General features: G+C 45.7%; 1 long non-coding RNA gene across 1 annotated transcript; it reads right to left on the bottom strand.

The window, feature by feature from the left end:
* Positions 1-260,696: 260,696 nt before the first annotated feature.
* On the bottom strand, positions 260,697-495,123 carry LOC115085125. Its single transcript, XR_003854741.1, has 5 exons — positions 494,165-495,123; positions 492,454-492,755; positions 387,599-387,760; positions 330,458-330,593; positions 260,697-261,788 (listed from the first exon to the last, which is right to left on the bottom strand). It is a non-coding gene; the product is annotated as an uncharacterized LOC115085125 (long non-coding RNA).
* Positions 495,124-576,716: the final 81,593 nt, after the last annotated feature.

The following is a 576,716-nucleotide window of genomic DNA, read 5'->3' as shown; positions in this document are numbered from 1 at the left end:
AAATAAACATGGGTGTAGCTTGCTTATTGCGGCGGTTACTACCCCTACTACCCCTAACTAATCAAGCTTGATATTTCACTTGGTTGCAGCTCCATCACTGCTCTCTACATTAATGGTGGGGGTGGAAGGGAAATAGAACCAAAGAGCTAAGAGAAACAGATAAGTATGAGAAAAAAATGTGAAGCTTGCTGGGCAGACTGGATGGGCCGTTTGGTCTTCTTCTGCCGTCATTTCTATGTTTCTATGTTTCTATATTAACATAAAAATTAAGGCCTTCTCCTGCCAGGAACCATACCTTATCTACCAAAATGTTCCCCTTGCTTCAGGCGATCGGGCAAATGGGTTTTTCATACCCTGGCTTATGTCATCGAATGGTTTTGCTAGAAAATGAATGGCTTAACTATATAGCCAAGAAATACAAGACTGTGGAATATGAACTCCATAACTAGAATATTTAAGCTGATGTGAAAATGTAAAAAAGAAATATTATGTATGTTTTTCCACTTGCACCTGGAGCCCATGCTGTGGAGGATGCTGTTGAATTGTTTTCTGTTTCATGCTGTGGCTTGTCAAGAAACAGATTTTAAATTCCATACCACTACAGAAAATAGTTTTGAGGAATAGGAAGATGTAAAAAAAATACCTAGAGATTAACTGCTTTGGGAAAAAAATCTGAGAATCCATAGAAATTTTCTTTTTTTTTTTGGGCTTTGGCCCATGGTTTTTAGCTTGCCTATAGGGATATATTTAGTATTTACAAAACATCTTTTAGCCTGTATATTTTAGGCACTGTAATGCTGTCCATATAAAATGCTGCATGGGGGATTTACTTCCTCAAAAACTGAGTGGCTTACAATTTTGCTTTATATATGCCTAAGGAAGTTATTTCTTTGACCACAGAAATAAGCAATGATTACAAAGTCAACTTCTGGATATCCATGCGTGCTAATGTTTTCCTTTTAATTTTTATCATGTCCTTTGTCATTTGAGGCTTTAGGTACTTAACTTTACTGGTTTCATGAAGTTATTGTTTCCATCAACATTATCAAACAATAAGAGTTGGGAAGAGGGAACATGGAATCCCACAGCTAAAGCTGCCCGTTTCAGTCAACTTTGTCTGAACTGTGGCTTCCTGTTTTATTTCCCCTTTAAAGGAGAGGTCCTGCACTTTCTGACGCCGGTGAAGAGGCTGTAAGAAAGTGGGATTGCAAGGAAAAAGGCTTCTGCTCTGTCATGGCCTTTCTGAAATGTTAAAACATCCATGAGTTCCAATTTTTCATTAATAGTGATGGCCTACTTTCTAACTGAAATTCATTTTGGTTTTAATGTTTTACTTTAAAAGAAAGTAATAAGGCAAAATCACAACCAAAATCAAAATTATATGTAAACATATATTTATTTATGATGTGGGATATCAGCAAGCCTAGTCACGTGTGGTTCGCTAGGGATGTAGCAATCCGTAATGCATAAGTCCCTATTCATTGTGGGGTAGATTTTTTTAAAAAGCGCGATCGCGTACTTTTGTTTGCGCAGCAGGCACAAACAAAAGTACGCAGGATTTTATGATACGCGCATAGCCGTGCGTATCCTCTAAAAGCCTGGATCGGCGCGCTCAAGGCTGCCGATTTTGGGCAGCCTGCGCGCGCCGAGCCGTGCAGCCTGCCTCCGTTCCCTCCGAGGCCGCTCCGAAATCGGAGCGGCCTCGGAGGGAACTTCCTTTCGCCCTCCCCTCACCTTCCCCTACCTAACCCACCCCCCCGGCCCTATCTAAACCCCCCCCCTTACCTTTGTCCCTAGATTTACGCCTGCGAGAAGCAGACGTAAATCTACGCGCGCCAGCAGACTGCTGGCGCGTCGTCTTCCGACCCGGGGGCTGGTCCAGAGGCCTGGACCACGCCCCCGGACCGGCCCCACACCCCCGGTCCCGCCCCCAAAACGCCGCGCCCCCCCGAAACACCGCATCATCCGGCCCCGCCCCCGACACGCCCCCGACACGCCCCCTTCGAAAAACCCCGGGACCTACACACGTCCCGGGGCTCTGCGCGCGCCGGCGGCCTATGCAAAGTAGGCACACCGGCGCACAAGGACCTGCTCACGTAAATCCGGGCGGATTTACGCGAGCAGGGCTTTTAAAATCCGCCCGTGTATTCGTGGGTTTGCGAAACGCATCGCGATCCCCCACGAATAAAACATATCGTATTTCATTCTTTTGGTTCACAGTGATTTCTTAGCGGCTGTTTGAAATAGGAGAAGGCCATATGGGTGTATCCATAGCAAAAACCAGCCCTTTCCTGTGAGTCATAAGTGACCACACAGCCCTGTCATATCAGACAGGTTGGCAAGGAGATGACCTCACAGCCCTTTCATATCAGACAGGTTGGCAAGGAGACGAGAATGCAACCTATCAGAGCTAAGCTTTTTTCTAATGCAGCCAATCGCCGCTCTCATTCAGTGCTCTGTGACACTGTTCCTGATGACGCTATACTATTTATACCTTAAGTATGTGGCATGCCATGCTCTTTCTTTGAGGGGGTAGTCCAAGGAGGTGGCTATACTCAGAGCTAGTCTGAGTGTGTCAAATCTGTATTCAATTGCTAGCTACTTTGATAGAATTTTCCATTGAAAAAGATATTTGTTCAATTTTGCTGCAGGACCAGCTAGCCATGCTTTTTTTGACCGCACTTTTTTTTAAATTGATCTCAGACGGTCTCTCTCTCTGTCCCACGGAGACAAGCTGCTAGCAGTGGCATTTTGCTGCTTATTTTTATATTTTACCCCCTTGGGTATGTTGCAAGCAGGATTTGGGTGTTGTGGGTGGGAGATATATTCAATTTCTAGCTAGTTTGATAGAATTTTCCATTGAAAAAGATATTTCATCGTTTTTGCTGCTGTGCCAAGCCAGGCTTTTTTTTTTTTAACTGCAGTTTTTTTTATTAAACTCAGACTGTCTCTCTGTGCTCTTTTAAGCCAAGAAGGCAGTGCACTGGGCATCAGTGGGCAGTTTTGAAGACTCACATATATTGGGACAGCGGTGCTCTCTGAAGCCAAATCCCCAGTAGGCATCTTTAGTAGTTACAAGTTTGGTGTGTGCACATACAGCGGTCCCAGTATTAGTGTATATCCAGGTGGCAGTACCAGTCAGGCGACCCCTTCCAAGCAGCGTAAAGTGGTTGAAAAGGAGCAGAGTCACCTCACTCCCTCAGCCCCTTCTAGTAGTCAGGTGGCAGGCCAGCAGCCCCCTGCTATGTGTCAGAAGCGACAACCCACCATGGAGGAAATGGGGAAGGAGGCAGGCAGCCTCAAAAGTTGTAACCAGGAGCACTGCGGAACTGATTGCCCTTGATGATCAGCCCTTGCAGATAGTGCAGAATGTGGGTTTCAAGCATTTGCTGAAGGTCTTAGTTCCAAATTACAAAGTCCCCTCCAGAACCACATTTAGCAGAAAGGTCATCACTAGCCTGTACAACCAGTGTCACAGTCTCATCCAAGCTCTGCTAGCTAAGGCACAGGTGAGTGTGCATTTCACCTGCGATATCTGGACCGCATGGAATACTGCACACTCTTACCTCTCCCTGACAGCACACTGGTGGGACCTGGCTGAGGCAGGGGCAGGCAGCAGCTCTATAAGTGAACAAGTATCTGTTATGGTTAAGCAATGTTTGGATGGATTCATGGGTACTGTGGCAGATGACCACGCCCACGGGGAGGAGCCCCGTGAGGCGCCACAGTACTGGGCTAAATGCAGATACACAAACACAGAGTTTAGTTCTTTTATTAAACAGCTTGTAGTGTACCACCAGAGGTGGCAGTAGTGAGGTAGTCTGGAAGTAGCAGTCTCAGGACCCCCAGCAGAAGGGACCCTTCTCACCCCGTTGGTATAGGGGAATTCCGGTGCAGGTTTCCCAGCAAGATAATACTGTGGATGAGATAGACTGAGGGTTAGATTACTCACTAGATGGTTGCAGTTGGTATGCGATTCCACCAGGTTGAAGAAGTTAGGTAGTGGCACCGAGGCAGGGAGAGCAGGCCTTCAAGGAGCGAGTATCTGATCCCTGTAAGGCACCTGAAATAAAGCAGAGAGCCCCCAAGGAGTGGGTACCCAGGTTAGCAATATCCTGAAGGGCAGAGAGAGAGCTTCCAGCGGTAGCATGGAAGCGGCAGAGTAGCTTAGAACCGGCCGAAACCGATCCTATGCTAACTCAACAAGCTAGCAACTTAGTACAGGCTATATACCTGGATGGCGTGATGTCAGTAGAGGGGAACGCCCCCGAGGTTTGCGCCAGTGATGAAATAAAGACGTAGGTGGCGTGCGCACCCTAGTAGGCCCTTGGGAAGAGCATGGCAGGAGGCAGCACCATAGCATTCTGGGGACGCCGGAGAGGTCGGCTAGTAGATACAGTGGCAGCCATTTTCCCTAGGAATGCGGGAGGAGCCGTGAACAAGGTGAGGCAAATGGGGTGAAGCCGTCTAATACTGATTGACGCAACAGTATCAGGGTGGAGGTGGGCTTTACTGCACACTCACCTGATGGATAATGTCCATACCTCAGCCAATATTCTAGCATGCATCAGACAGATACTGGTGGGCTGGAAGCTACACCAGCGAGATAGGAATCTTCAGGCAGGGTTCTTTGCTACAGACAATGGCACAAAAATGGTAAAGGCAATATCTGACGGGGGCCTTCAGGACATCTGATGTTTTGCATACACTCTGCACCTGGTAGTGGAGTCAGCTCTGGGGTTGGAGTCCAAGCACCAAGAGAATGAATACCTGCAGGACTTAATACACAAGTGCAGGAACATAGTAGCGCACTTCCACAGAAGTGTGAAGGCGGGGCAGATTCTCCGACAAAAGCAGACTGATTTGGATATGCCTCACAAGCACATTGCCACCCGGTGGAATTCTACCTATATGATGCTGTAGAGGTTAGTGGAGTAGCAAACACCCCTTCATGAACTTTCTGCAGCAATGGACATAGGTGTGCAGAATCCCCTAGGGCATCATGATTGGTTAGTCATGAGTCAACTGGTAAAACTCCTGCAACCCTTCAAGGATGCCATGGAGGAGATGAGTTCCAGAAGTGCCACCTTGGCTGACATCATGCCTATAGTTAATTTTCTGCGGGAAAATTTGGAGGGCTTTAAACAGGAAGAGGGAATGACAGCAGAGCTGCTGCATTGTCTGGACTTTTTGCACAAGCAGGTGCAAGAGATTAAGGCATTTAACAGAAGACCTGTCCATCCTCCATCCAGGTTATACGTCCCTACAACGGCTTGACCTCTAACGCTGTGCCTGTCCGTCCACTGTCCAGACCTTATGACTCTACAAGGGCCTGACCTCAAATGCTGTGCCTGTCTGTCCAGCCTGGAGTTTGGATATTTCATATGCTCAATAGTTTTTATGGCCTTCATAATATGGACCATTTTCCCTAAATCTTTCTTAGGTACCAACATTAATGTTTCTAGTACTATAGAAAACTGGTGGAAGTTATACTCTAGTTCATCCTCTGTGTTCCCATAGTTTACAGAGGCACTGTAGGGTACATAGTCAATATAGGTTGATATTGTAGATTTGGACTTGAGTAGCAGTTTTTTTATTTCTGAGAGCTCTTCAAGTTCCTTTGTCATCAGCTGAAGTGCATAAGTACAGTTAATAGCTTCTGCGTATTCACTAGATGCCAACGGAACCACCACACTCTAGGGGCCAACCCATTTCAGGGAGTTTTTTCCTGCGCAAAGGAAAGAGAACTCTCCCTGGGTGTAGACAGCCTATCTCTTAGCACCCATTGACCCATGTTGAACCGCTGTTTACATGGAAACCTCCTCCACGTTGACTTGCCACGCTTGAAGACTCGTGCTCCACTTTAGGGTCCAACCCATTTCAGGGAGCCCTTTTCTATGCAAAGGAAAGGGAACTCTCCCCGGGTGTAGCTAGCCTATCTCTTAGCACCCCCTGACCCATGTTGAACTGCTGTTCACATGGAAATCTCCTCCATGTTGACTCACCACACTTGAAGGCTTGTGCTCCAATCTAGGGGCCAGCAACCCATTCTAGGGAGCCCTTTCCTGCGCAATGGAAAAGGAACTCTCCCCGGGTATAGCCACTCTATCTCTTAACACCCACTGACCCATGTTGAACCGCTGTTCACATGGAAACCTCCTCCGCCTCGGCCTTGAAAATTCTCGTTTGTATATTTGCTACATCCACCAGATTTTAAAAGACCAGCGAGAGCTCACTAGATGCCAATGGAAACACCCCTCTCTAGGGGCGAACCCATTCTAGGGAGCTCTTTCCTGTGCAAAGGAAAGGGAACTCTCCCCAGGGCCAGCCTGTCTTGCCCCTATCAAAACCACAGGGACCTGATTACCTTAGCTCTGCCAGCCTGCCTTGCCCCTATCAAAACCATAGGGACCAGACTACCTCGACTCTGCCTTGCCCCTATCAACTTTCTGCCACTCTGCCTTGCTGCCATACACCGACTCACTCTACTCCTTGTAGTGTTCTTGCCACTATCATGTTTCCTCAGGGTGTTGGTGCTAGTCTTTCTGCTGCTTTGTCCCTTTATCGGCACCTTGTGGTTTTTTCTAACACTCTTTCTGCTTGCTATGTTCCCCCTTCATTGTGCACTTTTTTATACTTACACAAACGTACACACCCACGCACATGCACACATATTCACACAAACCCTCTCTCACTCTCTCTCTCTCTCTCTCTCTCACACACACTCTCACACACATGCTTGCTCAATCTTTTTTGCATTCCAAAAGCTCAAGTAACAGCAGCTTCCTCCATGGGCCCACACAGCTGTCGGATGCCTCCTTTCGCTCTCTTGTGAGGCCAATGTTGTTTCTTCTCCTTTCCTCAGCTGCCTGGCCAAAGCTGCTTCACATCCTGAGTCCTGCTCCTTTATTCTGATGGTGATGTTGACGTGTTTTTTGATGTCCTGCTCCTACTCCTTCTGGCCTCACAGGCCCAGCCAGTGCTGCTCCTGACCCTAAACTGTAGATGGCCGCCTAATCTACCTCGTTCTTTCACCAGCCCTGAGTGGGCTAGAGACAAAAAGGGACTAGCAAAGCAGTGCTTCACTCTCATAACCTAACCAACTCTACATACATGATAAGCATTAACATTAGTTTGGGCCACTATGATAGAGATGCATCAGAGGGCTTTAAACCTGTTAAGTTCCCCTTTTTTGCTTCAATTAGCAAATTATTAAATGTTGTCCTTGGAATAGGTCTGACCTGGAACACAGAGATCCTCCCATGAGCAAATATTTATGACAGTGTGCATAAATACAAAGGTTTATTTTCATGGCCTTGAAAGATGATGATACAGTAGCCTAATGGACATCTAAGATTGAGTGACCTACAGCCAAATTGCACCCTCAGCACTCTACCTATAACATTAGTCAAAAATGAGTCTGATGAAATTCTCCCAACTATTCTGCATGAAGCTGCCATGCACTTGTGATCTAGATTTGCCACTGTTGGAAACAGGATCCTGGGCTTGATGTGGGACTGGATTTAAGATTTGGCACCCGTAGGCAAAAGTGCAACGATGGCATTCCTTTGAAGCTGTGCCAGCACATGGCCCTAAAGCAAACAAAGCAGGCGTCTTCAAACTCTGGTGCCCTAGGCAGCTGCCTGTGCCTAAATCTGGGCCTGGCTTAATGGACCTTTGATCTGACCCAATATGACAATTTTTATGTTCACTTTCATTCCAGTAGACAATCTGATGGACTTTCACATATTCTTAACAAGAAAATGGACCAGAATGCCAATAATTCCATACAGGAGAAATGTCTGAGTGGAACAGGAACTATTTACTTTGCAATTTTCTCACGCATTTCAAATTCAATCAAAGATATATTTAAGACTTATTATGTGCTCCAGCTTATTAAGCTACTTTAAGACCCTCAATAATTCTGCAGCACTCTAAAACTAATGGAAACTGTCTGATTAACCAAGTTTGCATGTAGGGAAGCATGTACAATCTGCTTTAAAACTTAACTCGCTGTTTTCTACTCCAGAAATATATTTCTCCTTATCTACCCTCTCACTACAGCTGTGAAACCGTGTTTTCATAAAATAAATAATTCAAAGAATCCACACTTTCAAATTCTCATCTCAGATCTCTGAACAAATTGTTCCATCGTTGACACATTTAAACCATGCTGTCCTATCATCTGCTACACGTCTGCCTGCTCCTCTTTGGGGTTCTGGAGAGTAGTAGTGCAGGGCCTTGTATTGTTTTTGTCACAGTTGTTTTTGTTTGGTTGGCTTGCTTTAATTTCAGTGTTCAGACTGACAGCACTGGTGGAAACTGAAACTCTCCATTTATTGAGCAGTGCAAGAGCAGACATGCAAGCCTTCCTCCAACAATGGCTCCCCAACCGGGGGCGTCTGAAAATGTGTAGGTGGATTATGAAATAAATCTCTACTGTGGTCATGCTAGCAGGAAATCTTAAAGAATAAACAGAGAAACAAGTCATTGATATGTAAATTACAATACCAGCAAAAAAAAAAACCAAAACAATGGGTGAAAAGCATCACATTTGGATCTGGATTTTAAAGTTATTTATTGGATGCAGTCTCTGGGGAGGTGGAGAGGTGGGACTTTTTTTTTTGGGCTGTAATGGAAAGGCAGATCCAAATGATCTTGTTTCAGTAGCACTATTCTGCAATGCCCTGCCAATGTGCCTCAGTCTTTGAGGTGAAGGATTAATATAGCCTCCATCCCCAGTCTTGGTTGTGATTGCCAATTAAGGTCAACTATGATGGACAGTTGTAGTGATGTGAACACTCATTTGCAGTACACATGAGGCACTTTGGTGATCTGCTCACTTGGAGGTACATTCTAAGAGCCTGTATGCATATTTTCCCGTGCGCGCACATGGCTGTGGCAATTTTAAAACGGGGCACATTTGTGCGCGTTACCTGGCACGCACAAATGTACACCTGATTTTATAACATGCGCGCGCTGCCCCTTGTGCGTGCCGAGCCCTAGGGGAGGCCCAATGGCTTTCCCCATTCTAAGGGATTTTTCTTCTGCTCCCCCCACCTTCCCCTCCCTTCCCCTATCTAACCCACCCCCCAGCCCTACCTAAATCCCCCCCCCCCACCTTGTTAAACTTCTTACGCCTGCCTCTGTCAGGCGTATCTAGCGAGCACCAGGATCGCCATCCCCTGGCACAGCCGCTGTGCCGGAGGCCTAGGTCCCACCCCCGGACCGCCTCCGGATCGGTGCCACACCCATGACCCCACCCCCTTCCTGCCCCTTTTTCAAAGCCCAGGGACGTACTCGCGTCCCGGGGCCTGTGTGCGCAGGGGTAGGTTACGCGCGTAACCTTTTGAAAATCTACCCCTATGTGCGTATATGTGCTTGGGGCACCCTATAACCCCGAGTCCAGTCAGTGCCATTTTCCAGAATAGTGAACATAAGAACATAAGAAATTGCCATGCTGGGTCAGACCAAGGGTCCATCAAGCCCAGCATCCTGTTTCCAACAGAGGCCAAACCAGGCCACAAGACCTGGCAATTACCCAAACACTAAGAAGATCCCATGCTACTGATGCAATTAATAGCAGTGGCTATTCCCTAAGTAAAATTGATTAATAGCCATTAATGGACTTCTCCTCCAAGAACTTATCCAAACCTTTTTTTGAACCCAGCTACACTAACTGCACTAACCACATCCTCTGGCAACAAATTCCAGAGCTTTATTGTGCGTTGAGTGAAAAAGAATTTTCTCCGATTAGTCTTAAATGTGCTACTTGCTAACTTCATGGAATGCCCCCTAGTCCTTCTATTATTCGAAAGTGAAAATAACCGAGTCACATCTACTCGTTCAAGACCTCTCATGATCTTAAAGACCTCTATCATATCCCCCCTCAGCCGTCTCTTCTTCAGGCTGAACAGCCCTAACCTCTTCAGCCTTTCCTCATAGGGAAGCTGTTCCATCCCCTTTATCATTTTGGTTGCCCTTCTCTGTACCTTCTCCATCGCAACTATATCTTTTTTGAGATGCGGCGACCAGAATTGTACACAGTATTCAAGGTGCGGTCTCACCATGGAGCGATACAGAGGCATTATGTCATTTTCCGTTCTATTAACCATTCCCTTCCTAATAATTCCTAACATTCTATTTGCTTTTTTGACTGCTGCAGCACACTGAGCTGATGATTTTAAAGTATTATCCACTATGATGCCTAGATCTTTTTCCTGGGTGCTACTCCTAATATGGAACCTAACATCATGTAACTACAGCAAGGGTTATTTTTCCCTATATGCAACACCTTGCACTTGTCCACATTAAATTTCATCTGCCATTTGGATGCCCAATCTTCCAGTCTTGCAAGGTCTTCCTGCAATGTATCACAGTCTGCTTGTGATTTAACTACTCTGAATAATTTTGTATCATCTGCAAATTTGATAACCTCACTCGTCGTATTCCTTTCCAGATCATTTATATATATATTGAAAAGCACAGGTCCAAGTACAGATCCCTGAGGCACTCCACTGTTTACCTTTTTCCACTGAGAAAATTGACCATTTAATCCTACTCTGTTTCCTGTCTTTTAACCAGTTTGCAATCCACGAAAGGATATTGCCTCCTATGCCATGACTTTTTAGTTTTCATAGAAGCCTCTCATGAGGGACTTTGTCAAACGCTTTCTGAAAATCCAAATACACTACATCTACCGGTTCACCTTTATCCACATGTTTATTAACCCCTTCAAAAAAATGAAGCAGATTTGTTAGGCAAGACTTCCCTTGGGTAAATCCATGTTGACTGTGTCCCATTAAACCATGTCTTTCTATATGCTCTACGATTTTGTTCTTGAGAATAGTTTCCACTATTTTTCCCACACTGAAGTCAGGTTCACTGGTCTATAGTTATCCGGATCGCCCCTGGAGCCTTTTTTAAATATTGGGGTTACATTGGCCACCTTGAACCAGTCACATGACTGGGGTTAAATCCAGGCACCAGATCTCAGACACATGGCCAAGGTCCGGTGCCTGGACCTTACCCCAGTTATGTGCTTGCAAATGCCTCCTTGCTTGCATAAATGGGGGGGATTTTGCTAGAGCCCATTTCCCCAGTTCATTCCCAGGTCAACCAGTTAACCAATCGGCCTTCCTATCCCCCCACCCCTGTTACTTTGCCTACCTTTTACTCTGTTAGGCCAGATTTGGATGTTGGTGCCGCCTTGAAAGGTGGCCCTGGAGCGAGGAAGGTGGTCAGTTTGACCCCCGTACATGTTTTACTTTTTTTGGCACAATTCTTTTTCCCTTTAAGGTGATGGTGGCCCCGTACTATGGGGGCTGACATTGCAGGTAAAGGGACGATACTACGCTGCTTTTCCTTACGATGTTTTGCTGTGAGACAAAAAACACTGCGCTGATACAGCAGTGATGGGTTTTTTTTCTGTGGAGGGGGCTACGTCTCTCAGTGATAGCGGGATACCTCCCATGAAAACACATTGTGACTTGATGCAGCCAGGCTATTATTTGAAAATACATGGCAGATTCATATAAAATGAATATCTCAAGAGGCGATCTAACCCACTGGTATAGAAACGCACAACCAACCAGATGACACAGGTTTGATTCCCCTGCCCTTTACTTACTTTCTGGTTGATTTTAAAAGCCTCGTGCGTGCCCGAACCTGGAAATATGTGTGCGTGTCTCAGATGCGCGCACGCTGCAAAGATTTTAAAAGTCCTGCGACAACAGGCGTATCCCCCGTCACGCCCACAACACATTTTTTGGGAGAAAGGAGTAGGGCGTAGGCAAGGTCTGGGCCGGGGCTGGGTGGGCCGGGGCTGAGGCATTATTTCTGCACATACCTGTTTACGTGCACAAGATTGTGCCGGGGTTTCCTACCGCATAACTTCGCTTCTGCTGTGGGCGGCGTGTAAGTCATAAAATAGAACAATATAAGCTACTTAGCACACTTTAGGGGGGTCTGGCCTAACAGGGTAAAAGGTAGGCAAAGTAACAGGGGGGGGGGCACTCTCCCCCAACCCTGTCGGAAAGTATAAAATAGCTGGAATTAGGTGTGTCGTCCCCCCCCCCCATCTCCTTCTTTCCATACATAACAGGGCAGAAAGTTTCCCCCCTTCCGGCACCCCAACTCCCCAATTTAAAAAAAAATTCACCTCGTTGGTATCTAGTGGTGCCCTCCCCCCACCCCCTGGACCCTCCAAGTCATAAGATTTGTTGGGTTGAAGTGGGACACCCTCTTCCCAACTCCCCCATACCCCAATACCTTGAGAATAAGAAATCCACCACTCAGGATGGCTTGGGGCACCCTATAACCCCGAGTCCAGTCAGTGCCGTTTTCCAGAATAGTGCCGACCTGACCTTGAGCCAGTCACATGACTGGGGTTAAGTCCAGGCACCGGACCTCAGACACATGGCCAAGGTCCGGTGCCTGGACCTTACCCCAGTCATGGGACTGGGGCAAAGTTAGATCAGAGCTATTATGAAAAATGGCACTGACTGGGCCCAGGGCTGGGGGGGCCTCAGGCACTTCAGAGTGGTGAATTTCTTAATTTCAAGAGCCTGTGGTGCAGGAGAGGATTCAGGGCTGGGGGTGGGGGGGGCTATGAGGATGATCCCACTTGAACCCAACAAATCTTACAACTTGGAGGGGCCAAGGGGAAAGGGAAATTACCACTAGATACCAATGGTATTTTTTAAAATCGGGAGGGGGTGGGTGGGAGGCTGGAGTGCTGGGAGGGGTACTGCCTGCCTTGTTATATACGGAAAGGGGCATGGGGGGACCGTATCCTGGCTATTTAATACTTTATGATTGGGTTGGAAGGAATGGGCTCCGTCGTCACACGAAATTGGAGTTATTTTTAGGATTTGGATGCTGGAACCACCTCGAGTGGTAGCCCAGGGGGGAGGGGGTCGTGAGGAGGGTCAGGTTTGACCCCAGAACACTTTCTTACTATTTTTGCCTAGGGTTTTTTTTTTTTACATGCCCTTTTAAATCTAACATGGGAGCATTGGGACCTGTATTTTCATCCCCTATTAGATCAACGTTTTCTCAGGAGGTGTAGTTAAATTAACATGGCTAACAAGTTTCTAAGTTGGCCACATTAATTTATTTACATAGAAATAACTATGCATGAGCTGCTTTGCATGGATTTGCAATATTCATGAATGCAAATCCCATGCAAAACAACTCATTGACATAGGGGTGGGAATTTAGGAATAAATATGTAAATTATCATGACTATTGTGTGATATAAGAACATAAGAACATAAGAAATTGCCATGCTGGGTCAGACCAAGGGTCCATCAAGCCCAGCATCCTGTTTCCAACAGAGGCCAAAACCAGGCCACAAGAACCTGGCAATTACCCAAACACTAAGAAGATCTCATGCTACTGATGCAATTAATAGCAGTGGCTATTCCCTAAGTAAACTTGATTAATAGCCGTTAATGGACTTCTCCTCCAAGAACTTATCCAAACCTTTTTTGAACCCAGCTACACTAACTGCACTAACCACATCCTCTGGCAACAAATTCCAGAGCTTTATTGTGCATTGAGTGAAAAAGAATTTTCTCCGATTAGTCTTAAATGTTCTACTTGCTAACTTCTAGTCCTTCTATTATTCGAAAATGTAAATAACCGAGTCACATCTACTCGTTCAAGACCTCTCATGATCTTAAAGACCTCTATCATATCCCCCCTCAGCCGTCTCTTCTCCAAGCTGAACAGCCCTAACCTCTTCAGCCTTTCCTCATAGGGGAGCTGTTCCATCCCCTTTATCATTTTGGTTGCCCTTCTCTGTACCTTCTCCATCGCAACTATATCTTTTTGAGATGTGGCGACCAGAATTGTACACAGTATTCAAGGTGCGGTCTCACCATGGAGCGGTACAGAGGCATTATGACATTTTCCGTTCTATTAACCATTCCCTTCCTAATAATTCTTAATATTCTATTTGCTTTTTTGACTGCTGCAGCACACTGAGCTGACGATTTTAAAGAATTATCCATTATGATGCCTAGATCTTTTTCCTGGGTGGTAGCTCTTAATAAGGAACCTAACATTGTGTAACTACAGCAAGGGTTAATTTTCCCTATATGCAACGCCTTGCACTTGTCCACCTTAAATTGTCCAAATTAAATTGCTGCAAAGGGGCTATATCACACGATATACAGCATATATTGCACAATATATGCTGTATAATGCACGTTACAACCCTACCCCAGTTTGATACATAACCCTAAATATTAGAAACAGATATTGTATTACAAAAAAATAGATTAATACCTAGGCTTTTCAGAACAATTTGTTTTTTGGTTTCTACAGCTCAATGGCATTACCAGAACTGAATTTGGGAAGTGAGGAGGAGCAAGGTTAGTTATAGTGGGGCACTGTGGCCAGCCCCCCACTATAACTCCCTCCCATCCCGTCCTTATCCTATCCTATATGGATCTTCATGGCAGTGACTGACTACAAAACTCTTTTTATTTCTGGCAACACTCTGTATCTCCTGCCTCTTCACCCTCTCCCTGCCCTATCTCTGTGGTTTTTCACTTTCCCTCTGTAGATAATGCAGCTGCTTTATACAAGAATTAATTTCTCAGGCTGCTGAAGAGCAATTATGTAAAGAGTCTTTTAGACTTCCACCCATCCCAGGCATTCCTGAATTTTTGAGGGGCTGAGAGAAGAGGGTATAATTATCTGTCAAAAGTAAACTGAAAGATTTTGATGGCCTCAGACTTTTACAGGTCTAGCCCAAGGTAAGGTGTTACCCCATTCAAGTTCTCTCTTAAAGGTGCAGGGAATCATAGACTGGTAGTGATTCCAATGCCTCCAGGCCCTCTAAGTGCCTTTAAGAAGCTGACTCAGATGAGATATGACCCTACTGCTAGAGGTGGAGGCCTAATCCAAAAGTGAGAGAGCAGAGGCCCTGCCCCCCAAAACCCACCCATGGTTACACCTTTGCTACAGCTTCCTCTGTGGCCCTCATTTTTTAAATTTCCTCTGGGGTACCCAGTGCACAAACATGGACGCGTGATTTTATAACGTGCGCCAGTGCGCGCATATTATAAAATCGGCGTGCATAAGGGGGTACATTTTTGTGATTTTCGCGTGGCAAGACATCGCTGCTTTCCCCAGTTCTCTACCCCCTACCCTACCCTCCCTACACCTTCCCCTACCCCTCTCCTCCTCAACCCCTAAATAAAAAATTTTTTTAAATCTTTTTGGCTCAACTTACGTCAGCTCCCAAGCCTTTACGCGCATGACCAGGCCTCTTGGAAGATTCGCCCGAAGCACATGAGGCTGGGATTTATGTTTGCCGAGCATTTAAAATCTGCCCTTATATGTTTAGCTTTTGTGTGAAATAAACCAAATCAGCCCCCGCCAGTTTTAAAAATCTCCATCCACTAAGCCTACTGATCAGATGCCCATGCTGTATTCATAGTTGTTTTCTGATAACAATTAAATAGGATTTGTAATATTGAAATTCACAACGCAGAAGGAACATAACAAAAATAAATTAACCTTGATATCTCCTAATTTACATTAATTCTTGAGAACAAAACAGAGGGAAAGGGATCTAGATGATGTTGCTTGTTTTAAGTGCTAATGGAATTATCTAAGAAGACTTATGCTCCTTTAAAATTCCAAAATAAATTAAAATTCCAAGAGTAATTGTGATTTTTTTTTTTTTTGCATAGGTTTGAATGTGAAACATCTGAACAAAGGAGACCAATGAAACTCTGAAAGTTAAAGTGCGATAACATTTTGTTATTGTTGGTCCAACATTTTAACCTACAAAGTGACTAGATTTGTTTGATGTAAAGAAATTGAGAACTGGAGGACAGTTGCAGCTCACTCACTGCACAGTAACAAGAAGACTGACAAGGATACGCCAGCATTGCATGTTGGGTAAAAAATCTACAGAGACGCCACTTAGAAAATGAAAGGAAAGGCTCTAAAGATGACCTTTTCCCACTCACAGGCCGATACAGTAAAGCGCGGCCGCGGTAACCCTGTTTCTAACCCGCTTTCTACCCACAATTTGGCCGCGTAAGTCTAACCCGCGATTCACTATCCGTTTTTACCAATCCTTACCGCTTCTTTAAATTGACGCGTATCCCTTTCCACCCGCGGCATGTATATGATATGTAAACGATCGGATTAGCTATTCCTTCCCATACAGTAACGTGCGGCCTGATTATGGCCTTTTTAACCAACTGTTTTGCCGCGTCTTTAACCCACTAATTTACCGCCTACCCTGACCCTGGCGTTAGAGGGATGTGACAGCAATAGGCAGGCTCCAGTCAAATAAGTGGGTGGGTTGGAGCAAGCGAGTAACATGGTGTGGCCTGGTTCTCCTACGCTCGGGCATCGGGGATTGCCAGTCCTCTCTCCCCCCCTCCCGAAGCAAGGCGCAGGGCGAAAATCGACTCGACATGTTATTAAAGCAAATAGAGATTGTAACAAAAGTAAACCTACTGCATGCTTCCAGCAGCCCCAGTCCTCTCTCCCCTCCTCCCGAGGCGCGCACCACGGCTCCCCTGCCTCCCGGGGGCAGCAGGCAGCGAAAGCGGCTTCCAGCAGCCCCGCCGGCGAAGGTGCATGAACGCACGTCCAATTTGGGCGCTCAAGCAGCGAAGGCGCATGAGCACACGCCGTGACCTGAGCACCCGGATGGACGTCCGAGGTCACGGCGTGCGCTCATGCGCCTTTGCTGCTTGAGCGCCCAAATTGGACGTGCGTTCATGCACCTTTGCCGGCGGGGCTGCTGGAAGCCGCTTTTGCCGCCTGCTGCCCCCAGGAGGCAGGAGAGCCGTGGTGGGCACCTCGGGAGGAGGGGAGATGCATGAACGCATGTCCAATTTGGGCGCTCAAGCAGCGAAGGCGCATGAGTGCACGCCGTGACCTTGGACGTCCATCCGGGCGCTCAGGTCATGGCGTGCGTTCATGCACCTTCGCCGGCGGGGGCTGCTGGAAGCTGCTTTTGCCACCGGCTGCCCTCGGGAGGCAGGGAAGCCGCGGTGGGCGCCTCGGGAGGAGGGGAGAGAGGACTGGGGCTGCTAGAAGCATGCAGTAAGTTTACTTTTGTTACACTTTCTATTTGCTTTAATAATGTATAGAGTCGATTTTTGCCCTGCGCCTTGCTTCGGGAGGGGGGGAGAGAGGACTGGCAATCTCCGATGCCCAAGTGTAGGAGAACCATCCACTTCCTGGTACCTGTCATTTCAAATGTCATTTGAAATGACATTTGAAATGACAGGTACCAGCGCACCCAGGATACTGTATAGGCGCTGTATAGCGCTCTATACAGTATAATGGATTGCGCTTCATGGACGCGCTTTGGACGTGGCTTGCATTTGCATGCCATTTAAATACTGTATCGAGCGGTATGTGATCCAAACTGTGCGCGCGGCAAACGAGCAGGCGCCCGGCACTGCCGCACTTTTTCTTACGCGCCCTTACTGTTTCGGCCTGTCAGTGTGAAATCATCATGCCATACTCTGCCCAGCTTTGAATTTTTTGCGGGGAGGGGGGGGTGGTTAATTAAAGGTGACTGTCCTTCCCCACCTCCCCCCATTACTAGCCTCCTTCATGTGGCTCCTTCCCTTTATCCATCCTCCCCCCCAAAATGCCCACTTAGCTGACTCGCACCATATGGGCAGGAAATAAAATGCAGCACAGAAAGACTGAGCTGGGCTACTGGGAAAAGGGGAAAACAACTGCTGCATTTCTCCAGTCCTATGTCTGTCTCCTTTGTGTATGGTTTAACGTTCCAAACATCACAAGAGCAAAGAGAGTAAAGAATTTCACTGCGAGAAATCATATACAACATCAAAGCAAGGCATGCGCTTCACAAAATAAACCCACATTTTTTTTTAAATCATGTAACAATATAAGCCTACCAGCTTTTTGGAAAAAATGTAGAAAAATAATGGCTTGTGACTTTGAAAATTTACTTTAAGAGCATACTGGTTTGCAATGAACACACTTTCTGAAATAATCTGTTGTAAGCGTGTTTTGTAATTCACACAAATATGCTTTTTAGGGGACTGAATACTTATGCAGGCCACTGTATGTATGCAGGTTTCCCTGCTTGACAGCAGAGCAGGAAGGAAGGCTCAGGTTACTTTGAAGTTTAACATTGTGAAGATGTATATATAAAAGTTTGAACACCTCTTTATGCAAAGTATCGTTTGTCCAGGATACAATGATAAATCTCATCAATAGAAATTTGGCCTTTATTCAGATAGCTAATGTATCAGCCTCCTGAGGAAGCTTGTATAAGGTGAAACAAAAGGTCTTTTGTTGAGGGGAAAAGATCCAGTGGAAAATGGAACAGATTCACAAACAAGGAGAGAAAGCTTTGCAACTATATCAAAGTCGTTCTCAAGTCGTTGTCAAGCCTGAAGGTAGGAAATCGATCACAATTAGAGGTCTGGACCATTAACTGAAAGGTTTTTATATAATATAAGGACATTTCCCAAATGAAGTAGGATATTGGAAACTTCATATTTGTTCTCCTGGAGCATTCTAAATAAGAATTTTTAAGGACATGTATATGCAATTTTTCTAAAAGTGGCTTTAATGGAAATGTAACTTTTCAGATTTAATTCTTTGAGTACATTACTAATAAAATATATGGTTAATAATATTTGATATTTTGTTATTTACAGCATTATTTTTCAACAGTTTTCATTTTTCTTCTGTGATTGCTATATTGTATTTAGAATACATTAATTAGCTTTTTACTGCAATACTATATATATATGTTGTGTGTATGTGTGTGTGTTTGTATATATATATATATATATATATATATTTAAGCTAAGAACTGATTTAGGTTCAGATGTACTAAGCATTTTTCTACATTGATACAAAATAGGGACTGATGTAATAAAATGCACTTAGCAAACTACATAGTTTTACTGCGGTTGTGTGCACATTTATTATACACAAATGTTAATCCTGATGCAGTAAGGAGTTTTGCACACAAATAATGTATGGGCAAAACTGTAAGTTCTGTTTAGCGCCCTTGCATAGAAATCCCATGCTGATGAAAGCATTAGCTATAGCTATTACCCCCACCCCAATGCAGAGAGGAGCGATGTCATAACTCATGTTTTCTTAGTGCTGGAAATTTTACTCCTGGTCAGAGGAGTAATAAAGTTTCCAGTGCTAATGTGAATTTATGGGGAAATGCTGGAGTACTGGATCCAGGACCTGTAGTCAGGATTGATGCTCAGAAAACACGTTTTGTGTATATTAAGCATGTTTTCTGCACACAAATATGATTTATGCACAAAAAATGTTTTCTGTGCTGAAAGCATTTTTGTATACATATTCATATTTTATGCAGACAAGTCATGTTTTGTGCTCCTTAAGGTTTTGTGGGGCACTTAGAGAAGGTAAGGCCATCCTGGAAAGATTAAATTATTTCTTTGCTTTGGTATTTACTGAAGAGGGTATTAGGGAGATAACTGTTCTGGAGAAGGTTTTCATGGGTAATGATTCAGATGAACTGAACCAAATCATGGTTAACCTAGAAGATGTGGTAGGCCTGATTAACAAACTGAAGAGTAGTAAATCACCTGGACTGGATGGTATATACCCCAGGAAGGAACTAAAAAATGAAATTTCAGATCTATTAGTTAAAATTTGTAACCTATTATTAAAATCATCCATTGCACCTGAAGACTGGAGGGTAGCAAACGTAACCCCAATATTTAAAAGGGCTCCAGGGGCGATCCAGAAAACTACAGATCAGTTAGCCTGACTTCAGTACCAGGAAAAATAGTGGAAAGTGTTCTAAAGATTAAAATCACAGAACATATAGAAAGACATGGTTTAATGGCACGTTAGCATGGCTTTACCGGAGGCAAGTCTTTCCTCACAAATCTGCTTCACTTTTTTGAAGGAGTTAATAAATATGTAGATAATGGTGAACCGGTAGATGCAGTGTATTTGGATTTTCAGAAGGCAAAGTTCCTCACGAGCGGCTTCTAAGAAAAGTAAAAAGTCATGGGATAGGTGGCGATGTCCTTTCATGGATTAAAAACTAACTAAAAGACAGGAAACAGAGAGTAGGATTAAATGGTCAATTTTCTCAGAGGAAAAGAGTAAACAGTGGAGTGCCTCAATGATCTGTACTAGGACCTGTGCTTTTCAATATATTTATAAATGATCTGGAAAGGAATATGATGAGCAGGCCACACCCTCGATCTCCTCTTCACCAACTCACAAATCCATACCAACACACCCTCATGCACACCCATCCCCTGGTCCGACCACTATCGCATCGACGCAACATGCTCTGTAATTAAAACACATCTTCCCTCCCAAGGTAAAAAAGTCATTCACTTTAGACGCAACTGCAAACAAGAAGAATTAATAGCAGCCATGTCTGACGATATCAATTCGCTTGACTTAACAGATGTTGACTCGGCACTCACATCATGGAACCACATCACCAACACGATAGCTAACAAGATCTGCCCCATACAGGAACGCACAATTGACATGTCCCAAAGACACAAACAACCCTGGTATACGCCAGAACTAAAAAACATGAAATCAAATCTAAAAAAGCTCGAAAGAGCATGGCTCAAAGACCCCTCCACCACCCAACTAAATAAATTCAAATCCTACATGCACTCCTACCGAGTTGCTATCGATAAAACCAAAAGAGACTTCCACTCACAACGCATACACCACCTACAATTCAACCCTAGAGCCCTATTCCAACTAGTTAACAACTTAACTAAACCTTGCACACCATCCATACCAGACATAGACAACCAGACAAAATGTGAAGAACTTGCCTTATTCTTCCATAATAAAATCAGCAACATCATGGCGCATTTCCCCCTCAAGCAAACATACAACGATACAACACAACCCCAATCTACTTCTAATCTCTCATCATTTGATACCACCTCATCCCTAGAAATCGAATCCATCCTAAAAAAAATCAGACCCTCTACACACCCTACAGACACCATTCCTACAAAACATCTCCTCTCCATCCCCGGGATCATCGCTAAACCCATATCAAACATCATAAACAAGTCCATTGAACTTGGCACTATTCCAAAAAACCTTAAACATGCCATTGTTAAACCCATACTGAAAAAGCCCTCCCTCGACCCCTCTGATCTCACCAATTTCCGACCTATCTCCAACCTGCCCCTAATCACTAAAGTCCTTGAGAAAGCCATAAACAAACAGCTATCAGACTACTTGGATGAAAACAACATCCTTTCCCCCTCACAGTTTGGCTTTCGCAAACACCATAGCACAGAGACCTTACTCATTTCACTCTCCGACCAAATCTTAAAAGGTCTTGACAAAGGTCTCTCATACATCCTTATTCTCCTAGACATCTCCGCTGCATTCGACACCATTAAACATCAAATCCTACTAGAACATCTAAGCAGCATTGGCATCTCAGGCCTGGCCCTACAATGGTTCCACTCATACCTAGCTGATAGACAGTTTAGCATGCAAATGGATAACTCCACCTCCAAACCACACAACCTCGCTCAAGGAGTACCCCAAGGCTCATCTCTATCCTCTACTCTTTTCAATATATATCTCCTCCCCCTCTGCCATCTCCTTGCTAAACTTGACCTTCCGCACTTCATATATGCCGATGATGTGCAGATACTTATTCCTATTAAAGACTCAATACACAAAGCTATGGAAATTTGGAAATCCGCCCTCTCTGAAATAAGCAGCCTCTTATCCAACAACTTCCTCGCCCTCAACGCTACTAAAACGGAACTCATCCACATATCACCCCCTAATATCACCCCCACCATTTTTATGACCCCCACTATCACACACAACAATGTTCCTACTACTAACCTCACCTTTCCCACCCATGTTCGGAGCCTCGGCGTATCCATTGACTGTCACCTCAACTGCAAGAAATTCATCAATAATACCCTCAAAGACTGCTTCTACAAACTGCACACCCTAAAAAGACTTAAACCTCTCCTACATCTCAATGACTTCCGCACCATATTACAAGCCCTCATATTAACGAAAATAGATTACTGCAACTCCCTGTTATTAGGCTTGCCTAAAAACACCATACAGCCTTTACAACTCCTCCAGAATGCAGCCGCCCGAATACTCACCAACACCCACAAAAATGATCACATAACTCCGGTTCTCAAACATTTACATTGGTTACCCGTAGCATCTAGAATTGCCTTCAAAGCCCTCACCCTAATACACAAATCTCTTCACAACCAGAACATGCACTGGTACAAAGAACACTTCTCATTTCACAACAGCAATAGACCTACCAGAAAACAATATCTAGCTACATTACACACCCCCTCACCTAAGCTTACTAAACTCCGCACCACAAACAAAAGAGCCCTATCCCTAGCAGGCCCGCTTCTTTGGAACAAGCTACCTACCTCCCTCCGCCAAGAAACTTGCCCAAAAATATTCAGGCAAAACCTGAAGACCTGGTTCTTCAAACACTCTTATACCTAATATACACACATACACTCTCACCCCCCCCCCCCCCCCCCCGCAGACCTGGGTCTCCAATCCTAGCTCCTCAATTACTTCTACCCCTTATATTCACACAACCACTCTAACCCCACCCCCCTACAACTCCTAACCTCTCCCCCTCCCTCTCCCCCCACCTATTTTCCACCTCCTTTTCAACCCCTCCCTCTACTCTAAACTACCTCTTCCCCCTCACCCCCCATAAAGTGAATTTATCAGGACTATATATTGTATATAAAAAACTTATATATAAAAAATTTGTTCCCAATCACGTGTATATATACCTCCTTTAATTGTGGATACCCTCCTATATATCAGAATCTCCCCCTCCCCACCCCTATATATCAGAATCTCCCCCTCCCCCCCCCCCCCCCCCCCCGTTTAGATAACCTCTTTCATGTATCACACTTTTATAATTTTACTTATATAATCTAATCTGTTATTTGTATGCTCTGAATGTTCCTTATTTAATTATCTAATTACGCAAAAATTGTAAAGCCTGTTGCTCAGTTCTGTTATATGTAAACCGACGAGATGTTCCCAACGTTCGTCGGTATATAAAAGTCACTAAATAAATAAATAAATAAGGTAATCAATTTTGCAGATGATACAAAATTATTCAGAGTAGTTAAATCACAAGCAGATTATGATAAACTGCAGGAGGACCTTGTAAGACTGGAAAATTGGGAATCCAAATGGCAGATGAAATTTAATGTGGACAAGTGCAAGTTGCTGCATATAGGAAAAAATAACCCATGCTGTAGTTACACGATGTTAGGTTCCATATTAGGAGCTACCACCCAGGAAAGAGATCTAGGCATCATAGTGGATAACACATTGAAATCATCAGCTTACTGTGCTGTGGCAGTCAAAAAAAGCAAACAGAATGTTAGGAATTATTAGGAAGGGAATGGTGAATAAAACATGTCATAATGCCTCTGTATTGCTCCATGGTGAGAGTGCATCTTGAATAATGTGTACAATTCTGGTTGCCACATCTGAAAAAACATATAGTTGCAATGGAAAAACTACAGAGAAGGACGACCAAAATGATTAAGGGGATGGAACAGCTCCCCTATGAGGAAAGACTAAAGCAGTTAGGACTGTTCAGCTTGGAGAAGAGACAGTTGAGGGGGGATGTGATAGAGGTGTTTAAAATCATGAGAGGTCTTAAACGAGTAGATGTGAATCAGTTATTTACTCTTTTGGATAATAGAAGGACTAGGGGGCACTCCATGAAGTTAGCATGGGGCACATTTAAAACTAATCGGAGAAAGTTCTTTTTCACTCAACAAACAATTAAACTCTGGAATTTGTTGCCAGAAGATGTGGTTAGTGCAGTTAGTGTAGCTGGGTTTTAAAAAGGTTTGGATAAGTTCTTGAAGAGAAGTCCATTACCTGCTATTAATCAAGTTGACTTAGAAAATAGTCAATGCTATTACTAGCATCCTTAGCATGGGGCATACTTAGTTTTTGGGTACTTGCCTGGTTCTTATGGCCTGGATTGGCCACTGTTAGAAACAGGATACTGGGCTTGATGGACCCTTGGCCTGACCCAGTACGGCAATTTCTTATGTTCTTATGTGTATAAATTTCAGCTGAGAGACACCCCGCGCTCCTGAGTTAAAAGGTGCCATCAGCCTGTGTAGAATACCCATTTTACTTCAGGTTTGAGCACACATTTTCCTGTCAGTGCACTTTTTTTAACTTCTGATGCATTAGCACACCATAAACTTAATACAACATCGGGAGTTTAAAACTTTTTTTAACCTGCATAATAATAAACTGAGCACTGAGTTTCAGCACACAGTTTTAACCCATACCTTATTACATCAGACCCTTAGTGATTTCAAAATAGCATATTTTCATTTGTGTTATCGTTTTGTTTGCTTTTAAATTGTCTTTATTGTTTCATTATGTACAGTATATTGATTGTACTCCACATTAGACAATCTGTGGATTCGCGGGCTATAAGAAAACTACATAAATAAATAAATAGGACTGCTTAGAGAGGGTTGACATTTTCCATTGGGAGGTGTCTTCGTTTTAATGAAACCCTGTTCCCAAGTGCGTGCAGGCTCAGTTACTGAGGGTCAGTCTGCAGTCTGAAGATACCACCTGTTCACAGTGTGGTGCCAGCGTGCATGGCCTTTCCTTCCACAAGTAAAAGACCAAGGGAGTGGCTTTTGCAACAGAAGGCCCCAGCCACCTCCTAGGGAGGTTGGGCCTTCAAAGAAGGAAGAAGTCTTAGGGTTCCAGAAAGTCAATTCCTGAGATGTTGTGTGAAGGTAAGAGATAGTCTTAAGAAAGAGAAGTGTAAATCCCTACTCCTCATCAGTTTAAAGATGGGACTTCAGAGGTTTGGAAAAAAAGAGTTCAGAGAGAAAACTCCCCAACAGAAAGAAGGTCCTGAAGAGCAGTTGACTGAAAAAAAAAAGGAATCATCTTCTATGAGATTTAGAAGAGAAAAAGTGAGAGAGAAAGGAGGAGAGCTGCATCCAGAAACAGGTATCCAGGAGATCCCAGAGATGAGGGTTCCTTCCCAAGAGAGCTGACCTGCTAAGGGTGTGCAGCATTTTGTTAATTTGAGAGACTGAGCTATTCTTTTATGCTTTTGGATGTATTGTTCCGAACTGTTCGGTGCACTGGACAATAGTGAATTTTGTGAATATTGTGTATTTTGTTTGCCTGACATCAGAGACCAGTAAAGATCTTTATTTTTGAAAGCCTTTGTGTGCAGTGTGGTGTTTTTAGGTGACATGTGGGGCAATGCAAAACGCTGAGCATTAAAAATGTGCGTTGTAATTCAACACATAGGGGCCGATTTTAAATCCTACACGAGCGGGGTACATTTGTGCGCGCTACCCGGCACGCACAAATGTACACCCGATTTTATAACATGCGCGCGCTGCAGCACACATGTTATAAAATCCGGGGTCGGTGCGCGAAAGGGGGTGCACACTTGTGCAACTTGCGTGCGCCGAGCCCAAGGGGAGCCCCGATGGCTTTCCCCGTTCCCTCGAAGGCCGCTCCGAAATCGGTACAGCCTTGGAGGGAACTTTTTTTTGATCCCCCCCACCTTTCCCTCCCTTCCCCTATCTAACCCACCCCCCCAGCCCTACCTAAATCCCTCCCATACCTTATTCCTCGGAGTTACGCCTTCCTCTGGCAGGCGTAACTTGCGCGCGCCGGCCAGCTGCCGGCGTGCAAACCTCCAGCCCGGCCACTGTGCCGGAGGACTCGGGACAACCCACAGACCGCCACCCCACCCCCGGCCCCTCCACCTGGACCCAGGGCATACGCGCGTCCCGGGGCTTGCGCGCGCCACCGAGCCTATGCAAAACAGGCTCGGCACGCGCGGGGAGGGGGGGGTTTAAAGGGTTACGCGCGTATCTTACCCGCGTAACCCTTTGAAAATCTACCCCATAGTTTCTTAACATACAAGCAAATTTATATACAGAAAGCATTGCTTGTGCACAAATCATATTTACACGTGAAAAATATTATTTGTGCAAATAAACCATGTTTTCTGCACATAAGATATGAATTATGTGCACGAAAATTGTTTTCAGCGCAGAAAGCATATTTTGTGCACGTAAGTCATATTTTTATGTGCTGAAAACATGCTTTTAGTAAAGGAAGCACTGGAAATTCAGCTTCTGCCCATAGACTAACGTTAGCCTTGGAAACTTTACTCCATCTCAGACTAGGAGTTAAGTTTCCAGCCGTAAGAAAACATGGGGTAAGTCAGCGCCCCTCTCTGCATTGAGGAGTAATAGCTAATGCCATCATGTGGGCACAAATGAGGGTTAGACTGTGCACTGTGTTGAGTGCATCTTATTGCACTGGCCTCAGAGGTTGTTGGACTGGTGTGCAGAGAAGGGCCAGGAAAGAGAAAAACTCTTAAAGGTGAATTTTAAAAACCTAACGCGCGTCAAAATTAGATGATTTTAAAAGCCAATTAGATACGCATGTACTTGCTGCGCACAGAAATGAAAAGTTTTTTAAAAGGCGCAGGGCGTGGGCATTCTGGGTTTTAACCACAACATTTGTGGTTATTTACGTGCACTGGTGGGCACCAGGGTCCCCTGCCACTTAACTTTGTTTCTCCTATGGATGTCATGTAAGTAGTAAAACAGAAAAATATAGGCAGATCGGGGGGGGGGGGGGGGTTAAAGCTTAGGGCTAATGGGGGGAATAGATGCTATTAAACTAGGTGGTTTGGAAGTCCTATCCCTTAACTGGGAGAACTGGGAACGAACTGGGAAAATGACCAATGGCGCCAGTAGGCGTAGCTATTAAAATTCTCCCACTTACGCAGTAGACGGGGCATGTGTGGCTTAAGCATTCATCCACTTAAAATTGCACGCACATGTGCATATGGTCAGCCTCTTTTATAATATGCGTGCATATTCGCGCGTATGTCACAAAATGGCCCCGTCCCTGGGCGCGGGCCGACGAATGCACGCCCGTGTCCGTCCGTAAGTTACCATCTTAGGACCTTGCCTCCTGTACTGGAAGGACCCCGGGAGGCATGGCTACTCCTCTGGCCCATGACCCTCCCAGTGAGCGACTGTGTGCCTGTGTCCAGGCTGGCGCAGGATCTACATAACTAAATGCACTTTGTAACAGGAGGAACTCTCAAGAAGTTTACTTCCTTATAATTATTTTTAAGATGGTTTTTCCACAAGGCTATTGTGAATGTAAACAGGCCATTAAGTCTTCCTGCAGTTACTGATAGTACTTGGCCAGACAGCAAGGAAACTGACACAACAAGAATAGTTTAACGAAGGAGAAGGCCAGCCAGGCTGTTACATCAATGCTGTGTTTTCCTTCTACATTCCCTGCTAAATAAAGAAATGACTCCCGTACAGCATCCATCCCCACAAAGGCTCAATCTTCCCTCTTCCGGCGCTCAGCGTGCTGTCTGACAAACGCTGAAACAATAAGTGGAAGGTGGTGGGGGCGTGCAGGAGTGCGGGGAATAGTGTGTGTGTGTACGTCACTGTTTCCTTAGCACGTGAGGCAGCATTGGACTTCCTAACACTTCTCAAACCTGGGACACATACACACAAACACAAAAAAAACCAACCAAAGAACAAGTGCTTGCAAAGATGAGAGCAAGAGAGAGGCACGCCCGGGCCCAGGGTCATTTTTTTTTCTTTTTGCGACTTAACAAATAGCTGCAATTGTTATTTCTATAGGTTACTGTTTGAATGTATAAAAAAAAACCTGCTGAGCTCCCTACCTCCCCGTTCCCTCTGTTCTTTATGTGCTGAAAGCTTTTTAAACAGCATGCAGGGAGAAAGACTATCACTCACAAGCAGGATACATAATCCTAGGCAGGTGCAGCCTGAGCAGCTCTGTCAGCGCCTCCAGGTCTTAGCTGCACGTTGGACAGATGCAAGCTCCTGCAGCTGGCCTGTGAGCAGGAAAGCAAAGGTCAGAGGCCTCTTGGTGCCTAGACTTGATTTTCTATTTTAAAGCTGCTGTACGGATTCTTCAGCAAGTTGTGGCCTTGGACCTCTGTTTGCTGCAAGCAGCAGTAAACTGTTCACCAGAGAAAAGGAGGCAATGGATAAATATCTATATACTGTAGTTGGTATCCCAGTGCTTTTCAAAGTAAGTTAAAAACACACACATACAGAGAAACACATTCTCAATCCCCATTTATTTACCCTTCTCTTTTCCCACTCGTGGAAAAACCATCTAGAAATACATTTCCCTTTTTCAACTATTTAACCATTCTGGTGCTAACAAGAATATGAGTGCTGTATCACATAACACAATCATCAACATGCAGTACAAAAACTATCCAGGAACAAGGAACACAGCCAGACTGACAGATGTCAAGATGATGTTCCAGCCACACTGAATTTATTACCTTCTCGGGTCATAAAAAAATCCTTCCTTCAAGAAACACTTTTTTCCTGCAAGGCCCTTTCATATGTAAGATTGCTGTGCAACATAACTATAGTGTTAGTCTTCTGATTGCCAATAGCCCGGGATAAACACTCTGAGTCAGCTTAATACTTTCTAATAATTAATAGGGCCATTTTTCAAATTGCATTGAGGCCCTAACACGTGTTAAATGGCAACTAACACGCGTTACACATGCGATAAATATCGCCTTGCAAGCAAGCATGTACATTTTATTATGAGTATGCAATTGGGAAGAGTTAATGCAAATCAAGGTCTCCTACCTCAATTTGCGATGATTTAACGCACAAAAATACCAGATTTAATGTTGGAAATAACACCTTTTTTTGGTGCAACAGAGGGTAAAAAATGATTTTATCGCTGGATAGCTGCTGTTATTGCTGGTCATGGCTAATATGATGGGTATTATCGCGACCGATAAAACAGAGGCTTTTCTCACAAACACCTACACAGCCCTGCAAGACCAAAATAAATATCTTTTATTGTCTGCCCTGTCTTTCTAAAACGTATGTGTTAGGGGGAAGTATACTAGAACTGGGATACTGGCCAGTTTACTGGCCCACTTACAGGATGGAAGCAGGTTTTGCACACACATTGCAAATACAGCATACATGTATGTGCTTTCAGCCTGTTCTACCATGCGTGCATGTATGTGCCTATGTTGCCGTATAACATAGGCATGTACATGCATGCACTGCATGGTAGAATAGGCTGAAAGGGCATACATGTGTGCAGTTTTTGTATTGTGGGCACACGTAGGCACACAATGATTTGTGCGCGTATGTTTTTTAATAGTGAAACCTACACATGGCAATTAGGCAGATGGTTTCTAGGTGGGATTCTCCACCCACTCATCATGACACACCTAGGGCCAAGTGATACGCTGGAAGACCATTAAGCTATCAAGGGGAAGCTCTTCCAGTTTAGGCATAATCATTGTGGATTACATCGACAGCTGACTGCTTTGGAGTGTGGAGGATTGGGTTGATTATCACAGGTGCATGGGATGATATCCTCTGTGACCCTGCTTCTTGATCCAGGGTTCTCCCTAATGGCTTCCTATGTGGCCAATACCTGGAGTGGACTTGTGTATGCAGCTACTATTGGCCCAGCACAAGGTAGTTCAGGGAACTGAGGATACAGAATACAATAACATAAGAGGTCTGGAAGATTAAGCCTAGGGAAACTTGTCTGTTCTCTCCATCTGCTCATAGGCATTAATAGAAGTCTGTAATTCTGTGTGTCCTGTCTCTAAAAATATCCATGCTAGATTTTATATGTCACCCACGTATTTTCTTCTTCTTCCCTCCCATCCCTTTGTGACCTAGTTGGGGAAAATCCCACATCGCCTGAACCCCCATCCAGCTGCTCTACTGGCTCTGTTAAATACCTTCAATCATGTCACTATTCTAGTCCATTGCATGTTCCACACATGGAATTGGTTGAGGGGGCCAGCATTATATATCAGCAAGGAGAGCGTGCTGGATTTCTGCCGGGAGCTGACTGAAGCCCTCTGAAGGGTAAAATGTAAGAGAGCTTGACTTTTGTTTGATCTTTGAAGGGATTTTCAATGGCTACAGATTACTGGCATAGAGATGTGTCTGCTGGCTAATAGTTCAGAGGCATAGCCAGAACTGATTTTTTGGGTGGGCACAAGGTTAACATGGATGGGCTGTAGACGTGTAGGTCTGAGACCTACTGGTTGTATTCTTCTTATTGATAAATAATGCCATATACTGCACCCTAGGGGTGTGCATTCGGATTGACCGCATTAGTAAAACGCAACTCATATTTTTTTTTTACTTAAAAAATTGATTCGACATAAACGATCGGATTTCCCACATATCGAACATAGATATGTTCGATATGTGGGAAATCGCGATTGTTGAGCCAAAATAAAAATATAAACCCCCTCACCCTCCTTAATCCCCCCCCCCCCCCGACTTACCACAACTCCCTGGTGATGGAGCGAGGAGTGAGGACGCCATTTCTGCAATCCTTGGCGAGAAGCATGTGACGTCGGTGGCACGTCGAGTGACGCGGCGTCACGTGATTCCCGGCAAGTTCGCGCCGGACAGCTCGTTCGGCCCAAAAAGAACTTTTGGCCAGCTTGGGGGGGCCTCCTGACCCCCCCAAGCTGGCCAAAAGTTCTTTTTGGGCCGAACGAGCCGTCCGGCGCGAACTTGCCGGGAATCACGTGACGCCGCGTCACTCGACGTGCCACCGACGTCACATGCTTCTCGCCAAGGATTGCAGAAATGACGTCCTCACTCCTCGCTCGATCACCAGGGAGTTGTGGTAAGTCTGGGGGGGGGATTAAGGAGGGTGAGGGGGTTTAATTTTTTTTTTTGCACATATGTACATATACCCAACTCATTGGATTTTTTTATGTCCATATTGGCCGCAAGTGGGACCCCCTTTCGGACATAAAAAATATGAACATAAAATTTTGCTCTGCACATCCCTACTGCACCCTATAATGGCTTTCTAAGTTGTTTGCAACAGCTATTATGCATCAGGTGTGAAATTTTAAAACATATTACATAATTATTTCAAGCACTTACCAGCATTAAAAAGTCCTTATTATTCTGTATTAATTTATCTTATATTTATTGCAGTTTATAAATGCATAAGTATCTCATGTAAAAAGCAAAGAAAACAAACAAACAGATCCAACCAATCTTGTAATAAAACAATAATCAATGCATTCTTTCATGAATCCTCTTTGCAGAAAGCCAGAAATCATCATAACTACAATAAAATAGCATTAATCATCAGAAGAAGTACAGAGCAGAGCTAGGACAATTCATATTACAACCAACATGAAAAAAAAACCCATCAAATCCTGGTGTCACCTCAGCAAACAATATCCCTCCATTGCTAAACATTTTGGGGTAGATTTTTAAAGGTGCGCTTCCTGGCAACGCACATTGACACGCCGATTTTATAACATACACGTGCTGGCGCCCGCATACTATAAAATACAGGAGCTGTGCGCACACACGTGCCGGATTTTATAATTCCCGCTCGCATGTATAGGCAGCGCGCACAAGGGGGGAGATTTCCGCAATTTTTGCACGGCGACACATCCCGGCCTTCCCCAGTTCCCTCCCAGTCCGCTCCAATTAAAGAGCGGACTGGGAGGGAACTTCCCTACACCTCTACCTAACCTCCCTTCCCCTTCCCCTTCCCCTCTCCTCCCCACCCTCTAAACCCTTTCTCTTACCTTTTATTTTTCTTATTTTGTTGCTTACTGCTCCTTTGGAGCAGAAGCAACTTGTGCGCGCCGGCAATCCCTTCCCTGGCATAGCGGCAAATGGCCGCTGTACCGGCTGCTTTCAGCCCCACCCCTCTCCAACCCTGAGAGCCAGGAGGTCTTTGCACTGAGTGCACACATTCAATCTCTCACCGGCGGTTAAAATATCATACATGTGACACTCAATGCAAAAGACTGGAAAGCCCCCTCTTGCTGCTGGACTGCGATTCATGTCTCTCGGGTGCCCGATTTACAAATACATTTTCAAAGGCTTACGCGCATAAATTTCAGAGTTTACGTGTGTGGCCGGGCCTTGTATGCAGCGCGTGCATTTTACAATGGGCCTGGCCACGCACCTAAACCCCGGTACGCGCTGAAGTGCCGGGCCACTCAGAAGGGGCAGGCTGGGGGGGCGGGGTACGGGTGGGAAAAGGTGGGGCAGGGGGGCAGGCTGGGACAGTGCCATCAGCCGCTGTCCCAGGGAAGCGTGCGCTGGCAGTCGACCGGTGCGCGGAGTCCCTTCGGAGCAGCAAGGTAAAAAACAACCAAAATTATTATAGCTAGGAAAGGGTTAGGGGTTGGGGAGGAGAGGGGAAATGGTGGGAAGGTAAATAGGAGAAGTTCCCTCTGAGCCCAGTCCTTTATTGGTGCGTACTCAGAGGGAACTGGGGAAGCCCTACTCACGTCGCCGTGTGTTGTCCTTTAAAACTCCTCCCTCCCCCCGCGTGAGGAGCATGTCACCCACTCGCACATGTGCACGTGGATGTTAAAATCCACCGCGCATGTGCACGTGAATATCATATTTTACAGCATGCGTGCGTATTATAAAATAGCTGCGTCCATGTGCACATGCCAGGAAGCGCATGCCGCGCGCACATGGAAGCTCACACGTTTTTTTTTAAATCTACCCCATGATATTTAAATCAGGTTCCATGGTAAAAAGGAGGTGCTAGGGGAAATTGCGCACCCCTAGCACCTCCTCAGTAGCGAGTGCCCAGGAGAGGTGACTGTCAGCCGGTTAGGAAAACGGACGCTCAGTTTTAGAGCGTCCGTTTTCCTAACCTGTGCACAACCACAGGTTAGGAAAATGGATGCTCATTAACTGAGTGTCCCTTTTCCTAACCTGACAGCTGGCACTCTTTTTTTTTATTATTATTTTTGGGGGACATTTCTCATTTTTTAGTTCCTCCAACTTAAGATTGCCTCATTATTAAGTCAGAGAAAGCACAGAAAAGCAGTATTTTCTGCTTTTCTGTACACTTTTTGGGCTCCTCCAAAATTAACGCCTGCTCGGGGCAGGCTTTAATTTGGTGAGTAAAAATGTGCGCTTCGGACACATTGGGGGAATAGATTAAAACCTCATCAACATGTAATTACAGGTGATGAGTGCTATTACCTACACCTGCAATTGGTTATGCATTTTGGACATGTTAACCCCCATTTTGCATCAGGGGTTATGGACACGCATTGAGTCATGTGCTTTAGCCAGAGCATGGTATTGCACCGGCCTGTTAGTGAAACATTTAGAAAGGGGAAGGGAAGAGCGGAGGAGGGGGTGCTGTGATGAACACAGCTTTCTTATGACAAAGGGAGGGTTGGGAATGGGAGGGGACAGAATAAAGGGATTAGAGGCAAGTGGTCAGACTATGAGGGTAATAAAGAAAATGGGAAGCAAAGGGAGGGAGTAGGGGAGAGACTGTAGAGAAGACAGAGGAGAAGGAGGAAAGGAAGAGAGATTGCCTAGTAAGAATAGTGGTTAGGATAGTGGGCAGAGAAGATGTGAGGATTCAATCTTGCATGGGAGAGGAGGGGAGGGGGAGGGGAGCATGGGGGAGAGGTAGTTTGGGAGAGGGAGTACCAAAGGTTAATCGAAATTGATGGACAGAACCTATGAATAAAATAAGGTGAGTTCTGTGCAAAAGGTTTATTTAACATTAAAGTAAAGTGATGATGGTTGAGAACGGAGTGGTCTCTGTGAACAGAAGAGGCTTGCAATAATAAGAAGCATTGGCACTGGAAGAAAGTGAAGAAGCCAAAATTGCCAACTACGCATACAGCAGTGATGAGCGGCGACAATGACATCCACCTGAAAAGAGGTTAATAAACAAATGAAAGTGTTACGAATGCACCCAGCAGGCCATGAGAAGGGACACGGAGGTGCGATCGCCTGCTCCTGGGAGAAAATGAGCCCTTGGCCCACGGGACAACTCAGGGAGGAGCCCCAAGACACGCCCCAAGGGAGGTGAGTGAATACAGGCATGGGGAGAGCAAGAACACAGGAGCAGGGCCGAAGCAGGGTAGCCCCCCACTGAATCAACACGCACTAGTGAGACCCAGCAATGCAATGCTGGTCTCAGGAGTAGCCCTCCGGCCACTCGGTAGCCCTTCTGGGCCCATCATGAGGGGGTGACGAGTGCGTGAGGACAGATGGATGCAGAGGGCTGGAAACGAAGAGACAAGGAACTGTAACAGATCCTAGAAAACATGAAAAGAGTCAGAATACGTAGAGGAGACGGGAACTCCTGGAACTTGGATGAGATGAGGACTCCTGGACTTGAACAAGACGAGACTCTGGAGACTTGGATGAGATGAAACTCTGGAGACTTGGATGAGACAAGACTCTTGGAACTTGGAAGAGTCGAGGCTCTTGGAACTTGGAAGAGATGAGGCTCTTGGAACTTGGGTAGCACTGTCCCTCAGGGCACTCTAAACTGCCCGACATGGACTGGTCACGGACCACCCTGTCCCGCTGTGCACCCTACAGCCTGTTGCGTTTGTGCCTCTTCTTGCCCCTCGCTCCACCCTCGCTACCTGGGATGCGACTCCCTTTGTCTCTGACAGACAGTGCAGCCGCGGCTTCTCTCTGCCTCTTGGTCCCGGTTCCCCTGGGCTGGCCTGACGCTACGGATCCGCCATGTTCCCTTTAACATAAGGGCGCACGCACGCACACTCCAGATTTGTACCAGCAAGGGCGCGAACCTCGGGAGCGTCCCCCCCGTAGTGACGTCATCCATTTGCACTTTAAAAGGTTTTTGTTTTGCTAACCTCTAACGAGTTAGCAAGGAACTCCAACGGGACTTGCTTTGGCAGTCCACAATACTTGCAACAACGATCCGAGTCAGCCGGGGAACCCATCCCCACTGCTCGGCCTCTACAACTCCCACCCAACATTTACTTTATCCCCTCATCCTGCCAAAGGGAAACATAATAACACCCCAGTTATCCCAGAATTCCTCCCCCCCTCCTCCAATCTGAATGAACACACATACACCTTTGAGCAAATGATGCCTCCCATGCAACTCATATATGTGCACACTAGGAAAAAACATCCAGAAATAGCCAATCCTTCATCCTCCCCATCTGGAGCAAGTCATTCCCCCCCCCCCCCCCCCCCAGACTGAGTATGTCAATCAGTCAGTCAGCATGAAAGTGTGTGTGTGTATGTGTGTGTGTCAGCATGCATGTGAAGGAGAGAGAGTATGAGGGTCAGTGTGTGTGTGTGAGCATTCCTACCCCTTAATCCGGCCTTGAATGAGCATATGTGTTAGAGAGTGTGGGTGTGTGTATATGAGAGAGAAAGGAGAAGGTCTGTGCGCACCCTCCATCTCAACTAATGCACAACTTATTGATTTCATTTGATTTGATATTCCCCCTTTCAGTCACTTCAAAATGGATTTAATTCTCAGAAAGACTAGAAAAAAGTTCCCAGGTATGGGGAGTGGGAGATTATGTAAAATCATTATTAGTTTTAATTACTGGGTGTTAATTTATATGTCTGCTGTTTTGAAGTATGTTATTAGTGTTTACGAATTTTTAAGAAATGAGTTTTTAATTACTGGGTGTTCTATTTGTCAGCTGTTTTGAAATATTCTTTTGATTAGTATGATTTTACTATTATGATGTTTTATTTTTCTTGATTTTGTAGTTTGTTGTTTTTTGAGGAATGGTGATGTTTCTGTTTTTCCATTGTTGCACTGCATACAGAGTCCAGCTTGTGGTTTCTAGTTCAGCTTTTGTCAGCACAATTTCTGTTTATACTTCATGGTCTCTTTGTTTATATTTGATAAAGGTCTGTCTGTGTTCTGCATGTGTGATCAATATGAGGTTTTTATTCTGCTAGCATGTAGTTTAGTTTTGTTATGGCTCAGGTCCTGGCTGAATGTAGGGAACAAAACTTTCGGAGTGGCACAGGACTGCAGGGCAAAGCTAGGGCAGTCTTCTGCCCAACCAGCCCCATCCCCTGCAAGTTGAGCCCTTGGGTTCTAGGGGTCAGCAGGTCTCTGCGGCAGCAGGCCATCATGGTGAGTCTGGAGCAAAGCTTGGACAAGCTAGTAAGGCTGGAGCAAGGCTTGGCCAGGTTGGTAAGGCTAGAGCAAGGCTTGGCCAGGCTGGTAAGGCTAGAGCAAGGCTTGGAACAGAGTACAGGTAAGGGCTGGAACTAAGGCTTGAGTGCAGGCAAGAACTCGAACTGGAACTTGACTAAGACAGGACAGGGAAAGACAAGGACAACACAGAATATGGAACATAAAGGCCCAAAGGCAGCATTAGGCAGGGAGAGCTCCAAGGGGCAAGACAATGGAAAGTCCTAGATAGACTATAGAGAAAGGGAAAGCCTAGATAGGCTGCAAGGCTTGGAAAGGAGCAAGAAGGCCCTTAGTCTGCAGGCAAGGCAAGGAGTGAGAAGGCCCGAAGGCTACAAGGCAAGGCTAGGAGTGAGAAGGCCTGGAGGCCATAAAGCAAAATAAGGATAGGACTGGATAGGCCAAAAGGCAACAGTGGCTAGGACAAAGTACCAAGGGCGACTCGATGTGAAAGTGAGGAGTGTTTGGCAAGACTGTATTATGTACAGCTGACACTTGGGTGTGGTACTGGCAATGAGGATAAGTTTGACAAGGCTGGAGACATGGTTTGCCGAGGACTCCTGGTGGCTAGGAGATGGCATCATAGGCTGAGCTTGATGAGCTGTGAGGAGCTGATGGGGACAGCACAGAATGGAGTTCTGAGGAGACCTATGCTGGCAAGGAGGCATCATAGTCAGGGTTTGATGAGACTTCATAACAGGTGAAATCCTAACAAGTTTATTTATATTTTATATAGCTTTTAGATTCCTACACCACAAAAGCATCCTGGCTTGGTCTGTTTTCCAAACAGAAGGTGTATTGCTGTCTTAGGACCTGGTTTAATATGTGCAGTTTTGCTTTTTCAAAGGTAGGGTTGTTACTGTTTGAGAACTGTCAGTTAGTCCTGTTTTGGTATGGTAATGTACTATATTGTAATGGCAATTCAGTTTACTCATAAATTTGTGAGAGCCATGCCCATACCCAATATACCTTACAATAAGCCTAATAGCATATAGGCTCCAAGTTGCATGATATGAAATATATACAAATTTATGCAAAAAAGGGGGAGGGAATAATTACCACCCTTGATCTTCAAGTGTGCAGTCGTGGTCTGTGGAAAGTTGGCAAGCCTATTGGGAGAGTGAGCACCGAGAAAAAAGGAGGGATAGAAATGTGGTAGGGGAGGGGTTAAGGACATAAGAACATAAGAACATGCCATGCTGGGTCAGACCAAGGGTCCATCAAGCCCAACATCCTGTTTCCAACAGAGGCCAATCCAGGCCACAAGAACCTGGCGATTACCCAAACACTAAGAAGATCCCATGCTACTGATGCAATTAATAGCAGTGGCTATTCCCTAAGTAAACTTGATTAATAGCCATTAATGGACTTCTCCTCCAAGAACTTATCCAAACCTTTTTTGAACCCAGCTCCACTAACTGCAAATCTTGCATAAGACAAGAAGAAGAAGGGGAATGGTAAAGGGGGAAGGGGAAGTCAAAAGAAGGGATGGATGGAAGAATGAGTACCTAGAAAAGTGAGGGTGGGGGGGGGGGTTGGAGAACTTAGGAGTAGCAAGTCTTGCACAGAAGAAGGGGGGGAGGAATGGGAGAAAGAAGGTGGGTTGGAAGAGTGAACACCAGGAGAAAAGGAGGGGGAGGAGAGGGGTTGGAGAAATTATCATGAGCAAATCTTACATAAGAGAAGAGGAAGGAGGGGGAATGGTAGAGGGAGAGGGGGAAGTCAAAAGAAGGGGTGGATGGGAGAATGAGTACCTAGAAAAGGGAGGGGCAGGAGAGGGGTGAGATTGCTACTACTCACATACAGCAGTGATAAGCGAAAACAGACCAGGCACTTGAGTACGAGAGAAGCAATCGCACCAGCTAGAGGTGCACTAGCTCAATATCCATATCCGCATTCAGCAGTGACAAGCGAAGACAGGCCAAACAAAGGCAGAGCCAGGGAGGGACATCTGTCTGCGAAGAGATGGGGCTTGCAGGTATGAGGTCTGTCAGTGCAGAAGTTGTTTTCCCTTCTCTGTGCACAGCATGGACAAGCAATGAAGCTTATTATAATAACATACATCAGAGAAAAAAAAAAAAGAAAAGGAGAGAAAGAAAAATAATTAACCAAAACCTTCTCCACAATACACTTCCAGCTCTAAGAACCGAAGAAGTGATGATACCACTGGAATTTTTAAAGTGTCGCTACTCAAATGTTTAGAAGAGACAAACAATGGAGGAGAGATGAAGAAATATATGGAGATTCAGGAGGACAGAGGTATGGGCGAGGGGATGAGAACGATGGAGGAGAGATGAAGAAGTATATGGAGATTCAGGAGGACAAAGGTATGGGCGAGGGGTTGAGAACTAAATGTGAGAGAAACATTCACACCGGCTAGATATTTGGAAGTTTTTCAAATTCCAAAAACATTGAGAAGCATTAAGCATTTTCATCTTTAAACTGGCGATTCATTTAAGTATGTTGTTGGGAAAGAAATATCAATGGCTTTGTACAGATGAATAATCCTGATGCAGCTATGTGAAACATGTCGAGCTTTTGAAAGATTTGTTTGAAGAGCATTATACAACAAGAGATCGTCATTATGGATCCCGTGGACAACAAGAAGTGTTTCTTATTATTTAACAACAAGTACTTGGCTATTGGATTTCCATGAGAAACTGTTCTTACTGAGAAATTTTATTGTAGAATTACTATTATGTGTGTTTAACTATTTTGTAATAAAGTATGTCATGCTTTTGAGCACAGTTTTACATGTTTTGTATGAATAAACATTGTTATAATTATTTCATTGTGCCACACTCTCCCTTAATTATAAGTTATCCGAGTTGGTTCATTGGAAAAGTATGTGTGGGGTGTTTCCTTATAGATAGTATATTACAATGTAATTACACTTCATTGGTCTATATTATATTTGGTGTCTCCACCTTTCTATCTGGGGAAACCCCTTGGCTTTTATACCTAATCTGGTGTCACACCAGTGATGCTTTAGTTGATCCAGTGACCTGTTTGCCACCGACAGGCTGCTTACATCTTTGGCTATACTCTCCCATATTCTTTAATTTAAACTTGTGGATGTTGTCACACACCTTACTGGCAAGCAGGTCCTTTTCTTTGTATGAAAAGCATGCCTCCCTCTGCCACCTTTTCTCTTCCATAAACTTATGGAGAGGATAGTTAACAAACAGCTCTCGGAATACCTAGAAGACCACAAGATTCTCACACCAGCACAATTTGGTTTCCGCAAATCCCTCAGTACGGAATCCCTTTTAATCTTGCTGACAGACAGCGTCCTCACTAGACTGGAGAAAAAGACCCCCTACCTCCTGGCACTTCTCGATATATCTGCAGCATTTGACACCGTGAAGCACTCTATCCTCATCAATCAGCTCTCAGACATAGGCATCTCAGGATCAGCGCTTGAATGGTTCAGATCATTCCTTAACAACAGGACTTACAAGGTCAGAATAAGCAACAAGGATTCTCACCCGGTCAAGTCCACACTCGGAGTTCCTCAAGGATCCTCCCTTTCCCCAACCCTATTTAACATTTATCTTCTCCCCCTATGTCATCTGCTCTCAAGTCTAAAGGTCACACACTTCATATACGCCGACGACGTCCAGATCCTGATGCCAATCACAAAATCTATCTCCAACACCATTAATTTCTGGAATAATTGTCTACAGTCCATAAACTCCCTCCTCACTAGCCTTAACTTAGTACTCAATACGTCAAAAACTGAACTTATGCTGATCACTCTGGATGACAACTCGCAGGCTGCCAACAACCTAATCACACCTCTAATTATCTCCCCCTCACACGTAAGAGACTTCGGCGTTATTATCGACAATAGGCTGAACCTAAAAAAATTTGTCAAGAACACAACTAAAGAATGCTTTCACAAGCTCCACATATTAAAAAAGCTGAAACCTCTCCTCCATTTTCAGGACTTTAGAACAGTCCTCCAAACAATTCTATTTTCAAAAATTGATTACTGCAACTCTCTGCTAATTGGCGTTCCAGCTATCACCACCAAACCACTACAAATGTTACAGAACTCGGCCGCCAGGATTTTAACCAATTCTAGTAGAGGAGAACACATCACTCCTATCTTAAAAAACCTACACTGGCTCCCTATCAAATCTAGAATCATATTCAAAGTTCTAACTATAACCCACAAGACCATATATTCCCAAACTTCGCTAGATCTAAACTGCCCACTTCGTCATCACGCATCATCCAGACCAATCAGAACCAGCTACTTAGGCACCCTATATGCACCTCCAGCCAAGTCATTGCTCAAGAAACGTGCATTCTTGATTGCCAGTCCCATTCAATGGAATGCCCTCCCCACAGACCTTCGTCTAGAAACTTGTAGTCGAACGTTCAAAAAGAAGCTTAAAACTTGGCTTTTCACAAAAGCCTTCACTTAAAGGTCTCTCTCCTGAGCCTTGATCCAGGGTTAGATTCACTCATTTAATATTCCAATATGCTAGATGTTTGATGCTGTAACTATATAATGTTATAATTTATTCTCATGATTCTACCTTGTTAGATGTGCATTATGCTCCACACATGCTTACTAAGTCTGATGTAAATCTAAGTTTTTTGGTTATCCATTAATATCTTTAATTGACTATTACTTGTAATAGTTGTAAGACAAGTTCTTTGCTTTATCTATAATTTCATACGAAGTTCGCCTTGTTATTTGTACCCACATGTTCGATGTAATTTCCAACTTTAGTTCTCTGTAATCCGACGCGATATGTACTAGTACATGAACATCGGTATATAAAAGCCTTTAAATAAATAAATAAATAAATAAATAAATATTCCTGGGACCAGCCTGCTGTGGCTCCCTACCTCCTTGACCACTACTCCCTCTCCCCCTCCCCCACCCTGAGCTCCACCTGCCTTATTTTCCCTCCACTCCCTCCCCCAGCTGCACCCTCAAACACTTGCACACCCCTCTCCTCCTGCCCCATCTGCCCTCCCTGTCTACACTCACCTGAGACAGACATCACACTCCTCCTATCCATCCTTTTCCCACTTGTCCGTCATGCAAATCCTCGCCCTCAGACAGCTCCACTCTGTCACACTCCATTCTCAAAAACTCCCACTCTGCTCTTTCTTGCCTAGATGACAAAAACACAGACAGCAAGACAATAACAAATCATGCCCTGCCAAACTGCAATCACAGATAGTAGACAATGGGAAAGGGAAAGAACAATGAATAAACAATTAGTTCAAAACAACATAGCAATCAACAATCGCAAAAATAACTCCTAAACCTGCCACTAGCCTCTAGACACCTCTTACTCCCACCAACTCCAAACTATACCCATGTGAGGCTAATGTAAGGATGCACTTTTTAGCAGGAAAGAGGAGTGCCCTGTGATTATTGACATGTATGTACACCAATCACAACTCTTTGAAGATCATGCCACTGTATAGAACCAATAAAAGATGTGCTACAATTTCCCACTCTCCCTTATATTGCCATTGCTACATTTCCCATGCATACCGATACAGCCAATTGAATAGAACAGGCACTGCTTTTTCCGCTCTTAAAAGACCCGCCATTATCAGTGCCATGCGGTGCGAATTATTACCCATGAAAATATTTGCCATGTTTTCTGCAGCACACAGTTATTAGAAAAATGTTAAAAATACATTCCAGGGTCATACTTTCACTGAATAGGGAGACCCGTTTGCTTGCTCACATTTATGTGCGTATTATCGGCGCGGCTTTTCTGCGCAATGCGGCCACCTATCACATAGGTCCTTACCATGCTTAGGTACGCACATTTCTTCATGTGTGCACGGATTTCTATATACAAAAACTTTGCATAATTATTTTTTTTTGCATACATTGGAGGCACCAGCATTAGCCGTGAGCAGTTATCAAAGCCCGTACTCATAACTAGTGGCTGTTTTGCCACAGGTCTTATTACATCGGCCCCTAAGTCAGGTTTTATTCTAATTTTCTTAAAAATAATAAAGGTTATACAATTTATTGTGTAACTGCAAATATATTTTGGGTTAATATCAAATGTCAACCAAGAGATTGCAATAAATATTTGTGAGAATATTTTGCATTCCACAGAGCTGCAAATGATTGTTATGAAAAGCTCCAGAAAGTTTTAAAATTATAAAAACAGTCATAGAAATATGACAAATAACATGCCACTCTTTTAGTACAACGTGGTTTACTGGCATCATCTTTAAGAAAATTTAAAACTCAAACCATATTAAACAAAATAAATTGACACTGGTGGTGATAATGAAAGACAGCCTGGATATTGTTATTACTACAGAAATGTAGTACAAGAAAAACCATCAGGCCGATACAGTAAGGAGCGGTAGGAAGAGCTGCGTTAGTGCCGGGCGCACCCGTGGTTGCCGCACGCACAGTCTGGCTCACCTACTGTTCGATACTGTATTTAAATTGCTTGCAAATGCAAGCCACGTCCAAGAAGCGTCCGTGAAGCGTTAGGCCCGCGCAACCCATTTTACTGTATAGAGCGCTATACAGTATCCTGGGTGCGCTGGCCTAACGCTTCACGGACACGCTGGTATCTGTCATTTCAAATGTCATTTCAAAAGACATTTGAAATGACAGTTACCAGGAAGTGGACGGTTCGTCTACGCTCGAGATTGCCAGTCCTCTCTCCCCTCCTCCCGAAGCAAGGCGCGTAAAGCAGCCTTGCTTCGGGAGGAGGGGAGAGAGGACTGGCAGTATAAAGCAATGACTTATTTTTTTCGCAGCCCTCCTCCGGAGACGGACATCGGCGGAGACGGATTGCAGCTCCCCTGCCTCCCGGCAAAGATGGATGCCTGCACGGGTGAAAGCAGCCCCTGTGCGTGCAATTGGGCCGCTCAAGACGTGACGTCACATGTCATGACGCCAAACGTCATGACATCACGCCTTGAGTCAGGAATGTATAATGGGCTCCTGGAACTGCTTATCAGGTAAGGCATGCAAATCTAACCTCATTCAGACTTCCATCCAATCCTCCATTCATCTGGTTATATTTTTTCCCAATGACTTAAAAAAAATGTTTTGAATGAGGTGTGAAAGCGATAGGACTCGCTTTCCACCAGACCTGGTAGCCCAAGACCCAACCAGTCATCTACTTGATCTCACCAATTTTCGGTTGGTTGTGCAAACCATGATCCTACTGATTGTCTATTGTAATACCATATATATTGGCCTTCCTGCATCTTCTTTAAAGGCCATTCATTTGTTGCATATTGCAAAGCTCGGAATTTGAAAGTAAATAGGCAGTGCTCAAGAGTTGAGGAGCAATTAGATTTAAAGACTGAAGAGCTATGGTACAGCTGTTGGTTGTTCTCTCTCCCTACAGAAGTGATCAGGGGAAGAAATAGGGAGTTAAACCGGCCTTGTTTTTCTCTGTTCCTTCTGTCTTATCTTTAAATCCCTCCCACCCTGCCCCTCCCGCATCCATCCCTAGGCTTGTTCTTCTTAAAACGTTCTTCTAAGGAAACCCTATCAAGGGTCACAAATATGCTCCAAAGGTTCTAAGACGGATGATTCCTGCTGTCCAAGGTTCACTCAAAGTTCAGGGAGTTCTCTGTAAAGTGCAGAACTCTTGCCCTCTGCAAGCATCCTCTGTAAGGAGGGGTACTAAAGGGGTGAGGTAACATCTGTTTGAAGAGTGAGAGATGCAAGAAGAAGATTAGGATGATGTCCATGGGAGGTACATTTCCTCCACGAGGAATGAGTTGGGGAGAAGTTATTTAAGATGTTGTGAGAGGCATCTTAGGGAGAGATAAAGAGAGAAGAGCTGAGGAGTATTCTGGAATGTAAGGACTCCTAAGCTTTAAGAATTTTGAAGGTCTTGCAAAAGCTTTTCTGAAATCTAAGTAAATCACACCAAGTGCTCTTCCTTGATCCAATTCTTTAGTACCCAATCAAAAAAATCAGATTTGTCTGACAGGACCTTCCCCTGGTGAATCCATGTTATCTCGGATCCAGCAAACTACTGTATATAGTTCACTATCCATTCCTTCAGCAGAGCCTCCATTAATTTTCCCACCACCAAGGTATGGCTAATTGGTCTGTAGATTCCAGTCTCCTCTCTACTACTACCATCCTTGTGAAGTGGAACCACAACAACTCTTCTCCAATCTCACATCACCACTTTCCAGGAATCTATTGAACAGGTCTTTCAACGGACCTGCCAGCATATTTCTGAGCTCCCTTTGTATCCTGAGAAATACCTCAACCGGCCCCATGGCCTTGTCCACTTTCAATTTTCCTAGCTCTCTTCTGTAAATGGGGTTACATCTACCCCACTTCTATGTACAGTCTTGTCAAGCAACATTGGTCATCTCCAGGGTCTTCTTTAATGAACACTGAACTGAATTATTTGTTTAATATTTCTGCTATTTATTCATCTTTATTCACACATTGCTCTTCAGGACATCCTGCTTTCTTTGATATATTTGAAAAATGTTGTCACCTCACTTTACCTCTTTGGCAATCCTTTCTTCTTCTTGACATTTTGCTTTCCTGACTTCTTTCTTTATCTCCCTTACTTTCACCAGGAATTCCTTCATGTTTTCATTTTTTTGGGATCCTTTGTACTTCTTGAATGCTGTTCTTTCTACCTTTATTTTTTTAGACACCTCCTTTGAAAATCAGTTCATTTTTTTTCCTCTTATCTTTTCTTACTTTTCTGAAATCAAGATGTGTTGCCTTTCTAATAACTCAATTTAATTTGCCCATTGTTGTTCCACCACACTCATTTTCTCCCAGTCTTCTAATTCTTTCTCCAGGTATGTCCTCATTTTTTGAAATTCAAAACATGGATCTTCATTTGACTTCTCTGTATCCTATTTGCTATATCAAACATATATCTTATGATCACTGATGCTCCGGTGTGCACCTACCCAAACAGAGAAATTCTCCCCATTAGTGAGCACTAAATCGAGTATAACACCCTCCCTCGTGGGTTCCATTATCATTTGTTTGAGCAGAGTCTCTTGAAGAGCACCACTATCTCACTATTTCTTATAGATTCTGCAAAAGGGATACTCCAATCCAAATCTGGCAGATTAAAATCACCAACAAGCAACACTTCACCATTCTTTCCCACGTTTGGTTGTCTTCAATCAGATCACTGTCCAGTTCTTCTGTTTGAGCACATGGCCTGTAGTCCACACCAGTGTAAATTGAAGCACCATTATTCTTTTTTAGGACAGCCCACAATACTTCTCCCCTATTCCATGTCCCTTGCATTTCAGTTGCTAGGATATTGTTTTTCACATAAAGAGATACTCCTTCCCAATTTTGGTCTTCTCACTCCTTCCTTAACAAGTTATAGATCAGGATGATCTTACCCAGTCATGATGCTCCGTGAATTATGTTTCCACAACAGCAACAATATCCAAGTCTGCCTCCACCATTAAGGCCTGCAGTTCTGGGATTTTACTGACCAGACAATGAGCATTTGTGGTCATAGCTTTTCAGTTTTTCTCCCTTGGTTTGATGCTCTTCCTAGTCACCTGTTTTGCTTTTTTGAGCTGATTGATTTTGTTATTTTCACCTCTCACTTCCTATATCGCTTGGATGTGACATGCCAATTTCATTTGCTACCTCCCGCCACCCCACCTTCTAGTTTAAATGTCTAAAAAAAGCATGATTTGAATTTCTTGCTTAGCAACCTCTTTTCTACCACAGACAAATGTAGTCCATCCTTACCATATAACCTTTTACTGCTCCATACATGGCCCCAGCTTCCAATGTATCCAAAACCACTTTCTTTCTTTACACCATGTTTTGAGCCATGAATTGAAATTATCTATATGACATAACCTTTCCTTTCCCTTTCCAAGAACATATAATACTTCAGAAAAGGTCTTTGCCATGTGTCTAATCTTTTCTTGATTTTGGAAATCTTTCTGTGCTGAATGGATATCTTTTCTAGGAAATCATTGGTCCCCATATGGTAAATGGTAAATGGAACTTGTTCTAAAGAGAGAACATTTTTAAGTAGACTACCTCAAGTATCGGTTTTGGGACTGGTTCTGTTTAATATCTTCTTAAGCAACATTGCAAAAGGGTTAGAAGGAAATGTTTGTCTTTTTGTGGTTGATATTAAGATCTACAGCATAATAGACACAGATAAACCCCCTTTTGAGGTTCTCTTGAATGCAATCTGACAAAGCCTTAGTTTTGAAGATCAACCATGGATACACTCTCGTGCCAGCAGAAGGGAGGGTTGGGTGGGGGGTATAGTGCCAGGCATCAAGTCTATAGAACAATCATAGAAACAACGAGGTGGAAGTGTCTTGGCTCTCTTCTTGTTGAAGACATCAGTGAAGTCCACATAAACCCTATATAAGTCAGGTGGACTAGTCAGGTACAAGGAACAGAGGGACGTTGATGGACATATAGGCTGCAAACAATACTGTAAACATAGGTTACTCAAAGTGAGGATGTCCCTGGTTCACCAGTCCATCACAGGGAGATGTAGCTGGAGCCAGGGCAGGCTCAGCAAGACTGGTTTAATAGCTCTTCAAAGTACAAGAAAAGAGATAACTTCTACTCTTAATATCACAGGGTCCATGGTAGCAAATTGATCTGGGTAAGATTACACCATAAACAGAGTAAATACAGAGGGGTTTCTCCAAGGGTACCACGGGAATATGAAGTCTTCATACCAGGGTTTCATCGATGAAATTACCTACCGCAGCAGAATCTAGAAAGGCTTCCAAGAAGAGATTCTGGGCTCCACAGAGGAGATGGATGGGTAACACAATTTTTCACAGGGGAGTGAAGCAAGTAGTGAAGCAAGTAGTGAAGTCTCAGTAGTCCAGACTTCTCAGAACAGGCGAAAGCATAATGGCAATTGCCAGCAAAATACAAACAAAGGTTTTGTATCCTCCATTGGCATTTTTCTTCCTCTGATAGTCTAGAGCATTCAAGCTGCATGGACTCTTCTTCGGCACAAGGTTAAAGGGACCAGCCAGGATGCAGCATAGGCCTTTGAAACCTAGAAGCCAGGTGAGGGTAGCATCTAAGGATCCCACATTCCCAAAAATTTTCCTGGAAGCGGAAGTTAATCCAGGTGCATAGAGATACGAGATAATTTAAACTGGCACGGAGGTCACAAGTGGCTAGTTCATCCTTTATTCGGTCTGCCAGGCCCTATCAAAATGCTGCCATTTGTGCCTTCTCGTTCCATGCAAGTTTGGCTGCCAATGTCCAAGACTGCATAGCATACTGCCCATTGGCCTGGGAACCCTGCCATAATTGGAGTAGATCCACGGCAATGGAGAAGGCCCAGGCAGATTCATCAAAGACTTTCTGAAGTATAACTAGGAAATCTTGTAATATGGAGAAGCTGGGGTCATTCTATTCCCATAATGGAGATGCCCAAACCAGGGCCCAGCCAGAAAGCAAGGAAATCACAAACGCAACCTTCACTCTCTTGGAAATAAAACTTGCCACCTGGAGCTCAAAGTGGATTAGCATTGATTTATAAGCCCCTGCAGGTCTGCAGGGGCTTACACCATCATGTAAGGAATGTATGGGAAACCATATTGTAGGTGTGACCTGCAGTAGAGCGGGGGCATTGCTCTATGGTGGTAATGCCACAGATGGGGTGGCAGCGGGTATCAGTTGATTGAGATGAGAAGCGAGATACTGTAATATCTGCATGACCAGGATTTGGTTGCTTTCTTGCTGTAGAATGGCTTCAGCTAGGTTCTATAGGAAGTCCAGAAGAAGCACATCAGCTGGGTTCATGGCCTGAGCAAACTGTAAGGAAGGCAGCCCTCTGGCTGCATCTGGAACCTTTTCAAACTGGTCAGAGGTAGACATGTGAACCTTTAGGGCCGATGCCAGAAGGAGAATGTCCAATGCAAGCAGACCTGCGAATAGCCAACAAATGACGATTCACAATCCAGGCAAGACCTAAATGAAGTCCGATAAACAGGCAGGGGTCAAGGTAGGCAGAATGCAAGGCAATGTCCAGTAAACATGTTGAGATTATGGCAGGCAGCAGGCAAGATGAGATCCAGTAAACAGACTGAGGACAAGGCAGATGGCAGGCAAGGAAAGATCAAGAACAGTCCGGGTCAGGACTGAAGACAAGAATCCAGGGCTTAAAGATTCAAGATACATGGGGACAGAACTTGTTACTCAGGCATTACCTAGCTGAATGAGCAAGGGCATGCCACAGGAAGTCCAGGATGTTGGGTCCATAATATCAGGAAGAGAGTCTGAGCAAGACAGGAAGCAAATAAGGAGCTGGTGCCAGAAACAATGCCAGAATTCTCACAGGTAGCATAATTCAACACTGGGGCCAGAGATGTGACTTATCAGATGCTCTTTTGGGAGAAGAAGTCTGTGACTGGAGGTATGTTACACCCTGGATTTGGTTGGTATGAAATTGTGAAGAGGGTGGATGGAGATATTGGATATTTGCATAATGGGTGGTGGAGATGCTTTCTTCAATGGCTTGGATAATACAATACTAAATAATAATGCTAAAATTATATCCATGGAATGTTAATGGCCTTAACCATCCCATTAAAGTTAAACAAATATTTCAAGTATTAGCTAAGAAGTACTTAGATTTAGTCTTTTTGCAAGAAATACACATGCCAGAGGAGTATCAACATACGCTGTAAGATAAGTGGGTTGGTGACATATGTGTTGCCTCTTGAAAGGGGACAAGTCAAGGAGAGTAGGTATTTTGTTCAATAAAAATGTGCATTTTAATTGTAAGAAGAAGATATCAGATCTAGAGGGAAGATTTTTATTTTTTCAGGGTACTCTAAATGGTGAAAAGATGACTGTTGAACTTGTATGGCCTCTATGTGCTTTTTTCAATATATTTTTTAGTTAATCTATACTAAAGGATGGGGGATTTTTATGATAGGTAGGGAGATTAATTTCATTTTGGATTATATGATGGATAGATCAGGACCTTCCCCACAATACGTTCAAGAACAGGGCTTACTAAATTTATTAGAAGAAAAAAAGGTGAAAGTTGGGATTAGTTAATGTATGGAGGAAGTTTCATTATGGAATGAGGTATTGTATTCCTCACCTGATCAATCATATCTTACACATATTGAGATCTGGTTATTGGGTACAGTGTGAACTGAGCATGCCATTATTCAGCTGTGGCTTTGATAAGGACCTGGTCCAGCAAAACAAGGATGGTGGTCGCTGAATAAGTCTCTTTAACAAGATGAGAATATTTGTGTGTAAGGTTTGTGAACCCTTGTTGCTGTGGGGATATTGGCTCAACCTACAGGGAAAGCCCTGTAGGTCCTCCCCGACAGCTGGCAGGACTAGGCTGGTTGAAGACTGATCTGGAGCTTCACCTATACCATCCCCTTTCCCATTGGGTTGATCCCTTGGGTTCTGGGGCCTGAAGGACTTAGGCGCGAGTCTCATGGGAGTTTGTAAAGGTGTAGGTCCTAGTCAATGCTAAGATCAGAAGTAGATGGCTGGCAAGGATGGTCAGCGTTCAGTCTAGGGTTGAATCCAGTAATCAGTCCAAGGGCAGGTGTGGGAGAACTGGGAAGGACAAAGACAGCAGAGCCAAAAGGAAGGGGAAAGCTGGGCAGGAGAGATGAGGAAGGCTGGGCTTGGAGAGTTGAGGCAGGCTGGGCAGGAGAGATGAGGAAAGCAGGCAGGATCATGAACCCAGGACAGCAGCAAATCACTTTGTAGGAAATGCAGTTGACCCATTGCTAAGGCAAAGAAAGGATGTCCAGGGCAGGCCCTTATATGGCAGAACTGGTGACATCATCAGGTGGTGCCACTGGTACTTTCCCACCATGGGGCCTTTGAGGGGTGGGAAATCTGGTGCACAAGTGCCTAGGAGGAGCCAGTGAGGGAGCAGTGCAGCAGTATCCTGCCGCGTAGCATGCAGGTGGAATCCCGCCAGAAATGGAGGGGGTCCACTGGCTCCAGAAACCAGGTGAGTGACACAGCTTGTAGGTGGGCTCTGCAAGCTGCAAAACCCCCTCTTATATCTTCTCTTCAAGGTCTGTGGCTTTGGCATAGAAAGAAATTGATAATAGAGGTGCATTGATGATAACTGCAGGCTCCCAGAAGTTCTTCTACTGCAATGTGATGAGATAGTCCAATCGGTTAGGATGTCTGTGGAAATCTAGAATCTCCTGTACCTCATATTGAGTATCTTCTTCTGAAGAGATTTCTGTGGGTTCCGGAGGTTGACAAGATGGCCAGGACCACTTTAATGACTTTAAGAGTAACACATGAAACACATGAATTTTCAGTGTGGCAGGACATCACCAGTCCTATTTGTCTTAGGATGAGGAAGGGACCTATAAAGCAAGGCGCTAGCTGAAGAGAAGGCAAATGGAGATGTGCCTATTGGTGAGATAAAGGACCCTCCCTCTGACTTAGCCCATTTTTTGCACCACCTCTCTCAAACTAGGTGAATGGAATCCTGGGATTTGTAGTCCTGCTAGAGTAGCCCACTTAACCCCAGCTTCAAACTGTTCCTGCCTTTTGCTTAAAGGCTGCCTTTTTCCGCAGAGACTACTACCAACATACCTTAATCATTACAGATGCATGTTATTTGTTTATGTGTTTATATTATTTATGTTCTTCTATAATTCACCTAGAACAGATGTTCTGGAAATTAGGCAGAATATAAATTGTTGTAATAAATAAATAATAAATAAATAAATAAATAGATGGACTGTGGCCACCTTGTGTCCTAAAATCTCAATGTAGGGTCTGCCAGTTACTGTTGGATGTTGGAATAATGCTTGAATTATGTGAATTAACTTGTTCATTCTCTGGAGAGGAATCTAAGTTTTCCCTTTCAGAGTACTGAGATTGGCTCCTTTAAATTCCAATTGCATTGTTGGAGCGAGGTGAGATTTTTCATAGTTCAGCAGAGACTCCAGTAAGAAAAGAGTTTGATAGTCAAGGTCTTATTTTGAGTAGCCTCTTCTAAGTTGCTGCACAATTTCAGACAGTTACCTAAGTATGGAGTCCTTCAAAAACTGTATCAAAACGTCATGAGAAGAGGTGTGGGAATCTTCTTCTGAAGCTGAAATGATGAGTGGAAGTTTTAATGAGGAAGGCTTATGTTTGGATGATATTAAAGCTTGTGATCTTTCCTGCTAAAGTTGCAGAGGATTTTGATATGGACAGATGGTTGATTAAGATTTGAGTTGAGAAGGCAATCTTTGTAAAATTGGATCTATCTGAGAAGATAAAGGAGGAACTGCTGGAATATTTTTCATGTAACTATGAATAAATTAAAGACACATTTTCTGTAAGAAAGGATGACTGTCAGCTGATGGAGGAATTCTTGAACATATATCTGATTCTGTAATAAAATAGACTTAGAAGGTGCATACTTCAGCACTGATAATTTAAGATGCTGTACCAGAGATTTGGATGGGGCAATCTCTACGGCATCAAAGAGATTGACCCCATCAATCGAGACAGAAACAAGCGGTTTGGCACAGAAATAGATGTGACTGATGCCAAGCTCTTCAGTGCAGATCTGGATGTTAATGTAGCCGAGGGTTTCAGCCTATAGTTAGATGGCATCAAGGATATTTGTGGAGATGCGCTATGACCTCTTCCAGTGCCTAGGTCACTTTCTAGATTCTCATCTCTCAGCTGATACTGATCTGCTTCTCATTTGAGGAGAATTCTAACATCTCAACTTAAGTTCTCTAAACATGAGTGCTCAAGGGGACAGCCTCCCTCATGCAGAACAATTACACACATCATGAGAAGTACCTAGGCATCGAATGCAGTAATTCATAAAAGGCTATGCTGACCAGCTTGGGTTTTCAGGCAATGCAGAATCTGAAGGGTTTCTTTCCTAACATAGTGAAGAAAATAAAAGAAAACCTTACTAATTTAGTTTTTTCTTTTTTCAAAAAGACTCAAAACAACAAAGAAATAGAGAAAAAATGCAGGCTCGCAAAACCAAACAAACGGAGGTTGCAGGAGAGAGCAAAAGACTGTCCTTTCACTTTGGTTGAAAGATTTGAACTGGTAGAAAAATGTGGACTAAGGAGACTTGTGCAGCGTTGACTGCATGGGAATATAGACACATATTCAGAAAAATGTCTAGGTTTCTCTGAGCTTGGGAAGCATGTTCCACATCGATGCCATCCAATGATATCATCCACTTGTGTAGCTGAATTTTGTCTTAATTGTCTACGGTGAAAAGTGCTTAACCTGCAGTTCTAAGATGATTGATATATTTGCAGTTAAGAAAGAATTTTTTCACTTGCAGAATTGGCTACAAAAGCAGTGAGTTTGTTTGCCTTCCCCTGTATTTCAATATAGAGAAAGCAAATAATAGGCAATCAGAAGAAGGGTGGAATAAGAACAAACATAAGAATATAAGAAATGCCATATTGGATCAGACCAATTGTCTTTTGAGCTCAGTATCCTCTCTCCATCAGTGACCAATCCAAGTTCCTAGGAAAAAGTATCCAAGAGGTCCTAATGAGGAAATCCATTCTCACTCCTAGTTCATTGCAGAAAGATGATTTGTTGGATGTCCAATCTTTTTTTTAACCTAATCAACTATATAATATTGAGAAGCTCCCAAAATTCCTTGAAACAAGAATTGAAAAGCCAATCCCACTTCATGTGCTCCTTATATCCTGGAGCCAGCTAGTCATTCTAGTCCTTCTCTCTTAATTCTTATCCTCTCACCTCAAGAGAAATATAGGTTTATAATTATACAGCTTCTAGCTGAACTCTTCATCAGAAAACATTTAACCCAGGTGTCCTAAGGCAGCAGTCTTACCAAAATGCGTTGTCTGGCTATCTGAACCAGTTTTATTGTACATGCCTATGAACTGCCCCACTACAAATTATGTTCTTTCACAATGTAACCACTACTCATATCACAGGATTAATAAAAAAAAAAAAAGGGAGAAGGAAGAAAGAAAGAAAGAAAGAAAGAAAGAAAGAAATATTGTGCCCTTTCTCTTCCAAACTGGAAATTCTAGAATACTGCAATTTCAAGTCATGATCCTCTAAGAAATGCTGAAATAAGCTTAAACAGTATTCTGCTTCCATTAACCACTATTTGATCACAATATATTTCCAAGTCAGAAATCTGGTAGTCTGACAATAAAGCAAAGGATCAGGCAGAATAGGAACCGTTACAGAAGAAAATAAGCCTCTGAGCTTCAATATCATGGAAACACCACAAACGAATACAACTATTTCTAATAGGCCTAAAAAGTATTCATATTCTTTACGATCATTCTGAATTCCTGGTATACATCAGCATAACCAGACTTTGATATTCCTAAGTATAATCTGACTATGCTCAGGATGCAAACCAGTCAAGTGTAAGTACTTAAAGGACCTGTTTTAGGTCATTACAGACAGCAGGGATGTCCACAGGCAATACATCTTTTTAATTATCAACAGATAGTAAAAAAAAAAAAAAATGTATAATCTTGTGTACAGAAGAATTTAAAATAATAAAAAAATAAAATCACATTTAGATTTTTTTTCATGAGAGTCAACTACCTGTACTTTCAGAATTTTTTAATACCATTAGCACAAACTTGTGGCTTTCTACTGCATTGAAAAATATAAAGTACAATGAGTAGATTACTATCAGTGTCTATATATATATATATATATATATATCAAGCAAGCACATGGTAATTCAGTTGCACAATAGGAAAACCTTTCATCTCCAGAAGCTACCAAATAAAGCTGCTGCGCATTTCCTGAACTGCCCCTATCAAAGACAGGAAGTCAAACATAGGCCTGGAAGACTGCATCTCAACAAACAGTTAACCTTGCTACACATTGTTCCTTAACTAAAGCATAATTTTCAGCTCTGTGGTGTATATAATGGTCTACAAAGATTCTGTACATGTTTAGTTCAAAGGGCCAATGCCTCAATCAATCTTACTTGGCTTAACATGTAAATAAAAACTGGATCCCATATCTGGAGCAATACATTCTCCTTTCCCTTTCCGAAAAATATTTGTTCCCATGATCTTCACCAGGTTCCAGTCCCAGTGTTTCCTCATTGGAGGAAAATACAATTGTACTGAAACATAAAAGTAGAATGGGGCATTCTGCCAATCAGTTCATGAGGCTTCTGAGCCCAGCATTGTCACATGCAGTACAATGGTAGTTGGGCTATTTTACTGTATGCAGCAGGGAAACATTCCCTTAAAAACAACATATAAATTAAATACCCTAAGACTACTTCAAATCTCACAGGCAAACATATGGCATTGCTAGTAAGATTTCAGTTACCATAAAAAGCCAAACTAGCTCATCAAAGATTCATGTAATGACTCCCTGGGCTCATTATCATTAAGGCCTGGGAAATTTCCTTTTAGCTAGGGACAGTGTAGTATGGTATTTGGGGTAAGGCACCATTCATTATCAGCCTTTGAGGGAGCTGGGATGCTGTCCCCTTGGGTAAGTAATAAAAGCAACTCTCTATTGAGAGTCTTCAGTGTTTTTAAGTTTGGAGTTAGGAGGCAGTGAAGGACCATTTTTATCATTTGGATTTTGGCCTGCTTAGAAGATCCAATCAAGTCCTACCTGGGGATCCTGAGCCAAGTTGGGATGCTGCATTACAAGTCCACTAACTGGCTGGTTGTGTTTGCCTCCAGGTTGCTTTTGGGTTTTGGATCTTTCCATGGTATGAAGCCTTGAGAGATCCCTGGGTGTCGCCTGGGATAGGGCATGGGGTACCCATGCCCTATCCCAGGTGACACCCAGGGATAGGGCATGGGTGTAACCTGCTTAGGGGACCAGAGGAATGGTGATAACCTGAGTCAAGGATCTTTGGGTATTTTTTGGACTAAGTTTGAGGAAAACATTTTCGGTTTCCAGAGCCAGGGGGAAAATGTCTGCTGCCCCTTCCTACCTGAAGAAGGACATTGAGGGCTGCGTGCTCCTGAGGGGATCCCTGTCACATTGGGATTTGAGAAAGAAAAGAGATTAATAGAAATCAAGAGAGAGAGAGAGAAAGAGACAACTAATTGTGAATAAAAACATCTGAACACCTTTTGAGGACCCCAATTGGCTTCTCTAACCCTTACCAAGTTTTTACAGATTTGGAGGGATGTTCTTGCCCACCTAAGGATACCCTGTCCACTTGAGGACTTCGCTTAGCCAAGCCCTGGACTGTGAGTTCCTCCTCTATCCTGGTAATAAGAAACACTTGCATAGATAGAGAGAAGGACTGTAAACTAAAAAGTCTATGTGTGGTGCTGAGGACTGTATTAATTGTGCCATTTCTTCACCTGATTCATCATCAGTAAACAATTTTATTTGAAAATTCATCCAGTCTCCTTTGTATTAATGGGCACTGACAGCAGACACATTAGTTAAAGAAAGCATTACCTCTCCCCTGAGAAAGAGTAAAAAGGCACCTCTGTCACTCCACTCAGGCCCTCTGAGGGAATTCCTTTCCCCATCCACAAAGGACTCAAGCCCTGTGAAGGAAAGAGACTGAGTGTAAGAGCTAGCCCATGTGATCCAGCCCCAAGAGCCTTAGAAATTATTTTATGGCCTCTTTGGTATGATCTTGCCCCATATGGCTGGGGCAAGATCAGGTCGGCAAGGCATGGAATGGATACAAGGAACTGGGCTGGGCAAGGCAGGACAGTCCAGGCAGACAAGAACAGGAGTAGACAAGGACTAAACAGATGTGGCACCCCTATGGGTTGACCATTAGGTGTCACCTAATCCGTATAGATAACCACCAGCTAGAGGGGATACCATTTTACAGCTCCTCTAGAGGCAGCTAAGTAGGTGGACCCTGTTTATAACTAAGGTCTAGGGCTAGATTCATTGTGGCAGTTTAATTGAGATTTTGAGGAGAGAGGAGCTCTGTTTGAAGGGGTTACTTTTGGGTGAGGCCTCCAGCACTCAATCAGTATATTTTTGGGGGATACTCCTTACTGAGTTCTCCAGCAGACATAGATGGTAACAGGCACCGAGGCAGGGAGAACAGGCCCTTGAGGAGCGAGTACCTGATCCCAGTAAGGCACCTGAAAGAAAGCAGAGGGCCCCCGAGGAGCAGGTACCCAGGTTAGAGGATACCCCGAAGGGCAGAGAGAGCTTCTAGCAGCAGCATGGAAGTGGCAGAGTAACTTAGACCGGACGAGTCCAATCCTTGCTAACTCAATGAGCTAGCAAACAAGCGTAGGCTAAATACCCAGATGGCGAGATGTCACTCGAGAGGGACGCCCCCGAGGTTCCCGCCATGACGTGGATAAAGACGTGGGTGGCATGCATGTGCGCACCCTAGGAGGCCCTTAGGAGAAACATGGTGTGAGGCTTTGCCATAGCCATTCCGGGGATGCCGAAGAATGAGGCTTGTAGACGCCGCGGTAGCCATCTTCCCAAGGCTATCAGGGAGAGCAGAGAAAAAGGTGAGGCACAAGGGTCGAAGCCGTCTGAGACCGACGGACGCAACAGTACCCCCTTTCAAAGGGCCCCCTCCAGACCTCCTACCTGGTCTTGGTTTCTGAGGATGCATTCTGTGGAATTGCTGAAGCATCTCTTTATCCATGATATTTGCAAAAGGTTCCCAAGAGTTTTCTTCAGGTCCATAACCCTCCTATGACAGGAGGTATTCCCATACTCTGCCTCTCTTTCTCACATCAAGGATAGTGTCTACTTTGTATTTGATGTCTTATTCTGCATCTATAGGTGTAGGTTCCGGTGCCTTGGAGGAGAACTCGCTAAGGACTAGCAGTTTCAGTAGTGAGATATGGAACGCATTATGAATCTTCATTGCTGGTGGAAGTTTCAGACTGTACGTAAGAGTACCTACTCATCGGAGAATGGGAAAGGGTCTGACAAAGCGTGGAGCAAAACGAGCTGATGGTAGCTTGAGTCTTAGATGTTTAGTAGACAGCCAGACTTTGTCACCAGGCTGGAATTCTGGAGCCTTGCAGTGGTGAGCTTCATAGCCTTTCTTTGCTCTTTGTCCTGCTTTACGAAGCATCTCTTTAGTTTTAGTCCATAGTTGTTAGATATCTTTGGCAGTAGATTGAGCTGCCGGGGACGACACTGTAAGTGGAAGTGGTAAGGGTGGTAATGGTAGTCGTCCATAGACCACTTTGAATGGTGTTGATCCAGTAAGTGTTGTTGGATGAGAGTTGATGGCGAATTCAGCCCAGGGCAGCAGTACAGCCCAATCATTTTGACGTGTGCCAGCATAGGCATGAATGAACTGCTTGAGTATCCTAGTCATTCTCTCCATTTGCCCATTTGACTGAAGATGGTATGCAGAGGTGAAGTTACGAGAGATATCAAACTTCTTGCACAATGCTTTCCAGAACTTAGCTGTAAATTGACCTCCTCTGTCAGAGACGATGTGCTTTGGCATGCTGTGTAGGCGAAAGATGTGCGTGATGAAAAGCTTTGCAAGCTCCATGGCTGAGGGTAAGCCAGGGAGAGCCACGAAGTGAGCCATCTTCGAGAAACGATCCACTGTCATGTAGGGGTTTGCATTTGTTTGCAATATATTGGTAATCCACAATGTATAGGGCCATACTCGTATTCGTGGGGAAGTGAAACGTATCGGGATTCCCCACGAATACAATGAATCTTCACCGAATTATTTGGCCGTCTAATGGAGCGAATTTAAACAAACCCCCCACCCTCCTGACCTCCCCAAGACTTACCAAAACTCCCTGGTGGTCCAGCGGGGGTCCAGGAGCAATTTCCTGCACTCGGGCTGTCGGCTGCCAGTATTCAAAATGGCGCCGATAGCCTTTGCCCTCACTATGTCACAGGGGCCGATCAATAGCACCGGTAGCCTCTGTGACATAGTAAGGGCAAAGGCTATCGGCGCCATTTTGAATACTGGCAGCCGACAGCCCGAGTGCAGGAGGTCGCTCCCAGACCCCCGCTGTACCTCCAGAATCAATATGGCGCCGATAGTCTTTGCCTTTACTATGTTACAGGGGCTACCGGTGCCATTGGTCAGCACCTGTCACATGGTAGGAGCACAACATGGCGTCGGCAGTCCATTGCTCCTACCATGTGACAGGGGCCGACCAATGGCACCGGTAGCCCCTGTGACATAGTAAGGTCAGCTAGCAGCACCATTTTGAATGCTGGCAGCCAACGACGTGAGTGCAGGAGCTGGCTCCCGGACCCCCGCTGGACCACCAGGGAGTTTTGGTAAGTCTTGGCGGGGTCAGGAGGGTGGGGGGTTGTAGTTAATTAAATTTTAGCTGGGAAACAAATAAGAATGAACGCATGAACGTATCAGGGGCCCCCCTTGCCGAATGCAACGTATCTGGCCCCCGACGAATACGAATACTGAATGCAATGTATGCAGTCCCTCTGCACATCCCTACTGTAACCCAAATGGTGTTGTTGCCTCCCAAGAGTGGTAAGTCTACTACAAAGTCTGTAGCAATGTGAGTACAGGGCTGATCTGGCATTGGCAATAGGGATGTGAATCGTTTTTTGACGATTTAAAATATCGTCCGATATATTTTAAATCATCAAAAAATTGTTAGGGCCACGATACAATACCAATTCCCCCGATTTATCGTTAAAAAATTGTAAATCGGGGGAAGGGGGAGGGCAGGAAAACCGGCACACTAAAACCCCCTAAAACCCACCCCCGACCCTTTAAATTAAATCCCCCACCCTCCCGAACCCCCCCCCCCAATGCTTTAAATTACCTGGGGATCCGGCGGTGGTCCAGAACGGCGGCGGTCCGGAACGGCCCCCTCAATAGAATCGTGTTGTCTTCAGCCGGCGCCATTTTTCAAAATGGCCGCCGCAAAATGGCGGCGGCCATAGACAAAAACGATTCGACGGAGGAGGTCGTTCCGGACCCCTGCTGGACTTTTGGCAAGTCTTGTGGGGGTCAGGAGGCCCCCCCAAGCTGGCCAAAAGTCTCCTGGGAGTCCAGCGGGGTTCCGGGAGCGATTTCTTGCCGCGAATCGTTTTCGTACGGAAAATGGTGCCGGCAGGAGATCGACTGCAGGAGGTCGTTCAGCGGGGGTTCCGGACCGCCGCTGAACGACCTCCTGCACTCGATCTCCTGCCGGCGCCATTTTCCGTACGAAAACGATTTGCGGCAAGAAATCGCTCCCGGAACCCCGCTGGACTCCCAGGAAACTTTTGGCCAGCTTGGGGGGGCCTCCTGACCCCCACAAGACTTGCCAAAAGTCCAGCGGGGGTCCGGAACGACCTCCTCCGTCGAATCGTTTTTGTCTATGGCCGCCGCCATTTTGAAAAATGGCGCCGGCTGAAGACAACACGATTCTATTTAGGGGGCCGTTCCGGACCGCCGCCGTTCTGGACCACCGCCGGATCCCCAGGTAATTTAAAGCATTTGGGGGGGGTTCGGGAGGGTGGGGGATTTAATTTAAAGGGTCGGGTGGGTTTTAGGGGGGTTTTGGCCAGCTTGGGGGGGCCTCCTGACCCCCACAAGACTTGCCAAAAGTCCAGCGGGGGTCCGGAACGACCTCCTCCGTCGAATCGTTTTTGTCTATGGCCGCCGCCATTTTGTGGCGGCCATTTTGAATCCCCAGGTAATTTAAAGCATTAGGGGGGGGGGGTTCGGGAGGGTGGGGGATTTAATTTAAAGGGTCGGGGTGGGTTTTAGGGGGGTTTAGTGTGCCGGCTCACGATTTTAACGATTTTTCACAATAGTTTACACACCCAAACGGCAACAATACGATTCCCTCCCCCTCCCAGCCGAAATCGATCGTTAAGACGATCGAGGACACGATTCACATCTCTAATTGGCAAAGGTCGAAGAAGGTGTTACGCTCTTCTCCTCCAGAGGGGAGGAGTTAGCAATCTCTTATCATTCACCCCGCCAGGAGGGCGGAGTTAGCAATCTGTTCTGCTTTCCTCTTGAAATGAGGAGGAGTTTGCAATCTGTCATGATCTGCTCCTCCAGAAGGGAGGAGTTAACTATCTGTAGTGCTTACCCCACCAGGAGGGCTGAGTTAGTAGAGATGTGAATCGTGTCCTCGATCGTCTTAACAATCGATTTCGGCTGGGAGGGGGAGGGAATTGTATCGTTGCCGTTTGGGTGTTTAGAATATCGTGAAAATCGTTAAAATCGTGAACCGGCACACTAAAACCCCATATAACCCACCCCCGAACCTTTAAATTAAATCCCCCACCCCCAAATGCCTTAAATTACCCTGGGATCCAGCGGCGGTCCATAGCTAAATCGGGGGAAGGGGGAGGGCAGGAAAACCGGCACACTAAATCCCCCTAAAACCCACCCCCGACCCTTTAAATTAAATCCCCCCAAATGCCTTAAAGTACCCTGGGGTCCAGCGGCGGTCCGAAACGGGCTACTGCTGTTGAAGCGTGTTGTCTTCAGCCAGCGCCATTTTGCAAAATGGCCGCCGCAAAATGGCGGCGGCCATAGACCAACACGATTCGACCGCAGGAGGTCGCTTCTGGACCCCCGCTGGACTTTTGGCAAGTCTTGTGGGGGTCAGGAGGCCCCCCCAAGCTGGCCAAAAGTCTCTGGGGGTCCAGCGGGCGTCCGGGAGTGATCTCCTGCCGCGAATCGTTTTCCGTACGGATAATGGCACCGGCCATACGCGTATGGCCGGCGCCATTTTCCGTACGGAAAATGGCGCCGGCAGGAGATCGACTGCAGGAGGTCGTTCAGCGAGGGTTCCGGACCTCCGCTGAACGACCTCCTGCAGTCGATCTCCTGCCGGCGCCATTATCCGTACGGAAAACAATTCGCGGCAGGAGATCGCTCCCGGATGCCCGCTGGACCCCCAGAGACTTTTGGCCAGCTTGGGGGGGCCTCCTGACCCCCACAAGACTTGCCAAAAGTCCAGCGGGGGTCCGGAAGCGACCTCCTGCGGTCGAATCATGTTGGTCTATGGCCGCCGCCATTTTGCGGTGGCCATTTTGCAAAATGGCGCCGGCTGAAGACAACACGCTTCAACAGCAGGAGCCCGTTTCGGACTGCCGCTGGACCCCAGGGTACTTTAAGGCATTTGGGAGGATTTAATTTAAAGGGTCGGGGGTGGGTTTTAGGGGGATTTAGTGTGCCGGTTTTCCTGCCCTCCCCCTTCCCCCGATTTCATTTAAAGGGTCAGGGGTGGGTTTTAGGGGGATTTAGTGTGCCGGTTTTCCTGCCCTCCCCCTTCCCCCGATTTAGCTATGGACCGCCGCTGGACCCCAGGGTAATTTAAGGCATTTGGGGGGGGGGGGGTTCGGGAGGGTGGGGGATTTAATTTAAAGGGTCAGGGTGGGTTTTAGGGGGTTTTAGTGTGCCGGTTTTCCTGCCCTCCCCCTTCCCCCGATTTACGATTTTTTGACGATAAATCGGGGGAATTGGTATTGTATCGTGGCCCTAATGATTTTTGACGATTTAAAATATATCGGACGATATTTTAAATCGTCAAAAAACGATTCACATCCCTATGAGTTAGTAATCTGTTAGCAAACTGCTGTTACATGCTCTTGTAAGGGAAGAAGGTAGCAATCTGTTATGGATCAACTCCCCAGGAAGAGGAGTTGGCAATCTGTTCAATGATACTCTTCTGAGGAGAAGAGCTAACAATAGGTATATTGCTACTGAGATATCAATCTATCATGCTTCCGCTATGGAGTAGAAATCTGTTATATATAAGCTGCTGGCAAGTCCCATAGAAAGAGGAGTTAGCTATCTATATAATACTTCCGTAAGCGGTGTTAGTGGTCTGTAGTGGTTGGCTCCCACAGAGTGATAGTAGTGTAAGGAATGACCACTTGGAGGAAATAGTGAATCCCTGGGCCAATGGCAGATGACAACGCCCCCAGGAGGAGATCCTGAGAGGAACCACTGGCTAGGCTAGAATATGAAATAAATACAAATAGTTCTTTATTAGGCTGGAAGCTGGACCACCAGTGATGGCAGTAGTGAGTTGATGTGTCTGGCAGGGCTGAAGTCCTTCTGATACTGGAATATAATCTCTGGGTTGCTGAACTGTAGAGAGAGACTAGAAGTAGTGAGTAGACAGGGTATACTGGATACAAGTAGGTACACTCACAATAGTAGATGTCTGCAGTGGTCTCTATGACATAGAGAGTCTTCAGTACATTCAGGAACAGGAGCCATAGGTGAGCACTGGTTCCCAAAAACAGTCTATAATAAGAACTCACAATAGCTGTTTATGAAATGGCTTCTAGAGTAGAAGAGAGTCTGTAATGTATTCTAGGAACATAGGCCCTCGTGGAGCAAGTACCGGTTCCTATCTGCAGTCTTGCCAATGTAACTCACGATCTCCTGTACCTGCGATAACGTCTTGGATGGAAGGGAGTCTTCAGAGCTATAGGAATGTAGGCCCTCGTGGAGTGAGTACCGATTCCTATCTACAATAGAACTCACTGTGTTCACGTCTGCGATCGCTTCCAGGCAATGAGGAGTCTTCTGAGTATTCAGGGACGTAGGCCCTCGAGAAGCGAGTACCAGATCCTGTCTTGGCAATCTGAAATCAAGAAGAGAGAGCAGAGCTCCTGTGGAGCGGGTACTCCTGGTAAGTTTGAAAAGGCCAAGCAGTGGAGGATTCCCCTCGCTGACTCGGATCATTGTTGCAAGTATCGTGGACTGCCAAAGTAAGTCCTCTTGGAGTTCCTTGCTAACTCATTAGAGGTTAGCAAACAAAGACCTTTTAAAGTGAAAATGGATGATGTCACTATGGGGGGATGCCCCCTTGCTGGTACAAAGTCTGGAGCGCGCACGCGTGCCCTTGCATCATCAGGAACATGGCAGATCCGTAGCGTCAAGCCAGCCCGGGGACACCGGGACCAAGAGACAGGGAGAAGCCGCAGCTGCAACTGTCCATCAGAGCCGAAGGGAGTCGCTCCCAAGGTAGAGAGGGTGGAGCGAGGGCGAGAAGAGGCACAAATGCAACAGAAGGCCCCAAGGATGACCGGGCGGCGGTTTCTGTCTGGCACAATCGGAACAAGAAGTAACGTAGGAGAACGTGTCTTCCTTCATGGTGGGCCACCAGTAGTATTTCTGTAGTTTGGCCAGAGTTCTGCATTGACCAGGGTGTCCAGCCAGTTTAGAATCGTGAGCCCATGCTAATAGCTTTTTCCTTAGGTTCTTGGGTACAACAGTCTTACCTGCAGGTACTGGGTGAGTAGCTGATAAGATGACTCTTTTTGGGTCAATGATATGTTGGGGTTCATCAGGTACGTCCTCAGAGAGGAATGAGCGAGATACGGCATCTGCTCTAACGTTCTTATCTCCAGGACGGCATTTCAGCACAAAGTCAAATCTGTTGAAGAACAGGGACCATCTCGCCTGCCTATGGTTTAGGCACTGAGCGTGATGGAGGTACTCCAGATTTTATGATGATGTGCACCTTCAAGCCAGGGGCACCACTCCTCGAATGCCATTTGTATTGGCCATAGTTCTTCTCCACTGGCGAGAAGCGTCGGGAGAAAAAAGAACAGGGGTGTAAGGTCTTAGAGTCACCGGACTGGATTAGCATGGCCCTTACACCTATGTCTGAGGCATCGACCTCCACGATGAAGGGCCGGGTCGGATCCAGATGTCAGAGGCAAGGCTTGCTTGAGAAGGCATCCTTCGGTTTCTGGAATGCTGTTACTGCATCCATTGACCAATTGGCGACGTTGGTACCTTTCTTGGTTATCGCTGTAAGCGGAACAGTTAGTGAGGAGTAGTTCTTAATGAATGTTCTGTAGTAGTTGGTAAATCCTAGGGATGTGCAGAGGGATGCCATACGTTGCATTCAGGATTCGGATTCGTCAGGGAGCAGATACGTTGCATTCGGCCATATGGCGCCCCGATGCGTTAATACGGCGATTTCTATTCGTGTCCCAGCTAAAATTAAAATTAACTACAACCCCCACCCTCCTGACCCCCCCCCCCCAAGACTTACCAAAACTCCCTGGTGGTCCAGCAGGGGGTCCTTGAGCCATCCCCTACACTCTCACACCCTCGGTGCCAAATTCATCATGGCGCCGATAGCCTTTGACCTACTATGTCACAGGGGCTACCGGTGCCATTGGTCAGCCCCTGTCACATGGCTATTGGTGCCATCTTGTGCTCCTACCATGTGACAGGGGCTGACCAATGGCACCGGTAGCCCCTGTGACATAGTATGGGCAAAGGCTATCGGCGCCATTTTGATTACTGGCACCGATGGCCCAAGGGCAGGAGATCACTCCGAGACCCCTGTTGGACCCCCAGGGACTTTTGTCCAGCTTGGGGGGGCCTCCTGACCCCCACAAGACTTACCAAAAGTCTAGCAGGGGTCCGGGAGCGTCGGTCCCTGTCGGTCCCTGTGACATAGTGAGGGCAAAGGCGAGCGGCGCCATTTTGAGTACTGGCATCCGATGGCCGGAGTGCAGGAGGTCACTGGTGCTGCCCCAATATTCCTGTATCCAATTTCATCAATGCACAAAGGGTCAAAGCAGTCCCACGCGGCACCATCATCTTCCACGGTGTCCAAGCATAGTTCTTTGGTGCACTCCAAGAATTCCTATTCCCAGTCATCCCAGCAGACTCCTTGGCACACCTTGGAGCATTTTGCCGCTATGCCCAGCCAACTGTATGCTGGTAGGCCCAAATTGGGTGTGGAGGGAGATATCCTGACTAACTCCTCCCAGAGCCAAACTCCTCATGCCAACAAGGCTTATGACTGAAGGATACCGACTAGAAATGTCTGACCCAATTTGTTCTGTTTTACTACTAACTTCCATGAGGTCTTCAAGCCTTGTGCATGAACCAGTTCTGATCTCTGAAGAAGACATGCCTCCTTCCAAGCCATGCCAAAGACCCCAGCAGTCTTTTGACCCTATAATAAACTTGGTGAGGTCGTTCTTCACCTCACTCACTGTGGAACATCAATGTTTTTCATCCCTTGCTCTCCAGCATAGCTTTGGCATTGTACCACAAGGAGTCTCAGCTTTGCCCATCAGGATGTATGCTTCATTGGAACCAGCCTTACTGCATTCCTCCTCATCTTGCTAGCTTATGGTGGAAACTAGACTCAGAGGTGCCGGACCAGGGGCCTTCTCCCCAGGAACAGCCTGGAGAACCCTCTGATCACTCCACTGGGAGTTCTTGTGACCCCTCCTGGATCCTCTGGAGTCTATGTTCCCACTGGAACACCTTATGTACTCGAAGTATGTGGAAAAGGTAGGGTCAGTTTTCAGGATGCAAGTGTAAACAGATAAGTACCCACAAGCAGATGTCCTGGGACTTTGTCATATTCTGGATCTACCATCTGACCTGGTGTCTGCCACTCCACAAGATTCTGGATGACCTGCAAATGAAATTGTGGAAGACTTTTTACCTGTCTCCCCTCTACAAGGAAGATAGATCTTAAGTTCAAGGTGCAGAAGCACTATGGCTTCGGGGTTGTTATGGAATCCGTTGTGAAAAAAAAATTAAAAAATAACGGATTTATTCTAATTCCCCTTCAGGAAAGGACTCCAGAATTCTGGATGCTTATGGCCTAAAGTTGGCAGCCTATGGCACTGTAACAGATCCAGGCAAAACCCAGTCTTAGTGTTTGATCATTCAGACCTCTCACCAACCGTAAGTAGCAGTGAGGTGAGAATCAAGGCCTATTCGAAGGAGTGGTGCCTCGTTATGCAAGACCAGTGGGTCCTCAAGATAGTGCAATCTTGATATCATTTGCATTTTTCCAGATTACTGTCACTTACTCACATCCCTTCTCTCAAATACGAGCCAGTACATCTGCAACAACTATACTTGGAGGTGATGTCCCTGCTCCAACAGCAAGTGATAGAACTGTTCCCAGTCTCCCAACAGGGTCAGGGGTTTTACTTCTGCTATTTTCTTGTTCTGAAGAACACAGGAGAATTGAGACCAATTTTGGACTTGAGAAGTCTAAACAAGCATTTACTCTAGGAAAACTTCAGGATGTATTCTCTCAGCATAATTCTTCCCTGGACCTCTAGGATGCCTATGCACACATTCCTGTTCTCACCTTCCATTGGGATTATCTGCTCATCAAGATGGACTTTTTTCACTACCAGTACTGGGTGACCCCCTTCAGCCTCTCAGTGGTCCTGAAGGCTTTTACCAAGAGCCTTGCCGTTGTGGTAGCTCACTTATACCATCTTGGGTTTCACATTTTCCCATATCTGGATGACTGGTTGGTGATGGCTTGCTCTCAGGAGGCAGTGCTGGACTCATTGCAGAGATCAATATGGCTTCTCCAGGCTTTGAGGTTCCTGTCAATTTCAAAAGGTCCACTCTGGTCCTGACACAGAGTTTAAAGTTCATTGTAGCATGGATAGACTCCCTACAGAAAAAGATATTCTTGACACTGGAGAGGGCTTCCACACTAATATCTCAATTGCGAACTGTTGCCCACACAGGCCTCCCCAGCCAAAATAATTCTGGTGGTGGCAGCTGTTTACGTGGTTCTGCTGACGTCTCCACATTTGGCATCTTTAGTATGGTCTGTGTGCTCAGTGGGACCAGTGGCTTCAGTTCTTATCTCTGTACACTTACTGAGCATATGAGACAGAACCTATCCTGCTGGCTCAACATCCGAGTACTTCAGCAGGGTGCTCCACTTCAATTGTGATATCAATGGCGGATGGCTCCACAAGTGGATAGGGCACCCATACTGGATCTATTCAAACCCAGGGAATATGGACCCTCAAGGAAAATTGCTTTCAGATAAATCTCCTGGAATTGAGAGCGATACACTATTTTTTCTTGGCTTTCACAAAAGTTTTCTGAGGGAAACAAAATTTGATTCAGACAGACAACCAATTGGTCATGTTGTATTATCAACAAGCAGGGGGGCACGGAGTCATGTCCTCTTTGTCAGGAAATACTGCTAATTTTTCAATGGGTGAAAGAGATTCAGCAACTCTTCAAGCCGCATATCCTCCAGGACTGTCCAACACTCTTACTGATCATCTCAGCAGGGTTTATTATTTGGGCTGGTGCTAGCTTTTCTGCGGCCCTGGGCAAACAAGTATTATGCTGCTGCCCCCACCCCCCACCAATTCATTCAATCTGTGTCCTGGGCTCGTCAAATAGAAACAGAGAAATGACAGCAGAAAAGGACTAAATGATCCACCAAGTCAGCCCTGCAAGCTTATGCCAGTATCGGCTGCACCGTGCAGGTTACCCCCAGGCTTATCAGTTTACCAGACTGTAAAACTCAGGACCCTCAGATGCTGTTTGAATCCAATTTCCCTTAACCATTGCCGTGAATCAGGCTTAGTGATTAAGGGTAGTGAATGCCGCATCAGCAAGTTATCCCCATGTTTATTTGTTCCCCAAACCATAAAAGTCAGGGCCCTCATTGCTTGCTGTCTGAATCCAACTCCCCTTTTCTCACTGCTGTTTGAAGCAGAGAGCAATGATGGAGTTGCATCAACAGTATCAAGGCTTATTGGTTAAAGGTAGCAAATGCCACACCAGCAAGTTACCTCAATGCCCACTTATCTTTATTTACACCCTCTGGCCTTTAGGCATCCACAGTGTTTTTCCCATGCCCCTTTGAATTCCTTCACTGTTTTTATTTATTTATGTATTTATTTATTTATGTGGGTGTTTTTGTATACCGGGATACGTTGGGAACATCATCTCGGTTCACAGATAACTTAAAAATAGCAACAAGCTTTACAAAGAACAAGGAATAGAGTGAAGGTTAATAATAAAAGTAACAAAGAAATTCCAACAGGTAACACAACAGGTATTGTAACAAGCTATGTGGTGAAGACAAAAATACAATTTTTGTCTTCACCACTTCCTCCAGGAAATATTTCCTGACATTTGGTTCTGAGTCATCCTCCCTGGAGTTTCATTTTGTGACCCCTAGTTCTATTGTTTTCTTTCCAACGAAAAAGGTTTGACGGTTGTGCATCATTAAAACCTTTCAGATATCTGAAGGTCTGTATCATATCTCCCCCGCATCTCCTTTCTTCTTTCCAGCTCTGTCCTGAAATCTATATTTTTCAAAACTGGTATGCCCCCCCTTCCCCCCGGAACCCATGAATAGGGAAGGTATTAGGTACCCTAGGCAAATCTTACAGCCTTGCACACACACTACTTCCCATACACACACACACTACCACACTTTTTACAGTCACACACAATTAAATTATGCATTTATAACAAATTTTATATGAAAAAGAACATTCAAAAATATAGTCTTCTGAAGCAAAAATATTACTTACAACATGCATTTTATATTTACAATCACTGTTGTGGTACCAACCAGAAAACTCAGCAAAAAAGACACTCCTACGAAATTAGACTTTTTGTAATGCATGTTGGGTGTGGGCTTGGCCCTCAGAAAGCCATGAATAAACAGAATTACCATTACAATATCGTAAACCTCCCATACCAAAACAACCTTATCTATGAAAAGGCAACACTGTACATATTACACCAGGCCCTAGAACACCAATAAAACTCTAATTAGGAAACCAGGCTGCTATAGATCCCTACACAGAAATTACATGCTTGCAAAATAGCTCACTTTGGTCACATATACAGAGCACAGAAAAACCCTCACCAAATTCAGAATAAAGAGCTCAGTAAGTATAAACAGAAATGTGCTGAGAAGAACTGAACTAGAACCCACCACAAGCCAGCCTCTATATGCAGAGCAACAATGGAAAAATATAAACATTACCATTCTTCATAAAACATTAAATAATAAAGTCAGGAATATAAATCATAATATTAAAATCATATTCATAAAAAGAATAAAAAACCAGTTATTCATAAAAAAAACCAGTTATTGAATAGAAGATTGAAAATTTCCCAAACACCAAAAATTATTTCAAAACATCTGATGAATAAAAATTCCAGTAATTAAAAAATGTTCTATTGCCCCCCAAAATTAAATATTTCAGAAGAGAAGAAACATTAAATTGTACTCAATAATTAAAACTAATAAGAATTAAAAAAAATGTCCTGCTCTCCATACCTGGGGTTTTTTTATTTCCAGCAACCCTGAGATCGTTGTGGTTGGGGGAGGTAGGGCCACACAAATTTTATCTTCTCTCTTACACAAACGCACAATAACACTTTCATTCTCTCACATACTCCCTCTCTCTCACATACACAGGCTCTCTCTCCCTCACAGATACATTATGTGTGTGTGTGTGTGTGTGTGTGTGTTTGTGTATGTATGTCTGTGAGAGCTTACATGTGACACATAGGCTCTCACAGGCACACAAACACACTCAAGCACACACACAAATGCACACAAGTGCACAGGCTTTCACACAGACACACACAGGCTCTCACACAGACACACAGACATGCACACAGGTTCTCACATAGACACACACACACAGGTTCTCACAGACTCTCACTCACACACACATACAAGCTCACACAGATACATGGCCTCCTGTTGTCATCAGGCCTTTGTGGGATGAGCTCCACCATGGCCTCACGGGTCTTCTGTTGGTGTTGGGACGTGGTAGGGTGAGCTCCACCACAGCCCATACGCCTTTCTGTTTTTTGGTTTGTTTTTTTTGGGGGTGGGGGAGCAGAGGCTTTGTGCACGTGCAGGAAAAGTTGTGTGCAATCACGTGCACACAAATAAAAAGGAACATTGGGCCTCTCATTTTCAGCCGCTGGAAGGTTGAGCTCCACTGGCGGCCTCTCTCCTTTTTCGGCCACTGGTGGGTTATTTATTTATTTATTTGACAAATTGTTATACCGATATTAGTGGGGACATCATATCAGTTTACATCATAACTAAAGATTGGAAATGTACAAAGAACAGGTAATGGGGGGAGGGCTCACATAGGAACAAATAGAGAGGAGATGCAAGAGGAACAATATGAGAAAACAACAGCACAGTGGCGTGGCAGAATTGCCCAAAACTTTATACAGGATCAGTTAGTGCTGGTAGTGGGGGGGGGGGGGGCAGGGGGGTTAAAGGGGGTTGAGGGGGGAGGCATTGTTGGGGTAAGCTTGCTTGAAGAGCAAGGGGTTAGCCATCAAAAATCTCACGCTGTGGATACTGTCACTGGTATTTGCCTCTTCTAGAGTATAGAATGAGGTTCACAGGGCTTCAGCCCCTTCACGTGGAGTTCGGCAAAAATCTACCTCACTGTAAATAATTAGGGGACAACCCTCTGGCAGGGTGTGCCCAGAGAGGAACCTGTTTAAAAATAAAGTTTATTATGAGGCTGGGAGGCCTCCAGGGAGTATAAATACTACATCATCACTGCTCTGATGCTGACTCAAAATGACCACACTGAATATTAAAAGGGCTTTACTAAATAGGATGAGGTAACCAATCCCAGCACTCCAGGATGGGAGGGCCAAAAAAGGATGGAAGACTAACAGATGATATAGATTCTAAACAGGGACCTAGGGCCATCTATGTGATGCCTCAAAGGGGCATCACATATCTACTCTCTTTTTCACAGTTAGCAGAACTGGTTTTAAGATGACAGCGCCCATTTGCAGAGGACTTAAAGTAACGGGTTCCCTCTTTCCTCTCACTCTAGAAAGCAGAGAACAGCAGGGAGAATCCCAAATTTTGGATCTCTTCAGAATTTGGCAGCCAAAACACATACATATGTTGCCTATTCCTAAATCCAACCCTGGCAGTTAGGCCTTTCCATGTTCTCCATGAGGGTGCATCTCAGTGCCATAGTAGCTTATCAAGTTGTCGTCAATGATAGGCCCATCTGAACATATCATATGCTATCAAAGTTCATGAAGGGTTTGTGGAACATCAAACCTCCATTCCAGAAGTCTTCAAATTCATGAGTCCTGGATATAGTATCTGTAACTTCATGATTTTCAACCAAATGAGCTCATACAGAAAAAAGATTTTGCTGTTGGTGCTGGAAAACAAGATTTGCAAAGAAAACCAACTAACGAGAGTTAGTGTTACTTAATGGTTTAAAAGTAACATTTGAGGAAATGTTTGTTAGCTAGAGGTGTGCACTAAGCCACGCATGCTTGGTGCTGTCCCCCGTGGCCATTTTGCTACCAGATATAGCACGCACTAGCCAGAAAGAGAAAAAAAGTGCCAGTAGGCTGCAGCAGTGACAGTGCCAGCAGTAGCCACTAGCCAGTAGCCAGTCTAGCCTCAGCCTGCTCTTTAAATTTAACCACTGTAAAAATAATAAATTAATAATAACATTTTTTGTTTAGTTTTTCTATAGTATGTTAATGTTTTGAAGCTCAGGTTGCACGTTTCTTTATTAAATGTTTTGTTTCACTAAAGTAGCATATAGAGAGAAGTACTTAATTTCATTTTATGTAAAGTTTCTTTAGTTTAATACACAAAGTACTTCATTTTATTTTATTCTACTCTAGTGAAAAAAAAGAAGTTTAGTTTAACACAGGAACTGTAAACTTGAGCACAGTGAATGGGTGGGGGGGGGGGGGGAAGAGGGATGTGAAGGGGGAGACAGCTCCTGCATTCAGCAGCTCTAATTTTCTGAAGAGATCTGTCCTTCAGAGACCAGGGAGTGGGACTGCTTAGCCCTTCACCTCCCCCTTTCCCTTCCCTTCCCCTTCTCTCTCCCATATACCAGCAGTGGGTGGGGGGGGGGGGATAGGGATGTGAAGGGGGAGACAGCCCCTGCATTCAGCAGCTCTGTTTTTCTGAAGAGATCTGTCCTTCAGAGACCAGGGAGTGGGACTGCTTGGCCCTTCACCTCCCCCTTTCCCTTCCCTTCCCCTTCTCTCTCCCATATACCAGCAGTGGGGGGGGGGGGGGAGAGGGATGTGAAGGAGGAGACAGCCCCTGCATTCAGCAGCTCTGATTTTCTGAAGAGATCTGTCCTTCAGAGACCAGGGAGTGGAACTGCTTGGCCCTTCACCTCCCCCTTTCCCTTCCATTTGTCAAGCTACCAACCATTTCCATTTCCCATCCCCCATATATTAAACCATCACCTCAGTGGAACCTTGGTAATATCAATAAATAAGAGGGCAGACAATAGGAATACATATTCATTCCTAACTGACCTTAACTGACCTGAAAATTGTCAAATTGTATCATTTTATGTTAGTGTGCACTAACAATGGGTAGTGCGCACTAACTTCCTGTTAGCGCGCACTAACTCCCTTTAGTGCGCACTAAGACGATTAACGATTTTTTACGATAAATCGGTGGAATTTCTATTGTATCGCGCTCTTTAACGGTTAATGATGATATTAAAAATATCGGACAATAATTTAAATCGTTAAAAAATGATTCACATCCCTAACAGCAAGTGCATTGCACTAACCCAGTCAGAGCTTTGAAACTGCACCAACATACAATGTCGCCCCACATGGGTTATAGCTGAGCATAAAGGAATACAGAAGCAAGATAAAAGACACTACTCCATCCTCATTTACATGGAGGCAAGCCCTGCAGGTCCTGACTCCAGTTTAGAATGTATTCCAACACCTGCAGAAGCTGAGGAAGATCCATTGTTTCCATTCTCCCTCCCCCTTTAAATAAAATAAATTAATCTGGAGTTTTCTGAGAGAGTACATTCTCTTTAAGACTGTGTTATTTAGAGGTTAATAGCTCTGACATGCAGCCAGGTCAAACAGTCACAAGCACTAATAATTTTTTAAAAGCTCTGCTGTTCAACCATAAATGCTAGTGAGCTGTATATTAAGCTTTTTCTCTTCTGGTTGTTCTCTACTTTTCCTCTCAGCTTTCTTTTTTTTTTACTTTTTAGAGCACTAATGTACAGTAGAGATCAGTACAGGTTGCAAAGGGCACAACAAGTATTCTGGTAATTATGCTTCTTAAAACAGCTTTTTCTTTCCCTTAGGAAAAAAAATGTGTGTCAACTTTGACATTACTGAGATGCTTATTAAATATTAAGTGACAGAAAGGAGGTACTCAATGAAATTAAAGCAGGTTTTAAAACTTTTCTAGACATTTTATTCATTCTGGTTCACCTTTGTATAGCATTAGGATTAAATTTTCAAAGCAGTACAGCTGTTGGTCTAAGGATGCATCTAATGTTAGACGAATAGTGGAGTGGACTTACAAAAACCTGTAATCATCTAGTCTTGATGCTGAAAATGTCCCCATTTGCAAACATACAATTTTAGTAATTAAAAGTCAAGTTAATTTAAAAAATGTAAAACTCATTGGAGGTCTATATTCAGCCGCTATTTGGCTGAACAAGTTAGCTGGATAACATATCTGACTAACTTGTCTTGTATATTCAGCAGTGCAGATAAATATGCCCAGATAACTAATAGCCAGATAAGTTTATCCAGCTAAGCAGGTCTAATTTATCCAGCTAATTTACTGGGTCATTTATCCAATTGCATTAGAGCCTGAATGCATGTTAAATGGAGTTTAACGCAAATTGCGCACGCGATAAATAGCGCAACACAAGCTAGCATGCACATTTTAATTTTAGTTTGTAAATTAAGGTGTCCCACTGCATTCTGCGATAGAATAATGCACACTAACATGGGCTTTAATGTCAGAAATAACTATTTATTTATTTATTTATTTAAAGGCTTTTATATACCGGAGTTCATGCACTAGTGCATACCACTTCGGTTTACACGGAACAAGGAACAGAAAATTACATCAAACAGATTGAACAATTAAACAAATATACAATTACATCCAACAATTGGGTATAAATAACATGGCTAACTTAGTAGGAACTTAGAGTTAGAGGTGAAGGAGAGAAATAGTACCAAGTGGTAATAGAACAATGTTAATAGCTAAATAATAAATATAAATAGTAAATACAAGTTCTTATAATAAATACAGGTGTTTACAGATTACAGTCTTCATGAAAAGTTTACGTCTACAGAATAGGGTTAAGTAAATAAGAACTGGCGGTTATTTCTATAGGAGTGAAGACTTCAAAAACTAAGGTTACATCTGGATTAAGAGGTATTGGTGTAGCATGTTCAAATATTTAATGATTTGGAATTGTGAGACCAAGGATAAAATTAGGAGTTGTTTGATATGATTATAAAAGCGAGAATGATTCAAGTTCTGGGATGTGGTTCTGAGCTAGACCTTTAAGTGTAGGCTTTTGTAAAGAGCCAGGTCTTGAGTTTCTTTTTGAATGTTCGAGTACACGTTTCGAGGCGAATGTCCGTGGGGAGGGCATTCCAATGAAGGGGGCTGGCAGTTGAGAATGCACGTTTCTTGAGTGAGGACTTGGCTGAAGGTACGTGTAAGGTGCCTAAGTATCTGTTTCTGATTGGTCGTGAAGACTCGTGTAGGCGAAGTGGAAGGCTTAGATCTAGCGACGTTTGTGAATGGATGTTCTTGTGTGTTATAGTTAGCACTTTGAAAATGATTCTGGATCTGATGGGGAGCCAGTGTAAGTGTTTTAGTATGGGTGTTATGTGTTCACTTCTGCTGGTGTTAGTAAGAATCCTTGCGGCGGAGTTCTGCAACATTTGTAGAGGTTTTGTGGTTATGGTTGGAAGGTCTATAAGCAGAGAGTTGCAGTAATCGATTTTGGAAAATAGTATTGTTTGGAGGACTGTTCTGAAGTCCTGAAAATGCAGGAGAGGTTTCAGCTTTTTCAGAATATGTAGTTTATAATAGCATTCTTTCGTTGTGTTCTTGACAAATTCTTTGAGGTTCAGCCTTTTGTCTAAGGTGACCCCAAGGTCTCTTACTTGAGTGGAATTGATCATTGGTGGTGAGGTTAGGTTGTTGGTAGGCTGAAGGTTCTCATCTGGAGTGATAAGCAAAAGTTCTGTTTTTGACGTATTAAGTACTAGGTTAAGGCTAGATAGGAGTGAGTTTATGGACTGTAGACAATTGTTCCAGAAGTTGATGGTGCTGGAGATGGAGTCAGTGATTGGCAGCAGAATCTGAACATCGTCTGCGTATATGAAGTGTGTGACCTTAAGACTTGAGAGTAGATGACATAGGGGGAGAAGATAGATGTTAAAGAGGGTGGGGGAGAGAGAGGATCCTTGGGGAACTCCGAAAGAGGATTTGACCGGGAGGGAATCCTTGTTGCTGATTCTGACCTTGAAAGTCCTATTGTGTAGGAAGGATCTGAACCATTCCAGGGCTGATCCTGAGATGCCTATGTCTGAGAGCCGGTCGATCAGGATAGAGTGTTTTACGGTATCAAACGCAGCTGATAGGTCGAGGAGAATCAGGAGGTATGGGGTCTTTTTCTCCAGACCTACGAGGACTCTGTCAGTTAGAGAGGTTAGGAGGGATTCCGTACTAAGGGATTTGCGGAATCCGAATAACTACATCTTTGTTTTGCAGTGCCAAGGTAAAAAACCTTTTATTGCGTGCCTGTGGCGGTATCACAAATTTCGGCTATTACAACAGCAATTATTGCAGGCGATAAAAAGAGGTATTTTATCAGACATATCTACCTGGCCCTTCTGGGCCACTAAAAACACCTGTTCTGTTTTTCTAAACACATATTGTTTGTGGTAAGTTTACTTGTTGGGGGATTCTGGATACTCCAGGAGTCTTACTGCAGACATCAACAAGAGGACCAACAACAACCAGAAGAACAGGCAAGGGAAGTTCCAACTCCTCCCAGGGAAGTCCCTGCACTGGAGCCCACACCACTGGCCCCACAGGGAGAGGGTCATGGGCCACGGCAGCACCTGGCATGCAGGTAGGCATGGCAAAGGAGTTACAGGGAGCATATCTTTTCTCCACGAGACTCATTGCTGGGCATGCCAGAGAATTATGTGGTTAGAAGGTATTACCTCAGCATTTGGGCTATCCAAGAATTATATGAAGAAATCAGAGGGGATCTGGATCCAGTCATGGAAAGGTCCCATGCTATGCCTGGCCTTGACCAAACTATTGGCCACCCTGCATTTCATGGCAAGTGACTCCTTCCAAACAACAGTAGGGATCGTGGGGGAAATATCCCAAACCACTTTTTCTCACTGTCTGGACCAGGTCATAAAAGCTGTACCTGACTGCACTAATTGCTACATAGCATTTCTTTGGGACAGGCAGGACTTGATTGAATTGAAGAGAAGCTTTTATGCCATCGCTAACTTTCCCATGGTTCTGGGAGCTATCGACTGCACTCACGTAGCCATCATCCCACTCTGTGAAGGAAGGGGATCTTCCGCAACAGAAAGTACTTCCACTCCATGCAAGTGGTCTGTGATGCACAAAAAAAAGCAGCCAACACAGTTTCCCCAACCTTAGCTAAGATTATAAACCTATCCCTAAAAGAAGGAACAATCCCAGATATACTAAAAGGAGCAATTATAAAACCAATCATAAAGAAAAAAAACAGTGATCCCCTGATCCTAAACAACTACTGTCCAGTCTCAAATCTACCCTTATTAGCCAAATTAATAGAAAAAATGGTACAGAAACAACTAGCGGAGCACCTTGATAGCAATAACTTACTATATTCGTCACAACATGGATTTTGCAAACACTACAGTACCGAGACACTACTCCTCTCACTTTCAGACAACAAACTAAGAGGTTTTGATAGTGGAAAACAATACATTCTAATAATGTTAGACTTATCAGCAGCCTTTGACACAGTAAACCATCAAATTCTACTAAAAAGACTAGAAGAGATTGGACTACACAACGAAACAATAAACTGGTTCAGCTCATATCTAAAAAATAGGTTCGTTCAAGTTCAGATCAACAACACACTATCAGACAAATTCAATCTTGAAACAGGTGTACCGCAGGGATCAGCCTTGTCCGCAACCCTTTTTAACATATACATGCTTCCATTATGCCATCTACTAGCAGGATTAGGAATCATACATTACATCTATGCAGATGATATTCAATTAATTCTACCAATCGACGACACAATAGAAAAAAACATTAAACCTAGCTAACATGTACCTAGACATCATAAAACAACTATTAAACCAAATGGAACTAGTGATCAATATTGAAAAAACAGAATTTCTACACTTAGAAAGAAAAAATATCAAAATTATTCAAACCCCAATTATACTGAGAAACAACCAGAAAATAGAACTAGTGGAAAAAGTAAGGAACCTTGGAATAATAATGGACCCCAAAATTAATCTAAAACAACACATATCACTAAAAGTAAAAGAAGGCTATGCTAAACTCATGATCCTCAGAAAACTTAAACCATTACTAACTCCTGCAGATTTCAGAATAGTGCTTTAGGCACTAGTTTTCACCAGTACCAATTACTGTAATGCCCTTTTTCTAGGACTCCCAAATACAACAATAAGACCACTTCAAATTCTACAAAACACAGCAGCAAGAATACTAACTGGAAAAAGAAGAAGAGACCATATAACTTAAACTCTGGCCGAACTTCACTGGCTACCCTTAGAACAAAGAATAAAATACAAAGCACTATGCACCATACATAAACTAATACATGATGAAAAAGCGGACTGGCTAAACACTGCACTAAAGGTACACGTACCACACAGGAACCTTCGTTCAGCAAACAAAGCTCTCTTATCCATTCCCTCAGTCAAGACAGCGAGACTAACCCAGGTAAGAGAAAGGGCATTGTCTTTAGCAGGAACCACACTCTGGAACACAATGCCTTTGGAGACCAGATTTACAGAGAGACCCCAAAACATTCAAGAGAAGTCTAAAGACATTGCTTTTTAAACAAGCCTTTTATAAAGAGACCGGAGAATAGAAAATACACTGGAATAAACACCGGCACACAGCACTATTCTCATAAATGTGCATTACAATATTTTAACAAATTAAGTACACAATGAATGTAATAATATAACACAGTAAATGTGATTTTTTTTACCTGTAAAAGTAACTTCTAGGTACACCTGGCCAGAACCTACATCACTAAATATTTGTACGTATTTTTATGATTTAATGTAACCGAAACTTAATGGCACCTGTTAGAATGTACTATAGTACGCTTACTCCAAACTTACTTATGTGCCCACTTGTAAACCGTTGTGATGCTTTATAACTTAGCGACGGTATAGAAAAGACTTTAAATAAATAAAAATAAAATAAATAATGTGCATCCTCAACTTGGTGGCCAAGTACTTGGGAGCTGCGCACGTTTCCTTTATATGTAGGCAATTGGGCCTCTTTGAAAATTTTGAGGATGGCTTCTACAGTGACGGTTGGCTCTTAGGTATGACAGATGCTTCCTTCTCTATTCCATCTTGGTTATGTGTTTGCAGCAAATGTCATGGACATGGTGGGGCTGTGGGGGATGTAACAACATCACCAACATGACAAGTGGCTTGTATAGTTCGGTGTGCAGGACCTTGCACTAGAACCTGCCTTTCCACATTCTCAAGAGGGCTGGTAATGCACTTGCCCTAAAGCTTGGTGTAAGAGCAGTCACTACACACTTTCTATGGGTTCACTTTAAAAGTGCCCGTTCCAATCCTCTCATTTGGACCAGTAGAAATATCACAGGTGAATCAGAACCTTTAAGTGTCTACACTGCTGGTACTTGCAGATCAGGTGTGAACTGTTAGCTAGGATATTAGGCATGGTTTGTCTTGCCCATCACACAGGTAATCTAGAAGCAGTGGCTGTTGCATTTTGGAGCCTAGCATATTCCCTATGTCAGGGCAGAAAAATTTTTGTATCTGTGGAGGACATACTGCTGAGCAGCCAGGTACATGCACATTCAGACCATGAGGTAGAGGTTTTTCTGCTAGGACAGTGTTGTTATTTAGGAGAGTTGTGGGTGGATCCTTGGACTGGTGGCAGATGACCACGCACCCAGGGGAAGATCCCGAGAGGGACCACTGGTCAGGCTCAGAGTTAGGAGACAGACACACACTAGTTCTTTTATTAGACAGTATCCTGAACCACCAGAGGTGGCAGTAGTGAGCTGGAATGCCCGGCTGGGCTATAGTCCCTCAGACACTGGAACAGCAATCCCTGGAGGCTGAGCTGTAGAGAAACTGAAATATAGTGAGTAGGCAGGGCATACAGAGTTCATGTACCAAACCTGATGGTAACACTCACACAATGTCTCATAGAAGCCCAGGAGCTGGAATGTATAGGCCCTCGAGGAGCGAGTACCTGGTTCCAGGGAAAGCTCTGAGAGAGCGATGGTAACTCACTGATGCAGTTGGCAGTGATGACTTCCAGGCAGAAGAGAATACGGGGCAAGTCTGGGAACAAGGGCCCTCGAGGAGCGAGTACCAGTTCCAGACTGTCACCTGAAAAACAAAGGAGAAAGCGAGGCCCCCGAAGAGCGGGTACCCCTGGTAAGTCCGAGGAGGCAGAGTAGCTTAGGTAGAGTAACCCAAACCTTTGCTAACTCAATCTGTTAGCAAATTCTAAGACCTTATATATATCCGTCGCGGGTGATGTCATCTCAGGGGGACGCCCCTGAGGTTCGTGCCATCACCGGTATTTCAGTCGGGGCCGCGCCACGTGCGCACCCCTAGGCATCCAGGAAACATGGTGGGTTGCAGCGTCTAGCTGGTCTAGGGATGCCGGAGGGCTTCGGCAGGAGGACGCAGCGACAGCCAAATTTCCCGCGGGCGAAGAAGGAGGCGCCAAAGAGGTAAGGAGGGCGGAGAGAGGGCATCGGGAACCGACGGACACAACAGTACCCCCATCAAAGGGTGATTTCCTCTTCGGGTACCAGGCTTAGGTTTTGAAGGATGCACGAGGTGGAACTGATGAAGCATCTCTTTGTCCAGGATATTGGTCTGAGGCTCCCAAGAGTTTTCTTCAGGGCCGAAACCTTCCCATTTTAGAAGGTATTCAAAAGTCTTGCCTCTTTTACGAACATTCAGGACTTCCTCGACTTTGTATTCTAAGTCATCTTCTGCATTGATGACAGGTAGATCTTGAGTCTTGGAAGAAAGTTCGCTGAGTATGAGTGGTTTCAACAGTGAAACGTGGAACGCATTATGTATGTGGAGACCAGGTGGTAGCTTCAGATGATAGGTGACATTGCCAATACATTGAAGAACTGGGAATTGACCCACATAGCGAGGAACAAACCGAGAGGAGGGTAGTTTGAGTCTGAGGTGCTTGGATGACAACCACATCTTGTCTCCTGGCTTGGAGCTGGCGCATGGTGCGCATCGAAGTACTTCTTAGCACGGTCACTCGCTTGATTAGCATGTCCTTTGTCTGAACCCACAGTTTATGGATATCATCAGCAGTAGATTGAGCTGCTAGGGACGTCACTGAGAGCTTCAGTGGAAGTGGTGGTGTTGGAGGACGTCCAAAAACCACTTCAAATGGTGACTTTCCAGTAGATGTTGCAGGATGAGAGTTGATGGCGAATTCAGCCCATGGAAGCAATTCTGCCCAGTTATTTTGTTGGGATGTGACATAGGCTCATATAAACTGCTTCATTGTACAATTCATCCGTTCCGTCTGGCCATTCGACTGCGGGTGGTAGGCTGAGGTGTAGTCTAGTGTGATGTCAAACAACTTGCACAAAGCCTTCCAGAATCGTGCCGTGAATTGGGACCCACGGTCAGATATGATGTGTGAAGGTAGGCCGTGGAGGCGGAATATGTGCGTTATGAAGAGCTTTGCAAGCTCCAAGGCTGAGGGTATGCCAGGGAGCACCACGAAGTGTGCCATCTTGCTAAAGCGATCCACAGTCACCCAGATGGGGTTCATTTCTCCGGAAGTAGGTAAATTGACTACAAAGTCAGTAGCGATGTGCGACCACGGTCGATCCGGCACTGGCAAAGATTGCATTTGACCCCACGGTGGTCCAGAGGCCTGTTTGTTCTTGGCGCAGTTGGTATAGGATGCCACGTAGGAATAGGTATCCTTTTTGATGGTAGGCCACCAATACAGCTCCTGTATCCTGAGCAGGGTTCGACGTTGACCAGGATGGCCAGCCAGCTTGGAATCGTGCGCCCAGAAGAGCACTTTCTTCCTGAGGTTCTTTGGAACGATAGTCTTTCCAATGGGCACAAACTGAGTGGATGTCAAGAGGATTTTCTTCAGGTCAATTATGTGCTGTGGCTCATCAGGCACATCCTCTGAATGAAATGAGCGTGACAGTGCGTCTGCTCTGGTGTTTTGATCTCTAGGGCGGAACTTGAGCACAAAATCGAAATGGTTGAAGAATAAAGACCATCTGGCCTGTCTGTAATTCAGCTGTTGTGCGTGGCAGAGATACTCAAGGTTCTTATGATACATGAAGACGGTTATTTGATGTTGAGCGCCTTCGAGCCAAGGCCGCCATTCCTCGAATGCAAGCTTTATTGCCAGGAGCTCCTTGTCGCCAATCCCATGGAGAGAATCTTCATGAGAAGAATGAACAGGGACGTAAGGCTTTCGAGTCTCCGGCTTGGCTTAACACAGCCCCTACCCCCCACATCCGAAGCGTCAACTTCTACTATGAAGGGCTTATTGGGGTCTGGATGCCGTAAGCATGGTTCTGTGGAGAAGGCAGTCTTCAATTTCTTGAATGCGGAAATGGCCTCAGCTGACCATTTTGAAGCGTTAGCACCCTTGCGAGTCAGTGCAGTCAAGGGTACAGTTAATGAAGAGTAGTTCTTTATGAAGCTTCTATAATAGTTGGTAAACCCCAGGAATCTTCTTAAAGCCTTCAGGCTGGTAGGTTGGAACCAATTCTTGATACTTTCATGTTTGTGAGGGTCCATTTGGAAGCCTTCTGTTGACACGATGTAGCCTAAGAAAGGCACTGAGTCTTTGTGAAATTCACACTTAGAGAGTTTGGCATACAGCCCGTGTTCACGAAGATGGTGGAGTACTTGCTTGACGTCTGAAATGTGGGTGTCCAAATCCTGGGAGAAGATTAGTATGTCATACAGGTATACCTTACCTGTATGACATGTCATACAGATCCTGCAAGATGTCGTTCATCATATTTTGGAAAATGGCGGGTGCATTGCACAACCCGAACGGCATTACTAGATACTCGAAGTGGCTGTCTCATGTGTTGAAGGCCGTTTTCCATTCATCGCTGCTCCGAATGCGAATGAGGTTGTAGGCCCCCTTCAGGTCAAGCTTTGAAAATATCTTGGCCCCTTGCAGCCGGTCAAACAGCTCAGAGATTAACAGCAAGGGGTAATGGTCTTTGATCGTGATTTCATTTAGATCTCGGTAATCGATACATGGACGTAGGGTACTGTCCTTCTTCCCCACAAAGAAAAAGCCTGCGCCAGCTGGTGACTTTGATGGTCAGATAAAGCCCTTCTGGAGATTTTCTTCAATGTATTCCGACATTGCCTTATTCTCTTTAGCTGAGAGGGGGTACACCCGTCCTTTTGGTGGCTCAGCATTAGGCTTCAGCCTTATGGCACAGTCATAGGGCCTATGTGGAGGAAGAATATCAGCTGCTTCTTTGGAGAATACATCCCCAAAGGATGCGTATTGGGGCGGCAGTCCTGGCATCGCTGGAGTCGTAGGCATGCATACAATAGGAGAGATCTCCTTAAGGCACTTCCCATGACATTCTGGGCCCCAGCGGGAGAGATCCAGGGATGTCCAGTCAAATTGGGGTTGGTGCACTTGCAGCCAGGGTAAACCCAGGACGATAGGGTGCATAGCCCTTTCCAGTACAAAGAAGGAAATTGATTCCGTATGGAGCGCCCCGGTGCGAAGAGTAACTGGTATGGTTTCACAAGCCACGTTGCCTGGTAAGGGCTCCCCATGAATGGAGGATAACAGTAGTGGATCTTTCAACTTGATGAGGGGAATCTTCAGGTCTTCCACTAGACGTCTGAGAATGAAGTTGCCTCCTGCCCCTTAGTCAACCAGGGCAGGAGTCTGAACCGTGATCGGTCCATAGGTCAAAGAGACTGGCAGAGATAGCGGAGGAGATGTCACGGTATGGCCCAAGAACAGTCCTCCTGCAGGACTTAGACCCGTCCGTTTTCCGGACTAATAGAGCATGCGGAGACATTATGGCCGGGCTGACCACAGTACATGCAAAGGCCGCACTTCTTCCGAAATCTTCTCTCTTTGGAGGTCAAGCGACCGTGACCAAGTTACATAGGTTCATCTGTATCAGCAGCAGGGATTACTGGAACCATCCGAGGTGTAGAGACAGCAATGGCCTGTTTCAATCCGGGTAAAACCCTAGGCCAGAGTTCCTTCACCTTGTCCCGGAGCCGGTGATCAATCTGAGTAGCCAAGGCTATTAATTCATCCAGTGAGTCAGGTGTTTGGCGAGCAGCCAGCTCGTCCTTTAGACAGGTATCCAGGCCTCTGCAAAAGAGTGTCTTGAGACATCTGGGGTCCCAGCGAAGTTCTGCGCAAGAGTTTTGAACTAGATGGCAAATTCAGCCAATGATCTGCTGCCTTGCTTCAATTCCACCAAAGCAGAACTGGCTACAGCAGTTCAAGCAGGGTCATCGAAAACGGATTTAAACAAGTCCATAAATCCTTCTATGTCCTGCAAAATAGAGTCCTTGCATTCCCACAAGGTGGATGCCCAAGACAGGACCCTACCATCCAGGTATGAAAGGATGTAGGTAATCTTGGAGAGAGCTGTAGGAAATAGAGACGGCTATAAGGCAAAGTGCATGCAGCACTGGTTCAAAAAGCCCCGGGTCTTCTGGATTTCTCCAGAAAAGCGGATTGGAGCCACCAGTGGTACAGCAGTCTTCAAAGTTACCTCCGGTGACTGACCTTCTTGGTTGGAGGCTGTGCCTTGAACCTTCTGTGTGCGTAGCTGATGAAATGCTGCAGTAAGTTTCTCCAAGGCGTCTTGCTGCTCCACAATGTGCTGGGCCAGGCCCGGTATGGGCTGCAAGGCATTAAGTTGTGCCGGATCCATGGAGTTAGCAATCTGTTGTTATTTAGGAGAGTTGTGGGTCGATACTTGGACCGGTGGCAGATGACGACGCCCCCAGGGGAAGATCCCGAGAGGGACCACCGGTCAGGCTCAGAGTTAGGAGACAGACACACACTAGTTCTTTTATTAGACAGTATACTGAACCACTAGAGGTGGCAGTAGTGAGAAGGAATGCCCGGCTGGGCTGTAGTCCCTCAGTCACTGGAACAGCGATCCCTAGAGGCTGAGCTGTAGAGAAACTGAAATATAGTGAGTAGGCAGGGCATGAGGAGTTCATGTACAGAACATGATGGTAACACTCACATAATGTCTCATAGAAGCCCAGGAGCTGGAATGTATAGGCCCTTGAGGAACGAGTACCTGGTTCCAGGGAAAGCTCTGAGAGAGTGATGGTAACTCACTGATGCAGTTGGCAGTGATAACTTCCAGGCAGAAGAGAATACGGAGCAAGGCTGGGAACGAGGGCCCTCGAGGAGCGAGTACCGATTCCAGACTGTCACCTGAAAAACAAAGGAGAGAGCGAGGCCCCAGAGGAGCGGGTACCCCTGGTAAGTCCGAGGGGGCAGAGTAGCTTAGGTAGAGTAACCCGAACCCTTGCTAACTCAATCTGTTAGCAAATTCTAAGCCCTTATATGTTTGTCGCAGGTGATATCATCTCAGGGGGACGCCCCTGGGGTTCGTGCCATCGCCGGTACTTCAGTTGGGGCCACGCTGCACATGCGCCCCTAGGCCTCCAGGAAACATGGCAGGTTGCAGCATCTAGCCGGTCCAGGGACACCGGAGGGCTTCGGCAGGAGGACGCCGCGACAGCCAAACTTCCTGCGGGTGAAGAGGGAGGCGCCAAAGAGGTAAGGAGGGCAGAGAGATGGTGTCAGGAACCGACTGACACAAGAGACAGATGTAGCACCTCTGGTGTACTGCTTTAGGGTTTGATGACTGCTATGAATGAGTAGCCTTAGCTCATTTGTGAGAGATTGCCACACATTTGGTGGAATCCCCAGATGCAGTTTATTAGTCTGGAAGATGTGACCTAGATTCAGCTAATGCTATACTGGTCATATAGGGTTCCATAAAAAGGTGGCATGCAGCTAGGGTATGGAAAAAGGCTTCTAAGGCTAAGGCTAAGCTACGGGCTAGCTTTTATAGTCTTACAGCATGCCGTGCTTTGATAGAAAGATGTCGAAGTGACTGTGGTGACTGTGGTGACATTGATGCCCCCATTCTGTCTTTGCCTCAGGAGATTCAGGGTATGGTTGCAGGACCTGGCTTCTCATCCCCATTGCTATTCACAACACACTGGTGGAAACGAGATACAATGAGACCTTATGTTCTACCCGCTGAGTCATAGAACTTACATTTGGAGTTCTCAAAAGTAGATTTTGCTGTTTAGACAAAACCAGTGGAGCTTTAATGTATGCCCCACCCAAAGTACCAGACATAATGCTGCTCTGTTGTGTATTCCATAATCCCATTCTTCACCATGGTATACCAATGGAGATACTTCCGGATCTACCCCCGGATCCCCCATGTGCACACGCAGAAGCTGAGGACACAATGCTGAGTGGCAGCCAGCTTTGCCAAAGCCTCATTGAACACTACGTTGCCTATTAGGCCTCAATTACCCTTTCCCCTTCCATGGAAGTGGGGCCAGTAAAGTGCATCTTCTGTCCTCTCTATAATCTTTCTTTCACTCACTGCTCCTCTGTCTGAGTCAATGTGTAACATAAAACACGTATGCCTACTTAGGCTTATCTTGACAAAGGAGCTGTAGACTGTACTTGAAAAATTGTAATCAAAAGTAAAGATAACACATAATACATGTGGCTAGCCTAATGTTTTCTTTTTTTTTTTTTAATTTAATTTTTATTGAGTTATAACATTTAAACACAAATGTAATAATCCAAGAATTTCCAGAAAACAATTACCCAATTTCAACTTTCAATACATAATACTCTAGCCCACATCTAGGAGGAAAAGAGAGTTCCTTTCTACTGGGTGTCTTCTTACTTATGCAACCCTTTCACCTAAACAACACTACTATTTCTGAGATTTGTCCTTTAAGAATCGCTCCAAGTGTATGGAATCGGTAAAAATAAACTTATTATTCTGAAACATTATGTGACATTTGCAGGGAAATTTTAAGAAGAAACTAGCTCCTATATCAAGAGCCTGTTTCTTAAAGGAAAGAAATAGTTTCCTGCGCACTTGTGTTGGGCGGGAAACATCTGGAAATACTAATATTTTTTCCCCGCAAAATATAAAATCCTTATTTTGAAAATACTTTGAGAAAAATAAGTCTTTATCCTTTTTCAAAGATAAGGAAACCAATAATGTAGCTCTAGTTTGAATATTGTCCACAGTCCTCCAAAAAAGTGGAGACTCCAAGACTATTCAAACTATCTATACTGCCCTCTTGAGCTTGGAGCAATTTTTTTGTAGGCAAATAATATAACTTAGACAAAACAGGAATTTTTTCGATTTCAAAGGACAATATCTCCACAACATATTTATTAAAGAATTCAATAGCAGACATTAATCTTGATTTAGGAAAATTCAATAATCTTAAATTGAACGACCTTAAATCCTTCTCAAGTGTTTCAATTTGATTATGTAACAGCAAGTTATCCTTAATAAATGTGGTATTAGTGGCATACATAACATTAACTTGGGGATTTAACACTGCAACTGCTTGCTCATGTTTCATAGTTCTACTTTCTAGATCTTCAAATTTAGCTCTTACTTGCACATAGAAATCATGCACTTGTAAAACAGACCTAGATAGTTTTTTTTTTATCAGTTTTAGCGGATAGCCTCCATACATCTAATAGAGTTACATTTTCTTGTTCAACATCATTTCCTTCCCCCTCATTTGTTAACTCAGCAACTATCATAGGGTATGGTACCATTTTATTATTAGCAGTTGCATTATCCCCTTGCAATACATTTGAATGTCTATTCCCTTCTGTAGTAAACTCATTTCCTGCTTGGGCCTGAGTCACTAACAGAGGGTTTTCAACACTGTTAACTACACTAATACTCTCCCTAAATGGTTGTAAGGGAGGTTGCGTGAATCTGGGGCTTAAGGAAACCCCCAGCTGGGAATTTCCTTCTATGTCTTCCCCCACAATGGACTCAGCCTATTGTATTATATGGTTGTCCATGGGTCCATGTATCCTCAACAAAGGGGTGGTTGGTGAGGAAGTCCATGTCTTAGATTTACATTTCCTTCCCATAGTAGATAAAAAAGAAAAAATTTACCAGGGGTGCGCCCCTTTGGCGCGCGGCTTTGGCTGCACGCCGGAGGCTGTGCGCCGCAGGACCCTCTCTTTTATGCTGTCCCGGGGCACCTGTTGATGACGTCACAAGGGGCCATCCTCCCGGCCCGGACTTCCCTTCTCCCTCGACCAGGTACTAAGCAGTTCTTTTTGCTCTCTCTCACAACGCCTCAAGCGTCTGGTCTCGGGGCTCCCAGCAGGCAAGCTGTTCTCACCTTCTCCTCAGCTTCCTCGCCACAGAGCCCTCTCTTTTATGCTGTCCCGGGGCACCTGTTGATGACGTCACAAGGGGCCATCCTCCCGGCCTGGACTTCTCTTCTCCCTCGACCAGGTACTAAGCAGTTCTTTTTGCTCTCTCTTACAATGCCTCAAGCGTCTGGCCTTGGGGCTCCCAGCAGGCAAGCTGTTCTCACCTTCTCCTCCTGGCCTAATGTTTTCTGACTGATAGTGAGTCTAAAAAATGCATGTGTCACAAGATGGTTTGTGTACAATTGCCAACACAGTGTACACAGCCTGGCCTAGCTTGGGGTGTTTGGCTTGCTGGGCCTCCCCCTAAGACCCTGTCCTTTTTCCAGATGGTACCCTGGGGTGAACAGCTTGCAGAATGGTTTCCACCTTTCAGGGGTTTAAGGTTGCAGGCCCTTGCTGAACCATATAGTTGGCAGGACTTATGGCCAAGCAGGAAGAGTTGCTGTCCTCTAGGCTCTGCCTCATGTGTTGTCACTTTTACAGTTAATGTTGAGCAGGGCAAGTGTGCTGATAGACTTTCAATCATCAGCTTTTTGTATAGCATAAAGGCTAAAGAAGCTGTTGTCAGCTGATGACCTCAGGGGTCTACAACTTGCCTTATTGGGAAACCTGTCACTGTGCTGAATGCCTGGGGCAACTGCTCCCAGAAGTGTCATGTGGTTGCCATGATGGTTTATGCACTTTCTTTCAAGCCAAGCATTTTCTGCCCTCTGAGGGCTTGAGGAGCCCATGTCAGTACTTCTGATAAACTGCTTATTAGATATCCTTCTCACAGATGTCTGTCATGCTGGCAGGTGTACCTAATCTTCTGTGCATACTTTGCATTCTGGTTACCTCATTATCACATAGGGACAAGGCAGCCAGAGACATCAACGATGTGAGATTACGGACATGCCAGGAACATACTCATTGGCCATGTGTGGGTTCACAAACTGCTGGAGGTAGCCTGTCCCCAAAAAAGGGCCAACACATATGTATGACTGTGTGCGCCTGGGTGAGTTACGTGCTGTCTTAGCCTTGGTCTACATCTGTATCTGGGGTTGACATTTGCCTCATTGTTCCCTCCATTACCACACCTATGCATACTCCAGAGCAGGCAGTGTGTGTGCATCCATTTTGCACAGACTGTCTTTCAACACAAGTGATCCTGTGCTTCCACTGTTTAAAACGAGGGCCTCAGAGATACTATTGTATCATTGGGTGAGAAAATGGGCTCATGATACTCAAACACCATTCCACCTATGGCTCACCTTCTTTATTTCTTGTGTTGTGGCGGATGTGAAACTTGACAGCAACAGACCTCAGATAAAGTTTGTCACATTTCTGGATGAGTAGCTATCTGCCTATAGTGTATCCATTACACCCACAAAACCCTGATGCTCTTCCACCTAGTACTTGGACTGGGCCTAATTGTCTTGTTATTTGGGGGTGTGCACAGTTCCAAGATCTTCAGCTGCCAGAGAGGGTTAGGTGTTTTTTTTCTTTGTGGGGAGAGGGGGGTTGCTTGAGGCCTGCTAGCATTCCTATTAGAGGTTCCCTTTTTCCAGACGGTGCCCTATTTACCCTACTCTCTGTAAAACAGATCCTGGACACGCCACATAGAGGCTGCCACAACAGGCAACATCTTTTGCTCTTTATGCTGCCAGATGTATAGGCTGTCAGCTGATGCCTAGAAAGATATTGCCATATGTAGCTTGATATGTTTAGTATGCATACATAGAAGTGGTGATACATTTCTACAGTTGATCTTTGGGGACTGGATTAGCAAGTGATTTTCCAGCATGACTTGTCCTGTACACAACCTGTCCTCTGTCTACTCGCAGGCTTCTCTAACAGTGTGTCAGCAACTGTGTGACAACTGAGGAGGAGTGATGGAGTTCTGTAGGGTAGACCAAACTCATAGTCCAAGAGCAGATAGCTTGGAGGCCTGCTGTTGCTTGACAGCAAGCAGGCCTCCAGAGACTGGCTGCGTCCCTTGTACTGGCCTGGCATATGGATCTGTAAAATACCTGTTAGGTAAGGCTGATATTTATTAAACAGGTATTATACTCATCCACATGCCAGGCCAGTCCAGGGGACGCAGCCAGTCTGTAGAGGTCTGCTTGCTCTCAAGCAACAGCAGGCCTCTGATCTGCCTGTGTTTGGGCTGTGGGGTTGGTCTACCCTACACAACTCCATCACTCCTCATCAGTTGTCACACATCTGTTTACACAGTGTTAGAGCAGCCAGCAAGTAGAAGACATTTTGTTTAGTGTGGATCCTTTAAAAAAGGTTTTGTCCAGATTGACTTTTAGGTGGAGTGAGGACACAAGTAAGCATCCCAATATAAAGTCTTGTGGGGTGATTGCCCTTAACACCACACAGACTTTACATTTACAGTATTTACTCTCTGACCTGGACACCTGTAGCTGCACAATTCTGCTCCCTACAGATAACACACCCCTAGGGTTTTATGTCATTTTCAAGTAGCTCTCTGACTGAACACTTATATCATGATAGTATTCGCTGCCAGAGCCAGAGAGAAGGGTCATTGCTTGAGCAGAGGTGATATCTTCACAATTTTACAGGCAATTTGCATAGCTAGAAAACGCATTGATCTCTGACAGAGTGAAGACATAGCTACTGCACCTCTATCCAAACATTTCTACATGTATTCCACCAGACTGTGTATGGAGGTGAACACTAGCTACCTAGTGCCCATCTCACATACATGCCTATATACCCAACAGTTAGCTAAGAGCATGCAACTGGAGCCAATAATGCAGCTCCACAGTAAGGAGCCTCCTGTTGAGCTCTTACTGTCTTCCTTGGGAGCATACAATCAGCTTTGGGATGTATTCCGTAGGCAATATGGTCTGGTCTGCCAGAAAAGTGCCTACTTGGAATGGCCACTGCCACTCTAGCATGAAGGTCATGTGGATCCCAAAACCTTCACCTAATATACCCTTAAGAGAAAAAGCTCACAAGAAAAATGGACAAGCAGAGAGTGTTCTTTCAAACCTGTGACTACTTTATTACAGAAAAAATATCAACAGCATGAAAGCAAGTCAACATCTTTGGTAATCACATTCTGCAAGGACAAGATATGTAATTGAACATAATATTTTTACTTAAATGAGCAGCACAATTAGTGTACACCTCTGCATACATTGTTACAAATAACATTCTATATACAGTATTTGCATATTATACTTTTGCACAATAATGATTATATCAAAGAACATAGGAAGAAGAAGTGGTATACCATTAGCTACAGTACAGCTCTAATGTTAGAGCTGATAGCAGCACAACTATGTGATGTAAACAAAAAGGCTCCCAGCAGTCCATGTTGAAAGAGTGTACTCAAAGGGGGGAAGCCTAAGGACCAAGGCAGCAAAGGTTAAGTAGCAGGCAGCAGGACCAGGACTGGAGAGCGCAGCATGGCGGCAGGAGTACCAGGCAAAGACACCACAGCATGGAGGCAGGAGCACTAGCTGAAGACCCAGCAGCATGGAGGTAGCAGCAGCATGAGATGAGATGAGACACAAGCATGGAAGTAGCAACAGGTTGAGATGAATTTATATGAGACAGACACCAGCATCAGGAGCAAGAGATGAGATACATTGAGAAGAGGCAGCAGTTGGACCATGGCTAGAGACCTTATCAAGGAGGCTGGAGTATGCGGAGAGCATCAAGGAGGGATTTAGAACTAGGCAGCATGACAACAGTACCAGACAAGCTGGCACAGGAACTCTGTAGTGAGAATGGGACCATCAGTCTTCTTCCACCTGGCCGACACAGGAACTCTGTCGAGAGGACCAGGCAGACTTGTTGAACAAGTCTTGTTTCTAGGCATTACATAAGAACAAAAGAACATGCCATACTAGGTCAGACAAGGGTCCATCAAGCCCAGCATTCTGTTTCCAACAGTGGCCAATCCAAGCCATAAGAACCTGGCAAGTACCCAAAAAACTAAATCTATTCCATGCTACTGTTGCTAGTAATAATAGTGGCTATTCTCTAAGTCAACTTAATCAATAGCAGGTAATGGACTTCTCCTCCAAAACGTATCCAATCTAGAGATGTGGTTCATTTATCACGAATTAGGTAATTTCAATGAAATTGCCTAATTCGTCGTGGGTCGGGGGCCCTGAACCCCGAAACGGATTTTCCCCGAACTTCGGGAAAAATCCATTTTTCGGGTTTGTATGGGGAGAGGGGCACATTTTATTTTTTTAAATTAAAAACAACCCCAAGCATTACAATTAACTATAATACAACCCCTCCCCCCTCCATCCTGATCCCTCCCCAAGACTTACTAACATCCCTAGTGGTCCAGCGGGGTCCTGCGAGCGATTTGTCCCTCCGTGCCTGGCGTGCCTGCCTCGCTCAGAATGGCACCGATAGCCTCTGAATTACTATGTTACAGGGGCTACCGGTGCCATTGGTCAGCCCTTGTCACATGGCCATCGGCACCATCTTGTGCTACTACCATGTGACAGGGGCTGAACAATGGCACTGGTAGCCCCTGTGACATAGTATGGGCAAAGGCTACCAGCGCCATTTTGATTACTGGCAGCCGATGACGAGATCGCTCCTGGACCCCCGCTGGACCCTGAAGCTGGCCAAAGGTTCCTGGGGGTCCAGCAGGGGTCCCAGAGCGATCTCCTGCCCGTAACCAAAATGGCGCCGATAGCCTTTGCCCATACTATGTCTCACGGATCTATCGCCGCCATTGGTCAGTTGCTCCTACCATGTGACAGGGGCTGACCAATGGCACCGGTAGCCCCTGTGACATAGTATGGACAAAGGCTATTGGCGCCAATTTGGTTACTGGCAGCCGACAGCCAGAGGGCAGGAGATCACTTTGGGACCCCTGCTGGACCCCCAGGGACTTTTAGCCAGCTTAGGGGGGCCTCCTGACCCCCTCAAGACTTTATTTACCCCAAAGCGTCTGACTCAAAAAACGACCCAGTAGTAAAAAACGAAGCTCATCACTAATCCAATCCTTTTTTAAACACAGCTACACTAACTGCACTAACCACATCCTTTGGTAACAAATTGCAGAGTTTAATCGTGTGTTGAGTGAAAAAGAACTTTCTTCGATTAGTTTTAAATGTGCCAATTGCTAACTTCATGGAATGCCACCTAGTCTTTCTATTATCCGAAAGAGTAAATAACTGATTCACATTAACCCATTCTAGACCTCTCATGATTTTAAACACCTCTATCATATCCCCCCTCAGCCGTCTCTTCTCCAAGCTGAAAAGTCCTAACCTCTTTAGTCTTTCCTCATAAGGGAGCTGTTCCATTCCCTTTATCATTTTGGTCATCCTTCTCTGTACCTTCTCCATCACAACTATATCTTTTTTGAGATGCGGTGACTAGAATTGTACACAGTATTCAAGGTGTGGTCTCACCATGGAGAGATAAAGAGGTATTATGACATTTTCCATTTTATTCACCATTCCCTTTCTAATAATTCCCAACATTCTGTTTGCTTTTTTAACTGCCGCAGACCACTGAACCAATGTGTTATCCACTATGACGCCTAGATCTTTTTCTTGGGGGTAGCTCCTAATATGGAACCTAACATTGTGTAACTATAGCATGGGTTATTTTTCCCTATATGCATTACCTTGCACTTATCCAAATTAAATTTCATCTGCCATTTGGATGCCCAATTTTCCAGTCTCACAAGGTCTTCCTGCAGTTTATCACAACTACTCTGAATAATTTTGTATCATCTGCAAATTTGATTACCTCACTCTTCATATTTCTTTCTAGATCATTTATAAATATATTGAAAAGTACGGGCCCCAATACAGATCTCTGAGGCACTCCACTGCCCACTCCCTTCCACTAAGAAAATTATCCATTTAATCCTTCTCTCTGTTTCCTGTCTTTCAGCCAGTTTGTAATCCATGAAAGGACATCGCCACCTATCCCATGACTTTTTACTTTTCCAAAAAGCCTCTCATGAGGAATTTTGTCAAACGCCTTCTGAAAAGCCAAATATACTACATCTACCGGTTCACTTTTCTCTACATGTTTATTAACTTCTTCAAAAAAGTGAAGCAGATTTGTGAGGCAAGACTTGCCTTTGGTAAAACCATGCTGACTTTATCCCATTAAGCTATGTCTTTCTATGTCTTTCTATATGTTTTGTGATTTTGATATTTAGAACATTTTCCACTATTTTTACTGGCACTGAAGTCAGGCTAACGGGTCTGTAGTTTCCAGGATCACCCCTGCAGCCCTTTTTAAATATTGGGGTTACATTAGCCACCCTCCAGTCTTCAGGTACAATGGATGATTTTAATGATAGATTACAAATTTTTACTAATAGGTCTGAAAGTTCATTTTTTAGTTCCTTCATAACCCTGGGGTGTATAGCATCCAGTCCAGGTGATTTACTACTCTTCAGTTTGTCAATCATGCCTACCACATCTTCTCGGTTCACCATGATTTGGTTCAGTCCATCTGAATCATTACCTATGAAAACCTTCTTCAGTACGGGTAACTCCCCAACATCCCCTTCAGTAAACACTGAAGCAAAGAAATCATTTAATCTTTCCGCAATTGCCTTATCTTCTCTAATTGCCCCTTTAACCCCTCGATCATCTAACGGTCCAATTGACTCCCTCACAGGCTTTCTGTTTCAGATATATTTTTAAAAGTTTTTACTGTGAGTTTTTGCCTCTATGGACAACTTCTTTTCAAATTCTCTCTTAGCCTGTCTTATCAATGTCTTACATTTAATTTGCCAATGTTTATGCATTATCCTATTTTATTCTGTTGGATTCTTTTTCCAATTTTTGAATGAAGATCTTTTGGCTAAAATAGTTTCTTTCACCTCCCCTTTTAACCATGTTGGTGATCGTTTTGCCTTCTTTCCACCTTTCTTAATGTGTAGAATACATCTGGACTGTGCTTCTAGGATGGTATTTTTTAACAATGACCACGACTCTTGCACACTTTTTACCTTTGTAGCTGCTCCTTTCAGTTTTTTTCTAACAATTTTTCTCATTTTATCTAAATTTCCCTTTTGAAAGTTTAGCACAAGAGCTGTGGATTTGCTCAATGTCCCCCTTCCAGTCATTAATTAAAATTTGATCATATTATGATCACTATTGCCAAGTGGCCCCACCACTGTTACCTCTCTCACCAAATCCTGTACTCTACTGAGAATTAGATCTAAAATTGCTCCCTCTCTTGTGGTTCCTGAACCAATTGCTCCATAAAGCTGTCATTTATTGCATCCAGGAACTTTATCTCTCTAGTATGTCCCAATAATAATGGGGTAATTGAAATCTCCCATTATTACAGCACTACCAATTTGGTTAGCTTCCCTAATTTCTCTTAGCATTTCACTGTCCGTCTCTCCAGATGGATGGATGGTAGTATACTCCTATCACTATAGACTTCCCTAACACACAAGGGATTTCTACCCATAAAGATTTGATTGTGCATTTAGTCTCATGCAGGATGTTATCCTGATTGACTCTATGCCATCTCGGACATAAAGCGCCACACCGCCTCCCAGGTGCTCCTCTCTGTCATTGCGATATAATTTCTACCCCGGTATAGCACTGTCCCATTGGTTATCCTCCTTCCACCATGACTCTGAGATGACAATTAAGTCTATGTCATCATTCACTGCTATACATTCTAATTCTCCCATCTTACTTCTTAGACTTCTGACATTAGCATACAAACATTTCAAAGTTTGTTTTTTGTTTGTATTTTCATTCTGCTTTTTAATTGATAGGGATAAGTTAGAATTTTTTAGCTCAGGTGAGTTTTTAATTACAGGCACTTGGACTACTTTTCTTATTATTGGAACCTCACTATCGGGATGCCCTAATTCTAATGCATCATTAATATCCTTTGACGATACCTCCCACCGAATCATGTGCTGCTGAGCAACTGTCGGCTTTCCCCTTTGTTCTAGTTTAAAAGCTGCTCTATCTCCTTTTTAAAGGTTAGCACCAGCAGTCTGGTTCCACCCTGGTTAAGGTGGAGCCCATCCCTTCGGAAGAGACTCCCCCTTCCCCAAAAGGTTCCCCAGTTCCTTACAAAACTGAATCCCTCTTCCTTGCACCAACATCTCATCCACGCATTGAGATTCTGGAGCTCTGCCTGCCTCTGGGATCCTGTACATGGAACAGGGAGCATTTCAGAGAATGCTACCCTGGAGGTTCTGGACTTAAGCTTTCTACCTAAGAGCCTAAATTTGGCTTCCAGAACCCCCCTCCCACATTTTCCTATGTCATTAGTGGCCACATGTACCACGACAGCCGGCTCCTCCCCAGCACTGTCTAAAATCCTATCTAGGTGATGCGTGAGGTCTGCCACCTTCGCACCCGGTAGGCATGTTACCAGGCAATCCTCACACCCTCCAGCCACCCAGCTGTCTACATTCCTAATAATCGAATCACCAACTATGACGGCCAACCTAACCCTTCCCTCCTGGGCAGTAGGCCTTGGAGACATATCCTGGGTGCGAAAGGACAATGCACCACCTGGAGAGCAGGTCCTTGCTTCAGGATCCTTCCCTGCTGCACCAGGTTGATGTTCTCTGATCATGAGACCTTCTTCCTCCAAGGCAGCACCAAGGCTACCAGTCTGAATTTGGGACTTGGCTACTATGTCCCTGAAGGTGTCATCTATATACCTCTCTGTCTGCTTCAGCTCCTCCAGGTCTGCCATTCTAGCCTCCAGAGATCGGACTCATTCTCTGAGAGACAGGAGCTCTTTGCATCGCATGCACATGTACAATTTCTCACTGGCGGGTAAAAAAATCATACATGTGACACTCGATGCAAAAGACTGGGAAGCCCCCCCTCTTGCTGCTGGACTGTGCCTTCATCTCAAATTTTTTCAGTTCCTAGTTAAGTTTTAGGTTGCTGTGGGAGTAGGCATGTGTCTAATTAATGTCCTTTAAATGTATTAGTGAATTCACTATATGTCTGGTAGTGGCCTACAGACAAAAGTGTAAGGTGTTTTTTTGTTTTTTTGTGAAAGTGACACTTGCCTATAAATTAAAGGATGAGCTAGGATGGGTGGGTGAGGGGTGGGAGGGTTGGGAAATATAAACAGTCTAACTTCAGTTAGTCAGCCAGAGTGACTCACTGCTCCCTTGATTAACAAATGTTGGTACCTAATCAAACCAAATCACACTACCTTCACACCTTTCCAAGGTGAGTGCTGAACTGTTACGCTGAGTGGACCCTTGGGCCGGCTGAGACTGATGGGTTGCACTGTGGGGACCCACAGTGGGTGTCGCTGCCGGGAGACGGTGCTGAAGAGGTGTTCTGAAGAAGGCTTCACCACTAGAAGCCCGAGGTCCCCCCGGGAGGAGCCTGTAGGGACCCAGGCCTCTTGGACTTAGGAGTGATCCTATGCGACCAAGGACCAGAGGAGCAACCGAGGAGGTAGTCGGTGGAAGCGGTAAAGCCCAGGAGGCAAGAAGAGACTTCACCCTTGGAAGCCCGTGGCCCTCTTGGGAGGACCCGAGCCCCTGGGACCAAGGAGAATCCTCTGGGCAAGCGAAGAACCAGGTACCTGTAGAAGAGATAAAGACTGAAGCTGGAGCCCAGGGACAAGCCAAGGTCAGAAGTCCGAAGTCAGATGCCGAAGACAAGCCAGGAACGGAAGCTGAAGCCAAAGTCAATGGACGAAGCAGGGTCAGAAGCCAGAAGTCAGAAGTCAGAAGCCAAAACCAGGAACGGAAGCTGAAGCTGGAGTCAATGGACGAAGCAGGGTCAGAAGTCAGAAGCCAAAGACAAACAGGAGTCCGAAGCAGCAACTAGCAACTCAGAAGAGTGAACCTCATTCCAAGGCGAGGTCTAGAGGCGACTGCAGGTTTAAATGACCCGGTAGCATCTGACATCATCATAGGGGCTGTCCTAGAATTCCCGCGCTGGCCCCTTTAAATTCAGAGCCCCTGCGCACGCGCGCACGCCTAGGGGGCAGGGCCAGATGCGAAGGAACGCCAGCGTCTCCCTCAAGGAGGGAGCGCCGTGACCGATGCCTGGCCAGGCCTAGTCGGCACCTCAGCGGGCCGGCCTTAAGGTAAGTTGAGGACCCGGGGCATGGCCCAGGGGTGTAACATGAACTTTTCAATCTTTTTACTTAGGTATACACTGTTCCTAGCTTATTTCTAGCTTCTGGCTACTACTTTTTTTTTTTTTTTTTAAATATACAAACACTCTGACTTCTGCTTATTAGCTGCCTTACTGACTGACTATTTAAAAATACACTCTAACTTTAGTTTATTCCCTGCCTTACTGACTATTAAAAGCACAAACACACACAAACACACTAAATAATACTCCCAAACAGTTAACTTTGTCCCAATACTTTTAAAAAAGAAAAATTCTCAAGCAAAAACTTACTGATTCCTTTCAGCCATCAGCAAGGTGATCCTCTCCTCTCTATGCTCCCACTGGATTGTGGGTTACTGAGCTCTTCCCTTGCAATATATATTGTGCTTCTAAGGTAAATTAGTGCAAAGCAATCCCTTTGGAGATTTACACTACTGTTAGTTGTCCTGAGTGACTCACTGTTGTTCTGATTAACAAATGATGGTACCTAATCAAATCAATCACACAACCTTAACACTTCAGTTAGTCAGCCAGAGTGACTCACTGCTCTCTTGATTAACAAATGTTGGTACCTAATGAAACCAAATTATACTACCTTAAGACCTTTCCAAGGTGAGTGCTGAACTTTTCAACCTTTTTACTTAGGTATACACTGCTCCTAGCTTATTTCTAGCTTCTGGCTATTTTTTTTTTAAATGTACAAACACTCTAGCTACTGCTTATTAGCTGCCTTACTGACTGACTATTTAAAAATACAAACAGTCTAACTTCAGTTTATTCCCTGCCATACTGACTATTAAAAGCACAAACACACATAAACACACTAATTAATATTCCCAAATAGTTAACTTCATCCCAATACTTTTAAAAAAGAAAATTTTCAAAGCAAAAACTTACTGATTCCTTTCAGCCACCAGCAAGGTGATCCTCTCCTCTCAGTGCTACCACTGGGCATCCTAGTGCTCCCACTGGGCATCCTACAGGGCATCAGTTGTGAATGCTCATGGCCCTTTACCATGCCATGGTTTGCCACGTGGTGGTGGTATATCTTTGGGGGGCCTACCCCTGGTTTGTCTGTAAGGCCAGGGACTTCTATGTGGCATAGAGTCTTGTGATGCTGAGGAAGGCACTGGAGGAGGCTTCGGCATTCTTTGTAGAATCTATGTGAGGATGCTGGTGAGGTTATTTAAAGAAGATGCCACTGTGGTGAGCACTTGTGTGTGGGCTGCCATCATGTGCCATCATGGCCTGGGTCTGTGCATTGACAACCCTCCTGAGGTGCACTAGCTCTGCCTGTATGTGGTGCAGGTAGAAACCAGGGCCCTTTTCCAGACTGTCCATCTGTTCATGCATTGAGGCCTTGCTTGGTGCTGGTGGTGGTGCCAGAGTTGGTGCTGGTGCTGTGCTGTCTGGATGAAGTGGAGGATTGAGCCATTAGATGTGGCATGAGATGGCTGGTGGGTTGCTCTGTCTGTGGGGCCAATGCAATATGGTGTGCTCAGCCAAGCGCAATCTTAATGAGCAGTTAGACGAGTGAAAAATAGGTGCTAATCAATCCCCTAATGCAATAAGGGAATTTGCGCCTATTTAAGGCGCATCTAACGTGGAATGAGATAGCGCTCATCACATGCAAATGCATGTGAATGAGCCTATTACTCATTCATTCCCAATGCAAAAAGATAATTGTGCGTCTCAGACGCACATTTATCACTCAGATATTAACGCCTGTCTGGAGCAGGCATTAACAGCTGAGCGCATTGAAAAGAAGTATAGAAAAGCAGAAAAAACTGCTTTTCTGTACTTCTTTTTTAAAGTTAAAAAAAAAAAATAATTAAAATGGAGCGCCAGTTCGAACTGCCCCTTTATCGAGCCTGCCTCAGCACTTCTGCTAGCACGAGCCCCCGGTAAGACGGGCACAGTGGGACTCACCTCCTCCACCATCTGAAACTCATCCAACTTCGACCTCGCTGCTGCCCTCTGCTTCGCTCACACACATAGGTTATGAAAACCGACGCCGAGTTTACCGGGGTCGGTTTTCATAACCGGCCGTCTGCCAGTAATGAAAATGGTCGCCGATAAACTCGGGGGCCGTTTTCATTACTGGCAGACAGGCAGCCACAGCGGGCCGTGCTAGGAAGGAGGCGCTAAGGTCACACAAGTGACCATAGCGCCTCCTTCCTAGCACGACCCCCTAATTTAAAAATTGCATGGTGCCCCCCCTTTGGGACACCATGCGTGCGTTAAGAGAGCGGGTGCTGACTATTCAGCGCCCAATTTCTACTTGTCTTTATTGCATCGGCCCCTATGTGTGATGTCTCGTGCTGGCCATGTAGTGAGCTGGAGCGAGATTGCACTGCCTCTTTTGTATGCCAAGGCAGGCTGGGTTCTTCCATGAAGCTGGAAAGATTTAGTCTCACAGTGAGTAAGCTTGCTGACCCAAGGGCTTGCAGAATCTAGCTGTGCTCAGGAGGCTGCTAGTACTGCTACTCCTCCTTGCTGAACTGTGTCTAAGCATCCATAAGCAAGGGGGCTTGGAAAAGTGCTGCTGCACAGCTGGTCCCTGGTTCTTCACTGCTAGACCCTGGGGCTTCACTGCTGGTCCCTGCGGCTGCACGGCTGGGACTGGCAGAGTCCTGGGTGAGAGCTGTAGAAACAAAGAAGACATAAGTACCAAAGCCAAGAGGTACATTTGGCATGAGATAAGCACTTTGCATGTCAATGTGAGCATTTTATGGGAAATGATGTGCACAACTGTAGCATCTTTTAAACTAGAACAAAGGGGAAAGCCAACAGTCACTCAGCAGCCCATGGCTCGGAGGGAGGTACCTTCAAAAGATACTAATGAAGCATTAGAGTTAGGGCATCCCAACAGAGAGGTTCCAATAATAAGAAAATGAGTCCTATAATTAAAAACTCACCTGAGCTAAAAGATTCCAATTTATTCCCAACAACTGAAAAGCAGTATGTAAGCACAAACCAAAAACTCACTTTGAAATGTTTGTATGCTAATGCAGGAAGTGAGGTGAATTTACCAGCTGCGGATCGGTGGATGTCCAGCCACTCTGCCATAGCCTCAAACACATCCAGTCCTAGCTGTTGTATGAGGTGCTCTTCCATGGGCATTAGCACAATAGGGCAAGGAGCTCCACCGCCAGTCTGCCAGATGTAACTCTTGCAGTTTGGCACTTTGGTCTTTAACTGTGCCTTTATGTCCCAGTATCTGTGGGCCACCAGCTCCCCATTGTGTCTCATGCTGCTGTGCCTTGAGATTGCCTGGGTCATGGTATGCCAGATATGGCCCTCGTCTGACCTCAAGGTCTTGGCCGCACGATTGCTGAACAGCATGACAATTTTTCAGGACCCCGGCGATGATCATTTTGTTGTCCTTTGGGCTGAATTTCGATGCCTTGAGACGAACGCGCCCTGCTGCCTGGCTGCCTGAAGGGGATGCCAGTTCCACTTCTTTTTCTTCACTCTCGCTCCCACTCCTCTCTCCCCTCCCTTCCTCCCCCCTCCTGCATTTGCCCTACCAACTCCCCTCCCCTCTCTTTCTCTGTCTATCCCTAGCCTGTCATCTTCCTCCCACTGGACTCGCCTGCCTATCCCTTTACCCCTCCCGCCTCCTCCTATCCCTTGCCCTTTCCTATCTCTACTCCTGTCCCTGTTCCTACTCTTCCTCCTTCCTCTAGCACTCCTGCCCTCATCCTCCCTCCTCCTCTTCTTCCTCCTCATGCCTCTCCTCTCTCCCCCTGCCTTTCTTGCTCCATCCCCTCCACTCCTCAATACTCCTCCTCAACACTCCTCCTCCTTACCTCCACACCTCACCATTCCTCCTCACCACTCCTCCTCCCCACCAGCATGCCTCACCATGCCTCCTCCGCCTCACCAATACGCCTCACCACCAAGCCTCACCTCTCCTCCTCTGACTCACCCAAACACAAAGACAGACAGACAAACAGGACAAACGAAGACTTTCACACACACAGATCAAGATAATAGACCAAGGGAAAAGGAAACAAATGATAAGCAAGCTACAGGACACTGCACTCAGATATAGCTAACTACCTCCAGCCAACTACCAACTACCACCAACTCATCTCCTCTCCTCTCCTCTCTCCAAACACCGGACACACACTCAAAGAAGTGGCTGCAGGAAGCCAGTATATATAAACTGGAAAAATAATGTACCACTCACTAATCTATGCCTGCCGCGTAAACTGACATGCGACACACTGATGCAACATGCAACGCGATAACGTAACACTCAATCTGTAAATTGCCTAAGCAATGCAGTAGAGAGGAAATTAGCCTAACCATGACCATTTTTTATTGTGAGTGCTATTTCTGATATATTTATAGCAATTTGATGAACCTAGGTCTAAGTTAGCCAGATAAGTAACCATGCCTCAAAGTACCCCACCGTGCCCACCACTTAGCTGAATAACTATTTAGCTGGATAGGTATCTGGCTAAGTGGCAGCCACTGAATATGGCTGAACATTTAAACAATGTCACTTAGCTGAATAAGTCTGAACTTATCCCTCTAAGTGATGCTAAATATCAGGCCCTATGTTCTTAGGATTTATTTGCACGAACTTGTGGGTCTATGCCCTTTAAATTTCCATATTGTATGTATCTTCGGAGTTTGCTACTGCACAATGCAGAATTCCCATTCCATGCAGAGGTTTAATATGTCACAAATAATTTGGCATGGGAACCAGAACAAGATGGCAATAGCAGGGCAACAAGAAGGAAGAGGCAGGAGCATTTGCTTGTGTGGGTTGAATGAGAAATAATAGGTGGCCTTGACCTACTCGGGCTGGAAGGAGGTGGTAGCATTCTTGGCCTGCACAGACCAAAAGTAGAAAGCTGCAGTTTTGGCCTGTGCATACTGGAAGAAGGACTAGCAGAACAAGGTGGCATCAGTTGTATTGGTGCATGTGGACCAGGATGGATGAGGAAGCTTTGCCTATGTGAACTTGTATGTAATGTCTGGTAGTTTTGGTCCCCATGGAAAGGAGGGCTGCAGGGAGATCCTGGAAGCAGCAGTCATAGCTTCAGAGGTAGAAGGATTAGAGGCCCAGTCTCAGGCCAGGAGTGGGGAAGAAGGAGCAAGAGAGTGGGGAATGGAGAATGCAGAGAGCTACAGCATGTATGGGAGTGGGATTGGAGAGAAAGAGCAGTGAGGGTTGAGTTTGGGAAGAAGTGAGAGAAGAGAAGGTCCATACCTTATGATATACTAACAGAACTCCTGGGGAAATTCTGCACAAACAAGTACAAATTCTGCATCTTTGAGTAGTAACTATTTACGGTAATGCATTTCAAAATCAGGCATTACTCAAAGACAGTGATTGCATTGTCTTATTTTGACAAATAAAGTATATAGAATTTTAAAATATTGTACACAGAATTTGTAGTTTCTTTGTGCTGAACTCAAACATTTCTAAATATTTGTTTTAAGTACCTCAAACAAGCACTGTTCAGCAACTCAACATAAATACTCAAAGATGATATTTAGTTACCACCAATCCATGTTAACATATAAAATACTGCAAGCCATAATGATCAGAAATAATGGGGCATTTCATGCTAATCAGAGCACAGTCAAAAATCTATTTAAAAAAAGTGTTGATCATGCAGAAATGACAAAGAAAAAATGCTCGTAGCAAAGTAAATTATATTTTGTAGCCACCTGAGAAAGCATAGACGTGCATCTTGTACTACGTAATGGATCAAAGCCTCTATCCCCATTACAGTAGGAGTGCTCACAATTTCAATACCATGCTTAATATACCACCACCACCACCACAGAATGCTATTATTAATTGTACAATTCACTCACAAGCACAAATTATTACAAACTAACTAATAGAGTTCGGAAATTTCTGTCAAGTTTATAAACCAATTATTTTCTCATTGAAACAGAGGATTCTAACATACAGCATAAAAATCTCTCTATAGTTTTATACCCACATAGCTAAGGTCAAAACTGAGTAATGTGAAACCAAATATACTACAAACTAATTAGGACCTGATCCAAGAAATAAGATTATAATAAAAAGAAAAAGCTCATTATGTAAAACATTTATCATATTAACTGATGACAGCAGAGGATAAGTGGGAATTCCTGCAGCCGCAGGAATTCCCATACATCTTTAAAATCTATGCAGTTGAACATTACAAATATTTTATCTAATATAGGTGTAAACTGAAGAATAAATTAAATTAAACCTATAGAAATACTCCCAACCAAAACACCTTCTTACTTAGATCTGTGTCCATGTTTGACATTTAAATAAAAAATATATTTCTGGATCACTGACCTAGATGATTGTCTAAAGACATAAGAACATAAGATATTCCATACTGGGTCAGACCAATGGTTCATCAAGTCCAACATCCTGTCTCCAATAGTGGCCAATCCAACCTGCAAGTACCCAAACATTAAGTAGATCCCATGCTACTAATGCCAGTAACAAGCATTGGCTATTCCCTATTGATTAATAGCAGTTTATGGACTTCTCCAGGAACTTATCCAAACCTTTTATAAACCCAGATACTCTAGCAGTCTTAACCACATCCTCTGACAACAAATTCCAGAGCTTAATTGTGTATTGAGTGAAAAATAATTGTCTCCAATTTGTTTTAAATATGCTACTTGCTAACTTCATGGAGTGCCCCCTAGTCCTTGTATTATCCAAAAGAGTAAATAACTGTTTCACATTTACCCATTCAAGTACTTTCATGATTTTGTAGACTATCATATCCCCCTCAGCCGTCTCTTCTCCAAGCCGAACAGCCTTAACCTCTTTAGCCTTTTTTCATAGAGGAGCCTTTAGCCTTTTTTCATAGAGGACCCTCAAAAAACTGAAGCCCCTCCTCCACGCCCACGACTTCCGCACTGTTATGCAAACCACCATACTATCTAAAATCGACTATTGCAACTCCCTTCTCATAGGTCTCCCTGCCTCCACTATTAAACCCCTCCAAATCCTCCAAAATGCTATGGCTAGAATCTTAACAAACACCAGGAAAACTGACCACATCACTCCCATACTACAGGATCTCCACTGGCTCCCCATTTCCTACCGTTCCCAATACAAAACACTTACTATCCTCCATAACACATTATACAAAAACAACTCCCCCTGGCTTGAGGATATGCCACATTTCCGTCAAACTAATCGCCCCACCAGAAACACCCTCGCTGGCACCCTTCAAACCCCTTCACTCAAAATTGGGCACCTTACCACTACCCGGGACAGAGCCTTCTCCATTGCGGGTCCTACCCTCTGGAACTCCCTTCCTGCTAAACTCCGCCTAGAACCTTCCCTGAGCCACTTCAAAAAAGGAATCAAGACATGGCTCTTTAAACAGGCATACCCCAACTCCTCCCAATCCTAGTCATTGTCATGTCTCGAAATTACTCAGCTCCCGCTCAGCCTACACACCCCCTCCTCAACCTCCCCTTCGCCATCCCAACTCCCCCTGCTCCCCTACCTTCCCAGCTCCCCCTTCTCCCTTACCATTTTAGCTCCCTCACCCTCCCAGCTCCCTCCCTGCTCCCTTCCCCAGCACCCTTCTGCCTCTCTTCTGCTCCCTTCCCCAGCACCCTTCTGCTCCCTTCCCCAGCACCCTTCTGCCTCTCCCCTACCCCCCCCCCCTCCCTTCCTACGAACAGCCTTTCCTTGAAAGTGCCATTGCCTTAACGATCTCCTATACCCCTACCCCTACCCCCTCCTCTCCTTTCCCCTCCTCGCTCCCCCTCTCCCCTCTCCCTGCCCCTGCATTTAACATTAATATTGTAAATAAGTTCATATGTTAAGTTCTTAAGTGTACATGCATCCTTAACATCCTGATGCATATCTACTCTTAACATGGATAATCTTCATCCAGTTCTTTTACAAAGTTGTATCCCTGCTCGTTGACTCTCTCTATCCTTGTTCCTAGTTCATTGTAATATCGTTAACTCTCTCTATCCTCGTTCATTGTAATTTCCTTTCTCAGTTAATTGTGAACCGACATGATGTGTCCTACGAATGCCGGTATATAAAAATTGTTAAATAAATAAATAAATAAATTCCATGCCCTTTATCATTTTGGTCACCATTCTCTGTACTTTCTCCAGTATAACTCTACCTTTTCTGAGATGTGGCAACCAAAATTTCACACAGTATTCAATGTGCTGTCTAATCATTGAAACAGAGGCATTATGACATCCTCCATTTTATTTGCCATTCCCTTCCTAATAATTCCTAACATTCTGTTTGATTTTTTGACCACCGCAGCACACTGAGCTGACAATTTCAATGTAATATCAACTATGACGCCCAGATCTTTTTCCTGGGTGGTAACTCCTAAAATGGAACCTAACATCATGTAGCTACAGCTTGGATTATTTTTCCCTATATGCATCACCTTGCACTTGTCCACATTAAATTTCATCTGCCATATGGATGCCCAATCTCACAGTCTCGCAAGGTCCTCCTGCAATTTATCACAATCTGTTTGTGATTTAATTTCTCTGAATAATTTTGTGTCATCTGCAAATGTAATTACCTCACTCATCGTACCTCTTTCCAGATCATTTATAAATATATTCTAAAGCATTGTTCCAAGTACAGATCCCTGAAGCACTCCACTGTTTACTTTTTTCCAGTGTGAAAACAAAGCATTTAATCCTACTTTCTGTTTCCTGTCTTTTAACCAGTTTGAAATCCACAAAAAGACATCAGCTCCTATCCCATGACTTTTTAGTTTTCTTAGAAGCCTCTCATGAGGGACTTTCTCAAACGCCTTCCAAAAATCCAAATACACCATATCTACTGGTTCACCTTTATACACATGATTATTCACTTCTTCAAAAAATGTAGCAGATTTGTGAGGCGAGACTGGCTGTGTCCCATTAAATCATGTCTATCTATATATTCTGTGATTTTATTCTTTATAATAGTTTCCACAATTTTTCCTGGCACTGAAGATAGGCTTACCTGTCTATAGTTTTCCAGATCACCTCTGGAGCCCTTTTTATATATCAGGGTTACATTGGCCACATTCCAGTCTTCAGGTACAATAGATAATTTTAATGATAGTTACAAACTACTTGTAATATGTCTGAAATTTCATTTTCAGTTCTTTGAGAACCCTGGAATATAAACCATCCAGTCCAGGTGATTTGTTACTCTTCAGTTTGTCAATCTGGCCTTCTACATTTTGCAGGTTCACCATAATTTGTGTCAGTTGATCTGAATTGTCACACTTGAAAACAAATTCTGGAACAGGATCTCCCCAACATCCTTCTCAATAAACACCGAAACAAATAATTTATTTTGTCTTTCTGCGATAGCCTTCTCTTCCCTAAGTACCCCTTTAACCCTTCAATCATCTGATGGTCAAACTGACTCCCTCACATGCGAACTTCTTTTCAAATTCTCATTTAGCCTGACATCAATATTTTTTTTTACCTCTGACATCTAGTCTATCTGATTCAGTACCACAATTGACTCACCTTTTCCCTCTTGTTTAAATCAATAGACATGTCCTTTTTCAACCAGACAAATGCTTGACTTTCATTTAAAGAAATTATCAAAATGTTGAATATTCTTTCCTTTTATTTTCAAGTAAACCGTTATCATGTAAAACTAATGTTTTAAATGCTTATAAAATTGAATCTTTTGGTCCAAGTGGAACCCAGCTGGAACGGTTCCTAACAATTGATGTTGAAATGTTAGTGTTTTCAGTGTGTGAAAAAACAGTTTGATGGAAAATGTTTGAATGTCTCACTCAAAATGTAATCTAAATTGAAAGGAGTCATGTGGAGTTATTAGCACAAAGGACAGACCTTTAAACAAAACCAATTCTTCATTACCAGGGAGAACATGAGTTGAAAAGTTGAGAAATCAACCGTAGCTCTGTGTTAGCAATTATGTCCAACGTCTTTGTGGAGGAGAGCTGGACCTCTGATTTCTCCAGTTCTCCCAGCCTCTTCTGCCTCTCATTCCAGTTTCTACAAAAGAAGTCTGTTTGAATTAGGTCAAGGATAAGCCTTCTTCTTCAGAAACATCATCAGACGATGAAGAGAAATCAAAGGAGATATGTATATCACTATTATTTTTGTAATCGGGTCTACTCCAGGGATAAATTGATCCCCTCTGATAATCCTTCTCTTCATGGACAATTTGGACAATTTGTTCTTTCAAATATCGTTTTTAAACTGGTCAATATTCTTTTTTAATTCCTCATAATTTGAATCAAAAAAATCTGTTACTGATTCTATTTTAAGCCAATTGAGTTTTTCATCAAGTTGTTGCTTAAGCTGATTTGTGAATTGTTTCCTAGTCTCAATGATTAAGATCACATTTGAGAATGCTGTTCCACTGGTTCAAAATCTCTGATTTTTACTAAATAACATAGGTTCCTTCAAAATCCTTAAACTTCGAGTTATTCTTTGAGACTTACAATATTCAATTAATATTGCCCTATGAAGTTCTGAACATATATAAAGTGCCCCATCAAGCCTGGAAACTCCTAGGCCTAGGGATGGTAGGAGAGGCCACCCTAGATTGGCATTGCATCTCTCCTCAGATACCAGGCAACACCAAGATACATCTTCAAGCCTTTCTGGATACTCGCACTGCTAGAAGTTTTTTTGATGAAGCATTTATACGACAGCATGACATACCCACTGAGTTCTTGCAGACAGCACTTACTGTGTCCTCCATGTCTGGGAAACCCTTGCAGGGGCAGGTCACCAGAGTCATGGCACCATTTTGGATGTACACTGGCCTCCTTTGTCAGGAATTCATCCACTTATATGTATTGCCCAAAGCAGTGAACAAAGTGATTTTATACTTACTTTGGATGATTCAACACCAACTGCAGATCAACTGGGGGTCATTACAGTTGGTAAGATGGAGTACCACTTGTCATGAATAATATCTGACCAGAGTCTAGCCTCCCTCTTTCAAGCTTTGCCATCTTGTGACCATGTTTCTGGGTTACCTTCACCCTATTGGAATTTTGCAGATGTATTAATAAAAAAAACAGGCAGAGGTCTTATCCCTGTATCAGATCTAAAATTGTCCAATTGACCTCATTTCGGGGAAAATGCCTCTTTGGGGCTGGGTCTATCCCCTATCCTTTCCTGAGACAAACACTATGTTGCAATACATCCAGGACAATTTGGACCAAGGCTTCATTTGTCCAGTTTCCTATTCTGTTGGGGCTGGAAATTTTTTTTTTGAAAAAAAAAGATGGCTCCCTGTGCCCTTGTAGAGACTACCAACATCTTAATGCAATCATGGAACATTTTGATCATCTCAGAGGCACTCAAGTTTTCACAAACTGGACTTGAAGGGGGCATACAATTGGATCTGTATTCAGGTGGGTGATGAGTGGAAAACCGTCTTTAATACCAGGGATGGTCACAATGAATATTTGGTTATACTCTTTGGATTATGTAATGCCCCTGCAGTTCTTCAAACCATTGTCAATGAAATATTCAGGACCGCCTTCAGTCTCGCGTGGTCATCTATCTTGATGATATCTTTGTATTTTCCAAGATGCTAGCACTGCATCTGCTGCACGTTAGACAGGTCCTTTAAAGATTGTGGGAATATTAGCTTTATTCCAAACTACAGAATTGCTCCTTCGAGCAAGAGGATTTGCTCTTGTTGGGCTACATTTTCTCCCATAAAAGTTAAAGGCCATTTGGATTGGCCTCAGCTAGAGGGTCTCAAGGTTTTTAGGTTTTGCCTGTCAGTTTTTACTGTCAGTTTGTTCATTGTTATTCCTCACTGGCAGCTCCACTTACTGCCCTTATGAGAAATAGAGCAAACCCCCACACTTGGAATGAGGAAGCAGTGCAGGCCTTCTATCATTTAAAGCAAGAGTTTACCCGGGACCCTTGTCTGTGTCACCCAGACCTCACCAAGACTTTTGTCATCAAGGTAGATGCTTCCACACTCGGGGTGGGAGCTATCCTCTTGAAACATGACCACCACAGGGTACTGGTGACCTGTGCCTATTTCTTGAAAAAGTTTTCTCCAGCTGAGAAAAATTACACCATAGAGCATCAGAAATGATTAGCCATTAATCTAGCCTTTGAGGGATGGTGTCATCTTCAGGAGAGCGCTCAACATCAGGTTATTGATATACACTGACCATAAAAATTTCAAGTACTTATCATGAGCCCAAATGATGAATCCAAGGCAAGCTTGATAGTCGTTAATTTTTAACCATTTAGACTTTGATTTGCATTATCGACCTGCTGAGAAGGATCAGCATGCTGATATGTTATCACTCTCCTTTTTTTCTTTTTTCTTTAAAATTTCGTATATACCGCACCCTCCATAGTTTGGGGTGGTTTTCAATCAAACATGCATAATAAACAAAATTAAATAATTAAAATACAAAATGGCAATGGACATCAACATAAGAATAAGAATTAAAAACTAAAAACTTAATCAGGTGGTCTCAAATAAAATAAAGAGCACAAATTCAAGAAAAGAAGGAAAAATGAGGAAGGAGGAAAAAGCATGAGAAACGAAAAGATTATGGGACAGATCAACTAGAGGAGGTTAGCATGTTCACTGGTTTGGAAAGGCAGATTTGAAAAGGTGTGTTTTTAGTGCTTTTCTAAAATCCTTGGTATCAGTTATAAGTCTAACATATGTGGGAAGAGTGTTCCAAATAATAGGGCCAGCAATGGAGAAGGAGATGGTACTTGTAGTAGAATTTGGTTCTGAGATCTTAAAGTTTGAGAGGGAGTATACAAATGTAAAGTGGAGGAAAGCCAGCAGTTTTTGTTATGAATTAGATTATGATTAACAGTGAGCAGTTTGTATTGTATGTGCCAGCTGATGGGAAGCCAATGGAGTCTGTGTAATATCAGAGTAATGTGATCAGAAAACTTGGCACCGGAAAGTAAGTGAACAGCAAAATTTTGTACAAGCTACAGGGGATGTATGGAAGAAGCAGAGAGGCCGATGTAAAGAGCATTACAATAATCTAACCCAGTTAATACAATAGACGGAAGGACAGTATGGAATGCTTCATGTTCCAGTAATGGTTTGATATGTTTTAACAGAAAAATCTTATAAAAGGAAGATTTAACAATTGATTGAATATGTGACTGGAAATTAAGTTTTGGGTCAAAGTATTCTCCCAAATTCTGTGCTTTGTTAGTTATATTAATTAGGGATGTGAATCGTGTCCTCGATCGTCTTAACGATCGATTTCGGCTGGGAGGGGGAGGGAATCGTATTGTTGCCGTTTGGGGGGGGTAAAATATCGTGAAAAATCGTTAAAAATCGTGAAAAATCGAAAAATCGAAAAAACCGGCACATTAAAACCCCCTAAAAACCCACCCCCGACCCCTTAAATTAAATCCCCCACCCTCCCGAACCCCCCCCCCAAATAACTTAAATAACCTGCGGGTCCAGCGGCGGTCCGGAACGGCAGCGGTCCGGAACGGGCTCCTGCTCTGAATCTTGTCGTCTTCAGCCGGCGCCATTTTCCAAAATGGCGCCGAAAAATGGCGGCGGCCATAGACGAAAAAGATTGGACGGCAGGAGGTCCTTCCGGACCCCCGCTGGACTTTTGGCAAGTCTCGTGGGGGTCAGGAGGCCCCCCACAAGCTGGCCAAAAGTTCCTGGAGGTCCAGCGGGGGTCAGGGAGCGATTTCCCGCCGCGAATCGTTTTCGTACGGAAAATGGCGCCGGCAGGAGATCGACTGCAGGAGGTCGTTCAGCGAGGCGCCGGAACCCTCGCTGAACAACCTCCTGCAGTCGATCTCCTGCCGGCGCCATTTTCCGTACGAAAACGATTCGCGGCGGGAAATCGCTCCCTGACCCCCGCTGGACCTCCAGGAACTTTTGGCCAGCTTGTGGGGGGCCTCCTGACCCCCACGAGACTTGCCAAAAGTCCAGCGGGGGTCCGGAAGGACCTCCTGCCGTCCAATCTTTTTCGTCTATGGCCGCCGCCATTTTTCGGCGCCATTTTGGAAAATGGCGCCGGCTGAAGACGACAAGATTCAGAGCAGGAGCCCGTTCCGGACCGCTGCCGTTCCGGACCGCCGCTGGACCCGCAGGTTATTTAAGTTATTTGGTGGGGGATTTAATTTAAAGGGTCGGGGGTGGGTTTTAGGGGGTTTTAGTGTGCCGGCTCACGATTCTAATGATTTATAACGATAAATCGTTAGAATCTGTATTGTATTGTGTTCCATAACGGTTTAAGACGATATTAAAATTATCGGACGATAATTTTAATCGTCCTAAAACGATTCACATCCCTAATATTAATGTTGATATTATCGACAGTGATATGTATAGGAATGTTCGTATAGGAGGCGTTGCCCAAAATCATAATTTCTGTCTTAAATAGGTTAAGACTCAGTTTATGGTGGAATAGCCAAGTTTTGATATAGGATAAACACATAGGGGCAAATCTTTAAACTTACGCGAGGGTGCAAATTTGTTCACGCAACCCGGCGCGAACAAATCTACGCCTGATTTTATAACATGCGCACGCTGCCATGCGCATATTATAAAATCCAGGGTCGGTGCACGCAGGGGGGTGCACAATTTTGCAACCTGCGCACGCCAAGCCAAGCAGCCTGCCTCCGTTCCCTCCGATTTCGGAGCGGCCTTGGAGGGAACTTTTTTTTGGGTCCCCCCCACCTTTCCCTCCCTTCCCCTATCTAACCCACCCCCCAGCCCAAACTAAATCCCCCCCTACCTTATTTCGTGGAGTTAAGCCTCTGGCAGGCGTAACTTGCGCACGCCGCTGGCTCCCTGCAGCGGCACAGGCCGCTGTGCCGGAGCACTCGGCCCCACCCCCGGACTGCTGTCACACCTCCGTCCCTGCCCACGGACTGCCGCCATGCCCCAGACATACCCCCGACCCATCTCCTGCCCCCGGATACGCCCCTGGCCAGCCCCTTATTCGCAGCCCCGGGACATACGCCCATCCCGGGGCTTGTGCGCACCGCTGAGCCTATGCAAGATAGGCTTGGCACGCGCAGGGGGAACTTGGGGCAGGTTTTCATGGGTTACGCGCGTATCTTACGCACGTACCCCTTTGAAAATTGCCCCATTGTAAGGAACTATGCGGTTGATCCCCAATCATGTCATGTGGGGAAGAAAAACTGTATGTCATCTGCATAAATGCAATATGAAACATCCAAGGTAGATAAGAGTTGACATTGCGGTGAAAGATAGATGTTGAACAGTACAACGGAAAGAGCTGATCCTTTGGGAGCACCAGTGTTTAAAGGGAACCAGGAAGAAGTGCTAGTATTAATGATAACAGATTGGGTTCTGTTAAGAAGATATGATTTAAACCTTTGTAAGACAGTACTAGTGTTATTACTGATAGCCCCAGTTATGTCAAAATGTGAAGAACTATGTGGAGTATTGTCCAGTCTGTGCCATGAAAAGAGCTCCCGAACCCGGCCCTTGTTTCTACAAACACTACCCACTCCCAAGGAACCATGGACACACCTGGCAATGGATTTCATTACCAATCTTCCTCCTTCAGCAGGTAACACCCCTATTTGGGTAGTAGGAGACAGAATTTCTAAAATGGCCAACTTTGTACCACTGCCAGGACTACCCTCAGCACAAGAACTGGCAAACCTATTTACCCCAAATAAAAGGATGTGTGGCAAACACTCTGAACTGTTCAATCTTTCACAGTGGTCCATTTACTTGACAGATGATAGCAACAGTCCTCAATTTAAATAACAGTGTGTACAGTTCCTTGATGCAGCCATGCTTCACACAGGTGCTATATTGGGAGAAGAACACACAGGAAAATCTCACATCAACAAATGAAACAAATAAAAATTCAGAAGAGCAGGCATATATAGAATCCAGGAACAAACTAGCTTTGAATAGAAGGTTAACATACCATGGATTGAGAAATGAAACTTTTACTACTTTTTAACACTTTAAGCAATACACTAAATCTTGTAGAAGAATCAGTTAGAAAAAATGTGGCAGTTTTACAAGGTTAAAAAAGATACTAGTATAACTGAGGCATACCTTAATTAAATCGCATGATTGTAAACAATGGTTGCAAACGCATTCTCCTCGGTAGTGTAAAGAAATGATTGAAACATTAGCTATACCAAAATAAAATTAATAATAAGCAACCTTAAAAGGAAAGAAAAAGAAACAATTGCTGGCAAAATAAGTTCATACATAGGAAAAGCTTTGGGGTCTGGAACGATGCAGCAGCATTCCCCTCAGTGTTAGCTTCGTGGACCCTTGGGCCGATCGGAACCAGGAGATGGAATACCTTAGAGAGGTAGGGGCACCGGTTCCAAACGGGAGGCGGCGAAAGCAGGCTCGCGGACTACCGGGAGAAAGACACGAAGGGCCCTATGCGACCAAGGACCAGGAGATGAAGCTGACCCGGTGGGAGAGGTGCTTCGCCCTGGAAGCCGGTACTCCCCCGAGAGGAGCTCGTAGGAGTCCGGCCGCTGGGACTTAGGCGGTTCACCCTGGAAGCCGGTGTCCCCCCGGGAGGAGCCCGTAGGAACCCGGCCGCTGGGACTTAGGAGATCCCTATCGATGGAGTAGTAGCTCACCAAGCCCGGGTCAGGTGTCGGAGAATCGCTGTCAGCCGGTCCGCGTCTAGAGCCAGAGAAGTCGTTGTCAGCCAGTCCAAGTCGAGATCCAGAGAAGTATCGTAAGCCAAGCCGAGTCGAGAGCCAGAAGACACCGAAGCCGAACCAGGGTCAGAAGCCAAGAAGAACCACAAGCCAATCCGAAGTCGAAAACCAGAAGATCAAAGTGACGAGCAGGAACACAGCAACTGGGAGCAGGACGAACCTGGGAACCTCGTTGCAAGGCAATGGCTTGGCTGTACTGCAGGGTTTTTATACCCTGCAGCGTCTGACGTCACCCGGGAGCTTCCCCTGCCAATTTCCTGTGCTGGCCCTTTAAAGCCAGCTGAGAGACGCGCGCGTGCGTCTAGGGGGCGGGGCCAGCCGCCGAGGAACGCCGACGGATCGGGAAAGGCCGGGACGCGATGCCAGAGGGCCCTGCAGGCCCGAGTGAGGTCGGGACAGGCCGGGGGCGCAGCGCCCGCGGTCCCTGCAGGCCTGGGAGGCCGGAGCCAGCGACGCTACCGCCGCGGGGTGAGTGTCGATCCCGGGGGCGCCCCGGGATCGCAACACTCAGTGTTTTAGTGGATTGTGTACAAGACGCGAATGAATTTGAACCATGTATTGTCGCCAAAGAAAACCCACCAAAAGATGCTAAGCCAATGGGAGGCAGATCATGTGATCAGAAGAGCCAATTAGAATAAAACAACATTAAACTACATGTAGCTGTCAAACAAGAAAAAAAGAAGGGTAAGCAAATCAGGAAGACCGCTGCTCCAAAGACTAGTAAACATGGGATTCATCAATACTCATACCCATTCATATGAATTAAATTCACAAACTCATCCCTAAAACAATCTTACAAAATTGTCCCTAAGAGAATCTCAGTCGCAGAAAAAATGGTGGCTGTAAGAAAGAAAAAGCCTGCAACACATTACGTTTATAAATGCATGGCAATATCTCATATGGTAATAAATTTATATTAAATCTGTTTATAACTTTTTAAGCTCTCCCTAGCACCTGAAGCAGATGACTTGTCGAAACACTGGTAGTATCAGGCGAGAATCGGGAATGGGCAGGAAATAAAAAAACTATCAAAAGCAGCATTTCCCTTCCATTAGAGATAAGTGCCTGTCACTTTTTTCCTGCCATATGAATTACAATATCAAGACAGGGTGCTTTGGAACAGAATGTAGGAGGCTATTTGAGTAACCTTTGATTTGAAACTGACATGTTACATGCATTATAAAATTTAAAAAAAGATTATATATATACAAAAAAACATAATAAGCTTTCACATCAAAAACAGTATATAAATCTTGTTAGGCACAGCCGAAGATATGGCAGGTGCCTAAATTGGAAATTCTATTACTGAAGCTAAGCAAAGGCTTACAGATTTGACCCTGAGCATCTAATTTGTGCACACTAACCATATGCCAGAAGACTTGAAAAAGGTAGCACAGGAAGCAGACAGCTATATCCTACAAATCTCAGATCTCTTTGACTTGTGACAAAGTTTATAGGGGCCAAGTAAGTTCAAAATAAATTTGCAGGTAAAGCAGTACTTAACCTGCAGTAATGGTCCTTTAGAAAACTGAACCATACTCTTGGCTCATTATATCTAACCATACTATCTAATGATCACTGGTGCTCAGGTAGATACCTCGCTGGACATTTAGATACTGTCTCCATTTGGGAGTACTAGATCCAATATTGTTCCTCTCCTCTTGGGCTTCATCAGCATTTGTTTGAGCATTTGATTGAGCAAAGCCCCTTGAAAGGAATTTACAATCTCACTACTACTTACAGATTTGGCAGAAGGGATAGACTAATCCCTATCCGTCAGATTAAAATTTCCAGCCAGCAGTATTTCCCTCTTCTTTACCACCTTTTGGATGTCTATGGCCAGATCTCTTGTCCAGTTCCTCTGTCTGACAGGATCATTTATTAATTTGTGATAAATGGTGAATCACAAATTACATATTCAAATTTCACATTAATATTAAAGCGGGCGGAGTGTGGGCAGGATAAATGTAAAGTAGGGCTGGTGAGCGCTTCCTGAGATCCCGTTCATACATTATCGTGGATTTTTACCGCGGCAAGTAATTACACCTTTTTTCTTGGGTGTCGGGCAAAAAAATTATTATCGTCCCTGGAATCGTGCAGCATGGTATTATCGCTGTGTATATTGAGTGTGAAAAAAAACTCCAAACATAACACATACACACCTACCACGCCTTCCTGGACCAATAAAAATGCCTGTTTTTTACCAGGTCAACTCTACTAAAGCCATTTTGTTTGTGTCAAGTGTACTTGTACAGGCATACATGATGCCTCACTAGGCTCACCATAGACAAGAACATGTGGCAGAAGAAAAACATGAACAACAGCCAAAGCCACTTCCAAGACGTTTCATAGAAATACTAGCACCGCAGGTAGAGGCTGTGGTATGTTGGCTCAGGGCCTGCTGGAGCATCCGGCATGCAGGAGGCCACAGCACTGGAGATACAGGAAGCGTATATTTCCACAACACACCTCCTTGCTGGGCATGCCAGAGGACTTTGTGGTTAGCAGGTATCGCCTCAGCTCTCGAACAATCCAGGAATTATATAAAGACCTCTGAGGAGATCTGAATCTGGTCACTCACCGATCCCATGCTGCCCCCGGCCTCACCAAACTCTTGGCTGCCCTCCATTTCATGGCAAGAGGCTCCTTCCAAACCACAGTAGGGGTCATGGGAGGGATGTCCGTGTTACGACTGTCGCTGCCCGACGTCTCCACTCCACCCTCCTAACCTCTCTGGCGACTCCTCCTGCGGTTGATGGATGTTTGGCTGCCGCAGCGTCTGCCTGCCGTCCTCTCCAGCATCCTCGGACTGGCTTGGGCGCTGCCTCCCGCCATACTGTTCAGCTGCCTTAGAGCGCGCGCGCCGCACTGCCCTGCTTCAAGTACCTTCAGTGGCGCGAATCTCAGGGGCGTCCCCCTGTGATGACGTCATGCATCCAGGATACAAAAGGCCTATGCGATTGCTAGCTAATCGAGTTAGCAAAGGCTTCCTAACGGATGGGATTCGCTCTCCGTACCTTGCAACTCTGCCTCCTTCGGACCTACTCTATTTGGGGTACCCGCTCCTCGGGGGCCTCTCTCTCTTTCTTATCTTTCAAGTCGCAGTCTGGAACCGGTACTCGCTCCTCGAGGGCCCATGTTCCTGGACTCGCTACTTGGACTCCACTTCTGCCAGGAAGACACCGCTGCCTATAACATCTGTGAGTTACCATCTTTATCTCTCAGAACTATTCCCTGGAACCAGGTACTCGCTCCTCGAGGGCCTGCCTTTACTCCAGCTCATGTGGTCCACACTGAGAGACCGCTGCGTGAGTACATTACCAACGAGGCTCTATTCCTGAACTCTGCATATCCTGCTACTACTCACAATATCAGTTCTCTCTATTACAGCACAGCCATTGTGGGATCGCTGTTCCAGAGCCTGAGGGACTACAAGCCCAACCGGGCTACTTTCCAGCTCACTACTGCCACCTCTGGTGGTTCACCAATCCTGTACAATAAAGAACTAGTGTGTGTGTGTCTCCTACGCTGAGCCTGACCTGTGGCCCCTCACGGGACTTCCCCCCATGGGCGTGGTCATCTGCCACAGGTCCAGGGATCCACCCAAAACCCTTACAAATTATAACAGATTGCTAACTCCATGGATCCAGCATAGCTCAATGCCCTGCAGGCCATACAGGGCCTGGCCCTGTGCATTTCAGAGCAGCAAGACGCTTTGGAGAACTCTCTTCAGCGTTTCATCAGCTGCACACACAGAAGACCCAAGGCACTGCTTCCAGCAATGAAGGTCAGTTACAGGTAGAGATGTGGTTCGTTTATCACGAATTAGGCAATTTCAATGAAATTGCCTAATTCGTCGTGTGTTGGAGCCCCGAACCCCGAAACTGATTTTTCCCGAACTACAAAGAAAATTAGTTTTTCGGGTTTGTACGGGGGGAGGGGCACATTTTATTTTTTTAAATAGAAAACCACCCCAAGCATTAAAATTCACTGTAATACAACCCCCTCCCACCATCCCGATCCCTCCCCAAGACTTACTAACATCCCTGGTGGTCCAGCGGGGTCCCGCGAGCGATTTTTCCCTACGTGCCGTCTGACTTTCAGGCCTGCCTCGATCAAAATGGCACTGATAGCCTTTGCCCATACTATGTCATAAGGGCTACCGGTGCCATTGGTCAGCCCCTGTGACATGGCCATCGGCGCCATCTTGTGCTCCTACCATGTGACAAGGGCTGACCAATGGCACCGGTAGCCCCTGCGACATAGTATGGGCAAAGGCTATCGGCGCCATTTTGATTACTGGCAGTCGACGGTCCGAGTGCAGGAGGTCGCTCCCAGACCCCCGCTGGACTTTTGGCAAGTCTTGTGGAGGTCAGGAGGGTCCCCCAAGACTTTCCAAAAGTCCCTGATGGTCCAACACGGGTCCAGGAGCGACTTCCTGCACTCGGACCATCAGCTGCCAGTAATCAAAATGGCACCGATAGCCTTTGCCCATACTATGTCACAGGGGCTACCGGTGCCATTGATCAGCCCCTGTCACATGGTAGGAGCACAAGATGGCGCCGATGGCCATGTCACAGGGGTTGACCAATGGCACCGGTAGCCCCTATGACATAGTATGGGCAAAGGCTATCAGCGCCATTTTGAATGAGGCAGGCCCGAAAGTCAGACGGCACAGAGAGAGAAATCCCTCGTGGGACCCTGCTGGACCACCAGGGCTGTTAGTAAGTCTTGGGGAGGGATCGGTATGGTGGTGGTGGTGGGGGGGGGTTGTATTTAATATATTAAAGTGAATTTTAATGCTTGGGGTGGGTTTTTTTTTAGTTTCGTTTTCCCGCGTCATTTTTTGGGCTGGTTTCGTTTTTCCCCATTTAGTTTTTGTTCGTTTTTCCAAAAAACTAACCGAGGAAAAACAAACTTTACCCCGAAGCGTCCGACTCAAAAAACAACACTGTAGAAAAAAACAAAGCTCATCTCTAGTTACAGGAGGTAACTTTAAAGACTGCTATACCGCTGGCGGCTCCAGTTTGTTTCTCGGGAGAGATTCAGAAGACCAGGGGATTTTTAAACCAGTGCTGCATGCATTTTTTTTTTTATTTTTTTTTTATTTATAAATTTCCATTTTTACAAAAACGAAAAACAATTTGTATTCAATTACATTAACAGCATTGAATTTTTTATGGAAACACTAGGCTTATAAACTATTATTAGATAAACAAAAGCAAATTAAACTTTTCACATTCCTAGTTTCCTAGTTTCCTTGAAGACCAAAAAAATTGGGAAACCTGTTGAGCAAATCCCTTTATACATAATTACCACACATGGTCTTACTAATTATAAATTATAAACAGAAGTATTGCAACACTTAAATAAATCAAACATTCTCATCAATTTGAGGATCTGGTACCCCATCCTGGGATCTGCGTTCCTGCAAGAATCTTTCTAAATCAAGAGGATCATAATAAACATATTTTGTTCCATCTACCTTCATAAAACATTTACAGGGAAATTTTATATTTATTTGTATACCAAATGTTCTGGCCAATCCAGCTAAAGCAATACATTTTTTCCTTCTTGCCTGAGTGTCTTTTGTCACATCTGGGTAGACCCATATTTTTTGACCCAGATAGAGAGAGGATCTTTTTTCCATAAACTTATTTAATATCTTGTCCCTATCCAAAGTCAGGGCAAACTTTACAATTAAGGTTCCCCTCATCTCTATCTGGGTACTAAATGACGACTCTATCAGATCAGTGACATTTAATGGAGACTCCTGTAATGGCAGGTTCAGATTTTGATTTTGTTCTCTCACATTCAAAAAATATGCAGTCTTAATCGTAGGAAAATTATCTGAAGCTATAGACAATACTTCACTAAAATAATTTCGTAACTGTTCCACAGGGGAGACCATCCTACATTTAGGAAAGTTGACAAACCTAAGGTTAGAATAACGTAACACATTTTCTAAATTTTCAACCTTTCTTGATAGGATAGTCTCTCCCTTTATTATAGAAGTTTGAACATCTTTTATTTGAATAATATCTGTTTCCACCTTTTTAATAGTCGAACCATTATTTGTCACTAAAGGACTTAAATTTTGCAATGTAGATTGAACATCTCTAATATTACTACTCATTTTTTCTACATTATGATGTAATACCATTATTGCAGACCATAGCATTTCTAAAGAAACTTTCTGATTTTTTTCAAACTTAACACTTGAGGCAGATGGGTTCATTAATATATCCAAAAGTTCCTGCTGTGGCGCAGATCCAACGGCGGGTGTGACCCCACTTCCTCCTATTGCCCCAGTTCTTTGATCCAAATCTTGGGATACCTCCCCTTCTTTCCCCTGCGCTGCCTCTTTTCCCCCAAAGACTTCCTCTATCGGACTCTCCCCTAAAAACGCCTTCCGCAAAAGAGGTGAGTCCAGACTGTGGGTTTCTGCAGCGCTCATTGGTGGTGGAGGAGTTGTTAAGACCCCGGGACTTAGGCTTATTTCTCCCGACATAGTGGATATTTGCTCAATATCCCTCGATATAATGGGACACTCCAGGGTCAGAATTGTTGCAGGTGAGTAGAATCCGGTTAAAGTGGTTTGTATAGGGCCCGGTCTGGTAGGGGTAGAGGCATCCTGCCTGACTCTGCCCTTTCTTTTTGTATGGGGCATAAATGTTACGTAAGAAAACAACACTATAACCCTTTCCTTATTCTACTCACGCTTCTGTGATCAACAAACAGGATTGTTGAGGTCAGGGGAAATTCCAGTCCACAGCCATAGTCTGTAACAGCCTCCCAGCCTTCTCCGGCCTAAGCCGGCACAAGCCGAGCGCACCCCTTCGGAGCGCGCGGCTTAGGGTGCGCCGTCGGTGACGGTGCGTCGTCCGCTGTTCAATTTGTAGCAGTGGACGCCCGCTGACGTCACACCAGCCTCACTCTGGGTCTCGCTGGTCGGGACCTGTTGTTCCGGGGCTGGACCCTCGATATCCCGGGTCTCAGGTATGGCGGCAACCTGCGAGCCCCTCTCACCACCAACTCAGGCTCCTCTGCATGCATTTTGCTCTACAGCCTTCTCAGTTCCCTACAGCTTTTTCCAAGACTATCTACATCCTTTCTTATCTGGATAAAAGGGCGTTGTCTTGGGAGTCTACACTGTGGGAAGACAAGGATCCTATATTGGAGGACATAGATGGATTTCTGGACTTATTTAAATCCATTTTTGATGACCTTGCTCAAGTTACTGTTGCCGGCTCTGCTTTGGTGGACCTGAAGCAAGGCAACAGACCACTGGCTGATTTTGCGATAGAGTTTAAAACTCTTGCTACAGAACTCTGCTGGGCCCCTAAATGCCTGAAAACCCTTTTCTTCAGAGGCCTGGATACCCATTTAAAAGATGAGCTGGACGCTCCCGAAACACCTGACTTGCTGGACGAACTAGTGGCTTTGGCCACTCGGATCGATCACCAGCTTCATGACAAGGTGAAAGAACTCCAGCCTAATAGAATACCTGGGTTGAAACAGGCTAGTGCTAAACCTGCACCTCAGAATGTTCCAGTAATTCCTGCTGTCAGTGAAGATGAACCGATGCAACTTGGTCACTGGCATTTGACTTCCAAAGAGAGAAGACTTCGGAAGAGGTGCGATCTTTGCATGTACAGTGATCAGTCCAGTCACAATGTCCCTACATGCCCCATTCGTCCGGGAAACGGATGGGCCTAAGTCCTGCAGGAGGACTGTTCTTAGGCCTCTACGCCCTCTCCTCCACTCTCTCTCCCAGTCTCCTTGACCTGCGGACCATCCATGGTTCAAACTCTTGCCCTGGTGGGGCAGGAGGCAACTTTATTCTCTGACGTTTAGTGGAACACCTGAGTATTCCCCTCGTCAGTTTGAAAGTTCCGCTACTTCTATCCTCCATCCATGGAGAGCCCTTACCGGGCGATGTGACATGCCAAACCTTACCAGTGACTCTCCGCACCAGAGCTCTCCATACGGAATCGCTTCCCTTCTTTGTGTTGGAAAAGGCCATGCACCCTATCGTCCTGGGGTTACCTTGGTTGCAAGCACATCAACCCCAATTTGACTGGGCATCCTTGGAACTCTCCCGCTGGGGCCCAGAGTGTCATGGGAGGTGCCTTAGGAGATTGCTTCTGTCATCTGCATGCCTATGATTCCAGCAATGCCAGGCCCGCCGCCCCAATACGCATCCTATGGGGATGTGTTCTCCAAAGAAGCGGCTGACATTCTTCCTCCGCTTAGGTCTTATGACTGTGCCATAAGACTGAAACCCAATACTGAACCTCCTAAAGGACGTGTCTATCCTCTCTCAGCAATTGAGAATAAGGCAATGTCCGAATACATTGAAGAAAACCTTCAGAAGGGGTTTATCAGACCATCGAAGTCTCCAGCCGGCGCAGGCTTTTTCTTTGTGAGGAAGAAGGACGGTACCCTACGTCCATGTATCGATTACCGAGGTCTGAACAAGATCACGATTAAAGACCGCTACCCCTTGCCTTTAATCTCAGAGCTGTTTGACTGGCTTCAAGGGGCCAAAATATTTTCAAAACCTGACCTGAAGGGGGCCTACAACTTAGTTCACATTTGTAGTGGTGACGAATGGAAAACAGCCTTCAACACCCGAGACAGCCACTTCGAGTACTTAGTGATGCACTTCGGCCTGTGCAATGTACCCACCATATTTCAGAACATTATGAACGACATCTTGCGGGATCTGCTGTACAAGAGTGTTGTGGTCTACCTGAATGATATTCTAATCTTCTCCCAGGACCTGCCCACTCACATTGAAGATGTCAAACAAGTACTCCACTGACTCCGTGAACACCGGCTTTACACCAAACTTTCTAAGTGCGAATTCCACAAAGACTCAGTGCCTTTCCTTGGCTATACTGTGTCTAAAGAAGGCTTCCAGATGGATCCTCACAAACTTGAGAGCATCAAAAATTGGTCCCAACCTAATAGCCTGAAGACCCTGAAAAGATTCCTGGCGTTCACCATTATAGAAGCTTCATAAAGAACTACTCTTTTTTAACAGTACCCTTGACCGCTATGACCCACAAAGGTGCCAACGCTTCAAAATGGTCTGTGGAGGCCATTTCCGTGTTCGAGAATCTGAAGACTGCTTTCTCCACGGAACCATGCTTGCAGCATCCTGACCCCAACAAGCCCTTTATCGTTGAAGTTGTTGCTTCATATGTCAGCATGGGGGGCCGTATTGAGCCAGACATGAGACTTGAAAGCCTTAAGTCCCTGTTCCTTCTTCTCATGACAATTCTCCCCGGCCGAGAAGAACTATGGGATCGGCGATAAAAAGCTCTTGGCAATAAAGCTTGCATTCGAGGAATGGGGGCCTTGGCTTGAAGGCGCTCAACATCAAATAACCATATTCACGGACCACAAAAATCTAGAGTATCTCTGCCATGCACAACGTCTTAACCACAGACAAGCCAGATGGTCCTTATTTTTTAATCGTTTCGACTTTGTGCTTAAGTATTGCCCCGGAGACAGAAATACCAGAGCAGACGCCTTCTCACGCTCCTTTCTCTCAGAGGATGTGCCCGAAGAACCTCAGCACATAATTGATCCGAAGAAAGTCATCTTGGCGTTTCCCATTCTGTGCCCGCTGGTAAGACCATTGTTTCAAAACACCTCAGGAAGAAGGTGCTCTTTTGGGCGCATGATTCCAAGCTGGCTGGCCATCCTGGTCAACGCCGTACCCTGCTCAAAATAGGGAAGTTGTATTGGTGGCCTACAATCAAGAAGGATACATATTCCTATGTGGCATCCTGTACAAATTGTGCCAAGAACAAACCTGCTTCTGGTCAACCGTGGGGTCTGCTTCAACCTCTGCCAGTTCTGGAACAGCCCTTGTCACACATCGTTACTGATTTTGTAGTCGATTTACCCCCTTCCAGAGGAATGAATACCATCTGGGTAACAGTTGATCGCTTCAGCAAGATGGCCCACTTCGTAGCACTTTCTGGATTACCCTCAGCTTTGGAGCTTGCGAAGCTCTTCATATCACACATATTTCGCCTTCACGGCCTACCTAGACACATTGTCTCTGACCGTGGTTCACAATTCACGGCACGATTCTGGAGGGCCTTGTGCAAGTTATTTGACATCTCTCTATACTACACTTCAGCCTACCATCCGCAATCAAATGGATAAACAGAACGGATGAATAGAACTTTGAAGCAGTTCATTTGTGCCTATATCAGTTCCCGTCAGAATAATTGGGCCGAACTGCTACCTTGGGCTGAATTCGCCATCAACTCTCATCCAGCAACATCAACTGGATCAACACCTTTTGAAGTGGTATATGGACGTTCTCCAACACCACCACTTCCACTAAAGTTCTCAGTGACGTCCCCAGCAGCTCAAGCTACTGCTGATGAAATCCATAACTTGTGGGTTCAGACAAAGGACATGCTGAATAAAGCGAGTGACTGTGCCAAGAAGTACTATGACGCTCACCATTCGCAAGCACCAGACTTCAAAGCTGGAGATAAAGTCTGGTTATCTACCAAACACCTCAGACTCAAGCTACCCTCCACTCAGTTAACTCCTAGCTACGTTGGACCATTTCCAATCCTCCGACATCTTGGCAACATCACCTATAGTCTGAAGCTACCACCTGGACATAACATCCATAACGCTTTCCACATTTCACTCTTAAAACCGCTCATCCTCAGAGAATTTACTTCCAAGACTCAGGTACCACCTGTTATCAACGCAGAAGACGACCTAGAATACAAGGTTGAAGAGATACTTGATGTCCAAAGACGAGGCAATGCACTTGAATACCTTCTGTCATGGGAAGGTTTTTGCCCCGAAGAAAACTCTTGGGAGCCTCAGGCCAACATCCTTCACAAAGAGATGCTCCGTCAATTTCACCTTGCGCATCCTTCTAAACCGAAGTTTGGTACCCAAAGAGGAGACCGCCCTTTGAAGGGAGGTACTGTTACGACTGTCGCTGCCCGATGACTCCTCTCTGCCCTCCTTACCTCTCTGGTGACTTCTCCTGCGGTTGACGGACATTTGGCTGCCACGGCGTCTGCCTGCCGTCCTCTCCGGCGTCCCCGGAACGGCTTGGGCGCTGCCTCCCGCCATGCTGTTCAGCTGCCTTAGGGTGTGTGCCCCGCACACCCTAAGGGGACGCCAGAGAGGACGGCAGGCAGACGCCGTGGCAGCCAAACGTCCGTCAACCGCAGGAGAAGTCACCATGCCCTGCTTCAAGTACCTTCAGTACTTGAAGCAGGGCATGACGTCATCACAGGGGGCGCCCCTGAGGTACCTTCAGTACCTCAGGGGCGTCCCCCTGTGATGACGTCATGCATCCAGGATACAAAAGGCCTATGCGATTGCTAGCTAATCGAGTTAGCAAAGGTTTCCTATCGGATGGGATTCGCTCTCCATACCTTGCAACTTTGCCTCCTTCGGACCTACTCTATTTGGGGTACCCACTCCTCAGATGCCTCTCTCTCTTTCTTATCTTTCAGGTCTCAGTCTGGAACCGGTACTCGCTCCTCGAGTGCCCATGTTCCTGGACTCGCTACTTGGACTCCACTTCTGCCAGGAAGACACCGCTACCTACAACATCTGTGAGTTACCATCTTTATCTCTCAGAGCTATTCCCTGGAACCAGGTACTCGCTCCTCGAGGTCCTGCCTTTACTCCAGCTCCTGTGTTCCACACTGAGAGACTTCTGCATGAGTACATTACCAACGAGGCTCTATTCCTGAACTCTGCATATCCTGCTACTACTCACAATATCAGTTCTTTCTATTACAGCACAGCCATTGTGGGATCGCTGTTCCCGAGCCGGAGGGACTACAAGCCCAACCGGGCTACTTTCCAGCTCACTACTGCCACCTCTGGTGGTTCACCAATCCTGTACAATAAAGAACTAATGTGTGTGTGTCTCCTACGCTGATCCTGACCTGTGGCCCCTCACAGGACTTCCCCCCATGGGCATGGTCATCTGCCACAGGTCCAGGGACCCAAAACTCTTACAAATAATAACAGTCCCAAACCACTTTCTCATGATGTCTTGACCAGATCATCGAAGCAGTCATTGACTGCATTAATTGCTACATCAAATTTCCACGCGACAGTCAGGAGTTGATAGACTGGAAGAGAGGTTGTTGGAGCTATCGACTGCACTCACTTGGCCATCATGCCACCCAGAGGGAGGTATGTACACTGGATTGCGCATCCTGGATGTGGTGGCCAGGTACTCGGGAGTCACGCATGATTCCTTTATACTTAAGACAATCAGGCTTCTTTGACAATTTTGAGGCTGGCCTGTTTTGTGACGGTTGGCTTGTAGGTAAGACACACTTTTCTTTGATAGTTACATGTTTGCCTATGTGATGTGCATAATGGCACCAAAATGGGGGGTGAATGTGGGGAAGGACACGACCGGTGGCCTGTCAAGTGCCTTGTATTCACGTATGGTGGCCATTGGCCCAGGTCATGCCTTTTTGACCCCATGTTTCACAGACTGATAAAATGAGTCAGGGCCAACAATATATGTGACTTAAAGGTTGCTGAGTGAGAAAGGACTATACACTTAGCATGTCTATATTATTAAAAGGCCCCATTCCTATCCTACCCTTGGAAGGTTTTACAATGTCACTGGTTAATCTCTAGCTTCACCTATCCACTCTGCCAGCACAGCATCATCATGTCTGGACCGTTACTGACTCATCTAGAAGATTGTTTCACATTGTTTCTATACAGCCTGACACACCAGTTCCACGACCATTATCTTGTGCATGTTGGTGGGTTGCCATATTCCCTGTGTGTGGGCTTACTAATGGGTTTCTATGGAGGACAGAATGCACAGCTGCCACATTCGCATGCACAGCATGAGGAACGACTTTTGCTGCTAACACAGGTATGTCACCTCTTATGTATCTATGCAACGTTGTCAGCCAGTTACACACCAGTAGCCTTTGCTGGGTTGGGGGGCATATCAAATTAACTACTTATGAAGAGATGAACTCCATTAGCCTACAGCTAGCCAGCACATATAGTGGCCAACAACATTATGAAAGGCATTTAGGGCATGCCAATCACCCTTTAAGGCTCAGCAAAGGTACAGGCTATCTTATACTGTCTTACTGGATGCTGTGGTTTGGCAGTCACATCTGCAATTGACGATGCTATGATTTGTGTCTTTGTCCTGTCATTAGTGCAGGAGATTCAGGGTATGGATGCATGCCCTGGCTTCTCACCCCCATTGCCATTCCCAACACGCCGGCAGAGACGAGATACAACAAGGCCTTATGTGCTACCTCTGTGTCATAGAATGTATCTTTGGACTTGTGAAAAGTCATTTTCGCTGTTTGGACAAGACAGATGGAACTTTAATGTATGCCCCACCCAAAGTTGCAAGGACTATGTATTCCATAATCTGGCTGTACACCATGGAATACCAGTGGCCGTACATCCTGATTTCCTCCTGGATCTCCCACATCTCCCTGCAGGAGGCCAGGAGAGGACACTGAGTGGCAGCCAGACTCGGCAAAATGTTATAGAAAGACACTTTGCCTGATAGTCTCACCTACTACTTCCCCTTTCAGGGACGGTGCGCCCGAGGCTGGTTAGCTGCTGCTTTCCTTGCTGTCCCTTTTCTTCCTCTCAGTGGTTGGCTGTATAGGTCATCCTGTTGCCTAAACCATGTATAGATACTCAGCATTCATCTTCACAATGCACCAGTGCACTGTACTTGAAATACAATACTGAAAGTTAACATTACATGAAAGACATGTGGCAGCCACCATTTGTTCTGCCTGATAGTGACAGTAAAAGAAGCTTGTGTGGCATTAAAGTTTGTTGCTTACCTAGCATAGTATCGCCTGAAAGCCATCACCAACGAACTGCATTCTACCACTCACATGTGGATGACATAGTGCCATAAGTGTGATGGCACCCTGGAGAGCTACACCTATACAAATGCTGTTAAGCTCAAAGAGCACTGAAGGTGAACCATGCATGGAAAAGTAACAAGTACACAGTTTAATGTTTGTGTGACAGAAAAAAATGTTTACACCCTCATTCATAAGTGCTTAAAGGTATGCAGGTGAAGTAATAGCTCTGGACTGAGTGTGCGTACAGTCATATGGGCATTCCCAGACCAACGTTACAACAGTTAGCCAGTGTACACTAGGATTTATAACTGCATACCTATTTGCAGCATATCTGCGTGCTGTCCTCGTCTTACTGCCATGGCTGCAGGTATAGAAAGTGTTGGTTTTGGTTCAATAAAATGTTTGGAATTGTGCTGAAATGGGAGCATGTACATACTTAAAAAGCTGCATAGGATTTTGGGGTCCACAAAATTGGAGCTACGTGGCAACAATAGTGCACACCTCACCCAGGTGTTGGATCACAGTTTCCCTTACAGCGTTGCTGAAAACAATTTTGCTACCTGGTGCAGTTTTTTGTATATACACAGCTCTATCAAAGATAGTATTCCTCTTTGCCATTGCATGCACCCCTACACCCATGCACTTATGGACTAGGCAATGTAGTAATATTTTATTGGAAAAAGTGAGGGCCTTGCCTGTCGTGATGTCATGTAGGTGTCATTGCCTTCTCCGAGATCCAACGGGAGGATGCATGTCCAGCTCTGTGAAGACAGGATTGTGAATCTGATACTGTCTAGCTTTCACTTGCAATTTCCACAGATATTTCACTGTGACAGTATAGTTTATGACCACTATTATCGCTGCCACATCGAAGTCATCAAACATTTACATCACACAGGCTAAGGGTTTATGTGTGTGTCAAACTCCTGTCTTAAACTGTCGTGTCACACATAGTCTGACTCTGAAGTGGGCATGTCAGGTGGCTGCAAGGTCATAGTGTGTTATGCTTCACAGATAGTCATGTGATGCAGCAGTATGCACATATGTATGTACCCTGAAGATATACACATTCTTCACGTTTTATCTATACCTACTATCTGCAGCTCTGATCTGTGAGCCCCGTTAGAGTCCATTAGCTGAGTATTACTGTCTAAAATACTTTTATTTATTTATTTTATTTATTTATTAATTTCTATACCGGCTTTCACGACCAGAGGTTGCATCAAGTTGGTTTACATTTAACAAGTCGTGTAATAAACATAGAACTAGGGTAATTGAACTGGTGCAGAAAATAATAGTTACAATGAACAAGGAAATTACCAACTGGGATAGGAGGAAAAAAGAGAAAAGGGACAGGAATATTTACATAGTAAAACGCATTTACAGTGAATATTTACATAGTATGCAATAAAGGATCTGTGTCTAGAGGATGCCTATATCATATCATTGAGTAACCAACATGGCTGCACACATTTACATGTTTTCATGGTTGCATGGTGTTGATGATGTGCATGCCTGTGTTCACGTCTGTGGACAGCTGAACAGTTTAACAGGAAGTGCTGTAAAAGACTTCTACAGTTAGTTGTGAGCAGGCAAGTTTGGGTTCTACACAGTCCATATAGTCCTCTGTGTATTGCATTCAGTGATAACCAAGTATGGTCAGCTGAACTGGTTCTGAGCCTACAAGCTAAACACTACACAGTCATGAATGTATAGGCATACTCCTACCACAGATGTCATGTGCTTGCCATGATAGGTGATGGCCTTTATGTGTTGCTGTCTTCACAGACATAGAAACATAGAAACATAGAAATGACGGCAGAAGAAGACCAAACGGCCCATCCAGTCTGCCCAGCAAGCTTCACATTTTTTTTCTCATACTTATCTGTTTCTCTTAGCTCTTTGGTTCTATTTCCCTTCCACCCCCACCATTAATGTAGAGAGCAGTGATGGAGCTGCAACCAAGTGAAATATCAAGCTTGATTAGTTATGGGTAGTAGGGGAAGTAACCGCCGCAATAAGCAAGCTACACCCATACTTATTTGTTTTACCCAGACTGTGTTATTCAGCCCTTATTGGTTGTTTTTCTTCTCCCCTGCCGTTGAAGCAGGGAGCTATGCTGGATATGCGTGAAGTATCAGTTTTTCTTCTCCCCTGCCGTTGAAGCAGGATACGCATTGAAAGTGAAGTATCAGGCTTATTTGGTTTGGGGTAGTAACCGCCGTAACAAGCCAGCTATTCCCCGCTTTGTGAGTGCGAATCCTTTTTTCTTCTCCCCTGCCGTTGAAGCAGAGAGCTATGCTGGATATGCGTGAAGTATCAGTTTTTCTTCTCCCCTGCTGTTGAAGCAGAGAGCTATGCTGGATATGCGTGAAGTATCAGTTTTTCTTCTCCCCTGCCGTTGAAGCAGAGAGCTATGCTGGATATGCGTGAAGTATCAGTTTTTCTTCTCCCCTGCTGTTGAAGCAGGGAGCTATGCTGGATATGCGTGAAGTATCAGTTTTTCTTCTCCCCTGCCGTTGAAGCAGAGAGCTATGCTGGATATGCGTGAAGTATCAGTTTTTCTTCTTCTCCCCTGTCGTTGAAGCAGAGAGCTATGCTGGATATGCGTGAAGTATCAGTTTTTCTTCTTCTCCCCTGTCGTTGAAGCAGAGAGCTATGCTGGATATGCGTGAAGTATCAGTTTTTCTTCTCCCCTGCCATTGAAGCAGAGAGCTATGCTGGATATGCATTGAAAGTGAAGTATCAGGCTTATTTGGTTTGGGGTAGTAACCGCCGTAACAAGCCAGCTACTCCCCACTTTGTGAGTGTGAATCCTTTTTTCCACATTTCCTCTTGCTGTTGTAGCTTAGAGCGATGTTGGAGTCACAGTAACCATGTGTATGTTTATTGAATAAGGGTATTATCTCCAGGCAGTAGCCGTCATTCTGGCGAGCCACCCACTCTTTATTGACGGCCTCTTGATTTTATGGATCCACAGTGTTTATCCCACGCCCCTTTGAAGTCCTTCATAGTTCTGGTCTTCACCACTTCCTTCGGAAGGGCATTCCAGGCATCCACCACCCTCTGCGTGAAGAAATACTTCCTGACATTGGTTCTGAATCTTCCTCCCTGGAGCTTCAAATCGTGACCCCTGGTTCTGCTGATTTTTTTCCTACGGAAAAGGTTTGTCATTGTCTTTGGATCATTAAAACCTTTCAAGTATCTGAAAGTCTGTATCATATCACCTCTGCTCCTCCTTTCCTCCAGGGTGTACATATTTAGATTCTTCAATCTCTCCTCATAAGTCATTTGATGAAGACCTTCCACCTTTTTGGTCACCCTTCTCTGGACCGCCTCCATCTTGTCTCTGTCTCTTCGGAGATACGGTCTCCAGAACTGAACACAATACTCCAGGTGAGGTCTCACCAAGGACCTGTACAAGGGGATAATCACTTCCCTTTTCTTACTCGATATTCCTCTCTCTATGCAGCCCAGCATTCTTCTGGCTTTAGCTATCGCCTTGTCACATTGTTTCGCCGACTTCAGATCATTAGACACCATCACCCCAAGGTCTCTCTCCTGCTCCGTGCACATCAGCCTTTCCCCCCCCCATCGAATACAGTTCATTCGGATTTCCACTCCCCATATGCATGACTTTGCACTTCTTGGCATTGAATGTCAGCTGCCATGTCGTGCCTCCTAAGCCCTTCAGGGGCCCATGTCAGAACATTGCAGTAAGTACAGGTGATATATGTCTCTTACAGAAGTATTTCCTGTGGCCAGCTATAGATAATGTTTGTATAGGAAGGGCTCACCCAGCCTCATTAGCAGTTATTGCAAGCTGGCACACACCTCTATGTTGTTTTATGACAAACATTGCAGGAACATAGGCCTTGCACATGTGCAGGTGCAAGAAATGGAGCTTGGAGTCCCTTTTGCTAACATAAGTGAGTGTGGTGTGACTCGGTGACTGACACGATGCGTGTGGCTTGTTCAATCGGTGTTGTGGGTGCTGTTGCTTTCAGAGGTTGCTCCTTTGGCCCTGCAATCCAATACCACTTTGCAGGCAGTTTGTGATAGGTTTAGCACTGCATTGATCAAGTGTTTGCCCTCTGGAGAAGGTGAGTCTCTGACAGGGCAGCATATGGACAGCGGTAGGAATGGTCTAACTTGTTGCACTGTTAATTTTCCACAAGTATACTCACAGTTAATATGTAGTATTCACAGAGGGGAAGAGGTGTTCCAGTTGGGCATGGGGAAACATCCAGTATGCTTAAAACATTTAATGTTATACTTTACATTTGCTTGTTGTAGTAGGATGAGTAGTGCTATTATTATGGGTTGTGCTGCCTACTAACACCTAGGCCTGGCCCAGAGGCTTGGAAAATAAGGGAGGGAGGAAGAGCTGGTTAAGAAACTGCCCAGTGAATGTGGGAATGCTGTGATGCATGGAACTGGCAGTGTAAAGGAGTAGGTAATGCTATGCTTATAGGGCCAAATCTGATGAGCGCTTAGCATGATGATGCTTTACATGCTGCATGTGCTGAGAAACCAGGTGCATGGTTGTGCATGTGTGTGTGGGGGTGTATGATTACTGTTGCAACACACATTGTGGAACTCCTATTACATCGACCCTTTTTGCTCTCACGGTTCTCATTTGCCACCACTCCATTGCTCATATCATGCACAGTTCACAGAGAGGTTGCCAAACCAACCCCTAGTTCTTTTACACTCAGTCTGTGCTGTGTAGATGGTGGGACAGTATGCCTACCGTCTTTCTCCCAAATGAAGGACAATACATTTTCAGTGCAAACCTAGCCTATATCTGCCTACAAATGGAGAGGCCACCGTTTCCTAAACACTGTATGAACTTTACTTCTATAATAACTAAACATTCATGTCCACTATGCTGTGAACTTCATGACTCTTCAAAAACATTGTCAGCTGACAAGTAGGAAGAAGGAGTGAGTTACTAGTGTGTGGTACACTATATGCACAGGTGCAGAGTACAGGACGTAGAGTGGTGATGCAATGGACCAGGAAATCTTCCGCAGACTGACATTCCTATTGTGCCCTGCCTTTGGGATCTGGATGCTAGCTGTAAGCTCATTCTTACTTTACACGTATCATACAGACCCCCAAGCTATGCCAGTGTAGGTGTGGGAATCAGAGTGTTGAAGACAGCTTGGTCCCCAGCACCAACAGCACCTCTCTAGGCCCTCTGTTGGTTGGCTGTGGACATTGTAGAGCAGATGGTATTCCCTCATTCCTCAGCCCTGCTTGTGACCCAGCAGCTGACAGTGTGTAGGAACACTCAGCAAGTGCACATATTAGGTTAACTGTGTAAGCTACAAATGTATCTGGTCATATACCCTTGCACTCCTTACCAAAATAAGTGGCCAGAAAATAAACTGTTGTGTTATGATGACCCTAAGTTTGGCTTCACAGCACCCAAGCTGTACATGCACACTATATAATGTGTTGGCCATGAAGGTAGGGAGCAGGTAACATACAGGCGCATCTAAGCAGGAGTAACCAAATGGAATGCTGTGTGAAGAAGGCAACGAGAGGCAATAGTGAAGGTCCCCAGTAACGAGTTCTTCTTTACCTCTGCCTGTCTTCCTTACCTGCAGACACGCAGCTTTCATTCAGGCCGATTCTGTAAAGTGCACTCGGCTGAAAGTACTGTTTAACACGCCCTCGGATGTTCATTTTTGATATGCGTCCATTACCCCTTATACTGTAAGGAGTGTAGCGCGTTGAAAACGTTCAGCCACCCCCCCTCCCCCGGAAACTAATAGCACTCATCACATGCAAATGCATGTTGATGAGGCTATTAGTTATTCACCCAGGATACTGAAAGCAAAATGTGCGGCCAATCCGCACATTTTACATTCAGAAATTAATGCCTGTCCAAGGGCAGGCATTCATTTCTGAGCAGCCCTAAAAAGTGTACAGAAAAGCAGAAAAAACTGCTTTTCTGTACACCCTCTGACTTAATATCCTAGTGATATTGAGTTGGAGGAACCAAAAATGTAAAAAAAAAAAAAAAAAGTTAAACAAAAATTTAATTAAAAAAAAAATGTGTCAGCCAGTCAGATTAGGTGACCGGACGCTCAATTTTAATGGCATCCATTTTCCTAATCGATAGCTGTCAGGGGGTTTGGAAAACCGATGCTCGGAAAATTGAATGTCAGTTTTTTAACCTGGTGACAGCCACTTCTCCTGGGTTCCTGCTAAAAAGGAGGCACTAGGGACACACTATTGTCCCTAGCACCTCCTTTGAGCGTGATCCCTCATTTAAATACAGGACTGCATGCCCAGGAGAGGTGGCTGGGCATGCATTGGGAGAGTGGGTGCTCAACACTAAGCGCCCATTCTCCTGTGCTTCTTATTGAATCGGCCTGATTGTTATGCCATAGCCCATATGGTCTTGCATGCTCGATCAATGCACAATTGGAATGAAGCAGGCCATTGTAGAATGCACGGTCATGTGGAAAGCAAACCTTAAACCTTCGGTACCATAATCACTTAAACCACACAATGAAAGGAAATAACCATCCATGTTTGTTTTCAAAACAGTGAGCACTTTATTAGCAAACACATGGAGTGCACTGTTTGAAATCAAGATAATGTCTTAGGTGCAAGGACTAGATAGCAAATAGTAAAAAACACTAAACATTTCATGAACAGCACATTCTAGGTACATTTGTACATTGATAGATTGAAATGGCATCGTGACATATACAGGCATTGCATGTTATCCTTTACACACAATCATGATTACTACTAAGAACATAGAAAGAGGAATTGTCACCCCTAAGGCAATCGTAGTGCTGTAACATAACAGGTCAAAAGAGCGCACTCAAAGGGGACAGCCTAAGGGCCACGGCAGCAAAGTTCAAGCAAAGGCCTCTTGCCACAATGTGACTAGCCTGTTGGTGGGGGCATGAGTTTGGGGGGCCTACCCCTTGCTTGTCTACCACCATGGGGTCTGCTCTGTGGTGTCAATTCCACTGATGGTACTGAGGACTCAGATGGAGGCTCTGGCATCCTTTATAAAATCTGCATCAGCACATTGGTAAGGGTGTTTATAACGCCCATCAGTGTAGTAAGATTATGGGTTTGGGCTTCTGTTTGCTGTGCAGAATCTGGTTATGTCTATTTACAGACCTCCTTAGCCCAAATAGCTCTGCCCGTATGTGTCTCTGGTGTTCTACTTGCCTCCTTTGAAGCTGGTCCAGTTGCTCCTGTATGGACTGTTCAGGTGGGATGGATACTGATCTTGGAGGTGCTGCTGGTGGTGGCTGTGCTGGTAATGCTGGGCTTTGTGGCTGCAAAATTGGCATTAGTGGGCTTGTGGCTTCTCCTCATGGCTGACTAGTGGTGGTTCTTTATGGCTCTGTGGTGTGATGACTCTACCATCATCTGATCCTGGAGGCATCCATTTCAGGCTATGCTCCTCTAGGGATAGGTTGAGGGACATATTTAGTTGGCTCGGCGAACCCAAGGGTTCCAGCACAGTAAAGGCCCCAGCTGCCTGTGGCTGGTCCTGCTGCTCCTTCTCCTCCTCCTCCCCAGCGCTGACCTGCATCTGTGCATCCATGAGAAAAGATTTTCAAAAGCAGGTGGTGGCTGACTGATCCATGGCCCTTGCTGGCTGGGCCCGGGGCATTCAGGTCAGGGGTGGTTCTATCATGAGGCAGGGTGAGGCGGTGGCCTCAGTGGCAGAATTTTGAAGCAGCAAAAAGTGCCCCTCCAAAACACCGGTACCGCAGCCGCCGCCTCACCTGCCCTCCAAAGTCAAACATCGGATTGCGCAGGGATAAGCAAAACCCTTGCCCGATCCACTCAGTGGCAACCCCGGGCAGCAGGAGATACATTTTTCTCGACGTCATCTCCTGCTGTTGCGAGACTGGCAACCCAAGAGAGGAGGAGGATGCAGTAGCTGAAAAAAAGGTCTAGTCTCTGGGCGTGTGAGAGTGATTGCCTGTGTGTGTGTGTGTGCGCGGGTGAGTGATTGCCTGCCTGGGTAGTTGGGTGACTGCTTGTGAGTGTGTTGGAGGCGGGTAAGAGCCTGTGTGTATAGGTGAGAGGCTGTGTGGTTATGGGAGTTGAGGAGTAGCCTAGTGGTTAGGGCAGTGGGCTGAGAACCAGGAGACCAGGATTTGAGTCCCACTGTCACTCCTTGTGACCTTGGGCAAGTCACTTTACCCTCCGTTGACTCAGGGGATAGGGAAATACCTACAGTACCTGAATGTAATCCACTTTGAAGCGCTGTGAAAAGTGGAATATAAATCTAAATACATAAGTGTGTGTGTCAATGAGAATGTGTGTATGTGCAACTTTTTGGTAGTGACTGAATAGGTGCCTTCCTGGGGTCTGTCTGTGTGAGAATGGGTGCCTACCTAGGGGTGGGTGTGTATGAGAGGAGCTTGGGGGGAGAGGGTCTTAGAGCCTGAGAGTGTGTCAGTGTCTGTGAGAGAGGTTGTGGGGGGTGGGGACACCATCTCAACCCTCACCTCAGGCAGCAGATTTCTTTCAGCCACCCCTGATCCAGGTTGCTTCATGGGTGTCCTTGCTGGGACTGGTATGTTGTTGGATGAGAGCTGTAGAAATAACGCATAAGTACCAATGGGAGTTAGTACCCTTTTTTCTTTTGGCATCAGAAGTGCACTTTGATTCTTTGCATTGTGAGCATCTGATGCCAAATGTGTACACCTGTTGCTGCCTGCCCTTTTATAGGTGAGATAAACTTACCAGCTGCGGCTCTTGTGATGTCCAGCCACTCATCCATTCCCTGAAATACATCTGGTCCCAGCCTTTGGATTAGGCAATTCTCCATTTCAGTGATGACTATGGGACATGGGGCTCCTCCTCCCCTCATTCGTCAGTATTGTTTTGGGCCCCCACCTTGGCTTTAAGCTGCACCTTTATTACATCTCTGTACCGGTGGGTGACCTGATCCCTGTTTTTTTGTACTCTGCCCTGCCTAGTGATGTTCTGGGCTAGGCTTCTCCAGATCTGGCTCTTGGCTGCCTTTGATGTTTTAGCTGCCCAGTTACCAAACAGTGTGGTATAGTTTTCCAGGACTCATGCCCATTTTGTTCTCCATGACACTAAACTTAATGGCATGGAGACAAAGGCGTCCTACTGCCTGGCTGCCAGATGGGGGTGCCACTTCCTCTTCCAAAGAGGTGATCCTCCTGTCCTCACTCTCCAGCCCGCTCAGCTCTCCCCTCCCTTTCTACCCCTCCTTCCTGGTCCTGCCTTGCAAACTCCATTCCCCTCTGCCTTTCTCTAGCCTGGTTTACTGCTCCCTCCATGCTTGCCTGCCGATCCCCTTTATGATTAAACACCTTCCCCTACCTGCCTCCTCCTATCCCTTCCATGCTGCCTCTCTCTGCTCTTGTCCCTACTCTGACTCCTACTTCTCCTTCACCTAACACCTCATCCTCCCACATCCTCTCCTCCCGTCTCTCCAAATGCCTCGCCTCTCTTCTCTCCCCACGCCACTCATGCTCCATTCTCTCCACCTCTGCCATGCCTCAACTCACCACTTTTTCCACACAACACCTCCTCCACAGAAAAAAGACAAACAGACAAACTTCACAAACACAAACTTTCACAAACACACACACATTCACACACACACAGAAATGACAAAGGTTAAGGTTCACAAAAGGAAGCACAAGACAACACACTCAGAACTCGCTATTATAAACTCCTTTCACCATCACAACAACTATCTTCTTCTCCTCTCCTCTAAAACACGCCTTGACACACCCTCAAAATGACAGCTGCAGGAAGGCTGCATATATAACCTGCAAAAATAATGCGCTGTGCGATGACGCAACTCAGTACCCAATGACGTAGCGCTGTGTGCGTTAACGTTGCATCTCGTGTGATGATATTTCGCTGCGTGGGATAAAATTTTGTCGTGTGCATTAGTTAGCTATAGCCATCACATTATCCTAACCACGCCCCTTTTTTATCGCAGGCACTATTTTTGCTATATTTATAGCATTTTGATGAATCTAGGCCTGAGTCACAGGCCTGTAGTCTGTAGCAGTGTAAATGGAAATGCCATCATGTTTCTTTAAGACAGCCCATGGTGCTTCCTACATTTCCCAAACATCTTGCATTTTAGTTGCTTGAAACTTGTTTTTCACATAGAGCTACTCTTCCCCCTTTCCTTCTCAACAAGTTATAGCCTAGTATGGCCATATCCTATTCATGAGATTTGCTGAATGATGTCTCTGTATTAGCAATATAATACCCAAGTCTGCCTCCACCATTTGGGCCTACACATCTGGAACTTAATTGCTCAAGCTTTGAGTATTTATGCTCATAGCTTTCCATCCCTTGGATTACTGTTCCTCCTTGTTTCATTTTCTTTTCCCTGAGTATAGAACTATTAAGCTAATTTGTTTTATTTTCTCCCCCTACTTCATATGCTTGTTAGTAATATTCCATATCTCTTGCCTTTCATCTACCATCTCGTTCTCTAGTTTAAACACCTGATTTAACAAGAGTATAGATGGGTGTGGGGTAGATACCACCCCATTTTCAGAAGACCATGTGTGGGTGAAGCTAGTAAAACTAAAAGTGGACAAGGGCATGAGGCCTGATGAGATCTATCCCAGGCTACTAAAGGAGCTCACAGAATTGCTGGAGGAAAAGCTGAAAAACCAATGTTCAATAAATCCTTGGAGATGGGAAAGGTATAAGGACTACCCTCCTGGAAAAGGTGGTGAAGACAAGAATGGTAATGGAGTCAATAAGGGCATGAGATTAACACAGAGGATCCTTAGTACCTAGAGGATGGAAATGAAGAAATGGGGCAAAATTGTGGACAATTTAAGTGTAACATTTTTGCATGGGAGTAACCTGCATGAAGTGGCAGTTACAACCCTAAACAGTAGACATGAGGATAACCTCACTGAGCGGCAGTTACAACACTAAACATTTTGCAGGGCAGACTGGATGGACCATTCGAGTCATTCTCTGCCCTAATTTACTATTTTGCTATGTATCTTTTGAGTGATGGAAATATCTTAAGTTGGATCAGTGAGAATAAAGCCTTTATGTAAAGGCTTACCATGATGTAATGTTGTTATGTAATATGGCACAGCATAACACAGGTTGTACATGTAATAAGTTTCCTAACCTCCATCTATCCTACAAGCAGTATGTATGGTCTTTTTCTGCCATTGTGTTTCTATGTTTCTCATATAAACAGTATTTGTTAAGTGTGGGTATACAGTATATACATGTCTCTATATAGAGATACATGTATATATTTTTAAATATGAATCCACATATACATATATATTTATGTCTGTCTGCAGTGGTTCTAAAACCTGATTTCCAATATAATCTATTTACATTTTAGTTATTTTAAATAGTTTAGTCACAACAAATAGTGTAATGATGATTTTGCACAGCGATTATACAATATATTTGAAACATTAAAGGCTTGATTCATCAAAGTCTTTTTGCATAGATTCTGAATGGGAAAAAAACCCTTAATGATCCACCCCTACATGTCGACAGCAATCTGATTTATACTGTGGTTAAAATATATAGCATCTTGTAATAAGTTTTGTTTAATTTAATGCCAGTAATTATAGCACTGCCAGAGAGAATGCAGTTACATAGCCTGGTATTATGAAAAGCAGTTAGTTAGCAGCAGCTGTAGTACAGAATTTTCCCCAATTTAGATTATAGGCTTTGATGTTCAGCTGTTGTGTGGGATACTTTGGCTATAGTCTTGTTTAAAAGAGGATCAGAAGGTTCATATCAGAACCTACATATGGGGTAAGTTACTTTACTGTGCAAAGACAGAGACAAGATGTCATTTCAATAAGGCTGAAGTAAACCATTGTCACAGTGATGAATGCAAAGCTCTTTGGCATGTTTGGGAGAATAGAAAGTAAACAAAAAAATGTTCTTTTCTGTCTGGATATGAGTACAAATAATATAAATATAGTAGTAGATGCTGTTCAAAATAGAGAAGACTTATTACACACTATGTTGTGCTTCTTAGTTCATACTGTATCAGTTCTCACATGAACTGTTTTGGGTGCACTACAAGGGCTGTTCATGTTCATATCTATCTTGAGATTGTGAGTAGCCACCTTTCCAATTGAACAGAGGAGTCTTCTGTAGTCAAGACAGCTGTGCACATCAAATTCAGCAAATCTAGAATACCACATGTATGCAGTTTGAGATCCATATTCAGCAGCTCTTGGCTGGGAAAGCTAGCCTGATAAATGAATCCAGCTAATTTAGCCAGGACATTCAGTGGTGCAAGCATGCTGCTGAATATACAAAGCTATCTTAAAGCTAGCTGGATCAGTTTGGTTGGCCAACTTTAGACTTGCTCTTCAGCTTTACAAAATGTTCCAGCTTTCTTAGGCCTGGATTTATCAAAATGCACTAAATATCACATGCGATAGGAAAAGGGGTGTGTTATATGGTAATAGGCAGTTTATCGCAATTTGTGTTAATACCTATGCGAAGCGCAAATTGCAATAACTTTTTCGCACTTTGCGATAAGTGCCAGAATTGTTGTATTTCCTACATACAACCACTGAGATTTATGCAATGTTCTCTCAACCTAACTTGATGGACTCTCTACCTGGGTATCATCATGCTAGGTTGAGAGAACATTGCACAAATCTCATCTTTGAGTGAGTTTCCTCACTACAAAGGTCATCAAATCTTCACAAGAGAGCACTGTTCGTACATCTCACTTTGAATGTCAAAGTGGCCCCTAACCCCTACACTAATACCTAAACCTCACCTCGCATTACTAGGTGGGCCTCTTATAGAGATATAAATACCTATCTGGTGTGAGAGCATTATGGCTAGTCTCTCTCTCTCTCTCTCTCATCCCAATATTTGCATCACATTATGGTGTTTTCACACACATTAAGGCATTTTTTGCATACAAAAACACCATATAGCACTTTAATAAATGACCCCCTTAGCCAGATAACACTGAAAATCAGGTTATCTAGCTAACTTACCACTAGATGCACTAAGCCGTGATGTTTTCTTGCAGAAGGGGTCCCACTATCACAGGGGAGGGGGGGGGTTCACTGCGATGGTGGAGCCCCTCCCTCAGAAAAGCATCTCGGCTGTACGGCATGTTCTTTTGTGTCACGGCCAAACATTGCAGCAGAAACAAACATGGCAAGTAGCTCTGTAACGTGATGGCAGCCCCAAACTGAAGGGATCGCCATCGCCTTAAAGAGCTGCTGGCCCAAAGGAAAAAATTGTTTCAAATGGGGAGGTTGAGCAGGGATCAGTAGCTGACCCCTGTCTCAACACGGGGCCACCAGTTGAAGTGGCTTCGACCCCCCAAAATGTGAAAAAGTTTAAAAAAACAACTGCGCGGAGATTGCCCCAGCTCTCCTTCCCCTATGCACACAATAAAATTTGGCTCTGGCCCCCCATACCAATACCCCCACCCCCATGTCACAACCTCAATCCCCCCTGCCCCCTCAAAGTCAATCCATCAATCCCTCCACTCCATGGCCCCCAAACTTCCAACATGAAACCCCCTTCTCCCCCAAAAAAAGGTGCAGGACCCCACCCCCCACCCCCACCACCCCTCCAGAACCTTCCATACCTTAAATTGGATCCCGTGTTGGGGCCAGGTGCACTCTCACACCTGGACCAGGTGGCGCCATTTTCCATTATCCCAGCCATGTGACTTGGATAAGCTAGGCCCCAGTCACATGGGGAGGAATTGTGTGCTTGGGGAAGGGGGGGTTGTGGCTCTCACTATGTGATTCTTTTTTAAACTTTTTCACATTTTGGGGGTGTCAGGGCCACCTCAACTGGTGGCCCCGGGTCGAGACTCAACTTCCCCAGTTGCAGGGATTTTTTTTTTTTTGCCACTTTAAATATGTGGCAGGAGCCTTGGGACCCACATTAGGGTCCTGGGCCTCCCTCCGCACATGTAACATATTTCAAATAAGTGTAGGTATTTTATCGTGGCTGACCGCCTTCTTGGTTGGCCATGATAAAATATGTACACAAAATTGAATAGTAATGACCTTCTTTGCATGCATTTGAATTATTCATACAATGAAATTGCATGCAAATAAGGTCATTGTAATAGGGGAGGGTATCTGGGAGGGAACGTGCAAAATATCACATATATCACACAATATATGTGATATAACGCACATTAGAGACCTAATGCAGCTTGATGAATCACCAGGTTAGACAGAAAAGCATTTGGCTTCCTGCTCCAGAAATCCAGAAACATAACTGCTGCTTCAGCCTATATGTTTCCTCTGCAGGGAGATTTTCACCAATAACTTCATTTTAAAACACTGCAGTTCTCCCTCTTCAATACCTAGCTAGATTTGAGTAATAAAAAATGCCACTGGTTGCTATCTCTCTATAGTCTGGTGATGTTCTGAAACACTTACAATGTTAAGTACTATCAGCGTAATAAAATGCTGCTGCTTGCAACATCTCTGGCATTTAGGCCAGTGCTGGAATAAACTCATTCAATACAGTTCAGCAAAACACTGCTGTTTGCAATCTTCTTGTAGCTTGGACAAGTCTAGGATAAATGCACTATTAAATCAGCTCATCAAAACACTGCTGCTTGTAATCTCCTTGTAGTTTAGTTAAGAGATGGAGAAAATGCATCATTTAATATAGTTCAACAAATATACTGCTGCTTGTGATCTCCTTTCCTTAGAGCTTAAACAGGGTTCTAAGATAAACACAACATTTCCTAATCACAGCATCACAAACATTGTTTGTCTCTGTCACTCTGTCCTCCTCTGAATCAGTAGACCTGCAATCACTTTACATACTGTTGGGAGTCCCTACCTACCCTTCACTTTCGAGACTCCACTCCCAGAGCTCCCACTTCCCTGTTAGTTACCCGATCTCCTATCCTATGTCATCGGTCTACCATGCTGGGAGTTGTAGTTCTAAAACCATTTGCCTAGCTCTGAGGATCCTCTGTTCTCTTAGGCCATTGGCGACCATCTTATTTCCCCATGAGGAATATATAGCCCATCACATATGCCCCCTATTTTTCTCAGTGTCACCAGTCATTCCTTATCTCCTTCCTCCCTTTGCCATGGTAGGAAACCTATGTTCTGATTTTTTTCCCCATTCTGTGGAGAACTGTCAAATCAAAGACATGTAGAGCTTACCACCATTTACTAGACTGCATTAGTCCCCTTAATCGTATTCAGCCACTTCAGCAGAGCAAGGTCAATTACTAGCATAAATTTCCTCCTGTCCAAATAATGTTTCAAGAGCTGTATTGCCCAATGAATCACTAGGCATTCTTTTAATTTTACAGAATAATATTTTTCTCTGTGGAACAAGTTCCTGCAGATATATAGCACTGGGTGTTCCTCCCCTTGAACTTTCTGAGAACATAGCTCTCTCCCTACCCTACCTCTGATGCATCTATTTGTAAAAAAAAACAAAAAAAAAAACCCCTTTATAAAAATGTATGCTGTCCAACACTGATTCTGGCACAAGGTTTTTTCAAATCGTCAAAGGCTCTCTCACAAGCCTCATTTCACTGTATCAGGTTTGGGGCTGACTTTTCTGTTAATTCAGTTAAAGGTAGAGCTAGCTCTGTGAAGCTGGATATGAATTTTCTATAGTATCCAACAAGGCACTTGCCCATTTCTTTGTATTAGGTTGGGGACATGTCCCTATGGCTTCTACTTTTGAAACTAGGATGAACACCTTCCCTCCCTCTGTTCTGTACGTCAGACATATTTCAGTAGCTGCTGTAACACATTTCTTGGGGTTTGTGGTTTACCCTGCCTTGGTAATTGACATTAGCACCACTCCTACCTTCTTCAAGTGCAACTCCCAAGCTCTAGAATACCACCACATCTTCTCAATAGATAAATATGGCTATTTTAAATTGAGGCAACTTCGACATTTAGACCACTTTTAGAGCAAATAGACTTCTGGATGATAGTGCAAGCTTTTATCTTAACTATGGTGGATTATGGGAATTCTGCCTATATGGTCATTTGAAATTCAAGGCTGTGAGTTCCTCAGTTATTGCAAAATTCTACCGCTCGATTGATTTTGAAGACCTCCTATTATGAACATTACCTCTATGCTTTATTGCCTTCATTGGCTCCCAGTTGAACAAAAAATTAAATTCAAAATCCTAACTGTAGCTTTTAAATCCAACCATTTTAGGAGCTATGTACCAAAAAAAGCGCTATGGTCCACTAATGGAGGAGGATTAGCCTAGTGGACTATAGTCTAGTGCTGCTTCTTCTGACCTTAAGCAAATCACTTTTCCCTCCATTGCCCCAGATACAAACTTAGATTGTGAGCCCTCTGGGACAGGGAAAATACCTACTGTACATAAGAACATAAAAACATAAGAAATTGCCATGCTGGGTCAGACCAAGGGTCCATCATGCCCAGCATCCTGTTTCCAACAGAGGCCAAACCAGACCACAAGAACCTGGCAATTACCCAAACAATAAGAAGATCCCATGCTACTGATGCAATTAATAGCAGTGGCTATTCCCTAAGTAAACTTGATTAATAGCCATTAATGGACTTCTCCTCCAAGAACTTATCCAAACCTTTTTTGAACCCAGTTACACTAACTGCAATAACCACATCCTCTGGCAACAATTTTCAGAGCTTTATTGTGTGTTGAATGAAAAAGAGAGGCGTAAATCTGCCAACAAAGATTTCGGAGCGGCCTCGGAGGGAACAGGCAACGCACGCGTAAATTTATAAAATCTACCTCTATGTACTTAGATAGTTACTCAATTAAGCTGTTACACTGTATCATGTCATTATAAGGCTAGCCTTAGACATCTTGTTAAATGTAAACCGATGTGATATGTCAAATCGAATGTCGGTATAGAAAATAAATAAATCAATAAATAGTGGTCATTATCTTGAAGTGCCATTGGTAAAAAATGCTCATCAACAGGAAACAAGGAGGCAGTCAATTTCTGTTAATGGGGCTATGGTTTGGAATAATCTAACATATAGGCAGAATACAAAGGTTTAAAATAAATAAATAGGCTGAGTCATAGGTCTTATGGGTCTTAACAATAAGTCTATGAATCTTTGTAATATTAGGGTGACTCCAGGTACCCAAAATGGCAGGACTTTAAACTTGAAGAGTGGAAAAAGCCATTTTCTCCCTAGAATTTGACAGAAGTCCTTGGTCAAATGCAATATAGAAACATAGAAACACAGAAATGACGGCAGAAGAAGACCAATCGGCCCATCCAGTCTGCCCAGCAAGCCCCACACCCCCCTCTTTCTCATACTTATCTGTTTCTCTTGGCTCCTAGTAACCTTTGGTTCCATTTCCCTTTCACACCCACCATTAATGCAGAGAGCAGTGATGGAGCTGCATCCAAGTGAAATATCAAGCCTGATTAGTCAGGGGCAGCAACCGCCGCAATAAGCAAGCTATACCCATGCTTATTTGTTTTACCCAGACTATGTTATTCAGCCCTTGTTGGTTGTTTTTCTTCTCCCCTGCCATTGTAGCAGAGAGCTATGCTGGATATGCGTGAACTATTAGTTTTACTTCTCCCCTGCTGTTGAAGCAGAGAGTAAATGGCGCCGATCGCCTTTGCCCTCACTATGACGGCGATCGGCGCCATTTTGAGTATTGGCGGGACGGCGACTTTGAGTCTCAAAATGGCGCCGATCGCCTTTGCCCTCACTATGACGGTGATCGGCGCCATTTTGAATATTGGGGGGACGGCGATTTTGAGTCTCAAAATGGCTACGATCGGCACCATTTTGAGTATTGGGATCGGACGGCCGGCGTGAAAGGAGGTCGCTCCCGGAACCCCGCTGGACTTTTGGCAAGTCTTGTGGGGGTCAGGAGGCCCCCCCAAGCTGGCCAAAAGTCCCTGTGGGTCCAACGGGGGTCCCGGAGCGACCTGCCGTCCGACGCCAGGACTCAAAATGGCGCCGATAGCCTTTGCCCATACTATGTCACAGGGGCTACCGGTGCCATTGGTCAGCCCCTGTCACATGGTAGGAGCACAAGATGGCGCCGATGGCCATGTGACAGGGGCTGACCAATGGCACCGGTAGCCCCTGTGACAAAGGCTATCAACGCCATGATGAAACTAGCACCGAGGGTCTGAGTGAGTTCCCGGACCCCACCGCTGGACCACCAGGGAGTTTTGGTAAGTCTTGGGGGGGTCAGGAGGGTGGGGGATTTGTAGTTAATTTAGTAGTAACGTATTTACAGATCGACAACTTATGGAATTCTCCATACTTCCGCATGAAACGGAATTGACCCCCCACGAATACGGATCACGTACGCAACGAAAACGTTTTGCCTGCACATCCCTAATGTTGGATATGTATTGAAAGTGAAGTATGCATTGAAAGCCACATTATCTATTATCAAATATTGAATAAGCCTAATAATTGGTAGTACCTATAGCTTATGACTCTTCGTTAATTTTACATACTCTTGCCCACCCCTGTTTTTTTGGTTTTTTTTTAAATATGGAGATGGTAGGCCTCCATCCTTCAGTTCCGTGAAGGTGGACACCAACCACTGGCCACTGGCATCCCGCTCCGTGAATGCCTCTGTGGCTACTGCCGCTCCGTGCAGTGTTTTGCTGCCTCCTCTTTATACACTTCCTCTAGACCTGATGGATCTACAGTGTTTATCCCACGCCCCTTTGAAGTCCTTCACAGTTTTGGACTTCACCACTTCCTCCGGAAGGGCATTCCAGGCATCCACCACTCTCTCCGTGAAGAAATATTTCCTGACATTGGTTCTTAGTCTTCCTCCCTGGAGCCTCTGGTAATATGTGGTAATATATATGGTAATATGTGGTAATATATATATGGTAATATATTGGGCTTGCCCTAGCTGATCTAACAGCTCATTCATGCTAAGCATTGAATTGTCATCAAACCTAGATATTGTACTGACACCACCAATATAGAACCTCTCAGTTCCATCAGACTTTGGGACAAGCACCATGGGACTACCCAGGTACTCTGGGACTCCTCCGTCATCCCTAATGTCAGCATCTTCTCAACCTGCCTTGCCACTTTTTTCCTCTTAGCTTCAAGTAAGTGGTAGGGTTTTAGATGGGCTATAACCCAGGTTCCTTGACTATCTGATGTTCTATAAGGTTTTTCTTCTCAGGGCTCAAAGTGAACACCTACTGAAACCTAAACTAAAAACTGTTTTACTTGAGACTTTGGCTCAGGGGATAATTCCACTCCTCCTTTAACCTGCCCTTCATCCTACACCTCACTTGAGGATCAAAATACTCCTCTTGACTTGCTTTTATAATCATCAGTGCATCTCGGGACACCAAGGGCTTCAACAAGTTTACATGAAACACATTTGTTTGCTGTCTTCTTTCTGGACCTCATCTATCAGTCCCAGTTTTCTTAATATTTAATATGGCTACCTCCATTTAACTGATAAGTTACTATGGGAGATTGATAATAATACCAATACTTCCTCACCTCATCATAAACCCTCAATTTTGCCCTTTTGATAAAGGAGGCTGCTTCCTTTTCCTGGGTATGCAGCAGATCTTTCTGAGCCAACTCAGATTGTGAGCCCTCTGGGCACAGGGAAAGATCTACAGTACTTGAATGTAATCCACTTTGAAGTGGCTGAAAAGCAGAATATAAATCAAATAAATACAATTCTAAAAAATAAAGATATCCTCTCCATAATTCTTTTTAACTTGCATGTATGAATTTATTTATTTATTTTTCTTATATTGAGATTTTATATACCATCGTTCCAAATAAAGATCATAATGGTTTACAAAAGTAACATTCATACTTTACATCAACAGAACAGGGATTAATAAAAATCTACTGAGAATTTCTAATACATTTTAGCTAAAGTTCTGAGGCATAAGGCTATTAAAACAGGAATTATAATTTAACAGTTTTTACATAGAGGTCAGTACATTGTCTTACTGTACTTATATTCTCTCATTAGTTTATTATTCATTCTTCAATTATTATCTTTTGTTATTCTTGTTATTGTAGTTCTTTGCATGCTGATGTTTTAGGTTAGGTTATATGCATTTTTGAAATGCCATATTTTCAGTTCACATTTAAATCTCTTTAGGTTTCAGGTAGGGAGTTCCAAAGCTTTGGTCCCACTAGGGAAAACACATGACCTCTTATTGTGATAGATTTATATTCCATATTGTAGGCACAGTCAGCAGTCCTTTGTTTTGAGACCTTAATGTTCGCTGGGATGTGTATGGTTGTGGTGGTGTGTCTATCAGGCCAGTGTTACTATTGTGGATGATTTTGAATATTAATGTTAATATTTTATAATAGATTCGGGATTGTACTGGCAGCCAGTGCAGTGATATTAGCGAGGGATCACATTTTCTTATTCCTAATTTCCTAATAAACATCTTACAGAGGCTTTTTGTAGTAACTGTAATGGTTTTAAGAGTCAAGCGTGAAGGCCAGGAAGTAGGGAGTTACAGTAGTGAATGTTTGAGAAAATTCAAGTTTGCAAAACAGTATGGAAGTCCTCAGAAGTTAGTAAAGTTTAAACCGGTGTAATATATGCAGCTTGGCGTAGCCTGCAATAATTAATTATGTGTTTTTTCATAGTAAATTTTTCATCTAAGTCCCATACTTGATCTGAGGGAGTAATGTGAAAATACCCAGTCTAGCGGCGGGGGTTTAGTTATAGAAGAATTTCTAATTAACCAATTGATTTTCGTTTTTTTTCTGTTTAATGTTAGTTCTTGTATTGTTTTCATGTAGATTGAGAGTGTCACTGATGTATTTTCAAATGATTTGGAGAATGGGATGTAAAACTGTATATCGTCAGCATAAATGAAGACGGTAATTCCTAAATCCACTAGTAATTTACACAGAGGGAGTATATAAATATTGAATAGTGTTGCTGAGAATGCTGAAACTTGGGGGACACCTGTATCAAGATGGAAGGTATCAGATATGTGATTTCCCAATTTGACTTGCAATGTCCTATTAGATAGAAAGGAAGAGAACCATCTGAGAATGCTACCGTCAATCCCAATATTGCTCAGCTGATGGCATAACAGTTTATGGTCCACAGTGTCAAAGGTGGCTGTTAAATCAATTAGCACAAGAAAGTAAGATTCTTCAGCATCAAATCCACGTAGAACAGGGTCCATTAATGAGATGAGTAAAATCTCAGTTAAGTGATGTTTCCTAAATCCAAATTGGTTTGGGTAAAGAATATCTTGGTCTTCCAAATGATTTACAAGTTGAGATAACACTGCTTTTTCAAGTACATTTGAGATAAAAGACAAATTTGATATTGGACGGTAGTTGTCCCAGTCATCGATTCTACCAATTTTATTTTTTAGGATTGGCTTTATCACAGCTTGTTTTGCCCCACGTGGAACAAATCCTTCTGAGAGAGAATGATTAATTATGGTTGTGATTGCTGGAGTGATTACGTTGTGTATTTGTTTCAAGGAACTAGTTGGGATTGAGCCATGTGAGTGATTAGCAAACTCAATTTTATTGATGATTTGACTAATTTCAAGATTAGTTACTCTGTGGAATGTGGTCCATTTAGCCAGACCATTTGTATCTTCAGGTGCTTTTGTTGGCTAGCAGGTGGGGAATTGCATTTTCAACTTATTGATTTTATCTAAAAAAGAAGTGGCGTATTCGTTGCAGACGTCCTTTGAGTCATTATAGTGGAGGATGATGGGTTCTTGATTAAGTGTTTAACAACTTCAAAGAGCAGTTTAGAATTAAATATTACCCCATGTATCTGTTTAGCACAGAGGTCTTTGCTTTATTTATTAGTGTGCGATATTTTGTTAGGAGAGATCTATATTTATCTAGGGGTTCAGCAGACGGGCATTTCCACCATTGTTTCTCAAATTTTCTAAGGGACTGTTTAGTGGATCTTAAATCATCATTATACCATGGCTTCTTTTGTTTAGTGGAATTCCTGTTGCGCGTCCTGTCCGTGCTAGGCCCTCACATGGGCCTCCTCACCTTGCTCCTGCGCTGTCGGGCCCAGGGCCATCCTCTCCCACTGCTGCTGCCAGTGCCTCCCGTCCGCAGCGTTCTGCAGCGGCGTCTCCCAGGCCCTTCACTTCGGGCCTAGCTCCACGCCGGGGCGCGGCCTCCTCTCCGGTGCCATCCCCGCCCCTAGGCACGCGCTCGCGAACCGCCCGGCCCTTTAAAGGGCCAAGGGTGGGAACCAGCTCCTCAGCGCAGCCCGATGACGACACTTAGACTCTGTATAAAAGCGAGGCCCTGATTCCCAGGACCTCGCCTTGGCAATAGGGTCGACACCGTAGTGTTATAAGTTTTCCTAACTTCGTGTTCCAGCGTTCTTTGTTCCAGTGTCTCCTTGTTCCAGTGTTCCTTGTCCCAGTGTCTCCCTGTTCCAGCATCTCCTTGTTCCAGTGTCTCCTTGTTCCTGAGTCTCCATCTGTTCCTGCATCCTTTCCCAGGTAGTACCACTACGGACTGATCTCTGGTACTGACTTCTGCCTGCCTGACCATTCTCTTATCTGCCACCTGGAACTGACCCTCACTTGCCTTGACTATGCTCGGACTGACCTTGGTATTGACTCCTGCTTTGGCTGACCACTTCTGGACTGATACTCTGGCTCTGGCCCTTGCGCTTCACTCGGACACTCTCTTCTGGCCTACTGTGACTACCAGACCAACCTGTTGGAAATCCACCCGCAGCTTCCACCTGACTGGACCCGCAGTGCTGCCTGCTTCTCCCGGAGAACCTTCCTGAACTGTAACCTCCCTGAGGTCTCCGAAGCTTCCAGTTTGGGTCTAGTCCATCCCATCTACGTCAGCCGCACACCCTTGCTCGTGGTGGGCACACCCCTCCGCTACCTCTCCCGGAGACCATCTGAGGCCCACCTAAGTCCAGGCGGTCCGGGTACCCAAGGGCTCAACCTGTGGTAGAGATGTGCAGGCAAAAAGTTTTCGTTGCGTACGCAGTACGTATTCGTGGGGGGTCAATTCCGTTCAATGCGAACGTATGGCGAATTCAATAAGTTGACGATCTGTAAATACGTTACTACTAAATTAACTACAACCCCCCACCCTCCTGATCCCCCCCCCCAAAACTTACCAAAACTCCCTGGTGGTCCAGCGGGGAGTCAGGAAGCCATCCTTGCACTCGTTTGTGGTTTCCTCACAGCGCCGATAGCCTGTGTCACAGGGGCTGCCGGTGCCATTGGTCAGCCCCTGTCACATGGTCACCGGCGCCATCTTGTGCTCCTACCACGTGACAGGTCATGTGGCAGGAGGTCGCTCCGGGACCCTCGTTGGACCCAACCGGAACTTTTGGCCAGCTTGGGGGGGCCTCCTGACCCCCACAAGACTTGCCAAAAGTCCAGCGGGGGTCCGGGAGCGACCTCCTTTCATGCCGTCCGTCCGATCCCAATACTCAAAATGGCGCTGATCACCGCCATTTTTGAGACTCAAAATCGCCATCCCGCCAATACTCAAAATGGCGCCGATCGCCAAAGGCCAAAGGCCAACTTTCACCCCTGCTCAATCCTGAAGATGATGGAGGCCCCAGTGGCCATGAATGGAGCCCATCCTGTTCTCAGATGAAGTGGATAAAGATCCGATGGCTGTGTGCAAAACTTATCCCACTCATGGCTAAAGATAATGGAGGCCTCGATGACCACAGGCGGAGCCCATCCCACTCGCAGCTGAAGATGATGGAGGCGATGGGTGAAAGTTGTGATCTAACCAACGAAAGCTAGCCTCTAATCTTATTCCCCGCTGCAATACACTGTCCCTATTCTCTACATTTTTCACCTAATAGGCCATTATATCTTCTGTCTTGTCCACTGGTCTTGATCTTTAAAGTTTTCTTCCTCTTATCCAGCCATCTCCACTCTCCCTGAGAGCATCTCATTCTCTACACTATCATCATACCTCCACTTCTTTGTATTCTCCTGCTCCTCCTCCTACTCTCAGCTACGAATATGAGTTCCAATCCTGACCCTGCAAGGCAACTTTCACCCTATCTGTGAATATCAAACTATTATCCTTCCAATCTCATCTCTATCCCCTCCTCCCTCCCTCTTTTCTACCTTTCTCACAGTCCCAGTGGAAAGTTAACTCAGTTTCTAACAAGCTTGCCTACATTCATTACCTCTTTATCCCTTATACTCTTCATCTTCTTGCCTTGACTGAGACTTGGCTTTCTCTTTCTGCTTGAGCTGCTGCTTTCTGTCATGGAGGTTATCTTTTCTCCCATATATCTCATGCAGTAGGCCATAGCGGTGGCATTGAACTACTATGATCCTTTTCCTATATATTTCAACCTTTTCTTTCACCTCAGTTCAACACTTCTGCTTCCTTTGAGAAAGTTCTTTTTCACTCAATGCACAATTAAACTCTGGAATTTGTTGCCAGAGGATGTGGTTAGTGCAGTTAGTGTAGCTGTGTTTAAAAAAGGATTGGATAAGTTCTTGGAGGAGAAGTCCATTACCTGCTATTAAGTTGACTTAGAAAATAGCCACTGCTATTACTAGCAACAGTAACATGGAATAGACTTAGTGTTTGGGTAATTGCCAGGTTCTTGTGGCCTGGTTTGGCCTCTGTTGGAAACAGGATGCTAGGCTTGATGGACCCTTGGTCTGGCCCAGTATTTCATGTTCTTATGTTCTTATATTCACCTATTCACCCTCACTGTCTATCTGGGTAGCTGTCATTTATCGACTCCCTGATAAATTCCCCTTATCTTTTCTCACTGACTGACTCTTGACATTCCTTTTTTCCTTGAACCATCTTACCCTTCTTTTATTCTTAGGGAGTTTACCCTCCATACTGATAACTCCTATGATTCATATGCCTCAAAACTCCTTGGCTTAACCTTCGGTTTTGACCCCCAACTTTGCTCTACTTCCCCTACTCACACACATGGCCTCTATTTTGTCCTAGTCCTTTCTTCTAACTGTTGTCTCTCAGACTTCTCCATTTCAGTTCTTCCCCTCTCAGAACATCATCTGATAACTTTCACACTAAACCACGGTCTTCCACAGATTCATCCAATCACCACCATTGTGGCCTTTAGGAAACTCCAGTCTTTTGACCATTGTATCCTTTCCACTAATGTCTTCTCTCCTCCACTAAATTGAGTCATTTGATGAGCTTGTTTTTTCTTAGAAACGTATACTCTCCTTTGCTTTCGACACTCTTGGCTCCCCTTGCCCTTTCTGTAAGGCACACCATACCTCAGCCTTGGCTCACCCGCAGAAATTACTTCGATTTTCCTGTATGTACTCTGCAGAATGTCTCTGGCTAAAATGCCAACTTTATACATTTCAAATTCCTGCTGATTTCCTTCCAGTCTGCTATTTAATTTGCAAAACAAGACTACTATGTCCATCTGACAAACTCTCTTGCATCCAAGCCTCACTCTCTTTGCCATATTCAATTCCTTCCTTAAACTGCTTTCATCTCTATCCCCCAACACCTCTCCTCCCAGTTCACTCTGTGCCAAGAATATGACTGACTACTTTTATGACAAGTTTCACAAAATTTGACTTGAGTTCTCAAGCAGGTCACCTGTATCTCCTCTTTTCCATGTTATCCTCTCCCCTACCTCTGGCTCCTACCATCCTCTACTCTTTTTCAGAAATCAAAGTGGAGGAATCTACCCATCTCTTTCCTGCTCCAAACTCATTACTTGTTTCTCTGATCCTATTCTTATCCAGCCCTTCAGCTCTATTTCAACTGTAGTCATCCCTTCCATCTATCATATTTTTAATCTATCATTTTCCACTGCAAGAGTTCCTGTTGCCTTTAAACATGCTGTGTTAACACCATTGCTTAAAAAATTCTCACTGGACCTTATCTGCCCTGTTATTGTGCTATCTGCCTCCTCCCTTTGCATCCAAACTCCTTGAACGTGCTGTTCATCTCCACTGTTTTGATTTTCTTTCATTCTTGATCCATTCCAATCTGGTTTTTGCCTTCTACATTCCAAAGGAACAGTCCTTCCCAGATTCCGCAATGACTGGTTTATGACTAAAAACAAAGGCTTTTATTCAGATCTTATTCTCCTTATCCTATCCGCTGCTTTTGATACTGTTGATCACACCTACTCCTTGATACTCTGTCCTCACTTGGATTTTGGGACTCCCCCCATCTTAGTTCTCTTCTTACCTCTCCCATCTCACTTTTAGTGTATCCTCTGGTGCATCCTCCTCTACAGCCTTCTAACCATCAACTGATGCACCTCAGGGTTTGCCCTGGGCCCACTTCTCTGTGTATACTAATTCCCTTTGTGCTCTGATCTCCTCTCATGGCTTTCAATACCATCTTTATGCTGATGATTCCCAGATCTACTTCTCTAGTCTATATCAGAAATGTAATCAGGAATCCAGTCCCAAATCTTAGCCTGCTTGTCTGACATTGCTGGTGTATGACCCACTATCACTTTATTGTCCAAGACAGAACCATTTATCTTTCCACCAAAACCCACTTCCCTTCTTCTCCCATTCTATATTTACCTGGATAACACTCATCCCACCAGTCCCCTCAGCCATAACTTAGAGACATCTTTGACTCCTACCTCTCCTCTTCTCTACACATATCCAAAGCACTGCTAAATTGTGTCATTTCTTTCTTATATACATCATATAAGTAAGAAAAAGTAAATACATTAATATATAAACAACAAACTGATATATAATATAAATGTGTGCATGCTGAAGATGTTTGCAGCCCAATGGAAGGCAAGGGGCATTAAGATCGCTTTGCACAAAAACATTTTGATATAGTGTTTGTTTAACTAGTCATTATTAAGGTTCACTTCTTTTCTTTCTTATTTATGATTTTCTTTCTCTATAACATCTCCAAAATCTGTCTCTTCATTTCTGAACACACTTCCAGAACCCCTAGTCACTCTCTTTTCAACTCTCACTTAGTCTATTGTAACCTAATCTTCACAGGTCTCCCTGTAAACCATCTTTCTCCACTATAATCAAAATTCATCTGTGAGACTTATGTTTTGCCAAAGTTGCTGCACCCATATAACCCCTCTTCTCAAGTTACTACATTGGCTCCCTATCCATTTCTCCATATAGTTCAAGCTCCTCTTACTCACTTATAAAAGCCTTCACTCTACAGCTCCTCACTACTTCTCATCTTTCCCTACATCAATATTGTGAACTCATGCCCCAGACAAATTGCTCTTACCTATGCCCTCTCCTCCACCACCAATTCCCAACTCCTTGCTTTCCACCTTGCTGTACCATATGCTTGGAAATAAGTGGGCGAGCGCCCCCATGCACAGAGCCCACCACATAACCGGGCACTGCCCCTGGCATCCTGGTTTCATCTCCCGGTGGGGTCTCCAGTGGCTAGCTAGGGATCGAGCGGGCTATCGTGTCTTCTCCATCAGGGCAGGTGGTAGACATGTCTATCACGATGGGCGTGCCATCTGCAATACAGGGGCAAAGTGTGGCAGCCATGGTCTGCTTTGCTGTGTCCTGGGGAGGCCCCCACACAGCCAGTGGTTTGGCCGCCACAGTGGCCAGTCAGGCCAGCATGGTCTGCAGGCAGGCCAATGCAACACGCGCCCATCAGGCCAGGGACCCTCAGCACCCCTACAGTCATAGGGCATGGATATGACCTTGGAAGGGAGGGGAAATGGGGACCATTGATCCCCTAAAGAGGAGACGGTAGAGGCAGATTGGGATCTAGCATGGGGACTTCAGCAGACACATCAGATCCAACATGGTCTGCCCAAATACCTTGCATATACAGTGCTGCTCTCTGCTTCAATGGCAGGAAAAAATGTGAAAAAGAGGATTTACATTCAGACATCCAACAAGGCATTGATCTGTGTAGTCTGGGTAAACAAGCATCGGGGTAACTTGCTTGGTTACTACCCTTAACCATTAAGCCTTATGATTCACCTTTGATGCAACTCCAACATTACTCTTTGCATCAACGGCAGGGGGTGGCAGTTACCAATAAGGGCCCTGAACTTGGTGGTCGGTGAAACAGATAAGTATGGGAAAATAAGTGTGGGAGCTTGCTGGGCAGACTAAATAGGCCGTTTGGTCTTTTTCTGCCATCATTTCTATGTTTCATTTCTATGTATGTATTAAAGTATGTATCCAGGTATGGTGGTGGGTCAATCAGAGGTGATTGGGAGTGGGGGGGGGACGGGACACGGACGCAGATGGGACTACACTACAGTCGTGGCTTCCAGAGTTATAGTCTTCCTAAATTGGTTCATCATGCTTCCTCTGTGGCCATATTCAATTTCAGTGTAGAAACTTACCTTTTTGAATTTACTTTTAATTCTTAACCCCTGATTTTCTTGCTCACATCTTTTTGATTTTAAAAATTTTCTTAATAAATGAAATTCTTAAAGTCTTTTTTGCTTTATATGTTTGTTTTATAGAAACATAGAAACATAGAAATGACGGCAGAAGAAGACCAAACGGCCCATCCAGTCTGCCCAGCAAGCTTCACACCTTTTTTTCTCATACTTATCTGTTTCTCTTAGCTCTTTGGTTCTATTTCCCTTCCACCCCCACCATTAATGTAGAGAGCAGTGATGGAGCTGCATCCAAGTGAAATATCAAGCTTGATTAGTTAGGGGTAGTAGGGGTAGTAACCGCCGCAATAAGCAAGTTACACCCATGCTTATTTGTTTTACCCTGACTATGTTATTCAGCCCTTATTGGATGTTTTTCTTCTCCCCTGCTGTTGAAGCAGGGAGCTATGCTGGATATGCGTGAAGTATCAGTTTTTCTTCTCCCCTGCCGTTGAAGCAGGGAGCTATGCTGGATATGCGTGAAGTATCAGTTTTTCTTCTCCCCTGCCGTTGAAGCAGAGAGCTATGCTGGATATGCGTGAAGTATCAGTTTTTCTTCTCCCCTGCCGTTGAAGCAGAGAGCTATGCTGGATATGCATTGAAAGTGAAGTATCAGGCTTATTTGGTTTGGGGTAGTAACCGCCGTAACAAGCCAGCTACTCCCCACTTTGTGAGTGCAAATCCTTTTTTCCACATTTCCTCTTGCTGTTGAAGCTTAGAGCGATGTTGGAGTCACAGTAACCATGTGTAAGTTTATTGAATAAGGGTATTATCTCCAGGCAGTAGCCATCATTCTGGCGAGCCACCCACTCTTTATTGACGGCCTCTTGACTTTATGGATCCACAGTGTTTATCCCATGCACCTTTGAAGTCCTTCACAGTTCTGGTCTTCGCCATTTCCTCCAGAAGGGCATTCCAGGCATCCACCACCCTCTCCGTGAAGAAATACTTCCTGACATTGGTTCTGAATCTTCCTCCCTGGAGCTTCAAATCGTGACCCCTGGTTCTGCTGATTTTTTTCCTATGGAAAAGGTTTGTCATTGTCTTTGGATCATTAAAACCTTTCAAGTATCTGAAAGTCTGTATCATATCACCTCTGCTCCTCCTTTCCTCCAGGGTGTACATATTTAGATTCTTCAATCTCTCCTCATAAGTCATTTGATGAAGACCTTCCACCTTTTTGGTCGCCCTTCTCTGGACTGCCTCCATCTTGTCTCTGTCTCTTCGGAGATACGGCCTCCAGAACTGAACACAATACTCCAGGTGAGGTCTCACCAAGGACCTGTACAAGGGGATAATCACTTCCCTTTTCTTACTCGATATTCCTCTCTCTATGCAGCCCAGCATTCTTCTGGCTTTAGCTATCGCCTTGTCACATTGTTTCGCCGATTTCAGATCATTAGACACCATCACCCCAAGGTCTCTCTCCTGCTCCGTGCACATCAGCCTTTCTCCCCCCATTGAATACAGTTCATTCGGATTTCCACTCCCCATATGCATGACTCTGCACTTCTTGGCATTGAATGTCAGCTGCCATATCTTCGACCACTCTTCCATCTTCCTTAAATCCCGTCTCATTCTCTCCACTCCTTCCGGCATGTCCACTCTGTTGCAGATCTTAGTGTCATCCGCAAAAAGACATACCTTACCTTCTATCCCTTCCGCAATGTCGCTCACAAAGATATTGAAAAGGACCGGTCCCAACACCGATCCCTGCGGTACACCGCTTAAAACCACTCTCTCTTCAGAGAGAGTTCCATTTACCATCACACATTGTCTTCTGTCCGTCAACCAGTTTGCAATCCAGGCCACCACCTCGGCACTCACTCCTAAGCTTCTCATTTTATTCACCAGTCTCCTGTGCGGGACAGTGTCAAAAGCTTTGCTGAAATCCAAGTAGATGACATCGAGTGCTCTTCCTTGATCCAATTCCTTTTGATAGTTTTGATAGACTGTAAGCTCTACTGAGAAGATACTGTCCCTTATGTGTCTTTGTACAGCTCTGTGTACATCAAGTAGTTTTATAGAAGTGATAAGTATTAGTAGTGGTAGTGCTATGATAATCATAAGTATATGGGGTGCTATTACACCATGATAATAGAGAGAACAAAGTATAATTCTAGAACATGTCATCATCCAAGGGTTACTAGGAAAGAGGAGAAGGAAGTTTCTAATTATCCTGATCTAACTATAAATCTCATAATGACAAAAGCTGATATCAGTATATTAACCATAAATTTATATTTTAAAAAAATGTATCCTGTATTTCACATCCTAAATTAAAGCATGTAATTGGTGCTTTTGAAAGTAATTTAGAGTAGGACTTTGTTTATACTGAATAGAACTGTAGGCATAACTTACCTCAGGCAGTTCTTCTGCATTTGGTTCATACTAATTTTCGATGCTTTAATTACTACATATGCTTTCACATTCCAGTTGAAAGTGTCTATTATGTACTTGAACAAACCAATGCTCTCTAAAATGAAACTTATGACCAAGGTAGTTTCAAATAAATTCAAATGTTATTGGCCAAGTACCAGAGATATGTACATGCTTCCTATATACAACATATATAATTTAGGCTCTAACAAGAGTGGTATTAATTGTCAGCATCCATCAAACATTTTATCTTTCTTGAACACTTTTCTTACTATGCATACATTCCAGATATTACTGAAAGCTTTACAGCACTGCTGCAAAAGAAGTATGAAAAATTTCCACAGGCTCTTCAGTAGTCATGGCCCTAATTTATAAAGAACTAGCTGTACCCGGCCACGCGTTGCAGTGGCAGAGCCAGGTTAAGTGGAAAAGAAAGAAAAGAGAATGGGGATAACCGCCCCCTGCCCCCCCCCCCCCCGAACATGGACGCAAGAACATCCCCCCCCCCTGCAGGCCCGCCAATACCTGTCAAAAATGGTAATCGGTGGAGCAGGCATTCGTTCTGGCATGGAAGTATTAGCGCCAGGCCCTTGGCAGCCAGCACTGAAACTGTCTCCGACGGCTGTTAGAACTTACTCTGTCAGTGGGGTGGAGCAATGGGAGCGGTCGTCTCGCTCAGATAGTAAGGGCAAAGGTGCGCCGGTTGCCAGTCCAGAAAATGGCGTCGACGGGCCCTTGCTCTTACTATGTCACATGGGCTACTGCCGAGTGTCCTAGTAAGGGACAGAGCCGTCGGCGCCATTTTGATTGCTGGCAGCCGACGGCCGTAGTGTATGCGATGTGTCACGGAGCGGTGTTGCCCCCCCCCCCCCCCCCGCTGGAGCAGCCCGAACTATTCTGCCGTTTTGCGTGCATTCGGAGGATGTGGGCAGTAAGTAGAAAAGTCATGGGCGTGGGGGGTGTGAGGAGGGTGTTTTGGTGTGAGTTCGTAGGGTGTGGGAATTGCAAACATATGGCATGTGAGTGGCCTCCCGGTGTAGCATGCTGGAATTTTGTGGGTTTTTGTGGGTTTTGGAAGGGTGTGTGAAGTAAGTACAATTGGCATGTGTGCGGGGGTGTGTGAGAAGGGTGGATTTGTGTCTGGTCGGAGGGTGTGTGAATCCCAAACATTGGTCACATGTGTGTGGGGTGTGAGCGTTTGTGCAAGGTGTAAGACCTTGCGCTTACGTCCAGCAGATGTCACTGTTTTGTGGAACCAAATTTTAAAACTTTTTTTACCAGCCCCTGGTATGACATATATGTAATGTAATTGTAGAAGAACCTTGCCGTATGTGAGGTGAAGCTTGTGTCCAAATTTGAAAGCAATCGGTTCAGTGGTTGCTGAGATTAGCGATTTCGTACAAACTTTTTAACATTTTTATTTATATAGATTTTGAAGTCCGGCATAAGTTCATTACCTAATCGCAGATTAATTTTTCACAAAACTGTTTGGCTATAACAGACCTCATATTGTTTATTGTATTCCCAATCTTCTTGCAAAAAAGCCAGATAAAAGGTTTGAAAAATCTAGATCTGGAAAAGGCCTTGCCATTTATAGACCTGAAATTTCAGATTGCTAGTAGAACATTGACACTATAAAATATGAGTATTCATTGCAATATACAAGTGATCTAATAAAATCCTAGCCCTGAATGAAATATAGTATACTGATTGTAAACCCTCATTCCTTTCATTCACCAAAATACAAATTGAGGAAAATGAAAACCAAAATCAAAACAGATGGGTCTGGATTTGGGATCAAGATGGCTCCGGAAGGAAGCTGCGTGTGGCAAAACATTTGCTCCTGCCACTGAATTGCCTAAATTTTTGCTTGTTGTTTTTATTTCCCTTAACTGATGGATGGGAAGAAAAGGAAAGGAAGACCAAGGACTTACTCTGCAGGCTCTATATCTTCCTTGGCAATGGGCCCAATTGATTCCTTTGTCATGCTCAAAGATGTCCTGCTAGATCTCAGAAGGACCTGTTCAATAGATTTTTGGAAACATAGTGTTACAACAGTCGCTGCCCGATGTCTTCACTCCGCCCTCTTTACCTCTGTGGTGACTCCCTCCAGGTCTGAAGGACGGCTGGCTGCCGTAGCATCTCCCTGCCGTCTCTCTCTGCAATCCCCGGGCCGGCTCGACGCTGCAGATCCACCATGTTGCCTGAAGCCTAGGGCGCACGCGCGCGCTCCGAGTGAAGTACCAGCAAGAGCGCGAACCTCAGGGACGTCCCCCTGAGATGACGTCATCCGCTTCCAATATTTACAGGTCTCTGTTATCGCTACTAGTTGAGTTAGCAGAGCCAAGACGTGGGCCATCTGGGAAAATCGATCCAAGGTGAACCAGATAACAGTGTTCCCTCTGGAGGGAGGTAGGTCCACCAGGAAGTCTGTTGAAAGGTGCGTCCAGGGTTCACTAGGTGGAGGCAGAGGCTGGAGCAGGCCCCAGGGTTTGCCCGTGGATCCTTTGTCTTTATCCCATGACCTTTAGAATTCCATTACTATTCTTATATTCACTGCCTCTTCCAGTAAGGTATTCCATGCATCCACTAACCTTTCCATGAACAAATACAGTATTTCCTAATGTTGGTCCTGAGTCTACCCCCTTGGAGCTTCATATTATGTCCCTATGTTATACAGTTTTCTTTCTATTGGGAAATATTTGATTCCTGTGCATTATTAATTCTTTTCAGGTATTTAAAAGTCTGTATCATATCTCCCCTATCTGTCCTCTCCTTCAGGATAATCATATTCATGTCCTTCAGTTTAATCTCATATGACTTTTGCTGCAGACCCAACACCATTTTGGTTGCCTTTTTCAAGACTGCTTTCATTCCTATTTCTAACCAGGTACGCGAGGTTCTAGATGTCCAGAGATGGAGGCGCAAGTGGGAGTACCTGCTTGCTTGGGAAGGCTTTGGTCCCAAATAAAATTCTTGGGAACCCTCTACCAACATCCTTGATAAAGACCTGATCAAGTAGTTTCACCGAGATCATCCCAAGAAACCCAAACCCCTGGGAAGGGGGCTTAGAGGAGGAGGTACTGTTGTGAAAGTCGGCCAAATGGGACTGCAGCCAGACCCCTCCACCTACCGGCTCGGCCAACTCCGCCTCCTCAGACCCAGGAACCTCACTTCAGCCAGCGGTCGCAGCCGGTGAGCCGTGCAGCAGCCCTCCTGCCAGACCGCCATGCCAATGTTGTGTGCAGGACGGCACGGCGGCGGCTCCTGCTCTGGCCTTCCTCCTGACCCCCGGCTTCCCAGACACATGCGCGCACGCCACCTGACCCCTTTTCAAGGGTCACCGCGGGAGAGGCCCAGACTCCTCCTCCCAAACCTGCAGGTATTTAAGGCAGGGCCTGCTTCTCAGGCCTTGCCTTAGCTACTCCTGGCTTCAGTTCCTGTTTGGATCCATCGCCGTCAACTGATACCTGTTTCCTGTCTTCTGCTTCTCCATGCCAAGACCATTGCCTGCTTGATTATGAGATACTGTGCCTGCCAAGACACTTGCCTGCCTGACTATGAGATACGCTGCCTGCCAAGACCCTTACCTGCCTGACTACGAGATATGCTGCCTGCCAAGACCCTCGCTTGCCTGACTACGAGATACGCTGCCGCCAAGACCCTTGCCTGCCTGACTACGAGATATGCTGCATGCCAAGACCCTTGCCTGCCTGACTACGAGATTCGCTGCCTACCCAGACCCTGGCCAGCTTCGCTACGAGGCACGCCTTCTGCCTACATCCTTGCCTGCAGACTCAAATTCACCACCGGCTTGAGACCCCACGTAAGTCCAGCCGGCTCCGGCACCCAAGCGCTCAACCTGCGGGGAATGAGGGCTGGTAGTGGTGAAAGTCCTGAGGGGTCTCGGGTCTCCTATAGCCTCACCTGCCATCGGAAGGGCCCTCTGGGGCTCCTCCCCATTGATTCCCTACTCCGCCGGCCCAAGGATCCACTCTCGTAATAGTATGTAGTGCAAAAATGGAAAAACAGAAATATTACAATGCCTAATAAAACAAAATCAAGAAATATAAAACATTAATCATAATAGTAAAACCATACTAATAAAAAGAATAAATATTTCAAAAGTTTATAAATAGAATATTCAATAATTAAAAACACATATAAATGTTTGTAAAAGTTCCCAAAAACCAATAAAATATTTCAAAACAAAAGATACATTAAATGATAGTTAAAACTAATAAGGATTTTAAAACCCTCTGCTCTTTATACCTGGGAACTTTTGATTCCAGGTACCCTACGATTGTCGTGGATTAGTCAGGGGTGGGGGTTCACACCGACTTTCTCCTCTCTCTGTTTTATATACACACACTCTCACCCTCTCACATATGCTTTCTTACACAGATTCTTGCTGACTCACAAACACACATTGATACACACACAATCTCAATGATACACACACATTTGCTCAAACACATGCTCACTGACACACACACATACACACACACTCTCATACACACTCACTGACAGACACACATACATGCTCACAAGCACACATGCAGATGCTCATTGATATAAATGCTTACTAAGACATGTTCATGCTCATTAACACACACACTCACTGACTCACACACTCACATACATGCTCACTGACTCACACACATGCTCACAGTTGCTCACTCATACATATACTGACAAATATACACACTCTCTGACACAGGCTAACTGACAGAAGTGGAAAAAAAGTTTTACATACCTTGGTGCTTAGATGGAACCAGGCAATGCCCCAGGAGAAAAGGGTCTGTGTGGGCTGCCAATTAATGCTCCAGAAGGAGGTATTCCTTGGTTTGGGAAGGGGCAGACTTCAAAGCCCTGATACTGATTTTTTTTTTTTTTAAACAGTCTGAGGATGAGGGGGCCAGCAGCAGAGGAGAGCAGTAGGTCCCTTGACTTTCAGGGTTGAAAAGATCTTTACTAGTTGGAGATCTGGAGTGACTAGCTCATATTGTTAACACCTCACTCAAGGAAAGCTATTTGCCTTGAATGTCTTAAGAGATCAGTAGTCAGACCTATTCTAAAGAAATCACAATTTGATCCTGCCTGAGTGAGAACTACAGACCTACTGCTAATTTGCCTTTTTATCTAAAATTATTGAGAAGGTAGTGATTACCCAGGTTTCAATCCTTTTGGAGTGCACAGGTAGGTAGATTGGAACATATTCAGTCAGGCTTTAAGACTCTGTTTTGTTGTCTTTGGCTGATATTGTCCTGCATTATTTGGATACAGGGCTGTCAGTATTTTTTAATCAGCTTGACCTTTCCAGAGCCTTTGATTTGGTGGCTCATCAGCTTCTGATTGATAGATGTCAACAAGTAGGGTTGGGGGTAGAGTTGCTAATGGGGTTAGTAGAGGATTTTTTAATCCTAATTAGAGACTGCTAGCAGAAATGTTTTCATGATTTGGATGTCAGCCACATTTATGCTGAAAAACATTCAGTTCCTGATTCCTGTAGAATCTCATTTGAATGAGACAGTGAGATTTTTGAACTATTGTTTGATTAGGATTGTGGCCTGGATGCAGAATAATAAATTGGTTTTTATTAAGTTTAAATTAAAGATCTTAGAACTGGATAAAGTTTTTGAAAATGTTAACTTTGTACAGCCAACATTGAATGATCATACTAATCTTGTTTCGGATAATGTTTAAACATATTTTAGATTCTAATATCTCTTTGGAAGCTTTTGTGGTACAAGTGTGTCATGGGAATATTTGCAGTTGAAAATGATGTGCTGGGAGAGTCATGTGATATGCTAGCAATGAGTAATGTTATGGTTGCGCCTGCTGCACAGCCTTCCCTCCACCAAGGAACCTCAGAGAGCCTTGCTCACAGCTGTATAATTTACCGCTTCACTAATAACATTACACCTCAGTTCAAGCCTTCCATGTCCTTCTGCCTTGCCTCATGGCCTACTCAACTTTCTGTTTTACCTTGTGGTCTAACTTGGCCTCCTGCCTTGCTCTATGCCTTTCCAGATCTTCTGGCCTTGCTCTGAGGTATTCCAGGCCTACCTGCTTAGCTCTGTGCCTTTCCCGGCCTTCTGGCCTTGCTTGCTGAACTTTCAGGTCCAGCTACCACGCTCAATGCACTCTTGGGCTTCCTGTCCAGACATGGCTTTCAGGCCTTCCAAGTTCACCTAGCCAGCCTTATGCCTTGTTGGGCTTTCCTGTTTGTTGTTGCCTGTTCTGTCTGGTCCTTATCCATTCTTTGCCTAGCCCTGTGTCCAGTTCTTGTCTGGTCCTGACATTGTCTTGCCCTGTTCAGTTCAGTCCTTTGTATGCTATCCCAGGCCTTGCCCTTACATTGGGTCCAAACCTGCCTATGATTCCAGTCTTATCCCCAGCCCTTCCTGTATCCAGATCACAGCCTGTACAGTGTTGCAGCCCTGCCTATATTCAGCTTCTTCTACCATTAGTACCAACCTTCCTTCCAGCCCTGCCTATATCTAGCTCTTGCTTGCCCTTAAAGCAGGCTTGCCTCCAGCCCTGTCTGTATCCAGCTCTAACCTGTGTCTGAATCCAGCACTAGCCATGATGTTCTCTAGAAGGCAAGTCCTACCAGCCCCAAGAACCCAAGGGCCCAGACTGTGAGGGAGAGGGAGTGTTAGGCAGAAGACCACCTACAGTCCTGCCCTGTAGCTCTGTGCCACTTCTGTGTGGATGCTCCTTGACTCCAGCCTGATTATCCAGAGGCTAGGTGCTTCAGGAGAGTGTACTTCGAGCAGGACTCTCCAGGTCCCACCCCATTTAGGGAAGCTTTGGTACATCCAAGGAGTCTGGACTGATCTGGGTATATACAGAGAAAGGAAAATTGGTTCTTACCTGCTAATTTTCATTCTTGTAGTTTCACAGATCAGTCCAGAGTAGGGATGTGAATCGTGTACCCTATCGTCTTAACGATCGAAATCGTCTGGCAGGAGAAGAAAATCGTGTTTGGCACAATTTTTTAGTTAAAAAATCATTAAAAATCGTTTTTTCCGATTAGTGCACACTAAGGGAGTTAGTGGGCACTAACTCCCGTTAGTGCGCACAAACAGAAAATGATACAATTTGACACTTTTCAGGTCAGTTAAGGTCAGTTTAGGAATGAATATGTATTCCTATTGGCTGCCCTCTTATTTATTCATGTTACCAAGGTTCCCACTGACAGTATATGGGGGATGGGAAATGGAAACAGTTGGTAGCTTGACAAAAAAAGTAATGTGATCAGTCAATGTGACTAGAACTTGTGCCCTAACCCTGATACCAGGGGTGTTGTGATCTTCCTGCACACAGTGCCCTAACCCTGGCACCAGGGGTGTTGTGATCTTCATGTACACAGTGCCCTATCCCTATTAATACCAGGAGTGTTGTGATCTTCCTGCACACAGTGCCCTAACCCTGATACCAGGGGTGTTGTGATCTTCTTGCACACAGTGCCCTATCCCTATTAATACCAGGAGTGTTGTGATCTTCCTGCACACAGTGCCCTATCCCTATTAATACCAGGAGTGTTGTGATCTTCCTGCACACAGTGCAGGAAGATCACAGTGTGTGCAGTAAAGGAGATCTGCCTTGTCCACAAGCTGGAGTCAATGTGTGCAGGAAAGGAGACCTGCCTTTTCCCCAAGCTGGAGTCAATGTGCTGTAAAGGAGACCTGTCTTATCCCCAGGCTGGAGTCAGTGTGTGCAGAAAAGGTGACCTGCCTTTTCCCCAAGCTGGAATCAATGTGTGAAGTAAAGGATACCTGCCTTTTCCCCAACTGGAGTCAGTGTGTGCAGTAAAGGAGATCTGCCTTGTCCACAAGCTGGAGTCAATGTGTGCAGTAAAGGAGACCTGCCTTATCCCCAAGCTGGAATCAATGTGTGCAGTAAAGGAGACCTGCCTTTTCCCCAAGCTGGAGTCAATGTGCTGTAAAGGAGACCTGCCTTTTCCCCAAGCTGGAGTCAATGTGTGCAGGAAAGGAGACCTGCCTTGTACCCAAGCTGGAGTCAATGTGCTGTAAAGGAGACCTGCCTTTTCCCCAAGCTGGAGTCAATGTGTGCAGGAAAAGAGACCTGCCTTGTACCCAAGCTGGAGTCAATGTGTGCAGGAAAGGAGACCTGCCTTTTCCCCAAGCTGGAGTCAATGTGCTGTAAAGGAGACCTGCCTTTTCCAGAAGCTGGAGTCAGTGTGTGCAGAAAAGGTGACCTGCCTTTTCCCCAAGCTGGAATCAATGTGTGCAGTAAAGGAGACCTGCCTTTTCTACAAGCTGGAGTCAATGTGCTGTAAAGGAGACCTGCCTTTTCCCCAAGCTGGAGTCAATGTGTGCAGGAAAGGAGACCTGCCTTTTCCCCAAGCTGGAGTCAATGTGTGCAGGAAAGGAGACCTGCCTTGTACCCAAGCTGGAGTCAATGTGCTGTAAAGGAGACCTGTCTTATCCCCAGGCTGGAGTCAGTGTGTGCAGAAAAGGTGACCTGCCTTTTCCCCAAGCTGGAATCAATGTGTGCAGTAAAGGAGACCTGCCTTTTCCCCAAGCTGGAGTCGATGTGTGCAGGAAAGGAGACCTGCCTTTTCCCCAGCTGGAGTCAGTATGTGCAGTAAAGGAGATCTGCCTTGTCCACAAGCTGGAGTCAATGTGTGCAGGAAAGGAGACCTGCCTTGTCCCCAAGCTGGAGTCAGTGTGCTGTAAAGGAGACCTGCCTTTTCCACAAGCTGGAGTCAATGTGTGCAGTAAAGGAGACCTGCCTTATCCCCAAGCTGGAATCAATGTGTGCAGTAAAGGAGACCTGCCATTTTCCCCAAGCTGGAGTCAATGTGTGCAGTAAAGGAGACCTGCCTTGTCCCCAAACTGGAGTCAATGAGTGATGATCATCACATTACTTTTTTTGTCAAGCTTCCAACTGTTTCCATTTCACATCCCCCCAACCATTACCTCAGTGGGAACCTTGGTAACATCAATAGATAAGAACACAGCCGGCCAATAGGAATACATATTCATTCCTAAGTGACCTTTACTGACCTGGGAAGTGTCAACAATTTGTATCATTTTCTGTTGGTGTTCGTGAGTTTCCAGTTCCATTTCCCATCCCCCCAACCATCACCTCACTGGGAACCTTGGTAACATCAATAGATAAGAGGGCAGCCAGCCAATAGGAATACATATTTATTCCTAACTGACCTTCACTGACCTGGAAAGTGTCAATTTGTATCATTTTCTGTTAGTGCGCACTAACGGGAGTTAGTGCGCACTAACTGGGAGTTAGTGCGCACTTGCCTTAAGTACAGGAAGCCAGGGGAGGAGTTTCAGAGGGAGCCATAATACTCCTATAAGAATGGCTCCTATAAGAATACCCATCAGCCGTGCGCGCGGCTCCTAGGAGCAGAGGAGGAGGAGCTGGATCACCGCGGAGCCACTCTGCTGATTCCAGCAATGGCGGCGGCCGCCAGAATGAAGAGGAAAGGGCTGCCTGCCCCCGCAGGAACCCTCGACAATACCCGGCATCCTGGGTAAGCTATTCCTTCCGCACTCACCTGCCCGGCCTCAGTCGCGGTCCGCCGCGGCCGGCGGCCATGACGCCCGGTCCTGGTCGCGGCTTGCCGCGGCCGGCGCTGCTAACAGTACCCCCTCCTTTAGGCCTCCCCCTAGAAAGTTTGGGTTTACCAGGGTGTTTAGAATGAAAGTCCTTGAGCAGTGATTTGTCCAATATATTCTTCGCTGGCTCCCAAGAATTCTCCTCAAGTCCAAATCCCTCCCATGCTAGGAGGTACTCCCAAGTGGTGCCCCATCTCCGGACATCCAACACGTCATGAACTTGATAAATAGTTTCATCCACTGCTTGATGGTGCACAGCCTCGGGCGGCTTCCAGCTAGGCCACTTGAGGATCAATGGCTTCAGAAGAGACACATGGAATGAGTTGTGAATTCGCAATGTAGCAGGTAACCAAAGTTGGTAGGTCACTGGACCTAATTGTCGCAGAACCTGGAAAGGTCCAATATAACGAGGAGCCAGTCTCATGGAAGGGACTCTCAGATGGATATGCCGGGTGCTGAGCCACACCTTCTCCCCGGGATGAAACTGGGGAGCCTGTCGTTGATGTAGATCCGCAAATTTCTTAGCGGAGCGAGCTGCTTTCTGTAGCATCTTTTGAGTATGGACCCAAAGCTGTTTCAGCTGTGTAGCTGTTAACTGAGCTGCTGGCGATGGAACAGGCAGGGGTACTGGCAAGGGTGGCCTGGGCTGACGACCGAAGACAATCTGAAAGGGGGATGCCCCCGTAGAAGTCCCAGCATGCAAATTATGTGAAAACTCAGCCCAGGAAAGAAGTGACGCCCAATCATCTTGTTGAGAGTTGACATAAAAACGTAGAAACTGTTTCAGCGTACGATTTGTACGCTCTGCCTGACCATTAGCCTGAGTTTGAAATGCCGTATTAAAATCCAGCGAAATCCGGAATTTTTTGCAGAGGTTGAGCCAGTATCGAACCGTGAACTGAGGACCCCGGTCCGAGGTGATGTGTTGAGACAGTCCATGTAGGCGAAAAATATGAAGCATGAACAATTGAGCCAATCGTGGAGCAGATGGGAGGGAGGGGAGTGGAATGAAATGAGCCATTTTTGAAAAGCGATCTACCACTACCCATATCACGGTGTTGCCATCAGATGGAGGAAGTTCCACTATAAAGTCTGTGGAGATGTGTGTCCATTGTCTAGTGGGAATGGGTAATGGTTGTAACAGACCCCAAGTTTTCCCGGTGAGGACTTTATGTTGCGCGCAGACTGGACATGAATCTACATAGGTTCATATATCTTTGTGCATCCCAGGCCACCAATAATACTGTTGTAAGAGAGCCTGCGTTCGCATTCGTCCGGGATGTCCTGCCAATCTGAAATCATGACCCCAAGCCAAATCTTTATTACGAAGTCGTTTAGGCACCACCGTCTTCCCTGGCGGTACCGTAAAGGTAGCAGGCAAAATGATACAAGCTGGATCGATGATATGTTGTTCAGGATCCTCGGTATCCTCTGTAGAGAATGATCAAGATAAGGCGTCAGCCTTAACGTTCTTGTCAGCAGGACGGTACCATAATTCAAAGTCGAAGCGAGTGAAAAAGAGAGCCCAACGGGCCTGACGAGGGTTGAGTCGTTGAGCCTGTTGAAGATATGTTAAATTTTTATGGTCAGTAAAGATGGTTATGCGATGTTGTGCTCCCTCCAGCCACTGTCACCACTTTTCTAGTGCCATCTTGATAGTGAGAAGCTCCTTATCCCCGATGGAGTAATTACGTTCTGCCGCTGATAATTTCTTGGAGAAGTATGAACAAGGATGGGAAACTCCTGATGTTTTGGTCTGACTCAGAATGGCTCCAACCCCTTCAGCCGATGCATCCACTTCAACAATAAATGGAAGCTTGGGGTCGGGATGCCGAAGACATGGTTGTCGAAGGAAGGAGTTTTTGAGTGCTTGGAATGCTTCCTCAGCCTCAACAGGCCATGCCTTGATATTGGCTCCTTTGCGAGTCAGAGCAGTCAGGGGGGCAGCTAATTTAGAAAAGTTCTGGATAAAACTGCGATAATAATTCGCAAACCCCAGAAAACATTGAAGCGCTCGAAGTCCATTAGACTGAGGCCATTCTTGAATGCATTTCAGCTTGGTGGGATCCATTTGAAACCTTTGCTTAGATATAATGTAACACAGGAAGGGTAATGACTCCTTTTCAAAGATACATTTTTCAAGCTTAGCATACAGTCTGTTTTCCCTTAGATGTTGTAACACCTGAAGGACGTGTTGTCTGTGTGATTGTAAACTGGCAGAGAAAATAAGAATGTCGTCCAAATAGACCACAACACAGACATAAAGTAGGTCTCGAAATATTTCATTAATAAAATGTTGAAACACTGCAGGGGCATTGGTTAATCCAAATGGCATAACGAGATACTCGTAATGTCCATCTCTATTATTAAAAGCCGTTTTCCATTCATCACCTTCACAAATTCTGATTAAATTGTAGACCCCTCAGAGATCCAATTTGGAAAATATCTGGGCCCCCTATAAATAATCAAAAAGTTCAGCGATAAGAGGCAATGAGTAGCGATCTTTGATGGTAATTGCATTGAGTCTGCGGAAGTCAATACATGGACGCAGTGTCCCATCCTTTTTTCCCACGAAGAAGAAACCAGCTCCGGCTGGTGAAGTAGAGTGTCGAATGAACCCCTTCTGTAGATTTTCTTGAATGTATTTAGTCATAGCTTGAGTCTCTGAGACGGATAATGCGTAGACCTTCCCTTGGGGAGGTGAGGCCCCTGGAACCAAGTTAATGGCACAGTCGAACTCTCGATGCGGAGGCAAGATATCAGCGGCTTTTTTAGAAAAAACATCTGCGAATTGACTATACTGTGCGGGCAGACCTTCAAGCAGGGTGGTGCAGACGTAACTGTCTGTTGGCATGATTCCTCGTAGACAAGTCTCTTGACAAGTAGATCCCCATTGCAGAAGTTTTAAGGTCGTCCAGTCAAACTGAGGGTTATGATGTTGTAACCAGGGGATAACCAACACCACGGGATGTATGGCTCTCTGGATGACATAAAATGAAATTTGTTTAGAATGCTTGGGAGCGATGCAACCCACCAGAGGAACAGTTTGATGGGTTATTCTTCCTGGTAGAGGATCTCCATGGATAGAGGATATGATCAATGGCCTGGGGCAAGGTTGAAGAGGGATATGGAGTTTTTCCATGATATCTTGAAGGATGAAACTCCCTCCTGCACCAGAGTCTACTAAAGCCACGGTAGAAAATTGAAGGTCCTTTAGTTCCAAAGAGATCCGTAGAGTGAGTGGGGGAGCTGGAGAGGTAATGCCTAGGGTTACTCCCCCGCCGGAGCCTAGGCTTTAGAGTTTCCCAGACGGATCGGGCAATGGGCTATGAGGTGACCTGTTCCTCCACAATACATACAGAGGCCTGCATGACGGTGTCTTTGTCTTTCCTCAGGAGAAAGAGGACCACGTCCCAATTGCATAGGTTCTTCTACAATTCCTTCAGAGCAGGTGTAGTTCGTGAGCCGGTCGATACTGGGAGAGGTGGTTCTTCTGGAATTGGCTCCTTCACGAGCTCTTTCTTGCAGTTGGTGGTCTATCCGAGTTACTAAGTCTATAATAGAGTCCAGGGACCTTGGTAATTCTCGAGCCGCCATCTCGTCCTTAATCTTAGATGACAGACCCTCCAAATATATGGAACGCAAACAATTCTCCTCCCAGTGAAGCTCTGAAGCAAGTGTTCTAAACTCTATGGTGTAATCTGCGAGAGCTCGGTTCCCTTGCCGAAGTTGCAGAAATTTAGAACCGGCTACTACCTGCTTCCCAGGATCATCGAAAATAGCGATGAAGAGCTCCAAGAACTTTTGAAGATCTTGCAGGACTGGGACTGATTGCCGCCAATAGGGCGAAGCCCATGCCAGGGCTTTCCCCTCCAAGAGCGATAAAATATAAGTAGTCTTAGTGAGATCATCCGGAAACGAAGAAGCTTGAAGCTGGAAATGCATGCTGCACTGGTCGATGAATCCTTGACACAACTGAGGATCCCCTGCATAGCGTGGAGGTATGGGTAGTGGAATTGCAGTTCGGGAGGTGTTTGACATCAACGCCGGCACTGCTGAAGAAGCAGCCTGAGCAGCTGCCATAGCGTCCAGACGCGTGTTAAGTCGCTCTAGGGAGGATGCCATGGATTCCAGTATGCGCTGTTGTTCCATGACCTTCTGGGCTAGTCCTGGAATGGCTTGCCGAGCTGAGGCCTCTGCCAGGTCCATGGCCTTGGTATTCTGTTATGAAAGTGGACCCCTATTTCGAGGTAGATAGCTACCGTCGAAGGACGAGGCCGCTTGGAATGGAGGTGCTTGATTGAAGACTTCACTCTGGAAGCACGCAACCCCCTCCCAGGAGGAGCCTGTAGGGGTCCAGCCACTGGGACTTAGGTGACTCCTCTGAAGACTGTAGAAAGGTCTGGATGCAGGCGCCTCCTGCAGGTCGTGGGTTCCAGACGACTGGCGCCTCCAGCAGGTTGTAGCAGTCTGAGGACGGAGTCGTAGAAGAGTCCAAAGCCGGTCCGAGGTTCGATACACAGGCGAGGTCCGAGTCCAGTCCAGGGTCTAAGCAGGAGAAGGGTCCAAAGCCGTACCAGGATCAAGCCAGGAGAAGGGTCCAACGCCGTACCAGGATCAAGCCAGGAGAAGACACGTCTACCAGTCAGAAGTCAGCAGCCAAGAATCAATCCACGGAGCAGGGGAGCAGAGCGAGTGAAGAACGAAGAACCAGGAACACAGGAACACACTCAGGCAGGAACCTCAATACCAAGGCAAGGACTGAATGCTCAGCCCTTGCCTTAAGTACAGGAAGCCAGGGGAGGAGTTTCAGAGGGAGCCATGACACTTCCTGTCATGGCTCCTTTAAGAATACCCATCAGCCACGCATGCGGCTCCTAGGAGCAGAGGAGGAGGAGCCGGATCGCCGCGGAGCCACGCTGCTGATTCCAGCAATGGTGGCAGCCGCCAGAATGAAGAGGAAAGGGCTGCCTGCCCCCGCAGGAACCCTCGACAATACCCGGCGTCCTGGTAAGCTATTCCTTCCGCACCCTCCGGCACGGCCTCAATCGTGGTCCGCCACGGCCGGCAGCCATGACGCCCGGTCCCGGTCGCGGCTTGCTGCAGCCGGCGGTGCTAGAAGTCACGGTACATGTGAGCACCAATGACATAGGATAGTATAGGAGGGAGGTTTTGGAAGGTAAATTATGCTTTTATTAGAAAGTTGAAATGCTGCTTCCACACGCAGGACCCCAGATGTACGAAGAGCTCCAAAATCTCAATGCGTGGATGAGACGATGGTGCAATGATGAGGGTTTTAGTTTTGTTAGGAACTGGGCAACATTTTGGGGAAGGGGGATTCTATTCTGAAAGGATGGGCTCCTCCTTAACTGGAATGGAACTAGGCTGCTGGTGCTAACCTTTCAAAAGGAGATAGAGCAGCTTTTGAACTAGAACTTGAGGGAAAGCCAAAAGATGCTCAGCAGCACATGGTTCAGAGGGAGGTATTTTCAAAGGAAGCTAATATGACAGGGGAGGTAGGGCATCCCATTAAAGAGATTCCAATAAAAGCATTTGTAGCCCATGTGCTTATAAATAAAGAACAGATTGACTTACAAGACTCCTAATTATTCCTGTCAAATGCAAAGAAAGTGGTATATACAAATAAAAATTGTACCTTGAAATGTCTATATGCGAATTCCAGAAGTCTAAAAAGTAAGACGGATGAGTTAGAATGATTAAACCTGAATGAAGAGGTTGACTTCATTGGCATCTCAAAGACTTGGTGGAAGGAGGATAACCAATGGACAGTGCTATACCAGGGTACAAATTGTATTGCAATGATAGGGTGGATCAACTTGGTTTGGGGGGGTGGCACTTTTTTTTTAGGGATAGCTTAGAGTCCAACAGGATAAACATCCTGAAGGATATTAAATGCATAATAGAATCTTTATAGGAGGAAATTCAATGTGTGATGGGGAAGAGTAAAATGACCAAAATGAACAGACAGACAATGAAATACTAATGTAAATTAGGGAAGTTAACAAAATTGGCAGCAAAGTGATAATGGGAGATTTAAATTACCTCAATATTGACTGGATAAATATCACATCAGGCCATACTAGGGAGATAAATTTTCTAGGGAGTAGTTGATTTGGGAACCAACTAAAGGGGGATCAATTTTAAACCTAATTCTCAGTGAAACACAGGATTTGGTATGAGAGGTAATGATAGTGGAGATGCTTAGTAACAATGATCCTAATGCAATCAAATTTGAGTTAATGACAAGAGGAAAGACATTAAGTAAATTTACTGCTCTAGTATTCAACTTTCAAAAAGGAGACTTTGATAAAATGAAGAAAATAGAAAACAAATAAAAGGTGAGTTATAAAGATAAAGTGTTTACTTCAAGCGTGGATATATTTCAAATTACTATCTTGGTAGCCCAGACCAGATGTATTCCATGCATTAGAAAAGGCAGAAGGAAGTCAAAAGAACTTCTTTCAATACTTGAAAAAAGGAAAATAGGAAAAAGCATAAGCATTGGCAAGATAGATGTAAAACATTGATAAGGCTGTCAAACAGAATTTGGAAAAAAGCAGGCCATGAAGGCAAAAACTTATTATAAAAGCTTTCTAAAACATATACAAAGCAGGAAGCCTATGAAGAGGTTGGTTGAACTGATAGATGATAAGGAGTTAAAAGGGTACAGTTTAGAGAAGACTTGGCCATAGCAGAAAGTTTAAAAGATGATTTTTCAAAGGCATTGTGCAGGTAAATGTTACATATTATTGAAGCCATTTACCCATGTTAAGTGCATTTATTGATAATTCAACAGCATATATTGTAGCAATTTTGAAAAAGCCCACTCTTCAGAGGTAAAATGAATTTATACATGTAAAACCCAGTGTTAAGCATGTAAATAATTTTGAAATCAGTCCCTGAATGGATTCTTTGCTTTGGAGTTTACTGAAGGGGATGTTGGGGAGATGCCTGTGCCAGAAATGGAATTTAATGGTGCTGATTGAAAAGAACTGAAACAAATCACAGTGAACTTGGATGATGTAATTGGGCAGATTGACAAATGAAATAATAGCAGATCACCTGGACCAGATGGTTTACATCCTAGACTTCTGAAAGAACTAAAAAATGAACTTGAAGATTTATTACTAGTATTTTGTAGCCTGAATTGGCCACTGTTGGAAACAGGATGCTGGGCTTGATGGACCCTTAGTCTAACCCAGTATGGTAATTCCATATGCTCTTACATTCTTCTAACCTATCATTAAAATTGTCTATTGTACCTGAAGATTGGAGGGTACCAATATGATGCCAAGCTTTAAAACAGGCTCCAGGGGTGATCTGGGAAATTACTGACTAGTGTGCCTGACTTCAGTGCCAGGAAAATTCATAGAAGCTGTTCTAAAGAATAAAATCACACAGCCAGCATGATTTACACATATAGAAGTCTTGCCTTACCAATCTACTACATATTTTGAAGGTTTAATAAACATGTGGATAATGGTGATACGATGAAAATAGTGTATTTGGATTTTCAGAAGGCATCCAATGAGAGACTCCTAAGGAAAATTAAAAAGTCATGGGATGGGGCATAAAGGGAATTTTAATACACTTTACATATAGCTTATAATATTGAATCATGTATCTGAACAACTGCGACACCCCCTGGTTAAAGTACAATCTATCTCAAATTTATTTATGTGCCTATTTGTAAACCGTTGTGATGGTATATCACTAAACGACGGTATAGAAAAATTTTTAAATAAATAAAAGTCCTGTTGTACAATGCAAACTGGTTAAAAATTAGGAACAAAGAGTAGAACTAAATGGTCAGTTTACTCAATCGAGAAAGGTAAATAGTGGAATGCTTCAGGGATTTATACTGGGACTAGTGCTTTTTAATGTACTTATAAATTATCTGGAAAAGGGAACAATGAGTGAGTTGATCAAATTTTCAGATGACAAAGAAATTATTCTGAGTAGTGAAATCATAAACAGATTGTGAGAAATTGCAGAGACTGGACATCAAAATGGCAGATGAAATGTAATGTTGACAAGTGCAAAGTGATGCACATAGGGAAAGTAACCCACATGATATTTGGTTCCATATTAGGAGTTACCAGCCATGAAAAGGATCTGGGCATCACCATGGAAAATACTTTGAAATCTTCAGCTCAGTGTGCGATGGTGGTCAAAAAAGCAAACAAAATGTTAGGAATTATTAGGAAAGGAATGGAGAATAAAACGGAGAATGTCATAATTGCTCTGTTTCTCTCCATGGTGCACACACATATAGAGGACTATATGCAATTCTGGTCACAGCATCTCAAAAAAGATATAGATGAACTGGAAAGGTTCGGAGAAGGGCAACCAACATGATAAAAGGGATGGAACAGCTCTTTTATGAGAAAAAGCTAAAGAGGTTAGGGTTGTTCAGCATGGAAAAGAGACAGTTGAGGGGGATGTGACAGAGGTCTATAAAATCATGAGTGGAAATAAATGGGTAAATGTTTAGTGGTATTTACTCTTTTTAAAAAATACAAAATTAGGGAACACTATGAAGTTGATAAGTAGCACATTTAAAGCAAATCAGAGAAAATTCTTTTTCACTCAATGCACAATTAAGTTTTGGGATTCATTGCTGGAGACATGGTAAATGCAGCTAGAGTAGATGGCTTTAAAATAGGTTTGGATACATTTCTTGGCAAGTCCATAAACTCTCATGTACCATATAGACTTGAGAAAAGCCACTACTTATCTCTTTATATTATCAGCATGGGATCTATTTACTATTTGGTATCCTGCCAGGTATTTGTGATCTGGATTGCCCACTGTTAGAAATAAGATAATGGGTTTAATGGACCTCGGCCTGACCCAGTATGGCAATTCTTATGTTTGGATATCATAAATAACTTTAAAAAGCAGGTGGGTGTTTACTCACCCTTTAAATTAATATTGATGTTTAAATGTATTAGACTAAGGAATTTTACTTCCTGCTCATTCTGTTTCATTGTAAACCGGTTTGATATGCATTTTATGCAGGAAAATCGTATAAAAAAACTTAAAATAAATAAATAAATAAATTATACACCACTGGCATATTTGCTTTCCAAGACCAATTCTGCTTTCCCATCCTGTTCACAGATGTAAGAGTTTGTGTTGAAAGATAAGTTATCATATTTCTTGTAGACTAAACTAATAATGCGTCTAGACTAACTGCTTGAGCCAGTTTACTTGCAAAGGCCCTTGTAAAATAACCAAAAAAAACAGCTGCAGGGAAAAAGAAAATTACAGCCAACTTAAAACATCTTACAGATTTCCATATTGGAGGATCTTCAAATAAAATTAAAACTTTTTATTTAATATTAGCAATCTTAGGGGTCTATTTACTAAATAGTTTCTCCCATTTTGTGTCTACGAAAAAATGTTTAGTAAATAGAGCCCTTAGTATGGACAATCAGAGGTATTTTAATGCTGTGTGGGCAGCATGTAATCTTCACAGAATACTTCTCTATGTATGTGTCTAGACACAAGAGCTTTATCAAAAGTACAAAAAAATAATTATTTGAGGCTATGGAGAATTTCTTCATTTATATTGCAGTATTTCTTTTAAAAGGATGTAAGAACCTTAGTGAAATCCATGCCAATCAGTAACTAGGTGGACTTACCAGATATTCACATATTTAAAAAAATATGCCAGAATAGTTTAGAAAATTTGGTGTTGCCAAATGATAGCTAGGTAAGCTTTCTCACTCTATTCTCCAGAATAGATACAATCATGCATGCTTTTGTAAACAGGAAAGGACTTCTGGAAATGACACAGAATCTCAATTATAATCCATCTATAGGCTGAAAACAGGACCAACAGAGGAACATGCATCTTCATTCAAATCTGAGGTTTCTCCTTATTTTTATTCCCTCACTCATTCCTTTATAACTCATCCATTGTAGTAACAGTTTTCAGGGAGTTCAGAGATCACTGCTCCCCTTGAAACCCTATATGCAAGATCCTTGAATCTCACCAGTAGGGGTTCTTGTTATGCTCTCTGCTCTCAGGCTGTAAACATGTACTATTTAATTTCAAAGTATCAAAAGCCTACGGCAATTATGAGTGGAATAGAATGGATGAATGTTAATTGTTATTCACTCAAACTGTGTAAGAAAAAATTCTAAATAAAACAAAATGTGAAGATCAGGCCAATAAATGGGCCAGTGGCAGCATGTACCAGTCCATGTACTGGACATGAGATAGATTTGCATACCCTTGGTCTCAAATGTATGCAAATCTATGCATATTCATTAAAATCCAACTGGTTAGATGTGCCTCCAGGAGAGGGTTGGGAAACAATGACCTACGTACCTACTCCCCCATTAATATATCCTTGAGCTTGCACTCACAACTTGAAAAACTAAACATTTCATAAGCTCTTCTTTTAAACATTCCTATGTAGAGATGTACTTTGTTTAAAGATATTGGTTTGGGCTTCAGACTGGGCGCTCCGCGGAAGATTTTGTTTTCCCATGGTTCGTTTTTGGGTTTTTTTCGGCAATTTTTGACAAAGTGCGTTAGTGCGCACTAATGGGCCTTACTGCGCACTAACAACCAGTTAGTGCGCACTATCTGAGGATTGGTGCGCAGTACACCGAATGAGATAGCGCGCACTAGCTAGATGTTAATGCGTATTAAGGCCTGTTAGTTAGTGCGCACTAACAGATTAGTTAGTGCGCACTAATAGAACTTACATCACACTAAGTATGTAGTAGTCACTGTAATTAATGTTAGTGCGCACTAAAAAAATGCAACTTAAAAATTAAAAAGTATCAATTCAGAGGAGCTTGTTAGCTAGAAAAACAGTGCGCACTAATTGGTATTACTGCGTATTAAGAGATATGCAGTGCACAGTAACTCCGTTAGTGCACACTAACACGAAATACTAATTTTGCCGAAATTTCTGCAAAAATCGCTTCATATATCGGAGCTACTGAACCATGATGAATTAGACAATATCGTTGACATTGTCTAATTCGTGAAAAACTAATGCACATCCCTATTCCTATGTATGTTCTTCATCTAATAGTGAACCTTTGCTATGGTGAAACAAGAAATTTTCTCTAAGTTTTGTGAATTAAGATGTGAATGTAAGCATCTTTCAGATCTAGGGAGCAAAGCCAGGTGTTCTATAAGATGGTAACTTCTAAAGAGGCATTAGGGCACACATGTGCTCACATTTGTTGGCCCACTGTTGTGTCCGTCGGTTCCCAACACCCTCTCTCCGCCCTCCTTACCTCTTTGGCGCCTCCCTCTTCGTCCGCGGGAAGATTGGCTGCTGTGGCGTCCTTCTGTCGAGGTCCTCCGGCGTCCCCGGACCGGCTAGACGCTGCAACCCACCATGTTTCCTGGAGGTCTAGGGGTGGGCACGCGGTGCGGCCCTGACTGAAGTACCGGCAATGGCGCGAACCTCGGGGGCTTCCCCCGAAGATGACGTCACCCGCAACGGATATATAAGGTCTTAGAATTTGCTAACAGATTGAGTTAGCAAGGAATGACTACGGAATCGCTTCGACTTTCCAAGCTACTCTGCCTCCTCGGACTTGCTAACGGGTTACACTACCTAAGCTATTTTGTCTCCTAGGACTTACTAGGGGTACCCGCTAGGGGTGTGCATTCGGATTGACCGCATTAGTAAAACGCAACTCATATTTTTTTTTTACTTAAAAAATTGATTCGACATAAACGATCGGATTTCCCACATATCGAACATAGATATGTTCGATATGTGGGAAATCGCGATTGTTGAGCCAAAATAAAAATATAAACCCCCTCACCCTCCTTAATCCCCCCCCCACCGACTTACCACAACTCCCTGGTGATGGAGCGAGGAGTGAGGACGCCATTTCTGCAATCCTTGGCGAGAAGCATGTGACGTCGGCGGCACGTCGAGTGACGCCGGCGTCACGTGATTCCCGGCTCGTTCGCGCCGGACGGCTCGTTCGGCCCAAAAAGAACTTTTGGCCAGCTTGAGGGGGTCAGGAGGCCCCCCCCCCAGCTGGCCAAAAGTTCTTTTTGGGCCGAACGAGCCGTCCGGCGCGAACTTGCCGGGAATCACGTGACGCCGCGTCTGAGTGAACGCGGCGCCACGTGATTCCCGGCAAGTTCGCGCCGGACGGCTCGTTCGGCCCAAAAAGAACTTTGGCCAGCTTGAGGGGGTCAGGAGGCCCCCCCAAGCTGGCCAAAAGTTCTTTTTGGGCCGAACGAGCCGTCCGGCGCGAACGAGCCGGGAATCACGTGACGCCGCGTCACTCGACGTGCCACCGACGTCACATGCTTCTCGCCAAGGATTGCAGAAATGACGTCCTCACTCCTCGCTCCATCACCAGGGAGTTGTGGTAAGTCTGGGGGGGGGATTAAGGAGGGTGAGGGGGTTTAAATTTTTTTTTTGCACATATGTACATATACCCAACTCATTGGATTTTTTTTATGTCCATATTGGCCGCAAGTGGGACCCCCTTTCGGACATAAAAAATATGAACATAAAATTTTGCTCTGCACATCCCTAGTACCCGCTCCTCAGGGGCCTCGCTCTCTCCTTTGTTTTTCAGGTGACAGTCTGGAACCATTACTCGCTCCTCGAGGGCCCTCATCCCAGACTTACTCGGTACTCTCTTCTGCCTGGAAGTCATCACTGCCAACTACATCAGTGAGTTACCATCGCTCTCTCAGAGCTTTCCCTGGAACCAGGTACTCGCTTCTCGAGGGCCTATACATTCCAGCTCCTGCGCTTCTATGAGACATTGTGTGAGTGTTACCATCTGGTTCAGTACATGAACTCTGCATACCCTGCCTACTCACTATATTTCAGTTTCTCTACAGCTCAGCCTCCAGGGATCGCTGTTCCAGTGTCTGAGGGACTACAGCCCAGCCGGGCATTCCAGCTCACTACTGCCACCTCTGGTGGTTCAGTATACTGTCTACTAAAAGAACTAGTGTGTGTCTGTCTCCATACTCTAAGCCTGACCGGTGGTCCCTCTCGGGATCCACCCACAACTCTCCTAAATAACAACAGATTGCTAATTCCAAGCAGACTGTTAACTCCGAACTGAACACCCACACCCAGGGGCACGGCCATTTTATAACATTCAAACATATATGCGTGCATGTTATAAAATATCCTGAATGCATGCACATGTGCGCACAATTTTAAGTGGATGTGTACCTATGCGCGCAAATGCCGCTTCTACCGTTTAAGTGAGGGTTTTTTTTTAAAACAGACGTGCGCCAATACCATTACCCGTTTTCCCAGTTCATTCCCAGTTCCCTCAGGTAAAAAAATAAGACTTCCAAACCCCACTAACGGCCGATACAGTAAAGTCCACGGGAGAGCAGGCGAACGCCCACTCTCCCAGCGCGCGCACAGGCCACTCTTCTGTGCGCGCGATTCACTATTCAAATTAGGCCCGGCTGTAAAAACAGGCAAAAGGAGGCACTAGGGACACTAGCGCGTCCCTAGCACCTCCTTTTGGACCGGGGCGGCGGCTGTCAGCGGGTTTGATAGCTGACGCTCAATTTTGCCGGCGTCGGTTTTCGAGCCCGCTGACAGCCATGGGCTCGGAAACCGGACGCCGGCAAAATTGAGCATCCAGTTTTCGACCCGACAGCCACGGGCCGACTTCAAATTTTTTTTTTTACTTTTGGAAACTTTCGGGACCTCCAACCCAGGTAGAAAGTCCTTCAAGCTAGGGAAGAACATTGAGAGAACATTGCCCAAATCCCATGTTGGAGTGAGTTTCCTCTCTCCGTCGGTCCTCAGATCTTCACAAGAGATCACTGTTCTGTTCGTACATCTCACATTGAATGTCAAAGTGGCCCCTAACCCCCTACACCAATATCTAACCCTCACCTCGAGTTACTAGGTGGGCCTACCATAGGGATACAAATACCTATCTAGGGAGAGGATACTATGGCTAGTCTCTCTCTCTCTCTCTCTCTCTCTCTCTCTCTCTCTCTCTCTCTCTCTCTCTCTCTCTCTCTTTCTTGTTGAATGCAGGAAATATATCAGGTCTGGCATTTATTTCACATAGGCAAATTGTGATAAACTGTATATTAGCATAAACCATACCCCTTTTGCTATTGCATGCAATACTTATCACATTTTGATAAATCCAGGCCTATGACCTAGATTCATCAAAAAGCTATAAATAGTAAATACAGTGAAAATAGCACCCATGATTTTAATAAAAGGGCATGGTTAGGCTAATTTGCAGCCTCCCACGTCGCATGGGTGAGTAACTCATGGTGCATTGCGTCAGTGCATGGTGCATTGTGTCAGTGCGTAGCGCGGTGCATCACCATGTGCCATATCATTTTATGCGGCTAGCATAAATTAGTGCGTGTTGCGTTATTTTTTCAGTTTATATATCCTGGATTCCTGCAGCCGCCTCTTTGATGGTGTGTCAGGCATGGCAGAGAGAGGAAAGGAGAGCTGGTGAGTGATTTAGTGAGAATAGGAGCTTTTTCTGATTGGATTTCCTAAGTGCGTTGCCTGGTTTTCTGTTGCCATCTGTTTCCCTTTACCTTAGTCTTTTGTCTTCTTTGTTGGAGTGAATGTTTTTGTTAGTTTGTCAAATGTGTTTGTCTTTTGGTGTGGAGGACTGATGGTGGTGGAGGAGTAGTAGAGTGAGAAGGAGTGGTGTGAATTGCGGAGTGAGGAATGGTGTTGGTGGAGGAGTTTGGAGGAATGACGAGGATTGGTGTGAGTAGAGGAGCTTTGTTGTGGAGAAGTGAGGAGGAGTGGTGTTGGTGGTGGAAAGGTGTGAGTGGAGGAGTGTTTATGGTGAGGAGGAGTGAGGAGGATGGAGCGTGAAAGGCATGGGGAGAGAGGAGAGGCGTGAGGAGAGAAGAGGGAGTAGACAGGAGGATGCAGGCAGGAGTGCTAGGAGGCAGAGTAGGAGTAGGAATAGGGACAGGAGTAGAGATAGGCAGGAGGGAAGGGATAGGAGGAGGCAGGGGGAAGGGGATAGGCAGGTGAGGATGGAGGAGTACAGCAAGCTAGGGATAGATAGAAAGGGCAGAGGGGAAGAGAGTTGGCAGGGCAGGGGCAAGAGGAGGGAGGAAGGGAGGGGGGAGAGGGGAGTGGGAGGGAGAGAGAGAAAAGGTAAGACACCTCTTCGGAAACAGAAGTGGCACCCCCTTCTGGAAGACAGGCAGCAGGACACCCTTGTCTCAGGGCTATCAAGTTAAGTGTGCAGGATAATTAGATGGTCATTGCAGGGGTCCTGGAGCATTATGCCATGCTGTTCGGCAACTAGACAGTCAAGACCTCAAAGGCGTCCAAGGGCCAGATCTGGCACAGCATAGCCCAGGGCAATTCCAGGTGCAGCAGAGTCCAACAAAGCGGGGAGCAGGTGACCCAATGGTACCGGGACATGAATGCATAGTTGAAAGCCAAGGTAGCAAGCAGAAATAAATATATACGGTGGACCAGAGGAGGAGCCCCTTGTCCCATCATCCTCACCCCTATGGATGAGCACCTCATACAAAGGCTGGGACCGGATGTCTTTGAGGATATGGCTGAGTGGCTGGACACCACACGAGCTGCAGCTGGTAAGTTCACCTCACCTGTAAATGGGCAGGCTGCAATATGTGTACACAACATTTGGCATAAGATGCTCACAATGCTTAAGAAGCAAAGTGCGGGGGCGGAGTCAAGATGGCCGCTTGCTAGTAGCGCAACTTGGAGCTCCCGCTGCTGCTTTTCCACAGAGAATTTAATTTCTTCTGTCGTACAATGCTGCCGAAGCGAAAATGGAAAATGAGGGATTTTCCCTCAACACCCTCCCTCTCCGCGGGACAGAAAATCATCATCAAGTGCGCTCAAATCATTTCAAAGCAGGAGAAGCCAGTTCCCACTGAGGAGATTTGAATAAAAGCCGCCATCTCTTCTGGAGAACTTACACTGAGCCCTCCAATGCTGAGATCTCCACAAGCAATATCATCGATGTTGCCGCCGGAAACTGCTGTGGAACGCGTGAGGCCACAGAGCCTGCCGGGAACCATGAAGGGAGCAGCAACGTGTGAAGCATCAGGAGGAATACCAGAACAAGGAGACAAAGCAGCCCCGAGTTCGGTTCCAAATATAGAGTCCAATTATCAGCATGGTGGTAAGACTATTTCAACTTCTTTATTGCCTGGTTTGTCATCATTGGAGATGTTATTACAGAGAAACCAACAGGAGTTAACTATGCCTCCTGAGCCACCTGTGGTCACTTTGGACTCGCTTTGGGAACTTTTGGCCCAGCAAAATTTGGCTATCCATGGGTCTATGGTTCAGGTTACTCAATTTTCTTTACGATTAGTCTCGGTGATTCAAGACCACAATTCTAAATTGACTGAGCATGGAAATAAAATACAACAATGGAAAAACAACTTGATGATATCCAGAAATTGCAAGTTACTACGGTACAAGATTCTATTACTGAATTTCTGGAAAACCATCTCAGAAGATTAAATTTAAGGTCTGCTGAATTTCCACAAGGTAATGGGAGAGCTACCTAGGGTGACTCTACGCAAATACCTGATCGAGATATTACATATTGCTTCAGATGATATTCCTGCCTTTAATAAGGAGTATTTTTTACCTTTTATCCGATCAAGGGGAGATGGAAACTACAACCAGCTTGACATGGGGAATTTGATGGATTTTCTAGAATCGTCAACAACAGAAATTGTGGAAAGAGCCACCTTGTTAATTTCCTTTATTTATGAAAATGATATGGGAATAATTATGAGACAATATTTCCAGAACATGGGATCCCAATTTCTGGGCCAATTCGTACAGATCTTTCCGGATCTGGCGAAAGCCACGCAGGAGAGAAGGAGGGGGTTTTAGCCCTAAGGCAAGAGACAAGGCAGTTGGGTGCCAACTATCAGCTGTGGTACCCATGTAGGTGTGTGGTAAAATTTAATAATAATACCTATATTTTTCAAACCCCAGAGCATCTCAAAGCATGGCTACATTTCCAAAATAGGTTGATGAGAGTATCATCACCTATAGTTAGTCCAATATCTCAGCAAAATTAAAATGGGATTGAGTAAAGCAAGCTATTGGCATTTTCATTTGTATTTTCTTGGATTATAAAATTGGCTTCCTTTGAATTTAAGTCCACCCCTCTCTAATGTATACTAGTGTTAAAAATACTGTTAAAAATAATGGTTTCTTTAAATTGTTAAAAGATCAGTTTGATCAATCATATATAATCATATATAATTTTTTTCTGATTTCTGTGCAAAGATGTTAAATGCTTTGTAATTATTTTGAAAATGTAATAAAGAGAAAATTTAAAAAAATTAAATTAAAAAAAAAAGAAGCAAAGTGCTCCTCTGATGCCAAATGAGAAAAGGATACTTGCTGCCATTGTTACTTATGTCTTATGTTTTGTTTCCACAGCTCTCGTCCACGAAGCTGCCAATCTCAGCCAGGTATCCCCAGGGACCAGCTAGCAAGCCCCAAGGTCCAGCAGTGTAGCAGCCCTTTTGCACAGGGCCTTCCTAATGGATGCCCAGACCCAGTGAGCAAGCAGGAGGAGATGGAGCAGCAGCAGCCACATGTTTAGGAGGCATGGCAGATGCTTCAACCCCTGGATTTACCCAACCCACTCAATGTGTCCCTCAACCTCTATGGCTTCATGGAGGAACCATCCTTGAGTCGGAGCCAATAGATTCTGTACAACCTTGAGCCAGCACACCACAGTGCCAGACTGAAGCAACACGCCCTCAGCAGGAGCAGCCCAGAAGCCCTAACATAATGCATTTGGAGGCCCAAATTCCTGCACTCCATACCACCATTACAGTACTGCCACCAGCATGGGACCAGGCCTGGCACCAGCACCAACAACATCCCCTCTACCAACAGAGAAGTCCATGCACAAGCAGCTGCACCAGTTGGAAAGGAGGCATAGGGTACACCTTCGACACATATGGGCAGAGCTAGTGTGCCTCAGGAGGGCTGTCAATAGGCAGAACCTAGGGGTGTGTATTTGTTTCCTACGTATTTGTAATCCGCAACGTATAAGGCCATATTCGTTGTATTCCTGAGGAAGCGAAACATATCGCGATTCCCCACGAATACAACAAATCTTCGCCGAATTATTCGGCCATCTAAAGGAGCCAATTTAAACAAACCCCCCACCCTCCTGACCCCCCTAAGACTTACCAAAACTCCCTGGTGGTCCAGCGGGGGGGGGGGGGGTGTCCGGGAGCCATCTTCTGCACTCACACCCTCGGCTGTCGTTATTCAAAATGGCACCAATAGCCTTTGACCTACTATGTCACAGGGGCTACCGGTGCCATTGGTCAGTCCCTGTCACATGGTAGGAGCAAGGGATGGCTGGTGCCATCTTGTGCCGGCCATCCTGTGACATAGTGAGGGCAAAAGCCATCCAGTGACATAGTGAGGGCAAAGGCTATAGGCGCCATTTTGAATACTGGCAGCCGATGGCCCGAGTGCAGGAGGTCAATCCCGGACCCCTGCTGGACCACCAGGGACTTTTGGCAAGTCTTGTGGGGGTCAGGAGTGTCCTCCAAGACTTGCCAAAAGTCCCTGGTGGTCCAGCAGGGGTCCGGGAGCGATTTCCTGCACTCGGGCCATCGGCTGCCAGTAATCAAAATGGCACCGATAACCTTTGACCTTCTATGTCACAGGAGCTACTGGTGCCATTGGTCAGCCCCTGTCGCATGGAGCACAAGATGGCACCGGCTCCTACCTTGTGACAGGGGCTGACCAGTGGTACCGGTAGCTCCTGTGACATAGAAGGTCAAAGGCTATTGGTGCCATTTTGAATACTGGCAGACGAGGATGTGAGTGCAGGAGATGGCTCCCGGCCCCCCCGCTGGACCACCAGGGAGTTTTGGTAATTCTTGGGGGGTCAGGAGGGTGGCGGGTTGTACTTAATTCAATTTTAGCAGGGAAACAAATATGAATTAATGCATGTACGTATCAGGGACCCCCCCTTGCCGAATGCAACGTATCTGCCCCCCCCCGACGAATATGAATCCCGAATGCAATGTATGGCGTCCCTCTACACATCCCTAGCAGAACCAGATCCTGCAAGATCAGACTGCCACAAGCACTCAGAATGTGAGGATGTTGGCTGCAGCAGTCAATAGTATGACCAACGTGATGACACAGATCCTTCAAAGGATGCCTGAACAGCCATCCGAGTCTTCCCTAGCATCACTAGAATTCACATCCTGTAGCAGGCCCCAGGGTGATAGATGCCTGAGGGACCCTTAAAGACATGCCCCCCAAGTGTGAAGTCACAACGTGGCAAGGGGCCATAAAGGACCAAAGGTGGTAGCATCAAATGCCAAATAAAAAGAGTTGTACCAACAATCCTGGCTGGTCCCCTCTATAGGGTTCCTGTGCTCGCTAGATGGAAGAAGCCGGCTGGGCCATCCTCACTACAGAGTATCTGTGCCAGCTAGATGGAAGAAGCCTGCTGGACCTGTCTTCACTAAAGAGTTCCTGTGACAGCACGGAGAAAGGATATTTATTTATTTATTTAAAAAAACTCTTATATACCGGTATTAGTAAGTCTACTGTCAGCCATTGTGGTCCAGCAGCCTAACTCTAAAGACCTCCTTGATGCTCTGCCCGTATTCTATCCTCTTTGATGCAGCCTCCAGTCACAGACCAGCTGCTGCCTCTTCTCATCATGTCTCATCTCCTGCTCTAGATGCTGGTGTCTCATCTCATCTTAGTTCATGCTGCTGCTGCCTCCATGCTGCTGTGTCTTCTCCTGGGCCTCCTACCTCCATGCTGCTGTGTCTTCTCCTGGGTCTCCTGCCTCCATGCTGTACTCTTTGGTCCTGATTCTACTGAGTTCTTGATGAACTCTGCTATGAAAATACTATTTATCGCGCTTTCACGGCTAATATCGTGGATCACAGGTATTATCGCAGTGATTATCGCATGCGATAAAAAGAGGAATTATAATGGACATACCTACCAGGCCTTTCTGCCCCAATAAAAACACCTGGTCTAGCTTCCTATATCCATAATGGTTGTGGCACGTTTAATTGTTGGGGGATACTGGATGCTTCGGGAGGCTCGCCACAGACAACAATAAGTGGAACAACAACAACCTCAAGAGCAGGCAAGGGCTGTTCTAAGCCCTTTCAGGTGAAGTCCCTGCACCTGAAACAGAGCCACTGACCCTGCAGGGGGAATGTCCCAAACCACTTTTTCCCACTGTCTGCACTAAGTCATAACAGCTGTCTCTAATCGCATTAATCACAGACATTAAGTCAGGTTAGGCAGGACTTGATGGACATGAGAGGCTTTTATGCCTTTGTAAACTTTCCCAATGTTCTGGGAGATATCGACTGCACTCAGGGAGGAGATCTTATGCAACAGAAAGCTCTTCCACTCCATCAACATGCAAGTGGTATGTGATGCTCGAATGCACATCCTCAACGAGGTGGCCAAGGACCCGGGAGCCTTGCACAATTCCTTTATACGTATGCAATCGCGCCTGTGTGAAAATTTTGAGGTCTGTATGGTGACAGTTGGCTCATAGGTAAGAGACACATTTCTTTCTATATTCCCTCTCTGGCTATGTGTTTGTGGCAAATGGCAAGGACATGGGGGGTGGCTGCGGGGGGTGGGGGGGGGATATAACAGCCATGACAAGTGTCTTATACAGTTACATCTGCAGACCATTGCCCCAGGACCTGGCTTTTTCTCTCTATGCTGCACAGGCCTGCTAATCTTATGAGGGCAAACAATGCACCTGCCCTAAAGCTTGGTGTGTGAGCAGGCACTATATACTTTCAATATGTTCATTTCAAAATGGCCCTGTTCCTATCATTCCATTGGGAACTATTTACATCTCACTGGTTAATCACAAGCTTGAAGTGTCCACAAAAAATTGGCTTGTACAGTTACATCTGCAGGTCATTATCCCAGGACCTGGATTTTTATCCCTATGCTGCATAAGCCTGCTAATCTTGTGAAGGCAAACAATGCAAAAAAAAAAAAAAAAGCAAAAAAAAAGGTGTAGTTATGTCCAGCATTAAATCCCGTGATAGTGTGCGTTACTCTATCACACTCCGTACTAGCAGACCTTCATTTCCTTTTACTCCACCCATACTCCTCCCACTTAAATATTCAATTTTTAATTTGCATATGCATTTTACTTTGCATTACTTATTGCGCGCATTACGATGTTATCGCACGCGTTACGGCATTATTGTGCACGATAAGGCCCTAACGCGAAATGAAAAGTGACCCAGTATGGTTGGACAATGGAACTAACTTTAAGATAACCAGGTATATTTATCCAGCTAACGTTAAGATAGCCGGGTATATTCAGCAGTGCTGCTATGCTGCTAATTATCCCAGCTAAGTTAGCCAGATAATTGTATCTGGCTAACTTGCCAAGCCATACAGCAGATCAATATGGTCCCAACTATTGTACAATTTTCAAAAGTAATTTTCCCGCACTTAACACAGATAAAACCTATTGTTAATTCAATAGCATAAATTGTAGCAATTTTGAAAAGCCCACTTAAACACGTAAAGTGAATTTATACATGTAAAACCCAGTCTTAAACATGTAAATCCTTTTGAAAATTCACCTGATAAAGTGCATTTACATGCGTAAAGCCCAATTTTAAGTGCATAAATCATTTTGAAAATTACTCCTTAGGTTGCCTCCTCTCTTTGGTACATAGCTTGTTTTGATGCTCCTGCTGATGTTGCTACTGGAAACAATGGCATGGATAGGGTCATTGTTGGTATCTTCTTCTTGGGTTTTAATATTTTAGTCCTGGGGGAATTCTTCTCCTATGCAGAATTTGGCAGGCCCTGGCATGCTGTGAGTGGAGCCGTCCCGCTCGCGGAAAAGAAGGAGCATGCCCCAGCATGATGTGAGTGCAGGCTGTCCCTCTTGTGGTGAAGATGGAGCAGGCCCCGGTGGGTCGCAAGCAGAGGCCGTCCTGCTCAAAGCAAAGATAAGGCTGGCCCAGGCATGCCATGAGCGGAGGCTGTCCTGTTCGTGGCAAAGAAGACCTAGGCATGCTGTGAGTGGAGGCCATCCCACTCTGGTGAAGATGGAGCAGGCCTAGGCATGTCACAAGCGGAGGCCATCCCACTTTTGGCGAAGATGGAGCAGGCCTGTTTGTAAAACTGCGAGCTTGGGGGTTGAGAGAGAGAACATGTGTGAGGGTGCATGTGTATGGGTGCCAGAGAGAGGGATCCTATACGTGGAGATTGTGAAGGAGTATGTATATGTATGAGAGATTGAGATGTGGTGTGTGTGAAAAAGGGATTGTGTGTATGTGAGGGAGCTTGTTTGTTTGTGAGAGAGGGAGCCTATGTGAGGGTGTGTGCCTGTGTGAAGAGATGTGTGTGAGTGTATGAGAGAAAGAGAGAACCTATGTGTGGGGAGTGAGTGAAAGAGGGTGCGGGGATGTGTGGTGAGAAAGAAAGGGAGCCTATGTGGGTGTATGTGCAAGAGAGGGAGTCTGTATAAGGGTGTGTGTGTGCATGAAAGAGAGAAAAGGAGCCTGTATTAGGGGATGTATATGTGGACTAGAGAGAGGGAGCCTCTGTGTGTATGTGTATAAGAGAGAGAGGGATAAATGGAGCCTGTATGAGGGGCAGTACTGAGAGAGGGGTCAAGCCCTGGGAGTGCAGATAGAGTGGAAGGGGTTGACCCTAGCGGGAAAGGAGAGAGATTGTGGCAGATGGAAGAGCTGGTGCCTGAGAGGTCAAAGTGAAAGGAGACTGGCCAGGGGAGTAGGGAGACAGGGTGGAAGAGACAATCTTACAGTGAATTTCTAGGGAAATTCTGCTCAAAATATTTTAAACTCTGCAATCATCTTTTAGTAAACTTGTTTTCTGTATTACATTTTAAATTAAAGACTGTCATGTATATTGTGTTATTTTTATCAATATAAAGTATGCGGAATTTTGTAGAACTTTAAGTTTTTGTGTGCAGAATTTTAAATGTTTGTGTGCAATGCCTCTGTCAGTGCAGCGCTAGAGGCGCAAGGAGCAGGGCAGAGACACCCTCACTCCTGGCTCGCATAAAAAGGTATTGGGGGAGATGGGGGGGGGCAGGGGATGTGGGCAGGTGCCACTAGTCTTTCTTTTGGGTGAGTGGGTGGGTGGGGAGAAGGAGGGGGAGGCTGCTCAATGATATTTCTAAATAAGAATCGAGATGGGGTTGGCACACAATGCCAGCCCTTTACTAAGCTGTTAAAAAGGTTTGGGGTGTGGTTGAAAAGCACATCCTAACAGGGCGATACTATTACATTTTGGGGTGAGGAGGGAGGGGATTGCCCCACTGATATCCTACCTTTTTAGCTGAGGACAGCACTATTTAGCCGGATATCCGGTTTTAAAGATATCCGGTTAAGTAGTACGTTATCTGGCCACACAAATCTAAATAACTAAAAGCCCTATCTGGCTATATTCAAACACAACTAGATAGGTTTTTAGTTATCCGGTTTTAGGTAGCTGGATAACTGTAGGATGGTATACTCAGTAGGGATGTGAATCGTTTTTTTGACGATTTAAAATATCGTCCGATATATTTTAAATCGTCAAAAAATCGTTAGGGCCACGATACAATACCAATTCCCCCGATTTATCGTTAAAAAATCATAAATCGGGGGAAGGGGGGAGGGCAGGAAAACCGGCACACTAAAACCCCCTAAAACCCACCCCCGCCCCTTAAATTAAATCCCCCCCCCCCCCGAACCCCCCCCCCCCCCAATGCTTTAAATTACCTGGGGATCCGGCGGTGGTCCAGAACGGCGGCGGTCCGGAACGGCCCCCTCAATAGAATCGTGTTGTCTTCAGCCGGCGCCATTTTTCAAAATGGCCGCCGCAAAATGGCGGCGGCCATAGACAAAAACGATTCGACGGAGGAGGTCGTTCTGGACCCCCGCTGGACTTTTGGCAAGTCTTGTGGGGGTCAGGAGGCCCCCCCAAGCTGGCCAAAAGTTTCCTGGGAGTCCAGCGGGGTTCCGGGAGCGATTTCTTGCCGCGAATCGTTTTCGTACGGAAAATGGCGCCGGCAGGAGATCGACTGCAGGAGGTCATTCAGCGGGGGGTTCCGGACCGCCGCTGAACGACCTCCTGCACTCGATCTCCTGCCGGCGCCATTTTCCGTACGAAAACGATTCGCGGCAAGAAATTCGCTCCCGGAACCCCGCTGGACTCCCAGGAAACTTTTGGCCAGCTTGGGGGGGCCTCCTGACCCCCACAAGACTTGCCAAAAGTCCAGCGGGGGTCCGGAACGACCTCCTCCGTCGAATCGTTTTTGTCTATGGCCGCCGCCATTTTGAAAAATGGCGCCGGCTGAAGACAACACGATTCTATTGAGGGGGCCGTTCCGGACCGCCGCCGTTCTGGACCACCGCCGGATCCCCAGGTAATTTAAAGCATTTGGGGGGGGGTTCGGGAGGGTGGGGGATTTAATTTAAAGGGTCGGGGTGGGTTTTAGGGGGGTTTAGTGTGCCGGCTCATGATTTTAACGATTTTTCACGATAGTTTACACACCCAAACGGCAACAATACGATTCCCTCCCCCTCCCAGCCGAAATCGATCGTTAAGACGATCGAGGACACGATTCACATCTCTAATACTCAGTGGCACTTTTATCGCACTGAATATATGGGACAAGTTATCTGGCTAATTTTAGCCAGATAACTTGTCCATTAATTGGAGTACTGAATATAGACCTCACAGTTGCCACTGGGGCCTTCCCCCACCTCTCTGCAGTTTAAATATATTCAGGATCATATCCTACCACCCCCTCCCCAGACCCTCCCCCTATTTCTCTGACCCCTAAAAATCACTGTGGGGAGCAGGATCGGAACTTACCTGCTCCCTGCGATCTCCAGCGCAGCCTCTGTATAAACTGCACCAAAAGTATAAACTACACACAGAATACTTCTGAATATGGGCCTCCTAATGTTTATATTTTAACATTTGGATTTTTCTAATACTGTATTTTGATATCGTGAATCTCTCTATATTTTTCTGACCAGTCATCTTTTTTTTTTTTTTGCTGTAGTGACACAAGTTCCTTGGATATTTTACATTACTAATAGCTTCATATTGAAATTACTTTTCTCAAGTTGAAAATGAAATGGCCTATAGTTTTTAAGTAAAATGTTTCTCCCATTTGATACCAAACACAAAACATTCTTGGTAAACTAGGCTCTGTGAGATAGGAGATTAAGAAGCTTTTATTGTCATAGAACACTTGAATAGCTGTTCGAAATGGATTGGTATGAAAACCCCAGATCACTATTACTATGCTTGCATCACTGACCATGGAATGAATGAATACTGCACTTAGCTGATTAGAGGAGCAGCCTAAGGACATTTCACTCCCCCATGACAAAGAATATTCTGTTTTTCAAAAGGAACGTTAATGTAAAAATATACTTTTCAGACTGGAACCTGATGGACAGCTCTGCTTCCAGCAGGCTAATGAAAGCCTGCATCCCAGAGAAGAGCAATGGTAAAGCAAAAGGAAAAGAAAAGGGGGATGTTTATCAGCTTTCTTCAGAGTTTGCACTTTTGTTTGCTGAAATTGACGCCTGCTCAGCTGTGCATGCTGGTGGTTTGGCAGTTCCATTGTACTCAGTGGAGAGTGACTGGATCTGATGCCCTCTCATGATAGAACTATCAGTGAGGAAGGAATTTCATCAGGGGCTTTTAGTAAGTGGAATTCAATCACTTAGGTCAGACCACCCTTGGGCAGACAGATGGTAGTTAATTGAGACTATGCTGAGACTCAGCTCTCTTTGTAGGACCTGATATGACTGAGATTAGGCCCAACTGAAGCTGTTTCCTCACAATCATACTGATTCCTTTGATCTCAGTTATTAAAGAATTAGGTTTCTTGAAATATCATAATTTGTTGGGCCTCTGTTCATGGATTAAACAAAGCACTTCCAGCTGAATTTTAAAAGCCAGGCATGCACCAAAACTGGGAGATACAAGTACAAGTTGGGCTGGCACTCGTCGAGTGGATTTTAAAAGCCGCCTGAATAAGCGTGATTCTCCCGTTGCGTGCACAAATGAAAAGTTCCAAAAAAGGGGCAAGCTGTGGACAGGTCATGGGCATTCATGGATTTCACATTGAAATTAGCCTGTAAATACTTACATACACAGGCACGCGCCGGGGTCCCTTGCCATGTACTTTACTTCTGCTATGGACCCTCGGTGTAAGTAATAAAATAAAGAGATATATGCTGATCAGTGGGGTTTTAAGAGTCAAGGCCAACAGGGGAAAAGGGAGGCAATTAAACTAGGGGGGGTTTGGAATTCCTATTCCTTACCTGGGTAAATAGGGAATGAACTGGGAAAACTGGTAATGGCGTTGGCATGCATGCCTTTTAAAATCCCCCTACTTACGTGGTAGAAGCGGCATTTGCGTGCATAAGCAAGCGCCCACTTAAAATTGAGTGCACATGTGCACGCAAAGAGGCTGTTTTATAACATGCATATACGCGTGTATGTTATAAAATGGCTGTGTCCCTGGGCGAAGGCTGATGAACACGTGCACATGTGCGCCCGCACCTGTTTAAAAGTTACTGTCCCTGAGCAGAGACAGTACCGCCCTGGCATTTTTTAGCCACCAGCATTTTTCAGACACTTCTAGGGGCCATGGCTGGAATAAGCCATTCTGCCACATCCATATGTATTGAGCAGTTTCTGCAGTGCCGAGACTGGGCAGAGGGAATCAAATGCGTGTGTCTTTGCATGAGTGCATCTGCCCCGGGTGTCATACCATAGAAGCCATCGATATCCTTCCCATGTTGTATTCTGTGACTCTGTAGGTTAGGCAGCAGCATGGCCGTAAACGTCAGAAGAGGGGAGACTGTAAGGGCCATGGCCCCCACTCCAATATTCAGACCACCATAGGCAGCTCTGCCTCCTCCCTCTCCCCTCCTCCTATGCTCACAATTGGAAGGGCAGTAACTCCTCCCACCTCTTGCTCCCCTTCTCCTGCCTAAGTTACAGCTTGCTCGCAGGGGAAGTTATATCGTAAAGACATAATTTCTGCTGCAAGCAAGTTTAAAAAGGACCCTAGAACAGCTGTAGGCCCTTTTTGCTTCTGCAGACCTGCTGACTAGACCGTGTGCCATCACCAGGACTGGGGATTGCCACTGATACTGCTGGGCCAGGACTTGTAGCTCCCCTTTGAACACAGGAGCAGATGGACGGTCACTGCCTAGCAGGAAACACCACTGCACTTTGGATCATTCTCTCTTCATTGTTCTACAACCTTCTAATAGGCATGGCCCTTGATTTTCAGCCAAACCAATATACCTGGGTTAGTGACTTTGAAAGTCAAAGCTCATGAACAGAAGTACAGCACCTCCTGCTCTGCTCTCCTGCTCTGCTCTCCTGCTCCCCTCCTCCTGCCTGACTTCATGACCACATCCTTCCTATCCTCTCCAAATGACAACCGATAATGAAGTCATGCTGGGTCACCTCAGTGGCCAAACAAGCCTGGGCTGCCATGAAGCCCATCCTCAGCAGCCTATAATGAAGTCTTCAGAGGCCTCTATGGAAAAAGAATGGTAAGCCATCAAGGAGCCCTTCCCTGCCTACCTGTGTCCCTGCAGGTGTGTGAGAGAGAGTGCCTGCTTGCGTGTGTGTGTGTGTATGAGAAAGCTACTGCCTGCCTATGGATATGTATGAGAAAATGACTGCTAGCCTGCCTTGCGTGTGTCTTTGCATGAGAGAATACCTGTCTGCCTATGTGTGAGTGCGTGTGTGTGTATGAAAGAGTGCCTGCCAGCCTGCCTATGTGTGTGTACGAGAAAGTGCCTGCCTGCAGGTGCGTGTATGAGGGAGTGCCTGCCTGCCTGCATATGTGAATGACAGAGTGCTTGCCAGCCTACTTGTGTGTATGAGAGAATACTTGCCTGAGTATGTGTGTTTATATGTGTGTGTGTGTGTGTGTGTGTGTGTGTGTGTGTGTGTGTGTGTGTATGTATGAGAGTACCTGGCTGCCAGCCTGCCTGCCTGTGTGTATGTGAGTGTGCCTGTCTGCCTGTGTTATGTATGAGAGAGTGCCTGCCTGCATGTGCATATATGTAGGAGAAAGTGCCTGCCTGCCTGCCTGCATGTGTGTTTGTATGTGAGAGTGTCTGCCTGCATGCCTGCGTGTGTGTATGTATCAGAGTGCCTACCTGCAAGTGTGTCTATGAGAGTGCCTGCCTGTGTGTGTGTGTGTGTGTGTGTGTGTTTGTGTATGCAAAAGTGCCTGCCTGCCTGCATGTGTATGTATGAGAGTGCCTGCCTGCATGTATGTGTGTGTATATGAGAGAGTGCCTACCTGTCTGCCTGCATGCATGTGTGTGTTTATGAGAAAGTGCCTACCTGCCTGCCTGTATGTATATGAAAGAGTGCCTAACTGCTTGTATGTGAGAGCATGTGGGGAATGTTTGAGAGAATGAACATGTTCAACTGTGGGAGTATGAGAGAAGAAGAGCATAAGGTTTTGTGGCTCCCATCCCTCCAATCCACAAACATCTCAGATTGACTGTCCATCAGATGATCCAAGGTATGGAGAGTGAAAAAAATTTTAATCTTTAGGTGTGTCTTCTGCTTCAAATATTTTATTGGTGTTTGGGGAAATATTAAAGCAGTTATGTAAGTTTTTAATTATTGGATCTTCTATTCATCTGCTAGTTTGAAATATTTATTCTTTTTATTAGAATGGTTTTACAATTCTGAATGATATTTTATATTAATTTATTTGGAATTTTATGAAGAATGGGTAGTGGTTCTTTTTTCATTGTTGCACTACATAATACAGTTGAGTCTTGTGATTTCCAGTTTACTTTTCATCTGCATGTTTCTATTTCTACTTTATGATCTCTTTTTTTGTTCTGTAATTGGTGGGGGTCTGCCTATGTTCTACATGTGAAGTATTCTGCTAGCACAGGTGTGGCCAACTGGAGTTTTGTGAACTTTATGTACTGGCTGTAGCATCAGTGAGTCTTCTGGAGAGTGTGGGTTCCAAGAAGAGGAAGGAATGGGAAAGGGAGTGGACTGCTGCAGACTGTGGGAGGGCTGGCAGCAAGCAAGAACTTGCACAGCAGAAGTGTGGAGTAAAGAGCACACACATGCATGTCAATGCAGAAAGGAAGTGAATTGTTATCTAAAAATCTCCTTTGATGTTTATAATTAAATAAAACTGTTGTTTTCATGTATTGAACAGTGCCTTTATTAATTTGTTAGCCCACACATTCTCCTTTCCAGCAAGCAAGAACTTTACATAATGTGGCAGTACTGGGGCGGGGGAAGGGGGGGACACTCTCTGAATGAGCGCATGAACAGCAACAACAACAGCAGAGTTAGTGTGTGTATATGTGTCTGAGAGGGTGGGCGCATGCACGTCAGAGGGTGTGTGCATGCCAGAGAGTGTGTGGACAAGTCTGCATGTGAGAGTGTGTACATCTGTATGTGAGGCAGGGCGTAATTCTGAATATCTGCCCTGCATGTAGTAATAGTATGGTCCCAACTCTAGAGTTCTTGGCTGTGTTTCTCAGGAAAACACAGCACTATATATCTTTCCCTTGGGAGAAACAGCAACAACTGTAAATAATGACTGATTTGTACCAAATTGCATGCTTCCCCTCTGTTTTGAGGGCTATTGATTGCACTCATATTCCTATCTCCCCTATCGTTGAAGCAACGATAGGGGAGAAGAATAACTGATACTTCACACATCCAGCAGAGCTCTCTGCTTCAACGGCAGGGAGAAGAAAAAAAGGGTTCGCACTCACAAAGCTGGGGAGTAGCTGGCTTGTTACGGCGGTTACTAACCCCAAATCAATGTGGCCTGATACTTCACTTTCCATGCATATCCAGCATGGCTCTCTGCTTCAACAGCATGGGAGAAAGACTGATACATCACGCATTTCCAGCATAGCTCTCTGCTTCAACAGCAGGGAAAAAAAAACAAAAAAAAAAAACTGATTGCTTCACGCATATCCAGCATAGCTCCCTGCTTCACGGCAGGGGAGAAGAAACAAACAACCAACAAGGGCTGTACAACATAGTCTAGTTGTAAAACAAATAAGCATGGTTGTAGCTTGCTTATTGCGACGGTTTACTACCCCTACTACCCCTAACTAATCAAGCTAGATATTTCACTTGGATGCAGCTCTCATCACTGCTCTCTACATTAATGGTGGGGTGGAAGGGGAATAGAACAAAGAGCTAAGAGAAACAGATAAGTATGAGAGAAAAAATGTGTGAAGCTTGCTGGGCAGACTGGATGGGCCATTCGGTCTTCTTCTGCCGTCATTCTATGTTTCTATGAGAGCACCAGGGGCTGACGAGGCCACCCTACCGTAACTACAATGGTTTCTACTCTTTTAATGTTCAGTAGTCTACGATGTCTTGAAGCTTATGCAGACTTAGCAACTCATGTGGCTATGAAATTTTCCAATGAATTGTTAAGTCTGCATAAACTTCATGATGGTTTTGTAATTGGATAAGTACACTTTACAATAAGTTTTTAAGTATCAATATTATTGAGGTAGTTTATGGGAAAAGCTGATGGAAAATAAAAATAAATTTAGTTGTTAATAAAAAATATAGGATTGAACTAGTACAGGATGTATCCTAAGTGCTTTCCTATGATATAGTTTTGTAGCCCATTATGGGCAAGAGACTATGTATTAGTCTTTTGAGCATAGCTAATTTCTGATACCAAGTTCTTGATAGTTCTGTTTGAATTGAGTTTAAATTGTCTGCACAGCTTTTTGCATGTTTGGCAAAAAGTTCTCCCTATGAGTTATTTGGTGCTTCATTCCTTTTTCCCCATTAGATATTTCAAAAATTTACATATCTTTGTGTATGGGGGTGGCCGTTTTCTGGCCCATGAAAAATTTCACAGCCTCTTACAAGCAAGCGGATGTGGCTTCAGCTGATCTGAGTGCCCTCAGAATGATACAGATTTTGACTAGACATAACCAATTTGATATCAACATTGTGTCAGTTTGCAAAAAGTACAGCAGCACTTACATTGGGTGGGGTGAATTCAGTGAATGACAAGATAGGACTGGTATCTCCGCAGAGAAAGCTCAGAGAAAATTTGAGGAGAAGGATTCTAGGATAGGAGTTTCTGGAAGTACAGGTGACTGAAGAGTGAAAGATAGTCCGATGAGCTGGGGACTAGTTTATAGGGTGGTACAAGATGTAGGACCTCCTGCTTGGGAATGATCACAAGAGTTTGAGTCTGATTCTGCTACAAGCAGCCCTAGACTGAAAGGAGAGAGAAACGGATTGGAAGGAAAAGATTTCATCGAACTAACATCTTTTAGGGTAGACCAGGGTGGAAGTGATACCTGTTCCAAAGCCCCTGACCTGCTTAGGGAGGTGAAAAGAAACACTGTTGTTGTGTATTTTAGGACAGAGATCGTGTAGGAACACTATACAGCAGTGTTTCATGTTTGTGCATTCATTTCCTAGCCATCAATCAGGAAATCATTTTATTTTCTACAACAGCACGAGTTGTAGAGTATTTTTTGGAGAGATCAACTAGTGGGAAGGAAGCATCTCTGAGTAAAAAAATCACTATGCCCATGAAAATACTCTGCTTTTCTTACTTGTGCAGGAACTCCAGGAGCTCAAAGGGCTTATGTGTTCCATGGCCCTTCACATACCTAGGAACTTAACTGGATAAAGGCTACTTACATTAGTATATGGTAGTTGACATTATAGTCATAATATGCAAGCACTTTTTAGGCCTTTCCTGTATAACTGCTCATCCTGATGGTCTTCAGGATGTGAGGTGCCAGCTCTCCCACACCTCTAACAACTGCCTCCAAATGGTGCTGAATACCATCTGTTCTGATGTAGAAGAGGTGATCTGGCTTGCAGACCCCTCTACCCTCATCCTGCCTGGCCTGCTTCTGCTTCATCGGGCATCTGAGGTCTCACTACTTGGTGGCTCAAATCTTTTACACTCTGATTATAGTAGAAGACCACATTGAGTCTCTGATGGATCTTCTCTCAGGTCCTCTTTCCTGTATGAGCCCCACTCTCCTGAACTCCCTGCCCATACAGAATATTCTGGGACCTTCATGCTTTCTTAACCAGAAGATCCACCTCCCTTGGCTGGAAGTTAGGATTCCTAAACAGGACTCAACCTCCTTCCTGGCATGGTGCAAATAGAAAGACAAACACTGGAAGCAAGCTCTTGATATCCACGTGCATATAAAGGGCAGGATCTACAAGAGGTAATAATTGCATGCATACATTTTTTAAAATTGATAGTAATGTAAATGTACATGTTATATTACCCGTAGATTGGTTTAATATGTGCACATATAGCCCCTATAATGTAATGGTATACATATACTTTTCCACTTGGGAGTGTGGCCAAGTTGATCTATAAATGGGATAGCAACAGGATCCATCTCATCAGGGACTTTCAGAACCCAGTTCAGTGTTTAGCCCATATAGCTTGCAATGTAGGTAAGACTTGGACCAACTCTGCCTGTCCCTGATGTCATGGAACTTGCCGTTATCTCCATGTCCAGAAGGTATGTCTTGGGTATTAGGAAGCAAAGCATTTCTGAATGATGATCTCATCATTAGCCTGGGATGTTTTATATTTTGGCTTTGGCTTTTTATTCATTAAATCTGTTTTATTTTTCTCTGTTTGGAAGAGAACCTTAATTCAGCTACAGACTGTTTCTAAGGAAATTTTATGTACCCTGTGTATTATTGTTTGGATGGAGAGCAACTGAGGAAAATTATAGTTCTGACCCTGATTCAGGTGATAGCCCAGCTCTGAAGGCTTCTCGTGTGAGAGTCCTTATGAAATACAGGTAATGGAAGTACTTGAGGGGGTGAGGTCATGGAAACAGCAAGAAGACTTTGATAGCTCACTGCTGGGAGCTTTTGTGTGAGAGACGTCAAATAGCACATTATCTTACATTTCTTATAGAAAACAGTGCAAACGAGTCTTCTTGCACACAAGATCTCCATAGAAAGGTATGTACTTTCAAAGATATAAGCGTGTTCACCCCAATGAAGGGATAAGCTGATGGAAGCTAGGCCCTAACAGGGAAGGCAAAACAGTGTGAGCAGTGAAAAGGTTAAGCCTATTGATATAGATATACCTGACACCGTTATTTCTCCAGGTAGGCCTTCATTTTTGTTGTGGTAAGAAAGCTTGGTTTGTTTGTTTTTTGGGGGGGAGGGCGGTTCCAAAGACATATGCAGCTTTTGGTATTTAGATGTGATTTGTTACAACCAGCAGCAGTCAGCTTTTAGATGACTGGAGCAATTACCTGCACATTTATATTATACCTCTTTTCTTCTGGAAGATGTGCAATTGTAGAAATGCTCACTTAGGGTCTGATTTTAAAAGGAATTTACTCAAGTAAAATTGGGTTTTATGTGTGTAAATTCACTTTACTTGAGTAAATGGCGTTTGAAAATTTCTATGGTAGTTGTTGCGTATCCCGTCCGCGCTCGGCCTGCGCACGGGCCTGCTCACCTCTCCAACTCCTCTGCAGGTCCCAGGTCGGCCTCTCCAGCAGCAGCCACAAGCTCCTCCAGGCCTCGGCGTCCTGCAGTGGCGGTCGCCGGGCCTTCCTGAGTACACCAGGCCTCATGGCGGGGCTCGGCGTCCTCCGTGGCGTTGGCCTCACCCCTAGGTGCACGCGTGCGGACCGCCCGGTCCCTTATAGGGCCAGGGGCAGGTCCAAGCTCCATGGCACGCCCTGATTGAACGCAGTACAAGAGGAATTGCCTGCCTGTACTTCCTTGCCTTGGCAATCGGGTCGACACCATGTGTGTACTAGTTTGCTTCCGTGTCTCTTCGCCTGTTCCAGTCTTGTTCCAGTCTTGTTCCAGCGTCCTCCTGTTCCAGCATCCTCCTGTTCCAGCATCTGTCTGTTCCTGCGTTCCCCCAGGTAGTGCCTCTTGGACTGACTCTCTGGTACTGACCTCTGCCTTTTCTTGACCACGTTGATCGCTGCCCAGATACTGACCTCTGCCTGTCTCCCTTGAGCACGTCTGGTCTCTGGAACCTGACCCCTGCTTTGACTGACTATGCTCGGACTGATCCTTGGAACTTGACCTCTGCTATTACTGACCATGCTCCTTGATTCTGGCCCTGCTCCTAGCCTTGTCATCACAGACACTGTACTGGCCTTCCTTGATCCCTCAGGCCTCCAGTCTAGACATCGACTGCGCACCCTTGATCCTGGTGGGCACACCATTGAATTTCCTTCTGGGAGACCCTCCGAGGCCCACCTAAGTCCAAGCTGCCCGGGTCCCCAAGGGCTCCTCCACCTGGGGGGACCGCGGGCTTCCAGTGGTGAAGCTCCAGCTAGCCTCTGTCTCCTCCTGTGCTCCGCCTCCCTGGTGGCAGGTGCTTCCTGGGTCCGACCAGGGAGCCGCCCTACACTGCTACAGAACAAGGGTCCACCTCCAAGCTCAAACAATAGCATGTTACATTTATGCATGTACCTCCTTTGAAAATTACCTCCTTAATGTGTGCTGCTAGTTATCCTACAGTACTTTTAGTAATGGAAAAGCATACAAGAAGTTTATATCTATAAACTGTACCAGTGCATGTGACTTTCTTGCACTTACTTCTTTGGCCCTTTGAGGAGGTAAGATGTACAATTAGATAAGAATCTCTGAAGTGTTGTGTCCCTAAGAGGAAGGTCATTTAAGGGATCTAAGCCTAGACTTCATACCCTAAGAACCTGAAATAATACATAGGCAGCAGTACGGGTAGATGAGAAGAGGATAGGTATTACTTTACAGATCTGCATGGCTAGATATACTGTTTGCACAGCTGTGTGTGGGTGAGTGATTGCAAATGGTTGTCCTATAAGGGGTTTTATTGCATGTGGAAATGGAGAAAAGTTTTCATCAAATAAGAGACAAACACATAAATATAAATAATAATAAACTTTTATAAAATATTAAATTGAATAAAAACATTTTAAACTATTTACAATTAAAAAAAAAACCCCATAAGAACATAAGCCTTGCCATACTGGGTCAGACCAAGGGTCCATCGAGCCCAGTGTCCTGTTTCCAACAGTGGCCAAGCCAGGTCACAAGTACCTGGCAGGATCCCAAGGAGCAGATAGATTGCAAGCTGTTTATCCCAAGATAAGCAGTGGATTTCTGGAACTCTACCTCAATAATTGTTAATGGACTTTTTCTCCAGGAGCTTGTCCAAACCTTTGTTACCCATGTTGGCCCCGTTGCTGCGCTCCTGCTGGCTCCCTGCAGACGTGGCCGACCTGGAAACACTGCTACACTGCCAGCCGCAGCTTCCCTTAGGCGCGTGCGTGCCCAGCCTGCTCTTGTTAAAGGGCCCGTGATGGAAATTCCTGGCGGCGCGCGAATTGAGCATCATCAGACTGCCCCTTTTTAGGGCAGTCTGACCTGGAACCTGTGCCTCAGCTACTGGTCTCCTGTCTGACATGTTTCTCTGGTGCTTGCTTGTTCTGCCTGATTTGGATTGCCTTGGACTCTTCCCTGCTTGCTGCCTGCCTGGATTTGGATTGCCTTGGACTCTTCCCTGCTTGCTGCCTGCCTGGATTTGGATTGCCTTGGACTCTTCTCTGCTTGCCACCTGCCTTGATTTGTTTGCCATGGACTCTTCCCTGCTTGCCGCCTACCCTGATTGGATTGTGACTTGGACTCTTCTCTGCTTGCCGCCTGCCGTGTTTCAGACTGTGCCAACCAGACCTCATTCCGAGCCCCTTGTCTTTGAGGAGATATTCCACCTGCTGACGTCAAGAACCTTTGGGGGCATCTCCTAAGGATTATCCATCTTGTCGCAGCCCAAGGGTCCACGTGAGTAACACATTTTTTTAAATGCAGCTATACTAATTATGGGGCGGATTTTCAGAGCCCTGCTCGCGTAAATCCGCCCAAAACCGGGCGGATTTACGCGAGCAGGGCCCTGCGCGCCGGTGAGCCTATTTACATAGGCTCACCGGCGCGCGCAGAACCCCGGGACTCGCGTAAGTCCCGGGGTTTTCGGAGTGGGCGTGTCGGGAGGCGTGTCGGGGGGCGGGGCCGGAGCGCGCGGCATTGCGGGGGCGTGTCGGCAGTGTTTTGGGGGCGGGTACGGGGGCGTGGCCGCGCCCTCCGTTTCCGCCCCCAGGTCGCGGCCCGGCGCGCAGGAGGCCCGCTGGCGCGCGGGGAAATCCCCCGACAAGGTAGGATGGGGGTTTAGACAGGGCCGGGCGGGTGGGTTAGGTAGGGGAAGGGAGAGGAAGGTGAGGGGAGGGCAAAGGAAAGTTCCCTTCTAGGCCGCTCCGATTTCGGAGCGGCCTAGGAGGGAACGGGGGTAGGCTGCGCGGCTCGGCGCGCGCAGGCTATACGAAATCGATAGCCTTGCGCGCGCCGATCCAGGATTTTAGCCGATACGCGCGACTACGCGCGTATCTACTAAAATCCAGCGTACTTTTGTTTGCGCCTGGAGCGCAAACAAAAGTAGGCTGTTCGCGCTCGTCTGAAAATCTACCCCATAGCTTTCACCACATTCTCTGGCAATGAATTTCAGAGCTTAATTATTGATTGAGTAAAAAAATATTTTCTCTTATTAGTTTTAAATGTATTATCCAGTCACTTCTTTGTGTGTCCCCTTGTCTTTGTACTTTTCAAAAGAGTAAATAACTGATGAATGGTTACTCATTCCATTCCACTCATTATTTTATAGACCTCAGCCATCTCTTCTCCAAGCTGAAGAGTCCTAACCTCTTTAGCCTTTCTTCCTAGGGGAATTGTTCCATTCCTTTTATCATTTTGGTCGCCATTCTCTGTATCTTTTCTAATTCTGCTATATCTTTCTAGATGAAGTCACACCATGGAGAGATACAAATGCATTATAATATTCTCTGTTTTATTCTCCATTCCTTTCCTAATAATCTCTAGCATTCTGTTTGCTTTCCTGGCTGCTGTTGCACACTGAGCAGAAGATTTCAATGTATTTCAACGATGACACCTAGATTCTTTTCCTGAGTGGTGACTCCTAATGAGGAACCTTGCATTTTGTAGCTATAATATGGGTTATTCTTCCCTAAGTGCATCATTTTGCCCTTGTCTACATTAAATTTCATTTGCCATTTGTATGCCCAGTCTCTCAGTTTTGCAATGTCCTCTTGCAATTTCTCACAAACCTCCTGTGATTTGACAACTTTGAATAATTTTATCATCAGAAAATTTGATCACTTCACTTCTTGTTCCCATTTCCAGGTCATTTATAAATATATTAAAAAGCATTGGTCCCAGAACAGATCCCTGGGGCACTCCACTATTCACTTTTTTCCACTGGGAAAATTTACCATTTAGCCCTACTCTCTGCTTTCTATCTTTTAATCAGTTAGTAATCCACAATAGGACATTGCCAACTATCCCATGACTTTCTAATTTCCTAAGAAGTCTCTCATGCGGGACTTTTTCAAATGCTATCAACTGGCATAATTTTATCCACATGTTTATTTATGCCCTCAAAGAAATGAGGCAAATTTGTGAGGCAAGACTTCCCTTGGCTAAATCCATGTTGCCTTTGTCCCATTAAACTATGCTTCTCTATATATTCAGCAATTTTGTTCTTTATGATAGTTTCTACCATTTTTCCTGGCACAGACATCAGTCTCACTGGTCTGTAGTTTCCTGGATCACTCCCTGAGGCACTCCAGTGTTTACACTTTTCCACTGAGAAAACTATTTAATCCTACTCTCTGTTTCCTGTCTTTTAACCAGTTTCTAATCCATGAAAGCACATCACGTCCTATCCCATGACTTTTTAGTTTTCTTAGAAGCCTCTCATGTTGGATCTCCCAGATAGGGAAAGAGGATTTCTTCATCTCTCACTACCAGGAATGCCAGTGTATGCACATCCCTGATGGTGAAATTAGGCTGCCTTGCCGGGTTGAGGGGTGGAGGGGCCATGTTGGAATGGGTCTACCCCAGAAGAACCGGAAGTTTGCATGTGCCACAGAAAATCATATGCGCATACTTTTGTCATTCGTGCATATATAAATACTACATATGAGATTCCATAGCTTGTTTATGTGGAAATTGAAAAACATACTTCCTACAAAGTGTTTTATGCAAAATTCTTTCAATTAAAGATTCCAAAACAATACAAACAGCACTCAGTTGTTTCTGTTGTGTACGATTTTACATAACACAATATCAGTCACACAAGAACAGAAACCCTTCCCCTCTACTCCTCCCTTTATCCCCCCTTACCTATCTCTAACTATCCCACTAACATAAGTTATTAGCTCTGTATACTTTAATGAAATCAACAATTATACTGTGTAACCAAAGGGTTTGTAAATCAATGAATATCTTCCAAACTCTCAAAAATGTCTTTCTTTGGACTAGCTTACATTTAACTGCATACTTCTTTTCCATAATCATTAAATTGTGAATTTGAATTCTCCACAGGATCACATTAAGAGGTTCCTTTCTATCCACTGGGTCATTATGCATTTTAAATCATTATACAGGACTTCCACACAAACATCTGGAGATCATCATCCACTAGCTCATAATTATCCAATTTATCTAGAAAGCAAAATTCAATATTCAACATTACCGGCATTCCAGCACACATCAAAATATGAATAAATGCATCCTTCCAGAACTGTTTAATATATGTGCACTCCCATATTCAAAGTAGATATGACCCATCTGTATTATTACATTTAATACAGTTTCCTGAATTTGTGATGTGAGCTTTCCTAGCTCTGAGTGGATAAATCCAAATTGTATCTCTCTCAGATTAGCACTTTCCAGTCTAACCTATATATTTGTTACAAACAACATTTAAAATCTTCCTCCATAATTTCTTTGCCCATATCTACCCACCACTTCCTCTCTACAGCAGAGATTGTATCCACATCCAATTCACGCACCAGGTTTTATATAATTTTGAGAGTAATCCAGCTTTGGTCTGAATTCTTACAATATCTCCCTCAAAATTTGTGGCTCTAAATATGGTCTTCTCTTTCTTCAATAATGAATTTACAGTATATAATGCCTTAGCTACAAATATGCATAACATTCTCTATGCCCTAATTCAAATTTATCTTTTAACTGTTGAAAGGAGTAAAACCCTTCCCTATATATTTGTGTATTTCCCTATTAAAAAGGACCTGCCCTTTTGTTCTAAGTCCCTTAACCTCACAATTACGAAAGATACCATTTTCTATCCCTGGTAAAAAGGATTTATTTCCCCTAATTGGGAGATACCTTAGGGTATAGCCCATATCTTCTTCTCACCCACGACCATGCTTTGAGTATAGTGCACATACTAGATTTAACCTTTGCAGGTAATTCTGAGGATTTCACATGTAAAACATATAACAGATTTAAATGAGTTGTTTACTGTTCTTCCAACTCAAAGTCCACAACTGTTACTACATTACCTAATTAATCCTTTTATTATTCTCAGCAGAGGCACATATAAGGGGGAAGGGGCACAGAATGGGTATTCAGGGCAGGCACTTCAGGGGTCGGGGGTGCCTGAGACTCCCATTTTTTTGATAGGGCCTCAAATAATTAACCTTTTTTATATGTCATTCACTAACTGGTCAATTTTAAAAGCCCTACTTGCACAGAAGCCGGGTGTGGTGCACACCACGCGGATTTTAAAACTCGCGCTGGTATGTGCACAAAAATAATTTTCGATAGAAGTGGCTAGACATGGGCATAGTCTAGGTGGAGCATGGGTGGAGCATGTGTGGGCTGTAACTGCACAAGAAGTCTGTGTGTAAGTTGCAAGTCTTTATGTGCACAATTGCGCGCCTGGGTCCCCTATCGCGTAATTTTACTTCTGCTGTGGATGGCGTGTAAGTTGTAAAACAAAGAAAAATAGGGGAGTCAGTGGAGTTTTAAGGCTTAGGCCTAATAGGATAAAAGGGAGGCTAGTTAGCTGGGGGGGTTAGGAAGTCCTCTCCTTTACTGGGGCGAACTGGGGACAAACTGGGAATAGAGGTAATTGCGTCAGCATGCGTGTCCAGTAAAATCCCTCCCACTTATGCAAGCAAGGCGGTATTTTTGGGCACATGTGCACATCAATATGAAATTGTACGCACATGTACACATGAATAGCCAATTTTAAAACACATGCGCATATACGTGCATACACATGCGTATGTTTTAAAATACCCGCATCTATGTGTGTGCGCCAGCAAAAGTGCACGTGTACCCATGCGCTGCTCTTAAAATCTACCTCTAAGGAGGTAATTTTAAAAAGAGTTACACATGTAAATGTAACATACTATCATAGCAATTTTAAAAAGCATTTAGGCATGTAAAGTGCACTTACATGTGAATATCTTATGGACAATTCTACTTACATGGGTAAAGTTAATTTACACATGTAAAATCCTATTTTAAACATGTAAATGCTTTTTAAAATCTGTGTGAGGAAAGTCTTTTAGGAAAAAGTCTTTCCTTTGTACCTACCCAAAAATATAACACTTTCAAATAAGGATTGATTTTGTATAATTCATTAGGAAATTGCATATTCAGAATTTTTTCTCAAAGGATACAGCAAGGGCATCAGACATGCCTATTGTTTAAATAAATTCAAAATGGAACACACGAGAGATTTCAGCAATTAGTGCTTACAGACATTGAAAAACTTGAAAGCATCAAATTAAGGCCTAGATTTAACAAGATATACCAATATGGCTATAACGCATATTTATTAGCATTTAACACACAATAAACACTGTTTGACACATGTAACATAATTTAACACACGATAATCACTGTTTATCATGCAATATAGCCATATCTAGGCTACTTCTCAGAGATGAGCAATGGAAGAGGCCATAGCTTTTACTTGATGAGCTTTGACTGAGTCTTTGATTTGTAGTCCTGAGACTATATAGCAGTGTTGAATGCAGTTCACTATCCAGTTGGTCAAGGTATGCTTGTTGACTGCTATGCAAAGTCTATTAGAATCACAAGATACAAAGAGCTGTGAAGCTTGGAGATGCAGCTGAGTACTTTTATTGAAGTGAGCTAAGGCCCTTTTGCAGTCCAAAGTTAAAGGGTTTTCTCTCCTTTGTGTGCATCCGGCCATGGAAAGAAGGTATGCCTGGAATTCCCTTCTGGAAAAGGTGGTGAGGACAAAAACAGTAAAAGAATTAAAAAAGGCATGGGAAAAACACTGTGGATCCTGAAAGACTAGAATATTGAAATGAAGAAAAGGGGTCATGGGATAATCTGCATGGAATGACAGTTACTACCCTTAACCAATTAGTTTTAATGATTTTGTCACAATTGCAATATCACGCTCCACTTCAGCGGTGGGGGTGAAAGAGGAATTGGATTCAGATCAGCCAACACTATGCCCTGACTTTTACAGTCTGGGGTACTGATACACAGACATTAGGGAAAAAGCACAGGATTGCTGTAACGCTCACCCCGCCAGGAGGGCGGAGTTAGCAATCTGTAATGCTTACCCCGCCAGGAGGGCGGAGTTAGCAATCTGTTAGTGAACTATTGCTGGATGCTCCTGTAAAGGGAAGAGTTAGTAATATGTTCAATGCTGCTCCTCCGAGGGGAGCAGCTAGTAATATGTATTCCATAAGCGGAGCTAGCAATCTATTAGAGATGGCCTGCTAGGAGGGCAGAGTTCGCTATCTATTGTATTACGCTACTGAGATAGCAATCTATCATGCTTCCGCTATGGAGTAGCAATCTGTTATATATTAGGCTGCTGGCAAGTCCCATAGAAAGAGGAGTTAGCTATCTGTGGATCTTGCTAGAGAGATAGCAATCTGTACCAATCTGCAATGGAGTTAATAATCAGTACAATGTTGTTCCTCCAAAGGAAGGAGCTAGTTATATATATAATACTTCCGTAAGCGGGGTTAGTGGTCTGCAGTGGTTGGCTCCCACAGAGTGACAGTCGGTATAATGCTGCTAGTAGTATAAAGAATGACCACTTAGAGGAAATGGTGAATCCCTGGGCCAATGGCAAATGACAGCGCCCCCAGGAGGAGATCCTGAGAGGAACCACCAGCTAGGCTGGAATATGAAACAAACACAGATAGTTCTTTATTAGGCTGAAAGCTGAATCACCAGTGGTGGCAGTAGTGAGTCGATGTGCCTGGAAGGGCTGAAGTCCTTCTGATACTGGAATAATAATCTCTGGGTTGCTGAGCTGTAGAAAGAGACTATAAGTAGTGAGTAGACAGGGTATGCTGGATACAACTAGTAGAAGATGGTACACTCTCAATAGTAGATGTCTGCAATGGTCTCTATGCCACAGAGAGTCTTCAGTACATTCAGGAACAGGAGTCATAGGCGAGCATTGGTTCCTATAAACAGTCTGTAATAAGAACTCACAATAGCTGTATATAGAATGGCTTCTAGAGTAGAAGAGAGTCCATAAAGGATTCTAGGAACATGGGCCCTCGTGGTGCGAGTACCAGTTCCTATCTGCAATCTTGCCAATATAACTCATGATCTCCGTACCTGCGATAACGTCTTAGACAGAAGGGAGTCTTCAGAGATAAAGGAATATAGGCCCTTGTGGAGTGAATACCAATTCCTATCTGCAATAGAACTCACAGTGTTCACGTCTGCGATCGCTTCCAGGCAATGAGGAGTCTTCTGAGTATTCAGGGACGTAGGCCCTCGAGGAGCGAGTACCGGATCCCGTCTTGGCAATCTGAAATCAAGAAGAGAAAGCGGACCCCCTAAGGAGCGGGTACTCCTGGTAAGTTTGAAAAGGTCGAGCAGTGGAGAAGGATTCCCCTAGCTGACTCGGATCGTTGTTGCAAGTAGCGTGGACTGCTGAAGCAAGTCCCGTTGGAGTTCCTTGCTAACTCGTTTGAGGTTAGCAAACAAAGACCTTTTAAATTGAAAATGGATGACGTCACTAAGTGGGGACGCCCCCGAGGTTCGCACCCTTGCTGGTACAAAGTCTGGAGCGTGTGCGCACACACGCCCTTAAGTTATTAGGAACATGGCAGATCCGTAGCATCAAGCCAGCCCAGGGACCAAGAGGCAGGGAGAAGCCGTGGCAGCATCTGTCCGTCAGAGCCGAAGGGAGTTGCCACAAAGGTAGAGAGGGTGGAGTGAGGGTGAAAGAAGCATGAACGCAACAATTGCTTCTATGGCCAAGTCCAAAAGCAAAGCATGTTCAAACAGCATTGTCTGAATTATCAAGGCTGCTCATTCTGTAAAAATGTTGCTAGTAGTATTACTAGCTTTAACATAAGGCTTGGGGGTAACCTGCATGGAGCTGCAGTTACTACCATATGAACTTGCTGGGCAGACTAGATGGACCATTTGGTCTTTTTTGCTGTCAATACTATGTTACTATGTAATATGATGGATTGATTGATATAGAAAGCCAAGATGACTTTTGGGATAAACATTGGGTGAGTACAAAGCACCACCCTACTGTGGAAGAATTGCATATATGGTGGATAATGAACCAGTACTTGGGTGTTCACTGATTCTTCTGGTTGATGTTGCTGCCATCTCAGGAATTTAAGAGAAGCCAATTCTAATAGTTTGAAAGTCAGCTTTATCAACTGAGAGAGGACAATATTCAGCTCCCATGAAACCAGAGGTTTCTGTACCAGAAGTTTAACATACCATAAGCCTTTCATAAATCTCAACACCAATGAATGCGTTGAGACGGATTTATTGTCAACTGCATCATGTTAAGCCACTCTGGTGCTGAGATGTACTCTCACATAAGATGTAGTGAGGCCTTATTTGGAAAGAAAGAGCAAGTAGGCTAGTAATTATTTGGTCTTAGAAGAAAATGGATCCAAAGTATTTTGTTGACATCATATGGAAAATCTTTTTCATTTAAAACAATAAGCTTTCCTGGTTGATGACTTCCTAGCTGAAACTATATCTGCAATCTCTCTTGGCAAAGAGATATCAGTGCTCACTGAGCATTCAACATCCAAATGTCAGGTTTGGGAGGTTTGGGTGGAATAGGGTTCCTTCATCTCAAGTTAACAGAGTACCTATAGAACCAGAATGTAATCCACTTTGAAGTATTGAAAAGCAAAATATAAATCAAAATAAATAAATAAATAAATAAGGCAGCATCTATTCCCAGATGGATAGGAGGACTGCTGGAGAGCTGTACAAGATATGCAAACCACATTCATCTGGGCAATGTTGGAGCTATGAGAATCAGTTGAGCTCGATTCTGTAGAACTTGCTGTACTGTACTAGCAATCAGTGGTATCAGTGGAAAAGAACACATAAGGCCTGTGTTCCAAAAGAGCAGGAAAGTATTTATTTATTTATTTATTTATTTATTTATTTATTTATTGTTTTTATATACCGACATTCGATCTCAATTGAGATATCACACCGGTTTACATTCAGGTACGGTAGGTATTTCTCTATCCCCAGATGGCTTACAATCTAAGTTTTTGTACCTGAGGCAATGGAGGGTAAAGTATCCTGAGCTAATCTGAGTTTGCTGGGCAGAATCATGCAAAGTTTTTCTATCTTTCTGTTTTGCTCTGATACAAAAAGGTTGACTGTCGGTAGACCTCTAGAAGTTAAATAGTGCGTTGACTGTTGATTGTCGCAGAGGCCATTCGTGCAAATGGAAATCTTTGCTGAGACAATACTCTAGCAAGTTGGAGTTCCTTGAAAGATAGGTGGCTTGTAAAACAGATTTATTCCTATTTGTCCATTGCCATATCGTTACTGTTTCCTGGAAGAGAGTCCATGACCCTATGCCTCACTGTTTGTTGAAATAAAATGTGGAGAATGGGTGGCGGTTTGAATCAAAATGCTTTTTGTTGGAGAACATGAGTGAAAGTCGAAAGAGCATTTCTGATTGCTCTCAGTTCCAGCAGATTTATCTGAAAGTGACTTTACTTGAGAGGCCAAGTGCCTTGAGTTCAAAAAGATCCCATATTAGCACCCTTATCCTTTTGTGGAGGCATCCATGGTTAAGTTTCCTTTATGGGGAAGTGCACAAAGCAGAGCTCCTTTTCGAAGTATGCAGAGGTTCAACCACCAGCATAATTCCTGTTTCATGTCCCTGGAAACGTATTCTCTGGTTGTCAAGGGTTGAGTTAGCTGGACCCTTTGGTTGTGCATACTCCATTGCAGGTGATAGATATGGAGGCAGGTTAGCAGAGCTACATAAATGGCTGCCACCATATGACATAAAACAACAATAATCACGCTGGCTGTCAAGTTCTGCAAGGAAAGTAGCTTTTGAATGAGTGATTTCATAGTACTGGCTTGTTCTGATGGTGGAAAAGCTCTCTCCTATTGAAAATGTATGTTATCTGTGATCTGATATCCTTTATTTTCTGAGTTGGTATTAGGTTCAACTTCTCGAAATTCACTAGAAACCCCAGTTTCTGCAGGAGCAGAACTGTCTTTTTCAGTGAGAATAATACTTTCTATTAGGAGTTGGCTGTGACTAGCCAATCTTCCAGATATGGGAAGACTTGAATTCCCTGACTTCATAGGTATGCAGCTATTACCTAAAGGCATTTGGTGAAAACTATCAGAGCTGCCAACAGGCTGAAGGGAAGTACTGATAATGGAAAGAATCCACCTTGAAACAAAGGTAGCACCAGTGGGTAGGAAGGATGGGTATGTGAGCATATGCATCCTTCAGATCAAGGGCACACATCCATTCCTCTTCTGGATGTAGGGAAGAAGTGTACTAATGGAATTAATTTTGAAATTCTCTCAGAGTAGATGCTTGTTCAGTTTTCTCAAGTCCAGAATGGGTTCAATCCTCCCACCTTTTTGTGGATAAGAAATTACCAGGAGTAGAAACCCTGTTCATGTTGGGGAGCAGGGACTGGTTCTATGGCTTGTTGCTGAAGAAATCCCACTTCCAGAAAGAGTTGTGTTAAATGAGATGGATCTGGACTGAGTCAAATAATGAGGAAGCCATTGAAGCCAGGAGGAATGCAAACAGTATTCACATTCCACAATCTTGAAGACCCAGAGGTCCTTTGATATCTGGTGCCACTCCTCCAGGAAGTTCTAGATTCTGCTCCCAACTGGAGAGTGTAATTCATGGAGATTTGGAAGGATCAAAAACTAGGCTGAGGTTTTGGTTGGGCCTGGTTGCACATTCGCGTTGATGAGGTCTAGCTGTTGCTGAGCCAGATTTGGTGGGAGCCAATATCTTTGAAAAGATTGGAAAAGGTGTCTCTGAAAATATGGCCTCATAAGAATAGAAAGAGCTCTCAATGAAGAGGGCTGCTTGGGACTCATGGAAAGAAATTGCTACATTTTGTTCTTTTATTTGAACAACTGTTTCTCTAAGGATTTTTCCAAAGATGTGCTCCTATAGACTAAGTACATCTGCCAACTTCTCATTAACAAAGTCGCAAATGCTGCTGGATCTTAACCAGGCCATACATTAACTTCTTATGGAGGCAGAAGAGGTGCATAAAGTGGGGTAATTTCAAAAGGATTTCCATGCTTGAAGCTGGATTTTACATGTGTAAATGCACTTTACCCATGTAAGTGGGCTTTTGACAATTACTACAATATATGAAATTGAATTGTCAATAGGTTTTACCTGCTGTGGGATAGCTGAGGAACTTTCTTAGGCTGGAGGCATAGATACATAGACTCCAGCCTTTCTTCTTATAAATTATAGCTTTATTCTCACTTGTCAGCATATACAGTAGACTGCTTACCTTCCAGCAGTATATTCAGAGCATAACATCTTACTAGAGAGGGTTTAGGATCTGGCTCTCCTGGAGATGTGGGGGCCTTCTGATCCCAGTTGGAATCAGCTTCTTATCCTGCCCCAGCAGGGTCCCACCCACAGAGCTCTCTCTCACTCTGGGTTTTAAGGTGGACCAGGCATCTAACCTAGTCCCACACAGGTTAAGGAGGAATAGTAAGGCCACACCTTCACATACCCTTCCCCTCAGCTTGAACCCACTGGGGCAAGCAACCTCATTCACCCTGGATCCCATCCAAGGAAGTGGCTCCACTTCCCAATACACTTTTTTCTGGCCTTCTGCCAGCTAGATTCTTGGGACTATAGGGCTGTGCTCCCCCCTCTCATTAGGGTTGCCCCAAATACCACCACTGCCACTACCTATTGTGCCCTCTGCGCAGTGTCCACCTCTAATCCTTCAGCTGAATCTATTTGTTACTCCTGGGTTCTACTCCTTCACAGGCTGGGCTATCAGGACTTTACTTGAGAGTTTCTGTGGTGGCTTCCACTCTTTTCCAACTTTAACTACAGCATTTTCTGACTCCTCTGTGCCATTTTTCACCTTTAGCACTGCTTTCTAGCCATTCTGCCATGGTTACATCTGGGTACTCTGCAGCACCCCCCTCTGGGCTTTCTGCAGCACTTGCATCTGGCCACATGACAGCACCTCCATCTGGCCTCTCTGCTGTGCCTCTGTCCAGCCTCTCCACAGCACCAGCATCTGGTGTGTCTACAGTGCCTTTGTTTGGCCTCTCTGGCTTCTCTGCAGGACTTCTCTCTGGCTTCCCTGCAGTGCCTTCCTAGGGCCAATCTGTGAGGCTTCCATCAAGCCACTTGATATTGCCTCCTTCTGGGAAGTCTGTGTTGCCTCTTTCAGGCCAAGCTGAAAAATTACATCATGCGCTCTCTTACATACAGTCACAGTCACTGTAAGTTCATTTACATGGAATTCATTCTTTTCAATTGCATTCAGTTCTGTTTGTTCTTGCAGTTCTGGCTTGTCTTTTAACACCTGTTTCAGTGGTTCACTGGTTCCATGCCAGGGTTTTCACTATCATTGTCTACAGGCTCTGCTCTGGCTCCAGCACATTCATTGTTCTTTTCTTTCACTGCACTTTTGTCCCTCTGGAGTGTAAAGTACCAGTCCTGTGATTCAAGCTGCTGCTGTGCTTCCTGTGCTTCCAGCTTTAGTTATGACAGATGATCAGTTAAGAGTACACTGATTACTTTCTGTAAAGCACAGAAGAAGGCACTCTGGCACTTTATAAGGCTTTCTTGCAGTTGCCTCTGTCCTTCCAGGACAATTTGAGGCACCACTTGTATTTCTTCTTCAGTAATATCTTTTCTAAAGCAGAGTAGCTGTCTTTCTTGTGCTCTAGTATTGAGAAGGCTGCCTTTCTGCTGGATGGTCATGCCCTGTTTACATACACAAACACAGCCAACTTTGGCAGTTCACTTTTTCAAGGCCACACCCTGTTCAAGCACAGTCTCTCTACTCAAACTTTTTCTCTCTTTTTTTCTGTGAAAAGGTAAAAAAACAAGGAAAACAAATCCTGTTTCTCTTGCCATTACCTTACTCCAGTTCTGTCATTTAAGTAAATTAAGCTTATTTCCTTAATTGCACACAAATGTTTACAGCCAGTTTTTCCTTGAGGCCCCAAACACAGCTCTCTGTATTAAAGAAACTAAATTTTAAAGCAACAGTCTTTTAAAGTCCTCAGTGCTCTGTGTACAACTAGCAGCACTGCTTCTGCCTCAAACTACTTTAAGGCATGAATCACACATCACAAACATTTTATTTCTTCAGTACTTTCTATTTTTCCTCTGGAGACTTGGGTTTCTCTCTGTGTGCTTGCATAGAACAGAAATCACAAGCTGATACCATATCTGGGATGGACAAGAAACTTTAATAGGCTGGAGGCATAGATACACAGACTCCAGACTTTCTTCCTACAGATTATAGTTTTATTCACACTTTTCAGCATATACAATAGTAGACTGTTTATCTTCCAGCAGTGTGATCACAACATAACTTCTTACCAGAGAGGGTTCAAGAGCTGGCTCTCATGGAAATGTGGGGCCTCCTGATCCCAGCTGGACTCAGCCTCTTTTCCTGCCACAGCAGGGTCCCATCCTCAGAGCTCTCTCTCACTCTGGGTTTTAATGTGGACCAGGCATCACAGGTTATTGAGGGGTAGTAAGGTCACTCCTTCACACTTGCATTTAGTGCACTTATGGTGGGAAAATGGCTTTTGAAAATTGCTAAGCTTAGATGTTCCATTTACATGTGAAACTCCTTTGAAAATTCACCTGCATGCCATCAAATGCTTCATAGATGGGAGCACTGAGAGGAGAGAATCACCTTGCTGGTAGCTGAAAGGAATCAGTAAGATTTTGCTTGGAACATTGTCTTTTTTAAAAGTATTGGGCAAAGTTAACTATTTAGGAATATTATTTAGTGTGTTTGTGCTTTTAATAGTCAGTAAGGCAGCGAATAAACAGAAGTTAGACTATATTTTTAAATAGTCAGTCAGTAAGGCAGCTAGTAAGCAGTAGTTAGTGTGTTTATTTTTAAAAGTCTGTAAGGCAGCTAGTAAGCAGAAGTTAGAGTGTTTGTATATTAAAAAAAAAAAAAAAAGTAGCCAGAAGCTAGAAATAAGCTAGGAGCAGTGTATACCTAAGCAAAAAGTTTGAAACGTTCAGTTCAGTTACTCACCTTGGAAAGGTGTTGAGGTAGTGTGATTTGGTTTCATTAGGTACCAACATTTGTTAATCAAGAGAGCAGTGAGTCACTCTGGCTGACTAACTGAAGTTAGACTATTTATGGTTCCCAAAACTCCCACCCCTCACCCACCCACCCCTAGCTCATCCTTTAATTTAAAGGCAGGTGCCACTTACAAAAAAACAAAAACAAAAAAACACCTTATTGAGAGTTTGATCATTCCCCTGTAGGCCACCACTAGACATATAGTGAATTCACTAATACAGTTAAAGGACATTAATTAGACACATTCCTACTACCATAGCAACCTAAAACTTAAGTAGGAACTGGACAAATTTGAGATGAAGACAGCAGTCCAGCAGCAAGAGGGGTACTTCCCAGTCTTTTGCATCGAGTGCCACATGTATGATTTTTTACCCACTGGTGAGAAATTGTACATGTGCATGCGATGCAAAGAACTCCTGGCTCTCAGAGAACGAGTCCAATCTCTGGAGGCTATAGTGGCAGACCTGGAGGAGCTGATGCAGAAAGAGAGGTATATAGATGAGACCTTCAGGGCCATAGTAGTCAAGTCCCAACTTCAGACTGGCAGCCCTGGTGCTGCCTTGGAGGAAGAAGGTCTCATGATTGGAGAGCATCAACCTGGTGCAGCAGGAAAGGATCCTGTAGCAAGGACCTACTCTCCAGGTGATGCATTGTACTTTCGCACAGAGGACATCTCCCCAAGGTCTACTGCCTAGGAGGGAAGGGTTAGGTCGGCCATCATAGTTAGTGATTCGATTATTAGGAATGTAGACAGCTGGGAGGCTGGTGGGCATGGGGATCACGGGGTAACATGCCTACCTGGTGCGAAGGTGGTGGACCTCACGCATCACCTAGATAGGAATTTAGGCAGTGCTGGGGAGGAGCCAGCAATCGTGGTACATGTGGGCACCAACAACATAGGAAAATGTGGGAGGGAGGTTCTGGAAGCCAAATTTAGACTCTTAGGTAGAAAACTTAAATCCAGAACCTCTAGGGTAGCATTCTCTGAAATGCTTCCTGTTCCACGCGCAGGTGACCAGAGGCAGGCAGAGCTCCGGAGTCTCAATGCGTGGATGAGGCGATGGTGCAAGGAAGAGGGATTCAGTTTTGTTAGGAACTGGGGAACCTTTTGGGGAAAGGGGAGTCTCTTCCAAAGGGATGGGCTCCACCTTAACCAGGGTGGAACCAGACTGCTGGCTCTAACCTTTAAAAAGGAGATAGAGCAACTTTTAAACTAGAACAAAGGGGAAAGCCGACAGTCGCTCAGCAGCGCATGGTTCGGAGAGAGATACCTTCAAAGAAAACTAATGATGCATTAGAATTGGGGCATCCTGACAGTGAGGTTCCAATAATAAGAAAAGTAGTCCAAGTGCCTGTAACTAATAACTCACCTGAGCTAAAAAAAATTCCAACTTAGCCCTATTAATTAAAAAGCTGAATGATAATACAAACAAAAATCAAACTTTGAAATGTTTGTATGCTAATGCCAGAAGTCTAAGAAGTAAGATGGGATAATTAGAATGTATAGCAGTGAATGGTGACATAGACTTAATTGGCATCTAAGAGACATGGTGAAAGGAGGACAACCAATGGGACAGTGCTATACCAGGGTACAAATTATATCGCAATGACAGAGAGGAGCATCCGGGAGGTGGTGTGGTGCTTTATGTCCGGGATGGCATAGAGTCCAACAGGATAAACATCCTGCAGGAGACTAAATGCACAATTGAATCTTAATTGGTAGAAATCCCTTATGTGTCAGGGAAGACTATAGTGATAGGAGTATACTACCGTCCACATGGTCAAGATGGTGAGACTGACAAGGAAATGCTAAGAGAAATTAGGGAAGCTAACCAAATTGGTAGTGCGGTAATAATGGGAGACTTCAATTACCCCAATATTGACTGGCTAAATGTATCATCGGTACTTGCTAGAGACATAAAGCTCCTGGATGGAATAAATGACATTTTTATGGAGCAATTGGTTCAGGAACCAACAAGAGAGGGAGCAATTTTAGATCTAATTCTCAGTGGAGCACTGGATTTGGTGAAAGAGGTAATGGTGGTGGGGCCACTTGGCAATAGTGATCATAATATGATCAAATTTGAATTAATGTCTGGAAGGGAGTCAGTAAGCAAATCCACGGCTTTCGTGCTAAACTTTCAAAAGGGAAACTTTGCTAAAATGAGAAAAATAGTTAGAAAAAAACTGAAAGGAGCAGCTACAAAGGTAAAAAGTGTGCAAGAGGCATGGTCATTGTTAAAAAATACCATCCTAGAAGCACAGTCCAGATGTATTCCACACATTAAAAAAGGTGGAAATAAGGCAAAACGATTACCGGCATGGTTAAAAGGGGAGGTGAAAGAAGCTTTTTTAGCCAAAAGATCTTCATTAAAAAATTGGAAGAAGGATCCAACAAAAGAAAATAGGATAATGCATAGCATTTGGCAAGTTAAATGTAAGACATTGTTAAGACAGGCTAAGAGAGAATTTGAAAAGAAGTTGGCATTAGAGGCAAAAACTCACAGTAAAAACTTTTTAAAATATATCCAAAGCAGAAAGCCTGTAAGGGAGTCAGTTGGACCATTAGATGTTCGAGGGGTTAAAGGGGCACTTAGAGAAGATAAGGCCATTGCAGAAAGATTAAATGATTTCTTTGCTTCGGTGTTTACTGAAGAGGATGTTGGGGAGTTACCTGTACTGAAGAAGGTTTTCATGGGTAATGATTCAGATGGACTGAACCAAATCATGGTGAATCTAGAAGATATGGTAGGCCTGATTAACAAACTGGAGAGTAGTAAATCACCTGGACCGGATGGTATACACCCCAGAGTTCTGAAGGAACTAAAAAATGCAATTTCAGAACTATTAGCAAAAATTTGTAACCTATCATTAAAATCATCCTTTGTATCTGAAGACTGGAGAATAGCTAATGTAACCTCAATATTTAAAAAGGGCTCTAGGGGCAATCTGGGAAACTACAAACTGGTTAGCCTGACTTCAGTGCCAGGAAATATAGTGGAAAGTATTCTAAGCATCAAAATTACAGAACATATAGAAAGACATGGTTTAATGGAACAAAGTCAGCATGGCTTTACCCAAGGCAAGTCTTGCCTCACAAATCTGCTTCACTTTTTTGAAGGAGTTAAACATGTGGATAAAGGTGAACCGGTAGATGTAGTGTACTTGGATTTTCAGAAGGCGTTTGACAAAGTTACTCATGAGAGGCTTCTAGGAAAAGTAAAAAGTCATGGGATAGGTGACAATGTCCTTTCGTGGATTACAAACTGGCTAAAAGACAGGAAACAGAGAGTAGGATTAAATGGACAATTTTCTCAGTGGAAGGGAGTGGGCAGTGGAGTGCCTCAGGGATCTGTATTGGGACCCTTACTTTTCAATATATTTATAAATAATCTGGAAAGAAATACGACGAGTGAGGTAATCAAATTTGCAGATGAAACAAAATTGTTCAGAGTAGTTAAATCACAAGCAGATTGTGATAAATTGCAGGAAGACCTTGTGAGACTGGAAAATTGGGCATCAAAATGGCAGTTGAAATTTAATGTGGATAAGTGCAAGGTGATGCACATAGGGAAAAATAACCCATACTATAGTTACACATTGTTAGGTTCCGTATTAGGTACTACCACGCAAGAAAGAGATCTAGGCGTCATAGTGGATAACACATTGAAATCGTCGGTTCAGTGTGCTGCGGCAGTCAAAAAAGCAAACAGAATGTTGGGACCTATTAGAAAGGGAATGGTGAATAAAATGGAAAATGTCATAATGCCTCAGTATCGCTCCATGGTGAGACCGCACCTTGAATACTGTACAATTCTGGTCGCCGCATCTCATAAAAGATGTAATTGCGACGGAGAAGGTACAGAGAAGGGCTACCAAAATGATAAGGGGAATGGAACAGCTCCCCTATGAGGAAAGACTAAAGAGGTTAGGACTTTTCAGCTTGGAGAAGAGACGGCTGAGGGGGGATATGATAGAGGTGTTTAAAATCATGAAAGGTCTAGAACGGGTAGATGTGAATCGGTTGCTTACTCTTTCAGATAATAGAAAGATTAGGGGGCACTCCATGAAGTTAGCATGTGGTACATTGAAAACTAATCGGAGAAAGTTCTTTTTCACTCAACGCACAATTAAACTCTGGAATTTGTTGCTAGAGGATGTGGTTAGTAGAGATGTGAATCGTGTCCTCGATCGTCTTAACGATCGATTTCGGCTGGGAGGGGGAGGGAATCGTATTGTTGCCGTTTGGGTGTGTAAAGTATCGTGAAAATCGTTAAAATCATGAGCCGGCACACAAAAACCCCCTAAAACCCACCCCCGACCCTTTAAATTAAATCCCCCACCCTCCTGAACCCCCCCCCCCCAAATGCCTTAAATTACCTGGGGGTCCAGCGGCACACTAAAACACGGCACACTAAAACCCACCCCGACCCTTTAAATTAAATCCCCCACCCTCCCGAACCCCCCCAAATGCCTTAAATTACCTGGGGGTCCGTAGCCTTAAATTACCTCCGTAGCGGCGGTCCGTAGCTAAATCGGGGGAAGGGGGAGAGCAGGAAAAGCGGCACACTCGCTGAACGACCTCCTGCAGTCGATCTCCTGCCGGCGCCATTTTCTGTACGGAAAACGATTTGCGGCAGGAAATCGCTCCCGGACCCCCGCTGGACCCCCAGGAACTTTTGGCCAGCTTGGGGGGGCCTCCTGACCCCCACAAGACTTGCCAAAAGTCCAGCGGGGGTCCGGAACGACCTCCTGCATCGAATCATTTTGGTCTATGGCCGCCGCCATTTTGCGGCGGCCATTTTGCAAAATGGCGCCGGCTGAAGACTACACGATTTAGTGTGCCGGTTTTCCTGCTCTCCCCCTTCCCCCGATTTAGTTACGGACCGCCGCTACGGAGGTAATTTAAGGCTACGGACCCCCAGGTAATTTAAGGCATTTGGGGTGGGGGATTTAATTTAAAGGGTCGGGGTGGGTTTTAGGGGGTTTTAGTGTGCCGTGTTTTAGTGTGCCGCTGGACCCCCAGGTAATTTAAGGCATTTGGGGGGGGGGTTCGGGAGGGTGGGGGATTTAATTTAAAGGGTCGGGGGTGGGTTTTAGGGTGTTTTAGTGTGCCGGTTTTCCTGCCCTCCCCCTTCCCCTGATTTATGATTTTTTGATGATAAATCGGGGGAATTGGTATTGTATCGTGGCTCTAACGATTTTTGACGATTTAAAATATATCGGACGATATTTTAAATCGTCAAAAAACGATTCACATCCCTAGTGGTTAGTGCAGTTAGTATAGCTGTGTTTAAAAAAAGGATTGGATAAGTTCTTGGAGGAGAAGTCCATTACCTGCTATTAATTAAGTTGAAAGCCACTGCTATTACTAGCAACAGTAACATGGAATAGACTTAGGGGCAGATCTTTAAGCCTGCGCACGGGCTGTCAACTTAATTAATAGCAGGTAATGGACTTCTCCTCCAAGAAATTATCCAATCATTTTTAAACACAGCTAAGTTCATGCATCATTAAAACCTTTTAGGTATCTGAAGGTCTGTATCATATCTCCCCTGTACCTCCTCTCTTCCAGAGTATACAAGTTATGCCCGTCAGTCGCAGACAGCTGCGACCTCTCATGCTCACCTCTTTTTTCCCTGCACTGTCAAATCTGGGAAGAATGGCGGTCTCTGCTAATCCCCGGCATTCCCAGGACAGCGTGGGCGCTGCTGATTGCCATCTTGGATCTGGAATTACCTAGGCGCGCGCGCGCAAGGGCCTTCTTTGTACACGTCATGGTGGGAACCTCGGGGGCATCTCCTCCCAATGATGTTAATCCGCTATTATATTTAACCTGACCTGCCCTTGCTTTCTTGCCTTTCTTGAAAGCTATCATAAAAAAAGACCACTATCCCTTACCATTAAAATCAGAACTCTTCAACTGCCTGCAAGGTGCAAAGATATTCACCAAACTGGACCTCAGGGGAGCATATAAACTCATCTGAATCAATCCTGGTGATGAATGGAAAAGAGCTTTTAATATTTGCAATGGCATCTCTGAGTAACTAGTTATCACCTTTGAGCTTTGCAACCCATCAGCAGTGTTCCAAAAAATGGTCAATAAAAGTTTTTGTGACCTACTTTATACTTGTGTGGTCATGTATCTAGATGACATATTGATCTTCTTTCAAACCTCAGTACCCATCGCCAACACGTTAGCACAGTCCTGCAGCACCTACGAGAGAACAATTTAATTTCCAAACTGGAAAAGTGCCTTTTTGCACAAGAAGAACTTCCCTTCCTAGGGTACCTCATATCTAATGACGGCTTCCACATGGACCCTGCCAAGGTAAAGGCCATCAGGGACTGGCCCTATCTGAAGGGACTTTGGGCCCTGCAGAGATTTTTGGGCTTTACCAATTATTATCATAAGTTTATCCCAAACTATTCCTCTATGACAGCCCCTCTCATGGCTCTTACCCAAAAGGGTACTAACACCAAGGACTGGCCTCCCGAAGCCCTGGAGGCATTCCATAGACTGAAGAATGCCTTTTTGAATGGTCCCTGTCTATGTCACCCTGACCCTAAGCAGCCCTTTGTTCTAGAAGGTGACGCCTCCACCCTGGGAGTAGGGATATTTCTAATCCAACATTATCCAGCAGAGTATTCCATCCCTTTTCATTCTTTTCAAAGAAGTACTTGACCGCAGAACATAACTAGAGTATTGTAGATTGAGAACTCTTGGCTGTTAAATTAGCTCTCAAGGAGTGGCATCACCTACTTGAGGGAGCTCAACATCATATCACAATATATACGGATCACCAAAACCTCGAACATCTTCACCAGGCTCAGCAACTAAATGCAAGTTAGGCTCACTGGTCCTTGTTGTTTGCTCACTTCATCTTCAAACTGAAGTACAGCCCCTCACTTAAGAACCAATCGGGTAGATTTTAAAAGCGTTACTCGTGCAAAAACAGCCCCTATACATGTGTATGTGGGCTGTGCACGAGCAACTTGCATTTTAAGAGGCCAGGAAGTACAAGCGTATATACCTGTGAGTGAGTCAAGAATAAGAAGGCAGAAAAGGGGTAGGGCATGGAGAGAGAGAGAGAGAGAGAGAGAGATCACTTCTGATAGAGAAACAATCTGACACTCTATATATCTCCCACTGTAAGAGGAACACTTTCATCTCAGAGTGCAGAGTGGGTTTGGGCTGGGGGTGGTGTTACAATCATCTACCAATAGGGATGTGCAGCAGGGACGGAGTCGTCCGATTTGGTATTCGTATTCGTCAGGACCCAAATCCATTTTCGGGAGACCCTGATTCGTCCATTAGTTACATATGGTATTCGTTTCCCATTAAAGTTGAAAAAATCCCCATCCCAACCCTTTAAATTTAACTACAACCCCTCACCCTCCTGACCCCCCCAAGACTTGCCAAAATTCCCTGGTGGTCCAGCAGGGTTCCTGGAGCGATCTCCTGCACTCGGGCCGTCGGCTGCAAGTATTCAAAATGGCGCCGTTAGCCTTTGCCCTTACTATGTCACAGGGGCTACCAGTGCCATTGGTCGGCTCCTGTCACATGGTAGGAGCAATGGACTTGTGCTCCTACCATGTGACAGGAGCTGACCAATGGCACTGGTAGCCCCTGTGACATAGTAAAGGCAAAGGCTATCGGCGCCATTTTGAATACTGGCAGCCGACGGCCCGAGTGCAGGAGATCGCTCCAGGAACCCCGCTGGACCACCAGGGACTTTTGGAAAGTCTTGGGGGGGGGGGGTCAGGAAAGTGGGTGTTTTATTCATTAATGATATGTTGCATTCGTGGGGGTTTGCCATATGTTTTGGAACCCCACGAATGCAACGAATAGGGACCTATATGTTGCGGATTGTGCATTCATTCAAAACGAATGCACATCCCTATCTACAAACCCTTGCACCTAGGCAGACCCACTTGTCCACACATTTTATCATGGACCTTCCCCTCTCAGATGGTACCACCATGATCTGGATGGTCATAAATCGCTTCTCTGAAATGGCACACTTCATTCCATTACCGGGCCTCCCATCCACACCAGAATAGGCATGCCTAATTACTCTTCATGTCTTTTATCTGCATGGCTTGACAAAGCACATCTTGTTGGACCAAGGAGTCCTGACCTGTGCTTCTCTGACCCAGGGACCTTGATGAATCTCTCCACCTTTAGCAGAGACCCCCACTTAAGACCTGCTGGCCCCAGCACCCAAAGACTCAACTCAAGGGGAATGTGGGCTGGTAAAGGCAAAGCTCCAGTTGGGCCTCTGCCTCATCTGGGTCTGCCTTCTGATGGTGGGGACCTTCAGAGCTTTTCTATGCAGGTTGTATCAACTCCATCTCGGCTTAATGGTCCACGGATTCAACATATGATCCCTGTGGCATTCCACTTAACATTTTTCTCTCATCAAAGTAGGTTCCATTTAAAATTACGTGCTGTCTCATATCAGTCTACCAGCTTATAATCCATGCTACCACCTTGATACCAATTCTCAATATTCTCATTTTATTCACAAGCCTCCTATGTGGATCCTATCAAAAGCTTTGCTGAAATCCAAGTAGATCACATTGAATGCTCTTCCTCAATCCAATTCTCTAGACATCCAATAAAAAAAAAATGATTCAGATTTGTCTGACAGGATCTTTCCCTGGTGAATCTATGCTGCCTCTGGACCAGCAATTTATCAGATTGTAGATAATTCACTATCCTTTCTTTCAGCTGAATCTCCATTAATTTTCCCACCACTGAGGTGAGGCTAACTAGATTATAGTTTCCAGTCTCCTTGCTGCTACCACTCTTATGAAGTGGGACCACAACTGTTCTTTTCTAATCTTGCCGCACACTCCCATTTCCAGGGATCTATTGAACAGGTCTTTCAGCAGACCCACTAGGACATCTCTGAATTCCCTTAGTATCCTGGGATATTCCTCATCTGCCCCCATGGCCTTGTCCAATTTCAGTTTTCCTAGCTCTTCTTATACATTACATTCTCTTCAGAAAAAGGAGTTGTGTCTACCTCATTCACTTCTACGATCTTGTCAACCAGCAGCGGACCTTCTCCAGGGTCTTCTTAGTGAATATTGAATGGACATATTTGTTTAATATTTCCACCTTGTCTCTCTCTACATATTGCTCCTTGTCACCTTTCAATTTCACTATACCATTTCAGACTTTCCTTCTTTCTCTTATACATCTGAAAAATGAATTGTTACCTCTCTTTACCTCTTTAGCAATCCTTTATTCCGCTTGAACTTTTGCTTTCCTGATTTCTCTCTTTGTCTCCCTCAGTTTCGCCAGGTATTCTTCCCTATGTTCCTTTTTTTGGGATCTTTTATACTTCCTGAATGTTGATCTTTTTGCCTTTATTTTTTCAGTCACTTCCTTTGGGAACTAAATTGGTTTCTTTTTCCTTGTACTTTTATTCACTTTTCTAACATATAGATTTTTTGCCTTTGTAATAGTTCCTTTTTATTTGGCCCACTGTCGCTCTACCTCGCCTATTTTCTCCCAGTCTTCTAGTTCTTTCTCCAAGTTCATACCCATTTTGTCAAAGTATTTATGTTTGAAATTCAAAACTCAAGTCTTCGTGAGATTTCTCTATATCTTATTTTCAGTATCAAACCATACTGTCTCATGATCAATTGTGCTCATGTAGGCACCTCTCCAGACATTAGAAACATTATCTCCATTTGTGAGTACTAGGTCGAGTATCAGACCCTCCCTCATATGTTCCATTACCATTTGTTTGGGCAGAGACCCTTAGAGGGCATCCACTATCTGTCTACTTTTTATAGATTCTGAAGAAAGAATACTCCAGTCTACATCTGGCAGATTAAAATCTTCAGCAAGCAACATTTCTCCCTTCTTTCCTACCTTTTAGCGTCTTCAAGTCAGATCTCTATCTGGCTCTTTTGTCTGAATCAGAGGCCTGTAGACTATACTAATGTATATGGAAGTACCACCATCTTCTTTTTTTAGGCCAGCCCATAATGCATCTTTCCTACCCCATGTCCCTTGCATTTCAATTGCTTGGATATTGTTTCTGACATGAAGTGCTACTCCTCCCCCTTTTCTGTCCTTCCTTAATAAGTTATGGCTCAGGATGGACATTTCCCAGTCATGTGACTCCTTGAGCTATGACTCTTTATAACAGCAACAATGTACAAGTCTGTTTCCACCATTAATGCCTGTAGGTCTGGGATTTTATCGCCCAAACTATGAGCATTTTCTTCTCTCCTTCAGCTTACTGCTCTTCTTGGACATCTTTTCTGCCCTATTCAGCTGATTTTTTTAAATGTCTTCGCCCACTGCTTGGAGATGTCGAGGGTGATATTCCAATTTCCTTCCGACACTCCCATCCTCTTGTTTAAATGCCTTATGGCATATGATTTGAATGTTTTACTTAGGATCCTATGATAACAGACTGATGAGGTAATTGAAACAGTCCAAAACCTGGTAATTTTGCAATCAATACTTAAGATCCAACTTCTTTGCCATAGGAAGACAGGAGATATGAATTTTCCACATTTTCATTTGTAACTGATCTAGAATTGTTGCGCTCAGGGGTGGACCCCTGTCCTGTGGCAATACAAGGACTGGCCACAGGGGGTGGAGCACAGAAGGAGACAGAGGCAGTGTAGGTCTTCACCACTGGAAGCCTGAGGGCCCCCCGGGAGTAGCCCGTAGGGACCTGGGCTGCTGGGACTTAGCCTCGCACGGGTCTCCTGGGAGAGTCAGAGTTCGGCATGCCCACAGACACTGGGAGAGCACTATCAGGGCTGGAAACAGGTTGAAGGAGAGCGAACCAGAATAGAGTTGGTGAGGACAAGGCTAGGACAGAGCCAGAATCAAGCAAGGTCAGATGAACAGGGTCAAAAGAATCAGTCCGAGGAGTGGTCAACAAAGCAAGGGTCACAATCCAGAGGTCAGGCAAGGTCGAAGAGCAGGCTGAAGTCTTTGGCAGGCAGGCAGGCAGGCAGGTCAGGAACAAGCTGAGGTCTTTGGCAGGCAAGCAGGCATATAGGGAAAAAGCTGAGGTCTTTAGCAGGCAGCAGGCAGGCAGGTCAGGAACAAGCTGAGGTCTTTACCAGAAAGTAGGTCTGAGGTAATACCAGGGAGACGAACAACGAACACAGGAACAAGCAGGCAAGGAGCAGGTACAAGCAGGAATGGAACTGGAACAGAAGGGTCCTGGAACAAGACTAGTAACAAGCAATGCAGGAACAAGAGCAAGGGCAATCTCAGGAACAAACCAACCCGATTGTCAAGGTAAGGAAGTGAGGCCAGGAACTTCCTTATAACATGAGTTCAATCAGAGTGCGCAGCGGAACTAGGCCCCGCCCTGGAACCTACATCAGGGCGGCTGGTCCGCGCGTGCATGCGTAGAGGTTTGGCTAGCTGCTGAGATGCTGAGGCATGGCGTGAGGTTCGGTGCGCGACTGAAGGCCCGGCGACCGCCTCCATGGGACGACGGGGCCTAGCTGGACTTGCAAGGGTCGCAAAGGAGACAGGACCAGGACCCGCTGTGTGACCCCGAAGGTGAGCGGTCCCTTGCGCAGGACGACCACAGGTGGGGTGCGTAACATGGTGTGTTACGCACATCTGGCAGATTAAAATCTTCAGCGAGCAACATTTCTCCCTTCTTTCCCACCTTTTAGTGTTATGCACCCCCCTTCTAGGCCTCCCCCTAAGCGGCTGGTGTTTCTCAGGATTCTGTCTATGGAAGGTCTTCAGGAGATCCTTGTCAAGGATATTCTGAGAGGGTTCCCACGAATTCTCCTCAGCCCCATAGCCTTCCCAAGTGAGGAAATACTCCCATTTGCCTCGACGTCATCGGATGTCTAGAACCTCTCTTACCTGCAGAGAAGTATCGGGTTCTGCCGAGATGCGTGGAGCTGGAGGGTCTTTGCGAGAGAGCCATGATAGGACAAGAGGCTTCAGCAAGGACACGTGGAACGTGTTGTGGATGCCCATGGACCAGGGAAGCTGGAGCTGATAGAAAACAGTGACCGGGGAAGCTGGAGCTGATAGGAAATAGCTCCCACTCTTCTGAGGATTGGGAATGGACCGATATACTTCGGGGCCAGCCAATGAGATGGAAGTCAGAGACAAATATTGCGGGCACTCAGCCAAACTTTCTGTCCAGGTTGGAAGAGTGGAGCAGGTCATCGATGGAGATCCGAGGTGCATTTAGCGCGCTCAGCGGCCTGCGAGAGACATTCTCTTACTTGGGTCCATACTTGGCGGATGGTTTGAGCCATAGATTGTGCTGCAGGAGACAGAACCAAAACAGGAACAGGAAGGGGCAGATGGGGCTGCATTCCAAAGATTACTGAAAAGGGAGACACATTGGTGGCTGCTGCGAGGTGAGTATTATGTGACAGCTTGGCCCAAGGGAGGAGGAATGACCAATCATTCTGTTGGCCATTGACGAATGAGCGTAGGAATGCTTCCAAGGTCCTATTTGTTCTCTTGGCCTGCCCATTGGCCTGAGGGTGATAGGCCAAGGTGTAGCTCAAGGAAATACTGAATTTCTGACATAGGGAGTGCCAGTACTTGGCAGCAAACTGTGGTCCCCAATTGGAGACAATCTCCTTGGGGAGCCCATGAAGTCGAAAGATGTTTCTCAAGAAAAGATTTGCGAGTTCCAGGGCTGATGGAAGATCCGGTAATGGGATGAAGTGCCCCAACTTTGAGAAGCGGTCGATTTCGACCCAAATCACCGTGTTGCCTTGTGAAGGAGGAAGATCCGTGATGAAATTCTTCTAAGAGCGAACTCCTTCTCATCTCCCCAGAAAATAGTAATATCACTACGAACCCACCAGCCAACCTTCACATCACCCAAGAAAGAGACTTAGGAGTTATTATCGATAATCGTCTAAATCTAAAATCATTTATCAACCAAACAACTAAGGACTGTTTTCATAAACTACATGTCCTGAAAAGAATAAAACCACTCCTTCACTTTCAAGATTACAGAATGGTTCTGCAAGCCATAATCTTCTCTAAGATAGATTACTCTAACTCTATCTTATTAGGTCTCCTCTCATCACACACCAAACCTCTTCAGATGGTTCAAAATGCGGCAGCCAGAATACTGACAAACACGAGGAGAAGAGACCACATTTCTCCCATCCTCAAAGACCTACACTGGCTGCCAATTCACTACAGAATCATTCATAAGTCCATTACCACTATCTATAAAGCCATCCATCACCTTGCTCTGCTCAACCTACAAATCCCATTAAGAAAACATACCTCCTCCAGACCCATTAGAGAAGCTTACAGAGAATCACTACATGTTCCCCACACCAAAACCTCTCAACATATAACATTTAGAGACCAGGCTTTCTCTACAGCAGGACCATGCCTATGGAACTCCATTCCACCGGATCTTTGCCAAGAACCGTGCCTTCTAACATTCAGAAAAAGGCTTAAGACGTGGTTGTTTAAACAAGCCTTTCCAGACCCCAATGATTCTCAATTCAACGACAACCACAGTCAGCCATTCTTAGAACATTGTAAATAATTGCTCTTTATGTTAAATTCCTTTAGTCTTTCCTGCTTCACCCAGTTTTGAACATCCCTATTTTATTGTAACTTCAGAGTTTCTCTTCACTTGTTACAGTTTTTTAGTTTATTTTCATTTTACACCCCCTGTTAAATGTAAACCAGCAAGATGTGATTTTTATCTTGAATGCCGGTATAGAAAAATGCTAATTAAATAAATAAATAAATGGAATCTGTTAAAATACTGGACCAGGGTTCCATAGGTGCTGGAAGTGGCTGTAGCAAGCCCCAGGGCTTTCCTGTGGGCGGCTTTTGTTGGGCGCAGGTGGGACAAGAGTCCACATAACTACGCGAGTCCTGTACCATGGTGGGCCACCAATAATGCTGGCATAGCATCTCTATTGTCCTGGTCACGGCCAGGGTGGCCTGCTAGTTTTGAGTCATGGGCCCACTTTAAGACCCGTTCTCGGAGTTGGCGAGGAACACCAGACTTCCTGACTGGAACCGTGGTGGTTGCTGCTAGGGAGATACAGGCAGGATCGATGATATAACTAGGAACTTCTGGAAAGTCTTCGGGTTCAAAGGATCGGGACAGCATGTCAACTCGCTGATTGTTTGAACCAGGATGGAAACAGAGATTAAAGTCAAATCTCTCAAAAAACAAGGCCAAGCGAGCCTGCCGGGGATTTAGAAGCTGAGCCTCCTTGAGGTGCTCTAAGTTCTTGTGATCCATGAATATCGTGAATTTGTACTGCACCCCTTCCAACCAGGGGCACCATTCTTGAAGGGCTAACTTCACTGCCAGTAGTTCACGATCACCAACTGTGTAGCCTTGTTCTGTGGGGTGAACTTGTGCGAATAGAAGGAACAAGGAGTTGATTTGCTCGTGGACGAGTATTGGCTTAAGACGGCCCTGGCTGTAATAGCTGAGGTGTCTACTTCGACTATAAACGGACATTTGGGATCCGGGTGATGGAGACATGGGCCAGAGCTGAAGGCATCTTTGAGTCTCTGGAAGGCCGCGATGGCTTTCGGTGTCCAGACTCTGGTGTTGGCCCCCTTCTTAGTCATCGATGTAAGTGGGGCAACTATGGAGGAGTAATTAGCAATGAAGCTTTGATAATAGTTGGTGAAGCCTAGGAACCATTGTAAGGCTCGAAGCCCAACTGGCTGAGCCAGTCACGGATTCCTTGGACCTTCTCTGGGTCCATGGAAAAACCACGGTCAGATATTATGTACCCTAGGAAGGGTAGATGAGTACGTTCAAATAGACACTATTCCACTTTAGTGTAGAGATGATTTTCTCATAATCGTTGAAGGACAGTACGAATATGTTCATGGTGACTTTTGATGTCCTTGGAGAATATTAGAATGTCGTCAAGGTAGATGACAACAAACTTTTACAGGAGGTCCCTGAAGATCTCATTCATGAAATGCTGAAAGACGGCTGGGGCGTTATATAGCCTGAAGGGCATGACCACGTATTCATAATGACCATCCCGCATATTAACGCTGTCTTCCAGATGTCATCAGGTTGGATGCATACTAAATTGTACGCACCTCTCAAATCCAACTTGATAAACACTTTAGCGCCCTCAAGGCGATCAAATAATTCACTGATAAGAGGTAGTGGATAATGGTCCTTGTGCGTTATGGCGTTAAGGCCCCGATAGTCAATGCAAGGGCGGAGACCACCATCTTTTTTCTTCACAAAGAAGAACCCCGCTCCTGCGGGCAAATCAGATGGTCAAATACAGCCTTTTTCCAAGTTTTCTTTTATGTACTCTGACATAGTCTGCGTCTCAGGCTGTGACAAGTGATAGGTTCTGCCTTTGGGAGGCATCGTGCCTGGAAGCCATTCAATGGGACAGTTGAACTTACATAATGGAGGTAAAGTGTCTGCTTTCTGTTTTGAGAATACATCACTGAATTCTGCGTACTGTGGAGGCAGACCAGGAAGCATAGTGGACTTCAAAACCGGGATCACGGGAGACACCGGCTGGAAACAGGTAGCTTGGCATTTCAGACCCCACAGTACCAGCTGCAATGATTGCCAGTCGAACTGGGGTTCGTGAGTCTGGAGCCAAGGCAATCCCAGAATTACCGGAATCTTTGAATGTTTCAACATGTAGAAGGATGTTTCTTCTTTATGGAGTGTGCCCACTGACATGTGAATAGGCACAGTCCAATGGGTGATGAGACCAGGAAGATGTTCTCTTTGAATGGAAGCGATACGGAGACTCACCTCTAATGGTTGAAGAGGTATTCCCAAGATTTTGACGATATCATCCATAATGAAACTGCCACTCGCACCGGTATCAATAAGGGCAGTGGTGGCGAACGTGTGGGTCTTGATGCCCAGGGATACTGGAAGCAGGAGTTGAGGGCCAGAAACAGTTGCGCCCAAGCTCAGGACCCCCGCTGAGCTCAGGCATTGCAGTTTCCCAACGAACCGGGCAGCACTGCAGACGATGTCCAGAAGTGCCACAGTAAAGGCAAAGCCCTTCTTTTCTACAGCGGAGATGTTTAGTGGGAGACAGCCGTCCCCGATTCACCTCCATGGGTTCTACCGTGGAAGAAGGTGATGGTGTTATGTTCCTTGCAGGGGTGCATGGTATACTTGCAGGCCATACTGGAGAAGAACGTGGAGCCTTTACTTCTAGGTGTCTTTGCCGGAGGCGATGATCGATCCTTCTGGCAAGCAAGATCAGGTCCTCTAGAGACGTGGGAGTCTCACGGACAGAGAGCTCATCTTTCAGAGCAGACGAGAGTCCATCTAGGAAGATGGCTTATAGGCAATTCTCTTGCCACTCAAGTTCTGTGGCTAAGGTTCGGAACTCCACCGTGTATTCAGAGAGGGTCCTTGACCCTTGATGGAGATGGAGTAGGTTGTGACTGGCAATAGCCATCTGAGCAGGATCTCCAAAGGTTTGCTTGAAGAGAGTAATGAAGTCAGACATCTTGGAGAGGATGGGAAAAGAAAGTTCCCATAAGGGAGAGGCCCATGCCAGGGCCTTCCCTTCCAACCGGGACAGGATGAAGGTGACCTTCATGATCTCCTTCAAAAACAAGGAAGGCTGGAGAGCGAATTGCATAAAGCACTGATTAAGAAAGCCACGACATAAGCGTGGATCTCCATTGTATCTAAGGGGTGCAGGGAGGGCCAGAGTTGCTCTAGGAAGCAAAGTAGCCGGGAGGCCCACAGGGTTGGCCATAGCAGTTTCTTGTAGCTGAGAGCGTAGCTCCTCCACTGAAGAAGCCAGCGTCTCCAAGGCTTGGTGATATTGCTTTTCGGTAGCAGCCAGTCCTGGTAGGCCCCTGGAGATGGAGGACTCCGCCGAGTCCATGGCCTTGGCAACCTGTTGCACTCAGGGGTGGACTCCTGTCCTGTGGCAGTACAGGGACTGGCCACAGAGCTCAGAGCACGGAAGGAGACAGAGGCAGTGTAGGTCTTCACCACTGGAAGCCCGCGGTCCCCCCGGGAGGAGCCCGTAGGGACCCGGGCCACTGGGACTTAGGTGGGCCTTGCAGGGTCTCCTGGGAGAGTCAGAGTCCAGCGTACCCGCAGACACTGGGAGAGCGATATCAGGTTTGAAACTGGAAAATGGTTGGAGGAGAGAAAACCAGAATAGAGTTGGTGAGGACAAGGCTAGGGACAGAGCCAGAATTAAGCAAGGTCAGGCGAACAGGGTCAAAGTCCAAGAATCAGTCCGAGGAGTGGTCAACGAAGCAAGGATCATAATCCAGAGGTCAGGCAAGGTTGAAGAGCAGGCTGAGGTCTTTGGCAGGCGGCAGGCAGGCAGGCAGGCAGGCAGGTCAGGAACAAGCTGAGGTCTTTGGCAGGCGGCAGGCAGGCAGGTCAGGAACAAGCTGAGGTCTTTACCAGAAAGTCAGTCTGAGGTAAGACCAGGGAGACTAACAATGAACACAGGAACAAGCAGGCAAGGAGCAGGTACAAGCAGGAATAGAACTGGAACAGAAGGATCCTGGAATGAGACTAGGAACAAGCAAGCAGGAACAAGAGCAAGGGCAATCTCAGGAACAAACTGACCCGATTGCCAAGACAAGGAAGTGAGGCCGGGAACTTCCTTATAACATGTGTTCAATCAGGGCGCGCCATGGAACTAGGCCCCGCCCTGGAACCTACACCAGGGCGGCTGGTCCGCACGTGCGCGCGTAGGGGCTTGGCTAGCTGCCGAGACGCCGAGGCCTGGCATGAGGCTCGGCGCGCGACTGAAGGCCTGGCGACTGCTGCCGCGGGACGCCGGGGCCTAGCTGGACTTGCAAGGGCCACGAGGGAGACAGGACCGGGTCCCGCTGTGTGACCCTGAAGGTGAGCGGTCCTGTGCATGGTGGGGCGTGAAACAAGAATGTTGTGGATTGTAAGAGCTACTGGTTCTGATGAAGTATCCAGAATTTGGAGGAGAACAAAGACCTCAAATCAAGGATCTTTGTCCTTACTTACATTCACTCTACTTGTGGTTCCCAATTTTTCTAGAAATTTACAATGCATGAGGTCCTCCAGGGGAGAGATATGTTCTGGAGGATCCAGAAGCAGGTCAGAAAATATTCCTGTTGAATCTTCCTCAGAACACAAAGATGTGAGAACACTAGTCCAGAACTTCAATGATGGTGAATCAGAGGGTTCTCCTGTTTATTTCTAAGGGAAGAAGCACTGGCCTACCACCTCTGAATAACTTGACTCCACTGCAACTGAGTGGGATAGCATAAGTTATGTCTATTGCAAATGTGGAGGTGCGGTCACTTGCTCAGAGAGATGTGAACCCTTGGGCCACGGCACGCCTCAGGGAGGAGCCCCAACACACACACCGTGGGAGGTGAGAGTGTTCAGGCATGGGCTGGAGCTGGAACAAGGCTGGACCAGGATCAAGACTTGGAACATCAGGAACTGGAATAAGGCAGGCTCAGCCCTCCACTGGACTTGAACGCACAAGTGAGACCCAGCAAGCAATGCTGGTCTCAAGAGTAGCCCTCTGGCCACTCGGTAGCCCTTCTGGACCCACCGCTTGGGAACGATGAGTGCATGAGGCCAGAAAGAGGCTGAGGGTAGGAACAAGACGAGACATGGAACTCAGGACTTGGAAGACTCAGACAAGGATACAAGGAACTTGGAAGACTCATACGAGGTTTCAGGATACTTGGAAGGCTCAGACAAGAACTCAAGGAACTTGGAAGACTCAGATGAGTTTTCAGGATACTTTAGACTCAGGCGAGGATTCATTGTTCAGGTGCTAGTACAGGGTGAGTACTACACCGCAGCGCACCCTACACAGCCACCCATGACTGGTCACAGACCACACCAAAGGTGAAGCAGACTCCAGATGAGAAAGTGAAGACTTGGAACCAGAAACATGTCAAAGATTCAGGAGAGACCTGCACCGAGGCATGTCCTACACAGTTGCCCATGGCTGGTTGCGGACAACACTGAAGCGGAGCAGGTTCTGGCTTGAGTCTTGGGCATGGACGTAAGCAGGTACAAGGTACTCCAAAGACCAGGAATAGGATTCAAGACTCAGGATTCAAGACTTCAGAACTCAGATTCAGGAACAGATCTTGGAATTAAAAACAAGGAGCCTTCCGGAGACTTGCACTGCAGACATGAAGACAGGCCTTGAACCATGAAGTGCCCTTCACAGCCCCCCATGGGCTGGTTTCGGACCACGATGATGGTACGCCAGGAAAGGTGGAAAAGCAGGGAACCTGGAAGCAGTATTAAGAGCCGGAGACGAGGACATCAGGACCAAGACTTGAACAAGGAAAATAAAAAATGTCTGGACAAGGAACATCAGAACTTCTAGATTAGGAACATTAGAACTTCTGGACAAGGAACATCAGGACACCGAAGAAACATCGAAGGAGCTCCAACAAAGAACAGAACCAGGAACATCAGGACAAAGGAGACCAGAAACATCTAGGACATCAAACGAATAACCATCTAGACAAAGGCAGACCATGGAGGACCTTGACCGGATGGAGGAAGCATGGACAACCTTGAAGATCCGATTTGAAGGCCCCGAGGAAGTGGAAGAGAGCCCTTTTATAGGGCTGGAGCAAGAGGCAGGCTGATGATGTTATCATTGGGGCTGTGGGACTTTTCCCGCCATTGGCCCTTTAATAAAGTGGAGATGCGTGTGCCCATGCCTAGAGGGGCCCGGGAGGCAGGAGCAGATGGCGGTGTCCCTGCCTCATGGGGAAGCAATGGCGGCTGTGCCAGGGCCTCGTGAGGAGGCATCCCAGCGGCGGCGCCAGGGCCGCAAAGGTAGCGGAGCAGCAGTGGCTTCCCAGCCATGAATAGGATCCCGCCGGTGGCTCCAGGGCCATGAAGATGCATGGCATCGGCGGCGGCCAGGCTGTGTTAGCACGGCAGTGGTAGCAGTCCAAGCTAGTGGCAGCACGGCAGTCCAGGCCACGCGAAGAGGATGTCCTGCCGGAGTAGTGGTGGTGTTGGGCCAAATGGGAGCGGCAGCGGCGGCCTAGGCCGAAGATGTTGGGCCAACACGGTACAGGGTGAGTGAGGGCCTGCTCGCGGGATGGGCTCTGTGAGCAGGATCGTAACAATGTCCAACTGTGAGGGTATCACCTTATTGCAGATGCAGTTCTTAAAACATCTTACTGTGAGTTTCTTCTTGCTGGACATCTTGAGGAGACAAGTTTAAATAAATGTATATATTTTTTTGTAGCACTGAAAAATTCTTTTGTGAGTCTGTAGCAGCAGTGAAGCAAGTAGAAGGTAAACCACTAATGAAAAAGATTGAAAAGAATGAAAAATGTAAGAGAATTTATAAAAGTTATATGGAGAAACTGAGTACATGTCTGTGCTGTGCTCATACAAAAAGTGACTGGGGATAAGTACAAGGAAATGCCCACACAAGAATTCCCACACATACTAGGTAGAAAAGATGTGTCCATTAAGTGCCACTGGATGATGTCACCCCTATGTCATTACTAATTCAGTCAGCTTATTGATGGAAATTATCTCTAACATAGACTTGGGCACTGTATGTAAAGAAGACAATACAACCTCCTGATCCAAATGAAACAAAGAACTGCTCTTAAAATTACATTATCCCTAAAGTATTGAAGAAAAAGAAAAACAGAAGATACAGCCTGAAGTTTAATGACTCTTGTTGAATAGATTGCCACCAGGAAAACCAGTTTGATTATCAAGGAAATATAAGGAAACAGAGATCAACCAACAGTTTAGAAAGTGGCTTCATTAGTGTCTTCAAAACCTGATTTAAATATCAACTTGGCAACAGACTTTTAAACTAAGGATTAGACAACATAATTGCCCTCAAAAGCTTTTTCATATTTAAATGAGAAAATCATTCTCTTCCTCTTGTAGATCTCATATAGCCATTACTGCTGATACTTGCTCCCTTTATATGGCTATTGTTAGATTTTTATCAAAACCATTGTACAAAATTACAAAATCGATTTTAAAGAGGCTTTAGTTGCAGAAATCTTCCTTGTCCAACACCAAAAAGCATATTTTCTCCAAATAATATTATAAACTGCATTTGTGGAAGTCTTTCTTGTCTTTAGTAAAGATTTCATCATTCTGACTGAATAACTCTTTTTCTTTAAAGAAAACCTCTCAACTTCCAAACCATCAAGGATAGTGATTATGGGTTCAGATGAAAGACCAATCCTTGGCTGATTATATACTTCCTGAGAGGAGGTCTGAAAGACTCCAACATTTCCTTGAGGTCTGGAAACCATCACTTTCTTGGCACATAAGGCATTATCATAATCACTTTGAATAGGTGCACTTTTAAACTTTCTATAATGTTTCTCATCAGACAGCAGTGATTTACTCCTCTTCTGAAACATAGCCACTGCCCACAGATTTTTGAATCTGCTGAAAAACTTGGGAAATTTCCATTGAGACATGATGCCATGAGATCTAGTATTGGGATGCCTTACCTCCTAAATATACATAAGAAGATCTCCTGGTTTATTACCACTCTCCTGGTTTTAGGCATTGTCTGCTCAGGCAATATGCTTGCACATTCATCTTCTCTACCGTATGAATTGTTGATAAACTCGGAAGATTTTTTTTTCCACCTACCACAGAACCTTTGCATTCTCTATCGTCATCTTGGGACTCCTTATACCACCTCCTTATTTAACTACTGTAGCACTGGGACATGTCGAGCGCTAGGGGGCAAGAGTTCTGTGCCCCTGCGGTTGGACATACCTTGTCTGGGAGTGGAAAAGACCAAGCCCTAGCTGACCTGCATGCCTTGGTGAGACCAACCATGCAAGGTTGGTCTCTGAGTGGTCCTCCGACTACACCAAGCCCTTTCGGACCTGCCACAGGGAGGCAGCAGGCCAGACATAAGGCAGATGAATGTCAAGGCATTGGAGCTTGGAATGTAGACGTGGAGCTTGGGATGTAGACGTTGAACTCACACATAAAGGAGATGAAAGCAGGAGCAAGGAGCTTCGAAGACCCAGACACAGTTCAAGGAGATGCTCTGAGAAGGAACTCGGAGCCAGGGCCTCAGAGGCAGAACTCTGAGTCAGAGAACTCAGCTGGAACTCAGTGACAGGGAAGATAAAAGCCAGAGTCCATAGGAGGCTTGCCACCAAAGAGATGAAGATGAGGATCACTTGGAAGACATCAGGATCACTAAGAAGATGAGACATGGATCAGAGACCTTGGAAGACATCAGGATCACTTTGGAATGCCAGGCAGGAATGGAAGCGAAGGAGTCCTAGGGAGGACTAGTCCCAGAAGTCTAGATCCTTGCCAAGGTGAAGATGAAGTGAGCTCGAGGTCCTTTTGTAGGGCTGAGATGGCAACTCCCAGGAAGAAGCTACCTGGTAGACCACACCTCTCTGACCCTTTAAGAAGGGAGGAGAGCCGCGGGCCTGCCCCCTAGGAGGAGCAGGAAACAGGAAGTCCAGGACCCTGGACAGTGGCTTCCCTGTCGCAGACAAGCAGGAGAGAGCTGGGCCTCAGGGCAAGCCCCGATGGACGGCGGCGTGCTGCCACTGAAGGAGGAAGTTGCAGGACGGCCTCCTAGCTGCAGGAAAGGCCCTGGCTGCGGCGGCCTCTGGGCCCAGCCACAGGGGAGCGGCAGCAGCAAGATGGCAGCTTCGAGCCATGATGTGAATGCCCGGCACGGCTCCTGCCGTGCCGGCAAGATAGCGGCCGGGCCGCAGGAGCACCCAGCATCGGCAGTCTCAGGCTTCAGCTGCGGCCTTTTGCCATGAAGGTAAGTGCCTCCCATGGCTCCTGCCATGGGAGGAGCACAACAGTACCCCCTCCCCCCTCAAAAGGGGTCCCCTCCCTTCTTCGGGAGGTTCAGGAAGGACAACTGGAACTGAGACGGTGCAAGCGCCTCCTGCAGCTTGCGTGGAAAAGTGGACAAAGGACATGGAACAAGAGAAACACAGAACAAGGAAACATGGAATGGAACAAGAAAACATGAAGCAAGGAAACACAGAGCAACATGGAACCACGGGAATAAGCAGAACATGGAAACAAGCAGAACATGGAAACACGGAGAATAGAACAGCGGAGTAGCAAAGAACAAGAACAGCGAAGCAAGGAAACAAAATAAGAAACAGCAGAGAACACAGGGTACACATGGAAATAGCAGAGCAAGAGGGAACAAGACAACAGCAGAGCAAAAGAACAAGGAACATGAAAACAGCGGAGCAAGGAACACGGAAACAAGGAAACAGTGGAGAGCAAGGCAAGAACACAACAATGGAACAGAGAACAAGAATACAACAACGAAGCGGAGAACAAGAATACAACAATGGAGCAGAGAACAAGGAACAAATGGAGAACAAAAAGAGCAGAAACAACAAGGGCAAGAGCAACAAGAATAAGAACAACAAGGGCAAGAACAACAAGAGCAAGAACAACAAGTGCAAGAACAACAAGACAAGCAAAAATGGAGGAACAGACAAGGAACAAACGGAACAAAGAAGGAACAAGAGAACAACACAAGGAACAAGACATGGGCAGGAATCAAGGGTGGGATCAGGCTATCCCGGAAACACCAGGTGGGGTGCAGGTGCCTCCTGCAGTTTGTGGAGCCCCAACCTGGGAATAAGAACATAAGAATATGCCATACTGGGTCAGACCAAGGGTCCATCAAGCCCAGCATCCTGTTTCCAACAGTGGCCAATCCAGGCCATAAGAACCTGGCAAGTACCCAAAAACTAAGTCTATTCCATGTTACCATTGCTAGTAATAGCAGTGGCTATTTTCTAAGTCAACTTAATTAATAGCAGGTAATGGACTTCTCCTCCAAGAACTTATCCAATCCTTTTTTAAACACAGTTATACTAACTGCACTAACCACATCCTCTGGCAACATATTCCAGAGTTTAATTGTGCATTGAGTAAAAAAGAACTTTCTCCAATTAGTTTTAAATGTGCCACATGCTAACTTCATGGAGTGCCCCCTAGTTTTTCTATTATCCGAAAGAGTAAATAACTGATTCACATCTACCCATTCTAGACCTCCGTTGATTTTAAACACCTCTATCATATCCCCCCTCAGCCATCTCTTCTCCAAGCTGAAAAGTCCTAACCTCTTTAGTCTTTCCTCATAGGGGAGCTGTTCCATTCCCCTTATCATTTTGGTAGCCCTTCTCTGTACCTTCTCCATCGCAATTATATATTTTTTGAGATGCGGCGACCAGAATTGTACATAGTATTCAAGGTGCGGTCTCACCATGGAGCGATACAGAGGCATTATGACATTTTCCACTTTATTCACCATTTCCTTTCTAATAATTCCCAACATTCTGTTTGCTTTTTTGACTGCCTCAGCACACTGAACCGACGATTTCAATGTGTTATCCACTGTGATGCCTAGATCTCTTTCTTGAGTTGTAGCACCTAATATGGAACCTAACATTGTGTAACTATAGCATGGGTTATTTTTCCCTATATGCATCACCTTGCACTTGTCCACATTAAATTTCATCTGCCATTTTGATGCCCAATTTTCCAGTCTCACAAGGTCTTCCTGCAATTTATCACAATCTGCTTGTGATTTAACTACTCTGAACAATTTTGTATCATCTGCAAATTTAATTATCTCACTTGTTGTACTTCTTTCCAGATAATTTATAAATATATTGAAAAGTAAGGGTCCCAATACAGATCCTTGAGGCACTCCACTGCCCACTCCCTTCCACTGAGAATGATCAAGAAAGTGTGGATGCAGGCACCTACTGCAGGTCATAGGAATCCAGATGGCTGGCGCCTCCAGCAGGTCGTAGGAAGATAGAAGTCCTAAAAAAATAATTCTGGGGTCCGGAGAAACAGAAGGAAGTCAAAAGGAACCTGGGACAAGGCAATCCCACCAGGCACATGGCCTTGGCAATCTGTAGCGCTGGGACATGACGAGCACTAGGGGGCGAGAGTTGTATACCCCTGTGATTGGACGTACTTTGTCTGGGAGTGGGGAAGACCAAGCCCTAGCCGACCTGCATGCCTTGGTGAGACCAAGCACGCAAGGTTGGTCTCTGAGTGGTCCTCCGACTACTCCAAGCCCTTTCAGATCTGCCACAGGGAGCAGCAGAGGTGGCAGGCCGGACATAAAGCAGACGAAGGTCAAGGTATTGGAGCTTGAAATGTAGACATGGAGATTGGGATGTAGACGTTGAACTCACACATAAAGGAGATGAAGGCAGGAGCAAGGAGCTCCGAAGACCCGGACATAGTTCAAGGAGATGCTCTGAGAAGGAACTCAGAGCCAGGGCCTCAGAGGCAGAATTCTGAGTTGGAGTACTGAGCTGGAACTCAGTGACAGGGAAGTTAAAAGCCGGAGCCCATAGGAGGCTTGCCACCAAGGAGACAAAGACGAGGATCACTTGGAGGACATCAGGATCACTAGGAAGACGAGACGTGGATCAGAGACCTTGGAAGACATCAGGACCACTTTGGAATGCTAGGCAGGAATGGAAGCAAAGGAGTCCTAGGGAGGACTAGTCCCAGAAGACTAGCTCCTTGCCAAGGAGAAGATGAAGTGAGCTTGAGGCCCTTTTGTAGGGCTGAAGTTGCAGCTCCCAGGGAGGAGCTACCTGGTGGACCACAGCTCTCTGTCCCTTTAAGAAGGGAAGAGAGCTGTGGTCCTTTCCTGGAAGACTACTAACCATTCCCTACTGCAATCATTTCCAGAGTATACATATGCTGCTTTCTCTCTTCCTGAGACCAAAGTCCTTAAACTGAGAATCTTAACATAGTGACTCTCATTTTGAGCAAGCTCACATCTATTTAGATGAATATCCAATTGTTTCTCAACATAAGAACATAAGAAATTGCCATGCTGGGTCCTTTCCAAGTTCCAAAAAATGCCACAATATTCCCCAGTATAGTTTTCAATACTTTCAATTAAATTCACTATTAAATTTGTTGGACCTTCATGAGTACAACTTGAAAAGATAAACAAGCTGTTGTTACGCGCCCCACCTGCGGCCGTCCCGCGCATGGGACCATTCACCTGCATAATTCCTCAGCAGGCCCTGGGACGACCTCCCTTGCGGTGATGGCTAGTCCAGCTAGGCCTTGGTGGTCCGTGGCGGTGGCTGCCTGGCCTTCCACTGCACGCCAGGCCTCATGCCGAGGTTCGCCGTCTTCCCCCATGCTAGCCACACCCATACGCATGTGTGCGCGGCCTCCCCCGAGACATATAGGGCCGATGGCGGGACCGTGTTCCGCAGCGCGCCCTGATTCAGCAACGATATAAGGAAGTTCCTGACTGCACTTCCTTGCCTTGGCAATCGGGTTAGTACTCTGCTAGATTGTCTTTGCGTTTGTTCCTGCTTGTCCCTAGTCTCGTTCCAGGACCCTTCTGTTCCAGTTCCGTTCCTGACTTGCTCCTGCATCCTCGTTCCTGAGTCCTGCCTATTCCTGTGTGTTCGTCTATCTGCCTTCCCAGGTAGTCTTCGGACTGTCTTACTGGTACTGACCTCGGCTTGTTCCTGACTTGCCTGCCTGCCTGCCACCTGTCTACAATCCCAGCTTGTTCCTGACTCGTCCGTCTGTCTGCCGCCTGCCTCAAAGACCTCAGCCTGTTCCTGACTCATCCATCTGTCTGCCGCATGCCTCAAAGACCTCAGCCTGTTCCAGACCTGCTTGCCTGTCTGCTGCCTGCCTCTAGACCTCTGCTTGCCCTTGATTACATCTGACCTCCGGTATCTGACCCTTGCTTCGGTGACCACTCCTTGGACTGATCTTTGGACATTGACCTTTCTCCTGCCTGACCACGCTTCCAGATTCTGCCTCTGTTCCTTGCCTTGTCGTCACCAACTCTGTTCTGGTTCTCCTTGCTCCAGCTCGACCCTGACTGCGCTCCTTCTGTGACTGTGGGCATGCCAGACTATCCTTCTCCCAGGAGACCCTGTGAGGCCCACCTAAGTCCAAGCGGCCCGGGTCCCTACAGGCTCCTCCCGGGGGGACCTCGGGCTTCCAGTGGTAAAGCTATACCTAGCCTCTGTCTCCTTCAGTGCTCCGCCCCCTGGGGACAGTTACCTCCTGTTTCCTTTCAGGAGCCATTCCACTCTTGCCCCAGGCCAAGGGTCCATCCCCGAGTGCAACAGCTGTGTGTCCCTTTGGTCCACTTTTTCTTTATTTTATTCTTCTTTAACTTTCATTTTTTCAATTTTTCTTTATTTCATTCATTTAAAAATAAGTCCCAGCACCATGAAGATCCCGTTACGGGTTATCAGCACAAATCTTTACTTTTTTTTCATTTGGCTAGGTACATGTGAGGATCTTCAAGCTTTTGCGGAATGGTTAAATGGTCAGAATTCACATTTAAAATTCACTTTGAAATATAGTGTATTCTCTTTATCTTTTTTGGACATCACTATTAGAAGAGAGGGGGTATTAGAAAGAGACTGACTGGAATCAGTTTTTGAAATATTCGAGCTGTCACCCTAAGAAACTTAAAGATAGCCTGCTGATTAGTCAGTTTCTACGGCTTAGAAGGCTGTGTTTGACACTGTCTGAATTTAAGACGCAAACAAAAATGAAGTGGATTAGGTTTTCTGAACGTGGCTATCCTCGTTCTGTGATCAAAAAAACCTACAAACGGGCACTGTTTTCAAATAGGTAGCTTTTGTTGGGGTACAAAAGTACTCGTGAGAATGAAAATTTGACGTGTTTTACACTACAGTAACAGAGTTCAAAATATTATTGAGAGCTTACATAAACATTGGAACATATTATTTCTTCATAAAGGATTTGAAAGAGTTCCCCGAGTCATGTTTGCAAGAAATCGTAACCTACGAGATAAAATAGTAAGGGTCTGTTTGAAACCTAAACCTGAAGAAGAGACCCAAGAGCAAGCTCCAGGGAATTTCCCATGTGGCACTTGCGAGATGTGTGAGTTAGTTCTGGTGGAGATTGGTCTGGCAACATCCAGGTTCGAAAAGCAAGGTTTTTTTAAATAAACCCACTAATTGTATTTCAACAAACATTGTATACATTTTACAGTGCCCCTGCAACATGATTTATGTAGGACGTACAAAACGAAAAATTCGGACACGTCTCCTTGAACACAAAAGTTGTATCAAAACCTTGAAATTGACAGCCCCATTGGTTACCCATTACGTAGAAAAAGGTCTTCAATTTAGAGACTTTCGGTGGACGATTTTGGAAGCATTCAGTGTTTCATCTAGAGGAGGGGACGGCAAATCATTTCTAAATAGGCGGGAACAATTTTGGATTTTTCACTTGAAAGCAGTAGTTCCAGAAGATCTTAATGAGATCATTAACTGGTATTCCCTGATCTAGCTAATTTAATTGATGACATCATGACTCTGCTATACATTTTAAAGGAAGGTAGTCAGACGCCATGTTTAAAGGTCTAATGAACAGGTTGGAAAAGAAAAAGAAGGCGTATGGTTCGGGAAGCAAATGAAATTTTGTAGATCGAGAGCATGTTTAAAGTTGAAGGAGAACCCCTTGAGCAGAGTTGCTATCGAAACATGGCCATGTCGGGGTTGTGATCAAGGTGGACACAAGATAAGTTATAAAGGTTTTTTTGCTCTCTTGACGACTTTTTGAAGTAAAGATTTGTGCTGATAACCCGTAACGGGACCTTGATGGTGATGGGACTTATTTTTAAATGAATGAAATAAAGAAAAAATGAAAAAATTAAAGTTAAAGAAGAATAAAATAAAGTAAAAGTGGAACAAAGGAACACACAGCTTGTTTATCTTTTCAAGTTGTACTCATGAAGGTCCACTAATTTAATAGTGAATTTAATTGAAAGTATTGAAAACTATACTGGGGAATATTGTGACATTTTTTTGGACATTCTTTGTATTTTTCTCAGATTTCCAAGGTAGTGGGGCTTTTTTTGTTTTTGGATTGTCATTTCCAACTTCACCAATTCCAAAAATGGACAGCTGAAAACTATGAGTTGCATTCTCATTTGGCAGCTACTACTGCTTTAGCAACAGATGTTATAATGCTCTTATATGGTCCTTTCACCTGCTATTTCAGGCCCAGATCCTCAGCACACAGCTCTCCAATACTCCCACCCAGTCCTGAAATTGTGTAAGACCCAGAGCTTAATAATAATAATACACTTTTTATTTATATTCCACCTTTGTGACACTTCAAAGTGGATTACATTTAGGTACTGTAGGCATTTCCCTGTTCCCTAAGGGTTTACTATCTAAGTGGCTTTGATCAGACTTCGGACCCAGGATCACAGTGAACCTATTCAAGTTCTGATCGGGTATCCTCTGTCAGATTCACTGTGTAATCACTGCTGCTCTATTGACAAACTCAGAAGCAACAGGGGAGGCATTGGCCAATCCATGTGCAAAACAAAGGCCTAAAGAATGAGTATTCTTTTTCTGTATACCAGCTGCCAATATAAAAACTGAGAAATGAGCAGCAGAAGAGATCCTCGTAGGAAGGGAAGCATCAGTAGAACTCTTTCTAAGAAGAATGGTATTGGTAAGTTGAACCACCAGGTGATGCTGTTCACATCTGGTTGGCAATTATTACAAACAATATTTTTCTGGTATTTTTTTATGATACAGTGAAAAAGCTGAAGACTAAACCTGCTTGATTCCTCCGAGCAAATAAAAATGATTTGGGAGACCACATGATGTGATGTGGGAGTGAAGATGTGCCTTTCTTCAGCTCCCAGGCTCCACTTCTCAATCTAAACACATCCTACCTTCACATCCATTCTGCTTCTCAGTGACTCTCATCTGAGCCCATGAGCTTTAAGATCTCCACCTTTGTGACACTTTTGATTGCGTCTGGGAACTTAATTTTACATTTTTCTTATTATCGGCGAGACAAAGGGAAGCTGGTGGTGCACAAAATGACGGATGCTGTCAGCAACGTGCTCTCCCCAAGCGCGTCAGCCAGGGTCAGTGAAATAGCGGCTCAAGTTTGGGTGGCACTGGATTGTAAATTTGAAAAAATATATGACAAGTTAGCCGAAATACAGATGCTATTTGCCAACAATGCTAAATGTTTTCTAGATGTTGAAACGCATCTCTCAGGCGTACATGATCGGGTGCAGGAATTAGAAACTGAACTAACATATCAAATTGGCACTGTCTAAGGCGGAGGCTAAACTTGATGACCTTGAAAATCAATCATGCCACAATAATATTAGGATAGTTGGCCTCCTGGAGATACTTGCTGACAAGGATTCCCTGGTTTTTGTAGAGGCCTCGCTTGTTACGACTCTGCATGTTGCTGATTCTTATGGCACCCTACATATTGAATGGGCCCATAGACTGGGGTTAAGACACCTGCACAGTCCAGGCCTCGCCAGTCATTGTAAAATTCCTCAATTATCGTCATAAAGAGGAAAATCTGCGGCTATATAGGCAATCGAGGAAGCTTGAATATGAAGGCTGCCAGATATTGTTTATCCCGGACTTCTCCATAATCGTCTCTAGGGATATGCATTCATCCTGGTTTGGGGAGCCCAAAACCCAAAGGAATTTTTCACGAAATTTCAGGAAAAATTTGTTTTCAGGTTTAGTGTGCACTAACGGGGTTAGTGAGCACTAATTCCCGTTAGTACGCGCTAATGAAAAAATGTTAGTACGCACTAACGGGGAGTTAGTGCACACTAACCCCGATAGTGCACACTAAAATGAAATTCGGGTCTCCCCAAATATAAAAGGCCTAAACCATGGAAAATATGAAATATGAAATTTCCCGCGGCGAGACGAAAATGAAACCCAAACCAATAGGTTCAGGCTTTGCAGATCCCTAATCATCTCTGCTAAAAGGAAGGCATTTTCTCCTATATGTGCAGAGCTGGTGGAAAAGCAGATCAGATTTGTGCTTCAGTTTCCCGCGAAATTGTGCATAACATATCAGAATAAAACTTTTACTAATGACGCTGCGGAGGAAGCACAGCATTTCCTTCAATCTTGCGTTGAGAGATGAATCATTGTTTCTCCTCTTCAGGAATTTTACTGTCTCACTTGAGAACGTGTCGGGAATTTTGGCAATTGTTTGCAAGAGTTCATTTGGCACCTGTTATTCTTTCTACCTTCTGTGGAAGAAGCTTTCTCCATGAACATGTTCCTTTACTTTTGACTGATGCTTGGATCCCTTCCTGAGTTTGTTTATTGTTTGAGTTCACATGGATTTTTATGCTGCAGTCACTTTACCATGCAGTGCTGGGCTTCATTAGCAGGACTGAGTCTTACTTTTCTTTCCCCACCCCTTTTCATGTATGTTTCTGTACATGTGTTTCTCTATTGTTATTTGGAGCAAGGGTGGTGGGTGCCATGTATCTTCCCCTACTTATATTGGCTAAACTGCACCCTTACCCCCATCAGTTTTTCATTTGTTCAGTGTGGATGTACATTGATCTAAAAATAGCTCCATTCTTCTGTTTCTTTTGTTGTTAAGTAGTTTTGCTGCTTCGGTTACTATGCTTTTTGGTGCTGGGGAAGCAGGTCCTCACACAAACAACACAGGTCTGTACCCATGTGGGTCTGAAGGATATGGAGATTTTTCAGGGAGATTCTCCAGACATGGGGTGGGGGGGGGGGGAAAGGGTGGGAAGGGATGGGTATGGGTAAGGGAGAGGGATATATTTGCTTTCATGTTATATGTATTATTATTAGCATTTGGAGATCCGCACTGTAATTACCCAGATTGGCTTGGGCTTAGGCTGGGGATCCCAAGCTGTTGGAATGTTCTTATTCTAGCATTTGATATCCAACAAAGATCAGGGTCATGACAACTTCTTCCATGAGGTGTATTACATGGAACGTGGCAGTATTGGATCAGTTACTAAAAAATATAAAGTCTTGCAAGTGTTACAGAGACAAAAAGCCTAAATTGCTATGATACAGGAAATTCACTTAACTTTGGTTGAACACCAAAAGCTATGAAGGCAATGGGTGGGTCAGATTTTCTCTGCCCAACTGGGCACCCGGAAAGCTGGGGTAGCTATATTGATTGGGAAGAGTGTCCCCTTCCAGGTAATGAAATATATTGGGGATAGTGCAGACAGGTATTTAATACTGGAGGGTACATTGTATGACAAACCCATAGTATTCTGCACCGTCTATGCTCCTAATGTATATATTCATGCCTTTTTCATGAAAATGATCCACTTATTTCTTCCATACACACAGACAACCCTGATTGTTAGGGGGTGGGGGGGGGGGGCGGTGGGGACTTCAATCTTCCTCATGATGACCAATTAGACAAGCTGCCACTGGTTTTTAAGCCCACTGTGCCTAAACATAAGGGAATAGTGTATTTATGCGAGTGCCTGAATATAATTGATATTTGGAGGATACTACATCCCAGTAACAAATAATTTACTCACATATCTAGAGCACATAATACGCAGTCCTCTCTGGTGGCTTTGTTATAGAAATTCATTGCTTATCGGCAATTAGCTAGTCACAAACTTAATTTGGATAAATCACTGGCACTGTCCATACAGGAGCGGGATCATCATTTATGGGGGTCCAGTTTTCCGATGATGTGGGCTACCCACTCTTTTAAGTATTTGAGAATTCTTCTTCACAAAGATATTTCTCAGTTGTAGTCTGTTAATTTTTCCAAAGTATATTTCTCTACTAAAGCGTGATTGAAAATGTGGGCAAATTTTTCCCTATCATTAGCGGGCAGGGTGTGGCTTTTTCAAATGTTGATTTTACCCAAATGGCTTTATCTCTTTCAAACTTTTCCCTGTTATGTGTCCCGAAAGGGCATGGGTCGATTGGATGCTATTTTGAGGAAATATCTTTGGAAAAGAGGTAAACCTTAGCTAGCTTTGGTGAAGATAAAGGGGAAATGGGAAACAGGGAGCATTGGTTTAACTAATTTAAAATTTTATAACCTGGTCTGTAATCTTAGACATATAGGGGATTGGATTCAGGAATCCAGATATTATACTCCCATAGAGGTGGAAAAAGCTTATTTTTTTCCTTTACATCCTGGTTATCTTTTACACGCCTCATTAGTGGCTTTGCTTCCGCATATTAAGAATAGCCCTTTGCTAACCCCTTTGGTCAAAACATGGCGATATTTTTCTTCCTTATTGCAATTCTGATATAATGTGTCTCAATTTCTGCTGCTTCAAGGTAATAAAGTTTTTCTCCCAAGATCACAATCAGTGTTTTTTTCTCAATGAGCCACTGCTGGCTTGTGCAATAGTTCACAGTTTTATGATGATGGGGGATCTATGTATACTCAGCATTAAAGGATGAGTATGGCCTACCCCACCAGCATTTTTATGCTTATTTGTAGACTAGATATTATTTAAAATTCCTGACTTTGAATTAATGGGAGAATGAGGATAGATTGTTATTGTCTGACTTATTTGATATTTCTGATCCCTCTAGACCAGCGCTTCTCAACCGGTGTGTCGCGACATACCAATGTGTCGCCAAGCACCAGCTGGTGTGTCGCGGCTCCCGGTGTTCCACAGCCCCAGTTATACTTCCCTTTAGCTTTTTCCTGCCCCCATGGGTCAATGGGAAATCTCCTCCCTTCTTCCTGCCCCCGCAGGCCAATTGGAAGCCTCCTCCATTCTTCCTGCCCCCGCAGGCCAATCGGAAGCCTCCTCCCTTCTTCCTGCCAGCGGGAGGAGGAAGCCTCTGATTGGCCAGTGGGGCAGGAAGAAGGTGGGCATCTCATAGCCTGGGGGTGGGGTGGTTTGAGGGGTATTGGGAGGAGTGGCAGTGTCCAGGCTCGTGGCGGCGAAGAAGCCCGACCCTGTGGCCGCCACGGGATGGAAGTGCTGAAATTAAACAGCGGCGAGCCACAAAGAAAAGAGGCCAGCCGCGCCTGGAAGCACGATAGAGTAGGGATTCCCCAAAGCGGCAGTGAGTTGCAAGCACAAAGAAGCCGGTTGCTCCAGGGATTCTTTCCCCCCCCCCACCCCATGCAACAGAGAGCGCGGCAGAACCGCGTTTAAAGTAAAAGTAGCACTCAGCCATGCTGATTATAGATGGGGCAATTGGAGCTCCCAGCCGCCGTAAAAGCAGGCAGATGGGGGACCATGGGAGCCTAGGGATATCCCGACAGCCAGAAGAAAGGCATGAGTGCTGTGGCATATTATATATAAAATGTTTGCTGCTTCAGTGCAGCTGAGAAGGTAGGGGCAGCACTGGGAAATCTGCCACTGCGAAATTAAAGGGGAACACACCATGGGGCTCTAAGCAAAGTGTGTGTGAGAGACAGAGACTGGGCAGGGAGGTGACTGGGGTGTGTGTGAGAGACAGAGACTGGGCAGGAAGGTGACTGGGGTGTGTGTGAGAGACAGAGACTGTGCAGGGAGGTGACTGGGGTGTGTGTGAGACAGAGACTAGTCATAAGGTTTAATTGGTGTGTGTGTGTGAGACTTGTGGGCCCTAAAGAGGACTGTAAGGACAGCTTCAGCAGCTGCTGCTGCTCCTGGTATGTGCTTTCAAGGGAAAGGAGTAGGAGAGTTGCTGGAGAGAGTAAGTAAAGGTAGCATTTTAAGTTTATTTTTCTTGATTGACTGCCATTTTAATTATTGAGTATTATATGATGTGTCTGCTGTTTTGAAATATTTTATTGATATTTGGACAAATTTTAATAATTTTTATGAGTTTTAATTGTTTGATGTTATTCTGTTCATCAGCTGTTTTGAAATACTTATTAATATAGTTTTACAGGTATTTATGTGTGGGGATCTATAGCAGCTTAGCTTGTTCTGTTTTCCTAATAGGAGGTGTATTAGTGTTTAGGACCTGATTTAATATTTGTAGTGTTGCCTTTTCATAGATAGGGTTGTTATGTGTTCCATAATGTAGGTGTAACTTTGTGCAGATTAGTTTCTGTGCATTACTGCAGATCCTGGGACTGTTAGGTGCTATATTTCTCTTTCCATTTCTCCAGGTTTGCATTGCATGCAGAGTGGTTTTTTTTTATTTTCCATTCCAATTTGTCTCCATATTTATAATGTGTGGTCTTTCTGTACTTGGTGAAGTTAAGTTCTGTATGTGTGCCCTAGGTGAGGTATTTTACTAGTATGTAGGCAATTGCATCAATCTTATTTGTTGCATTTTCTCAATAGGATATGCATTAGTGGTAAATTATTAACTTTTCATAAGGAGGGCTATTGTGCCTGGTAGTAAAGGGACTTTGTTTTGCTTTTACTGAGATGTCATCAGAACCAGAATATCTTTTTTTTTTTGCATGGTGAATTCTATAGGCAATGCCCTAGTTCTGCTCTACATCCATTGTTAGGGATCAAGGGGATTCCCATGGATGCAGAGTGTATGTTTACATATAGTCCCGTGACGGTCATATATTTAGTGTATCACGCATGTGAGAACCATCTGTCAGGTGTGTCCCGGCTGAAAAAAGGTTGAGAACCATTGCTCTAGACAGACAATTTCCTTTTGGTACAGCTTCTTGATGAGCAAGGTGGCACCTAACAATTACAAGATAATTTTAGATGCTTGAGCGAACAAATTGGGGATTATTTTTACTCCTGCTGAATATGTTAAACTGTTCAAGTGTATCAGATCCATTACTAGTAATGTTATGGTTTTGATGCAATACCATGTCTCACAACCTAGGGTGTTTTTGATGCATTTGTCCGATACCGACCAGTGCAAAAAATGTGGTGCTGAAACAGGGACTTTGGGTGATTATTTTTTGAGTTGTCCCAAGATCACCTTATATTGGCAACACATAGTGCGCTATGTTGACATGGTTACTGGTGTTGCCTTGCGGTTTATTGCTAAAGTGTTTCCTTTTGATGTTTTTCCAAATGTTAAATTTGAGGATTCTTTTCAGAAAGCGTGGATACACAAGATATTGCTTATGGCTAGGAAATGTATTTTACTATGTTGGCTTACCACTGAGACTACCATGTATAATGCTTTGGAAAAATCAAGTTCATCAACTATGCACATTTGAGAATACATTGAAAAAATGGATGTCTTCAGGAAAAATGAACTTTTTGGGTATATGGGACCCATATATACAATCCCTATCTCCACATGCACGAAGTTTAATTTTGAATGATCTCTGATTTTCTGGGGCTCCCGGTTGATGGTTCTCTTACTGATATAGTTATTTGGGGGACTGCAAGGGGGATGGAGAGGGTATCTGGGGTATTAGCAAACTGCATTAATGATTGTTTGTACTGGATTTTGGACAGAGTACACCAATGATCCAGCGTTATGTATTTTGCTTTAAATAATAATAATAATAAAACAGATTTAAACCATAAAAATGATTTGCACTGATGATGATTTTCTTTCCTGAAAAATCAAATACAAGCAAGTTCATTGTCATATAACACAAGGAAATCACAATAGTCCAATGTTTTTATGGTGTTACTGGAGAACAGGAAAAAGAACTAGTAAAAATGATTCTACCAGCTACCAATAGCTAAGTTGTTGCCAAAACCATTTTCTTATTATAATGTCATTTTTAATTTTACAGTTTCATTTGGCTTTAAGACATTTGCTTTGATATCCTTCTGGTAGTAATTATCAGATTTGACCCTAAAATCAGTCTAGCTGTAAGATCCACCCAATTTTACCACAGATCATCTTTAAGAACTGGATATGATGTGTTTACAAAGGAACAAAGTAACCCTGGATAATAAAAAATGGTTAACTCTTGTGGCATATAAAAAAATACAAGCCTTTAACATGGCTTCAGTTGAGCCTGATGCACAAATGCATCGCTTTTCAAGTAATTTATTTTATTTATTTTATTATTATTTATTAAAGGCTTTTATATACCGACTTTCTTGATACAAATCAAATCAATTCGGTTTACAATGAACTAAGCAGAAAATATAATTAACCAATCAACAAGAGATAAGGAGCATACAGTTACATTATAACAAGGATGCCTTAACTTGGAGTAAGAAATAAAGAAGGGGGTGAATGAAAAAGTAAATAAATAAATAGATACTACGGTATATACAAAAGAGGGGGGCAAGGAGCCAACCTCTTTAATAGATACTATGCATGAGAAATATGGAAAAAAATCTTTACATAGGTGGGTGGTGGACAATTCTAGATCAGGCAATGGGGTTTGTAGTGGGGAAGGCTTGGCTGAACAGCCACGTCTTTAGTTTCTTTTTAAAAGTTGTTAAGACAGGTCTCCAGTCTGAGGTCCGGAGGCATGGCGTTCCAAATGGAAGGGCCTGCGGTAGAGAATGACCGGTCTCTGATGTTTGCGTGGTGCACTAATTTGATTGGAGGAACATGTAAAGATCCCTTGTAGGCATCCCTTAAAGGCCTGGCCGTTGAGTGCAGTCTGAGAGGATGAAGCAGTTCAAGAGGGGTCTGATGGTGGATATTTTTATGAATGATTGTGAGAGATTTATGAAGGATCCGGAAGTTTACTGGGAGCCAGTGGAGATCTTTTAGAATGGGAGAGATATGCTCTCTCCGATTGGTATTTGTCAAAATTCTTGCCGCTGCATTTTGTAGCAACTGGAGAGGTTTAATAGTAGAGGCTGGAAGACCATGCAGAATGGAATTGCAATAGTCGATCTTGGAGAACAGAATGGCTTGGAGGACAGATCTGAAATCGTAATGGAATAGGAGCAGTTTGAGTTTTTTGAGTACTTGTAACTTGTAGAAGCACATCTAACCAAACACCACACTTTTATTCCACACAATGGCAGAAGAACCTTGCTGGCTAGAAAAAAATCAGCACAACATAGTATGAACTGGAACATAGCAAATGTCAGAAGCCTCAAATCATTCTGCTGTCATACCGGGTTTGCTGTTCAAGATTGAAGTGCACCATTGTTGTTACATTTCTAAAGGGTGTGTATATAAAAACCACAGAAACTTCATTGAGGACCAATGAAGCAAACAACATTAAAGATTCCTGGCATAAAGTAGTGTGATTGTCATGTTAGTTGACATAGATGTGTAGAAATAAAGGTAAAAAAAAAATGTTGTGCTGATTTGATAAAGCAAGCAGAGCTCTCAAAAGCTATTATAAAGAGAAATCCATAGCTACATTGCCTTACTTTATTCGTTCGAAAAACAACCCAAATAGCTGTAAGGATTTCTCTATACAAAACAACATAGGAAACGTTTTGTTTCTTCTTTACCAGCATCTTCATTTAAGACTCACTGCATGCCTTTGAAGATTTAACTAAATGCAATCAAAAGCCATTGTAACTCTGGAAGGTCTTCTGTTTTATGGCCACCCAGGGGGAGTGGAACAGGACTCCTGTCTTTCGGGCCAACCCTAATGATGCTATGGAAAAGGAAGAAGGAGGAGGCAGTCCAGATGTAATCATTAAAAATATATTTTCCCGAACAAATATACCTCAATGATTGTACTTCAAGAGTCTTAGTTTCATAAAGAAATTCACAGGAAACAAAGTTTTGATTCACTAAGCTTTTCCCCCATAGAAAAACAATGAGAGAAAAACCTTATAGGGCAATTTTAAAAGCATTGTTCACGTAAAACAGCCACATATGCGAATATGTGGGCCATGAAGGGATAAGAGTGTATTTTTAAAGGCATAAAGCAAAGTTGATTACCTGTAACAGGTGTTCTCCCAGGACAGCAGGATGTTAGTCCTCACACAGGTGACATAATCAGATGGAGCACTGTCACAGAACACTTTTGTCAAAGTTTCTAGAACTTTGACTGGCACACTGAGCATGCCCAGCATGCCACTAACCCTGTGGCCACACGGGGTCCCCCTTCCGTCTCATTTGTAGCAAAAAGTACGAGTGAAAATAAAATAATAAACTGTAGGTGAACCCAACTCTGCGGGATGGTGGGCGGGTTTTCTGAGGACTAACATCCTGCTGTCCTGGGAGAACACCTGTTACAGGTAAGCAACTCTGCTTTCTCTCAGGACAAGCAGGATGGTGGTCCTCACACATAGGTGAATAGCGAGCTACAGGATGCCCGAAACAGAGTAAACCAAGCAGCACCCAAAAATATGCAACAGGCACAACAACAGGCATGCTGTTGGTAATGAAGGGCAGCCTGAAATTCACAGTGGGCTGTAGGTAGGAAGAGTTGGGTTCCTAAACTGGAAACAAATTATGCAGGACAGACTGGCCAAAAACGCTGTCCTGCCTACCAGCTTTGTCCAGACAGTAATGAGCTGTAAAGGTATGGAGCAGAGATGTGAATCAGAACCAGAATCGGTTCCGGTTTCGGATTCGTGAACTATTGGGAAATGATTTTTCCCGCGGTCCAATCATTGGGGTTTTTTTAGTGGCTGCGCCGAGCCAATTACCCCAAAACACAGCCCGACCCTTTAAAATTAGTTCTTTAGTATCCCCCACCCTCCGGACCCCTCCAACCCCCAAAAAAATTTGTAAGTACCTGGGTGGTCCAGTGGGGGTCCCAGGAGCGTTCTCCCGCTCTCGGGCCGTCAGCTGCCAGTAAACAAAATGGCGCCGATGGCCCTTTGCCCTTAGCATATGACAGGGTATCTGTGCCATTGGCCGGCCCCTGTCACATGGTAGAAGCACTGGATGGCCCACGCCATTTTTAAAGATGGCGCCGGCCGTCCATTGACCCTTGGAATACTCTACAGCCTAAGGCATCTAATGCCTTTTGCTCTTTCCCAGGCTGGGCAGAAGAGTGAGACCAGGACCTTTTAACTTTCTTTTGAGCTGACTCTACCACTACAGATTGGTGGGGCAGTTGGCTCTTTTGAAAACCTGGGGCTTGTTGTACCAGGTATGTGGCATCAGTCTTTCTGTTTACTGGAGGCACAGTTTCTGGGTGCTCCCAGAGGCGGTGTAAGAGGTCTAGAAGAACCTCATGGACAGGAATGGCCATAATCTCTTTTGGAGCATCCACAAATTGCAGTACCTCCAGCATTTTGTGTCTGGCATCCTCCTCCATTTCTAATTTAAATGGAATAGTCTTGGACATCTCCTTGACAAAGCTGGCAAAGTAGAGGTCTTCCAGAGGGAAGTGGCGCCTTTCCACCGGGGGTGAAGGCTCTGAAAGAAGCTCCTTAGAAGCTTGTGAGGAGTGTTCAGAGGAAGCATCATTCCATGGGTTATATGGGGGCTCTCCTTCACCCACCGGGCCTTCAGATGGACAAAGGAACCCAAATCCAGATGGGTGGGAGGGCGTCACCGATGGACGGTGAGGAGGCACTGAGATAGGTGGCACCAGCAGTGAAGATGGCATCGCTAGCGCCAAGGGCATTGGGGCCATCGATGGACTTCGAGGCACCGATAGCCCTGACAGTCCTGGAACTGGCTCCAGCATCGGTGGTTCCCAGGCAGGGGATGAGCCATGGGCTGCATCTTCTTCCTCCGAAGAAACCGGAATTGGTATCGATACAGGGAGAGGAATCGGTGGTTGGCTGGGTGCCGACGAACCCAAAGGAATGGGCACCAATGGCAGGGCACCGATAAGGGTGCCCAAGCCCTCAAGGAGAAGAGCCAACATCGAGGTCGCCGGTTCCGGTGGTGGTATGGAAGCCGGCACCGGGGGGGCTGGAAGCCCCAAAGGGCATTCAGCACTGCCTTTTGGACTATACGGTCCAATTACTCCCAAAGGACTGGCGTGGTTAATGAGGTACCCAGGGTAGAAGGCAGGCTAGGCATTACTGGAGCCTCCACAGGAGTCCGTGGAGGCTCGCTACCCGGCACCAATATTGGTGGGGAACGCCTCGGGGTCCCGGGTCCAGAGGAGGATGGGGGCTCCTCTCCCTGGGCCCTTTTTGAAGGCAGCTTGACCGAGGTCGATGCCGCTGTTGTGTCAGTGCCGGCACCAGATGGGGATGTATGTTGGTGCCAGTGGCGGTGCTTTTCGTAGTGCTCGGCCCGGTTCTTCTCAAGCACCGAGGATGACGATGCAGAAGTCCTGGAATGGGATGACATCGGTGACGGATGGTCATCCGCTCCTCGATCCTTCTGAGATGTCGATGTAGAGGGATCCAAGGAAGATGGAACCTTTCGACTCAGTGCACCTTACCTGGGGTCAATGGAAATGAGCGCTTGGAGGCAAATAAGTGTTCCAACTTCTCCAGTCAGGCGTGGCGGCCTTTGGGGGTCTTCTGTTCACAACTTGGGCACCAACAGAAGTCGTGGGAAGGCCCGAGGCACAATACGCATACATCATGCAGGTCCATTATGGACATAGTCCTTGGACACTCGAGGCACTTCCGTAAACTGGTCGCCATGTTGGAAAAAAAAGGTGCTCAATCGGTGGCCGTCAGGAACTGAAAAGTACACCACCAGGAACTGACTGCAAAAACGTGATATTGACTTACCTAAGCATCGGAGGAAGTTGGTGCGCGATGGGAGACCCCGGGAAGGGGAAAAATTAAGGAAAAATTTCAAAACATTTCCATGAGGAAAGTTCGAGGAATTCTCTCAGAGCTCCTAAAAACCACGAGGCAACTGCTGCCGGAAAAAAAGAGACTGAAGGGGGACCCCTAGTGACTGCAGGATTAGTCGCATGCTGGGCATGCTCAGTGTGCTAATCAAAGTTCTAGAAACTTTGACAAAGGTTCTCCATGACAGGGCTCCATCTGATGATGTCACCCATGTGTGAGGACTACCATCTAGCTTGTCCTGGGAGAATGTATATACACGTGCTCATATTACAGTACGTGCATAGAAAAGGGGTGAATTGGGGCGTGGAAGAAGCTTGGCCTGGGCATGGATATATGTGCGCATGTAATGATGTATTTTAAATCCGATCTTTGCGCTGACATGTGCGCACTTACATATGTGAACTTGCTACAAGGGGTTTACGCACATGGCAGCCAGAGAGACTTTCAATTAGTGACTTGACATTTCAATTAGTGACTTGACAATTAGTGACATTTCAATTGGTGACTTTCAATTAGTGACTTGACATTTCCTGCTTCCACTTCTCAACTTCTGTTGAGAAGTGGAAGCAGGAACTGCCAGTTGGGAAGAGGTAGGACCTACTGGAACTCATTGGGGGTGGGTTTGAGGGGGAATAGCAGTCACTTATCGAGGCCTTTGAGACACATCAACACACATTCATCGCAAAATGATTATAATCACTGTAAGGGTACTCATAGCTTTAAGGAGCAGGAGAGAGAGAGAAAGGAGAGGAGGAGGAAGAGAAGGTTTCCCGCATGCAGAGTCTACAGGACAAGGACTCAGTTTTTACATCGATCAGAGAAGGAAATCATGTGTAGGTTCAGTTTAATAATGAAACCATACAGTATGCCAGCAAGTAGAGGTGGACCTACAACCCAACAGCCAGAGGGACCATGCCATGCCTTGCCTGCAAATCTCAAAATCACAACTGCCCTAGTATTTTTTGCTACCGGCACCTTTCAAACTCCTGTTGAGGTCACAGCCGGCATAAGTCAGTCCACCACCTCCATGTGCATTGATCAGGTGCTAAGTGGCTTGCTAAGAAGAGCCCGCCAGTAATTATCCTTCCCTCAGAGCAGACGACAGCAAGAACAAATCATGCAGAATTTCTATCAAGTGGCATACTTTTCTTTTGTCCTGGAGATGATCGATTGCATACACATCTCTATAAGGGCACAAGAGGAAGATGAGGCCACCTACGCAGCCACAAGGGCTTCCACTCCCTTAATATGCAGGTGGTCTGTGATGCTAAGGGCCTCATCCTGGATGTCGTCCCCATACTTCCTGGATCCATTCATGATGTCTACATCCTATTGCAATCAGGAATTTATGACCGCTTCCAGGACAGACTCATCATGGGGGGCTGGCTACTAGGTAGGAAACAATCTATTGATAACACCATATCACAACCAGCCTCCTCTGTGGGTGTTCCACATCTCTAGGTGACTTGCCTGCCCGGAGGAAAGCTTTGACCAGGCCTAATCCCCTAATGTCCAGTCCAACCTGAAAGCCTATATTACTGTTCTGCTCTGGTTTCTTCCTTACAGGTGACAGAGGCTATCCCCTCAAAACTTGGCTCATGATCCCTGTGGCCACCCCACAGAATGCAGCGGAGGTACGTTACAACAGGGCCCAATAGATGAGCAGAAAAATGATTGAGAGAACCTTCAGCCTACTCAAAACACACTTCCGCTGTCTGGACAGATCTGGGGGATGCCTACTCTCTAACCCACCTAAAGTCTGTCAGATCTTCCTAGCCTGCTGTATGCTACATAACTTGGCCGAAACTAGATGCATGCCTCTTCCAGAGGGACTGCCTGAGAATACAGATGAAGAACAAGAGGAGGAGGAGGAGCAAGAGCTCATTTGGGAAGAATTACAAATTATGCATTGCCACAGTCAAAGACAAGCTATAGAGGAAAGGAACAGTCTGATAACAAAGATATTTTCATTGGTGTTGACAGTGCATTTATTTACATGTGTTTACCTGAGTGCATAACAAAATAAACCTAATGCCTCTTTCTTCCTCATGTTGTTTTTGCTGGGCCTGCAGGGGCTTTGGGCTGCTCTTTTCTCAACCTCATCCTCAGTGCAGGTCCCTCAGAATCCTCTGGACCAGGCTCTTGAGGAAGATGGCTGCAGGAGGGTTTGTTAGGTTAGGAAGGTGCAGCTGGTGGTGGCTGTGACTGGAAAGGGGCCAATCTTTGAAGCAGCTCCCTCCAAACAGCTGTCTGCTCATGAAGTTCCTTTCTAATGCAATGCATTTCCTACCTGAGAGCTTCTCCCACCTCCTGCATTGCCACCTGCAAGCTATTAAGTTTTAGCCACAGGGCTGCCACCTCCCCCAGAATACAGCCATTCATGGAGATCAGGAGACACTTGGCTGGCCTGGCCTACACCTGCGGCTAGTCACCACCTTCCTCCTCTCTAAAGGAATCCATAGCAGCATGCTGCTCTTTCTTCAGCTTCTCCTCTGGCTCACCAAGTGGCTCATGCATCTGTTCCCCCCATGGTTGTGCCTTCCTGATCCACCTCCTCCTCAGATGAAGAAGAAGGGTCAGGGAGCTGGAATATGTGGTGCCAAGGCCGTTGCAGCCAGCTTGACCCTGGCTGTTCTTCCTGGTGGACCACTGCAACAAAAAAAATGGTACCAGTTTTATTTGCATATCATAGGTGTGAATATATCTCAAGAGCTTCCATGTGAACAATCAGTACAGGTCCCCAAGCCCTCTTTCAGCACCTCAGATACTAGAGTGAAAATATCTAACGTGTATCTCTTCCAAATTTATCTTCCCTCCAAACACACACAGATACTGATCCTGCTTAGCTGCTGAGGGCAACAACTATCTGCATATACTCTTTACAAGGGTGGCTTCTTGCCTCTAGATGTGGAGGTTTGCAAGCTCATCTCTCACATTCAGGTCATAGAGTGGAATAAAAACTAAAGTTTTTATTCCACTTTATTCTTTATTCTTTATTCCAATTTATTCCAGACACGCTCCAATTACCTGGGCCGAGAGTGGAGAGGAAAGGGGACATCTTAGGTCATGTGTCCATACAGATATGGAAGCAACATAAGATCAAATATAGCATCATGGTACTTCTATAGCATACATATTCATCTAGCTTATAGTATAATGGTCTACACTACAGACCTGATGCTCTGTATCCAAAGGGTGAATCTGCCTCTTCTCTGTGGGCACAATTGGAGCAATTAGTTCAGGAACCAACAAGAGAGGGAGCTATTTTAGATTTAATTCTTAGTGAAACGCAGGATTTGGTGAGAGAGGTAACTGTGGTGGGGCCGCTTGGCAACAGTGATCATAACATTATCAAATTTAAACTAATAACTGAAAGGGGGACAATAAATAAATCTGCAGCTCTAACACTAAACTTTCAAAAGGGAAACTTTGATATAATGAGGAAAATAGTTAGAAAAAAACTGAAAAGTGCAGCTGCAAAGGTTAAAAGTGTTCAACAGGCTTGGACATTGTAGAGGAGGACCGGGAGGCTCATCTGCATACTGCTCCCAGCATCCCCCGGGAGAGGAGTCCAGAAGTCACCGCAAGTGATCCAGGGATTGACGTCCATAGCCAAAGCTTCCAGAGGCCCCGCATTCCTTTGCAGTAGAGGAGGACCGGAAGGCTCATCTGCATACTGCTCCCAGCATCCCCTGGGAGAGGAGTCCAGAAGTCACTGCAAGCGATCCAGGGATTGACGTCCATAGCCAAAGCTTCCAGAGGCCCCACATTCCTTTGCAGTAGAGGAGGACCGGAAGGCTCATCTGCATACTGCTCCCAGCATCCCCTGGGAGAGGAGTCCAGAAGTCACTGCAAGCGATCCAGGGATTGACGTCCATAGCCAAAGCTTCCAGAGGCCCCACATTCCTTTGCAGTAGAGGAGGACCGGAAGGCTCATCTGCATACTGCTCCCAGCATCCCCCGGGAGAGAAGTCCAGAAGTCACCGCAAGTGATCCAGGAATTGACGTCCATAGTCAAAGCTTCCAGAGGCCCCGCATTCCTTTGCAGTAGAGGAGGACTGGAAGGATCATCTGCATACTGCATCGGTGGAAAATGGGTAAAAACTTACCGGAGTACTGCGGTCAGAGAAAAGTTAGAGGAGGGACCCCTGTGGGGCAATTTAACTTTGAATAATTCCGTGAGGAAAATTCCTGTCAGGAAACTCTTCAGAGCTCCTTTACCGCGAGGCTACTGCTGCGTGGATAAAAGAAGATTGAAGGGGGACCCCTGCTGGCTGCAGGGTTAGTGCCATGTTGGGCATGCCCAGTAGGAGCCAGTCAAAGTTCTGGAAACTTTGACAGAAGTTTTCCGTGATTGGGCTCCATCCTGATGATGTCACCCATATGTGAGGACTACCATCCTGCTTGTCCTGTGAGAACCAAAAATATCCAACAGGTATCCAATAGAGGTATCCAATAGTTTGCGGCCCAACACACCCTTCAAGACTGGCAGATCCTCCCTAAGGGCTGCTGGTGAAAGGCTGGGTCCAGGAGCCGATAGGGCCTCAGCAAGCCAAAATTTCAACCTCTCCTCCCAGAGTGGCAAAGGGGACCAGCCCTTGGCAGTATGGCTAGCCCCCACCACTCCAGTAAGGCACATCATCTCCAGTCAGACATCATGATGGTCCTCAAGTTCCTCCTGCACTGTCGTCAATGGCAGATATCACCAAGCTCAACATGTCCTGTACAGCTCCATCTGCCTTGATGTCACCATCACCACCTCTGGGTGAGTAGTCTGAGGGTATTCAGGCTTGATTCCTCCCCCATGGGCAGGGCCAGAGGTAATCTTTAGCCCATTATTCTCTATGGAGGATTTGTTCACAGTTTTTTCAAATTCAAAGCAAAGCCAAGAAAAGTTCTTTTTCACATTGGTTTTTACCCAGAAGTCACAAAATCACCCTACACACGTCCAAGCCCCATATTCTCAGGTGCCATTTTATATAACCACATCCTGAGTAGCTGATTGCATTCTGATGGAACCATAAAAAATGTTATTGTCTCTTTGGGGCTGGAACTACTTCTGATTAGCTCCTTCATAGACTTTCTTTCCCCAGGGCCTGGATCCTTTTAGTGGTGTAGCCAGAATTTATTTTTTGGGTGGGCAGAAGGTTAACATGGGTGGGCTGTAGGCATGCAGGTCTGAGACCTACTAGTTGTATTCTTATTAATAAATAATGCCTTATACTGCACCTTACAATAGCTTTCTAAGTAGTTTGCAACAGCCATTATACATCATGCATGAAACTTTAAAATATTTTAACTCAATTATTTGAAGCACTTACCAGCATTAAAAATTCCTTCTTAATCTGAATTAATTTATTGTATATTTATTGCAGTTTATAAATGCACAAGTATATCATGTAAAAAGCAAAGAAAATAGAAAATCAGATTCAATCATGTAATAAACCAAAAATTAATATATTCTTTCATGAATGCTCTTTGAGGAAATCCAGAAATCTTCATAACTACAATAAAATATCATTAATCATCAGAAGAGGTACAGAGCAGAGTTAGGACAATTTACATTACAACTAACATGAAAAAAATATTCACATTCTGGTGTCACCTAGGCAAAAAATATCCCTCCACTGCTATTTTGTGAAGAAACACAAACTCCTGCAAAGAAAGAGGCATCTAGAACCTTGCCATACCATACAGTCACAGCACTGACTCTCAGGATTCAAATAACAGCAACCTTATGAAAAAGCAGCAATGTAAATACTGCACCAGGCCCTAGAACATTAATACATCACCTACTGGAATAACAAAACAAGCTGAACTCATACAGAGAAACTACATACAAGCAGAATTCAGTCACACACTCACAGGCATAACAGAGACTGACATTTATCTAATATAGAAGTAAGACTACAAATTAGAAACGGAAACATACTGACACAACCAAAATAGAAAGCCTGAGAAAGCAAAATTGCTTACCTTGTAATAGGTGTTATCCCAGGACAGCAGGATGTAGTCCTCACATATGGGTGACATCAGTAATTGAGCCCTATCACGGAAAACTTTCTGTCAAAGTTTCTAAAAAGCTTTGGCACACTGAGTGCACTGAGCATACCCAGCATGCTATGATCCCTGCGTCCACAGGGGTCTCCCTTCAGTCTCGTTTGTAGCATTATGCGTAAGCGAAAAAATAAAAGAAAATAATAAAACGTATCGGACCCAACTCCGCGGGGTGGCGGGTGGGTTCTGTGAGGACTACATCCTGCTGTCCTGGGATAACACCTATTACAAGGTAAGCAATTTTGCTTTATCCCAGGACAAGCAGGATGCTAGTCCTCACATATGGGTGATTAGTAGGGATGTGCAGAGCAAAATTTTATGTTCATATTTTTTATGTCCGAAAGGGGGTCCCACTTGCGGCCAATATGGACATAAAAAAAATCCAATGAGTTGGGTATATGTACATATGTGCAAAAAAAAAAAATTAAACCCCCTCACCCTCCTTAATCCCCCCCCCAGACTTACCACAACTCCCTGGTGATCGAGCGAGGAGTGAGGACGTCATTTCTGCAATCCTTGGCGAGAAGCATGTGACGTCGGTGGCACGTCGAGTGACGCGGCATCACGTGATTCCCGGCTCGTTCGCGCCGGACGGCTCGTTCGGCCCAAAAAGAACTTTTGGCCAGCTTGGGGGGGCCTCCTGACCCCCCCAAGCTGGCCAAAAGTTCTTTTTGGGCCGAACGAGCCGTCCGGCGCGAACGAGCCGGGAATCACGTGGCGCCGCGTCACTCAGACGCGACGTCACGTGATTCCCGGCAAGTTCGCGCCGGACGGCTCGTTCGGCCCAAAAAGAACTTTTGGCCAGCTTGGGGGGGCCTCCTGACCCCCTCAAGCTGGCCAAAAGTTCTTTTTGGGCCGAACGAGCCGTCCGGCGCGAACTTGCCGGGAATCACGTGACGTCGGCGTCACGTGATTCCCGGCTTGTTCGCGCCGAACGAGCCGTCCGGCGCGAACTTGCCGGGAATCACGTGACGCCGGCGTCACTCGACGTGCCGCCGACGTCACATGCTTCTCGCCAAGGATTGCAGAAATGGCGTCCTCACTCCTCGCTCCATCACCAGGGAGTTGTGGTAAGTCGGGGGGGGGGGATTAAGGAGGGTGAGGGGGTTTATATTTTTATTTTGGCTCAACAATCGCGATTTCCCACATATCGAACATATCTATGTTCGATATGTGGGAAATCCGATCGTTTATGTCGAATCAATTTTTTAAGTAAAAAAAAAATATGAGTTGCGTTTTACTAATGCGGTCAATCCGAATGCACACCCCTAGTGATTAGCAAGCTATAGGCTGAGTCATTTTGTAGTGAATCAACATTGTAGTATTGTTGGTAAAAATGAGGCAGCCAAAATCACAGCAGGTTGGATGTAGAAGGAGTTGGGATTATAGTGGAAACAAGTTCTGTAAAACAGATTGTCTAAAGATTGAATCTTGTCTTCCTTCTTTGTCTAAACAGTAATGAGCTGCAAAGGTGTGAAGGGAACTCCATGTTGCAGCTTTACATATGTAAATAATGGGCACTGAACGATAGTGTGCTACTGATGTAGACATAGCCGTTACTACGTGTGCTTTTACTCGCCCTTGGAGAGGAACTTTTGCTTTTTCATAACAGAATTCGAAACAGTCAGTTGGAGAGAGTCCATTTTAGTACCTCAACTCCTGGTTTATTTTTGTGAAAAGAAACAAAGAGTTGGTTGGATGTCCTATGGACTGCCATGCGGTTCAGGTAAAAAGCTAGTGCACGTTGTTAGTCTAAGGTGTATAAGACTAGAGATGTGAATCGTGTGATCGATCGTCTTAACGATCGATTTCGGCTGGAGGGGGAGGGAATCGGATCGTCGCAGTTTGGGTTTTTTAAATATCATGTAAATCGTGTAAATCGAAAACCGGCACACTAAAATATCCCTAAAACCCACCCTGACCCAAACCCCCCCAAAATGCCTTAAATTTCCTGGGGTCCAGTGGGGGGGGAGGGGAAGGGGGAGGGCGGGGAAACCGGCACACTAAAACAACCCTAAAACCCACCCCGACCCTTTCAAATAAATCCCCCACCCTCCCGAACCCCCCCCCAAATGCCTTAAATTACCTGGGGTCCAGAGGAAGGGTCCCAGTGTGATCTTTTACTCTCGGACCTCCGTGCGTTGTAGAAATGGCGCCGGCGCTACCTTTGACCTGTCATATGACAGGTCAAAGGTAGCGCCGACGTCAGGAGCGTAGGAGATCGCTCCCGGACCCCCGCTGGACCCCCAGGGACTTTTGGCCAGCTTGGGGGGGGCCTCCTGACCCCCACAAGACTTGCCAAAAGTCCAGCGGGGGTCCGGGAGCGATCTCCTACCGCGAATCGTTTTTTTCCGTATGGCCAAAAGTCCCTGGGGGTCCAGCGGGGGTCCGGGGAGCGATCTCCTACGCTCCTGACGTCGGGGGACAAAAAAACAAAATGGCGCCGGCGCTACCTTTGACCTGTCATATGACAGGTCAAACGTATCGCCGGCGCCATTTCTACAACGCACGGAGGTCCGAGAGTAAAAGATCACACCGGGACCCTTCCTCTGGACCCCAGGTAATTTAAGGCATTTGGGGGGGGTTCAGGAGGGTGGGGGATTTATTTTAAAGGGTCGGGTGGGTTTTAGGGTTGTTTTAGTGTGCCGGTTTTCCCGCCCTCCCCCTTCCCCCGATTTACAATTTTTTGACCATAAATCGGGGGAATTGTTATTGTATCGCGGCTCTAACGATTTTTGACGATATAAAATATATCGGACGATATTTTAAATCGTCAAAAAACGATTCACACCCCTATATAAGACTCTCTCTCCCTGGCTAGAGAGAGGTCTTGAAAAGAAAGTAGGCAAGACTATTGACTGATTAAGTGAAAATGTTAATACTTTTGGTAGGAATTTGGGGTGAGTGCAAAGGACTACTCTGTCATGCAGGAACCTTGTGTAGGGTGAGTATATGATAAGAGATTGCAACTCACTGATCCTTCTAGCCAATGTAATGGCTACTGAGAAAAATATTTTGTATGTAAGAAATTTCTTGTTGCAGGAATGTAGTATACTTAGGTCCCAGTCAGTGACCGGTGGTCGAATGGGAGGCTTAAGGTGAAGTAAGCCTCTCATAAACCGACTTACTAGGGGTTGCGCTGTTATTGGCGCATCCCCTATTCCCTTGTGATATGCCGCTATGGCATTTAGGTGTTCCCTTACAGAGGATGTCTGGAGACCGGAATCCAAAAGGTGGCATAGGTAATCTAGTAAAGAAGGAGTGGGGCAAGAAAAAGGTGAAAACCTGTTTGTGTGCACCACTTGGTAAATCTAGTCCACTAAAAGTGGTAAGGTTCACGTGCGGAAGGCTTTCATGAAGCTACGAGAACTTTAGAGACTTGTGTTGAAAGATTAAGTGGTTGCAGAATTTCAACATTCAAGCTGTCAGGGCAAGAGTTGCTAGGCTGGGATGACACAACTTGTCCTGATTCTGAGTTACGAGAGTGGGTACTGTTCCCAGGCGAATTGGTCTCTGATCGAGAGGTCGAGGAATATGGAAAACCATACTTTGAGGTCAGTATAGGGCTAAGAGGAGTATTGTTCCTCTGTCCTGTTGTAGGTTCACAAGAGTTTTGGGTATGAAGTATGGGAAGCATACCGGTCTTGGGCAGGATGTGGGCCTGAGGAACAGTGAACTCAGTGCCGTTTCAGCATTATAAGAGCGCTGGCTATGAGAGGTAGCGGAAGATACCCATTTAGGAGGTCCTTGATGGAAGAAAGGTGTCTATGGGAACGCATTGGAACCATGTGTAGGTAATAGAATCTGTGCACCATATGGTTCAATTTGGAAGCAGAGTGCAAGTTCGGTTGACCTCCACACTAGAAGATTTTTCTCTCCTTACATGTGCAAGACCATTCGAGAGGATGGACACCTATCTGGAGAAGGTCTGCTAGTGCGTTCAGTAAGTGTCTGAGATCAGTGGCCCAAAGATGCATAGAGTGAGCAAGGGCTAAGGATAAAGCTGTACAGATTCACTGCAGAGCAGCTAAGATGTTGTTTATGCTTATATGTTGGAAAGCACATTGTCCCTATGCTGTCTGTCTGTATGCACAAAGAATTGTTGCAGAGGCAGTATTGAAAGGCATAAGGTATAACTCATGGTAGAAGATCCAGGAAGTTTATGTGGAACTGCTTGGAGTGGAATAGACGCATATCGGGTTGAGAAGATTTATCATCAAACTTACAACCTGAAGTAAATGCAAGCATGAGCAGGATCAGACTAGGATTTTGGTTCTAAATTCATGATATAGAGAGGGATGAAAGCGGTTGAATAGCTTAGACCTACTGATAATGGAATTTCACTGAATCTAACCCATAGCAGTTTTGGTCTATGAGGGAAGTGCATAGTGAAAAATCCTCAGAGCCCGATAATGTAAATTTTTGGGGGGCTAAGGTTATGGAATATGCACACAGGGACATGTAGGAATGTATTAGAATGTCTCCGCGGATGCTGGACAGGAAGGTCATTGTGACTGTGGTGTCCAGAAGTGTATAAGGGAATTATAGCAGTGACAGTAATCCTAGATATTGGACTGACTGTGGTTATGCAGCTGCCCATGCAAGGAAAGCATGAATGTTGTCGGACTCCGTAGAGAAACAGCAGTCACCGATATTGGTTCAATGAAATACCTCAGTTGCCGAAGCTGGTGCCACCGGCAGAGCTTGGAATTGTAATATTGTTGACTCACCATGAGGCACATAGAAAGAATAGAGGTAATGTACTTACTGCATTTTGGAAGCATGGTAACGAGAGATACCATTTTACCTGTGCCTTCTGAAGAAAGTTGGTATTTCTGAGGTCCAGGATGGGTAGAGAGTAACTATTTTCTGTTGAAAGAAAGAATAATGAAATTAAAACTCCCCAAACCCCCTCTTCCCCCCCTCTGCGCTTTATAGCTTTTTAGGGGAGTGTACCGGGAACCTTGGTACAAGGTGGGGTGGCTGCTCTGATATCCGGCCAGTTGGAAAACCGAGAGGTGTCCAACTGGAGGGGTTGATGTAATCTGGATATCATGTAACCTCCCATGGGAGCGTGAGCTGTAAAGTCTTACCTGCATTTCTGTGTGCTGTACAAGGAGACATCGAGACCTGTCTTCAGGCTTCTAGGTGAACTTGCACTTGAGGCAGTATTTGCTGGATCTCGTGTTTAGCAGATCAGCGAATGCATCTGGAACTTTGGTTCTGAAGCAGAAACCAGAAGCCAGAGCGTTAATCAGTACAGAGCCTCATTGCTGAAGAAGCGGGGAAGCCCTGATGCAATCCCAAAGAAATGACAGAGGTTCTCCCGGTATTGTGGCTGACATAGCTGGCATAGCGATATGTGACACTAATACAGTTCTTGGAAAGTACATGGCCTAGAACTTTTCGAACCATGTGGCCCAAATTAGAGAACACATCTCAATGGGAATGCTGCAGAAGCGGGTACTTACCATCCGACGTGAACCGTCGAAGGACGAGCGGGTGAAGATTGCTGGCTCCATGGATTTCTGGAATCCTCGAGGGGTAGCCCGTGGATGTAAACGTCCGTCTCAACTCTGATACCTGGTATGGTGGCGCAGGTATAGAGGAGACAAGGCTGGGCGTGGCTGGTGCTTAGACCGTAATGAGCGGAGGTCCAGAATCCTGCACCTATGTCGGTGGGGCATGCCTGGGAACAGGGGAGCCAATTAACGAGCTCGTGAACCCGACCCTTGTCACAGCGGTTCGATGTCTCTTGACTCCAGTGCAGAATTCTTCGGACCTCGATCCAGTGTTTCTGGAGCAGGAAGGACTACCAAACTGTGCGGAAAAGCCAATGGCAGTGGTGATGTTGCTCGGTCCAAGCATTGTCCAGCATCGAGAAGGATAGCAGCAATGTGCTAGATGGCGTCGGTGGTGGACGGTCATCGTGTCGGTGACGATGGATGCCACGGTGCTCGACCTGGACTTTCCCCAGCGCCGAGATGGAAGCCCTCGCTGTCCTGGATGGTGATCGATGACGGACTGTCAGCATGCCTGCTCTGCTCCTGATATGGGGCTTTAATAAGGACCCAAAGCATGGAGCACTGTGTTCAGGCGAGGGCATTATGTGGCGGTGTTATGTCAGCATGGACGGTGTCGATGGCAGCCAAAGCGGCCTCGAGAGTAACGTAAAAATGGATATAAAAAATGTTGATGACTCGTCCACCAATGTTGACAGTGACGGAGCACTGACGACATCGGCGTAGGTATCTATAGGAACAATGTAGCATTGAATAATCGAAAAAAACATCGCTGGTTTCGGAAAAAATGATACCGGCATTGATGGCGTCAATGACCGCATCCATAAAAATGTTGAAGATATCTATGGGAACGACGTGAGTGTCGAGATCATCGATGTATGGAGGCGGGCGCCGACAATATCTGTGGTATGGCCACTGGCATCAACGGTATCGATTGGATCAACTCGGGCAACAATGACATCCATGGCATTTATGCCATGGACATGGGCATTGATGGCACTGACATGGGCACCGATGGAATCGATGTTGGCATGGATTTCACTGATGGAATGGACATTGGTATAAGTGGAATCCACTTTGGCCTCAATGTCATCTATGGAACTGGCATCAATGCCATGCATGTAAATGGCATTGGCATGGATGCCCATCGATGGAAATAGCCTGAGCATTGATTTCCATTGATGAAAACAGCCTGGCATCGATGGCCATCGATGGAATCGACCTGGCATCGATGGCCATCGATGGAATCGACCTGGTATCGATGGCCATCGATGGCCATCGATGTAAACCATCTGGGCATCGATGGCCATTGATGGAAACCATCTGGACATCGATGGCCATCGATGGAATAGACCTGGTATCGATGGCCATCGATGAAAATGTCCTGGGCATTGATGGTATCCATAATTTAAAGGATGGCATCGATGGAAATTACCCAGTAGCGATGGAAGTGACCCGGGCAGCGGTGGCATTGACCCGAATATGGATGGCAATGACGAGACAAGGTGTTTGTCGATGGTATCCACCTGGGCACTGATAAAAGCTAAGGAAAAAAAATAATTGCCATGGATGAAAACATAGATGGCACTGATAAAAACAGTGTAGGGGGATGGCATCAGGGTACCGCAGGGGGAGGGGTACATGTAGCATCAAAAAATGCAGGATGGCCTGAAGGGGGTACGGACGGGTAGCGATGGGGTATCGACTGCACGAAGGTCCCGAGGAAAATAAAGGACCTGAATCTACAGGGGCCGTGGCGGCACCCGTAACAATGGAAGTCCCTGTCCCACTAGCGCTAATAGCTAAGCAGAGTGTCCAGAGGGACACTTGCAGGCTATGTGTGACTGAAAAATAGGGAGAGGGAAGGCCGCAGTCGGTTGGCAGCCAGAAAGGTGACAGGAACCGACCGAAAAAATATGGCATAGTACTCACTGAACGTCGAATTAAACCAACGCAGAGGGAGACCCGTGCAGGGAAAAGTGTTTGTGAAGTAAAAATGTAAATCTTTCCGTGAGGAAAAAAGTGTTAATTTCTCACAGAGCTCCTAATCGCTATGCTTACTGCAGAGTGGAAAAAAGAAGACTGAAGGGAGACCCCTGTGGACGCAGGGATCATAGCATGCTGGGTATGCTCAGTGCACTCAGTGTGCAGGTCAAAGCTTTTTAGAAACTTTGACAGAAAGTTTTCCGTGATAGGGCTCCATTACTGATGTCACCCATATGTGAGGACTAGCATCCTGCTTGTCCTGGGATAAACTAGACTCTGAACAGTGGAATACTGAAGAAAGAGAAAAATACAGAAATATAAGAAATGCACATTCCCAAAGATGGCATATTCAAATTGCTAAAATCTCAAAATAATTTTTTTTTTTTTACCTTTGTTGTCTGATCTATGTAATTTTCTAATCAGTTGGTCCTGGTCTCCTTTTTCCATTTTCCCCTTGTCGCCCATTTCCTAATTCCTTTTCCGTGTCTCTCTTCTCCTACTGTCTTCTTTCCTTCCTCTGTCTCACACACACACACACACACACACACACACTTTCTCTCACAGACTCCCTCACACACATAACTCTCACTCTCTCACAGCCCCCCCAGGCTCTCATTCTCATGCACATACAGACCCACACCCAGGCTCACCCACATGCACACATTCAAGCTTCCATTCTAACCCACACACACCCAGGCTCCGATTCTCATCCACATACACACATTCAAGCTCCCATTCTAACCCCCCCCCACACATACCCAGGCTCCCATTCTCAACCATTATAAACATTCAAGCTCCCATTCTCACCCACATACACACATTCAAGCTTCCATTCTCACCAACACACACCACACATTCAAGTTCCCATTCTCACCCACACACATGCAGGACCTTTCCATTAGGCACAAGCCGTACAACCAAAGTCCTACTTCTGCCGCCGTGGGGATGGGATCCTGAGGCGGCCTTAGAGCTCCGGCCTTCCTCTTCACTGTTGCAGGGATGGGATCCCTTGGCGGCCTTGCAGCTCCAGCCCTCCTCTTCGCTGTAGCAGGGATGGGATCCCTTGGCGGCCTTGCAGCTCCAGCTCTCCTCTTTGCTGCTGCAGGGATGGGATCCCATGACAGCATCGCTTCAACAGGTCTCTTCCAGTTGGGTGGGCCTAGGCCCAAATTGGGTGGGTACCTGCCCACCCTGGCACACCTGTGGCTATGCCACTGGATCCTTTGTTGATGAGGGGAAAAGAGAGATGCTTACCTGTAGCAGGTGTTCTCCCAGGACAACAGGATGTTAGTCCTCACATATAGGGTGACATCATCAGATGGAGCCCTGTCACGGAACACTTTTGTCAAAGATTCTAGAACTTTGACAGGCACACCAAGCATGCCCAGCATGCCACTAACCCTGCAGTCACCAGGGGGCCCCCTTCAATCTTGTTTGTAGCAAAAGTATGAGCGAAAAATAAAATAATAAAATGTAAGCGAACCCAACTCCGCGGGGTGGAGGGCGGGTTTCATGAGGACTAATATTCTGCTGTCCTGGGAGAACTCCTGTTACAAATAAGCAACTCTGCTTTCTCCCAGGACAAGCAGGATGGTAGTCCTCACATATGGGCGAATATCAAGCTACAGGCTGAGAACGTATGAGGTCAAGCAGCACCAAACATATGCAACACCCAAGTTTGTTCTTATCAAATGATACAAACATTTAGGTGGACTTCCTGTTGGCTCTAGCGCGGTCTAAATAAAATGCAAGAGCACAATTACAGTCCAAGGTGTGGAAAGCTTGCTCACCTGGGTGAGCGTGCTGTCTTGGAAAGAAAGTGGGCAAGACTATGGACTGATATAAATGGAAATCGGTTACCACCTTAGGAAGGAATTTAGGGTGAGTGCAGAGAACCACCCAGTCATGGAGGAACCTAGTGTAAGGTGAGTAGGTCACAAGGGCCTGTAACTCACTCACTCTGCTAGCAGACGTGATAGCTACTAGGAAAAGAACTTTCCATGTAAGGTATCTGAGTTTGCAGGAGTGCAAGGGCTCAAAAGGAGTGTGCATGAGTCATGCAAGTTCCACATTGAGGTCCCATGCCACGACCGGTGGCTGTAGAGGAGGCTTAAGCTGTACTAAGCCTCTCATGAAGCGACTCACCAAGGTTTGAGCCGTTATCGGGGCATCCACTATTCCTTGATGGTAAGCAGAGATGGCACTAAGGTGCACTGGGATAGATGATGTCTGGAGACCAGATTCCGAGAGGTGCCAGAGATAATCTAACAGACTCGATGTGGAGCAAGAAAAGGGATCCAAGCCCTTTTGTGTGCACCACAAGGTAAATCTCTTCCATTTAGAGCGGTAGGATTTCCACGTGGAAGGCTTCCGTGAAGCTACTAGGACTTGAGATACGTCACTTGAAAGGTTGAATGGTTGTAGTATCAACCTTTCAACATCCAGGCCATTAGAGAGAGGGCCGGGTGGTTCGGGGTGGCGTAACTTGCTGTGATTCTGTGTTTTGAGGTTGGGCGACGTGCCCAGGCAAATGGGGTCCTGGACAGAAAGGTTGCAAAGTATGGGAAACCAAATTTGGCGCAGTCAATACGGGGCTATGAGAATCATTAAGCCCCGGTCCTGTTGTAGCTTCATGAGAGTCTTGCTTATTAGTGGAATCGGAGGATATGCATAAAGCAGGCCTTTGTTCCAGGGATGGGTGAAGGCATCTCTGGCTGGTGCATGCCGGTCCCTGTGCAGGGAGCAGAAGCTTTCCACTTTGTGGTTCTGACTGGATGCAAAGAGGTCGATGGTCGGATGACCCCACTGGTGGAAGATTCTGCTCGCAACCGAGGAATCCAGAGACCATTTGTGGGGCTGGAAACATCGACTGAGGCAGTCCGCCAGTGCATTCTGTGTGCCCACTAGATAAGTGGCTCGCAGAAGAATGGAATGCGACAGGGCCCAGGCCCAAATCTGCACTGCCTCCTGGCAAAGTAGATAAGAGCCCATGCCCCCTTGTTTGTTCAGGTACCACATTGCAACTTGGTTATCTGTTTGAATCAGGACAACTTTGTTGGAGAGGCAATCCTGAAATGCATAAAGGGCGTACCGCATGACTAAAAGCTCCAGAAAGTTGATTTGATGGGTCGCTTCGGCTGTTGTCCAAGTCCCTTGAGTTTGAAGCCCTTGGACGTGGGCTCCCCAACCTAGGTTGGAGGCATCCATAGTTAAGGTCACCTGAGGAGCCCGTTGCTGGAAAGGAAGACCCACTTGTAAGTTGGCTTTGTGTGTCCACCAGGCAAGGGACAGATGAAGCTGGCTGATTATGTATACCAAGGACGACAGCGACTGAGTAGCTTGTCACCACTGGGATTTCAGAGTCCATTGGGTCACTCTCATGGCCAGGCATGCCATAGGGGTGACATGGACTGCTGATGCCATGTGGCTGAGCAACCTGAGTAGGTTTATCGACAGCGGATAAAGCTGGCAAGGTTGGACAGTGTAATCACACAGTCATTGGGTAAGAATGCTCTGGACAGTATCGTGTCTAGGTCTGCTCCTTTAAAGGAGAGAAGATGAGCCGATATCAATTGGGATTTGGGGTAATTTATTAGAAATCCCAATGAGTTTAGAAGCCTTATGGTGAGACCAAGAGAGTCGAGGGCTCCTTGTTTTGACTGGCTTTTTATGAGCCAGTCGTCTAGGTATGGAAAAACGTGTATGCCTCTGCTGTATAACTACACAGCCACGACTACCAGGCATTTCGTAAAGACTCGAGGTGCCGAGGCTAGGCCGAATGGTAGTACTTTGTATTGACAGTGACTGCGGCCCACCACAAATCGCAAATATTTGCGATGAGGCGGGGATATCGCAATATGGGCGTATGCGACTTGCAGGTCCAGAGAGCAGAGCCAATCCCCTTGTTGAAGTAGAGGAAGCATGGTGCCCAGGGATACCATCCTGAACTGTTCCTTGCGAAGAAATGTATTCAAGGCACGGAGGTCTAGAATAGGCTGGAGGCCACTGGTCTTTTTTGGAATTAGGAAATATCTGGAGTAGAACCCTTTTCCCTGCTGATTCAGTAGAACTGGTTCCACGGCTCTGACCAACAGAAGGGTTGAGAACTCTGACTCGAGTTTCCCTATGTGGTCGTCCCAGCTCCAGGATGGAATGGGTGGGAAGGCCGGGGGTATTTTTAAAAAATTTGGATGGTTACCTGGGTTATGATGGACAGTACCCACTGGTCTGTTGTGATTGGATGCCAATTTGTTGCAAAGTGGCACAGGCGCCCCCCCCCCCACCCCCCCACTGGAATATGGCTGCTGCTCTCTGGAAGAGTCAAAATCCAGATACAGGGCCAGTTTGTAGAATTGGCTGTGGTCTAGATGTTCTAGGTTGGTGCGCATGTCCCCTCTGAGGTGCCTGAGCCAGTTGTGCACAGGACACAGGAGGGTAATATCTGCTTGGCCTATAGAATTGTTTCTTGGGTTCTCTATGCATGGCCCTGCGGGCTACGGATGGAACATCTGGGGAGATAATTGACAACTGGCGCAGGTCTCATGATGGTCCTTTAACTGGGCCACTGCGTCCTGGATCTTATCTCTGAACAGGTTGTCTCTGGTACAAGATAGATCTACCAGTTTGTCCTGCACTTCCAGGTCTGAGGCCTTAAGCCAGGCCCAGCGTCTAGCATTGATGCTTGCTGCCAAAACTCTGGATGCTGTTTTAAAAGAATTGTAGGCAGCTCTGACTTCATGTTTACCTGCTTCCATTCCCTTTTGTAGGATGGAGGACAAGGCTTCTTGTTGTTGCTGTGGTAATGTCTCCGCAATCTCCTGGACTTGTTTCCAGAGATTTCTATTATATTGGGTCATGTATAGTTGATATGCTGCAATTCACGATATCAACATGGACCCTTGGAAAATTCTTCATCTCCAACGTATCCAATGCTTTCTATTCCTTACCGGGAAGAGCAGAGGAATGTGGATGCGATCGTTTAGCCTTTTTCTGAGCTGATTCCACAACTACAGAGTAGTGGGGCAGCTGATGCTTTTGAAAACCTGGGGCTTGTTGAACCAGGTAGGTAGCATCTGTCTTTTTATTGACTGGGGGAACTGTACCTGGATGTTCCCACAGGCAGTGCATGAAGTTCAAAAGAACTTCATGTACTGGTATTGCCATTATTTCTTTTGGAGCATCTACAAATTGTAAGACCTCCTTCATTTTATGGCGAGCATCTTCCTCCGTAACCAGTATAAAAGGTATAATCTCAGAAATCTCTTTGACAAAACTGGCAAAGGAGAGGTCTTCCGGAGGAGATCTTCGCCTTTCCTCCGGCGGTGAAGGCTCTGAGAGCAAGTCCTCGGATGTCCGTGATGAATCATCTGAGGATGCATCATCCCATGGATTATAGGGACTTTCTCCTTCTCCTGGTGGAGCTCCCGATGGAGGAAGCATGCCAAAGCTGAGAGGGCAGGAAAGCATTGATGGATGCGGCCCTGGCATCGATGGAATTGGCACCAACATCGATGGCTGTGGCACTGGCATCGATGGAATCGGCGCTGGCATTGATGGAATTGGTGCCGGCATCGAGGACATCGGGGCAGATGAGGTGCACTTGGGTACAGGTATCTCCGATGATCCTGGTATGGGCTCCAGCATAGATGATTCCCGTGGAGGGATGTGGCTGGGAATCGATCCTTCCTCCTCTGAGGAACCTGGTACTGGAATTAGGACCTGCGGAGGCCTCGATGGATGACTCGATGCCAGCATGTCTGGTGGCAGAGGAGTCAATAAGGCACCAATGAGCATATCGAGATGCTCGAGGAGTGGTGCCATCATCGAGGAAGCCGGTTCCAGGCCAGTATGGGGGCCGGCTCCAGTGGTGACTAGAAGCCTCGTAAGACTTTCAGCACTGCCTCTTGGACCATGAGGTTCAATTCCTCCCAGGAAGCCAGCATGGGTGGCATGGCGATCGGGGTAAGAGGCAGGCTAAGCATCACCGGAGCCTCCACGGGGGCCCATGGAGGCTCGGTGCCCAGCACCGGTATCAGTGGGGAATGCCTAGGAGTCCCAGGTCCAGAGGAGTATGGGGGCTCCTCTCCCTGGTCCCTCTTCACAGGCAGCTCGATGGAAGTCGATGCCGCTGCTGTATTGGTGCCGGCACCAGTCAGGGACGCCCGTCGGTGCCCGTGTCAATGTTTCCCTTGGCGCTCAGTCCGGTCTTTCCCTGGCACCGAGGACAATGATGCCAATGTCCTGGATGGAGTCAGTGAAGGATGGTCACCCTGTCTACGGTGCTCCTGGCGAATCATCTCCGAGGTGGACGGACCCTCTACGGTCGGTGGTGCTTGAACTGGCATCGATGGAGCAGTATGTTTTGAAGCAAACAACTGTTCCATTTTGTCCAGGTGAGTGCGACGGCGTTTGGGGTCATTTGTGCACAATTAGAGCATCGATGAATGTCGTGCAAGGGGCCTAAGCACAAAACACAGACTTCATGCAGGTCCGTTATGGACATGTTTCTCGGACATTCGGGGCATTTCCTAAACCCAGTCGCCATGTTAAAATTTGGTGGGCGCGCGGTCGGTGACCGTTGGGCACCGAAGCGGTAAGCTGCCGGGAACTGATTGCAAGTACCGGAAAAAAACACTTACCGAGCATTGGAGGGAATGGATTGTGATGGGGGACCCTGATGAGGGATTTTTTAGGAAGAAAAACTTCAAATAGTTCCGTGAGGAAAGTTGTGAGAAATTTCTCACAGAGGTCCTACACCGCGAGGCAACTGTTGCATGAAAAAAAGAGACTGAAGGGGGACCCCTGGTGACTGCTGGATTAGTGGCATCCTGGGCATGCTCAGTGTTCCAGTCAAAGTTCTAGAAACTTTGACAAAAGTGTTCCGTGACAGGGCTCCATCTGATGATGTCACTCTATATGTGAGGATTACCATCCTGCTTGTCCTGGGAGAAGGATTTATCTTTCAGGGCACATAATGACAGAGGTGACTCTTTTAATACTTTCTTGTTCCTAGAGAGGGGTAATTTTCCTTCACTATGGGGCCAAGCGCACTGTATAACCCGCAGTCGGATTCGGGATAAATAGGCGCTAATCCACCCCCTAATGCAATAGGGGGATTAGTGCCTATTTAACGTGCGGCCGACGCAGAGTGAATGAGATAGCCAGTAATGAAAATGGCTGCCGATAAACTCAATGGCTGTTTTCATTACTGGCAGTCAGGCAGGTTATAAAAACCGAGGCCGAGTTTACCAGCATAGGTCTTCATAATCGGCAGCCGCAGCGGGTCACGTTAGCAAGGAGGTGCTAAGGTCACGCAAGCGACCCTAGCGCCTCCTTCCTAGCGCAACCCCCTAATTTACATATTGCATCGCGCCCCCTTTGTGGATGACATGCATGCATTAAGAAAGCACAAAACTTAGCCCTCAGCACTACAGAATTTATCTTATCAAAGGAATGGCCAGCAAATACTGGCAGTCTAGCAAAATCAAAGGCAGCAAAATTTTAGGCTTTTGATATGTTCTTTTAAATTAATTGTTAGCTTGAATTTCATCTATGGGAAAAAAAAAACCCCAACATTTTAAATGACAAGTCAATGCACATTTTATTATTGTCTTCAAAACAGATGATACAGAGAATCTGAATGAAACCCGCAGGCCAGATCATCATAAAAGGCATTTGCTCCACAAAATGACCTTGAAGAAACTATGCGCCTAAAGATACACAGATACATGCTCATTTAAATTCTTCCTAAGTTGTAAAAGTGGATTCTCCTTTTACACTGCCAGAAGAGCACTCTCACTTTAGAAACTGCAGTAAAGTTATATAAACCACTCATGCATGGGTCAGATGTACTTAGCAATTTTCCCATAGATACAAAATGGGAAAAATCTTTTACAGCACATCTGGCCCAGTAAAATGAAATGAAAAATAGGGCCTGATTTGCTAAGCTTTTTAGCCCCATATATCCAGAATGGGGAAAAAAATCCTTAGTAAAACAGGCTCAATGCTTACAGAAAGTATCTACTATGTCTTCAGACTTTCCAGAATAAATTTTATGATATTAGAAGATTACTGGTGGATTTTAAAAGTCCTACAAGCGCCAAAGCCGGGAGACACACACGTGTCTCAGCCAGCGCACACCGCACAGATTTTAAGAAGCGCCCATGTACACACATTTATCCTGGTACGCGTACAAATCCAAAAGTTCAAAAAAGGGGCAGGGCTTGGGCATGTCGGGGAAAGATCATGAGATGTGCGCGTAAATACTTAAGCGCACGAGTGTGCGCCAGGGATCCCTGCCATGTAACTTTACTTCTGCTATTGCTGGCATCTAAGTCAAAAAATAAAAAAATCAAAGCTAGACAGTGGGGTTTTAAGGGTCAGGTCTAACAGAGGAGAAAGGAGCCTTTAAAACCAAGGGGTTTAGAAAGTCCTATCCCTACACTGGGCAAACTGGAAACTGGGAAAAGCTTAAGTAGCCTCCGCACGCACCCTTTATAAAATTCCCCCCACTTACGCGGTATATGCAGCATTTGCATGCACATGCACCTACCTATATAAAATTGAGCACACATGTACATGCATACAGCTGATTTGTCGCATCCATGTGTGCAAGCCGGCATATCCACGCACATGTGCACGCGCGTGCATGTCTTAAAATTCATCTCTTAGTCTAGCCATGTAATATTAATCTACTTTTCTTCATATCATTTAACCATATTTAAATTAATGAAATAAAATAAAATTTGAAATAATATCTCTTTTCTCCTGAATCAGCTTTTTCTTCAATAGGCTCAAGGAACCTGGACCACACAAGGATGATATAGCAAATGTTGCTTACCTGATGTAACAGGTGTTCTCACAGGACAGCAGAATGTTAGTCCTCACAAATGGGTGACATCATCAGAATGGAGCCCAATCACGGAAAACTTCTGTCAAAGTTTCCAGAACTTTGACTGGCCCCTACTGGGCATGCCCAGCACGGCACCAACCCTGCAGCCAGCAGGGGTCCCCCTTCAGTCTTGTTTCAAAGCTACAGGCAGTGCTGAAAAATAATAAAAAACGAACCCAACACCGCGGGGCGGTGGGCGGGTTTCGTGAGGACTAACATCCTGCTGTCCTGTGAGAACCCCTGTTACATCAGGTAAGCAACATTTGCTTTCTCACAGGACAAGCAGGATGGTTGTCCTCACAAATGGGTGAGTACTGAGCTGAGGATGTCTGAACGTGCACCAAATGTACCCAATGGCGTGCAACAGGCACAAGAACTGGGGTGGAATTTGGTGGAGGACATCTGCACCCCACAGGGTAGGCGGAAGGGTGTTGGTACATCAGGTTGGAAAAAGGTTACGCAGGACAGATTGGCCAAAGATGGAATCCTGTCTTCCGGCTTTGTCCAAGCAGTAGTGGGATGCAAATGTATGGAGAGAGCTCCAGGTAGCAGCCCTGCAAATGTCAGGAAGCGGCACCGATCGAAGGTGTGCTACTGAAGTTGCCATGGCCCTCACAGAGTGTGCTTTGACACGGTCTTGAAAAGGAATGCCTGCTTGCTGATAGCAAAAAGAGATGCAGTCCGCCAACCAGGAGGAAAGAGCCTGCTTACCCACAGGTTGCCCTAACGTGTTAGGATGGAAAGAGACGAATAATTGAGTGCTCTTCCTGTGGGCAACTGTACGGTCTAGATAGAAAGCTAGAGCTCGTTTACAGTCGAGGGTATGCAGAGTCTGTTCCCCGCAGTTGGAGTGGGGCCTGGGAAAGAAAATAGGTAGTATGATGGATTGATTAATATGAAACTCCGAAACTACCTTAGGTAAAAATTTAGGGTGAGTGCGGAGTACCGCCCGGTCCTGCAGGAGTTTAGTGTAAGGCGGATAGGTAACTAGGGTCTGTAACTCACTAACTCTGCGAGCAGAAGTGATAGCTAGAAGGAATAACACTTTCCATGTGAGATATTTAAGGTCACAGGAGTGAAGAGGTTCGAAAGGTGATTTCATGAGCCGGCCAAGAACCAGATTAAGGTCCCAAGATGGGGCTGGAGGACGTAAAGGTGGCTTGAAATGGAGCAAGCCTTTAAGAAAACGTGTTACAAGGGGTTGTACCGAAATAGGGACATCCCCGATTCCTTTATGGAAGGCGGCCACCGCACTGACATGCATTCTAATGGAAGAGGTCTTTAGACCTGATTCCGATAAATGCCAAAGATAGTCCAAGAATTTAGGAATTGGACAGGAAAAGGGATCAAGGGATTGCGAAGTGCACCATGATGTGTAACTTTTCCATTTATAGGAATAGGATTTTCTTGTGGAAGGCTTTCGTGAAGCGATCAGGACACGAGAAACTGAATCTGAAAGGTTAAGTAGTTGAAAGATTAACCTTTCAACATCCATGCCGTCAGGGACAAGGCTTGGAGGTTGGGATGGAGGAGGCATCCGTCGTTTTGAGTGATCAGATGCGGGTCTGTTCCCAAAGGAATGTACCTGCAGATGGAGAGATCCTGGAGAATGGGAAACCACACTTGGCGTGGCCAGTGCGGTGGTATCAGGATCATGGTTCCCCTGTCCTGACGTAGCTTCATGAGAGTCTTCGACAGAAGAGGAAGTGGAGGGAATGCATAAAGCAGGCCGGTTGTCCACGAGAGGGAGAATGCATCTCTGGGCCGAGAGTGCTGACTCCGAATGAGGGAGCAGTAATTGTCCACTTTGTGGTTCTGAGGGGAAGCAAATAGGTCTATATGGGGATTACCCCATTGCTGGAAAAGAGAGGTCGCTACCAGTGGGTTGAGCGACCACTCGTGTGGTTGGAAGACACGGCTCAGCTGGTCTGCCAAGACATTGTCCACCCCCGGCAAGTAGATGGCCCTGAGGTACATTGAACGGGAGAGGGCTTCTGCCCAAATCTGTACAGCTTCCTGACAGAGAAGGAAGGAGCCTGTGCCTCCCTGCTTGTTGATGTACCACATGGCCACCTGGTTGTCTGTCTGAATCAAGATTATGTGATTTGAGAGGTAATCTTGAAAAGCCCTGAGAGCGTATCGGATTGCTCAGAGCTCCAGGAAGTTTATCTGGTGTTTGGCTTCCTCTGGAAACCAGGATCCTTGAGTTTGTAGACAGTGTACATGAGCTCCCCAGCTGACGTTGGAGGCGTCGGTGGTGAGAATTATTTGAGGATCTGGTGGGTGAAAGGGCAAGCCTTGTAGGAGGTTGGATTGATTTGCCACCAGGCCAGGGACAAACGGAGTGCATCGGTGATGCGGACAATGGTCGACAGAGGCTGAGTGGCTTGAGTCCATTGTGATTTCAGAGTCCATTGCATGACTCTCATGGCCAGACGGGCCATTGGAGTCACATAAACTGAAGACGCCATGTGTCCCAGCAGAATCAGGAATTGATGAGCTGTTGCTGTGCATTGAGTCTGCAACTGGCAAGCTAGGGACACAAGGGTTTGGACTCATTGATGAGGAAGGAAGGCTTTTGCCTGTAAAGTGTCCAAGTCTGCCCCAATGAAGGATAAGGTTTGAGATGGGACTAAGTAGGATTTCTCGTAATTGACAAGAAACCCTAGAGAAATTAGAGTTTGAATGGTCAGGGTCAGGGAGGACCGAGCGATTTGCTGGGTTGGGGCCCTGATTAACCAATCGTCCAAGTAGGGGTAGACGTGGACACCTTCCTCCCTGAGAGACGCTGCAACCACCACGAGACATTTGGTGAAAACTCATGGTGTGGATGCTAGGCCAAATGGGAGCACTCGATATTGATAGTGGTTTTGGCCTACTAGAAACCGGAGGTATTTGCGGTGAGCCTGAGCTATCGCAATGTGGGTATAAGCGTCTTTTAAGTCTAGAGAGCAGAGCCAGTCCTCTCTGCAGCAGAGGGAGAAGCGAGTCCAGGGTTACCATCTTGAACTTCTCTCTGTGAAGGTACTTGTTGAGGGCCCTTAGGTCCAGGATTGGACGAAGTCCTCCTGACTTTTTTGGGATTAGAAAGTACCTGGAATAGAATCCCCAGTCCTTGTTGTAAGAGAGGAATGGGTTCTATAGCGTTTGACTAGAGGAGAAGGGAAACTTCCTGCTCTAGAAGAACAGAGTGATCGGTAAGTTTCCACGCTTGCAGAGGTGGAGAATCCGAAGGAAGAGTTAGGAAGTTTAGGTGGTAACCCTGTGCAATTATCGCTAGCACCCATTGATCTGTGGTGATGAGATGCCATTTTCCTGTAAAGTGGCTTAATCGACTTCCTACTGGTATGCTTGGTAGAGGGATTAGGCATCTGCTCTCTAAGTGGTAGTCAAAACCCCGACGCAGGTCCTGGCTGTGGAGCTGCTGCGGGCTTTTGTTTTCGACATTGGTGAGGCTGAGGTTTGTGATAAGGCCTCGTTGACCTGGATTTAGTTGGTGGGGGATAATACTTCCATGGACGGAAGAAGGACTTTTTAGTATCCTTCTTAAATGGTTGTTTAGAAGGGAAGTCAGAAGGAATCGATGAGAGCTGTTTAAGGGTCTTATGATGATCCTTTAATTCAGCAACTATTTGCTGAATTTGCTCACCAAACAAATTATCCCCTAAACAGGACAGGTCAGAGAGCCTGTCCTGAACTTCTGGACGAAGATCAGAAGACTTAAGCCAAGCCCAGCGTCTTGCTGAGATGACCGTAGCAGACACCCTAGTAGAAGCATCGAAGATGTCATAAGCTGTTCTTATCTCATGCTTCCCGGCTTCAAATCCCTTAGTTACCAGGGCTTGAAGTTGTTGTTGGAATTGTTCTGGTAGGGTATCTGAAAAGTCCTGTATCTGCCTGAAAATGACCCTATTGTATTGAATCATGTACAGCTGATAAAAAGCTATCCTGGAAAGGAGCATGGCCCCTTGGTATACTCTTCTGCCTATACTATCTAGGAATTTGTTTTCCTTAGTAGGAGGTATAGAGGAGTATGGCTTCATCCTTTTAGCTTTCTTTTGAGCTGACTCTACCACTACAGAGTGGTGGTCTAGCTGAGGTTTTTGAAAGCCAGGTGCTGACTGTACAAGGTAAGTAGAGTCAGCTTTATTGTTTACTGGAGCAACAGATCCAGGAGTTTCCCAATTTTTCTTTAGAAGGTCCAGAAAAACCTGATGAATTGGAATGGAAGATATGACTTTAGGGGCATCCAGAAATTGGAGTAGCGCCATCATCTGGTGCCTGTCATCTTGCTCCGACTGAAGCTGAAAAAAGACCAATTCCGACATTTCCTTCACAAAATTGATGAAAGAGAGGTCCTCTGGGGGAGAACGCTTTCTGCTTTCAGCAGGAGAGGGTGGTGAAGGTAAATCATCGGTGTCTGTGGAGGTATCATCACCCCAGGTGTCATAAGGATCAGGTAGCTGACCTGTAGAACCACGAGGGGATTGGATACCCGAAGGTCCCGGTTTAGGCTCCGAGAAACTCGAAGGAATCACCGGGGGCATCGAGAATACCTTCGGAGGCATCGGTGCCGGCATCGAAGGCATCGGTGGAGCTGATGTGCGTATCGCCCCCGAGGAATGTATCGGTGGCGAGGGACGACACAGCATCGGTGGAACAACTCCCGAAGGAGGAATTCGATACGGTGTTTCTCCACCAGATGAGATTGCCATCGGAGAGCGCACCGGTGCTGTCGGTGACCCAGGTATCACCGGTGGAAGGGCGGTCATGAGAGCTTCCATCCGGGCAAGCAGCGGTGCCAGCGCTGCTGGAATCGGGTAGGTGACCGGTTCCACTCTCGGTGCCGGAATCGGTGCCGAAGGAATAAGGAACCGTTGCATCGCCTTGTCAATGGCCTCCTGGACCAGCCGGTCCAGTTCTTCCTGGAGACCTGGGGTAACAAGACCTGGCTCCGCGGAAGAGGGAGGCTGAGGCTGAGCCGGAGGGACCACCGTCACCGGTGGAATCGCGGCTCCCAAACCCCGATTGGGTGAGGGTTACCTCGGTGTCTCAGAGACAGAAGTGGATGGTGCCGCTTCTGATCGAGACTTCTCCGGTGGAGGCTCGGACGGTACCGAGGTCGATGACTTCGATTCCTTGACGGTCCGAGACTTGCGATGTCGATGACGATACTTTTCCCTCCGATCCCCTCAATCATCGGGGGAAGGGACGGGAGTCGATGGCCGTGGAGACATCGATGGCAGGCGGTCACCGGGAGGTTGTCGACGATGGTGTGACTTCGACGGTGCCGGTTCCAAGGACGTCGATGTGATGGACGGCGTCGGAGTGTGAGCATGGAAGAGGAGTCCCATCTTCTCCATTCTGGCTTTGCGACCTTTTGGTGTCATAAGGGCACATTTGGTGCAAGTCAGGATATCATTCTCACTGCCTAAACACATTACACAGACTCTGTGAGGGTCTGTGATGGACATGGTGCGCGAACAGTCTGGGAACTGACGGAACCCCGACGCCATGGCCATTGACCAAAAATTTAGCCGCGGGACGGTCGACGGCCAGCAGGCCGCGAGGGCCAAAGTCGACGGTAATCGACAGAAAAAGACGGCAAAAACTTACCGGACACCGCGGGCTAAACTTAGATAGAGGAGGGACCCCTGTGGGGTGAATTTTACTTCAAAGAAGTCCGTGAAGAAATTCCTGTCAGGAATGTGGTAAGAGCTCCTTAACCGCGTGGCTACTGCTGCACGGAAAAAAGAAGACTGAAGGGGGACCCCTGCTGGCTGCAGGGATGGTGCCATGCTGGGCATGCCCAGTAGGGGCCAGTCAAAGTTCTGGAAACTTTGACAGAAGTTTTCCGTGATTAGGCTCCATTCTGATGATGTCACCCATTTGTGAGGACTACCATCCTGCTTGTCCTGTGAGAACAATGCAATATTTTCACAATCTAATCTAAGATAATAACTTTCAAACTGGCGTGCATGCACATATTTGCGCGCATATATCAGCTCACGCCCAGGTACATGGCCTTTTTATAACATATGTGCGCATATTATAAAAGAGCCTGGCCACATACACATGTGCCAAATTTTAAGTGAACGCACTCACATGCGTGCAAATCCTGCTTCTACCCCATAAGTCAGGAAATTTTAAAAGGGGCAGTAGCTCATGTGATTCTCAGGTTACCAGTTTATCCCCAGTTTGCCTAGTTAAGAGACAAATCCTGCAACCCCCCCTGATTTGATAGCCTTTACTTCCCCAAGTTATCCCCAACCTTAAAACCCTGAATATCTGCCTAGTTTTCTTTAAATTTTAACTTCCATAGCATCTATAGCAGAAGTAAAGTTATGCGGCAGAGGGCCTTAGCGCACGCTGGGTTGGGGTCATGTCAATACTTACGTGCACATCTTAGGTTCACACCCTGAAATGCCCATACCCCGCCCACACCCCACTGCTTTGTGAAACCTTTCGAGATATTTGTGATGCAGGAAATACATGCATATTTTGTTGCGGTCCCGGTCACAAGTCTTGTGACCGGGCCCTTACCTTTCGTCGTCCGGCGGCGGCTGCGGGAGACTCAGCACTGGGCGGGCTTCCCGGAGGCCCGGCAGCAGGACGTGCAGGCAACAGGCCCGGATTGGGCCTTCTCGCGGTGGCGTCTCCAAAAGGGAGACGCCGCCAAGCCACCAAAGCTGACTCCTCCCCCTCTAGGTACGCGCACGCGCATGCGGGGAAGCCCAATATAAAGGGCTTTTCCCGCTGGACCGTGGTCCACCCCTTTAATGACGTCAGATGCCGGCTAGGATATAAGCCAGTGTCTGCATCCTTCCGATGCCTTGCAATGAGGTTCCCTTCATGACTGCCTGCTGCTGCGTCCTGTTCCTGTTCCAGTTCTTGGTCCTTGGACTCCTGATTCCGCTGCAGTCATTTGGCTCCTGATCCTGTTCCCGGCTTCTGGTCCTGCCTTCACTCCCGGTACCTTGTTCCTGCTCCCCAGTCTCCTGCCTTCCGTTCCTTCCTCCTGCGACCCTCGGTTGGACTTCCTGGCTCCTACTTCGGCTTGTTCCTGGCTTCTTCTTTTGCCGCCTGCCTCGACCTCGGACTGTCCTTCATCTCCACGTTTGATCTCCTAAGTCCCAGCAGCTTGGGACCTCACGAGCTCCTCTCGGGGGGTCCGCAAGCTTCCAGGGTGAAGACTCCGGATCTCCATGACTCCTGTCTCCGCCCGCCGGTCTTCTTCCTCTCAGCAGAGCATCGTTCCACCTCACCCTGCAAGACCGGCCCAAGGGTCCATAGCTACCTGCAACAGTTTTCAAGGCCATGGACTCGGCGGACCTGTCAGAGCTTCAGGCCATTCCAGGCATGGCACAACGGTTACAGCAACAACAACAACACTGTCTGGATGTCCTAGCGGCCACAGTGGAGCGTTTGGCCAATCGACTGGATGCCACACCTCCAGAGCCTCAGCCTGCACCGTTGCCCCCGCCAGTGGTAAGCGTCCAGATGACGACGCAATTGCCAGCCCCACCTCGCTACTCTGGGGAAGCCAAGGCCTGTCGTGGTTTCTCAACCAGTGTTTCATCAGGTTCTCGCTCTTGCACAACCAGTTTCCGTCAGACTCGGTGAAGGTTGCGTACATCCTGTCTCTACTGGATGGGAAGGCGCAGTCGTGGGCCTCTCCCATGTGGGAACGGCAGGACCCTCTACTCAACAACCTGCCACAATTCCTAATGGTAATGGTGGTGAGGCCATTTGGCAATAGTGATCATAACCTGATCCAATTTGGCAGTCAAAAAAGCAAACAGAGTTTTGGGAATTATTGGAAGGGGCATGGTGAATGGAGCGGAAAGTGTCTTGATGCCTCTGTGTCGCTCCATGGTGGGACCGCGCCTTGAATGCTGTGTGCAATTCTGGTCGCCGCATCTCAGAGAGGATGTAGTTGCGATGGAGAGGGGCTACCAAGATGATGACAGCTCCCCTATGAGGAAAGACTAAAGAAGTTAGGACTTTTCAGCTTGGAGAAGGGACGGCTGAGAGGGGATATGATAGAGATGTTTGGAATCATGAGAGGTCTAGAATGGGTGGATGTGAATCAGTTATTTGCTCTTTTGGATGGTAGAGGGACTGGGGGGCACTCCATGAGGTTAGCATGGGGCACATTTGGAACTAGTCGGAGAGAGTTCTTTTTTACTCAACGCACAATTAGACTCTGGAATTTGTTGCCAGAGGATGTGGTTGGTGCAGTTAGTGTAGCTGTGTTTAAAGGGGGATTGGATGGGTTCTTGGAGGAGAAGTCCATTACTTGCTATTAGGTTCACTTGGAGAATAGCTACTGCCATTAGCAATGGTAGCGTGGAATAGACTTGGTTTTTGGGTACTTGCCAGGTTCTTGTGGCCTGGATTGGCCACTGTTGGAAGCAGGATGCTGGGCTTGATGGACCTTTGGTCTGACCCAGTATGGCATTTTCTTATGTTCTTATGTTCTTAATTTCTTATGAATTAATGACTGGAAGGGGACAATAAGTAAATCTACAGCTCTAGCACTAAACTTTCAAACGAGAGACTTTGATAAAATAAGGAAGATAGAAAAAAAAGAAAGGTGCAGCTACTAAGGTTAAGACTGTACAAATACCATCTTAGAAGCACAGTCCAGATATTCTTATGTTTTTATGTATATATTCTACACATTAAGAAAGGTGAAAGGAAGGTCAAACGCCTACCGGTTTGGTTAAAAGGTGAAATGAAAGGGGTATTTTAGCCAAAAAGCACTTCCTATAAAATCTGGAAGAAGGATCCATCTAAAGAAAATAGGAAAAAGCATAAACATTGGCAAGTTAAATGTACAACACTGATAAAACAGGCAATTTGAAAAAAAGTTGTCCATAGAGGCAAAAACTCATAATAAAAACTTTTTTTTAAATGTATCCAAAGCAGGAAGCCTGCAAGGGAGTTGGTTGGACCATTAGAAGATTGAGGGGTTAATGGATACTTAGGGAAGATAAGACTATCATAGAAAGACTAAATTAATTATTTGCTTCGGTTTTTACTAATGAAGATGTTATGGAAATACCCATTCCAGAGACAGTTTTCAAGGATGATGATTCAGATGACCTGAACCAAATCACGGTGAACCTGGAAGATATAGTAGGCCAGACTGACAAACTGAAGAGTACCAAATGACCTGGACCATATGGTATATACCCCAGGGTTCTGAAAGAACTAAAAAATGAAATTTTATATCTATCTATATAAATAAAAATGTTAAATAGTTTGGACAAAATCGCTAATCTCAGAAACCACTGAACCGATTGCTTTCAAATTTGGACATAACCTTCATTTTGCATACAAGAAGGTTCTTCTGTACTTACATTACAGATATGTCACACCTGTGACAGGTAAAATAGGTTTAAAATTTATTTCAAGAAACAGCGACATCTGCTGGATGTAAGCGCCATCTGTTACACCTTACACTAACACACGCTACACTAATCATTTCGCCAGTCCAGGTCCACATTTCACTTCCATTTTAACACATTCACACACTTTTTTCGCTGGAAGATAACTATTTCCTTTACAGATAAAATACACCCACCCCCCTCCTCACACCCCCCACACACATGCCAAATTGATTTACTTCCCACAGCCTCCCAACACACACAAAACCACCCTCCTCACACCCCCCACACACATGCCAAATTTATTTACTTTCCAGGCCCTCACAACACACACAAAACCTGACAGAAGTCCGGGAGGCTCCAGTGGGGGGCCAGGACCGGTCCGGGACACATCTCCTGCACTACGGCCGTCGGCTGCCAGCAATCAACATGGCGCCGACGGCCCTTTCCCTTACTATGCCACTCGGGGACACCAATGGCGGCAGTAGCCCATGTGACATAGTAAGGGCGAGGGCCCCTCGGTGCCATTTTCAGGACTGGCAGCCGGCGGACCTTTGCCCTTACTATGTCAGAGGACCTACCGCTGCCATTGCTCCACCCCACTGACATAGTAAGGGCAAAGGGCCGTCGGAACCTGTTTCAGTGCTCGCAGCCGATGGACCAACGCCAATACATCACTCTCGGACCGCTCCTGAACGCCCACTCCACCGACTGACATTTTTATCAGGTCTCAGGGGGTCTGGAGGGTGGGGGGTGGTAATGAATTTATTACGAACACCTTGGGGAGGGGTCATGAGGGGGGGGCAGGTTTCATTCATTCAGCAACTCTGGAGGGGCAGGGGGGTGGGCTACTGTTTTTTTGCAGGGCTGGGGGGGGGGGCAGGAGAGTGTGGGGTGGTTAGTTTAAGAGAACTTTTCTCATAGGGTTGTTTTTTGGGGGAAGGGGGAGGATCACACACAAATACATACACTAAACTTGCATGATCTTGGGAACGCACCAAAATAGCCCTCCCCAGACCACAAAACAAATTTGGAAGTGCAAATTTGGTTAGGCACTCCCCTGTTTGGCTACATAACGTGCACAGATGCCCAGGGACAGACCACATGTAGCACCAACAATTTTAATTTCCCAGGTCTTGGGAGGGGGCAGGAGGGTGAGGGGTTATTATTTGATTTAAAGGGTTGGGATTGGGGGGGGGGGTTTTGGGGGTGGGGGGGTTCCCACAGATATTGAAAGACAAAGGTTTTCTGATCTGAAGGGTAGGCAGTAGGCGGGGGGAGGTGACAGTGAGGGGAGGGAGAATGAGGGGGGAGGTGAATGTCAGGGGAGGAAGAATGAGGGGAGAGGTGAGTATGAGGGGAGAGAGTTGGAGTGGGGACAGGGGAGGGAAGAAGGGGGTGAGTGACCAAGGGGGAGGAGGATGAGTGACTGAGGTAAATGAGCAAGGGGAAGGGGGAGGGAGGGTAAAGAACCTGACTCTGCCACTGCAACGCGTGGCCGGGTACCGCTAGTTACTAATAATTTACAAGCTATCATTAAAATAATCCATTGTACCCAATATTTTAAAAGTGCTCTAGAGGTGATCCAGGAAACTATAGACCAGTGTTTGACTTCAGTGCCAGGAAAAATCATGGAAATTATTATTAAAAAAAACCCCAAAATCACAGAACATATAGATAGACATGGTGTAATGGGACATAGTTAGCAAGGATTTACCCAAGGAAAGTCTTGCCTCCCAAATCTGCTACATTTTTTTTGAAGGGGTTAATAAATGTGGATAAAGGTGAGATGGTAGATGTGGTGTATTTGGATTTTCAGAAGGAGTTTGACAAAGTTCTTCATGAGAGATTTTGAAGAAAATTAAAAAATCATGGGATAGAAGGCAATGTAATTTTGTGGCTTGCATACTGCTTAAAAAACCAGGAAACAAACAGCAGGATTAAATGGTCATTTTTGTCAGAGGAGAGAGGTCCAATTTAAATTGTATACTATGATATTTAAAACTATAAGGCAAGTGTACTATGGTTTGTCCAGTAAACTGGAATTTTATGAACCAGAGTGTTTATTAAGGTCAACTTCGAAAGAATTGCTAAAGATACCCTCTGTTAAGGAATATCGCTTAGTTAAAATAAGATCAAGGGCATATTCATTGATGGTGTTATGAACACTGCCCGCGGGTTTCCCCGCGAGCAGGCACACTCACCCCATACTGCTTTCTTCGCCGGCGTGGCAGGACGCCGCCGTCGGCCTTCCCACATGGCCGGAGCCGCGGCTTGAAGTTCCTCTTGCGGCCCGGAGGCCACCCATGCTTCCCCTGTTCTCCGCGGTCAGAGCCGCGGTCTTCTTCGGGGCTGGGACCGCCCCCGACGCTGATTCCATTTTTGCGGCTGGAGGCCGCAAAAGCCCCGGGCTGAAGTAGTGGCTGGAGCCGCCCCTGGGGCCTCCTGCAGCGGCTGGAGCCGCTGCCGACGTCGGAGCCTGGTTCAGGCTCAGCCCTGCCTCTTCTGTCTTCTGCGTCGGTGCAGGCCGCTGTCCACGGTCCTGCACAGCTTCCTGCTCTCTCCTTAGGCGCCGGCGCGTGCCTCTCTTCAACATTTAAAGGGCCAGACACAGGAAATGTCCTGGCCCCACCTCTGTGACTGTTTCCTGTACCAGCCCTATAAAGGGCTGCTCCATGAAGCCGTTCTTTGCCTTGCATCGTGGTGACCACTCTAGAGGCTCCTGCCTGCCAGAGCCTTTGTAAGGTCTTCTAGTCTTCGTGGAGCTCCTCGTCTCGTTCATTGTATCATGTCAAGTCTTCGTGCTGAGGTCCTCGTCTAGGTGTCCTGGTATTTTCATGATCTTCTTCGTCCTGGTGTTCCTGCCTTCCTGGATGTTTGTTCCTGTGTCTTTGTCTGGTGCTCCTGAGCCTTCTGGTCCTGTGGGCCGGACTCCCTTGGATGACGTCTTTCCCGGGTTGGAGTGGCCTGCAGGTGGACAGGTGTCCTGTGCTCTTGAGCCGTCATGTCCTGGATCTTTCCTGTGCTGTCCCGTTCTCCTCGTGATCCATGACCAGTCTGCAAGGGCTGTGTAGGGCGCGCAGTGGGACAGGGTGGTCCGCGACTCAGTCCCGCGGGTGGCCTGAGTAGGGCGCCCTGAGAGGCAGTGCCAATGTCCGCCTTCCTTGCTTCTTGTCTCGTCTAGGATTCCAAGTTCCTCGTTATGTCTGCACTTCAGGGTCATGTCTCTGATGTCGTTGCATCGACCCTGGTCCGGGATGCCGTCGCATCGACCACTGGTCCGTGATGTCTTCACATCAGCCTTGGTGTCAAGCCTTCGTCTGCGATGCCGTTGCATCGATCCTGGTGTCATGTCTTCAAGAGTCCTGGTGTCATGTCTTCAACCCAAGTCTTCGTGCCATGTGATGCCGTCTCATCAACCCAAGTCTTCGTGCCATGTGATGCCGTCGCATCAACCCAAGTCTTTGTGCCATGGATGCCGTTGCATCAATCTTCGTAGTCTTGTCTTCGTGTCAAGGTCCGTCTGCCCTCAACCTCAGGCCAGGCCTGCTGCTCCATGCTGCTCGCAGAAGGTCCGAAAGGACTCGGAATGGTCGGAGGACCATTCACCTTCCAACATCTTCGGATGTTGGCCTTGGGAGCTTGCCGGCCTGGCAGAGGGTCAGACCGTCAGCCATGCGGAGCCACTGTCAACCCTTGGCTCGGCCTTGAAGGTCAGGCCCGGGCTGAGGCCCATGGGCACACGAAAAACAACCGTTACATAACAGAATGCAAGGCCATGTGCCCAACGGTGGTGCCCCGCCGATGGATCCGCCTTGTTCCATAGTCTTGTCTTTGTGTCCTGGACTGTTATGGGACCGGAAAATTTTTTTCAGGATTTTTTATGTGTACGACCTACTGGAGGCGCCAGTTTGCCATCGTTACGACCTGCTGGAGGCGCCAGCTGTCTGGATTTCTTTTTATAACGACCTGCAGGAGGCGCCTGCATCCAGACCTTTTTGTCATCATATTGCCAGGGTGGGGTTTTACGACCTGCAGGAGGCTTCTGCACCCCTACTGGTTTTGCTGGTTTTTCTTTGCCCGCCCTGGGTTCCCTCCCCCAGGTCTTCTTGGTGTTTCTGGGTGCTTCTTGTTGGTTCTTGCTTGTTGCTTGTTTGTCTGTTTTGTATTGTCCGTGCTGTGTGTGTTGGTTGCTTGTTTGTTTGTTTTCCCTTTGTTTTCTTTCCCGCTTGTTGGGTTCCGCTTGTGTGTTCCCCGTCCTCGTTCCCGCATTTCCGTTCCCTCGTTTCCCTCCCTCGCTCTTCGCTCTTTCGCCCTTCGCTCCTTCGCTTCTGCTCTCTTGCTTTTGGCTCTTTCGCTCCTTGAGCTCCTTCGCTCTCCACTCCCTTGCTCTCTGCTCCTTCACTCTCCGCTCCCTTGCTCTCTGCTTCTTCGCTCTCCACTCCCTTGCTCTCTGCTCCTTCGCTCTCTGTTCCCTTGCTCTCTGCTCCTTCGCTCTCTGTTGCCTTGCTCCCTGCTCCCTTGCTCTCTGTTCCCTTGCTCTCCGCTCCCTCGCTCTCCGTTCCCTTGCTCCCTCTTTTGTGTTTTTTGTGTTGTCGGTTGTGCGGTCACTGTTCGCTCGGTCGCTGCTCATGCGGTCACCGTTCGCTCGGTCGCTGCTCGGGCGGTCTCCATTCGCTCGGTCGCTGCTCGCGCGGTCTCCATTCGCTCGGACGCTGCTCGTGCGGTCTCCATTCGCTCGGTCGCTGCTCGTGCGGTCCCGTGTTCGCTTGGTCCCGTGTTCCCTCGGTCTCGTCTACTCTCAGTCTCGTGCTCTTGGTCTCTCGTCGTGTCTCTTGTGTTTGTGTGGTGTCTTCTGTTTTGTCTTGTTCTTTGTCTGGTTTCCTGTGGTTTGTCTTTTGTGTTTCTGTTGCTTTGCCTTGTTCTGTTCATGCTGTCCCCGGAGTTACCAGCTTCCATTTTTTTTTGGACCCTCGAATACCTCCATCCGGTATGGACTGATACCCTTATCCTTGAGCTGTTGACAGGAGGCTTGAGGAAGGGGGGCTTTGAGGAGGGGGTACTGTTATGAACACTGCCCGCGGGTTTTCCCGCGAGCAGGCACACTCACCCCATACTGCTTTCTTCGCCGGCGTGGCAGGACGCCGCCGTTGGCCTTCCCACATGGCCGGAGTCGCGGCTTGAAGTTCCTCTTGCGGCCCGGAGGCCACCCATGCTTCCCCTGTTCTCCGCGGTCAGAGCCACGGTCTTCTTCGGGGCTGGGACCGCCCCCGACGCTGATTCCATTTTTGCGGCTGGAGGCCGCAAAAGCCCTGGGCTGGAGAAGCAGCGCTGGAGCCGCTGCCGACATCGGAGCCTGCATTCAGGCTCAGCCCTGCCTCTTCTGTCTTCTGTGTCGGTGCAGGCCGCTGTCCGCGATCCTGCACAGCTTCCTGCTCTCTCCTTAGGTGCCGGCGCGCCTCTCTTCAACATTTAAAGGGCCAGACACAGGAAGTGTCCTGGCCCCACCTTTGTGACTGTTTCCTGTACCAGCCCTATAAAGGGCTGCTCCAAGAATCCGTTCTTTGCCTTGCATTGTGGTGACTTCACTCTGGAGGCTCCTGCCTGCCAGAGCCTTTGTAAGGTCTTCTTGTCTTTGTGGAGCTCCTCATCTCGTTCATTCTATCATGTCAAGTCTTCGTGCCTGAGGTCCTCGTCCAGGTGTCCTGGTGGCTTCATGATCTTCTTCGTCCTGGTGTTCCTGCCTTCCTGGATGTTTGTTCCTGTGTCTTCATCTGGTGCTCCTGAGCCTTCTGGTCCTGTGGGCCGGACTCCCTCAGACGACGTCTTTCCCGGGTTGGAGTGGCCTGCAGGTGGACAGGTGTCCTGTGCTCTTGAGCAGTCATGTCCTAGATCTTTCCTGCGCTGTCCCGTTCTCCTCGTGGTCTGTGACCAGTCTGCAAGGGCTGTGTAGGGCGTGCAGTGGGACAGGGTGGTCCGCGACTCAGTCCCGTGGGAGGCCTGAGTAGGGCGCCCTGAGAGACAGTGCCAATGTCCGCCTTCCTTGCTTCTTGTCTCGTCTAGGATTCGAAGTTCCTCGTTATGTCTGCACTTCAGCGTCATGTCTCTGATGTCGTTGCATCGACCCTGGTCCGGGATGCCGTCACATCGACCACTGGTCCGTGATGTCTTCGCATCAGCCTTGGTGTCAAGCCTTCGTCTGCGATGCCGTTGCATCGATCCTGGTGTCATGTCTTCAATAGTCCTGGTGTCATGTCTTCAACCCAAGTGTTCGTGCCATGTGATGCCGGCGCATCATCCCAAGTCTTCATGCCATGTGATGCCATCGCATCAACCCAAGTCTTCATGCCATGGATGCCGTCGCATCAAGCCAAGTCTTCGTGCCATGTAATGCCGTTGCATCAATCTTCGTAGTCTTGTCTTCGTGTCAAGGTCCGTCTGCCCTCAACCTCAGGCCAGGCCTGCTGCTCCATGCTGCTCGCAGCAAGTCCGAAAGGGCTCGGAATGGTCGGAGGTCCAGTCACCTTCCAACATCCTCGGATGTTGGCCTTGGGAGCTTGCCGACCTGGCAGAGGGTCAGACCATCAGCCATGCGGAACCACCATCAACCCTTGGCTCGGCCTTGAAGGTCTGAGTCGGGCTGAGGCCCATGGGCACACTAAACTACCAGAGTATAACAGATGGCCCCAGTAATTTGGAATAGGTTGCCAGGGCAGTTGCACCAAGAGAAAAACTATTTACGATTTAGGAAATTAGTTAAGGCTGAGTTTTTTAGAAAGGCATATGAGGAAGAAGATGTGAAGCTATTGAGAATTGCAGGAAATATGATGTAACAAGTTTTAAAGTTGTTTTAATTAGGGATGAGCAGCAGGGATGGATACGTTCGATTCGGTATTCGTATTCGTCGGAACCCAAATCCGTTACATCCGTTTTCGGGGGACTCCGATTCGTACATTAGTTACGTATGGTATTCGTTTCCCATTAAAGTTAAAAAAACCCCATCCCCACCCTTTAAACTTAATTAACTACAACCCCCCACCCTCCTGACCCCCCCCCCAGACTTGCCAAAAGTCCCTGGTGGCCCAGTGGGGTCCTGGAGCATTCTCTTGCACTCGGGCCATTGGCTGCCAGTATTCAAAATGGCGCTGATAGCCTTTGCCCTTACTAAGTCACAGGGGCTACCGGTGCCATTGGTCGGCCCCTGTCACATGGAAGGAGCAATGGACGTCCGGCGCCATCTTGTGCTCCTACCATGTGACAGGGGCCGACCAATGGCACCGGTAGCCCCTGTGACATAGTAAGGGCAAAAGCTATCGGCGCCATTTTGAATACCGGCAGCCGACGGCCTGAGTGCAGGAGATCGCTCCAGGACCCCTGCTGGACCACCAGGGACTTTTGGCAAGTCTTGGGGGGTGGTCAGGAGGGTGGTGGTTTTATTCGTTAAAAATACGTTGCATTTGTGGGGGTTCGCCATACGTTTCAGAACCCCACAAATGCAACGAATAAGGACCTATACGTTGCGGATTGCGCATTCATTCAAAACAAATGCACATACCTAGTTTTAATTATGTGTTTTATATTTGTATTCTTTATATGTTTTTATCTATGTTATTTTGCAATCCACACTGAACAGAATGGATTTTGAGGAATAAAAGCTGTATTAATAAAATAAATAAAATAAACAGTGGAGTTCCTCAGGGATCTGTACTTGGACTGGTGCTTTTTAATAAATTTATAAATGATATGGAAAGGGGTACGATGAGTTAGGTGATCAAATTTGCAGATGACACAAAATTATTGTTATGATTAGTGTGTATGTGGACCCTTGGCCCGAGATGTGAGTTGATACATCCTGTGGGGAGCAGCCCCACAGGTCCACACCGTCAGTAGGTGAGGTGGAGTGTAGGGAAACTCTGTGCACAGTTGAGAGGAGAGCCCCAGAGACCAGGAGATGACCCCTGTAGGGTAGCAGTCTGTAGATGGCAATTGGAGAGACTGAAGAGAGAGGGCGCCGGGCAGATCATGGGATGATGGGCACCCAAACAGCCAAGCAGGCTATTCTCCGATGGTGCAGCCCGAGGGGCAGAGGCACAGCATAGTGAGCATAGAGGGAGAGTGTAGGTGAACCCCCTGGGACAGAGAGCCTGAGCCCAAGTCCAGTAGCTCACGTAGACAGGTACCTGGAGATCAGAGGATAGCTGGCTGAGTAATGGAGAAACAGGCCCATGGAGCGGGGCAGCTGTCAATTGTAGAATCACAAAGAGCAAGCCTCGAGGAGCGGGGAAGCTCAGGGTGGTCTTGGAGTAGATGAGCGCGGCCCAAGGAGTGGGAAGGCATGAACAGTCTTTGACAGATATGGCGCAACCCTGAGGACTGGGGAAGGCCAGTTGAGAACTCATAAGTCACTGCAGTAGTTCCCAAGGAGAGCCGAGGTAGAGCAGGAAGCCAGTTGGAACCCAAGAGGCATGGGGCCAGCCCAAGGAGCGGGGTAGGCCAGGGAACAGGTCCCAGTAGAACGCACACTGACCCCTGAGCAGCGGGTGCCAGACTGGGTCCATGATACAAGCAGGAGCAGCGTCTCAGGAACAAGGGAGGCGTAGGACTCGTATGGAAGTTGTTGCCAAGTTGGCTTGCTGGGGGCAAAGCAGGAGTTTAAATATCAGAGTCCGATGACATCATCAACAGGGGATGCCCCCGAGGTTCTCGCCGAAGTGACTTCAAAGGCGGGACTTATGACACCCGCTCGTGCCTAGGAGGATTCGACATCGAAGCTGGAAGAATTGGCGTCATTGCCTCCACGAGGAGGCCCATGGAACGAGGTGATGCAGAGAGGCCCATGCAGTGAAGAGAACTGGGGAGGGTAGGAAAGCAGAACAAGCTGTGAGTACTCGCGGTCGCAGCCGTCTGCAACTGACAGGCATAACACTATCCCCCTCTTAAAACCCCTCCCCGGAGGTATGCGTTTGTGAGGGTGGTCAGCATGGAATTGCCGAAGAAGATCCTTGTCAAGGATGTTAGCCATGGGTTCCCAACTGTTCTCCTCAGGACCAAACCCTTCCCATGACAGGAGGTATTCCCATCTCCGTCCATGCTTTCGGATATCCAAAACTTCGCAAATTTGGTATGTGACAACAGCCTCTGAAGACACTGGGATGGGATTTGGGGAACCCTTGGAGAATTCAGAGAGAATCAGAAGCTTGTAGAGACACGTGAAAAGTATTGTGTATTTTAAGTGATGATGACAGTTGCAACTGATAGGTAACAGGCCCCAGATGACATAACACTGGAAATGGTCCAATGAATTTTGGAGCAAAACGAGCAGAGGGCAGCTTAAGGCGAATGAGCTTGGTGTTCAGCCATACTTTATCTCCAGGTTGAAACTCAGGTACAGCATGGTGATGGGAGTCAAAAGCATTTTTAGATCTCTGAGCGGCGTTCTCCAGCAGCTGTTGCATATTTTGCCACAGTTGATGTAACTCTTGGGCAGTTGGACTGAAGAAACAGCAAGGGAGGCTGCCTAACAAAGCCATGGGGGCAACAGTACAGAATTAGCAGCCAAATGTCCGATCTGGATTTCTTTATTGAACAGAGACACAAATTTGCAAACAAGCCCAACTCAGGCCGAGTTTCGCCCTCTTTCAATGGGGCTGTGTCAGGGGCTACAACATACAATAAATAACACATACTAATAAATAAATGAATAAAAATCATAAAAACATAATTAAAACAAACATATAAAATGGACATATAAAATGGTAACATGAATGTGTGTGGTGTAACATATAAAACTAAAAAACAAGTTATATTAACTGTATGTCTGATGAAGTATCAATCAAAGCCAATAAAAAATATATATATATTGCCTTTACCTCTAATATATCGTTTTGTAGTTTCTGAGTGTCCGGGTGTCAAATGTAAATATACACCAAATGGTCTGTAATTTGATGAATAAAACAATTAAGAATGAAATGAATAAATAATATTATAAATATTAAAGATATTGGATCACATAAGAAATTATGTATGTAGCTCAAGTCAAAAAATATATCCTGTGCCGCAGTGTGATTGATGAGCAATGCTCTCCAATGTTGTATATAATATTGAACTCTCCCAATCTCCGCTAAAAGTGAGACCTAGCTAATATATATATCTCAATGTTAATCTCACCCTCCTATGCCTAACAATTTTTTGTGTGTCAATTTTTATATATTTTTATATCTTTTAATTAAAAAATAATATGGAATGGAAAAGGTAAGTTTCATACATATGAATGCATGCCTCCTCGGCCTTGCTTCAATTTTGTAATGTAATCATAAGCTTACCGACCTTCCAATCCCTTTTTGTTTATATTCCTTCTTTATTTTAATCAGTGTGTGAATAAATAATAAAATTATTCTCTATATGACGCCAGTGCTGGCTTTTAGCTTATCTAAGATATTTATAATCAAAACGCCATTAATATAAACCTATTTAAGGTAAGATTTTATACTAGGAAAATGTCCGTACTAAACGCCATGATGGCAAGGTATAGAAAACGTGTCACTTATCTCCCAAACGCCATGATGGTAAGGTATAGAAAACGTGTCACTTATCTCCCTTATCTAAGATATTTATAATCAAAACGCCATTAATATAAACCTATTTAAGGTAAGATTTTATACTAGGAAAATGTCCGTACTAAACGCCATGATGGCAAGGTATAGAAAACGTGTCACTTATCTCCCAAACGCCATGATGGTAAGGTATAGAAAACGTGTCACTTATCTCCCAACACAGCTGTGTTTCGAAAAAATATCCTTTCTTCCTCAGGGGAGTTTGTATCCTTTTAATGGAACGCGCTCTCAAGTTCCGCCAGTTCTGCAGACTCTTCTCCTGGCCCGAATTTGAATATCTCCTGCCTCAAAGTGGCAAGCGCTAATTCAATGGCGTGCAATATCTCCTGCCTCAAAGTGGCAAACGCTAATTCAATGGCGTGCTGGTTTCCTCGACATTGTCTTCCTTTCTCTCAGGCTTGAACAGCTCTGAATGGCGGCGCCGCCATTCAGAGCTGTTCAAGCCTGAGAGAAAGGAAGACAATGTCGAGGAAACCAGCACGCCATTGAATTAGCGTTTGCCACTTTGAGGCAGGAGATATTGCACGCCATTGAATTAGCGCTTGCCACTTTGAGGCAGGAGATATTCAAATTCGGGCCAGGAGAAGAGTCTGCAGAACTGGCGGAACTTGAGAGCGCGTTCCATTAAAAGGATACAAACTCCCCTGAGGAAGAAAGGATATTTTTTCGAAACACAGCTGTGTTGGGAGATAAGTGACACGTTTTCTATACCTTACCATCATGGCGTTTGGGAGATAAGTGACACGTTTTCTATACCTTGCCATCATGGCGTTTAGTACGGACATTTTCCTAGTATAAAATCTTACCTTAAATAGGTTTATATTAATGGCGTTTTGATTATAAATATCTTAGATAAGGGAGATAAGTGACACGTTTTCTATACCTTACCATCATGGCGTTTGGGAGATAAGTGACACGTTTTCTATACCTTGCCATCATGGCGTTTAGTACGGACATTTTCCTAGTATAAAATCTTACCTTAAATAGGTTTATATTAATGGCGTTTTGTATATAATATTGAAACATGAAAAATTAATTAATACTTGGAAAGCCACTTATTAATGTATATAATATACATGTTTGCTCAAAGAAAATTTAACCAATACTATTGGCAAACAAAAAATATAGTGCATGAAAGAAACATGGATAGAAGAAAAAAATATATAGGAGAAAAAAAATATATGCAACAACTATAAAGATACTTTAAATTAAAAGTTGTTGCCTGAGGGTGGTAGGCCGAGGTAAAATGTAAGGCAATATCAAATTTTTTGCAAAGGGCCTTCCAAAAACGCGCAGTAAACTGGACCCCACGGTCCGAGAGAATGTGTCTGGGGAGACCATGGAGCCGAAACACGTGCTTAAAAAACAGCTTAGCCAGCTGAGGTGCCGTAGGGAGACCTGGTAGAGCCACAAAATGCGCCATCTTAGAGAAACGATCAGTGGTAACCCATATGGTGTTATTTCCATTGGAGACCAGCAAATCCACAATAATATCTGTGGCAATATGGGTCCAGGGTTCGCTGGGCATGGGGAGTGGTTGTAAAAGTCCCCAAGGCTTCTCTGCCAGAGGCTTATGCCACACACACGTGGGGCAGGACTCCACATATGCTTGTGTATCCTTGCGCATGGAGGGCCTCCGATAGTAGCGTTGCAGAGTGGAGAGAGTCCTGGATTGACCTGGGTGTCCAGAGGTCAATGAATCGTGGGCCCATTGTAAAACCTTGGGTCGCAGTGGATGAGGAACCACAGTCTTACCTGGAGGCACTGGAAAGGTGGCTGAAAGGAGAGCCCCTGAAAGAAATCTCTGGAGGGCCTTGAGACCCATAGGCTGAGGCTAATCTCTGATGCTTTTGAGCTTCTGGGGGTCCATCCTAAACCCCTAACTGGATACCACGTACCCCAGGAATGGCACGGACTCCTGTTTGAACGAGCACATCTCAAACTTGGTAAACAGTTGGTTATCTCACAAGCATTGAAGAACTCGAGAATCATCTCGGCGATGACTCTGGAGATCTTGAGAGAAGAGTAAAATGTCATTGAGGTTATTTATGATGACACATTGGTACAGCATATCTCTGAAAACTTCATTAAATTTTGAAACACTGCAGCTGCGTTGCACAGGCCAAACGACATCACCAAATACTCGAAGTGGCTGTCACGGGTGTTAAAAGCAGTTTTCCACTCATCGCCCTCTCGTATTCGGATCAGATTATAGGCCCTATGGAGATCCAACTTCGAAAAAATCTTGGCCCAAAGTCTGTCAAAGAGCTCCAATATAAGAGGCAAAGGGTAGCGATCCTTGACAGTTATTTCATTTAGGGCTTGGTAGTTGATGCAGGGGCACAGGGAGCCATTTTCTTTCCCATGAAAAAAAATCCTGCCCCTGCTAGTGACTTGGAGGGCTGGATAAACCCTTTAGCCAGATTTTCCCTAATATATTACCATGACCTCCTTCACAGACCTATTATTGTACCGTTATTCTCTTTATTTTTACTTATATTTATTTTAAACTTCTCCGGTGGGGACTTACAGTTTCTTGCTTAATCGACTTCATTCTCTAAGTGTCTCTCTGGTTAACAGCTGCTTATTCTACCCCCAGTTCTATGCACTGTTTTCCCAGTTCTATGTAACCCCAGTTCTATGTAATGCTTGTTGCAATATTGTGTTACACTGTAAAGCGATATGATATGTATCTTGCCACATGAATGTCGGTATAGAAAAGTTCAAAATAAATAAATAAATAAATATACTCTGACATGGCTTGGGTCTCTGTCAGCGAAAGAGGATAAGTCCTGCCCCGTGGAGGCTTAGTATTGGACTTCAAGGTAATCGCACAATCATATGAGCGATGAAGTGGTAAGATGTCAGCGGCCTTTTTGGAGAAAATGTAGAAGTCGGACGCATATGGCGGTGGAAGGCCGGGCAGAGAAGGTATGGTTGTCATGCAAGGCAATGGTGAGACGGATTCCAGGCAGTTCTGGTGGCAGTCAGGACCCCAATGGGAGAGCTGTAGGGTAGTCCAGTCAAACTGTACGATATGGATTCCTTATGCAAGGTTCTGGTGCATAGTTGGATGGGAGCAGTGGTATGAGTGACCTCACCAGGCAGAAGTTCCCCATGAATAGACGAGAGTAGCAGAGGAACCAGAGAGCAAATGGTGGGAATCCGCAGATGCTCGTGAGTTGCTTCAAGATAAAGTTCCCTTCAGCCCCAGAGTCCACCATTACTAAAGTATGGAATTCCTGGTTGTTCATGTAGATGGAAACAGGAACCGTCAGTGGAGGAGATGGCGAGATCAGGCCTAGGAGAAGTCCTCCTGCATGTCCTAGGCTCGGCAATTTCCCAGACAGACTGGGCAAGAGGCGATGGCATGCCCAGGTTGACCACAGTACAAGCAAAGGCTGGACTGCTGTCGGTGATGACGTTCCTTAGGAGAGAGTCTACTCCTACCCATTTGCATGGGTTCTTCTTCTGAGGGGTTAGGTAAAGCAATGGGTTTAGGAGAGGATGAATGTCAAACTCGAGATGGCCCAGGAGTCAGTTTCCGAGAAACTCTGGATTCAAGAAAGCGTTCTTGTAGCCAATGTTCGATGCACCCTGTGAGGTCAATGAGAGATTCCAAGGAAATAGGCAATTCACAAGCAGCCAATTCATCCTTAATGCATGGACTCAAGCCCTCCAGAAAGATAGAGCGCAGACAGCTGGAGTCCCACTATAACTCTGACACAAGTGTTTGAAATTCAATGACATAGTCCGTTAAAGGGCAAGAGCCCTGCTGAAGGTGAAGGAGAGTTGACCCAGAGACGGCACGCCGGCCGGGGTCTTTGAAGACGGACTGAAACAGGGCCAAGAACTCTGGGAGGTCCAGAAAGATGGGGTCTGCTCACTCCCAGAAAGGTGATGCCCAGGCCAGGGCTTTGCCTTCTAAAAAAGCCAAGATGTACGTGGTCTTGGTGACCACATCAGGGAAGTATGCAGGTTGCAAGCAGAAATAAATATTACATTGCTTCATGAAGCCTCAACACATGACTGGGTTTCCTGAGTAGCGTGGTGGTGCTGGCAGCGGCACGGTCAGCTGAGGAGCCGGTGAAGATGTAGAGGCACTGAGCTTGATAGATGTAGCTGAGGTAGTCACTGCAGCATCTAAATGAGAGCTCATGTTGTCTATGGCAGCAGCCAGTGACTCCAAGAACTTCTGCTGTTCGATGATCCATTGTGCCAGGCCAGGAACGGCCTGCAGAGCTGAAACCTATGCCGGGTCCATGACTTGGCAATCTGTTATGATTAGTGTGTATATGGACCCTTGGCCCGAGGTGCAAGCTGATACAGCCTGTGGGGAGGAGCCCCACAGGTCCGCACCATCAGGAGGTGAGGTGTTGAAGTATAGGGAAGCTCTGTGCACAGTCGAGAGGAGAGTCCCAGAGACCAGGAGATGATCCCTGTAGGGTAGCAGTCTGTAGATGGCACTTGGAGAGACTGAAGAGAGAGGGTGTCAGGCAGATCACGGGATGATGGGTGCCCGAATAACCAAGCAGGCTCTTCTCCAATGGTGCAACCTGAGGGGCGGAGCCACAGCATAGTGGGCATAGAGGGAGAGTGTAGGCAAACCCCCCACGGAGGAGAGCCCTAGCCCAAGTCCAGTAGCTCACGTAAACAGATACCTGGAGATCGGAGGATAGCTGGCTGAGTAATGGAGAAACAGGCCCATGGAGCGGGGCAGCTGTCAATTGTAGAATCACAAGGAGCAAGCCCTGAGGAGCAGGGAAGCTCAGGTGGTCTTGGAGTAGGTGAGCACAGCCTGAGGAGCGGGAAGGCACGAACAGTCTTTAAAGGATATAGCGCAACCCCGAGGAGCGGGGCAGGCCGGCTGAGAACTCACAAGTCACTGAGGTAGTTCCCAAGGAGAGCTGAGGTAGAGCAGGAAGCCAGATGGAACCGAAGAGGAGGGGACAGCCGAGGAGCGGGGTAGGCCAGGGAACAGGTCCCCGTAGAGCGCACACTGACCCCCAAGCAGCGGGTGCCAGACAGGGTCCACGATACAAGCAGGAGTGGCGTCTCAGGAGCAAGGTAGGTATAGGACTCGTACGGAACTTGTTGCCAAGTCAGCTTGCTGGGGGCAAAGCAGGAGATTAAATACCGGAGTCCGATGACATCATCGACAGGGGACACCCTGAGGTTCCCGCCAAAGTGGCTTCAAAGGTGGGGCTTGTGACGCGCGCGCGTGCCTAGGAGGACCCGACATCGGAGCCGGAAGTAATGGCGTCCATGCCTCCGCGAGGTGGCCCACGGAATGCACCGATGCAGAGAGGCCCCTGCAGCGAGGAGACCTGGGAAGGGTAGGAAAGCAGAACAAGCTGTGAGTACTCACGGTCGCAGCTGTCTGCGACCAATAGGCATAACAATTATTCAGAGTTGTTAAATCACAATGGATAGTGATAAATTGCAGGAGGACTTTGTGAGACTGGAAGGTGGAGTGTCCAAATGGCAGGTGAAATTTAATGTGGTCAAGTACAAGGTGATGCATATAGGGAAAAGCAACCCATGCTGTATTGCATGATGTTAGATTTCATGTTAGGAGTCACCACCCAGGAAAACTATCTAGGCATCATAGTGGACAATACATTGAAATTGTCAGCTCAGTATGCCGTGGCGATTAAAAAAGCAAACATAATGTTAGGGATTATTAGGAAGAGAATGGCGAATAAAACGGAAATATCATAATGCCTCTGTATCACTCCATGGTGAGACCACACCTTGAATACTGTGTTCATTTCTGGTCACCTCATCTCAAAAAAGATATAGATGCACTAAAGAAGGTACAGAGAAGGGAAACCAAAATGATAAAGGGAATGGAACTGCTCCCCTATGAAGAAAGGCTAAAGATGTTAGGGCTTGTCAGCTTGGAGAAGAAATGGCTGAGGGAGGATATGATGAAGTCTATAAAATCATTAGAGGACTCGAATGGGTTAATGTAAAATGATTGTTTACTCTTTCAAATAATACAAAGACTAGGGGCATTCCATGAAGTTAGCAAGTAGTACATTTAAAACAAATCGGAGAAAATTCTTTTTCACTCAATGCATAATTATGCCCTGGAATTCATTGCCAGAGGAAATGGTTAAGGCAGTTAGCTTATCTGGGTTTAAAAAAGGCTTGGAGAAGTTCCTGGAGAAGTCCATAAATTGATGTTAGACAAATTGGCTTAGAAAATTAGCCACTGCTTATTACCGGTATTAATAGCATGGAATCTATTTAATTTTTGGGTACTTGCCAGGTACCTGTATCCTGGATTGGCCACTTTTGGAAACAGGATGCCGGGCTCAATGGACCCTTGGTCTGATCCAGTATGGCAGCTTCTTATGTTCTTATGTTCTTAATGGCAACATAATTAATCTTTTTAACAATTATAAGGAATTCACAATAAAGAACAGTATCCTTATGAATTAAAGGTATGCAATCAGCCAGAGGCTGACAATTCCAAAAAAGGTTCGGCTTTCCATCTAGACTGTTATGCTGTTCACAATTAGTACACCAACTGCTTTTGTATGGCATTGTATCTTTAAACAAAATTCGTAGTATTAAAGCTATATTGGTAAATAAGTTGAAACTGCTCTTCCCTAGATAAATCTTGCATGAAGTTTATCTATGATTTTAAAAAAATTAAGTATTTATTCTAATTTACAAGTTATTTAGAGTATGTAACTCAAAACCTGGAGGCAGTAAGCGGTGCTGGCTTTAATTTCATTCTCATAGCAGGGTCAAGAATACCACATCCCCTCCTTTCTCTCCCAAACTAAAATGCCTGAGAATGCAATCAATTTCAGTAAACTGATTTTACCATGGTGCCAAATTAAAGCTGAGGATTCAGCCAGCTCCTCCCCCAGACAGTCAGCTAGTCTGTGAGAACAGTTTCCTTTGACCTGTGGGTGTATGACTCCCATTCATAGTTCACCATGAAATCATCATCTATAAATTCCTTAGCAATACTGAATCACAAAAGGAAAGAGGTTCCAGCGTTTCAGTATAAGTGACTCTCCTTTTTTCTTACTCACACATAAATAGGGATCTCTATTTTCAGTTTTTATTATATTTTTCCTGGGAATTTCAATGGTATCAGCAAAAGATGTCATTGGAAAAATGATTTTAATTTAAAAAACAGGAGAAAAATCAATGGAAAAATCTTATTTCCACTGATTACATTTTTTGTTCTAACATGGAAATTCCCAGGCAAAATAAACTGAATATGAAGGTCTCAGCACATAGACAAATTCTATCTATCTATCTATCTATCTATCTATCTATCTATCTATCTATTTCTATACACACACACACATACACATACACACAGAAAGAGAAAGTCAAATATACTATAGGGTAGGGATGTACAGAGGGTACGGATTCGTCCGATTTGGTATTCGTATTCGTCTGCAGCCAAATACTTTGAATTCGTTCAGTGATGCCCCCAATCCGTTGATAAATTGCATTCGTTTTCCGGTTCCCATTAAAGTCAATGGGGGAAGTATTTGCAGCCTATTTTTGGCTGCAGAATTGGGGTTTTCTTATCAATTTTGATGAAACTTCTGGGGAGCAATCATCAGAACAAGAAAAGAGCTCCATGGTGCTTAGACTGTGGCAAAGTGGTACCAAAGTGGAATGAATAGCCTAAGGTACTTTAAAGGGGCAAAGGGGTACCAGGAGTGGCAAGAAGAGTGCTTTAATAGAGGTGCAAAGCAGCAGCGAGAGTGTCAAAAACACACCACAGCTTCAAAAGAGAGCACCGATAACAGATGCATGAACCCTCGAAGGCAGCACGACAGGCAAAGCGGCAAGACAAGTGGCATCAAAATCCTACAGCACAATGAAGGGGGAACATAGCAAGCAGAAAGACTAGCACCAACTCACTGAGCAACCATGATAGTGGCAAGAACACCACAAGGAGTCGAGTGAGTCATCTGGTGTATGGCAGCAAGGCAGAGAGGCAGATACAGGCTAGCTACACCCAGGGAGAGTTCCCTTTCCTTTGCGCAGGAAAGGGCTCCCTAGAATGGGTTCGCCCCTAGAGTGGGGTGTTTCCATTGGCATCTAGTGAGCTCTCGCTGGTCTTTTAAAATCTGGTGGAGTTAGCAGATATACAAACGAGAATTTTCAAGGCCGAGGCAGAGGAGGTTTCCATGTAAACAACGGTTCAACATGGGTCAGAGGGTAGATACAGGCTGGCTACACCCAAGGAGAGTTCCCTTTCCTTTGAGCAGGAAAGGGCTCCTCGGAATGGGTTGGCCCCTAGAGTGGAGCACGAGCCTTCAAAGCGTGGCGACGTGGAGCAGGGTGCCATGTGAACAGCGATTCAACATGGGTCAACAGGTACTAAGAGATAGGCTGCAACATCGGGGAGAGTTCCCTTTCCTTTGAGCAGGAAAGGGCTTCCTTGGAATGGGTGGACGCCTAGAGTGGAGCACGAGCCTTCAAAGCGTGGTGATGTGGAGCAGGGTCTCACTGTAAGCATGGTCTCACTGTGTTTGCCACAGTCTAAATACCTTGGAGCTCTTTTGTCATTCTGAACATGGGTCAACAGGTGCTAAGAGATAGGCTGCTACATCTGGGGAGAGTTCCCTTTCCATTGAGCAGGAAAGGGCTCCCTGGAATGGGTTGGCCCCTAGATTGTATAATGGTACAAATTGTTAGGATTTAAGCATTTGCAAACAGATCATGACTTCATAAGCAAGATGGAGGAAGTTCTCTTCTCTGCCCTGAAACTAAAGAAAATTGTTTGTTTTATTTATGGATCCATGCTGTGAAGGATTACTAGTTTGAATTGCCAGAGATGGAGGTTTTCCTTTGCAACGAGGGTTCAGCCGTTAGGACTGGACATAAGGCCTGGACGAACAGGCACAGCATTCGAGGAAAGAGGTCAAGCCCACATAGGGACATAAGGCCTGGACAGACAGGAACAGCAATCGAGGACAGAGGTCAAACCCTTGTAGGGACATTAGGCCTGGACAGACAGGCACAGCATTCAAGGACAGAGGTCAAACGGAAACCCACATAGTGACATAACACCTGGATGGACAGGCACAGTATTCGAGGACAGAGGTCAAGCACTTGTAGGGACATTAGACCTGGACGGACAGGCACAGTAATCGAGGACAGAGGTCAAACCCTTGTAGGGACATTAGGCCTGGATGGACAGGCACAGCATTCAAGGTCAGAAGTCAAACGTAAACCCATGTAGGGACATTGGGCCTGGACGGACAGGCACAGCATTCGAGGACAGAGGCCAAACCATTGTAGGGACATTAGGCCTGGACAGACAGGCACAGCATTTGAGGACAGAGGTCAAGCTCATGTAGGGACATAATGCCTGGATGGACAGGCACAGCAATCGATGACAGAGGTCAAGCCCTTGTAGGGACATTAGGCCTGGATGTACAGGCACAGCAATTGAGGACAGAGGTCAAACCCTTGTAGGGACATTAGGCCTGGATGGACAGGCACAGCATTCGAGGACAGAGGTCAAACCCTTGTAGGGACATTAGGCCTGGACGGACAGGCACAGCATTCGAGGACAGAGGTCAAACCCTTGTAGGGACATTAGGCCTGGACGGACAGGCACAGCATTCGAGGACAGAGGTCAAATGGAAACCCATGTAGGGACATAAGGCCTGGACAAACAGGCACAGCATTCGAGGACAGAGGTCAAATGCTTGTAGGGACATTAGGCCTGGATGGACAGGCACAGCATTCGAGGACATGAAGAGCTCTCAGAAATAAGAAAACCACTACACAAGTCCAAATCTACAATATCAAACTATGTTGACTTTGTGGTTTACACAGTGCCTCTATAAACAATCGGAACACAGAAGCTGAACTAGAGTACAACCACCACCAGTTTTCGATAGTACTAGAAACATTACTGTTGGCAAGGTCATGAAAAATATTGAGCATATGAAATATGCAAGCTCCAAACCTCTTAAGTCAGCCTTTTATGTTCTTACATTCCAAATGTGGACAGACAGACACAGTGTTTCAGGTCAGGCCCTTGTAGGGACGTACGGCCTGGACAGTGGATGGACAGGCACAGCATTTCAGGTCAGGCCCTTGTAGGCACATATGGCCTGGTCAGTGGACGGACAGGCACAGCGTTTCAGGTCAGGCCCTTGTAGAGACGTATGGCCTGGACAGGAGACGGACAGGCACAGCGTTTCAGGTCAGGCCCTTGTAGGGACGTACGGCCTGGACAGTAGACGGACAGGCACAGCATTTCAGGTCAGGCCCTTGTAGGGATGTACGGCCTGGACAGTGGATGGACAGGCACAGCATTTCAGGCAGGTACATGTGCTGCAGTGCTTATATTATCTGGAGCATAGGAGGTAGTTGGAGCTGCTGCAAGGCTTTCAATTGCTTTTATTCATCTTGCCATTCACAGGGAAAATTTGGAACACAAGCAAAGGCAGGTTTACTTTCAAAAACACTAGCATTTCCATCAACTCTGGTGCCAGCCTTGAGCGGTGAGGGCTCATGATATCCCCTGTCATTGAAAAGACACGTTCACTGGGCACACTGGTTGGTGGGCATGACAGATATCGCTGAGCCACTTTGGCTAGATGTGGCCATACAGTGGACTTGTGTGCCCAATATGCCAGTGGATCTGTCTGCATGTTCTCTGTGGGCTCTGAGAGATACCGTGTCACTGACAGCTGTGCTGGTTTCTCCTTTGCTTGGGTGGGCTGAGAGTCACTCATGCCAGCTGCTTTCTCACTAGCCCGTAGCACAAAAGATGAATCTTTATGGGCAACATGCCTTTGATGTTCTGAAGTGGAGGAGGAGGAGGTACTAGCTGTCTCTGACAGAGTGCTGCTCCTACTTGGGCTAGCACAACTCTTGGAAGTGCCCACTGTTTCCTCCTCTGCTTCATGCCTAATCTGTCTGTACCTATGGCACTTCTGTTCACAGACTTTTGCTAACAGCAGATCCTTCACCAATAGGAGACAATCGTACTGTAGGGTGAGTTTCCCTTTCACAAGGGGGTCACAGACTGTGGCAAGCATGTATGTCTTCTGTTCTGTTAAAGGCCTTAATCTGTCTTCCACCTGCTGCTGCAAAATGTCCAGGCAATGCAGCACCTCAACTGTCATTCCCTCTTCCTGTTTAAAGGCCTCCAAATTTTCATCCAGGCAATTAACAATAGGGATGATGTCAGCCAAAGTGGCACTTCTGGAATTCAGCTCCTCCGTGACATCCTTGAAGGGCTGCAGGATTTTTACCAGCTGACTCATGACTAACCAATCATGATGCCCTAGGGGATTCTGCACACCTATGTCCATTGAACCATAAAGTTCATGAAGGAGTGTCTGCAGCTCCACTAACCTCTGCAGCATCATAAAGGTGGAATTCCACCGGGTGGCAATGTCTTGAATGAGATGCTTGTGAGACATGTCCAAATCAGTCTGCTTTTTCCGGAGAACCTGCCCCGCCTTCACACTTCTGTGGAAGTGTGCTGCTATGTTCCTGCACTTCTGAATTAAGCTATGCAGGTATTCATTATCTTGGTCATTGGACTCCAACCCCGGAGCTGACTTCACTACCAGGTGCAGAGTGTGTGCAAAACATCGGATGTTCTTAAAGTGCCCATTGGTTATTGCCTTAACGATGTTTGCACCATTGTCTGTGACAAAGAACCCTGCCTGAGGATTCCTGTCTCGCTGGTGTAGTTGCCAGCCCTCCAGCATCTGTCTGATGCATGCTAGAATACTGGCTGCGGTATGGGCCTGGTCCATCAGGTGAGTGTGCAGTAAAGCCCACTTCCACCCTGATGCTTGTTCAGTAATAGAGCTGCTGCCTGCCCCTGCCTCAGCCAGGTTCCACCAGTGTGCTGTCAGGGAGAGGTAAGAGTGTGCAGCATTCATGGTGGTCCAGATATCACAGGTGAAATGCACACTCCCCTGTGCCTTAGCTAGCAGCACTTGGATGCGACTGCGACACTGCTTGTACAGGCTGGGGATGACCTTTCTGCTAAATGTGGTTCTGGAGGGGACTTTGTAATTTGGAACTACGACCTTCAGAAAACACTTGAAACCCACATTCTCCACTAACTGCAAGGGCTGGTCATCAAGGGCAATCATTTCCCCAATGCTCCTGGTTACAACTTTTGAGGCTGCTTGCCTCCTACCCCAGGATAGCGTTACCGTACTCCACCCCATTTCCTCCATGGTGGGTTGTCACTTCTGCAACATGTCAGGGGGTTGCTGGCCTGCCACCTGACTGCTAGAAGGGGCTGAGGGCTAGAAGGGGCTGAGGGCATGGGCTAGAAGGGGCTGAGGGTGTGGGCTGACTCTGCTCCTTTTCAACCACTTACGCTGTTTGGAAGGGGTCCCCTGACTGGTACTGCCACCATCCCCAGATGGCAGTACTGTTGTTGGGTATTGCCTCTTCATATGATGCATCATGCCAAAATTAGATAGATGTCCCATTTGCTTGCCTCTGCTAATAGCCCTGCCACAGTAATTACACCAAGCAAAACGGGGGTCCTCTGTCACTTTAAAGTGGCTCCAGATTGCAGATGACTTTCGTGATCCTCCCTTCTTTATAGCCTTGGGGGTGGATGCTGGCACTGGAGCTGAAGTAGTGGGTGCACCCTGAGATGCAATGCCAGGGGCCTCTGTCACACTCTGTGCCTGCGCTGACTGCTCTTCCTCCTCCTCATCATCATCATCAGTTTCATCTCTCCCCTGCTGCACTGACTGCTCTTCCTCCTCCTCCTCATCATCATCAGTTTCATCTCTCCCCTGCTGCACTGAAGTGGAGGCTAAGACAGGACTAACTGATACTCCTAAAACTTCGTCAGCTATTACTTCTTCCGTTTCTGATGAGAATCCCACACAAGATGATTCCTCATCTGAATAAGAAGCAAACAGTGCCTTGATATGCACTAAGTCGAGTCTGCTGTCCCACTGCTGCTTTTGGGTGTCGACATTTTGTCTTGCATGACTCAGCCTCCCCTTCCCTCACCTCCAAAACTACAGGGTCAGAAACAGATGGTGGTGATGCATCATGTTTAGATTTCATTTTTTTCTGGATGTAACTGCCAGTGCCTGCCCCTCCAAAGAGTTTAGATTGCAACAGGTCCCTTTTTAACTTTAATGGGGGACTGGCACTAGTGCCTTTTGAAGTGCCTCCTCTGCCAGTCACAATCACTTGACCACATCTATCTTTCCCTGACATTATGGATTTAATGTCACTGCCTAGTGCCTACTGGCTGCCCACGGGCACAGTGCCTTGATATGCACTAATGTGTAATATGTGTGCACACACCGAGCTAGTAACTACAAAAGAGGCCCACTGAGGATTTGGCTGCACAGACTGTCCCAATAATATACTTGAGTCTGCTAAACTACCCAGTGCCCACTGGTACAGTGCCTTGATATGCACTAATGTAATGTGTGTGCACACATTGAGCTTGTAACTACAAAAGAGGCCCACTGGGCATTTGGCTGCACACACAGACCACTGCTGTCCCAGTATACTTGAGTCTTCTAAACTACCCAGTGCCCACTGGCACAGTCCCTTGATATGCACTAATGTGTAATGTGTGTGCACACACCGACCTTGTAACTACAAAAGAGGCCCACTGGGGATTTGGCTGCACAGACTGTCCCAATAATATACTTGAGTCTGCTAAACTGCACAGTGCCCATTGGCACAGTGCCTTGATATGCATTAATATAATGTGTGTGCACACACCGAGCTTGTAACTACAAAAGAGGCCTACTGGGGATTTGGCTGTATACCCAGACCACTGCTGTCCCAGTATACTTGAGTCTGCTAAACTACCCAGTGCCCACTGGCACAGTGCCTTGATATGCACTAATGTATTGTGTGTGCACACACCGAGTTTGTAACTACAAAAGAGGCCCACTGGGGATTTGGCTGCACAGACTGTCCCAATAATATACTTGAGTCTGCTAAACTACACAGTGCCCACTGTCACAGTGCCTTGATATGCATTAATGTAATGTTTGTGCACACACCGAGCTTGTAACTACAAAAGAGGCCTACTGGGGATTTGGCTGTATACACAGACCACTGCTGTCCCAGTATACTTGAGTCTGGTAAACTACCCAATGCCCACTGGTACAGTGCCTTGATATGCACTAATGTATTGTGTGTGCACACACAGAGCTTGTAACTACAAAAAAGGCACACTGGGGATTTGGCTGCACACACAGACCACTGCTGTCCCAGTATACTTGAGTCTGCTAAACTGCCTGCCCACTGGCACTGATACCCAGTAGGGATGTGAATCGTTTTTTGACGATTTAAAATATCGTCCGATATATTTTAAATCGTCAAAAATCGTTAGGGCCACGATACAATACCAATTCCCCCGATTTATCGTCAAAAAATCGTAAATCGGGGGAAGGGGGAGGGCAGGAAAACCGGCACACTAAAACCCCCTAAAACCCACCCCTGACCCTTTAAATTAAATCCCCCACCCTCCTGAACCCCCCCCCCCCAAATGCCTTAAATTACCTGGGGGTCCAGCGGCACACTAAAACCCCCTAAAACCCACCCCGACCCTTTAAATTAAATCCCCCACCCCAAATGCCTTAAATTACCTGGGGGTCCGTAGCGGCGGTCCGTAGCTTAAATTACCCCCGGGTCCGTAGCTAAATCGGGGGAAGGGGGAGAGCAGGAAATCTGGCACACTAGATCGTGGTGTCTTCAGCCGGCGCCATTTTGCAAAATGGCCGCCGCCGCCAGACCAATACGATTTGATGCAGGAGGTCGTTCAGCGGGGGCTCGCTGAACGACCTCCTGCAGTCGATCTCCTGCCGGCGCCATTTTCCGTACGGAAATGATTCGCGGCAGGAGATCGCTCCAGGGCCCCCGCTGGAGCCCCAGGAACTTTTGGCCAGCTTGGGGGGGCCTCCTGACCCCCACAAGACTTGCCAAAAGTCCAGCGGGGGTCCGGAACGACCTCCTGCGTCGAATCGTATTGGTCTATGGCCGCCGCCATTTTGCGGCGGCCATTTTGCAAAATGGTGCCGGCTGAAGACACCACGATCTAGTGTGCCGGATTTCCTGCTCTCCCCCTTCCCCCGATTTAGCTACGGACCCGGGGGTAATTTAAGCTACGGACCGCCGCTACGGACCCCCAGGTAATTTAAGGCATTTGGGGTGGGGGATTTAATTTAAAGGGTCGGGGTGGGTTTTAGTGTGCCGGGGGTGGGTTTTAGGGGGTTTTAGTGTGCCGCTGGACCCCCAGGTAATTTAAGGCATTTGGGAAGGGTGGGGGATTTAATTTAAAGGGTCGTGGGTGGGTTTTAGGGGGTTTTAGTGTGCCGGTTCACAATTTTAACGATTTTAACGATACTCAACACCCAAACGGCGACGAATCAATTCCCTCCCCCTCCCAGCCGAAATCGATCGTTAAGACGATCGAGGACACGATTCACATCTCTAATGCCCAGTGCATAGAGAGAATGAGTGAGTTCAATTAAATAAATGCAGTTAACAAAAAAGCTGGAATTGTTGGCACAGCAGGAAAATCGATGAAATATATTTTTCAATGGCAATTAAAGCAAACTAGCTAGAAATTGAATATATCTCTCCCACCAACAACACTCAAATGGTGCTTGCAGCCTACCCCAGAGGGTGAATTAAACAAAATGCCACTGCTAGTAACTTCTCTCCCTGGCACAGAGAGACCATCTCAGAGCAACTAAATAAAGCGCTTAAAAAAAAAACAGGGCTAGCTGGCACTGCAGCCAAATGAAACACAGATATCTTTTTCTATCTAAGTAACTAGCCTAGCTAGCAATTGAATACAGATTTGAGAACTCAGACTAGCTCTGAGTGCATCAACATTCCGCAGAGACAGACCACCTCCCAGCCTCCCCAGATCACCGATGCAAAGAAAGTGCATGGCACCCCGCATGCTTAAGTATATATAGTGCTGGGTCATCAGGAAAAGAGTCACCGACCACTGAGAGAGAGCACGATTGGCTGCTTTGCAAAACTTCTTACTGCTGATACATTGCATTCTGGTCTCCTTGCCAACCTGTCTGACCCACTCTGACAGGGCTGTGAGGTCACTGATGACTCACAGGAAAGGGCTGATTTTAGCTATGGATACACCCAAATGGCATTCTCCAATTTGAAATGGTGGCGAAGAAAAGCGTGCAGCGTCAAACGTATGGAACGGATGATATGTTATATTCATGGGGAATCGCGATACGTTTCGCGACCCCATGAATACAACAAATAGGGACATATACATTGCGGATTGCCAATACGTTGCAAATGAATGCACACCCCTACTATAGGGCTGTTCTAGTTGCTCTATATGCAGACCTAGTGATTCTTAATGGGAAAAGAGCAGTGATCGCCCTAGAAGCAGTGCATTTTGAGTAGGCTATGAAAACTTGGTGCATTGCTTGGTTAATAAAGGATTAAAGCAAGAACAGGAAAAAGAAAGTTTGCTATATAGAGAAACTGCAGCAAAAAAAATAGAAACAATTCATTATGAAGATGTCTGATATGTATTTCCAATTCAAATCTCAGCTGATGAATCACAAACTCCACATAACATTCAAAGATTCAGCATTATCCAGACATCCATACCAAAAGAAGAAAATTATATATAGCCATATACAGTATGTTACACAAAAACATGTATGTTAGAAAAATATAGCCCAATTTATGTTTACATTAAGACCATAAGAATGTACTGTCTGTAATCTATAAATCCAACGTTGTTCCCATTGGCATAAAAAACAATCATAATCCTCCCCTCAGGGAGGGGTGTTAATCCAATCAATAATGGTGACAACACGTCTTTAAGCCAACTAAGGAATATGAACACCAAAAAACTGCATGATGTACTAAGCTATTACAAAATAAAAGAAAGCAGGAAAATGATGTCATTATACAGAATCTGTTGGTATTCAGTAATACTTTCTGTAAAAACAAAAAGAAATTTACCAAAAATATATCATTTGATATAGTCTAGAGGGAGTGCTGACAGCAGAGCCTTCATTTGCTGATGGTAAGTTAGACTTGCTGGGAAAGAATGCTTACTGTACATTCTCACATATAAGCCTAGAATTTTATGCTCCAAAATATGCCTGAAAAACTGAGTTCGGCTAATCCGTGGATCATAACCAAATTTTAGACCAAAGTATGGCTGCTACATATTGAAGCCAATGTGGGCCCACCATGCGTAGCTACCTATCAGTGTATTAGCAAAAATATAAACTAGATGTTATGCTAATTATTTAAAATGACTGATTTTTAATGCAATATTTATGCATTAAGTTTTGTTTTAAATGTTTTATGATAAATCTGTTTTTATTTTTTAAAAAACATACAATAATGAACATTACAATATATATATCTGATTACATACAGTATATTTTTGTAAAACTCTTATGTTCATTTTTCTCTTCCTAGTCCATTTAACTCCCATCCCTTCTCTCAAAACCCAAAACCACCCCTACATTCTATTCCTCCCTTCAAAACCCAAAACCACCCCTCCATTATATTCCTCCCTCCCTCCCTGCACCAATGGAGTTCTTAGATAAAAATACATTAAAGATCTTAACAAGTCCTTAATAAAGTATATTAAAAATCATCTATTAGATATCTATACGATTAAGGAAAAGACTTTTTGAGTCATGTGGTAATGTTAGTATAAAGGGTAGCCAAATTGCATTTATTGCTCTTCTAGTTCTAATTGGCAGAGTGGTATTGGTCAGAGTTTCCATGGTTAATAGATTTATTATAGAAGAATGCCAATATATTATAGAAGGATTTTCTGATGTTATCCAATTTGTCAATATAGCTTTACAAGCCAACAAAAAAACCTTTATAATCCAAAGAATCGAGCTCTTATTTCCTTTGAAAGATTTTGGAATAATTCCAAAAAGTGCCACTAAAGATGAAAAAGGAATTTTAAATCCCACAACCATATTAGCAAAACGGTAAACTTTCTTCCAAAAAATTTGAATTATTGGACAACTCCATAAAGAGTAGGGATGTGAATCGTGTCCTCGATCGTCTTAACGATCGATTTCGGCTGGGAGGGGGAGGGAATCGTATTGTTGCCGTTTGGGGGGGTAAAATATTGTGAAAAATCGTGAAAAAATCGTGAAAAATCTAAAAATCGAAAAAATCGCAAAACCGGCACATTAAAACCCCCTAAAACCCACCCCCGACCCTTTAAATTAAATCCCCCACCCTCCCGAACCCCCCCCCCAAATGACTTAAATAACCTGCGGGTCCAGCGGCGGTCCGGAACGGCAGCGGTCCGGAACGGGCTCCTGCTCCTCAATCTTGTTGTCTTCAGCCGGCGCCATTTTCCAAAATGGCGGCGAAAAATGGCGGCGGCCATAGACGAACACGATTGGACGGCAGGAGGTCCTTCCGGACCCCCGCTGGACTTTTGGCAAGTCTCGTGGGGGTCAGGAGGCCCCCCACAAGCTGGCCAAAAGTTCCTGGAGGTCCAGCGGGGGTCAGGGAGCGATTTCCCGCCGCGAATCGTTTTCGTACGGAAAATGGCGCCGGCAGGAGATCGACTGCAGGAGGTCGTTCAGCGAGGGTTCCGGCGCCTCGCTGAACAACCTCCTGCAGTCGATCTCCTGCCGGCGCCATTTTCCGTACAAAAACGATTCGCGGCGGGAAATCGCTCCCTGACCCCCGCTGGACCTCCAGGAACTTTTGGCCAGCTTGTGGGGGGCCTCCTGACCCCCACGAGACTTGCCAAAAGTCCAGCGGGGGTCCGGAAGGACCTCCTGCCGTCCAATCGTGTTCGTCTATGGCCGCCGCCATTTTTCGCCGCCATTTTGGAAAATGGCGCCGGCTGAAGACAACAAGATTGAGGAGCAGGAGCCCGTTCCGGACCGCTGCCGTTCCGGACCGCCGCTGGACCCGCAGGTTATTTAAGTCATTTGGGGGGGTTCGGGAGGGTGGGGGATTTAATTTAAAGGGTCGGGGGTGGGTTTTAGGGGGTTTTAGTGTGCCGGCTCACGATTCTAACGATTTATAATGATAAATCGTTAGAATCTCTATTGTATTGTGTTCCATAACGGTTTAAGACGATATTAAAATTATCGGACGATAATTTTAATCGTCCTAAAATGATTCACATCCCTAATAAAGAGTGACCCAAGTGCGCTGAAGCTCCTCCACATTTGATACATATATCTGAATTAGAAAAACCTGCTCTGTATGCTTGATGTTGAGATATGTACATTCTATAGATGATTTTATATCGAGTCTCACGTAGAAGCATATTGCATGTAATTTTTCGTGTCATGACAAAAGCAGCCTTAAGCGCTTCAATAGATAAGGAGACGCCGCCGAACGCCATCCAGACTCTGCCCCCCTAGGCTCGCGCGCGTGCAGAGGGAACCTTTGAAGGGCCTCTGGTGCGAAAACAGAGCCAGGCCCCTATGCTGACGTCCGATGCCCGGGGGATTTAAACCCGGCGTCTGACTCTAGATCCTCGCCTTGCAACGTGGTCGACTCGGTGTGAGTAATCAATTGCTGTACTGCCTACCTGCCTGCCTGATCCTGTTCCTGCCTGCCCGCTTGCCTGCCTGATCCTGCCCGCCTGCCTGTTCCTATCCGCCTGGCCTCCCGCTCCTGTTCCCACCTCGGAACCTTCCTCGGATTGCCTTCTGGTCTTGACCCTGGTTCATCTCTTCGTCCATGTCGTCTGCTGCCTGCCCTGACCCTGGTTTGTCATCTCATCTATGCCAAATGCTGCCTGCCTCTGATCCTGGTCTGTGCCCCCGTCTATGTCGCCTGCCGCTCTCCTAAGTCCCAGCGGCCTGGGTCCCTATGGGCTCCTCCCGGGGGGACCACGGGCTTCCAGGGCGAAGCCACCTAAGTCCCAGCGGCCCGGGCCTCCACAGGCTCCTCCTGGAGGGGCCACGGGCTTCCAAGGTAAAGATCGCCTGTCTTCAGTCGCGGCACCGCCTTCCGACCTTCTTCTCTGCGAAGACCTACTCCATCTCCTCTTCGCCGGTCGGACCAAGGATCCACCGCCCGATACTCAACAATGCTCGTGATTTAGGTATAATCATTGGCAGTGAATTTAACTTTAGAAAACACATTTCTACCAAACTCAGAAAAGAATACAATAAACTCTTAACTCTTGGATGCTTAAAACCGCTCTTAACCCAATCTGATTTTAGAACTGTAATACAATTATTGATTTTCGCAAACATGGATTATTGCAATTCTCTTCTACTTGGTCTTCCATTGTCTTCAATATGTCCTTTAAATTTTTTACAAAATGCAGCTGCCAGAATCTTAACAGACATGAAGAAATATGATCACATAACTCCAATATTAATATCTCTACCCTGGCTCCCAATCAAATACTGAATCAGTTACAAATTTCTATGCATATTGCACAAAATTATTTATGGTGAACAAACTGATTGGCTAAATGCTGCCATATGTCTCCATGATCCACAACAGAACTTAAGATCCATGAACAAATATCTGTTAACCATTCCCTCAGTCCAATCAGCCCACCTTAGTCAGGTTAGGGCTAGAGCCATTTCACTTGCCAGTCCTAAAATATGGAACTCCCTGGCAAACGAACTACATTTACAATCGGATTTAAAGTTTTTCAGAAAAGGCCTAAAGACATGGTTATTTAACAAGGCTTATCAGGACTCAGAATAATATCTATGTGAGAACTCTGGTGCAGTAGCCTGTTTCTTTGTCAAGGCCCATTTCCTTTTTATTTATGTATTCCTTTATCTTCTTTTTTCGATGAAACTTTACTGTAAGCTCTGATTTTATTTTCTTTTACTTGTATTTATAACTTAATTAACTTTGTGTTTTTATTTTATTTTAGTTTAAATAATTGTAACTATGTAAACCGTTGTGATGGCACTCCCGAATGACGGAATACAAAATCAATCAATCAATAAATAAAATAAATTAAGAACTGGGGTATGTTTTGTGAAAAGAAGCACCTATTCTGAGGGAATGGGTATCACCTTAACCAAAATGGAATCCAACTGCTGGTGCTAACAATTAAAAAGGAAATAGAACAGCTTTTAAACTAATCTATAAAAGAAATCCAACAGTTGCTCTGTAGAGCATACTTTGGAGCATGGTGTCCATAAAAGATAACTTTAAACAAAGGAATATAGATTGTTATGACCATGCGGAAGTGGACAAAATTGATTCCAAATTACCTAAATCATCTACTTGTAAGAGGGTTATAGAAAAGAACACTTTGAGATGTTTGTGAGCAAACACCAGCAGCCTGAAAAATAAAATGGGAGAGTTAGAGTGTATGACACTAGAAAAAGAAATTGACATGATGGGCATCTCAGGGACCTGGTAGAAAAAGGACAACCAGTGGGACATGGCGATACTAGGGTACAAATATATTTAAATGACAGAGCAGAAAGAAGTGTTGGTGGCATGACAGAATATGTCAAAGATTCAATAGAATCATATATCTTGCAAGACACTAACTGCAATCTGGAATTTTTATGGATACAAATTCCATGCATGACAAGGAGGAATATAGTGCTGAGGGTTTACTAATGCCTACCTAACCAAGGAGGTGAAACAGACAGTGAAATAGTAGGAGAGATTAGACAGGCTACTAAGAATGGAAATACAATAATGGGAGACTTCAATTACCCTAACATTGATTGGGTGAATGTCTCATTAGGGCATGACAAGATTAAGTTTATGGACATCATAAATGACTGCTTCATGGTGCAATAGGCCCTAGAACCAATGAGAGATGGGGCTATTTTAGTCCTTACTATAATGCAGGATTTAGTGCAAGAGATAACAGTGAAAGAGCTACTTGGCAACAGTTATAAACATACAACTTTATAAGAGGATACTATGATAAGATGAAGAAACTAGTTGGAAGAAAATAAAAAAGGAACAGTTACAAGGGTTAAAAGTCTACATGAGTCATGGAGGCTATTAAAAACCCCATTTTGGAAGCCCAGATAAAATACATTCCTCAAATTAAGAAAGGTCAAAAGAACAAGCACCTGCCAGCATGGCTAAATGGTACTGTGAAAGAAACTATCAAAAACAAAAAAACAAAGCATCTTTTAAAAAAAATGGAAAGCAGGGCTTAAAGTAGAAATTATGAATATAATAACATAAGAAGTGCCATGCTGGGTCAGAATAAGGTCCATTGAGTCCTGCATCCTGTCTCCAACAGTGGCCAGCCTGGGTCACAAGGAATTTGTTGCCAAAGGATGTGGTTAGTGCAGTTAGTATAGCTGTGTTTAAAAAAGGATTGGATAAGTTCATGAACGAGAAGTCCATTACCTGCTATTAATTAAGTTGACTTAGATAATAACCACTGCTATTACTAGCAACGGTAACATGGAATAGACTTAGTTTGTGGGTACTTGCCAGGTTCTTATGGCCTGGATTGGCCACTGTTGGAAACAGGATGCTGGGCTTAATGGACCCTTGGTCTGACCCAGTATGGCATGTTCTTATGTTCTTATGTTCTTAAGTCTACCTGACTAAAAATGGTATAATGGCAAAGAGCCCACAAGAATATGTGTGTATCTACCATTTAGATGCCCAGTCTCCTAGTCTCACAAGATCCTTCTGCTGTTCTTTACAATTTTCTCTCATTCTGTGTCTATGGGAAAAAATGCTTAATAAATCACCCACCCAAATCATTTTTTCTTTGTGATAACTCAAAAGGAACTGAATCAAATCAGTGTAATTCTAAAGAAAGTGCTAGAGCAAATTGACAAATTAGTAGCAAACAACTGGGATGGCATTCACAAAAGAGTTCTAAAAGAACTCAAATATGAAGTAACAGGCCTATTACTAGAAATCTGTAACTATTATTCAAATCTGGGTCTGTATCTGAGGACTGGAGGGTAGAAAATGTACTGCCAATGTTCAAAGAGGACTTCAGGGGCTGACCTGAGCAACTATAGACCAGTGAGCCTGATGTCTGTGCCTGGTAAAATGGTGAAAGCTATTATTATGAACAAAATTAATGATCATATAGATAAAAATGGTATAATGGGAAAGAGCCCGCAAGTATATGTGTTCATCTTTTATAATGTATAATTTCTCTGCTCCTTTCCAATCCCCTAGTCTATACCTCGCTTTTTGTCCTTGGTCTTACTATCCCCATCCCCCTTTTTCCCTTTTTTAATCCCCCTGCAATGTCTTTAAACGTGTTTGTATAATCCTCTGCTTACGATCTCCTAGCGCCCTCAGAGTGTACAGTCTGTGAAGTTTTTTATTGTATTATTGTATTTTTGTGAAATTGTTATTATTGTACATATAATACGGTCCTCTATTGTTTATATAATTAGGTTATCCCTAGCTGTACCTCCCCCTAGGTATTCCCCCCTAGGTACAGTCTGTAAAGTTGTTATTGTACATTTTATACTGTCTGCTATTGCTTATATAATAAGGTTATCACTACCTGTACCTCCCCCCAGGTACTGTTCCTAACTCGCCTTCCTCCTTACTGCTTTCCTTCTCTGCTGCAGCTTTTTCTCCTCTCTTCTCGTCCGCTCCCCTTCCCCCTCCCTGTTTTTTGTATTTTCTATCCTGTCAGTTATTTTGCAAACCAGCGTGATATTCCCACGAATGTCGGTATAAAAAAAGTTAAATAAATGGATTTAGTGAAAGGGAGTTGTGCCTTACTCTATTAGAATTCTTTGAAGGTGTAAGCAAGCAGATGGATATAGTGTATTTGGATTTAAAGAGGGCATTTCATAAAGTTCCTCATGAGAGACTCCAGAAAATTAAAAAGCCATGGGATAAGAAGTGTTGTCTCAATGTGGATTGGTTAATGTTAAAAGATAGGAAACAAAGAGTAGGACTTGATATTTATTTATTTATTTGTTTGTTTGTTTGTTTGTTTGTTTATTTATTTATTTATTTATTTATTTAATTAACAGCTTTTCTATACTGACATTAGAATACACATCATATCGGTTTACATTTTAATAGCAGGTGGAAATTACAAAGAACAGGGGAGGGGGAGTGGACAACCGATAAACAAGAGGTAGGAGGCTTGATAACAGCGAGCCTGAAAAATTGAATTAATAAGGTGTGAAAAAGAAAGAGATGGAACATAATTTGCAAGTTTTACATGATCACATATTTTACATCATTACAGTGGGCTTATTGCTAGGAACGATGTGAAGGTGAGAGGGGGGCAGGAGTCATCGAATTTAATCCGGGAAAGCCTGGTGAAAGAGCCAGGTCTTTAGCATTTTCCTGAATTTAAATGGACATGGCTTCAGGCAGAGATTGGGAGGTAGAGCATTCCATGAGTGGGGCCGGCAATAGAGAGGGCACAGTCCCTTGTAGCTGTAAGTCAGGCCTTCTTAAGTGGGTGGACTTATAATGTGCATTTGAGGTTCGTTCTGGTAGGGCGGGAGGATTGTGTGAGTTGTAGTAGTTCACTGAGCCACGAGGAGTTATGTTTGTGGATAGATTTGTGTATGATAGTGAGGGTTTTGAACAGGATGTGGGATGAGATGGGGAGCCAGTGTAGGTCTTTGAGGATGGGGGTTATGTGGTCTGTTTTGCGTGCATTGCTGATTATCCTTGCCGTTGCATTTTGTAATATCTGGAGGGGTCTGATGGTGGAGTAGGGGAGGCCAAGGTACAGGGAGTTGCAGTAATTCAGCTTGGATGATAAGGTAGCTTGGATGACAATTTTGAGATCATGTGTATGGAGAAGGGGCTTGAGCTTTTTTATAACATTGAGCTTGTAGAAACCTCCTTTTATAACGGAGGTAATGTGATTTTTTTAGGTTCAGTTGTGGGTCTATTAGAACACCTAGGTTTCGTACAGGGGGCTGTGAGGTGAAGGAAATGGTCATAGGGTCGTTGGAGGGAGTGAGCTTAAAGGTCTGGTGGTTGTGGATAAGAAGGAGCTAGTTTTTTGCAGAGTTGAGAGCAAGTTGAAGGGATGTGAGTAGTAAGTTAATAGATGAGAGGCATTTCTCCCAGAATCTTAGGGTTACAGTTAGAGATTCACGGATAGGGATGATGATTTGGACATCATCTGCGTAAATGTAGAATTTGAGACCGAGATCTGATAGATGATGACAGAGGGGGAGGAGGTATATGTTAAAGAGAGTGGAGGAGAGGGAAGAGCCTTGAGGAACTCCTTGAGAAAGGGTGAAATGAGTGGATTCTGAGATGCCTAGTTTAACAGAGAAACGTCTGTTGGCTAGGTAGGATCTGAACCAGAGGAGGGCTGTGCCAGAGATGCCGATGTTGGCTAGACAGGAGATGAGGAGATTGTGGCTTATCGTGTCAAAAGCCGCAGAGATGTCAAGGAAAGCGATGAGGAAATTATGACCTTGGTCAAGGCCAGTGAGGATGAAGTCCGTGAGGGATAGTAAGAGGGTTTCGGTGCTTAGGTTTTTGCGAAAGCCAAACTGTGAGGAGTGAAGTATGTTGTTATCTTCAAGGTAGTCCATGAGTTGGGTGTTTACTAGGGATGTGCAGAGCAAAAGTTTATGTTCATAAGTCCATAAGTCGAAAGGGGGTCCCATTTGCGGTCAATATGGACATATGGAGAATTCCATAAGTTGAGTCTATGTCCATACGTGCAAATAAAAATTTAAACCCCTCACCCTCCTTAATCCCCCCCCCAAGACTTACCAAAACTCCCTGGTGGTACAGCAGGGAGTCAGGACGCCATTTCTGAACTCCTTTGCGAGGAGCACGTGACGTCGGCATCACGTCGGAGTGACGCGGCGTCACGTGATTCCCCACGCGATCGCTCCGGGACCCTTGTTGCACCCAAAAGGAACTTTTGGCCAGCTTGGGGGGGTCATTACTCCATCGCTCCGGGACCCTCGTTGCTCCGTCGCTCCGGGACCCTCGTTGCACCCAAACGTTCCTTTTGGGTGCAACGAGGGTCCCGGAGCAAACGCGCAGGGAATCACGTGACGCCGCGTCACTCCGACGTGACGCCGACGTCACATGCTCCTCGCAAAGGAGTTCAGAAATGGCGTCCTGACTCCCTGCTGTACCACCAGGGAGTTTTGGTAAGTCTTGGAGGGGGGGATTAAGGAGGGTGAGGGGTTTAAATTTTTATTTAGGATCAACAATCGCGATTTCCAACTTATTCAACATAGCTATGTTGAATAAGTTGGAAATCCGATCGTTTTCACCTCATCACTTTTTTAAGTTAAAAAAAATAATAAGTTGCGTTTTACATTTAAGTTCAAAACGAATGCACACCCCTAGTGTTTACTACCTTCTCCATGATTTTAGAGATGAGGGGGAGATTGGAGATGGGACGGTAGTTGGCTGGGTCTTTGGGGTCAAGAGAAAGCTTCTTGATGAGGGGTTTGACTACAGCATGTTTTAGGGGATCGGGAACTGAACCGGTAGAAAGGGAGCAGTTAATAATATCTGCTGGGGGTTGAGCAATGATATTAGGTATGGAAAGTAGCGTTTTCATGGGTATAGTATCAGATGGATGGGATGCAGGCTTAGTTCATTTGAGGATTGCTTCAATTTCCTTAGAGGAGGTGAGGTCAATGGTGTCAGTGTCCAGTGGAGTAAGGTGAAAAATGGAGTGCTCTAAGGATCTGTCCCGAGACTAGTGTAGTTCAACTTTTTTTTTTAATTTATATTCTGCTTTTCAGGTACTTCAATGCAAATTACATTCAGTTACTGTAGGTATTTCCCTATCCCCAGAAAGCTTACAATCAGGGATAGTAATTTTCAACACGCACTGACATACGGGCTGACGAACACACGCACGGGCATACATGTGCGTGTGTTCGTCAGCCCGTGCCCAGTAAAGCAGTCATTTTATAACAATTGCAAGTTTATGTGAACATTTTATAAAATAGCCTGACTTTGCGCACATGTACATGCAATTTTAAGTGGGTGTGTGCCTGTATGCGCAAATGCTGCTTTTTCCACGTAAGTGGGGGGATTTTAAAAGACACGTTCTGATGCAATTGCCAATTTTCCCAGTTTTTTCCAGGACACCCAGTTAAGGGCTAGGATTCCAAATCCCCCTAGTTTAATACCCTTCCTTCCCCCCTCACCCCGTTACACCCTTAAAAACCCGCTGATCTATCTAGACTGTTTTGTTTTATAAGTTACCTATCATCGATAGCAGAAGCAAAGTTACACTGCAGGGGACCCTGGCACACACCAGTGCATGTATTTAAGTGCTAATTTCAAGTTTAAATCCAGGAATGCCCATGTTCCGCCCACATGTGACTCTTTTTTAAAAACTTTTCAGTTGTGCATGCAGCAACAAGTATGCATGTTTCCGGCGGCTTTTAAAATCCGCTCAGTGCACGCCATCTGACAGATTCACATATCCCCTAATTTCGGTGTGTGATGGGCCTTTAAAATTCACTTTTAAGTTTATACCTGGGGCAATGGAAGGTGAACTGGCTTGCCCAGGGTCAAAGGGAATGGCAGTGGGGGTTAAGCCCTGGCTTTCTTGATTTACAGTCTGCTGCTCTAACCACTAGGCTACTCCTCTACTCCATGATTAGAGCAGCAGGCTGTGAACCACTAGTCATTTTTGGGTCATCTGCAAATTCCATTCATTAATGACCTGGATGGGGGAGCAACTAGTGACGACAAATTTGCAGATGACTCAAAAATATTCAGGATAGTTAAAATACAGGCAGATTGTGAAGAACTATAGAAGGACCTTGCGAGACTAGATATCTGGGCATCTAAATGGCAGATGAAATTGAATGAGGACAAGTGAAACGAGATGCACATAGAGAAAAATAACCCTAATTTTGGATATGCAATGATGGATTCCATATTAAGAGTAACCACTCGGGAAAAGAATTGGAAAATAAAACGAATGGAGAAAATCATAATACCTCTGCATTGATCAATAATGTGGCCATACCTTGAATACTGTATGACATTCTGGACATCTCATCTCAAAACAGTTATAGTGGAATTAGGAAAGGTACAGAAAAAGGAAACAAAAATGGTTAAAGGGTTGTAATAGCCCCAAAAAAAGAATGGATAAAAAGGTTAGAGTTCTTCAGTTTGCAGAAGAGATGATTGAGAGGGGATAAGATAGTGGTCTACAAAAATATGAGTGAGGTGGAAGAGGTTAATAGAGAATGTCTATTTGCCCTTTGAAATAAATGCTAGAACTAAGGGAAATTCCTTGAAGATAACAGGTAGACCTCTGAAAACAAATTGAAAAAAGTATTTTTGCACACAACACTCAAATCAAACTGTGGTCAAGGATGTGGTCAAGGCAACTAGAAGAGTTGGGTTTAAAAAGGGTGTGGGCAAGTTCCTGGAAGAAAAGGCTATAAATAGTTATTAATCAGGTCAGTCAGGGAGACTTATCACTCTTCATAGGTAGTGATCAGCAAGAAAAAAGATATATATTTTGGAATTGGCCACTGGGCTTGATGGACCTTTAGTGTGACCCAGCATGACACTTATGTTCTTATGATATCTTTTTTGCAGTCTACCTCCAAAAATCACAGATAACATAGACCTGGTGTTCTTGAACTGGTGTAGCAGAAAGACAAGGAAATGGTCTTTATAGACCCAACAAAAGATTTTGATACAATCAACCACAATGGCCTATGGAAAATCCTCCAGAAAGTTGGCTGCCCAGAGACATTTCTCTTCATCGTTAGACCTTTCTATGAAAGGATGCAGGCCATGGTTTAGGAATACAGTGAATCCTCTTATTCCTTGTTATTCTTAAATGGAAAAAAATCATGGCTGCATACTGGTGCCAACACTATTTCTATTGTCTTTTCCATGATGCTTCTTGATGCCTCCTAGGACACGGACCAGATGGTAGACTATTAAACAGAGACAGCTTCATGCTCACTTTAAGGTGGTGGAATCATTGTCGGATACTTGATGTTTGTGGATGACTGTGCACTAGTAGCCACTCATTGGAGAACATCCAAGTTATCATAGACCAGTTCGCCCAGGTAGCAGGAAACTTTGGGTTCACCATCAGCCTGAAAAAAAAACAAAACAGAGGTCATGTACCAGCCCAATGTCAAGCCTACAATTTTCAACTGAACTGAACATAATTAACAAATTCTGTTAATTTTGAAGCATGCGTTCTAACTCAACCAATGTTGACAATGAGATTATACAATGCATTGCCAAAGCAAGATTTTCCTTTGGCAGACTCCATCATCCTCTATGCAAAGAGAGAGAGGTGAGATTACTGACTGAGTTCATAGTGAAGGCATATAAAAAATGGAAAATAGGTGTCTTTATTAAGCTATAAAATATAATATTAAGAACATATTCTGACATCCCTATTTTAATTAAGTAGATCACTTTAAACAAAAATTTAATTTGCTACAATATTTAAAAAAATGGTCATCAGTAAGCAATTTTTTTCAAAAATATTTATTGAAATATTACCCCATTACAAAAATAAATGTTGAAGCATAGAATGTGCAAAATTTCCAAAACCAGTATCATATTAAATCTCTAAAACGTAACCTCCACACACCCACACTCATTCATTCATTCATCGCATTAAAAATCATTATGCAAATACAAATCACTACAATTAGATTCAATATTGTGCAGTTCTTGTACTCTAGATATACATCTAGTTATAATCTTTATTAAATTACAATTTATTTTTTCCCTATTAAGTTCCTGTAAAATTTCTTAGATTCTAAATAAATATCTTATCACAATCTTTACAACCCATCCGTTTATTTGTTTCGACAAATCCAAAATGGCTTCTTCAGAGGATCATTATGGAGAAACAACTTGGAATCAATGAATGAACTGCACTCAAAAGCTCTATTATTTTCTTAAAGATCTAAATATAAGTAGAAAGAAGACTTTCTTTGTATCTTCATTTATATAATACATAACTGTTCCAATGATGCTTCACAAAGTGCAATGTTTGTTCTCATGAAATAAAATGGAATTGTTCCAATAAAGTCTCATGATCTTTCTTGATATGTATATCCTGATGATATTGTAGTAATCAATTTTCTTGTTCATATGATCGGACACAACTTTAAATAATCCAAAATATATGAAACACTTGTTTCTTCACAAATTCTAACAAACAGTGCTTTCTGCCTCTCCTCCAATTCTAAATGAAATAGGCTCTATTTATTTAGAGTATAACAAATTATTCAGGGATTTAATGGGGAAACAAATCATGGTGGTTTGTATTTCCATAATGATTTTTAATGGGATGAATGAATGTGTGTTTGTGGGTTAAGTTTTAAAGATTTAATATAAGATACTGGTTTTTTAAATTTTGTACACTGTAACAGTAACCTTCAAACTGGTGTGTGGGCAAGGGTCGCGGCTGTTTTATAACATATATGCTCATATGCACTTGTGTTATAAAATAGCCTGGCTGCATGCACATGTGCACCAAATTTTAAGTGGGCACACACGTCCGCACATATCCCACTTCTACCATGTAAATCGGGGAATTTTAAAAGAGGCATGCACCGACACAAAAGGAAAAGAATAAAAAAAGAAAGGCCATTTCCGTTCCTTCATTATTTGCAGGCTTCACTGCTATCACTTGTAGTTTCATTTGTGGGTCAAGGATTGCTCTTAATATCATATCAATGAACACATATAAATTTAGTCAAAGGGAGTTGATGAAAACTCATACATCATCATTGACAGAACACTCTAGGGATGTGCAGACAAAAAGTTTATGTTCATAAGTCCATAAGTCGAAAAGGGGGGTCAATTTCGGTCAATATGGACATATGGAGAATTCCATAAGTTGAGTCTATGTCCATACGTGCACCGGTTCCCTAAATAAAAATTTAAACCCCTCACCCTCCTTAATCCCCCCCCAAGACTTACCAAAATTCCCTGGTGGTCCAGCGGGGAGTCAGGAAGCCATTCCTCTATTCCTTTGCGAGGACCACGTGACGTCCGCGTCACGTCGGAGTGACGCGGCCGTCACGTGGTTCACCGCGGTTCCGCTCCCGGATCCCTCGTTGGAAACAAACTGAACTTTTGGCCAGCTTGGGGGGGGCCTCCTGACCTCCCCAAGCTGGCCAAAAGTTCCGTTTGTGTCCAACGAGGGGTCCGGGAGCAGAACCGCGGTGGACCACGTGACGGCCGCGTCACTCCGACGTGACGCGGACGTCACGTGCTCCGCGCAAAGGAATAGAGGAATGGCTTCCTGACTCCCCGCTGGACCACCAGGGAGTTTTGGTTAGTCTTGGGGGGGATTAAGGAGGGTGAGGGGTTTAAATTTTTATTTAGGATCAACGATCGCGATTTCCAGCGTATTCAACTTAGCTATGTTGAATACGTTGGAAATCCGATCGTTTTCGCCTCATCACTTTTTTAAGTTAAAAAAAAAAAATAAGTAGCGTTTTACATATAAGTTCAAAACGAATGCACACCCCTAGAACACTCCATCATATATCAATCTATCTATTTATCTATCTATATATGTATGAATGTAAAGTGATGTAGGCAGAGACTTAGAGTTTGCTCAATTCTACTGGATAGGTTGCACAGCTGTTTTACGTCTGGGGGAAACCTAACTCTGGGAAACCCTAGACACATGGTTAAGGTCAGTCAGTGAAGCCTTAGATCTGCTGTGTCTTACCGGCATCTAGTCTTTGTGATCAGGCTTCTGGCATACCAAGTTCAGAAATCTCAGTACTTACAATAGTGAGACCTTTTTGATGGTATAAACAGTAAAGACTTGTTATCATGGCTGGGATTGGTCCCTCATTACTTTGAATTAAAACACACTACTCCAGAATCATTCTGTCTTTCACACTATGCTCTTTTATTATCCAATGGCAGAGCATACAATTAAAGCAGGGCAGTCTCAGGCTCCAAACTCAACAAAGTTCCATTTCTCCAGGGACTAGAGGATTTGTGACTTTTCAACTGAAGCATAGCAGTCTTAATTTTAAAACACATAACAAACAAACAGCCTTTAAACAATTTTGTGTTTGTTTAGTTCTTCAAGTCCAAAAGCATTGTGAATACTCAATTATTAATACCTTCAGCTGTCATAGATTCCGTTCTTTTACTATGCCAAATACATCCATTAAGCCCATCTATAGTGGTTAAGCTCCTTGGAGTCAAAACACAGTTCATGTCCAGTTAATGGGAGATTCAGTTTCTTAGGACTTCAATGTCTAGCCCTCTAATTGATCTATATATCAATTTCAATTCTTCCGGAAGTAGTAATACTGCTTTTCAACAATCTATAGTATAGTTCAGCTCTTCAGAATCTAAGACACAGCTATTATTCAATTCATGACAGTTTTTTCAATTAATGAATCACAGTCTATGTTGTCCCATTTCCCCTGCCTGGACCCCTCACAGAATAACAGCATAGCTTATCTTCTTTTACAACAAAGTTTCCCCAAAGCCATTAATTAAGTAAGATAAAGGGTCTCTCTATTAATAGTTTTAAAGATGGACTTAGCTTTAATTCTGTGGGTCCATAGACATGGTTTCTAATTCTTCCTTGGTGGTTTCCTCCTCTCAGCTAGTGCAAAAGCATCCTTATTCATTGCACCTTCTAGCCTATTTATCACACTGGAGCACCAATTGCACTCTGCTTATACAGTACACACACTAGAAGTGCAAGAATGAGTATTTTCTGGTCAAAGTTCAAAAAGTAATATTTTACTTTTATTGCAGCTACTCCTCTTACTTAAACACAAACTTGTGCAGCAAAACCGCCAACACGGACCCGTGTTTCGCCAGTCCGGCTGCTTTGGGGGGGGACAATTTTAACAACAACAGTCTGAAATAAACAAAAATACATAAAAACCAGAAATCAACAACGTGGGAAACCAAAGCAGATGTAGACCAAGCAATAACATTGTATATTGAAACGTACCTGTGTCAATATCAGCATAGATTTATGTATACATTTTTCATCGGGAGCGCACTCTAGCAGACTATAATTTATTGCAGGGGCAGCTGATAACGTATATCACCCCAGATGAGTCACAATCAATTTCCCCGTACAGTGTAAAAATATGTTTAGTATTCGGGTGTATAAATTCAGTAATCATCGAGGTGTGCTCACAAACAGAGCAATGGCCACAAGGTTTATGGATGCCCTTATGCTGTGAAATATTTCTGGTCAAGAAGGTGGAATGTACTAATATGTCCTTGTACTAATATGTACTAATATGCCCCTGCAATGAATTATATGTAGGGAAGACGTCCCGCAGAATTAAGACTAGGATTATAGAACACAAATCCAGTATTAAAACAATAAGAGAGAAAGCACCTTTGGTGTCACATTGGACAGAAATGTCACATACCATAGCAGATTTATATTTCTTTGTTATTGACATTGTTACTCCCCCCGCAAGAGGAGGGGATTTCCCCTCCATGCTTCTGAGGCGGGAACAAAAATGGATTTTCCTTTTAAATACAGTCTCCCCGTATGGACTCAATAGTGAGCTTGAGTGGAGTCACTTTCTCTGACAAGTATATTGACGTCATGCCTTAGGCAATGTTGATTGGTTAATGTAGCCGGCCCAGCCATTGGTGTGTGTGTTTCACGCCAAAAGTATAGCATTTAAATCCCTGCCCTTTAGTCTGCTAGTGCGCTCCCGATGAAAAATGTATACATAAATCTATGCTGATATTGACACAGGTGCGTGTTTAAGTAAGAGGAGTAGCTGCAATAAAAGTAAAATATTCCTTTTTGAACTTTGACCAGAAAATACTCATTCTTGCACTTCTAGTGTGTGTACCTTCTAGCCTATTGCCATGGTACTGCTGATTTCACCTTGCTCAGGTTCCCACAGCCCCTGGTTAGTAGGGCACCGAGGAAATGTAGTCCCTGAAGCAGCCATCTTAGCTTTAACTTCTCTTTAAACCAAATAGCTGCTGCCTTGAAGTTTTAAAGAGGTGTCTTTCTGTGCAGGATCTTGTAAGACTTCTGCAGATTGATTACTATTAGATAGATAGGTAGACAGATGGATAGATAGATAGATTACATAGATATAAAGTGAAAATTTACAAGTGGCACAAAATCATACAAAAAAGGAAGAGTCTAGTGCATAAACTGCTTCAAGGTATAAGGTAGACTAACCTCCTTTATTATAAATACTACTAATCAACTCTTTAAAGAGTAATATTTGTAAATGCAAAATTCTTATCAAAATATCAAACCTTTAATCAAAACTACTGTAAGTAGCAGCTGCATTTTGTATATAAATATTATTGAATTTCCTTAAAGGAACAAATCTCACAAAGTTAAAAAATTACATTCCATTCAGTCCACTATTCATACCATATATAATAAAATCTGATGGATTAATACTTATCCACAGCAAGACATATAACTAAAAACACTTTTCTCACTGCTATAGAGATGCTATACACTTCATGTGGCAAGCAAACAAATCCTGTTTTATCTGCAAGTGTTTATATGCTCCGGGTGAGCAGTATCCATTCAAAAGTACATTAATCGCTGTTGTTAGATGTTAAACCTCCGCATAAGTCTTTGTTTACCCACAAGTTTGCATATGGCTGTAAAATATAAAGGAATAATTCCTTGCTGGCTGCAATAAAATGTTAAGTAGGACCCCTACAAAAGCCTTCATTTCACCCTCTCATGGTCTTCTTCAGGGGGAACAGCAAAGGATATTATAAGTTATTTCAACAAAAATCTTTCAACTGAAATGTCAAATAACAAATCGGACATTTCTGTAGTGGTTCCAAAATCCTTATGGCTTCCATCAGGTCCCATTGACCCATTTATAAAAACATATATGGAATTGGTACTTAGTGATCTCACAAAGGTAGAGAGACTGAAAACACAATGAAATAGTAATATTTCAAAACAGGAAAGTGAGGCATTTTTTCAGTTAAGAGATCATCCAGATATTGTGGTAAAACCAGCAGATTTCAGGAACATCCTATGGTTGCTTTCACACATAGTGAAAATGTAAAAGATAAAATTTTCAACTCTGTTTTACCCATTGTTGCAGACAGTCTAAAACCTTCAATAATAGGTCACAAGGCATGTGACAATTGTTCTATGTGTGACACTGCCATCTCTACACATATGTGGCAAGATCCTCACTCAGGTCGTCAATTTAAAATATGGCGCAACACAGACTGTACATCTCAGCATGTCATTTATGCTATTAAGTACCCATGCAACCTTTTATATGTGGGATGGAAAAAGAGAAAAATCCACACCCGCATGATTGAACACAAAAGCCGTATTGCAGCTGAGAAACTGCAGGCACCCATTGTCCAACATTATTTCCAAAAATTACATTCTTTTATGAACCTGCGAAGGTGGGTGATTGAGCAGATCATTCCTTCTGTGCAGGGGGATGATTGTCAGATGAGATTAAACCATTGGGAACAATACTGGATATATAAATTGAATACTATTTCACCACAGGCTCTTAACACAGGAATTGATTAGTATTCACTGATCTATAAATTTACCACAGATAAAAATTATGTCATGGTTCATCATGTATTTTAATTGGAGGTGTCTTCCTCTTCAAACAAATGTATGGGTCAATAAAATGGAGTTTGAACTTCTGGGGTGAACCTTGAACTTGGCATTCAGACTTGCAGGGATGGTGACAATGATGTGTGCGGTTGTTTTTGTGTTAGGTCAAATGCTGGTATTCTATTTTATTTACACTTTGTTCTTTTTATAGTCATCTATTTGAAAAAATGTATGAAATACTAATCCCTTGATGCAAAAACAAAAAATTACAAAAATAGATGTACAAGTGGGACCAATGATTATACATAAAGCAATGAAGGCATATACACCGGGAGTGCTCATTATGAGGCCCCAGTAAAAACTGTCTTTATGCCTTTTTTTGTTAGTAGGTGTATAAGTACTTGCATTTTCTGACATCTTGGTGAGATATGACTATGGGAGCCGACATCTTCTGAGTGTATAAATAGCTGCAATGGTCTATGAGTTTGGTCTGTACAGTTTGGTGCAACCAATGTAAACTAGATCGCACGGGCAGTGTAAAGCATAAATGTCCGATCGGGTGGGGCAGTCTGAATAGCTTATGCGATTTAGCGCATAGCCTGTGCTGGGATGAATCCATGCGATACCTGTGATTGTCATTTCACAAAGATCACAGTTTTGACAGCTGTGATGTCTTTTAGCTTCATCTGTGATATGAGACCCAGGGATGCAGCATGTTATTATAAAATAGCCTGAGTGCATGCATATGTGCGCACAAGTTATAAAACTGCTGTGTCCCTGGGTGCACGCCGACATACATGCGCCAATGTGTGCCAGTGTGCCACTTTGAAAGTTACCATCCCTATATTTAAAAGTATGTCAAATTTTGTGATTTTACAGGATTGTTCTGGGAGAGGTAGTGATAGGAGACATTATGTTTGTTGAGTTTAATTACCAAAATTGAGATGGGAAGGGATTTTGAAAGTGGCCTATGGGTCTAAAAGTTAATTGGGATGAGAGATGCAAGGTTGAAGTGTTGTGACCATCAGTTGCAGATGGCTGTGACTGATTCAACTCATGTCTTGTGCTGCCCTGCTCTCCTCTCCGGGTCTACTCGCGGCTGGGGCTAGCCACTACCGCCCCATACTTCTGGGCTCCTCGTGGCAGCCGGGATGCCGCCGCCACCCATGCTGACTCCGGGCCTTCCTAGGCACACGCGCATGCCACCGGGCCTCCCTTTGAAGGCCCAATGGTGGGAACCTCAGGGGCATCCCCAACTGATGACAACACTAGATTAGGATTCTTAAGCACCGCCTTCGCCCCTTGCAAACTGACTTGACAACGAGTTCCTTCGCTACTGGTGCTGCTCCTGTCTCCTCAGATTGTGGTTCCTGTATCGGACCTTCCTGCGACTCTGGACTCTGGCTCGGGTACCCGCTCTTCGGGGACCTGCTTGCGCTCCAGTTGGAGATCCTATCTCCAGGCTTCTCCGGTTAACCCTGTGCCTTCCAGAGGTCCTGCGTGCCAGCCTCCCTGCTCCTCAGTGGTCCCTCGAACTATCTTGCTGCTTTGGAGACTCGACTCAGTGCTTCCTCGCTCCTCGGGGCAGTGCCTACACCAGTGACTGTATCTGCGCTTCCCCGCTCCTTGGGGTAGTGCCTACATTCTACACCAGTGACTGTACCTGCGCTTCCCCGCTCCTCAGGGTAGTGCCTACGTTCTACACCAGTGACTGTACCTCCACCTCCCCGCTCCTCAGGGCAGTGCCTACATTCTACACCAGCAACTGTACTCTGCACCTCCCTGCTCCTCAGGGTAGTACCTCCATTTCTCTATCAGAGATTCCTTCGTGCACAGCCCCGCTCCTCGAGGTTGCTGACATCACTACTTCGGAGATTCGACTCGGGCTTCCCCACTCCGTGGGGCAGCCTACATCATCACACCAGAGTCTCTCTCGCTACGCAGACCTGCCCCTTAGGTGTCTACTGCATTCCTCCAGAAATTCCTGTCTTGTGTTCCCCCGCTCCTCGGGGCCTGCCTAGCGCTTCCCTGTTGGAGGTTCCTGCACTGGTACCTGTATCTCCAGTTCTGCCTGAATACTGTGGGTTTGCCTCCGAACTGTGTCTCTTACCCCGCTCCTCGGGATCCCTCACAGTACTCTCTCTACAGGCTACTGCGTTCACGTGGCTGTGATGCAGGTTGCTCTATTCCTCTACCACTGCTACTATCTCCTACTGCAGCTCACCTCACCTCCCGACAGTGAGGACCTGTGGGGCTCCTCCCCACAGGTGGTATCAACCCTCACCTCGGGCCAAGGGTCCACGAAACCCATGAATCCTAACATGAAGCTTCATGTAGTGTGCCTTAAACCTTTGCATAAGCACTAATGCTCATCTACTTACAGTGGAAGAATTCCAACTGGGTAGACTGGATAATCTTTTTCTGCTGTCATTTAATGTCATGCAAGCACAAACAGTATACTATTAAAGAGAATGGTTTGACCACCATGTGGAAAACCCAGGTTTAAATATCCTCTCAAACAATATCAGGGCATATGACTGATACAATTTGCTTGACCCCAGAGGAGTAGCTGGGCAATGCTTTGGCTGTAAGGATGTATTGAAAGGTGTATGCTTGGAAGCAGCTTCTCTGCCAGATCTTGGAAACAAGATGCTGCTCTCACTTTGAAAACAGAAACAAAATGCTATTGAGATTGGCCAGCTCCCTTTCCTGTTGTTCTGGCCAGGGGTGGCTCAAGGTAATCTGCTGCCTGAGGCAAGGAAAAAGAAAACACCCCCTCCCCCAAGGCATAGTGCAGGTCAAATTACAGATGGGGGTGTTATCCCCCTTGGAATCTAGCCCTTTTGGTGATTTGAACTGCTGGGGAGGGGGGAGTCAAGGGTCACGGTTCCCAGAGGAGTGGCAGATAAGAGTGCTAGCAATATTCCAGGAAAAATCCTGCAAAAAAGCAAGATACTTGGAGCCCATTTGGTATTAGGCCTATTGTAAAGTGTGTTAGGTGTAAGCTTGGCCTTCAGAAAGCCATGAAAAGCAACCCTGTAAATATTACACCAAGCCCTAAAACACCAATATACCTCCTATTAGGAAAACAAAGAAGCTAAGAACATAAGAAGCTACCATACTGGGTCAGATCATGGGTCCATCAAGCCCAGCATTCTGTTTCCAACAATGGCCAATCCAGGATAAAAGTACATGTCAAGTACCCAAACATTAAATAGATCCCATGCTGCTAATGCTGATAATAGGCATGGGATATTCCCTAAATCAGCTTGACTAATAGCAGTTTTTGGACCTCCTCAGGAACTGTTCCAAACCTTTCTTAAATCCAGCTAAGCTGACTGCCTTAACCATTTCCTCTGGCAATGAATTCCAGACCTTTATTGTGCATTGAGTGAAAAATAATTTTCTCTGATTTGTTTAAATGTGCTACTTGCTAACTTCTTGGAGTGCCCCCTAGTCCTTGTATTATATGAAAGAGTAAATAATAGGGATGTGTAGCAGGGACGGATTCGTCCCATTCGGTATTCGTATTCTTCGGGACCCAAATCCATTACATCCGTTCTCGGGGGACCCCAATCCGTTCATTAGTTACATATGTATCCGTTTCTAAAAAAAAACGCTATCCCAACCCTTTAAATTAAATTTACTACAACCCCCCACCCTCCTGACCCCCCACAAGACTTGCCAAACATCCCTGGTGGTCCAGCAGGAGTCCTGGAGCAATCTCCTGCACTCGGGCTGTCAGCTGCTGGTATTCAAAATGGCGCCGATAGCCTATGCCCTTACTATGTCACAGGAGCTACCGGTGCCATTGGTCGGCCCCTGTCACATGGTAGGAGCAATGGACGGCCGGCGCCATCTTGTGCTCCTACCATGTGACAGGGGCCGACCAATGGCACCGGTAGCCCCTGTGACATAGTAAGGGCAAAGGCTATCGGCACCATTTTGAATACTGGCAGCCAACGGCCCGATTGCAGATCACTCCAGGACCCCCGCTGGACCACCAGGGACTTTTGGCAAGTCTTGGGGAGGTCAGGAGTCCCCCTCAAGACTTGTTACAGGAGCTACCGGTGCCATTGGTCGGCCCCTGTGACATAGTAAGGGCAAAGGCTATCGGCGCCATTTTGAATACTGGCAGCCGAAGGCCTGATTGCAGGAGATCGCTCCAGGACCTCTGCTGGACCACCAGGGACTTTTGGCAAGTCTTGGGGGGAACTTCGTTGTATTCATGGGGGTCCAGAAACGTATGGCAAACCCCCACGAATACAATGTATCACTAACGAATAAACCCCCACCCTCCTGACACCCCCAAGACTTGCCAAAAGTCCCTGGTGGTCCAGTGGGGGTCCTGGAGCGATCTCCTGCAATTGGGCCATCGGCTGCCAGTATTCAAAAGGTGCTGATAGCCTTTGCCCTTACTATGTCACAGGAGCTATTGGTGCCATTTTAAATAATGGCAGCCGACAGCCCGAGTGCAGGAGATCGCTCGAGGACCCCTGCTGGACCACCAGGGACTTTTGGCAAGTCTTGGAGGTGTCAGGAGGGTGGGGGTTTATTTGTTAGTGATACATTGTATTCGTGGGGGTTCGCCATAGGGTTCGCCATAGGGGTTCGCCATAGGGGTCCCTACATATTGGCAATCCGCAACGGATGTGCCAATATTTGTTGTATTCGTGGGGAAGTGAAACGTATCGCGATTCCCCATGGATACAATGAATTTTCGCCAAATTATTCAGCCGCCAATTTAAACAACCCCCCCCCACCCTCCTGATCCCCCCCAAGACTTACCAAAACTCCCTGGTGGTCCAGCGGGGGGTCTGGGAGCCATCCCATGCACTCTACACCCTCGGTACCAGTTCAAAATGGCGCCGATAGCCTTTGAGCTGCTATGTCACAGGGGCTACCGGTGCCATTGGTCAGCCCCTGTCACATGGCCATCGGTGCCATCTTGTGCTCCTTCCATGTGACAGGGGCTGACCAATGGCACCTGTAGCCCCTGTGACATAGTAAGGGCAAGGCTATCAGTGCCATTTTGGTTCCTGGCACCCGACGGCATGAGTGCAGGAGATCGCTCCCGGACCCCCGCTGGACCCCCAGGGACTTTTGGCCAGCTTTGGGGGGCCTCCTGACCCCCACAAGACTTGCCAAAAGTCCAGCGGAGGTCCGGGAGCAACCTCCTGCACTCGGGCCGTATTGCCAGTATTGAAAATGGCGCAGTCGCTAGCCTTTGCCATCACTATGTCACAGGGGCCGAGGGTCAGCCCCTGTGACATAGAGAGGGCAAAGGCTAGTGCCGGCGCCATTTTGAGTACTGGCAGCCGCTAGCCTTTGCCCTCACATATGTCACCGACCGTCAGACCCTGTGACATAGTGAGGGCAAAGGTAGCGCCGGCGCCATTTTGAATACTGGCAATATGGCCCGAGTGCAGGAGGTCGCTCCTGGACCCCCGCTGGACTTTTGGCAAGTCTTGTGGGGGTCTGGAGGCCCCCTCCAAGCTGTCCAAAAGTCCCTGGGGATCCAGCGGGGGTCCGGGAGCGATCTCCTGCACTCGTGCTGTCGGGTGCCAGGAACCAAAATGGCGCCAATAGCCTTGCCCTTACTATGTCACAGGGGCTACCGGTGCCATTGCTCAGCCCCTGTCACATAGCAGGAGCACAAGATGGCGCTGATGGCCATGTGACAGGGGCTGACCAATGGCACCGGTAGCTCCTGTGACATAGTAGGGCAAAGGCTATCGGCGCCATTTTGAACTGGTACCGAGGGTCTGAGAGTGCTCCCGGACCCCCGCTGGACCACCAGGGAGTTTTGGTAAGTCTTGGGGTGGTCAGGAGGGTGGGGGGTTGTAGTAAATTTAATTTTAGCTGGGTAACGAATAGGATTCGACGTATAACCGTATCGGGACGCCATACAGACGTATACAACATATCTGCCCCCCGACGAATACGTATCCCGAATGCAATGTATGGCGTCCCTCTGCACATCCCTAGTTCGCCATACGTTTCGTGACCCCCACGAATACAACAAATATGACATATATGTTGCAGATTGCCAATACGTTGCAAACGAATGCACACCCCTAGTAAATAATCGGTTCACATTTAGCCATTCTAGTCTGTTTGTGAATTTATAGACCTCCATCATATTCCACTCAGCCATTTCTTCTTCAAGCTAAACAGCCCTAACCTCTTTAGCCTTTCCTCAAAGGGGAGTTGTTCCATCCCCTTTTGTCATTTTCGCTGCCTTTCTCTTCACCTTCTCCAGTGCAACTATACCTTTTTTGAGATGCGGTGACCAGAAATGAACACAAAGAGCAGTCTCACCATGGAAGCGATACAGAAGCATTATGACACTCTCCATTTTATTCACCATTCCCTTCCTAATAATTCTAACATTATGTTTGCTCTTTTGGCCACCATAGCACACTTGAGCCAACAATTTCAATGTATTGTCCACTATGACACCTAGATCTTTTTCTTGAGTGGGAATTCCTAACAAGAAACTGAACATTGTATAACCACAGCATGGATTATTTTTCCCTATATGCATCACCTTGCACTTGTCCACATTAAATTTCATCTGCTATTTGGATGCCCAATCTTCTAGTGTCACAAGGTCCTCCTGCAATTTATCACTATCTGTTGCGCTCGGGGGTAGACCCTTGTCCTGGGGCAGAGATGGAACGCCTCCTGAAAGGGAACAGGAGATAACTGCCCCCAGGGGGCAGAGCACTGGAGGAGACAAAGGCTGGGAAGAGCTTCACCACTGGAAGCCCGAGGTCCTCCCAGGAGGATCCCATAGGGACCTGGACCGCTTGGACTTAGATGGGCCTCGCAGGGTCTCCTGAGAGAATGAAAGTCCGCTGTGCCCACGGAGACAGGGGGAGCGCAATCGGGTTCAAAGGTGGCTGCTGGTTGGAGCAAGGAGAACCAGAACAGAGTTGGTGATGACAAGGCAAGGAACAGAGCCAGAATCTGGAGGCGAGGTCAGGCAGGCAAAGGTCAAGATCCAGAGGTCAGTCTGAGGAATGGTCAGCAAAGCCGAGGTCAGGTACCAGAGGTCAGATGAGGTCAAAGGCATGCTGAGTTCTTGAGGCAGGTGGCAGGCAGGCAGGCAGGTCAGGAACAAGCTGTGGTCTTTGAGGCAGGCGGCAGGCAAGTCAAGAGCAAGTTGAGGTCAGTACCAGTAAGACAGTCCGAGGGTACTACCAGGGTAGACAAACGAACACAGGAACAAGCAGGACACAGTACTAGGATGCAGGAACAAGTCAGGAACAGAACTGGAACAGAAGGATCCTGGAACGAGACTAGGAACAAGCAGGAACAGGTACAAGCGAACAAACCAACCCGACTGCAAGGCAAGGAAGCAGAGACAGGAACGTCCTTATATCCAGAGATCAATCAGGGTGCACCACGGAACTAGGACCCGCCCTTGGCCCTACATGAGTCCGGGCAGTCCACATGCATGCGCGTATGGGCGTGGTTAACATGGCCAAGGACGCCAAGCCTCGGCTTGAGGCCTGGCACGCAATGGAAGGCCCGGCGACCTCTACCGTGGGACGCCAGGGCCTGGAAAGACTGGCTACTACTGCAAGGGAGGTTGTCCCGGAGCCCGCTGTGGAACCATGAAGGTGAGCAGGCCTGCACGTGGGATGGCCGCGGGCGGGGCGCGTAACAGTACCCCCTCCCCCCTTCTAGGCCTCCCCCTACGCGGCTGTGGTTTCTCAGGGTACAATCTATGGAAGGTCCTCAAGAGTTCCTTATCAAGATGTTTTGGAAGGGTTCCCATGAATTCTACTTGGCCCCATGGCCCTCCCAGGCTAAGAGGTATTCCCACTTGCATCGGCGTCGCCAGACATCGAGGACCTCCCTTACCTGGAGAGAAGTGTCAGGTTCTGCAGAGACACGCGGAGCAGGAGGGTCTTTGTGTGAGGGCCAGGAGAGGACCAACGGCTTCAACAGGGACATGTGAAACGTGTTGTGGATACCCAATGAATGAGGTAGCTGGAGTTGATATGAGACAGTTCCCACTCTTTGGATCACAGGAAACGGTCCGATGTATTTCGGAGACAGACGGTGAGAGGGAAGTCTCAGTCGAATGTGTCGAGCACTCAGCCACACTTTCTGGCCAGGTCGAAAGAGTGGAGCAGGTCGTCTATGAAGATCAGAAGTGTGCTTGGCGTGTTCAGCAGCTCATGAAAGTCCCTCTTTTACCTGGGTTCACACTTGGCGAATGGTTTGAGCCATGGATTGAGCTGCTGGAGACGGAACCGTCAGAGGAACAGGAAGAGGCAGTTGGTGCTGCCATCCAAAGACTACTGCAAACGGGGATGTGTCGATGGCTGCTGCTGCGACATGGGTATTGTGCAACAGCTCAGCCCAGGGGAGAAGATCCGACCAATTGGTTTGCTGGTCATTTACATAGGAACGTAGGAATGTCTTCAAGGTCCGATTGGTCCTTTCGGCCTGCCCATTGGCCTGGGGATGGTAGGCCGAAGTATAACTCAAGGAAATGTCAAACTTTCGACACAAGGAACGCCAATACTTGGCGGCAAACTGTGATCCCCAATCGGATACAATCTCCTTCGGGAGTCCGTGGAGGCAAAAGATGTTCTTCAGGAAGAGCTTTGCCAGGTCTGGGGCTGAAGGAAGACCCAGCAAGATAAAGTGACCCATTTTCGAGAAGCAGTCGAAAATGGGTCACTTTATCCCCTTGCTGGGGATAAAGTGACGCCCAGTATTTCCTCACAAAAATCACCAACATCCTCCGCAGATTTCAACACCCTTCTCCATCCACCTCCCCTTCCCCCTCCCTCCAACCTTCCCCCACTTCACCCACCCTCCAAACCCTTGACCTGACTTCCACTAAAGAAGTGGAATCTATTCTCAGAAAACTTAAACCAGCTTCCCACCCTTCAGACACCATTCCCACAAAATCCCTCCTCTCCATCCCGAACACTATATCCAAACCCATCGCAGACATCATAAACTCCTCCCTCTCTTCAGGCTCTGTCCCAGATGCTCTTAAACAAGCTATTGTCAAGCCCCTCCTAAAAAAACCAACACTAGACCCTAAAGACCCCGCTAACTTCCGCCCTATCTCTAACCTGCCCTTCCTATCCAAAATTATGGAAAAGATTGTAAACATCCAACTTACAGAATATCTAGAAAGCAACAACATTCTGCATCCAGCCCAATACGGCTTCCGTAAATACCTCAATACAGAAACCCTCCTGCTCTCCCTCACGGACCACTTACTCATAGGCATGGACCGAGGCAACTGTTACCTCCTCGCCCTACTCGACATCTCAGCTGCCTTTGATACCATCAACCATAACCTCCTCATCAACCGGCTATCCGAAATAGGCATCTCAGGCCTAGCCCTACTATGGTTTAAATCCTACTTATCTAACAGAAAGTTCTCCGTCAAGATAGGAAACGCCAACTCCACACTCTATCCCTTGTCTCAAGGTGTCCCACAAGGCTCCTCCCTCTCCTCCACCCTTTTCAACATTTATCTCACACCTCTATGTCAGCTCCTCACAGACCTCGGCCTCAAATTCTACCTCTATGCAGATGACGTTCAAATCGTCATTCCCATTCACAACTCTCTCTCAGATGCCCTTGCCTTCTGGAACACATGTCTTGCCAACATCAATGACTTCCTCACCAACATCCACCTCGCTCTAAACTCCTCCAAAACAGAGCTGCTCCTTATCTCTCCTCACCTCCCTCCCAAACCACCGATCTCCAACGATCCAGCTTTCAACGTCATAACACCCCAACCCACAGTAAGAGACCTTGGGGTTATCATAGATCAACAACTCAATCTCAAAAAACAGATCAACTCCATCCTCAAAGAAGGTTTCTTCAAGCTTCACATCCTGAAGAAACTCAGACCCCTCCTCCACTATCATGACTTCCGCACCGTCGTCCAAGCCACCCTTTCCTCAAAGCTGGACTACTGTAATGCCCTCTTCCTTGGCCTACCCTCCTCCACCACCAAGCCCTTACAAATGCTCCAGAATGCCATCGCCAGGGTCATCACCAACTCAAGGAAAGCTGATCACATTACCCCAATACTCAAAGAACTCCACTGGCTCCCCATCGCATCCCGAATTCTCTTCAAAATTCTAACCATAGTGCATAAGTCCATCCACTCGCACAATTCCAATTGGTTGGATGAACCCTTTCGTCCTATACGCACTACGACCCACTCGCACTGTCAACAAAGGCACCCTCTCCATTCCCCCTTTGAAAAAAGCCCACCTCTCCTCTACTAGGGACCGTGCACTATCCATTGCAGGCCCTAAACAATGGAACACCCTCCCTACCACTCTCAGGCTAGAGCCATGTTACGCCAAGTTCAGAAAAAAAACTTAAAACATGGCTCTTCCGACAAGCCTACCCTGATTAAGTACACCGACTTCTGCAAGTATCTTGCCTACGCCTTGTATATTCCTGTAAATAGTCCGTTGCAGTTTTTATTTATTGCTTTAATTCCTCCACCTCCTGCTCTTTGTATACTCCTCCTTGTTCGCCCTCCCTGTTCATTGTAATTTCTACCTTTAAAGTTACATTGTAAACCGGTATGATGTATGCATACTAATACCGGTATATAAAAGTTTTTAAATAAATAAATAAATAAATAAATAAATCACTGTGTTATTCTGGGAAGGAGGTTGTTCAGTGCTGCTCCTACAAGGGGAGGAGCTAGAAATTTTATAATACTCTGTAGGCAGAGCTAATGGTCTATAGTGGGTTGGCTCCCATAGAGTGGCGGTCTGTAGGATACCACTTGTAGAAGAATTGGTGAATCCCTGGGCTGATGGCCGATGACAGCGCCCCCAGGAGGAGATCCTGAGAGGGACCACTGGCTAGGCTGGAGTATAGACAACACACAGATAGTTCTTTATTAGGCTGGAAATTGGACCACCAGTGGTGGCAGTAGTGAGTCGATGTGCTCGGCAGGGCTGAAGTCCTTCTGATACTGGAATATAATCTCTGGGTTGCTGAGCTGTAGAGAGAGACTAGATGTAGTGAGTAGACAGGGTATACTGGATACAAGATGGTACACTCACAGTAGTAGATGTCTGCAATGGTCTCTATACCACAGAGAGTCTTCAGTACATTCAGCACTGGTTCCTACAAACAGTCTGTAATAAGAACTCACAATACCTGTATATGAAATGGCTTCTAGAGTAGAAGAGAGTCTGTAAAGGATTCTAGGAACATGGGCCCTCATGGAGCGAGAACCAGTTCCTATCTGCAATCTTGCCAATAAAACTCTTGATCTCTGTACCTGCGATAACGTCTTGGAAGGAAGGGAGTCTTCAGAGCTATAGGAATGTAGGGCCTCATGGAGCAAGTACCAATTCCTATCTACAATAGAACTCACTGTGTTCACGACTGCGATCGCTTCCAGGCAATGAAGAGTCTTCTGAGTATTCTGACAATCTGAAATCAAGAAGAGAGAGCGAAGCCCCTGTGGAGTGGGTACTCCTGGGAAGTTTGAAAAGCAGAGTAGCTTGGCGAATCATAACCAAGAAGTATGATTCGAGTCCTTGCTAACTCATTAGAGGTTAGCAAACAAAGACCTTTTAAAATGAGAATGGATGAAATCACTATGGGGGGATGCCCCCCGAGGTTCACGCCCTCGCCGGCACAAAGTCTGGAGCACGCGAGTGCCCTTACGTCATCAGGAACATGGCGGATCCATAGCGTCAAGCCAGCCCGGGGATGCCATAGAAACGCGGCAGGGAGCTGCCGCGGCCGCAAGCTGTCCTTCAGACCTGGAGGGAGTCGCCACAGAGGTAGAGAAGGTGGAGTGAGGGCGTAGGGTAGGCACGAACGCAATAGAGGTAGATCAATAATAAAGTCCATCGAAATGCTGGACCATGGCTTGGTAGGTGCTGGGAGAGGCTGGATCAAGCCCCAAGGCTTCCCCGATGGTGGCTTTTGCTGGGCGTAGTTTCATGAATCTTGCACCATAGTAGGCCACCAATAGTGCCTTCGCAGCATTTCCAGTGTCCTGACAGGACCAGGTTGGCCTGCCAGTTTGGAGTCGTTGGCCCACTTTAAGACATGTTCATGTAGCCGGCGGGAAACGACGGTCTTCCCAACAGGGACTGTTGTAGTTGCAGCAAGGGAGATACAAGCAGGGTCGATAATGAAGCTAGGAACTTCCGGGATGTCTTCAGGCTCGAATGATCTGGACAGCGCATCAGCGCACAGGTTCTTGGAACCAGGACGAAAGCACAGGTTGTAGTCAAACCTTTCGAAGAATAAGGCACACCGGGCCTGACAGGGGTTCAAAAGTTGAGCCTCTTTGAGATGTTCAAGGTTCTTGTGGTCATTGAAGATGGTAAACTTATGTTGTGCCCCTTCTAACACTCTTGAAGTTCTAGTTTGACTGCAAGGAGTTCGCTGTCACCCACAGTGTAACTTATGAGAGTAGAACGAGCAGGGAGTTAACTTGCCCGTGGGGGAGTGTTGAGTCAGAATGGCTCCAGCGCCAATTGCTGAGGTGTCGACCTCCACAACAAAGGGACGTTTGGGATCCAGATGAAAGAGGCAAGGGCCGGAACTGAAGGCTTCTTTAATACTCTGGGAGGCAGCAATTGCTTTGGGTGTCCAAACTCGGGTGTTGACCCCTTGCCTAGTCATAGCAGTGAGTGGGGCAACTATAGAAGAGTAATTGGCACTGAAGCTCCAGTAATAATTGGTGAAGCCTAGAAAGCATTACAACGCTCGAAGGCCTACTGGCTGAGGCCAGTCGCGGATCCCCTGAAGTTTTTCCGGGTCCATTGAGAATCCACGATCAGAGATGATGTATCCCAGAAAGGGTAAGTGATTCCGCTCATACAGACATTTCCTAGTTTTGTGTACAAATGGTTCTCTCTCAGACGTTGGAGGACAATGCGGACGTGTTCACAGTGGGATTCTAAGTCCTTAGAGAAGATCAGAATGTTACCAAGGTATACGACTACGAAATTGTACAGGAGATCTCGGAAGATTTCATTCATGAGGCGTTGAAAGTCGGCTGGAGCATTACATAGCCCAAAAGGCATTACCACGTATTCGTAGTGGCCATCTCTGGTATTAAACGCCGTCTTCCAAATGTCATCAGGTTGGATGCGTACCAAGTTGTATGCACCTCTCAGTTCCAGTTTGGAAAAGATTTGTGCCCCTTCAAGGCGATCAAACAGTTCGCTAATGAGGGGGTAGCGGGTATCGATCCTTATGACATTATTACATTGAGACCCCTATAATCGATTCAGGGACGGAGTCCACCATCCTTTTTCATCACGAAGAAGAACCCCACTCCTGCGTGGGAATCAGATGGACGTATAAAGCCTTTCTCTAGATTCTCTTTAATATATTCCGACATAGCCTGAGTCTCAGGCTTGGACAATGGATAGGTTCTGCCTTTGGGAGGTGTAGTGCCCGGCAGAAGTTCAATAGGACAGTTGAACTTGCATAACGGAGGCAAGGTATCCGCTTTCTGCTTAGAGACACATCGCTGAAGTCAGAATACTGCGGAGGTAAACCTGGAAGGGTAACTGATTTCAAGATGGGTATCACGGGGGATACTGGGTGCAGACAAGTCTTTTGGCATTTTGGGCCCACTGTACCAACTGCAGTGATTGCCAATCGAACTGGGGTTCATGGACCTGAGCCAGGGTAACCCCAGGATTTCCGGATAAATTGAGCATTTTAGGATGTAGAAGGATGTCTCTTCCTCATGGAGGGTACCTACAGTGAGATGGATAGCCACTGTCTGGTGAATAATGAGACCTGGAAGATGTTCCCCCTGGATGGAGGCAATACAAAGACTCACCTCTAGGGGCTGGAGAGGTATTTTCAAGAGTTTGAAGATGTCGTCTGTAATGAAGCTACCGCTCGCTCCGATATCAATGAGAGCAGTGGTCGCAAAGATATGGGCCTTGATACCCAGGGATAGAGGAAGCAAGAGGTGAGGGCCAGAAATAGTTGTGCCCAAGCTCGGGACCCCCTCCGTGCTCAGGCATTGCAGTTTCCTGGACGGACGGGGCAAAACTGCAGACGATGCCCAGAAGTGCCACAGTAAAGGCAGAGCCCCTCCTTTTGCCAACGGAGATTCTCGATCAGAGACAATTGCCCACGATTCACTTCCATAGGTTCTACCATGGAGGAAGGTGATGGTGCAGGAGTCTTCACTGGAGTGCAGGGTGCACTTGTGGGGCATACTGAAGGAGGGCGTGGAGCCTTTACTTCTAGGCGTCTTTGCAGGAGATGATGATCAATCCTCCCGGCAAGGGAAATCAAGTCTTCTAGAGACGTGGGAGTCTCCCAGACAGAGAGCTCATCTTTCAGAGCACAGGAGATTCCATCTAGGAAGATGGCTTGCAGACAATCTTCTTGCCACCCTTTTGTGGCCAAGGTCCGAAACTCCACTGTGTATTCAGAGAGGTTCCTTGACCCTTGACGGATGTGGAGTAAGCTATGACTAGCAATAGCCATACGACCTGGGTCTCCGAAGGTCTGCTTGAAGAGGGCAATGAAGTCAGATAGCTTGGAGAGGATGGGATCAGAGCATTCCCATAAGGGAGAAGCCCATGCCAGAGCCTTTCCTTCCAAATGAGACAGAATGAAGGTGACTTTAGTGATCTCCTTCAAAAACAATGAGGGTTGTAGGGCAAACTGCATAAAGCACTGATTAAGAAAGCTACGAAAGGAGCGTGGATCCCCATTATATCTGGTGGGTGCAGGAAGTGCCAGTGTTGCTTCGGGAAGCATAGTGGCCAAGAGGCCCACCAGGTTGGCCATTGCAGTATCTTGTAGTTGAGAGCGCAGTTCTTCAACCGAAGTGTCCAGCGTCTCTAAAGCTTGATGATGTTGTTTCACTGTGGCAGCCAGTCCTGGTAGGGCCCTGGAGGCGGGAGACTCCGCCGAGTCCATGGCCTTGGCAACCTGTTGCTCTCGGGGGTGGACCCTTGTCCTGTGGCAGATATGGAACGCCTCCTGAAAGGGAACAGGAGGTAACTGCCCCCAGGGGGCAGAGCACTGGAGGAGACAGAGGCTGGGAAGAGCTTCACCACTGGAAGCCCGAGGTCCCTCCGGGAGGAGCCCGTAGTGACCTGGGCCGCTTGGACTTAGGTGGGCCTCACAGGATCTCCTGAGAGAATGAAAGTCCTGTCGAGCGCATGTTATAAAATCTGGGGTCGGCGCAGGCGCCGAGCCCAAGGGGCTGCACACTTGTGCACCTTGCGCATGCCGAGCCCAAGGGGAGCCCCGATGGCTTTCCCCGTTCCCTCCAATCGGCGCGGCCTTGGAGGGAACTTTTTTTTGGATCCCCCCCCACCTTTCCCTCCCTTCCCCTATCTAACCCCCCCACCCCCCCCCCCCCCCCCACGGCCCTACCTAAATCTCCCCCACCTTATTCGATAGAGTTACGCCTGCCAGCAGGCTGCCGGCACTCAAACCTCCGGCACGGCCGATGTGCCGGAGGACTTGGGAACGCCCCGGCCCCGCCCCCGGACCACCGCCCCGCCCGGCCCCACCCCCTATCCACCCATTTTCTAAAGCCCCGGGACATATGCGCGTCTACCCCAGAATGTATATTAGGGTTTTACAATGCACATTCAATACACAGTTACTTCATTCTCAAAAACAAAACCAGAAATTAATAATAGTCCTTAGCTCTCAATGTTTTTATCCTTTCTCAAGGTTGTCTGTGTAAGCTGGGCCATCCATTGCTCCTACCATGTGACAGGGGCCGGCCAATGGCACCGATAGCCCCTGTCACATGGTAAGAGCAAAGGGCCATCGGCACCATTTTGATTAGTGGCAGCCAATGGCCTGAGAGCGGAAGATCGCTCCCGGGACCCCCGCTGGACCACCAGGTACTTTAGAAAAATTTTGGGGGGGTGTCGGGAGAGTGGGCAATTTTAAATGAGATTTACAGGGTCGGGGTGTGTTTGGCGGTTGTTTTTGTGTGCCCTTTCTTTCCGACCCCCCCAAAAATGATAAAGAGAACCCCACGAAAATTTAGTGGGGTTCTCCTATCGCTTTCAGGGACCTCCCGATATTTGACGAGTTTGAAAATATCGTCCGATAATTTCAATCATCAGAAAAACTATTCACATCCCTAATGCTCACTCACAAATGGTCCCTAACACTCACACATGCTGACTCACTGACTTTCTCACACACATACATTCACTGACTCACACACATGCTCTCACGCTCATACATACACGTTCACCGACTTACACATATGCTCTCTCTCTCATACCCACATACTGACTCATGCTGTCTCTCGCCCTCACACACACACTGACTCTCATTTGTTCACTGACACTCCTGTGCTGAAATGCTCACATACATGCTCAAAGTTACACATGCTCAATGACTCATGCATTCTCACATGCACTCACTGACTCACACATGCTCACTCTCACTCAAAAACACACATTCACTGACTCAGATACTTTCTCTCTCTCACTTTTCTCCCTTCTGCATATATAAAAAAATTAGGTTTTACTTACATAGGGGGTCAGGGGTTTCAAGCAAGTCCCAAGAATAGGGTCTGGATTCTGGGTGGATTGCCTGTTGCTGTTTGGTTTCCCACCTTGGTGTGGAAAGGGATGGGTTGGAAGGCCCTGATGCTAGGTTTGTTTGGGTTTTTTTTAAATTACTTTTTGATGTGGCCGAGCTTGAACCCAACAGCTGAGACCAGGGTTGGAGTTGAGCCAGCGGTGAGAGGCTTGCTCACTGACTCCTGTCAGCTACCAGAAGAAGCATGTGAGGGGAGAAGCCATGATGGTGGAAGAAAGAGGTGCTTCAGCAGAGCAGCAGCAGCAGTCACATGGAGCTGCCACTGTTATTGCTACCACTGCTACTGTGCCGGTAAAAATAAAATAAAATAAACAGAAGGCAGAGTGAGAGGAGAGCCTCAGGGGGAGGCTCCCACTCAGTGATACAAGAAGCTGTGGGTCCTGGCATTGGTCTTAGCTGCTCTATAGCCATGGGGCTGCAGCAACAAACACAAACCACGTGATCCTCTTGACCGGCCTTCTGGAGCATGCCCGATGCCCCAGTAAGCCAATCTAACCATGTGCTGCCACTCTTTCGTTCTTCCTACCCGCAGGGAGTGGGGACCCTGTGGGCTTGTCTGCAGAGCTGCAGGTTGATGGTCCTGAAGGCAGGGTGAAGCAGCTGCGGATTGAGGGTTTTGAGGGGCAGTTTTTGCCATCTCAAAATTTTGCCGCCTGAGGCCACTGCCTCCCTCTGCCTCATGATAGAACTGCCCCTGACTGAATATATTTTATTGGACTCAATAATTTTGAATAATGATTCTGCTTCTACTCCTGCATGGATTGTTCCAGTGAATGTAGTACTTATTGTTCCTGCAGTTCAACTAGTTTAGCTCATTTTGAATTGTCAACAGCACCGTGATCTGCTGTTTTGTGATAGGGCCTTTTGCTTCTATTAGGGTGATGTCAAAATTGAAAAGTTTGAGCCAATCCTGGATCTAATCCATTGCATTGTAGGAAAATCGGAACTCATGCATGCACTGGAATAAACCCAGGACTGGTTCAGCATTTTCCTTTTTGACATGGAGCTATATGGTCACCTCAGTTTCTGTCCTTACCATCTCTTAACTAGTTAGGATTCAGAAAAATACAACAAGACTGTGATGGATAAGTGGTGAAAGTGGTAAGAGGGGGAAAGAAAACAGTTAAAACTGAGATTACATCTTACTTGAAGGGGACCTTAATTCATGCTTTATAACTATCTTGACCTACAGGTGAAAGATATTTAGGCAAACATACGAAAAGATGGACCAATGGTGATCTATATTAACAGTGAAAAGGGCAGACAAGATGAACATCTACTTGAGGTGCCTGGCTGGGGAAGTATGGCGGAATGGGGGGGGGAGGGGGGGAATGTTGTTCCGCTGTCACTACAGTAGTGGTAGAAGTAATTTTCTGCATGGCCGATCCTGTGGAGATGGATTGTCAGAGGAGGATTCCACTCCTCTCCTTGGCCAGCTATAACATCATAAGGGACATCCCCACCCCTCCCAATCACCTAAGGAATGGTTTAGATCAGTAATGATCCTGATGAGTGCTCCACAAATAACACACAAAATTAAAGTGGCAATCTTAATGATTGTGCATCTTCTGACCTTACAGCCGTTTCACTGATGTAGTGGACATATTATTAGCATCTATTCTAAGGATGGTCTGATTTTTCAGGGCCTAGTCATTCCCTCCCAGTTCCTCCTCAATGAAGTATGACACAAAAACAAGAGAGGCAACTTGGATTTATGTGCATGAATATTTTAGGATTCTCTGCCATGTAAACCAGTTTTCAAATAAATGAGAAAATTCACTTGGGCCATACACATAAGGACCTGATGCTATATATGCTTTGTTCTAAGGGAGCCTAATGTTTCTCTACAATGAAGGAATTTACTCATTCATCACTAGTTAATTTTAAATTGATCCTGTTGCAAAACAGTTTCAAAGAGGAAGTGAAAATAAACACATTAGTGCTGGAGCCTTTGAAGGAAACACAGATGTACACTGATTTTGTTTATCACCAATCATAGCAAGTCCAGTACTAAAGGTCAAAGTACAAGACAAATGATCATAAAATAAAGCACAAATCACTTATCTAAAAATGAATTTGGCAAGAACCTTAGCAGTCGATTTTCAAAGGAGTGCGCACCCGTCCATGTGCACGAGGTTCCTGGCGCGCGCACATGGACACGGCAATTTTATAACACACGTGTGTGTTATAAAATATGATATCTGCGCGCTCATGCGCAGCGGATTTTAACATCTATGTATGCATGTGTAGGCAGATGGCCTCCTCCGTGCGTAGGAGGGGGAAATTTTCAAAGCCCACGCACGCGATGGGACTAGGGCTTCCCCAGTTCCTTCCTAGTCCACTCCAATTAAGAAGCAGACTGGGAGGGAACTTCCCCATACCTCTATCTAACCTTCCTACCCATTCCCCTCTCCTGCCCTGATCCCTAACCCCTTCCTAACTACTTACTTTTTTGTTGTTAGATTACTTACTGCTCCTCTGGAGCAGAAGTAATCTGCGCATGCTGGCCGGCTGCAGGCGCGCGCTTCCCTGGGATAGCGGCTAAAGGCGCTGCCCCAATTTGGCCCCCCCACCGCACCCAGCCCACGCCCCTCAGCCCACCCCTTTTTCAGGGCCCGGCACTTCTGCACGTAACGGGGTTACACGCGTGGCTGGGCCCATTCTAAAATGCACACAGAGTGTGCAAGGCCCAACCACACACATAACCCTCGCTTTTTACATGAATGGCCCTTTGAAAATCAACCCGTTAATTACTCATCAGTAATATTAGGGCTGTTAGGGCTGTTCAGCTTGGAGAAGAGAAGGTTAGGGCTGTTCAGGTTGGAGAAGGTTAGGGCTGTTCAGCTTGGAGAGAAGGTTAGGGCTGTTCAGCTTGGAGAAGAGAAGGTTAGGGCTGTTCAGCTTGGAGAAGAGACGGCTGAGGGGGGATATGATAGAGGTGTTTAAAATCATGAGAGGTCTAGAACGAGTAGATGTGACTCGGTTATTTTCACTTTTGAATAATAGAAGGACGGGGGCATTCCATGAAGTTAGCAGGTAGCACATTTAAGACTAATCGGAGAAAATTCTTTTTCACTCAACGCACAATAAAACTCTGGAATTTGTTGCCAGAGGATGTGGTTAGTGCAGTTAGTGTAGCTGGGTTCAAAAAAGGTTTGGATAAGTTCTTGGAGGAGAAGTCCATTAATGGCTATTAATCAATTTTACTTAGGGAATAGCCACTGCTATTAATTGCATCAGTAGGATGGGATCTTCTTAGTGTTTGGGTAATTGGCAGGTTCTTGTGTCCTGGTTTTGGCCTCTGTTGGAAATGGGATGCTGGGCTTGATGGACCCTTGGTCTGACCCAGCATGGCAATTTCTTATGTTCTTATGTTCTTATATCTGGTTTTGAGGACCAATGCTATCTTTTCTGAAGGCCTCTACCATCCATGCTTTCACTCCTCACAAGTACCCAAAACATTGCTACAAGGCTCATTCTCTTCACCCTAATTTACAGTTTCCTTCCATGAAAGAATTCAGAATGCTTGTCCATGCCTTCATAGTTAACTAATTTAAATCTATTTACATTTTTATATCACACTATTCACCCATCTGCACCTTCAACACTTCCATACCTCCTTTCTGACTAGCCTCTTTGCATCTTCTGCTGTTTCCCATCTCCTTATATTCCCTAATATTCACCCCACCTCTGGAACTCCTTCATCCTATCAATTATCTGATTCAAATTGTTTCTTATAACCCGTGCCTGAGAAGCTGGCCACAAAACCCTAAACCACTACCTAAACCTCACCTTGAGTTAATAGCTGGCCCTCCTAAAGTGATATAAATAGTGGATTACTATGAAGGTCTTATAAAGAGTCAGTCTCTCTCTTTCTCTCTTTCTCAGTCTCTCTCTCTCTCCACTGCTTGTGAAAACAGTGCACAGTGTGGTAACTCTAAAATTATTGTAGCCACACCCCTTTCTTTATCATGCAAAACTTATACCATTTTGATGAATCTAGGCCTAAATCACTTATCCAGCTAAAACATTAGCTGTATATAAGGGGCAGAGCAAGTTAGCTGCATAACTTATCCAGAGATATTAGGAGTTAGCCATATAAGTTACATGGCTAACTTAGGCGTGCCCAATAGGGATGTGAATCGTTTTTTAACAATTTAAATTATCGTCCGATATTTTTAATATCATCATTAATCGTTAAAGAGTGCGAAACAATAGAAATTCCCCCGATTTATCGTAAAACAAATTGTTAATCGTCTTAGTGCGCGCTAACAGGAAGTTAGCGCGCACTACCCATTGTTAGTGCGCACTAACAGAAAATGATACAATTTGACACTTTTCAAGTCAGTTAAGCTCAGTTAGGAATGAATATGTATTCCTATTGGCTGCCCTCTTATTTATTGATGTTACCAAGGTTCCCACTGAGGTGATGGTTTAATATATGGGGGATGGGAAATGGAAATGGTTGGTAGCTTGACAAAGGAGTGGGAAAGGGGGAGGTGAAGGGCCAAGCAATCCCACTCCCTGGTCTCTGAAGGACAGATCTCTTCAGAAAATCAGAGCTGCTGAATGCAGGGGCTGTCTTCCCCTTCACATCCCTCTCCCTCCCCCCCCCCCCCCCCCACTGCTGGTATATGGGAGAGAGAAGGGGAAAGGGAGGGAAAGGGGGAGGTGAAGGGCCAAGCAGTCCCACTCCCTGGTCTCTGAAGGACAGATCTCTTCAGAAAATCAGAGCTGCTGAATGCAGGGGCTATCTCCCCCTTCACATCCCTCTTCCACCCCCCCCCCCCCCGCACCCCATTCACTGTGCTCAAGTTTGCAGTTCCTGTGTTAAACTAAACTTCTTTTTTTTTCACTAGAGTAGAATAAAATAAAATGAAGTACTTTGTGTATTAAACTAAAGAAACTTTACATAAAATGAAATTAAGTACTTCTCTATATGCTACTTTAGTGAAACAAAACATTTAATAAATAAACTTGCAACCTGAGCTTCAAAACATTAACATACTATAGAAAAACTAAACAAAAAACTTTATTATTAACTAGCGGACCCCTGCCACGCGTTGCAGTGGCTGAGTCAGATTCTTTGCCCTCCCTTCCCCTTGCTCATTTAGCTGAGTCACTCATCTTCTTCCCCCTTGGTCACTCCCCCCCCCTTCCCTCCCCTGTCCCCACTCCAACTCTGTCCCCTCACACTCACCTCTCCCTTCATTCTTCCTCCCCTGACAGTTACCTCCCTCCTCATTCTCCCTCCCCTCACTGTCACCTCAGTGACTCCCCACCCGCAGCGGAAAATAAGTATGGTCCCCCACCGTGCTCCTCCCCGGATACCTGTGTAAACTGCCAGCCGTTGATGAGGGTGTTTGCTTGGGTTTGTTTTGCTGGCTGCCATGTAGCAAAACTTCTCCAACGCCATGTAAGTTAAGCACGTCAGGTGAAAGTGGTGCGTCAGGATCCCAGACCTAGAAAGGGCAAATGTCCGCTGAGGATATGGCGCCGACGGGCTCTTGCCCTTACTATGTCACATGGTGTACCGACGTCATTGTTGTCTCTGTATAGCATAGTAAGGGCAAGGGCCGTCGGCGCCATTTTGTTTGCTGGCATCCGACGGCCCTAATGAATGCGATGTGTCCCGGACCGTTCCTGGGCTGCCGGTGGAGAAGCGCGGACTTGTTTCAGGTGTAGTGTGTGTTTGGAGTGCATGGACATTAATTAGAACAGGCATGTGCGTGGGTGGGTGGAAGAGGGTTTTTCAATTTCATTTCAGAGGGTGTGTGAAATGCGGGGCTTCCCAATGTAGCAGCCAGGAATTTGTTGTGTTTTGGGAGGGTGGGTGAAGTAAGTGACATTGGCAGGCGTGTGGGTGGGAGGGTGTGGTGTGATGAGTGTGGATTTCTGTGTGTTATGAGGGTGTGTGAATGAAAGACAATAGCCCTGTCTGGGGGGGGGGGGTGTGAGTGTGTGTGAAAGGTGTAAGAGGTTGCGCTTGCGCTGACGGCCACCAGATGTCACTGTTTTGTGTAACCAATTTTTAAACTTGTATTACCTGTCACAGGTGTGACCTATATGTAATGTAAGTGTATAAGATCCTTCCCGTATGGGAAGTGAATGTTGTGTGCAAATTTGAACGCATTCGGTTAAGTGGTTGCCAAGATTAGCGACGAGGTACAAACTATTTAACATTTTTATTTATATAGATTTATTATATTTACAGTGGTTAAATTTAAAGAGCAGGCTGAGGCTAGACTGGCTACTGGCTAATGGCTACTGCTGGCACTGTCACTGCTGCAGCCTGCTGGCACTTTTTTTCTCTTTCTGGCTAGTGCGTGCTATAACTGGTAGCAAAATGGCCACGGGGGACAGCACCAAGCATGCACGGCTTAGTGCGCACCTCTAGCTAATGAACATTTCCTCAAATGTTACTTTTAAACTATTAAGTAATAATTTTTGATAGTGCACACTAACTCGCGTTAGTGCGCACTATTCAGAAAAACAATTTTTTTACCAAAAAAATCATGCCGATCAGATTTTTTTCTCCCCCCAGCCGAACCCGATCGTTAAAACAATCGGGCACACGATTGACATCCCTAGTGCCCAAATAGCAGGTCTAGACTTTGCCGATTGGAATTAATCCAACTAAGTGCCGGTTGGAAATTATTCGGCTAAGTGCTTAGTTAAACATGAAAGGTCAGCGGTTTAGCCATGCCACTAAATATACGTTGTAACTTAGCCAGATAAGTTCTGTCTGGCTAAGTTATTTAACCAGCCAGCTCTGAATGTCGGGCCCTATAAGTCCAACTCTGATTCACTGGTTAGAGAAAGCCTGAGACTGTTCCACTATGGAAAAGATAACCCTATAGAAAGAGAAGAACAGTGATAAATGTCTAGAGACATGGCCCTCTATTTGAATTCCTTTAAAAATACTTTCAGACAGGTTAAAAAGTGGGTATGGATTGCAACTATTTAACATTATAGACTGAACAGGGTAGAAACAGGATGAAAAAGCTGTTTAGGTGAATTGAAGAGTGTTTTATGTCACATTAAGAGGTTGGAAAGAATGACTGCAGCACACAATAGCGAGTTAACTATGTTTCAAGATGTGTAAAATAAATTTTCAATCTTTTCTAAAAATTTTAATTTAGTCAATTCATTGCTAATTTTATTTTTTCTTTATTGGGGGTTATTTTCTCTTTTATAAATATACTTTTTTATTTCTGATATTGTTGAAGTTTATTGCTGTTAAATTATCTGTAGGTCAAATGTCATTATATTGCTTCTAACTTGAAATTTCTTTTAAAGCAATAGTTATAACAATTTACAAAATAAATTACAAAACCTAGACTATTCAGGCAAACATTATGCAGCCCTTTGTTGTCTATAAGATCTATAGCTAAAAAATAAGCAATTTTTCAATTGTTAAAGGAATTTTTTAAAAATGTTTTTGCAATAGTTTTGCCAAACAGTAATATCTAACTACAGATGTGCATATAATTTACAATTACATTTAAACCATGAAAATATCACTCTTGTTCCAAATTAACAGACTTTTCAGAATATTTTCAGATCCATTGAGAAAATGTGTAAGATATTTTTTTCCTAGCATATTTGTGAAAAATTTATTGTGGATATCTCTAACATTGCTGAAGGTTATACTGTAATAAAACTAGGACTCCACATTATCCGGCAGCCCAGAGATATGGAGTAGTTAGCCCATCAGGGTGGCAGAGGATAGAAGACAAAGTGAAAGAGATAAAAGATGTTACTTCATTTTAAGAGAGAAGTTACTATCATTGGAGATTGAACTGGGCCATGTAGAATAGAACCACTCTTCTCCCCCAGCAAATCTACTCTCAGCTCTGAGACTCTCACACTTCCCTCTGCAGCCATCAATATCATCTCCTGGTGACATGTCACCAGTGGGAGCCATACTGTTTATCAGTCTCTACTAGTGTTGCAAGAGAAGAATGCCAGTGCAGAATTAGAAGCAAATAATCTGGAAAAAGACAAGAAGGATTTCTTGCTCTAGCTTCTATCAATGCTGGTGGAGCAGTGAAGATAGGAGTTGGGGACTGGGATACTGTTTACATCTAAAGTTGAAATCATGTTGGATCTAGAGAGTAGGGTCCAAGAAAACTCCATCTTGCCACCTGATTTTCTGAGATTGGTGTCCGCTGTGCCAGGAAGTTAAATGGAGGTCATTTGGAAAGGTATGGCTTATTTAGGATCACAACTTTTCAGCTCGACTGCTTCCATAACAGACCTTGTTCCAAAAATTCAGAAGATGGAATTGGACTCTTACAGGTGAATTTTCAAAGGAGTTATGCATGTAAATGTAACATACTATTGTAGCAATTTTCTAAATCCCATTTTTTGTGCATAAAGTGCACTTCTACAGGTAAATTCTATGGACAAATCAATGGTCTATATTGCAGCAATTTTCAAAAGCCCACTTATTTATTTGAACAATTTTTCTATACCGTTGTACAGAAACAAGTTTATATCACTACGGTGTACATAATCACTAAAAAACAAATAAACACATAAGAAAATAAATAGAATAAAATTACATAAACCATCATAATAAAAATAAATAAGACTAAAAGAAAACCTTGATCATTACTAAAAGAATCAATAAAAATAAGATAAAACATTAAAGATAATATTCATATAAAGTAAAAATTCAATAACTCTCAGTGTATTTACACATGTAAAACCCAGTTTTTTTCATGTTCAAAGTGGCGCGGGTGCACATGTGCGCGTGTTTGCTGGCTCGCACCCAACCACATGGCTATTTTATAACATACATTCATGTATATACGTATGTTATAAAATAGCCTGACTGCATTCACATGTGTGCTCAATTTTAAGTGGGCGCGCACTTGTGCACACAAATCCCGCTTCTACTGCACAAGTGGGGGAATTTTAAAAGACACATGCACTGATGTTATTGCCCATTTTCCCAGTTCATTCCCAGTTCACCCAGGGTAAGAGCTAGGACTTCCCCCTAGTCTAATAGCTCTCCTTCCCTCATTAGCCCTGACTCTTAAAACTCCACTAATCTGTTTAGTATTTTTTGTTGTATGACTTACATGCCATCCATAGTAGATGTAAAGTTATATGGAAGGGAACCCCGGTGCGTGCCTGTGCATGTAAGTATTTATGTGCTAATTTGAAGTTGAAATCCAGGAGCACCTATGCCCCACCCAGACCATGCCCCACTCCTCTGGAACTTTTCATTTGTGCATGCAGCGGGTGATATGGGTGTACCTTGGGCAGCTTTTAAAATCCTTTCGGCACTCGCTGGCCCAAAATATTTGTGCGACCTCTAACTGATGCATGCATTGAACTTTTAAAATTCACCTTTTAGACCCTCGTAGCTGGCTGGATACTCTGGAAGGAAGGGTAGATCAGCTTCAAAAAGGTGAATAGCTTATTGCTACTAGCAATCAAGTGGTTCTGAATAAATTAGAAACGCTGGAGAGCTCTCTGAAGAGGAAGAATTTGTGATTCTTTAATTTTTTACTAGAGTTCTTTTGGTACCTTCTAAAGCAGTGGTTCTCAACCGGTGTGTCGAGACACACCGCACATGCAGGTGTGTCGCCAAGCACACGCAGGTGTGTTGCCACACTTCCTGGTCCCCTGCTGACCCAGCTGCTCCCCCTACTCGAGCAAGACAGGTCCCACACCCAGGCTTAAAATGCTGAAAGCCTGGGCGGAACGCAGCAGGAGAGCAGGAGTCAGCGGCACCGGCATGCTCTCTTCTTCCTGCCCCCCTTCCCCGCATCATGGAAGAGGAAGTGGTGAGCAGCAGGTGCATGTGCGGAAAAAAGAGACTTTGCTAGTCCGCTCGGCATTGGCCCGAAGAAAAGAAGAGAGGCGCGGTCTGAAGAATGAGCAGCACGGCTCAGAGAAAAACGAAGAATGTCATCAACCCCCGTGGCTGATGGGACTCCTTCCTCCGCGAGGGCTGAAAATGAAGTAGATTGCTGCTGCCTTTAGGGTTAGAAGTGGAGGAGGCTGCTGCTGCTGCTAGTTCGGGGGAGGGGAGGAGAGTGAGTGAATGAGCAAGCATGTGTGTTTGAGATCCTGTGTGTGTGTGTGTGTGAGTAAGATGGCATGTATGTGAATGATTGAGAGCCTGTACATGTGAAAGAGTGTATGTGTGTGATTGAGAGCTGGTTTAGGTGAGGGAGCATGTGAGTATGTGATTGACAGCAAGTGTGAAAGTGAGAGAAAGACATCATGTGTGTCTGTGTGTGATTTAAAGCTGGTTTAGGTGAGGGAGCATGTGAGTATGTGATTGAGAGCCTGTGTGTAATGAGAGAGAGAGAGAGAGCATGTGTGTCTGTGTGTGATTAAGAGCTGGTTTAGGTGAGGGAACATGTGAGTATGTGATTGAGAGCATGTGTGAAGTGAGAGAAAGACAGCATGTGTGTCTGTGTGTGATTTAAAGCTGGTTTAGGTGAGGGAGCATGTGAGTATGTGATTGAGAGCCTGTGTGTAATGAGAGAGAGAGAGAGAGCATGTGTGTCTGTGTGTGATTAAGAGCTGGTTTAGGTGAGGGAGCATGTGAGTATATGATTGAGATCCTGTGTGTAAATGAGAGAAAGAGAGAGAGAGAATGTGTGTCTGTGTGTGAGATTAAGAGCTGGTTTAGGTGAGGGAGCATGTGAGTATGTGATTGAGAGCATGTGTGAAAGTGAGAGAAAGACAGCATGTGTGTCTGTGTGTGACTGAGAGCTGGTTTAGGTGAGAGAGCATGTGAGTATGTGATTGAGATCCTGCGTGTAAATGAGAGAAAGAGAGAGAGCATGTGTGTCTGTGTGTGATTGAGAGCTGGTTTAGGTGAGAGAGCGTATGAGTATGTGATTGAGAGCCTGTGTGTAAATGAGAGAAAGAGAGAGCATGTTTGTCTATGTGTGACTGAAGGTTGGTTTAGGTGAGGTAGTGTAGAGTAAAGTCGAATCGATCAAAAAACAGCGACCACCGGGCTTGCCTTGGGTTCAGGCGTTGGGCTTGCTTCAAGAATGCTAAGTTTTTGTGGTCGGTGTAAATCGTAACCGGATGGTTGGCTCCCCCCAACCACTGTCTCCATTCCTCCAGGGCAAATTTCATGGCTAGCAACTCTTTATCACCAACACAGTAGTTGCTCTCCACCAGTGAGAATTTCTTCGAGAAATACGAACAGGGTAACAATTGTCCAGAATCAGAGTACTGGCTCAGCACGGCCCCCACGGCCACGTTGGAGGCATCGACTTCCACCACAAAGGACCGGCTGGGGTCCAGATGACAAAGGCAGGTGTCTAACAAGAATGCCTCCTTGAGGGCCTCGAAGGCTTGACAGGCCAATCCACCGCGGATTGGCCCCCTTTCGGGTGAGGGCAGTCAACGGGGCCACAATACGGGAATAGTTAGGAATAAAGTGACGGTAGAAATTGGAAAAGCCAAGGAAGCGTTGCAATGCTTTGAGACCTCTCGGCCGGGGCAAATTCTTAATTGCCTCCACTTTCTCAGGATCTATTTGAAAGCCTGTTGCAGAGATTATGTAGCCCAGGAACAGCAGGGACATCTTCTCGAAACTACATTTTTCAAGTTTCGCGTACAGACCATGTTCCCTAAGTATTTGGAGCAGTTGACGGACATGCTGACGGTGTGAAGGCAGGTCCTGGGAGTAGACTAGCACATCGTCGAGGTAGACGATTACGCAGGTGTTCAGAAGGTCCCGTAACACCTCATTCATAAGGTGCTGGAACACCGCCGGAGCATTACATAAGCCGAAAGGCATCACAAGATACTTGTAATGCCCGTCTCTGGTATTAAAAGCGGTTTTCCACTCGTCTCCGGGACGGATTCTGACTAAGTTGTAAGCACCTCGTAAGTCCAACTTTGTGAAAATCTTCGCTCTCTGGAGCCTATCGAGGAGCTCCAGGATTAGCGGGAGCGGGTAACAATCCCGCTTAGTAATGGAATTTAGGCCTCGATAGTCTATACATGGTCTCAGCGAGCCGTCCTTCTTACTGACAAAGAAAAAGCCTGCTCCTGCAGGCAACTTGGACGGGCGAATGAACCCCTTGGCCAGATTCTCCGAAATATACTTGGACATGGCCCGGGTTTCAGGTAATGATAAGGGATATACCCTTCCTCGGGGGGCATAGTTCCAGGTAACAGGTCTATAGCGCAGTCATACGGATGATGCTGCGGAAGGATCTCTGCCTTGGTCTTGGAAAAAACGTCCGTAAAGTCCTCATAAGGTGCAGGAGGACCTAGGGCAGAGTGCATCAACGGAAGTGCGGGAGCCCTAGGCACTTTCATGCAGTTAGCTAGGCAGAAAGGGCTCCACTTGACAATCTGTAGAGTATCCCACTGAATCATGGGCGAGTGCTCCTGTAACCACGGCAACCCTAGCACCACAGGGTGGACAGCCTTATCCAACACTAGGAAGGCTATCTCCTCCGAATGGATCGCCCCGGTGTGGACAGTAATGGGTGCCGTGGACATCAGGACAGGTCCTGGAAGGAGCGTCCCCTGGATAGAGGTAATTTGTAACGGGACCTCCCGTCTATGCATAGGGATTCGCAACTAGGAGACCAAGTCCTGCAGGATGAAATTACCTCCGGCACCAGAATCCAGGAACGCAATCGTCTCAATGGACCCTCCAGGGTATTCCAGGGTAACAGGAATGATACATTGAGGATCTGTAACACAGCCTAGAAGACTCAGGTCTCGCCGACACAGAAGCAGGACTGTGGCGAGAGGAGCGCTGCTCCTTGGCCCATTGTTGTAGGCGGCAGTCAATGCGAGCAGCCATCTCTATCAAGGCGTTGAGGTCCTCCGGCAGATCTCGGGCAGCAATCTCATCCTTTATGCGCCCAGAGAGGCCCTCCAGGAAGATGGCCTTAAGACTACCATCATGCCAATCTACTTCTTGGACTAAAGTCCGGAATTCCATAGCATAATCTGCCAAGGAGTGAGTCCCCTGACGGAGTTGCAGCAGATCAGATGTAGCTGTGGCTACTCGGGCGGGCTCATCAAAGGCCTGTCGGAAGTTCGAGTTGAACTGTTGTAAGTTCGTTAGCGAGGGATCATTGTTTTCCCAAAGGGGAGAAGCCCATATTAAGGTTTTCCCATCTAGCAGGGACAGGATATACGCCACTTTCACCACATCCGAGGGGAACTGCCGAGGCAACAGAGAGAACCGTATGAAACATTGGTTCAGAAAACCGTGGCAGGTCTTTAAATCTTCAGCGTAGCCGGAGGGTGCCAGTAGCTGAGTCACAGAAGAGCTGTGTCCCTCGGGGACCCCGCCAGCAGGAGGCAAGGACGCCAGGCGAGAGGACAGCCGTTCCACCGTGGCTGCCAGAGTATCAATGCAGCTCTGGTGCTGTAGCCTCTGCCGGGCCATCCTGGGCAGATCCGAGGGAGCAGGCGCATCCGCCAAGTCCATGGCCTTGCAATCTGTTATGGAGTCTCAATTTAGTGGACCATTGGGCCGACCTGCAGGAGACTGGGAAAGGTGGTCAATGTCTCTAGGATGTGGGAGGCCGGGAGGCAGATGTTCAGGCAGGACGTAGAGGTGCTCTTCACCCTGGAAGCAGGTACTCCCCCGGGAGGAGCCCGTAGGGACCCGGCCGCTGGGACTTAGGCGGGTTGTTGATCAGGACTGAGAACTGGAACCAGACTAGAACAGTAGACAAGTACTGTAACAAGGCTCGGGTACTGGAACCAGGCAGGCAGGAACTGTAGCAAGACTCGGGTACTGGAACCAGGCAGGAACTGTAGCAAGACCCGGTACTGGAACCAGGCAGGAACTGTAGCAGGCAAGCAGGAACCAAGCAGGTACTGTAGCAAGTAAGCAGGAACAGAGCGAGTAACAAGGCAGCTCACTCCGGGGCACGACGCAACAGGGAACCTGGAGGTAAACCCGTTGCAAGGCAAAAACTGAGTGTCCACAGCCGGCTTATCAAGGCCGCGGCGTCTGACGTCAGGAACTGGGCGGAGTCACCACTGGCGGGAAACGGCCTAGAAAAGTGACCAAGTGGCGCGCACGCGCGCCTAGAAGCAGGGCGTCCATGGGAAGCTTCCCGGCGGCGTGGCCCCCGCGGGGACTCTGCCAAACAGGACACAAACCAGGCCTCCAGAAGCGGGAATAGGTCCAGGAGCACAGAGGTAAGGGTCTGGTCGTGGCGCTCGCGGCCAGAACTGCAACATTGGTATCTAGAAATTTTTGATATGAGTTTTTAATTATTGGATTTTCCATTCATCCGCTGTTTTGAAATAATCTGTTCTTTTTGTTAGTATGGTTTTACTGCTACTGATTTTATATTTCTTGATTTGTTTTATAATGATGGGTGATATTTCTTTTTTTCCTTTGTTGCACTGCATACAGAGGCACTGGCTTGTTGCGGTTTCCAATTCAGCTTTTTTGTCTGCATGCTTCTAGTTATGCATTTTGGTCTCTTTATTCTTTGTTACGAGAGGGTCAGCACATGTGATTCAGGTGAGGTTATCTGCTGGGGTGTAGTTTCTGTGTAGGGCTCCATTACAACCTGGCTTGGTCCACTTTCCTAATAGGAGATGTATTGTCTTAAGGCCTGGTGTAATATTTTCAGTGTTGTCTTTTCTTAGGTAAGGTTATTGTTAAGTGCTGGAAATTGGTGCTGTTTTGGTGTGGGATGTTTACCGTTTGTGCAATTTCTGTTCAGATACAATATGTATCTTTTCCTTGTGTCATTCTTAACAATAAAAATAATACTGGACCTTTATTTTTTATTTCCACCGTAAATTGTAATGAGCAGTGTGTCACACATGTGAAAATGGTCTGTCAGGTGTGTCACGATGGGAAAAAGGTTGAGAATCACTGTTCAAAAGATATATTTAAGAAATATTTGCTTGAAATTCTTAAAATTTCTTTAGAAGCCCTTACCCTAGCATCTAAGGTGTATTATCTTTCTTCTAGTAAAACACAAATTAGTAAGAGTAATAGAGAAAATGTTGTTTCCTCAGTAGTATCTGACTCATTAAATATATCTGAAATTTTGGAAAAATCTAATAGTGATTTGACATTCAAAGCTACTGTGATAATTAATTTTTTCTTAGAACTGGATAGGGAATGGGTTTGAAGGAGGTATTTCCATCATATGAATGATTTATTTTACGTATGTTAGTGCACGTTTTTCTTGATGTTTCACAAAAGAAGAAACAATTTACTGGAATTAAAGTTTTGCAACTGGGGGTGTGTTTCCTTTTTAGATTTCCCTATAAATGTCTTTTGATATATCAGGGAATCTATTAGGTTTTCTTTAGGCCTGAACAATTACAGGAGTTTTTGAATCATATATTTGCATAGATTTGATTCTGAGTTTTGTCCTACATTTCTTCTGTGATCAATGTGCGAATTATAGATATGGCTGTTTTCCCCTTTAATGATTTCCCCTTTTTCTTCACTTGTTTATTAATTCTCCATCATTATTTCATATGCCCTACCTATATTGTGGATTTTATTTATACAGGATTTAGTTTACAACATTTGTTTTTCTTAATTTCAGAAATTCTATACTTATATAGTATCTGTTTTATTTATGAACTAGTCTTGTATGTTTTCTGATTGAGATATTATATAATAAGTTGGTAATTTAAAATGTTATTAAATATTTAAATAAAAATACATTTTTGTTTTTAAATAAGAGGTCCTGGGAATCAGTCCCAGGGAGACATGACTGGGGCAACTAGGTGGGGCTAATCTGGTAGTGGATTAGAAAACAAATGGAAGCTCAGGGAGGGATCAGAGGGCAATGAGATATCCCGGATGGCAAAGCAAGTAGTATTAGTATTTTTGTTGACAAAACAGTCATCAATGAATACAGCAAAAAAAAAAAAAGAAAATTTATGAAAACAAATTGTTCTGCAACTATAGATTTTAGATATAGTTATGAACCACTGGACTAAGCCATCAATCAACAGATCTTGTCAGTGAAAATGATTTTTATTTGAATATAGGCCAATTTTTTAACTGCATAGTCTTCCAAAGAGATCACATTACAATGAAGAAATGAATGCATACGCAGCTGCTTTGTGGCGCTGATGTTTCTCCATCAGTGACAAGATGCATTTCTCTTCAAATTGATCCACACTCATATAGGAAATTTGACACCACTGTGTTCTATCTTCTCTGGTCTACATGTCATCATATAGGTTCTCAAAACTATCTTTATACATTTTAAACTGTCCAGCTCATGATTATTGCCCATTTGTCAGCTGCCCAAGGAAAAATCTTTTGGGAATACAGGTGCTGTCCATATGTACATTATGGCTAGCCCACCAAAACTAAGCTGCTATTAGTATTGCTTCAATGTCGGTTATATTGCATCTGCAAAGTACCTCAATATTAGGAACTCTATACTCCTATCTGATGTTGGTAATTCTGCATTATGGGGCGGATTTTCAGAGCCCTGCTCGCGTAAATCCGCCCAAAACCGGGCGGATTTACGCGAGCAGGGCCCTGCGCGCCGGGAAGCCTATTTTACATAGGCCTCCCGGCGCGCGCAGAGCCCCGGGACTCGCGTACGTCCCGGGGTTCTCGGAGGGGGGCGTGTCGGGGGCGGGGCCGGAGCGCGCGGCGTTGCGGGGGCGTGTCGGCAGAGTTTTGGGGGCGGGTACGGGGCGTGGCTACGGCCCGGGGGCGTGGCCGCGCCCTCCGTACCCGCCCCCAGGTCGCGGCCCGGCGCGCAGCAGGCCCGCTGGCGCGTGGGGATTTACGTCTCCCTCCGGGAGGCGTAAATCCCCCGACAAAGGTAAGGGGGGGGTGTAGACAGGGCCGGGTGGGTGGGTTAGGTAGGGGAAGGGAGGGTAAGGTGAGGGGAGGGCAAAGGAAAGTTCCCTCCGAGGCCGCTCCGATTTCGGAGCGGCCTTGGAGGGAACGGGGGGAGGCAGCGCGGCTCGGCGCGCGCAGGCTATACAAAATCGATAGCCTTGCGCGCGCCGATCCAGGATTTTAGTGGATACGCGCGGCTCCGCGCGTATCTACTAAAATCCAGCGTACTTTTGCTTGAGTCTGATGCGCAAGCAAAAGTAGGCTGATCGCGCTTCTTTTAAAATCTACCCCTAATAGTATAGAAGAAACTTACCAAGTTTCTGGATGTGTCCATTGTATGAAGTCAAGGATATGCATGCATAAAGTACAGTCATGTAGACAGCTACATGATAGATTGCCATCTTTGCCATCAAACACATACACATGTACATCATGCTCATTCCCTAGGCACCACCTCAAACATCCAACTGCAAAGACTGCCTTGACAAGTCTGACATTAACATCAACATTGATGTTAATGAAGTTAGCCAAGAAGGTTCCAAGATAACTGTTATGCTTGCCAGCCGCAGCAATGCGCGGCCGGCCTCTCTTACCCTATGGATACATGACATTTTCCATGTCTCCCTCCTAAACCCTTGGTGTTATCCTGGACCACCAGAAAGGTTCCAGACCCCTCAAGGTTCTCTTCAGCTGAGGATCAACTCTTCCAAGTCAAGGATGTTCTGAATGTTCGCCGATGGAATCAAAGGTGGGAATACCTGATATCCTGGGAGGGTTACGGGCCGGAAGACAACACTTGGGAACCAGCCTCAAACATTTTGGACAAAAAAATGCTTAAGCAATTCCATGCCCGCTACCGCAAGAAACCCAAACCCCCAGGGAGGAGGTATAAGAGAGGGGGTACTGTTTCACTCACTGACTGCAGCAACACATGGCTGGCCTCCCTTAACCACCAGAGCCCCAGAGCCGAGCCGCCCTCTCTCGCAGCAGTAGGAAGACGCTGCCACGATTCCCCAGGGGTGAAAGGGAACGCCACCAGTCCTCCAAGGCCGACCTCAGCATAGGCGTGTGCGTGCGCCCCACTTCGGGCCTTAAAGGAACCGCGGATCATTTCCTTGCTCAGCTGGAAGGCCATGGAGGAAGCCTTGGGGAGATGCCAATAGATGATTCAGGGAAGACTGGAGAACCCTCAGTTGATCATGGCCTACATACACTGTTTAGCTCCAAGGATAGGGCAGCCCTATTCCAGCTGATGAGAGGTGTTTCATCCAGGGTTTTGACTGCTCGGATGCCTACAGATGATGTAGGCATTTCAGGAATGACTGGAGGGAGAGAGATAGAGGTCACATCTCCAGCTGTTTTGGCTCCATCTCTGCTGCCAGATCATGGCACAGTCAGAATGGTGGCTGGTATACAGCCTGTGGGATTGGATCTGCTTCATGGAACAGCAATGGGGAGACTCAACTAGGATCAATACAGATTTGCTGACTAAGGATTATTTCTAGGCTGAATTGCTCACTTTGTAGTTTCTCAGACAAGTTACTCTGGAAAATATTTGGGAGGCTTTAACTAATATGGGTCAATCTCTCAGTCTAAATGCAAAATTTTTCTGTGAAAATTGATTAGGCAATGCTTATGGTAAAAGCACAGGAATCTGAGGATAAAATAATTAAGGCTTGGCTAGAGCATGTCATGACTTTTGTAACTGAACCAAAGAACTTGGGGGTTTCTCTGGTCAATGATAACTTGGCCATTTCTAGGAAAACTGAATATTTGGAGAATTATTCTAGACACTGTAATTTAAAGTTAATTCATTTTCCCAAGCTCCCTTTGGTTTCTAAGATTGAATTGTTTAAAAGATTTTTGAAAGAATGTTTGAAGATTCCTGAGCAAAAAATATTCCTCCTACTTTGAGCTTTTTATGTACCTCAATATAAGATGAGCCAACAGAGAATCAAGGTCTAACATGCAACATGTGGACCTCTTGAATTTGATAGGACTTTTTAGAAAACTGAAGAGAAGTCTACTGCATTGGCTACTTTATTGGTCACTTTAGATTTGAACTTCAATAGGGAATGGCTATTAAGACTTTTTCTTAAAATTAAAAATGTTTTTTTTCTAAGCTGTAACTGTTACACGCCCCACCCATGGTCAACCCGCGCATGGGACCGCTCACCTTCGGGGTTCCACAATGGCTATTAAGGCTTTTTCTTAAAATTATAAATGTTTTTTTTCTAAGCTATAACTGTTACACGCCCCACCCATGGTCGACCTGCGCATGGTACCGCTCACCTTCGGGGTTCCACAACGGGTCCCGGTCCTGTCTCCCTCGCGGCCCTTGCAAGTCCAGCTAGGCCCTGGCATCCCGTAGCGGCAGTCGCCGGGCCTTTGGCTGCATGCCAGGCTTCACGCCGGGCCTCGGCGTCGCAGCAGCTAGCCACACCCCTACGTGCACACACGCGGAGTAGCCGCCCTGATATGGGTTCTAGGGCAGGGCCTAGTTCCGTGGCGCACCCTGATTGAACTCATGTTAAAAGGAAGTTCCTGGCCTCACTTCCTTGCCTTGGCAATCGGGTCGGTTTGTTCCTAAGCTTGCCATTGCTTGTGTTCCTGCTTGCTTGTTTTTAGTCTTGTTCCAGGATCCTTCTATTCCAGTTCTGTTCCTGCTTGTTCCTGCTTCCTAGCCCTGCTTGTTCCATTGTTCGTTGTTCGTCTCTCCGGTCTTACCTCGGACTGTCCTTCTGGTAAAGACCTCAGCTTGTTCCTGACCTGCCTGCCTGCCTGCCGCCTGCCCAAGACCTCAGCTTGTTCCTGACCTGCCTGCCTGCCTGCCGCCAGCCCAAGACCTCAGCTTGTTCCTGACCTGCCTGCCTGCCGCCTGCCAAAGACCTCAGCTTGCTCTTCGACCTTGCCTGACCTCTGGATCCTGACACCTGCTTCGTTGACCATTCCTCGGACTGACTTCTGGACTCTGACCTTGCTTGCCTGACCTTGTTTGATTCTGGCTCTGTCCCTAGCCTTGTCATCGCCATCTCTATTCTGGTTCGCTCTGCTTCAACCTGTTTCCAGCCTCAAACATGATAGCGCTTCTCTAGCGTCTGTGGGCATGCCGGACTTACACTCTCCCAGGAGACCCTGCGAGGCCCACCTAAGTCCAAGCAGCCCGGGTCCCTACGGGCTCCTCCCAGGGGGAACCTCGGACTTCCAGTGGGGAAGCTCTACACTGCCTCTGTCTCCTTTCATGCTCCGCCCCCTGTGGACAGTCCCTGTACTACCACAGGACAAGGGTCCACCCCCGAGCGCAACAGTAACATTCATATGTTCCCTGATGTTTCCAGGAGTATCCAAAAGAGACTCAGGTAATTTTTATTAATACGTCCAGCCATTTTGCAGATTGGATCTCTTTTTCTTATAATATCCTTGTAAATGTATTGTTAAATATCAATCCAATAGATATGTGTTCTCTGATCCTCCTCAACTGTGTTCCTTGATGCCAATAAAAGGTCTGAGATCCCTGTTGGTTGAGACATCTGGAATTGAACCATAAAGGTGAGTTTTAAAAGAATTTTGCTATTTTATAAACCTCAAATATACATGCACAAGTAATGGTGCACAAATAAATGTGTACATATAAAAAAGGGGTGGGGCCAATATGTATGCATATAATGTGCTATTTTAAAATCAGCGAACGCGATGTACGTATGGCTGTTACTTGCGCATATTTACACCTGCTAATTATCAGGTGTAAGTTAGAATATAATTCTTTCAAGGCAAATAGTGACTGGGTGAGGGGTCTGGATAAATTGGGGAGGGGAATACAGGCTGAGGAACTAGAGGACTCTTGATTAGCTAGAGTTTGACAGGGCAAACTGGTGGACTAATTGGTTTAACTGGTAATTTCCTTCATGAGCGCATGTTATAAAATTTGATAATTTACAAGCATAAAAGCTGACAAGGCTAAGGAAAGTACATGACTTAAATTTCCTTGTGCAAATGATTAAAATTAGGAGCACAAATATGTGCTATATTTCTGGATAGCACAAATTTGCGCTATATAGCTGGATAAATCTTCAAACATTAGCTATCAATCTATCTTACTTATCCAACGATGTAATACGTTTCTTTTACTTATCTGGCCATTTTACTTAACTGGATAAGTTTTAAATAGTTCTACTTACCCAGATAAATCACCGCAGTGCTACTTAGCTGGATATTTGTTGCCAGTTAGCTGGATATGTCAAAACTTATGCGGTTATGTTTAAAATACATGCCAAGTATTTTTTTGATATGTTAACATGTTGTTGGGTAGCTGTATATGTATTTTATATAGTGTGCATGCATTTGTATGCACAATATAAAATACATGTATATGCGTGCATGCATCTATATAGCTCTGTATATGGGCCAGGTATGCATGTTTTAAAGTTATCATCCTACAGGCTATTTTTAAAATGAGCAAAAGTGTGCCCATACATGCACATATTAGTGCGTGAGCAGAGAGACACTGGAATTTTAAATCATTCATGCACTTACGCTTGTATGATTTATAATATGCCTACCATGTATAAGTATGCTCATAATTTTAAGAGGTTTCTCGAGCAAATCTACTTCGCATATCTTCCATAGGACTTTTACCTACTTTAACGTGCATATATGCAGATTTTAAAAATGTTCACACGAAGGACATCCTCAGATTTTCCAATTAGTCTACCAGTTTGCCCTGTAAGACCTAAAATGTGAGATCTACAGACTTGCTCCTAATCAACAGCAGGAGTAAAGTTATGTGGCTAACAAGCCAATGTGCGCTGCAGCCTCCAGTTTTAAAATACAGTTACATGTGTATGTGTTGGCCTTGCCCCAGATCGCCCATACATCTCCCCTATTCTGCCTCCTTATTTTTTTTTTGCACGCATGGGTATATATGTGTATAAATCACAGCTTTTAAAATCCACATTGCTCACGTATATACACGCGTATGTGGACATTTTAGCGTGAGCAATGCTTTTAAAATCAACCTCATAATGAATTGTCCTTATTGGGTATCTGCTTTGGCTGAGCATCACAATGTCTGCTTTTATTAATTGTGGAAGTTTTGAATTGTAATTCTTTGGAGTCCCCCCTTCTTTAATTGTGGACTGAGACAGCAGTATTTAATTGTATAAGGTTTTGTGTAATGGTATTTCAGCATATTTTTTGTTTCTCTATACTGCTAGATTGTTATTCAAGTATTTTGATGTAAATGTTTAAAAAAGCATAAATAAAAAGGTTTTTTAAAAAATCAAACAGCTGTTGAGAGAATGACACAAAAGTCAAATAGCTGTTGAACTACATGCAGCAAGTACACCACCAATGCAAAATCATCTATAAAAAGAAAATCACGAATTGTTCCTGTATTTACTTTATTTAAAAATTATTCTAAATCATTTTCCCAAATGGAAAAGATCACCCAAGATAGTGTACAAGTATTAAAAAATACATAAACAGAAAATATAAAAAAACAAAATTAAGAAGGGAATGGTTAACAAAACAGAAAATGTCACAATGCCTCTGTATCGCTCCATGGTGAGACCGCACCTTAAATACTGTGTACAATTCTGGTCGCCACATCTCAAAAAAGATATAGATGCGATGGAGAAGGTATAGTGTATTTGGATTTTCAGAAGGCATTTGACAAAATTCCCCATGAGAAACATCCGAGAAAAATAATAAGTCATGGGGGACTTTCTCAAACGCATTCTGAAAATCCAAATACACTATATCCACTGGATCAACATTATCCAAAGGTTTATTAACCCTTCAAAAAATTGTGTCAGATTAGTGAAACAAGCCTTCCATTTTGTAAATCTATGCTGGTTATGTCCCATAAAACCATGCTTTTCTATATGTTCTGTGATTTTATTCTTTAGAATACTTTCTATGATTATTCCTGGCACCTACATGTAATGGATAATTCAGCCTGCATATTGACAGAAAAATTAAGTCAGCTTAGCATTACAAAATTGGAGTATTACTTCTGAGTAATAGAAAAGTGTTCTTTCCTATCTGAGCTGCCCCTGTTGTTCCTTTATGGACAAAGAGCTGTTAAACAATTAAGAAGTCAGAGTTCAGAAATGCAAAAAGGTTTTTCTTTTTAGGTCTGTGCACATTAACCTTCCACAACTGTTCTTCTTAAAGCATTGTACCTTCCTAACACACTGAAGTTATTATTTGTTAGAAAAGGTTAGGTTTTTATGTTTTTTCTTGCTGCTTTCCCCCCATTATTTCCTATTGTTATGTTTTGTAAGGTTTGGGTGGACCCTTGGACACTGTGGCAGCTGACCACGCCCATAGGGGGAAGTCCAGTGAGGGGCCACAGGTCAGGCTCAGCTATGGACACACAAGCACAGATTATATCTTTATTTAGACAGTTTGTGAAGCCACCAGAGGTGGCGGTAGTGAGTAGAAGATGGAGCCTGGCTGGGCTAGTATTCCTCAGAGCGCTGGAACAGCGGTTCCTCCGGTAGCAGTGCTGTAGTGACAGGAACTGAGAGAATGAGTACAATAAGACATTCACAGAATCCACAGTATGGAGAAGCCTCGAGATAGGGAGAGCTGGCCCTTGAGGAGCGAGTACCAGATCCCTGGGAGCAAAGACTCGTTGGCAAGTACTCACGCAGCAGTTCCACGTAGGAGATGGCACTGGCGCTGGAACGGAGGCAGGCCCTCGAAGAGCGACTATCTGGTTCCAGGGAAACATCTCTGAGGACTAGATGGTAGTAGTACTCACACATAGTGTCTGTAGTGAATTCTTCCAAGTAGAAGAGGAGATGGACACAGGCAGCGAGTCAGGGAACATGGGCCCTCGAGGAGCGAGTACCGGTTCCTGATAGCGATCTGAAAGAAGCAGAGAGGTCCCCAAGGAGCGGGTACCCCATTAGCAGAAACGAGTCCAATAGAAGTTGGAGGCAGAGCGAATCCCATCTGTAGGAAATCCCTTAATAACTCAACGGCTAGCAATAAACAATAGGCTTAAATATCCAGGCAGCGTGACATCATCACAGGGGGACGCCCCTGAGGTTCGCGCCATAGAGGAAATAAGAATGAGGGCTGTGCGGCGCGCATGCCCTAAGGTACCTGAGGAGTATGGCGGGAGGCAGCACCCAAGCCGGTCCAGGAACGCTGGAGAGGACGGTGGGCATACGCCGCAGCAGCCAGACATCCACAAGGAGCAGGAGTCGCCACAGAAAAAGAAAAGTAGGCGGAGTGAAGCCGTCAGGCAGTGACGGTTGCAACACCTATGGAGCAGGGCCACATACATTTTAAGAGAATATTTAGTACATAAATATATACCGTGCTAGGTCAGAACAAGGTCAGCTGAGTCCAGTATTCAATCTCAGACAGTGGACAGTCCAGGTCACAAATACCCAGCAGATCCCAAAAAGTAGATTTATTTCTTGTTAGTCCCAAGGGGGCCAATGCAATAAAGATGCGTAGAAAGCAGGCGCTGAATAGTCAGCACCTGCTCTCTTAACGCATGCATGGTGCCCCAAGGGTGGGGGGGGGGGGGCATGCAATATTTAAAAGGCTGCCGAGTTTATCGGTGGCCATTTTCATTACTGGCAGACGGCCAGTTACGAAAACCGATGCCAGTAAATTTGGCATCGGTTTTCATAACCTGTGTGTGTGAGCGAAGCAGAGGGCAGCAGCGGGGTCAAAGATGGATGAGTTTCAGACGGTGGAGGAGGTGAGTCCCACCGTGCTCGTCTTACCGGGGGCTCGTGCTAGCAGCAGTGCTGAGGCAGGCTCGGTAAAGGGGCAGTTCGAGCGGGCGCTCCGTTTTAATTATTATTATTTTTTATTTTACTTTAAAAAAGTACAGAAAAGCAGTTTTTTCTGCTTTTCAATGCGCTCAGCTATTAACAGACGTTAATAGCTCCAGGCAGACGTTAATAGCTGAGCAATAAATGTGCGTCTGGGACGCACATTTATCTTTTTGCATCGGGAGTGAATGAGTAATAGGCTCATTCACATGCATTTGCATGTGATGAGTGCTATCTCATTCACTCCGCGTTAGACGCACGTTAAATAGGCGCTAATCCTCTTATTGCATTAGGGGATTGATTAGCGCCTATTTTTCACATGTCTAACTGCTCGTTAAGAGTGCGCGTGGCTGAGCGCACCATATTGCATTGGCCCAAGGACAGCAATGGCTTTCCCTAGTCTACCTGACTAATAATGTATGGACTTGTCCTCCTGAAATCTGTCCAAACCTCTTTTACACCCTGCTATGCTAGTAAGCTTGATCATGTCTTTTGGCAACAGATGCCACAGCTTGATTGTGCTATGACTAAAAAAGTACTTTCTATAATTTGTTTAAAATTTGCTGGTTGTTAGTTTCATGGAGTGTCTGCTCTATTTAGTATTATTTGAAAGAGTAAATAACAATTCTTTATTTACCCATTCCACTCCTTCTATCATATCCCCTCTCAGCCATATCTTTTTGAAGCTGAAACGCCCTAAATTGTGGAACCTCTCTTCATATAGAAACTGTTCCATCCCCTATATAATGACTTTGCCCTTCTCTGAAACATTTATAGTTCCATTATGTTTTTGAGATTGGGTGACCAGAACTGCACAGTACTTAAGATGTTTTCACACTAGAGATTGATAGAGACTATGTGATATTTTCTGTTTTATTCTTCATTCCTTTTCAGATCATTCCTAACATTCTATTTGCTTTTTTGACCACCTTCACACACCAAGCTGATGATTTTGACATACTTTCCACAAAGATTCCAAGGTCCCTTTCCTGGCTGGTAATTACTAATACGGAATCCAGCATTTTGTACCTGTAGTTAGGATTAATTTTCCCTATGTCCCTCACCTGCATTTGTCAACATTAAATTTCACCTGCAATTCAGATGCCAGCTCTCATAGTCTCCTAAGCTCTTCCTGCCATTCCTTGCAATCTGCTGCTGTTTTAACACTTTGAATAATTTTGTGTCATCTGCAAATTTAATCACCTAGCTCATTTTCCCTTTTACAGATCATTTATAAATATGTTAAATAGTGCCAGTCCCAATACAGATCCCTGTAGTACTCCACTAATGACCTTTCTCTATTTGAAAAAATGACCATTTAGTCCTTTTCTCTGTTTCCTGTCTTTTAACCAGTTATTAATCCACAATACGGCACTGCTTCCTATCTCATGACTTTTTAATTTCCTGAGAAGTCTTTCATGGAGGGGCTTTGTCACATAACTTCTGAAAATCCCAATACACAATATTAACTGGCTTACTTTTACATGTTTATTTACACCTTTAATCTAATAGATTTTTCCCCATTAAGTCATAACTGTTTATATTGTGAATAATTTTGTATTTTACGAATAGCTTCTACCATTTTGCCCTGCACTGATGTTAGGCTCACCAGTCCATAGTTTACTAGATCACCCCAGAATCTTTTATAAAAATTAATGTTGCATTGGCTATTCTCCATTCTATGGTAACTGTGGCAGTTTTATATGATTACAGATTAATAGTAAAACTCTGTGATCTTTTAGTTCTTTCAGAACTCTGGGGTGAATACCATTCAATCCTAATGATTTATTTCTCTTAAATTTATCAGTTTGATGTATTATATCTTCCATTATTGCAGAGATTTACTTTAATTGTTCAGAATTATTATCAAAGAATGCTATTGGTGCAGGTATGTTTCCAACATCTTCTTCAGTAAAGATTAAAGCAAAGAATTCACTCAGTTTTTCTATTTCCTTGTCCTCTCTGAGCACTCCTTTTGCCCCTTAGTCATCTAGTGGCCCAACTGATTTCCTCACAAGGTTTTCACACTAAATGTTCTTGATAACATTTGTCTCTATGGCAAGCTTCTTTTCAAATTCTTTCTTGGGCTGTGTCACTGCTGTTTTACATCTAATTTGCCAGTACTTGTGCTCTTGCCTATTTTTCTTATTAGCATCTGCTTTCCATTTTTAGAAAGTTTCCATTTTGGCTTTAACTGCCTCTTTCAGCTCACCATTTAATGAGTCAAAGCTGTGCTTAAAATGTCAGTAAACATTTTTATCTTCTTGCCCATATTTTACCATAACCATGGTCCAAGCACAATCTCTGTCCTATTACAGATGTTGCTGACATTAGCACAGCAATTTTGCATGTTCAAAAACGCATTGAGTCTTAAGAGTACTGTACTGAAACTGATAATATGCTAAAGAAAGTAATCCTAATCTAAAACTCCAAATAAAGGGGGTTTACTTGTCCTTTTGTAATCCATATGGCCTCTTGACAACCTTTTCCAAAAGCAGGATATAAATAATTTTATTCTCCAGAGGCAGTGAATATCTTTTGGCTGTAAATTATTCAAAGTACCAGACAGAGGTCAATTCACACCAACATACTTACAAGAAATAGTTTATCTGGCCCTAAAAAAAAATCATTACCAGTACAGTCCATGAATGTGCTTGTGTCTGCAGTTAAGTGTATATTAGATTAAATTATTTGTGTGGGCAGGCAGGATGGGATTTCCTGAGGACAGGCAAAGCTCAAGGAATGAAAATTTGGAAGGAAAGCAGGAATAATGCTGTAACTGGCCTATGAAATACACATTTAGTATGCCCATGAAATAATGACATTTTGAGCTCATAAATTAGGTCAACAGGCAGCAGTGCTTTCCACTTGGCATTTAAGGAATTTACATGGTTATTATTGTATTAGTCACATAAAAATACAGTATACTTTATGAATTGTGTCTTTATTTATTCATTCAAAATTTCAGAATCACAACTGAATTATATGGGTGTACAATTTGTTTTCCTTTATTTGGAAGGGTCAAATTTTTCCCAAGTTCATACCACATTGACCCATAAGCAAGAATACATTTTATAAAAAAGAAATTTCCTAGATACAAAACAGAACAGAAGCTTTGTAAATCAGTCTTTTAACATATTATTTCCATTAAATAATTATAATTTTACACAATGAAAAACACTAAGATAGCGAAACTCATAAAAAATAAACATCAGATGATTAGACTTTCCAGTATATAAAAATTTCTTTATGCCCCTGTGATTGCACAGAAAGCTAATATCTTTGTTAAACATTAATATTTTTTTCAAATATTTGCATAGTGAGAAACCTGTTTAGTAAGCATTGATGGCAGTGCTAACAATTATAGATTAATTCATTGATAAATTCATTTTCTGTCATACTTTTTTCATGAAAATAATCAGATAGCTACAGTAACATTAAATTAGCTCAGCAATGTGAAACCCAATACATCTGGCTAACTGAAGGCAGAACAGGGAAACAATCTGCAAAAAATATGCTGCACTCATTAAACATCATCATTAATAAACTCCATAAAATGTGGAAAGGAAAGCAGATCCTGGCCTGAGGGCTGCTTAAAGCAAAGGGATAAATCAGGGAGTTTATTGGGTGGGAAGACGGGGTGCAGTAAGAGGGCAAGCGGAGACTAGAGAGAAAAAAATCTGAAAGAAGAAGTAGGAGTGGAAGAGCTAAAGGAGAAAGCTGAGAGAATGAGTAAGAAGAGTGAAAGGGAAAAAGGTGAGACAGTTGGAGGCTAGTGTGGGAGCAGAGAAAAAGAGAAAAGTTGAGAGACAAAGACAAGCGCTAGAAAAGGGGATAAGATAGAGATGAAGGGCTAAAAGGGGGCAGAGCAAGTAAGAGATGGGGAGAACAAGAGGCTGGAAAGGAGAAGTTGAAGGAAATGAAGATTTATGAGCATGTGGACGGATAAGACCGTATGAGGTAAAAAAAGAAAGAAAAAAAAGGAGAGCCATGAAAGATGTGGCTAGAGATCGAGAAGAAATGTGGTGAAAAGGAAGTGATGGACATCAGCAAGTTTCCAGTACTCATCCCTTTCCATCTAGAGATTAGCCAATCAAACCTTGAGGTTTAAATATCTGGACCCTTTAACCGGATAAATGTTATCCAACTGTCATTAACCAGATAAAATGTATTCAGATAAATTGAAGGGGCAATTATATCATTAACTGTCAATTCTATACTTGACTGTCAATTCTATCATTGACTGTTCAGCGCCCGCTTTCTGTGCATATATATTGCATCGGCCCCCTTACATCCAAATGCTGGTGGCACAGATTTAATAATATGCTGGCAGGGTTCCCACACCCAGTTGGCAGGAAGAAGACCCATGCAGTAGGCACTGAATACCTGAGAAATACTACAAAAAGGAGGTGATTCTTTCCAAATGCAAGAAAAGAAAGAAGCACATTTTGAGAATTACCCACATTAAAGTGTGAGCTCCTGAAAGCAGTCAGTAACTCGAGGAGGTACTTTCAAGAAGAGATCTGAGCTTCCACTGGTGCTCTGGACTGCAGACAGAGCTTGCAGAGGATCTCCTCAAACTTTTGCAAGAACCCCTATGAAAGATGCAGTTGCTCTGCATGGCTATGGTTCTCTTCTGCTTCCTGCTAGTGGGGCAGGTGGATGCCTTTCTCTTGGAGAGAAAACACTGTAGCCTGGGCAAGGAGAAGAAGGTGCAATTTGCCTCCTGCAGTAAGATAAATGTGATCACCCATGGGCTACTGCAGCTACAGAAGCAAATGGAAAAAGGCCAAAGGGCAACTGAGGAAGATCACGGCCTGGTTGGGTCAGCACAATGAAACCCTGGGTAAAGTGGGCAGCTGCAGGAGGTGTGCCAAGTGCTTCAGGGTGGCCATGATCAGCTACTCAGAGTTTCAGAGACCCTTAGGCCGAGGTGGGGTAGGTGCAGCCCATAGGAGGGGTCCTAGGGGGTCCCCACCATCGGTAGGTGAAGTGGGCTGATGTACGGAGGCCAGCTGGCGCTTCACCAATACCAGCCCTCGTCCCTGCGGGTTAAGCCTTTGGGTGCCGGGGTCAGATGGACTTAGGTGGGCCACCGTATGTCGTCATTGATGGAAGGATCGAGGTCAGCCCAGAGACAGCAGAAGAGGTATGGTGCAGTCTTGTACTGGATGAGGTAATGTCCTGGAGACCCAGGCGCCAGAGGAACAAAGTCAGACAGGGGGCTCCCGAGCAAGAGCAGGCCAAAACCTGAATAGGCCAAGTCCAGGTCGTAGGCTGAAGAGGCGTCATAGAGCAAGCTTGAGTCAAGGCTGGCAGCAATCTAGAAGTAGTGGCATGCAAGGCTGAGGTCTGATCATGGAGATAGGCAAATGTAGTCAGACAATGTAGAGGTCTGGGTCTGGAGAGAGTCAACGAAGTAGTCAGGCAAAGCAGAGGTCCGGGCTTGGAGAGAGTCAATGGTGTGGTTAGGCAAAGCAGAGGTCCGGGCTTGGAGAGAGTGAATGGCGTGGTCAGGCAAAGCAGAGATCCGGGCTTGGAAAGAGTCAATGGCTTGGTCAGGCAAAGCAGAGGTCCAGGCTTGGAGAGAGTCAATGGCGTGGTCAGGCAAAGCAGAGGTCCGGGCTTGGAGAGAGTCAATGGCATAGTCAGGCAAAGCAGAGGTCCGGGCTTGGAGAGAATCAACGGCGTGGTCAGGCAAGGCAGAGGTCAAGATCCAAGAAGGCAATCCGAAGGTAGGTAGGAGAACAGGAACACAGGAATGAGGAAACCAGGAACAGGAGTCAGCGAGGATTAGGAATACAGGAACGAGACGAATCTCTCAGGAGGCAACGAGTACTCGACCAGCGAGGAGACCATTTGCAAAAGCAAAGCTAGGGAGCGGAGCCTGGGTTTATATACCAGTGTTCCGCTGATGTCATCATCCGTGGCTGCGGCTCGGTTCCCACCACGGGCCCTATTTAAGCTTCAGTGATGCGCAGACGCCTAGGGAGGGGCGCGGCGCCGAGTAGCAGCATTTCTCCACGGGCCACATCAAGAAGCCCGACATGAAGCAGCAGAAGCGGTAGCTGGACTAGAGACACCAGGGTCTGTAGCTGAGTCGGAGGCACCAGGGGTGGCCCGAGAACGGAGCTGGTGGCCTACCGCCGCCAGAGACGAGGGACCAGGCACTGGAGTCACTGGAGAGAGGTGAGGGTCTGTGCCGCGGGTCTGCCACGGACGGCACACGTAACAATTTGCAGGAGGAATCCTGGTGGGCCTGGGAACACCTGGGGTGGCGAAAGGAGGACCATCTCAAGTGAGCCTCACAATCCTTGCCTACTAAGCATTGGAGTAAGATACAGGTAAGAGGGAGAAGAAACAGTGAATCTTCCATCACTTTCAGGACGATTCAGTAAGGTTCATGGGAAAACGGGCGCTCAGTGTTGAGCGCCTGCTCTCCCAATGCACACCCAGTCACATCTCCTGGGTGCACGATCCTGTATGTAAATGAGGAGTCACACTAAAAAGGAGGCACTAGAGACAACAGCACATCCCTAGCACCGCCTTGGCAGTGAAAACCCAAAAAAGATGGCTATCAGGGGGTTCAGGAAACCGACGCTCAATTTTACGAGCACCAGTTTTCCGAACCCGCTTACAGCCATGGGTTAGAAAAACAGACGCCGGTAAAATTGAGTGTCCATTTTCCTAACTTGACCAGCTGGCACATTTTTGAAAAGATTAAACTTTTTTTTTTAACATTTTTTGTTCCTCCGACTTAATTTCCTAGCGATATTAAGTCGGAGGGTGTACCGAAAAGCAGCATTTTCTGCTTTTCCGTATACATTATCGGGCTGTCAGAAATTAACGCCTGTCTTTGGACAGGCATTAATTTCTGAACGTAAAATGTGTGGCTTGGCCGCACATTTTTTCTTCAGTATCCAGGGTGCATAACTAATAGCCTCATCAACATGCATTTGCATGTGATGAGCCCCTATTAGTTTGGGGGGGGGGGGGGGATGGACGCACCTTTTCGATGCATTAAACCCCTTACTATATAAGGGGTAGTGGACACGCGTTGAAAACGCGCATCCAACCGCGGCTAAAACAGTGAGCTCAGCTGAGCGCACTTTACAGCGTTAATTTACAGGTGGGGGAGAGGGATATCTGCAGTACAACAAGCAGGAGCAAATGACCTGAAGGAAAAGTGACTTCCAGGTTGTTACTAAATTTGTAATTCTTTTTCTTGTTTTTTTGAAATAACTTTTCATGATGTAACTGTGTATGTTTTTTCTGTAAGGTCCCAAAAAACAAAGCGGAAGCCGATCCAAGATGGCTAGCAGCGATAAACACGAAGAGAAGGATCGAAATAAAAAGGACTTTTATTAAATCTTACCTTTTATACCGATCCTTCTCTTCGTGTTTATCGCTGTTTTTTCTGTAAGCCACCTTGGGCATCTCCTGTAGAGAGTGGGATAAAAGTGTTCTTAAATAAATAAATAAAATAAATAAATATAGAAAGGAATATCTTCTGCTATTTTAATTTAGATCCAAAGCTGATGGTCAGTACCTGTTACAGTAGATGAGCCTTCCCACCATGCCTCTTTTCTTTGCTTACTGCTTCCTACATATAGGGGTACATTTTAAAACACAGCGCACATGCGTACTTTTGTTCGCACACCAGGCGCGAACAAAAGTACGCCAGATTTTATAAGATACGCGTGTAGCCGTGCGTATCTTATAAAATTCAAGGTTGGCGCGAGCAGCAACTTGCGTGCACCGAGCCCTGAGCGCGCTGCCTGTTCCTCCGCCTCCCCCCACCTTCCCCTCCCTTCCCCTACCTAACCCACCCCCCCCGGCCCTATATAAACCCCCCCCCCCCACCTCTGTCGTACAAGTTACGCCTGCTTGAGGCAGGCGTAACTTTGCGCGCACCGGGCCGGCTGCTGCGTGCCTCCAGTCCGGGGGCTGGTCCGGAGGCCGCGGCCACGCCCCCAGAACGCCCCCGGGCCGAAACCACGCCCATGACACCACCTCCGGATGACGGGCTGACCGCGTCAAGCCCCCCGACACGCCCCATGATGACACGCCGACCGCGTCATACCCCCCGGCATGCCCACCCCAAGAAAGCCCCAGGACTTATGTGCGTCCCGGGGCTTTGCGCACGCTGGAAGCCTATGCAATATAGGCTCGGCGAGCGCAGGGGCATTTTAAAAGGGTTACGCGCATACCTTATGCGCGTAACCCTTTCAAAATCCGGTCCATAGAGAAAAAAAAGTGTTCTCTATCCCTGTTCTGTTGTTCAGGTCCCACGGTGCTGCAGCTCTGCAGTCCCACTTTCCTGCTTTCTTTGGCTGCCACCTTTTTCTTGATTAGACAGAAGAGGACTAAAAGCTGAGCTTTGTAGGTAGACTGCCTGGTTTGAGCCCTCCTCTAGGGATGTGCAGAAGGGACGGATTCGTCCGATTCGGTATTCGAATTCGTCGGGACTCAAATCCGTTGCATCTGTTTTCGGGGGGACCAGATTCGTCCATTAGTTAGATATGGTATTTGTTTCCCATTAAAATTGAAAAAAACCCCATCTCAACCCTTTAAATTTAATTAACTACAACCCCCCACTCTCCTGACCCCCCCAAGACCTGGAGCAATCTCCTGCACTCGGGCCGTCAGCTGCTGGTATTCAAAATGACGCCGATAGCCTTTGCCCTTACTATATCACAGGGGCTACTGGTCCCATTGGTCAGCCCCTGTCACATGGTAGGAGCACAAGATGGCGCCAGCCGTCCATTGCTCCAGGACCCCTGCTGGACCATCAGGGACTTTTGGCAAGTCTTGGGGGGTCAGGAGAGTGGGGGTTTTATTCGTTAATGATACGTTGCATTCTTGGGGGTTCGCCATACGTTTCGGGAACCCACGAATGCAACGAATAGGGACCTATACGTTGCGGATTGCGCATTCGTTCAAAACGAATGCACATCCCTACCTCCTCTATCTTCAAAAAAAGAGAGCTGGCAGCCAAATAAGGCAGATAGTGCAGCTGCAAACCACCACAGGATCTAACGCAGGCCATACTGTGGATTGATCTATCGACTGACAGTACTTACAGCAGGCCCCTAACTGTAGCTGCCTCAACCTGCAAAAAAAAAAGGATCTGCTGCCTCAGAGTCACCTTGTGCACGGTAGCTTACTGTTTCCCACAGCTTTTAACACTGCACGCTATGTCTGCCTTGCCCTGTGCTTAATAAAACATATTTTAGAGAACCAGCTGGTGGTGAGAAAAAAGAAATATCTGCTGCCCTATTGCCAGCATATTCAATCTTTTATAACAAAGATAATGGCTAACTTTCAAGACCTTACCTGTTTCTTGTACTTGTTATTAGTTTGACAACTGTATTCAGAGGGCAGTGATCTGATCCAACTGAAATGTCTCCTACTCCAACAAAGATAATGGCTGCTGGAAGCTTTTGTACAAGCTGGTGTTTGTTTTTTTTTGCCAGCATTCATGGACTGGGGATGAACCTGAACAGAAGATAAGAGGAGATGGATTAGTAATGCCTGGAAAGATCATACCTTTGTGGTCCATCATTTAGCAGAGTGATATAAATTAAAGATTCCAACAGAGGCCAAACCAAGCCACAAGAACCTGGCAATTACCCAAACACTAAGAAGATCCCATGCTACTGATACAATTAATAGCAGTGGCTATTCCCTAAGTAAACTTGATTAATAGCCGTTAATGGACTTCTCCTCCAAGAACTTATCCAAACCTTTTTTGAACCCAGTTACACTAACTGCACTAACCACATCCTCTGGCAACAAATTCCAGAGCTTTATTGTGCATTGAGTGAAAAAGAATTTTCTCTGATTAGTCTTAAATGTGCTACTTGCTAACTTCATGGAATGACCCTAGTCCTTCTATTATTCTAAAGTGTAAATAACCGAGTCACATCTACTCGTTCAAGACCTCTCATGATCTTAAAGACCTCTATCATATCCCCCCTCAGCTGTCTCTTCTCCAAGCTGAACAGCCCTAACCTCTTCAGCCTTTCCTCATAGGGGAGCTGTTCCATCCCCTTTATCATTTTGATTGCCCTTCTCTGTACCTTCTCCATCTCAACTATATCTTTTTTGAGATGTGGTGACCAGAATTGTACACAGTATTCAAGGTGTGGTCTCACCATGGAGCGATATAGAGGCATTATGACATTTTCCGTTTTATTAACCATTCCCTTCCTAATAATTCCTAACATTCTGTTTGCTTTTTTGACTGCTGCAGCACACTGAGCCGACGATTTTAAAGTATTATCCACTATGATACCTAGATCTTTTTCCTGGGTGGTAGCTCCTAATATGGAGCCTAACATCGTGTAACTACAGCAAGTGTTATTTTTCCCTATATGCAACACCTTGCACTTGTCCACATTAAATTTCATCTGCCATTTGGATGCCCAATCTTCCAGTCTTGTAAGGTCCTCCTGTAATGTACCACAATCTGCTTGTGATTTAACTACTCTAAATAATTTTGTATCATCCGCAAATTTGATAACCTCACTCGTCGTATTCCTTTCCAGATCATTTATATATATATATTGAAAAGCACCGGTGCAAGTACAGATCCCTGAGGCACTCCACAGTTTACCCTTTTCCACTTAGAAAATTGACCATTTAATCCTACTCTCTGTTTCCTGTCTTTTAACCAGTTTGTAATCCACGAAAGGGCATCGTCTCTTATCCCATGACTTTTTAGTTTTCGTAGAAGCCTCTTATGAGGGAATTTGTCAAACGCCTTCTGAAAATCCAAATACGCTACATCTACCGGTTCACCTTTATCCACATGTTTATTAACCCCTTCAAAAAATGAAGCAGATTTGTTAGGCAAAACTTCCCTTGGGTAAATCCATGTTGACTGTGTTCCATTAAACCATGTCTTTCTATATGCTCTACGATTTTGATCTTGAGAATAGTTTCCACTATTTTTCCCAGCACTGAAGTCAGGCTCACTGGTCTATAGTTACCCGGATCGCCCCTGGAGCCTTTTTTAAATATTGGGGTTACATTGGCCACCCTCCAGTCTTCAGGTACAATGGATGATTTTAATGAGAGGTTATAAATTTTAACTAATAGATCAGAAATTTCATTTTTTAGTTCCTTCAGTACCCTAGGATGCATACCATCCAGTCCAGGTGATTTGCTACTCTTTAGTTTGTCAATCTGGCCTACTACATCTTCCAGGTTCACAGTGATAGTCCGAGCGTAGTCAAAGCAAGCGAGGATCAGTTCCAGGTGGCAGACAAAGAGGATGGTCAGGCATGCAGAGGTCAGTTCCAGGCCTGGCCATTTGCTTGCAGATGATAGCTGATGTTAAGTTTAACGTAATATTGAACTTTTACAGAGAGACCTCCAATATTTAGCAGCAAATTGAGGGCCACGATCGGAGACAATTTCTTGTGGTAGTCCAAGTAGACGAAATATGTAGGTTAAGAATAGTTGAGCTAGCTCAGGAGCCAATGGGAGTCTAGGTAAGGGGACAAAGTGGGCCATTTTTGAGAAGCAGTCAATGATGACCCAGATTACAGTATTTCCTTTTGAAGGAGGCAGATCCACGATGAAATCTGTGGAGAGAATTGACCAGGGCTCGGTGGGTGCAGGAAGTGGTTGTAGAAGTCCCCATGGGCGGCCAGTCGTTGGTTTTTGCTGGGCGCAAAACGGACAAGAGTCCATATATTCACGTGAGTCCTTTCTCATCCCAGGCCACCAATAGTGCCTTCGGAGCATCTCGAGAGTCCAGGCTCGGCCGGGGTGGCTGACCAGCTTGGAGTCGTGAGTCCAATGGAGCACGCACTCATGGAGACGGCGGGGGACCACCGTCTTTCAGGCTGGTACCATGGTGGTGACTGCAATAGATATGCATGCTGGATCAATAATGTGCCTGGGAGTCTCGGATGTGTCTTCTGACTCAATGGAGCAAGAGAGCGCATCCGCACAGAGATTTTTTGCCGCTGGGCGATAGTGGAGCTCAAAGTTGAAGCGCTCAAAGAACACGGCCCAATGGGCTTGTCTTGGGTTAAGTAACTGGGCCTCCTTTAGGTGTTCCAGATTTTTATGGTCAGTAAATATTGTGAATTTGTGTTGTGCCCCTTCAAACCAGGAATGCCATTCCTGGAGGGCACGTTTCACTGCTAGGAGTTCACGGTCCCCTATGGTATAATTTTGTTCTGTGGAAAATTTATGTGAATAGAAGGAACACCGTATTAGAGTTCCCTTGGTGGATGATTGATTTAAAACCGCTCATGATGCATCGACTTTGATGATGAAGGGGCGGTTAGGATCCGGTGATGTAGGCATGGGCTGGTATAGAAAGCCTCCTTTAAGGAGTGGAAGGCTGATTTGGCCTGGGGCTCCACACTCGAAGACCACATCCCTTACTAGTCATGGCGGTGAGTGAAGTGGCCAGCGTGGAGTAATTGGCAATGAAGTTTCGATAGTAATTTGTGAATCCAAGAAATCTTTGTAGGGCTCAGAGGCCCACTGGTTAAGGCCAATCTCGAATACCCTGGAGTTTGTTGGGGTCCATGGTGAACCCACGGTTGGAGATGATGTAGCTTAAGAATGGGAGACTGGGTTGTTCAAAAATACACTTCTCCAATTTAGCATAGAGATGATGTTCTCTGAGGCGTTGGAGGACTGTTTGAATGTGGGAGCGATGAGACTTCAGGTCTTTGGAGAAGATTAATATTTCATCTAGATATACTATGATGATTGAGTACAAAAGGTCCCGGAAAATCTCGTTCATTAGCCACTGGAAGACTGCAGGGGTGTTGCAAAGTGCGAAGGGCATCACTACGTTCTCATAGTGACCATCTCTTGTGTTGAAGGCGGTTTTCCAGATGTCTTCTGGTTGAATCCATACTAGGTTATATGCTCCCGAGAGATCCAGTTTAGTAAAAATTTGTGCACCCTGTAGGCGGTCAAACAGTTCACTAATAAGTGGCAGTGGGTATCGGTCCTTACAAGTTACTGCGTTCAAACCTCTGTAGTCTATGCATGGTCTTAGACTGCCATCCTTCTTCTTTACAAAGAAGAACCCAGCACCTGCCGAGGAATTAGAGGGTCTTATGAAGCCTTTGGCCAAATTTTCCTTGATGTATGTTGACATCGCTTGGGTTTCTGGGAGTGAAAGGGGATAGGTTCTGCCCTTGGGAGGCATGGTTCCAAGTAGGAATTCTATGGGGCAATTAAACTCTCGGAGTAGAGGCAGGATATCGGCATTCTGTTTGGAGAACACGAAATTCCGAGTACAAGGCAGGTAACCCAGGAAAGGTTGTAGAGCTTAGAACTGTCACAGATGGAGACACTTTCTGAAAACAGTGGGTTTGACAATGAGGGCCCCACTGGGAGAGTTGTAGGTATTGCCAGTCGAAGTGGGGTACATGAACCTGGAGCCAAGGAAGTCCAAGGACTACGGGGTGTATTGATCGCTTCAAGATCAGGAGGGAGATCTCCTCGTCATGGTGAGGCGAATTGACATGGTACGGTGAGTAATACGATCAGGGAGAGATTCTCCTTGAATTGAGGCGATATTCAGTGGTTTCTCCAGAGGTTGGACTGGTATCTGAAGGAGCTTGACGATCTCTTCCATAATGAAATTTCCACTCGCCCCAGTGTCCATGAGGTCGGTGGTGGTGAATGGACGTGACTCCCTAAGGAGGAAGATAGGCAGCAACAGTTGTGAGCCAGAAACTGTAGCGCCAAAGCTCGGGACTCCCACCGGGCTCAGGCTTTAGAGTTTTCCGGACATACAGGGCAAGTCTGGAGAAGGTATCCGGAGCCACAACAATATAGGCAGAGACCCGATTTTCTGCGACTGAGATGTTCCTCTGGGGTCAAGCGGCCATGGCTGATTTGCATTGGCTCCTCAGGAGGTTGAGATGGCTGCTGGTAAGGCCTTCAACCAAGGACTCTCCGAACAGGGTGATCGTAGGGCAGGAGGTCGAAGGACCCTTACCTCCTGATGCGATTCTACTGGCCAGGGAGATCAGGTCGAGATATGGGGGTCTCATGGGTGGTCAGTTCATCCTTAAGGGCCGGAGACAGTCCCTTGAGGTAGAGTGCCCGCAGGCAGTCTTCTCACCAACCGTAACTCAGTAGCTTGAGTTATAAACTCCACTGTATATTCAGCGAGCACGTGCGAGCCTTGACAGAGGTGGAGTAGATGGTGGCCAGCGACCGCCTGTTGGCCTGGGTCCTCGAAGGTGCATCAGAAGATGGAGATGAACTGAGGGAGCTGGTGAAGGATTGCGTCAGAACACTCCCAGAGTGGGGAAGCCCATGCCAGGGCCTTCCCCTCCAGACGTGAGAGGATGAATGTGATTTTTGTTGCCTCATCGGGAAATAACGAGGGTTGCAGTGAGAGCTGCATATAACATTGGTTTTCGAAGCCTCGACAGAGGCAAGGATCCCCATTGAAACGGGGTGGAGCTGGGAGGGCCAGCGGTGCCTGAGAGGGCAAGGTATGGGCAAGAGCCCCTGGGTTGGACATGGCAGATTCCTCTAATTGTGAACACATTTTTTCCATGGAGGAAGCCAACGCTTCCATGATTCGTTGTTGTTCTCGGACACGATTGACCAGACCAGGGATGGCCTGCAAGGCAGGAGACTCTGTCGAGTCCATGGCCTTGGCAAACTGTTACGCTGGAGGTGGACTCTTGGCCTGGTGCAGGATTGGTATGGCCCTCTGGTCGGACCCAGAGTGCGCCTGCCACTAGGAAGCGGAGCACACAAGGAGACAGAGACTAGCTGGAGCTTCGCCAATAACAGTCTGGGGTTTCCGCAGGTTGAGCCCTTGGGTACCCAGACTGCCTCGACTTAGGTGGGTCTCGGATGGTCTCCCAGAGAGGTAGCGGAGGGGTGTGCCCACCACTAGCAAAGGTGTGCGGCTGATGTGGAGGTGATGGACCAGACCTGAACTGGAAGCTCTGGAGACCTCAAGGAGATAACAGTTCAGGAAGGTTCTACGGGTGAGGCAGGCAGCACCTGCAGGTCTAGTCAGGTGAAGGCCGCAGGTGGATTCCAAGCAGGTTGGTCTGGTAGCTTCAGTAGGCCAGAACAGGGTGTTTGAGTGGAGCGCAAGAGTCAGAGCCCGAGTATCTGTCCAGAAGTGGTCAGCCAAAGCAAGGGTCAATACCAAGGTCAGTCCGAGCGTAGTCAAGACAAGCGAGGGTCAGTTCCAGGTGGAAGACAAAGAGAATGGTCAGGCAGGCAGTGGTCAGTTCCAGGCAGCAGACAAGAGAATGGTCAGGCAGGCAGAGGTCAGTTCCAGAGATCAGTCTGAGGAGGTACTACCTGAGTAGGATACAGGAAGAACACACGGAGACTCAGGAACAAGGAGACGCTGGAACAAAAAGACATTGGAACAAGGAAACGCTGGAACACAGGGTTAGGCAAACTTAGAACACTACGGTGTTGACCCAAGGCAATGCTCGGTAGGCTTCCTGCCAGGCCAAGACTCCAGCCTCCATGGAAAGGAACCAACTGGCAGAACGATACTCCGGAAATGGACGGCCGGGGTCAAGATCCGGGGTAAGCATTCGTCAGGCAGGAATGGAACGACCCGATTCCAAGGCGAAGTCCTGGGGAAAGGACCTCACTTATATACTGGAGTTAGGTGACGTCATCGGGCTGCACTGCAGAGCTGGTTCCTGCCCTTGGCCCTTTAAAGGGATCGGGCGGTCCATGCACATGCGACTAGGGGGGGCCCAGCGCCAGAGAGGAAGCTGCAACCCGGCGTGGAGCTAGGCCCAAAGTGGAAGGCCTAGAGGATGCCACCGCGGAACGCTGCAGACAGGTGGAGCTGGCAGCGGCAGCAGGAGAGGACAACCCGGGATCCACTAGCGCAGGAACAAGGTGAGCAGGCCCAGGCACAGGCCTAGCATGGATGGGACATGCAACAAGCCTAATACATTGCTCTGAGCCCCATCCCATGGGAGAGAGCCCAGGACCAAATCTGGACCACTTCTTGATACAGGCGGTAAGAGCTTGTACTTCCCTGCTTGTTGATGTACTAGATAGCCATTTAGTTGTCTGTCTGGATCAACACTATTTTGTTGGACTGCCAATCTCTGAAAGCCTACAGTGAGTGCATGATTGCCCGGAGCTCCAGTAAATTGACTTAACAGAGATGTTCCTGAGCAGACCAGAGAACTTGGGTGCTGAGCCCATTTACATAGGCTCCCCAGTCCTGAGAGGACACATCTGTGATTTTGACAATTTTAATCCGAGGAATTTGGAAGGATACCTTCCTTCCCCCCCCCCCCCCCTTTACAGGTTGGAAATGTATCACCACCAGGAAATGGAGTCCTGGAGGAATGGAGTAACTCGGATCCAGTTCCGCACATCCTGAGTTGCCTGAAGCCACTAAGATCGCAAGGTCCATTGGGCTCTTTGCATGTGCTGCATGCCAAGGGAGTAACATATACTTTGGTAAACCATGTGGCCCAACAATCTCAACATGTGCCATGATAATACCTGTTGGTTCTGCTGAATCTTCACTGAGATGGTCATCAAAGTGATGGCCTTTTGCCATGGTATGAAGGCCTTGGCCTGAACTGTGTCTAGCAGGGCTGCACTGAAGTCCACTTGAGGTGATGGACTGAGATTGGATTTGGGGTAGTTGATGACAAACTCTAGTGACTCCAGCACCCAGATGGTCAAGCACATGGACCCTTCAGCCCTTGCCCAAGAAATGCTCTTGACCTACCAATTGTCCAGATAGGGGAAAACATGAACTCCCAGTCTGTGAACATGCACTGCCACCATGGCCAGGAATTTTGTAAAGATACACAGGGCAGATGCTAGCCCAAATGCAGTACTGAAAGTGCTGCTTTCTCACCACAAACTGGAGATATTTTTGGTGGCTGAGGAAGATCTTGATGTGAGTGTATGCGTCTTTCAGCTCAAGAAAACATAGCCAGTCCCCTGTTTTCAGGAAAGGGATCAAGGTGCCCATGGAAACTATTTTGAACTTTTCTCTTTTTGGAAACTTGTTTAAGGCCCTTAGGTGTAGGATGGGAAGGAGCCCCCTGTTTTCTTTGGTATCAAGAAATAACAGGAATAAAATCACTGCTCTCTCTGCCCTAGTGGAATGGGCTCAACCACTCTGGCTGTTAAGAGGAAGAAGAGCTCCAATAGAAGCACTTCCTGATGTGCTACTGATCCCCAAAATGGACTCAGAAGGCAATTTGGTGGGGCACTCAATAGATTTAATTTTTACCCTCTGTGAATGATGGCAAGGACTCACTGGTCTGAGGTTACACTGGACCACTGGTTCTTGTAGAACCGCAGCCTGCCTCTGACCAGCAGGTCCATCCCCACGGGTACAAAGAACTTGGCTATGCTCTCATCGACCCAGTCAAAACCCATCCCCAGAATTGACTGAGACACCGGTTGGGGCTTAGGGGCCCTTATTGCCTGAGGCAGCTACAAGGGGCCTGCTGCTGCTGATGGGACTGAGATGGCAGAGAATAGGGTCTCATCAAGTGGAAGAAAGATTTCCTGGGGCCTGATCTTGGAGGTAAGGAGGATGGGTTTTGAGTACACATGGAGATTTTGTGGTATGTTGTGTGGTGGTCATGAATTTGTGCCACAGCATCTTTCACCTTATCTCCAAAGAGATTCCCTCCTGTGTACAACATGTCAGCAAGTAGTTTCTGCACCTCCTGATGGAGATGCAAAGCCCACAGAAAGGCAAGTCTGCAGGCTCTGATCCCTGCAGTAGTGACTCTCGAAACCCACCTCAAAAATATCATAAGTCGAGTGGACCCCGTGTTTTCCGCACTCCAGATCCTTATACACAAGTAATTGGAAGGTATCCTGCTGCTTCTGAGGCAGCTACTTAGCCACCTCCTGCACCTGCTTCAGGATATCCCACATATATTAGTCCATGAAGAACTGGTAGGCTACTATATTGACAATGAACATAGTTCCCTAAAACACTTATCTCCCAAGGGTACCATGGCCCTCGGATCCTTCCCTGGGGGCCCCAAGGAATGGCTTCAAAGACACCTGGCCTTCTGGAGAGTGGATTCAACCATGACCAATTGGTGTGGAAGCTGTCACTTATTGAATACAGGAGCATTCTGCTTGAGGTATACTGCTCCCGCATTCCAATTCATGGGAGCCACCAAGAGGCAATTTTCCCACATCCTCATCAGCACCTCCATAATGATCTCATGCACTGGGACTGCCACGATCTCCTTAGGAGGCTCCACATACTGGAGAATATCCAGCATCTTGTGCCAAGTATCTTCCTCTGTAACTGAAATGGGATGACTTCTGCCATCAACCTGACAAAACCTGCAGAGAGGTCTTCTAGAGAAGACTTCCTTCTGTCTTCAGGAAGAGATGGGTCAGAAGACCATCCAACACATCTTCATATGAAACATCTGAGGAGCTTACCCCCAAGGGGTCATAGGGATCATTGTCACTGTCATTGTCAGGGGATGAATACTGAAGTGCTTGGTCCTTTGTCAGCAGTATGGGAACCCATTTGGCTGACTGAGTGGGCCTGTATCCTGAGGCTGCTCTGTCACCAAGGGAAATTCCTCCTCTTAGGAACTGGGGACAATCACTGGATTAGTCAATGGTGGTATCGATGCCACCCTGGGCAATGACACCATGAAGGTGTTGGTGGCACTCCAGTAAGCACATGCAGGGATTCAAGCAGTGGTTCAAGGAGTGGCAGTGCCAGGCCCAGTGCCATTGGTGCACTAATGCTGAGGCCCTTCAGTGCCTTCTCTATGGCCTGTTGCATTCACCTCTCCAGCTCCTCCTTGAAAATCACTGTCACGAAAACAGACTGGGATCCAGGAATCATAACCAGATCCTCTTTGAAACCAAGAGGAAGATTGGTGGTGGACATTGGGACCAGTGGAGGCCATTGTGAACCCCTGGGAACCATGAAGGACTGGTGCTCCTCACACAGGATCATTTTGAGGGCATCATAGCCCCAGGGTAGCACATTCCCACTCCCGGCGCTGTGCACTGATGAGGACCGATGCTTGGATTGGTCCTTCCCTGCTGCCAAGGCCAAAGATGACAAACCAAATGTCTTTGACCTGTGGGAGCTGGGTGATGGCCCATCTCCAGTGTCCATAGAAGCCTTCGATGCTGACAAAGATGATGGCTCTGCCAATCTTGATGGCCATTGGAGCAGCTCTGAGGTCCCTCAATGTCGATACCTCCGATGCCAATGTCAATGGATCAGTCTTCTGGAGCCCAAAGAGCTGGTCCATCTTCAGCAACCCTGCCTGGATCCTTCTGGGGTCATCTGTGCACACTTGCTGCAACCCCAGATGTAATGCGATGACCCCAGGCAGAGGACACATCTATCACAGAGGTCCATGATAGCATGTTCCTTGCACACCGAGGGCATCGCATAAATCCTGTCGAGGGCATGTCGTTTGAAAGAAAAGGGATTAGATGTGGAAATCAATGGTGGTAGCCATTAATGGCCATGAGGCACCAAGCATGCCATTCCCCAGGGGTTCGACTATGAAAGAAAACTTAATGAAAAATGTTGAAAACCCTAACTAAGATGTTAGAGGGAGAAGCAGGGGGATTCCAGGTCTCCAGGACCCAAGGACGCGCTCAGTTCCATGTGGCATCCGCCATTTGCCTGTCTCTCTCACCGTGGTCTCGTGCGCGCGCGAGTGCGGCCACCTTGAGCGCCCAGAACCCGGAAGTCAAGTCCCGCCTGCACTGATGACGTCACGCTCTGAGACAGATATAACTGGCGTCCGGACATTCCATCATCACCTTGCAACGAGGTTCACTACAGTCTTGTAGTTCTGAGTTGCGCTTCGTCTTGCTGAGTTCCTGCCGCTGACCTTGGAGTTCCTGACTACGCTCTGCCTGCTGCCTGCCTCGACCCCGGTTCGTTCCTGACTACGCTCTGCCTGCTGCCTGCCTCGACCCCGGTTCGTCCCTGACTACGCTCTGCCTGCCGCCTGCCTTGATCCCGGCTCATCTCTGTTCCTGCTCCAGCCTTCAGCCTTACCTTCACCTGCTGGCTGCAGACCCCGCTCCATGTTTCTACTTGCTCCTACTCACGTCTGCTCACTTAGAGACTCTATATTCTTTGGACTTCCTGGTTCTCTGTTGCTGGACTCTCTCTCTAGTACCCAAGTCCCAAGGTGCCAGAACCCTACCAGCCCCTCCTGGGGGGTTCTGGGTACCCGGGTGAAGATCTTGTGCTAGACTCAATTACCATTGGACTTCCTGGTTCTCTGTTACTGGACTCTCTATCTGGTACCTAAGTCCCAAGGAGCCAGGACCCTATGGGCTCCTCCTGGGGGGTTCCTGGTTTCCGGGCAATCACCTGGTGAACACTTTGAGCCTTGGCTCCGCCTCCCGGCCTACCCTGCCTCTCGTGGTAGGTCGGCCCAAGGGTCCACTATTCCACATCAGTACCCAACTGCAACAGTTTGCAAGGCCATGGACTCGGCGGAGACCCCGAGCCTTCAGGCCATCCCGGGAATGGCTCAACGCCTCCAGCAGCAGCAACACTGCATAGACACCCTAGCAGCCACCGTAGAGCAGTTGGTCGCCCAGCTAGAGGTTTCTGCTCGGGAGTCACGTCAGGCATCCACTGTCTCTACTGCCTCAGTTATGCAGCTACCTACGCCCCCCCACGGTATGCCGGGGACAGCAAGTCCTGCCGAGGGTTTTTAAACCAGTGTCAAGTACGGTTTACCCTTCTGCCGGCCCAATTCCCTTCTGACGCAGAGAAAGTAGCATTCATATTTTCACTCCTGGACGGTAAGGCCCTTAACTGGGCTTCACCCTTGTGGGAACGCTGGGACTCTATGCTACAGAATTTGGAGGAGTTTCTCCTCAATTTTCGGCTTCCCTTCGACGACCCGGCACGCCTAAGTGCCGCAGCCTCAGAACTCCTGACCCTCCGGCAAGGAACACGCCCAGTGGCGGATTATGTTATCGAGTTCCGCACGCTAGCCATGGAGGTCGGTTGGCAGGACGACTGTCTGAAGGGCATCTTCCTTGAAGGACTATCCGGCCGAATCAAGGATGAGCTGGCTGGTCGAGACCTACCAGGGGACTTGAACGATCTCATTGACAAAGCTGGTAGGGTGGACCGTCGTCTCCAGCAACAAGATAAGGAGATCCGCTCGTCCCGCAGACCGCCTCCTCCGTCATCTACCACTTCTAGATCCCGGGCTCTTGGGCCTTCTCCTACTCCTGTGTCTAGTGGGGAACCCATGCAGGTCGGAAGATCTCCACTGACTCCTGAGGAAAAGAAGAGACGGCGTACGCTTGGCCTCTGCCTCTATTGTGGAGGCAAGGGGCATTTTCTCTTGACTTGCCCGGAGCTTCCGGGAAACGCTCCTGCCTAGGCTATACTGAGGAGCTACACCTAGGCGCTTCCGGATCAGCTCCTCTGTGCACATTGCCTGCAACCCTGAAGTATCCTGGAGGGGAACGCCAGGTCCGTGCGTTCATAGACTCAGGTGCCGAAGGGAACTTTATAGCGGCCGACCTGGTGGCCCAGCTCACCCTCCCCACAGTGCAAAAGGTTCCTCCGCTGCGGATCTCATCCATCCGAGGCACTCTGCTCCCCGGGGCCATTACCTGCTCCACATCTCCCGTTACTCTACAAACTGGATTATTCCATTCGGAGCAGATCTCTTTGCTTGTCTTAGAGCGAGCGGTGCACCCCTTGGTTCTGGGACTGCCGTGGCTCCGTCTGCACTCACCCCTAATACAGTGGGACGACTTCCAGCTGGTTCGGTGGGGGCCAGCCTGCTTTGAACACTGCTTGCAACTTCCACATCCGCCTAGACCCCTGAACGTCTGCTCTTCCCAACTGTTGCCTGAGCCATACCAGTCCTTCAAGGATGTTTTCTCCAAGGAGATGGCAGAACTTCTTCCGCAGCATCGGCCGTTTGACTGCCCCATTGACTTACTGCCTGGTACCACCCCGCCTCGCGGCCGAGTGTACCCTCTGTCTTTACCCGAGACCAAGGCCATGTCGCAGTATGTGACGGAGAACTTGGCCAAAGGGTTCATCCGGCCCTCTCGCTTTCCTGCAGGCGCCGGCTGCTTCTTCGTGGCTAAGAAGGACGGTTCTCTCCGGCCATGTATTGATTACCGAGGCTTGAATGCCATTACCAAGCGGGATCGTTACCCACTCCCGTTGATCCCGGAACTGCTGGACCACCTTCAGGGTGCCCGTGTGTTTACCAAGCTGGACCTCAGGGGGGCCTACAACCTGGTACGTATCCGTCCTGGAGACGAATGGAAGACGGCGTTCAACACCAGGGACGGGCATTACGAGTATCTTGTAATGCCCTTCGGACTCTGCAACGCCCCAGCCGTCTTCCAGCATCTCATGAATGAGGTTCTACGAGACTTCCTGAACACTCATGTTATAGTATACCTAGATGATGTACTCATCTTCTCAAAGGATTTGGACTCCCATCGTCATCACGTAAAACAAGTCCTTCAGGTCCTCCGGGAGAACCGCCTTTATGCCAAGATGGAAAAGTGCACCTTTGAGGCAGAATCCCTGCCTTTTATAGGTTATATTATCTCCTCAACCAGCTTCCGCATGGATCCAGAGAAGGTAGCGGCCATCACCCAGTGGCCTCAACCCAAGGGGCTCAAGGCCCTCCAGCGATTTTTGGCTTCGCTAATTTCTATCGACACTTCATTCCAGGCTACTCTCACCGGGTGGCTCCACTCACAGCTCTGACCCGCAAGGGCGCCAACGCCAGGAACTGGCCTGACGCCGCTGTTACAGCTTTCGCTGATTTAAAGGAAGCCTTCCTTTCCGACGTTTGCCTTCGACACCCGGACCCCTCCAAGCCCTTCATAGTGGAGGTTGACGCCTCCAGCATCGCCGTGGGAGCCGTGCTGAGTCAGCATTCGGATTCTGGACAACTCCTACCCTGCTCCTACTTCTCGAGGAGGTTTTCCCCCGCTGAGAACAACTACTCCATTGGGGACAAGGAGTTATTGGCTATTAAGCTCGCCCTGGAGGAATGGAGGCAGTGGCTTGAGGGGGCGTTACATACCACCACGGTATATACCGACCATAAAAACCTTGAGTTTCTGTCCCAGGCCCAACGTTTGAACCCCCGCAAGGCCCGCTGGGCCTTGTTCTTTAGCCGATTCAACTTCATCCTACAGTACCAACCGGCAGCAAAAAACGTCCGAGCGGATGCTCTCTCCTGGACATCATGTAACGAAGGGGATCAAGAACAGCCTCAATTCATCCTGGACCCGAGTAAGGTCCGTCTATCAGCCCTGACGGTCCTCACCCAGGATAGGACCGTAGTTCCTCGCAGGGATCGCCTCACGGCGCTACGATGGGCTCACAACTCCCTCGTCGGAGGGCATGCCGGGCGTGAGAGAACAATGGAGCTCCTCAACCAATTTTATTGGTGGCCCAACCTCCGGCGGGATGCCACCACGTATGTGAGGTCCTGTCCTACCTGCGCTCATCAGAAACCCAGCCCAGGTTCCCCATGTGGTCTCCTTCAGCCCTTACCAATACCCACCGAACCCTGGACACATCTGCCACAGATTTTGTGGTGGACTTGCCTCCATCTAGCGGCCATACAGTAATCTGGGTCACTGTAGACCGCTTTTCGAAAATGGTGCATTTGATCCCTCTACCTAAGCTCCCATCAGCTCCCGAACTGGCTCTTCTCTTCACTCAGCACATTTTTAGGCTACACGGTCTTCCCCAAGATGTCGTCTCCGACCGAGGTCCCCAGTTTGTGGCACGTTACTGGAGAGCCCTTTGTAAATGTTTCAAGGTGAAACTTAACTTCTCCACGGCCTTTCACCCGCAGAGCAACGGGCAAACCGAGCGGATGAATCGGACCCTGAAGTCCTACATCTGGTCCTTCGTGAATGAGAAACAGGATAATTGGTCGGAACTATTGCCCTGGGCCGAGTTCGCCTACAATAATCAGGCTCACGCGGCTACTGGCAGGTCTCCATTTCAAGTGATGTACGGGAAGCCCTTAAGACCACCACTCCCTCTCGACACTTCCAGCACTTCACCTGCTGCCCAAGTCACAGCACAGCAGCTGCGGGCACTGTGGCATGGAACCCAGCGCAAACTGCGCCGTGCAGCCGCCTCCGCCAAGCAAGTGGCCAATCGCCACCGACGGCCAGCTCCAGCCTACCAGCCAGGAGATCGGGTGTGGCTCAATACCAGGAATATCCATCTCCGCCTTCCATCACGGAAATTTGCGCCCCAGTTCTACGATCCCTTCCGGGTAGCTGAGAGAGTGGGCCTGGTATCCTATCGACTGAGACTGCCGTCTACCCTACGGATCCATGACGTCTTTCATGTATCCCTGCTCAAACCCGTGGTCCTGTCACGCTTCCACCGCGCACCTCCGGATCCCACCTCTGCACCCATAGATGATGATCCTACGTATCAGGTACGAGAGGTTGTGGACATCCGTTTCCACAACCGCAGGTGGGAGTACCTCCTAGCCTGGGAGGGTTGCGGTGATGAGGATAATACATGGGAGCCCAGCCGTAACATCCTCGACAAGGATCTTCTGCAACAATTCCACCGGGACCATCCCGAGAAGCCCGGGCCTCTCAAGAGGGGCCGTAAAGGGGGGGGTACTGTTGCGGTCTGCACCGCTTCCCCTCTCTTCCCCGTGACCAGCGCCTACCTCCGCGTCCGGGGACGCCGCACTCCGCGGTCTCAAGGACGCGCTCAGTTCCATGTGGCATCCGCCATTTGCCTGTCTCTCTCACCGCGGCCTCGCGCGCGCACGAGTGCGGCCACCTTGAGCGCCCAGAATCCGGAAGTCAAGCCCCGCCTGCGCTGATGATGTCACACTCTGAGACAGATATAACCGGCGTCCGGACGTTCCATCATCGCCTTGCAATGAGGTTCACTACAGTCTGGTAGTTCTGAGTTGCGCTTCGTCTTGCTGAGTTCCTGCCGCTGACCTTGGAGTTCCTGACTACGCTCTGCCTGCTGCCTGCCTCGACCCCGGTTCGTCCCTGACTACGCTCTGCCTGCTGCCTGCCTCGACCCCGGTTCGTCCCTGACTACGCTCTGCCTGCCGCCTGCCTTGATCCCGGCTCATCTCTGTTCCTGCTCCAGCCTTCAGCCTTGCCTTCACCTGCTGGCTGCGGATCCCGCTCCAGGTTTCTACTTGCTCCTACTCACGTCTGCTCACTTAGAGACTCTATATTCTTTGGACTTCCTGGTTCTCTGTTGCTGGACTCTCTCTCTAGTACCCAAGTCCCAAGGTGCCAGAACCCTATGGGCCCCTCCTGGGGGGTTCTGGGTACCCGGGTGAAGATCTTGTGCTAGACTCAATTACCATTGGACTTCCTGGTTCTCTGTTACTGGACTCTCTCTCTGGTACCTAAGTCCCAAGGAGCCAGGACCCTACGGGCTCCTCCTGGGGAGTTCCTGGTTTCCGGGCAATCACCTGGTGAACACTTTGAGCCTTGGCTCCGCCTCCCGGCCTACCCCGCCTCTCGTGGTAGGTCGGCCCAAGGGTCCACTATTCCACAGCAGTACCCAACTGCAACAATTTGTTGCCCAGTGTTATTATCGCACCTTTATCAAGGACTACTCTACCTTGACTGCTCCCCTCACCGCTATGAAGAAAAAAGGGGCCAACCCTTCAAACTGGTCTCCAGAGGCCATCTCTGCATTCCAACTGCTCAAAAGGGCCTTCCTCCAGAAACCCTGTTTACACCACCCTGATTCTCACAAGCCATTCATTGTCGAGGTGGACACCTCAGACATCGGTGTTGAGGCCATACTTAGCCAGCACAGCGATATAGGGGTGTGCATTCGTTTTGAATGCATATGTAAAACGCAACTTTTTTTTTTTTTTAAACTTAAAAAAGTGATGATGCGCAACGCATCGCGATTTTCAACTTATTCAACATAGCTATGTTGAATACGTTGAACCTAAATAAACACTTAAACCCCCCACCCTCCTGACCCCCCCAAGACTTACCAAAACTCCCTGGTGGTCCAGCGGGGAGTCAGGAAGTCATCCCTGTATTCCTTTGCGAGGAGCACGTGACGTCGGCGTCACGTCGGAGTGACGCCGACGTCACGTGTTTCTCCGCGCCTCCGCTCCGGGACCCCCGTTGGACCCAACCGGAACTTTTGGCCAGCTTGGGCGGGTCAGGAGGCCCGACGTGACGCCGACGCCGACGTCACGTGCTCCTCGCAAAGGAATACAGGGATGGCTTCCTGACTCCCCGCTGGACCACCAGGGAGTTTTGGTAAGTCTTGGGGGGGGATTAAGGAGGGTGAGGGGTTTAAATTTTTATTTAGGGAACCGGTGAACGTATGGACAGACCCTCAACTTATGGAATTCTCCATATGTCCATATTGAACGAAATTGACCCTCAACTTCAACTTATCAACTTATCAACGCAAACTTTTTGTCTGCACATCCCTACAGCGATACACTCATTCTACATCCCTGCTCGTTCTTCTCAAGATGCTTCTCACCAGCAGAGAAGAATTACAGCATTGGCGATAAGGAACTGCTTGCCATCAAACTAGCGTTTGAAGAGTGGCATCCCTGGTTAGAAGGTGCCCAACATCAGATAACCATGTTCACTGACAACAAGAACCTGGAATATCTTAGCCATGTTCAGAGGCTCAATCATCGTCAAGCCAGATGGCCACTGTTTTTTAACAGGTTCAACTTCCTGCTCAAATATCGTCCTGCTGAGAAGAATGTTCGGGCAGACGCTCTCTCCCGGTCCTTCACTCCTGATGATGTCCCTGACGAACCACGTCACATCATTGACCCCGAGAAGTTAATACTGATCGCTACCCATTCGGTTCCCACAGGTAAAATTGGGTTCCACTGTCTCTAAGGAAGAAGCTGTTGAATTGGGCTCATGACTCTAAGTTCGCAGGCCACCCAGGACAAGCCCATACCCTTGCTACCCTACAGCGATACTATTGGTGACCATCTATGAGAAAAGACATGCAAGTGTACGTGGAATCCTGTACCTCCTGCGCCAGGCAAAAGCCTCTTGCTGCTCATCCCTGGGGTCTGCTCCAAACTTTGCCCATTCCTGATGAACCCTGGATGCATATTGCAACCGACATCATGGTTGATTTACCTCCTTCTAGTGGGAACAATATGATATGGGTTACCATGGACCGGTTCTCAAAAATGGTGCACTTTGTTGCCCTACCAGGGCTGCCATCTGCCCCAGAATTAGCCAAGCTATTTGTACAGCATATTTTTTGCTTACATGGGTTGCCAAAACACATTGTATTGGACCGAGGAGTCCAGTTCACCGCCAGGTTCTGGAGGGCACTATGTCGAAAGTTCGATATTTATCTGGATTTGACATCTGCATATCATCCCCAATCTAATGGACAAATGGAGAGAATGAACAGGACTCTTAAGCAGTTCATCCGCACCTATGTCAACTCTAGGCAAAATGATTGGGCAGAGTTACTACCCTGGGCTAAGTTTGCCTTGAATTCACATCCAGCATCTGCCACAAGATCCACACCATTTCTAATTGTGTATGGCCGTCAGCCACTTCCACCACTTCCCATACCATTGACTGGTACGTCTCCGGCTGCCCAAGCTACTGCTGATGAGATTCATCATCTCTGGACTCAGACCAAGAAAAGACATGCAAGTGTACGTGGAATCCTGTACCTCCTGCGCCAGGCAAAAGCCTCTTGCTGCTCATCCCTGGGGTCTGCTCCAAACTTTGCCCATTCCTGATGAACCCTGGATGCATATTGCAACCGACATCATGGTTGATTTACCTCCTTCTAGTGGGAACAATATGATATGGGTTACCATGGACCGGTTCTCAAAAATGGTGCACTTTGTTGCCCTTCCAGGGCTGCCATCTGCCCCAGAATTAGCCAAGCTATTTGTACAGCATATTTTTTGCTTACATGGGTTGCCAAAACACATTGTATTGGACCGAGGAGTCCAGTTCACCGCCAGGTTCTGGAGGGCACTATGTCGAAAGTTCGATATTTATCTGGATTTGACGTCTGCATATCATCCCCAATCTAATGGACAAATGGAGAGAATGAACAGGACTCTTAAGCAGTTCATCCGCACCTATGTCAACTCTAGGCAAAATGATTGTGCAGAGTTACTACCCTGGGCTAAGTTTGCCTTGAATTCACATCCAGCATCTGCCACAAGATCCACACCATTTCTAATTGTGTATGGCCGTCAGCCACTTCCACCACTTCCCATACCATTGACTGGTACATCTCCGGCTGCCCAAGCTACTGCTGACGAGATTCATCATCTCTGGACTCAGACCAAGGAGCTTCTACATAAGGATGGGCAACGAGCAAAAAGATACTATGATGCTCATCATCAAGCATCTCCCCAGTTTAAGCCAGGAGATAAGGTATGGCTCAGTACCAAATATATCCAACTCAAGCTACCTTCGGTTCGATTCGCTCTGCGATACATTGGACCCATCACCGTCCTCTGACGTTTGGGACCTTTGACTTACAGCTTGAGGTTACCACCCTCAATGAAAATACACAACACTTTCACGTTTCACTCCTGAAACTACTTATCCTCTCAGAGTTTTCTGATAAGACTACTGATCTACAACCCCTCGATGCTGAAGATGACATCGCGTACAAAGTGGATGACATATTAGATGTTCGTAAAAGAGGAAAGCACTGGGAGGACCTCATATCCTGGGAAGGATACGGACCAGAAGAAAACAGTTGGGAACCTGCTGCTAACATAGTGGACAAAGAGATGTTACATCGCTTCCACCTTGCTCATCCTAGGAAGTCGAAACCCCCTGGGAGAGGCCCTAAGAATGGGGGTACTGTTGAGCCCATCGGTCGCAGGCGGCTGCGACCTTTGCTGCTCACCTCCTTTCTCTATGCAGCTCCAAGTCTGGGGAGAATGCTGGCCTCCGCTTCCACATCCCGACCCGCACGGCGTGCCTGGGACGGCATGGGCACTCCCGGCAGCCATCTTACATCCAGGGTTACCTAAGGCATGCACGCGCACCTGCCCCCTTCTTAAACGCGTCATGGCGGGAACCTCGGAGGCATCCCCACTGCATGACATCATCCGCTCACTATACTTAAGCTCAGCTGTCTTTTAGCAATATGAGTTAGCAAGGATTCCTGTCCTGCTATTTCCGCCACACTGGGACTCTGTCTCGTTATTTTACTGGGTGAGCTAGGCACCCGCTCCTCAGGGGCCTTGCCGCACTCAGGGCTATCCACTCCTCAGAGAACCATTACTTTCTGTTTCTCTGTTTCAGTGAGTTCCTGCATCGCCCTCGGACAACCCTTGTTGTTCTTGTTTGGACCTCCTCGTTGCCTGATCCTCCATCTACTTCTACGGTACTGGCATGAGTACAGAACTTGCTCTTCTACCTTTCTGGCACGGATCCTCGGGTTACCCCGCTTGCGGGCCACTAGATCTTAGTGTCTGAGGATTACTACTCAGACCGACCAGATGCAGGTCACTCTCTCGGGACTGACTCTATTGATCCACTCCTTGGATCACCATTGGCTGTATAATAAAGTTGTTTCCTCCATTGCCCATCACTGCTGAGACCTTGCTTGTTGTGGTAAGGGCCCACAGGGCTCCTCCCTGTGGGTGGAGTCTTCACTTGCCATGACCCAAGGGCCCACTATTAGTTCAAGACACAGAATGTAACAGGAAGTTTTGCAATTAGAAATGGTGAGGGGTGTATCTTTGAAAAAACGTATACCCAAATATTTAAGCCCATGCTGCAAATGTGTGAAGAGAGCTCCATGTTGCAGCTCTACAGATCTCAGCAATCGGTACTGAATGATGGTGTGCTACTGAGGTTGCCATGGCTCTTACTGAGCATGCCTTCACTTGTCCCTGGATAGAAAGGCCTGCTTTTTCCTAGCAGAATTCGATACAGTCTGCTAGCCACTTGGAGAGAGTTTGTTTGCCCATTGCAACTCCTGGCTTGTTTTTATCAAAAGAAATAAAGAGTTGGATTGATTTCCTATGGACTGCAGTGTGGTCTAGGCAAAATGCAAGTGCACATTTACAGTCCAAGGTGTGTAAAACTCTCTTGCCCTGGTGAGAGTGAGGCCTTGGGAAAAATGTGGGCAAGACTATAGACTGATTCAAGTGGAAGTCAGTAACCACCTTGAGAAGAAATTTAGGGTGAGTACGGAGGAACACTTGGTCATGTACGAACCTGGTAAAGGGTGAGTATGTGACAAGTGCTTGTAACTCACTAACCCTTCAAGCAGATGTAATGGCTACTAGGAAGAGAACTTTCCATGTAAGAAATTTAACATCGCAGGAGTGCAAAGGCTCAAACAGTGAGTGCATGAGTCTTGTAAGTGTTGTGTTCCGCAGCCGCGGATGACCGCGGTCGCACCCCCCTACCTGACCATGACAGCGACCCGCCGCTACAGCATCAGGGGAGATATCTGTAGTTCGGTGCCCGTTGTTCCCGCGTGCCGGCGCAGGCCTCCAGTTGGCCGCCGGGTCGGGAGCTGTCCCTGCTCCTCCCTCGCGGCATCAGGCAGCTCTCCTCCACGGCCCGAGATCCAAGATGGCCGTCGCCATCTTAGGCGCGAGGCCGCGCCTCCTTCCGAGATTTAAAGGGACCTCGCCCCTTTAAGTGATCACAGCTGATTCTTATGAGCCAGAGCAGAGGAAGTATTTAAGGAGACTTCCTCTGCTCATTCTTTGACTTAGCAACGTCCTTCCAGCGTTGTTGTTGTTTGAGTCTGCTTGCTTCGGTGAGTCTTCTTGTGCCTTGGATCCTTGCTTCTTGGTTCCTGTCTCGTCTTAGTGATTCCTGGTTCCTGACTTTGGATTGGCAAGCGGTGATTCCTGGTGTGTGACTTCGGACTGGCAAGCGGTGATTCCTGGTATGTGACTTCGGACTGGCAAGCGGCGATCCCTTGGTGTGTGACGTTGGACTGGTAAGCGACGACCCTCTGGCACTTGACCTTGGACTTCTTCTGGACCACCGTCTCCAAGGGCCCACCTAAGTCCCAGTGACCCGGGTCCCTACGGGCTCCTCCCAGGGGGACTGCAGGCTTCCAGGGGTGAAGCTCCAGTTAGCCCTTGCACCGTCCTCATGACTCCTTGACCTCTCAAAATTCCACCTAAGTTCCAGCGGCCCGGGTCCCTGTGGGCTCCTCCCAGGGGGACCGCGGGCTTCCAGTGGCGAAGACTCAGTTGTGTCCTCGACGTCACGACTCCTCGTCTGCCTCCACAGCCACCTCAGTCTCCAGTGCCGAGGGTCAGCTGGTCGCATCTTCTGTTCTGCCTCGCCACCCAACAAGAGAACCTATGGATCCACCTCCTAAGGTATACCATCCTCCTATCGGTCCAAGGGTTCACAAGCCTGAGCATAACAGATTGCCAAGTACATGAACCCGGCGGAAGCATCCACCCGCCAGGCCATTCCGGGAATGGCCCAGCATCAGATGGACCAGCAAAAGACCCTGGATGCCCTTGTTTCTGCAGTGGAGGGCCTCAACCAACGCTTCGAGGCATTATGGCCCATGAACCCCACTCTGCCGTCCCCGTCTGTGGTCTCCGAGGGCCGTTCAGTAATCCGCCTGCCTACACCGCCACGTTTCTCTGGGGAACCCCGGGCCTGCAGGGGTTTCATTAACCAGTGCGACATGCACTTCCGCCTGCAGTTGGCCCTTTTTCCCAATGACACTACCAAGACCACCTTCATTCTCGCTCTCCTCGAAGGGAAGGCCCTAGAGTGGGCTTCTCCCCTGTGGGAATGGGACGATCCTGTTCTAAGTAATTTAAGAGACTTCTGGGAGCTCTTCTGGATGAGCTTCGGTGATCCCACTCAGGAGGTTTCCGCCGGACCTAAGCTGCTTCAACTACGCCAAGGTTCAAGGACATTGGCCGAATTCACCATTGATTTCCGGACCCTTTCATTGGAGCTCGGCTGGGACCCCGACTGCGAACGTACCATCTTCCTTCAAGGGCTTAGCCCCAGGATCAAGGATGAGTTCGTGGGCTGGGAACTACCTAGGTCCTTGAATGCCCTTATCGACCTGGCAGGGCGTATCGATAGGCGCCACCAAGAACGCCTCCAAGAGGCCCAAACAACCACAAAGACTGAGACTCCTTTGAGACGTCCTCGACACTTGTCTTCCCCTAAGGGTCAATCGGGAGCCTCCCGAGCACCGGTTGAAGAGCCTATGGAATTGGGTCATGGGGGACTCTCCACACAAGAGCGCCGGTGGCGAATGAAGGAGGGGCTTTGCTTCTACTGCGGCACGGTGGGCCATCAAATAGCCACATGCCTGGTGCAGCTGGGAAACTCCCGGGCCTAGGACCTGAAGCAGGTCTCTTCCTGGGCCTAACCTCACCTGCACCTCCACTGATCCTACCAGTTGTGCTAATGTCTGCGGACGGTGAGTTCCACACGTTAGCTCTGGTAGACTCTGGTGCCAGCGGCAATTTCATTATGAAGAGCCTGGTGGAGCACTTGAAGATTCCACAGGTCCGTGTTCCAGCTCCATTGGTCATCTCATCGATCCAGGGTAAACCCCTCCCGGGACGTGTGACACAAATCACGGAACCCATCCAGTTGAGGGTTGGACTCCTACATCGTGAGCGGATGTCCTTCCATATCTTGGAGTATTCTATACATCCTGTTGTCCTGGGCCTCCCCTGGCTCCAGGAACACGGTCCCCAGTTCGACTGGAAAACCTTGCAACTATCCCACTGGGGGATAGTTGCAAGGCAATTGCCTCCAATCAGTGATTCCAGTTTCATGCTCCACCGCCCTCACCAGTCTTCAGGGCCTGCCAGCCTCCTATTCCTCGTATGCGGATGTCTTCTCAAAGCAAAAGGCTGAGATACTTCTGCCTCATTGGCCATTCGACTGCACCATCAACCTCCTCACTGGCACTGAGCCCCCTCGGGGGCACACCTATGCCCTTTCACCTGTGGAGACGCAAGCCATGACTCAGTACATCAAAGAGAACCTGGAAAGGGGCTTCATTTGTAAGTCAACGCCCCCATCGGGGGCTGGGTTCTTCTTCATTGGGAAGAAGGATGGAACCCTTCACCCTTGCATCGACTACCGGTGCCTGAATGTAATAACGGTCAAGGACTGGTACCCTTGCCCCTCATCTCCGAGCTCTTTGACCATCTGCAAGGTGCGAGGGTCTTCACCAAGTTGGATCTCCGAGGGGCCTATAATCTGATCCGCAACAAGGAGGGTGACGAATGGAAGATGGCCTTCAACACCCGAGACAGCCACTATGAGTATCTGGTGATGCCCTTCGGGCTCTGTAATGCTCCAGAGGTGTTTCAGAACATCATGAACGAGATACTCCGCGATCTCTTGTATCGGTGTGTGGTCGTGTACCTGGACGACATTTTGATTTTCTCGGATTCTCTGACCACTCACCGCCAACACGTTGTCCAAGTATTGCAACGTCTAAGAGAAAATAGACTGTTTGCGAAACTAGAAAAGTGCCTTTTTGAGTGAGAGTCCCTTCCCTTCCTGGGGTATATTGTCTCTAGTGAGGGATTCCATATGGACCCCCAGAAGCTAAAAGCCATTCGGGAATGGCCGCAACCGTCCGGACTGAAGGCACTTCAAAGGTTTTTGGGTTTCGCCAATTATTACCGATCCTTTATTCCTCACTATGTGTCCATGGTTGCCTCAATGACAGCCTTGACCCAGAAAGGCGTGGACCCCAAGAACTGGCCTCCGGGAGTGGAGGCCGCTTTCCGCCGACTCAAAGAGGCATTCCTGCAACAGCCGTGCCTTCGCCATCCGGATCCGCAATGGCCGTTCGTCATCGAAGTGGACACATCCTCAGAAGGCGTGGGGAAAGTTCTGAGCCAGACTTCGAAAAATCACATGCTACGCCCGTGTGCCTTCCTCTCTCATCAGTTCTCTCCAGCGAAGCGGAACTACGCCATTGGCGACAAGGAGCTCTTAGTCATTAAAGTGGCCCTAGAGGAATGGCGTCCTTGGTTAGAGGAGGCACAACATCAGTTTACGGTTTACATGAACCATAAAAATCTTGAGTACCTGCACCAGGCACAGCGACTCAATCCTCGACAGGCACGTTGGGCATTATTCTTCACCCGCCTCAACTTTGTCCTACGCTATAGACCGGCTGGGAAGAATCTCAAGGCTGACGCCTTGTCACGTGTCTTCAAGACTACAGAGACTTCTGATGACCCTCAGTTCATCATCGAGCCATCAGGTGTCCTACTGTCCACCACCATGACCATCCCTCCCGGGAAAACTCTGGTTCAGCCGCACCTGCGGAAACAAGTCCTGGCGTGGGCTCAAGACTCCCGTTGCTCCGGTCATCCGGGACAATTCCGGACCCTTCGCCGATACTATTGGTGGCCTAAAGTCAACAAAGATGTCCGGTCCTATGTAGAGTCCTGCCAGTCATGTGCTCATCATAAAAGGATTCCAGGGTTGACCCCAGGCTTGCTTCAGCCTTTACCAGCCCCCTCGGAACCATGGACCCATCTTGCGATGGACTTCGTGGTCGATCTGCCGTCGTCCAATGGGAACACTGTCATTTGGGTGGTCATTGATCGCTTTAGCAAAATGGCACACTTTGTGCCCCTCCCAGGGTTGCCGTCCACACCACAGTTGGCCCAGCTGTTCATCCAGCAGATTTTCACACTGCATGGTCTACCAAGGAGCATTCTCTCGGACCGAGGCCCTCAATTCACTGCCAGATTCTGGAGGGCCCTCTGCCAGAAGTTCGACATCACTCTGGGCTATATTTCTGCTTACCACCCTCAGACCAACGGTCTAGCGGAGAGAACGAATCAAACCCTAAAGCAGTTCCTCCGCATCTATGTAAATGAGAAACAGGATGACTGGGCAAGTCTGCTGCCATGGGCAGAATAAGAACATAAGAAAATGCCATACTGGGTCAGACCAAGGGTCCATCTAGCCCAGTATCCTGTTTCCAACAGTGGCCAATCCAGGCCATAAGAACCTGGCAAGTACCCAAAAACTAAGTCTATTCCATGTTACCATTGCTAATGGCAGTGGCCATTCTCTAAGTGAACTTAATAGCAGGTAAAGGACTTCTCTTCCAAGAACTTATCCAATCCTTTTTTAAACACAGCTATACTAACTGCACTAACCACATCCTCTGGCAACAAATTCCAGAGTTTAATTGTGCGCTGACTAAAAAAGAACTTTCTCCGATTAGTTTTAAATGTGCCCCATGCTAACTTCATGGAGTGCCCCCTAGTCTTTCTACTATCCAAAAGAGTAAATAACCGATTCACATCTACCCATTCTAGACCTCTCATGATTTTAAATATCTCTATCATATCCCCCCTCAGTCGTCTCTTCTCCAAGCTGAAAAGTCCTAACCTCTTTAGTCTTTCCTCATAGGGGAGCTGTTCCATTCCGCTTATCATTTTGGTAGCCCTTCTCTGTACCTTCTCCATTGCAATTATATTTATTTTGAGATGCAGCGACCAGAATTGTACAAAGTATTCAAGGTGCGGTCTCACCATGGAGCGATACAGAGGCATTATGACATTTTCCGTTTTATTCACCATTCCCTTTCTAATAATTCCCAACATTCTGTTTGCTTTTTTGACAGCCTCAGCACACTGAACCGACGATTTCAATGTGTTATCCACTATGACACCTAGATCTCTTTCTTGGGTTGTAGCACCTAATATGGAACCCAACATTGTGTAATTATAGCATGGGTTATTTTTCCCTATATGCATCACCTTGCACTTATCCACATTAAATTTCATCTGCCATTTGGATGCCCAATTTTCCAGTCTCACAAGATCTTCCTGCAATTTATCACAATCTGCTCGTGATTTAACTACTCTGAACAATTTTGTGTCATCTGCAAATTTGATTATCTCACTCGTCGTATTTCTTTCCAGATCATTTATAAATATATTGAAAAGTAAGGGTCCCAATACAGATCCCTGAGGCACTCCACTGTCCACTCCCTTCCACTGAGAAAATTGTCCATTTAATCCTACTCTCTGTTTCCTGTCTTTTAGCCAGTTTGCAATCCACGAAACAACATCACCACCTATCCCATGACTTTTACTTTTCCTAGAAGCCTCTCATGAGGAACTTTGTCAAACGCCTTCTGAAAATCCAATTAACACCTTCTGAAAATCCAATTCACACCTTTCTACGGCTACCGGATACTTGCCATTCCAGATAGTCTGTGGGAAGCAGCCATGCCCGCCGCTGCCGGTTCCCATTGCCGTCACGTCTCTGGTAGCCCAACTCTTTGCAGATGAGCTGCACCGCCTGTGGGTTTCCACACGGCGCGCACTGATTAAAGCCAGTCAGGTGGCAAAAAGGTATGCCAATCAGCGACGGAGACCATACCCGCCTCTGAGACCTGGTCAAAAAGTATGGCTGAGCACCCAGTTTATCCGCCTGAAGCTGCCATCAGCGTGACTGGCCCCTCAATTTATTGGGCCATTTCCCATCATTCGATGGATCGGTGCAGTATCATACCAGCTGCGATTGCCACCTTCACTCAAGATCCACAACATGTTCCACGCCTCCCTTTTGAAGCCTCTGGTACTCTCTTGGCCTTCCAGTACACCTCTGACTCCCCAACCTATCGCCTCTGAAGACGACTCACCTATCAGGTCTGAGAAGTGTTGGATGTGCAAAAGCATCGAAAGAAATGGTAGTATCTGCTAACTTGGGAGGTGTTCGGTCCCAAAGAAAACACCTGGGAGCCGTTGGCCAACATTCTAGACCGGGGCTTGCTTGAGCAATTCCACAGAGACCATCCGTCTAAACCCAAGCCTCCAGGGAGGCGCCCTAAAGAGGGGGGTACTGTTGTGTTCCACAGCTGCGGACGACCGCGGTCACCCCCCCCGACCTGACCATGACGGCGACCCGCCACGGCAGCATCAGAGGAGATGTCTGTAGTCCGGTGCCCGTTGTTCCCGCGCGCTGGCGCGGGCCTCCGGGTTGGCCACCGGGTCGGGAGCAGTCCCGGCTCCTCCCTCACAGCATCAGGCAGCTCTCCTCCGCAGCCCGAGATCCAAGATGGCCGCCACCATCTTAGGTGCGAGGCTGCGCCTCCTTCCGAGATTTAAAGGTACCTCGCCCCTTTAAGTGATCACAGCTGATTCTTATGAGCCAGAGCAGAGGAAGTATTCAAGGAGACTTCCTCTGCTCATTCTTTGACTTGGCAACATCCTTCCAGCGTTGTTTGAGTCTGCTTGCTTCGGTGAGTCTTCTTGTGCCTTGGATCCTTGCTTCTTGGTTCCTGTCTCGTCTTAGCGATTCCTGGTTCCTGACTTCGGATTGGCAAGCGGTGATTCCTGGTTCCTGACTTCGGATTGGCAAGTGGTAATTCCTGGTTTGTGACTTCGGACAGGCAAGCAGCGATCCCTTGGTGTGTGACCTCGGACTGGTAAGCGACGACCCTCTGGCACTTGATCTTGGACTTCTTCTGGACCATTGTCTCCAAGGGCCCACCTAAGTCCCAGTGGCCCGGGTCCCTACGGGCTTCTCCCGGGGGCACCACAGGCTTCCAGGGGTGAAGCTCCAGTTAGCCCTTGCACCGTCCTCACGACTCCTTGACCTCTCAAAGGTCCACCTAAGTCCCAGCGGCCCAGGTCCTTATGGGCTCCTCCCGGGGGGACTGCGGGCTTCCAGTGGCAAAGACTCAGTTGTCTCCTCGATGTCACGACTCCTTGTCTGCCTCCACAGTCACCTCAGTCTCCAGTGCCGAGGGTCAGCTGGTCGCATCTTCTGTTCTGCCTCGCCACCCGACGGGAGAACCTACGGATCCACCTCCTAAGGTATACCATCCTCCCGTCGGTCCAAGGGTTCACAAGCCTGAGCATAACAGTAAGTACTTCGTTTAGGTCCCATTCAGTGACTGGTGGCCATAAAGGGGGCTTAAGTTGTAGTAGGCCCCTCATAAACCTACTCACAAGGGGTTGCGCTGTTACCGGGGCATCCCCAACTCCTTTGTGGTACGCTGAGATGGCACTCAGGTGTATCTTCACTGAAGAAGTCTGGAGACCAGAGTCTGAAAGGCGCCACAGATAGTCTAATAGAGATGGCATGGGGCAGGATAAGGGTCTATACCTTTTTGCATGCACCATATCGTAAATCTATTCCACTTAGAATGATAGGATTTTCGTGTGGAAGGTTTTCGTGAAGCTACAAGCACATGAGAGACATTAGTTGAAAGGTTGAGTGGTTGCAGGATCAAGCTTTCAGCATCCAGGCTGTGAGGGATAGGGTCTGAAGGTTCAAATGGTGTAACATGCCTTGGTTATGAATTATGAGAGTGGGTGCTGTGCCCATGTGAATGGGTTCTCTGATCGAGAGGTCGAGAAGCATGGGAAACCATACTTGTCAAGGCCAATATGGGGCTATGAGGTTCATTGACCCTTTGTCCTGTTCCAGCTTCACAATAGTTTTGGCTATCAGCGGTATCGGGGGATACGCATATAGGAGGCGAGCAAAGGCATCCTTGGCTAATTTGTTTGGTTGTCTGTGCAGGGAGCAGAATCTGTCCACTTTGTGATTCAGTTGGATGCAAAGAGGACTATTATTGATTGACCCCAGCATTGGAAGATTCCTGTCATTACCACAGGATCCAGAGACCACTCTAGGGGATGGAACTGTCGGCTGAGGCGATCTGCTAGTATGTTCTGTATGCCTGCCAGATAAGTGGCATGGAGATACATGGAGTGTGCAAGGGCCCAGGCCCAGATCTGCGTGGCTTCTTGGCATAGGAGATAACAGCCTGTGCCTCCCTGTTTGTTCAAGTATCACATTGCAACTGTGTGGTCTGTTTGCATGAGAACAGTCTTGTGAGAAAGGCAGTCCTTGAACGCATATAGAGCATAGCGTATAGCTCGAAGCTCTAGGAAGTTGATCTGAAACGTTGCTTCGAGCTGTGTCCAAGTACCTTGAGTTTGAAGGTTGTTCACATGAGCTTCCCAACCCAAGTTGGATGCATCTGTCGTTAAAGTTACTTGCGGAACTGGTTGCGGAAAGGGTAGACCTGTTAGCAAGTTGGCTTTGTTTGTCCACAGAGAAGCGATAAACATAACTGGTGGGTTACTTGAATCTAGGATGAAAGCAGTTGACTGACTTGGAGCCACTGAGATTTCAAAGTCCATTGAGTTATGGAACAACTCCCCTATGAGGAAAGACTAAAGAGGTTAGGACTTTTCAGCTTGGAGAAGAGACGACTGAGGGGGGATATGATAAAGGTGTTTAAAATCATGAGAGGTCTAGAACGGGTAGATGTGAATCGGTTATTTACTCTTTCGGATAGTAGAAAGACTAGGGGGCACTCCATGAAGTTAGCATGGGGCACATTTAAAACTAATCGGAGAAAGTTCTTTTTTACTCAACGCATAATTAAACTCTGGAATTTGTTGCCAGAGAATGTGGTTAGTGCAGTTAGTATAGCTGTGTTTAAAAAAGGATTGGATAAGTTCTTGGAGGAGAAGTCCATTACCTGCTATTAAGTTCACTTAGAGAATAGCCACTGCCATTAGCAATGGTTAAATGGAATAGACTTAGTTTTTGGGTACTTGCCAGGTTCTTATGGCCTGGATTGGCCACTGTTGGAAACAGGATGCTGGGCTTGATGGACCCTTGGTCTGACCCAGTATGGCATTTTCTTATGTTTTTTCTTATGTTTTCTTATTCTCATGGCCAGCCTGGACATAGGAGTGACGTGGACCGTTGAAGACATGTGGCCCAGCAACATTAGGAATTGATGGGCTGAGGCTGTTCCTTTTTGCGCAGAGACGAAGCTAGCTTGGAGAGTGTGACTGCATGGTCATTGGGCAGGAAGGCCTTTGCGACTGTGGTGTCCAAATCTGCTCCGATGAAAGTAAGGAGGTGAGATGGAGTCAGGTGAGAGTTTTGGTAGTTGATGAGAAATCCCAAAGAGTGTAGCAGATTGATAGTGATCTCTAGAGAGTTGAGAGCTCCTTGCTTGGATTGGCTCTTGATGAGCCAATCGTCCAGGTAAGTAAAGACGTGTATGCTTTTCTTGCGTAGATGGGCCGCAGCCACTGCTAGGCACTTTGTAAATACATGGGGTGCCGAGGCAAGTCCAAAAGGCAGGACCCGGTACTGAAAGTATTGATGTCCCACTAGGGAATGCAGGTACTTGCGGTGAGGTGCGAATATTGGAATGTGAGCGTAAGCATCTTGAAGATCCAGAGAATAGAGCCAATCTCCTTTTTGCAGAAGGGGAAGCATGGTGCCCAAGGACTCCATCCTGAATTTTTCTTTTCGTAGAAATTTGTTAAGATAGTGGAAGTCTAAGATGGGGCGGAGGCCGCCTAATTTCTTTGGAATGATAAAATAGCGGGAGTAGAACCATCTGCCCTGCTGCATCCGGGGAACAGGTTCCACAGCCCTGGTGCCAAGAAGGGGGGGCAGTTCTGACTCCAGAAGACCTGTGTGATCTTTTTGCATCCACGAAGTTTAGATGGTATCCCTGGGTTATGATGGATATAACCCATTGGTCCTTGGTAAGGTTGAGCCAGTTTGTTATGAAGTGGCGGATTCGACCTCCTACTGGCAAATCTTGTCTTGGATTTGTGGAGCAACTGCTGTTCTCTGAATACATCTCAAAATCCAGAGGCCTGGCCTGTTTGTGGTGGTGGCTGAAGCCTGGATGTCTTGGGCTGTCGAGGATGTCCTCTCTGAGATAGCCTAGTTGGCCTCACGTGAGATGCCGGTGGGTAGTATCTGCATGGGCGATAAAATGGTTTTCTAGAGTCCCTTCTGGTGGATCTTCTTGCAGAAGAAGGGGCCTTGGTAGTAATTGTGGATAATTGCTGCAGGGTCTCATTATGGTCTTTTAGCTGAGCCACTGAATCTTGTATTTTGTCCCCGAATAGGTTTTTCCTGGTACATGGCAAATCAGCAAGTTTGTCTTATTTATTTTTTATTTATTTAATACTTTTCTATACCGACCTTCATGGTTAAATAACCATATCAGATCGGTTTACATCGAACTGGGTAAACTGTAACAAAAACAATCATATAAACAGAAGAAGCAAAGTTACATTCAACAAGGAGAGTAAACTTGGAAGCTTAAGCAGCTGGAAAGAGAGGCCTAAGAGGGCAGTTAACTAAGAACATAATACAATTGAGGAATAAGGGCTAGTGCTTATTATGTACTCAGAGAAGGTACAAAGTTCTATCTCTAATGACGAGTGTTAGACCAGGTCTCAAGGTTAATGTTTTTAACCAGGCCCACCTCCTGGCGCTGATCCCCGTTGCTGACAAGCGAGAAGATGTTTCAAAGGAATCGTAAGCCGCAAGAACCTCATGTTTACCAGCCTCAAGGCCTTTCTGTAATATTGTATTGAGACTATCTTGCTGTTGTTGGGGAAGAGAGTCAGTTATTCCCTGAACCTGCTTCTAAAGATTCCTTTGATATTGTGTCATGTAAAGTTGGTATGCAGCTATGTGTGACAAAAGCATAGAGCCTTGAAATATCTTACGGCACAAAATTTCAAGGAATTTTTTATCTTTACCAGAAGGTGTTGAAGAGTGCGGCCGCATTCTTCTGGCCTTTTTCTGTGCAGACTCAACTACCATGGACTGATGGGGTAGTTGTGGCTTCTGGAATCCAGGAATATGTTGAACCAGATAAGTTGCATATGTCCTCTTATTCACTGGCTGGACAGCACAAGGATGCTCCCAGAGACGATGCTGGAGATCTACTAGCACTTCGTGGACAGGGATAGCCATCACTTCTTTCGGTGCATCCACAAATTGGAGAACCTCTAATGTTTTGTGGTGTGTACCCTCCTCTGTAATCAGATCAAAAGGGATTGTCTCTGACATCTCTCTTACAAAATTACCAAAGGAGAGGTCTTCAGGGGGAGATTTTCTCGTTTCCTCCGGAGGAGATGGTTCAGATAAGATGTCCTCCATGGATGTGTCGGTATCAACATCTTCCCATGTGTCAGAAAAGGTCTCTAATCGAGATCCTGGCACTGTAGGACGTGTTGCCACCGATGGATCCTTCGATGGCCTCAATAGAAGATTCAGTGGCACGATGTGGTTTTCGGCGACACCGAAGGCATCGAGGGAAAACGAGGGCCTCTGGGTCCCAAGAGCCCTGATGGACCAGGCATCGATTCTGGCATCAGTGGAAACGGTGTTGGTAGGGGACAGGAGTCCAAGCCTTCATCATCTGAGGACCCCGGAATGGGAATCAGGGCTTTCAGAGGCTTTGCAGGTTGCTTTGGCATCAGTAGCCCGGGTTGTGTTGGAAGGGCACCGATGAGTGTATCCAGTCTGGTCAGCAATGGTGCAAATATCGATGGCTCCGGTGTTGGTGCCGATATGGGGGCTTGCATCGATGGCTGTAAGTCTCAGAGAGCATCGAGCACTGCCTGGCAGATGCAAGCTTCCAATTCCTCCCTGAAAGCTGGTGTAGATATCGCAGCTAGGCGATACTGGCACCTTCACAGGGACCTGTGGGGGCTCAGTACCCGGCATCGATATCGGTGGGGATCGCCTTGGTTTCTCGGGTGGAGAGGGCTTAAAGCTCCTCTACTTGTGTCCTCTTTGCAATCGGCTCGATAGCCACCGAGGCCGATGCAGTGTCAGTGCGGCACTGGGAGTAGACTCACGTCGGTGCCGGTGTCGGTGCTTCCCTCGGTGTTCGGTCCGGTCTTTCTCCAGCACCGAGGAAGACAATACAGATGCCTTGGATGGAGTCGGTGACAGACGGTCACCGCTGCCCTGGTGATCCCAGCGAGATTTGCGAACTAATTTCTTCGATGCTCCTGCCGGTGACGATTGGGTGGACGTCGATGGAGTCAGCTTGATTTTAAACAGTGTATCCATCTTGTCGAGGCGAGCCCACCTACCCTCATCTGGGCACAACTTGGGCAGTGAGAAACAAAGTGTGATGAGTCGAGGCACAGCACACAGACATCATGCGGTTCGGTAATCCACATGGTACAGGGGCACTCCAGACATTTTCTAAAACCTGTTGCCATAATGGCAGAGGTTGAGGCCCAAAAACCGTTGATGGCCTGTTGACACCGAAAAAGGTAGGGGTAGGAACCAACCGGGAACAGTAAATTTTTACTCACCAAGCAATGAAAAGCAATATCACAATGAGAGACCCCTATGAGAGAACTTTTTATTGAAGTAATCTTCAAGTTTTTTCCGTGAGGAAAATTGTTGTGAGAGAGTTCTCACAGAGCTCCTAACCGCGAGGCAAACTGCAGCATGGAAAAAAAGAGACTGAAGAGAGACCCCTGTGGCTACAGGGATTATGTCAAGCTGGGCATGCTCAGTGTGCCAGTCAAAAGTTTTAGAAACTTTGACAGAAAAGTTTTCTGTGATAGGTCTCCATCCAGTGACGTCTCCCACGTGTGAGGACTACCATCCTGCTTGTCCTGGGAGAACTCTATATTACAGCACACTAACAACTGTTAGTGTACAGTAATTCCTGTTAGTGCATACTGCGCAGTAATGAGCATGAATTTAGATGCTCATGCGCCTAGACAGGCACTGAACTGGGCATGAATATGGATGCTCATGCACCCAGAAAGGTACCTAAGCAATCACAAATCTTTGCTACTCGGGGCGCCGATGTAGACGCTGTTAGTGCACAGTAATCCCAGTTTGTACTGCGCAGTAATTCCCGTTAGTGTGCAGGAACTCTGTATTATGGCGCACTAACAAACGCTAGTGCATACCGTAGTAATTCTTGTCAGTGCGCTGTAACTCTGTACTGTTGTGCACTAATAACTTGCATTCAGACTGCATTCAGACTGCATTCAGACTGCATTCAGACTTGCATTCAGGCATATTCACCCTTGTGAGCATGGGGTCTGGAAATAAAATGTTGGTAGGACAATTGATTGATTAAGGTGGACTGTGGACAAACTGTGTGCAAGATGGATGGATAAGTCACTACAATCTAGAGCTCACAGACTCTGCATGCTGAAGTGACCGCCATCATAAATAAACCTTCCACAAGAGTTTAGAAGCTTGAAGGAGGCTTTTATCAGCTGTATAAGCACTACACTGAGCCTCCAAGTCACAGTGGGTGGCTTGATGGAAGGCTTCAACAAAAGCAAGCCCTGCATGAATAGGACAACTAAAGGCTGCTCAGAGATAGGGTTACCTTCTTCATGGTGAAAATAAGCACCATTTGAACTGAGGTGAACCCTTACAAAGTTGGTCATTTGTCCATACTCAGAGAGCCATGCACTGACCCCTGTGGAACTCCTCCTCCTCCTCAATCTGGTCTTTATTCACTTGTAAACATTATCTGTAAACCTCATCATCCATAATTTGGAAATCATCTTTTCAAGAGGTAGTGTATCAAAGATTTTGCAAATTCCTGATAAATTAAAATTTATATTTCACATCCTCCCAAGACAATAATCTGCTCAAAAGAAGAATACATAAAACTATTACAAAATAATAAAATGCATACACAAATACATTAGTTATAAAAAGTAGTCTTAATCCTTCAAAAAAGGGGACGTATATCCAAACTGTGATATATAAACTAAACACTTCAACTCAAAAAATGCAACACTTTTCAACTACCTTTGACATTTTGCTGAACTGACGGATCATTCCATGTAGAACCATGCTGAACTGACGGATCATTCCATGTAGAACCAATTCCATAGGATTTATGCACATAGGGGGTTTACGAGCGCCGGGCCTATTTTATAAAGGCCCGGCAATGTGCGTAAAGCCCTGGGATGCGTCTAAGTCCCGAGGCTTCGAAAAAGGGGTGGGGAGGGGTTGGGGCAGGGCAGTCGGAGGTGGAGCAGGGCCAGAGGCCTCCGGCACAGTGGCCATTTGCCGCTGTGTCGGAGGATTGTGTGCTGGCAACCTGCCGGCAGGCACAAGAGGTAAGTTAAAGAAATGGGGGGGTTAGAATAGGGCTAGGGGGGAGGGGAAGGGGTAGGAAGGATAGAGTAAGGGGAAGGGAAGGGAACGGGTAAAGGCTGCGGGAGTCAGCACGCGCAAGATCACTAGTGTGCACCCCTTGCGTGCGCCATCCCCCGACTTTATAACATGCACGCACCTGCGTGTGCTTGTTATGAAACCGGGCGTCCATGTGCGCACGCCGGGAAGCACGTGCACATGGATGCCCGCCCATATCTATTAAAATTTACCCTATGTGCATAAATGTTACTTTTTTTATTAGGATGGCATCCAATATTTTCTCTAGGATTCTTTTTTCCTCTCAAATCATGTTTTGCATTTTTCTTCCTTGAGCTATACCCTGTAGATGCTAGTTAAATGTATAGCCTTAATTCACAAAGGAATAGTGTTACAGCTCTAACATAAATGACCACATGTTGGAAAACCTGATAATATTAACTCAGCACCCCTTAGCACTATCATTACATCATTAAGAACATAACATGGTAATTTTATAGCATCAAAGAAAATGATGTAATGCATAAAAGGTTGTATTTGTTTTCTAATTAGAAATATAGTACATCAGAGGATTCCCATACCATGCAAATATAGAGCAGTTAAACTTACAATCAAGTTCCTGGGAATTAACTGGACCCACTAAACAATTTAAAGCAGAGGACTATGAATTATTACTGAAATTTTGGATTAAGAGGAACATTATTTTCCTTCTTATTCACAGTAGGAACATATTTCCCTTACTTTTTGAAACCAGTGAACACCAAAACATTATACCAGATCCATTAACTATGTTATATGGACACTACAGAAGCAGTATAACAAGAGGGCATTCATGTGACTATCAGACTACATTTTACTTCCAAAATGCAGTAACTTAGCATACCAATAATTCTTCTACTTGGAGTTTGCCCTCTTATGCTTCTCCTTATAGGAGAGGTGAATCTAATTAGATTTACAGAATAAAGTAGTCTAACATAACCTCATAAGTGTTTAGCTACTGCCTGTTTTGAAATAAAAGCTTTGCATCTAAACATACGATTTTATTAAGGCACAAAGCCCTTATGTTATAGTGAACTAATATGTTCATTATTTATGGTTTGAATAATTCTCTTTTATACAGTAAACAGTATAGAAATAGGAGGAAGCAGCATCACATTTGTTGGCATGATGGCACAGGCTACAGGTAAAGTATATCCAAAATTGCCCCTGGTTATCTATAGTAATATCAGTGTCTCCACAGACATTGCATATGTGTGATGTCAGAGTAGAGTAAAAGTGTAGAGAAGAATTGGCAGTTGTAACAGAGTCAGCACTCACTTCCCAATAACTAAAAAGGAAGGGTTGTTTATAAATTGCAGGATTATTAAACCTCAGCTATAGAAGGTAACCAAGTAGGGAGGAGTAGAGCAGGGAAAGAGTGTTGAGTTATACAGCCACATCCTGCTTACCTATCATGTCCTTTTCTTGGCTCAGAGAAGGATGAGGAAGCCAGTGTGGAAAGATTTCTGTATAGTTATTGCCAAGCTAGGTAAGGCAAAGATAACTTTATAAGAAAAGAGGGATCTTTTCCCCTGGTTTAGGAAATACCTTTACTTGGTAAAGTGCCTTTGAAAAATCCTGTCTGGGTTCACTTTTTGTGGCAGCAGGAAGTTCTGCAGGACTTATTTGATTAAATGTTTTTTCTTAAGTTATAAGCTTAATGCTTCCTCTAGGATTAAAAGCCAAACCCTCTCACTAGGTTTAAGAACCAAGTGCATCCATTGTGGTGGAATGCTGATTCTGGATAGCAATCTATATAGACCTTTAGATAAGAATCAAGCATGTTTGTTTCTTAAGGTTGGGAGCCTGATGGACTGCACTTTCTTGAATTTTGCCTTTCAATAAATGCTGCCTTGTCTTACAGCCTTTGTGACATCTCCTGAGCTCTTCACTCCTTTAGCTACCTTACAGCACTCCCCAGTGGGGAAGAGGACTATTATTCCTGCCATCTGTCCTGAGAAGGTGGCTGGTGCCTAGGACTTCAGGATCAGGTAGGTCATCAAGTGAGTAGTAATGTACAGTATTTTACTTTGAACAGATATAGTGTGGTGTATGTGTATATATATGAGAAATATTGTCCAAATGTACTTCAGACCTATTGTTGTGACCCCAACGGGGGTTGTGGACCCTTGGCCTGAGTTAGGATTATCACTACCTGGGAGGAGGACCCACCACAGGTTCCCAACGTCAGGAGGCCAGGCTCACGGATGACAGGGGCCAAATGCAGATGCTTCACCACTACCAACCCCGTTCCCTGCAGGTTGAGCCCTTGGGTTCCGGGGGCCGGCTGGACTTAGGTGGGCCCCTGTGAGGAAACTCCGACGAGCAATGATCCGAAGACCTGGGCCAGCAGTAAGCAAGAGGAGTGAGGTCCGATCCGACGTCCAGGGCTGGCAGCAAGCAAGAGGCGTGAAGTCCAATCCAAAAGTCCGGGGCAGGTGGTGAGCAACAGGCGTGAAGTCTAATCCAAAAGTCCGGGGCAGCTGACGTAGAGATGAACATCTCTCCTTACCTGAGGCCACCAGTAATATTCGGTCTGCAGGTCCAACGTCCGAACGACCCCTGAATGCCCTGTGGTCAAGAAGTCATGAGCCCAAGACAATACCTTCTTGCGCAGGTGAACGGGCACGACCATCTTACCCAAAGGAACCACCTCCAAAGCTGCAAGAAGGACTTTCGCTGGATCGAGGATATAACGAGGCGGATCTGGATTATCCTCTGTTTCAGCCATGGTTGAGAGGGCGTCCGCTCTAATGTTCTTGGAGGCTGGCCTATACTGGAGAAGGAAATTGAACCGGCTAAAAAGAGCGACCATCGGGCTTGTCTAGAATTAAGGCGATGGGCTCGGCACAAGGATTCCAGGTTCTTGTGATCCGTATAGATGATCACAGGGTATTGGTCCCCCTCCAGCCATTGTCTCCACTCCTCCAGTGCGAGCTTGATGGCCAGGAGCTCCTTATCATCGATACTATAATTTCTCTCTGCCAGAGAGAATTTTCGGGAATAATAGGAACATGGAAGGGATTTGCCTTTTGAGGATAACTGGCTCAGGACAGAACCTACTGCCACATCAGTTGTGTCTACCTCCACGATGAACTGACACTGTGGATTCGGATGGTGGAGACAGACATCAAGAAGAAAGGCTTCCTTCAGCTTCTGGAAAGCGTCTATTGCCATCTGGGACCAATTCTTCACATCGGCAGTCGGCACCCTTCCTGGTAAGGGCTGTAAGTGGTGCTACCATCCGGGAGTAATGGGGTATGAACTGGCGATAGAAATTGGCAAAGCCCAGGAAGCATTGTAGGGCCTTGACCCCTACTGGCTGTGGCCAATCCCAAATGGCTGCCACTTTATCAGGGTCCATATGGAAGCCCGTGGATGAAACTATATATCTGAAGAATGGCAAGGATTCCTGCTCGAACTGGCACTTCTCTAACTTGATTCCTCGGATGGATCTTCCTGGCTTTGACTTTTGGATTGGACTTCACGCCTCTTGTTCGCCGCCTGCTTCTGCGAACGTCCCAGGGACAAGGTATGGTTATGAACCAAACACCTTCGCCTGCGGATTCCTTCTATGCACTTGGCTCCGAAGTACATTGGCTCGTTTCCAGTTGTTTCCAGAACGAGTGGGTGCGGTCTCCTACCGACTCCACCTTCCCTCTACGCTCCGGGTTCATAACGTTTTTCACGTTTCATTGCTCAAGCCGTTGGTCTTGTCCGTCTTCCATAACAAGATCCTGGAACCTGCCGCTCTTGCGGCCCAGGAGGATACAGTCTACCAAGTAAAGGCTATTTTGGATGTCCGGTTTCACCATCGCAGATGGGAGTACCTCCTTTCCTGGGGGGGTTACGTTCCTGAGGAGAGTACATGGGAGCCATCCTCTAACATCCTGGACAAGGGTCTTCTCCACCAGTTCCACTTGGATCATCCTGCTAAGAACAGGCCCCCGGGAAGAGGGCGTAGGAGAGGGGGTACTGTTACGGACCCGGGCCGTGCCCCGGTACCTCCACTCACCTCGGGCTGGCCCGGGCCGCTGAAGCGCCTCCCCGCTCGACTAGGCCCGATCCTGGCCTCTGCCATGGCGCTCCCTCCGTGAGGGAGACGTCGCCGATCCAACGTGCTTGGCCCCACCCCCTAGGCGCGCGTGCACGCAGGGGCTCGAGTTTTAAAGGGACCAGCGCGGGAAGAAGCAGGACAGCCCTCGGTTGATGTCAGATGCTGCAGGGGTATTTAAACCCTGCAGCAAGGCCTAGACTTTGCCTTGCAACAAGGTTCACTCTCAGTTGAGAGCTTCTAGTTGCTGCTTTCTTCTTCTGGCTTCCAACCCCGACTTCTGACTACTGGCTTCTGACTACTGGTTTCCGACTTCTGGCTTCCGACTTCTGGCTTCCGACTACTGGCTTCTGACTCCGGCTTCCGACTCTGGCTTTCTTCCAGGAGGCCTCTCCTAAGTCCAAGAGGCTCAGGTCCCCACGAGCTCCTCTCGGGGGCACCACGGGCTTCCAGTGGTAAAGTTCCAGTTGGCCTCCTGGCTTCAGCTCTATTCTTCTAGATCTTCTGGAACTCCTCTTCTGTCACTGGTCCACAGGAGACCGCACATAAGTTCAAGCGGCTCGGGTCCTCACGGGCTCCTCCTGGGGGGACCTCGTGCTTCCAGTGGTGAAGATTCCTCCGGTATCCTGTTCAGTGCCACCTCCCGGCTTCGACATCCACTGTGGGCCTTCCCACGGTGAGTCTTCATCTGTCCTTGACGGCTCAAGGGTCCATGAATCCAACACTTCTCCTGGCATGCACAGGCTCACAGGAGAAGTTATGGGCCAGAGTAGTACTACCTATACTCCTAGGTTCTTCCCACAGAACCTTAAGTGTTTTTTTCCACTTGGAACTCCTCTGTAACCAGTCTGATAAGAAACAAAAACAGACCCACAAACAATAATGATCCTGCCATTTTTTTTCTACAGGTGTCAAAATGTCTTTAATTGATAAATTGCCTTGCCATTCAATATTTCAAAATGTAAATAAAGTACTGCATCATGTATTGATTTTATTTCAGGAGCAGTTTTTCCACTGCCATAAAAAATGGCAAAAGTCTGTATTAAGTACAGTGCTCCGATGAAACAGTCACTTCTGAATACATAAGTAAGAGACTAATAGATTTGGGGTTTTTTTTGTTTGAAGCATGCAGCGAAAGCAACAAACTGATGAAAGAGATCCTTGGCTGAAATCTGTACTTTGAAAAAACAAAATATATGATATGAAAGAAGCCAGAGAGAAGGAATAAAAAAAGATTTACAGAAGTTTAATGTCAGGCTGAAAGAGAAGGGAAACAGAATGGGGGAAATGACTTGAAAGGGGAATAGAATCAGAGAAGGGAGATGAAGAACAGGGAGATAGAAAGAGGGATGGAGGGTTGAAAGTGGGAGAATTGGAGGGGGTAAATGGAGTGAGATGGGTGGGTGGGGGAAGAAAGATGAAGATGGGCAAGATGAGAGGATCAGATAGTAGACAAGGCTGATATACGAGGCTGCAAAGCTTTTTCATGAAAAGGGACTTTGCATGAAATAGAACACAGAACACTTAGAAAATATGCTAAAATGTAGACTTTGCAATAGTAAACTTTTATGCATAGTGTGAGAATCAAGAAAGTTTCATTAAATCCAACATTAATGAACTACTGAGATGCAAAATCATGCAGAGCAGCTAAACTGGCAAAATTGGGTGCATGAGAAAGATTTTGCAGGCCTGTTTTGTGTTTTCACATAAATAACTATATTTCAATAAGGTGTAGTTGCCTTTGCGGCCACCCCAGGGAAGTACTTCTTTGCACACACTGGTGTGTGGTGTTAAAGGGGCCACACCGCTCATCTGAAACCCTGCATCTTCTTGTGTTTCCAAAAACCTCTGGTAGTCCATGTGGACGTCCCTGCCCTAAACAATAACCCACTCGTCAATTGTAAATATACAAAAGAAGGTTTCCTTTTTAAGCCCTGCCAATTCAAGCCTCAAGAACTTGTTCCCCAAAATAAGTGAAAGCTCCAATTTGGGTCCACCTCTCCATGTTACTTATCCCGCCAGAGCCTACCCCATAAATGGAGAGGTTTTCTGGGGGCAGAAGCAAACCCCACTTGTTCCTGCCCTGCTGGTACCTGTTGCGTTCGGCAGTCCACGGACTAACCCCACTCTTACCTTAGACATTCTGGTCACCACATCTCAAAAAAGATATAGTTGCAATGGAGAAGGTACAGAGAAGGGCAACCAAAATGATAAAAGGGATGGAACAGCTCCCCTATGAGGAAAGGCTGAAGAGGTTAGGGCTGTTCAGCTTGGAGAAGAGACAGCTGAGGGGGGATATGATAGAGGTCTTTAAGATCATGAGAGGTCTTGAACAAGTAGATGTGACTCGGTTATTTACGCTTTCGAATAATAGAAGGACTAGGGGGCATTCCATGAAGTTAGCAAGTAGCACATTTAAGACTAATCAGAGAAAATTCTTTTTCACTCAACGCACAATAAAGCTCTGGAATCTGTTGCCAGAGGATGTGGTTAGTGCAGTTAGTGTAGCTGGGTTCAAAAAAGGTTTGGATAAGTTCTTGGAGGAGAAGTCCATTAACGGCTATTAATCAAGTTTACTTAGGGAATAGCCACTGCTATTAATTGTATCAGTAGCATGGGATCTTCTTAGTGTTTGGATAATTGCAAGGTTCTTGTGGCCTGATTTGGCCTCTGTTGGAAACAGGATGCTGGGCTTAATGGACCCTTGGTCTGACCCAGCATGGCAATTTTTTATGTTCTTAGAAAGACATCACACTCCAATGTGGCCCGACATGCCAGCTTTCCATGCAGCAAGACGCCACCAGCTCGGCCAGCTGTGCATCCACTTAGGCATGTGTGTGCCCAACCTCCTGCCTTTTGAAGGACCCACAGTGGGAAAAGCCCCACAGCGCCTGCTGATGACATCAGATGCCAAGCCCTATAAAGGGCTCTTCCTCTCTTTCCATCATTGCCTCAGCAACAGGTCCCATTATTCCAAAAGTAGAGCATGTTGCCCCAGCATCTTGTCATCAGCCCAGCCTTGTCTTCAGTTCCAGTCTTGTCTTCAGCATCTCGTCTTCAGCCCAGCCTTGTCTTCAGCATCTCATCTTCTGCCCAACCTTGTCTACAGCGTCTTGTCTTCACCCTAGCCTTGTCTTCTGGGTTCCTTGCCTGCCTGTGCTTCTCCTCACCTGACCCTTCCTGCCTATCCATCCCTTCTTTCCCCTCAGACAGATACCTGGTTTGACCTTGGTCAGCTCTCGGATATGTTTGATTGCAGCCTGCCACTGACCACTGCCTACCACAAGTTACACCTACCAGTGCTTGTCTCTGCCCTTTGCTCACACCTTGGACTCAACCAACCATCTCTACCATCAGCAGAGTTCCCCACCTAAGACCTGCTGGTCCCAGTACCCAAGGGCTTAACCTGAGGGGAACGAGGACTGGTATAGGTGAAGCTCCAATTGGGTCTCTGCTTCGTCAGGGTCCACCTAGTAGGAACCTGCAGGGCCCCTCCCTGCAGGTTGCACCAATCCTGCCTTGGCCCAGAGGTCCATTAGCGCAACAGGACCATCTTGAAAATTGGCACTGGCTGACCCCCATTCACTCCTTTGCATATGCTAGGGCAAAGGAGCATATGAGGTCAGCTAGCTCCATTTTCTAAGAAGGTGCTGGCAAGTTAGGCAAATGTAGGGATCACTCCTACCCCTAAAAGACCACCCCATCTATGTAGTAAGTTTTGGGTGGGATGGAGGAGGGCCCAAATTGGAACATTCACTTATTTCTGCTAAGTCTCCTAGTTATTACAGTACTGTCAGTCTGCCAGACCCAGCTACTGATTCTATCATCACAGCCTGCTAGACAGATCCAACTATGAAAGATTCTACTTTTCTACAAAGACCTCTAGTTATTACAGTAATTGCAATCTTCCAGACATATCCAGCTACTAGTTAATTCTACCATTAAAACCTGACAGATAGGAATCCAAGATGGTGCCGTAAGGAGAGGAGGTGGAAGTATCAGCTCCTGCAATTCTCGATTCGGTTGCTTTTTCCTTCAATGAAAATGCCGCATACTAAAAGAAAAGGGAGAGTCAGAGAAGGTGCCTTGGCCTCTCAAGGACCCGAGCTGATACAGACGACGATTGCAGGCTTTTACCCACCAGCAGATTCTGTTGCTCCAGAGGTTCCCGCGAGAGCGGTGGCTGAGGAGCAAACACCTCCGCTCATGGGAGAAGTGACTCTGTCCCGGAGCTCTGATGACGCCCTCCCCACCAACGAGCGCCGCTACTGCAGGCCCAGACACACCCTATCGACAGATGGCATCTCGGGGTGAGTGCTGCCGAGAAGGGAGCTGCGGGTGTCAATGCGACGCCGGCTTTGGAGGGTGGAATAACAACGTCTACCCCACGGTCAGAAGGGCCCAATCTCAAAATTGATCGAGTTTGTAGTGGCGATCGAGCCACAGAAGATCAGAGAGAGAACACACAGTTTCCAAAGATCCAGGATGAACAGACGGTTCAAGCACTTCAATTGGTAACATTTACCCCACAAATAGTATTAGAAAAACCAAGAGTAGTAACCATGGACTCACTATGCAAGCTATTTCAACTTTACAAAACTCCATAGTAAATTTGACTGCTGTTATAAAAGAGACACAAGTACAATTTAATAATATTAATCCAGTGGTATTGAGACAGAAATTGTCCAAATAAATAAGGTACAAAACAGCTTAATACAAGGGGAAATGGAAATGAATAAAATAATAGAGAACTTGGAGAATTCAGTGAGATATTCAAATTTAAGAATTCTGAATTTTCCTAAATGCAAGATGGTCTCACCAAGAGAACAATTTAAAAACTATCTTCAAGAGATTTTGCAGTTGCCAACAGATATTCTACCACCATTATCTAAAGTCTATTTTTTACCTGGAATAAATAATGAAGGAATGAATAATCAGTCTGCCGAGGCAAGATCTTTGACTGTTTCAGAGTTGCTGGAAACTTCCTCGGAAACCCAAATAGAAAAAAGGGGCACATTACTGGTTAAATTCACACTGTCCTCTGACCAGGACAATATATTGAAGCTATTTCTTCATAAGAGGAGCTCACTCTATCTGGGACAAAAAATCTGGATGTTTCCAGATGTCTCTAAGATGACACAGCAAAGACGAAAAAGATTTTTAGTTCTAGCAAGTCGGTCAAGAACAACGGGGACACAGATAATAATTAGATTTCCCTGTAAATGTGTCATGAGAGTTAATGGGGCTAGATATGTATTTTTTGAACCTGTTCAATTGGAAAAGTATTTAGATTTGCATCAACAGATCCAAGAAACTGAGTAAATCTTAATGTTCTCAGAATCGTCGGTTTATGATTAATATCTGTAACCTCTCCTTTTTCATATTACTTATTTGTTCATAGTTGATGTATTTGCTCAATTATAGGGTTCCCCCATAATTGTATTGTAAAATGGGTAAATGGCTTATATAGGTTGATTTAAAGAATGTTTTTCTTTTGGTTGGTAATATTACTTGCCATGTATACCTGAGATTTTCTGTTGACACAAGTGAATTGATGTTTGTTAAATTTGAAAAGCATAAAAATAAAATAAAAAAAACAACAAAAAAAAAAACCTGACAGATAGAATCGGCAGCATGGTTTTCTATGTTTCCACTAGGACTTCTAAACTTTCATATTAACTACTTTACCGTTCATTCTGGCAGCTCCAGAGCTCATTGTTGAATCTGTCTAGTATGGCACTATATATATTAAAACATGTGCCACTAGGACAGACATTCTCCTGTCTCTTAACTATTAGCAGCCAAGGATCTTCTGTACCTATCTCATGCCCTCTTAACTGTTTTAGCCTCACCACCCTTTCTGTGAAAAAATATTTCCTGACTTTGCTCCTCAGTCTTCCATGATGGATCCCTATATTATGTCCCCTGATTCTAGAACTTTCTCTTAAAACAGGTTTGCTTCTTCTACATTATTAATACTTTTCAGATATTTGAATGTCTCTATCATATCTTCCCCGTCTTTCCTCTCCTTTAGGATATACATCTTTATATCTCTAAGCCTCATCTCATTGTATGGATGCAAGAGTGTGGCATGGTAAATGAGCAGCCAAGGCTTCTTTCAGTGGTTTTATTTACAGTGTACATCAAATTATAGCATATCTGCTTACCTTCAGCAGTAAACACAGATACAATCACCATTCAGATAAAGACTTCACATTTAGATCAGAAAAATATACAGGTGCTGCCTTCTCTTGGAGACCTAGGCCTGTTCTACTGATCCCAGCTGTGCTCTGCCTCTTAACCTCCACAGCAGGGTCCCGCCCACAGAGCTCTCTTCCTCTGTGGGGATTTAAGGTGGACCAGCCTGATCCCACACAGGTTCAGGAGGGACAGTAAGGCCATTCCTTCACATACCCTCCCCCTCAGCTTGAACCCAATGGGCAAGTGTCTTCACTCACCATGGATCCCACCCAGGGAAGTGGTTTCACTCCCCACTAAACTATTTCTGACCTCCCACCAAGTAAACTTTGTTGGGGTTATAGGGTCGTGCTCCCCCCTTCACGCTGGGTTACCCCAAAAACCACCACCATTATTTATTTATTTATTTAAATTCTTTTAATATACCGACGCTCAAGACCAGGTCTTATCGTACCGGTTTACTATAAACTAGGGGGTGAACCAGATAACAATGAAAGCAAAAAGTTATATTATAACAGGGAATGTGGAACTAGGCTGTTAGAAGAAAGGATAGTTTAACAATTTCAAACTGTTTAACAATTTCAAACCATTACCATCACCTACTGTGCCTTATGCCCAATGTTCACCCCTAGTCTTTCAATTGAGTCCTAATAAAGCTTCAAGATCCAATTCTCCTCCAGCCAGACTCTCTACCCTTTCTTTGGGTGATCCTGTGATGGCTTCTTTTCTACTCATTGCATCACTTGCTCTCCTTCAGGCTTCCAGTCTCTGTCAACTGCTTCCATAGGCATCTTCTGACTCCTCTGCGCTGTCTTCACCTGCAGCACCTCCCTCTGGCCATTCTGCAGTACTTGTGTTTGGGCAACCTATAGCACCTTCTGCTGGGCTCTCTGCCTTCATCTATGCTTTCTGCAGCACCTCCCTCTGGCTTTTCTACAGCACCTCTCTCTGGGCTCCCATTAGCACCTTTCTCTGGGCTGTCTGCAATATCTCCCACTGGCTCTTTTGCAGTGCCTCTCACTAACGCCTCTGAACTGTGTTCCATAGGCCAATCAGTGCTGCATCCAGCAGGCCATTCTGTACTGCCCCCTTCTGGGCAGTCTCTGTTGCCATCTCCAGGCCAGGGTCTACAGCTTCACCATGAGCTCTCTCGTAACTCAGACTCAGTCAGTACAGTTTCAATCACCTGACTTTCATTCACTTTTCTTGCACTCTGCTGTGCCTGCTCTAGCCCTTCAGGCTCTCTCTTTTTTCCACTTGTTCTAGCAGTGTGTTCACTAGCTCCCTGCCAAATTCCTCTGAAACACTGCCCACAGGCTTTTCTCTGGCTCTACCACCCTCTCTGCTTTTATATTTCTCTGCAGTTCTGTCTACTTCCAACTTCACTTCTGCCAGACTGGCTGTTATATGTGCCTGGATTGCATCCTGTTTTCTCCTGTTATGTGCCCAGACAATCTGGTTTCTCCTAGTAAAGTAAATATTAACTAAAATATGCAAAGTTTATCTTTATATATATATATATATATATATATATATATATATATATATATAATATTGAAACCAATGTATTTTTATTCAGACTTTACTATTTTATTATTTTTACTGTCATTATTTGAAGTTTTAGTTATTTTAATTTCACAATTTAATTTAATGTGAAATTTAATTTAATTTAAGTTAATTTAATACCCGGCTTTTCAACAGAGCCTACTCAGTCACACTCAACCATCAACACCAACAGATTCCCACCCAACAACACCATGAAAACAGAGATACCATCTTGTCCACCCATAAATTCTCAGTACAACCTCAAAGTATTTCGGACCTGTCGCCATTTTCTGTCTCGGCAGCACCCTGTGGAGTATCCGGAGGAGTATCGGGCAGTGTGAGTCAGCAAGAGACATCCCTGAATGGTGACAGGTCCGAAATACTTTGAGGGACCTCTATAAAATCTCTACAAATAAAGTATCTAAAGAGTTTCCCGCAGCAGCACCCTGTGGAGTATCCGGAGGAGTACAGGGCAGTGTGAGTCAGCATGAGACGTCCCTGAAGCAGTGGCTTGCGAAACATGCGCGTCGGACCTCTGACTCCGACAAAGAATAAAGGGAAGTAATATCTCCTGAGTTTTAAGAAAAATCCAAAAAAGCTAAAAAGTTAAAAATTCCTGTGCAAATATTGGACTATTGGACCTATGATTAAAAAGGACCACATAGATACAAAACACAAGTGTATACTTGCAGCACCGTGGGTGCTATGAAGGTCCCTAATTCATGACTGATGTGTGTGTTAATATCAAGTTCAAGAAGGCAAAGAAATTTATAGCACCTACAAAAAACAAGAGTGTGATACAATGTTTCTTGTTGATGGTAATTGAAATCTCCCATTATTATTGCACTGCCAAATTGGTTAGCTTCCCTGATTTTTCTTAGCATTTCATCATCTGTCTGGCCATTTTGTCCAGGTGAACGGTAGTATACTCCTATCACTATACTCTTACCCAACACATGGAATTTCTACTCATAAAGATTCTACTGAGCATTTAGTCTTTTGTATGATCTTTATCCTGTTAGACTCTATACCCTCCTGGATATAAAGTGCCACACCCCCACCAAGTTGATCCTCCCTATCACTGCGATATAATTTGTACCCTGCTATAGCACTGTCCCATTGGTTATCCTCCTTCCACCAAGGCTCTGTGATGCCAATTATGTCAATCTCATCATTTGCTGCTATACACTCTAACTCTCTCATCTTACTTCTTAGACTTCTGGCATTGGCATACAGACATTTCAAAGTGTGTTTTTTGTTTGTCTTAACAACCTGCTTTTCAGTTGTTAGGGATAATTTGGAAATCATTAGCTTCGGTGAATTTTTACATATAAGCACATGAACTATGTTTTCTTTTATTGGAACATCTCTGTTGGGATGCCCTAACTCTCCTGTTTCATTAGTATCCTTCAAGGATACATTTCTCCTAACCATGCACTGCTGAGTGACTGTCGGCTTTCCCCTGTGTTCTAATTTAAAAGCTGCTCCATCTCCTTTTTGAAAGTTAGTGCCAGCAGCTTGGTTCCACTCTGGTTAAGGTGGAGCCCATCCTTTTGGAAAAGTCTCCCCCTTCCCCAAAGGTTTCCCCAGTTCCTTACAAAACTGAATCCCTCTTCCCTGATCTGATACACAGCTCCTGTGAGAGGGATAGGGACTATCTACAAGGCAAGGTGATGATATGCATCATCATTCTGTCTCCAAAGCTCAAGATGAATTGCTCATAGGTTCTACATTTCATGCCTGTAGAATGCCACATCTTTTGAAAACAGGCTTGACAACAGGGATCCTGGGCCACCAGATCTTGAAAGCCAATATTAATCTAGTACAGCTGTCTTGTATTCATCCATCTTTCCTCAAAAGGAACTGCTTAGAACAGGAAAGAATCATTCATATTTACTTTGGGGCATGAGGCAAACATTGACTGCACTGTGGTCTTTAGCTGAAGGTTTCAGGATATGCATACTCTTACTAGCCACTAGGCCAATTCCAGAGACATTTCAAGTTACACATCATATTATATTATCTATTTTCTCTACATATATTTTCTTGTTCAAAGCTAAGGCTCTTAACTTGCAAAGGTTCCCTAGCCTAGATCTCCACCATGTGAATCAATGTGTCACATATGGCTATAATTCAAGCGATAATGATGAACATCTCAAACGAAAGCGATACTAAGTTAGAGAGGTTTATTGTGCCTCCTTAGGTCATCATAGGGCAGGAGTGGCAATATTAGTCAGAAAGAGTATCCCAGAAATAAAAACAGTTGCAGATGCTAAAAGGAGATATGTTCTTGTGAAGGGTATTTGTATGGTTAAAGGTCATTCTTTGTAATGAATATGCACTCAATATTTGTTCACATAACTTTTTTGCTAAATTGGATCAATTAATATTGTTGTATGCAGGCACAATTTAGCTGGTGATTTCCATTGCGTTCATGATCAGCACTTAGACACGATCCCCCTGTCTTGAGAAACCAAAATACTATATCTAAAGATATCCCATATGTATGCCAGGGTCTGGAATTGGTGAACAGTTAAAGATGAATTTTAAAAGCCCAACGTGCACAACAATTAGGAGATGCACGAATATGTTGGGCTGACAAGCACCGAGCGGATTTTAAAAGCTGCCAAATACGCGCATACATGCTGCCATACGCACAAATGAAAAGTTTCCAAAAAGGGGCAGGTTGTGGGTATGGTCTGGTCAGGGCTGGGCTGGGCGTTCCTGAATTTAAACCTGAAATTAGTACATAAATACTTATGTGCACCTGCGCATGCCTGTGTCTCATACCGTGAAACTTTACTTTTACTATGGGTGATGTGTAACCTATCATTAAAATCATCCATTGTACCTGAAGACTGGAGGGTGGGCAATGTAACCACAATCTTTAAAAAAAGGCACCAGGGGCGATCCGGGTAACTATAGACCAGTGAGCCTGACTTCAGTGCTGGGAAAAATAGTGGAAACTATTCTCAAGATCAAAATCGTAGAGCATATAGAAAGACATGGTTTAATGGAACACAGTCAACATGGATTTACCCAAGGGAAGTCTTGCCTAACAAATCTGGTTCATTTTTTTGAAGGGGTTAATAAACATGTGGATAAAGGTGAACCGGTAGATGTAGTGTATTTGGATTTTCAGAAGGCGTTTGACAAAGTCCCTCATGAGAGGCTTCTAAGAAAATTAAAAAGTCATGAGATAGGAGGCGATGTCCTTTCGTGGATTACAAATTGGTTAAAAGACAGGAAACAGAGAGTAGGATTAAATAGTCAATTTTCTCAGTGGAAAAGGGTAAACAGTGGAGTGCCTCAGGGATCTGTACTTGGACCGGTGCTTTTCAATATATATATATATATATAAATGATCTGGAAACGAATATGACGAGTGAGGTTATCAAATTTGCGGATGACACAAAATTATTCAGAGTAGTGTTGCAGTTGGATACTGCAGGCGAGGTAGTGGACCCTTGGGCCGGCCCACCTAGGATGACAGGGTAGGCCGGGAGGCGGAGCCACAGGCTGGCGGTGTTCACCTGGGAACCAGGAGCCCCCAAGGAGGAACCCGTAGGGTCCTGGAACCTTGGGACTTGGGGAATATGCTCAAAGTCCAGTGGCAGGTAAGGCATAGGCTGGGAGTGTAGTATAGGAAGTCCAAAAGTATAAGGCAGTCCATGGACCGGATGTACAGGCCGAGGGCCAGCTGATGACAGGGCAGCGGGCGACAGCGGGAGCTGTAACTAACCGGACACTGAGGCAGGGTCTGTAGAATGCATGAACTGGAGCAGGCTGAAGACTGGAATGGAATCTGTAGCAGGCTGTGGACTGAAGCAGGCTGTAGACTGGAACGGAGTCTGTAGCAGGCTGTGGACTGAAGCAGGCTGTAGACTGGAATGGAGTCTGTAGCAGGCTGTGGACTGAAGCAGGCTGTAGACTGGAGCAGGCTGTAGCGAAGTCGGGAACGGACCAAGGTCAGAGGCAGGCGGCAGGCTGAAGCGAAGTCGGGAACGAACCAAGGTCAGAGGCAGGCGGCAGGCTGAAGCGAAGTCAAACGGCAGTCCAAAGGTTAAGTCAGGAACGAGGAACAGACGAAGCGCAACTCAGAACTACTAGGCAGTAGTGAACCTCGTTGCAAGGCGAGGAGAAGGAGTCCGGACGCCGGTTATATCGGGCTTAGGGCGTGGCGTCATCAGCACAGGCGGGGCCAGACTTCCGAGAGCTGTGCGCACAAAGTGGGCATCCTCGCGCATGCGCGAGGCAGCAGGGAGACGGGCAAGCAATGGCGGCCGCCACGTGGAGCTGGCAGAGCTGCCGGAGTCCCAGCCACGCGGAACGCGGCGTTTCCAGCAGCGGAGGTAGGCACTGTTCAGAGCTAGCGAAGGGGAAGCGGCAGAGACCGCAACAGTAGTTAAATCACAAGCAGATTGTAATACATTACAGGAGGACCTTGCAAGACTGGAAGATTGGACATCTAAATGGCAGATGAAATTTAATGTGGACAAATGCAAGGTGTTGCATATAGGGAAAAATAACCCTTGCTGTAGTTACACGATGTTAGGTTCCATATTAGGAACTACCACCCAGGAAAAAGATCTAAGCATCATAGTGGATAATACTTTAAAATCGTCAGCTCAGTGTGCTGCAGCAGTCAAAAAAGCTAACAGAATGTTAGGAATTATTAGGAAGGGAATAGTTAATAAAACTGAAAATGTCTCTATATCGCTCCATGGTGAAACCGCACCTTGAATACTGTGTACAATTCTGGTCGCTGCATCTCAAAAAAGATATAGTTGCGATGGAGAAGGTACAGAGAAGGGCAACCAAAATGATAGAGGGGATGGAACAGCTCCCCTATGAGGAAAGGCTGAAGAGATTAGGGCTGTTCAGCTTGGAGAAGAGACGGCTGAGGGGGGATATGATAGAAGTCTTTAAGATCATGAGAGGTCTTGAACGAGTAGATTTGAATCGGTTATTTACCCTTTCGAATAATAGGACTAGGGGGTATTCCCTAAAGTTAGCAAGTAACCCATTTAAGACTAATTGGAGAAAGCAAGTGTTGCTTACCTGTAACAGGTGTTCTCACAGGACAGCAGGATGTTAGTCCTCACATATGGGTGACATCATCAGGATGGAGCCCAATCGCGGAAAACTTCTGTCAAAGTTTCCAGAACTTTGACTGGCCCCTACTAGGCATGCCCAGCATGGCACTAACCCTGCAGCCAGCAGGGGTCCCCCTTCAGTCTTATTTGATAGCTACAGGCAGTGCCAAAAAATAAAACAAGAAAATGTTACGAACCCAACACCGCGGGGCAGCGGGCGGGTTTCGTGAGGACTAACATCCTGCTGTCCTGTGAGAACACCTGTTACAGGTAAGCAACACTTGCTTTCTCATAGGACAAGCAGGATGGTAGTCCTCACATATGGGTGAGTACCGAGCTGAGGATGTCCAAACATGCACCAAATGTACCCAACGGCGTGCAACAGGCACAACAAATGGGGTGGAATTTGGTAGAGGGCATCCTGAACCCCACCGGGCAGGCGGAAGGGTGTTGGTACGTCACGTTGGAAATAGGTTACGCAGGACAGATTGGCTGAAGATGGAATCCTGTCTTCCGGCTTTGTCCAAGCAATAGTGGGCTGCGAAAGTGTGGAGAGAGCTCCAGGTGGCCGCCCTGCAAATGTCAGGAAGCGGCACCGATCGTAGGTATGCTACTGAAGTCACCATGGCCCTCACAGAGTGTGCTTTGACACGGTCTTGGAAAGGAATGCCTGCTTGCTGATAGCAAAAAGATATGCAGTCCACCAACCAGGAGGAGAGTCTGCTTACCCACAAGTTGCCCTAATTTGATGGGACCGAAAGAGACGAATAACTGAGTGCTCTTCCTGTGGGCAACTGAACGGTCTAGGTAGAACGCTAGAGCCCGTTTACAGTCGTGGGTATGCAGAGCCTGTTCCCCTGGGTTGACGTGGGGCCTGGGAAAGAAGATAGGTAGTATGATGGATTGATTAATGTGAAACTCCAAAACTACCTTAGGCAAAAACTTAGGGTGAGTGCGGAGTACCGCCCGGTCCTGCAGGAGTTTAGTGTAAGGCGGATAGGTAACTAGGGCCTGTAACTCACTAACCCTGCGAGCTGAAGTGATAGCCAAAAGGAAAATCACTTTCCATGTGAGATATTTTAGGTCACAGGAGTGAAGAGGTTTGAACGGTGGTTTCATGAGCCGCCCGAGAACCTGATTAAGGTCCCAAGAAGGGGCCGGAGGATGTAAAAGTGGCTTGATATGGAGCAAGCCTTTAAGAAAACGTGTTACGAAGGGTTGTACCGATACAGGGACATCCCCGACACCTTTATGGAAGGCGGCTACCGCACTGACATGCATTCTGATGGAAGAGGTCTTTAGACCTGATTCCGATAAATGCCAGAGATAGTCCAAAAACCTTGGGATTGGACAGGAAAAGGAATCAAGGGTTTGTGAAGAACAGCATGATGTATACCTTTTCCATTTATAGGAATAAGACTTTCTTGTGGAAGGCTTCCGTGAAGCAATCAGGACACGAGAAACCGAATCTGAAAGGTTAAGTGGTTGAAGGATTAACCTTTCAACATCCATGCCGTCAGGGACAAGGCCTGAAGATTGGGATGGCGTAGACATCCGTCGTTCTGAGTGATCAGAAGCGGGTGCGTTCCCAAGGGAATGTGCCTGTGGATGGAGGGATCCTGGAGTATGGGAAACCACACTTGGCATGGCCAGTGAGGTGCTATCAGGATCATGGTTCCCTTGTCCTGATGGAGCTTCACGAGAGTCTTCGAGAGAAGAGGAAGTGGAGGGAATGCATACAGCAGACCGGCTGCCCACGAGAGGGAGAATGCATCTTTGGGCTGAGAGTGCTCGCTCCAAATGAGGGAGCAGTAATTGTCCACTCTGTGGTTCTGAGGGGATGCAAAGAGGTCTATTTGGGGATAACCCCATTGCTGGAAGAGAGAGGGATTGAAAGACCACTCGTGCGGTTGGAAGACACGACTCAGTTTGTCTGCCAAGACATTGTGCACTCCCGGCAAATAGGTGGCCCTGAGGTACATCGAGTGGGAGAGCGCTTCTGCCCAAATCTGCGCAGCTTCCTGACACAGAAGGAAGGATCCTGTGCCTCCCTGCTTGTTGATGTACCACATGGCCACCTGGTTGTCCGTCTGAATCAGGATGACGTGATTTGATAGGGAATCCTGAAAAGCTCTGAGAGCATATCGCATTGCACGGAGCTCCAGGAAATTTATCTGGTGTTTGGCTTCCTCTGGAGACCAAGATCCTTGTGTCTGTAGATCATTCACATGAGCTCCCCACCCGAGGTTGGAAGCGTCGGTGGTGAGAATGAGTTGAGGATCTGGTAAGTGAAAAGGCAGTCCCTGGAGGAGATTGTTCTGATCTTTCTACCAGGCGAGAGACAGACGGAGTGCGTCGGTGATGTGGACAATGGTTGACAGAGGCTGAGTCGCTTGAATCCATTGTGACCTCAGAGTCCAGTGCATGACTGTCATGGCCAGGAGGGCCATTGATGTGAGATGGACTGAGGACACCATGTGTCCGAGAAGGATAAGGAATTGCCGAGCTGTTGCTGTATACTGAGACTGCAACTGGTGAGCGAGGGACACGAGGGTTTGCACTCATTGTTGAGGTAGAAAGGCTTTTGCCTGTAAGGTGTCCAAGTCTGCCCCAATGAACGACAAGGTCTGAGATGGGACTAAATAGGATTTCTCGTAATTGACGAGAAATCCTAGAGAAATTAGAGTGTGTAGGGTCAAATCCAGGGACGATTGAGCGGCTTGCTTGGTTGAGGCCCTGATTAACCAGTCGTCTAGATAGGGGTAGACGTGAACACCTTCTTTCCTGAGAAAGGCTGCGACAACTACGAGACATTTGGTAAAGACTCGTGATGCCGATGCTAGGCCGAATGGAAGCACCCGGTATTGATAGTGCCTTGGGCCTACTAAAAACCGGAGGTACTTGCGATGAGCTGGAGCTATCGCAATGTGGGTGTATGCGTCCTGGAGGTCCAGAGAGCAGAGCCAGTCTCCTCTTTGTAGAAGAGGTAGAAGCGAGCCCAAGGTTACCATCTTCAACTTTTCCCGCTGGAGGTACTTGTTGAGGGCACATAGGTCCAGAATTGGACGAAGCCCCCCGGATTTCTTGGGGATCAAAAAGTACCGGGAATAGAACCCTAGGCCTTGTTGCGAAAGAGGAACGGATTCTATTGCCCTTAACTGGAGAAGAAGGGAAACCTCCTGCTTCAGAAAGACAGAGTGGTCGGTTACTCTCCACGCTTGTAGAGGTGGTGATTCCAGTGGAAGAGCAAGAAAGTTCAGGTGGTAACCCTGAGCAATGATTGCTAGCACCCATTGGTCGGTTGTGATTGATTGCCACATGCCGTGAAAGTGGCACAATCGACCTCCACTGGTATGCCTGGCAGAGGAATCAAGCTGCTGCTTTCCAAGGGAAAGTCAAAAACCTGAAGCAGGCCCCGGCTGGGGAGCTGCTTGTGGCTTTTGCTTCCATGGCTGGTGAGGCTGAGATTTTTGATAAGGCCTTGTACCTCGGGACCTTGTTGGTGGAGGATAGTAATTCCTTGGGTGGAAGAATGACTCCTTAGAGTCCTTCTTGAAGGGCTGTCTAGAAGGGAAGTCAGATGGTATCGATGAGAGCTGTTTGAGGGTCTCATGATGGTCCTTTAATTCAGCCAATATTTGCTGAATCTGTTCATCGAACAGGTTATCTCCTATACAGGGCAGGTCAGAGAGCCTGTCTTGTACTTCTGTGCGAAGGTCAGAAGACTTGAGCCAGGCCCAGCGTCTTGCCAAAATGGCAGTTGCAGACACTCTAGTGGAAGTGTCGAAGATACCATAAGCTGTTCTTATCTCATGCTTTCCTGCCTCAAACCCCTTGTTGACAAGGATTTGAAGATGTTCTTGGAATTGGTCAGGCAGGGTTTCAGAGAAGTCCTGTATTTGCTTGAAAATGAAAATGTTGTATTGGGTCATGTACAGCTGGTAAGAAGCAATTCTGGAGATGAGCATGGCCCCTTGGAACACTCGTCGACCAATATTGTCTAGGAATTTGTGTTCCTTGACAGGAGGGGTAGAGGAGTGAGGCTTCTTTTGAACTGATTCTACCACAACTGAGTGGTGGTCGAGCTGAGATTTTTGAAAGCCAGGGGCTGACTGTACTAGATAGGTAGTGTCAGCCTTTCTGTGTACTTGGGCAATGGATCCAGGGTTTTCCAAGTTCCTTTTGAGGAGGTCAAGAAGAACTTGATGAATGGGAATAGAAGTGATCACTTTAGGGGCATCCAGGAACTGGAGGAGCTCCATCATCTGGTGCGTATCATCTTGCTCCGTCTGAAGCTGAAAAGGGACCAATTCCGACATTTCCTTCACAAAATTAATGAAAGAGAGGTCCTCTGGAGGAGAACGCTTTCTACTTTCAGTAGGAGAGGGAGGTGAAGGTAAGTCATCGGTGTCTGTGGAAGTATCATCACCCCAGGGGTCATAAGGATCAGCAGGCTGACCTGTAGGACGAGAAGGGGGTTGGATACCCGAAGGGCCTGGCTGAGGCTCCGAGAAAATCAAAGGAATCACCGAGGGCACCGTGGACGCCCTGGGGGCTATTGGTGCCGGCATCAAAGGCATCGATGGCGCTGATGTGCGTATTGCCCCTGATGAATGAATCGGTGGCGAGGGACGACATGGCATCAATGTCTGAGGCAATACCCCCGAAAGAGGAATGCGGAACGGTGTTTCTCCTCCCGATGAAGCTGTCATCGGGGAGCGCACCGGAGCCATCGGAGACCCGGGAATCACTGGTGGAAGGGCAGTCATGAGCGCCTCCATCCAGGATAGCAGCGGTGCCAGCGCTGCTGGAATCAGGCCGGTGACCGGTTCCACTCTCGGTGCCGGTGTCGGTGCTGGAGGAACCTGGAGTCGTTGCATTGCCTTGTCGATGGCCTCCTGGACCAGCCGGTCCAGTTCTTCCCGGAGACCTGGGGCAATTAGCCCCGGCTCCGTGACGGAAGAGGGAGGCTGAGGCACAGTCAGAGGGACCACCTTTACAGGCGGAATCGCGACTCCCAAACTCTGATCGGGTGAGGGTGGCCTCGATGTCCCGGTCGCAGGAGTGGTCGCTGCGTTCCTGGATGGGGCTTCTTCGATGGGGGCTCGGATGGTGGCGAGGTCGATGATTTCGCTCCCTCAATAGTCTGAGACTTACGATGCCGATGGCGATGTTTCTCCCTTCGATCCCCTCGATCTTGAGGAGGAGAAACGGGAGTCGATGGCCGTGAAGATGTCGATGGCGGGCGGTCACCGAACGGTTGTCGATGCTGGTGCGACTTCGACGGTGCCGGTTCCAATGACGTCGATGCGATGGACGGCGTCGGGGTGTGAGCATGGAAAAGGAGTCCCATCTTCTCCATTCTGGCTTTGCGAGCTTTTGGTGTCATAAGGGCACATTTGGTGCAAGTCAGGACATCATGCTCATGGCCTAAACACATTACACAGACTCCATGAGGGTCTGTGATAGACATAGTGCGAGTACAGTCAGGGCACCGACGAAAACCCGATGCCATGGCCATAGAAAAAAATCAAGCCGCGGTACGGTCGACGGCCAGTAGGCTGCGAGGGCCAAACTCGACGGTAATCGACGAAAAACGGTCAAAAACTTACCGGAGTACCGCGGCCTGTGGGGCAAAGTAATTTTAAATAAGTCCGTGACAAAAATTCCTGTCAGGAATCTCTTCAGAGCTCCTAAACTGTGAGGCTACTGCTGCATGGAAAAAAGAAGACTGAAGGGGGACCCCTGCTGGCTGCAGGGTTAGTGCCATGCTGGGCATGCCCAGTAGGGTCCAGTCAAAGTTCTGGAAACTTTGACAGAAGTGTTCCGTGATTGGGCTCCATCCTGATGATGTCACCCATATGTGAGGACTACCATCCTGCTTGTCCTGTGAGAAAATTATTTTTCACTCAACGTACAATAAAGCTCTGGAATTTGTTGCCAGAGGATGTGGTTAGTGCAGTTAGTGTAGCTGGGTTCAAAAAGGGTTTAGATAAGTTCTTGGAGGAGAAGTCCATTAATGGCTATTAATCAAGTTTACTTAGGGAATAGCCACTGCTAATAATTGCATCAATAGAATGGGATCTTCTTAGTGTTTGGGTAATTGCCAGTTTCTTGTGGCCTGGTTTGGCCTCTGTTGGAAACAGGATGCTGGGCTTGATGGACCCTTGGTCTGACCCAGCATGGCAATTTCTTATGTTCTTATGTTCTTATAAAACAAACAATTCTAGATAGATCAACTGGATTTTAAGGGTCGGGTCTAAAAGGGGGCAAGGAAGGGTACTAAACTAGGGGGATCTGAAAGTCCTATCCCTTAACTGGACAAACTGAGAATGAACTGGGAAAACTGGCAATGTCATCGGTGCCCATCTTTTAAAATCCCCCCACTGAGGGATCATATGATGCTGTAGCAAAGCAGGATGTAGAGGAGCTTTGCTCTGGGAGCTATCTATACTCATCTGGCCTCTATACATCTTGTCAGCAATCTAAAATTTGTGTGTTTAGCTCAGAGAACTCTTAGTTATTGATTTTTGGAGGTTTGTTGAGCAATGAGCACTCGAGCGGTGAAGAAGGATTGAAATAATGAAATGCCAACATTGCAAGAACCTAAGATGACAGCCACAAGCCTGAACCTTGAGATTCCTGCTGAAAGCACAGCTATGACTGAAATGCTACTAGCAGTGATGCAATCTTTAGAACCTCAGTTTGAAAAAATAGACAAAATCTATAAGATAATGGAAGAAATGACCAACACTTTTGGGGAGATAAATAAAAGAATAGCAGACATGGAACAAAGGATCTGGGATGTGCATGATGAGGTATGTGAGCATGCGGATGACCTTTCCTCGATGCAAGTGACTATGCGGCTATGTGAGCTCCGGTTGGAAGTCCTTGAGAATAGGTCTTGCTGCAACAATCTTTGCTTTGTTGGTTTGCCCGAACATCTGCTGGATGGTGAGCTGTGCAGGTTCTTTGAGAAATGGCTATCTTCCGAGTTGGGCCTTAGTGAAACACGTACTGACATGATAGCAGAATGTGCTCATAGACTCAGGCAGAGGAAAGCGGCAGATATAAAACCACAAGTTATTATCACTTATTTTCTCAATTATGTACAAAAGGAGGCAAATTTTTATGTGGTAAGAACTGGTAAGTGTTATGAGTGCCGTCCGCGGCCTCTCACCTTTCCACAAGGACTCCAGCCTCTGGTTCCTCCTCGCTGGCAGTGGTGGGCCGCCAGCTCCATTCTTGGGCCTCCCCCGGTGCCTCTGGCCCTGCAACAGTCTCCAGCTTTCCCGGTCCTGATGCCATGACCATTGGCCTTCTCCACGTGGCCCGCGGAAAGATGCCACTACTTGCACCGCGCCCCTCCCTAGGCGCATGCACGTGCATCGCCGATCCTTATGTAGGGACCGTGGCGGGAACCTTGCCGCAGCTCCGGATGATGACGTCAAACTATTCACAATATTTAAGCTCAGGCTCCACTCCCTAGCATTGCCTTTGCAACAGGTCTCCTCGCTGGTCGAGTTCTCGTTGCTACTAAGAGATTCGTCTCTTCCCTGCGTTCCTGTTCTTTGTTGTTCCTGGTTCCTGTTTCCATGTTCCTGTTCTGCTTATGCTTCGGATTGACTACACGGACTTTGACTTTGCTTCGCCCAACTATGCTACAGCCTATCTCCAGTCCCAGACATTTGCTTCGCCTGATTATGCTACAGCATATCTCCAGACCCAGACCTTTGCTTTGCCTGACTACACTACAGCCTATCTCCAGTCCCAGACCTCTGCTTCGCCTGACTACGCTACAGCCTATCTCCAGACACAGAACTCCGCATCGCCTGACCAAGCTACATCCTATCTCCAGACCCAGACCTCTGCTTCGCCTGACTAAGGTACATCCTATCTCCAGACCCAGATCTTTTTTCGTCCAACTATGCTATTGACTAGCTCCATGATCAGACCTCAGTTTTGCTTGTCTACACTATTGACTATCTCCGTGATCAGACCTCAGCTTTGCTTGACTACGCTATTGACTATCTTTGTGATCAGACCTCAGCCTTGCTTGCCATTGCCTCTGGATTGCCGCCAGCCCTGACACAAGCCTACCATTGGACGTGTCTTCTGTCTACTTCCTGGACATGGATTCATCAGGCTTCGGCCTACCTTTGCTCAAGCGCCCTGTCTGCCTTTGTTCCATTGGCGCCCGAGTTTCCAGGACATTATCCAGTACAAAGTAGAACTGTACTATCCCTCGCCTGCTGTCTCTGGGCTGAACCCACTTCTCCTGCAACTATACACAGAGGCCCACCTAAGTCCTGCCGGCCCCGACACCGAAAAGCTCAACCCATGGGGAACAAGGGCTGGTATAGGTGAAGCTCTAGTGGCCTCTGCCTGTCAGCCCACTCCACCTGCCGACAGTGGGGAACCATAGGTCCTTACCTACAGGTTGCATTAACCTCACCTCGGCCCAAGGGTCCACCTCTGACGCAACAGGTTGCAAAAAATGTCGGGCCCGGATCCCTCTTACCCCCACTTACCCAGTCCAGTGGGGTTCCACTGGCTTTCACCTAGGCCCAGGCCAAAGACTCAGCCTTGCAGAAGCCAAGGGCACAGAAGGTCACGGCCTCCAGACCAGGCTGTTGCATCAGGCCTGGGACCGGGCCGAGGCCCCGACATCAGGATCTGGCCTCCAGGTCAGGTTGTAGTGTCTGGCCTGAGTCTGGGCTCTGGCCTAGGCTTAGGCTCCAGGGTTGAGACCCAGCCTTCAGGTCGGTGCTTGGCGTCAGGCCTGGGTCCAGGCCTAGGCCCCAGCATCAGGACCTGGCCTTCATCGGATACCAGTCAGATAGGTACGTTTTAATTTTTTCTGTTTAATTTTTGGGGGTCTTGTCTGAAGCCCTGGCATCAGCCCGTGCCTCCACCGAGACCTCGGCATCTCGCTCGGGCCTAGGCTGCAGCCCCTGCTTTGGGTTTCAGCCATGCCCTAGGCGAGGCCCGCCTTTGGGCCTAGACCTGGGCCAAATCATTACTTTAAAATGAAATGAACGAATAACATTTGTTTTATTTGGAGGCCCCTGATTCATTTCGGGGGCCCCCGTACAAAATGAATTAGCCTTATTCGTCATGTTTTGCAGTTTTGTTGTATACAAATGCACATCTTTGCTCTTGTTCAGAAATCCTTTTTTGTCATAACCCCTTTTTCCAGACTTTCCCTATGAAGGCCCACACAGCATTCTCCACAAAGAGAGACACTTACTACCTTAGGGGTAAATTTTCAAAGATGCGCCGATTTTATAACATGCGAACTTTGCCGTTCGCATGTTATAAAATACAATACCTACACGCACATGTGCACCAGATTCTGTATCAGAGTGCATGTGTGCGTGGGGGCCTACTCATGCAAGGGGGGGGGGGATTTTTTAACACACGTGCAGTGATGCGATTGAACCTTTGCTCAGTTCCCTCCCAGTGCGCACCAATAAAGGAGCACTCTCTGCCTAGCTGCTATCAAGCTAGGTCGAGAGTACAATTTACAAATCTCATCTTTGTGTACTTTTCATCACTCCAAATCACATGAAATCTTCACTGATGTCTACTGTGCTGTTTGTACCTCTGACTGTCCATGTAAAACTACCCCCCAAAACCTAGCCCACCACCAAAACCTCACCCTGGGACTAGTTGCCCCTCTTACAGTGGTATAAATAGTTTATTTATATGAGAGTCTCTCTCTCTCTCTCTTACGATGAATCTAGGACCCTCTGTGTAGGATAAGTGAGATTTTGTATTAATTAAACTGATGCAGTATTATTTTATACTCAAAATATGATGTATAGCAGCATAGCCCATCCAGCATGTTGGCTGATAATAAGATAGACCAAGCAACATACTAACAGATGAAGAAACAAAAAGACAAAGTTAAGACTAATAGTACTATTAAGAAAACAATGCTCTCTCTCAATTGCGTGTTTTCTGTTAAAAGATTTCAAAAGAGAAATTGCAGATATTTCAGTAATATTAAGTATTCCAAAAATCTTTGAGCAAACAATTAATGGAGCATCCAATTAATTTTTAAAAGTAAAGTACTGATTATAATATAAAAGAAGTCTGTTCATTTAAATTGATAACCTTGCTATATTTAATAAATACCTGCCTTTCTCATGCAACAATTGCATTACATGGATGCAGCTTTTTTATTCAAACTCATAACTCCTCCTAATGGGGAGTGGTATATCTTCCTAACACTACACTGACATCATGACAATCGCATTACACTTTTACAACAAGAATAGTTGATAATTTTAACTTCAATAACAAGAACCTAATTGCAAGCCCCATCCCCTTCCTCCATTCTACTACTATGGATAATTTTGTTTTCATTTTTGTTCATTTGAATAGAAATTGAAATGATATTTTTGTACCTCCATTCCATAACTTTACTGCACGATAATCACCTTTTGTCCTACATTCCATTCCTTATTGCTGTTTGGTGAATAAACCCCTTGCATCGGTGCCAATCTTAGCAGTATATTTCAAGAGAGAAAAAATGTAGGTAGAACATCCTTAGTTAGTACCTTTCTGTTATAATACTGTGTTATGCTTTACTTGTTATGTAATCTTTGAAACAAGCCAATAGAAGAAAACAGTACCAATGTACAAAATGTTTAATTGCAGCTTAGAGAGGATCAACAACTTTTGTATTTCATGATAAAAAAAATACCTATAAAAAATCACTTTTCCTTGTAGTAAAGGTCTGGTTTTCTACATATAGAAGCTACAATGCATTCACTGATCAACAGGGTGCATAATCTAGAACAGGGGTAGGCAACTCCAGTTCTCGAGTGCCTTAAACTGGTTAGGTTTTCAAGGTAACCACACTGAATATGAATAAGATGCATTTTCATGCACCACCTCCATTGCATGCAAATGTAGCTCATGCATATTCAGTATGGATATCCTAAAAACCTGACTGGCTTATCGTACTCGAGAATTGGAGCTGCCTAATCTCAGTCTAGCAGTTCTCACAAATGTTTCAGTGGTTTCAGAGCACTGTCACATTGATAATTTTTCCTAAAATACTCAGTAAACTTCAACTGACTCCATCTACAATGGCTGCAAATACATCCATTGGTGGCCACATATGAGAAAACACTCTGTCCTTGGTGCTATTCTGATAACTGGAACATTCAAGTGATATTAAGAACATTAAAGGAAATCCCTTAGCAGTTCAGGAAATAGTATAACATTTTGCTCTGAGTGTTTCTCATATGTGGCCCCAAATCCCAATTGGCAACTGATCACATTCAGGGCTGGTTACAGGAAACATCCTACCACGAAACCATCACTGTCTGAGCTTGATGAAGGAAATAAATTGGAGAGGGTAGTGCTGACTTGTGCATTTTCAGGGGGCTATTCAACTTCTGCCTTGTGATGTTGACAGAATCTGCTGGTTTGCAAGAAACATTGCTGGTCAAAGTATAGAGCGATGAAGGGGTAATTGATTCTTGTATTTATTTACTGATCTGATACTGAAAAGACTGTTTCTGAGGTTGAACAACAAAAGGGCTGAAGATTGATAGGCAGTTACATGTGTCCAGACAAAAAAGACAGTTAAGCTGAGCTAAGCATACCAGCAATATGCTGAAGACTGACAGCAGCAACAGAAAGACAGTTAAATAGAAAAATCAGAAATAAGTCTAAAATGTGTTGCTGCAAAGACTATAAATAAAGCAAGCATATGAACATATGCTAAAATCAATATATATAACAAAGCTGAAATAAAAGACTGATAATTGGATAGCCATAGGGCCAAATTTTAAAAAGCCAGTGCGCACAAAAACCGGGGGATATGTGCGTGACATGGCTGTGCGAGCCACGCGCATTTTACAAATGGCCCGGGCACACATGTATCCCCTAATACGAGCGGAAGTGCTGGGCTATGTGAAAGGGGCGGGGTGGGGGCCAACCAAGACAGCGGCCATCAGGCCCTGTCCTGGAGAAGTGAGCGTTGGCAGCCGGCCAGCACGTGTAACTTACTTCTGCTCATTAGAGCAGGTAAGTTTTAAAACAAACAAAAAAAAAAGCTAGGTAAGTAAGGGTTAGGGGTCAGGGAGGAGAGGGGAAAAGGTAGGAAGGCTAATTAGGGGGATAGGAAAGTTTCCTCTCAATCCGCTCCTTAATTGGAGCAGACTTTGAGGGCACTGGGAAAAAGTGGGATCATGTCACCACACATATTTTAAAAAAATCCCCCCTGCACGTGCGAGTGGGGCACCTGTGCCCACATGCACGCACCAATACAAAAACAGGCGCATAGCTGCATGTGGAGATCGGAATTTATAACATGCGCACATTGGCATGCACGTTACAAAATCAGCGTGTCCATGTGCACGTGCTGGGAACCACATGCACATGGGTCAGGGCGCAGGAGTTTAAAAACCTACACTATAGATTCCAATGCATTCCTAAACATCATTCATCTATTTAAGAAATCTGTTAACACTTTGCTGTTGGAGGCAAGAATTAATACATATCTGCATATTCAGTGCTGATTCTTCACAGATCTCCCCACTGAAGATTCTGAAGCACCTTGTCTAGCTTACCGGAGAATATTTCAGAGTAAGTATCAAAGTAGAAATACTCCACATTACCTTTTTTTACTCTTAGGGGAGAATTTTCAAAACTTCTCCTTGTAAAAATTAACATATACACGTAAGTGGCGTCTCCTCAAATATTCCATATTTTATAAAAGTTGAAAATATGCACATATTTTTAGTTTTTTCATGAGGTTGGAATGACATTTTAATTGTTGTAGAACTAAGACGATCAACTTTGTCTGGCTTATCAACATGACTTTACACAGTTAAAATGGACTATATATTGAAAAAGTACATAGTCCTGTGAGAGTAGGGGAATTTGATGCAAGACTCAACTACAGAGAACAAATTTGAATATTCATGCTACAGTCACCCCTTTAGTGAAAAATGAAGAGCTAGATTGGAATACATTAATTTAAATAGCATTTATTAAATAATTGTAAATATTACGTGATAGGTCTATTTGAACATCACTGATAATCTGTCATTCGTTGTCCCATAGGTATGTAAGAGATTTAAGCACTTTTCTGTTTCCGGTGCTGGCAAGCAATAAGGAAGACCAGGTATGGTAATTATTCCCTGACGAAGATCTTATGAAAAGCAGACTGCATCAGGTGTTTTGAACTATTTTTCCTTTAGCAGTAGAAAACCAGATAAGTTTTATTTGCATATTAAAAAGATTTTGAAAACAATCAAGGTTTACACAATCTGGACAATTTTAAAAGGAGGTCTATAAGTATAGCAAAATTGCTTACCTTGTAATAGGTGTTATCCCAGGACAGCAGGATGTAGTCCTCACATATGGGTGACATCACTCACGGAGCCCTAATGCGGGAAAACTTCTGGCAAAGTTTCTAGAAGCTTTTAACTGGCAGCCTGGGGCTACTGAGCATGCCCGGCATGCCATGATATTCCCTGCCACAGGGGTCTCACTTCAGTCTCGTATGTAGCAATAAGCATTAGCAGAAATAAAATAATAAAATCTAAAGGCCCAACTCCGCGGGGTGGCGGGTGGGTTCTGTGAGGACTACATCCTGCTGTCCTGGGATAACACCTATTACAAGGTAAGCAATTTTGCTTTATCCCAGGACAAGCAGGATGCTAGTCCTCACATATGGGTGATTAGCAAGCTAGAGGCTGAGTCATTGTCCATGTAGTTAGCAGTGATGCGTTGTTGAGGAAATGAAGCAGCCGAAGATCACAGCAGGTTGGTTGTAGAAGGAGTTGGGATCAAGCTGGAAACAAGTTCTATAAGACAGATTGTCCATAGGCTGAATCTTGTCGTCCTTGTTTATCTAGACAGTAATGAGCTGCAAAGGTGTGAAGAGAACTCCATGTTGCTGCTTTACAAATGTCAATGATTGGCACTGAACAAAAATGTGCTACTGAAGTTGACATTGCTCTCACTGAAAGTGCCTTTACTCGCCCTTGGAGAGGAAGGCCTGCTTTTTCATAGCAAAACTGTATGCAATCTGCTAACCAGTTTGATATAGTATGCTTACCCACTGCATTACCTGGCTTATTTGGATCATAAGAGACAAAAAGCTGATTGGATTTTCTGAGGGACGTAGTGTGATTCAGATAAAAGGACAATGCACGTTTGCAGTCCAAAGTGTGCAAAGCTCTTTCTCCTTGGTGAGAATGAGGCCGTGGAAAGAATGTGGGTAGAACTATGGTTTGATTTAAGTGGAACTCTGTAACTACCTTAGGAAGGAATTTTGGGTGTGTTCGTAGAACCACTCTGTCATGGAGAAACTTTGTATAAGGTTCATACGTGACAACTGCTTGTAACTCACTAACCCTTCTAGCTGATGTGATGGCTATAAGGAAGATAGTTTTCCATGTGAGAAATTTGAGATCGCAAGAATGAATGGGTTCAAAGGGAGAACGCATTAATGCTGTTAAAACCAGATTCAGGTCCCATTGTGTGACTGGAGGCCAAATTGGTGGTTTAAGGTGAGTTAGACCTCTCATAAACCTACTGACAAGAGGTTGTGTGGATATAGGTGCATCTCCCATCTTGTTATGATAAGCTGAGATTGCACTCAAATGCACTCTGATTGATGAGGTCTGAAGACCGGAGTCTGAAAGATGGTACAAATAGTCTAGAAGAGAAGTAGTGGGGCAAGTGAAATGATCAATATTGTTTTGTTTGCACCATAAAGTGAATCTTTTCCATTTGAAAGAATAATTCTTTCTTGTGGAAGGTTTACGTGAAGCTATAAGCACTTGAGATACATTGGTTGAAAGATTGAGTGGTTGCAAGATCAAGCTTTCAACATCCATGCTGTCAGGGAAAGGGATTGAAGGTTGGGATGGCACAACCGACCCTGATCCTGAGTTATGAGATTGGGAGCTACTCCCAGGCGTATTGGATCCCTGACTGAAAGGTCTAGCAATGTGGGAAACCATACCTGTCGAGGCCAGTATGGGGCTATGAGTATCATGGTCCCCTTGTCTTGATGTAGCTTCACTAGAGTTTTCGTTATAAGCGGTATTGGAGGATACGCATATAGCAGGCCTGAGTTCCAAGGGCGAGCAAAGGCGTCCTTGGCTGGCTTGTTGTGTTGTTTGTGTAGAGAACAGAAGTTGTCTACTTTGTAATTCAGAGGTGACGCAAAGAGGTCCGTTGTTGGTTGTCCCCAACGTTGGAATATCTTGGCGGCTACTGAGGGATTCAGGGACCACTCGTGTGGTTGGAATTGACGACTGAGTCGGTCCGCTAGCACATTTTGAATTCCTGCTAGATAAGTGGCCTGTAGGAACATTGAGTAGTTCAAGGCCCAGTCCCAAATGTGTGCAGCTTCTTGACAAAGGAGATACGAGCCCGTACCTCCCTGTTTGTTGATGTACCACATAGCTACTGTATTGTCTGTTTGGATCAGAACAGTCTTGTGTGAAAGGCAGTCCTTGAACGCATGAAGCGCATAACGTATAGCTCGAAGTTCCAGAAAATTGATCTGATATGTGGCTTTGAGTTTTGTCCAAGTTTCTTGAGTTTGAAGAGAGTTTATGTGAGCTCCCCAACCCAATGTGGATGCATCCGTAGTTAATGTTTCCTGAGGGACTGGTTTCTGGAAAGGAAGGCCTTTGCATAAATTGTCCTTGGTTGTCCACCATCGTAGCGATGAGCAAAGTTGGTGGGTTACTAGTATTGGATAGTGTAACGGCTGAATGGCTTGGATCCATTGTGATCGTAGAGTCCATTGGGTTACTCTCATGGCGAGTCGTGCCATAGGCGTGACATGAACCGTGGAGGCCATATGGCCTAGTAAGGTAAGGAACTGATGAGCTGTCGCTTGTTGTTGCATGGAAATTGAATGCGCCAATAGGGACAGTGTGACTGCACGATCTTCTGGTAGAAAAGCCTGTGCAATTTCTGTGTTTAACTCTGCTCCTATGAATTGGAGTAGATGAGAAGGGTTCATGTGGGATTTTTGATAATTGATGAGGAATCCCAGTTTGTGAAGTACAGCTATGGTGTAATTCAGTGAAGTTATTGCTCCTTGTTGTGATTGACTTTTGATGAGCCAATAGCCGAGATTAGGAAAAACATGAACACCTTGCTTGTGTAAGTGTGCTGCTATCACTGCCAGGCATTTGGTGAATACCCTGGGAGCTGAAGCCAGGCCGAATGGTAACACTCGGTATTGGAAATGCTGATGTCCGACTGTGAATCGCAGATACTTGCGATGAGGTGGGAATATAGGAATGTGTGTGTAAGCATCTTGAAGATCCAGAGAACAAAGCCAATCTCCCTGTTGTAGGAGTGGAAGCATGGTGCCTAGTGAAACCATCCTGAACTTTTCTTTTTTTAAGAATTTGTTGAGATTTCTGAGATCTAGAATGGGACGTAGGCCTCCGGTTTTCTTTAGAATGAGGAAATACCGGGAATAGAATCCTCTGCCCTTTTGAGTGTGTGGAACGTGTTCCACAGCTTTTGCTTTCAGAACAGCGGATAATTCTGTTTGTAATTGAGGTATGTGATTGAGATGGGAGTTTTGCGGTGGAAACTCCTGAGGGAGAGATGCAAAGTCTAGGCGGTAGCCTTGATGAATTATGGACAGGACCCAATGATCGGTTGTTATTGTTGTCCATTCCTTGTTGAAATGGGATATTCTCCCTCCAACTGGCAAGGTGGCATAGGGATTGGAATATTGGCCTTGTGCTCTGAAATTTATTTCAAAAGCCTGAGGTAGATCCTGTTTGAGGAGGTGGTTGGGGCCTCGCAGACCGTTGTTGTCTCTGTTGTGGTCTTTGTTGAGACCTTGGAGGTCTTGACCTAGAAGCATGAGGATAGTATCTCTTTGGCCGATAGAAGGGATGTTTTGCCTCTCTACGTGGTGGTCTGCGAGTTGTGTGGGTTGCAGGGTCATGAGGCAGCATAGAGAGTTGTTTAAGTGTCTCTGAATGCTCTCGAAGTTGTGCGACGGCATCCTGCACTTTGGTGCCAAACAAATTATCTCCCTGACAGGGAAGGTCTAGTAATTTGTCCTGGACTTCAGGGCGTAAATCAGAAGCCTTTAGCCAGGCCCACCTTCTGGCACTGATGCCGGATGCTGCTGTTCTAGAGGATGTTTCAAAAGCATCGTAGGCTGCCCTTACCTCATGCTTTCCTGCATCCAAACCCTTTTGAATAATGATTTGTGCTGCCTCCTGTTGTTGTTGAGGCAGAGAGGGCAGAAACTCTTCAATCTGCTTCCAGAGATTCCTCTGGTGCTGCGTCATGTAGAGCTGATATGCAGCAATTTTGGAGTTGAGCATGGCTCCTTGGTAGATTTTCCTCCCCATCAGATCCAAAAATCTACTGTCCTTTCCTGGGGGGACCAAGGCATGAGTCCTGGTTCTGCGAGATTTTTTCTGAGCAGATTCCACCACAAGGGAATTGTGAGGAAGTTGAGGTTTCTCCAATCCTGGGGCTGCTTGAACAAGGTAGGTAGAGTCTACCCTCCTATTTACAGCAGGGGTTGTACATGGATGTTCCCATATCCTCTGTTGAAGCTGTAATAGCACTTCGTGTACTGGAATTGCCAGATTGTGCTTAGGAGGATCCACAAACTGTAAAATTTCAAGCGTCTGCTGCCTCTCATCCTTTTCAGCCTGGAGTTGGAAGGGTATAGACTCAGACATTTCTTGAATAAAAGATGAAAATGAAAGGTCCTCTGGAGGTGACTGCTTTTTGGCTTGAGGTGGAGAAGCCTCAGACAAGAAATCTTCTGAGGAAGGCTCAGATTCTGTATCTGACCAAGTATCAGAAGTAGATATGTGATACTGAGGAGGTTCAGGCCTTTGAGGTGGAGGTATTCCTGAAGGGCCTTGCAAGGGATCTTGTGGGTCCGGTGAAGTCACTTGATCCTCTTCTTCTTGCCCAGGTATTATGGGCAATGAAGCCAGAAGGTCCTGATACCTCTTAGTGAGGATGCTGTGTAACTGTGCTTCAGAACTAGAAGTGTCTGGAACTGTGGAAGTAGGCTTCAGTGAAGAATGTTTAAATTTCCCCGATGACTTTTGTGTGGAAGATGTTCTTCTTGGCAAAGGTGCTTTAGAAGGTGTCATGGTGTAGAGAGACATCGACTGTGTAATCGGTGGCATCGATGAAGTATTGAAGGTAAACATCGATATTGGAATCATCGATGATATAGGTCTGGCTGGCATCGAAGGCATCGGGAATTGTAAAGGAACCGATGGTATCGATGGTGTATATGTTGGAACTGGATCCTTCATCGAAGAAGTCATCAGCGGAATCGAGGAAGACATCGCTGGCATCGGCGTATATGCCGGCATCGACTGAGACGTCGGTATCATCGGCAGAGTCGCCGGCATCGGCTGTGAAGCCAGAATCAAAGGGGTGGATATCGTCGGCGATCCCGCCGGCATCGACACGGTGGTCAGCATCGACATTGTTGTCGGCATCGGCGATGACGCCGGAATTTGGTGCTGTAAGGCATCAGTGACTATTTGTTTTATTAAGGCAGTCAAGTCAGTAATCGAAGTCGATACTTGCTGTGATGTCGACGGTATCGATTCCAGAACCGATGGCACCGTGGTTGAGGAAGACTTTTGCCTCTTAGCGGTCGGTTCCTCCGGCAGCGGGAGCGGCAGGATAGATCGATGCCGTTGGTGCTTGTGCTTCGATCGTGGTTCGGATACCAACCTTGTCGATTATGTGGAGGGTGTTGGAGAAAAGGCATCCCCCGAACCCTCCGGAAGTCTTTTCTTGATCAGGATCTTTTTTGTAAGGCCTACCGGCGATGATTTTGTAGAAGTCGTCGGTGAAGGCCCCGATTGAATCTGGAAAATCTGTGCCATTTTTTCTTGGCGGAGTTTCCTGCCTTTTGCCGTCATTTCTTGGCATTTTGGACAGGCAGCGATGTCATGCTGTCCCCCAAGGCATCGAACGCATTCGGTATGCGGGTCCGTTATGGACATTGTTCGATTGCAGGCTGGGCACTTCTTGAAGCCAGATGACATTTTGTCTCGACGTCCGTCGATGGAAAAAAGCTGAATTTTTTAGCGAAAGCTAATTTGTTTGTCACCGGCCGGTGACAAACGGTATGAGACCCGAAATGGGCAAATTTATTAATGAAAATTTTTAACTTTTTCGTCAAGTTGTGAGGAGAACCTCACAGGGCTCCTGTGACCGCGATGTTGATGGCAGCGCGGAAAAAAGAAGACTGAAGTGAGACCCCTGTGGCAGGGAATATCATGGCATGCCGGGCATGCTCAGTAGCCCCAGGCTGCCAGTTAAAAGCTTCTAGAAACTTTGCCAGAAGTTTTCCCGCATTAGGGCTCCGTGAGTGACATCACCCATATGTAAGGACTAGCATCCTGCTTGTCCTGGGATAAATTAGGCTACCACTGTGTGATTACAAGTAAAAATGGTAGCCATATATAATGGCCTCTTTTATATATTGATATCTCAAGGTTTCTATTAGTAAGCTTTGAAATAAGTAAAGTGATGGTATTTTTGAATTGAATATACTTTATTCTCTTTGAAGTAGATTTTAAAAGCCTGGCACATGCATCAACTGGCGGATGCACATGCTGACCGAATTTTAAAAGCTGACCAGATGCATACGTATCTCCACTGCATGCACATCTCACTCAATTTCAAAAAGGTGCGTAGTCTGGGCGTACTCTGGGTGGGGTGTAAGTGTTTTGGGATATGGCCAAGAGTTATGCACATAAATACTTATGTGCCCCAATGCGTACTTAAGTCCTCTGCTGCCTAATTTACTTCTGCAACAGAGGAGGTGTAACTGTTAAAAACAAAAACAAAACAGCCATTTTGGAGGTGTTCAAAGGGTTGGGAGTAACTGCAGACTATTAAACTAGGGGGATATGAAGGATGTAGCTCAACACTGGGGGCCGGATTTTAATAGCTACGCCTAATTTTATAACATGTGCGCGCAGCCACATGCATGTTATAAAATCCAGGGTCAGCGCGCGCAAGGGGGTGCACACTTGTGCACCTTGCGCGCACCGAGCCCTAGGGGAGCCTCGATGGCTTTCCCCGTTCCTTCCGAGGCCACTCCGAAATCGGTACTTTTTTGTGAACTAAGATTTGGACTCTTTTAACACAGCCAGTGACCCTCATAAAACCAGATTTTATACACAGAAATAGCTTTGAAAATTCAGCCTATTATGTTCATATGTATGTACCACCGCATTTGAGAAGGAGCAATAGAGACAGCATTGGGTCAAAAGGAAAAAGGTGGATTTTTAAATTGTCAATAAATGTATTAAAGATAAAAAGACTGATAACAACAAATTAAATAATGAACAGGGTATCAAAGATGTGTACACAAGTGCATCGAATTATCTGATGTCTCTTGCCGTGCAATGAGTTTCAAGTATTTTCAAAAAGTGAACTTAAATTATCATTTACCCATTCATTGAACTATATTATAAAACTTATTTAAATATCTCTATATTGTCTCATTGTATATCAAAAACAGTGCATCTAACAAAAACAGCGCAGCTCACAAGAAATAAATCACTTGAAAAAAGATCACTTTAAAAAAAAGTTAGGTAGGGGGTTTAGGAAGTCCTCTCCTTTACTGGGGCGAACTGGGAGTAAACTGGGAAAAAGACCTATTACGTCACCATGCGTACCTACTAAAATTCCCCCCCCCCCCCACTTATGAACCCCAGTTGGCAATCACGCACATGTTCACGCATCAATATAAAATTGTGAGCAGATGTACATGTGGATAGCCGATTTTATAACACATGTTCATATGCATGCGTATGTTAGAAAATTGGCACACACGCACATGTCTTAAATTTTACTTCTTTGTGTTTAGCACAGTATATTTAGGAAACTCAGTGTTCAGGCACAGTAAAAATTTGCCACATGGTTTCTTTTGAAAACTGATCTGCAAGGTGAAAGATGGTAAAGACAATAACATAATGGGAAAAACAGCCACAAGATGGACTGCTGCGTTTTGTTGTTGACAAAGCATTCAATAACCTAACCAGCCTATTAAATACCAAATTTTGTTTTATATGTCATGATTATTGTTTTACCTTTCATTTCTAAACATCAGATGGCATGACCTATCTTTTGAGCTGCAGCATCTACTGTAGATTTTGCTAGTGGTTAATTACTTACTTTAGAGATAAAAGATGGAAGCTACATGCCCATCATTCTTTCTAAAGATTCTACTACTCTAGCATGACTGCTGTATCGGCTTTTATTTGCGCACAGTGCCTGCACTCTATTCTCATGAGCTACAAAAGTCTTCAGAGGTGACACTCATCATGCATCTCACCACTTTCATTATTTGGCACTATAATTTTCTACCATGGTGAACATCTGCAGTAGCAATAGGGAAAAAGGAGACATTGTACAAAAAAAATAGAATAAGTGCAACAGCAAAAGAATTTGATTGTGCTGAAACAGCAGCAAGCACCCTTTCTCCTCGTCTCCCCCCCCCCCCGCTCCCCCCCTCCCCACATATACGCACACAAACACATACACACACACACACACACACACAAATATGCTTTTGCCATTTGGGCAGAAATAACAGTTCTGCAATCACTGATATTTCAATGTACAATAGTCTACTAGATATGCCTTAAGCCACTTCACCATCCAAATTGTCTTAGTTATGGCCCTACATAAAACAAAAACGTGCATATAATACAAGGCTGAGGTGATCATCAAAGTATAGAAGCACATAATGCGGGCATCCAGGACATCACTCGCTCGCATCCGTCCTTTTACATTCCAAATAATATAACAGACAACAGGTTTGGGTTAACAGGGCCGCAGCTGTAATAACAACCTGGAGGCCCGAGCCCCTCAATTAACATTACAATTTCAAACAACAAACCAACCTAATCGTCTGCCACTCCTCCAGCAAGATGATCAGCGCCAGCCACACGGCTCGTCCATCAGCCCCACACCGAGTTCAGACCCCCACCGCCTGCCAGCAAGGAGCCAACCCGGTGGACCCCCGCCACCAACCAGCAAGGAGCCAGGCCAGGAGACTCCCGCCGCCTGCCAGCAAGGAGCCTGCAACCGACAACTACCCCAGTTGTCCGCCATTCTCAAATTGCCATAGAAATCCATCTTATCAGATACCCCATGTATAAGCTGAAACGGGCATAACATGCCCCGTGACCCCCAAAGATGCGGCCCTAACTACAAGGGAAATAGCTCCTCCAAGGCCTCCTGAATCGAATTAAGGAACAGGTCCATCCCGATGAACGAGAGGTGAATCCCGTCCTTACCAAAGAGCCCCGTGACCTTCCCCCATGACCACTCGTACCGAATGTGCCGACCTCCCAATAAGACCAGCCATGAGCCAATCTGCTGGTTCGCCTTGGACCTACTTCTGCGCCAGATCACCTTATCCAATTCAGCAGGCCTCACTATAATATCCGACCAAAGCAAAACAGTAGTCGGCAACAGCATGGATACCATCATCAAATCCTTACAGACCATGCTGATGAACTGCCGACCCGACATTTTACCTCAATCATTGCCACCCAAGTGGATCACCAACACCCGCGGCGAACCAAGCCACTCCCGTCCCTGTCGCACACAGGGGATCAATTCATCCCACACCATTCCCCGATGCCCCAGCCAATGCAAATGAACCCCCCTTTTCTGTAAGTCCAGATGAGGCCCGTAAGGACGTCCGCAGGCATGCCTGTGAGCCCAGTAGGTGTAAGAGTGGCCAATGATCCACACAGACTGTCCTACAGGCTCTGCACCTGAAAAGAAACCAGAGTTAGACACCGCTCAAAACTGTCCCAGGCCGGGGCGAACATAGCCTTTCAACGAGTCGGACCGCCACCTACCTATTCTGCGAATCACACCCCCTGGTAACCCGGCGGACGCTGCCGCAGTCACTGCCCCGATCCAAAAGCAATGAGTCCCAAAACGACTAACGTCCAAGCCCAAGGATGACAAAGCCGACCGCAGAATGACCTCAAATTGGTGCTTTGTCAAGGGACGCAGGTCCGCATGTACCAGGAACTGAGCCGGCCCCGTCGCTCGATACTGACAGTATTGCGCCGCGTTGCCCACAGGAAAGAGCACAGGCCCGGCACGGCTCGCAGCACGACCGACAACCCCTTACCCTGTTGGTCCATCTTGGAACAGGGAATACAGATCACCATGGACCGATTAGTAACCATCACGTGCCTTCCCTGTAGTCCCGGAAAATCCACACTTGCAGCGGACAGAGCCACCAGCTCGCTAATCCGGAAAGCCCCGAAAAAGGCAAAGACGAACGCCACCCCGAAAAAGAACCGTTTCGTACAGAGAGAAGCAAATACCCGGCAGAACATCCAGCAACCGCAACAGAATGTCATGCGTGATTGGAAGACGCTTGTCCGCACTCCACCCCGCTATCTTGGCCCAGCCTACCAACACCCGCCGAACAACGAACCGACCCGATGGAAAGCCCCACCCGTGGGCCCTCATGAAGAACGAAAACCCAGCCAGCTGCCTCGCCACTGCCGCCTTCGAGCACCCCTCCACCTTGGCCTGCTCGAGAAAATGGAGAAGAGAGGCATCTGATACAGGACCCCCCGCCCAACCCTCTAAAGACAGAAAAGCCACAACTTTACGGGCACCCCCCACGTAACTTGACCACGTTGAAGGGGCTAATGAAGCCCGCAGCATTTTCCAGGCTTCGGGGAACTGAAACTCCAAAGGGAAGACGGCACCACAGCTCTGCAGGGATCCGCCTCCGGGGCCAGCTCTCGAAACAACTCCCACTTGAAACGAGAAAGAGAGTCGGCCACACCATTATCAACCCCCAGCACATGACGGGCCCATATTGTCACATTTAGCGACATGCAACACAATACCAGTTCCCGCAAGAGTTCAGACACCAGAAGGCACTTAGCAGCCCACTTATTGATGACCTCCACCACTCCCATATTGTCGCACCAGAACACAACCCTCCTGCCCCTCAAGCGCGGGCCCCAAATGTGCAAAGCCACCACTATCGGAAACAATTCTAGGAACGTGATATTTTTTGTGACGCCGGACCCCACCCTTCTGGCCAACCCGCCGCACTCCATGATCCCTGAAAATAAGCGCCAAAGCCGATGGACCCAGCCGCATCAGTAAATAAGTCCAAATCATGATTGGAGAGAGGATCAGATTGCCAGAACGCGGTCCCGTTGAAGGCAACCAGAAATTGGTCCCAGATACGCAAATCTTCCCGCATCAAGCCGGTCACGTGCACCCAATGATGACGCCTCCGAACACCAGCCATAGCACTTGCTAACCGCCGCAAAAATACCTGACCCATAGGAATCACCCAACATGCGAAGTTAAGACTGCCCACCAACGATTGCAACTCTACGAGCGTCAACTAGGGCCGATATAACGCCGTTCGTACATGACGCACGATCAACCTTGTCCAGTGGCAACTTGTCCAGTGGCAACCGCAACTCCATCGCGACAGAATGCACTTCGATCCCCAGAAAGACCAGCCTTGTACACGGACCTTCCATCTTACCCGCCGCCAGAGGGATCCCGAACTCACCGGAAACCTCCTGAAAACGGCGCAATAAGGCCGTGCAATCACCCGAACCAGCCGTGCCGACAAACAAAAAATCATCCAGGTAATGGATAATGTTCGATGATCCGGATCGCCTCCCCACCACCCAGTGCAGGAAGGAACTGAATGCCTCAAAATAGGCGCATGCTATGGAGCAACCCATTGGCATACACTTATCGAAATAGAACTCCTGCTGAAAACGAAAACCTAACAGATGAAAACTCCCTGGGTCCACTGGCAGCAGCCGGAAAGCAGCCTCGATGTCAGCCTTAGCCATCAATGCGCCCGGACCGCATCGCAAAATCACACGCACCACTGAATCAAATAAGGCATAACGGACCACACACAGTTCCTTGGGAATTCAGTCATTCACGGAGCCCCCTTCGGGGAACGACAGGTTATGAATCAACCGGTATTTGCCCGGCTCTCTTTTTGGTACCACCGCCAGCGGGGACGGCACCAAATCCGGAAATGGGGGCGCCGCAAAAGGACCGGCAATGCGACCTAAAGCAAGTTCCGCCTGCAACTTAACCCTTGCCACTGGGATCAAATGGTTAACCGAAGGACAACTCATCCCGCCCCCTGCTGGAACCCGCTCTAAACACGGGATCCGAAACCCATACGTAAAACCCCGGGTCAAAACCACCGTCACCCCCCCAACCGGGTAAGCCTGCAACCACGGACGCATGGCCTCTATTCGGATAGGCATGGCCGCCCTACCAAAACTCTCACTTTCCTGATCCCTTGGCACCGGGAGCGGGAGCGAGCCCGTCTCCCTGCCTCTTGACACACCTGGATGCGGGATGCCCCGCTCCACAAGTGGCGCACGCGTGCCTAAATTTACAGTCAGTGAACATGCATGTGGAACAGTTAAACCTCCAACAGACATCACTACCGCCTGATCCTGCCTTACCCGCGCCACCCGCAGGGAACCCCGGCCAAAATGGCAGATTGGAACCAGCCCCCAGGGATACGCCCGCCCCCAAACCTCCTGCGGGGACCTTGAAAGCCATCTGTGTCAGCCACAAACCCACATCCTGAGTGCCCCAGGAAATAAATTTGTTTTCTTCCATATGGTCCCAAAAACGCTCGTCGTAGTTCAACCACGACCATCCTTCGTATGTCTTGCTCGCAGCCAAAATCACATCCGCATACGATAACAAGGGGCCATTTTGCGTCGGGTCACGATGGCCAATCACGCTCGCCAACCGCAAAAAGGAACGCATCCAGTTGTGAATGTTCCGTGCAACCTTCACATGAGCTCCGGGGAAACGCTCACTTTTCCCCCACTTCTTTTTTCCCTTCCTCTTCCCGCGACGCCCCTCAAACAATTGAAAAATGTCAATAAATTTCTGGCGTCGGATCTTCTTCCGAACCGATCTAGGCACCTCCTCCCATAGCTCCATGAGGGCAACCAGCGCCGGGGTACCCCGAGCCACCTCCCCCGCCTTGGAGACCATTTTCACCGACACCACCGAGTCTGACGAAGTGGAGGAAGAGGACGATGAATAGGACGAAGACCCCGAGGAGCTGTATCGTGCCCGCCGTTTTTTGGACTTGGATTTTTTCACCGATGCCATTCTAACCTTGCCTCCCTCAGCCCCTGGGTCGGCCCCCTCCCCGAGCCCTTGCCCAATCCCCCCTCCTATGTCCGCTCCAACCCTGTCTAGACATGCGTCAATTGCCCTCGCTTCCTCTCGGACACCGCCCTTGGGAAAAAGAATCAACTCACCCTGCGGTGATCGGTCCACAGCAGCCATGCCTGGAACGCCTGCATGCTCCACCGGCGCCCGCCGGTCCTCTGCGGCCGCCTCATTCCGCCACGCCTCATGCCTCAAAGGTCCCGGCTCCTCCCACCCCACACCTGCCAGATCCACCTGCGAAGAAACAAAAGCAGGCGCAGGAGAAGGAACCTGCCCAGGCCCAAAGGCTCTCTCCTTACTCAACCCCGAACTAGGAACTGTGACCAAACTCCCTGGCCACCCATCCCCTGCAGACCCACCGCTCCCAGAACCACTAGGCCCCCCGGGGAAGGAGTCCTCAGAAAAGCCCCTGCCCCCAGATGAAGACCTCAGAGGAGGAGTTTGAGCCAGACCAGCCATAGCGGGACGGGAAGGCTGTGACGCCACACCCCGACCGCACCCCCCCGCCGCAGACCTCCCACGGCCCGAAGCGAAAACCTCACGTGCCACAGAATGCCTCTCCTCCTGCCACACTGAGGGCGACCGGCTTGGAGCTCCTGTCCATTCCAGCCAATGCCCCCCGTCGTCCGGCCAACTTAGCTCCCCCGGGCCCTCTCCCAGGACCTCCCTAGGCCACCCTGGCCTCCTCGACTAGGAGGCCCACGAGGCGAAACCCCGAAGGAAGGCAAGACGGAAACCGGAAGCACGCCAGTGCCCGGTTCTGCAGCATCTGGAAGCCCAGCTGGACCCCCCCAATGGACACTGCGACTCCCCCTGCCCACCATCCATCCACCTCCACTCCGTGCACCGGGGCCCCGCGCCCCACCGAACACGGCTCCGACCCAGCTAACCCTGCCCCTCTTCCTCTCCCCCCACCATGCACACGCGAACGAGGGCGAGAAGCCCACGGAGCCCTCCCTCTGCCAGCACCCCGTACCACCACGGCAGGACCAGGAACTGCAACTAATGCAGGACTCCCTCCTTCAACGCCCCCTTTCTCCCCTACACCAGCCGCAGACCACCCACTGGCTAGTGCATCACCACCCACAACGCAGCTCACCCGTTCTGCATCCGACGGAGCACCACCTCGCTCCTGGTCCAGCATGGCTCCGTCCTCTTCCAGCTCCCCGGGAACGCAGGCAGCCTCCTCGGATTCCATCTCCGCTCCGATCCTTCGCCTCACCGCCAGTGTCCCCGAATTGCCGCCAGCCAACCACCGTCCCTCCGCAGCAGCCGCGCTCCCGTCACACACCTATGGGATCACGACCACCAGTGCAGCCACTCAGTAGGCCCGCCCGCCCGCCTTGCTTGGTTCCGCTTCCAGACTGCCACCAGCCCTAACACAAGCCTGTTCCTCAACGCCTCTTCAGCTTACTTCCTGGTCTTCTCTCCCTTTTTTTTTTGGAGCGAAGAAAAGAAAGCGGCTGGCCGGCTCCCGGAGCAGACGCGATGAAATGCAAGGCCAACGTCGCGCTGCCCCGAGACTCCGCCTGCTATCGGCTGCCCAGTGCTTGCCGACCAATCCTGGCCGGCCAGCACAACAGCCACTCTCCTGCCTTCACCAATCCCTGCCTGCCTCGCGCGGGGTAAATCTCCCCTGACCGAGCCCCTTCCTTCCTCCTGACCCTAGCCTGACCTAACTGCCTTTACCCACCCCTTTCCCCGAGGCACCGCCGTGGACCTGGGCCAGCTCTCAGAGTGTGCCTGGGCCCGCATTACCTTGGCCAACCGGACACTAGGTCCGGCTGACCTCCCAAAATAACAAGAAGGTAATGGATATGAATGTATTTTTCAAAATCTCAACACCCTCCACCCCAACCCTCTTCATGAAGAGCTTGGAATGAAAGAAGATGAAATAACTGCTTAATTTGTGGGGGAACGGCTTGGAACTGAGTTCCACCACTTCTTTTCAGACAAGAGGTTGAACAATTCCTCTCCTCCTCCTGCAGGGAAGAAAAGGGGAGGAGTAAAGCCCTGGTGGGTGAAGGATGGCTGGGGTTTGAGTACTGGTGGGGGCTGGAAATGGAGGCTCACTGGGATAAGAAGGAGAAAGGATGTGAAGAGTGTGTTCGTATATATGTGTGTGAGTGAGAGGGGATGTGTTTAGGGCATGGAGACAGTTCACACCTGCTCTCGCTCCATCGCACAGTTCACAACCAGCCTGACCCTGCTCCCTCCCTCCCATCCTTGCTCTACAGTTCCACTTCTTTTTGTTTACAAATTAAGCCCTGAAAAGCAGCACAAGTGGAATACAAGAAGATACAAATTTGTAGCCAAGGTCAACTGTTTTTCAGGACCACAAATGGGGTCACAAAATATTCAGCTAGGGTCACAAATGCCTCAAATGGCAGCACTATTCAGGTGCCAGAAACATTACTATTGGAGGGCAGCGTGAGGCTTGTGAGTCAGCACACACTCCCAGGCCCTGCAATGGCCCCATCTTCACATACGTTTCTGTGATAACAGGAACCTCGGTGTGAGGAGAGATCACAGCTGCTGTATGGCCTGTGAGATTGCATTGGCTCACAGGCCCCATGCTGACGTTCACTACTAATTCTTCTGCCACTTGCAGATCATCAGGCTTGAGCCAGCCACAGGGAGAGGGGAGGGCTGAGTGTTCACAGGCTGGTGGAGATTACCATTGCTCCTCTATCCTTATTTAAATCTAGCCAAGAGAGAAATGTTGTCTCCGTCATCTCTGCCTTCTCATCTTATCAGTTGTTATCCATCTTTGGCACAAGGCCCAAAGAAAAATGTTGCTGCTGCCTTAACCAGAGGGATATTTGGAAAAGAGGCTGTTTGAAACGAGGGATCAGAAGCAAAAGGATTTTGAGAGTTGGATCAGCTATAGAGGGAGATTTAAGAAGGGATGAGCTTGTGGGATGTGAGAAGGACTGCAGGGGAAGCTGGGAGGGAAGAAAGAGGAGATGGGGATAAGAGTGAGGGAATGGGGGATGGCAAGACAGAGGATCAGTTGGGGTTATAGGAGGAGCAGGAATAAGAGAATCAGCTGGTGGGGGAGGGGTTGGGAAAAGGGCTGAGAGGTGAGAGACAGGGGATGTGCTGGGGAGGTATGAGGAGCTGAGGGATGTAAGAAGGGACCAGCTGAAGGGCAAGAGGTCAAGATACAAGATTCACTAGAGGGGTGGAGATTGACAGAAAGGATAAACTGGATAGAGTGGAGGTTGAGAGAGGAGATACGCTACAGTGCAGGGAGAGACACCACACCTCTGCTAATTTGTTTTCGTCGTCTTCTTGGTCATGTAAATTTTCAAGTGCTAAAATGGGGTCATATTGGCTAAAGGTTCAGGTAACCCTGGGTTAGAGATAGGGAATATAGATTTATATATAAACTCATATACTCCAAAAGATGACAAGGACTTTCTCAATAAAATATAAAAAGGATGGTTCCACTATATCAATTCAAAACAAAAGTAACATTTCACAGTTAAAAGTTTGTTACATGGTATATTTTGTATTTGTATAAGGCTTAAATGTTGTTTAAAAACAAACAATGTGAATGGTTTTCAATAAAAGAAATTGATTTTTGCATAAAGGTGTGAATCTTTATGCAAAATTATGCAAATTTGCCACATAATTTTGAAAAATCTGACACAGAATTTGTTACCTCTTGACACAAAATCTTGAAAAAACTGCCACAGGAAACCAGGGACTGATTATATAATCAACGTGGTAGAAAGGTCTTAATGGTGCTCCCACATTCCAGTGGGAGCACTGAGAGGAGAGGATCACCTTGCTGGTGGCTGAAAGGAATCAGTAAGTTTTTTTTTTTTTTGCTTGGAACATTTGTCTTTTTTAAAAGTATTGGGGCAAAGTTAACTATTTGGGAATATTATTTAGTGTGTTTGTGTTATTAATAGTCAGTAAGGCAGTGCATAAACAAGTTAGACTGTTTGTATTTTTAAATAGTCAGTCAATAAGGCAGCTAGTAAGCAGTAGGTAGTGTGTTTATTTTTAAAAGTCTGTAAGGCAGCTAGTAAGCAGAACTGAGTGTTTGTATTTAAAAAAAAAAAACCACGCAAAAAAAACCCCAAAAAGTAGCCAGAAGCTAGAAATAAGCTAGGAGCAGTGTATACCTAACTAAAAAGGTTAGAAAGTTCAGTTCAGTTACTCACCCTTGATAAGGGGAATGGAACAGCTCCCCTATGAGGAAAGACTAAAGAGGTTAGGACTTTTCAGCTTGGAGAAGAGACGGCTGAGGGGGGATATGATAGAGGTGTTTAAAATCATAAGACGTCTAGAACGGGTAAATGTGAATCAGTTATTTACTCTTTCGGATAATAGAAAGACTAGGGGGCACTCCATGAGTTAGCATGTGGCACATTTAAAACTAATCGGAGAAAGTTCTTTTTTACTCAACGCACAATTAAACTCTGGAATTTGTTGCCAGAGGATGTGGTTAGTGCAGTTAGTATAACTGTGTTTAAAAAAGGATTGGATAAGTTCTTGGAGGAGAAGTCCATTACCTGCTATTAATTAAGTTGACTTAGAAAATAGCCACTGCTATTACTAGCAACGGTAACATGAAATAGACTTAGTTTTTGGGTACTTGCCAGGTTCTTATGGCCTGGATTGGCCACTGTTGGAAACAGGATGCTGGGCTAGATGGACCCTTGGTCTGACTGAATATGGCTTGTTCTTATGTTCTTATGTTTGATTTTAAAAGGTTTTATTATGGGATATCTATATTTACAATATGCTTAGGAGTAATTTTAAAAGGAGCTACATGTGTAAATGTAACAATACTATCACTGCAATTTTCAAAATCCATTTACACACGTAAAGGAGCAGTTCTTCAAACAGCGCGCAACACGGCGCAACACGGTGCGAACAAATCTACGCCCAATTTTAAAACATGCACGCACTGCCGCGTGCATGTTATAAAATCCAGGGTCGGCACGCGCAAGGGGGTGCTCAATTGTGCAACTTGTGCACGCCGAGCTGCGCAGACTTCCTCCATTTCCTCTGAGGCCGCTCCAAAATCGGAGCAGCCTTGGAGGGAACTTTCCTTCTGCCCCCTCCCACATCTAACCCGCCCCCAGCCCTATCTAAACCCCCCCTACCGTAGCGTTGAAGTTACACCTGCCTCCGGTCCCGCCCCTGGAACATCCCCGGACCAGCGCCCCGCCCACAGCCCTGTACCCAGAATGCCCTTTTTCGGAGCCCCGGGACATACGTGCGTCCCGGGGCTTGCGCGCACCGCCAAGCCTATGCAAAATAGGCTCAGCGCGCGCAGGGGCACATTTTCTCGTGTTTTGCGCGTAGCCTTTGAAAATCTGCCCCAAAGTGCACTTAAACGTGTATAACCTATGAACAATTCAATGGTATATATTGTAGCAATTTTCAAAAGTCCACTTACATGGGTAAAGTGCATTTAAACTTGTAAAACCCAGTTTTATGCATGTAAATCCTTTTGAAAATTACTCCCTTTGAGTTTTTGGCAGCAGCTGTCTCTCAGGGACCATGCTGATTGTGCTGTTGCGGCTCTGGCAATGAGAGTGGTGTGTGCAATTAAACACACATACTTTGCAAAAGCAGAACTGGAGAGAGGTTAGCAGAGCAATAAGTGGGCTGGAAAATAGACACCTGGAGCATAGTAGGTAGGAGGAAGGGAGAAGAAAATAATTGGGTTGGGCTAAGGTGGAGAAAATTGAGAGTACCAGGTTTGGACTGGAGAGAAGAGCAAATATTCTCTGTTGAATGTTCAGTGGGTGACAGCCAATTATATTCTACTGCTGATGCCTATATTTTTGGATAGGTTATTTTTGTAATTTAAGTTCAGGGATTCTACTGTAAGTTTTTATTATTTTAGACTTTGAGGTGAATTTTTATTTGGTTATATTAGTTTATAGATATATGTATTATTATTTATATGAGGTCCATATTTAGTAAGCCGGTTAGTGGACAAGTTATCTGGCTAAAGTTTGCCCGCACTGAACATTTATGTTGACAGCATATGCTTCTAGCACTACTAAGAAAGTATTGCAGAAGCGCCAGGGATCACTCTGAACTATGATTCCAGGTTTTAAAATGGGCCCAATACTCAGGTACTGAGTGGGTGGGAGGGCTTTGAGGATAGGATAGCAGCATGGGGGGAGTGAGGAGACATTATTTTTTAAAGCATTTACCTAGGAGAGAGGGGAGGGGAGGGGAGGAAGGTTGAAGCTTTTTTTTTCATTTAGGGGCAGGGAGGCCCACAATGAAGGATGTACAAATCAGCTCCTCTTGTTGTATCTTTCATTGATTCAAATGATAGAAATTCATCAGTCATATCAAATTTGTAATTAATTCCTCTGACTGTGTATGTAACACCATCACTGTTGTACGTCCCGGCCATATCCACACCGCAGACGGCCCTGCTCACCTCGCCATCCCTTCCACCAGCTCCGGGTTCTCCTCCTCGGCTGCCACAGCCAGTTTGCAGCATCCCCGGCTCCCCTGCTCGCAGTCTCCCATGCAGGCCTCACAGCGGAGCTCCCGTTGGGGCTCCGCAACGTCGGCATCCTCGGCCCCACCCCTAGGCACGCGTGTGGCTGACCTGCAGCCCTTTAAAGGGACAATGGCGGGAAAACTTGCAGGGGCACTTCTCGATGATGTCACTTAGGCCAGATACTTAAGGTGAGGCCCTGCTTCCAGTTCCTCACCTTGGCAATCGGGTCAACACTCCGGTGTAGTTTGTTTGCCTGCTCTCGTGTCTCCTGTTCCAGTGTCTCCTGTTCCAGCATCTCCTGTTCCAGCCAAGGCCATGGACTCGCAGGGTCTCCTAGAGAGGAAGCACAGGGGAGTGCCCACCACAAACAAGAGTGCGCAGTCAATCTCCAAGCAAGCAGGTCCAGAGATCACAGGAGGCCAGAAAAGAGTGTCCGAGTGGATAGCGAGGATCAAGGCCAGAGTATCAGTCCAGAATGGTCAGCCAAAGCAGGGGTCAGTACCAGTAGTCAGTCCGGGCATAGTCAGGTCAGGCAAAGGTCAAGTTCCAGGCAGCGATCAAACGTGGTCAGTGGACAGGCAGAGGTCGGTTCCAGGCGGCGGTCAGATGTGTTCAAGAACAGGCAGAGGTCAGTACCGTGAGATCAGTCCGAAGGGTACTACCAGGGAATTGGAGAGACGAAGGAACAGGAGACGCTGGAACAGGAGATGCTGGAACAGGAGACACTGGAATATGAAGGCAAACTAGGTCACCAATGGTGTCTACCCGATTGCCAAGGTGAGGTCCTTGGGACAGGGCTTCGCCTTATGTAGTAGGTCCAAGTGATGTCATCGGGAGGCGCCCCGCGGGTTTTCCACCTTGGGCCCTTTAAAGGGCTGCACGTCAGCCGTGCACATGCCTAGGGGTGTGGCCAAGGACGCGGAGCCACAACGGGAGCTCTGCCATGGTGAGCGGGGAGCCCGAGGACATCGTGAACTGGCTGAGGTCGCAACGCAAGGGTGCCCATAGCTGGATGAAGGAAGTGCGAGGTAAGCAGGCCCGGCCGTGGTGCCAACACGGCCGGGAAACGCAACACTGCTTTACTCTTGAATAACTCCCTGCTAGGAGAAACTTTGGGCCAGATCTTAAAAGATACGCGCGGGCATAGATTTGTTTGCAAGACCCGGCGTGAACAAATCTACGCCTGATTTTATAACATGCCGCGCGCATGTTATAAAATCCAGGCTCGGCGCATGCAAGGGGGTGCACACATGTGCACCTTGCACGCGTCGAGCCCGAGGGGATCCCAAATGGCTTTCCCCATTCCCTCCAAGGCCGCTGCAATTTCCACTTTTTTTTCCGGCGCCCCTCACCTTCCCCAATCCGACCCACCCCCCCCATCCCTAACTAAATCCCCCCCACCTTTGATCCAAAAGTTACGCCTGCCCAAGGCAGGCGTAACCTGCGCATGCCAGCCAGCTGCCGGCATGCCATGCCCCGGCACAGGCCGCTGTGCCGGAGCACTCGACCTCACCCCCGGACCGTAGCCATGCCCCCGGACCGCCTATTTTGGAAAGCCCTGGGACATACGCGCATCCCGGGGCTTGTGAGCGCCGCCAAGCTATGCAAGATAGGCTCAGCGTGCGCAGGGGCAGCTTGGGGCAGCTTTTCGGGGGTTATGCGCGTATGTTACGCACGTAACCCTTTGAAAATCTGCCCCTTTATGTTTAGTTCAAGAATATTGTTCCAGAGTAGTGATAGCTAACAGAGAATTAGTAATTAATTGTCTGTTAAGAGAACATAAGAACATAAGAAATTGCCATGCTGGGTCAGACCAAGGGTCCATCAAGCCCAGCATCCTGTTTCCAACAGAGGCCAAACCAGGCCACAAGAACCTGGCAATTATCCAAACACTAAGAAGATCCCATGCTACTGATGCAATTAATAGCAGTGGCTATTCCCTAAGTAAACTTGATTAATAGCTGTTAATGGACTTCTCCTCCAAGAACTTATCCAAACCTTTTTTAAACCCAGCTACACTAATGTTTAGTTTAAGAGTACTGCTCCAGAGTGCTTGTAACCAGAAAAGGCTGTTAGTTAATTGGTTTGTTAAAGGAATCCCTGTACTATGGCTCAGTGTGCTAATGCAAGGCAAATATAAGGGTTAAGAAGCATGAAGCTGAACAAATTGGACAATTAAAGGTGTGTTATGGTTTGAGTGGATTCTTGGGTATTGTGGCAGATGACCACGCCCACGGGGAGGAACCCCACGGGGAGCCACAGTACTGGGCTAGACTCAGGATGCACAAACACAGAGTTATGTCTTTTATTGTACAGCTGATGTATACCCACCAGAGGTGGCAGTAAGAGCATGCCATACTGGGTCAGACCAAGGGTCCATCAAGCCCAGCATCCTGTTTCCAACAGTGGCCAATCCAAGCCATAAGAACCTGGCAAGTGCCCAAAAACTAAGTCTATTCCATGTTACCGTTGCTAGTAATAGCGGTGGTTATTTTCTAAGTCAACTTAATTAGTAGCAGATAATGGACTTCTTCTCCAAGAACTTATCCAATCCTTTTTTAAACACAGGTATACTAACTGCACTAACCACATCCTCTGGCAACAAATTCCAGAGTTTAATTGTGCGTTGAGTGAAAAAGAACTTTCTCCGATTAGTTTTAAATGTGCCACATGCTAACTTCATGGTGATCCAGAGGAAGCAGTCCAGGGACCCTCGGCAGAGGGAACCCGTCTCACCAAGATGGTATAGGGAGATCCAGGCGTAGGTTCCCAGCACGGTAGAGCTGTAGATGAGACAGACTGAGAATTAGATTACTCACTAGATGGTAGCTGTAAGGTTGATGATTCCACCGGGCAGAAGTAGATGGTAACAGGCACCGAGGCAGGGAGAGCAGGCCCTCGAGGAGCGAGTACCTGATCCCAGTAAGGCACCTGAAAGAAAGCAGAGGGCCCCCGAGGAGCGGGTACCCATGTTAGAAAATACCCCAAAGGGCAGAGAGAGCTTCCAGGGCAGCAAGGAAGCGGCAGAGTAACTTAGACCGGACGAGTCCAATCCACACAATCCATATCACGATCCGTATCACGATCCTTGCTAACTCAATGAGCAAGCAAACAGGCGTAGGCTAAATACCCGGATGGCGTGATGACACTCAAGGGGGAAGCCACCGAGGTTCCCACCATGACATGGATAAACACATGGGTGGCATGCACGCGTGCACCCTAGGAGGCCCTTAGGAGAATATGGCGTGAGGCTTTGTCATAGCCATTCTGGGGACGCCGGAGAATGCGGCTTGCAGACAAGGCGGTAGCCATCTTCCCAAGGCTAGTGGGGAGAGCAGAGAAAAAGGTGAGGCACAAGAGTCGAAGCCATCTGAGACTGACAGACACAACAAGGTGAATATGAAATGCCTGATGCGCACCAAAATCAGGAGATGCACGCACATGTAGGGCTTACATGCTCCAGCCATAATTTAAAAGCCGCCTATATGCATATCTTCCACTGCGTGCACATTTCTATCAGAATAAAAAAGGAGCATGGTATGGGCATGGTGTGGGTGGGGTGTAGGTGTTCCAGAGCAGGGCCAAGAGATGTGAGCACATATGCTTACGAGCTTCAACATACGCCCAGGTCTAGTGACACATAACTTTACTTCTGCTATGAAGGAGGTGAAAGTTTAAAAAACAAGCAAAAGGCCATTCCTGAGGGGTTTAAAGGGACTGGGGTAAGGGGGGAGGAGTGCAGGTTATTAAATCAGGGTGGTTTAGAGGACCTAACTCTACATTGGATGAACTGGTGAATGAACTGGTGAAACTGGCCTTGGTGTGGATGCACGCCAATTTTAAATTCCCTGATTTATGCATCTGAAACCCAATTTGCACAGTTGGGCATGCCTACTTACAAAATTAGACACACACATATGCGCAACAAGGTTATTTTACAAGATATGCTTCAATGTGCATCTGCATGCCCCTTTGAAAGTTTCTGTCCCTAGGTATAGAACTTGAGTCCTTGGTTTAAGGCAGACTAATTAGACCTTACTGAATTCTTTAGCCTCCTCAGCTGTGTGATAGCAAAATAAAGATACCTCTTAGTGGATAATTTTCTCTAATGAGAGACTGAGTTCTGACCTGAAGAATCCTGTACTAAAGATAAAAGAATAGCTGATTTTCCCTGCTAGAGGAGAACCGTCTGCAAGTAAGCACATAGGATATAGACTAGTGAATCCTTGAAACCTTGAATGCTATGACTAAGCTAATGGAATCTATCTTTAACAGTCCTACAGGCCGATACAGTAAAAGTCGCGCGCACGATTCAGTAAATTAATTTATTTAAATTAGGGCCCGCAGTAAAAAGAGGCGCTAGGGACACTAGCACATCCCTAGCGCCTCTTTTTCGACAGGAGCAATGGCTGTCAGTGAGTTTGACAGCAGACGCTCAATTTTGCCAGCGTCGGTTCTCAAACCCGCTGACAGCCACGGGTTCGGAAACCGGACGCTGGCAAAATTGAGCGTCCGGTTTTCAACCCACGGGCCCATTTTACATTTTTTTTTTTTTTAATTTTAACTATTTGTAACTTTTGGGACCTCCGACTTAATATCGCCATGATATTAAGTCGGAGGGAGTACAGAAAAGCAGTTTTTACTGCTTTTCTGTGCACTTTCCCGGTGCCGAGAGAAATTAACGCCTACCTTTGGGTAGGCGCTAATTTCTGAAAGTAAAATGTGCGGCTTGGCTGCACATTTTACTTTCTGAATCGCGCGGGCATAACTAATAGGGCCATCAACATGCATTTGCATGTTGCAGGCGCTATTAGTTTCGGGGGGGTTGGACGCGCGTTTTCGGCGCGTTATTAGCCCTTACTGAATAAGGGGTAAAGCTAGCGCATCGAAAACGCGCGTCCAAATGCGGGTTAACAGTGTGCCGGAGCGCACTGTACTGTATCAGCCCGTTAAATAGTTATTCTTGGTGTTAACATTGTCTCAAGTTCTAAGAGATATGGAACCTTGTATGGAAGATAATTGAGGTGGAACCCCATAGGCCCTGTAATATTTGAGTTTAACCTTAGTCCTGATTGCAATTTAGGAAAATAGAGCTGGGTTTTGTTATATTTGAATTGGCTTTTATGATTGGGCAAAACTGTGTTATTAAAGTATTAATAATTATATGGTTGCAAGATTCATCCTTTAAACCTTATGATGGTAAAACTGGTTACTGAAACTGTAGACAACCAGAGAGGGAGCCATTATTAAGGAAAGTACCCAGGGTAGAAAAGAGAAGGTAGCTTACAACATGACTAATTGTCTCCCCTGATGACCCCGGTACTGCCATACCCACTAATCACTATGTCTCCTGTATAGAATCACCATTTACAGCACCCACCCCCCACTCCCCCACCCCTTCTCTGGATCAAATGCAGGCATAATACTACAATCACATAGAAAATTTCCATTAAAGTTATGCATTGATTTTGGAGATTACAGACCATCACTTTCAATGTTTAAAAATGTAGCTGACAGACCCTGCATATCTCAGAAAAATATAAACTACTTATGTAGTTTATGCCCTGATCTTCTCGGGCCGCAGCGGCCCTGCTACCAGGCCTCTTCTCGGGCCGCTGCGACTTGGGATTCGCGGAGGCCCGTAAGCGCTGCTCCTCTTCTGCTCGCGCTGATGCTTTTCCTCCTTCCTGCCCGCGCGGCTCCAGCAACGTTTACTTCCGAGGCCGCACAGGCAGGAAGGAGGAGGTGCATCAGTGCATTTAAACGCAATCATTTTCTTCGGGCCATGGTGACGTGAGCTCCACCCCGGCCCTGTCGATCTGCCTGCTATATGCGTGTCGCTGCTCAGTGGTCGCATGAGCCTCCCTGCGCCCGGGATACCACTGCTCGCAGCGCCCCCTAATACTCGGCACCCTAGGCTCAGGCCTAGTTCGCCTAGTGCTTCCACCGGCCCTGTTTAAATCATATCCCCTCTCAGTTGTCTCTTTTCCAAGCTAAAGAGCCCTAATCTATTTAGCCTTTCTCCATAAGTGAGCTTTTCCATCCCCTTTATCATTTTTGTCACCCTTCTCTGTACCTTTTCTATGGCTGCTATATCTTTTTTGAGAAGGGATAACCAGAACTACACACATTACTCAATGTGTGGTTGCACCATGGATCTATGCAAAAGCATTATAATATTCTCATTTTTGTTCTCTATTCCTTTCAAAATAATTACTAACATTCTAGCTGCCTTTTTGACCACCACCACCACACACTGAGCCAAATTTTCAAGATATTGTTCACAAGAACTCAGAGGTCCTTTTCTTGGGTAGAGAGTGACTCCTAACATGGAACCTAGCAACACTTACCTGTTTAGATTAATTTTCCCTACATGCACTCCTTTGCACTCGTCCACATTAAATTGCATCTGCCATTTAGAAGCACAGTCTCATAAGCTCCTTTTTCAGCTCTTCACAGTCCACTGCTAGTTTAATGCTCAAAACAATTTTATATCATCTGCAAATCTGGTCACCTCACTCATCATTTTTTTCTTCAGATCATTTATGAATATGCTAAATAGCACAAGTCCCAATACCGTTCCCTGAGGCATTCTCCTAATGACCTTTCTCCATCTGGAAGACTGACTGTTTAGTCCTGTCTTCCATTTTCTGTCTTTTATCCAGTTATCAATCCACACTAGGACCCTGCCTCTGATCCCATGACCTCCCAGTTTTCTGAGGAGTCTCTCATGAGGTACTTTGCCCAATACCTTCGGAAAATCCAAATTACTATTTCCCTTTCATCTTTTTTCTCCATTTCACTCTTCTCTGCTTCTCTATCCTCTCATAGCTAAATGTCCCTCCTCCTTCCCCCTCTAGCCTTCCAGTCCTCCATCTTCTTCTTTTCATCTATATTTTTTTTAAGTACTGGGGAGAAGTAAACTATTGGGGTATATTATTTAGTGTGTTTGTGCTTTTTAATAGTCAGTAAGGCAGCTGATAAATAGAAGTTAGAGTGTTTGAGGGTTGGGGGATGTTGTTACAGACACATTCAGAGGTATCCATTGTAAAATTGACATCATTTAAGAATTTTTGACCTTATAAGTGATGAAAATTCTAAAAAGAGGAGTTTATTTATACACTGTAGTCTTTGTTAGCTGCATTGTACAAAAAAATTCTTTAATGATGTCAATTTTACAATGGATACCTCTAAATGTGTCTGTAACAACATCCCCCTAACCCCAACCCACCTCCTGAAAACTCACCCCAAATCAAAGTACTTCATTACAATGGTCCATATATAGAATATCAGACTGAGCCCTATAAAGAAGTTCTCTCTCTCTCTCTCTCTCAGTAAAGTGATGTGCATGAAGAGTATTTTATAACCTACTCATGTAGATTATAAAATAGTGCATATTTTTTGGCTCAGCGAGATATGTGCAGCCCTTTTAAAATGTACCCCTAAGGGAACAAGAGGACATCCTGTGGAAGACTTGGAAGTAACCAATGAAGATAGGAACTACTACTACTACTACTACTAGTGGTCATATATATAGTGCTACTGTTCAGAAACACTTGTAAGAGGCAGTGCCTTCTCTTTAGAGCTTAAAATCTAGTCAAGACACATAAACAAATAAGAATTTGGTGGGAATTATTTACTATTGTACATTATCATACATCCAGAATAGCTGTCATGTCTAACTTATATTGTTACTTTTTAAACCGTACTCGTGTCTAGGTCTGTGATCTAAATGGGTCTTTTTCATAGATGTGTGAGGCCAATGAAGATATCAATGTAGTTGGTCAAAGAATCCCAAAGATATTCCAGTTATTTCTGTCTCTCAGTCAGCCCTTATCTGCTACATGGTTCCTAACCCTGCACAGTATTCACCTCCTTTCACTGCCCAGGCAAACAAGGAGGAACTTAGAAATGGATGTCTAAGGAAGAACACCCTCAACATTATCACTGCAGGAGAAATATGAAGAAGTGGAGCCTCCACAGGCTTCTGCTGAGAGAACGGTTGCTTCTCTGCATAGACTTTAAACTTCTCTTTCTGATTCTCCTAAGTCTATCTAAAAGGCAAGCCAAAAACCAGGAAAAAGTCCTATAAATAGTCAACCCTTAAGTATAATCTGAAGAAGTTACTGAATCTTGAGATGAAACATGAAGAACTTTTCTTGCCTAACAGGAGGGAAACATTTCCTGCTTAACAGATTCAAATTGTAGCTGACAAACATTCTAATTGTGAGCTGCAAGGGCCTGCTATTGCGTGCACCCACATCACATGTGTAAGGTACATTTGACTGGTAAGAGGAAGATAAATGGTAGACTCCTCACATGCTTAAGGGAAATGTGACAGTAGCATATCACAAGTGTGAACAGTAATGTGTTCCTGTAGAATATTAACTGACAATTTGTATACAATCCACATCACTGATGTTACTGGCAGCCTAGTCCAGTCTCTAAGGAGATAGGATGCTTCTACTCAGAAGGAAGGGCTGCAGACAATGAGGAATCTGCCTTTTAGATCTCTTATTAAAGATGTGCTTGAAGCATGACAAGTAGTAGTCAGAGCACATCCTCTATGTCCTCTTTCCTTCTGAGTCCATATCTACTATCTAAATGTCAAGTTTGGTGCCAGTCAGCTCCAAGGGCCAAGAGTACAGGCAGAGGTTCAGCAGTTATGATTTGGACCATTGTCCACTGATAAGTTACTTTACTCTGCAGCCTTCCCCATCTTCCCTTACTTGTTCACGCCTCAGAAGTCCCATTCCTTCTTTGTCCCCTTTGCTAATTTTGCAGTAGAGACTCTTATTCTCTTTTGTGTTTACCCTCTTGAGATTAATTTTTTCAGCACCCTATGCAAGTAGATTGCATCGCTGGAGAAGAATCAAAAGTGTAAAAAAGATAAAGATTTGTACATTCTTTGGTGTTGAAGAGGTGTTGGTGCATTGATGACAGTGAATATGTCTTGTCTGGACAGTGTGGGACACATTTTAAAAGTCTAGCGTGTACGAAAACTGGGAGATATGTGAGTATGTCTGGCCAGTGCGCACCGAGCAGATTTTAAAAGCTGCCCATGTACGCATGTATCTCGCAGTTCACGCACAGACAAGAAGTTACAAAAAAGGGGTGGGGCATGATCATGGTCTGGGTGATGCATGGGCGGGACATGGGAGTTCTGGGACTTTAACATGAAATGTGAGTGTAAGTATTTACATGCACAAGCGTGTGCCAGGGTCCCCTGCACATAACTTTACTACTGCTATGAATCTAGATTAGTCAGAGGGGATTTAAGGGTTGGTGCTAACAAGGTAAAAGGGAAACTATTTAACTAGGAGGGTTAGGAAATCCTAGCCCTTACCTGAGCAAACTGGGAACAAACTGGAGAAACTGGTAATTGTGTCAGTGTGCATGTCTATAAAAATCCCCCCACTTATATGGTAGAGGCGGCATTTGCACACACATGCGTGCATCCATGTACAATTGTGCATACATATACACACATACAGCCTATTGTATACAATGTGACATATATGTGTGTATTTTATAAAATGGCTGCATCCTTTGGTACAAGCCGGCATATGCGTGTGCATGTGTGTCTGCACACCAGTATCAAAGTTACAGTCTGCCTTTGCAGTTTGTCTCCTATTTCTTTTGTGGCATGTAGTATTTTGAGAGCTATCTCCAATTGTGGATGCTAGCAATACAAAACATGGAAATATTTGTAATTCAAATTTGTGAAAATGCATAGAAATGCATAGAAGTTTTATTTTCCACATTTGCATGACATTTTGTTAGTATTAGGTGAAATTTTTGTTATTACAGGCATTTTTTTTCTTTCCTTGGTTTGTGTCTCATACAATGAGCAGGATGTTTTCTACAGCTATTTGATATATGGCTTTGACATAGGATGGAGGAGAATTCATCAAGCGCTACTAGCTTAGAAGAATGAAAGCACCAAGCAGACAATATCACGGGCATTACAACAGGATGCATAATGTTAAAAAAAACAAAACAGAAAAACAAAAACAAATCTTTTGTAAGAATGCACAGAAATGGATTAATATTTACTGTTATAAAACAAGTGAATGAATATTTATAAGTGCAAGAAAAAGCTCTCCTGCCAGAGTTGTGTCAGCATGAAGTAGGTATTAATGTACTTGGGTCTGAGGCCTATTGGAAGTGAATACAAATATGTATACAGTTGAGTTAATGGGTGCTTGTGGATAGTTCTGGGGACAAAGTGAAGGGCATTAATGGAACATCTACTGTGATTCCTCCTGTTCATTCCAAATATCTTTTTACAGACAATGACAATTTGATAAATAATTTCTTTCATCTACTGACTATCTCCCAAATATATGCTTTTGTGGCATTTTCTATCTGAGATTTTTCCACTATTCTCCCTCCAGAGGTAAAAAGGAATTTAAGTGAATTGAGGACATACAGAAGCTTGAAAGTGAGAACTCTGCAGACTGTGAGGATTAAGTACAGTTTAGGATGGACATGGACAAAAAAGGACGTTTCACAAGTCCCTTTTCGTGCTGCAATAGCTAAAAAGGGGCGGAGTTGGGGCGGCGTCTGCCCCAGAAGAGGAGTCGGGGCAGACGCCATGAAGCGTGGATGGCAAAAATGACCCCCATAGGACACAATGAAAATAGACTTGAAAATGAATTAAATATATATAACTCAGGCTTTCATTCCATAAACTAACATAAATCATGAGCAACAGAAAAAAAATGTTTAGAGCTAAAAAAGAATCCATAGAAGTTTACAAAAATATTTGATTCTGAAGCACTTACTCATTATTACAGCTTTAAATCTAGAATAGCATCTTCTCAAATTATAGACATCTTAGGGCCAACACTCAATAACAATTTCATAAGCTAAATGCTACTCAACAGACATTAGCTGAAATATTTAGCATATCAACATTTATTATTGTCAAAATCTAAGGAATGAGCAATATGGTCTAATTAGAAATCAGTACATTATGAAAATAGCTGGAAAACTCTCTCATCAATCCACATCTACATCCAGGTGTTATAACCAAGCTAATGTTAAAACACTAAAAATGCAGCATCTGCTCAGACAGATTTGAAGAATAATTAAAAGTGGTGGATCCTTGGGCTGAGGTGGGGTTGACACAACCCGTAGGCGAGGGCCTATGGGTCCCCACCATCAGCAGACAGAGTGAGCTGAAGCTGGAGGCCACTGGAGCTTCACCTATACCAGCCCAAGTTCCCCTAGGGTTGAGCCTTCGGGTGCCGGGGCCGGCAGGACTTAGGCGGGCCTTGAGGTTGGGTATCAGTAGTAGCTGGTTCAGCCCAGAGACAGCAGCCAGCAGGTGGCATGATCCTATCCCAGACAGGATGCGGAACGGAAACCCAAGCACCAGGGAATAGGAGGATACTGAATGTGCCTGAGCAAAGGAAGGCCAAAGCTTTAATAGTCCATGTCCAGAGGATAGGGACAGAGGCGTCACTGTCAAACTTGAGTAGAAGCGGGCAGCACTTTGAAGGTGTAGCAAGCAACGTGGAATTCTGGACTCAAGAGACTGAGACGAAATCATATGTAGCAAAGTTCAAGGCATGGAGAAACAAGCGTGGTCAGACGTAGCAATGGTCAGGACACGGACAAGGCAGGCATGGTCAGACGTAGCAATGGTCAAGGCACGGAGAAGGCAGGTGTGGTCAGATGTAGCAATGGTCAAGGCACAGAGAAGGCAGGCATGGTCAGGCATAGCAGAGGTCGGGCTTGGAGAAGGCAGGTAGACAAAGTCAGGTGAAGCAGTGGTCAGGCTTGGAGAAGACAGGTAGGCGAAGTCGGGCGAAGCAGTGGTCAGGCTTGGAGAAGGCAGGTAGGCGAAGTTGGGCAAAGCAATGGTCAGGCTTGGAGAAGGCAAGTAGGCGAAGTCAGGCGAAGCAGTGGTCAAATCCAGGAAGTCAATCAAACACAAGACAAGACGAAAGTGGAACAGGAACCAGGAACCGGGAACTAGGAGAATCAGGAACACGAACAAACAAGTACTGCAGCAACGAGCACTCGGAAACCAGGAACAGGAGACCAAGGAGACCTGTTGCAAAGGCGACGCTGAGGAGTGCAGCCTGAGTATTTATGTGCTGAAGGATCTGACGTCAGCATCCGGGTCCGCGGACAGGTTCCCGCTGCGGGCCCTTTAAATCATTTACTGATGTGCGTGCATCTGGGGGGGGGGGGGGGGCACGGCGCTAACAGCGGCGTCTCTCCGCGAGGCCCGTGGAGAGGCCCGAGGAGTCCCAGGAAGCAAAGCAGGGCCAGAGGTGCTGGCAGGAGTCCGAGGTCGAGACTGGCGGCCCACTGCTGCCAGCAACAAGGAGCTGGAGCCTAAAGCTTATGCAGAAAGGTGAGAGGACCGCACTGCGGGGCTGCCGCGGGCGGCAAGCCTAACAGGTCATAGTTGTGAGGCCACTAACATCAAGAAAATGGAAGAAAGAGAAACCCTGGAATTATATAGTATTTAAAACAAATGAAAATACCAAAACTTTGTAATACTGTATTATGACTGCAATAATAATATATTAAAATAGATGTAGTTCTTCAATGCTTCTGAATCAAAATTTTTGTACAGTAATAATTCTCAAAGAAAAACAGCATAATATATTCCAAAGTTAATACAAATAACCAGCTTGATACAGTGCCTTTCTGTGTTTTAAATCTTTCACTTTTAAGTTATGAGACCAAACTCATCAGAAGAAAAAGAAAAGCTTTGCATCTTTTGAAGGAGTTTCATGGCTACAAGTCTGTTGGCATGCAAAGTTTAAAATGCTTTAAGGTGAATTATAAAAGCCCAACTCATATCTGAAACCTAGCTGAATGACAAAGACAATGTGCACATAAACCAAATATCGAATGATAACTATGATATATTTCATTATCTAAGACCAAAATGAAAAGGCGGGGGATTATTATTAATTAGTAAAAAAGAACACAAGCTAGTACCTTACAAGGAAGAGATTAACCCTCCCTATGAGGTTGCAATTCTAAAATTTCCTCAAATAAACTTAGGACTGGTCTACTGTCCCCAAGGCATACTGCAAAAAGACTGCTCGCCACTTACTGAATTATTCGCTAAGGTGTTTCCATCACCAGAATCCATAATAATTGTAGGAGACTTTAACCTCCATGTAGACAAAATACCGAGAACCTTAGCCTGTGAAATGTTTCTAGAAGCAATGGAAGCCCTGGGATGATCGCAATCTGTCTCAAAAGCCACTCATAAAGCGGGTCACACTCTAGACCTAATATTTGCTAATAGCAGTAATTGCATAATCAATACTTCACACATGATATTGCCCTGGTCTGATCACCAATTAATAAAGGCAGAAATAGCCTTCACCCACCAAATCCAAAATAATATAGATAACAAACACACTTTTACATTCAGAAACAGATATTCAAGTATTCAAGTATTCAGAAATACTTGTTGAAGCAATAGAAAATAATCTCCATGAACTAAATCAAACCAATTGTACATCGGCATTCGATCCTTGAATAAGATTGTCAATAACATAGCTGAAAATCTAAGCCCTGTCCAGACAAAAACTATTAACAAAGAAAGGAATAACACCATACATAAAAAGCCCTGGTACAATGATGAATTAAGAAGCACTAAACAGAACCTTAGAAAATTAGAGAAACAGTGGCGGAAGTGCCCATCTGAAGAATCCCTAAGAAAATATAAATCTTTCCTTACAAAATACCATACACTAATCAACAAAGCAAAAAAAGATTACTTTGCTAAAAAGATTCACAGGGTTATATTTAATTCTAAATTGCTCTTAGGTTGTTAAAAATGTATTTAAAGACCCGACATCTTCCATCTCGAGAAACTACAACTTCACAAAGCTGCTTGCAATGATTATGCTACCGCATTCCTAGACAAAATAAATAAGTTGAAAACACAATTCCCTCTGTTCTCCATCAAAAGCACCTGAAGATTCGAATTGCATGGTTAAGTGGTCCACGTTTGACAGAGAATCAAACTGGAAATTAGTCAAATCATTAATAAAATGAATCCTGCCATTCACCCACATGACCCAATTCCAGCCAGTTCCTTGAAATAAGTATACGGGGTTATCACTCAGACAATCACATTAATTAACCTGTCTCTCTTAGAAGGAACTGTTCCAAATGAGTTAAAACAAGCAGTGATAAAGCCAATCATAAAAAATAAGATTGGTAGAACTAACGATTGGGACAAATATCAACCACTATCCAACTTGTTTTTTCTAGCAAAAGTTCTTCAGAAAGCAGTATTATTCCAGCTTGTAAATCACCTGTAGGATCAAATTATCCTCTCTCCAAATCAATTTGATTCAGGAAACATCACTCAACTGAGACATTACTCCTCTCATTAATGGACTCAGTTTTACGAGGGCTTGACGAAGATGAATCTTATTGTCTTGTGCTAATTGACTTAAAAACCACCTTTGACACAGAGGACCATAACCTGTTATGCCATCAGATAGAAACATTGGGATAGACGGCAGGGTTCTCAGATGGTTCTCCTCATTTCTATCTAACAGAACATTGTAAGTCAAACTGGGCAACCATATATCTGATATATTCCAGTGTGATACAGGTGTCCCTCAAGGCTCATTCCTCTCAGCAACGCTATTCAATATCTACATGTTCCCACTATGTAAATTACTGATGAATCTAGAAATAACCTTCTTCTTGTATGCCGACAACATACAGTTTTATATCCCACTCTCCAAATCATTTGAAAATACAGCTTTGTTACTCTCTACCTACATGAAAGCAATACAAGAACTTTATCAACTTAAACTATCACTAAAACCTACAAAGACAAATCATTTGGCTGAGCAGAAACTCATCAATAGTGAAACCACCTGCCCCAAATTTGGGTAACTTTCAAATTAATCTCTCTAATCAAGTACGGGTTTTAGGTATACAGCTAGTTGAGAACCGCACAATGAAAATGCACATCAGTAAATTAATCAAAACAAGTTGTACCAAGTTGTGGATACTACATCGATTGAAACCATTATTAACTTTTCAGGACTTCCGTACCGTCTTGCAAACTCTAATCTTCTCAGACCTAGACTACTGCAACTCCTTACTACTAGGCCTTCCAGCTTGTAACTTAAAACCACTACAACTATTTCAAAACACTGCAGAAAGGCTCTTATTAGGATCTAGGAAATATGATCAAATTACATCCTCACTGATGTCACCGCATTGGATACCAGTACAATCCAGAATCTACTATATAGCATTAATGATAATATTCAACATCACTCAATCAAATAATACTGGCATGTTAGGAGTGACACTACAAACATACAATCCACGCAAACACTAAGATCTCATAATAAAGGACTATTGACTATTCCCACAATTCGGATCACACATCTGACAAAAATAAGAGATCATATATTCTACATAGAGGGTCCAAAACTATGGAATGTTATGCCCGAGTTGTTACATATTTTACCAGATAGAAGGAAATTTAAATCTAAGCTAAAAATATGCCTATTCAAAAACCTTATAATTTAACTTAAAAACATCTGAAAATATAGACAAGAAGGACAAAAGATAATAATCAAATCATGAAGAATAAATCAAACGAGAAAATGTAACAATCTCAAAACAACCCACTAAAATGTGAAAACTATCACCTCATTCTAATTTTCAACACACTTTGCCATAAGTACTAGATCAATTATGAAGATGTACTAGAAAAGTTAACTTGATAAATATTAATGCCTGTCTATGAACACCACCTTTTTAACCAATCATTGTTTGTTTGTTGAATTATAGCTATGAATGTTACTTTGTAAACCGTTGTGATCTATACAAGGAACGATAGTATATAAAATGTTTAATTAAATAAATAAATAAATAAATAGGGGATTCTCAAATATGCTGGGCTTGCACAAGTCAACCAGATTTTAAAAGCTGCCACGATATGGGCATATCTCCCAGAATGCACACATCTCGGAAGTTTTCAAAAAAGGACAGTGTATGGGCATGGTCTGTGCGGGGAATGGGCATTTCAGAGTGTGAACCTGAGATACGTGCATAAATACCTATGTGATCTGGCTTGCGCTGAGGCCCCCTGCCACATAACTTTATTTCTGCTATGGATGAAGTGTAAATGAAAAAATAAAGAAAATAGGCAGATTTGCAGGGTTTTAAGAGTTGGGGATAACTATAGGGAGTGAGGGCTATTATACTAAGGGTTTGGAGGACCTCTCTCTTACCTGGGCGAACAGGGGACGAACTGGTAAAACTGAGAATAGCGTTGGAGTGCGCCCCTTTTAAAATCCCCCTATATATGCAATAAAGGTGGCATTTACAAGCACATGTGCATGCCCACTTAAAATTTGGCGCACATATGCACAAGGCCAGGCTATTTTATAACGTGTGTATAGGATTTACTCACAAAAAGTACACTTTACTCATGTAAATGGCTTTTTATAATTGCTACGATAGTATGTTACATTAACATGCGTAACTCTTTTGAAAATGCACCTGTTAATCTTCAGAGCGAATTATCCTACATTATGTTCTTCGCGGATTGGTAGTCCCTTCCTTTAAAGATTACAAACTGACTACCATTTGCAATTAGTCATTTTCCTGGATTGGTCCATTTTTTGGAACCAGTTACCTAGAGAGATTCATTCTTCTCATGATCTTATGACACTTTACAAGTATATGAAATGGGATTTTGTTTTGGGTTTGTTTGTTTTTTTGTAACGCTGTGGGTGGCTGATAAACTGGGGTTGCAATGGCAATTGAATAAGTTTGCTAATTGTATAAAATATTTCTGCTCTTGTTTCTATGTTAGGGCTGTGGAGTAATATTATTTGTGCTGTTATGCATTACTTAAAGTATTTTCAGCTTGTTTGGGGTATTGTAACTTACTGTATGATTTGTTTCACTGTCAGTTGAATTAACATCTGCGGGCTTGTTTTGGGGGTAGACTGATATAGTGGTTCCATTTGTTAGATGTATTTTGTTGATGGTTGTCAATGTTTTAATATCATGATTTGATTTCAAATAGCTGTTAACAATGCAGGCTTCAAATATTTTTCTCTGTTTTGCAAGACTTAAAATGTATTTTCTTAAATATAAAGCATTTCAATATGAGCACAATGAATTGTCCATGAGTACAGAAGTCTGAAATCTTCCTTATATATAATACTGCTTTCTTTAATTTCTGAATTGGTCTGACAATCATAATCAATACTACTTTTCATTTTAGACCTAATACAAAAAGAGTTTGTTATTAAAAATAAAATCTAAAAAAAAAAGTTGTTAAACCTTAATACCAAATCACGAATGTAATGCAAATATAAATGTGCAGAGCCCTCCAAGCAGCAAGGTGGAGGCAATGGAGTATAGGGAAGTGTCTCCCACTGTTGCCTATGCTATCTATACCTGTACAAGGAATTAATGAAAGAATATAGCCATTGGTGTTATCATTACAGTATTCATAAAAGTCAACATTTAAAAAATTTCCACACTACTTTCTAACTTCATTTAGCCTAATAGCACAATACAGTTACCTCCATTTAGTGCAACAGATTTACAAACTTAAGCAAAAAGTTGTTCCACAATTTTTTTGCAACAAAATAAAAAACAATTTGGCATTTTTATTGTACAACCAGTTCATATTCTAGGGTCATAATTTATTATGACAGCTCATGAACAAAGGATAAGGTTATTACAACAGTTAGAAAATTCTTAAAATTCCATGGCACAGTTTTTCAAGAGCCTACGATAATGCTGTGGCACATTTGAATAAAATTGTATATCTCTCAATATGCACCAAAACTTGTGTTTAGGTTTTGGATTAAATTAAATGTTATACTGCCTTGAAGCCCCTTCGATGAGTATGGCACATTGGCTGAGACAAGAGAAAAGCTTTTTCTATGGCTGCTCCTATAATTTGGAATTTGCTGTGAGTGCTTACACCGTATGACTTGTATGAAAACTTTCCGGTCAATGCTTAAAAACATTTCTTTTTTCAGCTTGGCGATGTGATCAGTTTCTGTTGCTTGGACTGCTTTAAGTTTAGATTAAGTATGTTTTCATTTTGTATCATTTTTAATTTTATTATATACGTTTGTTTTGTATATTGCCTAGAACCTGGCACCAGGCACCAAATAAATAAATAAATATTAATCATCTGTGAAAGAAGTTGTAAATCAGAGGTTTATATACAGGTTGAGAAATCATGAGCCATTAAAATTCTTGGGCTCCTTTCTGTTAAGTTTATAATTATAATACAATTTTAAAGCATGAGTTCTGGTCTGATTTTAGCAAAGTGGTACAATCTGTCAAAAAAGTTGAGAAGAAGCTTTTTTTTTTATTTTTTAAATAATACTATTCACACAGTTTACCATTATCCCAAAGCCAGTCATTTCTCCAGTGATTTTTAATGGTAATACACAGACCTTTTGAAAAAAAAAAAGTTTGACATCCCTCTACAGAACAGAATGCTATTTATTTTTTGTAGACATATAACATTCTTATTTCAAAGAGAAAACAAATCCAGCAGTCTTCCATTATTCTAGAGAGTTCTCTTAAAGTGGGAATTGATTTAATTCAAAGTTTTTAAAGTGCACCATGATAATAAAGCTGCTTCAAAACAAAACTTCTAAAAGTTTGTAAGCTTGGTCAGGGTCAATAAAGCAGCAAAAAGCAATAATTTAATGAGCCATGTGAGGTGTTACCAGGACCTAGTCAAAAAGAGCATATAAAAACAATCACAGTACATATATTTCCATTTGGACAGTAGGAAAATTATTATTTATTTGGATTTCCTCTGTCCAGCTTTTAAAGAAACTAGTCCAAGCTGTTCTGAAATTTCTCTCCTACTATGGACAGTATAAATGTGAATGCATTTATGGACTGAACAAGCTATGCATCCAAAGTACTGATGTCCATTTTACTAATAAGAGAAACATGAAATAAAGACACAGAGATTTCAGGTATCCTCTTAATGCATTAATTGAAAGCTTATTTATTGGTTCCTTATACATGGCTGAAAGTTCTTATGAAGAAATTTAGTTATCTCTACTAGCAATGTACACTCCTTAATCACTATCTTGTCATCTTTATCTTTCCCTTTCTTTCTTCATCTTATTTATTTTTCATTGCATTAAAAACTTTAGACAGCCACAGTTAACATGTATATCAGAATTTAGAAAAAGCATCCCTACAAGTTTATGGCCAGGCCAGAGAGAAATAACTACATAGGTACATAAAAATTTCTATGCTGGGTTAGCCTAGGTCAATCAAGCCCAGTGTCTTGCCTCTGACAGTGGCCAATCAAGGTCACAAGTACCTGGCAGACCCCATAAAGTAAATATAATTCCTGTTACTCACTCCCAGAGATAGCAAAAGCTGGCATATTTTAAAGCTAGAGCATAGAGGTAGAAAACAGCAATAAAGTGATAAATCTACTAAAGGAAAAAAAGTGTTTTTCAGCAGTTTGTGATAAGTAAATGAAAGCACATGAATCTGTGAACATGCAGTTTTACTGGCTATAATTAGATAGACATACCTGTGTCTAAATGCATCACTCTATTAGCAGAAAAGTAATACATTCCAACCATTCTTGTTATCTTCCACATTTTCTTTAAGTCATCCTCAGATGCTCCTGGCTCTTGTAATATATTTGTAAATCCAATAGAATAGGCAAGGTATGTTTTATCCATTTGTGTCTTATGTAGTTTAAATCTCTACTGAAATATCCAGTTATAATTCCACAATTTTAAGGAAGGGATGAAAAGGTTATCGGTATTGAGCCCCCTTCTGCCAATTATTTCATGCAATTGTAATGCTTCACTGACAATGATACCGCACCTATAGATATAAAATGAGTAAGAGTTAGCATGGAATGCATGAGTAGTATGCCCAAAAGAAACTATGCAAAGCATTAGATCTAAATATACAATTCAGATTGCAACATTCAACTTTTTAAATAATTTTAATGAAGTTCTGCATGAGCTAACTTATTTGCTTATCGCAAAATGAACAACCAACAAGCTCCATAATGTTTAACTATTATGAAAGGATTCTATTTGAAATTTTTACTGTTAAACAGTAAAAATGTTATGATTTCATCACTGTCAAAGTAATCCTACAATGTTAGATTAGCCAGATGACAGGTTCATTTTTTGAACTCAGTTCTTGCTTGTGGGAAGCCTGTGCAGGTAGTGTTCACAGTCATGATATGTGGACCCTGGCAAAGATCTGTGGCTGCAATGGCTAACCTAGTTAATATGAGGGGTTGGGGAAAAGGGCAAAAAAAGTGGTAGGTGGAAAGCACCAGGTTGCTTCAAATTAAGATCCATGGTACTATAGCCCAAGTTGGACAGATTCTGATTGAGCTCCTAACCCAAAGATGAAGGAGGAAGTTGCCAGGAAAAACAATAGTAATACTAAAGCAGGTTAGAAAGGTCAGAAATAGATGCAGATTTAACTGCTGAATCTGCTGGTCTCTCCACAGTTTTCCTAAAAGGATGCTCATATTTATTTATTTATTTTATTTATTTATTGGTTTTTATATACCGCCGCTTATCAAGATATCACGTCGGTGTACAGAGAACATATTAACATCCGCCTAAGCGTTATACATAGAACAAGGTATATAATCATCATCCAACTCAATCCGAAAAGAAAAAAAAGTTACAAAACCAAACTTCACACAACAATGTAATGAATCTACAAAAAAAGTGTACAGACTGATATTTTGTTTAATTTTAGGAGAGACAGGTAATGAGCAAAATAAGGAAACCGGATTAGTATAATCTGAAATGCTATAACAATAACCAATGCAACAAAAAAAAGGAAAGCAAAATACCCCACACAAAGAATCAATATAAAACAAAACAAGTGGGTAGTAAATAGATATTTAGTGCCCACTGCTTTGTTTCGTTTCTTTTTTTTTTGTTCTTGTTAGATTGGTTATTTAGTACCCACTATTTTGTTTTGTACAAAAATGAGCAAGACAATGAAAGTTTTGACCCAGCCTATGTATGAGCACCACCACAAAGGGAGGCGGTGAAACAGCATCTAACGTGCGCACCCTGGTCTACCCAGTGCTGCTCATTAGCTGTCTCGTTTCTACACACAAAAGACGCGCTAAAGCCTTCAGTGCGCCAGGGAAGGAGAGGAAATAAATAAACAAACAGAAGTTTAAGGAGAGCGGTAAGGTTAACAGAAAATCGGCCAAGGTGGAATAGATGGCCGTGCGAGAAAGGGGAACATACCTGGCTTCTAGCCTGAGCCGACAGACGCTGGGACCCGAGAGCGCCCGACTCTTTGAAACTCCGGAACAATAAAAGTCAGCAAACACCCGGGGCTGTCGTTCCCCGCAACCGGGGAAAGGACACAAACAAAGCCCGTGGCGCCTGCGGACCGGCAGACCTGCCAAGGTGCGCCACTTCCCCCCCAAAAGGCGCCCCCCGACAGCAACCCCCAGACACGATCTCGTCCATCTCCATCCTCCTCGTACTTCAGCCTGAGCCAAAGACGAGGGGAGACGGCGGCCAGCCTCGTCCACGCAAGCCGGGACACACAACTCTCTCCTCTTCTGTTCCCTCGTTCTCCCGCTTTGCTACCGTCACGTCCGATGCCAAAAATAAATAAAAGTTCAAATCCCTTGGAGATGGAAGGCAAGAAAACATTATTCCTCAACGCCAAGATTTTGTATCCATCTTTGCTGTATTGTGTTTTGTTGTTATTTTCGTTAGTTTTCTGTTGTTGTTGTTGTTGTTGTTGTTATTCTTTTAAAGGAAGTTCCGAGAAAAGCAGGACATCTTCTTCATTCTTTAAAAACAAAAAATCCCTTTTTAAATACTTTCAATATAATTTTTTTTTAAAGTGTACTTATGAAGCTATAAAGGGAAAAAATATTCAACTTTCTGCAATGACTTCTTCATAAGTCGCGTTCCACCTGATCACTTTCCAAGTTTAAAACAAATATCTCTGCTCGCCAGCAAATAAAGAAAAAGAAAGCGAGGAAAGGGAGGAAAAAAAAAACAAAACACCTCACCGTCTCCAAACTATAACAGACCTCCCATGGATCGACTTTCCGAGGAGTTGGACGTTTTGGAGTTGCAGAAATCGCTCTAAGACACCGGCTGAAAGCCAAGAAAGGATGCGGGATGCAGCTCTGGAGTTGAGCGGAGTTTTTCCTTTTGTTCAAGTTCCCCGAGCGAAGAGACAAAGAGCCAGCGAGCAAGCAGCAGGTTTCTCCCTCTCACCCCCTCCCTCCCGCCACCCCGCCCTCCCTCCTCCACCCAAAGGAGAAACACAGATCCGCCTAGACCTCACCCACCCAGCGCTGCAACTTTCATCTTCTCTCGCCAATCGTCGCATAGAGCCGCGGGCCGAGGGTGGGGGGCGCGCTGGGGTGGGAAGAAGAAGGGAGCGGGGCGGAGGAGGGGGGTCCCTGCAGGATCTGGACGCCCCTCGGTGGCCGTTTTGAGGCGCGCGCGGCGCCCCAAGTTCCGCGAGCGCGCGGGTCTCTTGAGAGCGCGAGACTGTGAGACCCGCGCGCGCCTCAAACGGCCATCGAGAGGCGCGCGGTGCCGGAACGCAACAGCGGAGTCCGGAAAGGTGGGCGCCTGGGGACCGCCTTGGAGCAAGGTGAGAAAGGAGGGGATGGCGTTAGCTGAAGAGTAATGGGGGTATGAAGGGCTGGCGCTTGCTAGTGGAAAGGGACATAATCGTTGTGCTTAATTATCTCAAGAAGTGAGAGGAAACGTGTGTGTGTGTGGGGGGGGCGGGCGGCCCAAGTGGCATCTTTTCCATTGAGGCTGCCGTCGGACAGGAGGCTGCCGTTCAGCTGACTGGGGAAGACTGAGCCTTGGGCAGAAGAAACCCTGGGCAGAGCAGGTACACTTTCATTGCAGAAGAGAGAAACTAAAAGAGCCAGTGTTTTCGGAGGGGACTCCAACCATCCAACCACCAACCTATCACCCAATACCAAGGCCCCATCCTATTGCAGTTAACCCACCCGATCTGCTATCAGACTTCATGTCTTTCTTCCAGAATACCAGTGGACCAGAAATTGCAGAAAGTACAGTCATAGATGGTCCAGAAAGGCCCCCAGTTCAGTCTCCTGAGAGAAACACCCTCCTCCATGTTCTTCCTTGTTAGAATGGACATCCCCTTTACAGTCTGGGAGGAGCCCTCTATTTGGCTTCAGTTCCTGCAATTCCCTAAGATCAGCCCTGACCCACCTCCCCTTCTGCTCTTGCCTCCTCCCCCCCCCCCCCCATCTCCCGTGCATAACCTCAGAAGGGACTTCTCACCCCTAGGATACCATCTCATCTGACCTAGGGCTGGCCCTACCTATGGACCCAAGCCCTAAATCTTTTGGGTACCAAGCAGCACCTCTGCATAAAGCCTTTATTCTAAAATTTCCATCGAGGCTGAGTTCCCAGTAGCAACAAATGAAGTTCAAAAGTGGAAAAAAGTAATTCAGCTGCTGTTTCCATTAGATGCATTTCTTTTTGGATCTCCTTGGCAGATGCCGAGAATAAATATTCTTATTGAATAACAAGAGGAGGTTTCATTGATTCGATACCTCAAAGACAAAGCAATAAGAGTTTGAAATAAAATAAAAGCAGATGAAATGGCAAAGTTGTACCTTTCTTCTAAAAACAACAGAAGGCAGTTCAGATTCTAGCATCTTACTGTTTTAGATATCCATGTCTCATGACAGCAGCATCACTAGACACTGGCTCACACAAGGCCAGTGCACCAAATTTGATTACTTGCTCTCTGCCCACACCATCCTCAGAAAAGCTATTGCCTTCTGGCACTGCACAGCTCTAAGTGAATTTGAGCCATGCAGTGCCCAAACTTCCCCACTGTTCTCATAGTCTTCCAGTCTCATGGGAATGAAGCAGGAGTTTGGGTACTGCACAACTCAATCTCACTTACGGGCCGACTCAGTAAAGTCCGCGGGAGAGCGGTGCGCACGATTCAGTATTTAAATTAGGTCCGGCAGTAGAAATGGGCAAAAGGAGGCGCTAGGGCACGCGCGTCCCTAGCGCCTCCTTTTGCCCCGGAGCAGCAGCTGTCAGTGGGTTTGACAGCCGACGCTCAATTTTGCCGGCGTTGGTTCTCGAACCCGCTGACAGCCACGGGCTCGGAAACCGGATGCTGGCAAAATTGAGCGTCCGGTTTTCGACCCGACAGCCGCCGGCCGACTTCAAAATTTTTTTTTCTTTTTTTTTTACTTTTTTTACCCTTCAGGATCTCTGACTTAATATCGCCATGATATTAAGTCGGAGGGTGCACAGAAAGCAGTCACAATTAAAGTTGAAGGTTATTCCTTCTTCCTTTGAACTCTCTAGGAAGGAGGATAGATGAGATGTATCAACTGGAGCAATATCTGAAGACCTCTTGTCTAATTGTGATGATATTTTATTCGGCAGGTAATATGCTTTGGAAATAGGTGGAAGCAGATTTTCTTTAATAGATAATACTTCTAAACAGTATCAACAAAGCATCTCAACAGGTGTTGTAAACTTTTTCTTAGGAAAGTTTAATATCCTAAGATTACACCGACATATATTATTCTCCATATTTTCCATTTTATTCTGCAAAAACAAATGGCCAGCCGAAATAGTATCTACAGATTTCTACATAATTGTCCCCTTGGATTTCAAAACTTCTACTTGTGTTTTAATATCAGAAACTTGGGTCTGAGAAGAACTAACTGTGTTAACCAGGTCACGCTGCTGAGAAACAAATTGCGAGACTTGGTTTGAGAGATTTGCAGTTGCTTCCCAAATTATATCTAAAGTTATATTGGGAGGTTTTATTAAGGAAACTGTCATTACCTCCGGAACAGATGCTGTAACTTGCCCAGCCATTGATATTATCGGTGATATGTTCGGCAGGGATTCATTTCCCATCTTGATCCGGCAGACTGCTCCTTCTGCATGCTGCTCCATACTGGCCCCTCCCAACGCTGCCACTGCCGGTTGATCTTGCTCATCTCCACGTGACAGGAGCAGGCAAAGGCGATTGCGTCTCAAAATGGCGCCGATCGCCTTTGCCCTCACTATGTCACACATAGTCACACATAGTGAGGGCAAAGGCGATCGGCGCCATTTTGAGTATTGGCATCTGACGGCCGGCGTGCAGGAGGTTGCTCCCGGACCCCCGCTGGACTTTTGGCAAGTCTTGTGGAGGTCAGGAGGCCCCCCCCCAAGCTGGCCAAAAGTCCCTGTGGGTCCAACGGGGGTCCCAGAGCAACCTGCCGTCCGATGCCAGGACTCAAAATGGCACTGATAGCCTTTGCCCATACTATGTCACAGGGGCTACCGGTGCCATTGGTCAGCCCCTGTCACATGGTAGGAGCACAAGATGGCGCCGGTGACCATGTGACAGGGGCTGACCAATGGCACCAGTAGCCCCTGTGACAAAGGCTATCGGCACCATGATGAAAAACCAGCACTGAGGGTGTGAGTGAGTTCCCGGACCCCCCGCTGGACCACCAGGGAGTTTTGGTAAGTCTTGGGGGGGTCAGGAGGGTGGGGGGTTGTAATTAATTTTAATTTTAGCTGGGACAGGAATTTAACTCGCCGTAGTAAAGTATTGACAGATCAACAACTTATGGAGGAGGGTGGGGGTTGTAGTTAATTTTAATTTTAGTTTTAGCCAGAACCTGAGGGTTGAGCCCTCAGGTTCTGGCAGCCAGCAGGACCTTCCTGTTGTGGTCCAAGGGGAGTGACAGAAGCTAGACAGCTGGCCGAGCTGAGCAAGACCAATGTCTGGTCCAAGGGAGAGACAAGAAACACAGGAACAAGCACCAGGGCAGACAAGGACAATGGAGAGAGAAACAGGTAACTGCAGAACTCACAAGGAGGACACCAGGGAGCAAGACAGGAAGCAGGAACACACTGGGTAACTGGCACTGCAAAGAAAGCAGGGGACCTTTTGTGAAGGTACTAAGTAGTAGTTCTGTGCCTCCCTTTATACAAAGCAGGATGTGAAGTCATTTGAGCATGTCATAGGAAGTCCTGTCAGCAGGATCTATAAAGGGCTCAAGAGCTGCAGAAAGTTCAGCCATGTTCCTTGGATGCAGCAGGATGTTGGAGGCTATGCTGAAGGTGCTTCAGACAAGAGGTGAGGGACATTATATTAACTTTCAGGGGAAAATGTTATTTCAGTTTCAAGTTTTTATATAGCTATGCTGATCCTAAAAATATGGTTTGCTGTTGGTTGAATGGTTCAACAGATAATGTGTAGGTAGGGTCCTTCATTTTCAGATTAAACTGATTTTTACCCATAAATTCCTGGATTTTTCTAAAGGTGACATTTGTTTTAAACCAATATTAAACCAATATTCACCCTCATTTTAGGATGATTGAAAAGCTGATCTAGAGCAGCAGATGCAAAATTTAAAGGCCTGCAGCCACTTATGTAAGCCAGTATGGGCCAAAGTGCAAGCTGTGTTTCAAGTCCCACTCCCCACCAATGAAAGCACTCACCCTCCCCTGCCACCCATGCCATGTTTCAAGTTCTGCCTCTTCACCCACCCAAGCAGCCACAGTGCCTGCAGTCTGGTGCCGCAAATGCATTTGAAGGAAGCCCTGTCCACCATAAATACTTCCCAGCAGGGTCCCTGACCCTGCACAAACCCAAAGGTGCAGTGCTGCAAAGCAAATAAGCATCAGTAAGCACGCTGCTGAAGGAGAAAGGCGAAGCCTGGAGCCACCACCAGTAAGGATAAATGTTGTTGCAATGTGGGGGGTGGAAGGGGAGGAATAATCTTGGCAAGGGGAAGAGGGAGAGAAAGAGAGATGGGGATGAAGCTGAGTGGGTGGGTGGGAGAATATGATAATGCTGTTTTATTGTCTGGACTTCTGATATTTACCTAGAAAAATGAGTCATTTTTATCAATTGATTTTCTCCTGTTTTTGTTCTTGTCATAATAAAACCTGATAGATTCACGGGAAATATAAAGAACAATAAAATCCGAAAATGAAGGTCCCTAAGAATTTGGCACCCAGAGTGGATACTTCTTCAGCACCCCATATATAATTTTAAAATTTAAACAGAAAACTGTGTTATGTTTGTAAGAAGATTTTTAAATAGTATACCTAAGTGCAGTAATATCATAAGCAAATTAGAAATATGAAAAATACAAGAAATTAATTCAATGAACAGGTATTACTACACAATTGCCTAAAAATATTGTGCTAAAGCTTTTAAAACTACATAGGTCCCATCTTCAGATGTCAGATCAGAGACATTTATATCTACATTCTCTCAAAGGCTCATGTACAGTATTTTTGGATAGTACTTACACAGCGCAATAAAAGCTATTACAGCCTGCCAAAAATACAGTGTACCCCAAAAGACAAATTTGCTGTATGAAAACACTAACTCCCAAGACGCAATCAGCAACAAACCTACCTGTTAAAGAGCCCCGGAGTCCAGGAAAGTTGGAAACCCACCTAGGGAGCAGCACGGGACTGCAAGGCAGGACTCGGGACAAGACAAGGGCCGGCCTTCTGCCTAATTAGCCACTTCCCCCGCAGAGTGTTCACGGGGACAGTAGGTCTCTGTGGTAGCAGTCCATCATAGTAGTGAGTCCACACAGGCAGGAACACAACTAGGCATGGCACATAGTAGTGAGTCCACACAGGCAGGAACACAACTAGGCATGGCAAGGCTGGAAAGGCAAGGCTTGGATACGGCAGGCTAGAGACAAGGCTTGGACATGGCAGGTAGGCAGGATGAGGGAGGAAAGCTAGGCAGGCATGACAAGGCAAAGCTAGATACTAAGACTCTGGTACAGGTAGGACTGGACAGGATACAGGAACAGATAGGACAAGACCAACAAGGCAGACCAGTGCAGAACTTAGACAAGGCAGAAAAGGGAAAAACTGAACAAAACAAGGCTTGAAACAGAATTAGCAAGGCTTGAAACAGAATTAGCCCCAAGGTCCAAGGCAGGATACAAGAGAGAACAAAGCAAGATAGACTCGAGGGCCTCAAGGCAAGGCAGAAGGATCGTAGGCCACATGACAAGGCAAGAATAAGGGTTACACCATGAAAAGAAAAGGAGAAACAGGCAAGGCTGTTACATAGGGCTGGGGTCTGGGAGTGGCAAGAGTAGTGAAGAGGAGCTTGACAAGTCTAGTGATGAAGCATACTGAGGGCCTTTGCTGGTGGGGAGGTGACATGAAGTAGGACAAGGCTGCATAGCAGGCAAAATCTTAACACTACCCAGGGAAAAGCAGCATTCAAAATATTTCAACATGCCCTAGAAGACCAATGCAAATCCTATTGAAAACAGAACTACAGAGCCCTACAAAAAAAACTGACACTAACAATCCCTCAGCTTGGTCATATATACAGAACACAGAAAAATAACAAACAAGAAAATCAAGAAAAATAAAACAATTATAAAACTATACTAATAAAAAGAATAAACATTTCAAAACAGCTAATGAATAGAACATCCAATAATTAAAACCTCATAAAAATGTTTAGAAATTTCACAAAACACCAATATAATACATCAAAACAGTAGACACATAAATAGCATACAATAACTAAACTAATAAGGATTAAAAAAAATCTCCTGCTCTCCATATCTGGGATTGTTTTTTTTTTAATTTCCAGTCAGCTTGAGATTGTCATGGATTGGGAGAAGGGGGGGGGGGGGGGTCACACAAACTTTATCCTCTCTGTCTCTCTCTCTCTCACACACACCATCTCTCTTTTTCTCTCTCATACATATTCCCATTACTCTCTTTCCCACACATACACACACAAAAAAAAAAACAGCTCTCTCTCACATATGCTCACACACAACCCCTTTTTCATATACATTCTCTCACACATACTGCTTCTCTCTTTCACATATACACATAGAAGCTCTGTCTGACACATAATCTCTCTCACCCTCACATACACAAAGACTCTCTGGCTCTCATTGCATGCACGCGCACACACACACACACACACACACACACAGACTCTCTGGTTCTCATATACCCATCCCCAGCAGTCTTCCTTCTCAGTCTTCAGTAATCTTGTTTTTCAGCCCCTCACCTCTTCCAGACCCCTACTCCCCAGCAGTCTTGCTCACCAGACTCTCTCTCTTCCCAGCCCCCCACTCCCCAGCACTCTTGCTCCCAAGCTCTCTATCCCCTCTCAGATCTCCCACTCCCCAGCACTCTTGTTCGCCAGCCCTCTCTCTCCTTCCATCCCTTCACTCCCCAGTATTCTTGCTCCCAAGCTCCCTATCCCCTCTCAATCACTCCTCAGCACTCTTGTTCCCCAGCCCCCAGCCCCCTCTCCCCTCAGACCCCCACCTCCCAGCATTCTTGCTTCCCAGCTATGCTCACCCCCCAGATCTCCCATTCTTTAGCAGTATTGATCCTCAGCCCCTCTCCCTTCCCAGACTCCCCACAAGTCTTGTTCCCCAGTCCCCTATCCCCCCCAGTCCCCAGCAATCTTGTTCCCCCCTCCCATAACTTCTCACTAAGTCACTAACTTATGCTCTCCCACCATCCCCTCACTCACTGCAAGTGGCCAGTACATTATTTCTTTTCCCCAACCCCCTGACTCACCCTCCATGCTTCTTAACAGTCAGAAGATCGCAGCCTTGCACCACCGGCAACTTCTTCCTTTTCAACTGTGAGCATATGAATATATCATGCAGGCACTGGAAGTAGGGAGGGAGGAAACAACCCAAGCCACTGCAAGGCCCTGATCCTTTGATTCTTTAGCACAGGGAGGTTGAGTGAGGGATTGCACCAGCAGAAAGGAAATATTATGCCATCCTATTGTCACCAATAAGACTACTCTCATTGTCAGCAGAAATTTTGGGAGAGCCATAGCCCCTGCAGCCCCCCTGGTTCTGATGCCTATGGTCAAGGTTACTACCTCCCTGGGATTTTTTGCCACCAGCACCTTCCATTCACCTCTGGATTCATGTCTGGAATCAGCCAGTGTGCCACCTCTATGTGTATAGATCAGGTCCTGGATGCATTATCCAGGAAAACACACTATGGGGCGGATTTTAAAAGCCCTGCTCGCGTAAATCCGCCCGGATTTACGCGAGCAGGGCCTTGCGCGCCGGCGCGCCTATTTTCCATAGGCCTGCCAGCGCGCGCAGAGCCCCGGGACTCGCGTAAGTCCCGGGGTTTTTCGAGGGGGGCGTGTCGGGGGCGGAGCTGATCAGCGCGGCGTTTTGGGGGCGGGACGCGGCATTTCGGGGGCGGGCCCGGGGGCGTGGTTTCGGCCCGGGGCGGTCCGGGGGCATGGCCGCGCCCTCCGGAACCGCCCCCGGGTTGCGTCTCGGCGCGCTAGCAGCCCGCTGGCGCGCGGGGATTTACTTCTCCCTCCGGGAGGCGTAAATCCCCGACAAAGGTAGGGGGGGGGTTAGATAGGGCCGGGGGGGTGGGTTAGATAGAGGAAGGGAGGGGAAGGTGAGAGGAGGGCGAAAGCGAGTTCCCTCCGAGGCCGCTCCGATTTCGGAGCGGCCTTGGAGGGAATGGAGGCAGGCTACGCGGCTTGGCGCGCGCCGGCTGCACAAAATCGGCAGCCTTGCGCGCGCCGATCCTGGATTTTAGCAGATACGCGCGGCTACGCACGTATCTACTAAAATCCAGCATACTTTTGTTTGCGACTGGTGCGCCAACAAAAGTACGCGAACGCGCATTTTTTGTAAATCTACCCCTATATATCCTGCCCTCGGAGAAGACAACAACAAATAATGATGTAGAGGACTAGTCTAGTGGTTAAACAGAAATTTGGGGGGATTTTGCACTAGAGATGTGATTCAGCCGTACCTTTTGGTTCGGCCTTCGTTATTGGCCCGTGGGAAATTTTGTTTTCCCGTGGTTTGGGCCAATTTTTTTTCAGCCACCCCAAAACAAATTTTCCCAAAATTTTGGGAAAATCCATTTCACACATCCCTATAATCCCCCCCCCCCCCCCCCCCAAGACTTACCAAAAGTCCTTGGTGGTCCAGCGGGGGTCCCGGGAACGATCTCTCCCTCTCGGGCCGTCGGCTGCCAGTAATCAAAATGGCGCTGGTGTGGGCCATCCATTGCTCCTACCATGTGACAGGAGCCAACCAATGGCACCGGTAGCCCCTGTCACATGGTAAGGGCAAAGGGCCACCGGCGCCATTTTGATTACTGGCAGCCAACAGCCCGAGAGGGGGAGATCGCTTCCGGGACCCCCGCTGGACGACCAGGGACCTTCGGTAAGTCTTGCGGGGGTCGGGAGGGTGGGGGTTTGTAATTAATTTAATTTGAAGGGTTGGGGTGGGTTTAGGTTGGGTTTTTTTGTGTGCCCTTTCTCCCCCCCCCCCAAAACCGATAGGAAAACCACACGAAATTTTGTGGGTTTTCCTTTCATTTCGTCAGGCCCCTGAAATGCAATGAAATAGGAAATATCGTCTTTATTTCCTATTTTGTTGCAAACGAATGCACATCCCTATTTTGCACTGGCAAAAAATAAAAAAAAATATCTGTAGTGTGCGTTAGACTAGAAGATCCATTCTTACCCACTGGCTAGAATGCCAGCCAATTCATTGGCACACCATTTTATTCTGCTGTCTTTTGGCACCCTCTATCTGGTACTGTCATTTTTACTTCACTGACCAACTTGTCTGTATATTAATTAGGAACATGAAACATAGAAAGATGATGGCAGAAGAAGATCATATGACCTATCTAGTCTGCCTATCCACACCAACTATTCAGCTTTACGATCTCTACCACACCTTCAGAGAGTATCTGTATTTATCCCATGATTTCTTGAATTCAAATACTATCCTTGTCTCTACTACCTCCACAGGGAGGCTGTTCTGTGCATCCACTACTCTCTCTGTAAAGAAATAATTTCTTAGAATACTCTAGAATCTACCCTCTTTGATCCTCATCTCATGACCCCTTGTTTAGAGCCTCCTTTCCTTTGAAAGAGGCCCTCCTCTTGTGTATGGAGACCTTGGAGTTATTTAAATGTGTCTATCATATCTCTTTTATCCTATCTTGAAGTCTGTCCCCATATGCTTTAGAACAAAGACCACACTGATCATTTTAGTAGCCACCCTCTGGACCAATCCCAGTGGATTTATATTCGTTTGAAGATGTGGTCTCCAGAACTGTATGCAGTACTCCAAGTGAAGTTTCACCAGACACTTATGCAGGGGAAATATAACCTACTTTTCTACTAACAATTCCTCTTCCTATGCAGTCTATCATCTTTCTCTTTTTGCTATCACCTTATTCATCTAAGAATAAAAGAACATAAGTTTTGCTATACTGGTCCATCAAGCCCAGTATCCTGTTTTCAACAGTGGCCAATCCTTGTCACAAGTTTCTGACAGGCTCCCTGAATGCCGGTTCCCCAAATCCATCTTAATAATGGTTTATGGACTTTTCTTTCAGAAACTTATGTAATTCTTTTTAAACCTAGCTACACTAGCAACTTTCACCACATCCTCTGGCAATGAATTTGAGTTTAATTATGCGTTGATTAAAAAAATATTTTCTCCTATTTCTCTTAAATGTACCACCTAGTAACTTCATTGAATGTCCCCTAGTCTTTTTACTTTTTGAAAGAATAAACAACCGATTCACGTTTACTCGTTCCACTCCACTCATTACTTTATACACCTTTATCATATCTCCCCTCAGGCATCTCTTCTCCAAATTGAAGAGTCCTAACCTCTTTAGCTTTTAGTTTATAGGGGAATCGTTCTATCCCCTTTTCAATTCCAGTTGTGCTTCTCTGTATCTTTTCTAGCTCTGCTATGTCTTTTTTAAGATGTGGTGACCAGAACTGCACACAATACTCAAGATGTGGTTGCACCATGGAGTGATACAGAGGCATTATGATATTCTCTTTTTTGTTCTCCATTCCTTACCTAATAATTCCTAGCATTCTATTTGTTTCTTGGCTGCCGCTGCCACACACTGAGCAGAGTATTTCAACATATTATCCTGTTTGGCCACCTTAAGATCCAGGGCTTAATTTGTAGATAAAAAGAAAGTGGAACTGTGGAAGGGAGAGCTGGGGGGGGGGGGGAGGATAGGGTCAGGAGTGACATGTGTGAAGGGGTGAGGATGGGACAAGACTCAAAACACATACACTACCTAAAACACATACTTGAACACACTCTTCTTCCTCCTTACCCAAATGATCCTCCATCTCCAGCCCCTACCAGCACTCAACTTCCAGCTGTTCTTCACCCACAAGAACTGATTTACATCATCAGCTTTGCTCCACTTCCTCATGTGTTCGATAAAAGGTTTGCACAACACCATTCTAGGTTGTTCTTTCAGAAATTAAGCCCTGGGTAATGGACACAAAAAGGCATTGAATTAGCACAAGTTTCAAGCTTGTGAGTAACAGTGTAGTAGCCAGGGTTGAAGCCTTGATGATTGGCATTACAGCTTACTAGTTTCAAACATGTGATAATTTAACCCCTCATTGTGTCTGTTCTTAGGATGCAGTGTTCTTTAGCTTTCTCTGTCTGCTCCAGGCTCACTCCCTCTTTTCCTGCAGGCTGCCTAGACGAGAGAGGATGGAACCCTTGCTGTCCTGCCTCTTAAATCTGAAAATAAGTGGTGGAACTCAGTTCCAGGCAGTTCCCACACATATTAATCCCTTTTAAGATTATCAGTCAGATACAATCTCTCCCAGATCACGTTTCACTTTTGTGCTTAGAAGAATTTCATCCCCTATATTGTACATTTCCCTTGGGAGTTTGCAGCCAAAATGCATAACTCTGAATATTTTAGCATTAAATCTTGTCTGCCATATCTTAGACCATTCCTCAAACTTTACTAGATCCCTCCTCATGTTTTCCATATCTTTCTGGCTGTCAATCCTGTTGCAGTCCCGGTAAAGTGCACGTCAGAAGCCAGCCAGTGAGTGGAACTTACTTCATCTCTTCAGATGAAGTAAGTTCCAAATAAAAAAAAAAAGGTTAGGATGGGTTTAGGGGTTAGGGTGGAGAGGGGAAAAGGGAGGAAGGTTAGATAGGGGGATAGGAAAGTTCCAGGAGCAGACTGGGAGGCAACTGGGCAAAGGCCTGATTGCATCGCCGCACATGTTTTAAAATATTGCCCCTCCTGCACGCGCAAGTGGGCACCCGCACATACATGCGTGCGCTGATGCAAAATCGGGCGCACATGTGCATGCGTGCATCGAATTTTAAAACATGCACAAGTCTCCATGTGCCTCTTATAAAATCGGCATGTCCATGTGTGCGCGCTAGGAACCGCATGCACATGGATGCCCACGCGAGCCTTTAAAAATGTACCCTTATGTCAACTTGATTAATAGCAGCTAATGGACATTAGAGATGTGAATCGTGTGATCGATCGTCTTAACGATCGATTTCGGCTGGGAGGGGGAAGGAATCGGATCGTCGCAGTTTGGGTTTATTAAATATCGTGTAAATCGTGTAAATCGAAAACCGGCACACTAAAACATCCCTAAAACCCACCCCGACCCTTTAAAATAAATCCCCCACCCTCCCGAACCCCCCCAAAATGCCTTAAATTACCTGGGGTCCAGTGGGGGAGGGCGGGAAAAGCGACACACTAAAACAACCCTAAAACCCACCCCAACCCTTTAAAATAAATCCCCCACCCTCCCGAACCCCCCCAAAATGCCTTAAATTACCTGGGGTCCAGAGGAAGGGTCCCGGTGTGATCTTTTACTCTCGGACCTCCGTGCGTTGTAGAAATGGTGCCAGCGCTACCTTTGACCTGTCATATGACAGGTCAAAGGTAGCGCCGGCGCCATTTTGTTTTTTCGTCCCCCGACATCAGGAGCGTAGGAGATCGCTCCCGGACCCCCGCTGGACCCCCAGGGACTTTTGGCCAGCTTGGGGGGGCCTCCTGACCCCCACAAGACTTGCCAAAAGTCCAGCGGGGGTCCGGGAGCGATCTCCTACCGCGAATCGTTTTTCCGTATGGAAAATGGTGCCGACCTTACGGCAACACGATTCGACTGCAGGAGGTCGTTCCGGACCCCCGCTGGACTTTTGGCAAGTCTTGTGGGGGTCAGGAGGCCCCCCCAAGCTGGCCAAAAGTCCCTGGGGGTCCAGTGGGGGTCCAGAACGACCTCCTGCAGTCGAATCGTTTTTCCGTACGGAAAACGATTCGCGGCAGGAAATCGCTCCCGGACCCCCGCTGGACTTTTGGCAAGTCTTGTGGGGGTCAGGAGGCCCACCCAAGCTGGCCAAAAGTCTCTGGGGGTCCAGCGGGGGTCCGGGAGCGATCTCCTACGCTCCTGACGTCGGGGGACAAAAAAAACAAAATGGCGCCGGCGCTACCTTTGACCTGTCATATGGCAGGTCAAAGGTAGCGCCGGCGCCATTTCTACAACGCACGGAGGTCCGAGAGTAAAAGATCACACCGGGACCCTTCCTCTGGACCCCAGGTAATTTAAGGCATTTTGGGGGGGTTTGGGAGGGTGGGGGATTTATTTTAAAGGGTCGGGGTGGGTTTTAGGGTTGTTTTAGTGTGCCGGTTTTCCCGCCCTCCCCCTTCCCCTCCCCCTTCCCCTGATTTACGATTTTTTAATGATAAATCGGGGGAATTGTTATTGTATCGCGGCTCTAACGATTTTTGACGATTTAAAATATATCGGACGATATTTTAAATCGTCAAAAAACGATTCACATCCCTAATGGACATCTCCTCCAAGGACTTATCCAAACCTTTTTTAAACCCAGCTACACTATCTACCCTAACCACATCTTCTGGCAACAAATTCCAGAACTTAATTGTGCATTGAGTGAAAAAGGATTTTCTCAGAGTAGTTTTAAATGTGCTACTTGCTAACTTCATGGAGTGCTCCCTAGTCCTTCTTTTATCCAAAAGAATAAATAACCAATACACATTTACCCGTTCTAGACCTCTCATGATTTTGCAGACCTCTGTCACATCCCTTCTCAGCCATCTCTTGCCCAAGCTGAATAACCCTAACCTCTTTAGCCTTTCCTCATAGGGGAACCATTCCATCCCCTTTATTTTGGTTGCCCTTCTCTATACCTTCTCCAGTGCAACTATATCTTTTTTGAGATGTGGCAACCAGAATTTTACACAGTACTTAAAGTGCAGTCTCACCAAGAAGCGATACAGAGGCATTGTGACATTTTCCTTTTTATTCACCATTCCCTTCCAAATAATTCCTAGCATTCTGTTTGCTTTTTCAACTACAACAGCATACCTAGCCAATTATTTCAATATATTATCTACTATGATGCCTAGACCTTTTTCCTGTGTGATAGCTCCTAATATGGGACCTAACATCGTGTAACTACAGCAGGGATTATTTTTCCCTATATGCATCACCTTGCACGTGTCCACATTAAATTTCATTTGCCATTTGGATGCCCAATCTTCCAGTCTCACAAGGTCCTCCTGCAATTTCTCACAATCCGCTTTTGATTTAACTATTCTGAATAATTTTGTATCATCTGCAAATTTGATTACCTCACTTGTCTTATTCCTTTCCAGATCATTTATAAATATATTGAAAAGCACCAGTCCAAGTACTGATCCCTGAGGCACTCCACTGTTTACCCTTATTCACTGAGAACATTGACGATTTAATCCTACTCTATTTCCTGTCTTTTAACCAGTTTGAAATCCACAAAAAAACATTGCCTCCTATCCAATGACTTTTTAGTTTTCTTAGAAGCCTCTCATGAGGGACTTTGTCAAATGGCTTCTGAAAATCCAAATACACAACATCTACAGATTTCCCTTTATCCATGTTTATTAACCTCTTCAAAAAAAATGAAGACTTGCCTTGGGTAAATCCATGCCGACTATATTCCATTAAACCATGTCTTTCTATATGCTTTGTGATATTGTTCTTTAGAATAGTTTCCACTATTTGTCTAAGCACTGAAGTCAGGCTCACTGGTCTATAGTTTTCTGAAACACCCCTGGAGCCCTTCTTAAATATTGGGGTTACACTGGCCACCCTCCAGTCTTCAGGTACAATGGATGATTTTAATCATAGTTTACAAATTTTAACTAACAGATCTGAAATTTCATTTTGTTTAGTTCCTTCAGAATCCTGGGATGCATACCAGCCAGTCCAAGTGATTTGCTACTCTAGTTTTTCAATCTGGCCTATTCATCTTCCAAGTTCAGTGATTTGTTTCAGTTCATCTTGAAAATGATCTCTGGAACTAGTATCTCCCCAACATTCTCATTAGTAAATACATAAGCAAACAATTCATTTAGTCTTTCCGCAATGGCCTTATCTTCCCTAAGAGCCCCTTTAATCTAATGGTCCAACAGACCCCCCTCACAGGTTTCCTGCTTTGGATATATTTTTAAAAGATTTTATTATAAGTTTTTTCCTCTATGGCCAACTTCATTTCAAATTCTCTCTTAGCCTGTCTTATCAATGTTTTACACTTAACTTGACAAAGCTTATGCTTTTTCCTATTTTTTTCAGATAGATCCTTCTTCCAGTTTTTGAAGGATGCTTTTTGGATAAAATAGCCTCTTTCATATCACCATTTAACCATGCTGGAAATCATTTTGTCTTCTTTTCACCTTTCTTAATTTGTGGAATACATCTGGACTGCACTTCTAAGATGGATTTTTAAACAATGTCCACACCTGTTGTACACTTTTAACCTTTGCAGTTGCACCTTTCAGTTTTTTACTACCTATTTTCCTCATTTTATCAAAGTTTCCCTTTTGAAAATGTAGTGTTAGAGCTGTAGATTTACATGTGTCCCCCTTCCAGTCATTAGTTCAAATTTGATCATGTTATGATCATTATTGCCAAGGGGCCCCACCACCATTACCTATCTCACCAAATCATGTGTTCCATTAAGAATTAGAACTAAATCTGATCTCTCATCAGTTTCTGAACCAATTGCTTCATGAAGCAGTTATTTATTCCATCCAGGAACTTTGTCTGTAGCATGTCCTGATGTTACATTTCCCCGGTCAATATTGGGGTAATTGAAATCTTCCATTATTACTGCACTGCCAAATTTATTGGTTTCCCTGATTTCTCTTAGCATTTCATTGTCCATCTCATCATTCTGGCCAGGTGGACGGTTATACACTCCTATCACTATACTCTTAGGGGCGGATTTTCAGAGCCCTGCTCGCCTAAATCCGCCCAAAACCGGGCGGATTTAGGCGAGCAGGGCCCTGCGCGCCGGTGAGCCTATTTTACATAGGCTCACCGGCGCGCGCAGAGCCCCGGGACTCGCGTAAGTCCCGGGGTTCTCCGAGGGGGGCGTGTCGGGGGCGTGTCGGGGGGGCGGGCCCGAACCGCACGGCGTTTAGGGGGCGTGCCGGGAGCGTTTCGGGGGCGGACCCGGAGGCGTGGTTGCGGCCCGGGGGCGTGGCCGCGCCCTCCGGACCCGCCCCCAGGTCGCGTCCCGGCGCGCAGGAGGCTCGCTGACGCGCGGGGATTTACGCCTCCCTCCGGGAGGCGTAAATCCCCCGACAAAGGTAAGGGGGGGGCTTAGACAGGGCCGGGTGGGTGGGTTAGGTAGGGGAAGGGAGGGGAAGGTGAGGGGAGGGCAAAAGGAAGTTCCCTCCGAGGCCGCTCCGATTTCGGAGCGGCCTCGGAGGGAACGGGGGTAGGCTGCGTGGCTCGGCGCGCGCCGGCTATACAAAATCGATAGCCTTGCGCGCACCGATCCAGGTTTTTAGTAGATACGCGCGGCTCCGCGCGTATCTACTAAAATCCAGCGTACTTTTGTTTGCGCCTGGAGCGCAAACAAAAGTAGGCCTATTCGCGGAGTATGAAAATCCGCCCCATAGCCAACACACATTGGATTTCTACCCATATAGATTCTACTGTGCATTTAGTCTCTTGTATGATCTTAATCCTTTTCCAACATTTTTTGATACTTTCTAAAAACTATAGTGGCCTCTTTCCTCTTTCTTTTATTTACTTGTCTAACAAAAAGGTTAGTCACCCTAATAAAGTCTCCTTTTAGTTTTGAAACTCAAAAAAGAGTTTGCATTTTTGTTGTACTTTTAGTTTTGTCCACTACCCTTCTTCTTCCCCTAGATTGTACCATTAAGCTAACAACTCCTTGAGGTATTCCCCCATTTTAACAAAGTTAGTTTTCCTGAATTCTAGGACCCTCACTTTTACTGTAAATGAACTTTCATTTTCTACACTCTAATACTGAAACACACCATCCAGTGATTACTGGATCCCAGATGATCATCTATTACAATATTAAAAACACTGTTCTCATTGGTAAGCACCAGATCCAGTATCACCCCCTTCCATGTGAATTCCATTACCAGTGATGGAACAGTTAGTTCTTCCTGCAGAGAATTCAGGATCTCCCTTCTTCTAGAAGACATAGCAGTCAGGATGTCCCAATCAACATCCAGCAGATTATCCCTTAACAATATTTCTTCAACTTTCATGGCATTTTGTGAATAACCTACATTAAATCTCCATCTATTTCTTCTGCTTCAGTTACAACTTTATAGGCCCATGCAATAAAGTGTGCATAAAAAACGTGCGTCCAAACTGGGTGCCTGTTTTTTAACATGTGCACATCCTCCTCTCCTGGCTACACGATGCAATATGTAAATGAGCTGCCACCCTAAAACGGATGCGCTAGGGATAAATTGTGTGCTCCAAGCAGGTCCTTGGCACCGTGCGCCCAGGAGACGTAGCTGGGTGTGGATTACCAAAACGGACACTCAATTTACAAGCATCTGTTTAATCCTGTGGCAGCAAATTTAACAGCACAATGTGCACACACATGTATATTGTGTGCGTATATTGTACACCCAGAATTTTTTTTTTTCTGTCAAGCCTTTTTATTTTTTTATGGTGCTGCTGTCTGTGGTTCCTCCTACTTGTATCGCGACAATACTAGGTAGGAAAAACCACAAAAAAGAGTATATTTTGTTTTAAGTAGACCCCTTGTCGTGCAGGAAGACTTTACACCTGCCCCGGGCAGGTGTAAAATTTGACAGGTTAAAAAGTATGCCTTGGGCGCAGAGCAATTTTTTGCATCGTGGGGTAATAGCTAATAGCCTCATCTACATGGCATTTACATGTGATGAGTGCTATTAGCTATGCCTTTATTTGGACGCACATTTTGGAGGCACTGATCCCCTTATTGCATTGTGGGTTATTGGAGGCATGTCCAACTGCTCATTAACCTGTGCGCTAGGCTGGGCGCACTTTATTGCATCGGCCTCCTTGAGAATAGTGTGGTCACATGTCCTGCTTTCTTCCCCATAGTCCTGCTTTATCTGCCTTTGTCCAGGAATCTGGCAATTCCCCCCCCAAAAAAAAAAATCTCACCTAAACATAGCAGTCTGCAGCAGTGTATAGGAAGGGCCAGGAGTCAACAGGGCTGTGTGGGACATCGGCAGCCAAAGGGAAATGTGTGGAGGTGAGGGGAAAACAAGCTTAATCTCAGGAAGGGAGGGGTGTATTAGGGGGAAACTTCTGTGCCGGCAACTGTAATAGAGGGTAGAAGTGCAGTCACTATCTGCAAAACCGCTTATAAGCAGCAGTGGCCAATGTGCCTGAAGCCAGCCTTGAGCTCAGAGGAAAGCAGTAGTAGCCTACTATGGATAAAGGCAGGGAGTGTGTGAGAGAGTGGGGGAAGGGGCAGGAGAGGGGGAAAGTTGGTTGCTGCAAGATGGGGAAGGGCTGGCAGCCAGCGCAAGAACTGTGTATGATGCTGCTGCATGTCTGCTGGGGTTGTAGGGTGGAAAAACTTGTTGATTGAGTACATGAGGAACATCACAATAGCAAAAGAGTGTGATTGTGTGTCAGAGAGAAACAGCAGCTATAGCCGCAAAATATTTAGTATCTTGCCATCAGGTCAGAAATGAAACCAGACCAGGATCAATATGCAGCACCAAAATCTGAGACAGATCCCTGATGCTGTACTTTCTATAACCTGTACCTTTATTTGATTTATTACTATTTTGTAATTTTTCCTTTTCTTTTCCTACCCTTCTATTTTAATCATTGTGTATATGACTTTGGCAACAAATGTAAAACTGTCACGCCCGCTCTCCCGGCACGTGCACAGGCCACTCTCTTGTGCGCGCGATTCAGTAAGTTAATTTATTTAAATTTTGGGCCCGCGGTAAAAAGAGGCGCTAGGGACACTAGCACATCCCTAGCGCCTCTTTTTTGACAGGAGCAGCGGCTGTCAGCGAGTATGACAGCCGACGCTCAATTTTGCCGGCGTCGGTTCTCAAACCCGCTGACAGCCACGGGTTTGGAAACCGGACGCTGGCAAAATTGAGCTTCCGGTTTTCGAGCCGCGGGCCCATTTTAATTTTTTTTTATTATTATTTTTAACTTTTTTTTAACTTTTGAGACCTCCAACTTAATATCGCCATGATATTAAGTCGGGGGGTGCACAGAAAAGCAGTTTTTACTGCTTTTCTCTGCACTTCCCCGGCGCTGGCAGAAATTAACGCCTACCTTTGGGTAGGCGCTAATTTCTTAAAGTAAAATCTGCATGCTTGGCTGCACATTTTACTTACTGTATCGCGCAGGAATGACTAATAGGGCCATCAACCTGCATTTGCATGTTGCGGGCACTATTAGTCTCGGGGGGGTTGGACGCGTGTTTTCGACGCGCTATTACGCCTTACTGAATAAGGGGTAAAGCTAGCGCGTCAAAGGCGCGTCCAAATGCCAGTTAACAGTGCGCTCCACCGGAGCGCACTATACTGTATCGGCCTGAAAGTTATCTGAAACTGAGGCAAGGAGGAGAGGGATCTGCTGCTGGGCAGAGTGAAGGAAGAGGAGCGAGAGACAGGTAGGAGAGTGGGACTTAGTGCTAGAGAGAAGGGATCTGTATCTGCTGCTGGCATGGAGGCAGTGTGCATGGATCTGCTGCTGGACATGAGGAGAGGGAGAAGAACCTGGTATTGGGCAGGGGAGAGATAGAGAGAGGGGCTTGCTAGGGGGAAGAGAGGGAGTAGAAATGGTGTAGAGGAAGAAAGAGAGGGAGGAAGGAGCACAGTATCTCCAGATATAGTAAGAATATAGGAATAGGGAGCTAGAATAGCCAAGCGCACTGTATAACCAGCAGTTGGACGTGGGTTGTATAGGCGCTAACTAATCCCCTTACACAATTAGGGAATTAGCACCTCTACTACGCGCATCCAACACTGAGTGAATCTAATAGTGCTCATCTCATGCAAATGCATATGAATGAGGCTATTAGGTATTCACTCCCAATGCAAAAAAAAACGTGCGTCTAGGATGCACATTTAGTGATCAGAAATTATCATGTGCTCATTATCATTGTGATATTAAGTAGGAGGGAAAATTAAAGTTAACAAGCTTAAAAAAAAAGTTTAAAAAAAAGTGCCAGCAGTCGGGTGCAGGAAATGAATGCTCAATTGAGAAGCGTCCGTTTCCTGAACCCCTGGCTGTGCGGCATTTAGGGAAACCAACGCCAACAAACTCAGCATCGGTTCTCCTAACCAACGGACGGCCAACACGGATCGGACTCTCATTAGCAAGGAGGTCTTAGGGGCATGCAAGCGTCCCTAGCGCCTCCTTGCTAAAGCGACCCCCTAATTTAAATATTGCTTGGTGCCCCCAGGAGGGACACCTGGGGGCGCGTTAAGAAAGCAGGCGCTGACTGTTCGGTGCCCGCTTTCTGTGCATAATTATTGCATTGGCCCCATAGTTGGAAAGCTGTCTAAGGCAGGGAAATATTGTGACTGATTTCTAAATATGCTGTAATCTACACTACTTGGTTAGGGCCTTCTACAATATGGTTTGTATTTTTCTATTTAAATTATAGTAATAATTTGTAATGTTGCATCTGTGTAAATGTAGTTGCATATTCAAATTTATTTCTGCTAATTATACATGCAATTTCAATGCAAATCTTTTACCTGCTTTTTGTCCTCCTTTTTGGAGATTAATGTCCTTCTTTTTGGGTACTTGAGTTTGCCACTCTAATAGTCTCTTCAATGTAACTCTGTATGCAGGGTTCACAACTGACTTAAGAGAGAAACATTTCTAGGAAGGCAGCAACAACAATTGGGAAGAGGTGTGAATTCACAAAGGTCTGCTACCAAACAAGGCAAATTACCAGTCACAGTCCTGCTTTTAGTAAGAAGGAGGTGTCTATGACTACAGCCCCCAGCTACAGACTTAGCAGGATTTCTCCTGCAACTCAACAAAATGCTTATCCCTACCATCAGATCTGCTGCTTTTCCCCTCACTTTTACTGCCTCTGTTTTCAGCAGCAGCTTTGTACCAGCACTTGGCTTCAGTCACCGACTCTGCAATTAAATATCTAATACTGACCATTCACTTCACACTCAGGCCAAGACATCTGACACCCCAGATCAAACACAAATTACTGAATTGTCGGATTTCTCTTCTTCTCCCACCCACTGCTCAAACACTAACCAGCAAAAAACAAAAAAGGCCAGTCAGTTGAGTCCCATACTTCTCCAACCCAGAAATCCTACTGAGAGCTGTTCTCTCACTGGGTGCCTGGGCAGACAGACTACTTACCTACCTCTTTTGAAAGTTGCATGTAATTAGGAGTATTTTGGCACAGAGCCAAATTTTGTGTTCTGCTGTGAAATTTTTATTTCCTTTTTTATTTTAGGAATGTTAAAACTATTGTGCACACAAACTTCCAAACACATTCCACAATTTTAATATACTAAATGTTTTTAAATTGTCTCTCTAAGAGCAAAGGTTGCTGCTCAAAAATGCCATGTTTGAATTTTGTATGTGTGATTATTCTGTGACTTCCAACTCACATTTGCTCATTTTTCTGGTTGAAACTTTTTTTTACATGTTCAGTTAGTGCATAGTGAGAATGGAATCTGAGGCTCAGGACGTGCTCTCTGCAGCTGATGTCATTGAACAATAGGAGAGTCATTGTCTAGGGCGGCCAACTAAATTGCCTGATGGCATCAGCTGTGCAATAACTGAATGTGCAAAAAAAAAGCAATCTCAACAAGTCAATTGAACACATATGAGGCAGGAGTCACTGAGAAGCTATATACAGGTCACCCAAAGGTCACATCTTTGGACAGTAACTTTTCTCACTAAAGGTATAGTAACCTTATTTGTCCTCAAGAAATCCAATTTTCTCATGGAGTGAGATTTGAAAGTCCATTATTTTCCTTAATGTACATGTCAACACTTTTTACTCAGTTACTTGCTTTTCCCTGATTCATATGTAGATGAGTATTAAAGGCAATTGTATCTATTTTACTTACATTGGCAACTCCCCCATTCCATAAGCAAGAGCTATGAACACCTGTCAAAGCAGAACCCTGTCAAGATTTTTTTCCTTCCACCACATGCTTTCCACTCCCATGCTCAAAAAGTGGTTACTGACTTCTTATATCAAGATGCTTCTGTTACAATTAAAGGAAAGTTTGACAGCATTAATTAAATCATTAAACCATTGAAGACCCCAAAAATGGAATTATTAAGGCAGCTGTTCTTCAAAATGAAAGTATTGTATTTGTTGGCGTCATTATATTCTTATGTAGAAACACATGTTCAACAAATTCATAGTCTGTTTATTTTGGAAATGCAGATACTGTGTTGAATCCCTACATATGAAAACTAGATGCCAAGCTGATGGAAAAATAATAAACCTGCATTTTTTTTCCGTTCATTTCTCCAAGATTAGGAAAAATAAAGAACTGACAAGACTGTATTTGAAGTGAAATATTTAAGCACAACTAATAGTGCACTAAATATGATACTTTTTCATAGATGTTAATTCTTGATCCCTGTTAAGCACATCAGATAATGGGGCTGATATAATAAAACCTGCAGTAAAATCAGAGTTAGATCTTAATGTGGGTTCTATTTAAAGCACGTGTCAAATTCTTGGGTCCCCGTGGGATGCAGGAAGCTAATGATATACAAATAGACCAGTCATAATAAAAAGCGAGCTAAAATGAAAGAACATGGTTTTTTTTGCTCTTGGTCTATTTGCATGCCAATTCACACCAAAAAAAACTCAAACATATCAAAAAACATGTTCCCTGCATCCTTGAGTAGCCCGTAGCCACTAACTCAGTAGCATAACTGAGCCAGCAAGTCTTCTTCCCTCCCTCCCAATGCAAAATCCTCCATCCAAGGTCTTCCCCTACTTTGCCAAAGCTAGCTTTGAAAACTCATCTGGGAATCCCAGCCACAGAAGACTGCACCCATTGGGCTGTTTCTTCCCTTTCTAGCAGATGATTGGTCCCCCCACTGTGACATATCAAGGAAAGGACCAATCCCCTTTCAGAATTCTTGACGGTCAGCCTTCTAAAAGGGGATTGGTCCTTTCACTGACAATTGACAGTGGAGGGACCATTCAGCAGTCAGTGAAGTAGTGAATAAATTAATATTAAGTGCAATACCTACAATATATACTGGAAGTGAATTATATAATATGGAAATATAACAACCCACACAAAGATGATACAGTAACCAAACCCATGGTAGGTTGCAACAATTGCTATAAATACAGGGAGTAAATAATATAAGGAGATAGAGCATTGACAATGTTTCCCAAGAGTCCCGAAGGGCCGTTCCAAGTTAAGAACATAAGAAATTGCCATGCTGGGTCAGACCAAGGGTCCATCAAGCCCAGCATCCTATTTCCAACAGAGGCCAAAACCAGGCCACCAGAACCTGGCAATTACAGCAGATAGGAAAGACCATCTGTTTCAATTCGCAATAGCCAACATCAAAGAAGAATAGCAAGGGCTCAATTGGTAAAGCCCTGGAGTGGTTTTACAACCCTTTTTCCCATCGATAGCAGGGCTGAATTAGCCATGCTGTCATGGGATCTGTCAATCAGGTCCGGGAGGCGGAGCTTGTCAAAGCAGAGATAGAGCTTTGCTCTCTGCGGCTGCACGTGTGTTCCCGCGCAGGAAAGTAATGGAATCTCCTCAGTCTGTTCTTTCCACACGCGGGATTGCACACGGAGCTATTCTTCTCCTCAGCATTAATAGAACAAAACATGCCAAAATTGGGGTTTAAGCCCTGTAATTGCGGCAAGGTATTGTCTGTCACGGATGGCCATGACCGATGTTACCGATGCCTAGAACCAGATCACAATTGGGAAGATTGTGAATTTTGCTCAAGGATGTCAACCAGAGCACTGAAGCAAAGGGCCTACAGGCTTCAGGAATTTTTTGCCTCAACGGAGCCATCGGAGGCTTATTCGTCGCCTGGTCCTGCGATTTTATTGGCTCCCTCAAAAAAGAGGGCATCATCGTGGGATCCTCAGTCTTCCAATCTTGGAGGTAAGGAGGTAGCAAGCCGACAAAGGCCATCGGATTTTCAAAAATCCAAAGAGCCAGAATTGCCGGCGCAGGACACATTGGCGCCAAAAATCTCGGTGCCTAAAACTTCTGCATCTAAGGCGCCTTATGCGCACACAAAAGGATCGGTGCATAGCACTTCAGCGCCTGAAGAAGTATCGGCGCACATTTCTATGCGCATGGCGCCGAAGACACTTGTGCGCATGACGCAGAAGGACCCTGCGCACACGGTGCAGAAGATTTCTGTGCTCAGGGTGCCGAAGACATCTGTGCTCAGGGCGCTGAAGATGTCTGAGCGCATAACTAAAGGAAACTCTATGCGTACGACGCCGTCTACATTGACGCGCACGGCGCCGACACCACCTGTGCACCCGTCGCCAACCATATCTATGTGCATGGCGCCAGAGACATCGGCGCCGATCACTCTTGTGCATACAGAAACAGAAAGATATGTACACAAGTCTAAATCCACACATAAATCCAAATCCGCGCATAATACATATAAGCATCTATCTCATGAATTACAAAATGAGTTGAAATGAAGACGTGGAACCTCACACAGGTCTTCTTCAGCCTCTCCATCAATAACCTCACCTCATTCAGGTACTTCCCTTTCTTCCAGAGATAATTTGACAGAGTTTACAATAAAACATAGAAAACGATCACCGTCTTCACGGAAAGGTCATACAGACTCGTCGTCACACTATTATCATAAGCACTCACGACACTCCCACCACAAAAAGTCGGCAAAGAGGAGTGCTACAAGGGAAGTAAGCCCTTCCACTTCAAAATCATCTTATATACCAACTTCAAATACCTTCTCTCACAGAGAGATAATACAGGTTGCTTCCTCTACTGCTTCTACAGCTTTAGAGGATTCTAGGGACATCATATGCGATGAAAAACAGAAGGACCATAAAGTATACAATACTTTACCTCAGAACACACCAATGCACCCTAAAGCATGTGGGTCACAAAAACCAGATGATCGTACAATAATGCCCCCTCGTACAAAAGAAGCATTTTACCAATTGTCCCAATCCTTAGCAGGTTTTTATGAAACTCTTCAGTCATCATTCAAAATGACTAATATTTCTGTTGACAGTTCTCCGGAACATAAGATGCAGACTACTAGGGAACCGTCGGTGGAACCTCCGACATCTCCCATAACAAACCGACCAGGTTCCCCAAATTATAAACATGATACATCATTTGACTCTCCTTCACCGCAAACATCCCCATCATCATCTACAGGATTCCCATTGGATCCGCAGGAACAAACTCAGGAGCCTTATTCCCCTCCAGAAGACCTTACATACCCAAAATTTCTGGAAAAATTGGGTACAATACTGCATCTGGAAGTCCAAAAAGAGACAGACCCTAGGTCAGAAACCCATGGTCTCGGGCCGACACATAGGACGTGGTGAAGGGTTGTCCTGATCTTGGTCTGCAGAATTTTGCCTTAAATATATATTTCCTTATTTTTTAAACTTCTTAAATAATGCCTCACACGAAGCGCAAGGCTCGTGTTAAGGAAAATATTACCTCTAAAGAAGAAGGAGTTCCACCGCAGCCAAAGATTGATCAATTCTTCAACCTTACCCCGAAAACGCCGGAGGCGAGGGCCGCTGGGATAGAGGAGCAAGAGCTCGCTCCACTTTCTAAGGCCGAGGAGATCTCGCTTAGCCCGGGGGCACCCGAAACGCCGATACCTCCGAGTGCCCGGCTGTGGGAGGAGCAGTTTGTAACATCGCGAGCTCTCCAGGAGAGAGGAGAGCCCCTGCAGACCGAAACAGACGAGGAGGACGAGGAATCGATTTTCGGAGCAGTTGGAGGAGCGACGGGAGTCGCGGTTGCCTCCACACCGAATCCCCGAATGGCCATGACGGCAAGAAACATCGAGGAGTCAGCAGCAATTCAAAACCTGGTACAATTTCAACCAGAAATGGTTTTTTCGAAGCAGAAACCTCCCTTAGTTACACTGGATGCTTTGTGGAATGCTATGACCTCTATTGAGACTGCTGTTACTACTTTAACCCAAGCATTTGTAGACCTTAATAAAAGAGGGTTAAAGGTGGAAAAAACTGCAAGTGAGAACCAGGGAAAAATAGAAAAACTGGAGGAAAAAATAGTTACAATTGAAAAAGTCCAGGGTAACTTGATAAAGATGGAAAATACATCCGAAAGGAGATTTGAGAACATTGAAAATTCATTACGTTATTTAAATTTACGGATAGTTAATTTTCCTGTTGTTAAGAAATTGTTACCTGTGGAAATGTTTAAAGAGTATATGGGGGAATGTTTAAAAATACCAAAGGAAATTACCCCTGTAATCACTAGAGCATTTTTTGTTTCAAAAAAACCACTGCAATCAGAACCTGTGGAAACACCTGAACAGCCCTCTATGAATTTGTCTGAATTGTTAGAATTGTCTATAAATACTGAAGTTAAATCAAGAGGAACCCTATTGATATCTTTTGCTTTTGAGCAAGATAGAAATTTGGTGCTAAAATTTTTCTTTCGAAACAGATCTGTTCATTTTTATGGACAAAATATATGGATATATCCGGACATGGTCCGTAATACCCAAGAACGAAGAAAGAAGTTTTTACTTATGAGAGATGAAGTGGTTAATAGAGGAGCTAGCATGGTATTAAAATATCCTTGCAAATGCCTCCTGAAATATCAGGAGGCAAAATATATTTTTTTAGATCCACAACAATTAAGGGATTATTTGGATGGGAAGGTTTGATATTGCTGTACTATAAATGTAAGGGTTAGTCCTATGTTGTTCGGTAATTTTGTTTTACCTAATGTTGTTATTCTTATTTGATTGAGCTCTATAAATTCCTCATCTTGGTCCCGTATTACCTGGAATAAGAGACCTTTTGGAAAATGACTATATATTGTTTACCTTTGGAAACTAATGTTTGGCTCTCTGTTTTTCTTTTGATATATGATGTAATATATCTAAATTCATAAATAAAAAATTAAAAAAAAAAAGAAACCCATGGTCTCTTAAAAATTTTTGACACTCCAGGGGAACCAACATCCCTTCCACCACAAGAGCTCTTGCATTCAGTCTTACAGAAATCCTGGGAAACACCTTTCGCAATCGCAGCAGTTTCCAGGAAAATGTACATAAAATTCCGTATGAGGAAAACATCACCGTAATCTGTACCACTATTGCCTCATGCTTCAATTGTAGTAGAGTCGGCGATGCAAAGATTTAAGAAAAATAAGTTACATTCCTCATACCTACCAGGCAAAGACAACAAATATTTGGATGAGTTTGGAAGGAAAATATACCATAACTCAATGTTGAACGCCCGGATTATGCACCATCAATTCTACATGGTACAATACCTGTATGAGTGCATACAAGCTATAAAAGGTATTCTTTCCTCGACTGCGGATCAGATACCTCCGCCTCTTCATGACATGGAAGAGTGTTCTCGTCACCTTTTGAGGTCAATCTAAGAAGCATATGAAACATCGTCTAGGGCATCAGCAACAGCCATTGCAGCCCGCAGACTAGCATGGTTACGTTCAAGTTCCATACGTGAAGATTTACACGAGAAACTAACGAACCTCCCATGTACAGGAGATAACCTGTCCGGAGAACGATTTCAGGACACAGTGGGTAAACTAAAGGAAGAAGCTCTAGCAGTACAATCATTAACATCACATCCTAACTATTCGACCACACGTCGTTATATTGGATCTACTTGTAGGCAATCCTATGCCAGGAGACCCTACACATCTTACCAGTCCTTTCGTACACAGACTTACCCTGCGTACCAGCATCCTGCTTCACAACAGAATACCTCAAACCAATGTAGAGGTAAACCACATAATCAGAGACAGCAGGCACAACAACCAGCTAATGCAGTGAAAGCGACTTCATCTTTTTAGCTACCCAGCCACCACCACAACATCAAGCACCACCCGGCAGGATTCATTCCTGCCTGACAGCCTGGGAGAGGATAACATCAGATCAATGGGTTTTGGAGATAGTACATCACGGCTACCAACTCCAATTTGTCACAAAACCCATATTACTTCATCTTTCCACATTCAAGATTCACAACTTCCAACCACAACTGGGGGAGGAAATTGCATTGCTTCGCAAACAGCAAGCAATTTGACAAATTTACCCAGGGACCCAATCAGTGGGATTTTTTTTTTTTTTTTAAATTTATACTTTATTAATTTCTCAAACATTTTTTACAAATGAAAGAAAAGTAAATGAAAAAACAAGCACAATTTTACAGTTCAAGAAACAAAAGCTAGGTACATATAATGCTTGTTAATCTAAACAGTCCACATTATTGGGGAGCCAAAAAGGAAAATAAAACATATAACAAATATATTCATAACCACTGAATATAAACGAGAGCCATTTACTTTTTGACCATAACATAATCCAATACTGTGTCTAACTCAAACCCTATCCGCCCTTATCAGATAGGAATGTTTCCAGACTAGAAGGTTCAAGAAAAACAAACTTATTTTTCTGATAAGTTATAAGACATTTACACGGAAATTTAAGAAAAAAGGTTGCACCTAAAGCTACCACTCTTTGTCGTAACACAAGAAATTGTCTCCTTCTATGCTGCGTGTTCCTAGACACATCTGGAAATACTTGCACCAATTTGCCACAAAAGGAAAAATTCTTATTTTGAAAATACTTTTGTAGTACTAGATTTTTATCCTGTTCTAAACAGAAAACCACTATTAAAGTGGCTCTAGTGGCAATATCATCCGTTGAGGCCTCTAAAAAGGATGTTAAATTTGGGCTTTTTTCACTCAATATATCTATACCCCCTTCAGGCTCTTCAATTTCTCTCCTGTAATTAGATATATAATACATTTTTTATATTAACATATCTTTAGAAATATGCAAAATCTCATTAACATATTTTTTAAATAACTCCTGGTGAGATAGTAATCTTGTATTTGGAAAATTTAAAAAACGTAAGTTCTTATTACGCAATAGATTTTCCAAACTTTCCATATTCTTATACATTATCATAGTATCCTTAATAAAGGTAGTCCCCGTTGTTTGTAAGGCAGTTATTTGTGAGCCCATCACTAGGTTAGAGGCTTCAACTTTCTCTACTCTTTTGCCAAGATCTTCCATTTTCCCATTCACTTCTGCTGAAAAGACGGTGGATTGAGTTATGGATTGGGAAACCATCCTTTCCACTTTCATGATGGCTTTCCAAACATCAGCTAGGGAGATATTATCAGGCATCTGTATTTCCTCTGGTGCCTGCTCTAGCGATTTCTGTCCATTTTCCTTAGATGTTAATCCCTCCCTCAATTCAGGGGTATTCAAAACACTTACCCCATCATATTCGAGAGGTTCATTGGATTTCTGGTCCTGGGCGGGACTCGCCGTGGCCCCCGATGAAAAAGAGATCTCTTGAGCTCCTTCCTTGGAGATCTGACTCCCCCTCCGCACAATATGTGTATCCATTGGGCCCTTCATCTCTTTGCCCAATGGCGTCGATGTTATTACTCTGATTTTTCTCTTTTTACCCATCTAGTATTACTGAACTGTTCCACAAACGAGCGCCCAGGGGCGCGCCCCTTTGGCGCGTGGCTTCGGCTGCGCGCCGGCGGCTGCGCGCCGCTGTGCGTCTCCTTAAATCAGCCCAGCAGTCGTCCGTTGTTAATGACGTCACGGGGGGGGGGGGGTTGGGAGACGGTGTTCCTCTCACCACTGCGCTCAGTCCTGGCTGCCCTTCCTCCTTGCAGAGCGACTCTCTCCAGGCAAGCTCCCACTCTTTTCCCGCTGTGCGTCTCCTTAAATCAGCCCAGCGGTCGTCCGTTGTTAATGACGTCACGGGGGGGGTTGGGAGACGGTGTTCCTCTCACCACTGCGCTCAGTCCCGGCTGCCCTTCCTCCTTGCAGAGCAACTCTCTCCAGGCAAGCTTCCCCAATCAGTGGGATTTTATTCCCCATACGTCCTCATACCCAAGAAGTCGGGTGGCCTTCGCCCCATCCTAGACCTAAGGGAATTGAACAAATTTCTCACCAAAGAGAAATTCAAAATGGTATCATTGAAATCAATCCTTCCTCTGATCCAAACCAATGATTGGATGTGTTCCATCGACCTGAAGGATGCTTACACACACATTCCAATCCATCATCCTCGTGGCGTTACCTTTGCTTTCGCTACAGGCATCAACACTACCAGTATAAAGTTCTCCCCTTTGGACTATCGGCTGCACCCAGGGTGTTCACCAAATGCATTTTGTGGTGGTGGCTCATCTCAGACAACAAGGTATAACCATCTTTCCATATCTGGACGATTGGCTCATAATCGCCCCAACTACAAACATCTTAATTGAACACCTCCATCGAGTGATACAATGCTTGCAACAATTAGGATTGGTGATCAATTTTCATAAATCACACCTACAACCAACACAACAGTTACAGTTCATAGGAGCATGCCTGGACACTACGTGCAACAGGGCATACTTACCAAGTGACAGAATCTCACAATTCCTTCATCTGTTACATACCTTGAACCATACTCAGAGACCTTCAGCGAGACAGGTTTTAGTAGTTCTCGGCCACATGGCAGCGGTGAATTTCATGGTTCCCAACACCAGGCTACACATGAGACGCCTGCAATGGGGCTTGAAACATCAATGGAAACAACACTCGCAACCATTGACACAGAAGGTATCGCTGACCGCCAAAATGAGGAAAGATTTAACATGGTGGCTCCTAGAGTCCACCCTATCCAAGGGAGCATTGTTCAGTTCCCCTCCTCACAACGCAGTATTAACCACAGATGCGTCTCGCAAGGGCTAGGGTGCACACCTTGAGATTTACGAAACACAAGGGTTATGGACAATCTCGGAACAGAACCTGCAAATAAATTTATTGAAACTCAGAGCGATTCGCAGTGCATTACAAGTGTTCCAAGACCATCTGAAAGGACGCAGGGTCATGATCTACACGGACAACCAAGTCACGATGTTTTACATCAACAAACAAGGAGGGTCTGGTTCATGGTCCCTTTGCAAAGAGACCTTGACAATCTTCGAACATGCTCACCGAAACTGCATACATCTCCAGGCAACTTACCTACCAGGAGTTGCAAACATAAGAGCGGACAAGCTAAGCCGCATCTTTCATTCTTACAAAAGGGCTGTCAATACAGAAATAGCCCAAGACATATTCATGCAGTGGGGGACATCTTCAATAGATCTCTTTGCAACAGAGATCAATGCTCAAGTTCCCAAATTCTGCTCGATAAGACCAAGCCAATTCAGGATCGCTCAAGATGCCTTCCTCATCCCATGGACAACAGGCCTCCTATACGCCTTTCCTCCCATACCACTCATAACAAGGACAATTCAGAAATGCATAGCAGTCAAAGCTCAACTGATACTCATAGCCCCGGCTTGGCCGAGGCAACTGTGGTACAGTTTCCTTCTCCGACTATCCATCATGGATCCAATTCGATTACCGAATCGCCAGGATCTTCTCTGCCAAGATCAAGGGACGCTTCTACACCCGCTACACTCATCTCTCCACTTCACGGCATGGAGATTGAGAGGCTCATTCTAACATAACAGGGAGTTTCCACCTCGGCACAATTCATCTTGTTAGAATCCAGGAAACTCTCCACAAGGAAAAATTACAGCTATAAATGGAAACGTTACTCTACCTGGTGCACTTCCAAAGGTGTACTACCATTGGACTGCTCACCTGAATTGCTCATTGATTATCTTCATACACTATATGCAGCTGGTCTAGCAACATCATCCATCAGAGTTCATCTCAGTGCCATAGGGGCATATCATAGACCAGTTAACAATATTCCTATATCCAATCATCCCTTACTATCTCGTTTCATCAAAGGTCTATCTCACATTCGTCCTCCGATCTCTAAGCCTCCAGTTCCATGGAACCTCAACATAGTTCTGGAACAGCTCATGCTTTCCCCATTTGAGCCCATGGACTCCGCACATATTAAATACCTCACATGGAAAGTTGTATTCCTGGTTGCATTAACATTGGCACGAAGAGTTAGTGAATTACAGGCCTTGGTCTGTTATTCTCAATATTTACAATTTTATCACCAGAAGGTAGTTCTCCGAACTCACCCATCCTTCCAACCAAAAGTGGTTTCCCAATTCCACCTCAATCAGACCATGGAATTACCCACCTTTTTCCCTAAACCTCATGCAAATGATAGGGAAAAATTACTGCACACACTAGATTGCAAAAGAGCTTTAGCATACTACCAAGAAAGGAAAAACTCGGACTCCCGTATTTCCCAACTCTTTGTCTCTTTTGACCCAAAGACACCTGGACTACCAGTAGCTAAACGCACTATCTCTAGCTGGATAGCACAGTGCATCAAATTCTGTTACGATAAACAGAATTTACAGCTACACTCTCATCCTAGAGCTCACCAAGTCAGAGCAGTGGCGGCCTCCTTGGCACACCTTAAGAATGTACAACCCATAGACATTTGTAAGGCAGCAACATGGTCATCGCTCCATACCTTCACATCTCACTACTGCCTTGATCAACAAGTAGCCACGGATGCGAAGATAGGGCAAGCAATCCTGCAATCTCTATCCTCCTGTCCACGGTGACTGCCACACTGTCAAAGATCACATACAGCCATATATATCAAAACAACGTGATCGGGAGCTTGAGACTCCCATGACAGCATGGCTAATTCAGCCCTGGTATTGACAGGAAAAAGCAAGTTTGCTTACCGTAAACTGTGTTTCCGTAGATAGCAGGATGAATTAGCCATGCTGACCCACCCTCCTCCCTGGCAGTTACTAAGTCTTCGACTACACTAAGGCTTAATCACAGACTGAGGAGATTCCGTTACTTTCCTGCGCGGGAACACACGTGCAGCCGCAGAGAACAAAGCTCTGATCTCTGCTTTGACAAGCTCCGCCTCCCATGACAGCATGGCTAATTCATCCTGCTATCTACGGAAACACCGTTTATGGTAAGCAAACTTGCTTTTATGTGCAGTATCTAGGTCCCTGCAAATAGCATTGATATTTTTCTCGGAAGAAGGAGGTACAATCTACATTAGGGAGGTCTGATAGAGACTTTCTTTCATAGATCATTTACCACTATTTCTATATTTGCCTGTAATAGATCTTAAGGTGGTGACAACTAGGGATTTGGCTAAGTCATCCATGAAATTACAAGATTTCCCCGCTAGCTGGCAGCCAGCTCTCTTGATGGTATTCAGTTGTCCTGAGAACCAGGGGATTGCCTTATTTGAGGATACTAGGTGTTACTGTAAATAACTGGTGCTATGAGATCAAAGACATTTTAAATCTGAGTGACAAATTTCAGCCTTTTGTTCAAATGGGGCATTATGTAATTGGGCTGAGAGCTCTACCAAAGATAGGATGAGGTTATCAGCTGTTAGGCTGGCCTTTGGGTGAAACTTGTGGTGCCCCCTCTTATTGGGAGGTAAAGAGGCAGCTGAGGGTGAGGAGTTGACAAAATTATTTTTATTTTTTGGCCAGCAATTTTCTCCTGTTCCTTTGGAACTGGCTTGTTAAGCTACAGTGCTATGAGATGTTGTGCTGGGCAGTCCACAGGCTAACCCTGTGAACTACCACTCTCACCTCAGGATCTGGGCAACTCCCCGACACAGCAAAACATCTCCAGCAAGATGCCATGTTCCAGCGCAATCTGACGCTGTGAGCTCTGTATGTGGCAAGACACCGCTGGGCCCTTATGTGTGCACGGGCCTGACCTCTTACCTTTTAAAGAGCCCACAGCAGGAAAAGCCCCATGGTGCTTAAGTTGCTGATGACATCAGATGCCAAGCCCTATAAAGGACTTATCCTGGCTTTCCCTCACTGCCTCAGGAACAGGTCCCACTACTCCTGGAGTAAGGCATGTTGCTTCAGCATTGTTAGGATTCTGTTAGGATTAGTCAGTATGTGGGCCCTGGGCCGAGGTGAGAGATGGTACTGCCCATGGGGAGGAGCCCTGTGAGCCTCACCATCGGGAGGCAAGGTCTCAGTGATGTCAGACACAGTATCAGTCTAGAGTCTTTATTAAAAGAGATAGAGGCACTACCCTGCCGGAGAGGAGGTCACACAGGCCCAGAGACACAGGGTCGGTGGAATGGGCGATGCCCAGAGGGAATACCTCTGTAGAGTTGGTAATGGTCTGCAGAGCAGGGTACACCGATGAGGTCTTCAGTAGGGATGGTAGTGGCCCATGGAACGGGGTACACCGAAGAAGGTCCTCAGTAGAAATGGTAGTGGTCCGCATAGCGGGGTACACCGATGAGGTCCTTAGTAGAGATGGTAATGGTCCACGGAGTGGAATATACCGGTGAGGGTCCTCAGTAGCGGTGATAGCAGTCCGCAGAGTGGGGAACACCAATGAGGTTCGCAGTAGAGTTGGTAATGGCCCGCAGAGTGGGGTATGTCCGAGGGAGTCCTCCGTACAGAGGATAATGGTAATGGTCCGCAGAGCGGGGTACGCCAAGGAGGTCCTCAGTAGAACTGGAGGAGGCTGGGTCTGAACCTATATTGTGCCAGATGGGGCCATCTATTGGCCTGTGTCCTCTGAAGCTGGGAAACTCCAATGCCTAGAATCCTAGGTCTCACCATGACAGCTCCGCAGTTACTGATTCCTGTAATCCTGGAGTTGGGATCCACGCGCCTCACTATGCAGGCCTTCGTAGATTATGGTTCAGGTGGGAACTTTATCCTGAAGGAACTTGTCGATCAACTTTTGATCCCCCACAGTACAGATGACCTTACCTCTAATAATCTGTTCAGTCTATGGAGACCCCCTTTCAGTCTGAGTTACTCCAACTATAGTACCTGTGACCCTCCACACTGGTCACTTACATTTGGAGAAACTCAGTCTCTGTGATTTCCAGGGCCATCCATCCTATTATCTTGGGACTTCTGAGGCTCCAGTGGCACCAACCGCAATTCAACTGGGCCACCCTTCAACTCACCTGATGGAGCCACAAATGCAAGGATTCTTGCTTGGAACCTATTGAATCTCTCTGTCCTATGACTATGGTGATGCTACTTCCTAGTCTTCCTCTGCAGTTTGCAGACTTTCAAGAAGTTTTTTCAAAGAAAGGGCTGAAATTCTACCACTACACTACCCCTATGATTACGACATTGAACTCACTCCTGAAGCCACGTCTTCGCGTGGATGGATCTACCCATTGTCTCCTCCCAAGACTCAAACCATGTCCAACTACATTAAAGAAAATCTGGAATGTGGCTTAATCTGTCCCTCCTCTTTTCTGGCTGGTGTTGGGTTTTTCTTTGTTCCAAATGACAAGGTATAAAGGTGAAGCAATTGAAAACCCACACAAAAAATACAAAACTTCACACATGTCCGGAAACAATCTGCAATGGTTTCAAAAACGTTTTCAATATTGAGCAACGTTTATAATCAATTTTTGCAAGATTCGTGCGTATTTTTTAAAGAAAATTTCTAAAAAATGAATAAATAGAAAAAAATTTTGATTGAATAAAAGAAGTTTTGGAAGTTGGAGGTTTTTCTAAAAGACCAATGATTATAAATAAATTAACACGAGGTCCTGAGGTCTTTTTTCCTCCATTTTTTAAATATCCATGAGTATCTATACAAAAAGGATGAATAAGACATGATTGTGTGAAGTTTTATATTTTTTGTGTGGGTTTTTCTTTGTGGCAAAGAAAAATGGCTCCCTGAGGCCATGCATCGTTTAGCATGGCCTGAACACTATCACAAAGAAAGACTGGTATCCATTACCGCTAATAATAGAACTCTTTAATTGTCTAAAAGGTGCTAAAATATTTACAAAATTGGACCTCAGGGGAGTCTATAACCTTATCCAAATCAAGGCTGTGATGAGTGGAAAACTTCTTTTAATACTCATGAAGAACATTATAAATACTTAGTTATGTCTTTTGGGCTTTGCATACTCCAGCAGTTTTCCAGAAACTGGTCAATGAGATCTTCTGTGGTCTCCTCTACACCTGTGTGGTCGAATATTTAGATTTTTATGTATTTATTTAAGGCTTTTTTTTATACCGGTATTAGTGGTTACATCATACTGGTTTATATCAACCTGAAGGTGGAAAATACATCAAACAGGGACAGGGGATGAGACTACAGAGAACAGGGGAGAAAAATAGCCGGTAACTGGCAAACAAGAAATCAGACTGTAGAAAATAACATGACATCTTACTGTATAACATGTATAACATAAATAACATGAAATCAGACTGTAGAAAATAGATGACATCTTGATCTTTTCCTGAACATTGAGAAACCACCACTGAGATGTCTGCATTGTCCTGCAATGACTCCGTGAGAACAATCTCTACGTGAAGTTGGAAAAATGTCTTTTTGAAAAAGAGGAGCTTCCCTTCTTGGGGTACAAGGTTTCACATGATGGATTCTGTATGGACCCTGCCAAGGTAAAGGCCATCCAAGACTGGCCCTGTCCTGAGGGATTCTAAGCCATACAAAGGTTCTTGGGATTTGCTAATTACTAATGTCAGTTTATCCCTATCTACTCATCAGTGGTAGCGACCCTTACGTCTTTTACCTGCAAGGCTGCCAATACCAAAGATTGGCCGCATCAGGAATTAGCGACATTTCAGAAATTAAAAAATGCCTTTACAATAGAGTCTTGTCTATGTCATCCAGATCCTATATGCCCCTTCATCTTAGAAGTCAATGCCTTGAGTGTAGGAACTTTCCTAAGCCAGAATACTTCTGAGGGAGTCCTCTGGCCCTATTCCTTCTTTTCTAAGAAATTCTCTTCAGCTGAACATAATTATACTATTGAGGATCGAGAGCTTCTGTCTATTAAACTAGCCCTCGAGGAATGGCGTCACTTACTCAAAGGAGCCCAACACCATATTACAATATACACTTACCACAAAAATCTCAAACATCTACATCAAGCTCAGCAACTCAATGCAAGACAGGCCCATTGGTCTTTGTTTTTCACTCTCTTTGACTTCAAACTTTGCTACTGCCCAGCACTCAATAATCAATAAGCAGATGCCTTCTCTCACCCTTCCAGTTGGAGAATTTTCCAGAACCTCCCAGACACATTATCATTCCGACTTGGATGCTTTTGGTGACCATGATAACCATTCCACCAGGGCAGATGGTTGCATCAGCAACACCATTGGTGGCCCCAAATGAAGCAGGATGTCAAGGCCTACTTGGACTCGTGCCCTACTTGCGCACAGCAGAAAGCACTGCATGGCCAACCTTGGAGACTGTTACAACCATTGCCAGTCCCCAGAGAACCCTGGACCTACTTGTCCACAGACTTTATCATGGACCTCTCCATCTCAGACAGTGCCACCATAATTTGGGTGGTGATAGACTGATTCTCTAAATTGGCACATTTTGTCCTACTACCGGGCCTTCCTTCCACACTGGAGCTAGCCTGCCTCTTCGCACTCCATGTCATTCGTCTCCACAGCTTACTGAAGCACATTTTATCTGATAGGGGTGTGCAATTCACCGCAAGGTGACTCAACTCTTCACCCAGGAATTGCATGAACTCTGGGAACGGACAAATCATCTGATTCAGAAAGCCACTGACAGAGCCAAAAAAACTGCAGATGCCCACAGAAGACCAGCTCTTCAGTTTAAGATTGGAGAGAAAGTGTGGCTGAGCAATTGGCATCTTCGCTTGCAAATTCCTTCCATGTGCCTGTCTCCACATTATGTTAGACCCTTCACCATGCATCAGCAATTGGGACACTTCATGTATCAATTAAAATTACCACTGAAGATACACAATGTATTTCATGTATTGTTATTCAAATCACTGGTGCACCTCGAGAGTGCTGCCCGAACCACAGGATGTGGCCACTAATGGGGATACCATATATGAGGGCACTGATCATTGATTCATGCCGTAGGGGCAAGAAGGTAGAATATCTCATTTTGTGGAAGAAATATGCCCCAGAAGAAAATTCTTGGGAGCCGGCCTCCAATATCTTGGACCTCAACCTCTTGCCAAACTTCCATTGGCAGTATCCCCAGAAACCCAAAGCCTCAGGGAAGGAGCTTAAGGTGAGGTACTGTGGCACTCAGCAGTCTGCGGGCCAGCCGCACGAACTACCGCTCTCACCTCAGGCCTTCCACATAGCATTTCTTCAATCCAGTAGGTTAGTCTCCAAAATTATTTTGTATAAAAGAGCAAGGATATTTGAAGCCTCACTGAAAACCCAGGTCAGTGAGTGATAGCAGGACGTGAAAAACTGAAAATGAAAGTTTAAGAGGCCAAAGGTCACGTTCTCCAGGAACGATGCCACTTAAAGGTGGAAAGATTGATAGAGAAAAATCAAGGCTTGCCCTGGAGAAAATGTCTGCAGAAGGAGGATACTCTCAAGACACCTCACTACTGCTTGCTCCTCTGGAGTCATTAACATAGAGTGTTACTGCTGCAGTGGTTGCTGCAATAGACATTAAATTAACCAACATTTCAATACAAATAGCCGATCTTAAAAACTCTCTGGCCGAACTGCAGCCGCGTCTGGATATGGTGGAAGGAAAGATCACCACCTTAGAAAATGACTCAAACACTGCAGCTGTGCACATCTCTAAGCTCGAAAAACAACTTGAGGCTCAAGCAGAGAAGCTGGAAGACTTAGAGAACAGGCCTCGTCAGAATAACATTAGAATTATAGGACTTCCTGAAACTATCCTCGACAATAATCTGGCAAGCTTTCTGGAGAGCTGTCTCCTGGAGGCACTAGAGCTTCCATCCCTCTCAGCTAATTTTAAAATCCAAAGGGCTCACAGGTTGGTCAGCAAGAAAGAAGGGGACATAAAACCTAGGATTGATATAGCTAGGATCTTCAACTGGTCCTATAAACAAGAGCTCATGCAGTCCTATAGAATGCACCGCGATATTAAATATCAAGGGGGACCCATCCAGCTAGTTCAAGACTACTCATCGCAAGTATCACAATGACGCAAGGTCTTCTCTCCTATTTGTTTGGCTTTAGCAGCCAAACAAGTAAAATTTATGCTGCAATTCCTGGCAAAACTGAAGGTATGGCATTCTAAATCTACCCACCTTTTTGACAACGTGCAGTGAGCAAAAGCATTTTTAGATGACTTAGCATAATTTGATCTGATACACGGCATGGGTCTATATGGTGACTTTGAGCTGACCTGTCCTTGTTTGCTGTTTTGTACTGAGTTTTGTTTTTTTTTTTCTCTCCTGGTTCTTTTTTTTTTCTATTTTCTTCGGGCCTCATTATCTTGTTTACGATAGAACTGTGAATAAAGTTTAAAATTTCTCAACATACACGAGGCTCCATCATTCAACTCATGTGAGACCTCGAATTTTTTAAGTCCTGCTGCTGCGATACCCTGTTCGAATGACGTCATGGGGTCAGCATGGCCAACCTGCCGGCACATTTCAATAGCTTCAGAGTTCCAGTGGCTACTTTCCGGTCCCACAGTTTATCTTGGTCATCTTGGAATCCGGTAACACAATACTTTGGAGTTGAGCTGTGTGGATCGGCTCCTGGCCACACTCCTGGTAGTGCTACTGTTTTTTATTTCCTGCTCCAGAGATAAGATAGCAAGGAGTATCGGAGTAAGTATGTCTTCATGTAAGCTGTGATGTGCTTGGGACTTTGGTGTAACCGCTGAATTTACAGAATGGGATTACAGTGGAGGGAGGGAGCGCACTGGAGGTGATTCTTGGAACAGGTCGTTTCCCCGTGTTCCAAAAGGAACTTTTCTATATTGATGGTTCCATCAGTCTGGGTGTATTGATGCTTCTCTTAATAGAGTTACTCCTGATATTATTATGGGGGTTACTGACATTTTCTTCTTTTGCAGGTTCATTAAGCTTGGTAATTATTTCTTTGGGGGGTTGGTGCTCACACATTTTGTAAATGTGGCCCAGATTACCGAGTGTTCCTCCTGGCAAACGATGGTTGAGTTTGGGGGTGGGGGGTGGGGGGAGGGAGAATAGTTTGGATACTAAGGGATACAGCTGGTTTCAGGCAAAAGCTATTTTCCTTTTGGGCTCTTAGAGGATGTCTCTGGTGGGACTGAGTTCTCTTTATTGATCTCCATCAACTACCTAAGGGGCTGTTACAAGACTGTGGGCCTAGGCTAGGGGGCGCATAGTTCTCAGAGAGGATATTATTCTCTTCTATTAAGAATTTTTTTGCTGGGGTCATGGGTGATCGTGTCCGATTGGTATCTTTCAAAGTTAATGGATTAGGTTCACCTATTAAATGAGCTAAAATTTTGCAAATATTAAAACAACACAAGCAGATATTGCCTGTATACAGAAGACCCATCTGTCAGATATTGAGAATATGAAGCTGCAGCAGGTCTGGGTGGGCTCTTTTACTACTTATTGTTTGAGGTAGGTGTGGGTGGATCCTCGGGCCGGTGGCAGATGACCACACCCCCGGGGAAAGATCCCGAGAGGGACCATCGGTCAGGCTCAGAATATGGAGACAGACACACACTAGTTCTTTTATTAGACAGTATACTGAACCACCAGAGATGGCAGTAGTGAGCTGGTAAGCCCGGCTGGACTGTAGTCCCTCAGATACTGGAAAAGCGATCCCTGGAGGCTGAGCTGAAGAGAGACTGAGATATAGTGAGTAGGCAGGGTATGCAGATGGTAACACTCACACAATGTCCCAATGAAGCCCATGAGCTAGAAAGTATAGGCCCTCGAGGAGCGAGTACCTGGTTCCAGGGAAAGCTCAGAGAATGATGGTAACTCACTGATGTAGCTGATATAGTTGGTAGTGAAGACTTCCAGGCAGAGGAGTATACAAAGCAAGTCTGGGATCAGGGCCCTCGAGGAGCGAGTACCGGTTCCAGACTGTCACCTGAAAAAAACAAGGAGAGAGCGAAGCCCCCGAGGAGCAGGTACCTCTGGTAAGTCCGAGGAGGCAGAGTAGCTTAGACAGACAAAGAGAGTCCATTGTCAATCCTTGCTAACTCGATGTGTTAGCAAATTCCAAGACCTTAAATATCCGTCACGGGTGACGTCATCTTCGGGGGACGCCCCCGAGGTTCGCGCCAATGCTGGTACTTCAATCGGGGCCGTGCCGCGTGCGCGCCCCTAGGCCTCCAGGAACATGGCGGTTGCAGTGACGAGCCAGTCCGGGAACGCCTGAGGACAAGTGGCAGGAGAATGCCGTGGCAGCCAATCTTCCCACGGACAAAGAGGGAGGCGCCAGAGAGGTAAGGAGGGCAGAGAGAGGGCGTCAGGCACCGACGGACACAAGAAGATTAAAGATCCTGAGGGTTGATATCTAATCCTAGTAGGGTCCTGTAAGGGACAAGATATCACTATCTGTAACCTCTATAGTCCCAATGACTGTGATCATGTTTTTTTTGAAAAAGTAGCTCATCTCTTACTTCTTAACAAGATGTTCTGGCTTTTCTTAGCAGGGGACTTTAATTGTGTACATGATCCCCTTTTATATAGGCTGCCCCCTCACCAGGCCAAGAGAAGTTTCCCAACTGAAAGACATCAACTATCTTTGATAGTCCTCAGATCCTAGATTATTGGAGAACTCTTAATCTGACCTTAAAAGTTTATACACATACTTCTAGAGCACACACATCTCTCTCCAGGATTGATTATATCCTAGGTTCTCATGACTTTTTCTCTCATATTCTCCAAGCAGAGTTTGGACCCATGGCTGTTTCTGATCATACTCCTATTTGGGTTGATTTTCATCTCACTGAGGTCGAAGACAAGGTTGCACTTTGGAGGTTTCCCTCTTTCCTTCGTGATAATAAAGAATTCCAAAGACATCTTAAAACAAAATGGGGTAGATTTTCAAAGGGGTAAGAGCGTCCGATATGCGCGTACCCCCCGAAAACCTACCCCAAACCCCCCCTGCGCGCGCCGAGCCTATTTTGCATAGGCTCGGTGGCACGCGCAAGCCCCGCGACGCGCATAAGTCCCGGGGCTTGCATGGAGGGGCGTGTCGGGGGGCGTGCCGCGAGTGACGTGGCGTTTCGGGGGCGGGCTGCGAGTGACGCGGCGTTTTGGGGGCAGGCCCGAGAATGTGGCGCCAGCCCAGGGGTGTGGTCGAGGCCTCCAGACCAGCCCCCGGGTCGGGTGATGGCGCTCCAGCAGCCCGCTGGTGCGCGCAGATTTACGCCTGCTTTCCGCAGGCGTAAATCTGCCAGCAAAGGTAGGGGGAGGTGTAGATAGGGCCGGGGGGGTGGGTTAGGGAGGGGAAAGTGAGGGGAGGCGGAAGGAAAGTTCCCTCCGAGGCTGTTCTGATTTCGGAGCGGCCTCGGACAGAACAGGCAGCGCGCGCTGGGCTCGGCGCGCGCAAGTTGCACAAATATGCACCCCCTTGCGTGCGCCGACCCCGGATTTTATAAGATACGCGCGCCTACGCGCGTATCTTATAAAATCCAGCGTACTTTTGTTCGCGCCTGATGAGCGAACAAAAGTACGCGCTCGCACAAAATTATAAAATCTACCCCATTGGGAAGATTTTGCTTTTCACAATGTGGCCCATGCAGACGTTCCTGCACTTTATTGGCAGACTAGTAAAGTGGTTTTCAAAGGAGAGATTATTATGTTCCTAAAAGGAGGAAATGCAAAACTAAATAAAATTATTTTCGACCTGGAGTCTAAATTGAAACTATCCAAAGACAAAATGATACAGAATTTGTCTGTGGCCTCCAAGTCCGAGTATTTGTCTACCCTTAACAGCTTGAATATGTGTCTCCACCAAAGGATACAATGTATGTTGCAATTCTCAGAGCATCGTTTTTCCGCTTTGGTAACAAAGCAGGTAAACTGCTTGCTAATACTGTTCGAGTTTCGAAAGGGAAGACATTTATAGAGAAATTAAAAACCCCTCAAGGTGCCTGGGCCATCAAGTACTCTGCTATCTGTGACACATTCAGAGAGTTTTATGAACATCTTTATACTGAGAACAGGTTAGGCGGTGCTCCAGAAGAGAACTCCTTTTTTTTGAAGACTCTATTTGCCTCATATCGCAGATACCCAACTCAAATTTCTTAGTAGACCTATACAGACCTTTGAAATTCTCAATGTTATCTCATCTAGTGAACCCGGTAAAGCCCTAGGACTGGATGGATTTTCCTACGACTATTATAAAATCTTGAAAGATTTTATCACAGGCCTTACGTCATGATGCCTTACGTAATGGTCACTTTCCAAAAAACTTTAATGCTGCACACTTCACAGTCTTACCTAAACCGGGCAAGAATCCCTCTCTCCCAGCATCCTACAGGCTGATTTCATTGCTTAACTGCGATTTGAAAATCTTTGCAAAAGTTCTTGCCAATAGGCTGAGTCTCATCCTTTCCACTATTATCTCTCCCCATCAAGTTGGATTTCTTAAGGGCAGGACAGCTGGGACTCATATTATTAAATTAATATCAGCAATGAACTTTTGAGGTAAAGGGGGAATCCCAGCCATAGTTTCGATTCTGAAAAAGCTTTTGATAGAGTATCCTTGCCCTACTTATTTTTGGTGTTAGGTAGATTTGGATTAAGTGGCAATTGTTTGACCAATATTTCCTTTCTCTGTGATAATCCCATCTCATCCATTTTAGTGAATAGTGGCAGATCTGCTCCCTTCCCAATTCATCAGGGGGTCCGACAAGGGAGCCCCCTCTCCCCACTTTTATACTTACTCTCTATTAACTCCCTTCTGCGACTCATCGCTAGAAGTCGATTCTATTTCAGAAGTAGAAGTAGAAGGCACCTCATTTAAAATTGCTGCATTCGCTGATGATGTCCTAATTTTTCTTACTTCCCCTCAACTCTCACTACCCAAAGTATTAAAACAAATTGGTACTTTTTCTGGATTAAAAATTAATCAAGATAACTCAGAGGTGTTGAACGTGACTGGGGTGGTACATCTGACATAGGAGGGATCCTTCCCCTTGAGATGGGAACACTCAGAATTGGGTTCATATCCTAGCTGATATGCAATCCCTCTATAAAGTAAATATACAACCACTCCTTCGATCTATGCATAACAACCTCAGGAAAAGGATGAATCTACCACTTTCACTGAATGGAACGATTCATTTCTTGAAGGTGATTGAGCTTCCTAAGAGGCTCTACCTATTACAAATGTTACCTGTATGGCTTTTCTGAAAAGACATCTGGGAGATTGAGAAAGCGTTCAGAACATTTCTATGGCAAGGGAGGAGGACCAGACTCTCCTTAAGCTTATTATAATTACCATTAGCAAGAGGAGGGCTTAAGTGCCCTGACCTCAGACATTACAACTTAGCCTGTATGCTTCGTATTCTTTGGGATTAGCTGATGGGTTCTTCTCTCTTTTCTCCTAATGATAATTTACGTATGTGGTTGGGTGGACTTTCTCTTTCCTCTATGTTGCAACTGGATGGGACTGCCCTTCCGAAGTTCTTAAAATCTTATAAGAACATGCCATACTTGGTCAAACCAAGGTTCCATCAAGCCCAGCATCCTGTTTCCAACAGTGACCAAACCAGGCCATAAGAACCTGGCAAGCACCCAAAACTAAGACTATTCTATGTTACTGTTGCTAGTAATAGCAGTGGCTATTTTCTAAGTCAACTTAATTAATAGCAGGTAATGGACTTCTCCTCCAAGAACTTATCCAATCCTTTTTTAAACACAGCTACACTAACTGCACTAACCACATCCTCTGGCAACAAATTCCAGATATAAATGATCTGGAAAGAAATACGACAAGTGAGGTAATCAAATTTGCAGATGATACAAAATTGTTCAGAGTAGTTAAATCACAAGCAGATTGTGATAAATTGCAGGAAGACCTTGTGAGGCTGGAAAATTGAGCATCAAAATGGCAGATGAAATTTAATGTGGACAAGTGCAAGGTGATGCATATAGAGAAAAATAACCCATACTATAGTTACACAATGGTAGGTTCCATATTAGGTGCTACTACCCAAGAAAGAGATCTAGGCGTCATAGTGGATAACGCATTGAGATCGTCAGTTCAGTGTGCTGCGGCAGTCAAAAAATCAAACAGAATATTGGGAAATATTAGAAAGGGAATGGTGAATAAAACGGAAAATGTCATAATGCCTCTGTATCACTCCATGGTAAGACAGCACCTTGAATACTGTGTACAATTCTGGTCGCCGCATCTCAAAAAAGATATAATTGCGATGGAGAAGGTACAGAGAAGGGCTACCAAAATGATAAAGGGAATGGAACAACTCCCCTATGAGGAAAGACTAAAGAGGTTAGGACTTTTCAGCTTGGAGAGGAGACAGCTGGGGGGGATATGATAGAGGTGTTTAAAATCATGAGAAGTGGATGTGAATCAGTTGTTTACTCTTTCAGCTTCCAGAAGAGATGGTTTAGGGGGATATGATTGAGGTGTTTAAATTCATTAGAGGTCTAGAATGGTTAAAAATGAATCGGTTATTTACTCTTTCGGATAATAGAAAGACTAGGAGACACTCCATGAAGTTAGCATGTGGCACATTTAAAACTAATCGGAGAAAGTTCTTTTTCACTCAACACACAAATAAACTCTGGAATTTGTTGCCAGAGGATGTGGTTAGTGCAGTTAGTATAGCTGTGTTTGAAAAGGGATTGGATGAGCTCTTGGAGGAGAAGTCCATTACCTGCTGTTAATTAAGTTGACGTAGGTAATAACCAACGCTATTACTGGCAACGGTAACATGCAATAGACTTGGTTTTTGGGTACTTGCCAGGTTCCTATGGCCTGGATTGGCCACTGTTGGAAACAGGATGCTGGGCTTGTTGGACCCTTGGTCTGACCCGGTACGGCATGTTCTTATGTTCTTAGTTTTAAATGTGCCACATGCTAACTTCATGGAGTGCCCCCTAGTCTTTCTATTATCCGAAAGAGTAAATAACCGATTCATTTTTAACCATTCTAGACCTCTAATGAATTTAAACACCTCAATCATATCCCCCTAAACCATCTCTTCTGGAAGCTGAAAAGTGCTAACCTCTTTAGTCTTTCCTCATAGGGGAGCTGCTCCATTCCCTTTATCATTTCGGTCGCCCTTCTCTGTACCGTCTCCTTTGCAACTATATCTTTTTTGAGATGCAGCAACCAGAATTGTACACAGTATTCAAGGTGAGGTCTCACCATGGAGTGATACAGAGGCATTATGACATTTTCTGTTTTATTCACATTCCCTTTCTAATATTTCCCAACATTCTGTTTGCTTTTTTGACTGCCTCAGCAAACTGAACCGATGATTTCAATGTGTTATCCACTATGACGCCTAGATCTCTTTCTGGGGTGGTAGCTCCTAATATGGAACCTAACATTGTGTAACTAAAGCATGGATTATTTTTCCCTATATGCATCACCTTGTACTTATCCACATTAAATTTCTGTCATTTGGATGCCCAATTTTCCAGTCTCACAAGGTCTTCCTGCAATTTATCACAATCTGCTTGTGATTTAACTACTCTGAACAATTTTGTATCATCTGCAAATTTGATTACCTCACTCGTCGTATTTCTTTCCAGATCATTTATAAATATATTGAAAAGTAAGGGTTCCAATACAGATCCCTGAGGCACTCCACTGCCCACTCCCTTCCACTGAGAAAATTGTCCATTTAATCCTACTCTCTGTTTCCTGTCTTTTAGCCAGTTTCCAATCCACAAAAGGACATCACCACCTATCCCATGACTTTTTACTTTTCCTAGAAGCCTCTCATGAGGAACTTTGTCAAACATCTTCTGAAAATCCAAGTATATTACATCTACCGGTTCACCTTTATCCACATGTTTATTAACTCCTTCAAAAAGTGAAGCAGATTTGTGAGGCAAGACTTGCCTTGGGTAAAGCCATGCCGACTTTGTTCCATTAAACCATGTCTTTCTATATGTTCTGTGATTTTGATGTTTAGAACACTTTCCACTATTTTTCCTGGCACTGAAGTCAGGCTAACCGGTCTGTAGTTTCTTGGATCACCCCAGGAGCACTTTTTAAATATTGGGGTTACTTTAGCTATCCTCCAGTCTTCAGGTAGAATGGATGATTTTAATGATAGGTTACAAATTTTTACTAATATATCTGAAATTTCATTTTTTAGTTCCTTCAGAACTCTGGTGTGTATGCCATCCGGTCCTCTTTAGTTTGTCAATCAGGTCTACCACATCTTCTAGGTTCACCGTGATTTGATTCAGTCCATCTGAATCATTACCCATTTAAACCTTCTCCAGTACGGGTACCTCCCCAATATCCTCTTCAGTAAACACCGAAGCAAAGAAATCATTTAATCTTTCCGCGATGGCCTTATCTTCTCTAAGTGCCCCTTTAACCCCTTGATCATCTAATGGTCCAACTGACTCACTCACAGGCTTTCTGTTTTGGATGTATTTTAAAAAGGTTTTTTTTTGCCTCTATGGCCAACTTCTTTTCAAATTCTCTCTTAGCCTGTCTTATCAATGTCTTACATTTAACTTGCCAATGTTTATGCATTATCCTATTTTCTTCTGTTGGATCCTTCTTCCAATTTTTGAATGAAGATCTTTTGGCTAAAATAGCTTCTTTCCTCTCCCCTTTTAACCATGCCAGTAATCGTTTTGCCTTCTTTCCACCTTTCTTAATGTGTGGAATACATCTGGACTGTGCTTCTAGAATGGTAATTTTTAACAATGACCACGCCTCTTGCACACTTTTTACTTTTGTAGCTGCTCCTTTCAGTTTTTTTCTAACAATTTTTCTCATTTTATCAAAGTTTCCCTTTTGAAATTTTAGCACGAGAGCCGTGGATTTGCATACTGTTCCTCTTCCAGTCATTAATTCAAATTTGGGTTTTTAAAGGTACCATCCAGCTGGTACCTTTAAAAACCCTTCTGCTGTTCAAGTTATCCCAGTTTCTTTCAGCTTTGCAGCACTGCAATTCCGGCAGAAGAAGGGTTTTTAAAGGGACCAGGTAGATGGGAGGGTTAGGTTTAGGGTTGTGGAGAGGGGGGTTGAAGGAGAGGAAGGGGCATTCTGTTCAAAATTTGTAGATTTGGGGAGGGGCAAGGAAAGAGGAAACACCAAGGAATCTGCACTTTTATTTATTAAAATCTAACCTTGGAGGGTTTGGGGGCTTGGGGGGACTCGGCTCTTTAAGGCTGATTTTTACCTAGCCCCTGAAAGGGGCTAGGCGAATCAGGCCCCAGACCTGATCCTCACTGTTTTTTCCCCTTCCTCCAAGCCACTTAACCAGTTATATTTTTCTGAATATAGATGGTTAAATATAAAGTTATCATTCCACGAGAGACTGGATAACTTTAAACCAAATTGGCAATATTCAAAATATAGCCAATTAGTTTTGGCTGAAAGTAACTAGATAACTATTTGGGGATATTCAGTAGGACATTTATCCCACTGAATATCCAGGATAACTTGTCTGGCTAACTTTAGCCAGAGAAGTTATCCGTTAGATGTTTTTCAGAATATTGGCCTCAGAATGTTTAGGTTGGGTTAAAGTTATCCCTTCTGTACACCTTTCATTTCAGCACAAATTTTAGATGCTGATACAGTTCATTGAATTAGTGTGTGGCTGGATTGTGGAACATAAGTTTATAAAGATGTCTAGTGCCACCCATCAAAGTCTTTCTCACTCTTCCTTTAGTCTGCATGGAAATGGGAGTACTTGGCTTTAGTTTAGGATATATAATTTGATTAAAAAAAAACTGTATTTCTTTTTTTCTAAGGGAATAGTGGGTTCCAAACTGAACCCAAATTGTATTATGGACCAGGTGGTTCATTTGCTCAGCACTGAAGAATGTTGTATAATCTTCACAAATAAAATGAATAGCAACTTTCACAGATTGTCCTTAAAGTTAGAGACAAGGTCACAGAATTCTGAGAGAAGTCACAAAGTCATAGGTTTTTGCATAAATATCATATACTTCAACTAAACCACTGGGAAAGACCTGATAAAATCAGCTGCTTGGCCATTATTATTACAAATAGCTTTTCACTTCAACAATTAGATGAAACAACATTGACTATGTGGCTGACAAAATGACTGTTGTGGTACTAAGTCCCATAAAGATACAGTGTTTGCAGTTCAGTAGTTGAATGCATATATGTTTTCAGGCTGATCTTCTTGATATTTTCTGAAAACAACATTCCTTCTTTCTTAAATGGCAACATTTAGAACACTGTATTGAGAGGAGAACTGGGTGATGAAGTTGATAGGTAGAAAGATAATATAAAACCTACTTAGTAGTTACTATAATTCATTATTGGTTATCAAACTGTTGTGTAATGGCATATGAAGAGAGCTGGAGGTTTGAGTTTCCATATCTAAATCCAGCAGGTTCAGAGGAAATATTTTTCTACTGAGAGAGTGGGGAATGCCTAGAATAGTCTACCTCTTGAGGTGGTAGCAACCAAAACTATGACAGAATTCAAATAAACAGTACTTAGAACAGATATAGAGGACAATGGTAATGATTGGAAAGGGGGACAGGTAAGATTAAAAAATGGGCAGGAAGCATGGATCTTGGACTAAGAATGGAAATATAATGGGCTGGATTTTAAAACCTATGGGGTAGATTTTCAAAGGGGTACGCGCATACCCCCCGAAAACCTACCCCAAACCCCCCCTGCGCACGCCGAGCCTATTTTGCATAGGCTCGGCAGCGCGCGTAAGTCCCGGGGCTTGCATGGAGGGGCATGTCGGGGGGCATGCCGGGAGTGACGCGGCATTTCAGAGGTGTGTCCTGGGGCATGGTTCCGGCCCGGGGGCATGACAGCGGCCCCTGGACCAGCCCCCGGACCGGAACATGGAGCGCGGCAGCCGGCCTGGCGCACGTAACTTTCAGGATAGAGGTAGGGGGGAGGTTTAGATAGGGCCGGGGGGGTGGGTTAGGTAGGGGAAGGGAACTTAGTTATGCCAGCAGGCGTAACTTTCAGGATAGAGGTAGGGGGGAGGGTTAGATAGGGCCGGGGGGGTGGGTTAGGTAGGGGAAGGGAAGGTGAGGGGAGGGCGAAGGAAAGTTCCCTCTGTGGCCGCTCCGATTTCGGAGTTGCCTCGGAGGGAACGGAGGCAGGCTGCACGGCTCGGCTCGCATGTGCGCAGATTTATAAAATCTGCCTCTATGCGCGCAGGGTACATTTGTGTGCGCTACCCGGCGCACACAAATGTACACCCGATTTTATAACATGCGCCGCAGCCATGCACATATTATAAAATCCAGGGTCGGTGCACGCAAGGGGGTGCTCACTAGTGCACCTTGCGCGTGCCAAGCCCTAGGGGAGCCCCAATGGCTTTCCCCATTCCCTCCGAGGCCGTTCCGAAATTGGAGTGGCCTCAGAGGGAACATTTTCTTCCGCCCCCCCCCCCCCACCTTCTCCTCCGTTCCCCTACCTAACCCACCCCCCCAGCCCTATCTAAAACTCCCTCCTAACCTTTGTTTAATAAGTTGCGCCTGCCTCTGGGCAGGTATAGTTTGTGCGTGGCCACTGTGCCGGAGGCCTCGGTCCTGCCCCCACCCTGCCCCTTTCACAAAGCCCCGGGACATACGCACGACCCGGGGCTTGCATGCGTCGCAAGGCCTATGCAAAATAGGCTTGGCGCGCGCAGGAGCAGTTTGCACGTAAATCCTTTGAAAATCTGGCCCAATAATTTCATCTACTCTGAATGGTTGTTAGGTTGGGGTGGGCAGCATTACTGCAGACTCTGTCCTAACACTGTGAAACTCCCTACATCTACCATATCAAACTTCAAGAAAGGAGTGAAAACATGGCTCTTCAAAGCAGCCTTTACCTCCAATTAAAGTCACAGATCACTTCAGGGACTCTATACCCAAGGACATAATTCCCACTTCAGACTGTCTTCCAGAATGTGAGAAGATTACAATATTTATGTATGTTATCCTAACTAAGGATACAAACCCTCCTAAACATTTTTCTCTATTATATATTTGCATTATATATTTGCATTGCTCTACTGCACTATTTATGTGTTACACCTTATCTGAACAATATTATTTTACCATTGTAATCTACTAACTGTCTAGATATGTAAAGAATGATCCTATATGTCTTCTATTTATATGGTATACCCTGCTCCAGCAAGGACTATCTAATTACTGTCAACTGCCTGAATGCCTTACTCTGCTAGCATTACACTACACTCTGTAAACAATACTAAATTCTGGAACTCACTTCTTGGGTCAATACGGCAGATAATAGAAAGAAAGAATTTCAAACGCGAACTGAAAACATGGTTCTTTAGAAATGCATATGATTTAATGTAAAATACCAATATGCAGCAAAGTCAGTACCAGAGATAGTGTTAGTGGAGCAAGCAATAAGTAATGAATGATTTAAAGTGTATTGGGAGTAGAATTAGAACTTGTACTTACTATTATGTTGAGGAGAATTAGAACTTGTATTTACTATTTTGTCTACCATGAAATGTATGAATATGAACTCAATTACATAATAGGTATTGTGATATCCTAGAATATATATGATTATCAACTAGAATATATGCTGTTGCATAGAACTAAAAAGCGAATGTTGAAAGAAAGTATGTGATCGTTGACCATGAAAAGGAATACTGATTTTGTAAACTGTTGTGATCTGTTTTTGGAACAATGGTATATAAAGGCGCAGATTTTTAAAGGAGCTCGTGCGGGGTACATTTGTGCGCACTACCCGGAGCGCACAAATGTACACCCAATTTTATAACATGTGCACACTGCTGCGTGCATGTTATAAAATCTGGGGTCGGCGCGCACACTTATGCACCTTGTGCGTGCCAAGCCCTAGGGAAGGCCCAATGGCATTCCCTCTGAGGCCGCTCCGAAATCGGAGCGGCCTCGGAGGGAACTTTCCTTTTGCTCCTCCCCACCTTCCCTTCCCTTCCCCTATCTAACCCACCCCCCAGCCCTACCTAAATCCCCCCCACCTTTGTTCTCTAAGTTACGCCTGCCCGAGGCTGGTGGAAAGTTGGTGTTGGTAGCACGGCCACCAGGGTTGAAGGCTCGGAAGGCATTGCCAGAGGGTCCACATGTATCAGTGGAGCCTCGGCTCCTGGCACCGGTGCAGGTGGAGAACGCCTCGGTGTCCCAGGTCCAGAGGGGGATGGGGCCCCTTCTCCCCGGGACTTCATGGTCGGTTGCTCTGTCGATGCCGATGTTGATGGCTTGTCGGTTCCGGCATCGGAAGAAGGCTCACGTCGATGGCGGGTGACGATGTTTATCCAGATGTTCGGTTCGGTCCGGTCCTTCTCCGGCACCGAAGAGGAAGATGTCAATGCCTTCGAACACAAAGAAGCTGGTGAAGAATGGTCACTGGTGTCTCACTGGCGCTGAGACTTCAATGGCGATGGATTTGTTGAAGAGGAAGGCTTCCGACTCGGTGTAGCCTTGGCTGGGGTAGATGGAGACTTTCACTTAAAAAGGTTCTCCATCTTTTCCAAGCGAGCCCTGTGGCTTTTTGGCATCATCTGGGCACAGCTAGTGCATTGTTGGATGTCGTGAGCAGGCCCCAAACACAAGACACGTATGTCGTGAGGGTCCATAATCGACATGGTCCTCAGGCACTTGGGGCACTTTCAGAACCCGGTTGCCATCTTTTTAGAAAAAAATAAGGGTGGCGCGCGGTTGGTGGCCATTGGGCACCAAAGAAAGCACCGCCGGGAACCGACCGCAAGGGACGAGGTAAAATTACTGGCGTCAATGGAAGTCGGTGGTCGATGGGGGACCCCTGGATGGGGCAAAACTTTCAAATTTTTGAAAAAGGTTTCCGTGAGGACATTTTGTGAGGAATTCTCAGAGCTCCAGAATTCCGCGAGGCTACTGCTGCATGGAAAAAAAAGAGACTGAAGGGGGACCCCTGATGGATGCAGGGTTAGTGGCATACTGGGCATGCTCAGTGTGCCAGTCAAAGTTCTAGAAACTTTGACAAAAGTGTTCCGTGATTGGGCTCCATCCTGATGATGTCACCCACATCTGAGGACTACCATCCTGCTTGTCCTGGGAGAAATTTTCAAATTAATCCATCGATGGAAGTAAGAGACTTGGGGGTTCAAATCAATGAAAACTTATCAATGAAAGAAAGTATCAGTAAATTGATTAAAACCAGTTATAACAAACTGAGGCTATTCAGCCACTTGAAACCATTACTAACTGCTACAGACTTCAGAACTGTTTTACAAACACTAATTTCTCGAACATTGACTATTGCAATTCCTTGCTCCTAGGTCTTCCTTCATGTCACATAAAACCTCTTCAACTTCTCCTAAATGCAGCAGCAAGTCTATTATCTGGTGCCAGAAAATATGAACATATTACTCCTACACTGAAAGCTCTACACTGGCTACCAATACAATCAAGAATCCAATATAAAGCATTAAAGATGATATTCAGTAACATTAACCTAAATAAAAATGATCTGCTTGGGATGGCACTTAAACAGCACAAACCTCAATGAACTCTAAGATCACAAAATAAAGGTCTCCTCTCAATCCCAACATTACAAACCTCTCACTTGTTGCAAACATGAGAAAGAGTGCTGTCTATTAGATATGAGCTTCATTTTTCTGGCTTGGGTCGGGTTTTGGTTCAGGCTTTTTGCCAAAAACGAAACTGGAACCCGAACCCGAACCCAAACCCAAAACCGGAAAAACGAATTTAAAAAAACCAAACCACGAATCGGGAAAAAAAACGCAAATTGGGAAAAAAACCAACCCCAACCCTTAAATTTTACTTTCTTACCCCCCCCTCCCCCCCCCACCATCCCGATCCTTCCCCAAGGTCCAGCAGGGTCCCATGAGCGATCTCTCCCTCCATGCCGTCGGGCTGTCAGGCCTGCTATGACTCAAAATGGCGCCGATAGCCTTGCCCTTACGATGTCACAGGGGCTACCGGTGCCATTGGTCAACCCCTGTCACATGGTAGGAGCACAAGATGGCACCAGCCGTCCATTGCTCCTACCATGTGACAGGAACTGACTAATGGCACTGGTAGCCCCTGTGACATCGTAAGGGCAAGGCTATCGGCGCCATTTTGAATACTGGCAGCTGGCAGCTGACGGCCCGAGTGCAGGAGATTGTTCTGGACCCCCGCTGGACCACAAGGGACTGTTGGCAAGTCTTGGGGAGGTCAGGAGTCCCCCCCAAGACTTGCTAAACTTCCCTGGAGGTCCAGCAGGGGTCCAGAGCGATCTCCTGCACTCGGGCCGTCGGCTACCAGTATTCAAAATGGCGTTGATAGCCTTTCCCTGTCACATGGTAGGAGCATGTGACAGGGGCTGACCAATGGCACCGGTAGCCCCTTTGATATCGTAAGGGCAAGGCTATTGGCGCCATTTTGAGTCATAGCAGGCCCGACAGCATGGACGGAGAGATCGCTTGCGGGACCTGCTGGACCACGAGGGACTTTTAGTAAGTCTTGGGGAGGGATCGGGATGGTGGGGGGGCATATAAGAAAGTAAAATTTAAGGGTTGGGGTGTTTTTTGGTTTTTTTTTAATAAATGTGCCCCTCCCCCAGCACTAACCCGAAAAATGAATTTTCCCCGAAGCTCGGGGAAAATCCGTTTCGTGGTTCAGGTACCCCTGAACCACAATGAATGTACATCTCTACTGTCTATAGCAGGTCCTAAACTATGGAATTATATGCCTGAAGACTTAAGAACTACAACAGACAAAAAGAAATTCAAACAGGACCTGAAAACATGGTTGTTCCAAAATGCATATAACATAATATAAACTGTCTGATTACATAATCTCATAATAAAATAAACTATCCAATTTCTCAAATCCATAATATCTAAATAATAAACTCCAATAGAATGATCCCCACAAAAATTATAGTTATGAAACCTATTGTATGAAGAGACTTTACCTTCTCCTACACTTATTACCTGTGAACCATGCCTCAATTAGCATTCAAGATATGTTTTTTTCCTTTGTCTGGTCACTTATATTTGTGAATGTTTATGCTGCAAACCATTGTGATTTAGTGATTATCACTCGGAACGACGATATATAAAATCTCTAAATATATGACTGAAGGAAATAGGTTGAAGAAGAGAGTGAAGAGGGTGAATCTCATGTCAAAAGAACTGAAACAAAAACATGAAGAAAAGGTAAAACAACTCAGGCTACAACTTCAAGAAACTGCAATGGAGGTGTCTTATTTGGAGAACGATGTTACCCAACTAGCCAGAGAAGTTGCTATTTTAAAGACAGTGTTACTAATTCACCAACTCCTTATCACTATGAATAGACAGGCCAACAGGAACAAGCTATATAAAAATTAGCTGAAGAAGATGGCGACTCTATAAGAGACTGACAGGGTTATGCCCCGAAATTACAGTAGTGGACGGGGACGAAGCTTCCAGGTTCACCATTGGTAGTAGGAAAAATAAAGGCTGGTGGACTTTTAAAAGATCCAAGAAGAGGCCCATAGTTAGAAGTAGGAGACCAAGGGTAAACATGTGAAAGATGTGGCTATGGCATAAGGCATATGAGGCTATTTTGCAGAAAACTCCTTTCCTTTAAAAAGGCCTCAAAAGAAAAGTGTTATTTCATTTTTCCTGTTTTCTTATGACAGATTAGCAATAAAAGGTTACTTTTAACTGCACATGGACTTTAAAAGTGGGAGGATATGTGATGATTTACTTGATTTGCTAGTCCATGCGCTTATGTAAAGAAGTTTGGAATTTCTGTTAACAAGGGTTAGAAAAAGAAGATAGTAGGTAATAAAAATGGCAGCCCTGTGGAACTACACTTCTCAAAAGCCTTGGTTGTCAGCTTTTAAGAAACAGTTCTGGCAGCAGAAAAGGAGTTAGGTTGGAGTCACCCAGGCTTGCAGTAATAGGCTAGCAGCTCTATAAAGACAAACGGCTGGCAAAAGCAGGAATGAGGGAGGTAAAAGGAAGAGGAGAAAAGAAGTCATCTGAGATACAGTTAGGACTGTCCCAGGATGGAAAAATTTTCAGAAGATGAAGCAGAGCCAGAACTGGACTTGGAGGCAGCCCAAACCAATGTTTAATTTCTTTTCTTTTAGATGCTTAAAAGGGAACTATTGACCTTTTAGCGTAACCAACTAGGGATGTGAATCGTTTTTCCGACGATTCGATATTTTCAAACTCGTTAGAATTTGGGGGGCCCCCGAACCCGAGAGCATCGGGGGCAGCATGCACGGAGGCCGAACGCGATTGCGAGCGGGGGACGTCCGGGAGAACGGACAGAGGGGGCAGGCACCGAAGCGGATGCCTTAGGAGGGCCCGAGGACCCGCAGAAAAAGAAAATTTAAAGGGAACTGCTCCCTTTTGCGGCATCCCGGCGCCGGGATCAATAGCAACCTCGGCGATTCGGCTGGGCATTTGAAGAGGCAGGCAGGTGGTGGACACGTGGGCAGCCTGAGCAGTGCGGAGGAAGGCCGGAACAACACAGAGAAAGGAATTCCAGGAAGCAGCTACAAACGCATTGGGAGAAGCAGGCAGGATCCAGGACAGCTGAGACGCGGAGAACCACTTGACCGCACACGGGATACGGACTCACTTCTGGAGACTAGAAGAGCTGGAGCCGAGTACAGGACAACGCAAGGTATTTGCCAGCGCTCCTCCCGTAGAAGCTACAAACCGTGAGTAAACAATAATAAACAATTAAAGAAAGAAAGAAAAGAGTCCTTGTATTGATCGCGAGCATGCCAGGTAGAGGAGCACAGAAAGCCCGGGGAGGAGCAAGGCAGCGGAGGGGCGCAGAGCCACGGGATACACCGGCGGATCCTGCCCCAAGCAAAAGGGAAGGAGGGCGAGAAGCCGGGAGGAGGCAAAGACCGCAGGTCAGGAACCGGAACGAGCCAGGATCGGCTGAACAGGTTAAGAAGGTGCAAGCTAAGAAGAACGGAGGCAGGCGGCAGCAGGCGAAGACAACCCCGGCGGAGCAGGGCAGCCACCATGGGTCGCAGGGCAGGCAGTTGGAGTCAGGGCAAGGCGGCCCACCGCAGTGGTGATGGCCCATCTGGCCAGCGATGGGAGCAGGAGCCATGCAGCCCTCGGGAGCATCCGGCCAATCACCAGAGATGCCGACACAAGGTGGGCTGGGAGGAACTCAGCACGGCGCCCAGGCATGGCTGGCTTCAATGGGTAAATCCTTACCAACAACCATGTACCCCCCATGGTGGCAGGTACCTCCGCCATGGTACAACCCGGCGACCGGGGGAATGATGGCTCCACAGGACAGGGTCACTGGAACCCAAAAGGCATTGGAGCCCACCCAAGGGCGAGAGAGGAAGACCAAGAAACGGACCGCGGCGAACGGTGCCGGCAGAGGCCAAGGAACGGAGAGCCGAGAAGGCGATGCGAGCTCGGAGGAGGACAGTGAGACAAGAGCACCGGAAGGAACAGCGGACTCGGCGGTCGGGTCGGAGGCACCCAGCGAACAAAGCAGTGGAGGACGAGACAAGGATTGAGTGACAAAAAGAAAGGGTAATAAGAGAAGGAGGAATGACAGCGAATCTTCCACTGACTCCTCAGAGGAGGAATCTGACGGGAGTGAAGGGGAAAGAGGGCCCTCTCTGGTGGTAGGGCGCGTAGCGGCGGGCACGACAGCCGTAACGGCCCTCCACCCTTAGCGGAGTTGTGGGAAAGTGTTCCGAGGGTGCTGCGAAGTAAAATAAGAAAAGGAGTATATAGATATATTCTCCATATTGGAGGGCAGGAAAGGTGCAGCGGAGAGAAAGAAGAGGGGAAAGAAGGAGGAGAAGAAGGGGGGAGAAGTGAAAGTGGCAAAGAATATAATTAATTGGGCCAGAGCCTTTTTGAGGATGATCAGTGTCACGGGAAGGGAGGACCCGTCGCAGTATGCGCCCATGCTTAGCTACGCAGATGCAATACTTGAGGGTTACAAGGAGTATCAGGGCTGGTGCTGGTTAAATTATGAAGAGCAGTTTAGGGATAAAATGGAAGACAACAGGAGCATGTCATGGGGAACACAGGATGTCGGTTTATGGCTGTGTCAGATGACTAGCAAGGTCCTTGATACAAGCGGAGCACATGGGACCGGAAAGGCGGGCAACGGGACACCAACGCCGGGGAGTAGTTCCTGGGGAGAGAGCGGGAATAACAAGGTGTGTTGGAGATTCAATAAGGCAGGGTGCACCTTCCACGAATGTAAATTTAAGCACATATGTTCCATGTGCGCCGGACCGCACCCAGCAAGTAAATGTATCAAAAAAGGGCAAGGGCCGGCAGGAAATCTCGGCGGAGGAGGAAAGCAATAGGGTTTTCAGCAAGGCACCTTCGCCGATACAATTGGCAACCATGTCGGAATGGCTGGCAGAATACCCTAGAAGATTAGACGCTGCCAGGCTTAGGGAGGGTTTTAGATACGGTTTTAGAATACCGTTTAACGGAAAAATTAGGAGCACAAGTTTAGGTAATGCTGTCTCTGTAGTGAGACACGCGGGCATAGTACAACAGAAGGTCCTTAAGGAAATTGAGTTGGGCAGGATGGCGGGCCCATTTGCGGACCCCCCCTTCCAGGATATGATGGTATCACCCTTGGCAGTAGTGCCCAAGAAAGAGCAAGGGGAGTTCAGACTTATCCAGAACCTGTCCTATCCCCTGGGTGATTCCGTTAATGATCACGTGCCTGAGGATGCCTGCAGGGTCCAATATGCATTCTTTGATGCGGCGATCGCTTTGGTAAGGCAATGCGGCCAAGGGGCGTTAATGGCCAATGCGGACATAAAGTCTGCATTTAGATTGCTGCCCGTTCATCCCGACAGCTTCCCGCTCCTAGGTTTTCACTTCAAAGGTAGTTACTACTTCGACAAATGCATGCCGATAGGGTGTTCTATATCTTGTGCTTGTTTCGAGATGTTTAGTACATTCTTGCATTGGGCACTACAAAAAAGGGTGGGGAATGGCAACGTGGTCCATTACCTGGACGACTTCTTGTTTGTGGGACCGGCCAACACGAACACCTGTGCACAGCTATTAGTAGGATTTCAGGAAATGGCCCAAGATTTCGGGGTTCCCTTGGCACAGGAAAAGACGGAAGGTCCCGCTACCACCTTGTCCTTTTTAGGCATAGAGATAGACACCCAGACAATGACATCGAGATTGCCGATAGAGAAAGTACGTAAGCTACGGGACTTGCTTAGGCAGACATTGGCATCAAGGAAGGTCACCTTAACCGCGATGCAATCCTTAATAGGAAGTCTGAATTTCGCCACCCGGGTAATACCCATGGGAAGGGCTTTCTTGAGACGATTGGCAGATGCGACGAAAGGGGTGAAGCACCCGCATCACCACATTAGAATAGCGAGACCAATAAGGGCCGAAATTGTAATGTGGTTGCAATTCTTGGAAAATTTCAACGGCATAGCAATGTGGCAGGAGGAGGTAATGTCCAACAGAGACTTAGATATTTACACGGACGCGTCAGGTGGATGGGGATTCGGGGCGTATTGTCAGGGCGCCTGGCGTGCGGTGCCATGGCCGAGGGCATGGCGGGACGATGGCTTGGTAAAAAATATAACGTTCCTTGAACTCTTTCCCATATTGGTAGCGATTACAGTGTGGGCCCACAAGTTGCATAACAAACGAATAGTCTTTTGGTGCGACAACTTGGCAGTAGTGACGGTGTTCAACAAGCAGGCAGCCCACTGTCCACGGGTGGCCGAGTTGTTGAGGGAAGTGGTCCTGCAGAGCTTGCGGTTGAACATGACCGTAGGGGCAAAACACGTACCGGGTGCCCGGAATCAGGTGGCGGATGCGCTCTCAAGGGCTAAGTGGGATCTTTTTCGCCAACAGGTGCCAGAGGCAGAGGTGGAGGGAGTCCCCATATCGGACCGTTTATGGCAGATTGGAGCAAGGTCAAGCGGGGATTGTTGAGGGCATCTATTGCCCCGGCGACTTGGAAAACGTACTGCCGGGGTTATGCTAAGGTTCAGGAGTTTCTGAGAGGGCAGGGCAGCGCGACAGGGGTGGTAGAGGCTAACCAGATAGTTCGGTTCATATCATGGTCAAAGCAGGCAGGCCGGTCCAGAGGAGCCACGATCAACCATTTGGCCGGTTTTGCTTTCTTCACCAAGGCGCAGGGTCTGGGGGATCCGTTCAGCTTCTTCATAGTCAAGAAGTTGCTAGCAGGGTGGGCGAGGGAGGTAGCATGGGAAGGCGACAAAAGACGACCCATTACGCACGAGCTATTGGTCAGATTGTGGCACGCGGTACAGCAAGTATGCACCGAGCCATTTAAGGTGGCATTGTTCAGGGCAGCTTTCTGCACAGCATTTTTTGCTGCGTTAAGGGTTAGTGAGTTGGTGGCCCCATCCAAAAATGACAAGGGTCATAACGGGTTATTGTACGGCAACGTACAAGCTCAGGATCGGCTCATTAAACTCCGAATCCACAAATCAAAGACAGACCAGAAGGCAAAAGGGGCGGACATTCTATTGACAACGGCGGGGGCACAGGTAACTTATCCCTGTGCGGATAAGGCCAAAGGGCGGGGATCACTTGCTGGTGCATAGGGATGGCGTTCCACTGACTAGGTATCAGTTCGCAGCGGTGTTGTGCGTGGCTTTAGAAAGCATTGGCTTGGACCCGAGAGATTATGGAACACACTCGTTCCGGATCGGGGTAGCAACCAGCACAGCGCAAGCGGGTTTGCCAATGGACACCATCCGTAAGATCGGTCGTTGGCAATCCGCGGTGGCCAAGCGGTATGTGAGGCCTGAGTTCGCTCAGATGGATAACTAATGCATTTAATTTCACCTGCAGATGCATGGAGCCAAAGGAAGATAGCATGGTTAATAGGACATTCCTTCGTGAGATGGGCGGCCAAAAGGGCACAGGAAAGACCTTATGGCGTACACTTGGGGCTGGCTCCGAAAGGAGTCAGCCTGAAATGGATGGGAAGGTCGGGAATGAAATGGGAACGCCTGTTGTCGGATCTGCGGCACAAACTATGCACGTCTCAACATCCAGATGCCATAGTTATCCACCTCGGGGGCAATGACCTGGGGGTGCATTCGGCCAAACAGTTGATAGAGATGGTGAAAAGAGACTTGGCCGCGATTAGGGAGTTGACACCGGGAACAGCCATCATTTGATCGGATATCATACCTAGGATTAAATGGCAGGGCAGCAAGTTATGGGGCAGGGGCAGGAAAAAGATTAATAGGCAGGTCGGTTTATGGGCGCAACAGAGGGGCATTCACCAAATCAGGCACGAATGGGCAGATGAGCCATGTGCAGGCCTGTATAGGCCGGATCGAATACATTTGTCCGACATAGGTTACGATTTATTTAATAACTCCATTCAAGAATCGCTGGAGCGGGTGTTTAGCAAGGTTGGGCCGCAGCAATAGGGGGGAGCCTGGGACAAGTGGGGGCACTGTCCCAGTCTGGTGGCGGGGGTACCCGAGTCGGTAGGTAGGTGGGGACCTCGAGGACACGGTCAGGACGGATTGGAACTCCTAGGTAAAAGAAAGTGCATGTATTCAGGCGTGGGCGGCCTCAAAGAATGGCCCTGTGGCTTTGGCACGGCGGGGGGCCGGTAAGACGGTGGCGGACTGGCTTAAACGGCGGACGCCGGTTTTGACGCCCGGAATGCACTAGGGTTTAATGTACCGACGGCTCGGGTACCGGTAATGTAATTATGTTGATTTATGCTAATTAATGTTAATAAATGCTGCGGCCTTGTTTCACCAAGCATTGAGTTTTTGTGTGATATGTAGGGCAGCTGAGGAGGGGGGACATGGGAGTGCAGACTGCCAATGTTAAGAATTAAATTTAAAGGGTCCGGGTGGGTTTTTTTTTCGGCACGACACAACCGATTAAAACGAGTAAGAATCGCGGGAACGAATATTTCCCGAGGTTTTTACCCGAACTCGATACCGGAAACGAGTCCAATACCGATTCACATCCCTACAACCAACTATAAAGTAAAGTTAACTAGGGAAGAAATATGAGGACACTGAAAGGTATTTCTTTTTTGTTTTTGAAACTTGTATTGTAGTCATTCGAGGCTGGAAGCACTCACATTAGCTAAATTAAGCAAGCTCTGCCTTAATGGTCACAGAGAAGGCTTCTCTCTGTCAGCAAGATGTATTAAGATGCATAGAAGGGACTTTTCTGGGGGATTAAGTTAAGCAGTCATGTTTTGACATGATTGCCAAGAAGTGGAAATTAAAGCTGCAACTTTATTGAATTTTTTTTAAACTTTGGAGTTGCACCTAGAGCAGCATTAACTTGTTCTAATTTTCCTTCTAATATGGACACACAGAGAGAAACTTCAACCTACTGAATGTTTGTCTTATTTTTAATGGTTGTTGAACTTTTGAAATGCTGCTGTAGAGGAGACTAATTAGCAGCTGCACACTACCTAAAGAATTGCTAGCCTTACTGACTCACTGCTTGCTCAGTATTGAGAGAATATAGCTGCAGCCTTGTCAAACATTTTTTTCTTTTTTTGTCTTCATTGTTACTGAAACTTTGGAGCTACACCAGTTGATTAAATGCTTTACACATGCGCATATAAGAAGCAAAGCTGCAGCCTTGATATGGGACTGTACTTAATGGTACTGAATTTGCTTGTAAGCCAGGCTAGTACAAACATCCAGAAATTGGATATTAATTACTACACCTAGACACTGAAGAGGTGAAATGTTACATATTGGGATGATTGTTTTTTGATTGCATGCTACGAGATGGATCGTAATTACTGCTTTGTTATTAAAGGGAGAGTTTGTATATTTCTCTGTAAGAAAGTGAAATTGAACTTAAAGTGAACAACCAGCTTTGTATGGTTTACAGCTTGCTGGGCAGACTGGATGGACCGACTGGTCTTCTGCCGTCATTTCTGTTTCTATGTAAGGAAATAACTTATTTTTTAATATCTATTAGACCTGGACTCTGGAATCCAATAGTAAGAGCACCGCCTTTCTTGAAGAAAAAGGACACTAAAGAAAAACAGGACCCTCAAGGGCTTGCACTAGAGCATGCCCCGGACAAGACAGATGATGCAGTCTTAAGCCACAGCTGTAATAGAATTGCATATAGAGCAAAGTCTGGCTGGAAGTGATGGGAAAGATAAAAGAATGGGGGAAGCATGGTACTTTTTATACTACCTTTTGCCCCAAGGCCTACAGCAGGTGCTAAACTCAGTTCCAAGTACCTCAGGCAGTATGAATAACATTAAAAGTGTGATTGCTAGGTTGTTTTTCCCATAAGTATAAGTCTGCACAAGCTGCTTGGTGCACAGAAAGCCATTCTGTGAATGCGACACAGGTATAATGGCTAATTTAGCCTGCTTATTGATGGAAAAATCAAAATATGACAGCAATATTATTACTGTGCATCTAAAAGCATGCGTTAAAATTTGGCTTCATGGAAATATTTTGACTTATATTGGTGTTGCATTGTTTTGCAAGCTTTCACTGGCTCCATATAGTGCTGTCTGATAGCTTTCATTGCTGCAAGGAGGCATGTCTCATATCTCTATCTAGGCCCATTCTCTGAGGAAGGAGTATGGTATATGGGGTCATGGGGTCTTTTTGTTTGGTTGTCCCTCAGATCTTATCTTACCAAATCTTTTGTCAGAATCTTCTAGAAAATGTAACAGATCATTTTAGTGAATCATTTTGAATACCAGCAGCCGACGGCGTGAGTGCAGTAGATGGCTCCCGGACCCCTACTGGACCACCAGGGAGTTTTGGTAAGTCTTGGGGGGGTCAGGAGGGTGGGGGGTTGTAGTTAATTCAATTTTAAAACCTGAATTATGGAACCAACCTTGCTGAAGCAAGACAACATACATTTGGAAGTGGGACATGTACTGTATGTTGGATACCGGACAGATAGCACTCTTGCCTTCAGACCTTTTTTGAACTAATAAGGTGCACAACCATATCCATTCACTTCAAAGATAAAAGAAATATCAAGATCTGACTAGTTTACCATTCTGAAAGAAAGGAGAAATTAAACAGCACTTGGCAACAAGGCAAAAGTGTATAAATAATTGTGTTCAAATAATGCATGAATGATCAAGGTTATCTGCAGAAGTGAGTGTTGCAAAAACATTACAAAAGAGGAAATAGCATAAACAGCCAGAAGTAACATGCAACTGATAAAGTAAACTTGTTCCTCATTTTTAAATCTCCCTATAATGCAGCCTTATCAAAGTTCCTAAAGTATAAAGAGAATTCTTGGTACTGATGGCTCTGATAATGGACAAATACCTCAGTTTTTCAGATTCGCACTGGAATTCTATGAACTGTGCTATGCACAGGTCAGGTTGTCTTATTTTATTAGCTTCCTGAATATGTGCAAAGCAACAGACTGCTAACACTCAAACCTGTGGTTTTTCACATACATTCTCTGCAGGCATAGCAATGCTCCCAAGAACCCAGCTAGTATACCTCAACTTTGTTTGGAAAGTGCCATTAATGGGAGAGACAAAGAACAGCTTATTTTCATTAGCCATTACCAAGTCACTAACTCCTGGTATGCTAAGAAGTCAGTTCATGCAATGACACAATTGCATAATAGATATCAGCAGACAAGGACCATTTGGTTCATGCAGCCTGCCCAGCTGCATGTACTTACACTACTCTAGCTCTGGTTATCATCTTTATTATCATCCTCTATGCTAAGGAGATTTCCCAGATATTATCCACAAAAGCTTGATCACCTGAAGGAGGTTGCTTTTTAATCATTTTTTTCTTGCTATTAGCTAGAGAAAGTAGCCAAACTGTTCTGTTACCCATGCTAGGAGACCTATAACCTCTCTCCTATTATATCTGAGAACATACCAAAGCCTTACAGTTATTCTGTGTTAATCTACTTTGCAACCTATCCCTGGGAGCTTAATACAGCCATACTGCTCTCTGTGTAAATCATCATCACCATCATCATCATCATTTATTTACGACATACTTTTCCAGCCAGGGAGTTCAAAGCATGTTACATTTATTTATTTAGGCATTTTGGGGTAGATTTTCAAAGGGTTACGCACGTCCTCCAGGCATTTCAGGGATTCCAATCTCCACCGGGACCGGTGCCCACCATGCTGGCTCCGTTTCTTGATCACCTAGATGCCTTAATCGGTGCATTGCCATCGGTGCCTGCTCCTTCCATGCCATCGGCACTTTCAAGGCCACCGACACTGATGCCTATTTCATTGTCCTCAGATGAGGAACAAAATTTACCGATGCCAGAGCCGGTTCCAGGGCCATCGAGTCTGTTGCCTCCCCGACGTCCATCGAAAGCACCAATTCCATTGATGCTATCACCATCCTCGGTGCTCGCATCGGTACCTCCAACTTTCCCATCGGTGCCACCACGAGATCCGGCTGGATTTGGACTCCATCTGAAGAGCCACATGGTGCTGGAGATGCATCCTATGATTCCTGGGGTGATGATTCTTCTGACACTCAGGACTCGGACGAGCTCCTATCAGAGCCTTCACCCCCAGAAGAATGCCGCTGCTCCCCTCCTGAAGACCTCACATTTGCAAACTTCATCAAGGAGCTGTCTGAAATAGGGATGTGCAGAGGGACCGCATACATTACATTCGGTATTCGTATTCGTGGGGGGTCAGATATGTTGCATTCGGCAAGGGGGGGGCCCCGATCCGTTCATGCGTTCCATTCTTATTTGTTTCCTGGCTAAAATTGAATTAACTACAACCCCCCACCCTCCTGACCCCCCCAAGACTTACCAAACCTCCCTGGTGGTCCAGTAGGGGTCCGGGAGCCATCTACTGCACTCACGCCGTTGACTGCTGGTATTCAAAATGGCACAGATAGCCTTTGACCTTACTATGTCACAGGGGCTACCGGTGCCATTGGTCGGCCCCTGTCACATGGTAGGAGCAATGGACAGCCGGTGCCATCACAGGGGCCGACCAATGGCACCGGTAGCCCCTGTGACATAGTAAGGGCAAAGGCTATCAGCGCTATTTTGAATACTGGCAGCCGACGGACCCCCTGGACCCACACTAGACCACCAGGGACTTTTGGCAAGTCTTGTGGGGGTCAGAACTTGCCAAAAGTCCCTGATGGTCAGGTCTCCATAAGACTTGTCAAAGGTCCCTGTTGGTCCAGCGGGGGTTCTGGAGCCATCTCCTGCACTCGGGCCATCGGCTGCCAGTATTCAAAATGGCGCCAATAGCCTTTGCCCTTACTATGTCACAGGGGCTATCGGCGCCATTTTGAATACCGGCAGCCGATGGCATGAATGCAGTAGATAGCTCCCAGACCCTCAGTGGACCACCAGGGAGTTTTGGCAAGTCTTGGGGGGTCAGGAGGGTGGGGGTTTTGTTTAAATTCACTCCTTTAGACGGTCGAATAATTTGGTGAAGATTCGTGGGAGTCGCGATACGTTTCGCTTCCCCACGAATACAACGAATAAGGCCCTATACATTGCGAATTGCCAATACGTTGCAAACGAATGCACACCCCTAGTCTGAAACCATCCCTTTTAAACTGCAAACGGAGGAGGATGCCAGGCATAAGATGCTTGAGATACTACAATTTGTGGATGCCCCTAAGGAGGTCATGGCAGTTCCAGTACATGAAGTGCTCCTTGATTTGTTACAACGCACCTGGGAACACCCTGGTACAGTTCAACCAGTGAACAGAAAAACTGATGCCACCTATCTGGTCCAGTCAGCTCCAGGGTTTCAAAAAAGCCAACTGCTCCATCAATCTGAGGTTGTTGAGTCTGCCCAAAAGAAAGCCAAAAGATCCCTGCCTCATTCTTTGGCCCCTCCAGGTAAAGAACAGAAATCCTTGGACGCCTTCGGAGGAAGAGTCTTCCACGGTTCTATGCTAATGGCACGTATAGTGGCTTATCAGCTATACATGACCCAGTATTAAAGGAATTTTTGGAAGAAAGTCCAAGAATTCTCTGAAACCCTACCAGATGAATATCAGGAAGGCTCACCACAATCCTTCAGAAAGGACTCGATGCTGGAAAGCATGAAGTCAGGGCACCATATGACATCTTTGAAACTGCCTGGTTCAAGTCACTGGGCATGGCTCAAGTCCTCTGACCTACGCCAGGAAGTCCAAGAAAGGTTGGCAGACTTTCCATGTACAGGGGACAATCTATTTGGCGACAGAATTCAAGAAACAGTAGTGCAATTAAAAGATCACCATGACACCTTGCGCCAGCTGTCCACTCTCCCCTCGGACTTTCCATCTACCAAGAGGCTTTTTCGGCGGGATCCTAGGAGGATATCCTATAAGCCACATAGGTATTATCCACCTCCATCCCATACTCGACAGCCTAGATCTTCCCAAAGAGGTCAGCCTTGAAAACCCAGGGCCCCAAAACCCCAACCAGCCCCACAGACTGGTCCAACATTGGGGTTTTGACTCCTTACTAGAGGGCAGAAATCAACCCCCACCCATTCCAGTAGGAGGCCGCTTGTGCCACTTTGCCAACATATGGCACACAATTACAACGGACCAATGGGTCCTTTCTGTGATCACCCACGGTTACCAACTGAACTTCCTCACTCTACCATCAAACCTTTTGCTGTGTCCAGCGTGGGGGTCTAACCAAACACATTTCACTTCTCAAGACAGACCTCTCAACCCTCCTGCAGTCCAATGCCATCCAATCGATACCTCAACTGCAGTGGGGTCAAGGGTTCTACTCTCGGTATTTTCTAATTCCAAAGAAATCAGGCGACATTCATCCTATACTGGACTTACGATTTAACTCTCAGGAAAGCTCTCAGGAAAGCCCAGGCCCTATGTTGGAAGGTGGTATATGGTGCATTTAGCACCAACAAGCATCTGGCTAAGTTCACAGATACCTCCCTGATATGTGTGTTCTACGGGAAGGAGAATTGTGTCCTTCATGTTGTGATGGATTGCCACAATTAGTTTCCTTTTTTTCTTAAGTTAGCTTTACTTATGTTTTGGTTACATTTCTCCCCCCATCTTTTAGTTTATGGGCACAAGTTGCCATGAAAGGGCCTCTTGCTTACATGAGACTGCCTGGTCATCTACCTTCTGGGCACAGCCAAACAGGCTGGAATGCAGGACCCTATTCAAGTCCATCGTGCACTCCCGCCTGAAGGCAGAGTAACTCTGTGTAATGTCCACTGGGGAGGTGGATAAGTTCACCTCCCTTTGGGCACTAAATGGATTACTTTGCCTACCCTCTTCTGCCCCAAAAACACCAGTTAATTTTGAGTTATTTAAGTTCTTTAACCCCAAGGGTATGATTTGCTTTTGTGTCCTATGTTCCATGTATACCCCCTTCTTGAGTTCCTCTTCTTCCATCTTTTCTTTACTTTCCGTTTAGTATACAGGCAGTGGGCAGGCCAAAAAGATCTGTATGGGAGAGTAAGGCTCCCCCATCTTTTTTTGTCAAAGAGCCATGATGTCACACCTTGGGCAAGTGGAGCAACCCCTATGTCCCCCTGGACAGTGATACAGGTCCCTCTTTAGCCCTCCACCCCCCACCCCCACCCCCACAGGATAATCTCAACATCAAGTGGAACCCAGCAGAAGAATTCCAGTATCCTGAGAGTGCCCGATCTCAGAAGCCATGTAGAGATGTGTTCTGGTCACTGCTCAGTGGATTTCTGCCTCTTGTTTAGTGGCCAACCTCTAAAGAGGTTGGCTTGAGCTTATGCTCTTTTGCCTCTTGCAAACATGTGCTGGAACATGTAATGTTGTCAATGTAGCACTCTGTGTATATTTTTATCTTGAGGATGAGTCACCTGCGACGGCCTCTGCCAATCTCAGGGTATAAATAGTCACAACAAAGATTTTGTAGGATAAATGAAGCTACAGATACCCAGTAGAAACTTTGTTTGATATTTTGTAATACACAGGATACATACAATTTCCAAATAGATAGTTTATTAATGAATGAAGGTTATGTTCCTTACAGATGAAATGCCAGGTATACTGAATAAAAGCTAAGGCCATAATATAAAACATCTAGATTTTTAGAGATTACTTCATCATTGACTCATGCCTTGTTTTCCTAACACTCACGATATACCTTCTGGATGTGGGATACTGCAGACTCCATGTCATCAGGAACAGGCAGATCCAGTCCAGGTTACCCACAGTGAAAGCTATAGGGATAAACACTGGACTGGCAGTTAATGTCCCATGTGAGATAAAGCCTGCTGCTTTCCCATTTATTGATCAACGCTGCATATATGTGGAAAACATATATGTATACCACAACATTATAATCACTATACACATGTATATTGAACCAATGTACATTAATATAACTTATGCGTGTATGTTTGCTGTCTATTTTAATATTGATTATGTGTAATTTTTACTCAGGTAAATTTTGCCCCTTTATATGCACAAATACATGTCTTTTACATGTGCAAGCAGATATAAAATACTTGCTCCCAGTGCCTGTCTTCCTAATTGCACTATTTTTGGAAGGAGGGGAGCCCTGTTTAGGAAACTCAACATCCAGCCAAAAGAAGTGGACCTTGTGATTCAAGAGTTCATAAAAGTCCAGAATATCCTCTATAGGCAGCAGTTCAGTAGAGTGGGCTCATAAAGGAAATATGGAACCCACAAGTGGCGACATCTCTAATGCCTATTGGAGCAGATCACTTTCTTCACAGCAGAACAGATTGGTCTTTAGCACCATTTCAGAGGGAGTTGTGAGAGGTGTGGGAAAGCTGGACACCTCACATCCTGAAGGCCAACAAATTGAGCAATTTACACAGAAAAGGCATATAAAATGCTTGTGTATAAAGACTATATAATGTCTTCTATCATACACAAATATAAGTAAGCCACATCCAGTTAAGGTCCTGGACATGTGGACATATAGGGAGTGCCAAGGATCATGCAAAGCCTCGTGACCTTCTGGGGTTACTGCACAGGGGGGAAAAGTAGAGTATATTTATGGCCATAAGAGTTTTGCACTCATAGGGGTAGATTTTAAGAGGCGCGCGAACAGCCTACTTTTGCTTGCGCATCAGACTCAAGCAAAAGTACGCTGGATTTTAGTAGATACGCGCGGAGGCGCGCGTATCCACTAAAATCCTGGATCGGCGTGCGCAAGGCTATCGATTTTGTATAGCCTGCGCGCGCCGAGCCGCGCTGCCTCCCCCCGTTCCCTCCAAGGCCGCTCCGAAATCGGAGCGGCCTCGGAGGGAACTTTCCTTTGCCCTCCCCTCACCTTACCCTCCCTTCCCCTACCTAACCCACCCACCCGGCCCTGTCTACACCCCCCCCTTACCTTGTCGGGGGATTTACGCCTCCCGGAGGGAGACGTAAATCCCCGCGCGCCAGCGGGCCTGCTGCGCGCCGGGCCGCGACCTGGGGGCGGGTACGGAGGGCGCGGCCACGCCCCCGGGCCGTGGTCACGCCCCGTACCCGCCCCCAAAACGCTGCCGACACGCCCCCGCAACGCCGCGCGCTCCGGCCCCGCCCCCCGCCACGCCCCCCTCCGAGAACCCCGGGACGTACGCGAGTCCCGGGGCTCTGCGTGCGCCGGGAGGCCTATGTAAAATAGGCTTCCCGGCGCGCAGGGCCCTGCTCGCGTAAATCCGCCCGGTTTTGGGCGGATTTACGCGAGCAGGGCTCTGAAAATCCGCCCCATAGGGACTCTTCCTGATCACTACTCAATCTCTCCAAAAAGACACTGTCCATACCTGTATTGTTATAGAAAATAAAATACTTTAATAACTAATGGCTGGGAAATCAATGTCCAAACATGAAACACTTCTGTATAGTGTTCCAACAATATTTCTATCCAAAAAGAAACAACAATAACACAGTTTTCCAGTCGATAGCAGGGCTGAATTAGCCATGCTGTCATGGGATCTGTCAATCAGATCCGGGAGGCAGAGCTTGTCAAAGCAGAGATCAGAGCTTTGCTCTCTGCGGCTGTGCGTGTGTTCCCGCGCAGGAAAGTAACGGAATCTCCTCAGTCTGTTCTTTCTGCGTGCGGGATCGCACGCGGAGCTGTTCTTCTCCTCAGCGTTATTAAATAAAAATGTCAAAATCGGGGTTTAAACCCTGTAATTGTGGCATGGTAATGTTGGTCATGGATGGAGAATTGGACATGACTGATGTTACCGATGCCTAGGGCCAGATCACAATCGTGAAGATTGTGAATTTTGTTCGAGGATGTCTCCGAGAGCCCTGAAACAACGGGCTTACAGGCTTCAGGAACTTTTTGCCTCACCAGATTCATCGGAGGCTCATTTGTTCCCTGGTCCTGCAATTTTGCCGGCTCCCTCAAAAAAGAGGGCATCTTCATGGGATCCTCAATCCTCCAATCTTGGAGGTAAGGACGTGGCAAGCCGGCAAAGGCCATCAGATTTAAAACAATCCATAGAGCCAGAAGCGCCGGTGCCAGAGATACTGGCGCCAAAAATTGCGGCGCCTAAGATTTCTGCGCCTAAGATACCTTATGCGCATAAAACTCTGACGGCGCATAACACTTCTGCGCTTGAAGAACAATCGGCACACAACACTTCTGTGCGCATGGTGCCGAAGACAATTGTGCACATGGCGCCGAAGGACCCTGTGCACACGGCGCCGAAGATTTCTGCACGCAGGGCGCCGAAGACACCTGTGCGCGCGATGAAGGAAAAATCTGCTCGCACAGCACCGAAGTCACTTGCGTGCAATGCGCCAACCGGATCTGTGCGCACGGCACTTACAACACTTGCGTGCACAGTGCCAGACATGGCTGTGCGCATGGCACCGGAGACATCGGCGCCGATGACTTTGGTGCACACAGACATAGAAAGCTATACGCACAAGTCTAGATCCGTGCACAAATCCAAATCGGCGCACAAGACACAGGAACACACGTCTCATGTACTACACCATGCGTTGAAGAGACGACGTGGACCCTCACAAATGTCTCATTCCACCTCTCCATTGACAACCCCACCTTGTTCGGGTACTTCCCTCTCTTCGAGAGCTACCTCGACAGAGTTTACAATAAAACGCAGAAAGCGATCACCGTCTTCACGTAGAAGTCATACAGTCTCGTCGTCACACTATTATCATAAGCACTCACATCACTACCACCACAAAAGGTCGGCAAAGAGGAGTGCAACATGGGAAGTAAGTCCTTCGACTTCTAAATCATCTCACATACCAGCTTCAAATACCTTCTCCCATACAGAGGTAATACAAGTTGCTTCCTCTAACGCTTCTACAGCTTCAGAGGATTCGATGGACATGATATGCGACAAAAAACAGAAAGACCATAAAGTATCCAATACTTTACCTCACAACACTCCAATGCAACCTAAAGCATGTGAGTCACAAGAACCAGATAGTCGTACAATAATGCCCCGTCATACAAAAGAGGCATTTTATCAATTGTCCCAATCCTTAGCAGGATTTTATGAATCTCTGCAGTCATCATTCAAAATGACTAATCTTGCTTCTGGCAGTTCTACGGAACATAAGACACAGACTAATAGAGAGCAGTCAGTGGAGCCTCCAATATCTCCCAAAGCAAACCGACCAGCCTCACCAAATTATAACCAGGATATATCTTTTGCTTCTCCTTCACCGCAAACATCCCCATCATCATCTACGGGATTCCCATCGGATCCTCAGGAACAACCTCAGGAACCGTTTTCCCCTCTGGAAGACCTTACATACCCAAAATCTCTGGAAAAATTACGTTCAATACTGCATCTAGAGGTTCAAAAAGAAACAGACCCTAGATCAGAAACTCTTGGCCTCCTAAAGATTTTCGATACTCCAGGAGAACCAACATCTCTTCCATCACAAGAACTCCTGCATTCAGTCTTACAGAAATTCTGGGAAACACCTTACGCAATCTTAGCGGTTTCCAGGAAGACGGACATAAAATTTCGTATGAGGAAAACATAACCGTATTCTATACCACAATTACCTCACGCTTCAATTGTAGTAGAGTCGGCGATGCAAAGATTTAAGAAAACAAAGTTGCATTCCTCATATTTGTTGTTTTTCCCCACCAGGGAAAGACAACAAATATTTAGATGACTTTGGCAGGAAAATATACCATAACTCAATGTTGAATGCCTGAATTATGCACCATTAGTTCTACATGGTACAATACCTATATGAATGCATACAGGCTATAAAAGTTATGCTTTCCTCGACTGCGGATCACATACCTCCGCCTCTTCATGAAATGGAAGAGTGTTCCCGACACCTTTTGAGGTCAATCTATGAAGCATATGAAACAATGTCTAGGGCATCGGCAACAGCCATTGCAGCCCGCAGACTAGCATGGTTATGCTCAAGTTCGATACGTGAAGATTTGCACGAAAAACTAACAAACCTCCCATGTACAGGAGATAACCTGTTCGGAGAACGATTTCAGGACACAGTAGGTAAACTGAAGGAAGAAGCTCTAGCAGTACAATCATTAACATCACATCCTAACTATTTGACCACACGTCATTATATTGGATCTACTCGTAGGCAATCATATGCCAGGAGACCCTACAGATCTTACCAGTCCTTTCGTACACAGGCATACCCTGCGTACCAGCGTCCTGCTCCACAACAGAATACCTCCAACTAACGTAGAGGTAAACCACGTAACCAGAGACAGCAGGCACAACAGCCGGCTACTGCAGTGAAAGTGACTTCATCTTTTTAATTACCCAGCCACCATCACAACATCAAGCACCACCAGGCAGGATTCATTCCTTCCTGGCAGCCTGGGAGAGAATAACATCCGATCAATGGGTTTTGGAGATAGTACGTCACGGCTACAAACTCCAATTTGTCACAAAACCCACATTACCTCATCTTTCCACTTTCAAGATTCACAACTTCCAACCACAACTGGGGGAGGAAATTGCTTTGCTTCGCAAACAACAAGCAATTCAACAAATTTATCCAGGAACCCAATCAGTAGGTTTTTATTCCTCATACTTCCTCATACCCAAGAAGTCGGGTGGCCTTCGCCCCATCCTAGACCTAAGGGAATTGAACAAATTTCTCACCAAAGAGAAATTCAAAATGGTATCATTGAAATCAATCCTTCCTCTGATTCAAACCAACGATTGGATGTGCTCCATCGACCTAAAGGATGCTTACACACACATTCCAATCCATCCATCCTCATGGCGTTACCTATGCTTTCACTACAGGCATCAACACTACCAGTACAAAGTTCTCCCCTTTGGACTATCGATTGCACCCAGGGTGTTCACCAAATGCATGGTAGTGGTGGTGGCTCATCTCAGACAACAAGGTATAACCATCTTTCCATATCTGAACGATTGGCTCATAATCGCCCCAACTACAAACATCTTACTCGAGCACCTCCACCGAGTGATACAATGCTTGCAAGAATTAGGATTGGGGATCAATTTTCAGAAATCACACCTACAACCAACACAACAGTTACAGTTCATAGGAGCATGCCTGGACACTACGCACAACAGGGCATACCTACCAAGCAACAGAATATCAAACTTCCGTCTTCTGTTACATACCTTGAACCGTACTCAGAGACCTTCAGCAAGACAAGTCTTAGTAGTCCTCGGCCACATAGCAGCGGCGAATTTCATGGTTCCCAACACCAGGCTACACATGAGACGCCTGCAATGGGGCTCAACACGTCAATGGAAACAGAACTCGCAACCATTGACACAGAAGTTATCGTTGACCGCCGAAATGAGAAAAGATATAACATGGTGGCTCTTAGAGTCCACCCTATCCAAGGGAGCATGGTTCAGCTCCCCTCCTCACAATGCAGTCTTAAGCACAGATGCGTCTCGCAAGGGCTGGGGTGCATACCTCGAGATTTACGAAACACAAGGGTTATGGACAATCTCGGAACAGAACCTGCAAATAAATTTATTGGAACTCAGAGCGATTCGGAATGCATTACGAGTGTTCCAAGACCATCTGAATGCTTTGACGCAGGGTCATGATCTACACAGACAACCAAGTTGCAATGTTTTACATCAACAAGCAAGGAGGGTCCGGTTCATGGTCCCTTTGCAAGGAGACCCTGACAATCTACGAACATGCTCATCAAAATTGCATACATCTCCAGGCAACTTATCTACCAGGAGTTGCAAACACAAGAGCAGACAAGCTAAGCCGCATCTTTCATCCTCACGAGTGGTCACTCAATACAGAAATAGCCCAAGACATATTCATGCAGTGGGTGACACCTTCGATAGATCTCTTTGCAATGGAGATCAATGCTCAAGTTCCCAAATTCTGCTCAATAAGACCAAGCCAATTCAGGATCGCCCAAGATGCCTTCCTTATCCCATGGACGACAGACCTCCTATATGCCTTTCCTCCCATACCACTCATAACAAGGACAATTCAAAAGTGCATAGCAGACAAAGCTCAACTGATACTCATAGCCCCGGCTTGGCCGAGGCAACCGTGGTACAGTTTCCTTCTCTGACTATCCATCATGGATCCAATTCGATTACCGAATCGCCAGGATCTTCTCTGCCTAGATCAAGGGACGTTTCTACACCCGCTACACTCATCTCTGCACTTGACAGCGTGGAGATTGAGAGGCTCCTTGTAACAGAACAGGGAGTTTCCACCTCAGCACAATTCATCTTTTTAGAATTCAGGAAACTCTCAACGAGGAAAAATTATAGCTATAAATGGAAACATTAGTCTACATGGTGCACCTCCAAAGGTGTACCACCATTGGACTGCTTACCTGAATTGCTCATAGATTATCTTCATACACTTTATACAGCTGGTCTAGCAACATCATCCATCAGAGTTCATCTCAGTGCCGTAGGGGCATATCATAGACCAGTTAGTAAGGAGTGATTGGATATAGGAATATTATTATCTCGTTTCATTAAGGGGCTAACTCACATTCGTCCTCCGATATCTAAACCTCCAGTTCCATGGAACCTTAACATAGTTCTGGAACAGCTCATGCTTCCCCATTTGAACCCATGGACTCGGCACATATTAAATACCTCACATGGAAAGTGGTATTCTTGGTTGCAGTAACATCAGCACAGAGAGTTAGTGAATTGCAAGCCATGGTCCATTATTCACCATATCTGCAATTTCATCGCCAAGAGGTAGTTCTCTGAACTCACCCTTCCTTATGACCAAAAGTGTTTTCCCAGTTCCATCACAATCAGACCATGGAATTACCCACCTTTTTCCCTAAACCTCATGCAAATGATAGGGAAAAACTACTGCACACACTAGATTGTAAAAGAGCTTTAGCATACTACAAAGAAAGGACAAACTTGGACTCCCGTGTTTCTCAACTCTTTGTCTCCTTTGACCCAAAGGCACCTGGATTACCAGTGGCTAAACGCACCATCTCCAGCTGGATAGCACAGTGCATCAAATTCTGTTACCATAAACAGAAACTACAACTACATTCAGAGCCAAAAGCTTACCAAGTCAGAGCAGTAGCAGCCTCATTGGCACACCTAAGGAATGTGCAACCCATAGACATTTGCAAGGCAGCTACATTGTCATCGCTCCATACCTTCACATCTCACTACTGCCTTGATCAACAAGCAGCCACGGATGCGAAGATAGGGCAAGCAATCCTGCAATCTCTATCCTCCGGTCCACGGTGACTGCCACACTGTCAAAGATCACGTACAAACATATATATCAAAAACAACATGATTGGGAGCTTGGGACTCACATGACAGCATGGCTAATTCAGCCTTGCTATCGATGGGAAAAAGCAAATTTGCTTACCATAAATGGTAGGGATGTGAATCGTTTTAGGACGATTAAAATTATCGTCCGATAATTTTAATATCGTCTTAAACCGTTATGGAACACAATACAATAGAGATTCTAACGATTTATCGTTATAAATCGTTAGAATCGTGAGCCGGCACACTAAAACCCCCTAAAACCCACCCCGACCCTTTAAATTAAATCCCCCACCCTCCCGAACCCCCCCCCCAAATGACTTAAATAACCTGCGGGTCCAGCGGCGGTCCGGAACGGCAGCGGTCCGGAACGGGCTCCTGCTACTGAATCTTGTTGTCTTCAGCCGGCGCCATTTTCCAAAATGGCGCCGAAAAATGGCGGCGGCCATAGACGAACACGATTGGACGGCAGGAGGTCCTTCCGGACCCCCGCTGGACTTTTGGCAAGTCTTGTGGGGGTCAGGAGGCCCCCCCCAAGCTGGCCAAAAGTTCCTGGAGGTCCAGCGGGGGTCAGGGAGCGATTTCCCGCCGCGAATCGTTTTCGTACGGAAAATGGCGCCGGCAGGAGATCGACTGCAGGAGGTCGTCAGCGAGGCGCCGGAACCCTCGCTGAACGACCTCCTGCAGTCGATCTCCTGCCGGCGCCATTTTCCGTACGAAAACGATTAGCGGCGGGAAATCGCTCCCTGACCCCCGCTGGACCTCCAGGAACTTTTGGCCAGCTTGGGGGGGGCCTCCTGACCCCCACAAGACTTGCAAAAAGTCCAGCGGGGGTCCGGAAGGACCTCCTGCCGTCCAATCGTGTTCGTCTATGGCCGCCGCCATTTTTCGGCGCCATTTTGGAAAATGGCGCCGGCTGAAGACAACAAGATTCAGTAGCAGGAGCCCGTTCCGGACCGCTGCCGTTCCGGACCGCCGCTGGACCCGCAGGTTATTTAAGTCATTTGGGGGGGGGGTTCGGGAGGGTGGGGGATTTAATTTAAAGGGTCGGGGGTGGGTTTTAGGGGGTTTTAATGTGCCGGTTTTGCGATTTTACGTTTTTTCGATTTTTCACGATTTTTCACGATATTTTACCCCCCCAAACGGCAACAATACGATTCCCTCCCCCTCCCCAGCCGAAATCGATCGTTAAGACGATCGAGGACACGATTCACATCTCTAATAAATGGTGTTTCCATAGATAGCAGGATGAATTAGCCATGCTGACCCACCCTCCTCCCTGGCAGTCACCAAGTCTTCAACTACACTAAGGCTTAATTACAGACTGAGGCGATTCCGTTACTTTCCTGCGCGGGAATACACGCTCAGCCTCAGAAAGCAAAGCTCTGATCTCTGCTTTGACAAGCTCTGCCTCCCAGACCTGATTGACAGATCCCATGACAGCATGGCTAATTCATCCTGCTATCTACGGAAACACCGTTTACGGTAAGCAAACTTGCTTTTCTTTTTATTTCCTGATCCCCAAAACTGGTTAGATCTTTGGGACAGGTGCCATTTCCTGTGAGGATTTGTGAGCAGTGCTCCCCTCTTATCCTTCAGTAGGCCATGTTCTCTGCTGCTTGGTCCTCCTAGCCCTATGGCTTGGAGGTTTTGCTGGTGGCCATGTTTCTGTACTACCAAAGCTTAAAAGCCTGCCTCTTTGTGAGTACCTTGCCTCAGCTTGGAGTCAACTCTGATCCTTGTCATGGCCTTTGTTACCCCTAGTCCTTGTACAATCTTGTTCTAGCTTTGTGTGCTTTGGCACAAGTCTGTGACTTTCCTAGTCTTGTTCAAGTCCTTGCCCAAATCTGTGGTCTTCTGGTTTTGCCTTGTTTTGTCTGCAGGCCTGTCTGTCCTGCGTCTGTGGCGCACTCTATGTCTGTGTTTGTTTTGTGGACATCCTTCTGTCGCTCTGTTTCTGGTAGCCTAGCTCTGCCTTAGTGTGTTTTCTTTTGTACCTGTTCCTGAGTGCACCTCCTGCTAAGTCATGCCGGCCTCACCTAACACGGTAGTTGAAGAAGAGAGGCCCACCACTGCTCCCAGACCATCTTCTCTGCAACCAGACATCTCCTCACTGGAGCAATGCAGCCTTCCACATTCCCCCAGATGTTGTCAACCTCTGCCACTACTTCTAGTTTCCATGCTCTCCAAGGGCACCATCATCAGTGATTGACCATTGCTGTGGAGGAGCCCAAGACTGGGACAGGTGAAGGCAGTAGAGCATCCTCCCAAATAAAGAGGTCAAAGAAGTATGAACTGCACATAATTTTCTGCATTTCTACCACTCTTGTAAATAAATGGACCTTCACCATCTAAAATGTCTTTGTATCAGTGTTCCCAATTGCCCCCCACAACCCACGCCTAACACTTCCTACCCACAATACCACCCCCAAATCCCCCCCAATTGCCCCAATAATCCCATACCCCAACCCCATTCTACTTCAAACCACTCCTAATGCCCCTACCCACAACCCCATCCCAATTGCCCCAATCTACCCTTAATACTCTCTGCCCTCTCCCCCATCCCCTCTAACCCACCCCTAAAACCTCCTACCTTCAACCACCACCACTATCCCTGCCCACATTTTTAGTTACCACAATATAATTAACCCTCAGGAGTAGGAAGCCAGCTGATTAAACTGGGCCTCCAAGCCTGCCTCATTCAGTGATTGTGCCAGCGGACAACCTCCCTCCCAGATAGGCAAGAGATGATGTTACTCACTCACCACCAGGGATGCCAGCATATAAGCGCTCCTGGTGGTGAAGTTAGGCTGCCTTGCTGGGAAGCTATTTTGGAATCATCTGTAGAACATACTGATGGAAAAAATACCAGAGGCCTCAAAATGAATTAAGGCTCTGAAGAAAGAAGAAGCAGCTATGGTGAACTATGGCCTAGTTTTGCAAAGCAACATATGAACTATGGCCTAGTTTTGCAAAGTAACACACACATTAGCAGAATCCAGGTGAAACGTCAACAAGTAAGTCACAGGATGAGCATGAGATAACAAGATGAAGGATCTGAGAAAGGGTATCTGTGAAGATAACAGATCTGAGAAAGGGTATCTGTGAAGAAAGTTTGTGCATATGAAGTAAGATAAGATCAAACGGGAACAAAGAGTAGCTGCATTTAGCAGCAAGGTTAACTGAAATCTTGTGGTTTGGAACAAATAGTAGTTATCAATTAGCTTACAGAAAATGTATATAAAAAGAGCTTGCAAAAAGAAAAAAAACAAGCAAACGTTCCAGACCTCGATGTGCTATGTACATGTTGTAAGTATACCTTTGCTTCCTAAGTATACCTTTGCTTATACTCAGTATAATAAATATATTATTGTGTGATTTAAGACTTGGTCAGAGTTGTTATTACAAACACATCCCATCCCGGAAGAACCAGAAGTTAGCATGCACTGCAGAAAAACATAGATGCGTATGATAGCTGTTCATGAAAGTATATGCATGAACAAAATCACACACATTTTTGTGAATAGCTATCATAGGCGCATATGTTTTCTCCCAGGACAAGCAGGATGGTAGTCCTCACATATGGGTGACATCATCGATGGAGCCCCCTCACAGAAAAACTTCTGTCAAAGTTTCTAGAAACTTTTGGCTGGCACACTGAGCCCACTGAGCATGCCCAGCATGCCATGATCCCTGCAGCCACAGTGGTCTCCCTTCAGTCTTTTTTTCCGAGCTGCTTTAGCCTCGCGTTGAAGGAGCTCTGTGAGATTTCTCACTATTTTTTCCTCACGGAATATTACTAATAATAATATTTCTGTCAGAAAATGTCCTTCTCGGGTCTCCCTTCGACATCCTATTCAGTGAGTACTCTTTGGAGTCTTTTTTCCGTCGATTCTGGATACCTTTACTATCAGTATCCGCGAGCCACCGACCGTTACCCGGTCTAAAAGTTTTTATAATGGCAACGGGATTCAAAAGATGTCCAAATTGTCCCCGGACAATGTCGATTACAGACCCACATGACATCTGCATTCTCTGCTTGGGATCAGTCCATGATGTCCGCCCATGTTCCACCTGCGCCCAGATGACACCGAAGGGCAGGCGAGCCTGACTGGATAAAATGGAGGAACTTTTCAAAAAGATCACTTCATCATAATCTTCGACATCGTCACCGAAGATAATTCCTTCCTCTGTTGAAAAACATCGAGGTAAAAAAAGGCCGATGACCGTCTGTCACCGACCCCATCCGGATCTTCTATAGCATCCACTTCGGTATCCAGCAAAGACCATCGAGAGAAAAGACGCCATCGGCACCGTTCTGATTCCGTTCCTTCGGAACCATCGTTGTCTGCATTAGCTTCGAAGGACTTCAAACCGATAAAAAAAACGGGTCCGGGTACAAGAGCTACCATGCCCCTCTGTACCTGAGGCACCGAGGTACTCTCCATCAACGTCGGTGTCAGAGGCTGTGCCACCACACTCTGCTGTGGAAGTGCCAGCAGTGCCAGTCTTACCTTCTGCAACAGTGCACCTAGTCCCAGTTTCCAGAGAAGAAGTGACCTTCAATGATTCAAACAGGCAGTCACCGAAGCTTGGCAAAATTCAACCTCCACCGACACCGATGCAACCATCAAAACCGGCACCGACACCGGAGCCAACCATGTTTGCTCCTCTCCTTACAAGACTCGATTATTTACTCTGTATACTTCCAGAACCAACACCGATACCATCGATGGGTCTTCCGATGCCTCCATCGGCGCCATCTATGCCGAAACAACTATCTCCCCCTTTCCAGATCCAAGTTAATTCTCCCTGTTTTATTGTAACTTTTCTCACATCCATACTATTGTTTACTGTGTTTGAATTTGAATATTGATTACTATGTTACTCTCTACCTTATTCACATTGTT

This window comes from Rhinatrema bivittatum, chromosome 2 (assembly GCF_901001135.1).
Source record: "Rhinatrema bivittatum chromosome 2, aRhiBiv1.1, whole genome shotgun sequence".
NCBI classification, from domain to species: Eukaryota; Metazoa; Chordata; class Amphibia; order Gymnophiona; family Rhinatrematidae; genus Rhinatrema; species Rhinatrema bivittatum.
The sequence above is the reverse complement of the archived record's forward strand: the minus strand, read 5'-3'. Positions and strand labels throughout refer to the sequence as shown.